The 569,509-nt window shown below is 46.0% G+C and overlaps 10 protein-coding genes and 3 long non-coding RNA genes across 36 annotated transcripts; 8 read left to right on the plus strand and 5 right to left on the minus strand.

Moving 5' to 3' along the window:
• The first annotated feature begins 231 nt into the window (after positions 1 to 231).
• Positions 232 to 3,402, plus strand: RHEX (regulator of hemoglobinization and erythroid cell expansion). The gene is made up of 5 exons (XM_045536570.1): positions 232 to 591; positions 818 to 918; positions 1,857 to 1,997; positions 2,471 to 2,532; positions 3,089 to 3,402. Exons 1-5 carry the CDS (start codon positions 563 to 565, stop codon positions 3,287 to 3,289), a joined length of 534 nt encoding a protein of 177 aa, XP_045392526.1. The 5' UTR covers positions 232 to 562; the 3' UTR covers positions 3,290 to 3,402.
• A 4,549-nt stretch (positions 3,403 to 7,951) lies between these two features.
• Positions 7,952 to 12,427, minus strand: AVPR1B (arginine vasopressin receptor 1B). Its single transcript, XM_045536571.1, has 2 exons — positions 11,354 to 12,427; positions 7,952 to 8,326 (listed from the first exon to the last, which is right to left on the minus strand). Exons 1-2 carry the CDS (start codon positions 12,291 to 12,293, stop codon positions 8,004 to 8,006), a joined length of 1,263 nt encoding a protein of 420 aa, XP_045392527.1. The 5' UTR covers positions 12,294 to 12,427; the 3' UTR covers positions 7,952 to 8,003.
• A 45,359-nt stretch (positions 12,428 to 57,786) lies between these two features.
• Positions 57,787 to 69,798, minus strand: FAM72A (family with sequence similarity 72 member A). 3 transcript variants are annotated; one of them, XM_045536580.1, is made up of 4 exons: positions 68,760 to 69,779; positions 65,722 to 65,799; positions 62,966 to 63,090; positions 57,787 to 58,016 (listed from the first exon to the last, which is right to left on the minus strand). In XM_045536580.1, the coding sequence occupies exons 1-4, from the start codon at positions 68,909 to 68,911 to the stop codon at positions 57,922 to 57,924; spliced, it is 450 nt and encodes a 149-aa protein (XP_045392536.1). In that variant the 5' UTR covers positions 68,912 to 69,779; the 3' UTR covers positions 57,787 to 57,921. The 3 variants fall into 3 exon arrangements, with proteins under 3 accessions (XP_045392536.1, XP_045392539.1, XP_045392538.1); XM_045536582.1 differs by lacking the exon at positions 57,787 to 58,016 and adding an exon at positions 62,351 to 62,436 and having other exon boundaries at positions 68,760 to 69,792; XM_045536583.1 differs by lacking the exon at positions 62,966 to 63,090 and having other exon boundaries at positions 68,760 to 69,798.
• Positions 69,799 to 70,315: 517 nt separating this feature from the next.
• On the plus strand, positions 70,316 to 288,557 carry SRGAP2 (SLIT-ROBO Rho GTPase activating protein 2). 8 transcript variants are annotated; one of them, XM_045536576.1, is made up of 25 exons: positions 70,316 to 70,490; positions 72,252 to 72,860; positions 159,467 to 159,659; positions 185,972 to 186,134; positions 221,497 to 221,559; positions 229,064 to 229,279; positions 229,925 to 230,053; positions 237,729 to 237,953; positions 241,836 to 241,937; positions 242,967 to 243,164; positions 251,683 to 251,767; positions 254,381 to 254,408; positions 256,278 to 256,302; positions 262,610 to 262,670; positions 265,607 to 265,684; positions 266,603 to 266,737; positions 268,543 to 268,648; positions 270,860 to 271,084; positions 274,881 to 274,960; positions 276,968 to 277,148; positions 278,929 to 279,075; positions 282,398 to 282,436; positions 282,662 to 282,986; positions 283,672 to 283,766; positions 285,204 to 285,289. In XM_045536576.1, the coding sequence occupies exons 2-24, from the start codon at positions 72,794 to 72,796 to the stop codon at positions 283,759 to 283,761; spliced, it is 2,961 nt and encodes a 986-aa protein (XP_045392532.1). In that variant the 5' UTR covers positions 70,316 to 70,490; positions 72,252 to 72,793; the 3' UTR covers positions 283,762 to 283,766; positions 285,204 to 285,289. The 8 variants fall into 8 exon arrangements, with proteins under 8 accessions (XP_045392532.1, XP_045392528.1, XP_045392529.1 ...); XM_045536572.1 differs by lacking the exon at positions 283,672 to 283,766 and having other exon boundaries at positions 285,204 to 288,557; XM_045536573.1 differs by lacking the exon at positions 283,672 to 283,766 and having other exon boundaries at positions 237,732 to 237,953; positions 285,204 to 288,557.
• A 4,800-nt stretch (positions 288,558 to 293,357) lies between these two features.
• IKBKE (inhibitor of nuclear factor kappa B kinase subunit epsilon) lies at positions 293,358 to 315,953 on the plus strand. Of its 5 annotated transcripts, none has more exons than XM_045536585.1 (22): positions 293,372 to 293,828; positions 294,382 to 294,480; positions 296,409 to 296,526; positions 297,194 to 297,334; positions 297,687 to 297,816; positions 298,602 to 298,783; positions 299,127 to 299,287; positions 300,123 to 300,233; positions 300,439 to 300,618; positions 301,210 to 301,406; positions 302,126 to 302,190; positions 302,272 to 302,363; positions 302,504 to 302,590; positions 306,686 to 306,761; positions 306,874 to 306,986; positions 308,492 to 308,568; positions 310,803 to 310,842; positions 311,543 to 311,644; positions 312,835 to 312,931; positions 313,086 to 313,192; positions 313,379 to 313,450; positions 315,154 to 315,953. In XM_045536585.1, exons 3-22 carry the CDS (start codon positions 296,440 to 296,442, stop codon positions 315,185 to 315,187), a joined length of 2,151 nt encoding a protein of 716 aa, XP_045392541.1. In that variant the 5' UTR covers positions 293,372 to 293,828; positions 294,382 to 294,480; positions 296,409 to 296,439; the 3' UTR covers positions 315,188 to 315,953. The 5 variants fall into 5 exon arrangements, 4 of the variants coding, with proteins under 4 accessions (XP_045392543.1, XP_045392541.1, XP_045392540.1 ...); XM_045536584.1 differs by having other exon boundaries at positions 293,373 to 293,828; positions 294,382 to 294,471; XM_045536586.1 differs by lacking the exons at positions 293,372 to 293,828; positions 294,382 to 294,480 and adding an exon at positions 295,998 to 296,122.
• A 1,031-nt stretch (positions 315,954 to 316,984) lies between these two features.
• LOC123627129 lies at positions 316,985 to 321,460 on the plus strand. The gene is made up of 2 exons (XR_006731146.1): positions 316,985 to 317,257; positions 320,890 to 321,460. It is a non-coding gene; the product is annotated as an uncharacterized LOC123627129 (long non-coding RNA).
• A 2,148-nt stretch (positions 321,461 to 323,608) lies between these two features.
• On the plus strand, positions 323,609 to 384,014 carry RASSF5 (Ras association domain family member 5). Of its 3 annotated transcripts, XM_045536588.1 has the most exons (6): positions 323,609 to 324,132; positions 345,550 to 345,671; positions 378,000 to 378,110; positions 379,086 to 379,383; positions 379,908 to 380,023; positions 381,572 to 384,014. In XM_045536588.1, exons 1-6 carry the CDS (start codon positions 323,667 to 323,669, stop codon positions 381,722 to 381,724), a joined length of 1,266 nt encoding a protein of 421 aa, XP_045392544.1. In that variant the 5' UTR covers positions 323,609 to 323,666; the 3' UTR covers positions 381,725 to 384,014. The 3 variants fall into 3 exon arrangements, with proteins under 3 accessions (XP_045392544.1, XP_045392545.1, XP_045392546.1); XM_045536589.1 differs by lacking the exon at positions 379,908 to 380,023 and having other exon boundaries at positions 323,667 to 324,132; XM_045536590.1 differs by lacking the exons at positions 323,609 to 324,132; positions 345,550 to 345,671 and adding an exon at positions 357,835 to 358,214.
• Positions 384,015 to 386,674: 2,660 nt separating this feature from the next.
• On the minus strand, positions 386,675 to 412,030 carry EIF2D (eukaryotic translation initiation factor 2D). 3 transcript variants are annotated; one of them, XM_045536591.1, is made up of 15 exons: positions 411,763 to 412,030; positions 410,647 to 410,837; positions 409,454 to 409,537; positions 408,843 to 408,933; positions 405,816 to 405,923; positions 404,032 to 404,288; positions 403,431 to 403,575; positions 401,712 to 401,757; positions 401,179 to 401,282; positions 400,908 to 401,057; positions 400,452 to 400,541; positions 399,301 to 399,396; positions 398,157 to 398,277; positions 388,492 to 388,666; positions 386,675 to 386,877 (listed from the first exon to the last, which is right to left on the minus strand). In XM_045536591.1, exons 1-15 carry the CDS (start codon positions 411,816 to 411,818, stop codon positions 386,807 to 386,809), a joined length of 1,785 nt encoding a protein of 594 aa, XP_045392547.1. In that variant the 5' UTR covers positions 411,819 to 412,030; the 3' UTR covers positions 386,675 to 386,806. The 3 variants fall into 3 exon arrangements, with proteins under 3 accessions (XP_045392547.1, XP_045392548.1, XP_045392549.1); XM_045536592.1 differs by having other exon boundaries at positions 403,431 to 403,548; positions 411,763 to 411,998; XM_045536593.1 differs by lacking the exon at positions 400,908 to 401,057 and having other exon boundaries at positions 411,763 to 412,001.
• A 7,424-nt stretch (positions 412,031 to 419,454) lies between these two features.
• DYRK3 (dual specificity tyrosine phosphorylation regulated kinase 3) lies at positions 419,455 to 428,803 on the plus strand. 2 transcript variants are annotated; one of them, XM_045536595.1, is made up of 3 exons: positions 419,455 to 419,701; positions 421,595 to 421,706; positions 426,998 to 428,803. In XM_045536595.1, exons 1-3 carry the CDS (start codon positions 419,625 to 419,627, stop codon positions 428,573 to 428,575), a joined length of 1,767 nt encoding a protein of 588 aa, XP_045392551.1. In that variant the 5' UTR covers positions 419,455 to 419,624; the 3' UTR covers positions 428,576 to 428,803. The 2 variants fall into 2 exon arrangements, with proteins under 2 accessions (XP_045392551.1, XP_045392552.1); XM_045536596.1 differs by lacking the exon at positions 419,455 to 419,701 and adding an exon at positions 419,977 to 419,990.
• A 6,861-nt stretch (positions 428,804 to 435,664) lies between these two features.
• On the minus strand, positions 435,665 to 436,601 carry LOC123627135. Its single transcript, XR_006731147.1, has 2 exons — positions 436,503 to 436,601; positions 435,665 to 436,017 (listed from the first exon to the last, which is right to left on the minus strand). It is a non-coding gene; the product is annotated as an uncharacterized LOC123627135 (long non-coding RNA).
• A 22,079-nt stretch (positions 436,602 to 458,680) lies between these two features.
• On the plus strand, positions 458,681 to 499,746 carry MAPKAPK2 (MAPK activated protein kinase 2). The gene is made up of 10 exons (XM_045536597.1): positions 458,681 to 459,269; positions 494,332 to 494,471; positions 494,658 to 494,722; positions 495,017 to 495,096; positions 495,544 to 495,670; positions 496,261 to 496,336; positions 496,707 to 496,831; positions 497,120 to 497,205; positions 497,329 to 497,409; positions 498,071 to 499,746. The coding sequence occupies exons 1-10, from the start codon at positions 458,991 to 458,993 to the stop codon at positions 498,212 to 498,214; spliced, it is 1,203 nt and encodes a 400-aa protein (XP_045392553.1). The 5' UTR covers positions 458,681 to 458,990; the 3' UTR covers positions 498,215 to 499,746.
• Positions 499,747 to 524,670: 24,924 nt separating this feature from the next.
• Positions 524,671 to 529,261, minus strand: IL10 (interleukin 10). Of its 2 annotated transcripts, XM_045536598.1 has the most exons (5): positions 529,042 to 529,261; positions 528,140 to 528,199; positions 527,708 to 527,860; positions 526,562 to 526,627; positions 524,671 to 525,455 (listed from the first exon to the last, which is right to left on the minus strand). In XM_045536598.1, exons 1-5 carry the CDS (start codon positions 529,204 to 529,206, stop codon positions 525,363 to 525,365), a joined length of 537 nt encoding a protein of 178 aa, XP_045392554.1. In that variant the 5' UTR covers positions 529,207 to 529,261; the 3' UTR covers positions 524,671 to 525,362. The 2 variants fall into 2 exon arrangements, with proteins under 2 accessions (XP_045392554.1, XP_045392555.1); XM_045536599.1 differs by lacking the exons at positions 528,140 to 528,199; positions 529,042 to 529,261 and adding an exon at positions 527,989 to 528,026.
• Positions 527,611 to 555,339, plus strand: LOC123627138. 5 transcript variants are annotated; one of them, XR_006731149.1, is made up of 4 exons: positions 527,611 to 527,854; positions 535,718 to 535,813; positions 553,255 to 553,412; positions 554,220 to 555,339. It is a non-coding gene; the product is annotated as an uncharacterized LOC123627138 (long non-coding RNA). The 5 variants fall into 5 exon arrangements; XR_006731148.1 differs by having other exon boundaries at positions 527,611 to 527,815; XR_006731150.1 differs by lacking the exon at positions 527,611 to 527,854 and adding an exon at positions 528,190 to 528,232.
• Positions 555,340 to 569,509: the final 14,170 nt, after the last annotated feature.

Consider the following 569,509-nt stretch of genomic DNA (forward strand, 5'->3'; position numbering starts at 1 on the left):
GTGCATTTAAGATGTGGACTTCTTCAAAGAATCCACAGCAGTGCATTTGCTCAAGGAGGACCCCTTGGTGTCTGCAGCAGTGGGTGAAGGCTCTTGTAGAACAGAGGGGAATGGGTAGAGCTGGGCTGTGGACTAAGAGCCCGAATGTAGCCATGGCCACTTGCCAACGATGTGACCTCAGGCTCACTCCCCTCTCTGAGCCTCTGTTGCTGGTTATAAAAGGAGGGTGATTATAGCTGTCTCATAGGATTGCTGCATGAATTAGTAAGGTGGCGGGTGTGCCCGGAGCTCAGCACCGTGGCTGTCACTGAGTGAGCATCCACTGGCTATTAGGTATTGACGTTCTTACTGACTATTTTACAGATTCAGAAACTGAAATCTGGGGAGAGGAAAGCAAATGACCCCCAAGCAGCCAAATCTGCCTGGGGGACATTTGGGCATAGAGCCCAGGAGTCCTGACCAGCTGCCTTGCCTCCTGCAGATCTCCAGGAAAGTCCTGCTGGTGGCACCACTTGGAGACGAGGCGCCCAGGGTGGTTCCTGAAAGTGGCTGAGCCCCACTTATGAGCAAGAAGCTCACCATGCTGACGGAGTGAGTGGGCTCGAGGAGAGCCAGACAGGGCTGCAGGCAGCCTGCCTGGGGCAGCTGGCTTCCAAGCATGCAGACCACCCTCCCCAGCTGCCCAGAGAGGCATAGGGACCTGCTCTGGGACACACAGCAGTGCCAGATGTCAGCCTGTGGCTGGGGCAGGGATAGGTTTGCAATTGTATTAACATCTCTGCAATCTCTGACTTTGCCCCTTCTCCTTTCCCGACAGAGACATGAAGCTCTGGCATGGCTTAGTGATCGCAGTGGTATCCGTCTTCCTGCAGGCCTGCCTCCTTGCAGCCACCAACTACCTGCTCAGCAGGCGCATGGGTAACTGGCTCAGCATCTTCTCCCCTCTAGTCACCCTCAGAGACCGCCTTCCTCTACCCAGACACAAGCTGCTGCAATGCTTATGAGCAAGGGCTCGTTTAACCTGGGCCTGATTAATTTTCTTCATCACTGACAAACAGCTAAAAATTAAGATGTGGCTTTGAATTGCAGCAGAAGGAAATATGGCTGGACTTAGAGATTAAACTAGAGATGGGTTTAAATTCTTGAACTGATTTATAACAGCAGGTAGAAAAGCTCTGTCTTGGGAAGGCATTGCAATTGGGGAAAATAAAATAGCGCTGCTTTGGCTGTGCTAAGACAGGGGCTTGGGCACGATGATGTTTTGAGGGTGTTTCCAGTAAAGGAAGCGTACCTTTCTCCACCCATTCATTCCTTCAACTGATATTTATCGAGCACCTAAGGCACTTTCTGGGCCCAGGCTATACAACAGTAAACAACAGAGAACGAAACAATGATTCCAGCCCTATGGAACTTGCATTCCATGGGACAAGAAATAAGATAAAGAAGGAAAACATAGGTATGTTAAGCTATTAAGTCGGAGAAGGGAAAATATGAAGCCAGGCGAGGAGATACGGCCTGGGGTGGCGGCATCCCTGAGATGCTGACATTTGAGTACAAACTTGCAGGACTGAGTCACATCTGCAAAGTCTGGAAGGAGGCGTGCATTAGGCACACAGCAGAAGGAGCAAAGAGGCTGGGAGGCAGAAGCAGAGGAGAAGGCTGAGAGAAGGGGCTGGGACTTGGCTTTGACCCCTGCAGGGCCGTGCGCAGAGCAGTGCTGAGGTCGGCAGGGATCCATCCTCAGAGCGGTTTCCCTGCTGAGGCCGTAGCGCAGTGTTCAGAAGGCACTAGATTCAAGAGGGGACGTGCCCAACCCAGGCAGCTTCCACTTTTGACCCTTGCCCTCTCCCTGCTAGCCCACCAGAGTGAGCAGATACTGAAAGGGACCAGGGTCCAGGCCCCCAAGCCCGATTCTGCCCACTGTCACCCGCCTGCTGCCAAGGAGATGGAGGCTCGGACAGAGAGAAACCCCCCTGTGGCTGAGCCCCGTTACCGGAGTGAGTAAGGGGATGGGGGAGAACTCATCTGGAAGCTTATTTTGCTCTGTCTGGACACCCAGGGACACCCCCCCCCCAAGCAATCCAAGTCCATCCCAGCCGGCCCGAGCCTCCAGCCCAAGCACCGCTCACACCTGCACCGGCACAGCCTTGCCAGCCCGCTTGCTTCCGAGTCAAGCCTCGTGGATAATTTGTTAGTTTTAGGTGGAGTGGAATGAAGCAGCAGTGCCTGGACTCCTGGGCATGTTCCTGCTGTTTCTGGAGGTTCTCTCTCCCACCATGAGTTCTCTGTTCTATTTCTCCTTCTTTCTCTTTTTGGAGCTCGGTATCTCTCTTCCCCATTCTTCTCTGCATTGCCGGCTCTGCCTTGGTCTTTATCTGACAACGAGAGAATTCTCCCTTCCACTATCTCTGTCCTCTCTTAACACCCTCTGGCTTGCCTTGGAAGAAGAACCCTTTCTGTCTCTCCCCAGATGACAGCGACACATCCTCAGACAGCTCGGACAGCTCCAGCAGCTCACCTCTCGCCCACCAGGTAATGGACAGGCCTAGTGATCTCAGCCTTCCATATGCAGTCCGGCTGGGGTCCCTGCTGCAAAACTCTGAGAACTCAGGCTACCCCAGCTATGGAGGTGGGAACAAGAAGGGAGGGCTTCTTGAGTCATTACAGAATCCTTAGGCCAGGCTTCCACCCACAGTCCCAGATCAGCACAGATCATCAAGACAAAGTGGGTCTGAGCAGATTATGAAAATGAAGGTGCTAAGAGGAAACCCCCCTCTACCTCTACCCCAGTCACTGGGCCAAAATCTGCTCTGAGTCCTGACCTCGCTTGGATTAAGTCTCTGCATCTTATCTTCCTGTCTCCTCCACCTGCTCATCCATAAGCCCATTCCCTGCAGACAGGTGAACAAAGTCATTGGCAGTCTTCCTTATTGCCCTGGACCGCTGTTAGACACAGCTACCTGGACCCAGGTCCTTCCCTACCAAGCCATGGGCAAGCCTCTGCGAGTGAGCGTTCAGTGCTGGGGGGTCTCACCTCCTCCACACATGGTAGGGATTTTGACCCACACATCTCTGCTTTTCTCCTAAGGCCACCAAGGATGTGAATTACACACAAGTGGTCTTTTCGACCCCTGCAGGACTGAAAAATGAGTCTGCCCTGGACTATGAGAACATAAAGGAAGGCACAGATTATGTCAATGTCAATCCAAAAAGCCACATGCCCAATTTCTGGACTTTTGTGAATCCTGCTGCTTCTGAGCCAGTGGAATACACCCAAGTGGCCATGTGAATTCTAGATTTTTTAATGGGGTACAATTCTCTATGCATTCTTACACTTAATTTTTAGGGAAATGCTTTTTATCCCCCTTAAACAAGGGATGGGCAAAAAAAAAAAAAAAAAAAAAAAAAAAAAGGGCTATGCCCCAGCAAAGACTCAGATCAGATGTCAGGAAGAACTTCCAGGTAAAGCAGTGGAGTCCATCAGGAGAGAAAGGAGTGAAGTCTCTCCCCATGGAAAATTTTTAAAAGTTTTAATCAGCTGTAATAGAGTCCTGTTTGGCAGTCTTATGATTAAATGACGTCTCTTTGAGCTCTTTAATTATTGGCAATGAACAACTTCCTTAAAACTTTTAAATAAAATTGCAACCACCAGTTCCTCTCTTTCTCTTGCCTAACCCTGCAGTTGTCCCTTTTTTCAGTGACGTGTTTTGTTGAGTGACACTGCTCTGCCCTCAGAACTTTAAATAGTCCATTTAAAAGGCCCACCATCAATCAACCTTTGAATTTGCTTATCATGAATGCTTTTCTTAAGAGCAAAAGGTGGCAGATAGAACCCCGGTAAATGTCAACCAGCATCACAATCTGTTATTCCAAGAAAAATCTTCCAAAACTCAATCCCATAAAATTCCATATCCATTCCTGGGGTATAACAAAAACCAATTAGGAATACAAGGACACGTTCTTCCCTTGATTAAGAATACTTACCTCAAACAAGCAGATTACATGTTAATCAATTGTAAGATCCTAGACACAGTCCTATGAAGTCAGAAACAAAGTAAGAATGTCCATAAGCCTGCCGCGTCCTTTATTATCTAACATAGTTCTGGACGTTCTAATCAGTGTAATAAAACAGTTAACAAAAATAAGAGCTATAACTTTTGGAAAGGAGGATAAATATGTCATTGTTTGCACATACCCTAGCGCTAGAAAACCACAGAGAATTAACTTAAAATGCTTTAAAATCGATAACACGCAGTAACCAGTGTCTAGAGAAATATATATTTTTCCAACAGCTAATTAAGACATGAAATGAAAACATATGTGTTCACAATAGCTAAATAGACATGCCACCAAAATTGAAACCATGGGCATATGCTTAGACAAAGTCACCCTGGCTTTCAGGTCTGAGAGACCCGAGATTTAGTAACTGCTCCATCTGCTGGCTGGGAGTGGCCCTCCTGGCTCCCGCGCTGGGAGCATGGGCAGGCTTTCCTCTTCCTTTGTTCCTCTTACCCAGGATGATCTAAAGCCATGGTTCTGGTTTGAGTTTCTGGGGCTGGAAAATTTTGCTGGTCTGTTTGTCCCTTCACCTTTTAGCTTCTGTTGTTGGTCCTCTCCTTAGAAAGATTTGCATAATGGACAACAACAGATTCTACTGATTAGAGAGGCAGAACGAATGAGGAATAAACACCAACAATAACAACAATATTGTCCTTGCATAAAAAAATGAAACCCTACTTCTTACTGATCTCTTTCAAAAAGGATAAAAAAGGCCAGGTGGAGTGGCTCACGCCTGCAATCCTAGTACTCTGGGAGGCTGAGGCATGAGGGTGGCTTAAGGTCAGGAGTTTGAGACCAGCTTGAGCAAGAGCAAAACCCCGTCTCTACAAAAAATAGAAAAATTAGCTAGGTATTATGGCACATGCCTATGGTCCCAGCTACTTAGGAGGCTGAGGTAGGAGGATCACTTGAGCCCAGGAGTTTGACGTTGCTGTGAGCTATGATGACACCACTGTACTCTAGCTGGGCCAACACAGTAAGACTCTGTCTCCAGATAAATAAATAAATAAAAGAGTAGAGTTGAAAATGTGACTTCACCAAATGACTTACAGAGTTTTTGAACTTCAGTGACTCTTCAGATGCCCTGATACGTATGGAGGAATGCTAATTTCATTTCCTAAGGAGTTTGAGCCAATAAGCCGATGACTAGGGGCAGCTAACAATTTAATCCTTAAAGTCATTGCAAGCCATATTGCCAGAAAGAAAATGGCCTTTTGTTTGTGATATTTCTGTGAGCTTAGAGGGTCAACTGTCTAAATCTGTACGAATAGTCACCTGTGTGAGTAATCCGCCTTTGAGGAACATAGTGTCCAGTTCAGTGAAGTCACATTCTCCCATGTTAGATGTCATTGGCACCTCCAGGGAACAGTCATGCTGCTCCAGCCGGGGTTCCTGCATAGGTGAGGACCGGATAAAAATCTCTCCAAAATTATCTGATAATAAAATACAAAGACACTGATTTGCTATTGGCGACCAGTAGATGGTTGGTTACATGCCAACTATGAACTGAGAATATAAATCTCAGGAGACCACAGTAAATGTGACCTGTTTCCAGTGAATTCTTATTCTCAAGGTGCAAGCATCCCAATACTCGCCATGGGAACTGCAGCAAAATTCCATGAGTATCTTATTAGCCAACCAGACCTACTAGGGTGAGGAGGTATTTTATGCTCACTGTCAGTGGGTTTGTTTGCTCCTGGGATCAGGACATATTGGCTGGGCGCAGAGGGGCTCTTAAGAGGCCTCCTAACTCATGCCCTCAGCCTCTAAAGCAGAACACAGTAAAGGAACTCCAGCTTATGTGGTTTTCTGAGGTCCCGCTAGCTCCCTTAAACACTCACCCCCGTGTCTCACTGCCTTGCAGGCAGGAATTCCTATGCTCAGTCCCTCACCCTGCAGTGGATACCTCTTGTTCTTTGCCCTTGCCAAATACATCCTCCATGAGCTTAGAGAGAAGGAAGCGTATGTCCAGGTATCTCAGCGGGGCTGGGTCAAATGACAGGCCAAGGCTCTTCAGAACTTTAGGAGACAGTTCACTATGGTGTTCAGGCTGAGAGGCTGGGTGACTTTTCCAGCCTGCCTCTGTGGGTCATAACTGCTTCGTACCTCCAGGACAAGTGAAGCATGTGCACTGGATCTCAGCAACATTTGGCTGGAGAAGGGGCCTCGTTCGGATTCTCAGGAAGGAGCTGCCCAGCCCAGCGCCCAGCCCAGGCTCACTTTCAGCTCCACACTGCCACCTTGTGGCTCCAGGGCAAACCCCAAGACACTCTGCTTTTCCCACTAAGCCCGGGCAGGGGCTCCTAGGAGGTCACCTTGTTCGCCCCTTCACCCCGTGGCTCAAGAAGATCACATTTTAATTTTATCTTGCACATCCCATTATCACTGTCCCTAGAAAAAGAAGATGCCCAGAAATGTCTTGGATATTAAAGACTTTCATTGGTCCATTTCAACTATGTCTCTGGGTTCCTGACCCAGGAGTGAACTGCTACAGCCTGGGCTGAATGCATGGCTCCTGGAGAGATAAAAGACCTATTTACCTACAACACACACACATGGTCATCTAGGAAATTACTGGCCTATATCAGACAACATGAAAAGCCATTCTGAGAAATCCCCCACTAATTACCCCCTCCTGCCATCCTCTCTGCCCTGCCTGCCACTCGCAGGACAAGGCCCCAGGTTCTACCTGGCCCTGCAGTGTCTTTCGGCCTTGGAGGAGGATTCAGCTTCATAGGACCAAGGACAAAAGTGGACAGTATGGCCACAATGGGATCCACAGTCACCAAAATTGAGTCAAGGGGTATAAACATCATTGTCAGGAAAATCCAACAATTCTTCTACAGCTGTTTCTCTACTGTAACACCGTTTCCAGTCTTGCAAAGTCATGAGAGGTTAGATCCTGGAAAGACCTTAGGGATCATCTCACCTGTTCTACAGGTGAGGAGACTGAGGCCAGGAGAGGGGTGGTGACTTGCCCACGGTCATACGGATACCCGAATGCAGAGCTGAGATTCAAATCCCGGGCGCCTGGCTCGACCACAGCATCCACACAATTCATGGAAACTCTGAAGAGCCTCAAGGACGTCCAGAGCCACAATCATGTCACCCTTTCTCCAAGGATGTCTCCTCTGGGCAGCCCCAGAACAGTCTGGGTCCCTTGGAGGGTGGGCAACCTGTCCCTGCTGCCTCTGAGGCTTATTCCTGCTCTTAATTTTATTATGAGCATTTTCATCTCTTCTTTCTTCCCACCCTCACCCCCAGTGGGCCATACCACTGAGGACTTACAAGACTTCCCCGTCACCCAGCCTGTAATGGGGGCGGTATGGGGAGCAGAGGAACTGGCCACTGCAGAGCTCCCACTGGGTACCAGGTGCCGCCCAGCTCCCTCAGGAGCCAGGTGGGCACAGCATGGGAAGCCCCACACGCCCATCCACTTTCGTCATGAAACAATCCTCTCTCTACAAGAAAAAGAAAAAAATCCAGGATCCAAATGGGGGTCCTCCTCAGAGTTTTTCATTTCCCCTTTCCTGGTCAGGCTAGTCAGGTTAGGAAGGGGACAGGCAGCCAGGGCACGGGGCCAGCCTGTGAGTTCCTGACACCCGGGGACCCCAGGCAGCTCCCTCCTAGGCCTGCCCAGACCTGGGGCACCACATCCTCCCCCCGAAGTATTCACAAACACCCTGTGAGTGTGGCGGGACCAGGGAGGTGGGCAGTTTGACTGTCCCCGACTCCCAGCATTGAGACTGGGAGCCAGTGAGGGCAGCCCTCACACTAGGGGCTGTGACATCGGACAAGGGCAGCCATTCTGGCCTCTTCACTCTGCCGCCGACTGGACTCCCCCAACTCCAACGCTGGCCCTCCCCGCTCTACGCCCAGTGCCTGGGGTGGGCAGAGACCTGCCACTAGTCCTGGGGGCACTGCCAAACTCCGCGGAGTCTTCCCTAAAAGATGCTGGTCTCGGTGGTGGCTTCTCCATCCACTGGCTCTAAGTCCCTCAGTGACTCTGTGGGCCTGGGCGTCCCACTGAGGCTGAGGTTCAGGGTGGGTGGGCAGCTGGAGCGGGTCAGCAGCGTGGCGCGGCGGCTCGACAGGCTGCCGTTGGAGAGCTGCTGGCGCATCCGTGGCCCGGGACCCCCGCAGCAGGCAAGATGACGCAGGGGGCGCGGCAACAGGTGGTTGTTGAAGCCCATGTAGATCCAGGGGTTGCAGCAGCTGCTGAGGTTGCCCAAAAGCATGGAGATGGTGAAGGCCACGTCGGTGGAATCTACCAAGAGAGAAGCACGAGGAGCCTTAGAATGACAGCTCAAAGGGCCCCAGGAGGGATCCCAAGCCTCCCTGGACAGACAAGGAAACTGAGTCCCAGGGAGGAGAAGGGAGTCACTTGGGGTTCTATAATTAGAGATGAGCACAGCTAGGACTTGAACCTGGGACTCCGGACTCCACAGTCTTCCTCCACTGATTATTTTTGGTTTTTGTTTGGTAACTACAGGTGAGGGTAGGGACTGAGGTTTGCTTCCAGTTGAATTGAGAAGGGTGATCACTGCCAGGGGTAGGACAAGCCTACATTGGAGAAACTGTCTTAGTTCCAAAATGTGGACCTTGAATCCCCTAATGGATGTATGCCTGGGATGATACAACTTCCATAAAACACGTAGGGAAATTAATCAAGTTCAGGCCTCTTCCACGCCTGTCCCCACTTATGTCATAGATCGTGGATTCACATCACCTTCTGGATTCTGTCTTCTGCCAGCCCTTGGGGAAGTCCCACTCACTCGGACAGTCACTCATTGAGTGTGTGGGCACTGGCTCTGCCAGGCCCTGTGCAGGGGACCTGGCAAGGCAATCAGTGGAGCCGACTGCCCCACGGGTACCTAGGCCATCATCACCAACTGCAGCAGAGGGGCAGCTTCTAGGAACAAGCCACTCGAGCACCCCACTGCAGAGCAGCACTTGCTCTGTGTTCTCAGATTATACTCAGGGAAAAACTCATTTCTCTCTTGAGCAGTCAAAATGGGAGCATGCAAAGACTCTGATAAGATTCCTTCCAGACACGAGATTCTCTCTAAAGACTAAATGAAACTCCTCATGCCAACAGGAAAGCTGCTGGGTGGGCCCTGGCCTCCTGCTGACCCACCATGGTTACAGCTGTGGCGGAGGTGGCGTGCTCAGTTACCTTGCTTTTCAGTGGATGTTGCAGAATCACTGAAAGCAATGTCAGAGCTGGAAGGAAACTTAGGGGTAAACTTTCCAATTTTTATGGCACAGTTAATAAGAACTGCCCCTTGAACCTAGGTCTTCCAGCTCTAAGGCAGAGATCCTGCACCCCACTGTAGCTCCAATCAGGAACTCAAAGGCAAATCTCAAGTGCCTACTCTGCAAGGCACCATGAAAGCTTCAGAAACACTGATTCCTTCTACATGTGTTTCATGGGTGTGTTCACAGGTGTGGCCACTCATGGCCCAAGAAAAGGGAAGACACAGGATAAGAGCATTTGATAGAAGATATGGGTCATAGGCAAGGAAGCTGGAGGCATCTGGGCTGGGATGGACAGGTCTAGGGCACAGACATGAGGGTGAAGGGGGGGAGCACCTGAAGGGGAGGGGGACCACCCTCAACGACAAGCTCAGCCTCCTTCAGTTTTGCCTGGGTTCTGGTCCGCTTCCTAGTTAACATATAACCATGAGCTACAAAAGACTCTGAAAGTCACTTTGGCTAGGGGGATGCTATTCATCCTGTCCGTTCCATCAGTGGAGTGCCCAGGTTACGCCAGGAGCAAAGAAGTTCCACAAGTTCCTCCACTTAGGAAGCGTCTGTTTGCTTGGTCCAGCTGAGCCAGGCCCAGCACAGGGGCTGGAGATGTGCCACAGGGGAAGTACCAGAGTCAGCAGAGGCCCCGCTTCCCAGCACGCGAGATCCACCGCACCCGGTCCGGGCGGCAGCCACTGCCTCCTGGCAGACACTCGGCTGACAGCCAGGGGCAGGGGCAGGGGCAAGGAGCCCGGCAGGCTCTGACCACAGACTCGGGGCCTGGGGCCGGGGCCAGCATGCTGCGGAGGGGACTGGAAAGTAAATTTAAGATAATGAATCTCAGCCCGAAGGGCTTTCACTTTTCTGAGAGGGCACATAGCCTGCAAGGTAACACCTGTTCCTGCTCACCTTGCTCAGAAGGCTTTTGGTAAGTGGCCTATGCTTACACTCACTCCACACAGGTGACGGGTGAGGTGTGGAGGGACAGGCTTGTGATAACGGTGGACACCACAGGCAAGCAAGAAGGTCTGCACCGGCCAAGTGGCAGGATCCTCATCTTTTCATAGGCCCCCCAATAAAGGTGCAAAAGAGCATCTCATCCCCGGTGCCACTGGCTAACGCCCCCACGCCCCATTCCTGCTTAGGGGCAGGAGCAGGTATCTTTGAACACCACTCTCCCTCACTTAGCCTACCCAGACACAGCCCCTGCCTTCCAGAACAAGCTCACCTCCAGATGGCAGGACCATCAGGCACTGTCTAAAGCTCAGGAGGCCAGAAAAAGACGAGAGCAAGGGCTCCCATATGCCAGCTGGAACCCAGTCCTCTTGGAGGGCCCCATTTTGTTTTACCACGTAGGAGGAAAGCCTCCCTCTGTTTAGAACCACTTCCAGATCCAGGGTTAGGAGTGGGGTTGGGGAAAAAGACACGAAGACAGACAGCCTGGGTTCTACTCTCTACTTTGTGACTCCCTAGCTGTGTGGCCTGGGGCAAGCCATGGCTCCACTCTGAGCCTCTGTTTCCTCATTAGCAAAATGAAGGGGTTGAACTGGAAATCTCAGGGCTGTCATGTGCCAATCCTAATTAACTGGAAGTTGCTGTTGAGAAGGAGCTTCCAGTCATGTCCAGGTGCAAGAGGGAAGAGAGAAGGGAGGCCACGGATTGCCTCCTGGACCGGCTCACTCAGAAATCCCTTTCAGCTCTCTCATTCCATGATTCTAAAGCCCATCCAGCACACTGGCAGTTGGTTGACCAAATCTGCCAATAGTCATATTTCACCAGTGCCACGTAGTATTTTAAGATTGTTAAATTAGTTACCAATATTTAAAAATCAGGAAATTTCACATAAAAGAAACTCAAGTGGCGTTGGTAGGCCGGATGGGAGCTGTAGCTGCCCCTTTGCACGTGGAACAGGCACCGGCTTTCTTCACTGCTTCACTGGATTGTCACCTGCCTGGCCCTGGGGGGCACCGTGACCTGCCCTAACCCTCCTGCCTCCCTTCCTGCTCTTTCCCACCTCACTGCCCCACTCGGGCCCCACACTTGCCTTCATCGGGGGCGTTCTCGTCCCACACAGACCACATCTGGACACTGAAGAAGGGTGCCCAGCAAGCGACATAGGCCAGCACGATGACAAAGGTCATCTTCACTGTTCTGATCTTGGCCCGCGAGATGGTGCTGGTGCTGCTAACCCGGGACGGCAGCCCCCGAGGGGTCGCCCCTGGGGCAGAAGGTGAGGGCCTGTCGCAAGTCCTCCAGCCCCCTCCTTCCACCCGCCAGGCCTTTGTCTTGACTTTCAGGTTTTTACAGATCTCGTGGCAGATGAGGCTGTAGCAGGCCGTGAGCATGGCCACAGGCAGGACAAAGATGGCCAGGGTGGTCCAGGTGAGGTAGGCGCGCAGCCCCCAGGGAAAGCGGAAGTCTGCCCAGCAGTCCAGCACCCCCGAGCCCTGGATCACCTCCCGCAAAGAGAAAATGAAGATTTGAGGGAGGCTGAGGATGGCGGCCAGCAGCCAGGGAGCAGCGATGAGGGGGTAGGTGGACTGGCTGGGCTGCTGGAGGCTGCGCAGCGGGTGACAGACAGCCAGGTAGCGGTCCAGCGTCATGGCCAGCAGCATGTAGGTGGAGGCGAACATGCTGAGCACCTGCAGGTACTTGACGGCTCGGCAGAGGAGGTCAGGGCCCTGGAAGCGGTAGGTGATGTCCCACAGCAGCTGGGGCAGCACCTGGAAGAGCGCCACCGCCAGGTCGGTCAAGGCGAGGTGCAGCACGAACAGGTGCATGCGGGAGCGCTTGCGGCCCAGCCGGCCCAAGGTCAGCAGCACAGCCAGGTTGCCGCCCGTGGCCAGCACCAGGACGGTGGCCAGGACTCCGATCTCCACCTTGGCCAGCTCCTCATCCCGGCCCAGCCAGGGTGTTGTGGCATTGTGGGCAGAGAGGGTGCCCTGGGGGGTGGGGCTGGCAGCCCAAGGAAGCTCGGAATCCATGGTCCAGGTTTGCCGAGAGGGAAGAAGAGGAGGGAGAAGGATGGATGGAGGGTGCGGGTGCCAGCGGACAGGTTTGATGGATACAACTGAGTCGCAAGGGGAAGGTTTAAGGCGAAGAGAAAGGAGAAAGGTGGGAATGATGGAGAAGGCTTGAAAACAGGTGGAAATAGTTCAGAGGACAGGGTTGGAGAATGAGATAAAGAAAATGCAGCTGAGATCACCGAGCCCAGTGCAGGGAAGGGGACGCAGGAGAGAAGAGAAGGAGGGGCAGGGAGACAGGGTGTCAGAATGGGAAGAAGGGCTGAGGCTCTGCCGAATGAGGCTTCTGGAAGGGAAAGACGGCTGGGGGAGCTGCCACCGCTCCCAAATCCACCCCAAGTTCACTTTCTCCAAGCTTTTCTGGTAGCGGAGAGCAGATGCCCTTAAGCCTGAGGTCCGGGGCCATCGGCGTCGCCCTCAGGGCTGGAAGCCCCAGCCAAGTCCCCAGCTCCGGCGCGGGCAGCCGCGGGCGGCGGGCGCGCAGCGGGTTTTATGCGCTTCCAGCCGAGCCCAGCGCGGGGGCTGGCCAGTGGCTCTTGCAAAGGAGGGCGGAGTGAGAGTCACAGGCACCCACGGGGAGGAGGACCGAGAGGCTGGCTGGGGGAGGGAGGGCAGAGGAGGGAGGCAGGACAGAGGGGGCGGTGGACCAGGGACACGGAGCCAGAGAAGAGGGCGACGCCAGCAAGCGCTCACCAGCCGGCAGGACCCGCAGACAGACAAACTCCTCTACGCTGTCACCCTGGAACCTCGACTACCTCTCCAGACAGGTGCACACCGCGGAGGAGGGGGAGGCGGTCACTCTTCCCACCCACGCAGGGACACGACAGCTGGCGGCGCGGCGGCGCGCGCCCCTGCCCCGGGCTCCCCATTAGCCAACCAGGCATCCAAAATCTTCAGGGGTGGCCGAGTGGACGAGGGACTCCGGTGAGGGACTTGGAGCCACAGGGGAAGGAAGGAAGGAAAAGTGCGAACGTTTGCGGAGAGGGGGGAATGGGGGAGGTGGGGAGTGGACGGAGCCAGACCTGGGAACTCTGGCGCACTGGATGGGAGGAGACGACAGGAGAAATTCCCAGAATTTGCATCTGCAAAGGAAGTCTTAATTACTGGCCTTATCTGCACGCTTTTCGTTGATTAAGTGCTTCTGATATTGCAAACGCAGTTAACCACCCTGAGAGGTGGAAAACAGGGGTCCAGAGAAGTGATGGGACTTGCTCTAGATTAGAAAACTCGTAAACAGCAGAGGCGGGTCTAGAACCAGCCCAGTGTGCTTTTCTAATAGCATAGCGGCCCCGTTTATATTAGGTGTGATCAGCTGGACTCACATCCGCTGTGTCAAAGGCACCGGTGACTGAAAATGAAAATGAAACACCATCCGGCCCAGAGAAAGCTTACAGCTCAGTAGAGAAGGTATCCTATGGTATTGGTTGTGAAATTCACCTTAACTTCGGCACATGCACAAGGTGGATTTCTGGGACCCTCCGTGGGGCAGATTAGAAGTTCCTTACGAGAGACAATTGCATGGTCCATAGACTCTCAGAGCAGGGTCTGTATTGGCAGGGAAGTCCTCCTGTCTTGCCTTTTCATTAAACCAGACTCGCCTTTACAATGCCAGCCATCCGCACATCTAATTAGCATCACTTCTTAAAGGTTTTACCTCCTCAACAGCCTCCAAATCCATCTCCTTCATTTCATCCTACTTAACATTTCATCCCACTTAACATTTCTCATCTAATAGGTGGTAGCATCCTCCTTTTGTGCTTTGCAACCCAAGCTTCCACCTCCTCAAGGATTTTGTGCTTTATGGGTGATTTTAAAGACTATAATCATAAAGTCTTCCTACCAGATCATTTCCATCTATATGCAAACAAGCTCCTAGTATAGTTCATTTAAAAAAACTTATAAACCTCTTAAGCCATTATACCCCCACCTCCAGCTACTGCAGACCCTTCCACTTCACAGCAAACCTTCTCTTATTCCAAATCATCCATTACTTGATATATTCATTTGAAATTGTCAATAGTTAAACACGTTTTTAAAATATTACATAAATGATATATTATGTGTACCATTCTTGAACTTACTTTTTAAATTCGACATTATTTTTGAGATTCTCCATGCTGATACATAGGCTATATCTAATTCATTCATTTTAATCACTGCACAGTATTCAAGCATGTGAATATAACACATTTTTATTTACTTTATTTATTTAGCGTATTTCCAGCTTTTTTCCTTTCTGTTTTTTTTTATTGCTACAATGAGTGTTCTTATATGTCTCTTTATGTTCATGTGTCAGAATTTCTCTCAGATGTGTATCTAGAAGTATATGTTGGATCTAAGTATCATTGGATCATATAATGTATGAATTTTCCACTACGTCATCCCATATCCTAAATTTTATCTCTAAATTACTTGTTCCAAATTAATTGTTCCACCAGCTGCATGTTAGTTTCCCAATACCCTCACAAACTTTTTATCAGTCTGATAGGCATGAAATAGCATCTCATTTTGCTTTTATATTTCTCTGATTACTAATTATTTTGAGTATCTTTTTTGTTTGTTATTTGGATTTTTTCTTTTGTGAATTGTTCACATCCTCTGCTCAACTATTTATTAGGTTGTTTTTCTTATCAATTTGAAGGATCTCTATGTTCTGATATGACTCTTTCATGTATTAATATGTTGCAATTATCTTCTCTAATCTGTCACTTGTCTTTTAACTTTGTAGGGGGTCAATTGTTACACAGAAAAGTTAAATTAGAATGTAATCTTCTTTCATAATTTCAACTTTTTGTGTCTTGTGTTCCCCACCTTGAAAATAGGTAGGGAACACAAGACACATTTTCTCAACACTTTCTAATGGTTTAACTTTTATTTTTCATAGTTAGGTCTTTAATTCATCTGGAATTTATTTTTGTGTATATGTGAGGTAAAAATCTAACTTTTTTTCTCCACATGACAAAACAATTACTCCATTTATTGAATAGTCCATGATTTCCCAACTATCACCTGCATGATATATCAAGTTTCAAAATTTGTATGAGACTATTTCTGGAATGTCTGGTCTGTTCCATTGATTTATTTTTCTGTCCCTGTCCCAATATTTCACCATTTTAGGTGCTGCAGCTTTATAATAAACTTTAATATATGGTAAGAACAACCACTCCCCCTTGTTCTTATTTTAAATATATTTCTCACAATTTTGAAATTATGAAATTTGATATCAGTTTGTTTAGTTACACAAAAAGTTCTGTTGAGATTTTGGTTGGAAGCATTGAATTTGGACATTAATTTAGGGGAACATTGACATATTTATTTTATTCAGGTCTATTCTTACATTCTTCAATAATGTTTTGTAATTTAATTCATAAATGTCTTCCCACATTTTGATAGATTTATTTCTATGTACCTTACAGTTTCTGTTGCCATTATACATATAATTTTGTTCTACCATATTTTCTAATAACCAATTGGTTATTGCCAGTGTAGGGGAACAGTACTGATTTTGTATCCTGTTTTTATACCTAACAGTTTTCCTGCAGTTTGTAAATTATTTTGGATTATCTTGCATACAATATTGTCTGCAAACAACAATAATTTTTTGGTCTTTTCCCCCCCTATTTATTTAGCTCTTATTTATTCTTCTTGTCTTATTATGAAGGATAAGTCTCCAACATCATTGATGTTTCTAACTTTAATGAGAATGCATCTAAAGTCTCACCATTAAGTATTATATTTATGGTAGATCCTCTTTAAATTTTTAAAATATACTTATTTTTTACATGCATGCATTATAAAGAGTCAAATGATTTTACAGTAGTTGTTACAAAAGAAAGCAATTACCCATACTTTATTCATCTAATCACCTCTGATGGGCATTTTGATTGTATCTAGTCTTGCCATTACAAAGAGTGCTATAATAAATTGCCTTGTATCTCTCTATAGAGATAAATATATACAAAGATATGTATATCTTTTCATATTTTGCTAGCATATCTTTGGGATAGACTCCTAGAAGTGAGAGTTCTTGGGTTAAGGGTATTTACATAAACAGTTCTGCCATATATTGTCAAATTCACCTCTGTAGGGATAGAACCAATTTGCATTTTGACTAGGAATACATGAGAGTATCTGTTTTGCCAAAGTTTGCCACAATCTTACCAAAGTTTGGATTTTTGTCAATCTGATAAGTTAAAAACAATATCTCAGTATAGTTTTAATTTGGATGCCTTTTAAGTGAGATCAAACACCTTTTCATAATGTTAAGGGCCATTTGCATTTCTTTTCCTAATAACTATTGATATCTCTAGCTGGTTTTTCTGTGATTGTTGACCTTTTTAATTCTCTTTTCCTGGAAACTTTATATACTTTGGTAATTAACCTTTGCCTGACATTTAAGTTGCAAATATTTTTCCCCATTTTGTCATTGATCTTTTTACTTGACTTATGGTATTTCTTGACAGAGGCCACCATTTTTAATTCATTTAGATTTATTTACTGTTTATTGTTTAATTTTTTTATTTTTAAGCATTACCTGTTGGCCTTCCCTTTGGCAGATGAGCATGTACACTTTCTGCCCCACCCTCCCAATGTGGCTATGTGTACAGTGGTTTGTGGGTCCCCATCTGAGACTAATGCCATACAAACTGAAAGTTGAATCTTAAGGGAATAATAAAGATTTTATAAATGCCCCTCCCCCAAAAAATATTTCAAAATTTTTAAAATGACATGATTCATTCCTCAAATAATGTAATCAAACCCTTTACAAAAGAATTTGCTTCCATGGATTTTAATGCTGGTTTCTATGTTATTAACTGGTAGACTTAAGATGCAGAGGAATCTACATCCAAATTGTTAGGCATCACTTCGATTGAAGAAGAAAGAAGGGTTGTATTTTCATATATTCAGCTTGAACACAATGTTTTCAGGAATAGACCTATCATGAAAAATAAAATTTATTTCTCAGAATACATATTTATGAATATCTCATTCCTTAATAATCTCCCATTTTGGCCCAAAGGGTGAACTCAAAATTCTTCCTGTATCATTATTGGCCAAAGAAGAGTAGGGATGTGTGTCCTTATGTCACACCACAATCTGAGCAGAAGAAAGTGAAAAAGGGCATTTTCCTCCCGCAGCTTTTGGGAGCCCTGACCTGGAGAAACCTCTTCTCAGTTGGGACTCAGAACCCTCTCAGGATGCTGTTGTTTGCCACAACTGATGTTTCACAGAGATTGTCCTGGGCAACTCTTGATTCACTGTCCCATAAATGTCCAGATGGAGGAAGCGGTCTGGGAAAGTTGAGCCATTATGGGGACTAAATGCATCTTTTATAGCTGGGAGCAGCCCTTGGTGTCACGTCACCATCTTCTGTTAAGTTGGTTTAACCCGGAGATGGATGGAGAATTAACAGGTGACAGGAACAATGTGGAGGATGGGAGGGTCAGCCTAACCAGTTTTGACTTCGGGAACCCGTAGTAAGTCTCCACTTTGCTCCTCTCACAAGGTATCCTGTACAGTCACAGAATGTCACAGTTGAAAGAGACTTACCTTTCGGTCCTGGCAAGAAGCTAAGGAGTGGTGGAAAGAACCTCAAAGACAATCAAGTCCCGCTCTCTCATTTTCCAGAGGAAAAGTCCAAGTTGAAAGCCAAAGAGGTAAAAAGGAAGTTCCCAGCATCACACATAGCTACAGAAAGATGGAAGGTCAGACCCCGACCAGGATCCAGGTCTACCCAGTGCTCTGCCCCTGCCCCCTACACAGATCCCCTGGACAAATTGTGAATGTCCAGTCTTTACCCACAGAAAGTCTGATTCACTGCCCTAAGGCAAAAGATTCAGCACTGAGGCTAATAAAGCCAACTCGGTGCTTGGCACATAATAGAAGCTCAATAAACTTTCGTTGAATGTTAATTCAGAATTTAATGGGCACAAATGAGTGAATGAATTATCCGCTCCGGGTAATATTGCTTTATTCTTTTTCAACTTTATTGTAGAAATTTTTTAAATTCATGAAAGTAGAGAGAATAGCATAATCATTTGTATAGCATGTGATTTGCCTTTTGACAGAGACATTCTGGAGAGGGGATCAGGGAAGTGACTTTGATGTTGCTAAGAATTTCAACAGCCCCATTAGGCTAGGGTCAAATTACCTGTGTACAGTGGCTTTGGGAGCCTCTCAGACCATATGCCACTGAAATGTGTGGCCGTGAGGGAACATAGTGCCTGGGCATCCTGGCAACCAGAAACACAGCACGCAGCTAGAGAGGGGGGCCCTTTATAAAACACAGACACTTCCCCCGCCCAGCCCAGGGCAGACCTCAGCTCCAAGGGAGCAGAGGCAGAGTAAGTGCTAGGCAGCTTCACTGGTGTGGGGCTAGAGTCTCCCAGGGGTACTTAGCTCTCTGGCATGGCTTCTTAAACAGAACGCAATCTTGTTATGCTCAGATAACACCACCCTTGACTTCTTTTGGGGAACAGTTGAAACATTCTCCATTAGTTATTATCAGTTCATGAAAAAGTTTTTCTTTTAAGCTCATTGTGACTATCAGATTGCCAATAGGTTTCTTTGGAGTTTTATGAAATGAGGGCAGTGACTTACAGAGGGTACATGCATAGCATAGCTTTCTAGTTTCTGGGAAAGCTGGCCCCCAGCCAACTGTGGGCTTGACTGTTTGAGGCTAGGAGGCCTGGAGAGAGGGGCCCAGGGGGCAGGAGCATGGAGGTGCACAGCTGCTGAGCCCAAGGGGTGGGGAGGGTGGGGGATGGCTGCTGAGTCCAGCTTCCTCCTCTTCTTGTGTCCAACTCCAGTCTCCCTCCCTCCGCTAGAGAAGTAGAGTCTCAAAACTCATTGTTAAGCTGAACCCCCATGTATATGCCCTACTCCCTCCAGCAATAACAGGAGAGAGGCTTGCTTGCAGCACCCTCCCAAGCCCGCTTTTAGAGACCTGTACTCCTCTTTCCTTCAGCCCTACTATGTCCCCCCAATATGCTCACGTTCATATCCCCATGGCAAGCTTTTCTGTCCAGGTTGGGTGGGTGGATGGGTAGGTGGCAGCCCATGTTAGAGACATTTTTCTTCATTTATCTTCCCATCAACACTCACCTATTCTGTGCCCCATGGTGGTGGTGGGCAGGGGAGCTCATTAATCCACCCAGCTGATGTGCATGGGATGTGTAGGCAACAGCATGCAATGATTACATTGCCTATAGTCACCTCTGTATCCTCAGCTCTTGCCACAGTTCTTGGCACATAGTGGGTGCTCAGTAGATGCTTGTTGGCAAGATGAATGGAAGGATGGAAGATATGGGAAAAAGCACTGTACCCAAAATTGGGAAACCCGAGTTCTCCTCTTGGTGCTGCTGGGAACCCAGTGTGCTCTTGATGAAGTCACTTCATCGCTCTGGCCCCGGTTTCCTCTTACGGAAAATGAGGTGGTTGGATTGGTTGATCTCTAAGGCCTTAAGCTCTTCTATGGTTCTATGATGGTACAATTCCACGATGCTGGGCTGTTAAGGCTAAATATTACCCCTCCCAGCTGATACTGATGTTTAAAACAGGCTTATGAAAAACAGCACCTAAGCCAAGGAGGGACTCCAATTCTGAAAATTCAGAGCTAAAAGGGGAAGTCATGGGCCAGATTAGTTTTGTGGGCACAGATTCCGAGCCAGAGCCCCAGTCAGCAACCAGGATCAGCACCTGCCCCGACAGAGGGCACTGAATGTCACACGGCAGGCCCAGCTGCAGGGTGGGGTCCGTGGGGCAGATCTCATTCTGAGAGGTAATGTCACCTTCGGAGATGCCTCCAGCACCAGCTCACGGCCACATCCCCTTCCCAGGGTCAGGTTTAAATTCAATGTGGTCTTTAACATATTTCTACCTTCAAAATCCGGGTGTCCTGACTGCCTCAATGCAAGGAATGTCATTATACAGCCAAAAACATATTTTTTTAAGGACCAGCCTAAGACGGAATTGCCAGCACCTTTCCATAGTGAAGTTTGGATGAAAAGAAGAAGGATACTCCAGACAAAGGATTGCACAGAAGGGTGAGTAAACCAATATGTTGGAGAAATGCTCAAACTAGATTTGGTTTGTTTTTTAGTATCTACCTGATGCCAGCACCATTCAGACATTATTCCAGATTCTCACTAAGACCCTGGAAAAGACTGTATTGTTTTCCTTTTTATTTTCCTTCTCATAATGGTGAGGAAATGAAGATGTTTCAGAGAGGTTGAGTGGCTTAGCCAAGGCTCCACACAGCCAGAAAGTGGAGGGATCAGAATTCCAAGTCTTTTCCAGAGAAGACGCCAGAATTCAGCCTTTCTGTCATAACACGCTGCTCTCGGGTACTTCAAAAAGGCGGCATGAAAATGCAGCAGCATCTAGGAGGCAGGAGGGGCAGCATACCTTTCACGTGGCCTAGCAAGTAAGTCCTGTGACAGGAGAAACTTCCGGGAGGGGGCACACCAAACCAGGGTCTGGGAGCCAGGTGGCGAGGGAAGCGCAGAGAGGGAACCTCACCAGGTGGTCAGAAGGACTGCAGCCCAACAACACGGCCTGAGTAGGATACCCCAAGATGAGCAGAGATTTCAACAGTGTCGCTGGTGGGGAGTCTGAGCCAGAGAGGTGTTTTATGTTTTTTTGTGTTTTGAGATAATGTAACATTGATCAACTGAATGGAATCAGTGTCCAAGAAAAATGTCAATGACTTGTAATAACTCACCTTTGGCTGACAATGAACTGAGCAGATTCCAGAGTCTCCCAAGCACGCCAAGGCTATTTGGGGGTATTTATACCTACGCAGGGGAAAGTCACCCATGAGCATTTGGGCATAAAAGGGTCATTTCCTACCCTCTAGGAGGATCCCTTAGCTTGAGTTTTTCTCTCCCTCTTTAGGCCTCTTTCCCTTCTGCAGCTTCGTTATAAACATGTCTAGAGCTTGACTCCTGGAATATGTGTCTCTCTTTTCACTGCCCTGTTTTTTTCCACATTTGCCTTTGCTGGAGTCATGCTGATGTAACAGAAGGTAGGAGGACAGTTTCCGTATCTGTAAAATGGGAACACTTAAGACCAACTTGCAGGTATTGTGAACATTAGAGATTACATGTGCCTGGTGCCTAACAGTGCTTGGTATATAGCAAGTGTTCAGTGAAATGCACGTCATATTATTATTTAACGCTACAGCTGTTCCCTGCTGCTCCTCCTGGCTCTGGCTTCCTTTTGTCTTTTTAGAAAGTGAGCACTGCATGGGAAATTAGGGCCTAAAATATATTTCTGTTGTCTGTACTGTCCTTTTGGCATTCTCCTCTGGAGGGGTAAACGATGGTGTGGGTAGGCAGAGATGGAAAAGAATTTTCTTCAGTGGCTTCACTTTGGTTTGCCCCGACATCACTAACAATACAATTTGCCTCCAAAGTATGAACTTGCTAGTTCTCCAGGTATGCAGTGAAAGCCATTTAGAAGCTCCTTCGCCCTCTTTTCTCTTCTGAATAGTTTTTCAAACCACTTTAGCTTGAGATTAATCAACAGTCTACCAGATCCTAGAGGGAAGAGAGTGGGGAAATAAAAACGAAATACAGGTAATTTAAGAACAACTAAGCTTGACTTGTATCTATTTATTAGGTCCCTACCAGATTTAAAAGACAATGCTGGCCAGGTGCAGTGGCTCATACCTGTAATCCTAACACTCTGGGGGGCTGAGATGTGAGAATGGCTTGAGGCTAGGAGTTCAAGTCCATCCTGAGCAACATATTAATAGCAAGACCCTGTCTCTAAGAAAAAATAAAATAAAATAGGCCAGGCACAGTGGCTCATGTCTGTAATCCTAGCACTCTGGGAGGCCGAGGCAGGAGGAGAGCTTGAGGCCAGGAGTTTGTGACCAGCCTGCGCTAGAACGAAATCCCATCTCTCCAAAAAAATAGAAAAGTTAACTGGGAGTGATGACTCGTGCCTGTAGTCCTAGCTACTCTGGAGGCTGAAGCAGGAAGATTGCTTGAGCCCAGGAATTTGAGGTTGCAGTGAGCTATGATGACACCACTGCACTCTAGGCCGGGTGACAGAGCAAGACTTATCTAAAAAAAATAAATAGAAAAAATAAAAGATAACACTTCTCAATTTGTAGTCGATAGAACACCAGTACCACAGTCTTCTGGGGGACTTGTCTGGGACATAAAAGACAGATTCCTGAGCCTCACCCCAGTCCTGCTAAATCGGTCTTCGGAGGTAAAAACCAGGGAGTTACATTTCAAATAAGTTGTACGCCAGAGTTTGAGAATCACTGTGACTTAGGGAATACAAAGAAGTCTAGTTTATTTCTTTAGGCAGCTCACAGGATAGGTAGAGATGATAAAAAAAAAGTAGGAAGGTGATATAATGACTGTGTTTTAAAGGGCTCATTCTGGCAGCAGCACGCAGACTGGACTGGAGAGGGGAGCTAGAGGCAGCAGCTCCATTCAGAGGTTGGCAGCAAGCCTGGAGTTAGATAAGGGCTGGAGGTGCTGGAAAGACAGGGGCAGATGCCACATGTTAACCTCCGTCATATCCGTGTATTTTATTGCAGGCAGTCTCCAATCCCTTTTGGAAGTTGGAAGGTTATAGACGACAAACAAATAAAAAGCATGAAATAGTCCAAACAAACTGATTCCATTTATACTAGCAGAGGCCCCGAGCCCTGGAGAGGTGGTGATCGGCCTTCCCCGAGTGTAATCCCAAATGAAACAACCCTGGAGGCTCATGTAAATGCTGACATTTTAAAAACTTCTTTCTAGATTTTCCAATTGCAATATTCTGGATAAATTCACTAGAGCTGCCCTTTTCTTATTTTTGTGGTTCCTCTGCTTTGCTGGGCCCTGAGTACGGGCTTAGTCTTTCTACGGAGGCATCGGCACCAGCTAGGAAGGAAGGGTGGGTGGAAAGAAGTCAGGAGATGCTTTGGGAGGGGTTGGTGATGGGGAGCTCTGAGCCACATTCCACATGGGGTGACAATCCTGGAGTGAAAATAAGAGGGAAGGAAGCATTGCCGGAGGTGAGACCGACAGGGGCAAAGGGTCTGCAGCTTCTGGGCAAAGTTGAACTCAGCCTAGACAGTGAGCTGGATAAGAAATGCAACGTCCCTCCAGAGCGGGGCAGGCTGTCCCTGTGCTTGTGTCCCTCCGCAGTCAGCAGCGAGCACCCTGCTCTGAGCCCTGCCAAGAACACACCCCTTGGCTTTGGGGAGAGGGCCAGAAAACGGCCCTGGCTGAACTGAAGCCAGACAATCAACTAGAAATGGGTGCACGTGGCCATCTGCAGACACCGATCCGAGGAGACGCTTTGTCTGTGTGAGGCCAATGAGACTGAATTGGAGATTCAAACACATCAGTACATGAAAGGCCCTGAGAAGTTCTGTGATTTAAAAACAACGGCAAAAATTTGCTTTTTTTTTTTTTTCTGTCTATGTTATTTTTTGAAACGAGCATTTCCTAAAACATTTATTCATGGGATCTTTTTACATATAAGGCAGAAGTTGCTTTCTGAATCTGGCCCCAACATGTTTTGTTTTGTTGATGGAGTTTTGTTTTATTTATTTATTTTTATTTTTGAGGCAGGGTCTCCTTCCGTTGCCTGGGCTGGAGTGCAGTGGTGTCATCATAGCTCACGGCAGCCTCAAACTCCTGGGTTCAGTGATCCTCCTGCTTCAGTCTCCCAAGTAGCTGGAACTATAGGCGCTCACCACCACACCCGGCTAATTTTTCTATTTTTGGTAGAGACATGGTCTTGAACTCCTGATCTCAATGATCCTCTTGCCTCAGCCTCCCAGAGTGCTAGGATTACAGGTGTGAGCCCCAGCGCCTGGCCCAGGAAGCATTTTTAAAATGAGTTTGAGTTGGTTGCTAACAAATTGAAATCAGGTGATTTCACCTAAACATCCAGATTACCAACTTCTCTTGGGAAAAAAAAAAAAAACAGACCTGGTGAGTTCAGGACCTCCTTCCCCCATGGGCACCGTCTACTGGAGCTGAACAGTGGTCATTTGGCACAGGAGCACACCCTCCCCAGCTTACCAGGGTCCCGGGACTCACCTCACTGAGCATCAGTTGCCATCTATCCTCACACCTGTGCTATTTTTTTCCTGTAGTAAAGATCATTAAGAAGCATATGTACACTCTAGAGATTGTTTTATTCAGGCTGCTTCAATCCTTTATGCTACACACCTGGTCCCTATTGCATTTAATTCTGTGAGCCCTGTTGTAACACCTGTTAACATCACACAGGACCAGATGAAGGGAAGAGGTGCCCACTGCTCCCCACCATCCCCACCCCTAGACACTGATACAGAAATACCAGAACTGGTACTGTAGGGATCCCTGGGCCAGGGTGTTTCCTGAGCACTATTAAGTCATCTACAGTCCCCCGTAATATCAAGGGACCCTCAGGAAAGCACAATTGGAAACAACTGATTTGAATAAAGTTGTAATCTTTTGAGATGATGTTATGTGGCCATGAGAAAAAAGTGTGTCAAGGAGAAGAGTCCATCCAAGGGAAATCCCATCAGTGGACACAGGTATTCTGGTATAAAAAGGTCCAGAAAGGTCCCCGGCCTCTTCCACGGCCATGCCCTCCCTTTGGAGTTGATTCTGTGCTGAACAAGAAACCTTCTGGTTGTAAATTCCATTCCAGGAACTGTGTGTCCTGGAACACAGGTGTACGTGTTCCGGTCATCGGACAGCCGTGCTCAGGCATTGCTCGTTTGTGAATTGGCCTCCCGGCACACGTGTTCCTCATGAGGTTAGGTCAGCACGGGCCTCTGTCCCCCAGGACCTGAATTAGGAAAACTGAGGACCTGATCCAGCAAGGTTCGAAGAGCAGTGTCCTCACCAGGGCACACCGTCATTGGCCAGTCAGCCACTTTCCCACTGCTACGGGGAGATGGGTCTGTCCACACTTCCAGGTGCTGGGCATTCAGGCCCAGCTCCAGGGTCTGCCATAGGAGACTGATGGGTCTTGGTTCCGTCTGCGCCAGAGCCCTCACTGGCCCTGGGAGACATTACAGGGCTGCGACCCTGATTAGTGCTGGCACTGCACCTGGTACAGAAGAGCACTCTGTAAATATTCACGGAAAGAATCTCCAATAGAAACACCTTAGCGGGGCCTGGTGACCACCCATCAGAGATGCCTGAGGGGACCCTTGCTTTGCTGGCGACGCTGCATTTCTTGATTTTGGAAGTCTCTTCCCTCTCGGATGCTACCTGGCAGCTTCCTAGGCCGGCTGATGGCAGAGGGCAGAGCAAGGAGACGCAAGAACAGTGCTGGCATGCGGCTTGTCTCTGAAGTGAGAAGGCAATGGCCCGGTGCGCATCTGTCGGCTTCCTGGTAACAGAAGTGCTCTACTCAGATCCCGGGACACCCAGAGAGGGACAGAAGGTGGGGAAGGAGAGAAGGTGGGGAAGGAGAGATGGTGGGGAAGGAGAGAAGGTGGGGAAGGAGAGATGGTGGGGAAGGAGAGAAGGTGGGGAAGGAGAGATGGTGGGGAAGGAGAGATGGTGGGGAAGGAGAGAGGGTGGGGAAGGAGAGAGGGTGGGGAAGGAGAGAGGGTGGGGAAGGAGAGATGGTGGGGAAGGAGAGAAGGTGGGGAAGGAGAGATGGTGGGGAAGGAGAGATGGTGGGGAAGGAGAGAAGGTGGGGAAGGAGAGAGGGTGGGGAAGGAGAGAGGGTGGGGAAGGAGAGAAGGAGCACATTTATCAGTCCCATTTTCCTCCGAGGCAGCAGGTGCCAGGGCACAGAGGGGATGGGGGGTCTGCAGCTGGATAGAAAGAGGGAATCTTGCTTCAAGAGGACAGGCAGGAGGGGCCAAACGGCTGGGGAGGGTGTGCAAAGGGTCAGCCCCGCCCCAAATGTTAAAAAAAATGTTGTACAACCTTTCTCTAATTAGATCCAGTAGAGAGTTATGTGAGGGGAGAGTTTTAGGGTCGAGCTTGGTGTCCTGCGGCACCCCTGGGTGGCGAGTGGGTGGGACAATGTAGCAGACCCCTGCGTTCCCTCTGTGCCTGCCCTAAACTGGCACCGAGGTCTCGGAGGAAAACTCCGATAAACCTGTTCCTACTATGATGCCTGCGACGACCACAGCTTGAAGTGTGGCTTGTACATTTTTCAGAGAGAATATTACAATGAACCCTCTATACCCAGCACCTAGATTTAACATGATCTCCATTTTGCTGTATTTGCTTCTTTTTTATGCAAATCCCAAGCATGATGAAATATGAAGTTTTAAAAAATAAGGTCATTGTCTCACATAACCATAATAATTCATTTTCTCACATAGCCATGATAGCATTGTCAGACCTGACAAAATGAACAATAATTCCTTAATATTGTCTAATACCCAGCCCATATTCAAATCTCCCCAGCTGTCCCGGGGATGGGTTTGCTTGGTTTGCAGCAGAGCTTGCGACACAGCCTTCCCGGCAGACTCCGGCTCCTGCACGGTGTCTCGGGGGCCAGCATGGGGGAGACTGAGCGGGAGCCCCAGGCCCCCAACCTTGCTTCAGCCCAAGCAGTTTTTATTCTTAGGGACAAAAAAAGAGGGGGTTTTCTGTTTAAAAAATTTGAAAATCATTTCTATGGGGTATTATTTGTCTTGTATTTTCAAAGAGAACATCTGGTGCTGTAAATGCCTTAAATCCAAGGGGTAACTTCCTAGTTGTAGGTTAGGAGACCCCAAGGGTGAGGGGGTGGGGAGGGGGTAGAAGGGTTTAGGGAAGAGTCAGGGCTACAAAAGGAGAGATTTTATTCCCACAGGACATGAGCCTGGGCTCACAAAGCAGACTCCCCAATACCTGGGCTAATTTGGATCCACTTGGTAGTTTCTCCCCGAGTACTAATGCATCTAATCTTTGTCTTTTCCCTTTCCTAGATCCCCATGAATCTATGGATCTATGGAATCCCACCTAGCTCTTGCTCATTCATAGGGCAAATTGGCACAGTTTGAAGCCAGTCAACGTTGAAACTCTGCCCTGCTCAGTTTATTCTTTTTCCTTTCCTGGGTACACTCTAAAGAAACTGACCTCCGAGGAATGGTCTTCCAAAATTACAATCATTACAGTTTGACATTCCCAAAACAAATATTAACAAGTAGTATCAATAGCACAGAGCTATCAGTAGCAGAGCAAGAGGTATTCCATCCAAGATGCGACAAACTAGCAATCTGACCCCTTTAAGCTGTTGTTATACCAGCTTAAAGAAGAAAACCTTGGATAACAAGAGAAGTGAGAAATTCTAGGAAATTCTGACCTTTTCGGGGAAACTCAATAATCACAGCTTTCAAAATAGCTAGAGAGACTTTTCTTCTCCTTCAGGACATGTGCCCAGATTAACCTGCCAAAATACTCAACATGCTTTTGAGATTCTTGACGTTTTCATCCACTGATGATGTTTGTCTATATTGTCTGTTCTGTTCGACTACAGAATTGTAAGCTTCATAAAGATGATAACAATGTCCATGTTATATATACATACATATATTCCCTGTAGACAGTCAGTTAACACATGTTTATCCACTAATATGCAGATTATACACAAACACAGCTTGGGCAGAGAAAACACTTGGGAATATCTCTAATGAGTCTTTCATCCTTTCCCAGCACCAATATTTTCATAATTTTTTAGTAAGGGTTGATAAAACTCTAGCTTGCTCTTGAATCTAACTAATATTTATGAGAATCTACTAAGTGCCTGGTTGTCTTTGGCTGTAAGAGATGCATAAAGTCTGGTCCTTTCCCTGGGATGTTTGTGATTTAGTTGGTGACACAAACCTGCACAAAAGAAAGGCAAAAGAATGCAAGACAGTACATGCTTTTCCCTCTGTCTCCCCAAACATGGCCCTGCCTTCAAGGTCCAGATCAAATCTTGCCCCCACACCAAGCATTCATCATTCATTCCTATATCCAGCCAGCGTTTACTGAGGACTACTGAACGCCAAGTGCAATACTAAGAACCAGAGACAGAGCAGGGAAGGAGATAGCGATGCTTCCCATTCTAGCACTCCAGCAGAGTATGATCCAGGTTTACGATTTTAATCTGAAGCCAGATTTCTGGTTTTTCTTGTAGCACATCCAGCTAACTGGAAAATTTGAAAGTAAATACATTTTGAAGAGGAAAAAAAAAAGGAAGTTCCTGCTGCTCTCAGATGAGGACTTTGCAACCTGTGAATGCTGTCGTCATTTTGTTGCCTGCACAAGAAATGGATGGAAAATTCTATTTTCTCTTTCTTCCAAGCCATTTATGTGACTAGGTAAGTGGTATTAGGGGTCTCTAAGAATTGTTTTTTTTTTTTTTTTACTAGCCTGGTGCCCTCCTTTGAAAAACAAAACCAAAGTATCCACGTAAGTGAGAGGGACCTGAGCAAGGCACAGCGGTGTTTGCTTGATGCAGACGTGTGAAGTGGGAACCATGGTGACCAGGCTTCACCCAGTGGCCGAGTGGCCGTGCACCTATCCTCCAGGACTTAGCAGAGCCATCACAGGATATCAGATCAAATTAACATTTTAAAACCCGCCAATGCACTTATCACAGTTCTTCAACTCCTCTGGTGGATGTGGTATTTGAGTGGAAAGGGTTTTAGCTAGTACGGGGTCCACCTGTTCTGGTTGCTGGGGAATGAGGGAATTCCTGGAATGTGGGACTTTCAGTAAATGGGGACGGTCCCCACAAACTGGGATGGTGGTCGCCCTCCTAAAGAGCATCCCGTTTTCCTATTATGGGTGCCAACAAATGGAAACCAAGTGAAAAGAGTAGAGACAACACCACCCTCTTTTTAAAGCAGTGGTTATCAAACTTCAGCCTGCGTCGGAATCCCCTAGAGGGCTCGGTAAATTGGATTGCTGGGACCTACCCCTAGAGTTTCTGATCCAGTTGATCTGGGTAGGACCCAGGAATCTGCATTTCTGACAAGTCCCTATGTGATGCTGATATTGCTAGTCCTGAACTTCATTTAAGAACCACTGCTCTAAAATGCTGAGTTCTCAGCTACAAGTTGGAATCATCTAAAGACTTTAAAAATATGGGTGCGTGGGTCTCAGCCCCAGAGGTTCTGATTTAATTGCTAGGGGGACTTTTAAGCCTCTCTAGCTAATTCTAATGTGCAAAAAATTTGAGACCTAAACTTTGCTCTAAAAGGCACTGAATTCAGGAAAATGGCCCAAATTCATTTCCTAATGTGTGTTCATTTGACATTGAACAGGTATTTGTTCAGCAATAACCATGTGCTGTGCACCACGCCAGAGGCTGTGTGGCTATAATAGATATGACCCCTTCCTCAAGGGGCTTACTTTTTAACGGGAAACATCATATAAACAAGTAAACTAAAAAAATAATATACAATTAAAAATTGAGACAAGAGCCCTGGGAGGGGGAAAAGCAGGGAGCTTGGGCTCAGAGAGAATGGGGATGGGGACAGTTATCTGGGACAGAGAAGTCATTGAGGATGTCTCCAAGATGATATTTAAGCTGAAACTTTAAAAATTAGGAGCCAGTCATGCTGAGTGGGGAGAAAAACACTATAAGGAAGAGCAACAGTTCTCGGAACCATCCAGAGAGGCGTGTCCTGGAGGACAGAGAGCTGGGCAGGGCGGCCTGAGGTCGGGTCAGCAGGGCGCGAACAGGCCACATCCCGTCTAGGCCGTGGGGACGAGTGGAGGTTGCATTCTGAGTGCACTGGCAAGCTGCTGAGGGAGAACAGCATTTCTGTTGATGTTTTTATGTTTTAAAATATATATATTTTACGGCTGCTGTGTGGAAAGGAGATTGGGAGCATCTGGGCCCAGGTTCTTCACCAGAGACCAGCGAGAGCGAGGGATTCAGATACTGGGAGGTCACAAGAACGTCCACCCTATGAGTGCTGAGCAGGCCTGTGTGGGGGACACTGTGGCTGTAGCTATGGGGGCAAAAGGACCACGAATGCCAGCCACATAGGGTCCCAGTGGCTGGGCTTGCATCTCTTCTGTGCCCTGCATGGGCTAAGTCACCAGATATTAAGTTACATATGTCAGTTTAACACCTCTTTGCAGCGTGGACTCTGGCTGCAGGCTGTTCTGAGGAGGGGCCAGCTTTACAGTTCCCTGCGAGATGAGCGGAGGTTCCAAGGCTGCCGGCCAAGCAGGGGAGTCCAAAGCCAGGCCCCGAGGCCCAGGGCTCAAGAGTCCCAGGTGCATAACCATCTGCAACGGCCCTTGCACTGTGTGTGGATTTCTAATCTGTTGTCCAGACGGAGGGTGAGATGAAATGGCTCTGGCAGTAACCAGAGACCTGAGGTGGGAGGACAGCAGCAGGGACAATCTGTGGGAAAGCCTGTCCCGAGCGAGCAGGTGCTGACTTCCTCGGGGCAGGAGAAGGGAGCTGTCGCTTGATGCGTGCAAAAACTCTTTGTCACTGGGAAATAACTGCAGAATACATTTGAGCAGAAACTAAATCCTTCGAAAGAGTACATGACTGTGCCTCACAAGGCCTTGCGTAGCCAAGAACTGTCACCTTGTCCTAAACTGCATGCAGGGGCAGGAGAGAGGGGCAGGCCTCGCTTCACAGTTTCATAGTTAGGGAAACAGGCTCAGAGGAGGGGAGGATTGCCTGAGGACGTCAGATCAGCTGCCTAGGCTCCTGTTCACAATCCCACCTTAGGCCCGTACATTGCCTCCCTTGGGGACAGAAATGATTTTGTGACAGGGTGCAGCCCAGAACACCTTATCTTGGGCCTGAAGGGGGCAGGATTGGGGTGGAGCTGAGTGAAGATGGGCCTGAAAGATGGGTCCAATAATGTTCTCAATAATAAACATTTACTGAGGGCCACCTACCTGCCAGGTACTGGCTAGGTGTCAGGAATGGGATCCTGGCCCAGGTGAGGGAGAGAGCTAGCTATGCAGGCACAAAGGTTATGTTTTATTTATCTCTGTGTGACTAGTGCCTGTCACATGGCAGGCACCCAGCATCTGGTTCTGGAAAGAAATGATTTAACGCTTTAATGAATTTACTGAAGTGGGCCTGGCTATCAGTGGGCACTCCATGCCTGTTTTTTAAACAAATGAAATGGTTCCAACCACAGAAGACCATGATCCAAGCTTGCAAAGAGAGGTTTCATGAAGACAGTAGCTCATGGCATCCCTAGAAGGCTGATTCCATGCTAGGAGCCCAGGATCAACATGCAGAAGCCCAGGTTCCACACCTAGATATCATATTTTATGCCAGGAGAGACAAGATTCACACCTGGAGAGATATTCTGTGTCTGGAAAGTCAGATTCCATACTTGGAGGGCCAGGTTCCATGTTTGAAGGGAAACATTTTATACCTGTGTTGCAAGTTTTCATGTTTCATATACAGCAAGTTTGCACATGGAGGACCAGATGATACGCTTGGAAAGGTAGAAATAACACCTAAAAGACCTAAATCAGTGCCTGAAACTCTAGAGTTCATATAGGTTTTATGCTTGGAGATTGAGATTCCATATATAGATTACTAGTTTCCAGCCTTGGAGAACAGGTTCCATGTCTTTGACTTTTAGGAAAAATCAACTTTCAATTGCTTAAATACTAAAAGTACTCTTTCCTGAAATTAATGTCTTATTGCATGTCTGAGGTCAGGGTGTCATATTGTTTCATCCTTTCCAACTCCCCTTTCACAAGTGCCATTCTCCATTTGATTTCAAATTAGTGAAGGAATGAATGAATTAATGAATGACTAGCATATCTTTAAGCCTTCTGAATTTAATTATGAGGCATTGCACTGGGGTATAATAACCTCCAAGATGATTTTGAGATGAGTCAATATATTGAAGCCTCCTTTATTCAAGACATTACAATCTTATACTAGGGCTGTATGTCTTTTTCTCTCTTCTCTATATTTCTGATAAAGGAGAAACATAGTATAGAAACAAGGTATTTTGGGATGTCCTGAATTCATGTATAATGAATGAGGAGTGAAGCGGCAGGAGTGACGGCAAATTTTGCTGAATTATCTTGCCTCTTCCATCCCCTGGCTATTGTCAAAGAACACATGTATACTACAGAAGAGTTCTGAGCAAGCAAAGCAGAGAGAGGTTCAGTACAAAATAGTGAACTTAGCAGAGCTCATTCCATCTAGGCGACAAACACATGGCAGCACTCGGGGCCTTATCCACCTTCCCCTGGCCCCCGCCAACTCTTTCCCTTTATTTTATCTGTATTTCTATCCATCTTTGAATTCAGATATTCAAATTTTGTCAAAAGCCTGTCAGAGAACAGGAGTATGCTACAAAACTTCACCTGCATTCACCCACATGTCAGTTGAGTATTTTGCTTTATTTCTAAGAGAAGATGGGAAGTCCCACATTTATTTCCGACAGAATAACTTTATATCTTCAAGTCAGGAAAAGAAAGTAAGGAGCGACATTATATTTCCTTAAAAGCTCCTTCAGACTTGTAGAAGAAACATTATTGTTAATTTTGGCCAAAGGATTTTTGATGTCATAAATTCATACTCAGTTTTCACTTGGGCACACTCTCCTGCCAGCTTAGTCATTCATAGTATGTACTTATTAGATTTAGATTAACTTAATGGAGATACCTTGTGAATTCAACTGTAAATAATGCACTTAAAATAATAATTACTATATCTTTTGTAACCACCACACCTACCGGCGGTTCAACACCTTCTTTTGCTGTTTATTTTCCACAAGATAGATTAAACTGCACTCGTAACAGCAGAACATTTACTTTATGTAGAACAAAATGCTCCTAAAATGCAATTTACTATGTAATGACCTGAACACTTTAGAAAATCAGCTTAATTAAATTTGTTTTGGGAATGCATACATAAAATGTTAAAGGACCACTATATTAAAAGCTATGAGTATAATTCTCTAGATTTGTGTAATTGTCCTTTGCATAGTCTCCAGGAGAGACAACCAGGAAACCAAGCAAGCTTAGAGGGGCAGCCAGAACCAATACTGCTACTGTTGTGTCTGCCCCTGGGCAAAGCCCTAATGCTGGGCAGGGACGCTATGGGAAGCGCTTGCCTCTACTTCCGCCGGAAGCTGGACGGCTCTTTGCTGTTTCTGTGCTCTTATCTGAACGGATTCCACTCAGGGCCCCATCTTCAAGACATTGTCTCCCACCCTGAAATCACATACAGGAGCACTGATTGGAGGGGTCTGTGCCACGAGCCTGCACCCTCACTTCAAGGGAAGCTGGGAAAATTTCGCTTCTATTTTCAAAAGGCAGACTCACTAGATGAGAGAGTCCCAAATGTAAAAAGAGTGTCCAAAGCATCTAGATGGCTAAAAAAGAATGATAAATGCTATTACACAAAGTATATAATAACGACATGATTTTAAATACAAATTTTTAACTCAGTACATGATCAAGGATTGCATTAAAATGTTCATTTTACTGTAATACCTTAACATTGACCCAGTTGTCTGCTTTTCCCCATTCAACAAATGATGTGTGCTCCTTAATTTACTTTAAATTAATTGCATAAAAAGGTATGATTAGTCAACAAATAAATCTTAAAAAGGTATATTCTATAGTTTTTGGTTTGGGGTTTGCATATTAAAATACACATTGAAATGTAACTACGTATTATAACAAGAAAAAACTACTTTCAAGGCTTGATATTTGATTCTTCTATCCCAGCTTTTGAGAAACTGACTTATGAAATTTCTAAAAAATGTAATAGACACTAGTCTCACTTGTAAGCATATAAAGCTCCTGGGACAACATGGTAAACCTGTCAGGGCCGCGAGCCGCTGGTTAGGAAACACTGCTTTACTATTCTCTGGGAGGTACTTGAATGTCAACTTCCTGTTGTTTCCTGAATCTACTTGTGACATAGTCACAATTGGAATGGCAATAACTAATCCCAGACCCCTTGCTGCATGAGATCCAGCTAATCAGTCACTCTTCCACCTCATCTTTGTCTGCTCAATGTTAAAATTGTATTACATGCTTGAATTGATCGATGAACGGACGGCCAGAGACCATTTTGAGAGGCTGCCTTCCAGTTCTGCAACAAAATAAAACAACACTATAAAACTGACTCAAACCAAGAAACCAGAGGATTCCCCTGAGCAAGGGATCCACACTGGCTCTAGAGCACCCCCCATAGGCTGGAACTGGAACCCCAGAACTGTGCTGTAAAGTCAAGAGCAAAGGGACCCAGGTGGACCACAACGTATTTAATATAATAGCCTATCTTATTTGGCTGCTCATTTACTGGGAGTAGAGACTCTTTACACCCACAATGGATTTGTTGAAAAGTGCTTATAAATATCAGCCTGAAACCTTTTTATCGTATTTGTTCATGTAGAAACAAAACAGTTGAGACCTTATCTTAATGCATATGGTATTCCTGTTGTAAACAGTGACCTTTTAGTTCAAGGAAAGTGACAGCAGGCTGGGATGGTTACTTTGGCTTTCAACTAACCCATAAAATGGAGACAAGGGACTAGATTAAATACTAATACTAAAACAGGTAGCTAATCCCTTAGCAGCCCCGTAGAAGTTAGAAGCGAAGGCACCTGCTATTGCATAGATGCCCCATTTGAGGCAATGAATGACACATGTTAGCAAGGATTCCACCTTATCTACCGCCCCTCCCCCAAAGACCCCCAACCTAGAGCAGCCAATGCCTGTGTAGACGGTGCCTGAAGAGGCTGAGAGGGCTTCACTTACTTCACTTACCCTGTCGTGTGCCAGGTGAGGGCTGCACCTGCCGTCTGGGTGGAGTAGCTGTGGTCCTAACTCTCCCCATCACACCCTATGCTGGCATGTTCGTAGCTCATCCCAGATGGTGCTCAAGCCTCCACAAAGCCTCCTTGGCTATTCCAGCCCATGTTACTCTCTCCATCTCTTTCAATTCCTACTTATCAACTGTACCCATCATTTCGGCACTTGATCATGTACTGCCTGGTCCTTAGAGTTAATTGTTTCCTGTGTGTATGTCTTGCCTCCCTTTGAGAGAATTAATCTTATTGTTGCTAAATTATGCTAGGATTATTGTCTTATTAAATTATTGTTATATTGCATACTGGTAATGGGTAAGCATTACTCCCACAGGATCCTCAGAGTTTCTGAGGTGGGAGAGCTGGTATACCAGACCTGGAAAAGTTGCCTAATGAGGGAGGGGGGCCAGGCTCAGTGGCTCACACCTGTGATCCTAGCACTCTGGGAGGCCGAGCAGGTGGATTGTTTGAGCTCAGGAGTTCAAGACCAGCCTGAGCAAGACCGAGACCCCCGTCTCTGCTAAAAATAAAAATAATTAGCTGGGCTTCTTGGTGCACACCTGTAGTCCCAGCTACTTGGGAGGCTGAGGCAGGAGGATTGCTTGAGCCCAGGAGTCTGAGGTTGCTGTGAGCTAGGCTGACGCCACAGCACTCTAGCCCAGGCGACGGAGCAAGACTCTGTCTCAAAAAAAAAAAAAAAAAAAAATGAGGGACGGGTGTGAGAGTTCTGTTAATTGCTTGAGGCAGAATATGGAGCCCAGCTTTCGGAAACATCCAAATTAAGTGGGAAGGATTTCAAATGGTAAGAAAGCTTGTGTTTTTGTAAAAGCAGGTGGGTTGTGCTCATCCAGGAAAAGGACAAGATACCAGTTAGACCAGCTACTGGGGGTCAGGAGGCGAGATGGCTTCAGCTGTCCCCTGGAGGAGAAAGCACCAGCAGAGAAATTGGACCAGGTGCCATGGGGTCAGAACCCTTCAACGTTATCTTAGGACCAGAAACTTGTTCTTTGAAAACTTGACAGCTTTCATACTCTGTATTTCCTGACCTAATTTTCTTTTTGCTGTCTCCTAGGATCAAATAATAACATCTTGGGAAATGTCCTCCTATGCTAAGGGAACCCAAGGAAAGAGAATTTGTCCAAGGCCAGGTCAGAGCTTTAAGGAGGGGGCCCTATGCCCCAGAGGGTTGTGTGTCTTGTGTTAACATACAAGAAAATGCCCTCACTTCCCAGCTGAACTGTCGGCAAAAATTCTCTCCACTTGTTGAATGACTAGATAAGGGTCCAAGCACAGGGCTCTGCAGCAAAACTGAATGAACTGGAATAATAAAATGCCTTGGAGTCGTTCCATGATGGTTTTCAAATTATGTTCTTAGAGAAAAGATATCACCTAATTCTTCATTTTTAACAAAGATAGGAGGTGGAGAAGTGTTTCTTAATTTCTGAAACAAAAGGATAAAGGCTAGATATAAAGAAGGACTTTCTGATAACGAAAGAAATAAAGACACTAGAATGGGAAAGATTCTTTCCTGAGAGTTTAAACTTAGAAGATCTGCACAAAGCTGATATCTTTTTTTAAAAAGGAATTTCATGCCTGATTGGCACGAACTTGGTAGAGTGTGGTCTCACTTAAGATTGGAAAACAGAACTGTTCCCCTCAACGTCCCCATGAAGAACGTAGCTAAAAGAGGACACACGAGACTGACCTCTAGTCCAAGCTTTCCTTCTAAGAGGAAATCGTGACACCTATTCTTCTTTAACTTGTTTTCTTAACAGGAAACTAATAGTACCTTCCTGATTCCTCACAGGAGTCTTTGGAGATCGACGGTCAATGAACTCTTTGTGAAAGATCCTTGAACATTATAGAGTACATTAAAATTGAAGGTGCTAGTATTAGTATTATCAATTTTTTTTAAAACCTAGCAGTTGCTAGCTCATCTCTCTGGCCTCTTAATCATAAATTCCTGCCCCTCCTCCATCAGGTTACACATATAACTGGGGCCCCAGTGTGTAAGTTTCATCTATGTTTATTCACCTAATTCAGACAGGCCTAGGCCTGTGGGGGTGGGGTGGAGTCTGGGTGCACAGGAGAGATGGGCCCACCAGGCTGCTGTTTGCAAAACAGGTAGAGGAACCTATGGGAAGAATATAGGATTGGACATGCGGCTGCTACTTTCTAACCAACTCATCTCTCAAACTGTTCAAGGGAAACCTGGATGGAGGGGTAAACCACAGTGGCCTTAGCTGTCGATATATAAACAGGGGTAAAACGTCACTGGGGCACTAAAATATCACTGGAAATATAAATTGAAAGAGAACATTATTTTTCATCAGAAATCCTCTCATGGGAGCACTAAATGGGGTTGGAATAAATACCTTGATAAGCCACTCGGGGATGCAGTTAGAAGGTAAGACCTGCCCCCCATGGGTCTTGGGTGACAATAGATGGCCCTTCTAAGAAGGGTGGCCAAGTGAACTACAAAGCTGTTTTTCTGGAGAGGGGTTCTGCAGGTCTGGGGCTAGAGCTAAAGCTTCCTGGATTTTGGAGGCTTTAGTGCCAGTGGCCTTCTTCCACTGGGCACTGAAGAAATATTTAAAGAAAATACAACCTATGTATCTGCGAGTCTCAATCTGGCCCAGCCCCAAAGCAGTGCACGACTTGGGGAAGGAGTTCTGAGAAAGGGAGTTAGGATGTACCAGCTGATGTGGGGAGTGGATACAAGACCAGAGGGAGAGGCTACGACTGTCAACAGCATCTAGAAACGGCAGCAGCAGGGCAGGCTTGTGATCTGGCCCTTGGACCAGGCTTCCATCATTATAAGCATCCATAAAATGAGGGAACTAAAAGCTGCATCCCCTGGGCCCAGGCTTTCCCTGTTCATCTTGCTAACTCAGATTTAATCTTTAGAGTTCAGATTAGAGCTTTCTTCTTCCCTGAAGCCTTCTCTGAACTCCTAAATCTTAATCAGGTGCCACTCCTCTGTGCTCTGACAGATCCTGGACTTCCTCTGTCACAGCACTTACAACGTGTATTGTCATTTCCTGGTTACCGGGCAGTTTCCTTTGTTGGTCTGTAAGTTCCAAAGCGCAGAGACCATGTCTGTAGTTCACTGTTGTACTCTTGGTGCCAAACACAGTACCTGATAGCAAGTGGGCACTTGATTAATATTTGTTGGCTGAATGACATAATAAAGGCACAAGAACAGTGCTGCCACATACTTAGAAAAGACAATGAAGGAAAACTTCCAAGCTGGTGCGTGGCTCCCTGAGGCCAGGCATTGATTGGCGTAGAGGCTGACAAACAGGGTAGTAGCTCCTGGATCCTGGGAGCAGTGACGGCTGCAGACAGTCTGCTAGGCTAGGAGCAGGGAGAACACCCAGACAGCACCCTCAACGTCAGGAGCCACATGGAGATGGGCTGGAAGACATCAGCTTAAGACACCCCAGGGATTTCTGCCTCCTCCCTCCTTCTAGCAATATAGTTGGAGGAAGAGGATGGCCCCAAATCCAGGTCACTTAACCATGGAGATACATTCTAAGAAATTCATCGTTATGCAATTTCATGGTAGTGCAAACATCATGGAGTGTAGTACACAAACCGAGATGGGGTAGCCTAGGCCACCCCCAGGCTATACGGTGTAGCCTATTGCTCCTAGGCTACCTAGGCTACCACCATGTGGTACTGTCGCATTCTGTAGAAAACTGAAACACAGTGGTAAGTATTTGTGCATCTAAACATATCTAAACACAGAATAGGTACAATAAAAATATGGTATATGTGATATTATCGTATATATATTGGTTTTCATCCACCATTCCTGGTTCATACCTCTCATAGCCCTCGTTATAATGTTGGGGTGCTTTAGGCCTCAGAAGCAGCCTCAGAAAACAGAATCTCTCCCTCTCTCTGACCCTCTCCTGCCCTCCTTTTATCTGCTTCTTTTTCTTCCCAAGGCAGGAATCTTCCCCTGCCTTTCTGTCTTGGAGCTGGCCATAAAGAAATTCTCTGACCTGCCTTATCTGATTGTAGGTCCTGAGACCCCCATTTCAGAAGGGGTCCTGCCCATACCCTGGAGGAAGGAATGCTGCAGGGAGGCTGAGAAGAATCTCAACAGGTAGGCCTTGCTCAGTTTCCCTGCTCAGTCTGTTAGTGCTAGACCACACCCTTCCTGTCCAGTCACATTTCTACATGGCTGCCAATCATGCCTATCCAATGAAGTCCCCATAGAAAACCCAAGAGGACAGGGTACAGAGAGCTTCCAGACAGCTGGACCCGTGGAGGTCCCTGGGGTGGTGCACCCAGGGAGGCCATGGAAGCTCCACACCCCTTCCCACACCTAGCCATGTGCCTCTCGCCATCTGCATCCTTTGTAGTAGCCTTTATCATAAACCAGTGTCAGTGTCTGAGTTCTGTGAGCTGCTCTAGCAAAATAATCGAGCCTAAAGAGGGGGGTGTGGGAACCCCAACTAAAAGCCAGAAGTTCTAGAGGTCCAGACTTGTGACTGGACATAAAGAAGAGAACTAAATATACAAGCATAGCATCAGGAAAAACCTTTTTAAAACTGGAACTCATACCTTACTCAACCATGCCTGAACAAGACCCTCTTTTCCAAAGTTGTTTCTGGCTTAAGGACAGCAGGTGGCAGCAGAGTCAAGCTTTCCCGTTGCAGAAGCTTCAAACGGTTCTCAGAGAAGCGGCTTTTGAATAAAAATTATTCATCTAAAAATCTAAACTCAACACAAGAACAAAACAGAACAGTGAGGAACTGGAGCCATCAGCCCCAGCCATCACAGGTCTCGCTGTCATTCCCTACCTGCCATCCCCAGAGCCACACCTTGTCCTTCAAAGGAATTCTGGGATTTCTGACAGTGGCCAGGAAAGGAACCCAGGGTCAGTCTGTATGTCCCTGTCATGACGTTGTCTTCTCACAAGTTGAAGCTGCTTTCCCCAGGAAACAGACTCTGGGCAGGGTTGGGCTCACTGGAGAGGTCAGCCTCTAAATTCAGAACAAATTGATGGGTGGAGGAAGGGTTTTTATAGAGGAGACTTTGCAGGAACTAAGAAGAAATGAAGTACTGACACATGCCACGACATAATGAACCTCAAAAACATGCTAAGTCAAAGAAGCCAGTCACACAAAGACTACATACTGCATGATACCATTTATAGGAAATGTCCAGAATAGGCAAATCGAGAGACAGAAAATAGATTAGTGGTTATCTGGGGCTGGGGAGGTGGTGATTGGGGAATGACTGCTAATGAGCACACAGTTTCTTTCCGGGGTGATGAAAAGGTTCTAAAATTAGAATATGGTGCTGGTTGCACAACTCTGTGAATATACTAAAAACCATTGAGTTGTACACTTTAAAAGGGTGAACTTTATGGCATGCAAATTATCTCAATAAAGCTACAAAAAAAAGGATGCATATTTTGATCATTAATATATTTCAAGTGAAAATCAACCTCCAATAACTGTTCAAGGAGGGAGGGAGGAAAAGAGAGAGAGGTGAGGGTTGGGGAGAGAGGGGTGAGGATGGGGGTGGGAAAATGACTGTGCAGTTGCTACAGAAAAGAATTGGAGTTGGGTTAGAAATAAGACTCTGGTACGTTGATGAATTTTGCTTTTTGTTCAGATTGTGATGTGATGGTGGCACAATATGATTCTTGCTTTGGTCACACGCTTCCTACCCCTAAGAAATGCAACTACTTACACACCTTAAAGAGTGGAGGAGGTGGGCTTCCACCCCACTTGTAGCGGCTGGTGCGCTCCCTGGAAAGAAGGCAGCATAGGCCAGTGAAATCGCAGACAGCTGAAATCACGCAGACCTGGTTTTAAATCCTTGTTCCTCCTCTTATTAGCTACAAGCCCTCAGTTTCTTTTCCGTATGGAAAAGTTATCTCAAAGTTAAGCAAGGATTATTTAACATGAAATATGTAAATGTCCAGCCCATAGTAAACATGAAATTTGTTATTTTCCTAGAATGTTCGTCCTTACCAGCAAAGTGGCATTTTATCTCAAAACCCAGCTGTGTTATGTTTTGCTATTGGTGCAACTTTGAAGGTCTTCTCTACTGCCCCCACCTCCAAGTCCATTGGCCGTCAGTAACCTTACTTTATTGCCATTTTCACAATGATGGGAAGCCCCTGAGAATGGGAAATTAAGTCAATGGCAATGTTGTGTTGGGAAGAATCTGAGTTGGAGGGAACCTGTCCCCTGGCTACCAGAAGCACAAGACTTGCAGCAGTAATCCACGTCCACAGTATAAGCCTGGGTAACAACAGTGCAATGGAAACACTGCTCCTGCCGGAACAGTTGTTATATTCGAGAATTTGGGGTGTTATAATCAGAAGCATTTCTAGAAACTATGGGGTACTAGGAGAAAAAGTCAACACATTAGCCAACATTGTACCTTATATTCATGCAAATTTTTAAGTCCATAGGCACCTCCTGGTAGGTTTTTTTGGGAAAATTATACCGCGTGCATAATGTACTAGATGAGGAAATGGGTTAAGGAGCCAGGTTGCCTTATTTCAAAACTTGGCTTTGTGAAACCTATGAAACCAGGGCAACCATTTAACCCCTTCATGCCTAAGTTTCCTCACATATACATCGAGGGAATAATAGTATCTACCTTATAAGGCTATTGCAACAATTCTTTTTTATTTTATTTTTTTATTTCAGCATATTACAGGGGTACAAATGTTTAGGTTATGTACAATGCCTTTGCCCCACCCGAGTCAGAGCTTCAAGTGTGTCCATCCCCCAGACGGTGCACACTACACCCACTAGGTGTGAATATACCCATCCTCTTCTGCCCCCTCCCATCTGCCCAACACCCGATGAACGTTATTACTACACCTGCACTTAAGTGTTCATCAGTTGAAACCAATTGGATGGCGAGTACACGTGGTGCTTGTTTTTCCATTCCTGTGATACTGTTGCAAGGATTCTATGAGTTAATGTGAAATGCTTAGAACAGTGCTTAGCACATAGCAAGTACTCAATAAACCTACTCATGCAGCAAATGTTTATTGAATATAGTTGTAGCTCAATATATGCCACTGTTTTAGCCGATGGGAATACTAGAGTCAACAAAACAGATCAAGTCCCTGCTCTCATGGGTCATTCTTCCTGGTGGGAGGAGGCTAACAGCAACAAATACATACATATATATATATATTTTTTTTTTTTTTGCTGTGAACTGAATTGCCACCCCCCTCCACCAATTCATATGTTGAAGCCCTGACCACCCATGTAATGGTACCTAAAGATGGGCTTTTGGAAAATAGTTAAGGTTAGATGAAGTCATGAAGGTGATGCCCTTGTGATGGGATTAGTGCCCTTTTAAGAAGAGGAAGAGACACCAGAGCTCACTCTAAATCATGTGAGGACATAGCAAGAAGGTAGCTGTCTGCAAACCAGGAATCAAAACTGTCAGCACCTCGATCTTGGACTTCCCAACCTATAGAACTATGAGAATTAAATGTTTGTTGTTCAATAGCCATTTTGCCTGTGATATTTTGTTGTTTGTTGTTGGTATTTGTTGATATTTTGGTACTGGTTTGTTGGTATATTTTAGTTTGTTGGTATTTTGTTATGGCAGCCTGAGCAGACTAATACAGATTTATATGTAAATATATCTTTGAATACGAATCTTGCAGAAGCCACACTGCTGGTTTTACCAATGGAAAGAGCCTTTTACTATAGCATGATGTGGCGAGGAGCCTGCAGTTCTGTTCCAGCAACGGTACCCACTCTCCACAACGCAGCCTTGGAGAAGCCACTTGACTCTCATCTTAGATTCCTGCACCTGTAAAATAATAAACTAGATGAGCCCTGCAAGTTTTGATTCTGGCCAACTTATGGTTGGAATAACAGTTCACCTTCTAGGTAAATTACACATAGAGGTGTGCTAATGCTCAGGGTGGCAGAGAGGGTACAGTAGGCACTAACTAACCTGATTGTAATTTCCAAATGGAAAATTAATTAAATCCTTACCTTTGGATTTGGCTTCCTAGTTAGCAGTGTTTCCTTCCTGGGAAAGAAATAGTGTGTGTTAGTCAGAGAAGTTCCTTTTAATCATTTTTTCCCCTCTTCCTTGGGTTATTGTTAGCTCTGAGTGTGCAGTTCTCCTGGAGTCTCTTCCTTTCCAGATAACAGCCCGGAGAAAGGAGCTTATGGTTTCCTTGAGGTTCTTGTGGTAAATGGCTGACAACTGATTGATCCATTCCCGTTTCACTTATTTTTCTCTTTCCCAGAAAAACTGTAGTGAGTATAACAGCACAAGATAACCATTTTTAAATTATTCAGACATTTTATAAAATTTGATTCATTCTGCTTCTCTTCTGTCTGAAAGCTTTCACTGGGGTGTCTTGGATGTGAAGACTCATTCAAGTTCTTTTGCTGTTGGATGCTCCACATGCTTTGAGCAAGTGACAGCCTCTAGGAATGTGTCCAAGGAGGCATCTTATCAGTTTCATCCCTTGATCCCTGGGCACCTTTCACTACCAAATACACTAAAGGAAACAAGAATCTTCTTCTGTTAGCTCCCTGGTGCAGTGGAATTGAGGGACAACTACAAAGAATTCAGAGTACATCACATAATGGAACTGTCAGGCAGCTTGTGATGACAGAAATATTTTTTTCCTGGTGATGAGATTAGAAGGATTTTCATATAACTGGCAGATATACTATTTTCACTTCTGAACAATCCATTTTATAGTAGATTGTTTCTCAAAAAGGAAATGGAAATGGGATTTTAAAATATAAACAATATGCCCATTCAGATCTTGTTCTTATTAAAAAAAGAAAAAAAAACAACCAATATGCCCAATCTCATTCTTAAGATAAATGCAAATAAAAATGATAGGAGTTAGCAGATTGGCAAACATAAAAAAAGTGAACAACCTTTGCTGGCATTCTCACATACAGGTGGTGGGAGTATAATTTGCTGTGTGGAGGGCAATTTGACAATATCAAATTTTATAGTGTGCAAAGCCTTCAATTCAGTAATTCCACTTCTAGGAATTTATCCCACAGATATTTCAGATGTGCTCAAAGATGTAGGTATAAATATTTTACTGCAGCATTATTTGTAAGAGCAAAAAATCAGCAATTTAGATGTCTGTGAAAAAGATCAGTTAAACAAGCTAATAAGCTGGAATATATCCATATAGCAGAATGCTATTAAAGACCGATTTCCATGATGTATTGCTAAGGGGGAAAAGATGCAGAACCACATGTAGGTAATTTCATTTGATAATGTACAGAAATTAGTGATACAGATTGCATCTAGGGAGGAAATTAGGAAACAGTCTTTTATTATACACCCTTATCTTTCACTGTATATCTTTTTAAACACTTTTGTATCATTTGTGTGTATTATGTATTTTAAAAACTAAAATTTCCACAGCCACAATAATGATGCAAAAATACTATAGATATAATAGCTTACATTCATTACATTTTTCTATATGTCAAGTACTGATTTTCTAAGCTCTTTGCATGTATTATCTGATTAGATTCAACCGCAACCTTGTAAGGTACATACTATTATCATCCCCATTTCATGGGGGTAAAATTGTAGTAGAGAGAAGCTGACTATCTCACCCCACGGTTTGCACCGAATCAGTGGCAGAGCTGAGATTTGAACCCAGGCAGCCTGGTTCCAGAGACCACACTCTTACCCACTATGCTATACTGCTCCTATATAATCTCAGACCTCCATAATGAACTTTTAATTATAGTGTAGCCAATATGAAACTCAGATGTACAAGAAATATCTCACTTCTTTATTTTCTTTTAATCAACTTAAATCTGACTCTGAGTCCCCATCCAGCTTGATTGATAGGTGGGGACTTACAATCGCAGTCATTACTGGGACTCCCCCTCTCTAAGGGTTGTGCAAGGTCCTGGGGTCTTACATGGCACCAAATCCTGGCAGAGGCTCTGCCAGTTGTCAGCCCACACCGGTTACCACAGAGATGTCCACTGGCCCAGTCTAACACCCTCCTGCCACACCCACTCTCACCCATCAACTGCAAGCTTCTTTATATTCTTGGGAAATTTTCTCCTTCCCTTTTCCTGCTGCCTTCAAAGATACCAATAATACTCTCTTCAGCGAGTTCGGGTTTTATCTAAAGACAGCAAGATCATTGTGCAAAGTATCTCTAAGGTGAGAAATTACTAAAGGCCTATCTAAATGTGCTTAGATCGGAAGGGAAGAGAAAATACAGGAATTAGACAAAGAAATTAGTATTTCAATAGATTATCCTGCCATAGAGTCATGGCCATGAAAAAAACAGAGTAATTTTGGATTTGGAACTTGCCTCCTTCATTAAATTTCCTCTGCAAGTGTTTGGACTTGTGCGTTGGGGAATGGTGATTGCAATAAAGAAACTATGTCTTCCATTGGTAGCAGACTTGGACTGAGGCATAGAACAGTTAACACCTGCAGTTTGAATGCAAAGGCAGACAGAGGACACTTTGCATAAGGGACAAAGAACTGACAGGGAGATAGGACAATCTCCCTTGACAGCTTAAAAGTCCTCAAATAAGAATGAGCCAAGTCCCTGGCCCTTGCTCAGCTAACCAACATGTAAGTGCAGAAAGGAAGACAAGATTAGAATCCAAGGAAGGAAGTGTTAGAATCCAAGGGCCTGGAATCAAAGAGAACATATTTCAATAGAAACCAGGTTGATACCAGGACATTGGGATGGCTATAGCAGGCAGGAAAAAGGAGATGTATGATCTTAGAACAGGAAAATAAGATCTTTCAATTACAGGAGCCTGGGGAAGAGGTCTGCCCCAAATTCCATCTGCCACCAATGAAAGCAGAAAGGAAATATGTAACGAGAGCCAAGCCAGGGGGAAGCAGGCCAAGATGGGTGTGCCTCCTGTGTATTTAGTAATTATGTCCAGCTCAGCAAATCTGAGTTTCTTTATTCCTTGAGCTACTGTCCATTTTAATGAGTGGGGAACATTTGATCTCAGGCAGTTTCAGAAACTCGATTTTCTACCAGCTTTTGTCTAGGTTTCATAGAGTAAAAATAGCTGCAACACTGGTCTATATGTGCTTGTGAGCACTCTTGGTTGGCTAATTCCTGGTGCTTTGCTCCATCTAGTGGAGTCCCAGACTAGAGAGGCTCTGGCAAAGAGATCGGTGATGAGCAGGGCAGTTTTGGTGATAAATCTGGACTTATCAGTCAGTTTCTGCACTACTGTCAGTTTCTTTATTGACAAACACCCTGTTCTACCCCAACCTGTCCTTATTTGAATTGATTGAACTCTTTCATTTATTTCCATTAAAGCCCAATGTGTAACTGTGAGTCAGCAGAATCTAATGCTTCCTTTTCTCTGTTTTTAGTATATAAATAGCACTATGTAATCAGGAGAATCATATCAGCGCAGGAAAGTATACTCTACTCATAATTATATCCTCTGATGGCCAATCTCAATCAAACCTCAACAGGGTCATTCAATTAAATAATGACCTACCTACTCAACACTTTGGAGACTCCTTTGAGCAATAATTGGTTAAAGAGTCATTGGACTCTTTTTTTAAAGTTTCACATTCAATTATAAAAACAAATGAAATACCATTGGGAAGCATGGCAAGGCTGAGAATTTCGGGTACAAAGGGATTCAAAGCTGACTCTTACACAAAATCCATATGTGAAGACAAAGATTAGTATCAGTGTAGGTTTAGGCCATTAGAGTGTACAATAGAAATTCAACAATCAATAGCCTACCATACCCTTGTCAGTCACCAGCCTTGAAATCAATCCAATCATTATTCTTTATTCCTTATCTATATTTGATATTTAATTTTTGTTATAAGTAGAATTGCATCCCCTAAGTATTCATATGTTGAAGTCCTAACCTGTGGTCCCTCAGAATGCGACCTTATTTGAAGACAGTCTCTACAGACGTAATCAAGTTAAAATGAGGTCATGAGGGTGGGCTCTAATCAAATATGACTGGTGTCCTTATTAAAGGGGACATTTGGAGACAGACATACACAAAGGAAGCACATCACATGAAGATGAAGATGACCCTCTACAAACTAAGGAGAAAGGCCTGAAACAGATTCCTTCCTCACAGCCCTCAGAGAGCACCAGCCCTGCCAATATCTTGTTCCTGGACTTCTAGCCTCCAGAACTGTGAGACAATAAATTTCTGTTAAGCCATCCAGCTGGTAGTACTTTGTTGTGGCAGCTCTAGCGAACTAACACAATTGCCTCCGGCAACTGAATAAGAAGCTGTCTGCAAAAATGAAATGAATCCATCAAATGCTAGAATTGGAAGGGATCTCAGAAAACTTATTGCTCAACTCCCTTGTTTTGAAATAAATGCCCAAGGTCGCACAGCAAGTTGGTGACTTAGTCACCCTGTTAGCTCAGCTTTCAGCTTATCAATGTTCCATCATGGAATAGTCTGGCAACTGTTTCAAAGATGGTGGCAAAATCAGCCGATGATGGTGATTAGATCCAAAACTTTAGGAAAGAACAATATGCAAGCATAGGTCCCTCCTAAATATTTGCTAATGGAAGCGTATGCTAAATAGGAGAATTAATTGCTGGCTGGATTCCAGCCAGAAGATTGATACGCCGAGGAACAGCTAGATGGGTAACTTGACCTCTGGTTGGGCCTATGCGATTCATTATCCCTCAAGACAAGACTTAGTCGTGGTGAAGATCTGGCTCTGGTGGGAAGGCTGTCCCATCCCCCTGGGGATGATTCACCAGAGCTACTTAATCACGTACGGGTCAGAAGCTCAGGTTCATGGGAGCAGGGTGGGGGCTAAGGAAAACAGAGTCTGAGTAATGCTTCCTAGTGGGTGTGGAGACTTGTTATAATAGTCAGCAGGCTGCCGATTAAAGTACATGACACAAGTAATTGCTAGAGATCCTAAACCAGCTATCGCCTAGGATTACAAAGGTCTATCTAGTATCAGACAGAAAGCCCAGTCTCAACTCTGCAACAGAGGCCTTTGAAAAGTCTCCAGGAGTAATTGGCACTTAATCAATGCAATCATTATTACAGCACGTGGCTTCTGCAGCTTTGGGCTCCCTTGCAACCACTGAACTGCAAAAGGCGAGAATACGTCTGTGTAATGTTACCGCCACCAGCATCGGATTTGCTGTCCCGGACTAGGTAGGAATGAAAATATGTTCATGTTTATATATTTGGGAAATACAAGTTCACTGTCAATAAGAATTCAGTCTTGTTAACGTTATGACGGTATAAAGAGCGATAGGCGTTTTCCCTTTATAGAGGCCTAATCAGCATTAATTTTGATGGATGGGAAAGTAAAATCTACGTCAGTATTGGCTTTTCATCTAATCTTCTAAAGCCTCTGTGAAAGGTATACAACAATCATGTACCCAAAATAATTTTAAAAAATAAAGAACAAAATAAACCCTCTGTGAAACGCTGGGAGGAGTATGACTGTTCCTCACCTGCTGGGATACGGAAGGAGCACATGCTGCTTATAATTAAGGAAAAGAGAAGTGTTGACTTTGCTGTTGGTTTTGCTTCATGAAGTGTTACCAGTGGGCATCGAACTGGGTGTTTGAAGGAGAACGTACCTCTCTTGGAGTGTACACACTATTTGTAGGTCTATACTGTCTCCCCTTTTCCCAGCAGGAGTTTGCAGTTAACTTTCACCAATCTGTAAAAAGCAATTAGAAAAAAATAAAAGGCCCAGCCTCCCCTCTCGGCATCTTAAAGAAGTCTTTCATGCATGATGGATGAGAGGAAGTGGGGAGAAAGAAAAAAGTATCCTGGAATTTAAGGACCCATATAAGGCTTTCTTAGATGATGGTAGTCTATTTCAGTGTTTTTCAGAGGATACTCCCTACTTACCTACTTTGGAATAACCTGTGTGGTTGACAATGCAGATTGCCAGGCCTTCAACTTAAATCTGAATTAGAATTGATGGGACTAGGACCCTGGAATCTACAGTGTTAGCGACTGTCTCCAGGGTTTCCTGTATACGCTATAATGAATGCTATGTAGCTATTTTCTCTACGTCTAAACATTGCTGTCCCCTGGCTCAGTCTCTTCTCTGTCAATGCTTCTCCTTTGTTGACCAAGTCAAGTGTCACATCTTTAGATGCCTGTTATATGCAGATGGCTCTCAACTTTATATCTGTAGCCCATACTTCTTCCCTAAAATTGTAGACTCCTATATACAACTGCCAGATTGATGTCTAATAGGCATATTCAAAAACAAAATCTTTAATTTTCTCTCCAAACGTGTCCTTCGTCATTTCAGTAAATAGCACCACAATCGCCTACCAGACCGTGAAGTCATTCTGGACTCCATTCTTGGCATCTTCCTCATGTTCTCTCTTACTCATTTCCAATCCATCTAAGTCCTGGCAGTTCTACTTTCCAAGTATGTCCTAAATCTTCCTCTCTTCCTTGGGCTATTGCAGCGCCTCCTATCCGGTCTCACAGCTTGCTTTCTGTATCAGCCAGAGTTTAGTTGCGGATAACAGAAGCTATTCTAGCTATTTGAAGCAGAAAGGAATTTAAGACAGTTGTGGTAGATTGACACTATGTTACAAGTCCTTCCCATTTCACACACCTTTTTGCAATGTGACTTTGCCACAATTCCCGTGAAGAGATGAAGTCTATTTTTCCCTACCGTTGAATCTGGGCCAGCCCTCTTATTTGACCAATAGAATAAGGCATATGTGATGTTGTGTGACTTCCAGACCTAGCCTTAAGAGGCTTTGCAGCTTTTTCACCCTCTTAGAAGGCAGCCATCCTATAAAGAAGCTCAGGCTAGATTACTGAATGATGAGAGACCATGGGGGGGGAGAGGGAGAGATATCTCAGACTTTAGGGCACCCCTACAAAAATCCCAGTCATGTCAGTGAGACCATCTAAGACCTCTCAACTTAGGGCAGCTGACAGCTAAATACAACCACACTTCTGAGACCAGGTGGGACCAGCAGAATTGCCCAACCAAACTAAGTTTTGAAAGTGTGTATTACACAGCCACAGATTACTGATATGTCAGTGAATTTAGGAATTGCAAAACCACTTGAGGCCTGGAGGGGCAGGCTCTAAGCACAACCTCCAGGAATGGCTCCCACAATAATACTGCAGAACTGGCCTGCTAGAACTGTTACTTCTGCCATAATCTAGAAGCTAAGGATTAAGAAGCCATCAACTACTTTCTAGCTCCAGAAATACACCCCCTTAGTCACGATCTTGTTATCAAAATCACAAGGGGGTTTCAGCATAGGTCCAGCTACTCATTGCACAAAAATCCAATTATTGAGACGAGGATTGCCAAGGAAGAAAGGAATTTTTAAAATAAGACCTCTTATCAGGAGAACAGGAGAAGCATCTCAGATCCATCTTCTCCGCTAACAGAGAGTCAGGTTTTTTAAAGAGAGGAAATTGACAAGGGGCTTCTGAGCTGTGGGGCAAGTTTTGTTGAAATTCTCACACCTGTAATTCTAGCACCCTAGGAAGCAAAGGCGGGAGAATTGCTTGAGCTCAGGAGTTTGAGACCAGCCTGAGCAAGAGTAAGACCAGCCTGAGCAAGAGCGAGATCCTGTCTCTACTAAAAATAGAAAAGTTAGCTTCCAGCTACTGTGGTGGAGGCTGAGGGAGGAGGATTGCTTGAGCCCAGGAGTTTGAAGTTGCAGTGAGCTACATGATGCCATTGCACTCTACCAGGGCAACAGAGAGAGATGCTATCTCAAAAAAAAAAAAAAAAAATTCACAAGGGAAATTAACAACGGGCTAGTGCAATAGGCAGGTTACAGAGGGATGGTGAGTCCTGGCATCAGAAAGACTGCCCAGGGGCTTTCAGAATCTCAACTGCTTTGTCTTGCAGAAAATCCACCATTTCTGGGAAACAACTCAAAAAGTCAAGTATTATAGTTAGTTAAGGGAGAAGATTATAAAAAATATATAGAGGGGGGTCATTGAAATTTGTTCATAGAGCCAGTTACAATTTGGGCTTCAGGAAGTCACTTACAAAAAGTTACAAGTCTGAAACCAAGACTTGTGTGAGTGCACATAACTAGGAAAAAGCAAATTATCTCTGATAGATGCAAGGGAGTCTGGGAAATGTAACTTTTAGCTTTTTAGCCTATGCATTGAGGAAAAGGCAAAAGGCATAGAAGAAAGGGTTTTTAAAAATGTTTTGTTCACTATACAATACGTACAATAGTGTCCACACAAAAGAGATGCTCATTAAATATTTGTTAAATGATTGAACTAAAGTTTGTTGAAGGGAAGGCATAATTTAGAAATGATTGTCTCTTGTTAGCCCAGAATATGAAGTTCCATATGACTAAAACCCTATGTTGCTGTCATTCCCTTTTATGAACATATTCTGGTGTTTCAAGAAAGATTTAGGATTCAAGATTTTTTTTTCCATCTAGTATTTACCGTCTTTATTATCACTGTAGAGCCATCCCAAGTCAAACATTCTGAGTCTGTTTGTTTATTTTATTTTTTTGTAATAAATTTTCATTAGAAAAGATGAGAGGGAGGATGTGGAGAAGTTCTTGAAAGGCAAGCTCTTCAATCATTCCTGTTTCCTATGGCTTTGGCCACCATCGCTCTTTGAGGGCTGGTTCTTCAGGATACTGACAGCTTGATTTCTCTGGGTAATGTCACACAAAGGAAATTAGCTCAGTATGTCTTCTACTGAATTCCATCTGTAGCTCAATGTTTTAAGGTATTTGTGAACAAGACTACAGAGCAATTTTGATAAGACTAGGCAATGTTCCAGTCTCTGAGAATATTTTCCCCAAAGAACCATTTTTTAAAATACCATGGAACAGCCTGAAAATCCACCCACGCGTGAGCAATCTCCCGCAATATACAGAAAGCTTTTCAGGTGTCACAGCCATGATAGCAGGTGGTTCCTTTGGGTGGAAAAATTATGGCAAGGATAGAGACAGAAAGCAAACTGTTTTGATATTCTGGGTACAACTTTCCCCAAGTGAATCATTCCCATATGCCTACTTTTACCATGGGCGCCTTTCCAGAGGAAGTGATTTGTGTGAACGGAAGTGGAGAGATGCATTCTGGTGGGCAAACTTCAATTGTGCCCATATTTGGCAGATTCAATTAATTGTTTGCTATTTGTCAACCCACTCCTGTATAAGTCTCAAAATGCAAAATTTGTTACCTGCTTTTGCTTTCCTCATAATAAATACATAATCTTGTTATGAAGATTCAGTAGTGCTCATTTAAGAAAAGGCTGCTTCTGAAATTCCATATAAATAGATTTTAAATACAAGCTTATAAGGAAGGCTGAGATTAGAGCAATTTGCAAAAGGTAGTCATTTAATTCACTTTTTATTGTGAAATATTTGAGACAAAGAGCTTTAAAAACTTATTTACTTTCTTGTGAACTTTTATTGTTTGTAAGATAAAAGTCTGTACTAGCAAAAAAAGACTTTGTTTCCAGATAGAAGAACAACAAAATTGGAAATTAAGAGTTTTACGTAGTTTTTTTTCCTTTCTCCATAGTGTATATAAGACTAGCACTCTTATTGTTTTCAGGTAAACGAGTCTCCATTACTGAAAAGGGAGATGTTGTTCCCATCTCAATTTAAAACAAAAATCAGCTCGGTGCGGTGGGTCATGCCTGTAATCCTAGTGCTTCGGGAGGCTGAGGAGGGAGGATCCTTGAGAACAAGTTCAAGACTAGCCTGGGCAATAGAGTGAGACCTCCCCCGATCTCTTACATTTTTTTTTTTTTTAAGTAAAATAAAACAAAAATCAGCCAAGGCCTAATAGGGAAAGAGGTGTACAGGAAGATTGCTAATGGAAAACATGACTTTATTAGTATGGAAGATAACTACATTGGAAAATAAAAAGGAAGCACAGCCATTAAGCTAATTAATTCTGGTCCCTCCAAATCTTAGAGTGGTATCGTCTACTAGCCCTGTGACAGTGGACAAGTTCTTTAACCTCTCTATGCCTCAGTTTCCTGATCTGTATCTTGGAGATAATAATAGGATCCATCTGTCAGAGGTTACATGTAAAGCACTTAGAACAATGCTGGGTACACAGTAAACAATCAATGTTAACTTTCCTCCTTACCCTCAACTAGAATGTCAGCTCCATCTGACAACAGAAATTTTGTCTTTTTTAGTCCTATATCCCCAGCATCTATTTTGTCCCTATAGTAGGCATTCAATAAATATGTGTTGAATGGATTAATGAATGAAAGTAATTGAGCTTTGAGGTTCAATGTCAAAGAAAATTAATCCTAGGTGAAGGAAAATAGACCTTAATTTAGGGTCACTTAGGAAGGTGGGAGAAAACCATAAACTAAGATGAGAAGATCCAGATTAAGGTTTAGATGCTTCTAACTCTCTGAGTATTGTGACTAAGATTTTCTTTCTTAATTTGTAGAATGGAAATGATAACTTCCAAGATTATTCTGAGGATTAAAGTGTATGTTAAAACTCTCAATAAACTATAAAGGGATAAACAAAAACATGATATTGTTATTAATAATTTCTATCTCAGTAAATTTGTCTCCACTGAATGACAATAAAATGATTCTTTGAGAGTGTTGGAGGAAAGAATCTTTAGCAAAAGATTTAAGTACTAAAAATATTCAACCCCAGAGGTACCACAGACATAGACTAATTTTTTCCATCTGTGCAGTTTAGGGTAGATTTGGCATACGCTCAATACCAGGCAAGAAAGAAACTATGGTTTAGGCTGCTTTTAAAGTTAAAAAAAAAAAAAGGCAGAAAAGGAAACTTTCCTTTTATAAGCATGAATGTTAAAATAGGGAAAGCCTTCATCGAGTAATTTAACCACTGAAGCAAGACTATTTGATCCATATTCTCGCTTACCTTCCCTCACTCCCTATTTGTGTTCTGATTAGTTTTCTAGAGTATGGTTTATACGTCGTGGTCACTTCCTCCTTACCAAAGGAAGCAGCATACATTATTCTTAATAAGCCAATGTGCCTCAGAGGTCAAAAGAGTTGTTCCTTATAGGGCAATCTCCCTAAATTACTAATATTTAAGTACCTGGTTTTCAGAGGTCGATTATTCAAAATATTATGGCTTTAAGATTAGGCCCCACCCAAGATGCCTCACCAGAGCTGGAGTTTGAGGTTGAGAAACTGGTTTGAGGAAAAAGATAAAATAGCAGAAAAAACTATGGTGGGTGAGCTGATGACTCACTGCCCTTTTCTTGAACTTGAGAAATGTCAGTATGGAAGAGGAAAAAAAGTGCCAAAATGCAGACCAGAGGTTCCATGAAAGACAAGAAACCCAGGGAACTTAAAGAACGACATGGGTTCTTAGGGTAAAGAAAACAAACATAGTATCCATGGTCCAGCTGTTAAGTGCATCAAAGAAAGGATGTTTGGGAACTAAAGTTGATTACACTTTATCATCAGAGCTATTGTCCTGAGTCTGATCGTTTTATTCTCCTGCTTAAAAACTTCAATAACTCCACGTCGCCACCAGATCAAGTCTAAATTTATAATGGCATAGAATATTCTTCCTAACCGTCCTAACCATAATCTTAATCTTCCTTGTTAGCGTCATCTTTTAATTAATTCTCATTACATATCTTGGGAGGTATGGGGGACCTCTTACAATTTCACAAATAAGCAAGATTTTTTTTTTTTTTTTTTTTTTGAGACAGAGTGTCTCTTTGTTGCCCGGGCTAGAGTGAGTGCCGTGGCGTCAGCCTAGCTCACAGCAACCTCAAACTCCTGCGCTTAAGCAATCCTCCTGCCTCAGCCTCTTGAGTAGCTGGGACTACAGGCATGCGCCACCATGCCCGGCTAATTTTTTTTTATATATATATATTTTTAGTTGTCCAGATAATTTTTATTTCTATTTCTTTAGTAGAGACAGGGTCTCGCTCAGGCTGGTCTCGAACTCCTGACCTCGAGTGATCCACCCGCCTTGGCCTCCCAGAGGGCTAAGATTACAGGTGTGAGCCACTGCGCCCGGCCAAGCAAGATGCTGCTTTTCAACCCCCATCCATTTGCTTACACTATTCTCTCTGCCCAAAACGCTCATCTGAACTGGCAAACGCCTGTCTGTCAAAGCCTGAACAAGTATCATTTCTTCTCAGTAGCTTTCTCAACTCCCACTCTCTCCTACTACTCAGAATGATTACTCTTTCATCTGTGGAGTCATAGCACTTTAAGATGCTTTATTAAATCACTTGACCCAATGAATTAGACAGACTTGTAGGATTCTATCCTTTCTCTAACTCACTGTGTACTCTCTGAAGTGTGAACATGTCATTGTGCAATTCTTGCCACACTATAGGAGAATAATACAGGTTTATGGAATTGAATCAAATTTTAAAAGAGGACCAAAGCATAGATGGATTTTCTAGGCCAAGGAATTATGCTAAGACTAGAAAATGTATACTAAATCCACATATGTGATTCTGTTTTGGTCTTACCAGAGTGTATATAATTTGCTTTTATTAGAAAACAGTAAAAGTGCCTGTAAGCCTAGCACTTTGGTGAGCTGAGGTGGGAGAATTTCTTCAGGTCAGGAGTTTGAGACCAGCCTGAGCAAGAGCAAGACACTGTCTCTACAAAAAATAGAAAAATTAGTTGGGCATGGTGGCACATGCCTGTAGTCCCAGCTACTCAGGATGCTGAGGCAGGATGATTGTTTGAATCCAGGAGTTTGAGGTTGCTGTGAGCTATGGTGATGCCACTACATTCTAGCTGGGGCAACAGAGCAAGACCCTGTCTCAAAAAAACCATCAAACCAAACCAAAAAGCAGTATCATGAATATATTTCCCTAGATAAAACTTTGTTAATTCATTTTCTACTTAAAATTGGGTTTCCATAACCCAGTTAGCTAAAGGTAGCTGAGTAACTCGAAATATTCTCCAGCTGGAGTGGGATCACATTTGGGGTTTGCTTCAATCAGCACACCTCTGTCTTACTTTTGCTCTTCAAAGAGCCCCTCAGTCAATCATAGTCTTTGAAGGCATGAGCTGAATGGAAACCAGACGAACTCTATTGAATTTTAAACTTGCCACATTCCTTACTCTAGCATTAAACTTTTCTTCTCTAATTGAACTAGTTAATTGAAGAAATATATATATATTTTCCTCTTATCCATTGTGCCCACCTTGTTCCAGAAAGAATTTAAGAGAGGTTAAAAAAAATCCGAAAACAGATTGCTCCTCGATCATTCCTTTGGTTCTTTTGATGGCTTTCTGTTAGTGTTGATGGTCAGAGTGAAAGACTTTTGGAAAAGTTTTCCAGGTGGGAGTAACAGCTTTTCCTGAAGCATCTTTTATCTTGGTTTATAGCCAGTGGTTGTTTCAATGCCCTCAGGTCACTTTTACCCTAAGACCCAGTATGCGTTTGTTCAACCTTCAAATCAGTCACTTCTGTCCTCACCTAGGGTACAAAACGATGTAGTTAGTTACCCAGTATTCTGGCTCAGTACGATCACAAATAATTCATGTCTGGAGGTGGTCAGGGCTATAGCATAAAGATTAGGAGTGGGAGCTCTGGAGTCAGTCTGTCTGCTGAGTTTGAATGTGGCCACACCGCTGACCAGTTATGTGACTTTAGACAAGTTACTTCACATCTCTATATCTCACCAGTCTTATGAGTAAAAAAAGGAATAATAATGGTACCTACCTCTGGGTTTGTTGTATGGAGTGAGTTAAATGCATAAAGCATTTAGAACAGTGTCTGGCACATAGTAAGTATTCAATAAACATTAGCCTTATGTTAATAATTCTATACTTTATATACCATCACTATATTTTTAGATAAGTGGGTATAATAAAAAATTGAAGGAAAGATGGTCAGTTTTAGAACAAACTTTATTTACAAAACTTCAACTCAGTCTGCTTTAGTATCACTATTGACAAAATACCTACGACTGAGATATTAAAAGAGATACATTTATTTTAGCTTTACATAAAAACAGAATCCAAGATTATCACAGTTTCCTATTCCTATGTGGCTCTGAATGCAGCTCTAAAAAACCCAAAACAAAACAAGACAAAATAGTTCTTTATAATGTACAATGGCTTAAGCAAACCACTTTAGTTTTTTTCTATTTAAGGGTTGGGACTGAGACTACTCTTCTGAAATTTGCTATTTACAGAGAAAGCCCTAAAGAACAGGATAACTTAAAGACAGAGTTTGAGTTTATCTGGCTTTCATAGTACAATATCCATAATGGCTTTAGAAGAAAGTAAATAAATAACATTGATAGACAGTATAGATTGATAATTTTCCGACAAACCCATTTATCTAAGATCATGCTGAGGAATCAAGGGGATTCCTTCATATATTTTAAAGTTTTAATTTATGGTAATTGCTGATTCACAAAGTCTTGCTCCATATTAAAACAGTTATTGCCAATATAACATATGAGAACCAGTACCCATGGAAACCAAACAGCCCATTTTTAAAAATCCCTTGTTAATATTCAGTTGATACACGCCTGATATATATGTGGTTGATATATGTGTGGGTACTAATCTCCTTTATTCAAGAATGTAAAATATTAATGGTATCTGGCATCCAGTTGTAAGAAAAACTCCCCCAGATTGGGAGGTAGCTGAGTGACATGTGAAAGAATCTTTTCCTAGCTGAATTTAAGGATATACCTATACTAGGCAAAAGGGTAGGGGAAAGGGAGAAGTAGAAGTAAAGAACAATTCCATTGGCTTAAATTAAACTGAGGTAATTAATTTGAGACAGCAAATAAATAAATCAGCAAATCCCCCATTTTTGTTTTCCAAAAAAAGAAATCACTGGCAAACCGTTACTAACAATTTTAAAGTTGATCCATTAATATATTTTTAAATAGAAAAGTTTGAATATTACATGTATCATAATTCCATTCATCTAATACACTCCTCTGCTGAGATATCTAACAGATCTTCATCTGTACTCTCTTCTGTCTCTGGCAAGTTGCCCCAAAGTAGGACGTTTACACCTGAAAATAAAAGGTCAAACAATTCTTTAGTGCTCACTACTGTTACAACTCAGAATATATGAAACTTTATAAGTTAATATTCTTATATAAACCATAGTGTTAGCAGTAAAGAGAATAGCCATTAAAGAATGTATTGCAAATATTATCCATCTAGGACCTAAATAAACATTCTTTAAATCCTTTTAAGCAAGGGCTTGACTTCTAGAATCTTAGAACTCAAAAAGATCTCAGGATTCCATTGACTCAAACCCTGCCTCCAGATACATTATGCCATAATCACTGTACACTGATAATTTTCCAATCCATTTTAATGATCTCTAAGAATGGAGATCTCACAAGATCCTTTTAGATTAAGTGCCTATTTGGAGGGTGCAGGGAAAAGTCCTGAATAAGTCTCATCTCTTCAATAAGCTTAGAAGTAGCTGGTGCCGTTTTTCTTATTAAAAAAAGCAAAGTTTTAGAGCCAGTTATAATATGAACTGCAATCCTTGATATAGGTGGGTTTCAGTCTAGAGACTGTCAAGGCAGAGCTGTAAACTAAACTTTAGGACCAAGTTGTAGCAGTCAATATAATAAACAAAACAACAATCTAAAATCTCATTGAGAAAGAATAGTCAGATTTCATACTGAAAAATACGGAACAAGTATATAGTAAATAACCAAACCCACATTAGAGGATAATGATTTGGTTTATTCTGGCCATGTACTATATTATAAGTTAAAAGCACTAAGTTGAAGAAAATTGACCTCTAGGATAGCCAATGAACTTCAACAAGAGAAGCAAATCTCAAGCTGTCCAGTTGTCAGGGTGGGTACAAAGAAGACTGGACAATTCTGGGTACCCGTTCCATACACACTGAGATAGCAGCCACGTGGTGGAAAGAAATAAGCCAGGGTTTGGTGATTTGGTTTGAATACGGTTTTCACCACTACCAGTACACCATGGATAGTTTTACTACTTTTACTACAAATGCATGCAACCATAGACAACATATATTATTGCTTTGTGTATTTAAAATTTTTATAGAATGGTATGATACTACGCGTTTTTTCTTAATTTTCTTTTCTCACTTATTACGTTTTTGAGGTTTATCTATGTTGATATATATAGATTTAGCTAATTTATTTTTATTTCTTTAGAGTATTCCATTGTGTGAATTTAAGAAAAATTACTAAGATATTGCAAACACAGCCCTTCCTCTAGCTGTCCCTCTTGCATAGGTGCCCAAGGAGACATGTACAAGGAGGTGCAGTGTGACATTGTTGTAATAGTTGAAATAATCAACTATCTATCTTGGCTGAAAGAGAGATATTGGAATCTAATTAGGCAAAAAAGTTAGCATTTATTGATACTACATTAGATACTGGTGAGGAGATACACGTGTACCATATTCTCTGTATTCTTTTTGCGTTTGAATTGCTTATAATAAAAAACACTCCCCATGCCCCAAGAATAAATGGTGTTCTGCTTCTGGTAATATGACATTGAAGAGCTGATGGGATTGTAAGGAAGTGCTAGGCCAAAATCTAGTGAAAATTAGAACCTATAAAGGTACATGGACAGATGAAGCCAATTTGCCTTTGAGAGCATTTGCCAATTCCAGGAATTGGGCTGAGATTCCCCAAGGTTCCTCATGAAAGCTCTAAGAAATCAGGTCTCTATGTGAATGCTAGCGTAGAACACAGACCTCCTGGGGTCCTTTTCAGTCTCAACATTCTAGAATTTTATAACGCTTGTGTATGTATTCCTTTGATGCTGCTGGTTCAGGTAATTCAAGGATAGTTCCAAGGCCCTTAGAAACTTTCTTTTATAGCAAGCATCTAGAAAATCTTGCTTTAAATTGCAATATTAGGGTTACAAAGGAAAAGTTTGGTATTCTTGGAGTCAATACTCAGAGACATGAAGCAGCTCAGCACAATTGGTTCAAAGGAGGAAAAATAAACTACGAGATTGGATCTGACAGCAGCAGTACCTTCCTTTCTCTGTTAAGAACGGAGGAAGGAAATCCTGTGATACATCTGTTTCTTATGGATTAGATTCAGTGCGAATAGAAGACTGCTGGGCTTTTATCTTTGAAAAATTGACCAATATTAAAAAGTAAATCAAAATAGAAAAATTTCCACCCTATGTTTTGAATTCTATGAAGCAGGAAAAATAGTATCAAAGCAGAAACTTCCTTTAATGAGTCCCGTGAGCAACACAAACATAAAAATGGAGGCCTAAATTAAGAGCTTCTATCCTACTTAGGGGAGTTCAGATAAATCCTTGCTTGAAAATAGCTTTCTTAATGTACTAGATTCTTAAATTAAGACCCCCACATGATGGATCAAGAGCCACAGTTGAATCCCAGGTGATAAAAAAAATTAAGTCTATAAAACTCTAAGCATAATTAGAGGATTTAAAGATCCTAATAATCTAGCTTGTAACTCATGATCTTTTGATGTGTGAAGGCAAATCATATTTTTTAAAAAAGGAATATATTTTGAGTTCCAAAGAAGACTAAAACATACATTTAGAAACCTAAGAATGTTAGTGCCAACTTAGATTGTCAAGTTCCTTAAACTCAACTTGGTCTGTTGTGTAAATAGATATTAGGCATTGAGAACAAAATTGAATAGCTCCAGACAATATAAAAATATTGTTTAAGAATTGGTAGTGTATTTTCTTAATAATTAGTACAATCGTACCTCATTTTACTGTGCTTTGCTTTATTGAGCCTTTTACAAATTTAAGGTTTGTTGTAACTCTGTTGAGTAAGTCCACCATTTTTCCAACAGCATGTACTCACTTCATGTCTCTGTGTCACATTTTTGTAATTCTCAATAATATTTCAAACTTTTTCATTATTATTATACCTTTTATGGTGATCTGTGATCAGTAATCTTTGATGTTATTATTGTAACAGTATCGCGGTGCCATGAATTGTACCCATATAAGATGGTGAACTTAATAGGTAAATATTAAATATAAAATGTGTGTGTTCTGACTGCTGCACTGACCAGGCCTCCCTATTCCCTGAAACACAATAATATTGAAATTATTAGGCCAATTAATATCCCTACAATGATGAAAGGAAGAGTCACATGTCTCTCACTTTAAATCAATAGCTAGAAATGATTAAGCTTAGTGAAGAGTGTATCTCCAGACAGTCGGAAAGCTAGGCCTCTTGCCTCAAATAGTCTCATTATGAATGCAAAGGAAAAGTTCTTGAAGGAAATTAAAAATGCTACTCCAGTGAACACACAAAATAGAAAGCAAAACAGCCTTATTGCTTACATGGAGAAAGTTTTAGTGATCCAGATAGATGATCAAAACCAACCATGACATTCTCTTAAGCCAAAGTCTAATCCAGAGCAAGGTCCTAACTTTCTTCAATTCTATGAAGGCTAAGAGAGTCAAGGAAACTACAGAAGAAAAGTTGGAAACTAGCAGAGGTTGGTTCATGAGGTTTAAGGAAAGAAGCCATCTCTATAACATAAAAGTGCAAATGAAGCAGCAAGTGCTGATGTAGAAGCTGCAACAAGTTATCCAGAATATCTAAATAAAGAAATTGATGAAGGTGGCTATACTAAGCAACAGATTTTTAATGTAGGCAAAGTCCATATAGGACTTTCATAGCTACAGAGAAGTCATACCTGGCTTCAAAGCTTCAAAGGACAGGCTGCCTTTCTTGTTAGGGGCTAATGCAGCTGGTGACTTTAAGTTGAAGCCAATGTTCATTTACCATTCTGAAAATCCTAGGCCCCTTAAGAATTATGCTAAATGTACTCTGCCTGTGCTCTATCAATTGAACAACAGAGCCTGGATGATAGTGTCTGTTTACAACATGGTTTACTAAATATTTTAAGTCCATTGTTAAGAACTACTTCTCAGAAAAAAAAAGATTGCTTTCAATATATTACTGCTCTTTGACAATGTACCTGGTCACCCAAGAATTCTGGTGGAGATGTACAAGGAGATGAATGTTGTTTTCATGCCTGCCAACACAATGTCCATTCTGAAGCCCATGGATCAAGGAGTAATTTAGACTTTCAAGTCTTATTACTTAAGAAATACATTTCATAAGGCTATAAACTGCCATAGACTGTAATTCCTCTGATGGATCTGTGCAAAGTAAATTGAAAACCTTTTGGAAAGGCACATTTGTGATTCATGGGAGGAGGTCAAAATATCAAGATTCATGAAATTTGAAAGAAGTTGATTCCAACACTCATGGATGACTTTGAGGGGTTCAAGACTTCGGTGGAGGAAGTAACTGCAGATGTGGTAGAAACAGAGAATTAGAATTAGAAGTGGAACTGAAAGATGTGTCTCAATTGCTGCAATCTCATGATCAAACTTTAACAGATGAGGAGTTACTTCTTATGGATGTGTGAAGAAAGTGGTTTCTTGAGATGGAATCTACCCCTGGTGAAGATGCTGTGAACACTGTTGAAATGAAAACAAAGGATTTAGAATATTCCATAAACTTAGTTGACAAAGCAGTGGCAGGATTTAAAAGGAATGTCTCCAATTTTGAAAGAATTTTTGCTGTGGGTAAAATGCTATCAAACAGCATTGCATGCTACAGAGAAATCTTTCATGAAAGGAAGAGTCAACCTATGTGGCAAACTTCATTGTTGTCCTATTTTAAGAAATTGCCACAGACACTCCATCTTTCAGCAGCCACCACCCTGATCAGTCAGCAGCCACCAACATAGAGGCAAGACCCTCCACCGGAAAAAGATTATGATCTGTTGAAGGCTCAGGTGATCATTAGTATTTTTTTTTTAAGAGACAGGGTCTAGCCTGTACCAGGCTGGAGTACAGTGGCACAATCATAGCTCACTCTAGCTGATCCAACCCAGCTAAGAAGGTCTAAAAGGAATCCTGAAATTATCTACTGGGAGTTTCACTCAGGTATTTATATAGAAATGTTACAGGAATGTCTAAATCCATTGCTTCTTACCAGTGGAGTCTAGTCTGTTAATATCATAAACTGCCCGGCTGTGAAACATCCAGAAGTGTCCATTGTTGCAGGAAAGAAGGCAGGAGGTACATGGAACAATCACATGATAACCTACAATGTTCCCACTAAAAAAGAAAGTAAATGCTGTTATATACCATGCAATACCTAGCCAGATAAGCATTTTTATGTGCTAATATAAATAGATAGACCGTATAATTTAGATCTGATTTTCTCCAAACAACCTCCATTCCTGGGATCATTGGGATGGGAGTTACTCTGATAATGGTTGCAGTTCTACCATTAAGTGGGAAAATAGTCTTTAAGTGAAATAATACTAACATATTCTTCCATTTCTTTGCTAATGTCATTTTATGCATTCTCCCTTTGGAAGCTAGCTTCTGGATGCCATCAGGTTGTGATTTGTTCCATTAAGTACCCAAATTGATGTGCTGTACAGACAAAATAAATTAAATAAACTCAGATCAGTGGGTAAAGGTTTTTGCTATCCCAGAACTGTGGCAAGTTGGGTTCTTACGTGTTCTAGTTCCATGCCAGCACCTAAAAACTGTTTCAACAGATGGAGGAGTAGGAAGACAGCATGAGTCCCTGTAAACCAAACACAAGCTGGCTGCTCTAATTTTAGTTTTAGTGTTTTTGAAGGAATTCAGAAATAAAGCATATCTATAGCCTCTAGAGAAAGTTGCAAAAGTTTTTGCTGTCTTCAGTATTATCCAGCTAATTATAAGTACCTCACTCTTTCACAAATTTTTTTTTTTTTTTTACTAGCTAGTCATATATTAAATAGAATGAACCTACAGGGAATGTTTTAGTACTTTTTAAAAAAAATGCAACATGAACTGTTTATACCTTGAGTTATAAAAATTCTTATTATAGCTTCATCTCACCCTGTGAGATGTGGGAGTCAGTCACTTTTATAAGACCCTATAAAGATTACTATAAAAGGTACCAGCCCACCTAAAATATGTCTTCTAATCATAACCTGCTTGAAATGCAAACAAATGAAAATAAAAGTTGTTCTTGGACTAGGACTGATGGTTATTTATAAGACTACATTGCAAGAGTAAATTCTATGGCTTTAATTATCTCCTATATTCACTCATTCATCCATTCATTTACTCACTCAACTAAGGTTTACTGAACATCTATTATATGCCAGACACTGTTCTAGGTGCTAGGAATACAGCAGTGGACAAAACAAAGTCCTTGCTCTCATGGAGTGAACATTCTAGTGGGGCTACATCAGATCATTTTGCTACCCTGTTAAAACCCCTTCAATGGCTTCCTATTGGCCAAATATGAAAATAAAAAACCATTTCGTACCAAGGTCTGGATCTGCACTGTCCAAAACAATAGCCACTAGCCACATGTGGCTAATTGTGCACATGAAATGGGGCTGGCCTGTACTGAGACATGTTGTAAATGTAAAATGTACACCAGATCTCAAAGACTAAGAACAAAAAATAGAATATAAAATTTACATTAATAATTTATGTTGGTTGCATATTGGAATGAGAATATTTTGGATATATTGGGTTAAAATATATGATTAAAATTAATTTTACCTGTTTTGTTTTAATTAATTTTTAAAATGTTACTAGAACATTTTAAATTACATATATGACTTGTGTATTTCTATTGGACAACACTGCTCTATGTTATCTGGGTTCATCTCTAAACTATTCATACTACTCTCCCCCCATGCTCACTTCCACCACACTGGCTATCAGTCTTTTGTTCCTTGAATATGTTAAGCTTTTTCTTGCCATTGGTTCTTTGCATTTGCTATTTCCTCTTACTCTTCATGAGAAGGCTTCCCTGACCATGACAACTAAAATAGCTCTCACCTACTTTCTCAACTTCTATAATCCTCTACCATTTATTATTATTATTTCCTTAGGAGTACTTTCTACCATATTAAATATCCTATTTATTTAAATATCTTATTGATTGGTCATCTTCCCATTAGAATATAATGTCCAAAGGATAGTGACTTTATCTTGTTTGTTGCTGTGTTTCCAGTCACTGTAAGTTCTCAATATAAGTATAGCTTTAATGAATAAATGAATGAATGAAATCAACTAGTCATTAGCATGTAAGAAGAGTTTGCTAAGTTAAATGATTAGGACTATAATTTACAATTCAAACCCCATCTGAATGAGAAATTCTCAACTTTTTTCTCCCTAAAATGGGAATATTAACACATGTTCATCTACCTCTCAAAAGATTATAGTAGTGGCTGTCATCTGTGTTGTAATTTAGTTTATTAAGCCTTTTAACATTCATAATTCATTTGATCTTCACAACAACTTTATAAGGTAAATACAAAAGACAATTTGTATTTTATTGAGATATCGTATTAATAAGATAGAAGTTAAATAAGGAAACAGCGGTTCAGAGGTTTAGAGGTTTGAGGAGTTTACTTAGTCAAGACCAAATAGAAAGTAAGGTAGAGCTACTACTGTAAATCCAAGTATTCCCCCCAAACTATATTGTCTTGTTCTGAAAATTAATGCAGATACTTGTGAATGCACTTTGAAAACTGTAAAATCATATACAAATGTGAAGTATCACAAGATCCTTTTTAAAAATAGCTCTAAGTAACAAATGATTTTTTCAGTGGCTCATTGCATGGGTTATAGCAGTACTCATTGCAGCCCACTGAACCTATCTCTGTGATTTGATGTAAACATCCATCTTCTAAACCCAGGGCTATCTAGAATATTGCTACAAATTACCACTTTAAACATGCGATGTCCTTCAGTTTACATTTGCAGATCTTGGTGAAATAGCATCTTCCAATGAAGTCCACTGCACTGGAGAGAGAAAAGTATAAAGGTAGTTAAATATACTTTTTAACAAATTTAATTGTAGCCAAAAAGTAATATAAAATTTACTGACTTAATCATTTTTAAGTGTACAGTTCAAAGTGTTAAATACAATCACATTGTTGTGCAGTGAATTTCCATACCTTTTTCATTTTGCAAAATTGAAGCTCTATACTTATTAAATAACAGCTCCCCATTTTCCCTCCCCTCTGCCCCCGGCCACTACCATTCTACTTTCTTTTTCAGTGAGTTTGACTAATTTAGATAGCTCATAAAAGTGGAATACAGTATTTGTCTTTTTATGACTGGCTTATTTCACTTAGCATAAAGTCCTCAATGTTCATCCATGTTGTAGCATGTGACAGGATTTCCTTGCTTTATAAGGCTGAATAATATTCTGTTGTATGTATATACCACACTTTGTTTATCCATTCATCTGTGGAGTTAATGGACATTTGGATTGCTTCCACCTCTTGGCTATTGTGATTAATGCTGTTATGAACATGCATGTGCAAATATCTCTTCAAGTTCCTGCTTTGAATTCTTTTGTCTAAATACCTAGAAGTGGAACTACTGGATCACATGGCAATTCTGTGTTTAATTTTTTGAGGAGCTACCATACAGTTTTCCATAGTGGCTCTACCATTTTACATTCCTGCAGTTTGAAAGGGTTCTAATTTCTCTACATCCTCATCATCAAATGTACTTTTAAATGTGATTTAGCACAAATTTTGTAAATCCAAAGAGCTGAAAGACACTAATGCAGAACTATAGTATATTTTGTAAGAGTCAGTTAATATTTGTGAGCTCACCACAAACATCTGAGAAAACTTCCATTAAATAAAAAAATCTACTGTTTCACACTTTAGCACTGCGGTCCCAAACCCCAGAGCCGGTGGGGTATCAGTCCCGCCGGAGTTCTGCCCATACCCTCGCTACCCCACCTCCCACGCCCTCTCCCGTCCGTGGAAACATTGTCTTCCATGAAACTGGTCCCTGGTGCCAAAAAGATTGGGGACCGCTGCAGTTTAGCACATTAATCCATCGCTTTCATAACCTATACAAAGAATAGACAAAAGAAAAACCTGATTCTATTCTAGACTTTTGGCTAACCTATAATACTAATAGTTCATCTGAGTCTTCCTTATGACTGCCTTATTACTTATCACAGCTATTGCAAAGATGAATGAGTTAATGTTTTAAATTTGTGTGTGTATGTGCTACTAAAAAGAATTGGGTGGGTATGGTGGCTTATGCCTGTAATCCCAGTACTTTTGGGGTGGGGGGCAGCGATGGCTTGAGGCCAGGAGTTTGAGACCAGCCTGGGCAACATAACAAGATTCTGTCACTATAAAGAAAATTTTAACAATCAGCTGGATGTGACAATGTGGGCCCGTAGTCTCAGCTACTTGGGAGGCTGAGGTGGGAGGATCACTTAAGCCCAGGAGTTTGAGGTTAGGTGAACTATGATCAGCCCACTGCACTCCAGTCTTGGCAACAGAGGGAGACCCTGTATCTGAAAAAAAAAAAAAAAAAAAAAAAGAAAAAGCACTAGATAATAAATCATAGAACCTTTGCAGCAGTAAGTTCTGTGATTTATTTTCTATTGTTTTTTCTTTTTTGCAACCCATATGCACACACCCACAAACTTATACTATCAACCCATTTATCTTTGCAATAAATGAGAACCTTTGGCTATGCTAATAGGCATGACTACACTTAGACCAATTCAGAAAAGATTTAAAGGGAGGAAGAGTCCGCAGCTTTACCTGGATATATTTGAAAACTTTTAAAGTTTCTATCATTATCATGAAATTCTTTTTTTAAAAAATTTTTTGGTGACAGAGTCTTGCTCTGTTGCCCTGGTCACAGTGCAGTGGTACAATCATAGCTCACTTTGTAGAGACAGGGGTCTTGGTATGTTGCTCAGGCTGGCCTCAAGAGATCCTCCCAACTTGGCCTCCCAAAGTGCTGAGATTACAGGCATGAGCCACTGTGCCCTGACATGAAATTAATTTTAAATCAATTATGGTTTTTAGCCTGCTTCCTCTGGCTCTGTGTCCAAAGACTCGAAGAATAGCTATCCACTCATATTTTAAATAGTTTCTTTCATTCTAATAATAAGATTTCAATAAGGAACTAAATCTTGAAAATCATGTAGGGCACATATACATTGACTATAGAAAGATAAAATACCTTTTAGAGCTAGAAAAAGTTGTAGAGTAAAATAAAATGGCTATTATACCAAATAGGGAGCAAATTCTTAAAGACTCTACACCCAAAAGTGGGTAGTGGCTGAAAACAGATTTTAAAAGGGTTCAATTAGGCAAACAAACGTGTAATATCCAAAATAGGCTTTATAGGAGATACACATTATTTTAAGGATAAATCTATTTTTCATCCCATAAAAATATATTTATTTCTCTCAGAGAGAAAGAGAAAGATTTGAGGAGAGAATATTGAATTTGATGGATAATGGATTTGACTCAGCATGCCAATTGCAAATAACGGTAGAAAACTATGTTGGTTTTATTATTATTTTTTTGGTGTCAAACTTTACGGATAAAAACGAAAAACTTAAATGACCTCTCCTCTCCAACAGTGCAGAAAATCTTGTCTGAATTTACCTAGAGTCCAGGTCATAGACTTGATTTAGTAAAATAGGATGGTTGGGCAGGACACCCAGCCAGGGGTCAAGTCTAAGGCAACTGTGGTCACGTGACCATAAGTGAACTAGAAGTGTTACATCAGGACTGACCACTCTAGCTAAACCACAGACTTTGTCCAGACAGTCTGCTTACTTAGATATATTCCAAGGGGATCATCAGACTGTTGGGAGTGGCTGGAACACCAAAATGACAACCTTGTTGTTGACTCCCAGAGATGCAAGCTATACACTTTTCCCATTTAGTTAAAGGCTACTGTTGCCCGCCTCCAGCGTGACTTACTTGGTAGGAGGGATGTCTGTAGAGAAAAGGTCTATTTCGGTATCAGCCAGCAAAACAGCCTTCATTCCCCTAGAGCTGAGCACTTGTTTACAGAATTTGCAACACAGGACGGACACGCACCGGTCCTTGAAACTACAACTGTTGGTAGACATGGCGTCCCGGGAAGGATGAAGCGTGGGGTTTTGAAAAAGGAACCAAGAGCGATACCCCTTCTACTTTGATTCCCCCGGGCCAAAAATCAAGTTAGGAGGCTTCAAGCTTTTCTAAGCCCTAAAACCGGGAAGGAAAAGAGTTCTTTTCTTTTTTCCCCGTGGAAGGGTAAAAGTAATATTTATTGAGTAGCAACAGGGGAGAGCAGCAAGCTTGGTTTTCCTTTTAACTTTCGGAGAAGGGAGTGGAGTTTGAGGGGAACTTCTCAACAGCTTTCCCTTTTTGCTGTCTAAAAGGATCCCCTACTCTTTAGCTCCCGCCCCTGCAGCAATTCCCTCAGCCTTCTCCCGTTGTCTCTTTCATTGAAAACTTCTCTTAGGACGTCCCTCTCCCGGCATGAAGCCCCTCCTTCGATTCCACGCTCGGATCGCGGACTAAGCGTCCCCACCCACGCTCCCCCTTCCCTGGATTCGGAAACTCCCTCAGCTTTTCCACCGGAACGACCCCGGTTGTCCTCAGTCTCCCCCCTCTCTCCCGCGACCTTCCTCCGCTCTGCCGGTCCGCGGGCCCCTCCCGGGGCAGCCCCCGGCCCTCAGCCCGCTCGCGCTCGCGCCGTTTCTCCCGCGTCCTCCCTCCCCTCGGCTCTCCCTCGGGCCCCGCGCTGTCCCCTCAGGTCTCTCCCGCGGCGGCCGCTCCCGAGCGCGCGGTGGTGTCGGTCGGGAGGGGCAGAGGTCGCTTTCGGGGCTCAGTCGGCGCTGGATCTGTCACCAAACACGTCGTTGTTTGCGCCCTCTTCCGCTTTCTCTGCCTTTCCAACCGGCTGTCAGTTTGAATTGCCAGCGCCGCGCACGGATTGGGAGAACTAGAGTTCGCCCACGTCCCGCATTGGAAGGCCCCGGGGCCTTCCCCTGACGAGAGTTCAGTGGCAAGGAGACCGTACGCCCCGCCCCAGTAACGGTGCCGAGATCAGCTCGGCATTCTGGTTGGCCGAGCTTGGCTCCGCCTCCAATCTCATTGGCCGGCTTCGGAGGATTCGGCAAACCCTCTTCCCGCCCTGGTGAAAGTGGCAAGACGCGCCCCTCGCGCTTCTTATTGGAAGACGTCCTACTCTCCCCGCCACCCTCTACTCTCTATTGGCTAAAATTCCCTGCAACACCCCCTGATCTCTACCCCGGTCCAATTGGTCGTGCCTTAGCCCAAGAGTTTGTGTTTGGTTGTCGGTTTCATCTTAATCCCGCCCATCAGTTCTATTTTAGGGAATCGACAACCCGGGGAGGAGCTTAACCTGTGACCACGCCTGGACAGTGCTAGTTACACCTCCAAGTTTTGCCAGCTCCTCCCCCTCATTCCTGGCCTCTCGGGATCAGCTATTCCTATTGGCTATAGGCCCCATCGGTCGATAGAAAACGGGCGGTGATTGGCAAGGGGGTGGGTTTTGCTTCCCGGCGGGGTCCTGCGGAGTTGGCTGAGGCTCCTCAGGGACTGGGGGACCGATCTGCGTAGAAGCGGGTGGCGGGGAAGAGAGGGAGAAGAGCCGGGGAAGCGGAGCCGGGGACCTGGGACCCGTCGCATCAGAGCCAGGTAAAGGCTCCTTCCCTCTCTCCTTTCTTCTTCCCGGCCGCCGGGCTGGAGCCCTGATTGAACAAACCCGGGCTGGGGCGGGAAGGAGAGGGCGCGGATGCTGCTCGCGGCATCGCCTCAGCGGTGCCGCCCGGAATCCCTCATACCGCCCCCCCCGACCCCCTCCAAATCTCCCAGTACAGCCCATAATACTTGTCGGGACCGCGCGTCTCTCCGCCCATCCCCGCACAGCCTGGGAGTCTGCCCGGGCTCGCAGATCGCAGCGCAGCCCGCACCCGGCCCCTCCCCGGTTCCTCTGCACACGGACAGTTGCGGTCCACCTTGGGGCAGCCGTCGTTGGCATCGCGCGTAACCATCGGCTGGCCTCTTCCCAGGCCCTGGCAGACAGCCCGGGTCACAGCCCGGGACCCAGAGGATGGGTGTTCCGCACAGCTTCCGGGGCTCTTCCCCTGCCCCACCCCCGGCCCACCCCAATGGGCTCCTATTCACCCACTTCCATTCCCAGACCATAGCCTGGTCCCCAAAGTTGCTAACATCCTTGCGCTTCACGTAACGTCTTGGCCCACGATAGTCTGCTAAGTCCCCCTCGCCCGCAAGGCAGCCCTCTCCCGCCTTCCTAGCGTGTGCAGCTCCAGTTGTCCCCGGGCTGGCGTCCAGCCTCGGGACCCCACCTCACGCCCGCCTCCCCGCTTCCTGCCTGCCTGAACCACGCCGCCTCTGCTCCCTCTCTTCCTCCCTCCGTGTGGCCCTTCTTTCAGATGGGGGAAGTGGGAGACACTAGCAAGAGCCTCTTCCCGGTGCCCAGAGGGGCAGGGGCGACCAAGGAGAGAGGGTCGCCGCTGCGGCACACGGGGGATTTTGACGCCGGGCTCTGCGCTCCCTCCTGCTTCCCTCCCGCCTCCCAGGCCTTGGCCAGGGCGGGATCTCCTCCGGCACCTCCTGGTGCAAGGAGTCGAGACGGCGACCCTCACTGACCTCCCCTCACCCCCAGCCTAGGATTGGGTGCGGTATCCGGGTTCCCTGGGCTAAGGTGACAAAAAATATTGGGGGTGGCATTTTAGAGTCACTCTTGTCCCTGGCTTGGGGGAGGCGACGGCTGCCTTCCGCCCCCCGCCCCCTGTTTTCCCGGCTCCGACCCTATCCTCTAACCCGTTTCCTGCTTCTGCCGACCACATTGTTTTCCTGGATGCGTCCCTTGCCGAGCAGGCTTTTTCCTGCAGATCCCCCCACCCGCCCCAGCATTTAGCTGCCAAGAGAAGCTAGTAACCCAAAACAAAACAACTGGGAGGAGGGGCGGGAGGGGAAGAAAAGTTGTGCCCGGGTGGCTTGTCCCTCCCTGGCTTTGATCCCCTTTGATGTCCAGGGAGGTGCCCCAGCTGGGGGTCAGGGGCCACGTCGGGGGCAGGGCCCAGAGGGCCCCCACGGGCTGGCCGCTGCCCAGAGCTGGCGGGGCTGGCGGGGATCGCGAGGCCGCCGAGGTGCCGCAGTCCCCGCCCGGATCCCCGCGTTCCCGCCGCAGTCCCCGCCCGGAGCCCGCGCGGGCGGCTGCTCCAAAGTGTTTTCTTTCAGCCTTAAAACAAAATCCGGAGGGAGCTTCCTTCCTCCCCACCTCGCAGCGCCCGGCTCTGAGGGCCGGGCGGCGTTTGGCCGAGATGAATGGGCCCAGGCCGGGCTGGGAAAGACGTCCCCTACCCCACCCCCGCTGCGATTGGGATCGGCGCTCTGGCTGATCACCCCCTCCCCCTTTTCCTGCATTTACAGGCAAGTGAACCGGAGCAAACGACTTCCGATCCAGTCTGCGTTGCTGCGGCTCCCGTTTGGGATTTGATTTGCAGCATCTTGGAGCCTCTACGACGAAAAACCGCGAAGCACACCCAGCCCTCCCCCGGCACCCCGATACTCACCCACTCCCTCCCGGGGACACAGCTGGGCGCGTCCACACCCCCGCACCCCCACACCATGTTGTGCGGAAGGACTTCCACTCCCCGCCTGTGTCGTTGATGTCAGACCCCAGGCCAGCCTCCGGGCGCTGCAGTTCTCCTGGCTAATGCTGAGGCTGCCGCTCCGGTTCTAGCACAGGAACCAGCCACTGCCGCACCCGGCCCCATCGCCCACCGTCTGCATGTGCCCGCCGTAGCCGCCTGCCCATCCCGCAGCCCGCGCTCCACGGAGCGCTGGAGACCACCGCGGGGGGCCCCTTCTGCCCTCGGGAGAAGCGGTCTTGGAGGTATTGATTTTGGTGGTTGGATTTTTCCCGTGGATCTATCAATTCACAATTCGAATTTGGAAGAAAGAAGGAAAACATGACGTCTCCAGCCAAATTCAAAAAGGATAAGGAGATCATAGCAGAGTACGATACTCAGGTCAAAGGTAAGGCCTTTGAAAAATAGCATACTGCAAATGCTCTGTGCACTGGTGGGGCATGTATTTCCACCCTGATTTGCAGGCTGTTCATTTCTTTGGGCGGAGCAGGTGGGGCTGGACTGACCGACCCCAAAGGTGGTCATAGGTGGGTCTGAACCTCCGAAGGATGGGCAGTGCCAGGGGCTACAGGCACTGGAAAAGAATTTTCAGAATGGGCTTTAGGAATGTCTCTGTAGGGCTGACCATTATTTTGGCAGCCCTTTCCCCAAGCTGGAGAGGGTGGGGGGAGGGGCAAGAGGTTCTTGGAGAGAGGAAGGCACAATTTGCCTCTGGGTGTCTGGGTCAGGTTTCCTTGAAGGACAACTGAAATCTGACAGGTGTTTGGACATTTATTTCAGAGATTGAAGATGAGCCCAGACAGAGAAAGGCAACCTTGAGAAGGTGTACCATTTGGAGAGCTCTGGCAGAGGCGGGGGGGTTTGTTCTGATACATTATATTAAAACGTGAGATTTGGTATGACATTGGACACTGAAAGTCCATAGCCACCTTGGGCGCACCTTGTACTTCCCTGATCCTTGGTCAGCCTGCTTACCATCAGAGATCAGAGAACAGAAAGAATAAGGCCACCCACACCCGGTCTCCGCCCTCACCTAAATCTGAATGGAGTTGGGATATTAGGGTTGCTGGGTGGTGCTGATTCTGGAAAATGAGAAGACATAATTGTTTAACCCTTCTGTGCTGTTGCCCTCTGCTCCAGAATGCATGCTTTTAAAACCCCATTTCCCTCTGCAAAAATGGGAAGGGTAAAGCAAAATGTGGACTGGAGAAACCAAGTGACCTGTCTCTTCATCTAGTCAACTGCATGACTTGGCTTGTGAATCAGAGCTCATACTCGGATAGTCTTTTCTTAACCAACAATTCCCCTACGAGGGGTTCCTGCCTGTTAAAGAGCCCCAGCATGTGTTTGTGCAAGGCACTGTCCCTTCCTGGTCAGTCACTGGTAAGAACCATGTGGCTCCAGCCCATTGAGACCTTAGCTGGGGAGTGGGAGAGGTGGGTGGCCTTGAATGTTACACCACATGGTTGGAGCTCTGGGTTTTCCTTTGTTTCAGAGTACAGAGGGAGGGGCCCCTCCTTCTTTCTCTGCACCAGAGCAAGGAGACCTTTTCCTATCATAGAGGACTTGGGAAGGGCCATGTCTCCTCTCTAATGCTTGCCTGGGGTGGGGACAGGGGTAGAGTTTGAAATGGCAGCTCCCTTATCTCTTGGAAGGTTGGAAGGTAGTTTGAGAGTCCCCATTGTGCCTACAGAATTTTTTTTATGTCATCAGTTTGGTCAATGCTGGAGGTGCCCTAAGGGACCTTCTATCCACTTGGCTGCAGATAGTTGTAGGTTTATTACAGAGATGGGGGAGTTGACTGATTGATAGCTTTAGTTGAACTGGGATTGAGAGAGGTGTGGTTGTGAGTTATAATTGAGGTCTTGGCTTCTTGTCAGTGTTTATAATCCCAGCCTGTTTTTGTAAACAATAGGCCACTGGCCTCTGTGTCCTGTCCAGATGCACTGCATTCTGCTGCTGGAATCCCCCTTACAGTTTTAACCAGATATGTCATTCTTTTTTTTTTACACATTCTATTCTTAAACTGTTGCCATAGGGAGTGTTAATAACTTTGATTTCCCCAGATTTCTCTCCAGAAGCATGCCATTTGACTAAGGTGCAAAGTGATTTTACATGTTTATTTTTTGGAAGGTTCAGGACTGATAGGTGTTAATTACCGTATCTGCCAATTTCTTATTGGTAAAGGATTTCTCACAAGTCTCTCAAAATTAAACACTTTGTGTATTTACAAACATTGTTCATTGAGATGATGTAATGCATTTGGCTATTTGGGTTTTCTTTTCAACCTTGTCACAAGCAGGAGACTGTTTTACTTTGCTCTGATATTTTTCCATTGACACTATTCAGAATCATAGAATTTTATAGGTGGATGAGCATGATGTCTTATTCAGTGAAGGTGCCCGATTAATGCTTATGGAACTGATTTGAGAGGACAGAGAATTGAAGAGGCTTGTCCAAGGTCACACAGCTAGCTGGTGGCAGATCTGAAACTGGAAGCAGGTTTACCGACTCCCAATTTCCCATTCTGTGTCTTCACTATGAAACATCATCTGATGAGGGTGGGAAAAAATTTAAAAAATTCTTAAGGAGCCCAAATCTGTCAATGAATAATAGTAGTAATGACGATAATAATAGATTATATTTTGGATGCTCATTATGTTCCAGCCTGCCCCAAATGCTTTTATGTGAATGGCCTGGTTTAATCCTCACATCAACCTAGGTGGTGGGTATTATTGTCACCTTCCTTTCACCACAAGAGGAAACTGAGGCTTAGAGAGGATAAGAAGCCCTTCCAAGGTCACATGGCCAAACCATGGCAGCTTGACTTCATTCTTTTATTCATTAACTATTTATTGGGTGCCTCCTTATGTGTTCTGGGGGCTAGCAATACAGCAGTGAAGAAGAAAACACCCTCACCCACATGGAGCTTACATTCTAGAACCTGTGCTCTCTATGGAAGAGCACAGGATTTGGGAACCAAAGACCTGGGTTCTGGCCTGGCTCTGTCCCCTACTATTTGGAAGCCCTGGGTCAGAATTATTATGACTTTCAGCCTTTTATGTGTTATATAGGACTTATGGTACTGCCAGTCTTACTTCTCTTATAGATGCCAAGATGAAAAAGAGAATTGCCATAACATCCAAGCAATTTGGTTTGGCAGTTAAGAGCGTGGTTTTCAAGCGTCAAAGGGATTCAGGTTTAACTCTTGGTTCTGTCACTTGCTTGCCTCGTATCTCAGGCAAATTATGTGACTTGTTTGAGCCCCAGTTTCCTAATTTGGAAATAATATGCATTTCCTAAAGTAGTTATGAGGAGTCAATGAGAGAGCATATATAAATCTTTTAGAACAGTGTCTGGTACTTGTAAGTGCTCAATAATGGTATAGTCTACTCCTCTGTCAGTGAGTTTTCCTTTTTGCTCAGTTGGCCTTACTGTTGAGGCTACGTTGCATATTCACTCCTAAAGTGCCAGCTATTAAATGATAGGAAACAAGTCAAAGAATGAAATTTGAGTTCTAGTTGAAGTCCATCCATTAGTAACAACAGGTATCTCTGGTCAGTCATTTAAACTGCCTGAATATCAGTTTCCTTTTCAGTAGAATGAACAGGTAAACTGTCTAATTGTAGTTCTGTATGTCTCTGACCAGAGTTCTGGGTCCTGCATGTCAATCAGAATGGTTTGAATAAAGTGGGCTTTAAATGGGACCCTCATCCAATGGGACCTTTTGTGGGACCCTCTCTATCCCTTGATTTTTGCCTCCTCTTAAACTACCTGCTTGCATGTGCCCTGAAGGATTTCTGAGGCTACAGCTCCAGCCCACCCCAGTGTGGTTTTATGAGGGGCATGCCTCCTTAGTCAGCCTGCCTTGTAGCGCCTTATTAAAAACCATCATTGTTTCTGGTTTGTGGGTGTTCAGATTCCTTTGAAAGTTCATGCCTGTCAATGTCTGACTCGAAAGCAGTAATGTTCTTAGTCTTTTTACACAGCTCTTTCCAATTTACAAAGTGGTTTCATATACAGTTGTCCCTTGGATCCAGGGGACATTGGTTCCAAGACCTCCCTCCCCCAACGAGGATACCAACATCTGAGGATGCTCGTCCCTTATACAAAATGGTGTAATATTTGCATATAACCTATGTATACATATCCCCCCCATATGTTTTAAATCATCTCTAGATTACTTATAATACCTAATACAATGTAAATGCTATGTAAATAGTTGTTACACTGTATTGTTTTTTAATTTGTATTATTTTTTATTATTGTATTGTTATTTTATTTTTTCCCCCAAATATATTCTATTTATAGTTGGTTGAATCCGAGGATATGAAATTCACAGATATGGAGGTCCAGCTGTACATTAATTTCTGGAAATTCTTTACAACCCTAGTCAGATTCATGGTCATAACCTAGGCCTTTGGCCTCTAGCCTTTTAGCTTTTTCCTGGGATTGGAGCAGCAAAAGGTGGTAAGGTGCAGGGCATGGTTACCAGAGCTGTTAGTCTGGGTGGTATTTGGGTGAATTCACATCACTGCATACAGTCCCAGATATTGTCATTTCCTTATTTAAGGCCCCTTTCCTTTATGCTCTCCATACCTTGAGTTTTTAGTCTCCCAGAAAGCTTGAGATTGACAGCTAATGCAAATATTCCAGGAGGAATAGTCTGAAACAGAGTGGCACTGTATGCTGAGCAGTCAAATTTTCTTTCTTGAGAACATTAGGGGTCTTGTCTTTTTTTTTTTATTCCTTCTTTTTTTTAAATGTCTTAGGAGAACAGTGTGTGTATACCACAGAGCTGAGAAGTGAAATTTTGTAATTTCCATCTGGAGCATTTTGATAGAAAAAGCGCAGGCCTTTGCCTGGAACAGTTTAACTCTTTCAGGGCCCTTTGAGAGCAGGAGACGAAATTTAAAACTCTAGTCATATTGTGTGTGCACACACACTTGGGAATGCTGATTGCTGGTATTTAAACAAGCTTGTTCCCCTGGGAGGTCTGAACAGTTCTTTACTCATGCCAACAAAGGTCTTCTCCAAGGCTTCTTTCTTCCCCGCCCCCATTCCCCAAGGGAGCATTAAATATAATCAGTTTGTGAAAAGCTGCAGTAAAACATCTAGTTGGAATCCCCAAGCAGATGCTATCATTTTCCTGTGAGATGATTGAGGGCTTCTCTTCCCTTGCTCAGGGGAAAAAAAGAAAAATAGTGACTGCAGTAAGGTGAGCTCCCGGAAGAAAATGAAGCTCTTGGAAAAATTCAGGTACCATACTCTGCATCTCAGAGTTGACAGACACTGGAGGAAGGTGGTGGGCAGGGAGCCAGGGGATGCTCTGTGCTGTGCAAGGTAGTAATGGTTGGAAATGTGTGTTCATGAGGGGTCCTTAGCTTTTCCAATTTCAGGCATTCTTTTGGGGGTTGGGAACAGAAATTTCCTTTGGTAGTTGGCCTATCTGGTAGTTGTGGCCACATCCATCATGTATCACGCAGGTTGAAAGCCTAGACAAGCTCTGATCATTTCTCTACTCTGAAGTTTACATCTGAGCTGGCCCTGATATGTAAAACACTCTCCCCCATGGCCCCCCAACCCCCACTTTTAAAATCAGCAGGTGCCCAAATCCTGACTCCCACCAGTCACTCCAGATCAACTGGGGCTACTCAGTGGCCCCTGTAGAGTTCTCATTCCAGAATAGAGAACTTCATTGTAGGAGTTGTGCTTACCTTACATCCTTGACCTCTGACATTAGGAAAATATGTCATGCTGCAGGGAAAAACCAGTGATCTGTAGATTTTTACTAGTAATAAAATTCAAGCGAGCAGTTTTAACCTGGTGTCAGCTCCAGAATTAACCTTTTGGGGAATTTGGGAAAGTTACTTTGGCAATTGTTTCATTTAAAAATAAATAATGGGAACACTTAAAAATATTTTTAAAAAATTACAAAATAACCTTTACTGATTTTGCAACAATGTGTAGGAACTCTCATATCTCTTTTTCTCTCTTCAATTGTGTTAAAACACACATAAGATCTACTATTTTCACCATTCTAAAGTGTGAATTCAGTAGCATTAAGTACATTCACATTGTTAGGCAGCCATCACCATCACCTTCCATCCACGGAACTTTCATCTTACAAAACTGAGACTCTGTACCCATTAAACAATAACTCACTACTCTCCCCTGCCCCCCCCCAGCAACCACCATTGTACTTTCTGTCTCTATTTGACAACTCTAAGGGATTGCATATATATAATACACTGCATAGGTACTGCATATATATATGTTAGTAGAATCATACAGTATATGTCCTTTTGTGACTGGCATATTTCACTTAGCATATATTATAGCGTATGTCAGAATTTCCTTCCTTTTTAAGGCTGAATAACATTTCATTGTATGTATATATTGCATTTTGTTTATTCATTCATTTGTTGATGAACACTTGGGTTGCTTCCACCTTTTGCCTTAATAAGGCTTCTGTGAACATAGGGATATTCCTATTTGTTAAAAATGTCTTCTATACCAAAGTTTTACAAGCCTGAATATACAGTTCTATATGATCACCTGTCCTGATAAATTTTTTAGAGTTAAGGTTTTAATATATGCATTCATATTTTCATATTATCAATATGTATTATGTTCATAATATGAGCATTGTATATTAAGTATAAGGTTGTATACCTTTTAATAATTGTGTGAATTGACTGAACTTTTACTGTATTTTGATAGCTTTATTGAGGTTTGATTGACATTTAATAAACTGCACATGTTTAAGGTATACAATTTGATAAGCTTTGACATATGTGATATACCCATGAAGCCATCACAATCAAGATAGTGAACCTAACCATCACCCTAGAAGTTTCTTCATTATAACGTATTGATAAATGAGTACTGTAATAACCATGTTATCGTATAGAAAAGACATTAACTTAAAGATAAATAAGAGCCAGGTATTACCAAGTTTAAAAAAGTTAAATAAGTGATGATCTAAGCTACCCAGGTTGGTTTCTGGAAAATTTGTTTAACGAAGACAAACAGTCTCTCAGGGATGTTGGGTTAATAATTGTGCCTCAGTCATTACTATGTTTTTAGGAGGGAAGGTACAGGATGGAGGGAGAAAGAAAAGAAAAAATCTTGCCATGTTAGGAGCTAACGAGTGACAGTATCTCTTTTCCTACAGACCTTGTTTGAACCAGTCCCCAGGGCCTCATGCCTCTTTAGAAGGGGTCACAAATGAGTCAGATGCCAACGGGAGGGGTTGGGGGCTCCCAGTAGAGAGTTACTCAGAATGTTATGAATATGGCTTCTTTCCTCTGTGATCGACTCTCTAATTGCCTGCTGAATAGAGAACAGCTTTCTCAGGTAGACGTGAGCTCAGTCCTCAATCTGGGTGCAACTTATCATTTCAACCATATTTCCCATTTTACCTTGAAAGGACTAGAAGCCTACCTGTCTTGTTTGCCATTTTAAACACATATACTGTTAGGTAACATTTTGCTATTCGTTTGGGGCATTGTGCTTTACATATATAATCCTTACTCCGACTTTGGGAGGAATGTATTACTGTTATCCCATTTTGCTGATAAGGACAGTGAGATGTAGGATGTTCAGTTACTCACCCAGGGTCTCGTGAAAGATGGAACAGGAATTAGAACCTCAACTGTCACCAGAGTCTGTGTTCTGAATGCTGTTTATGGAATGCCCCTTTCTTGCTGCCCACCCCACATCTTCACTTACTGAAATCTCACCTTCCTGGTAAAGCCCAACTTTTCTGAGATGCCTTCTCTAATCACTCTCACCAGAAATGACCCTCCTCTCTATTTTACCCACACAGCTTCTCTTAATAGATCTCCTGTGGCATTGATCTTGTACTGTCTTATGTCTGGCATATTTGTATTTCATTCTTCTCTCTTCTGCTAGTCTTCTGGTGGGAATGTTTTGAGGTTGTATAGTACAGTGCAAACAGTATAGGCTGTGGAACCATCCCTCAGTTGGTGTCTTGTCAATATCACCTCCTTGCTCTATGACCTTGCTCAAGTCACTCAACTTCTCTTCCAAGCTTCCTCTTCTGTGGTCATAACAAGACCTACCTTGCTGTTTATTGCAATTATGTTTAAAGTACTGGCTCAGTGTATGGCAAATATTAAATACTAAACAAAAAAACTCTTATCATGAGGTTCCTTCATCTAAGAAATGTGTCTAGAACACTGCTGTAGCTAAAATCGGTAAACATTTATTGGCTGCAATAATGAATGAATAAGTGGATGACCTAGAATATTGCAAATAATCTTTTAGAAATAGTTTCTTAATTTTATCTTGACAGTATATCTTGTACAATATCACCAAAGTGATTAAAAAACTCTTATTTTTTTGCTAAGGTCATAGCGTAAAAGACTTTGTATTCATTACTTCCCATTTCCCCTGCTTATATTTTATACTACCATAGAGCTGAACTGCCTTTAATTTCCTTCCTATATCATGTCATGTCATGCTTCGTGCTTTACCCATGCTGTGTCTTCTCTTTTGAATGGGTTCTTTTCCTTGAACCTGGAAAACTTATTCATCCTTGAAAGCCCAGCTCAAATGCCACCACCTCCAGAAAGCCTTCCCTGCTCCCCTGCTTATCCTTGTTTTCTGCACAGTAACCCTGTGTAGGATCCCAAGCAGGATTCCTCAGCATCTCCCCTTGCTTTCTGCACAGGGTTAGTCAATGCACCCTTAGATCTCCTCTGCAATGTCCTTGTGCATACTTGTATTATGGCACTCATCATATTACATTGTAATCTCTTCATTTACATCTCTTTGTTTACAACTCACTGAGCACCTTCGGAAAGAACTTTTACTCATTTCTGCATGTCTAGCTTCTGGTACATAGTAAGCACTAAAATGTTTGTAAACTGAATTGAACTGTTTCCTGATGTTGGATGTGACAAGTACCACGATGCCATGCTTCTGCTGTTCTCCCCGACTCCAGTGAAAAGCCCACTCCCTATGTTAATGTTATTTGACATTTGAAATAGGTTAAACATTATGAATATGTTGTCATTACACAAGGAGAAGGACAAACTATATAGCATTATAGAGGGCCCTCCACCCCGACACACAAAGGGTGTATGTTTCTCCTTATTTATTACCCCCTCTGCCCTTTTTAGAGTCACTGCCCTAGAGCTATATATACTTGAGTTGACGAAATTTCTTCAATCAAGTCTCTTACCTTAGAAACCAAGAAAAATATTAACTCTGAAATTCCCAAGAGTTTAAAACAAATGTAAGGCTTTCTGTAATGGAAGCAAAATACAGTCTGCATTTGTCTAGGATTTATTCACCATTTTTAACAGATACTCAAAGTCTAAATTTGAGAATGTTTAAGTCTGTCTTGACCAGGAGTTAAAACAGGGTTGACTTGAAAATCAAACTGTTGTGATACTTTTTTGAAGCAGGGTTTGGGGACAGCTATTGCCTGATTAGAAACAGCTGAATGATCTATGGTAGATGTGGGGAGGAAAGGTCCAAAGGGACAAATAGGAAAACTCTCCCTTCTGGTTTTTCAAGTCATTTCGTATTAAATAGCCTTGACTTTATTCATGCATTGTGAATGAATGGTTCTGAACTTGAAATATATATTTGTGAGGAAGCAAAAACAGCTGAGAAGTGTTCCTCCATTTTTGTGCGTATTTTAGGATACCATCTGTTAGGGAGAAGGCAGAGTCTTTTTGTTTTTTGTTTTTTACTTTTAACCATATCTTCTAAAAATGCATTAATCAGTGGGCAGGTGACTCAAAAGGCATTGTCACCTTTGTCATTGTCGCCAAAGTCACCAAAGAAAGTTGGGACCTTGTCTTTGCTGTTTGAGCCCAGATCCTGCATTTAGAATCACAACATGATAGGCAGGTCTGAATGCTCTCCCTGGAGAAGATGACCCTGAGAGCTGTGGGTGGCTGGGTGGCCAGGGCTCCACAGGAAGACAAAGCACAGAAAACAAAGGGACTCAAAAACATGAGCCTGGCCAAGACGTACCATGCCATGAGCTTTCAGAAATACATCCTGTTTCTGAGGGGTTAGCAACAATTTCTCCCAAAATTGAAATCCTTTAGAAATCTGCTCCCTTTTCCCACTAGACTGTGTGTGTGTGTGTGTGTTAACTTTTGGGGGGAGGACACTGGACCAAATCTTATCAGATGAATATGCTGTTTTTTGGGAAGGCATCTTGACTGAGGTACCTGTTTTGGAGCAATATTTCTTTTTGTACAATAGAGTACTTCCTAACAAATTGAACTACGGGATTTTATTGATACATAGAATGGTTTCAAGGGAAAGAGTGCTGGATTGGGAGGCAGAAAGCTTGAGTTCTAGTTTGGCTTTGTTATTTACTACTCTGATTTTGGGGATAACTCACCTAAGGTCTTAAAACTCCTACTTTCCTCCTCTATAAGATTCTTGACCAACAATTTCATTATTATCAAGGGCCAACAATTCTTGGCTAATATCTATTGAGTGCTTCTTATGTTCAGCTCTATTTTAAGTGCTTTACATATATTGACTCATGTATTTCCCAACAGCCCTGTGAGGTAGCTATGCTTATTATCCCCATTTTACAGATGAAGCACAATGAAGGTTAAATAACTTGTTCCAAAGCATATAGCTAGTAAGTGATGAAGACAGAGTATGAACCCAGATTGTCTTAACACTGTTGTTAGGCTCAAATGGAAGAATTCACTTGAAAGGCCTTTGAAACCATGAAATACTGTACACATTTAGTTGATTGTTCTCATTTACTAGTATCTTGGTACAAAAAAGGGCTAATATAATGTCTTAAATGTCTTCCTGTTACATACATACTTGACCTGAGTACACCTTGGTTTTCTTATCTAGGAAATTAGGGGTTAAATTAGAAAATTTCTAAGATCCTCCCAGCTTTTATGATTCGTGATTTTTGCTTATTTAAGATATTGAAGATGATGATGTTGTCCCTTTTAAGCAGGCACACTTGTAAGTACAAAAACCGTTACATTCTCTGAATGACATTCTCCTTAGCCTCAGAGCTTGCCAAGCCTGCATGGCCGTTGCTCGCATATGGAAGGTGGACCCCAGGTGGTAACAGAGTGGCAGCTGGCTTGGAGAGCAGTTGAAGTGATACTTGGTTAGGTATCATGATTTAATATAAGATATGCCTCAGCTGGAGAAATTGAGAGAAGGAACAGTTACTCAATGGATTTACTGGTGGACTTGTGACTGGATCACTAGGGACAATGAATGCTTCAGTCAGGATAACTATATTAACCTTGGACTTCTAATGAGCTCAGGGACTTTGACAGTGAGAAAATTCCTTGCTATAACTGGTTTGTATGGTTTTCCTTATCCACGTTCGTAGGCCAGAAATGGAATTTGTGTAACTCTTGGCATTATAGACATTTATGTTACTGTGTGAGTACTTGAATTTAAAAGAAAAAGGAAGTTGATTGATTGTTTTTCGTGAAAATTAAATGATAAGGAAGTGGGAGGCCTTTAATCCCTAACATCTGGGCTGGGACAAACTGGTGGTGGTGGTGTGTATGTGGAACTGGCAGAGAGTTAATCTAGACATCTGGGCTGTGGGGGAAGTGACTTCAGGCCCTCCTAGGATGTAGGATGGCCTCTTGCTTCTTATACCCCTCTTTGTACATTAGGCCCTTTGTTAACTAAGGGATTTCTTAGAGGATTGTGATGAAGTATGCTGAAGTATGGAGTTGAAATGTTTTCATGTTTATGTTTGTTTTCTTTTCACCTAATGAATAGGCTAAGTAACAGTCTGTTGTTTTAAAATGAGTACTATTAATAATTATGACAGTTCATATTTTTATCATTACAGCATTTAAAAAATATCATTCACAGGGAGGGAGAGTTGTAGGGTAAGAGGGGACTAGCAGTGTAATGTTGGATAAGTCATTCCACCTTGGGGATTCTCAGCTTCTCAGCTGGAAAGTGAAAAGATGGATTACTAGTTCCTTGCTTCATCATTTTTAGGACATATGAACAGAAAATGGTTATCATAAAGTGAGTTGTCATGTAGAGTCTAGATGTTGATTATTGTTCCCAATCTGGGGAAGGATAGAAACCAGAGATTAGATGCCTTGAGTTCTTTCTACTCCTCTCTTACTCCTGATTTAAGGTTTCATTTTTACATGACACTAATAGGCATTGTGTTTTAGACATTGTTGGGGTCAATTGTGCTGTATCTCTTCATCTCTTTTATTTATTCAGTGGTTCATGGTGATGTAAGTTATCTCAATTCTTTGCTGTCAGCAATTTTAAACCAAACAGCAAAGCATTTTGGGTAGATGACATGTTACTTTGATTAATGAGTTTCTTGATCTGGATATTTTAAGGCCAGTAACAACACAATTTTGAAACACCTAGTTCTCCTTAAAACAACAGTACTGCACCCACTGCCAAAGCTGAAATGGATTTATTTGAGTTACTTCTTTCTAAGAATAAATGTGTTCCTATGAGCTTTCTTTTGCTGCTTTGGCCAGGGAACAGGACTGCCAGTCCAGAAAGGCCAGCTCTTCTGGATTCAGCAGCAAAAAGGTTAATCATTATCTAGGCAGAAACAGAACCCTCCCAACTTTCTAACCTTCCCTTGCCTCAGATCTCCTTACTCTTCCTAGAAGAAAAGGCATTTCGTATGCACCTGCCAGTGTGTGCGCACACACACACACGCACCATACACACAAACATTCTTACAAAACTTAATGTAAAACGATCTCATGTTTATGAGAGCTGGAATTACTTGCGAGGGTTACTTGTGTTCTGCAGGCTTAGTGGGCATGATGTGAAAGCAGGGCTATTTGGCCTGTGGAGATTGCAGATAAGAGTGTGATATGTAATTGAGTAAGAATTTGAAAAATTATCCGATAACGTTAGGAGCAGCAAAGCAACTGCTTGTGTTTTTTTATGCTCGAAACTATTTGGAGTAGGAGTGAGGAGCTGGCATTGTTTTCAGGGCGTGGGAACCCCCACCCAACCCCACTTGCCAAATATGTTTGCCTAGGCAGAGAGTGTGCGGTCTCTGAGTGATCTTGACAGATCATTTAATACATTCTTCTGCCCCCAGGCAATTCTTCAGTCTAATCATTTCAGGAAAAGGGCTGTCAGCTAACCTTTAAAATCTTTTCCAAAAGAGTGCACCACAGCCCACCTTCCCATCTTGTTCCAGTGACCCAAACTATAAATGGTCAATTCCTTCATTTGCAGAGCTTGAAGTAGAATAAAGAAGAGGCCTGATGAATTGAACTCATGTTTTTGTTGCTGCCTCCACACCCTCTGTGCAGACCTTTGCCTCATTTGGTTCTCAGCAACTCGGGAAGGAGGAGACTATTAATGAAACTTTGAAGGCGTTGGCTCAAGGCTACTGGAGTGTTCTTCTTCCCAGTCCTTTCCCCTCCTTACTTCCTCCAGTGTTGGGGCACTTTGTATGGAACAAGAAGATCATGAGCTAATTTCAACCCGGCACCCATTTATTTAGCATCTACTATGTGTTTTGTGCTATGCTAGGTTGTGGGCATACAGACATAAAAAGGTTTCTGCCTTTAAGGAGCTTCAGCCTATTAAGGTGTCTTAGTCCATTTTCTGTTGGTTATTATAGAATATTTGAAACTGGGTAGTTATAAAGAAACATTTATTTCTTACAATTCTTGAGGCTGGGAAGTTCAAGGCTGAGAGCTGAATCTGGTGAAGGCTTTCTTGCTGGTGAGGATTCTTTGAAAAGTCCTGAGGTGGTGCAGGATATCGTATGATGGGGGGTCTTAGCCTGCTAACATGCTGCCCCAGGTCTCTTTTCCTCTTCTTGCAGATACTAGTTCCACTCCCGTTATAACCTATTAATCCTGTTAATCCAGAGCCTTCACGATCCAGTCACCTCTTAGAGGCCTCACACTGGTGATCAAGTTTCAACATGAGTTTTGGAGAGGGCATTCGAACACTAGCAAGAGGGATGGACAGATTACACAGTACAGTGTTAGGATCACAGTAGAGGGATGTTGAAGGCCCTATGGATAAGGGAACAGTCTAACAATGAGTAATGGTGATGAGGCTGGTTGCTGGAGGAAGATGATGATTGTTAACTAGTGTGTGTGGAGCACATGGCAATCTGTAAAGTGTCTTCCCATACTTTATCTCGTTTAACCTTGGAATGGTACTACAACAGGGCAGGAAGATTTGGGGCCTTGTTTTGTTTTTGTTTTTATTTTTTTTTGCAATGTTTTATTTTGAGATAATTGTACATTCACATGCAGTTGTAAGAAATAATATGGAGATTGCACATACCCTTCACTTAGTTTCCCCTGATTGTTAACATCTTGAGAAACTATAGTACAATGTCACAATCAGGACACTGACATTGATACAGTCAAAATTCTAAACAATTCTATCACTACAAGGATCCCTCATCTTGTCCTTTTCTGCCACCCACCTTCACTACCTCATTCTAAGTCCTTAACATTGGCAACCACTAATCTGTTCTCCATGTCTATAATTTTTGTCATTTCAAGAATATGATGAAAATGGAATCAAAAGCATGTAGCCTTGGCAGTTTTTTTTTTTTTCCTCTCAGCATAATTCTCTGGAGATTCATTCAGGTTGTTGTGTATTATCAATAGTTCATTCTTCTTTATTGCTGAGTAGTATTCCATGATGTGAATGTATGATAATCTAACCATTCATCTATTGAAGGACACGGGTTGTTTCCAATTTTGGTTTATTCTGAATAAAGCTGCTATGAACATTCATGTACAGATTTTGTGTGAATAGGTGTTTTTTAAAAAGTAGAGGTAGTTTTTTTTGTGTGTGTGGAAAGATTATGAATTAGAAGGTAGAAAACCAGGTTTTGCTTCTCACTAGGGAAGATATATATATCTCTTTGGACTGATCATTCAACTTCTTGAGTCTCAATTTTCTTATCAATAAAATGGCATAACATACGTTCTGCCTATATCCCAGGTTTGTTATATAAACTGAGATAATAAATGGTAATGAATATTATAAACTGAATAAAATACAAAAACATATATAAGGGGGACAAGATATCACCTCATTGTGTTCTGTCCTTTAATCTCTGGGACAATGGAGCTGGAGGCTGTCACAATAGCTCCAACCAGGACAGCTCTGCTCTTATGTTTACGATATTTATTGAGTGTCCACCAGAGTAGTTCTTAAGTTGCAAATTAGAGCTAGCTCTTTTAGATTGTCTTTCATTTTCTTATTATGGATGTGTAGGTATTCCTTATATATTCTGGTTACTCATCATTTGTTGATTGTGGATTGCGATACCTTCTCCCGGAGTTGGCTTATCTTTTAACTTTTTATTGAAGTCTTTGATGTATAGGAAATTCCAAATTTTAATATAGTCAGATCTATCTAACTTTTTCTTTATTCTCTGGACTTATTTAGAACACACACATACACAAAACTTTTCCTATCCTGAAATCATAAGGATATTCTTCTATATTTTCTTATAAAAGTTTTAAAGTGTTGCTTCTCACATATCTGTCTTTTTTTTTTTTTTTTTTTGTGACAGAGGCTTCATCTGTTGCCTGGACTAGAGTGCCATGGCATCAGCCTAGTTCATATTAACCTCCTACTTCTGGGTTCAAGGGATCCTCCTGCCTCAACCTCCCGAGTAGCTGGGACTACAGGTGTGTGGCACCATGCCTGGCTAATTTTTTCTATTTTTAGTTGTCCGGCAAATTTCTTTCTATTTTTAGTAGAGGCAGGGTCTTGCTCTTGCTGAGGCTGGTCTCGAACTCCTGACCTCAAGTGTTCCTCCCACCTTGGCCTCCCAGAATGGTAGGATTATAGGCGTGAGCCACCACGCCTGGCCCTCACATATCTGTCTTGAATAAACAAGGAATTTATTTTTGTGAATGGTGTGAGGTAGGAACCTAACTTTATTTTATATTCCATATGGCTGTTTGTCCCAGCTACGTTTATTGAAGGGTCCATCTGTTCCCCCATTCATTTGCAATGTCTCATTTGTACATATACGTAATTTATACCTATTTGTGGGCAAGATGAATTCTCCATCGTGCTTTAGTGGTGCTGGGCATGGTTGTACAACAGGGGATCTTGGCAGCGAGGGACTTGAATGTTTTCCCTTTTGAGGAAGGCAGCACTAGGCTGTCACAACAGCTCCAACCAGAACAGCTCTGCTCATATGTTTACAATATTTACTGTGTGTATTTGAATAACCTTTTACCCTTAAATTTTTTTTCTTAAAGTCAAAAACTACTGTTTTAGCAAATTATATTTTGAAACATTTTTCAGAGACAGCCAGGGGTCTTCTCTCTCATCTTGGGTTAGATGAAAAGGGTAAGCTGTGCACAAGTCAGGACCTAGCAGTGAGGGGAAGAGTATGCGTTATTTTGTGGTTGTAAGTGGTTCCAAATATATTACCTATGCTGCAAATAATTACTATGTAGTTTCTGTGAGAGATTTAGAGCTGTCTAGAGTCTAGGCCTTATCCTCTATGATCATATAAAACCAGTGGAGAAAAACAGCCTACACATACGAAAAGTAATTTAAAAAAAATGAACTCACAGCAATACAAGAAATGACATCAGCCAGTGGATGACTGAAAATGAGTGGTGTCGATAAGAACTTGAGGAATTCCAAGATGGGAGAGGTGTGGGCCAGAATGAATAAGACCTTGATTTATGGAGTACGATTTGGCTAAGTGGAGAGTAGGAGGAAAGAACAGAGGCAGTGTGTCTTCCCTCAGTGGTGTTCCCACAGCCCCCACCATGCTTACCGCTCCTGCATCACTTCCTACACCCTAATACAATGATGGTTTTATCCACCCGCACCCCTGCCCCATGCTCCCTCCCCACCAGACCACACTCACTACCAGAAGGCTTGTGAGTTCTTTGAGGGTGGGCAGTGGGCAGCCTTTCATTTCAACATTCCCAGAATCCAGCACCATGTTTGCATGTGGTCGGCACCCAATAAATGTGCGCTGAATGAGTGAGTAGACTCTGGCTGGAGCAGAGGAGTCATAGACAGAGGAGTAAGATGGGGCTGGATCGTTTTTGATGATCTTGAAGGTCAGCCAGGCTCTGGCCCTATACTGAGGCAGTGGAGAACAATGGAGGCAGTCTGAGTTGAAGAGTGTTGTGATGAAGTCATGTTTCACAGGGACTCCCTGGTTGCTCTGGGTAGCCTGGCTGGGAAGGGAGGCTTGCTTCTGTCTGTACAGTGTATGCTAGTCTGTGCCAGGCCCTGCGGGTGGGTGCTACGAATATGTTGCTAAATGTGATCAATTCTTAGAGCCACCTATGGGGAAGCATGATTTTCCAATTACTGCACAAGAAACTTGAGTTTGGGCAGATGATCCGAGATTATGGTGAGCATGGTGGAGAGGGGACTACAGCTCAGATCTGTTTAACTCCAAGGCCTCTTGTTATTTTACCCTCAGTACCATGTTTGACCACACTATAATCAAGAGATACCACTAAGGTAGGAAAATAAGTTGCAGAGATGGGTGTGGGGACTAGGGGTGAGGTAAGAGTCAGGAATGCCTGAGGTTTCTAGTTTGGGAGACAGGGAGAATGACGGTGGTAATGGCAGAAATAGATGTGGGGAAATCAGGAAGAGATGCTGCAGTTGATGAGAGAATGAGCGTTATTTTAGACATCCTGAGTTTGAGATGACAGTTCCATTCAAGCAGGAATTTCATTAGCAAATGACAATGCCACCCCTCATCCCCCCTTTCATTAAACCTGTCATTTTCCTTTCTTCTAAATTGGGAATGTTGCAGAGAAACTGTGAAATAGATGACACTTCCCGTACATGCCAAATACCTGACCTCCTTTGCAGCTTCTTTATATTTCAGTTTGAGAAGTGTTCTCCCTTGAAGGGGATTATGTGTTTGCACTCTGGAATTAATAGCATTTTCTTTACCCACACCTTGTAGGAGATGAGCACAGCTAAACAAGGAAAGGAAAAACTTGAATTCTGAGCTGGCCTGCTCTAAGTTGGGTTGGGAGCCCCTTCTGAGGGTCAGCTGTGAATTACAGAGAGGTCAAGTGAAGCCCTGCCACCACCCTCTACCACCTGAGCTCCCATGGGTGACTGAAGAGCTGGCTAATGGACAAATTATTTTAAAGACAGCCCAGGGAGTGTGGGAGAGGCTGAGTTCAGCAAAACATGACTGGGTGGTACTGGTGCTGTTTCAGGGTGTGGAGGCAGGAGTGGCTAATCTCCTGAATTTGAATAAACTTGGGGATGGTGAGATGGCTCTTTGATAGTGGATTTGATTGGAGTTTGTAATGTAGGACTTGTTGAAAGAGGAGATTAGGCTAAAGCTATTTATAGGAAAATATACTTCAGATATTGGCATTCAAACTTAATGTATTCTATCCTCACCTTCAAAAGCTTTGAATTTTATAGTGTTATTTTTGTTTTGAGGAGAGTAGTCTGGAGTACTTCTCATCCAGTGTATTGAATCCAAGGAGACTATAGGAATTATTATCCTCCTTTTTTTTTTTTCCTTCCTGTGTAACAAAGATTATGCATGATTGGCTTGAGAATTTTAAGATGCAGTTTGGTAGGAAAAAACACCCCGCTGGAGGTCAGAGGCTTGGGTATCAGACCCAGCTTTGACCCTTGACATCAACTGCCTGGCCCTGGGGTAAATCCCTAATCTTTCCTGACTTCAGCCTCTTCAGATATAAGATGAACATATAATTCCTACATCTAGAGGTGGTTGTGTTGACTACATGATACAATGCCAGCGCATCAGCTTTGTAAATTACATAGCTCAAACAAATATAAATTCAGATTTTATTTGCTGTGACACAAGAAGGTGGACAGTCTCTTGGTGTTTGTTTTAATGGGACTTGACCTACATAACATCGGCTCAAGTGTGTTTGTTCAAGGCAATCTCCTGTTGCTTTCTGGGCCATGCTTGAAATGACATGCCATGTTGTGTTGAACTCCTTTTGCACCACCCCAGGTTCAGATTGCTCTTACATAATTTGGGCAAGATTTATGAACACACACATTCCTCCTCCTTAGAAACAAAACAGTGACTTGGGCAGGGTAGGCATCAGAAAAGTGACTTAGCTGGTAAATATGTGATTAATAATGGAGATTTGGCCTAAGTATTAGTGTGGGCCTCTGTATACGGATGGGTAAGTGATAAATAGCAAATCTGCCAAGTTGAGCATGTTGGAAAACCTACTGGGCACTGTCCATGCTTGAAGTGTGACTGTGCCAATGCTGTATTTGGTATTTAACTAGATAAGCTCTTACCAATTGCACTATTTTGCATTTATTTGTTTATACATCTTTCTTGCCTGCTAAACTATGAACTCCTTGAGGGCAGGGACTCTTCTTGTTTATCTTGGTTTTTTAGCATCTGCTGCAGTGCTTGGCATATAGTAAATGTTTATTGGATGAATGAATGAAACTCTTTGTACTTTTATTCAATTAGAGGGATTTTTGTAGAAGGCATAGATGTGGAATTATTTGTATTGTCACCTGCTAATTTCATAGATGTCTTCTCAACTATAACCCTCATGGGGTGGGGGTGGGGGGAAGACCCATGTTTATGCATAGCCGAATTGTGGCTGCTGCTACCTTCTTCTTCCTCTGCCTTCCTACCAAGCTGCCTGGCCTGATGGGACAGTGGTGAGGGCTAACTCAACATCAGCCTCTTTAATAGAAGCATACCCTCTCTCAGCCCCCTTCCCTCTTTGCCTTCTTTTCAAGGCTATCCACTCAGTTGATTCTGCCCCAGGCAGCTTTCACATACACAGGTTTGTCTTCAACCACTTCTTCCCTTGTCTTTTCCAGTGCTTATCCAGTTACTTTAAGGAAGTCTTTTCAAAATCTTCTTGCTGATGGTGTATTCCTGTTCATGAATTGAAACCCAAACCAAACATATCCTCATCATGGCAGTTGAACTTGAGAAGCCTCAGTGAGAAAACTGAAAGAAGGAAAAGCCTGGCCACAAGGCACCCAAGTGAAATGAAAGCAATTAACACCAGTGCTTTCAACCTTGAAAGCTTCTAAAAGTGCCCCTAAGCCTTCTTTTGAATCACTAAATGTCTCCATTTACCTCCTCATCTTTCTCAAATAAAATTTCCTCTTTCTCAGACACCAGTCTTAAAAAACAAAGCAAAACAAAATACTCTGCACCTATTTCTTATTCAGTTTTAACACTAGTGGAAAGAGAATGGGATTTGGAGTTGGAAGGCCACCATTAGAGTCCTGCCATCACTTTGTAGCTTTGTGACTTTGAAAAAGTTTCTAGGCTTTCTGTGCTTCAGTTTTCTCAAGTGTTGAAAATGTTACCATGTACTACCAAATAATCCCCTGTCCACAGTGTTGTAGTAAAGTTTATGTGTATGAAGAACTCTTAGTAGCTAACAAAGCACCATATACATGTCAGATATTTCTAATGTTACACCAGTTTTTTATATCGTGTTTCATTTGCACATACAGTACTTGCTATTTCAATTACATTAGGGGCTAAGATGGTTTTCTACCAGCCTGAGAACTGAAACACTGTAGCGTGCGTTTTATGGTGAAATGTGTTTGAACTTCAAACAACAAATTTACAAATTATGTTATTATATTAAGCAATGCATGCACCCTATTGGTAAATTAATTGAAGGCTATCTCTAGATTGTTAGGTGTGGATGACTGGAATTTTATTTCATACTTCTTTTGTTCCTGCCACTGATGTTTAACATAGTATTGGGCACAGGTGATTAAGCCATGTTCTTGTTGATAATTTGAAGAGCCATGTTAACCATGACCTAGAATCATTCATATTTAGCAGTATTCTAAGTGTCTTGACTTAATGTTAAACTGACTAATTTATTTTGGAGCTGAGAATGAGAAATTGGAGGCCTTTCTTATAGATCTGTTTTGGTGTTGTACTACTCCTTTTTATCCCTAACTTGGACAAATTTAGGTAAACAAAATCAAATTTACTTGCAAAAATATTGTACAAAAGAATGGCATGTGTCTGCTGGTTCCCTAGCAAGGTGATTCCTTCCATTATGGCCCCTTTTTTTTTTTTTTTTTTTAAGATTACACTCCTTCTCAACTAGCCAAAGGAGCCATTTTTCAATCTCATCTTGTTGTGTTGTTGGGATGTTTTAGAAAAATACACCAAGTGCGAGAACCTGCTTAAAACCAGTTTTACTTCAAATAGGCGATCTTTAGTGTCAACCATTGTACTTTTGTCTATGGGGAACAACTCAAGTTTAGTCCTGTCCTCAGTAAGCAGGTGAGAGGTAGGATCATTAGACAGGAGCCAAGTGTTTTTGGTGCAATAAGGTAAAATTGCGAGGGAAGGCTTTTGAATTCCAGGAGAGTTTAAAGGAAAGGGTAGAATACTTTTTTTGGGTGGGCTTCTGAGTGAAGGCAGAAGGACGGACCCTAGGATCTTCCTGTCCTCCTTCTATTTGAGAAGCTTCCTAAATTTGTGCAGAGGTTGTATAATTGCATTCACTGCTGTTGAATGTATTCTTGGTTTGATTTGGTTTCACTGCTCTTAGGTTCCTTTTGTCTTATCTTGCAAGCATATCACTGTGAACATTTAAATCATTAACAACTTATTAAAACTCTTTTGGCCTTTTTCATTTTCTATCAAGCTGAAGCCTGGGTGTGGTGGAAACTTGTGCAGGCCTGCTTGGCTGGGCCACACCTGAGTAACACCTAGCATTGGGTTGTCGAAAGGCCACTGAATAAACAGGCTGATCAGAATGGGGCCCCTAATCACTGCAGATCCTTGAAGAGAAAGAGGGGGCTGCAGGATACTGAAAGATAGTCAAGGATCCCACTCTTCAACCTGAAGGACTCTTCAGCAATTAACACCTTGACTCTCTTTTTATGCAACACTTTTTTTATCCTCTCAGAGACTCTATTTGTACTTTTTCTTTTTTTTCTGTCAGGATTTCTATAGCTTCTTTCTCTTAGAAACTCAAAGTGCTTTTAGTTCTGTTATCTCATTTATTCTCTATAGGGGCAGGAAGTAAGATCTTGATGGAGATGAAGTGGTGTATCACTTACTGGGCTGTGGAGTCAATGTCCAATTAGGAGTTCTCTGGTTACTCGAGAGATATATATTTATACACACATGCGTACATGCATATATTAATATATACATCCTACCTTATTCTAAACAGAATGGGTGACAGTGTCACTGTTAGTGTTTCTTGAAAGAGAATGTTATTAGTAATTTTCACGTATTTTAAATATCTTACTTATGCCTCGTAAGTGAAGGAAAAAGGTTCCTCTGCTTTTGACTTGAGTTGTTGGACTATTTGTCCCTTGGTAAACCTATCAATTGCCACTAGCATTGCAGTCAGTCAAAATGTTTCTGCTACATTGGCACACTTTGTAATGGAAATGAAAACGACAGCATGTTTTTGTCTGTTTAAATGAATAGGTTTTCTTCAGATCAATGCTAAAGTTGGTATTATAGGTATCTTAGCCTATGAATGCTGATGATTAATTATGAAAATGCCTGATGGAAGCACTTGATCTTACCTCTGCATCTGATAGATGCATTTGCCTGTCGGTGAAGTGTATGCTAGTGCTGGCATTTCTCGTGAGTGCAGGTGTGACCCAGGACATGGTCTCTGTGGTGCCTACCAGAGGACCCTGGCCTGTCTTTGAAGATATTCAATTTGATTTGTTTAAAAAAAATTATTCATTCATGCACTCAAAATATATAGGCTCTGATCTGGTGCTAGAGATAGAGTTATCAGTAAGATAGAACAAGTTCCTGCTTTCATAGAGCTGTAATCTTAGTGAGAGAAATAGCCAATAAACAAATGAATGGATAGTTAACAGGGTAATTTAAGGTAGCTGAGTGGTCTGAAGGAAATAGAAACAAGGCGATGTGAGAGTGGCTGGCAGGGAAGTAGACCATACTTAACCATGCAGGGTCAGGGAGGGCCTCTTAGAGATGACGCCTGAGCTGACACTGTGATGAGAAGAAAGAAGGAGCCAGCCCAGGGAAGATCTGGGAGCAGAGGGAGCAACCGAGCTGTGTATGTTTAAGGTCTGTGTGGCCAGAGGGTAGTGAGCAAGTGGGAGAGGGATGCGGAGTGAGGTGGAACAGGCAGGGAGGGTCAGACCGTACAGAGCCTAGAGCACACGATAAGGACTCTGCATTTGATTCCCAGTGCAATGGGAAGCTGCTAGAAGGCAAAAAGCAGGGCAGTGACACATCTGATTTATTTACTTTTTTAACTATCACTCTGCTTGCTGTGTGGAAAGTGAATGGTAGTGGATAAAAGGTGGAAGGAAAGGTACTGGTTGTAAGACTCTTGTAGTGATGGAATGAGAAGTGATGGTGGCTTGGACTAGGTGGACAAACATGAGACTTGTTTTCTCTCTCCACTAGGTGAGACCAGAATGAATGGTATTCGTACCATACGGACTTGAGCATTTACAAGGAAGAGGGGCATTGGCAGTGGCGTATGTGGAGTTTTGATGGGTAACACCTTTCTGTTGGACAGTGTTGCTACTTATAGCACACACCGTATAGGATGGTAAGGCAGGCTTGCAGATAAGACCCTCAACTCCATAGGCCCACTTGAACTTCTTTGTAAGCCCACTTGGACTTATCTGGATGAGTTTCAAGCTTCGGTACTCTATTTGCCTGTAGCTAGGTACAAAACCACAGATTGGGTGTGATTTTAGGGCTCTTGCAAGGCTCCCTGTAGGTGAATGGACTGAAGACATCTCTTCTACTATTAGCTTTACCTCTTTAAAATGTTTTTTCCCCCCATGTATCTCACTTAAAAGGCTATTTGTTTGTTTATACTTTAGTGTGAGATTGCATTTGTTTCTTGTACGTGGTTTTGTTTAAGGGTCTAAGACTACTAAGTGCCAGTTTAGGGAGGGAGGGCATCTTAGCAGAAAGTAAGCAGGTGTATGGGGCTAGAATGAGAAGGTTGGAACACCTGCCTTTGGACCTACTTAACAATTTTGCTTACCTTGAGCTCTTGCCCTCTCACAAATAAGAATTAGTTTTCTTATTTGTGAAATGAAGTTGTTGGAATAGATCCTTGAAGTCCCTTTGAGCTAATTCTCCTAACTGGATAGGTTTGTACCTAACTGCTCAGGCTTTAGTGTTTTTCCCCTTTTGTGCTTCTGTGAGGAGATCCTGCTTTTTTTTTTTTTTTCCTTTTCCTTTGCCAGAAAGAGCTCTCTGTGGCAACGTAAAAAATGTCAACTCACTAATTTCCCCAGGAAGGGAAGAGCACACAGTTTCATAGAATGGTATCTGCCCTGGTGTCTGCGTTCTGGTCAGGCAGCTGTGTTCAGTGGCTGTGCTCCCGTGCTGGGGTGCTTATCTGTGGGAGCCAGAAGGGCCTGTGTGTAAATGTAAGTTACATTTACAACTTAGTGAAGAGGTGAGCAAGCAGATAGTCTGAAGCAAGTAGCATACTCAGGTCAAAGTTTTCCAGAGGAAAGATTTTTGAACCATTTTCAGTTAAATAGAACAGAATTTTCCCTTCTTAAGATAACCAGGAGTTTGAGACCAGCCTGAGCCAGAGTGAGACCCCATGTCTACAAAAAATAGAAAAATTAGCCGGATGTGGTGGCACATGCCTGTAGTCCCAGCTACTTGGGAGGCTAAGGCAGGAGGATTGCTCGAGCCCAGGAGTTGGAGGTTGCAGTGAGCTATGATGATGCCACTGCACTCCAGCCCCAGAGCAAGACTGTCTCAAAAAAACAAAAAGCAGAAGCAAAAGAAAAAAAAAGTCACCAGGAAATATATAGCAGGGAGGTCCCAAGTATTATGGAACAAACATAATTATAGTTACCTCATATTTGCTTAGTATTTTGTGCTTTTTAAAATGGGCTCATGTATATTATCTCATTACATCTTAAATATTCTGTGAGGTAAGCAAGACAGAAATCATTAACCCTATTTAAAAGATGGGAAAACTAAGGCATTAGGTAGGCTAAGGTGACCACATGTCCAAGGTCACATAGTTAATAAGGGTGGGACCAGGATTTGGAATGCATATTTTTTCTTTTAAGAACCACTTTATTGAGGTGTAATTTATATACAATAAAATGCACCCATTTTAAACCTGTAGTTAAATGAGTTTTGACAAATGTTATGAATAACATATTGAACATTTCTATCACCCCCCAAAATCCCCTCATGCTCCTTTGCCTTAACCTCCCCTCCAATCTTTTGATGTCCCATCCAGTGCTCTTTTCACAGTCCCACACTCTGATTTGACAGCCTTTCAGCTATATGCTTCTGGAGAGAATACTGGCTGGCAGCCAGCCAGCCAGCCTCATCGTGTTGAGTTATGAGAGCGAATGGAAGTTAGTGGGTTGGTTACTCTATTGTTAGTTCTTTCCTTCCCTTCTTTTTCCAGCTCCAGGCTATAGAAAGATAATGTAGGTTCTCCTTCCCAGGAAAGCTTGAAAAACAGGACACCCACTCACCTGTCTGCACTGGCTTCCCGGTAGCCTGCTGGGGGGTGGGGGAGCAGGAGGCAGAGTAAGGTGGTAGACGAGACAACCTCTAGAGGATGCTCTACTTCTGTATTGTTTGCTCACTCTCCTCCTTGGAAACCAGCTCTCTGCTGCCTAGTTGCAGTCTCCCAAGGCCTTAAGCAGTCTGAATTCCTAATCTAATGAAGGAATCCCAGTGAGCAAACCTGAGTTTTATAGTGACATACAGCAGGCCCTAGACAGATCCCTCCCTTTACCTTGAGGAGAGATACTCCCCAATATACTGTTCCTAAGTCCTGGATTTTGAACACAGTATCCACTATATTCCAGAAGATTAGAGTGTCTGCCCAGATGCTGGGACCTAGGTGCTCCCTGGAGTTGCTGTGTGGCATCCAGCGAAGGAGGGTTGGGGCCTGCCCTTTTCATAGCCAGCTTTGCCCCTAGACCAGCAAAATGAAAGATGGGTGCCCTCATTGAGCACCGATGGTGGCCACAGGAGATGACCCAGAATGGCAGTCTCTACTTTTCTAGGTGACGTTTGCTCCCATTCAACCACCCAGTTTGGGGGCAGCCCTGTGCTCTTAATCCCTGTCATTTGTTTTGGGCTATTTGAGTTTTCAGGGCCCTTCCATGATCTCCTGTTCTCAATAAGTCTGGTATCTTCTGTTAGGGTAAGAGCCCCATCTCATTTGATATAAGACAGCTGCAAGGATAGAACAGACTCAAATTTCTCCTCTGCAAAAGCTCATCTTAAATCTTGGACCCCTCGGTATTGATTTTCTTCTAGTTATCTTTACAAATTTCTCTGGCTTTGCTGAAGGGGGAAAAATCACCAGACTGCATGCTTGAGCTTCAGGTTTCTCCTGAGCTGGCAATCTCAAGCAGAAAAAAATTCAGTTTTAGAGAACTGAGCCTCGGGCAGTGGTTGTGCCTTGTACTCCCTAGTGTCTAGCTCTCAACAGCTGATGGCCATCCTTGCCTCCATCTTCACTTTGCTGCTTACCCCAGCCTGGTGAGTCCCTGGTGTTGACTCCTTGACCTCACTGCCCTCCCCTTTCCCCTGCAGGAGCCTCTGGCACCACGGAGGCTTAGAAAATAGTGCGCTTCCTGTGTTTTGTCTGTCAGCAAAGCTGGGTACCTGAATACTCACGTGACAATGCCATGTGGCTGACTCCAGTGTGCTTCAGCAAGACACAGTGGTAGGAACACAGACTTAGTTGAGAGCCCCCAAGTGTGTGCATCTGAAATGTTTGCACAGAGATGGGGGCAAAGAGCTGCCCATGTCTGCAGAGAGGGACAATTCCAGTTTTGCAGAGGTCACAGGCCACAGCAATGCTCCCTCTACCATTTCCCATTGGAGTTTGATTTCTAAAGAAGCTTTCATTCCTTTTTATGCCCCAAGAGAGTTTTCCATAGCAATGAAGGAAATGTTAAGAACTGCAGGAAATGGGTAGGGTTACAGATGGCCCAGGAAGGTGACAAAGAACAGAAAAAGTATATTTTAAAGGAAAACTTTTTGGAGATACTTGATGGGGGCTGCTGGTCACCTGGGAAGATCTTGGATTTATTTGACGATTCCCGTTTTCCACTTAGGCTTCATGTATACACTTGTTTGGGAGCTAGGGAGGGGAATAATGTCTTCCCCAAGGAGCTATGGCTGAGCTCTCAGGCCCCAGGACCAAACTGAGCTGCCACAGCTGGGAAGCAGATCGGCTCAGCTCTCCCCAAAGAGTACAGAGCTGTGTGGTTATTTCCTTTTTCCGCCTCACATATTCCTTTTTGTAGCTCAGATCTTCCCCTTCCACAGGAAATCTCAGCTGCCTAGCCCACAGCTGTACCTGGGCCCAGATGGGCTTCTGCCTCCTTCCTTGTTTCTTCTTAACCCCAATCACTTCTCATTCTTAGATTCCTAGGAGGGAGGGAGGGTTCTGTTCTGATGCCTGCCTCCTGGAAGGGCTGTACCCTACCAAGACAGATGGCTGCCTACCCTATTTTTAACTGTCTCTGGGGAAGAAGATTCCACAACCTATTTTGAAACCTGTTTCACTGATTGACAGCTCTCAAATTAGGAATTTCTTGCAGACACCTGATTTAAAACTCAACAGCTATAACCGAAACTCATTTCCTTTTGTTTCTTCAAAATCAGAGTTTGGGAAAGAGGGAGATTTAGAAGTCAGCTAGGCCTACCCCTAATGAAGACAAGAGACCCACAGACTTGAAATTGAAATGGAAAATGCCTCTCACTGAGGACCCCATCAGTTTTGGGATCTGCCTTTGGAAGCACACGTTTGGGTGCCATTCTGTGAGAATCAGTTTAATTTCTGGGGAAAAAACAAGTGATTCTGGCGTTGGAGATGTGGAATGCAAGACATTAACAGCTTACTCTATTCTGTTTCTAGTGGGAAAGTTAAATGATGCTTATAGAATTACCTTGCCTCTGTTGGCGGTGTAAAAATAAACTCAGCTCTTAATGTACAAAGGCTTCCCCAGTTCTTTTCTCTCCTCTTATACCAATGCCTATCTTTTCTTGACATGAGGCCCTGTGCTGCCTCCCTTGACGGACTGCATCTTGACGGCAGAAAGCTCTGGTGAGAAGCTAATGATGTTGGTTTAGTTTCAGTGCATGGACTCTTGTTATGTGGCCTAGAATTCCAGCATTCAAGGCAAATAAACGGAAATGTATTAGACTGACTATAAAGCGGTCTTGGAAAGAGATCTCTCTCCTCCTTGATAATTGGTACTTGTACCTTTTCTCAATAAAACATCACCTGAGACATTTTCTCCTTGCAAAGATAGCATCACATGCCATTTTGGAACATCAGATGCTTGGATCAACTGATGGTCTGTGTCCTCGACCTGTGACCAAAGCTGAGGTGGCATTTGAGACATCCTTCATCTCTTGTCCTGTGCTTAGCATCTCAGTCCTGTGGAAATCTGGCTAAAATTCAGTATTCCACCTGTATTTTAATCTATTTGAGAGGTATTTAACAGGTCTATTTTATAAAAACCCAGGCCAACTTTTTCGGCTACCTAATTGGTTTGAGCTAAGTGAATATAAACTCTTTTTGCTGTCAACTTAAGAAATAGGCAGGTATACTGGGGACACCTTCTTATCTGTGGTAATTGGACTGGTAGTTGGTGAGTTAATACCAAAAGTCAGTTCAAACAGAGAATCTTTAAAAACAAAATTGAAATGATCCCTAAGCATTTTAACTTAAAAATATATAAATGTACGTGCATTCACAAATCTTTTAATGTGGACCAGGGCTTTTTCTTAGAGTACGGGTACTGCAAGTGAAGTTCTGTTGACTTTCTTTCATAAGCTATACCCTTAACATATCATCTGTGATTTCTAGTTTCAGTTTCTTTCTTTTTTTTTTTTGGAAATAGGGTCTTGCTCTGTCGCCTTGGCTAGAGTGCAGTGGTGTCGTCATAGCTCACTGCAACCTCAAATTCCTGGGCTTAAATGATCCTCCTGCCTCAGCCTTCTGAGTAGCTGGGACTCCAGGTTCGTGCCAACACACCTGGCTAATTTTTCTGTTTTTTGTAGAGATGGGGCCTGGCTCTTGCTCAAGTTGGTCTTGAACTCCTGGCCTCAAGTGATCCTCCTGCCTTGGCCTCCCGAAGTGCTAGGATTACAGGCATGAGCTACTGCACCTGGCCCATTTCAGTTTCTTTAAGTGAAGCAAGTCCTTTTTTAATAGATTAATTTTATCATTTGAGAAATAATTAAAAATATCCCAGATTTTTAATCTCCACCACAATAACCTTTTACCATTGTCTTGCCTATATCTAATTGAGTAGCAATTTTTTTAGCAACTTGCTTTGAGCAAGTCTTTCCAAAGCTTTGAGCAAGTCTTTCAACTTATTTTTCATAGAAACACCTTTTTCGCATTCATTTTTTATTTTATCACTTTGTATGATAATTTAATATGTAATTAAAATTGCAAGTATACCTAGTATGAACAGACTACTACTTACCCTGGAGAAGCACACAAACTGGCTGGTGGGAGTGGATGTGAGCAGATACATAAGAAAAAGGCCTATTAGCAACCAGCTGTGGACTCCAGCCAGTGCTTTTGAAAGAGTATTTGAAGAATGTCAGATAAGCTGGCAAGTCGGTTAAAACAGCATCATATATGTTTCTCCTTTTTGCATCCACTGCTTGCTGTAGGGAATTTTATCTTAGCGCCTATCATCATAATTCCTCTATTAGACTATAAGTGTTGGGAGGGCAGGGCCCATGTCTTATTTTATCTGTGTTAGCACCAGTGTCTCCCAGTCTGTATGTATACACACACACACAGATACATACATACATGAATGTATCTTCTTAATTATATGTATATGTGTATATATATATAGGTATGTGTACACACACACACACACTTAATTCAGTGCTATATATATAGTTAGTGCCAAATACCTCTTTCTTGAATAAATGGATCTATGTATGTCACATAATGTACAGTTCCTAATAAGAACCTTTAGATTATCTATTGTTTAAGATTTTTGCTGTACTAGTTCCTTCTGTTTGCATGAGAAACTGAAAATTGAATGTGGAGCTTTTATAGTTGAGTTGGAACAGTGTGTCTTTTAGGAAGATCACTCATGTAATAATAACTATACCTCATTCTTAGAATATTAAAAATAGTATCCATAAGCACTAATATTTATTGAGTGCTTACTATGAGCCAGCCACTGTGCTAAGGGTATATTATCTCAGTTAATCTCCACAGCCCTGAAAGAAAACACAGGCATATTATGTTATTATTCCCATTTATAGATGAGGACTCTTTGGGAGCCAGCAAGGATATGGTATAAGGTTTAATCTTTGAACAGTTGAGTAAGGAGTACAATTTGTCTTCAGAGTGCTGCTTATTTTAAGGGTTGAGAGTCCTTTGGGGCAGGGTGAAAGGAACCCAGAAATCTAAAGAAACTGCCTAGAGGGAGAAACTGATACTTACTTTTGGTTTTCTGGGAATGCCCTCTTGGCTCCAGAGAATTAAAAGGATCCTCATGGCTGGACATTGCTCAGAGTGTTTGGATAGCTTCTGGCAGGTGGTAGGTAAAGCCATAGTGGCAGTGAAACAAGCTACTGTGGGACATTAGACCCTGCCTGTCACTTTCCTCCCAGGCCTCTCCTTTGTTGGAGGTCCCTTCTGAAACTCTTACACTGTAGTCTGGCTGCATGTGAACGAAGCTTGCAGGTGCCAAAACAAACAGTAGTGTATGTCCCAGGCCCTGGGCTGGGAGCTGGGCAGAGAGTGGAAGGGTTCCACTTGGGAGCAGTATTAATGGAAATGATTTTTCTGGCTGTTGGCATAAGGCTAGTTCTGAGCTGAATCTGAGAGAGAGAGCCATGGTCTTTTGTCTTCCCACGCTTTTTGGACCCAGTAGATACCACAAATCCAGTTTTTCCAAATTTACTCACAGCCAGAAATGAATCTAAAAAAGTGCTAGTCTGTAGGCCTCTTGGTCAGGAAGGTGACAGTAGCAGCAATAGCAAAAAACCAACCAAACAAACAAAATGCCTGTGGGCTGGCAAATAGAATTTCTTTGCAAGGTTAATTCTGAATGTCAGACTCTTCCCTTTTTTGTAGGTTGTTAGGAGACAGTGATGAAAGGAGGGAGACAGTATTGGAGGCCACCTTCTCAAGTCTGCCGTCCCAGAAGAAGAGCAGGAGCTACTTTTGTGGTTGGCTTTAAATTGATACCCTGGCCTGGAAGTTAAATGAAATGATTCTTGATGTACTTTTCAGCCAGAGGGATTTGATGCTGCCTTGTGGCCAGTTTTCCCACTTGTCTGCAGCATTTGCAATTTTTGACAGATGTCTTAAGAAGAGTGTAGATTTTGATTGAGTGAGTAACTTGATTTATTAGCAAGGCTGATTTCATTGTGGAATGCGTTGTCTGGGTCTTTCTTGGATTACTTTATGTTGCTTAAAAAGAAAGACATTGACTGGTCTTGGCAGTCTTGGGGTTTTATTCTGAATTGGATAAAACTGGCCAACTCAGGAGTTCTAGAATAGGGAGAGAATTTTGCAGTGGTTTTGAGCACAACTATGGAAATGTTCTGTCCCCATCACTGTAGAAGGTTCCTCCAGTTTGGTCCTAAACTCATGGAGCTGGCTGCCTGAAACACAAGCATCCCCCAGCCATGCGTGCAAGCAAGCAGAATTTGTTGATGCCTAGGCCCTATCTAGATGTCACTCTTCTTCAGTTTCATATCCAGTTTCTGCTTCTCTGAGACAGAATGAAGTCATACAGCCCTCAGTAAACCTCTTGTCTTAGAAGCTCCAAAAAAACAAAAAACAATCCCACAATCCCCCACCAGCTTTGTGATGTGAGTATTCTTATCCCCATTTTAAACATGAAGAACCTGAGGCTCAGAGAAATTAAGTAACGTGCTCACGGTCACACAGGTCCTAGGAACTGAGATCCAGGCTCTCAGAGTCTACCTCTAAAGTCTATGTTTTTCCCACAGCGCTTCTGAACTTGACCATAACCCTTTGCCATTTCTGTCTACTTTTCCATTTCTTGCAAGTAAATTGACTGAAATGGGTTTGAGAGAGAAAAAGAGAGAAACTTAACTGTGGGTGTTTACAGTTAAGTGTTCATCCACCACCAAACAGGAGCGGTCAGCCCTGCCATTTTCACTTACGCAGACAGACTTCCTCTTCCATCTCTGCTGCCTGTGCTGGGTAGAAAAAGGGATGCTGCAGTGGAGGATGGGAGCTAAATGTGGCTTCCTGTGATTTACATAATAAAATAAGAATCTCCCCAGTGGCCTTTTCCTGTCTGCTGGTGGCTGTGATGAAGTGGGCCACCCTGGGGGCAGCCTCACTTAAGGGCCTCCCTAGGGTTATCAGGCCCACAAAGGGTCCTGGGATCAAATGTGCAGTTAAATTGATGAGATCAATTCATTAGGATAAAGACTTCCTCTACTTCCAAAGCAGTATGGTGCTCTGGCCAGTCCCTCTTTAGAAGTTAATGTATAGATAAAAGATTTCATATGAGGAAAAGCTCTATGCCACCTTTTTCCAAAGCTTTGATTATTTGAAGGTAGGGATGGATTTCTTGATGGGTTTTCTTTGAGGCTACTTTTCTAACTGCTCTTTCTTTCAGAAATGATTGTTGTGTAGGTTTAAAAGGTGACTCAGATGACTTTTTTAAGTCTGGGAGGGGTTTTGTAGACAATGTGTGTGTGTATGTGTGTTTTAATTCCTTCAACTCTGACACCTGGCAGTTAGCCTAATCTCTTTCCTTGACTTGATTATTTAATTCAACATTTAATTACCTTTTTTGGTGTCCATATGAATTAGATTTTTTTTGGCTTTTTTTTTGAACTTATAAAAGGCATCCCAGCTCCTAGAGGGAATAATGCCCACCTCCCTCCCATCCCTCTAGTGGATACTCTTTTCCAAAAGACTAATGGAAATTGTTCCCTCATAACCTGAGCTGTGGTGGATTGGGTTTGTCCCCTTTGCTTTAGTTCACAGAACACCTTTTCCTTCCTTTGCTCTTGACGGTTCTGCTCATAAAGTAAGGGAAATCAACTGAAATAAAAAGATACTAAGTTGAGAGAGAAAAAGATGCTGCCACGCTCCCAGTTACAGGCAGACTTTTTTAAAAAATTTATTTTATTTTTATTTTTTGGCTAGTTGATTCAGCAGGTGAGTTGTTACACACCTCTTAGCGGATGCTGACTTCCATGGCTACCGTCCTGAGGAGGCAGATTTTAGTCTGTAATTTCAGACTTATTTTGATTATAAAGTATAGTCTCCTTCCCACCCCTTTTCTGCTTTTCTTTATAGTTCTATAATCAGGAGTCTGTTCTTCTCTTTCTAGTGCTATAATTAATAGTCTGGTCTGAAATACAGGAACCTGAGAGTTCCTAACAGAAATACTGCATACACACCTCATTTTTACAAAGAAGCTACTCAGCCTCTAAGTTATTTAGTCATTGGACAGACATCGGTTAGCACCAATGGTGTACGTGAACTGTGCTGTGTGCTGGGGCTTCAAAAATGAAGGGAATACGGTTCCTGCCCCTAAGTGTGCATCTAATCGGTGAGCCCCGTGAACAAAAAATCAGGCAAAATTCAGTGAGAGAAATGTTGTTATTGAGTTGTATACAGAGTTCTGATTTTGTGCTTGTCTATATGTAGCAGTTTCCATACTGTGTTGTATTTGCCTGTTCACTTGCCTATTCCTTTGTGGGCTCTTGAGGGCCAGGAACGGGTAGGGGTATGGATATGGAACTGTGAGCGAACAGATCTCTTATCAATGCCAGGCCTGTCTTATAAGGTGTCTGTAGTGGAGCCACCTGGGAAACAATGGATTTTGCCTTCTTGTTCATTAGCACAATGCCCAGTTTGCGTTTTAGGATTCTATTAGATTAAACCATATGAAATTACCATTTTTTAGGTAATTTCTCGATTCAACCTATTAAAAAGAGACCAATTTTTATGGTCTTCTAGTTTTCTTTACGTTTAGGACATGCACAAAGGTGAGGTTCTGAGCAGGTACTGGGCATCCTGTATGTATCGCCACTGGGTTACCGTCTCTGAGTGTGAGTCTTTGTTTGGAGCTTCAGAGAACCTGTGGCCCAACTATTCATGTGACACTCAGCTCTGCAGTAGAATTCGTCTAGGCAATGCCTTTTTGTAGACGAGACAAGGAGTAAAACTGCTGCTGTGTGCCCATTTATAAATATTTCCATTTACCTTGGAGAATGTACAAGAACAGGGTTTCATGCATATATAAGAGAAAACAGCAAATGAAAAGGATGTGTACACAGCAGCATGAATGGGGTGCTATTCTTAGCTGGGGCTCTAACCCAGAGAACAGGAAACAAGATGCTTCTGAATGTGGACTCCGGCTGGCTGCTCCAGGCAAGAGCCAAGAGGCTTCGAGTCATAGGGAAACTCCTAACAGTTGCTAGTGTCCTTTAGACCTTCCTCTTTGGGTAGGAAATTTTATACTCTGTGTGTCTCAGACTGAGGTGGAGGAGGGGATGGCTCTTTTCTTCTAAGGGATCTGGAGAGAAGGGGTAGATCAAGTCTCAAAAAGTGGATTTCCCACGTGTCCTGTTTCTTCCGTAGTGATGACCTGGATTTGCTTAGTTGATGGCGCAGCTCCTGTCATTCTGAGTGGGTTTAGTGTCTGAGAAAGAGAGGGGCACCTTGGCTGACGGGACTAAACCTTCTTCAGCAGTTTAAGTGCTCTTTGATTTGTTGTTCAGTCTTTCACTGAAGTTGAACCTGATTTGCCTTTGAAAGTTAAAGAGCAGGACTAGAAATGCCTGATGGATGCTACAGCACACAGTGGAGTGTTGGCCACTTTCTGGTCACTCAGTGACTACTGATTAATTGATTTGAATATATTAGTGTCTGGAAATTGAACCAATTACCCAGCTTCCCTGTCTGATGGTGTGATTGATAGAGAGGAATGTTTCCAGATAACATTTTCCACAGGATTAGAATGATGATGATATTAGCCAGGGTCTGTATTGTCACTGTCACTATCAGTGAACGATCTTTATTTTGAACTTACTTCAACCGGGTATAGTAAGGCAAATATACATCTAGCCCCTACCCTATATGTGTGTCTATTAATATTGACAATCTACAGGTTAACATTTGAAAACGGCGTGTTTTTAATTAGAACCCAATATGAGATAGGATTTCTTCAGTGAGGCCTGGAATTGTGGCATTACCTCCAAGCAGATTATCTGGAAGGGATTTGGGTTTGTATATAAGCCATTCGACTTCATCATTTCTCTAAGTGGAAAACAAAAATCTTATTTCCTTTCTTTCTCAGAACATCAAGTCCATTCAACCACCTCAAAAGATATTACAGCCAGGATACCCCTCTTAAAAGAAAGGAAATTTTTTCTTCCTTAAGAGTGGTGCATGAAACCTTACAGCCTTATTTCACCCTCTCTCCAGATTTGGTTAAGATTTATGAGAAATGAGTATAGGGAAAATACTGGCTATAGACTAATTTGGTTAACAGCATGTTCCTGTGTATGTGAACTATGTGCTTTGACTATTCAAGATCCATACTTTCCATTTGTCACACTGCATCACTGTTGCAAGTTAGCTTTCTTACATAAGACAAATGCCAATTAGCTTTCTTCATCTGGTGGCGAGGAGGTGGGTAGAGAAACCATATCTGATCCAGGCCCTGGATACCTGGCTTGGGAACGCAAGAAGGTTTCCACCAGGAGCTCCTGTAATGCCCTGGACCTCTTTCCACATTAGTGCTGCGTTAAATGAATCTCACAGCCTTCAGGTGAAGTCGTTTCCAAGAGATTGTGAGAACATGCCCAGCTTAGTTTGGACTGTGTCACATTTATTCTGGCTTATCTTTGCCATTAAATTTTTTGTGTTATTTTTTTCCCTTAATTGCTGTCGATGATTTGAGTGATGCCAGAGACACCAGTGAAGGCAACTTTCTATAAAAGATGGGGAAGATCAGGAGAATTGATCTTGCCCCTGATCTGACAAATTGTGACCAGTTCCATTGAACATGGTAAGGCTTAGTGTTGTCACTTTGGATGTGTTCTGGGAACTTGATGTGTGACAAGAGATATACAACAGGGAGGCTGGTCAGAGAAGTAGCTTTGCAAAATAAAAACTTTATATTGATGCAAACCCAAAGAACTTACCTTTGGCTTAGTAATGGCAAGGTGCTGGATTAGTCTTTGGTATGGATTCAGAATATATGAAGTCAGCTGAAGTGTAGGGATGTCAGGATAGGAGAAATGATTAGATGAAGTCTTATCAGAGGCTGAAGGTCTCCTGGTCTTTTCTAGTAAACATTCCTTTGATGTGAAATTGATCTGTTTTGTCTAGCTAATTGGAATTATGGTGTGATTTCTGTCCCTAAAGACTCTGCTGTTAGCCTTGGACTACTTAATTCTCTTTGCTCACCAAATTGATGACATCAGTAATAAGATATGAGATCTAATGCTTAGAGTATGGTTTTGGATTATGGGTTCATTGCATTCCTAAGTTAGCAGAGAGAGAAACCAAGAGAGGCAGTATGGTGTAACCATAAACAAACTAAACCTCAAACAACAAGTGTTATTGTCAGAGGGACCTGGGTTCAAATCCTGCCTATGCCTCATGTAAGTTTTATGAGACTAAATTGCTTAATCTTTTAGTTCCTTAGTGTTATTGTTGTAAATGTGAACAAAAATAACTGGCTAGCTTATAGGGATGTTGTAAGGTTAAAGTGAGTGAAGGTGAAATGCCTAGTGAGGGCCTGGCATGTAGAAGCACACAATCAGCTTTAGCTATTTCTGTTATTAGCGATGGACTTAGCAGTGTGCAAACCTGTCTCTCCATACTTCCCACTTTTCCATTTGTCAGATGAACTTGACATTCCTTGCTCAATGGTTGACAGGGAGCCAAGTGAGATATCTGAGCTTGTGAGGATGGATGTGTATCTCAAGATTCTGGGACCCAAATTGGAGCTGTGCAAGTTGCAGTATATTTATAAGTTGTAGAAGAACTATGTCAAAAACACACCCTGCCTATTTCCCCTCCTCAGTCCTCCCATTCACAGGGAGGCTTTCTGGCCTTGTGCTTTAAATAGTCCTCGGATGGTAATGTGGATAGTAGATGAACACAATTCTTGTGAGTCTATTTGCCTTGTGCTTGAGAGTTCTATTCTTAGACCACAATCGCCGGAATAGAAAGCCTCTGACCCCACATCCCACTGGAGCCATGTGTGCCTGGTTAATAGATTTCTTTGGGAAGCTGGGACAAAGGACTGGGTCTGCTTCTGTCATTGACAAGGCCAGGTATGGAGGAGTCCATTAGAGATCAATCTCCTTCTAATTGTCTGGAGTTTATGAGCCTGGCTTACCTGGGACATTCCATGTTATGATCCTAATTAAAGTTCAGCTTGTTTACTCTGCTCCAGCCAAGGAGTTATAGGGGAATAAAGACAGATAAGATATTTATGGGTGAACCCTTTCCTGTTTCGTTTTCCTCTGGACCCATGATTAAAGGATTAACAGCCCTTGTTATTTCTTGAGCAGAGCCCTGGAAGGCAGGACTGCTTTAGTACTTGTTTTGCTCTTTCTATGAGCCGAGGGCCGTGCTAGTAGCATTTCACATGTTACTACATTTAATCCTCAGTATTGTCAAGCCCATAATACAGAGGTGGAAATTGAGGGTCAGAACTCGCCCAGGGGTTCATGGTCAGGGCCTCTTATTAGTTCATAGCTTGCACACCATCCCTCTTAATAGATAGGCAATAGTGTGGTCATTTCATTGAAGATACTAGTGATTTAAAAACATCACTAAATGTTTATTAAACACTTGAATGTAGTTATTATATATGTGAGAATGGATTCACATTTAGGGCTCTTGACAGTATCCACAAAGAGGCTTGCCCCAGCCCTGAGCTTGGCATGTTACGCAGGCATATTTTGGTTGTCCAACTCTGAAGCCAAATGATACTAGGGAGAGGGTACCTGCATACTGTGGGGGTGTTTGTTTCTAAGTGCAGCCTGTTCCTTAATTATCTTACTAAAGACAATGTCCTCTGTGCAATGCCTTTCTCCAGGGAACCCCTGGAGCTACTAGAGACCAAAAGGGCTGAAATAATTTGTTCTCCCATACGCTGAGTGGGAGACTCAGGCACGGATGGGAGACAGAGGCACAGATGTTAAATAATTAGCCCAAGGTCGCATCAAATGATTTCCGACCCAGATGATGAATCTGTCTAGGACTGAAACTTGGTATCTCAAATGTTGCTGCTTCCCTTGCAGTGTAATTTGGTCTCAACCACTTTACATGTCTTATTTTTCTTGCTCCTTTTTCTATTTTGGTAAATAAGATGTTTTTTTATACCTACTGTCTGATTAATGTTGGATTTTAGTTTAGCTCTTCAAGACGATCAATGACTTAACCAAGAAAACTGCTGCCAGAATATAGTGTATAACACAACTTTCGTTATTTTTCCCTAATGCTGAATTTTCTGCTCCTAGATTTTGCGCACTGTCAGTCTCTGTGGGTTAAGAACTTTGGAACTCTCAAGGGTTACCTTGACAGAGGAGCTTCTGTAGTTAGAAATTGTCACCTTTCTCAGAGCAGTGCTATTAGGAAAGAAATCTAGAAATTCCTGTTCTCAACTTCACAGAGGAAATGGAGAAAATTCAAGTAACAGCCCATTGGCTTCTCCTGTAGGAATAGTATAGGTTTGGCTTATTTTATTCCTTGCTTGCTGTAGTAATAATAATAATATTCATAAGCATATCTTTTTAGTTACCCTCGTGACTCAGTATTTACAAAAACATGAGCTTGCTTGTGAAACGTTTATCCCTCTATTTTAGGTGGGAGGTGCTAAAGTGGTATGAGATTTGGTGACTACGTATGGCCTCTTAGGGAAATGGCCCAGTTGTTCAGATTCTCTGCTGTATTATGTGAAGTTGTTTGTCATCTTCACTGCTTACTACCGTGAAATGAGTTATAAAGGGAAACTTTTTATAAAAAGAGATAGATTCACTCAGGGGAGGGAGATCCATTGCTAGTAAAATTATGTCTAATACCAAATGCTTTTTGGTGTCCTAACAATCAAACTGCAGATCTTTTGGTTTCAGAACATATTCAGTTCCTCATTCATTCATTCCACATTTTCTGGATGCTCATTATGTGCCAGGTACTGTCTTGGACACTAGGTGACAGAGATGAACAAATCCCTAATCCCAGGATCTCACAGTGGATGTTGGAATTTAGTATCGTTTAGCTTCATTAGATTCTGGAGTAGTCCCAAGATTTTCCAAAATATTATCCCCTAGTGTTTTGTTGTCTCCACTTCAGAATGTATCCCAGACTGTCTCTCTCTTCACTCCTCACTGCTATGTCCCTGGACCCAGCTGCCACCATCTCTCACCTGGATTATCTCAGTAGCCTTTTGACTGGTCTCCCTGTTTCCATTCTTGGCCCCTTCAGTCTACTCTCAACACAACAGCTAGAGAAATCCTTTTAAAATGGAATTCAGATCACATTACTCCTTTGTTCAAATCTTCCATTGGCTTTCCAATTTTTTCATGATCTGGCCCCTGCTACTTATCTGATAGTGCTTCCTGCTTCCTAATACTCTCCTGCTCTTACTCCTCTTCATCAATATTGGGCTCATTCATGGTGTTTCCTTTAACATACCAGGCATGCTTGGCCCTGTCCTGTCTCAGGGCCTTGCTGTTCCCTCTGCCTGGAACATTCTTCCCCTTCTGTCTACATGGCTCATTCCCTCACTGTCTTGGATCACTGCTCAAAAGTTACCTTATCAACAGGACTTCCAGGCTATTCTGTATAAAATGTACCCCTATCTCATATTTGCTATTTGATTAATGTCTGACTCTCCCTCTGCCTTCACTAGAATGCAAGCTCCATAAGGGAAAGGATTTTGTCTGTTTTGTTCTGCTGTATCCCTAATGCCTTTAAGGTGCTCAGTAAATATTTGTTGGTTGAATGAATAAATCAGCCTATTACTGAATCACTCAGTCAGTGTCCTCTGTAGAAGGAACTTCTTGGACCAGTGGCACATGTCTGTATGATGGCTGGTCTGGGGAGGATGTGGTCAGAACGGCTCTGTCTGGGATGGAATAATTGTTCTTAGCATAATTCTAACAGGCTCCTATCAGATTTAAGCCACAGTTTTGGCCTTGTTAGTATCACACTTTAATCATAAAGTCAGAAGATGTTAAGATTGGAAGGGATCTGGGAGACCATTCAGTCTGCTTTTCTCATCATTGGTGTGAGAATAACAGAGTTTAGAGAAAGTAAGTGAATTACCCAGAATCATCAAGCTGGTTAGGGGCCAATCTGAAATTAGGCTTCTGACATCTGATTCCGTAGTCTTTACTGCATGTGTTACGCTGGCTGAGAGAGTTCATGGGCTTTCAGATTTAACCATTTCTTTCCAGACTCTAAACAGGAGCTTTTATCTGAATATTTTAGGTTAGCATACATGGACGATGACCCTGTAATGTGTGGAAAATCCCAAAGGTTGACCAGTGTGAATGGGAACTACCCCAGATGTGCTAGGAGCACCACAGGCATGCTCAGCCTTCCATTGGCAGGAGATGTGTAGGGTGAAAAGGAAACCAAAATCAAGACCCTTTGCTGTTCCAGTTCTTTTATTACATGTCACAGTTGAACGTCTCCATTTAAATTCAGATTTTTTGATGAATGGCCAGACCATCTGCAAGCCCTTTGGGCCAGAAGCCTTGATCTCGCCAACTGTTCATTTTCTTGATGGACTTCCTTATTTCAGGCGTTTGTGTGTAGCCAGTCTATTGTGGAGTTGTCAGAGGGGTGTGGAGCCCTCTCTTTGGGACAGTCAGTTCTCCCCATGCAGCATGTCCTGAAGCTGGCCTGTCTCCATCCTCTTTCTAAGTGCATGAGGTCTTTTGTTAAGCAGGATGAAGGGGGAGAGGACTTTTAAAGAGAGAAAAACTCTTCCAGCATTTGCTGGACTGTGTTTGTCAAACTGACCAAGGTGGAATTGAGATGGCATACAAAAGACTTAAATTTACTTAATTTCTTGCCATCTGGTTTGTGATATATGGTGCCCCAATTTCAGTTTAGAAGGTACTTTGATCATATGTGAAGAAGGTGTCATATTTAATTCTACTCTCTGCAGCCTTTATTACAATACCAATCATGCAAAATGCCCCCGTTTTTGCTGCATCTAGCTTTACTAGCAAAGGCTCTGGACTTTCTTAGTTTACACCAACATATTTCCAGTTTAGATCTGAAATGTACTCTGGGGATGCTGGCTTCCCGATAGCCATTTTTGGGTCCAGGGAAGTTCAAGTCTTCTAAGTACGGTAACCATATCACCTAGAGAGCTTCATTTTGGTTTGGTTATAAAAATTCTTTTAGCTTAGTTTTCTTACATTAGGTGGGCAAAATAATAAAGGCCAGAAAAGTTTAGGGTTGTGCCCTAAGACTGCAGTCCTCAACCCCTGTGCTGTAGGTCAGTACTGGTCTGCTGGGGCTGCTCAGCAGGAGGTGAGCAGTGGGCAAGCAAGGGAAGCTTCATCTGTATTTACAGCTGCTCCTCACTGCTTGTATCACCACCTGAGCTCCGCCTCCTGTCAGATCAGCAGCGGCACTAGATTCTCATAGCAGTGCAAACCCTACTGTAAACTGCGCATTCAAGGGATCTAGGTTGAGTGCTCCTTATGAGAATCTAATGCCTGGTGATCTGAGGTGGAGCTGAGGCAGTGATGCTAGCTCTGGGCAGTGGCTGCAAATACAGATTATCATTAGCAGAGAGGTTTGACTGCACAGAGACCATAATAAATCAATTGCTTGCAGACTCATATCAAAACCCTATCAGTGAGTAGCCAGTGACAATGTAATAATAATAGAAATAAAGTGCACAATAAATATAATGGTGCTTGAATCATCCCAAAACCATCCCCTCACCACCGCCCCAGTCTGTGGAAAAATTATCTTCCATGAAACCAGTCCCTGATGCCAAAAAGGTTGGGGACTGCTGCCCTAAGACACCCAGCAAAACAATAAGGCCTAGAATTAGGAACTATGAGTGACTCTGTAGATGATTTCTTTGAAGTCTGGGCAAGTGGAGTTTCTGAGCACCAGCTGAATTTTACCTTTTCAGGTTTTGTAAGGTTACCTTTAGCCGTCTGAGTGATTTTCAGATCTGGCTCTCAGTTAGTCATGGGAGTCCTTGATCTGGACAAAGTGGACTTTGAGTAACTCAGTTTAAACAACTGGCATGGCAAGAGGGGCTTTTCCCCTTGGTTCTTGTATATTTTCTTATCAAGTGTTAGAGAAGCAATCTCAAGGTCAGGAGGACTCACTCTGATGTTTTCACTTGTCGGGGATTATGCTGGATTCTGACTTAGGTTCCACCATCAAATACAGAATGCCCTGATCCTTAGAGGCAAAGGCAGCTCTTTAGCCAGTGGGGTAAATATGCAAGAAATGGAATTCTTGTCAATTCTTATTTTCTATGCTAAAAGTTATACTTTGAGATTTGGGCTTGCTCCTTTCCTTCTCTTTTTCTTTTTTTCCCAGTAGCAGTTTTAAATTGGTGCTTCATTTAGGCACAAGCAAAAAGATATTAACCCAGCTTTAGAAATAGATGTGAACCCACATATTATTTTCCTAGTTTCTCCTCTCCCTCCACTTTTTGCTCTCTTGGTATTATGCTAATTGTATTACCCATGTTTCTTTGGCAAACGTTATTACTTGGAAGAGTAGGCGAAGAGCTGTTTTTAGGACTCTTTGAAAGGGTATAGTATGGATGACAATCTCAGCTAATGGTAACCAGATCCAGGGAGCTGGGGTCAGCCAGACTTGGAATCAGTTCAAATTAGCAAAGCACTGACGCTCAGTGGCAGGAATACAAGTGACCACAAAGTGTTAAGCACATCTGGAAAGGGATTCTGACATCATCCCCAGAATCAGTAGGGAATACACATAGCCTGTAGACCCATTCCTCTTTGGCCCTATAAAGATTCTTTAAAGAGTAATGCCCTGAGTGGTTTTCTGGCCAGATTGCCTGCTCATTTATCTTTGAGGAGATGGAGGGAGACAACTTGCCTCGTGGAGCTCCACAGGCCCCAGAGGTGTATGGATTCTGCATTTGTAAGTGCTAAAGCTAAGAGACTGGGTCTTGGTGGACCCCAAGGGATCTGCTTTTCCTTTACTCATTGTCCCTGCAAAACTTTTCCTGGCAGTCAGCATTGCTGTTTAGATGGGATGTTCTTTGCTGTTTAAGTTGTTTGGCAATGGTGTGTCAGGATGCGGGTTTTCTGAATGCTTTCCCAGCTGGTTACTTGAGTGGTGGTTAGGGAGGGGCTGTTCTGGAGCTGTGGAGGTCGGCTGTCGGGATACTCACAGCTGGTCTGCTAAGAATGCTGTCCTCATTCTGCTGCCATTGCTGGTACTGTGTATGGCTCTTTAGATGTGGATGGAGGTGAGTTTGGGGGAATGATGAGATCTTTTTGGGGTGCTTTTCATAAAGTAGTCTGGATTATATGATTCATTGTGATTTTCTTCCGTTAACCTGTGCATGGTTCTCTGCTAGTCCTTGTCACCTTTCTCATGCCTTCGATTTTCCTAGCTCCTCTTGGCTGAATTTACATAAGGGCTCTGCTGTGGTTTGAATGTGTCCTCTAAAGTTCATGTGTTCAAACTTAATTCCCAATGCAACGTTGTTGGACGTGGGGCTCACTAAGAGGTGATTAGGTCTTAATAGATTAATGTCATTCTTGTGAGAATAGGTCAGTTATCATGAGAATGGGCTTGTTGTAAAAGAGAGTTTAGTTTAGCCCCCTCTTGCCCTTTTGCTCTCTCCTGCCCTATCTCTTGCTCTCTTTGTTTTCCACCTTCCACCACCTAGGATGATGCAACAAGAAGGCCCTCACCAGATGCAGTTCCCTTGACCTTGGATTTTCCAGCCTCCAGAACTACAAGAAATAAATTCTCTTCTTTATAGATTACCTAGTCTGTGGCATTCTGTTACAGCAGCATAAATGAGTAAGACGGGCTCCATTTTTAATACCACTACCTTTTGCAGTTCCTGAGCCAATTATGACTGAAAAGTAAGTTCTCTAGGAAGCCTCATATCCACCACCTAGTAAACCATGTTACCAACCAGACCTGGGTTCTAGAATTCTAGATCACTTATGCCTCTGTAACTTAGCCCCTCTCTGTATCCCTCCAGTTGGCTCAGTCCATCAAGGCTAAAATTGCACCTCATATCTTTGTCTTTCTTGCAGGCAGAGAGACTTTGCCTAAACCCTAAGCTGCTTGGCTCAGGTTCTGTATTGCTTTTTTTTTTTTTGGCAGGGGTCAAGGGAGGAGGGGGTTCCAATATGCATACAAAAAATATAATGAACTTTTATGTACCCAACCCAGATTAAGTAATTATCCCCATTTTTCCAAAATTTGTTTTATCTGCTCCAGTCCCCCCCTACATTTACTTTTGTGCAGGAAAGACTGGATAAAAACCTAGTTCCCCACCCCACCTCCCTTTTTAAGTCGCTTTTCAGAATAATGAGTTAGTGACCTAGTAACCTCTGCTAGTGACCAATAATATTTTTTGTTTTTTTTCTGAATATCATTATGAACTCATGGGTTATTATGCATTTGATATGTTTCGGCACATTTTAGGTCATTATTTATTACTTGTTTTGGATGGTCACATCATCTCATCTCAGATCTGTAAGTGTCCCTTCAAGTTGACTCCCATGTAACTTTAGACATGACCCCATTGGACTTTGATAACTTCTTTGCTTTCTGGTACAAGACGATGTTCCAGGCTCTATATCCTGCACCAGACATGGAGTCAGCCATTTCTCCAGGGAGCCTTGATTCCTTTTAGTAGAGAATACAATCTAGGCTCTGGGGCTGAATTACTTTTGTGAACCTCCTCTCCTAGTACTATAGCCTGCATCCCTGCTCAGACCCAGCACGAAGCTCTTACTGGGAATCAACAGATCTCCTGAAAACACTGTGTAGTTCTGCCGTACTCTTATAAAGATTCGTCTCTTGAGAAATTTGTGGTCTACCTGCTGATGTGGTCTTCCTGGTTCTGATAGTTTTGCTTCAGTCACCCTGAATTTTGCTAGCCCTATGCATGCTGTGGCTTGGACTGCCAACCTGGCCTCACTGGGGCCAATTTCTCAGGTTAGAATAGCTGCCCCAACCCACACCAAATATTCTAGTAAGCAAGGTTCTACCTGTGCTCTGGTTAACTTCTGCCTCTTTGGGCCCTGTGTTCTACCAGCATTCCATTCATCTGAAACCTTCCCTCACTTCATCAAGATCTTCTCTGATCTTTAAAGATTTACTGCTGCTTCCTGAGTTCTAAAGAACCCAGCTCTGGAGTTCCTGTTTTAGTTTGAGAACCTACAGGCCTCTCACCAGGTTGGCATCAGCTCAGCTAGGATTAGGCAGGTTTGGGGTGGGGAAGTTGTAGTGTGCTTTTGGCACAGCACATACCTGGCTGACTAATTCTCTATCTTTTCTTTCCTTTTGTAATTCACAGGTCTGAGCATCTTCAGAGTGGTGTTTAGTAGGTCATCCTGTTGATGCCAGGGAGTGGCATGTTCTGGCTTTGTACCATTGGCAAAGGGCTTTCAGGATAGATAATGGGCTACAGTTTTGTTAAATAGAAGAATATGGGGAGATGGCTTTGTAAAGAGGCCTATTTAAATGGTTTGTTCTTGGCTCCCTGTTGATATTGGCAGATGCTTGACAGGAATTTTGAATGGTCCTAAATCCGGTTGATCGCTAGTTCATCAATTAGTCATCCTCAAGGTTGACTATGTAGCTCTCTTGAATGCAGTTTTGTGAATCTCTGGAGATTCTCTGTGTAAGGTTTGATCATTTAGTTATTTTACTTTAGCCTGTTTAGCTAATTCACATGGAGATAACAAATGTGAAGAGATACAGACATTAGGGAAAAACCCAGGAGCCTTATTCCCTTATCCTCTACTTGGGCTCTGGGATTGGACCCAGAGTGAGTAGTGAGGAGCTAGGCTCAAGTGAGTTAATCCCAGATCTAGCTCTGCCTTGTACTCTCTCCAGTCCTTCAGTCAGATTCACTTCAGGCAACGCTGAGTAGCATGCAGAGTGGTCATTCAGGACTGCACTAACTTACACTTCATTATATCAAATAGGAGATCCAGTAATTTATAGCCTATCATTTCTGGAGTCTGGAGATGCCTCTGCATAAGCTTAGCTGAAGCAGATTCTATTACATTAGAAGAGAACCTAGCTGGCTGCACCCAACACCAGAAGCTTTTAGATGCTAAGTAAGGAGATCATGTAAAGGTAACAGAATGACTCTGGAACTCAATCCTCCACCCAAGAAAGAGGGTAATGACATTCTGGGTTGGCCTCTTTTCATTTTCCTTTGATTTTGAGTAATAAATTCCCTCCTCACTTCCCAGCTGAACAATTTGGGAGCTGTATTCCCTAGGAAGACTCTATTCTCATACGCATCAGACTGAATTAGGTGAATACTCTTTGGCCTTAATGAATGTTGAAGGATTTCAAAGGACTAATGGAAATTCTTCTAGAAGTAACAATTTCGATTCTATTGGTCAGGCAGTTCTGAAGAAATTCCCTGAACCCCTTGGGTTATTTTATATAGCAAAACAGCTAGCATCGGTTTTTCTTTGCTAATAGATGACAGGGAGGATGCAGGTACTTGGAACTCATGGAGAATCCCTAAGTTGCTTTTTAGTCTGTGTATTATGTCTCCTTTCCTAACCCTTTTACCAGAGTTGCTCACGGGAAACCGCGTGATAGGTTTGCATTACCTCTCTCCCTCCCTCCGCCCACCATTCTTTTAGAAAGAGGTGAGCGGCTGCTTGCCAGGTAGAATCTGGGTGACAAAATCCAAAGTCCAATTCAGAGCTATACTCATAGCCCCTACCAGGGTAGCTTCCAAAGAAAGGAAAGGAAGAGTCTTGTGCAAAATCTTGCTTTATTGCCTTTGAATTTGGTATTTACTGAGTTATTGCATTTAGAATTTTGCACTGTACTAGTTATTGTACTCCTGTTGACTGATTGCTTTCATTTTATATTCATGGAGCACCAACAGTGTTCCTGATACTGTGCTGGGCACCTGAGAATAACAGATGAACAAGACTTGGTCCTTGCCACCTAAAGTGCACAGTCTATACTGGGATAGTGTAAGAAGGTGTGATAAGAGCTATAATAATCTTGCTACATAATTTGCATTTGTATCCTAAAGCCAATAGGGAGCCATGGAAATATTTTGAGCAGAAGAATGACATAATCCATTTGTATTTCAGAAAGGTCACTGGTGGCAGCGAGGATACTAGTAGGTTGGAGGGGGTGATACTAGAGGCAATAACAGTTCAGACAACAGATATTTATTGAGCCCCTGCCAAGCACTAGGCACAGGTCTTTGTGCTGGCAACCTAAGAGTGAACAAGTCAGTCTCTGCCCTCAGGGAGCTTAGATTCTAGTGGTAGTATGGTGGTCAGGGAGATAGACTATATACATGCAACAAATGATATTTTTCAGATACTGATAAGTAATTTGAAGAGAATAATAGAACCATGGAAGTTGCAATGTTTGTGCTTGGGATGAGTACTGACCTACTGGGGTGGGCAGTGAGGGCATCTCTGAGGAGCTGATGTTTGAGCTGAAGCAGCTTTGAGAATGTCTGAGGAAGGGTGATCTTAATGGGGAGAATAGCAAGTGCAGGGACCTGAGATGTAAATGGACTTGGCATGGTGTTTAAGCGCAGTGAAGTTGGTCATGTTGGCTGAAGCATAGTGGAACATAGAGGAGCAAGTGGTACTCAGATGAGGTTGGAAGGCCTTTGAAGCCATAGAAAGGAATCTGGGTTAATTCCAATGGAGTAAGAGGCAGTGCAATTAATTAAATCAGGGGTCGGCAAGCCACACCCCACAGGTCAAATCTGGCCTGCTGCCTATTTTTGTCAGTAAACCATACTGGAACACAGTCACACCCATTGGTTTATATATTGTCTGTGGCTGTTTTTAATGTTACAAGAGCAGAGTTGAGTAGTTTGGACAGAGAACATATGGCCCAGAAACCTAAAATATTTATTATGTGGCTTTTATCAAAAAAGTTTGCTGGTCCCTGAATTAAATTATCTAATTTAAATTTTGAGGAGACATTCTAGGTGGTATTTAGAGAATGAATGGTAGGAAGCAAGAGTATATCTGAGTAGTTCAAATAAGAAATAATTTGATATTGAGCCACCAGAAAGCCTGGATCACATTGCTTTTATTCTGTTTAGAAGCACCTAACTATGATCTATACTCACTAAATATTGTTGAATGAATGATGAGATATTGAATAAGGTGGCATGAGTGAAAATGAAGGGGAAGTAAGGTTTTGAGAGATATTTAGGAGGTAAAACAATCAATACAGCTTATTGTTGACTAGGTGAATGGAAATAGGTGTAAGGCAGAGAAGGAGGAATGTAGGATGCCCTTTGGGTTTCTGGTTTGGGTATCTGGGTGCATGGCAGTGCCATTAACTGAGACAGGGAAAGTGGAGATAGGGAGAGCATATGTTGCCAGGGAAAAGGAATTCATCTTTGGACATGGGACACCCAGGACATCCAGGTGGAGATGTTTAAAAGGTAGTTGGGAAGACAGGTCTGGAGCTCAGTGGCATGAGTTCTGGACTGGTGATGACAGGAATTCTGGAGTCATCAGCTAGTGTGGGCTCTCCAAGGAGGGTATGTGATGAAGAGGGCAGGGATAGATCGCATATGGCATTTATTTCTGATACAGTTTGGATCTCGAGAGGAAGCAAAGCTAAACTAGCTATATGGATAGTTCGCATCAGTTATTTTGGTCATCCCATGACTATAGAGTATTTTTTCTGCAGAGGCTGATGGGCTCAGATGAGGGCTTGCCTTAACAACTCTCTGGCTGCCAGCCCTTTTCTCTTAAGGGGGATAACTAGGGCAGCTCTGGGGGCTTCTTTTCTCCCCAACTCCCTACTAACATTGGAACACCTGTGGCCTTTTATTAATAACTCTACAGTTGGTTCATGTTTGCATTTGTCTAGTTGAGATTATGGATAGGTAGAAAGGTCTAGTTGTCCTTGGTGTGTTGTTGGAGCAAGAATTCTCTGACACTAGGGTTAAACAAATGGCTTAATTTTATTCATTTTGGTGCCAATTTTTTTAACCCATAAACCCCTGACTTGCACTGAACAATAGCTGCCCCTTTCCTTTTCTCTTTTTTCTTCTTGTCTGGGGAAGGGGAAACACGGAAATGATTTATAAAAAAAAGTGCTTGTGTTGAAAGTGGCCTTGAAATAGTTGTAATCCTAGATTTTGTTGTAAATCTCTCCTCTTTACAAAAGTCCAGTATGAAAATCCAAGAATGAAATCAAAATTGTAAAGAGTGTAGAGAAAGAGGACCCACTCTCTACTCCCCCACCCCCATTTTTTAAGGATATTGTCACACCTCTGCTATTTGTACATTTTTAGAAGACATTTTAACCCAGTCTTTCATATAACGCTCACATTTTAGGGGCCTACGTGTTTTATCAGTTTTCTCCTTCCCTAAGGAGACAGTCCAGTATTAGTCTTGGTGTTCGTGTGACCTAAATTATTCCTGTCCTGAGGTTAGTGATTTCTGGCAGGCAGAGGTAAGAAGTCTGAAGCCTAATTACTTGGTTTCAAAGTGGAGGAAATGGAGCCCCAACCTTCCCTCCACAAATGAAATTAGTAGTAAATAAAGATAAATTTAAACCATGAAACAATTATTTCGAAAGGTGTATGTTGAGAAATATTATTTCCACCTCTCTCTAGTCCACCCTGTAAAACCCCTGCCCCATATTATATGCCACTCTTAATAGTTTCTTATATATCCGTCTGGAGTTTCTTTATGTAAATAAAGCAAATATGAATATATATTCTTATTCCCCCCTACTCTTTTACACAAAAGGTAGCTCATTATGTAACCTGTTCTGTAACCTGCTTTTTGTCCTTAACAGTATGTCTTGGGACTCTTTCCATATTGGTACAGAGAAAGCTTTCTTATTCTTTTATTGGAGCTGCATGGTATTCCATTGTGTACAGCACTACCTCCTGGTTTATTAAACCAGTTCCTTATAAATGGACACGTGGTGTTACTTCCAGTATTTACTATTACAAACAATACCTCAGTGAACAAAGGCAGCTTTTTAAAGGGTTGTACAGCACTGCATACACTACTTAAACTAAACTTATTATTCTTCATTCTTAGAATGCTGGTTGGTTTTATTGGTTGATAAATTCCCAATTACTCGTATTCACTAGTGAAACATTGATGATGGGACCGACATCCCTTCATAACTTAAGAATCATTAGTATGCCTGCCCCATGGAGGCACACTGCTCTATTTCAGGTTTATTTTAATAATAAAACCTTTGGAAATTTTAATAATGAAACCTACTTAAGTCCCTTTGCTCGAGAAGTCTGAATCACTGATCACTGCAATTACTGCCATGGCAGCTGTAGAGCAATTTAACAGGATAATAGTGAATAAGATAAATTACACTTCAGATTCTTAATGGATTGATGTGCAGAAGTTTGCAGAGGAAGATGGGGGTGGGGGAGGAGCACCTTACGAATTTCAGCACATAGTTATAAAATAGGGAACTGGGCCATTATAGCCATTACTACTAGGAATTAGTCATCGGTACCAGCCTCTGGGGCTCTGTGGTGAGTATAGCGTCCTGTTTATTACAGACAACAAATTGGGTTAATTCTCTTGTTTGCGTGCCTTTGTGGAGTGGGTGGAAATTCTAGGTGACTTGCTAATTGTCTTATTTAGAATACTTTCTACTAACGAATTAGTATCTTTGGTGTGAAAACAGGGAGGCAGACCAGTTTTACAAATAGCTGCTGGCCAGGGGAATAACAGTTTCTGCCAGGTGAGTGGTTAAAAAAAGGCAGACTGGAAAAATAACTGTAAATAAGTTTTTCACTCTTATTTACAAGGCTAACATAAAGTCTCCCTGTGTGTTGGGGATGGGGGAGGGGACGGATCAGTTAAGAAGTAAGTACAGTGCTTGCTTTGTGTGTCTCTCGATCCGTGTTTAGGGGCGAACAGTGAGGGTGTGGATCTTAGGGGTGGGGGTGTGGGGTGGGCTTTGAAGGGGCCCAAGGAAGCAAATCCAGGAGATTTGGCTGTAGTCCCACCCTTAGGGACATTCCTTGGCACCTGGTCACATTGTGGATGCCTTAACATCTGCTAGGAATTGATCCTGTACATTCATCCTCAGTACAAAACACTTAACACTCATTATCTCTTCCCCACCAAAGTCTTTGGAGATAAACAGCAGGAGAATGAAATCTTTTCTTTCTTAATGTTTAATCAGCATTAACACACCTTAAAGTGCCTGTTGGAGTTAGAGCAGCATAGCGTTGATATTAAAGCAAACTAAATTGTCTTGAAACGTAGAAAGCCCTTTTGGAAAAAGGAGCAGGGATAGGCTGAGAGAACAAACACATAAGGTTACTCTTTTGAGCCGGAAAAGGTTTTGTGTAAATGGAGGAAGCCTCAGAGATAATCTGGTCAGAGAATTCTGTGTTCAAATCTTGTTTCTGCCCCTTGTCCAAGTATGTAACCTCTGATTTATAATTATTTTAGCCTGTAAAATAAGGAGAATATCTACGATGCCGTGTTTTTTTTGAAATGATTAAATGAGATAATAGATATAAAGTTGGCTCTTAGTAGGTGGTAGCTGCTACTGTTACTAGCAGAGAGTCTTCTAAAGGGTCTCATCTGTAGTTGCTGAGCAAAGGCAGGTGCTCTTTCTTGCATGAGGAGATTGGTACTTCTGGCAGTGAATCAAGAGGGCTGCCTTTAGGGTTGGGAAGCATATTGACAGTATTGGAGGAAGGTGTTAGTTACCATGGCAACCTGGGAATTCATTTGGAGGGAGAGTTGTGACTGGAGGTTATCTCACTGTAAGAGACTGACTGGTGGAGATAAAAAAAGGCACGTCTGGCAGGAATGAAATCTTGCTCGCTCCGTATCTGCAGGAAATGCCGAGAGATGTGCTGTAGAGAAAGTTCCAAACATGAGTCAGAATGATATGCAGGCTTCTGAGGTAATGGGTGGACGTGCCTTAGTGGGCCTAAATGCTGCCACTAGTTTATTGCTTTTGTTCACATGTATTACTTGGGTAAAAAATAAATGTATAAATGGGATTTCAGTGAGCTGGTTTTTTTTTTTTTGTCATCTGAAAACATGACATCAAATTGTTCTATGTTTTTCTACAATTGGTTTAGTCTCCAAGCTGGATTTAATTACAGGGAGCATGAATACAGAGTGCACCTTAATCATTTACTTTGTTCCTAAGGTAAATGACAGAATGAATATAGGTATTTCCTCTTGATTGGGCAATTAAGACACACATATATATGAATATATATGCACACATACATATATATTTTTGTAAAGATTCTTCTGGTAGTGCTTCTTGATTACTGATTTTGAAAAGGTTTTTGGTAGAATATACGTAATATCCATTGTTAGTTTGTTTGATTCTTTAGTACTGTGGTCCCTAACCCCTGGTATGGTGTGTGGCCTGTTAGGAACCAGGCTGCACAGCAGGAGGTGAGCAGTGGGTGAGTAAGCAAAACTTCATTTGTATTTACAGCCGCTCCCCATCACTCGCATCACCGCCTGAGCTCCACCTCCCCCTCACCTCCTCCCCCAATCCATGGAAAAACCGTCTTCCATGAAACTAGTTCCTGGTGCCAAAAAGGTGGGGGACCGCTGCTGTAGTACATCTGCTGTTGTCTGTTATCTTCTAATTGCAACCTTGCCCAGAAACATATGACTGGACCAAATAAAACCCCTTACAACATCATGATTCTAGATTTCGTATTTAATTCTCTGCACCATGCTCACTCCCATCTAATTCTCTCCTTCCCTTTAAAGTTAGGGGTGGCCATTTGTCTTGCTTCGGCCAGTAAAATGAAGTGCTGCCATACACAGCACTTCTGGGCGGAAGCAATTGCCAGCATGGGACAGTTTAGTACAGGAGGACTCATTCTCTTGCCTTGGTGATTGTGAAAGTTTGTGACCAGGTAGAACTTCTGTCAGGTGCAACTTCCGTCAGTCTGAGCTCTTGAACTACAGTGATGAACAGATTTATCCTTCCTGACTCTTGTTGGACACACAGCATAAACAAGAAATAAACTTTTGTTGTGTTAAGCCACTGAGGTTTTGGGGGTTGTTTGTTACTGTTGCAGAACCCAGCCCGTCCTGATGCTTTAATATTCATTTAATACATATTTATTGAGTGCTTAACTTTGTACTGGGCACTGTTAAGTTGGGTATATTATAGTGAACAAGACAGACAAAGTCTCTTCCTTAATGTAGCTAACATTATATGAGGGAAACAGACAATAAATTTAAGTAAACAAATAAAGATAATTACAAATTGAGATAAGTGCTATGAAAGAAAATAAATAAGGTCATACGATAGAAAAGTCTCCAAAGAGCAACAGGTCATGGGATAGAAATGGGAATCTCCCATGACCCTTGTTAATGTTCTTTAGTATTTCCCTATATGTCTTAAGACTGGGTATTTCCAGAGTACTATCTTAGGCCTTGGAAAGGAGATAACACTGAAGGCAAGAGAGAAACATGTTGTGTTACTTGGTAACACTGTGGCAAAATTAAATACATACTGCACTCCAAAATAAATGACAGCCAAGAATGATATTAGTTTGCTTTGCATCTTTGAAAACTCATTAGTATCCCGCTAGGTTTAGTGGGAGATAAAATTGGAGCTTTGTTTATGTGCTGTGTTAAGCCCCTCCTTGAGGGTATCCATCTTCAACAGTCAGATTATCCTGAGATCCAGTTGCTTAGTGGTTACTGGTCCAGTTAAGTTGTGTTAAGTTGGCTCTTATACTGGAGAAAAGGGAAATGGAAATGGATGCATAATCCTTATATCTTGTCTAATATGATTTTGGAAAGAAATAGAATGATGAACTATTTCCTTAAATCTCACTTAAATGTGCCCAATGAAAGCTTTGAGACTGGTTATGATTTTCTGGAAAAAGCATAGGGATGGAGCTCATCCAATTGTTGAGGGCTCCACTGCCAGCTGGCAAAGGTGATTTACATTGTGTGAGCATAAGAGATCTCTTGGTACAAAAGTGGGCAGCACCTATTCTGTCTTGATGGGAGCAGTGAGAAAAGTGGTGCTTGGGAATTGTAATGGGGGAAGAAGAGCTTTATCTGCCTTTCTTTTCTTCCTTTTCTTTGGGGCAAACCAAAGCAATGAGAATGGGGAAGATCAAGAGAAGAGGCATGTCTAAATGACAGTTATAAGGATGAACCAACTCATTCAAAAACTTGGAGCACTGTGAGAATATGGACTGCACAATTCTGTGTCCAAACTCAGAAAAATGCTTTTACAACTGCAGTGAAGGAATCCAGAGGCTTGTACATTGTGATATTTGCCCTTCATCAGTCAAGCCAGTAGTAGTTCGAGAGCTTTCTCTCTGGAGAAAGATTGAGAATCTCCATACTGGAGCCGAGATGTTCTTTTCTGTCTTCAATATTTTAGTCATCACATGTTGGCACATACTCTGAAAATCCGATCTGGATGAAACTCCAGGGAAGTAGGAAAAATGGATAGCCCAGCATTGAAGACACATGCATCCTTGCAAATATATGGGTGTATTGATACAGTGTAAATTTCCGTGCCAGGACACATGCCAACAGTTTAATGATGTGTATAGCAAAGTCCCTTGTTAGCCCCATTCAGAAACCCTAAAATGAGTTGCAAGACTGAAAATATCGAAGCTGAAAGCCAAAAACAACGATCATGTTACCTAGGGTCTCATGAATAATTCAGCTGAGTTTAATGCTTTTTCCATGGTGAAAATAAAAGCTGAAATATTTGGTATAATGTAGGCAAATTATGCCCGTCTTTTGGGAGAGTGGCTGGTTATGAGGAATGTGAGGAAGGGTAGAGAAAAATAAGGAATCTTTTCATATTTCTTTTAAGGAAATATATGGAATCTCTCAACATTCCACCTCTAAGGAATTAAATATATAAAAATTCAAGCGGGAGGTTTAAAGGTGTTTTCTTTGAATATTCACTAATAGCTGAAGATTTGGGCTTGAGAAGCACTTAGAAAATTGCCCCTAAAGTCATAGAAGGGTGGTGAGAGAAAAACCAAGAGAAAAGGAATGTCTGATATTCTTGGTGATAGGAAACCCAAGGAGTGTTGGTCTATTTCAGAAACATAATAGTCCTTAAGCATGAACAAAAGAGCATGTGGATGTTCTTAAAAGTTGTGTACAAATTGAATTACTATAAATCTAAGCATAATTTAAAGGCATTAGGAAAACATGATAATAAGACCTAGAATGATTTTTCATAAAGGGAATATATTTCTTTCTCTCCAGTTTAATTTTTAAATGTAGGTATTAGTATAATGATTTAACTTAAATTGAGACCTCTGCCATCCAAGGGATAAAGCTCTGGACTTAAGACTTAAGTTCTGGCCTGTTAAATAGGTGAATTCTCCTATTTGTTTATACTTTTCTCCTAAAAATAATGAGAAAATAAGTGAGTTAATAGAATCTAAGAATGTTTGAATTGGAAGGAGCTTAGAGGTCATCTAGTACAGGTTGATCATTTGACAGAAACTGAGACTTAGAGAAATTATGTGACTTGTTCAAAGTTGCTGCTAATATTATAAAAGAGAAGGCAAATTATTATGAATAGGGCAAAAAGAACCCAAAGAAGAAATGCTTATTTATTAAAAATATATGGAAAAGGACACAGACCAGGCTGTCATGTCCCATTTCTTTCATCCTCTATGCTTTTTATTGCTTAACATATGATGAGATGCCTGGAAGGTCAGCTGCCATCTTGTGACATAAAGGGCTGTGTTAACTCACTGAAGAATAATAGACAGAGCCCTGCATCCCTAATGACATTATCAAGCTGTTTCACCAACTATGCTTGTCCCAGCTCCAGAACACTGGAGTTCTTCTGGATATCATGGACAAGGTAATTCCATATGGAACAACCTAAAAGTTGGACAAAATTTTATAAATCGTTTTGAAGTCACTGGAGAACTAACAAGGCAGTAAGACATTATGGGGCCAAGATCTTGGAAAACAAGGAAACTCAAGGGAGCATTGGGACAGATTTTCCCCTGGGGGCATCTTCTGATTCTGGATTGAGGCAGCTGAGAGGCTAGAAACCTAGCAAAACTTTTATGCATTCATAGGGCTATGGGTTCAAAATTGAATTTAGTATTTGCCAAGGAAAGTGGGCCTTGGTAAAGATCTTTGGTTTTGGGTTGATACTCTGAAGGGCTGAACTGTAGGATTAAGCATGAACAAGAAATTGACTAGATGAGCCCTCATAGGTACTGAGACCTAGCTTCATATCCTCTTACTTCCTGACTGGGTTGAGGATCTTGACTGATGGTCAGTTTCACATTTTAGAAGTAAAGGAAAATCCTCTTTGGAGAAGTCTTAAATTATTTTTATAACTTCTATAATTTTTCATATAAAATGCCCAGTAGACAATCAAAAATAGCCAGACATATGAGGTAACATGACAATATGATTTGAAACTAAGAGACATAATAGATAATACAAACAGATCCACAGAGAATCCAGATAATGGTATTATCAGATATGGATTAAAAAATAATTTTGCAAAATATGTTTAAGTGTAAGACAAAAATAAGATTGATAATTTTGGCAGAGAACTGAAAACTAAAAATGTCAAGTATAAAACTAAAAAGTATAATAAAGTAAAGTAAGAATTTAGTGGATGGGGTTTCATGTAGAGTGGATATGATTGAATAAAGAATTAGTAAACATGTGATATATTAAAAGAAAATATCCAAAAGGAAACACAGAGTCCAAAATTATTTTTAAAAATAGAGAAAAGATATTAGGGATATGAGGAACCACACATAGAAAAGATCTTAATGCATTAGCAATTGGAGGTCCAGAAGGAGAGGACAGAGAGACAAAGATAGAAGCAGTATTTAAAGAGGTAATGATGAGTGTTTCCCAAAACTATAAAAGATATCAAACTACAGATTCAAGAAGCACTTTGAACCTATGCAGGATAAATCCAGAAAATCAGGCCTAGGCACATGATAGTAAAACTGACCGAAAAACAAAGACAAAGAGAAAAATTTAAAAGCAACCAGAGAAAAAAGGACATTTAACTTTAATGGAGAATCAATAAGAGTGAAAGATGAATTCTCAGTAGGAAAAAAAATGAAGCCAGAATAAAAAGTGGATTGATATCTTCAAAATAAAGAAAATAATGCTCAAATAAAATTATATGCACAGTGAACATATTCTTGAAAATTGAAGGTGACAAGTTCTTCCATGCAAATATGACTTGGGAAAATTTTAACAAAAGGGCTGATGATGAACATGGAGTATATTTTAAGATAGATGTAATTACTAAAGCAAAGGTAAGGTTAAGAGTGGAAAAATAATATATGTAAATTGTATGTGTTCTGAAAAATAGAAATAAAACAAATAAAAATGGGAGAAGGGAGGAAGACAGGTAGAAAGGGGAGAATAGAATAAGATTGTCACAAAATTAATAAATAAGTGAGTGTTAAAGGAGTCATTAAAAGCTGACAAGCCAAATAGTAGGAGAGTAAGTAAAGGAAAAAGGCAGCTAAGGACATCATAAAAAGTATTAGTATAAAGATAACCACTAGACAAAAAGACAAATTTCCCTAAATGGAAAAAAAAGCAAAGAAAACAAATAACAGAGTGAATATAACATAATAAAAACAGCAAAAATAATGTAAAATAATATGACAGATTCAAGACTGAATGTATCAGTAATATAGCAATACAAATGAGCTGAAACTCCCTAATAAAAGGAAAATATTTTCAGATTGGCTTTCTGGCAAAAACACAACTCTGTTGTAAACAAGAGACATAAAACAAAAGGATTTAGAAAGGCTAAAATTAGTAGGATGACTAAAAGACATACAAGGATGCTCTTAGCAGTGTTAATTGTAAGACCCAAACAGCTACCAAAATGCTCATCAGAAGCAGAATGAATAAATATAAATTGTAGTATAGCCATACAGTGGAACCCTGCTGTATAAGGAGAATATATGAATGAGAACTACATAAACAACATGGATCAGTCTCCTAATCATAAGAGTGAAAGAGGCATGAAACAGGAGTACGTAGTATACGATTTCATTTATGTGAAATTTCAAAACAGGGAGAACCAATCTATGGTGATAGTAATCAGGATCTTGGTCACCCTTGGGGGAGGGTAATGACCGGAAGGGGACTCAAAGGGGCTTCTGGAGGGCTGGTGTGGTCTGTTGCTTTGTCTGGGTGCTGGTTGCATGGTTTTGGTTACCTTGTGAAAATTCTTTAAGCTGGATACTGAAGAGTTGTGGTCATTTCTGTATGTATGTTACATTTTAATAAAAGGCTTACATTTAAATATATAAACTGTTTATGAGCAAAAGACAAGATGCCGGGTAAAGTCCCATGGAATATTGGACTTACAGTCATCACAGAGAGTGATTTTTCAGTCCAATTTATATGAACACTGCCTCTAGCCTCTTGAAGGCCGTTTCCCTTTATTTCCTTTTCTTTATGATACTGTAGGGTTGCTCCCTAGATTTGCTTTTTCCATCTCCAAATTATAAGTAGAGTCCAGAAAAATAGGGTAGAGAATTCAGAAGTAGATTTAAATACACACAGGAATTTGGCATTGAGTAAACTATGGCATTTCAAATTGGTAGGATGGGAGAGAATGGATTTGTCAATAACTGGTTTTGAGACAACTGGGTAGCCATTTGGGAAAAAATTAAATTGGATCTCTATCTTTCTCCTTATAGGAAAGTAAATTTTATATTGATTAAAATATACATGCATAAAATGAAACTATAAAATATTAAAATAAAACATGAGAGTATTTTTTTTAAACCATTGATATAATCTAAGCATGACAGAAAATTTGGAAACTATATAAGAAAAGATTGATAAATTTTAAAAGTTCTGCATGGTTAAAAAAATATCATAAAGCCAAAAGATGAACTGGGAAAAATAATTGCAGCACGTAAGAAAGGGCTACTTTCCTTTATAGATAAAGTGTTCACACAGCCAACAAAAAGTCAAAAAAGATTAGTAATCCAAAACAAAAAGTAAGCAAAGAGTATGAACTGTTATTTCAAACAAACAACCACAAAGACTAAATTGCAACATACAGATGTACGAACCTGGGAAATAAATGATGCCTGATCTCACTTATAATAGGGAAAGACAAATTAAATTACAACTACAGTGTGTAATCATTTTTCACATATTAGATAAAAATGGTTTGCTAATATGTTGTATTCTCAGGGTACAGGGCAGCAGGAAGTCTCATACATTGTTGGTTGGGCAGTAACAGAAAGAATTTTAAGTGTATCCTTTGACTTATCGATTCCTTTCCAAGACATTATTCTACAGATACACCTACTTCTGCATTCATTACTGCATTGTTTAGGGTGGCACAAAATTGGAAACAATGTCAGGGACCGCCAAAAAGGGACTGAAATGAAGCGTGGCTATCCAGTGAAATGCTATATAGCCAAAAGAAAGTAGGGGCAGATTGATATGTACTAATATGAACAATCTCCAAGATACACTATTAAATGAAAAAAATGTGGTATATGAGCCGTGTCTTCAAAAGGGAAGGCCCAAATGCATAAATGCTTCTGTACACATAGAATATTTCTGGAAGGATATACAAGAAAATAGTAACAATGGTTTCTGCAGAGGTATAGAACTTTGGGGCAGGGCAGGGATGGGAAGGAAACTTACTTTTCATTGTTTACTGCTTTGTATTGTTTGAAAGTGTTTCCCCCAGGTGAATGAATGTTATGCCCATTTAGGAAAACAGAAGACAAAACCAACAAAACCAAACTACTTGTACAATCCATAGTCATTCTTAGCAAAGATGCTGTTGGCATTTTGAATGCATTTTGGAACTGTCCCACACATTATAGGACATTATATTCCCGCCCCTTTACACCAAATGCCAATAGCACTACCCTGGACGTTGTGGCAAACAAAAAGTGCCCCCACTGATTTCTGAACATGCCAGGGTGTGGAGTGGGGTGGTGGTACTGTTTGAGTCAGAAAGAATCTAACTTCTCTTAAGGGTTTTCCAGTTCCAAGGGTCTGGCAGGGTCTTGACCGACATGGACAGCTGTAGACCTTTACTTAGAAGAAAACTTAAATGAACTTCCTTTCTTATAGCTCATGGTTTTCAGTCCATCATAGTAGACTGGATCAGTGACTGGTCAGGGAGCTCTAACCAGGCAGCATGGCACCTTTATGGAGAGAAGTATGGTGCTCAGGTGTTGGTAACAATGGGCAAGAGTTCAGGAAGCAGGATTTTGGTTCCCTTCCCTTAAAAAGCATGGAGGATTGATTATATCCTGATAGAATTGGTCCATATTTCTGTGGTGTGCTTTTTAGCTTTTTTTCTAACAAAAAAATCCTACCACACAATTCTCTGCCAACAGATTTTCCTGAACTGGAAGGAGCAGACGTTTCTGTTGGAAATGGGCATCTGTCTCTCCCCGTACTGTGATGTGTGCTTCCTGCGAGCCCAGGCCCATGTAGCACTGAATTAACATTAGGTTGCTCTCTCGTGAGACTCAGGGTGAAGAACCTGTGAGACCTTGGTCTTCTAGGAAGCCATAAGGGGAACAGAAATGGAAGGTGAGCTGAGATTTCCTTATGCTCCTGTCCTGTCTGCTTGGCCATAACCAGCAGCTGCGACTGGCCCTCCTGAGACACTAGGGAAGCCCTACACGTTTAGGATTCTATTGTATTTGGGCCTTATAACCCCGACACACCCAGGGGTTAAAAAGCATCCAAGTAGAAATCTTTCTTCTCAGAACATACCCAGAAGTAATGATTCTCTATTTTGAGTACTTTCTTGTGCAGTGCACTAACTAGGTGCCTTCTGTTATAAATCATTTTTTTCTTCAGTCTAAGTGTGCACACTAAAGCATAGGAAATCCCCACCCTTTCCTAACCCCCTAGATTTTCTTCTTCTTTTTTGAAAAGGCTTCCCATCCCCTACCTTCACCAAGGAGTGGAGCACCCACCCCTAGAGCACTGCCTCAAAGCATTCAGGATAGTGTTCTTGTTGATCTAAAAAATAATGTTTATTGCTTTTTCTGATTAGAAAAGCAGCATATTTATCATAGACAAATTTGCAAAATGAAGAAAATAATTATCACGAAAGATAAGACCCTTTTCTTTTAAGCCATCATTTTCTCTCCATCTTTGCAGCCACAAACTCCTGTGTTCCACTTTTACATCTTAGAGTAGCTGGGAGTTGGCACACAGATAGCTGGAACTATCCCTGGAACTATCCCTGGAACTCACCGGAACTCACTGGAACTCACTGCGTTCAAAGAGTACTGAAATACAGCAGGCAGCTCCTTGGCTTTGCCTTGAAGCCTGGCGGAATGGGAGAACGCCCTGCATCTCTGGAGGACATCTCCCAAGAAGAGTGGTTTCTGTAAGGAATGAGCAGGAGTGTTGGGTACTAAACTCTGCAGGAGTCTTTCCTCTCTAAGCCTGGTCAGCTTTTGAGTTTGGACAGGGGAAGAAGATATCTTGGGATTTGTATTTTCTACCAGAATTCAAGCTCTGTCACCCTGATTCTCCCTCTGTGTCCTTGGGTTTTCAAAGTGGAGCCTCTTTGGTGTGAAATACTGGTTGTACTGTTGCATTTTTCAGAGTAGAATTGGGATCCAGAGTGAGGCTCCTTTTCCCTAAGGAAACTCTCTGGACCTTTGCTCTCGGCTATTTGCTCAGATACTGACAGTAGGGATAAGTGTCAGAGAGGTCTGATGTCATTTCAGTTTCAGATTGACCCTGGAGCCCCTCTGAGGACACAGCATTGTGTAAGCTCAAAAGAGATTGTCCTAATTTTGATGACCCTTGGAGTTAAGACTTCTGGGGGATCTTTTCATTTTTTGTAAAAACCCTTCTGTGAGTAGTCACGGCATTGAGAAATGAGAATTTATCAGCCTTTCCAGTTCATGCCATTTTTATGATATCAGAATATGTGCGTCTATAATACAAAGACAACTGAATGTCAGGCTTGGGAGTATAGACATTGTGGGGCAAGGAGCTTAGTAGACTGCCCTTGTTCCCACTTTCTTTGATTTTTTTGTTTTCTAAGCCTTCACTCTGTCAATCCTGATGCCCTAGTATCTCTTCCTAGATCTTAGATCTTTTTTTACTATTTCTACCTCTGAAAATTCTATATCTTTCAGCACAGGATAGGGGAAAAGGGAAACAGGCTTATTAATAAGTATGGTGGTTTAAAAAAAATCTTGATGAATAACCTCTCCTGTGAATTATAATTTCTCAGAGAAGAATATGATGTAAAGATTCTCTCACCCTTCCTGCCAGATCTATCATCAAGAAGCATATATTCCTGAGCTTTGCTGGCAACCACCTGATTTCTCTCTCTACCTTGGCCCCTCCCACTTTCCTCTTTGTCATTCTGGGGTTAGAAGGGGTGGCAAATGGGTCCAAAGACATTGTTAAGAGTGACCTTTAGGTGGGCATACATTCTTTATCATATATCCCTAATCAAAAGCCTCTACTAAATTTTTCCAAAAGTCCCCTCTTGGTGCATGAATAGGAGCCTGCTGTGTTTGGATGGGGCTCTGACCAATCTGTTTGCTTTTTTTTTTTTTGTCTTTCCCCACAGGCATAGTAGTAGGTGCTCAGTAAAGATTTGTTGGATTGAAGTGGTTTGAATTAAATATGATTTGTATGTAATTTCATATTCAAATAAAGTCTGTTCCCAGTCTGAGTTACTTTTCAAATTATATACCGCGACTCTGAAGATTGTCATTTCCTGAATTTTCTTTTCTTTGTTCCTTTTCACCCACTTGCTTCCATTGTTCCAAATTTAGGCATATTGGAAGTGAGACTAGGTGGGTGTGGAAATAACTTTGTTGAATTAAATTGTTCAGTCAAGGGAAGTGGGAGGGGGGATGGCTAAAGCCATCAGAATCTTTTCTATGGGTTTTAGGGTCAGAAAATGGAAATGGGTAGAACAGAAGGGACAAAAAGTGACGGGAATACCTTGCTTTGCTTTAAATCTCAATTTTCCTTACAGCAGCCATCCGCAGTGTGGTGAATGCAGGTCTTCGGGTGTCCTTGGGTTTAACCCCCACAGAGCACAGCTCCGGTGGGTTGGGGTGGGGGATACTTTTTCCTCCAGGGGCCTCCCCAGTGCCCTCTAGGCCTGCAGCAGCCCTTGCACTTGATTTCCTGTGTCCATTCCTGGCACCCCCACCACATGAAAGTGAGGTGAAAAAGCCATTAGCTTTCTGTCTGCCCTGCTTTTAATCATCTTCCAAAGGCAGCAGCAAGTGCAATCCCAGTCCCTTTCAACCCCTTCCACGTGGGTGTTAAGACTGAGCGGTTTAACTTCGCCTTCTTTATCAAAATGCACATTAGCTATTCAGAGACTTAATCTCCTAATGATTTGTGTGTGTTGGTAAAAAGGAAAAGCCATCATCCCTGCCTGGTATACTCAGATATTCCCTTTGGTACACTGATGGCAGGATTTCAAAAGCGAAGGACCATTTAATTTAATTTTGCAGATGGCAGGAGGTACTGCAGGAAAGCTTGGTCACAATATGCCCCCTCCTGGGAGAGTGGCTTCAGTAAATTCAGGTTGCCTGAGGGCCTTAGATGTGAGAAATCTAACCCTCTGCCATCTTTCCACCTCTCCACCGTTATAAAACATGTTTTTCTTGGGGGGATGTGGAGCTGGGGGGAGGAAGGGAAGAAGGGGGCAGTGAAGAAAATTGCCTGGGTTGAAAAGCCAGTGGCTGATGGGAGATTGCCCTTTGCAGCAATGCTGCCCTGGGCTATGGATTATAACCAGCTACAGATTAACCCATTCCCGCTTTAATTGTTTTATGGCCTCATCCTTCTGAAATTGCCCCCATGTGGCCTGAAATCCTTTCTGGGGTTTTGCTTAGGCTGGGGACAGTGCTTGCTGGTGAAAAATAAATCTACGTCTCTATAAGCACTAGCCTAGCTACTCTGTGAGACTGAGAAGATGGATGAGGAATCTTCTTTTAACTTCCCTTATTTTGTTTTTAGGGTGTTGCCTTCCCGCAGAGAAGCAGGCTTAGGGTCCTGAATTCTATTTGCGGCCCAGTCCCGTTAAGGTTTCAGGATTGGAAATTCAAGCTGTTGCCTTTTAGGCCACCCCTCCAAATGCTCATCTGTTGGACTCTCGTGGGCCAATAGACACACCCAAAATTTTGGTGGTTTTTATGATGTGGTTATTGGATAAATTTGGTTTCAAATCTTACCAGAAGGAGGAGAAATTGTTTTTACTCATGTTTCGGGGCCATCCTGCTCTGTAAGGAACTCTGCATTAAATAAGTACAAACGTACTTCTTCGTAAATCATTCTAAATGATGCTATTCAGAGACTTGGCAAAAATATTTCCTAAAACTTCTGGTTTGTTCCTGCTTAGGTAAAAGTTAATAGAAATAGCGCATGGGTAAATGGTGAACTTTTTAAAATTTCTGGCTTTTTGTGTACATCTCTTCTGTCTTTGCTCTTTTCCCTTGCTTTGTGGTGGCTGCCAGTCTGACCCTGCAGACAACTCCTCCCTCATAAAAACAGGAGGATCTGGGGTTATTAATTTATCCTGACAGTTTGACCTCTAGTCTTTAATGTAAATGAACATTTGCATTTCAGTCATTTGTCTCCATCTGTGATTAGAAGGCCCTGTTCTTTTTTGTAGCTGTTACCAAGTAGGTGAAGAGATACTTACATGCCAGGTTATAGATTTATTCATTCACTCATCTGTTCATTCAATAGGTATTTTTTTTATCATCTATCATGTATCAGACCCTACTCAGGGTACTTTGTTAATTTCAGTTAATGAATGAAAGATCTCTGTGAGTTAACATTCCAGTGGAAGAGGAGGGAGACAAAATGATACACATGATGAATATGTAAATTGCTTAGTATTTAGAAGGTAGTAAGTATAGTAAAGGGGTTCAGGAATGCTGGGTTGTAGTGAGGTCAGGTTGCATTTTTAAATGAGAGACGGGGGAGCTTTTAGGTGAGGCCTTATAGAGTAGGTCACATTTGTGCAAAGATTTGAAGGAGAGCGTTAGCTATGAGGATATTGGGGGAAGAGCCTTCCAGTAAGACGAAACAGCCCATTCAAAAGGCCCAAGTGTGCTTGGCGTATTTGAGGAATAGCAAGAAGGCCACCGGGGCTGAAGCAGAGTGGTCTGGTGGGCATGAGGGGAGTACCAGGAGTTGAGGTCAGAGAGGAGGGGATGCCTGATCATGTCATGCCGTGTTAGGCCATTGGCTTTTATTCTGTACATATCTGTATCTATATCAGTTTATATCTGTATCATGTAGATACCATCAGATCTTACAGCTTTCCATCTTTAACATTTTCTAAACTCCTTAGTAGTTGAGGTGGGAAAGGTTGATTAGAAGGGAGGATATAGAGAAACTTGCATCAGAGCCTTACTAGAAACCTGGAACTTACCCTTTTCCAGACTTGGTAAGTTGGTGAGACTCCATGCACCGTTCACCTCTTTCCCAGGCACACAGAATAAGAAGACTACAGAGCTTTCTCTCAGCCCAGCCTTCTCCTTCAAGAATCTCAAATACTTATGATTTTTTGGCATATTTGGCATTGTTTTCATCAATTTCTGAAGGTGTTTCCCCACTGTTGACTGTCTTATCTCAGACAGCATCCTGAAATACTTTTCTGTACCACCTGATAACTTTCTGATTCTGGAAATGAACTTTCTGACAGCAGCCCATTAAATGAAGTAATAGAAATGAAAGCACGTTGAAACTCAAACTCCAGTGAGAAATCAGCAGGCTGTATCCACTCTGTTCATTACCCACTTTCACACCCAGAAAAGCATAGCCAGGAGATCACTTTGGAGGCATTTCATTTCATTGGGAGTGGGAGTTCTCACATGGCCTGGTTGAATTGGGCGTGTCTGGATCCAGTCCAGTCTAGCCCCGACCTCCTCACCAAGTGCCTGTGTTTCTTTGTGCTACAAAATCCAGCAGTGGTGTCGTTTAGCAAGGAAGGAAGGAATGGTTTATTCCAGATGAAAATTTTACTTTGTGTACCTGATTTTCTGTTTGTTTTGTTTTTCAGAGCTGCTTAAAGTCTCCAAACTGATTTTGAAAACATTGACCAGAGCCCTGTCCATAGATAGGTGTTTTTCCAACTGCAGGTTATGACTCCTTTGCCGAGCAGGTTGTGGAGCCAATTTAGTTGACTACCTGCTGGTTTTTTTGAAAATATAAATGGAATGGGATAAAAAAGAATAGAAAATATTAAAATGAATTGGATGTAGAAAGGGTAAATATTGATATATCAAACTCTTTTTTTAGTATAGTGTATGTGTCCACATGTGTGCATTGTACTGGGTCACATTATAACATATATTGCTCATTTTGGGTTGTCATCAAAAAAAGTTCAGAAAACACTGTCTGAGGCCGTCCAAAGTTGTATTTGCTTATTATAGGACTGATGAGGACAGCAGAGAAGTCAGTGCCTCAGAAGGTTATGTCTCAGTGAGATAAAAGTAGAAGTTCAAATGACTGTTTGCAGTTAGAAAAACAACCCAGATTGGGTTTGTTGCTCTTCTATGAAGGTGGAGGATACTGTGCCAGAACATTATGCTGTTCAGGTCAACAGGAACTAAGCTTGTTGTTTCTCTCTGCACAAAGAATTGTGCAATTTCCAGCAGGAACTCCCCTCTGGAGGTGAAGAGGGAAGGGGAAGGAAGAGTGGAGAAAGAGGCAATTAGGCAGAAATCTTCATTGTGAGTCTAGCTGACCCAGGATCTGCACATAGTTAACTCTGAGGCTTTGTTGGAATCTGCCAAAGATTCATTGTTGAAGACAGGGAAAGCACAACTCATTTCCATTTATTTCAATTCAACATTCATGCCAGCTCTGTGCTAGGTGCTGGGGATGTTAACAATGAATAAGACATGGTCTTGGACTTGTGGTGCTCCTAGCCTGGCAGGGAAGACAGATGTAAATTGCTAATTACTGTACATTGTGCTGAGTGTCATAATAGAGTGTGTGTAAAATGCTCCAGAATAGAGCTTCTGAATTAGAGGAACCATGCTTTCAGCCTTTTATTCTGAGAAATGTGGCATTTAATAATAAAGGACTGGAATAGGGATTTCTTTTCTAAAAGTTGGGGTAGTCTACTCTATTGGAAAGGAAAATGAAATTTCTAAAGAATCAGATTCATCCAGTCAGGCTATTGTGTTATTTTGTGTCTTTTCCTCTAAAAGTATTCTAATATTAAAAAAAAATTTTTTTTTTTGGCTGCGTGAGGTGCACTCTGGGCGGCTGAGGTGGGAGGATCACTTGAGATCAGGAGTTCAAGACCAGTCTGAGCAAGAGTGAGACCCCCGTCTCTACCAAACAGAAAAAATTAGCTGGGCGTGGTGGTTCGAGCCTGTAGTCTAAGGTATTTGGGAGGCTGAGGCAGGAGGATCACTTGAGCCCAGGAATTTGAGGTTGCTGTGAGCTAGGCTGATGCCATAGCACTCTAGCCAGAGCAACACAGTGAGACTCTTATCTAAAAAAAAAAAAAAGAAAAAAAAATTTTTTTTAAATCAATTTTGACATAGCCCTTGCCCAGAAAGTCTGGAGAGACATAAAATAATTTAAAGCAATTTTCTATAATGGTCTTAAAAAGTTCTGACAGACATAATAAGAAGAACTTGAGTGCTTTTCTCTGATGGAACCCATAATGCTTTGCTTTTATTTTCTCACTAATCTTTAAAACCAGTACCAAATTTTTGCGGCATGTAAAATCATGACCAATTCTACAAAAGTGCTATCAACGCAAGTCACATAGTCAACTGATATAGTCTGTGCAGGGTCTAGAATGCAGGTTTCCCGGCTCCGGGCTGATTCGCTTCTGTCAGCTGCATCTGGCCTAAGCCTGGCCCATGACCGTGGAACCAGACTGAACGAAGAGTTAAGTTTTAATATCTTTTTATTTGGTTCTTATTTAGTTCAGTGTTTTTTGTTGTTATCTGACTTGGCTCTGAATTTTGTTCCTGCCTCAAGCAAATTCTAAATATGTCCATCTATGGATTTGAACAGTAGGGTGTTTTTTGAGAGGTGTGAAATGGTCAGGCAGCCTTGTAACTTTAGACATACTGTACATCATGAAGCATTTGCTTGTTTCTTGTTGTCTTTTTCTGGTGGATTGAGTCAAAATTTTCTGGTGGATTGGCAAAATCCTTTCCACTTACATTGTTGAGGAATGGGGTTGAGACATGACCTTTAAATGGTGTGAGGTAGGTAGGCAGGGATAAATACTTACCGCAGTGCCTAGGATGAGGAAAGTGAAACCCAGAGACCCAAATCTGGCTCATGCAGTCCTGCTGCTGCCGTTAATATATCTAAACTATAGGACTGTCTGTTTGCAAGCTCAGAGCTTTGGATTGCCAGGCTCTTTGTGTTTTGGGGTGGTTATTTGCATTTTGCTTTATTTGGAAGATTCAGCTTGAGGGAGTCATTATTAGAAGATTCTTAGAAACCTTGAGCCCTCTGAAAATAAAAAGTCTCACATTTCCCTTCTACTTTGGCTCTCTGTTGGAGGGAAGCACTTGCATCATTAAAAACATTGTGGTTTGCTTATCTAATTTCTACGCCGTGTTCACATTAATGGCTTCCCATGGCTCTTAGGAATAATTCTGTACTTCTGCAGATTATTTGCAGTGCTCTCCAGGGCTTGATCCCTGCCTCTCTCAATAGTCTCATCTTCCCATTTAAATTCTCTGCACCAGTTACTCTCAATTTCTTCGATTATTTCAGTTCCTTGCATGTGGCTTTCTTCCTCTTGCCTCTGGGCCTTTGAACATGCTGTTCCCTCTGGAGTACTTTTCCTGCTCTTTTTCTCTGGCTAACTTCAATCCTTTAGATCCAGGTCCTCTGGCAGCCCCTTGCTGAGTCCTAGACCAATTACTGTATGTTCCTATAGCGTCCTCTTTTCCCCTGGTAATGGGCTCATCACATTGCAACTACTTCTTATAATCTGTCTTCTCTAGTAGATTAGATTCCTTTGGAAGGCAGGCCCAGGAAGCTGGTTAAAATTACTAGAGCCTTTTATATTCAACTGGCATTTCCCAACATTTTAAAATTTATGAGCTCCTATTAGGGTAATATAATTTTGTGAACCTTCTCTGGAATTTAAAAAATAATGTTATTACTTTTATAAACTATGATAAAGAAGTAAATTTAGGTAAATATTTTCTTTTAAATCAACCTTATTAAAATATTATGCAGCTTATTTTAATATAGACTTTAAAATTAATCGTCTCTATTATATATGAAGATAATTTTTCTCATTTAACAAGTGATACGCATTATTTAATTTATTTAAATAAATTATGTAAGAAAAGTGTGAGTTATAAAAGATTTTTTTAATACAAAATGTGAAGCTTAGTTTGAGACCAAATGTATGTTAAAAATGTAGTTGGAAAGTCAATTACTTGCTAACACATTTTTTAAAAATAAGAGAAACATGCTTTCCTGACCTAATATTTGGAATTTTTGCATTTTGTACTCTTAAAAAAAATGACTCCTTCTTACATACAATTTTTCAGTTTTGCTTGTACATGGTAGGGTACCACAGAGTTTCAAACTGCATATCTGTAAGGTAATAACACATTGTAGTATGGAATGCCTTTCCTTTAACACTTATAAAGCCAATTTGGACATGATTATTTCCACTTCTTATGTCTTTAATACTGGATTTTGAAGTACTAAAGAGTTAATCAGATAAACATAACACAGTGATCTGGCAAAGATCATCTTGATGTGAATTAGATGACTTGATACTGTTTTTATGCTTCTAATTGACAATTGGATTTCATCATCTATGTTCTTAGACTTCTGGTTTTTAACCCATAGTCCACTATTATTGTACATTTTATGATATATGGCAAAGAATTAAAGCAGTGAAAAAGTGTAGAATGCTGAAAACCGTCATGGCCTTAATGGTGGTTGCCAGGGACTGGGTGAGTGGGGAGAGTGGGGAGTTACTGTTTAATGAGTATAGAGGTTCATTTGGGGAAGATGAGAAAGTTCTGCAGATGGTGGTGATGGTTTCACAACAATGTGAATTTAATTAATGCTACTGAATTGTACACTTAAAATGGTTAAAATGGTCAATTTTATGTTGTTACATTTTACAATAATCACAAAAAACCCACCTTGGCCTAGCTTGGCTGATCGCCACTAACCATTGTGCACATTCCCTTGATATACCAGCAGTTCTAAACTGTCCAATTTTAAAGGGATAATTGGGAAAACAATAGGTTGTTGATTTTTCAAAAAAGAAAATGGAGCAGCTGTGGTGATTGCAGTTAGCAGCGTGAAGACCCTAGATTTCTGTGAACTCCTCGGGGTTCACAGTCTACTGCTTGGTCAACAGCCTTAGAAAACTTAGAAATAAGTGTTAGGAGATCAAGTTTTGAATCCTACTCAGGGTTGCATAACCTTCTACGGTAAGTTCTCTGATGCCAGATTAGTAGTCCATGTTTCCAGAGTGGACATGCTATTGCTGCTTTCTTCCTCATCATGAAAAGAGCAGAAGATGTAGGTAATTCTGGAGATGGGGAGACAGAGAGGAGAGACTGAACCGTGACCTGGCTTTGGGTGCCACTCATGCTTCCTGGTTCCCATTGAGCTTCACTGGCTATTGCACATTCCGAAAGTGATATTCTTGTTTTCCATTTAAGTATTACCAATGACCATCACACTTTTTTATCTGCAGTTTGCTAGCAGATCCTGGATTCTGGCATCTGGATTACGGTAGCAATATTGGGGAAAAAAATCACCGTGGGGAGTGAGACTTAGGAAAACCTTGCCAAATTTTATTTCTTACTTGGGAATCTTGTATTCACACTCCTTAGTAAGCTCTGGGCAATTAAAACTTTTGTTCTGGTAAAGTTTCCTCTTCAAAAGATTTCATTAATTATGAAAAATGCCCTGTGGGCATTACTTTGTGAAGCCTTTTGTGGCTATTATAAATAATGCGGGGGGGAAAAACACTTGTCAAAATATAGCAGAGATGACTAGATAATGCATCTCTCCTTTGATTTTCGGTTGATTTTCCTTTTTAATTTTTAAAGGAATAACTCTTACTTTAAAAAAAATAGTAAATACTCATAAAAATTCCAAGCAAAACTGAAAAGTAAAAAGAAGTCAGCAATAAATTGTTCCAAATCCCATCACACTAAAACGGCTCTTCATTCATTCATCCATTCAATGTGTAGTCATTGAGTGTTTAGTGTTGTTAGGCACTATGGTATCAAGATGAGTGAGAACAAAACAAAGTCCCTATCCTCATGGGGCTTACACTCTAATGGGAGGAGAAGATGATAAACAAGTACCTAAATAGATTTGTAAGTGTTGTGAAGAAAAATAAAATGGGTAAGAGTATAGAGAGTGTCAGAGGCTCTTTCAGATGGAGTGGACACAAAGGCTACTCTGAGAAGGTGACATCTGAGGGAAGTGTACTTCAAGCCAAGGGAAGCACATGCAAAGGCTTTGAGGTGGGAGTGTGCTTGCCATGTTCTGTGGGCCGAGAGGCCGGCGAGTAAGGGTGCACTGGGCCATGTAAGGTTTTGGAATGCCTTTAGCTTTTCTCCAATGAGAAGCCATGGGAGGGTGATGACCAGGGCTGCAGTATGGAGAATAGACTGCAAGGAAACAAGGGGGGAGGTAGCAAGACCAGTTAGGAGCTACCGTAGTAATTCAGAACAAAATGATGAGGAGTTGCACTATGTTGGGATGGTGGAAAGGATAAGAAGAGGTTGAATTCTGGACTCCCTTTGAAGGTAGAGCTGAGAGAAGAATCAATAATAACTCTGAATCAGGAAAGATTTTAGAATTCCAGAAAGAAAATAACTCTGAAGATTTTGGACCTAGCAGGTTAATGGTGGTGCTGTTACTGGGGTCGGGAACATGGTAGGGAGGGTGGGGAGTCAGGATGGGGTGTCAAGAGTTCAGGCTTGGGCATGTTAAGTTCTAGGTACCTGTTAGATATCTAAGAGAAAATGGCAACTCAGTTACCATTGGAGTTCAGGGAAAGGTCTAGATGGCAGATACAAATGTGGAGATCACCTGACATAGAACTGAATGAGATGTTCTGGAAAGCAAGTAGAGATGGAAAAGAGGTCCTAAGACTGAGCCATGGGGCATTTCAGCATTTGGAGGTTGGAAAAGGAGAAGGTCCAGCAAAGGAGATAGCATGTGTGTGCGGAGACATATCAGGAGGGGTTGGGGTCCTGGGACCAGTCTTCGTGGTGGTGGAGTGGGTATAGTCTTGAGACTCAGCTGTGTTTGGCAATGTGGAGGTCATTACCACCCAACCCAAGAGTGGTCGAAGCAAGAGCCTTGTTATAGTGGGCTAAAGAGAAAAAGGGAAGAGGGAAAGTGGAAGCGGGGCATATGAACAACCATTTTGAGTCTTATTGTAAAGAGAAGCCAAGATAAAAAGGTACCTGGGTGGGGAGGAGGGAGAGATCAAGGAAAATGTGTCTGTTTGTTTTTTATTAATAATACGATGGGAAAAAACACAGCATGTTCATTTGCTTATAGGAATGAGCAAGTAGAGAGGGAAAAATGATGCTACAGAAAACAAGAATGTATTTTGGGAGCAAAGGACTTGAGTAAACAAGAAGAGGTGGGTTCTGGTTTGCAGATAGAGAGATAAACCTGGGATAGGAGCTGATGCAGTCAGGAGAAGGCTGTGGATTTGATAATGAGGCACATGGACTTTCTCTTCCAATGTTAACATTCGGTACACAAACAGAAGGGTGGCTGGTAAGAGTGAAATAATTTTATGAGAATGGCATTATACCATATGTGCTTTAAGAATAAAAATAATTCTTTTTCCTTTACATTTCTTTTTACTTGAATTTAACAGAAAAAAAAAGGAAACTGAAGTGAAAGTAAAGAAACTGTTGAACTTCAGATAATGTTTCTTCTCCACCAAAGATAATAGTTCCTAAAAGTTCTCTCTAAGGTTAAGAAAATGATTATGAATACCATTAAGGGGCTGAAGTCATTAACATTTTAAAATGCATTTTTAGCTATATCTTCACTTTTAGGTGGATTGACTGAAAGAATTAGGTGATTCATGTTTTTATACTTCCTGTGCCTCTCCTCCCCATCTCCCAATTTTTATAGCTTCTGTATCTTTTTTTTTTTTTTCTTGGCAAGGTTTTTAACATTTACATTTAAACCTGCGTGCTCCCATTTTTTAGTCTTGGTGCTGCATCTAACCACCTGTTCTTTTATCGGCTTCCTGGTTCCTATGGCTTTTGTTTTGATTGATCAATAAGATCCAAGATTTCTGTTTCTCAAGAGAGGTTCGTGGGTGCTATATAGGCTGAGATCTTCCAAGTTTGAGAACGTCTGAACCATTTTTACACTTGAGTGTGATTCAGCTTGTCATAATATTCTTAGATCACAATTGCTCTCTCTCAGAATTTTTTTAGACATGGCTACATTATCTTTATGCCTTGAATATTGCTATGGAGAAGTCTGAGACCAACCTGGTTTTCCCTCCTACTTTGTTAGTAGAGTTGCCTTTTCTTCATCAATTCTTAAGTAATTCTTTCTTTATCCTTGAAGGTCAAAAATTTAGACATCATATGTCTTGATGTTCCTTATTCTGTGTTCATTTCCTGGTTTATGGTATCCTTTTTCTAGTCATAGATTTAGTTCTCTGGAAATTTTTTTGGTTTATCTTCTTCCTTTGCATTTACTGTGAGACTCTTAAGCCTTTTTTAAAATATACCATTATTTATATTTTAAAAAAGTTTTTAGGTCGAAAAATTTCAAACATGCAAAAGTAGAGAGACCAGTGTTATGAACTCTCATGTGTTCATTACCCTCAGTAATTACCAGCTCATGGCCAGCTTGTTTTATCTATATCCCCAACCCACTGCCACCCTCCTCCATTACTTTGAAGAAAATACCAGACATTATTCATTCTTGAATATTTTAATATTTGTCTCTAAGAGATAAGGACTCTTCTTTTAAAAACTTGGCCGTTAATAAGATTCATCTAGTCTGTTTGTAATCCATTCATTAAATACATAATGACATTGCTTTGTTGTGTTAGATCAGCAGCTTCTTTGCTCTGGCTCTCAAAATCAGGAAGATGAAACTCAGAACAGGACACAGGACTCTTCATGATGTGGGATGGCAGTACCTTGGATTGGGCAACGGTGACTTGAGTTGTATACACAGGAAGTACCCACTGGTTCCTTGGTGTTCTCTGCATTTCTGGTGCTCACGTGAACAGTAGAGGGCATGGGAGGAGGATCCAGAATGTGCGGTTTCTTTTCCAGCAAGAAGTGAAACTTAGGCCCTTTCTGATTTAATTATAACCGTGAAGAAGGAGCTGAGCGGTTTGAAAACTGTTCTAGTTCTGCCTTTGGTGGCCATGTGGTTCATTCTAGAGCTCTTCAAACTGCAGATCGAGACCTTGTAGATCATGAAAGCAAATTAGTGAACTACAACCAGTTCGTGGCATGTTCTACGGATAAATATTGTTTCATGAAACTTTTATTTCAGTTGTGTGTGTGTGTGCATATGTGTTGGCTTGCAAAAGTTTGAAGCCACTGATTTGTTCCATTCAATTCCTAACATTTTCTATACCTTCTTGTTGATAAAGGATCAAAGAGCCATGAGACAGATTTTATTTGTATATTTAACAAAAACATATATAGCGCTTATAGTGTTTTAATAACTTTACAAATATTAACTCATACGAACTCTATGAGGTAGGTACTATTATTATCAAAAGTTTACTGCTGGGGCCATTGTGCCATAGAGAGGTTAAGTAACTTGCCCAAGGTCACACAGCTAGTAAGTGGTGGAGCTGGCATTTTGAGCAGAGGCAGACTGGTTTCAGAATCAGAATTTTCTCTGCTGCCTCTCTAGTTGATAGCATTTTTAAGTGGTGGCATGGATTTTTTGCTACTATCTCCTTCAAGAAGAAATGAAAAAAATTGTTTCCCCACTCCAACCCCAACACATACTCTTAAACATTCAGAGTTAAGACAGTGAGAGTGAGGCCTTTTATTTGGTAAGTTGAAGAAATTCAGGGATCCTTTTTGGTAACCAATCAATATTGCCAATCTAGATCTATAGGATCCCACTGTGAAAGACAACCAAATGAGGCCATATCTCAGCTCCGTAAACAAATGTATGCGAGAGAGTGGTTAAGAGCACTGATTTTAGAATTAAACAAATCTAGGTTCAAATCCGGATGTGATGTGTCACTATCTGAATGACCTTATGCAGTTAACTAACCTCTCTGAACCTCCGTGGTGCCTCATCTGTGAAATGGGAGGAATCGTAGTTGACTTTTAATGGAGGCTTACTAGGCAGTAGGCATGTATCAATAGTAAGCACTTTATATGCATTATCTCTTTTACTCTTCAGAACAATCCGATGGAGTGGCTGCTGTTATTAATATAAACTCCATTTTATAGATAATGAAACAGACTTAAGAGAGATTAAGTATTCAAGGAGACACAGCTAGCAGGTGGCCCAGCTAGAATTAAAACCCAGGTTTTTCTGAATGCAGTCTGTCCTCTTAACCACTCTACTTTACTACAAATTTATTCCCCTGGGATGTTTTGAGGATTAAGCAAGATAATGTGCCTTTATACTTGAATAATGACTCAACTTAATAGGAGCCTGCTTGGCACATAGTAAGCATTTAATAAATGGTATCTATGATTACTAGTAAATTTGTAAGATGTGTCTGCCTTAACTTTTGTGGAGACAGTTTTCCTTTCCATAGAAAATAAACTGTAGGCAACTAAATCAGTTCTTGTAACCAACCAATTACTTAACATATATGTTGAGTTCTTGAAAAATAATTGGTTGGCTATTCTCAAGGATCACTGGGAAGATTCTTCCATTGGAATAAAAGTTTCTTCGAAGAAGGGACTGTCTACCCAGCATCTAGAATAGTGCCTGGTGCGTAGTAGGTATCTTAGTCTAGATTCGTTAGAAAATAGAGCCAGAGGCAAAGACTTACACTTTCTTTGTGAGAGTCATCCCAGGGAAGCAGGAATGAGGACAAAGGGGGACTGAGGAAAGGAAGCAGAGAGAACAAAATAAGGCACTGCTAATAAGCTGGCCATAGCTTCATGAGAGGCTGATTGCTTGGTCTTGTAGCACATCTTCAAATAACTATGTGAAGCTACTGCATCTTGGAACAGTCTACTGGAGGGACAAGATTCCATTCATAAAGTCCCATCTCCTGTAAGTCAAAGTTTGACTTCATGGAACTTCAACTTCTCTGCACTTACTGGTCACATGGCTGCTGGCTGAGCAGTTCCCTCCAAATCTCATGTCACAGTGGTAATAGAGAAACCCTGGGGTGTGATTGAGAGACATGCAGCATGGGTACAAGGCAAGGTGCTGTCAGGCTGGTCCACCAACAACATGAAGCACCAGGAACAGCCATTGCAATAGGAGCATTGCAGGCTGTTCCAGCCAGCAGCAGGGCAGTTGTGTTCATCTTGAGTGATGCATAAACTGGATCCGACAGAGCAAGCCCTCAATAATGATAGACTCCTAATTGCCAAAGTTAATGAACTCTTTGCCCTGCTATCTTATTTAAACATTCTGTGGTTATGGACACTTCTGTACATCTCTCTTCATTCTTAGTCTAATTTCCTATCTCTACTTCCTTTGCTTTCCATCTAAATTGGGGCGTCCCAGGCCTAGGCCTATTTCTTTTTCATATTTTTTCATACATTCATGCTCTCTATATACAGCTGCATTCACTTTCATGGTTAACTTCCTAACTCCCAGCTTCTTGCTGATGGCTCCCAAATGTCTATTTCCGGACTTGACCTCTCCTGAGAACTCGACTGGAGAATGCAACTGCCTTTTCCAACAGGATGCTTTATAGGCATTTCACGGGCCAACAAAATCTCTTGGTCCTCATTTTAATAATTTTTGTTTATCCCTCTCCCTGATATCTAAGAGGTGCTTGGTCCCTGCTTGTTGAACTAAACCTAAAACAATGTGCCAATACTGTATTTGAAGCTGGATCCTGCAAAAAATGAAATAGACTCTCCCAGAGCCAGCTTTCTCTGGTAACGTAAGGTCTGGATTTTAATATTGATCTGGATTGTTTTCAATTTGATTGTGCAGGAGCCCTGAGCAACACACAGTTTACCTTTGTCCTTTAATAGAGTGGACATGTTTGAATCGATATTTGGTCTTTCCAGGAGTTGTTTGGTAGGAAATTCCTTGGGTTTTGTCTCTCCTTGAGCTGTCGTGATTTTCAAGACTCTTATCTTGCTTGGTCCAGAGTTTTGGACTGTGTTTGTATCTGTTCTGCTCATCAAGCACCCAAGGCTCTCTCTGCTGGCCTTGGCCTGTTCTACCACCCTCTCTTGTCATACTGTTCTGTGTGAAACTTTAAGTGACAGTGCTCCACTCACAGCCTCCTGAGCTTCATCTGCCATTTCAGCCTCCTTGCCTTTGCTCTGCCAACCACAGCCCTTATTCCATCATCACTCCCACTTCTCTTTAAATTCTCCCCAGCTCAACCTCTCAAGGCTAACTCAGGTCCCTGCTGCCTTTACTCACCTCCTCTTCTCTGAACATGGACTATTATTTTGGCACTTGGCAGGCACAGCCTTATATTGTTGAATTACTTTAGTCTCTCTTTTTTCCTAGTTGTATTATAATCTTCTTGAGTAAGACAATGCTTGGCATTTTCTTGTGTATATGTCTTACATTGTTATGTGTGTTCCAATGATTCTTCACCCAGATCTTTGCACAGAGATGGTGCTAGATAAATATTTGCTGGGTTTCCTGGTTAGTTATCTTGGTCCTTGGAAACTGACTTGCAGCGTGTCAAGTAGCTTGTCACTAGCAATGAATCAGGGCATCAGAGTAGGTGACATTTTCCAGAGGAGCTGTTGGTCTTCTCATTCTGCATCTTTAGTTTGTAGTACAAGTTAATTCTAGATTTTGGACCTTGGGAATTCTGTTTCTTAAACATCTCAGGCAAAGCCTAGGAGGTAAAATTACTACTTTGGCATTTGATGTGGCAGCTTGTTCATTTGGGAGCCTTTTGTCTTTGACTTGCTATTGAGTTACTTGAAAGAGCTAAGGCGGCCTGCCAGAGCAATCGTGAGGATTAAAGTTCATTGAGCTATCCCCCTCCATACCCTCCCGCCTCATCGGCTTTATGGGGCTGCTTTCTGTGCCTTCACTTGGAAGCTGGAAAGTTAATGGATGACTGGGCATCCTTTGGAAACTCATGGAGCCATTTTTCTCCTTCTCGTTCCCAGTAGCTGGTTTCTCTTTGTTTCCAATGCTGCATGCATTGTTTTTAGGTAGTGTGGAGTTAATGTGAGGGGAGGAGAGGTTCTTTATTTGATAGCTTTGGAAGAATGTGCTGCACAGGGCAGACAGTTTTGAAGATGGCTACATTTAAAGTTCAATAGAGAGAACTGTAGTAGAAAGGAAAGCCAGAGGGGCCAGGGCTCCAGTCACAACTGCCCCCACTTCCTCCTGCCAAGATTACTGTCTTACTATTGAACCCAGGAATCTCTCTTATGGGTCCAGTTTACTCACTACTGTAAAGGGAAGAGTAGTTTGGAATCACGCTTTAGGATCACGGACTCTGAAGTACGTATTACTGCTAATGATCAGTGTTAGTGTGTGCAGGGATTTTCCACTCATGGAATCCTCCTACTCATTTAGACCTCTCTGCCATGTGTTGCTTATTAAGGCTTGCTCCACCTCTTAATTTAGAAGGCCCAGGAATCCATCCAGCAGATCTCTTCCACTGTGATCTTCCTTCAACTCTGTCTATTTATTGTTTTCATCATGACACAAACTTTTACCAGCTCTATTTCTGGGCGCTTGAAATCCAAACTGCTCTGTTGGGTTTTGGAGTCGCTCTTCCTCCCCTTGCACCTTTATCTTTGACCATGCCCCAGTGTCACCCTTTGTTCAAGTAATCCTCCCCACTACCTCACAAAGTGGCCACACTCAACACTGTCATCTCTGGGCCTACATTTTCTCTTCCTCTGGAATATTCTTTCCTCACCCTTCATTTACTGATATTCTAACACATCCTCAGAATAGTATTCTAGAAGTTCAGACTTCCATTTCCTCCCATTCTCTCTCCCTGTCTTTCTCCTCTCCTACCTTCCGTCCACAAATATGCAGGCCTACTGGGTCCCAAAAGTACGTTAGTAAACTGAACAAACAAATTTCTTCTTCTCAAGGAGTTTAATCTTCCTCAAGAAGTCTTACTTTAGTAATGTTGGCCCCCTTTGATCTTCCTGAGCCCTCAAAATTTTTACTTGTAGTATTTATTCTTAATTTCATGTCCTTACAGTATATAATAACATCAAAACTTACATACTATATAATTCTATATCTTGTATAATTATATAATATATAAATAATTATATAAATTTTAAGAATGTTTTGTGTATTTTGATTGTGTCTTCACAACTACATTGTAAGTTCTTTGAGAACAGGGACCTTCATACTTTTGAAGACTTCAGAATCCCTCACCTTATCCGTTAGGACTCCTTGGTTTGCAAGTGATCAAAAACCCATTGCAAAATGTTTTAAGCAAAAGTGAATGAGTTGGCTTATGTCCAACTCAAAATTAAAAAGTCCAGGGGTAGGGCTGTCTTCTGGCCGTGACTTGATTAAGGTGCTCGTGCTTCCCTTTCCCCATCTCTCAGTTTGCCAACTCCATTCTCAATCAGGCTTTCCACTCACAGTGGCAGGACGGCAGCAGCAGTCTCAGATTTTCATTGTTGCTGGATCTTGTAGCTCCCAGCCAAGGCCCGGGAGTGACATCCACCATCTTTGGAGAGGGCAGGGGTAGAATCAGTTCTACTAAAAGCATGTGGACTAAAAGTGGGGAAGACAGGGATGTAAGGGATGAAAAACAGTGATTCCAGGGGCTTAATAGCTATTTGTTGGTTGGTTGTTTGGAGTTGCTCATGTCTGTGGACAGTTCTCTAGAGTTTATTCAATAGAGTAAAGTAATGAGGAAAAACACTATCATTCACACTCTTTGAGGAAGAGCAGTTCAAATCCAGGATAAGCAGACACACCCAAGAAAGCTTCCTCTGGGAAATACTGCCACCTTGCTCATGCTTGGCCACAGCTGAGATACTGGCTACACCTGTCCTAGGATTTAGAAAGATGCTTTTGATTTCCTTTTGAGAAAGATGCTGAAGGGTCATAATAAGGATGCAACTGGAAGAAAAACCAGCCCTAATAGATTACTGATCGTTTAACAAAATCAGGGCCCTACCACACTGCCAATCATGTAGACCGTACATTATAACACTCGCCAATCCAGGTGACACAGTCCTCTGAAAACCGTCCTCACTTCAGAAAACACCCAGGGAATTCACCAGTCAATACAGTACAGGGGGCATTTTCTAGTTTACTGAAAGTAGCTTAATGGGCTTTTCTTGGGAAGCTGACTACTGATAGGTAAGTAATAATGTCAGTGACTGAAAGATATGGCATAACAAGCAAATTGAGGATGGTGCTATGCCTCCCTTCTCTCTGCTCTGTGTGCATACCTCATTTACCTATTTACTTATATTATTATCTCACCTTGTTTGTTATAGTTTTTCTTTTTCTTGTTTCTTTCCCTCTACACTGCCAACTTGGAGAAAGGACTTTTGTCTTGTATCCCCAGGGAATCTGGAAGGTACTTAAATAAATCTTTGTAATAAAAGTAACAAAACATTGGCTGGGGGTACCCAGTGCCTTCGGCTTCCGTCCTAGATCTGCAACTAAATAACTGGGCGATCATGGTCAATCCCCTTTGCTTCTCTCGGCTCTGGCTCTCACATCTGTTCAGCAAAGATTTTTAAGAGTCCTCCCTTTACTAAGTTTGTAGAAAGGCAAACCATCAGGGTAAAGAGCGAGACTTGGCAGGGCATTCCAGCATTTTGTTTCCTGGGGAACAGTTTTGAGAGGGGCTGATTACTGCTGTGATAAGAAGTCTTGGTAAGAGATATGGAGGGCAGAGCCTAATGAAAGCCTCAATTGTATTCTTACATAACACTTGCTGGAAAGGTACTAGGAATTAATATTCCTGAGATGGCTGAGGTGACATCATGTGTTTGTGAAAGGGCTAAAAGCAGGTGAGGCAGATTTGGTGGAAAAAGACTGGCAGTCAGGCCAGGTTCCCAATGGGGAACACGGGCTGATCTCATGCTCTGTGCGCGGGCATGAGAGTCACTGCTCCTGCCCCTTGGGTGCCGGCACATCAAGGAGAAGGGAAGGACGTGCCTGTGTGACTCCCCCGAAAGATTATGTCTTTTCCCAAGCCTGCCCTTCCACCTCATTTTCTCCTTAGAAATGTAGGATTCAAGATTTAGAGAGAAATTCCTCAAGAAGGAGATGAGTGGGGGAAAGAGAGGGGCTGGTATCTCTAGACTGAAAGCTGTAGGCTGAACTCAATCCACCTCACCCCCTGTACTGTGCTGACTGGTGAATTCCCCGGGTGTCCTTTGAAGTGAGGACGGTTTTCAGAGGGCTGTGTCACCCGGATTGGCAAGTGTTATAATGTACGGTCTACATGATTGGCAGTGTGGTAGGGCCCTGATTTTGTTAAACGATCAGTAATCTATCAGGGCTGGTTTTTCTTCCAGTCACATCCTTGTTATGACCCTTCAGCATCTTTCTCAAAAGGAAATCAAAAGCATCTTTCTAAATCCTAGGACAGGTGTAGCCAGTATCTCAGCTGTGGCCAAGCATGAGCAAGGCGGCAGTATTTCCCAGGGGAAGCTTTCTTGGGTGTGTCTGCTGATCCTGGATTTGAACTCACACATAAAAACATTCCTTGCCAGGTTTTGATCTGACACCCTTCGGAAATGATGGGATGGTGCTCTGCCAGTGGAGTTTAAAGTCATATCCAACGCGGCTGTCCAAAGGGGCAGCTTCCAAGATTTGCTTTGGGAATATTCAATGCAGAACTGATTTAACCCATACAAATGGAGAAATGGAACCCAAGAATTTATTCCTCCTTTTGGTTCCTGTTTGTTGGGCCATTTTCCACTTAGCTGGCAGATAGTGCTCAACAAAATATGCCATTTGGTGGAGCTAAATCTTTTTAATCTATTTTTTTAGTGAGATTTAATTCACATGTCATAAATTCATTCTTTTAAAATGTACAATTCAATGTTTTCTTTAGTATGTTCACAAGGTTGTATAACCATCACCCACTATCTTAATTTCAAGACAGTGGGGTTAAATTTCATCTTGAATCTTTGAATGAAATATGAGAGGTCAACTCTGATTTTCAGGAAACTTGTTTAAAAACCTGCCAAGCATATTGACTGACACCTGTAAATCCCAGCACTTGGGGCGGCTAGGCTTTTTAAAGAGGATCACTTGAGGCCAGGAATTCTAGACCAGCCTGGTCAACATAGCAAGCCCTGTCTCTACAAAAAGTAAGAAAATAAGCTGGACATGGTGGTGCCCACCTGTAGTCCCAGCTACTCTGGAGGCTGAGGCAGGAGGATCCCTTGAGCCCAGGAGTTTGAGGTTACAGTGAGCCATGATTACACCATTGCACTCCAGCCTGGGTGACAGAGCAAGATCCTGTCTCTAAAAAATAAAAATTAAAATACATAAATAAATAAATAAATAAGTAAAACTTTTGTTCCCTCTTGTAAGGGAAACTTCAGGTTTTATTCATGCGCCATTTTTTAAAAACATGATAGAAAAAAGAGTCAGAGGACACGGAATCTTTCTTAGGTTTGTTACTTGATTTCTTTTCTTTCTGCTATTGATGATTTTTAAATCTCAGGTCTCCAGGTTGTGGCTTATTACCATGGGTTTGTTATAATAAAGAATATTAAAAGCAGAAACAATAAGACTTTCTATGGTCTCTTCTCCTTCCCTTCTTTGTCAAGCTATGCTTTATTAGGGCAGGGCTTAGGCCTATCTTGTTCCCCTTTATCACTCTCACCTAGCATAGGGCCTACCATATAGGAGAGGCTCAGGAAGATTTGCTAAATAAATGGGGCTCTATTGGGGGCCCAGGGGAAGCTGGTTTTGGTGTGTATCAGTCTAGGTGATTCATGGTGACCTTAGTACTTTGGCTTTGTGGATGACCAGGGAATTCTTTCATACCCCTGGGATATAACTGCCTCTAGAATGTGAGAGCTTGACTTCTTCCCATGTAGTACTAAGGAAGGAATCTACTAGGACCCCGTTATCCCCATAGTTCTCAGGAACCGTCATCTGACTGTAAACTGGATTTGTAAAGCCTTCTTGAGTTGGTGCTGTGAAGCATGCTGTGAGTGGTGTGAGTCTGTGAGTGTTCACACATGTGCACATGCATGCTCACCTAAGCTCACAGAGGAACTGTGAGGAATTTCTCCATGTTTTTATAAATTGTCCCTTTCTTCTTGCCCTTTGGTTTCTTGGTAGGCGAGAGTGCAGAGGGGCCTCCAGCTTGGGCACATGGCCCAGGCACGCTGGCATTCAGTGGCCTATTGTTTCCTGACCCTTATGTGCATGGACAGAGGACTGGGGCTGGCATAGCTGCCTTCTTGGGGACCATTGTTTGTCTCTGTTGTAGCAGCAGCAGCAGCAAAGCCTGAAGCAGCACATTCTGCCCTGGACAGAGCAGCTGTTTTGTCTTGGAGCTGTGGGCCTAGGGTTGGGAGTGGTTAGAGTGTCCCTTAAATGTCTGTGTGGATGCTCTGAGGATGGTAGCAAGGGAGGCTTCTTCGAGGCGGGTAGTAGGGGAGGGGAGATGCTCAGTGGTGTCATGTCACAAGTAAGCCACAGTGGCAGGTGGTATCTATTAGCAGAGCCTCTTCTTATCCTGGATCAGGGGTGGAGATATCAGTTTCTTACTTTCTCTGTCCCCTGGGCTTACTGGCAGACCTCAGGTTGTGCTCACAGGACAAGAAAAGCATTTCCTCCACAGCTGCCCTATGGAGTAGATCTAGGAAGTAGGGAAGGGATCCAGTCCGGTTGTGGACAAGCTAAGACATGGGCTAGCTAATGATCTGGTGGGCTAGTCCAAACTTGTCTCTGGGGGCCTTAATAACTCCTCTGCTGGAAGATGGAGAAAGCCATGTTCCAGCAGGGAGCCATAGTCACTGTGATTTTCCCAGAAATACCATCAGAGACTCCATCCTAGTGTTCTATTTTTTTGTTTGTTTTTGTTTCTCTGCCCTACCATCAATCTCTTTGACAAGTTGGACAAACCTTAATTTAGCTCCAACCCTACTTGCACCTAATTGCCAACCCTTTGGTGAATCAATGAGTCTCACTTCAGTTTTCTCATCTGTGCAATCAGGATAATTGGGGCTACCTTATAGACTAGTTATGAGAATTAAATGAGATGATATATATAAAGGTCCAGAAAACGTGTTCAGTAAACACATGCTCCTTTCTCTTCAAGGGTCCTGGAGCGGGTGGCTGAGGGTGGGATGCAGTTTATGCTGTACTGCCCACTCACTGAGGCATCTGAGAAAGTCAGGGTGGAAATGCATCCTGGCTGGATGTGCCTGGGGCTTCTTAGATTAAATCACATATCTCAGAGGCTCCCTATGAAGTCCTTGTTTTTCGGACAGGACAACTCTAGAGTGGCCTAGAACTTCATGGTTATCATGGGACTTTGCCTAGGCCTCTCTTTTTCTGGTGGGGTGGGTGGGTCATGCAATCGTAGTATTCCTTTCTGCTCCCCTGGTTAGTGATGTTACTGAGACAAATTCTTAAATGAATTACAGGCAACTCAGAGGGGCCTGACAGCCCTACTGCCCATCCATATCTCCTGTACATCTGTTGCTGATTGGGTACCCAGAAAGCTTTTCATCTTCAGAGGCCCTGATTCTTATTTAATGGTCAAGTTGTAAGTAGTATCAATGAGCATGTTGAGTGCCCTCTCTACCCACAGTCTGCCCACGCAGTGGCTACTACTGCCAGCTTTTCAATAGTGCATAGAAGGGAACAGATTCCTGCCTCCAGGAATAGTCTCGAGAAGCGCTGTTGCCTTTAAGAGATCCAGAAATCCCTGGCAAGGCCCACATGCTTGACATGACCTCTGCAGATCTTTACCCCCAACACCCTTGTAATCAGACTCCATAAAACCCAGAACAAGAGAGCTTTGATGAGTGATGAGGTAGGCGGCTTTTCTACACAGCCTTCTGTCTGCTTCAAACAATCCTTCTGTGCTCAGTTTCAGTTCAGGTGAGGTTGCAGCAGGGCTGGTTGGCACTGGCGGTTGGCAAGGGGAGGTGTGAAGGAGAGGAGGGTGAGAACTGCACTCACAGATCACCTAAGATCACCCACAAAGGACCAGATACTTGTGCTACATGCTGGTATCTGTAAAAACAGAAACAAAAAATGTAGATGGGGATAGATTATGGACTCCCAATTACTCCAAAGCAAAGCTAAATGCACCATTTACCCATCTTCATTGCTTTTTGAGAGGAATGGCTGCGAACCTCTCAGCATCACAGACTCAGTCTTGGATTTGCCTCTGATTTAGCTACAGTTCGGATGAAAACTCTAAATCCCGTCAGCCCCTGTAACCATGCATTACATAGCATAGATAGAAAGCATTGTTAACAACTGTACTATTTGGGAATGAATTTGGAGTATGCATAAGGAAAGGCATAATATAGGTACACTTTTTCCCTGGAATTGGAGTCACTGTCACATCCACTGTCACAGTGCACTATTGAATGCACTTTAGCTAAGCAGGCTTGCAGGGGAAGGGGATGAAAGAAATGGCTCCATTCTGACTCAGATGGGGAGTGGGACATAACTTGAGCAGAATACATGCTGTAGGCCTTCTCTGAGCTGAAAAGTCTAGCTTTGGCAGATTGCTTCCTGTGAGTGCCAGGTCTCTTGTCAGTAACAAATGCAGTGTTGCATTTGAGGCAGATCTGGTTGCATCTGGAGCTACCATTGCTGCAGTTCCAGGGAGACGGTGTTTGCTAGCCCTGTACGCGGACTCTGGCCAGCCAGAAATCTGCAAGTTCAAACTTAACCAGAAATATTTCTATCTGTGACACTGTAGAAGCTCTTTGGCATCCGTGAGAATGAAGCAACAGAGATATGAGTGATATTTGTTAGTGAAAAAATCTCTTTCCAAGTCAACTTCTTGAAGATTGATTTACATTCTGTGATACTGCAAACTGTGAAATTTGATTGACAGCGAATGGTTTGCTTGCCTAGAAGTCCTGGTTCTTGTCTTGTTCGATTCCTCTCTTTTGACCTTGGACAGATCCCTTTCTACCTCCATTAAAATATGCTGACCCTCACCCTACATCATGAAGATGCTAGAAAACATTTTGAAATGATGGGAGAAAATATAAAATGTAGGAGTCAGTCGTTCTGGGTTTGAATCCCAACTCCACCACTTAAAAGCGTGACTTCTTCAAGACTCAGTTTTCTCATCTTTAAAATGGGGATAAAGTAGCACCTGCCTCATAGAGTGGTTGGGAGATAATTCCTTTGGGCCCTCTGCCAGAAGAGAACCCAAATTCTGGTACTGTGCCAGAAACACAGTAAATTGCTCAATAAATGGTAACTCTGAATATTATTATGTCTAATTAGCAGCATCTCCTAAATGATTCAGCAGATTCTTTGTTCACAATATTCTTCAATGGCAAAAAGAGTTGGTGGAGTTTTGGAGGTGCCTCACATCAAATGGCCAGTTTAGATTTTAGGATTTTTTATTAAGGGCTTTGAATTCCCCAGGCCACAGGGAGCAAGTAAAGGGAAGGTGGGTGAATGTTGATGTGTATGGTGTTTATTTAGGGCTGTCTGACTGTTTTCCTTTGTTTTTGTTGCAGAGATCCGTGCTCAGCTAACAGAGCAAATGAAATGCCTGGACCAGCAGTGTGAGCTCCGTGTGCAGCTATTGCAGGACCTCCAGGACTTCTTCCGAAAGAAGGCTGAGATTGAGATGGACTACTCCCGCAACCTGGAGAAGCTGGCCGAGCGCTTCCTGGCCAAGACACGCAGCACTAAGGACCAGCAATTCAAGTAGGGACTCTGTGGCTGTTTCTCTTAGAGATACTGCGAGTGGGGTTTGGGGTGGAGGGAGGCAGGGTGTGCCACTTAGATCCAGTTGGATTCATGAGCTATTGATGTCAAATTGGTTGACAGCCCTCAAGGACTTCTCCTTTTCCAGATCAGTCTCATGTGCATTTCAGTATCCTGGAGATGATATTGATGAACCACACATAATAACAGCAAACACTTTTATAGCTCTTTGTATTGCCAGGTATGGTTCTAAGAGCTTTTCGTATATGTTAGCTTGCTTAATTGCCACAACTCCATATGTTGGTTATTGTTACTAACCTCAATTTACAGATGAGAAAACTGAGGCATTAAGAGGTTAAGGAACTTAACCCAGGGTCACACACACACACACACACACACACTCTCTTCCCTAGTAAATAGAGCTGGGATTCAAACCCAAACAGTTTGCCTCTGGGATCTGTACTTTTAACCATTTCACCAAACTGTCTTTAGCCAGAAGAAATGAATGATATCATAGTGATATATCTAAATCCCTGCCTTGGCCGTTGCTAAGGTTATTCCTTCTACATTTACAATATTTATGCAACTGGCCCTTTATTGTGTTCCCATTGCTATTGCCTTAGTTTAGATCATCATCTTTTGCCTAAATGATTACAATACTTAGTCTATTATCTATAGCAGAGATTTTCAACCCCGGCTACACATTAGAATTCCGTGGAGAACTTTTTAAAAATACAGAAATCTGGGCCCCACTCCAGACCAATTAAATGATAATCTCTGGGAGTGGAGCCTGGGTAATAGGATGGTGTAAAAGCTTCCCAGGTGATTCTAATGAACAGCCAGCACTGAGGACCACAGTTTGAAGCTTCTCCGTGCTTCATTCTACCTGTTCCACTATGATCAGATTTAGTCTTCCTGGAACACACTGGGGATCAGGCAGTTTCTTTCTGCAAAACTTTCAGTGGCTACCCATTGTCCATGTTCTTGATACTCAAGTTGTGGTCTCCCATTGTCAGCATCATCTGGAATGTTAGAAACGCAGAATCTCAGGCCCCATCCCAGACCTAATATAATAAGATCCTCAAGTGATTTGTGTTCACGCTGAAGTTTGAAAAGTTCTGCTGTGTTGGCAAAGATGCATTCTTCTCGGCTTGATCTTCAAGCCCCCCTGCATCCGGCCTTGACCAGCTTTCCAAGCATATTTCCTATTTCTGTTCCACTAAACCTTAGCCAAACAGAACATTCAGTCCAGTGGGCTGTTGGCATCTTGTTATTTGAGCTTATGTGCCCATTCTTTATATCTCTGCATGTCTAAGACATACCCATGTCTTATGACCCATCTCAGATTCCAAGAAACTTTCCTGATTCTCCCAGAAAAAAAATGTTCTCCATCTTCTGAATTCGTATAGCATTTTATTTGTTCTTCTCTTGGGGCATTCAGCACTGTCTATTATCTTCCCTTAGTGGACTGTACAAGTTTGTCTGATTCATCTTCCCACAGTGCCTAGCATAATATGTGGTATATATTAATAGTAGATGCTCACTGAATATTGTGGAATGAGTAAATGAATGAATGAATTTAAGTATTAATATTATGTTTTCCCTATTTTCTATTTTTGCTTATTAATCTGGTAATATAGGACACAAATTATCCTGTACGAGCCAGCTCTGAGCAATAAATATGGAGGGTAAGATTGAGGAGACCCTGACACTCTCAGAATAAGCCCAAATGAGAATTTCCTCCAGATGTTTTCTCCTCAGAGTCTCTTATCTTCCCCAAGTCCTATTCTCTTTATGATAAGAGAATCAACTGATAATAAAATGTTATTTTAGTATGTGATAAATGAAGGCTTAGGGGAGAAATCATTTACTTTAGAAAATGATTCAAAATTAGGCTTATTCTGTTGGCAAGCTCCTCCTAAGTTTAAAATAGCATGTAATTTTTAGTACTATATCATATTCTCAGCTTAAGGATGTATTTATTACAAATCAAGGTTCATATAGGTTAATCTCTAAATCATCTGTATTGCTCTGATTAAGATCACATACAAGGAACAGGCTTTTTTCCCCAAGGCTGGAAGAATAAATTTCCTTTCTGATAAAGCTAGTACCTAGCATCATTTTTTCTTAAATAGCCAGTGAGTATTTATTGAGAAGTAGCTCTGTGCTCAGTATTATACAAGGTATTGGAAGATATAAGAAAAGTTCATTGTGTGTTTCCATAGAGGGTCATATCTGGTTGGAGAGAAAAGATTTTGATTATAAGAAGCAATTAGAGGAAAAAGCAATAATGATCTCATTAAGAGATTGTTGGTATTATGTAGAATATAGATCTGACAAGAGGTCAGAGAAGAATTGTCAGTGATAGATAAAGGATCTGGAATAGTCAAGAAAGTTTTCATGAAACAAGTGGAATTTAGGTTAGATCTTATTTTATTTTTTTAATTTTTTGAGACAGAATCTCACTCTGTCACCCAGGCTAGAGTGCCGTGGTGTCAGCCTAGCTCACAGCAACCTCAAACTCCTGGGCTCAAGTGATCCTCCTGCCTCAGCCTCCTGAGTAGCTGGGACTATAGGCATGCGCCACCATGCCCAGCTAATTTTTTCTATTTTTAGTGGAGACGGGGTCTCACTCTTGCTCAGTCTGATCTCAAACTCTTGATCTCAAGTGATCCTCCTGCCTCAGCCTCCCAGAGTGCTAGGATTACAGGCGTGAGCCACCACGCCCAGCCTAGGTTAGATTTTAAAGGTAGATTTCTGTAGGAGAGGAGAACAGCATGTGCAGGTGAGAGGAGGCAGGAATGTTTGGGGATGAGGGGATGGAGGGGATAATATGGGATCCAGCTTCATTAAAGGGAAGGTTCTTAACTAACATCCATTTCATTCATCCAACTAAGATTCATTGCACATTCCTTGAACTCCTTCACTGTGCCTTGAGATATAACAGGGGACAAGCACTGCCTCTTCCACATATCACTTACAGTAGAACAGGGAAATAGGCATCAAACAAATCACACGATTAGATATATAACTTAAAGTTGGGGTAAGTTTTGTGGAAGGAATGTACAAGGTGGTACAGGAACCTGGAGAAATGGAACTTCTCCACTCCTTTGGCCGTCACTTTGTGGCTGGTTTACTCCAATAGCTCCTATCTAATCTTACCCTGAGTAACAATCTACTTATTCAATAAACCCTTTTTAAATACTGACTGGGTACTGTGCTCTGTACTGATTCCTATGGGGACTAATACAAGATTCAGAAATCCTGGTTAACAGGGAAAAGAGACATGTAAACAATATAATGTGAAAAGGGCTATAGTAGAGATATGAGAACACAGATATTTCCAAAAGCAGTGGAAAATAAGGTTACATAAGGAGAGTGAACCCCAAATGATGGCTCTTTGCAGCAAGCAGAGAGTTAGTGTTTGATGTGATAGCGTGGGAGTGAGCCCTCTGGGTTCTTGTGTGGGGAGAGAGACATGAGGAAAAATATGGTAGAAGAGTGAATTTTTATGCCAGAGAAGGCTAGGATGGAGGGTTTGGGTATAATCCATACACAATGTGATAGCAATAAAAGAATGGAGAGGAAGGAGTATACTGAAGAGATGTTCAAGAGACTAGACAGGACTGATTGGGTAAAAACTGTAATGGTGACCCAGTGCCTCTAACCTGGCAACCTAAAAGAATTGTGGCATCCATAATAGAAATGGGGATGTTGAGGGAAGACCTGTTGTGAATGGCGATCTTACTTTGCATATGTTGGGTTTGGGGCAGTGTGAGGCCTTCAGGTATCTGGGTAGAGATGTTGTACTGCTGAGGTAAGAGGTTGTGACTGAGGATAGCCAGCAGAATCTTCAGTATAAGGTGATTGTGGAAGGTTAGAAAGTGTATGAACTTAGGGACGAGAAAGAAAATAAAAGAGCTAAATCCAGGACCTGAGGCTTGGGGGACACCCAATGTTAGGCAGTAGTGAAATTTACTGCTATGAGAAGTAAAAGTTACCTGGGTGAGGGGGGAGGTTTTTTGTTTTTATTTTTTTTGGTAGGGTAGAAGGTAAAGTAGGATAGTGTTATCTGATGGAACTAGAAATGTTTCAAGTAGAAGGTCTGTAAAAGTTAATCTCTATGATTTCTTACTGAAATGCTTTCATATATAAGGCATTGCTGTTAATGTGGAAGAAGGAGAAACATACTAGGGATCAGTCAGCAGCATCTGCCACATGGTGCCTGTGTGGTGTATGGAAGGGCAGGTGTATGGAAGACCATGGCTGCCCATCCATACAGAGTGCCACAGGTACACCAAGAAGAGAGATTTTTTTTCTTTTTTGGTTGGGAAACTGGGGAGGGCTTTGTGGAAGTAAAGTTCAATGGATGGAAAATGGAAAAATAAAAATGCCAATCTAGTGTTTGTCCTATAAGCGTAATACAATTGAGACAATGCAGAAGTTATAGAAAGAAGATGAAAAGGTAGGGAAAGAAGCATTTTTTGCAGAGAGAGCAGTGTTAATAAAGGCTAAGAGAGCTGAGAAAAACAAGACTGGTGGGTTAACTTGTCTGTTTTGCTGAAGAACAAGAATTATAAATGTGATCATGAAATAAACCTGGAAAAGGTGGTAGGGGCCAGAAGATTACAAAGGTTTATGAATGCCAGGCAACAGGATTTGGGCTTTATTCTGTAAGCGTAGGGGAACTATTGATAGTTTTGCGCAAGGAACATAATTATGGCCATGCTTTGTTTGGAAAGGTAACTATGGCAACGATGCATATGATCAATTGGAGTGGAGAGGCTGGAAGGAGGAGGACCTATTAAGAAAGCATGGCAGTCCAGTGGTGAGGTTAATGTGGGCCAAAACTGAAGTCGTGCCCTTGGAAATAGACAAAATGGGGTCAAATGTGAGGGCAAGCATCAACTGAAGTCAGAGAATCTGGGACAGAGAAAGGGCTCTTGGTTTCCTGGGTCTCTGGAGTGACAATCGTACTGTATTTTCATTCAGCTGGTGAATTGTAGCCTCGATTTTGCTGACTCTAGGACTGGTCCCAGAATAGTTCATTCTCTGCCCAGAGCATCTCAGCGGGTACTCATCACTCCCCCGGAGCTGTAGCAGCTGTTGGCCCAGCAATGCCATGAATTTGTCTCCCTGTGCTGCCAGGAGAGCAGCTGCCAGCGGCAACTCTGGACAGACGCATCTCAGGGAAGTGGAAACTATTCAACTCGGGATGGGGCAGGTTGGCTGGGGCTGAAGTTGGTCCACATGGATTCATCCCACCCTTTTCCAGGCCACTTTCTCACCCTGGCTAGATTTCAGCCTCTCCTACTGCGTTAGGTTGGGTATTTTGTTACAGTTCTAAGTGACTGCATTTAGGAACAAATGTTGCTGAAGTGCTTTCTTCATCTTCTCTTGGACGACTTCTTCCCCTGGAAGCTGTCACCCTGTCACCCTTTGGCTTTGCTGCCTATTCTGCTTTGCTCCTGCTCACCTTTTGTCCTCTCCCACACTGTGCTCAGTGAAGACATCCTCATTAGAGCTCACATAGCTCAGACTCTGTTGCAAAGTCTGACCCCGTGGTTCCATCTCTCTCCTTTCCCCCTCCCCTAGAGAAAAAACGAGAGATGCTGCAGATAGAACTAGGGCGATTGTTTGATTCTACCTTAGTCTGCTTTGTTTCAGACAGGTAACATGGCTTCCCTCATCCCTGTGAATTGCGGGAGGACCCTGTTAATGTCTGAAATTCTGTTGGCCTGGTTTGATTAAGAGCAGTTATAAAGTATTATGTGAGGGTGGGAAGCCTTCCTAGGGAAGATGTTCTTGCATTTTCTTTGGCTCCTTGAAGAGCATAAATGTATTCCTATTTGTTGGTGAGCCTTTGATTGTCTCTTTTAAGTGGAATCTGTGTTAATATTGCCCAGCAGGACTCTAATTGATAATGCATTGGCTGTTTTTGTTGTTGTTTTTTTTTTTTTTCCTTACACAGACTTGCTGTAAATTACCTTTCAGTCGTAGCTCACTTGGTTTTGATCTCCTACTTTTAATAGCTCATTTCTTTCTTTTATTTTGAGGCAGCTTTTTTTTTCTGTTGAGTTTTTAGAGGAGTACTTCTACATTGCTATCCCGCTGTGATCCTTACAGAGACCTAATGCTATTTTATAACCCACTGACAATGTCTTTTCTTTCTTCCAGCTTTTCCTTCTCCTCAGCAAATATTTGTTGAACATTTTAAAGGTATTATTCTACACTCTTAGAGGAGAGAAATCCAAATAAGCAAAAGTAGTAATTCTTTCCCACATGAATGTATAATCTAGTCAGAGAAATTAAATCTGAATACAAGAACACAAATTCTCAGTGTAAGACTATTTGTGGTTAAGTACCAAGTGCGTGCTACATGAGAGATGATGCCCAGTTGGTGTGGTCAGGAAACTTCAGTGAGGAAATGGTATTTGAACCAGGCTTTGAAGAAACTGGATCTTGGTAGATGGAGAGAGAGGGAGGGGAGAATGTTCTAGGCAAGAGGGGCACATCTGGAAGAAAGTACAAAACACTTTTGAGGTACAGTGAGTAGACTGGTTTGGCTGGGGGAGCAAGTGTATATAAGGGAGTTGGACAAAGGTGGGTAGGATCGTGTTATGGAAGGCCTTGACCCTTGACTAAGAGATTTGACTCTATGCAGTAGACACTGGAAACCACTGAAGATTTAAATAGCTTAGTGTCCAAGCTTAGGTATGCACTCTGCTTAAGGAAGATTAACCTGGTGGTAGTTTGCTAAATGACAAGAAACTTGAGATGGGGAAACCAGTTGCTGCAGTAGATTATAAGGATCTAAATTAGAGTGGGATGGTAGGAATGAAAAGAATAGGCATTTATCCTTCCATCCATTTAGCAAATATGTATCGTGCTCTTACCACGTGCCAGACACATGCCAGGCAAGACAGATACCACCCTCTGTACTCCTAGAGCTTACAGCACCTGGCGCAGGGAGAATCTACAGACTGATGGGGTTCAGGTTTCAGGAGAGCTTGGAAGCCACAAAAGAAAGAGGTCTGTGAAGTTTCTTTTGGACTTGGGTGACAAGTAAATTAATGGTACCTTTAACAGAAATACAGAAGTTAGGAGAAGAAATTGTTTTGAAGGGCTAGAATATGAGGAATTTGGTTTTGGGATGTTAAGCTTAAGGTATTAGAAGGATACCAAAGCTGAAATTTCTAATCCTCCACAGAAAATGAATGGCTGCATGTAAGGCTGAAGAGAGAGAGGTCTTGGCTGTTGGTGGGGATGTGGGTATGTTCATAGAGGGGATGGTTGAGGCTGTGGAAATATTTGTGATTTCCAGCAATAAGGGGTTAGAAGGAAAACGGGAAACTTCCTTTGTATTGTCTGTGGTACTCAGATTACAAAAGGTTGAAAGGGATTTCAAAGCTATATTTATTTGTGCATCAATCAGTACACATTTTTGGGGACCTAATTATGTACCAGGCATTGAGGTAGGTACTGGGTATAGAGAAGAACATGACAATATCTTATTCTCACTAACGTTAAATTTGCAATATATCAGAAAAGTACACATGGAAAGTAAATCTGCATATTTGGCTGGTTATGAGTTGTGTTACTACTGGAAGAGCGAGGAAGACGGGCCTACATATCTCAAGGATTTGATAGACATTCAACCTACAGTACTCCTTTCAGTGGGAGGTTAGGTACACAATTAATTAAAGAGCAGTTCTTACAGTGTGTATGTTCTTGGCCTTAGGCCCAGCATTTGAATGTGTACAGTCTCTGTAGTTATATCAACCTGCACCAAACCATGGATTCCTCCTCTGAAGTTGAGTTCAGAGTCGTTCACCAGTCTCACAGGATAGCATTGGGTTGAAAAGTACAGAGTCAGTTGACCATGGAGAATGTTATAGCCATGGTTGCAAATCAGCAAAGGGTGGAGGACCAGAAAGTTCCTCTTTGAGTATGGGGTGACCTTGAGGAGGGAAGTAGGAGGAAACATCACGCTGCCGGAAGGGAGAACCCCTGACTTCCTGGGACCAGTGCGTCACTCATTCATTTTGGACATATTTGGGAGCTGTTTGTTCCCCTAGGAAAGATTTTGCCCAGATGTAGCATCTGGTGTTGAGCAAGGGTTGGCTTTCCTTCCCCATGGCTCAAGCTGCCTTTATTTAGAAATTAACAAAAGGTTCCTTGGTGTGTTTTTCATAGGCTTGGTCCATATAGAAGCTTTGGTGGTAGTTCGGTCATTCTTGGAGGAAGAGTTAGGAGGACTTCTCACCTGTGGGTAAAGCAGGACGGAAGAAGCACAAGAAGGTTGCTTGGGAATCAGCAAGATAGGGTGGTGGCTAGTCTTTGGAATGGAGAAAGAATTCAGTTGAAAGCTCTTTGGGAATCTTTGTGACTTAGTAGAAAAAGCTCAAAGCTTTGAGCCAGACAAGTTTGGGTCTGAATCCTGTCTCTTCTACTCATAGCTAGCTGTGTGACCTTGAGCAAGTCACTTAACCCCTTTTAGTCTCAGTTATCTTATCTATGAAATACGGAGAGTAATATTTACATTAGAGGCTTGTTCTAGGATTATACAGAACATATGTAAAGCACTAGGCTAGTGTCTATAACTTAATAGACACCCAATAAATGGTAGCTGATATAATTATCATCACCACAGGAGGAGTCAAGCATGATAGTTAAGATCACAGGTTCTCAAACCAGATTTCCTGGTGTTACAATTCTGGATTTTCCCACTTACTAGCTGTGTGATTTTAGCTGAAGATTCTTAATCGCTTTAGTTTCCTCATTTGCAAAATAAGTATAATAATAGTACCTACCTCAACGAGTTGTTGTGCTGGTTAAGTGAATTAATACATGTGAAGCCCTTAGGATGGTAGTTGGGCACATAGAAAATGCATTTATTTATTTATTTTGTTTTTTTTTTTTTTTTTTTTTTAGAGATAAGGTCTTGCTCTGTCATCCAGGCTGCAGTGCAGTAGCATAATCATAGTTCACTATAACCTCGAACTCCTGGGTTCAAGGTATCCTCCTGCCTCTGTCCCCCAAGTAGCTGGAACTATAGGCACACACCACCAGGCTGACTAATTTTTAAAAATTTTTTGTAGAGACGGTGCCTCACTATGTTGCCTCGGCTAGTTTTGAACTCCTGGCCTGAAACAATCCTCTCTCCTTGGCCTCTCAAAGTGCCAAGTGTGAGTCACCATACCCAGCCGGCAGAGAGTAAATTTAAGCAATAGCAACCATTATCATCATCCTTGGGAGTTGGGACTCAGCACAGATATACTACATAAAACACTGGTAGATTAGATTCACTAGTTACTTCCTGCGCAGAGTTAAGCATTCCTAAGCCTGGCTAGGTAATTTCATGTCAGTCTCCATTTTCTTCAGAGACCCCTGTGGGTCCTCATGAATGACAAATTCATCCTCCTTCCTGATTTTTATGGGATGGCTACATTGGGCAGGACATATGCAATTGTGTGACTTTATATAATTGTATGGCCATTCCCCACAAAAGCTCAGCAATTGTATGTTTTGTCCTGTAAGGCGTCATGTAGTTCAACCTTGGTGTGTTAGTTAGATCCAGGCTCATAATTATCAGGTGGAGGAAATTTGTCATACAACCACCCTCTGGTTTCCTTGTCCTCTTGGAGTCAATAGTCCTAGTGCCAAATTGTTGATTTTCTATAAAGATGTGTAGTGTTGAGGCCCACAGTTCCCGGTTTTGACTTGCATGAATAAAAAAAGGCCAGTTTTGTAAGCCATGGAGACCAGCACTTCAGTGTAGTACAAACCTCGGTCATGAGCACAACAGAATGTGGTTTACTAGGTTGTTTGTCTCATGAGGCTAAACAGAATCTCCCAAGCTTCTGCATAAATATCTTTATATCATCCTTTTAGGGCAGGGAATGATAAGAGGGCAGGTCAGAAGCAAGACATGCTTTTATAAGCAATTGGGAGGATGTTGGAGACTCCTGAGAGTTTCCTGTGTCTCCTAGGATCTGCCCCTGGAATGTGCGCAGGCCGTACCTCAGGCTTTCAGCTCCATGGAGCAAAGACAGTGGTGATCATGTCCCTTGACAACAGTGCTGGGGCATGGAGAGCTTTTAGATTCATTTTCTCTGCTTCTGTAAGCCCCATAATAATTTCATAGTAGACACAGGAAGCAATGTGCTTCCTGCTTCTACCAGGCAACGTGTTCTTGGGATCTTTAATTCTCAGGAATTTGCAGCCAATTAAATGAATTTACTTTGATCCAGTTCTCTTTTCAAGGCAAAAGCCATGTCATCTTATTGGGAGCTGACTGTGTTAAGCGGGAGGGTTTACAAGATAAGAAAAGATAGTCTCTGCCATACGGACTTTTATAATTGAAATGGGGAAATCAGACAGGCTGAGAGAGAATAATAAGAACACATATGCACAGGAATCTAAAAATAGGATCCCGTTTGAAGTAGGTTCCAGTCGTCACTGGGAAGAGAAGGAAGGTGGAGTACACAGGAGGGACTCCTGCTTGCTTCAGTCAGGGAAAGGTAAAAGATAGCACAGTTAATGTTCTCAATTAGATTTGGTCCGAAGTTAATTGAAGTAAAGACTTTAATATCTAGTTCCCGCACTGCACTAGAGTATCACCCTGTGAGGAGAAACAGAGTCAAGGGGGAGGGACTCACGGTTAATGAAGGATTTAAGGAGAATGAGAAAAAAGTAGGGTTTGGGTTTTTTAAAGTTGAAACAGGATCACCTTTTCTGCTGGCTCCTGCTTATACATCCCCACTATCATTGCCCCTCGAGTTTTAAATTCAGGGAGGATCAATGAACACAGTTCTGCTTCTTAACATATTTTGGGTACAGCTGGTTAAAGAACCAGGATTAGAAAATGAATTGAACAAACTAGGATTATCTTCAACGGTAGGATGCTGAGCTGTGTTTGCCAATTCCTGTTTAAGCAGTCGGGACAGGGCATTCTTGCATGAAATTCAGACACCCCTCCCTGGCAGCCTCTGCGTTAAAGTAGAGGTTGCAGAACAAGTCTGGCAGCTCTCAGCCTGAACCCTTGTAAACAACAGATGTTCATAACTAAGTTCTAGGGTGGGGGTAGGGGTTACTGTTGATGCTTGAAATTCTTTGAATTTATAGGCAGCATCTCAGGGATTTAGCAAAAGGAGGAAGTTGTACAGAATTGATTCTGCAGTGTACAGGTGGAAATGATGCCTCAGATGGATTTCCTTGGAAGACAAGGCATGGGCTATTGAGTGAACTCTGAATGGCAAGAGAGGTGAACCCAGGAAGGCAGGCACAGTAAAGAAAGGCTTAGTTTCCTAGGTGTATTGACCTCCTGCCCTCCTTCTCCTCCCTCACTCCTTTTTATACCTGGACTGGATTTGTCAACCTCTTCCTTGCTTCTGTTTTCTCTGGCAATGTGTGGAAATGCGTGTCCTTTCATACTGCAGAGTCCTGTGTACACACGTGTGCAGACACACGGGCAGGTGCACAGCATAGTCTATTCTATTCCACCTCCTAAGGGAAGCAATTCAGGTTTTTATGATATACTAATTAATGGGCTATTGTTACTAGCTTTGTCTTAGACTCTAACCTTATTCTTGTACTTTCTCAATATTGATTTTGCCAGATCTCCGTTATATCATTAAATGGAGGTGGATAAAGATAACATGGCTTTTAGAGACTTCAGTGTTGCCTCTTCTTTGTCCCCACCCCCTAGTCCCCAAGCAGACATACTGAGTTTCTAACCAGATGACGAGTGCTTAGGAATCCTTCTACCTTACAACATGGTTCAGGGAAGCCATAATGGAAAAAATATAATACATCATTAGTAGGCTTCCTTGGTATCAAACTAAAGAAGAGTTTAGAAAGGTTCTCGCCTTTAATCAAATGAAAAAAAGCAATTTATCAGGCCAGGGCATGTTTTTGAGCCATTCTAATCAGCCAAAAACAGCTGACTTAAATATCTTTGATAAAATCACATTATTTTGGGGGCTAATAACATCTTTTTTTAATTATTCCATCTGGAAAACAAGTCCACTACTGGCCATTTTGTCCATTAGTACAGAAAGTTTTGGGGAACACTAATTCTGGTATGTGAAGTTCACTTATTATTTCAGAAAACATTTATTGTATGTCAAGGACTGTGCTGGAATTAAATATGCACAAGAAGAATAAGCTACCATTCTAGCTCATGGAAATTACTATTTAATGTAAAATATTTTAAGTGTGTATGTGTGTGTGTGTGTGTATAAATTCCAAGAAGGTGTAGAGTTCAAGGTCAAGGAACCAGAATTGTTGAGTGACAAGTGACCCTTTTAGGCATCTTTATTACATGTGATTCAGTAATAAACACTTGGCTTCATCCTAATCATCAACAATGACCAACAGGTTCTGTGCAGGCTCTGGGGTCACAGAGAGAGGTGTAGGATCCACCTCTTGCCCTTAGGAGGCTCATGGTGTTGTGTGAAAGACAGAAGGCTTATATGAAAAAGATAACACAAAATAGCATATGCTCACTGGCAGAGGAGAGATGGGAGAAATGATTTCATTTTTTTCCCCAGAATGAAATCTTTAAACATTTAAAAAATTTTGATATAATATTAGGCTTACAGCAAAACTGCAGGTATAGTACAAAGAATGTCTGTATACCACCATTTTATCCACATTACTCCAAAATGTTAACATGTTAATACATTTGATTTGAACTTCTTTCTTTCTCCATATACAATCCACACATATACACTTTTTTTTACTGATATACTTGAGAGTAAGTTGTGGACATGATGCCCTTTTATCCATACATCCTTTAGGGTGTATTTACTAAAAATAAGGATGTTGTCCTATGCAATCACAGTACAGCCATCAAAATCAGGACATAAAAATTAATATAACAATATTAATATTATCTGATCCATAGACATTCAGATTTTACCAATGGTTCCAAAAGAGTTCTTTTTGGAAAAAGAAAGTCCAAGGTTATACATTTCATTCAGTTGTGTCATCTCTTTAGTTTCCTTTAATGTGGAATTATTTTGAAGTCTTTCTTTGTATTTCATGACATTGACATTTTTTGGACCTTTTAGTTCAGTTATTTTGTAGAATGTCCCTTAATTTGGTATTTCTGATAATCTCTGATATTTCCTTATGATTAGATTCAAGTTATATACACTTTTGGCAGGAATACCATAAAAGTAGTGTCATATTCTTTTCTGCATCATATCAGGAGGCACTTGCTGATGATCTGTCCCATTGCTGGTGATATTAATGTTGACCATTTGGTTAAAGTGGTGTCTGCCAGGTTTTTCTACCATAAAGTTATTTTATTCTATGTTTTGTAATTAATGAATATATTGTAGAGAGATACTTAGAGATCATGTAAATGTCAAGTTACTCTTCAGCCCTTATACTCAACTAATTTTAGTATTTGTTGATAATTCTTGCTTGAATCAATTATTATTGTGATGATTACCAAATAGTCATCTTTCCGGTTTCCATTATTCCTTCTGCATTTATCATTTGGAATTCTATTGTAAAAGGAAGAGCTTGTCCATTACCCTCATTTTTTTGATTAGTGTTTTATTTATATTAATGTGGATTTGTGGATTTTTATTCAATAGTTATAATGCTTTACCATCTTTATTTTAATGTTCATATTGTCCCAGATTTGGCCAATAGAGTCTCTCTAAGCTGGCTCCTGTGTCCTTTTTTTCTTTTTTGAGAGATGGAGTCTCACTCTGTTGCCCAGGCTGGAGTGCAATGGCATGGTCGTAGCTCACTGCAGCCTCCAACTCCTGGGCTTAAGTGATCCTCTTGCCTCAGCCTCCTGAGTAGCTGGGACTACAGGCCTGGCTAATTTTTTTTTTTTTTTTTTTTAAGAAATGGGGTCTCTCTGTTGCCCAGGCTGGTCTCAAATTCCTGGCCTCAAAGCAATCCTCCCACTTTGGCCTCCCAGAGTGCTGGCATTACAGGCATGAGCCACTGTGCCCAGCCTCCTGTGTTCTTTTAATATGTCCCCATCATTCTTTGAGCACTTCCTTTTTTTCTAGCATGACTATTCTTCTTAGGTACTTCTTGCCATTTTCTCCGATCACCTCTTTTGCATTTAGGGAACCAAGAATCCAGCTTTTGTCTCAGCTCCAGACTATGATTGTGCAGACTGTTTACCAACAGCTCATGTAATATGCTTGATGTAGGACCTTTGGATGATCTTGATCTGATCTCTCAGAGGTGAAGCCCCAGGGCACTCTCATTGACACCCAGACTTGTAGAACTTTATGTCCAGCTCCTAGACCGTTTGTAGCTGCCTGTTCTGACGCCCCGGCAATTTCTCCTCCTTAGCTTTTGGCCTCTCTAATAGCTCTTTTGCATCAATTCTGACCTGGCCATTTCTTCTGTCTGTCTCGCGATGGCTTCCAGATTTCCTTTCCTCTGCCCCCTTTAACCCTCTTCCTGCATCTCCCACACACTCATTTTATTTTTCTTTCCTCCAGACACTTATAAGCTGGTCAGTGCTGCTGATTCCAGCTGTTCTGAATCTTGCCTGCAGTTAAAGTTAAAAAACAGATGGACCAGCACATCCTAGATGTTGTGCCAATTTCCACTGCATGAAAACAAATTACTGAAAAGCATCAGGAAATTTTAGAATAGTTTTGGGGTTTGATTCTCTCTTCTCACTGATACTTACTCTCCCACCTCATTGTACCTTGTCACTTTCCATCACCTCTTTGTAAGCCTCACTTAATAAAGGCTGGTTTTGAAGACCTTTGCTCTCATTTTTCCTTTTTCTGTGTACTAAAAGGTTTAACCATTGGGATAGAACTGTGTTGATAATCAAGCTGGGGTTGTTGGTTGGTTTTCTAATTGTCTACACCCTTTTAAATTCTTCCATATAAGACTAAGGAATTTGTGTCCTTTTGATCATATAGAGAAGGTGAGGCTGGGGCCTCTGTGTCTTTGGGTGGGTCAAAGAATTCACCAACCCGGGAATAAAGTAGATATTCCTCTATTGGCTTTGTCAGTGAGTGTGGGAAAAAGTGCCATTGCCGCTGCCAGCCCTTGCAGGGAGCCTGCAGACACTCCGTGTAGACAGGGAGCATGTTCCTTGAGAAGCAGTGACACTGTGCCCACACCTTTGCTTTCAGAATCCTTATTCTTGGAATTTGCCAACTGCTTACTCCCAGTGTTCTGTAGAACATTAACTTCAGCATTTCTAGTCACCCTGAAAATAAGAGGTCCGGTAATTATTGGGTGCCCACTGTAACCAGAGTGCTAGACACTGTAGGAATTGTCCTCAAAAGAAGTCCTTAGAGAATAGGCTTCCAGAAGTTCAGGGACCCCCTGGATTTGTATATTAATACAAATTATTTTGTCCCCTCCCTCCCTTTCTTCCTTCCTTCCTTCCTTCCTTCCTTCCTTCCTTCCTTCCTTCCTTCCTTCCTTCCTTCCTTCTTTTCCTCCCTCCCTCCCTTCCTCCCTCCTTTGGAAGAGAATACTAGAAAGAATATCCTCAGATTCTCGAAAGGATCTGGGGTATATAATCATCTCCCAGAATTTAGGACCATAGCTCTAGAGCAGTGACTTTTAAACTTTTTGATCATGAATCACTATATTTTGCACCACAAGCTGGAAAACACACGCACGTGCACACACACACATTTATATTATTAAATACATAGCTGAGAACACTTTCACAAAACAATACTTATCGTTGCTCTATGTGGTGTACTCTGATATTTTCTACTTTGTTCTGTTATTCTGTTCTACTATTTTCTGTTTCATATTTTGAGAAATGCTAGGTGGTGCCCTATAAATTGACCTTTTTTTAAACCCCACTAATGGGCTATATCCCACAGTTTGTAAAACATTGCTTTAAGGGCATTGATTCTTAAATTATTGGTGTGCATAAAATTTCCTGGGATGCTTATTTAAAATGCAGATTCCTGGGCATCACTGCACCCCTAGTAAGTTGGAATCTCTGGCAGAGGAGCACAAGAATCCACGTTTTAAACAAGCGCTCCAGGTGATTCTGATGCAAGGTGAATTTGGATCTTGAAGCCTCACACTTAGAGAAACTGCTCTCCTGTGGACTTCGGAGCCTGGCTGGTTAAGGCTTGGAGAGGGTGGATACTAATGGGGATGAGCTGAATCCAGACTGCGACTTCTCATCACAGAATGACCCCCATTACTTACACTCACTTCTGGAGTTGATGTGCCTTGATAGTCCTCTTTTTCTAATGTCTGTTATAGCCCTTATGAAGGCAGAGAAAGGGTTAACTAGGGCCACAGAATGGAGAGGGAAGGAACTGAAGGGTCACTTTACAGAGTGGCTGGGGTGTGGCCCAGCCCTCCAGTAGGTACCCAGAGCCAGTCCCAAATTAGAATGGGTTGGGATTCAAAACTGCTTTTCCTATTCCCTTCCCTTTCATGTGAAACCACATGCAGTGTGTCAACATGCTTTCAGGCGCCGTTAGGCACCAGCAGTTTTGCTCCCTCTGGGTTCATGGACCCTTGGTATTCCTGTTATGTGTTATCTTAGAATAGCTCTGCACTCGGGGCTCTGCGCATTGTCCATTAACTCTTTTAGCACCAGGTCTTGGAGATGTAAGGGCTTTTTGGTTGAAATGTAGCGACCACCACAATGAAATAAGAAAATCGTTACTTGTCAGGAGACCTGGGTTCTTGCCTTGCTCCACCAATTATCTGTGAGACCTCAGGCTCCCTGGGCCTCACTCTCCTCACTTAGAAAATGACAGGTTTGATCTAGACTCTAGCCCATCTTGAAAGTCCCTTCTAGCTCTGAAATTCCATGATTCTATTTTTTGTACACTCTGGCCTTTTCTCTTTAAAAGTCTTCCCTTTAAAGCCTTGGCTAGGTTGGGCACAGAAGATTCACTGAGTTTCCAGAGAACCAGATGATAAGTTAATAATAATAAAATGTCTTCCTATTTAGTGTACTGATGAAGGAGGAGATTTATAGAACAAGTTTATTGTAAAATTGGGTAATAAGGCCTAGGAATTTTGAGATGTGGTTTTGTCTCTTCAGCCACTTTTTTTGTGGGTGTGAATTCATTTTGTGGGCTGTCAAGTAAGAAAAAAAATTCTTGTTACAATAATAAGAAATGATGATGATAACTGATTTATCATCATCATTAAAACACTTCCATGTTTATAAAGTTTTTTATGGAGATCACCTTATTTGGCTTGATCTTCACAAAAGTCATGTGAGTTAGGCAGGGCAGGTCTGCTGTCCCCATTCCTTTTTTAAGAGACACAGTGTCTTAAAAAGAGACTTAAAAAGACACTCCAGCCTGTCATCCAGACTAGAGTGCAATGGTTCCTCATAGGTGAGATCACTGTGCAGTACAACCTCATACTCCTGGGCACAAGAGATCATCCCTCCTCAGCCTCCTGAGTAGCTGGGATTACAGGTGTGAGCCACCAGGACTGGCTCCCATTTTTTCAACAGATGAAGAAGTTTTGAGATCCACAGTACATTTGTGACTTGTCCAAATTTACCTAGATAGTAAGTGGCAGAACTGAGACTAGACTCTGGGACTTAAGCATAGTTTGAGTGCTTTCCGCAGAGTATGGCTGGGGTTTCTTTGTTATCCAGATTTCCTAAGGACTCAAACTCAATAATTTGACCTACTAACCTGGAAATTGACTAGGGCATCTCTTATACCACACAACCCTTTAAAGTTTTGCCAGTAAAGTATCAACATGGTTAATAATATGGTGTAATTTAGGGCATGCAAGCCAATGGACGTATAAATTCATTACTTAATAGCCACCCAGAGAGTGAGCACAAGATACATGCTGGAGCAGTTGATTAGGCAAGATTGGCAGAGGCTGAAGATATTAACTATTCATTAAATGAATCATAGTCTTTCTGTGCTCAAAACTTACAGGTTTTCTTTGGCTGTGGCATCTGTTATTAGTCAATACTGATTAAGGACCCACCCATTCTTGGTGATAGCTGTTCATTGAACATTCCAAAATAGACCCTGTCCTCAGGAGACTTCCTTCCGATAAATATCAAAATAACACATGAGAACTGATAATGTGATATGCAGCTTATCTGATGACTATGTAGACTTCATTCCATTTAGGCCTATAGTTTCATAGAATCAAGTTATATTACTTTTTTTCTCCTTTTCGTTGTTGGCATGAGCCATGTAAGGGGACTCATTGTCCCAGGAACAGGTAGATATTCGGGAGGGGAAAACAGCCTTTTGGATACCCTTTCTTCTCAGTAGCTTGTTTGGTGCTTGGCATACTTAAGTACTGTTTGCCAGCCAGGAGGAATTACTGGCTGTAGATCAAGCTCTCCACTCATGCCTGGTGCCAGGGAGATGCTTGCTCCTAAAGGGGTGGTTACTGCTTTGAAAATAAATGTGTAGATCTCTGAGTGACGTCATTCCACCTTGGCACAGACAGGTATTTATTTCTCTAGAATGAACTACCAGAGGTGAGCCAGACTGTCTGCCTCACTCATCTCCCAAGGTTTCATTTATTTTAAAAATCTGCTAACACATCTGCGTGTATTTTTTTTCTCTGTGTGTTTGTCATGTGCTATAATTACTTATGGGGTTTCTGGTGACATCTTAATTAACTAGAGAAGTAAAAACTGAAGATATAATTGTAGAGTTGTTCACAGGTTTTTCTATAGAATATGTGGATCCAACTGTCAACATAATGTAGATGGTTACAGATTCTTTTAAAACTGAGAAATATATATCAATTTTGTGTTCCTCGGTCATCGATCACACCTTTGTTATGTCTTTTGCTCTCGTTATGGGGTTTTAGTTTAATTGAATGAATTAGTGAGCTCAGGCCTTTTGATGTGACCACAGCCTGTTTGGGGGGACTTTCAGGGAGCATGTTTAATACCTAAGTAAATTTCTAGGCCCATAGTTCTGTGGATCATATTGGGGTGGAGTGCATAGTCCTTGTTCTCCAGCATTTGGATTGTACCTAAAGAACACAGGAGGGTTTAATAGCCTCTTTGTTTATTCCTCTTTATAGTTCTGGGAATGCTATTGCCAAGACATGGGATGTAAATGAAGGGGAGGTCCCAGGTCTGCAGAAGCCATAGAGAGGATTGGCAGGCAGACAGGCCAAATCAAGGTTTCACGATGGGTTCATCCAAGCCAGTGTACATACAAGCAGCAAGACCAGGCTAAGATGTGGTTGTAGCTAGCTGGTGGATAGTCTAGGAACAGAAAAGCCATGTCTTGGATCCAGGAAGTCTGCAAGCATGGAATAAGCAGATCAGAAACAAAAATGTTGACCCTATTATCATGGTGCACAGAACAGTGTCTGGCCCATAGTAGGTGCTCAGTTAATATTTGTCAAATGAATGAATAAAATGAGAGATCAGGAACTCAGAGAAGGAGTGCAGAAAATAAGATGTCGGAAGTCTAGGCAAGAATTCTGGACGGCAGAGACTCAAATCTTGGGTAGACCACCATGTTTGGTCTCATGGGGTCCATAGAGCTGTCTTGAGTGATGTGAAGAACCTCCAACCACCTCCTGTCTGCTGTGAACACAGTGCCATGGTGGTAGTTGAAGGGAAGGTAAAGTTTCTCACTTGACATAAACTGATAAAGACATTTCTACTTCGTGTCTGCTATGGCTCATATTTGGGGGCCATTCTTAGGTCTCTGACCTTACCCAGAATAACCTTGGTCCTGTAACCATTCAGGAAAGTTTTATTAAGCACTTAATAGATGTCAGACACGGTGCTAGTCCGGTTCTCTACTTCAAAGCAGATTCCTAAGCTCCCGGCTCTTGGGCATGCCATTCTCCCAAGGGTGTGGCTGGGCTCCATGGAACTAATCCAGAGCCACAAGAATCCTATTTCCATACAGCTCTTTCCCCAAACCTGATTATAGGGGACAATTTAGACTATTTTGAGTAAGGTGGATACACCACTGCTTGAATCCTTTCTAATCATCTGTCTAGGCTACTGAAGACAATTTGTGGTACTAACTCATCCCTGAAAAATTGAAAGCTCATTTCTCCATACATAGAATACATTATTTTTGCCTTTGGCACTTTTCTCTTTCTGTCTCTGAACTCTCTGGCTCTGATCTCATTGCTGGCAAAGCTAAAGCCAGAGCCATGATAAGCCCAGAGAAGTATGTCCGCCCCCCTGCCTGCCCACCTGTCTTTGAAAGGTACCTCCAGGCTGCCACTGTACTACTGGGTCACACAACCAGCAGCCACCATTATAGGCAGAATCTTTTTCAAGTCAGTTCTCACCTTGGTGATTTCTTCCCCCCTCCTTCATTTAACACCTTCCCCAGCAAATCCAATCCATCCTCTGGCTTATCTGGGTCAGCAAGGGTCTGATTTTATGCATGGCACTGTCAGACCATAAATCCGCTGCAGCTTTCCCTCTATCCAGCCTGCCTGCTTCTGTCAGGATCAGCAAAATGCATAATAGAGAAAATAAGCCAGAAAGGCTAATAACACTCATCTGAAATAAAATAATCTCTCTGGCTGCCTCAGTTCATTTCATTTTAATCAAGGTGCCAGGAGGGAATTTAGGTTAAAAAATCCAGCCTCCTCCTTGTCACTAGTTCCCTGTTCAACCATCGCTAAATGATCCTTTTTATTATGCATGTACCTTTATATATATTTTTTGTATCCTTATAGTTGGATGCTCAGTAACATATACTGAATGATATATTTAACTCATTTTGGGTTTTGTCTGTCATCACAGACATGTCTATTTTTAAAAGTGAGAAATGATATTCTTCCTAGATGTGTTGATATTTGCCAGGTCTCTATACAGATTGGCAGATTTGATAGGAATTCTGAGACAGGGAGTGGGGGCTCAGTGGAAGTTACTGAAGCATCTAGGGTTCTGGCAATCTGAGCTCCCTTTGAATTCCTTCCTGTCAACCTCAGCACACAGTTCCCAGTGTGGAATGCAGGACTGATCATTCCACTTTGTCCCTTAGGGAAAGGACAGTGGAAGATTGAATTCTGCTCTCCCGTTGATATCTCCCTCACGTCTTCCCAGAGACTTACAGCTGTGTTGTTAATTGCCTGTTGCTGCTGTCTTACCCCAGCCATTATTTGCTGAGGGCTGTGCATTTGCAGCAGGCTGCGATCTTGGCCCCGGCCCAGGGCCGGGTGAGGAGCATGTTGGAAATTGATGAAAGCTGAGTCCTAGTTTGTTTGGAAATAAAAGTAGTAATATTTCCTCACATTTTTATAGTGCTTTGCTGTTGGCATAGTTCTTTTGCATCCATCATCTCATTTGATCCACACAATAGCCCTGAGAAGTGGGCAAGTCAGAGACTATTGGCCCAAAAAGAAACACACCTCACTGTAGCAATGCAGAAGCTCAAGCCATTCCGGCAATGCCAACCTCATGCCATGCGTTCCATCTGCAGAGCCATGAACATAGCAATTAATTAAATGACACCTTAGACCAGGAGAGCTTCCAGGATTTTACAACCATGCTTTGAAGATCTTTAGGGAGCGAAATGTACACTGACGGGCCATGTGTCCATTTTATAGATGAGATGATCGAAAGTGAACAGAGGGAATATGGAAAAAAAGGAAGTATAATGTAGAGGCCAGCTTGAACCTTTATGGACTTGGCTCTTCACCCTAGATATTTTAGAGAAATCCCTCTGAGCATTTGTTGCAAAGTTTGTTGGACATCCATAATTAGTCTAAGTTGAGGGAGAAAACCTGTGCTAATGTCTTCGAAACTAATGATTCAGCTGTGCAGATTTATATCTTTCAGTGCATTTATAGTGATAATCTCTTCTGCAGATGCACAGGCAGCTTGTAACTTTCTGGGTCTCCTTTCTTTTGACTCCAGAGTCATTCTCTCTCAAGTACAGTATGATGTTTTCTTGATCTTCCTCCTGAAAAATTTTTTAAGTAAGAAAAATACTCCTGGATATTTTGTCTGCTTTTCAGGGATTAGTGTTTGAGGAGGTTTGCAGCTGTTCAGCACATTCCTAAGGGATGCAGCCCCTTTTCTTTAAATGCCCAAGTATTACACAACCTAAGGCTCTGGGGGTGGGGAAAGTAAAGAGACTGTGCAAACAAATGATAGATGGAAAAGATGTAAAGACAAATTTCAATCTCCTAACCAAATGAAGTTCCCTTGGCTCCAGAGGCCCCAAATAAAATGAGGCTGCAAAGCTTCTGGAGCAGGAAACCACTCTAGCAGAGCCTTAATATGCTCCCTATGAAATCACGTCTCGTTGACTTGCTTATTTTCCAGCCTGAAATGTGTTTCATCTTTGTTCATGTTGGCTGGGAAAATTGTCTGTATGGTATATTTGTGATCCCTTCCTCCCACATTCCCTGTACCTCTCCTGCCCCAACTCTACCCAAAAATAAATGAATGAATTAATCAAAACACCTCGGTTGAAAGGAGGAATATGTGTGAAAAAGCATACAAACTCAAAGGACCAGTGTATGAAAAGCCACAGTAGTAGTAAAAGAGACTGAGATCCCCTAAGAAACAGACAACAGGGCCTAATGCTGGGTTTTTCTTGAAGCCATAGACTCTTGCATAGAACCCCAATACATGAAACAGATCAAAGCAGCGTTTTTGTTGGTATAAATCTACTTTTAAAGTACAAATTTAAAAAGAGTACTTATTACAGAGTCAGTGAGAACAATGAGGCTGTGTTTATGAAATAAAAATATTGAAATCAGGATTATTAATAAGAGTTATAGTTTTATATCAGTTTCAGCATACAAGACATTTCTGGTTTTGTTTTGGGTAGTCCAATATCAAGAAAATCTTGATTCATACAGATGAGTTATTATAATCTTGAGATAATGTTAAATTGATTTTAGATGTTTGAAAAATAAGATATTTTTGTTTTAAAGTTGAATCACTAGGCCAGGCGCGGTGGCTCACGCCTGTAATCCTAGCACTCTGGGAGGCCGAGGCGGACGGATTGTTTGAGCTCAGGAGTTCAAGACCAGCCTGAGCAAGAGCGAGACCCCGTCTCTACTAAAAATAGAAAGAAATTATATGGACAGCTAAAAATATATAGAGAAAAAATTAGCCGGGCATGGTGGTACATGCCTGTAGTCCCAGCTACTCGGGAGGCTGAGGCAGAAGGATCACTTGAGTCCAGGAGTTTGAGGTTGCTGTGAGCTAGGATGATGCCACGGCACTCACTCTAGCCCTGGCAACAGAGTGAGACTCTGTCTCAAAAAAAAAAAAAAAAAAAAAAAGTTGAATCACTAATGTTACCTAGCAGCTATTCTCATTCCCCTTCATAAATATTAATTGGATAAGCCCTAACATGTATAATCAGCACTGTAACAATTGATAACGAGATGGTATGATATTGAACATGTCCATTCTCACTGCCCAACCGTGGTCTACCATGAACCCAGCATAGGCCCCTGAGCCTTCGGTGGCATGTAATTGAACCTGGCTGCTGTGTGTCAGGTGTCGTGTTCACCTATACAGCTTTATCTGAGGAAGCACAAGCAGGCTTGAATGAAAAAATAAGCCTGTGCAGAGCTACATCCATTCTAACCAACAGCACGTTGTTCAGAGGTTCTGGAGCATGCAGTGATTCTTTATTCTAGGGCTTGTATACAACAAAGCTCACTCAGCAGCCCTTGAGACATTGTGGTGGCATCTAATGCTGAGAAACTGTGTCCTGGGTCCCTTGCTCATTTGAATGTAGGTTGCTTATTTGAATGGATGTGTTACAGTTGTTTTAATTAAAACGTGATTTTCTGTTAATTCCAAAGTATCTCCGAACACAGCTTAAAAGCTCTTGCTCAGTGAAACCAATAATAATACCATAGCTATCCCACTATGTGCTGTAAGGATGGAAATAAATACGTGTGGTAAAAGGACTTGTGGCACCTTAAAAATTCTTAAGATTTGTTAGTGTTAAGTGATGAAGCATTTTATTGTAAAAGATTTCCACTTCCACCCATCCTCTTTATTAACCCATCTTTGTTTCCTCCTCCTTTCCTTTGAGGGTGCCCTGGGGATTGTGTATCCTTTTCCATGGTGTCAGGTTGTTTTTGCCTCCCCTGCCTCCTCTGTGATCTGTGGTATTTGTCAGCTAACTGGCCTTCCACTAAAATTCTGTTTTATTATAGATCTTTCTTTGTCTCCCACACTACATTGTGACATTGGTACTTTTGTAACTCCTAAAGCACCTAATACTGCACCTTGTTCATTTAAGATACAAGTGTTTATACATTTGTGGAATTGAATTGTAGCATCATTTTTGTGTGTGTAAAGCGCCATAAGAAAAGAACTAATACAGACCACCAACCCACATTCTTTCTCCCCTAAGAAGCAGATTGAAACCAATTGTCAATTTAAGGTCTTGTGAGACGTACGCTTTTAAAAAGCAAGTGTAATCGCCTGGTCTAGCCCATGTTTACTGAGGACATGGGTAGCTTGCCAAGAGAAACCACTTGATAAAAATGTAAATTAAATTATTTAGAATTTTATGACTGAAACCAACTTATAATCAATTTGAGCAATGGAAACATCCAATGTCATTGAATACCTGTGCTCAAATCTCTCACTGTTTTGAATTTAGGATTGTTTCCTGTTCCCATTTTTTTTTCAGATGCTAAACATTTTGAAAGGCATGGATTAATTATATATATCTCTCCCTCTCAGCTAGTATATTTTTTATTTCCATAGAAATCTTTTAATTTCCCAAGAAAAGTAAGTAGACATAATGTTATCACAGTACTTGGCACATAAGTGTTAGTGATTTTAGCTGCAGAAAAGTGATGCCGGGGCAGGGGGTGAGGGTAGAGGAACAGGTTTAGAACAGTTTCAAGTTGGACTCCAATATTCATTGGTTTGAAGCAACTTCTTGGTTTCGGTTAGACACATTTTTTATTGGTCTGATGTGTTCTGAAGCCCAAGTAGGTGTGGCATGATTATTTGTTAAGAGTTATTACTACAGAATTGGAAAAGTGCTTCTAAGCTGAACTCTTCCATCCTTTACAAACTGCAGCTGCCTGGCAGCCTTCAGCCCTGAAGAGAGGCAGTACTGACTCAAGAACCAAGCCACCCTCGACTCTCTTTGCATTAAGAGTTTGACTCGAGAGAGGAAGAGGGGAAAGGGGAATGAACACATTGTGATTCTTTGCAGTGGTTGAAAGTACTCTCTTATAGGCTTGGTTCAAATTCCAACATTGCTACTTTTTAGCTATGTGACCTTGAGCAAAGCATTTAACCTTTTTTAGTCCAACTTTCCTCATCTGCCAAATGTGGTTAATCACACCCACCTCATCAGGTAGTTGTGGGGTTTAAGTTAAACAACATGTGTAAAGGGCCCAGCCATATGCTAAGTATACAATATCCCTTGATAAATTGTGCTGCAAATGATTCCTACTTTCTGTTTCTCTCCTTAAAGAAATTCAACTTCCAGATGCAGAACTTTCTGTTGCTTAAATTAGTGCTGTGAACTGAGGAGGGAATCAGTAATTCTCTTGAATCACAATGTTTTCATTAGAAATAAGCATCTAGGTTTAGCATTTTACTGCTCTACTCAAGCTATAGACATGTTAGGAACCCGTATGTTCAGATATGGTTTGTATTCTTGGTTGTATGGAACATGAGATGATGGCTCAGCCAATGAAATCAAAATCTCCTTGTATGTTCCATAGAACTCTAGAGTTTTCAGTGACTTTTTCATGGCAGTTGTCTCCAAAATTGTCTTTACTGAATCCTACAATGGATAAATTTGTGGGGATTTAGTCTATAGTGCACTAGACAAAAACTCTAACTTTTGTCTCTAACCCTAGAGACAAACCAAATGACTTGGTGGTTAAGGTTATGGACTTTGGACTCAGCTTAGACTTTTTTCAGCCAGACAATGTGGAGCTGTTGTTCTAGTCCCTGTGTGACTCTTAACTAGCTGTGGGCAAGTCCTACCTTCTCTGAGTGTCAGTTTTCCAATCAGCAAAATGGGGATAATGGTAGTTTTTTCTTACAGTGAAATGATGGAGCTTGGATGCCATAATACTTATAAAACATTCACCAAGTTCTTAGAAGACAGTAGGTGCTCAATGGATAGTTCTGCTTCTCCTCCTTCTTCCTCTCTTTCCCTCTTTCTTTCCCCTCCCTCTCCTTCTTGTTATTCTTATTTTCTCCTTTTTTCTCCACTGAGTTTTTAGAAAAGGAGAAAACTAGAGAGATGGGCTTCAGGAAAGATATCTTTATTCCTGGTTTGGATTTGATTGCTATGATTTTATCACATGGACTATAGTTGTAGATGTTAGCCCTTGCTGCTTACCAACAATGATTTTTTTTCCCCCTTGCTGTTTCTCTGCAGGAAGGATCAGAATGTTCTCTCGCCAGTCAACTGCTGGAATCTCCTCTTAAATCAGGTGAAGCGGGAGAGCAGGGACCACACCACCCTGAGTGACATCTACCTGAATAATATCATTCCTCGATTTGTCCAAGTCAGCGAGGACTCAGGAAGACTCTTTAAAAAGGTATAGATATATTCCTAGTCACAGAGGTTCTTGGGTTGATCAATGACACAATCTGGTAAATAAAAGAGAGAATATATTATTGGCCTACTTTAAAGGCTTCCCACTGGTCATTCCCCACCACATATTTGTGGAGAAAAAATATTTGAATTGGCATTCTTTTCTTCCTTTCTGAGCTTAATTAATAGTAGCCCTGGGAAAGTAACCATTTGCAAGGTATAATCCCAGGGTCGTACCTTGCAATCCCAGGGTCATACCTTCATATGGTACCTATGAATAATATATGCATATGTTAATAATAACTGTGTTTTCGGAAGTTTTCTTAAGGTAAATTATGAAGCTGTTGAGTTTGGGAACATTCAGTGTCATTTTTCATGTTTTCCTCTTCTAGTTCATTTAGAAAATTCATGTATGTTTGTATTTTTGCCGTAGTTGTCTCTTCAAGTCCTCATCTCGGCCACGGTGGTGGACTCACGAATTTGGTTATTCTTATCATGACATGTCTTTGTCTTTGGGTCATCGAATGCTTTCTGAAGCTCAGTTGTTAGCACAATTCTTGAGTGTAGGTTGAGTGATTTGATGAAGGAAAACTCAAAATAATTGCAGTAATCTTAAGGACTTTCTGCCAAATTCACCTTACCTGTCAGTGGTGGACCCAGCCTCTTAGAAACCCAAGAACCTTTTTTCTAAGCTCTCTCAACTTGAGCTCACAGTGTAGTCATCTATTCATGAAGTTTAGTTACAAATGGTGGCAAAGGCCCCAACCATCATGTGTGATAGGCCAAGTCTAACATTCAAGCTCCGACATCCTCTGAAGACTTTTCAGAAGGCAAATAATCCTCCTACAAGTTATAGATAGAAAAAGGTTATATAGAGCTATTAAGAATTCATCAATTTCCAGTTGACAAAATTTAGTATTAAGATTTGAGGCTGTGAGAGAAAAGACTGCAGTAAACAGGATTGTGGTTGATATAGCCATAGCTCGTGGTCAGTTTTCCAATTCTTAATATTAGCAAGTTTTCCAGCTTTCACTAGATCTGAAATTAATACCTAATTTCTCCTCTTTTTACCAGCCTGATAAAATAACTGATTTAGAATCTTCTATATACATAATTGCATCCATGAGGAGGCTTTCCCTGTGTCTTAGAGACAGAATATTGAGGGTACAAACATCTGACAAAGAAAAGAAGGAAGAGAACAATAACTTCTCCCAGAGCTCACTGGCTATTTTTAGTGGCCCGGCTGTGCTGTGGTTGGGGCCACACTTCATTTAGGGGTGAGGGTAGTTCTCACCGTGTCTTCCATGGTTCCCAGCATCTGCGCTAGCGTGCTTGTCACTAATTTGAGTTATTCTGCCGTACTTGGTGATGTGTGTGTGTGTGACTAAAATTAAAACCTATTTAGGTGAAACCTTGACAGTAATTGAGTACCACCTCAGCTCTTCTCTGTGACCATGACAACCACTTTGACTATCCCAAGAAGGAACGGGATTGACTGATAGTTTCCACCTCCATTTTCTCTGTTCATCTGAGAAAAAAACTTTTGTGAGAGATACTCACTTAGCTAGAATTTACCCAATCTCTCAGCTCCTTTTTCTCCCAGCCTTAGAAGGTTAGAGAGGAACCCAGCTGACTGTTACACCCTCTCCAGATCTCAGAGATGTTTATGCTGAAGGCATCCAGATAGCAAAGCCGTGAGTGTACCTGGCTCTTCAGATGTCCCACACACCTTTCACTAAAGATCTGCGTGCATGGCACATATACAAGGCATGGGGCGTATGACCTCCAGAAGGAAGAACCACCCATGAATGATTTTCCTAGCTCTGAGCTCAGGGCTGACCTCCTTAAGCTATACATTTCTATGCTAGCGTATAAAGGAAGAACTTATTTCTCACAGGACTTTAATACGTTACATTTCATTGAAAAAAGTACACATAAGTTTATAGCTAAATACATTTTCACGAACTGAACATACCTGTGTAATCAGCTGCCAGATCAAGAATCAGAACATTTCAGCACCCCATGCTAGGGCTCCCGTCTAGTCACTCCCCACCTCCAAATCCCCACGAATAACAACTCTCCTGAATTTGAACAGCAGAGATTAGTTTTGTTTGGTTTCATACTTTATATAAATAGAATCATACAGTATGTACTCTTTTGTGTCTGGTTTTTCTCATTCAACATTATGTTTGTGAGATTTATTCATACTGTTGTATATAGCTGCAGATCATAGGACTTTCTCTTGGTTTTTATAACTTTGCATCAATTAAATTGTAGTTGATTAGAGACATGCATAGGATTGTTGAATGGCCAATGACTGCTATCCCACAGGGTGAGTAATCTCTCTCTCCCTTGGAATTCCAGTGTAGACAGGGAACTCTAAGGTACAAGCTGGTTGCAAGATCATAAGAATAGATGTATTCTATTTTGGCTGGGCGAGAGCCTCTCTGCTTTCTAGAAACATTCTTCATGCCCTAATTTTTCAACCTCTTTTGTTTAGAGTGTGTTGCACATGAAGAATTAGAGTCCCGCTGGTTAATATATAGTAATCAGACAAGAACCTAAGGAATGTGCCTGGCGAGCCTGTTATGTGAATCTCCCCTGGGCTTGCTTTGCACTGTCAGAGCAGAGACCTTTTCCAAGTGATCTTTCTCTTGGGCCTAGCTCTGCTATGAACTCTAAGACTCTGGACAAGTACTGCTTTCTGTGCCTCAGTTCCCTAAACTTTAAAAAAAAGAGTTTGGGCTACATGATTCCCATGGTACCTTCTAAATCCAATATACTACAATTCTATGATGACAAGGGTATCCTGGGGCGGGGGGAGGTTCCTTCTGGTTGTTGGGTAACATTTGTTAAATTGTGGTAGATAAATTGCACTCCCAGAGATAAGGACAAACAAAAGTAGGTGTAGGCATGGAGAGGGCTAGCTTAAACAAATGAAGATTGAATTTCTTGAGGAATGAAGCATTGTTTCAGACGCTGCTATCTACAATGACCAGCAACCAAGAGATGCCAAACTGAGATCCAAATGGATAAAATAGATAGGTATATCTTTTGTTTTTACAGTAAATTTGGTTCCAGTAACAAAAGGAAAATCCATCTCTAGAGACAGAGACTTCAGAAAAGATACCTTTATTTCTGGTTTGACTATGGACACCTGTCCTTTATGTGAATTTGCATCTATTTGTCATGAGCAAAAGTCACAGATTTTCTTCTTTTTTAAATTCTTTTTTTAAACAATCTATAAAACTTAACAATTCACTGGTAAAGTTATGATAATAAAAGTCAGTATGTTTTTGAACCCTTATTGCCAGGTACTGTGTTAAGCACCTTATATACATTATCTCCTTTAGTCCTTACAATAATTCTATAAGGTGGTTACTCTTATTATCATCCCTATTTTATGAAGAGGGAAACTGAAGCTTAAAGATATTAAGCAAAAATGAGGTGAAGCTAGTGTTTAAATCTAGTTGTCTAGCTTTAGAGCCCAATGTTTTCATCTAAATGAAAACCAGTGCTCTTTCTGTATGGAGTGCAGGGAAGAGAGCATTATGAATTTTCTCATTCTTTTCCATTGAATTCAGATATTTCATTTAGTTAAAGAATTAATCTAATCTTTTGCACACAAACCTTCACAGGGTATGGAGGCATTACATATCAACATTGGGTTGTTTCTCTTACCTGGGGTTGAGGCAAGCAGCTGAAATTTGGGAGGGCAATAGGGCAGTATGTTTATTCTCCCCAGGGGCAGAATCTCTCTGCCTCTCTATGAAAGAAACAAAGACTCATTAAATGTGAGAACTGGCCAAAAATCTGGCTCGCAGCTAATTTAGCTAATTTGGGGATGTCAGGGTGGCTGCACAATTGGCCCCTCTATGCTACTGGACCCCCTTAAGGGATGCACCCTGCTAGCCCTCTGGTTTGTGGTTATGTCTGCTGGGACATATTTTACATTTTGCATGAAGCATGTTGGAGGTTCCTTTAGCTAAATATAACATCTGGAGAAAGTAGCCTCCTGTCCACAGCTTAGAAACAGACCGACTTTGTCTAGGACTCCAGGGAAAATTGAGCCCATTTGGTGCTCCTGACATCTCCTTTCATGTAATGAAAGCTCAGTCTGTCTAATCCCTGTTGGAACTAAGGTTTGGGAAAATATTATTGCTGTCACCTTCATTTGTTTAATGCGTGGCTTCAAAAAACGGTGGCCAAACACTGCCAAGTTTGACTCCTATCTTATCTTCATGTGGTCCCTGTAAAAGGCATGTTCTAAAGAATCCCACCAGGAACAGAAATAATTTTTCCCACTTGCTCGGTTTAAACTGAAGTAAACTTGGGTGTGCTTTTTCCCACAGGAGAGAGGGCAGTCCTGTTCTCTCTTCCTTGTTTTACTTAGCTGGAACACGCTAAAAGTACCTCTGACTTTTTTGTCACTGTTTCTAGCCCTTGACAGCTGCTCACACTTAAGTTTGGAAGCTGGTCAATTCAGACAGTCCTACCACTCTCAATTGCACCCTTGTTTTTACAGTACTCCAGTAACTGTACTCCTTTTTTGCCTTTAGTATTCTAAGTTAATGTGGCAAAAACTCAGGTTAAATTGAGAAAGCCAGGTCAGATTCCCTGTAGCCAGTAGTTCTCAACTTTGCGCATGAAAGTTACTTGGGAAGTTAACAAAAATTTTTTGTGACCATGTGTGAAAAAAAAATGGTCAACTGGACTTCATCAAGTCTTGGACTTTTGTTCTTGGAAAGACTTTTTTTTTTTTTTTTTTTTTTGAGACAGAGTCTCTCTCTGTTGCCTGGGCTAGAGTGTTGTGATGTCTGCCTAGCTCACAGCAACCTCAAACTCCTGGGCACAAGTGATCCTCCTGCCTCAGCCTCCCGAGGAGCTGGGACTACAGGCATGTGCCACCATGCCTGGCTAATTTTTTCTCTCTATATTTTTAGCTGGCCAGATAATTTCTTTCTATTTTTAGTAGAGACGGGATCTTGCTCTTGCTCAGGCTGGTCTCGAACGCCTGTGCTCAAATGATCCACCTGCCTCAGCTGGAAAGACATTGTTAAGAAAATGAAAGACAAGCCACAGAATGGGAGAAAATATTTGCAACACATATATCTCACAATGACTTATATCAGAATGTAGAATAAGGAACTCTTAGAACTCAATAATGAAGCTACCCAAATGTTTAGAAATGGGAAAATTTTTATTAAATAGTAGATACTTCACTAATGAAAATATTTAGATGGTCAATCATCATATGAAAAGATGCTCAATATCATTAGTCATCAGGGAAATGCAAATTAAAACTATAAGGGGATACACTACATACTCACTAGAGTGGTTAAAATTAAAACAACTGATAATACCAAGTGTTAGTGAGGATGGATAGAACTCTCATATGTTGCTGGTAAGAATGTAAAATGGTACAACCACTTTGGAAACTAGTTTGGCAGTCTTATAAAGTTAAATACATACTTATCATATGACCCAGCAATTCCAGGTATTTCTAGATATTTACTCAAGAGAAATAAAAGCATTTGTCTTCACAGAGACTTGTGCCTGTATATTCATAAAGTTTTTGTGGTGGGCTGAATAATCCTCCCCACCCACTGCCAAAAAGATGTCCATGTTTTCACTCCTAGAACCTGTGAATGTTACCTTATGCATGTAAGACTTTGCAGATATGACTAGTTTGAGCATCTTGTGATGGGGATATTATGTGTGTTTATCCGGTTGGCCCTTAATGCAATCACAGGTGTCCTTATAAGGGGGGGATTACAGATAAAAGAGAGGAAGGCCATCTGTTAGAAGCAGAGGGAAGCAGAGTCATAGAGAGAAGATGCTATGCCACTGGCTTTGGAGAGATGGAGGAAGGGTCCGTGAGCCAAGGAATACAGCTCTAGATGCTAGAAAAGGCAAGAAAATGGATTCTTCCTAAGAGCCTTCCGAGTAAAGGCAGCCCTGCTGGCACCTTGGTTTCAGCCCAGTGAAGTTAGTTTTGGAGTTCTGACCTCCAGAACTTTAATAGAATAAATGGGTGTTGTTTTAAGCCACCAAGTTTGCAATAATTTGTTACAGCTGCCATAGGAAACTACTACTTTATAACAGCCAAAACTAGAAACAACTCAAACAGCCATTAACAAATGAATGGAAAAACATTTGGTATATCCATGTATGAATGCTAGGTAACAATAAAAAGAAACAAAATGCTAGATAGATATAATGTAAATGAACTCCACAAACATTATACTGATAAAAAGAAACCAAGCACAATGAGTACATTCTGTATGATTCAATTTATATAAAATTTTAAGGCCGGGCGCGGTGGCTCACGCCTGTAATCCTAGCTCTGGGAGGCCGAGGCGAGTGGATCGCTCGAGGTCAGGAGTTCGAGACCAGCCTGAGCAAGAGTGAGACCTCGTCTCTACTAAAAATAGAAAGAAATTATCTGGCCAACTAAAAATATATATACAAAAAAAATTAGCCGGGCATGGTGGCTCATGCCTGTAGTCCCAGCTACTCGGGAGGCTGAGGCAGTAGGATCGCTTAAGCCCAGGAGTTTGAGGTTGCTGTGAGCTAGGCTGATGCCACGGCACTCACTCTAGCCCGGGTAACAAAGTGAGACTCTGTCTCAAAAAAAAAAAAAAAAAAAAAAAAAAAAAAAAATTTTAAAAAGGAGAAATCTAATCTATAGTGATAGAAAACAGATCAGTGATTGCCTTGGGATCAGGATGGGGATGAAAGATTGACTGAAGGGGACACAAGGGAATTTGTATGGTTATAAAAACATTATGTAATCTTGAAAATGGCAGTGCATTTGATGAAATTTATCATACATTTAAAAAGTACACTTAAAATGTGTACATTTTATTGTATGTAAATTATGCCTCGATAAAGTTGATTTAAAAGATAATTCTAAAATTCTGGTGCCAAGGCCCCACCCAAATGCAATTGAATCAGAGTCTCTGGAATAGGTCCTGGATGGTTGTTGTATACAGCCAGGGTTGAGAACCACTGCTACACTCTGTTGTCCATCTTGGGCAAACTGAGGAGCACAGAGGACATCTGAAGCCATAAGATCCTGTTCATCTGTATGTGAGCCATGTTTGCCCCTGCAACACAGTGTTGAAGCATCTAGGCCAGTTTCTCTAGGCAACCCATTGTGGTTTCCTACTTTATTCTTGGAGGGTGATGAAAGGTGAATTAGTTTCAGATAAAATCTGGTGACAAAGGCTGAATCTGGCTTCCTTCACACTGCAGGAAGTGGGGAAGGCAAGAAGAGCTGAGGAAGGAATGTAAGAGGCTCAATTAATACTTTTCTCCAGGGCCAGCAGATGTTAAGCATGTCCCTTTTACCATTAGGAAATCAGTCACAAGAGAATTGCCAGGACGGTCAGATTTCCTTTGGAACCAAGAAAATGAGTCTGGTAGTAAAAGAGGATAAAGGGGATTTAAAACTAAAAGCAGTGCATCTTACCTATCTTTTTATCTCCTCTGGACTGGGATAGGATTTCCTACAAATCTTTGGGTCCAGCTGTTTGGCATATGTGAGGAGGGAGGATGATGATACTGTGAGGAGGCATGTTGGGTGGTGTTATTGTCATAAATAAGAAGAGGAGAAGAAATAACGCCCAATGCTGGCATAGTTGAATGTCCCTAGTAGGTAATGTTGATTGAATGAACGAATGGAGAAGGCATGGTTTTCCAAATGTTGCATCACTGTGTTCTGCGCCCTTGAGAAAGGGTTGAACTTTCTGGGAGAAGGAGTAGATAACCTTCCCTCTCTTTCCCAGCCACCATACCCCCTCTCCCGCTGAACTCAGTATCTGTTATTGACTGAATTTCCTCCACATTATAACATGGTCACTAACTAACAGTATTGCGTGGTGCTTTATAGACAGCTGTTCCAGTTCCAATTTATCTTGTTGGTAGCAAAAATCTGTTCTGATTAATTGAGCTTTTTTCTCTCATATCTGATGAAAAGATCCTCTTTGGAGAAAAGAATAGGATGTGAAGCTGAGCTTATTTGAGTAGGGGATGGAAGGCTGCCAGCTACTTCAAAGGTATCTCTGCTGATAAGGGGCGTCAGGTTTGCTGCCAAAGCCAACGCTGAGGGGAGCTTTGCAGCTCGTGCTGTTGGTGGTGTTTTAGCTTTGGTTTCTGTGACACTAGGTCAGCAGCATCTGTATGCTCTCCCTTGAGGCTTCTCTCTGGGTGGTCCAGGCTTTTTTTGGACTTAGGAAGATGCAGCTCAAAGGGAATGTGTGCATCAAAGATGTCTGCAGTCTTTTGCTTAGGTTAGTTTGTATGTTCGCCTTTTTGGTGTTTTAGTTCTTAGGTATCTATCTGTCTTTTCTGAAAGAGCTCAGGTGCTATATTTAGAACATTCAAAGGTGTAATGGGACTTCGATTTTTATAAATCAAAGGATGATTAAGAGAATCTGAAGAAGAGCAGTTTAACAAATGGAGTATGAGAAAGAGTGGTGCAGTGGACAGAAAACAAGAGTGTCCAAATGCAACCTGGGTATTTGAACACTGCCCTAAATTGGAAAATCACACAGTCAATAAGTATTTTAGTGAACACTGTAAATACAGCATTATGCTAAGTGCTTAAAAGAACTTAAAAGTCAAGTTGAGGAGTAAGATTCACCCCCTAGGGAGTTTAGAGCTTAGTCTATTTAGATCTTCGAAAACTTTCTGTGGTATGATGATGATGATAATAATAATAGCAACTTTTCAGGAAATGGTTACTATGAATACCATCCACTGTAGTAGGTAGGCCCCAAATGTATATTTCCTCTGATCCTTTTATCTATTTTGCAAGGTTTTTTTCCCTAAACTTTTTATGGATGTATAAAATAGTTAGAGAAAGTGCCCGTGAAGTGTATAGTGCAATGAGTGGTGACCAGCACCCAGATAAAGAATAAAATGTCACCAGTATGCCATGAGCCCCCCTTTACCCTCTTCTGGTCATTACCCCTAAACGGTAGCCTGTATCTTGATATCTAACACAATATAAGTATTTGCCTGTTTTAAATTTTTTTTATGTAAATGAAATCAGATAATATTCTTTTGATAATTTAAATATATCATTCTTTTGTCTCCGAGCCTCCATTGTTTCTGATAAGAAGGCAGTTGTGGTTCTTAGGTTTTTATTATTGCTTACTTGTATGTAACATATCTTCTTTCTTTCTTTCTTTGCTTCTTTTTAGGGGGCTACTTTTAGTATTTTTTTCTTTATCTCTGGTTTTCAGCAGTTTGACTATGATAAGAGTCTAAGTGTGGTTTTCATTGTTTGTATTCATTTGGCTTGAATAAATACAATACTCAGGTATTCAGATATCCTTCATCTGTAGATCAATTTGGGAAAAATTTTGGCACATATTTTTTTTCTGTCCCATCTCTCTTTCCTCTCTTGCTTGTATGTTAGACTGCTTGATACAGTCCCAGAGGTTCAACCTTTTTTTTCCTGTGTGCTTTAGTTGAAATGATTAATAAAGTTTACCAATTCCTTCTTTTGTTGCATCTAATATGCTATTAATACCATCCAGTGATTTCTTTACTTCAGATATTGTATGTTTTAGTTTTATGGTTTCCATTTGGTTCTTTTCTTATAGTTTCTATGTATCTCCTGAAATGAAGATTTCCCATCTCTTCACTCATTATATCCATCTTTTCATATGGATATATTTTTCTTTTCTTTCTTTTTTAAAGATGAGCTCTTGCTATGTTGCCCAGGCTGTACTTGAACTCCTGGGCTTAAGCCATCCTCTTGCCTCAGCCTCCCAAGTATCATGTGGGTATTTTAAAAACATATTTGGCAGTTGTTTAAAATTTCTTGTCTGCTATTTCTGACATCTACATCATCTGTGGGTCTATTTATTAATTTTTCTCTTGACCAAGGATCACATTTCTTTATTTTTTACATGTTGATTAATTTTTTATTTTATATTGGACATTGTAGAGACATATTGGATGCATAGAGATTCTAGGTGTGCTTATCTTCCTCTGAAGAGTATTAAGTTTTATTTTAATAGGGCATTAAATTACTGGCTGACCAGCTTGAATTTGTGTGGGCATGGTTATGTGCTTTGTTAATGTGGGTATATTTTGGTTTTGCCCCTAGTCATGAAACGTATTGTATATACTTAAGGTGTGGGCTTTCTAGGGTTTCAGTGGAAAGCCAAGATGTTTATCAAGCCCCTCTAACTTGGCAGGCTCTGAACTACAAATCCCATCTTCCCTGCAATGGACAGCACCTGAGATGACCAACTGTCCCAGTTTGCCTTGAGTTGAGATGGTTCCTGGGACATGAAACTTTCAATTTTATCCATTCTACTATTGATAGGATTTGGATAGTTTCCAGTTTGAGGCTATTCTAAATAATGCTGCTATGAACCTTATATTGGAAGGTTGTTGTTCTTTCCAATATATCGTTGAACCTGGTCACAATCCAGGCTTTAGGGATAGTGTATTCAAAACCCACCTCTCTCTCTCTTCCCGTCTCTCCCTCTCTTCCTCTGTCACTCTTCTTCTCTCCTTCTTTTCCCTTCTTTTTCCCCTTTCTTCTCCTTCTGTCTCCCCTTTCTCTCCTTTTCCTTTTCCTCTCATTCTCCCCCTTTTTTCTCCCTTTCTTCCCTCTATTCTTTTGAATAATCTTTTATAATTTTATACTACAAATGTATTGTAGGAAATTAGAAAATACAGAAAGCAAAAATATGACTTTTTAAAAAGCAGATTGTATTGTACATACTATTTTGTAATCTGCTATTTTAGTAAAGATCTTTACCTTTACATTTCAGTAAATTTTCATTTCATCTAATACCCAGGTCATGCAAACATTTCCCTGTTGTCCTAAAAATGTCCTTGACAACTGATTTGTCTAAGCCAGTATCTAATGCACATGGGTTTTATGTCCCTTAAATCTCTAATCTAGTACTATGCTCTTTCTATGACACCGATTTGTTGAAGAGACCAGGCCAGTTGTCCTGCAAAATGTCCCACCTTCAAGATTTGTCTGGTTGTTTACTTGTGTTGTTGTTTAGCTTCTGCCTGTATCCTATATTTCCTGTAAATTGGAAGCTATTTTTAAAGGCCCAAATGGATTCAAGTTATATATTTTTGATTTAGAGTGCATAATAAGTAATGTTAGTACTTCATGTTGCATCACATCAGAAAATACGTAATATCTAGTTAACCCACCAATAATGATGCTAATATTGATGCCCAAGAATAGGGTGGTAATAGTCTAAACTTCCATTTTATAGTTACATTTTTTTCTCACACGATAGAAAGCTGATTGTAAGATGTTAATGCATGGTGTCATCATACAAATGTTGGGTACCAATTCAATCATTTATTTGATAATTTAAACATCAGTTGATAATTTTAGACAAGTTACGTTTTACCATCTCTTATACTTGACTGCAAGATGCCTCTCTGAGGAAACGAGAGGATTATTAATACAACTCTTCAGGCACCACACAAACAGTAGTTTGCAAAAACTTATTAGTCTCGGGAGAAACTATACACACTAATGGTGTGCAAACTGACTAGGTATCAATTTTTTATTACACAATTCACAGCAATAATAAAAAAGTTATAACTAATTCCAAATGAGTGTTAATCATGCCCAGGGACTGTGCTAAGTACTTTACATGTATTAACCTATTTAATCATCACAACAACCCTCAGAGCTGAGTACTGGTTTTATCATCCCCATTTGGAGATAAGAGCATCGGCAGGCAGGTTAAGCAGTTTACTCAAGGTTATACAGCTGGTTGATGGGAAAATTGGGATTCGAGCCTAGGTACCTGGCTTCCCCTGATCTCTTCACATCATCATGCTCTGCTGCCCTGCGTGTAGGAAGGTGGCAGTCATCTTGGTAAGCTAAAGGCCCAGTGCTTGTGCAGGGAATTAATGGCTCATGCATTCTGCTCATACGTTCCTAGGCCTCTGTCAGGCCAGTGTTTCCATTGCGCTTTCTGCTTCTGCTTCTTGCCCAGCTTGTGCAGAGAGAGTATGCACCCTTGGTTTTTGCCTCCCTTCTTGCAAGACTGGCTTCTTTTGATTCTCCTATTTATCTTTGTTGAGAGTTTTCCTTTGAATTTCTTCCTGCTTGTCTGAGCATGATTTTTATTTAAAATGAGAACAAAATTTAAATTTTCCTTCTTTTGAGATAGCATCATCTGTTTTTCCTTTTTCATCATCTTCTTTCCTTACAAGTCTGTACTTTTTCTGATCTCTTTGTTTTTCGACCTAATCCTACCTTTCTTTGCTTTTAAGCCCAGCCCTTGGGTGTTTTGTTTTGTTTTGCTTTTTCTTCTTTTTCCCCATACTCCACAAGTCATTTGTGTCTATAGCCAGCTTTCCCCAGCATTTATTCAACATGAAACCTCCAGTTATAGATTAATTTGAATTGTCTGCACTAATTATTCAAAAGACCATAGGAACCTAGGAGCATCCCTCTTTATAGTCTCAAGAGCTCGTGGAATCATCCTCTTGGTAAGCTAAGTAGTTACTGCTGAGGCCCAGGGACAGGACTGAGAAGTAACATTTTCTGTTTTTATTTTATTTTTCCTTTAATTTTTAAATAGACAAACCAAAAACCCTTTAGCTTTGGGTTTTTTTTTTTTTTCAATTGCAAAAGTAATGCACGTTTTTTCAAGACATCGTGGGGAAAAACAAAAATAATAAAAAGAAAATAATGATTACTTAGAATCATTACTAATGTTTTTATATTTCTAATCTCTTTTCTATGCATATTTTTCTTTATAAAATGAAGACCATATTGCATAATATGTTATACAAGTACTTTTTAAATTTAACATTTTGAGCAAGCATTTTTCTCATGTCATTGCATCTTCTTGAAAAATATTGCTTTTTATGACTATACAGCATTCAATATTCTGGCTATCCCATAGCTTATTCATACATTCCTTCTGGCTCTTTGGTTATGTTGTCTTGACTCTCCATTGGACCATGTTCTTGTACATCCACAAGCAATCCAGAATCTCATTGATATCTTCTTGGGAGTCACTTGTTTTTAGAGTAACTAGGTGGCCTATGCTTTCATTTGGAAATACCCTACTTTCATTTAGTATAAGGCAAGGAGAGAGGGTTTCCCCCTCTTCTTCTTTCTCTTTTTCTTCCTCTTCTGTCTTCCTCATTGTCTTTGAGCTCAGCTGGAAATCTGGACCTCAGAGCTATGCCTGAGCCTGGGCCCTGGCTGGCTCAGTGGAGTGCTTTCACCATGCTAAGTTTCAGTTTCCTCATCTTTACACAAGAAAATTACTCACAACCTTACTTTTCCTTCCCAGAATGTCATAAGAATCAGTAGAACCTGGGAACAAAGTGCTCTGTAGAGTTGTGTCATGGCCAGATGATGTCTGGTTATGCTCACGTAGAAGAGTGTGCGTCTTGTGCCATCTCCCAACTAGGGTGGTCTTTGCATCTCGAAGCTAATCTTTTTTAGCAGTGTGTTATCATGTAGGATAGAAAGGAAATACAGAAGGCAAACTGGGAGATCCAGTCTCTAACTTTAATTGTCTCTTCTCCAAAGCCAAGAGAATCCAAGCCTTCTGCCCACATAAGCATCGCATCCTTTCCTGCCTTGCCTCTTCCCGTGACCTCGTTTTCCTTTTGATGTTCATTTTGAGGGTGGAGAGGAGAAAAATGCATTCTCTTTTTGCTGCTCTCTGAGTCAGTGGCCTTTCTGGGCCTTTGAGTTCTTAGGCAGGGAACACTGCAGAGCTTACCTGACCCTTCTTTCAGGGACTCTTAAAAAAAAAAAAAGCATTGCTTTATTTAGATTCAGGAGCACTACTGGTTCATTCAGTTCAATTTACTAATATTGTTTGATTGTCTATAATTGCTCAGTATTCAAGTTGGCACTATAAAAGGGCTACAGAACAAGCTTTCAACATGGTTCAAGATTTTTTACATCTCAGCTGAATAGACAGGCCAGAGACTCCTGAAGCAGGTTACAATTTAAGACAGCAATTTAATGAGTGAGTGGTACAGATAATTAGTTGTCTACAGGAGCTTGGAAAAGGAATAGATTCATGAGAGGAGAGTCAGGAAAGCATCATAGAGGAGAAAAAAAATTGAGCTGACGTTCTTTTCATTACCTGTTGCCGGAATTCTCAGTTATTCTTACTTTATGGAAATATATTTTAAAAGTTTCCATATTATCTGATACCAGCTTCCTTTCCTGCCTCTTTGTCCCCACTAGAGATGCCAGTCATGAGACCAGTCTGACAGTACAGAGGCTTCCTTTTGGCCAGCAATGGGAGAAATATGTGGGAAGAGCTTGGAGCCTGAGTATGGCAAACTTTGAATGGCAGCTAGAGGAGTTCAAACTACAGGTCAATGGGAGCCAGTCACCATCTTACGCAGGACAATGAAATCTTGAAAACCATGATTTCCATGGTATTTGGTGGCAGTATTTAGTGTGGTTTGGGGTGGAAGAAACTATTTGGGAGCCTACTATAATAAGTCAGAGGGATAATGGAAACGAATTCTTAGATAATGACAATGGGAACTGAAAGAATGAGATTTACCAAGAGACAAAACAAAGATATAGGACCAAGTGACCTGACATGAGGTGGGAGGAGGTAAATACTGGAGAGAAGAATCAAAATTCACTTAGTCATTCAACAGATATTTATGATGGCCCTTCCATGTTCCAGGTACTGTACTAGGCACTGGAATACAGCAAATAACAAAGAGTTCTTGCCTGCGTGGAGCTTATATTCTAGTAGGAGAAACAGACAATACATAAATCAATAAATATATATCAGATGATGATGATAAAATAGAACAGGGTAAAGAGGATGGGGTGCTAGGGATATTGCTATTTTATATAGGGGGGTCAGGGAAGGCCTCACTGATAAGCTAGCATTTTAACTGATTCTTGGAGGAAATGAGGGATTTTGCTGTTAGCTCTCCTCTGAGGAAAGTATTTCAGGCAGAAAAAATAGTGTGTGTATAAGGCCATGAGATGGGAATGTGCTTATCTGGTTAGAGAAACAGTAAGGAAGCCTTGTGCAGAGTAGGCAAGAAGAAGAATGGTAGTAGATGTGGTTGCAGGCAGGGGACAGACTGTATCAGGAAGGGCCTTGGAAACCATTTGAGAGCCATTGGAAGATTTGGAGAGGTGTGATATGGTCTGACTCCTGTTTAAATAGGATTATTCTGGCTTCTGTGTTAAGGAGGAGCCAGGCAGAAGCAGGAAGGGAAGACCAATTAAAGAGACTTCTATAAATAATTCAGGCAGGGGGTGATAGTTTATTGAAACAGAGTGGTAGCTTTGGAGGTGGTAAGAAGTGGTCAAATTCTGGGATGTATTTTGAAGATGGAGCCAATAGGATTTGCTGCTGGATTGAATGTGGCATGTGAGAAACAGAACAGTCAAAGATGACCCCAAGCATTTTGGCCTGAGCCATTGGAAGCTGGAGTTGCCATTGACTGAGTGAAGTATGTGGAAGAGCCACTAATTCTAGCCCAGCCTTGTAATAAGTGAAGAATCTGAGAGCCAATGAGAAGTGACTTGCCTTAGTTTACCCTGTTAGATAGTGGTAGAGATGTGACCAGACCTATGAAATCTTCTAACTTCTATTCACTGCTCTGTCCAGGACACACCACACTGCCTGAGATCAGTTTTAGACATGGTAAAGGGAAGGTTCAGTGAGCGTAAGAGCTGGAAGGGAGATTTGAAAATTATCCACATAAAACTGAGAGTTGAAGCCATGAAAGTAAGTATTCAGAGTAAAAGGCAGTTGAGGCCTAGAGAGAGGACATAGAAGAGCTAGCAAAGAGGAGAGAAGAACAAATTAAAATGGATAAAAGGAAAATGAGAATAATATGGCTCATAGCACTTAAATGAGAAGACTCAATGATGGGTACTGTGAAGGGGTCAGGAAGAATGGGATCTGAGCAAATGTCATTAGATTTGGATTTTGGAAGCTTGGAAACTGTGCTGTCTTCAACACAGCCTCCTCTAAAATTTGTAGCACTTTTCTTGCCTTTTCAGCTAATCATGAGAAGGAATATAATAATGTAAGCCTGAGACAGGGAGTTAAAAATAAATTCCTTTCCAACTGTGGCATTATCTTCTTGTGAATCTTACACAAGAATTTGACCTTCCCAGACTGCCATGTGCCCATCTATTAACTGAACAAGAAGCACACTCCTTGCCCTCTTTGCCTGCTGGAGATCATGTGAGGATAACAATGACAAAGGATGTGAAACTGCTTTGGAAGAGAAATGTTATATAAATCAAGATAACCTTTTCTAGTTGACTTTATGTTTTTAGTTTAAAAAGCTTGATGAAGTCATAAAAGACTTTACATTAGAGATACATGAAATGCTGAACACATCGACCAATAAAATATTCTTCTTTAAAGCAACATAAAATATTGCTTAATATCTATGTCCAGTAGTCTCATATCAAATCCTGCCTGGGCCTTTTAATTTAATTTAATTTTGTAGCCATTGTGACCCAAACACAAAACAACTGCCCCTGTCCTCAAGGCCACACGGGTCTTTCAAGCTTTGATAGGTCAGCGTTGGTTCTTCTGATGAAACACAGGACGAGGTTTTCTCTGCCGAGTTTTGAGCAGTCTGTCTGTCTCAGAGCTGCATGCTGAAGCCCCAGTGGAGTCTAATTCTGTCCTTCCAATCCCCTTCATGTAACAGTATAGGAAGAGTGGGAATGGAAATTAATTGTACCTGCTGGCATTATTAAAGTTATCAGTGCATATCCCCTCTTGGGCCAGGAAGATTAAAAAGCGTGTTGTAATCAGAGCAGATGATTTCTGACACACTGATGGGCTTCCTCCTCGGGTTCAATGTAAGGATGTGATCTGAGCTTGTTGCCTCTGGCCTGACACCGCATAGCTCGGGGTTATATAGTCTCTGCCTCATCCTTCCACCAGCCCTGGAGGAAAGCCAGGCGCCTGCTCTCTCTGGATGAGAGATCTCTTAGGTGGAAAATCAGGCCTTCTCACTTAAGACTAGTGTATTCTGGCTTCACCTTTCTCAGAAGATGCAGTCAGTGCCTTGGTTAGGTTAGACCTTAGAAGTCTCACACCTTGTTCAGGTTCAACAAGAATGAAATGAGGAATCAAGATGCTGCTCCCTGGTGATTTAGTTCATTTTAGCAAGTGTTTATTAAGTACTTTCCCCAAGCACTGCAACCAGGCCCCCCAGGGGTGGGGAACCTTTTAATGTTGGAAGGCCACATTAATTTAGCTATAAGCAAATAAGGCTGCATTCAAGGAACTTCAATTAGATATACTTAAAAATGTACATTATTTTGTAAAACTCTAACTACTATGTACTTAATAATTTCAAAAAATGAAAACCATTTGTTAATTTTAAAGTTAACTAACCTTTTAATGACTTTGTTCTGTCTGTTTTCTGTTGGAAAGCACTGGAATATTTGGTTGCAGCATGAATATCTGCAGTTTCAGTTGATCCTTTAGATGGGAGTCAGTCATTTGTGATCTTAAGGGCATCTTGATTTGGGTTAGGCAGGAGAATATAGATTCATAGCAATTAGTGGTTGAAAAACAAGAAAGCATTTTTTTGGGTATGTTGCCAAAGTCGTGGATATTCAATGACATTTTTCCATATTTCAATTGGATCTTTCTTAGCATCAAACAATGACTTTGAAATGTCATCTACTGAGAGACAGCTCAATCAATTCCATCTGTAGTTCTTTAGGTGCCTTGATAATATCAACTAGGTGAGGTTGAAATGCTAATTTGGATGCGGTGTCATGATTCTCAAAGTCAGTGAACCTTTTGTTGTTTTGTCCAATTAATAGGTCTATAACAGCTGTGTATCCTTCAAATGATTCGCATATATTAATATCATCCTGCTCATACCTTTGCTAACTGGAGAAAATGTTCATCCAAAATTTCCTTTTGAAGAAGAAGTGTTTTGAAAAAAGATAGCTTTTTGCCAAATGCTTGGATTTTTTTGCCACATATCATATACAGACTTAGTTTTACCTTGCAAAGAAATATCAAGTCGTTTTGATTTGACAGATCACACAGAAATGGTGCATTTCTATAGAAATCTTCTTTGAATAATTCACATTGCCAATTCTGTTTTCCATAAAATTTAACTATCTGTTCTTGCAGAGATAAAATTTTGGATAACACCTGTCCCTGCACTTTAGAATGATATGGCAAATCCACATTGAATACCTCCCAGTTCAACTTTAGCATGTTATGAAACTGACCATACCAGGTTGCATTTGCACAAATATAGTTAACAATACTTATAACTTGTTGCAAAGTATCACTTAAAATAGTAGCTTTAGCACAGAGATTTTGCTGATGCAAGATACAGTGAAAAGAAATGAGAGCACTTGGATCTGTTAATTCCTTTTTTTATCTGTCCAATAAACCCTTCATGTTTTCCTGTCATGGAAGGTACACTATCTGTTCGTACATTCACTAAATTTACCAAAATCAGTCTAATGTCACGACATTTATCTCAAAAGTTGTAGAAGATATCTATTCCCCATGTTCTGTTCACAAGAGTGCCCAAAGCAAGTAACTCTTTGTAGCAGAGAAAATCTTCTGTTATGACCTGAATGAAGTATAAAACCTGTGCTGAGTTAGTAGTATCAATTGGTTCATCCAAAACGATTGAATAATATATATTTTCCCTTTGAAGTATTGCATGAAGTTGTTCTGGTAAGTTGAAGCCTAATTCATGTTGCCGATCAGTTATGGTTCTCCTTGAAAGAGGCAGTTGTTTGTACTTTGAAACATTATCTGGGTCTAAACATTCTACAGCTTCGACAATGCATTCTTTCACAATTTTTGCATCACTGAATGGTTTCCCTTTTTTCCCAAGTATACAAGCTACTTTATAAGTTGCTTCAGTGGCATTATTTCTGGGTCTTATTGCTGCTTGAAAGAATTATCTTTGCTTTTGCTTTTCATCTTTTAATTTCTAAATACAGTCTTTCACACTTCTCCCTCTAATTCAAAATATTTGTGGTCCTTATGAGTGTTATAATGCTGATGAGCCTTGAATTTCTTTAATGTTGATACTGCAGAATCACAAAGCAAGCAAATCATCTTATCTTTTGCAGAAACAAGATAATATTGTAATTCCCAATCCTCATTAAAAAAAAAATCTGTCTTCTTCCTTCAATGTTCTCTTGGTCTTCTTTGATGTGACGGGCTGTTCAGCAGACAGAATAAAAAACTGCTGTCGAGCTGTGCAACTCTTCACAAATTCCACTTCAAACAGAAACAGTACACCGTTGTCAAAAGCTGATAACAGATTGGTGTATGTGACCCCCATAAACTTACCAACCAGCCTCATGTTGGTAGTTGCACCAGTCAGGCAGGGGAAGTTAGAACTAAATCATGAGCGTAGCAGCCATCAATTTAGCACTTATGGTTTACCAGTCAATCTGGGAGGATTATTTCATGGATACTTATTTTATTCTTTGGTAGCTTAAATACGTTCATTTAAAAAATAAAATAAAACTATAAAAAACAAACATAAATGTATTAATAAAAATCAAAGTATTTGTTGCATAAAATTTGGATTGCGTCAAAAGTCCACACTTAAAGACCTAGAAGGCCACATGTGGCCTTAAAGCCACAAGTTCCCCACCGCTGGCCCAGACAGTTCTGCCTGCATACACACTGTGGTATTTGTTGGTGGGGAGGAGAGAGGCCCTTATTGTAGTTTATGAATTAAAAAAAAAAAAATCCTGATCTGGGAATGAGAATCTTATCCCAGCTTTCATACTGATTCACAGTACAACCTAACTCACCTGTAACCTGTCCAGGACTTGGTTTTCTAATCTGTAAAATAAGAGTTTGTACTAGTCTTTCTGAGATTTCTCTCTGAAATTCTGTGATTAAGTGAGGGAATTTCTATGAAAGTATTTGGCAAACTATTAGACACTACATGGATGTGTGGGGTGTTATGATAGCTCTAAGCGTAGACAATACATTCACTCAACACATAGTTGACTGAGTTCTGGCTCTGAGGGGCACATTGCCATGTGTTGAGACTATGAAGATGGCATGACATGGCCCTTGACATAAGAGCAGAGAGTCTAGTGGGAGAAACAGACATGTAAATAAGCAATGCTAATACCGTGTAATAATAGGTTCTTCAGTGAAGAGAAGCATGAGTTGAGTTTTGCCTTATGAAGTTTTTTGTGTCTTTTTTTTTTTTTTTTTGGAGACAGAGTCTTGCTCTGTTGCCCAGGCAAGAGTGCCATGGCTTCAGCCTAGCTCACAGCAAACTCAAACTCCTGGGCTCAAGCAATCCTTCTGCCTCAGCCTCCTGAGTAGCTGGGACTACAGGCATCCACCACCTTGCCGGGCTAATTTTTTCTATATATTTTTAGTTGTCCAGCTAATGTTTTTCCATTTTTAGTAGAGATGGGGTCTCGCTCTTGCTCAGGCTGGTCTTGAACTCCTCAGCTCAAGTGATCCTCCCTCCTCGGCCTCCCAGAATGCTAGGATTACAGGAGTGAGCCACCACACCCAGCCAGTTTTTTGTGTCTTAAGGAGAGTGGTAGTATTGGAGAGAGAAGGATAGGGATTCCTGGGAGGTGAAACAGCTTACCCAGGAAACAAGGGAGTATAAACAAGTGAAGAGTGTTCCAGAACTACAGGTATCATTGGTGAGGTTGGCTGAGCACAGGTCCCTTGTAGGGGAATGTCAGGCAGTGAGGCTGGGGAGATAGGACCGTGCGTGCTACACTAAAGGGCTTATACTCTGGAACTAGTGAAGCAGAAGCCCTCTTTATGTTATGGTTTTAACTTTTCATCTTAAGATAATCTCAGACTTAAAGAAAGATTGCAACAATTGTACAAAAATTCCTGTATATCCTTAACCCAAATTCCTAAAATGTTAAAATCTCATATAACTGTGGTACAAGAAATTAACACTGATACAATACTATAATCTACTGATCTTATTCAGATTTCACTGATTACTTCACTAATGTTCAATTTCTGGTTCAAGGTTCAGTTTGGGATCACACATTATATTGAGGTGAACTGTCTCCTTAATGGTCTCTAATCTCTAAGGATTCCTCTGTCTCCCTTTGTCCTTCATGATTTTGACCTTTTTGAAGAGTACTAGCCAGTTGTTTTGTAGAATCTCCCTCAAGTTTGGTTTTTCTGATGTTTCCTCATGATTAAATTCAGGTTAAGCAATTTCAGCTAGAACACCATAGAGGTAATGTTCTGTTCTTCTCAGTGTATTATATCAGGAGGCATTTGCTGGCAATTTGTCCCATTGCTAGTGGTGATAATTTTGGTTACTTGGTTAGGGTAGGTATCTCCCAGGTTACTTTACTGAAAGTTACTACCTTTCCCTTTGCCCTTTAGTAACTATCTGGTAAGGATACTTTGAGACTATATAAATATTCTATTTCTCCTTCCTTTGTTCACTAATTTTTAACATCTAAAGATACTTTTTAACTGAAACAATTCCAGTAATGGATTTTAACAAGAGAGTGCCGTGGACAGATTCACCTTTTAGAAAGATTACTCTGAGATGTTTGGGTGTGAGAGAGCTGCAAGAACAGTGAGAAAGCTATTGCAATAGTTCATTTAAGAGATGATGGGGTCCTGATCTAAGGCAGTGAGAGGAGTAGAGAAGCTGGGAGAGACATTCTAGCTATATTTGGAATCAGAATGAGCAGGGTTCACATTTTGTGCTATAGATTTAAATGCTGTCAAAATTCTGAGGCAGGCAAAAAAAGAAATCACATTTTCTGTGGATTATCAAATATTTATATGACTTTGTGTTACTTCTCTAAGAACCAGAGTGGCTGGCTTTATTAAACATATTATGGATCTCATTAAATGACATTTCACAAAGTGTTGCTTCTCCTCCTGTTTCTCCTTCCTTTGGTCACTAATTTTTAACATCTAAAGATGCTTCTTAACTGAAACAATTCCAGCGATGGGTTTTACCTGGATGAGTCTTGGACCAAATTCACGTTGTTCAATCCAGAGCTGTTTCTAATCTCCAGTATAGATGTGCTCACCATTTGGTTATAGGATGTGCGCAAACCAGATGGTGTTCTCTGTAACCCAGAGGCTACTTCCGCTGGCCCTTTCCCTAAATTTCTGCCACTTGCTGGCCTAGCTAGTATCCTTCTCTCTCTCGGGTTCAGAATGAGTGCTCTCTGCCCTAACACAAAACCTTGAGCTGTAGGCTATGGTCCTATATGATTTGACAGTATCAAGGAAGCATTTCTTAATGGCTTTTCCAGAGAAAGAGAGAAAATAAGCAAGCCAGTAAAAGGAGAGAAGGGAAAGGGGGGAAGGCTCAGTTCTTACCTTAAGAAGTAGCATGCGGGAGATGTTTGTTTGAAGGTGGTGAACTTTTGCAGCATTGCTTTGCAAGGGAGCTGGAAAGAGCATTTCAGTTTTTCATGACTGGAAGTTTGAGTTTATAGAATTGCTTCAAAAGAACTTTGGACTTGGCCTAAGAATTCTGGGTTGTTCCTGACCCCAGCTCGGTGGCCTGCTTTGAGCCAGGAAGGAGGAGAAGGAGTTGAGGAGACGGAGTTCAGTTGTTTGCTCCAAAAGCTATGAAGGGTACACCCCTCTTCTATTCTGGAGTCCTGCTCAGTTTCTGAAAATGCCCTTGTGCCCTGTGAAACAACAGCCCTTTAAATATGTTGCGGCCGCTGCTGATGTGAGCTGATTAAACTGGCAGGCAGATGATGGAGGGAATGGTTACATGTCCCAGGCGGGAGGTCATGACAGTTGGATCTGTGGTTGACAGAGGAATTTCAACACGCATTCAAATCAGCTCCTAAGATAGATTGTTTAAGTTCCCCAGGCCTGCCTCGTGCCATCCTCGAATACACTTGACTCCTTCTGGCCCACAAGACTCACACTTCAGAGGTTTGGCTTGGTGTCCACAAATCAACTCAGGAAAGTGGTGACGAGCAGCGAAGCCCTCTTTGGGAGATACCACAGCATAGGAAAACAACATCAGATCAAGAATCAGGCAATCTGGGTGGGGACCCAGGGCTCCAGATGGTTTCTTTGTTTATTTTTCTTATTGGTTTAATTCCCTACCACAATTTTGCCATTTTCTTCTGGATGATTGTGATCTAAAGAAATAGCTAAGGAAGGCAAATTTTAATTAACATCTGGTTCATGGTCAAAACAATTGAAGTTTTCAGATCTTGTAAAATGATGGGTGCACAAAGTAGAGAAAAGGAGAAAAAGGGCAGGCATAGTTGTGACAGTGAGCTCTCTTTTCTAGTTCCCTATTCTATAAGCAGTGCTGAAGAATACAAAAATATATAGATAAAATTCTGTCTTTTTTCTTGTTCTTGCTTTTAAAAAAAAGTGTGCTTCTAAATGTCTGTGTACTTGCCTAAGAAAATATTTCTCAACCTCTCTGGAATATTTAGGGTTAATTAAAAATTATGAAAACATACCACAAACCTAGTGCATTCTTTATGCCTAGGATTTACATAAAAGGTTGACATGCTGTGGCTTGGAGACCCTAACTCCCTCTCCTCAACTTGCTGGTTTCAACCCTATGTATTTGGCTTCGAAGTCCTAATGCCACAAGGAATGCGGAACCGACAAGTCCACCCCATCTACAGCTAGAAGGACATCTTGATTAAATTAGTGTCAAGGGGGGTGGAGAGAGAGGCACAGTCTCACAAAGGGCGTTTTGAGGAGCCTTGTAGTGCCTGTGGAGAATGAATGTTCTCGTTAAATATGGCCATGACCTGCAGCTCCACACATGCTGGAGACACAGCTCAATTGTCCCCAGGAGTTGGGGGGGTGGGGGTGATTGCGGGGAGAGCCCAGCCAGCAGCCATGCTCTTCATCTCGAGTTGAGAAGACAGCCTGGCATGGAAAGGGAGGAATGCAGTAAGGCATGCTGTTGCTTTCTTTTTGCTATAACTACAGCAAGCAATTCTTTGATCATGGTCCTTGCTTTTGGAAGGGATTAAGAAGTGGTTTCCTTTCCCCTGGGTGTTCAAACCTTCTCTCTGCTCTTTGCTTCTCCTCTGGGTATTAAGAGGACTCCTGAAAGCACCCATTGTCTTCAGCCTCTTTCTACCCTCTTCTTTGGGGCTCCCCAAGAAGATTATTGCCTGAACCCTATAGGGCAAGAACGAGAAGCAGTGCCCACACTTGTCATTTGCCCATCATCCTCCTCTTATTCATCCTTAAGTCTGAAGACCAAAGTGAAGAACAGATGGACTGTTGAAGGCTTTCCCGGGACCGTGCGGGTCAGTGGGAAAGCAGTAACGCTTTCTAGCGGGGTAACCCCCTTGGCTTAGTTCCATCTGTACCATGGCCAGGGTGCTTCATGAGACATGCTTTTGCCATTTGCCCTTTGAACTGCCAGCCATCCAAATACAGCAAAGGGATTTAAAAGCTGATTAAGTTTTGGATTCCTTTCCTTTCACCAGAATATCCTTACAGCTTATTTTTATAGCTCTGCATATATGATTCTCTTTTGAACAGATGGAATCACAACTTTTCCAGCAGTATATACCTGAGGATTTAAAAAACGATAAATCAAGAATATTCTCTTGTATTATTCCTCTCTTTCTTGCTATGAAAATTTATGGCCTTTCTTCCCTCTCATCTTTATCCAATAATTATTGGGTACTTACGATATGCAAAGCATTGTACAAGATGAGGAGAATACCAATAAGACAAAATAGCACTGAACAGGAGTTTGTGAGTTCACATTCTGACTCCACCATTTAGTAGATGTTCCCGTGGGCAAATTGCTTGACCTGTCTAAGCTTTAGCATCTATAAGTACTAAGTGCTTTATGTGCAGCAAGTAGAGGGATGAAATCTGAGCTGTGTTTTTAGTGAATGAAAATGATTTCAGTATTTAATGATGAAAAAGAGAGGAGTTGGTGAGTGTGGAGAGGCAGTTGGAATGGAAGGACATTCCATATGGAAGGATCAGGCTTTGGGATGAAAGCACAGAAATGTGTGAGCACTCTTCAAAGGGTGGTGAGTGAAAGGTTTGGCTAAATCAGAGTGTGACGAGGAGAGTAGCTGAGACAAAGCTGAAAAGAGCCCTGAATGCCACACTAAGAGCACTAAGAGCTCTGAATGAACACACCTTACTCGGACACTGGGGAACCGTGGAAGGTTTATTCATAGGAAAATGTTACCATAGTGCTGCTGTCTCAAAAAGACTGGGCCTCTAATTCAGGGACAGGGTAATAAGGGCCTGCGATGTGGTAGCCGTGACAGGAGGAATGAAAAGGAGACAGATGTCAGATGTATCGTGAAGGAAAAATCAACAGCACGTGGCCATGTATTGGAGAGAGATTAATGATTACTTCTTTCCATTTTTATGCTAGTATCACTTAGGAAAGGCCAGTACGCTGTCATAGAATTTGAGATGGCTGGTAAAGCCGACATTCTCACATATGTTCTCAGGAACTAGATGCCCAAATCCTCCTCAGGCCCCAAATGGCCCCAATAGAATACTTTTGTATGTGTTCATTTTTCGAACTTCTTGTAGAATTCCTCCTTTTGGTGAACTTGGGGGTCACCAGAGGATCTCTGAGATTTGAATCTGGATTCTTAATAACTCAGCTAACTTCAAAGATGCCCTTTATTTGAGGTAAATTCAGTCTCCTCTTTCTCTTTCATGGACTGTGGTTTTTGAAAAGCCCCTAAGGAAGTAATGAGGAACCATATTTAAAACCTCAGGCTTGCTTTTCTCTTGTTTGACCAGAATGCTTTGGTTACCATGTCCTGGGAAATGAACAACTTGAAAACAAAAGTGTGGTAAGCCTTCACTATCACCAGTATCCATTCATTCTTTCATACAAAGCACATTTCAGTACTTATTAGGTAGCTGGAATTGCACTGGACCTGGTGAGAAATACAAATAAACATATAATAATCTGTGTTCAGAGTTTAAATTTAGAGATATGCTTCTGGAAATAGCAGCTTAGGTAACTCAGACCAACTCTTTTACTTCATTGGAGCTGCTTTCTCCCAAGAGGCATCTACCATTCTAGAAAAGAACACTGAGAGGTGAGAAGCTGAGCAGATCTTTTAATAGATTGGGCTAGTAGGATAAAAACTGGAATTTAAGACCAAGGAAGGGGCACCCTGGTAAAATTCCCCCAGGCTTTGAGACACCAAAGGGATATAACTTAGAAGTAAGAGTAAGGCAGAAATAGACTTCAGCAATCTCACAAGGATTAAAGCCTAGCTTCAAGTTATCTTAATCTCTAATTGAGTTAAGGTGATCTAGGATAGCTAGTGGCTAGGAGCAAATTTAAATCTTCTCTAGAGGAAGATAGTGTTATCCTAGGCCTAATATATCTCTCACTGTTTTTCATATATAATGTTTGGCACTCGATTATAAATAACTAGGCATATGAGGAAATAAGATCTGTGACCAAAAACTAGGAGAAACAACAGACTCACAGGAGATCCAGGTAATGGTGTTGTCAGACACAAACTTTAAATTAACTATGTTTAATATGTTTATGAAATTAAATGATAAGAACTGATAAGAACAAAACTAGAAATAATAAAGAATCAGCTCAAAATGAATCAAAGACATAAATGGCTAAACCTAAAAGACTCTTAGAAGAAAATATAGGTCTAAGTCATCTTCATGATCTTGAATTAGGCTATAGTTTCTTAGATATGACACCAAAGCACAGGCAACAAAAGAAAAAATAAATAAGTTGAATTTCATGAAAATCAAAAACTTCTGTGCTTTAAAGGACACTATCAAGAAAATGAAAAGACAATTTATAAAATGAGAAAAAATATTTTCAAATCATTTATCTAATAAGAGTCTAGTATCCAGAATAAATAAAGAACTCTTACAACTCAACAACAAAAAGACAAACAACCCAATTAAAAAATAGACAAAAGACTTGAATAGGCATTTCTCCAAAGAAAATATACAAATGACCAACAAGCACATGGAAAGTTGGCTTTATGCTCCTCTTATGGCCAACCCTGGCACCGGGGGTGTCAAGAAAATGCTCTCAGGCCAGGCTCATGCCCATAATCGCAGCACTTTGGGAAGCTAAGGTGGGAGGATCACTTGAGGCCAGGAGTTTGAGACCAGCCTGGGCAACACGGCAAGATCTTATCTCTACAAAATATTTTTTTAAAAATTAGCCAGGCATGGTGGTGTGCCTCAGCTACTTGGGAGGCTGAGGCAGGAACATCACTTGAGCTCAGGAGTTTGAGGCTTCAGTGAGCTATGACTGCCACCGCATTCCAGCCTGGGCAGCAGAGCAAGACCCTGTCTCTAGAAGAAAAAAGGAAAGTGCTCTTTACATAATTGAAACCTCAGGAGCCTCTTCCCTCGACAGTAGGAGTCTAAGACAACTCCAAGACTTCTAAAACTACACAGATCCCTCAATAAATTGGCTTTGCTGCTGAGTTCCTCTTTCTTTTAAAAGTATTTTATCAGCGATTTTCCCAGTGCCCCAGGCATTTCCTGTACGGGTGCTGCTGACTGTTTTACTTCCTACCAGGCTGCCCTCCTCTTGGTAGTCACACTGCCAACTTTCACATGAGCTCTATTAACTCCTGTTCTTCCAGCCTCCTGGCCCAGCCATCTGGGAGCCACACAGGCATTCTTCCCAACCCCCAGCTCCTAGAATTTCTTACTGGAGTAGGGCATGTGCTTTCAAGCACCTTATCATTCTGGCTCTTTTTTTCCCCTCTTCTCTCCCAGTTCCAAGCCACTGATTGCTTTTCCTCCTGAGTTCATTTTACAGCTGCTGAGAGATTTGAGCTCTCGTATTGTCTGTTTGCTTTTGTGTCTTTTGTCCCTTGTGTCCTAGTCTACTCAAGGGTGCCCACAGTCACCTAGATACCATTTCTATGCCTTTAGTGTCCTGCTTGGGAAATGGGTGATCGCTCATCTTCAGAATGACTTCAAGAAATGCTTTGGTGTGAGAGATCGGGGCCTGAAGACCTTACACCCCCACTCAAATCTCAGACTTGATTATCTCTTTCATTTTAAGGGATGTTGTTTTGAGCACATTTTCTTAGTATTAGGACAGATCATTCAAAGAGAGTAAAACAACCATGGAGGAACGTTCAGAATGTTATAGGACTATGCTGTCAGAGGTCCTAGGAGAGCAGAAGGCCTTTAGCCTCTTCCTGCCCCAACCCCCAACTCCCCTGTCCCAGCCCAGTGGTACTCAATGTTGTCTGGATTATGTGTTTCCCTGACAAGGGGCTTTGGTCAGTTGTAACAGAGCATAGTGAGCATTCACAGAGGGTAGAAGCTGAATCCATGTCAAGGAATGGATGTTTTCCCAGAGCCACTGGTATTACTTGTGGGTTATCAATCAAGTGTTACTGCTCACATATTCCAGAGCTCCTGGAAAAAGCCTTAAGGAAATGGCTTTCAGAAACAAGTACCCTAGAGAAGATCCTAGATTTTATTAAACCAGAACTTGATCATGGGTAGTCTTGGTATTCTGTGACCTAAGTAGTAGGGAGCTCCTACTTTTGGATGTTTAATTTATGACCCCAGTTGAATCATGTCCTAGTTGTACTGCTGAGGATCTTTTCTGTTTAACCTACCTGGAGGAATAGAAGGTAATTACATCCTCCTTAATTTCTTTCCACCACCCCCAGACCCACCATTTCCTCCTTTCTGCCAAATACTTTTTCCATCTTTATTTTGAGTTTTTGTTTTGTTTTGTTTTCTTTCCTCAGGAAAATTGCATTATCTCTTACAGAGTCATTGTTACTTTAGTTCTTACTAAAACTGGAGAGAAAAATAGATTGTGCAACAGCAGACATTAGGAAAAACGAAGAACCTTTTCCTCTGTGGGTTCATAGAGCTCCTCTTGGAGGAATCATGCCTGGGAAGTAGCTTCCAGAGGCCTTTGCAAGTCCACATGTCATTAACATATTTGAGAGTACATAAGGAGGCAGCATAGTACAGTGGAAAGAGTACTTAAGTGGGTGTTGAGAAGGCTGGGTTCTAATGTTAATATTAGCTAACATTTGTTGAACATACTAGGTGCTAGATTCTGTTTTAAACCCTTTACACAGATTATCTCATTATTATTGTTACCCTATTTTACAGATGTGGAAGCTGAGGCACAGAGTGGTTAAATAATTTACCCAAGGTCATATAATTGCAGAGTGGAAGCAGGATTCAAACCGTGCTTCAGAGCCTGCACATTTAACCTTCTTCTAATACTGCCTGTGGTCCATGATAGAATACTGAATAGCTGTGTGACTCTGGAAAAGTCATTTCAACTTTCTGGGCTCATCTCTGAAGTGTAACCAAAGGGAGTTCATGTGGGTAACCTCTGATGGAGTTTCCACTTTTAATAATCTATGTGAAGAAAATGCCACTATATTGTTTTCTTCTTGTCATTATGTGAAAGCATAGTGTTTAAGCGTGAACTAAACTTTGATTTAATTGATTCAATAGCTGATTATTTTATGGCTGTTGTGTACCAAGCGGTGAGCTGAGCACCACAGAGGATTCAGAAAGATGCTTCAAAAGTTATCATCTGTGTCTTCCATTAGTTTTAGATGGTTTCAAGTTTTAGTAGCTTTGGGATTTTTTTTTAGACTTAGTTTTTCAGATGATTAAACAGAAATCAAGTTGAGAAACCATTAATATTTCAGAAGTGAATCCTGAAACATGTATTGGACCTTAAATTATGTCGAGTTTCTGACATTTTCTTTTAATATATAACTTTGTCACTAGGAAAGCTTAACAATACCCATTAACTTCTGAGTGAAGGAGCTACCAGTAAGATTAGTTTTTATGGTGCTTGCAAGCTCAAGGGATTCTTTAAAAATGGAATGTGACCGCTTTGGGAGTCACTGATTCTGAAGCAATAGCATTATAACCTGAGATATCTATTACTAAGTTAGAAGGGCAAAATTAAAGAAAAAGAAGTTACTGTCTAATAGCTGGATTTTTTGAAATCTGTTTCTGGCAAGCTGGATTCAACATCTCACTTGCTCTGGAGTTAGGTTATAGTGTGGAAACCTCTTGGCTGAGATAGGAACAAAAATTGATCTTAAACTGAAAACTAACTTTAAGAAATTTCATTTCTAGTAATGCCTTTGAGATTGGAAGAATTGCATTCTGATGGGCTCAGACATCAGATTAATACCCATCTTTCTCAGCAGATTGTAAACTTTTAAGCTGTCTGTTTTGTATTCAAACCACAAGTGCCTGACACATAATAGAGGTTCTATAAATATTTGCTGATGGATTCTTTATTGCTCACTCCCTGAAATCCAGCCACTTCTCCCTTGCCAGGATCCAGTAATTGAATCTGCTTTGAAACATCCAATCGGCCACCTCAAGAGGGCAAGTTATTTAGCTCCTGTCTTGGTTGGTGGGCTCTTGCCCTTAAACTGCTATTTTCTTTATTAATTCCACAATGACAGTCTTTTGTATGTACCCAGTCTTTTTAAACCTGTGTATAGTGACTCATTAATGAGTTGTCAAATAAGTTTAGTGAATTAAGACAACATAAAAAAATAGGAAAGAGTAGGAAATATTACATGTACTACACATAAGTACTTTTATTGTAAGGACGCATATTATACTATGTTACAATAAAAAGTGTATTTTTTGAACATCCTGGTCTACCCATCTTCAGGAGGCAAAAGCACCTCTGGTGTCCCTCTTGTGGCAGCTCCTAGCCTACCTCTTTATGAAAGTCTTACAATTCAGTATATTTATATTTTATACATCCTTGGGCTCCCCAGAGTATAAGGTCCTAACTGGAGCTCAGCTTTTATTAGAGCCATCAACGTAGTATCCAAACCAATAAGTAAATGCTGGATAGAAATGAGCCTTGCTTGCATATATGCAAGTAGCATGGTTGAGGGGAAATCTGGAAGTCATTCCTGAGCTCTGACCTGCTGCATCATCACCCTCTGAACCCCTGCAACCTCAGCACCCAGCCTCACACTGAGCCACCTATTTTGGTAGACTGAACTAGGTGGGGAAGAGGCCAGACACATGCCCACCATCACCTAGCCTCGCCCGGCTGCCAAACAGCCACTCCTTTTAGCCCTGTCCTCCCCACCAAAAGCATTTCCGGCAAAATGCCAGCTCATGAAACTTGGCCTCTTTGAAGTGGTGAGCGAGTACCCCTGAAACCATCACCTTATGTCTGGTGGCATTTCTCCTGCTGCCAGAGCTTAATATAGGGTCCTATCCCTTTCCTCTGAAATCTGTAAAAGTAAATTTAATTTTAAACTGAAATTTTTTAACAGTTGATCTCTGAAGAATCTTTGGGGTGAGGAGGGGATGCTAGTGCTGGTAGAGGATATATGCGCCCTTGAAAATTAGATTCTTTTTTGGAAAACTGCTGACACAGGCTAATCAGCACAGAACTAAATGGCCCTACTGTTTCTACCTGCTGACAGGCTCAGTCTTGGGATGAGGCTGAAATTAGCTCTCATCGCACCACATGGCAGAGACATGACTTCCTCTCCCCTCCACCTCTTTCATGCAAATGGGGGGCAATTTGGGGCCGGTCAAATGATACAGCTTTGAAGTGTAGATAGCCAATAAACAACAGCCCCACCTCAATCCCAGCTTGGAAAGCACATTAGTGCTCATGTAAATAGAGAATGGGATAATAGGTAATTTCCCTGATGAGAACTGGTTGGAAAACCCTTTCATAATTGATGTTCTTTGGGAAATGTTAATAGGCAAGCCCATCCAGGCCCAGGAAATGTACAGATTTAAAGAGGACCGAAGGTGAATGACCAGCCTAGTGTCCCGGTAGCCCAGACCGTGTAGCCTCATGTTTCCATGCATTTCTGCTCCTGTATCCTTTCTGTGAGCAAGGGGACTTTGGAACATCACAGTCTTGAGGAGATGGTGCTGTGCATTTCAGTTCTGTTTCCATGGCTGTTATCTGTTGCAAAAGGAAGCTTCCCTACCCATTTTGTAAGCCCACAACTGGCAGGAGCTGTTGCAATCTCATTGTCGTCTGATCAGCCTCTCCTAGGCAGCAGGCAGAGTGAAGCATACTCTGGCCAAATGGTTGTGGTGAGTTTCAAAATAAAAGAGCCCAGCCTAAGCACACCATCTCACTTCCCATCCCACAGAACGAGCATTGTTAACTGTGCCACATCTCTATTCTAAATTTAGGCATCTTTTTTTTTTCCAGGCAAAGATTACTATGCAAACATTTAAGAGACAAACTTTGCCCAAAGTAATTTCCACCCCCCCCCCACTTCCATTTGGTTTCCTGCAATGTTTAGATGACTCATTCTCTTCCAAGAAATTTTAAAGAAAAGACATGCGGGCTGTATATTAGTGCACAAAGACTACTCTGTAAATTCTCTTTTTCTTCCCTGCCTAGAAACCTCTTGCTTTTTTATAGGGAGCGGAAAGGCTCTACAGTCTTCATTGTCATGTACTCAGCCTCATCAGGTTTTGTTGTTCCCGGGAATAAATGTCCCCCTTGTCTTTGGGTGGGGCCCCCTTGTGGCTTCCCAGCTAGGCCAGCCCCTCCGCAGTGGCGAGCACGGAAGCCCTTCCTGGGGCCATGCTTTCCACCAAGGGCACACAGTTACGGTTTCTGAAATAGAGCACGGGTTTGCCTTTTATCATCTGTGAAAGGAGAGACGCTGACAATCTCCTGCCTCTCGCCTTGTGTCAGAATTGTGCCTGATTGCTAGGGCCTTTATCGTACATTTTAAAAGGGTGAGCTACTTGTGTATTCCCAGCCCAGCCCTCAGCCAGAGGGAGCGGTAAGTTAGATTGCTTCAGCAGCCTGTTCAAATAAACAGGGATAATAGTTGAGGGGTCCTCCCAACTAATCAGTACATGAAAGGAAACATCTGCCTGGGCTTAATTGCTATTTTATTGGTTACACTTTCCCCCTTCTCCCCTTCTCCCCCCTTCGCCACTCTGGGACTAAGTTATTTAAGTCCTGGGTAAGCAACAGGGTGGAGGAATAGGAGCTTTCTCCTTTAACCTCTGCCATTTAAACATAAGGAAGTAGTAAGAGAAGAGGGGAGGCTGGTAGGGGGAGCTGGCCTGGAGGTGGGAGGGCAGGGCAGCGGGAAGTGATACTGTGGTCACTTCCTGACCTGGTTGCTGACTCTGGGCTGGCAGTGAGTCATTTTGCCTCACTTCACCTCCTTGGGCCTCTGCTGCTTCCGTGAAGCTCAGCTTTTCTCAATGGGAAGGAGAGGCCGGTATGTGAGAGCGTAGAGGCAGGGCATTCCCTCTCGTGGCTTCTCCCAGCAGCGGAGGTCATTGCAGGGGAGACGCCGGGAATGGTGGATTTAAGACTGGCAAGGTGCCCCCGAAGCCATCCATTTGTAGGGCATCTGGGTCGCTAAGGAGAACTTGCTCATTATCTTCTATGCTATGGTGTGTAGCAAACCAACTGTCACTGAAGGAGTAAAGTGGTGTTTGAAACTAATATGGACTCAGGAAGCCAGGCAAAAGACCTTGTAGGATCACAGAATGGCAAAAATTGGAAAATACCGTAGAGAGGTTTTAGCTGAAGGCTTTCATTTTATGGAAAGGAAAATAGAGGCCCAGAGAGATGAACCAGGTTGTCCAAAGTTATTTTCTTGGCAATGGAAGAGCTGGGAATAGAAGGAGACTCTTGCGGTTCCTAATTTAAGGCACCTTCCACCCCTTTCCCCACTACCAGGGGTAAAAATTCATGCTTGCTCATGACAGAGGTCACACATATGTTGTATTTAATAGTGAATATCTTAATAGACAAATAGTAAACCATAAAGGAAAAATGGAAATGACTGATAAACATGATTGACTAGAATCAAAGGACTGCAAATTACAATAGGATAGCACATCAAATTGTCAACACAAGAAAAAAGTGAAATAGCATTTTTACATGCTGCTGGTGGTATTTTAAATTGGTATAGTTTTTCTCAAGGGCAATTTAACAGTATAAATGGGTAGTCTTTGACCTAGCAATGTTACTTGTAGGAGAAAATAATGAAAGGTGTGTGCATAGATTATATACAAAGTAATTTAATACATCACATTTTTTATCACAGAAATTTGGAAACAAAGTAAATGTCCAAGAATAGGAGCTATGTCAATATATATTAAAATGCAATAAAGGAATAATACATGGGGAAATGCTCACAACATATTTGTGAATAAGTTACAAAACAGAGTTTATAATGCCATCCCAATTTTGTAAAAATAAATAATGAGAGAGATGATTAGAAAAATATATAACAAAGTCTAGAGTGGTGATTTCTTAGTGATAGAAATTAAGGGTTGTTCTTGTTTTCTGAGGTTTTCTACAGTTTCCTTATTTATTACAATAAACATATATTACATTTGTAATCAGAAAAAATATTTTTAAGGTAAAGATGTGTCTTGATAAAAAGCAAGATATTAATATATTTCTGACATGAAAGTCCTCTTCCTTTCTCTGCCTAGGAGCTAATCTATGGGGAAGTGGGGGGCAGTATTATTCCTTCTGTTTGGAGGGCATTTTTAGTATCTGACTTTTTAGTAGGAAAGAACTAGAAGGAGATTGAAGAAGATAAAACAAGGGCTTCCCCTCTCAATGACCCAATGTTGCCAATCAGTTTTATCCCCCTACTCTCTTGGGCTTGGCATGTAACACTCAGTATAGAAGGTGTGACAGTTTCCTTCCTGCTTCCTCATTCTTCTCTATTTTTTGCTGCTCTCTCTGTGCAGATGTCAGTCTTGGGTGGCAGCAGCAAAGAATCTGAGAGCTACTACTGCTCAGAATTAACCAGTTGGAGACCCCTTAACATATATTATCAGAATCAAGTAACATTAGCTAATCTCGCAAGTAGTCGATATTGAGGTACCACTGCCCTGGGCATTTGGGGTTGAAATAAAGCAAGCGAGAAATATAGTTCCTTTCTGCTTGGAGTTTCCTATTTAGTTAGGGACTTTGAAGTCCTTAAATGTTTATATTATTTTTCCTATCTCATCCTATTTCATATACATCTTAACTTTGCTTTGCAATCCTCTGGAATGCTTGACTTACAAGTATCTGAGCAAGTATGTTCCACCTAACAACAGTTGCTAGGTAGGATGTGGCTTTCAGGACTGCTCTTTGGGGACCAATAGAAAAATCAAAGGCTACAACCCTCCCTCCACATGATTGCCTTTGCTAGGCTACAGAAAGGGCACATTTCATTTTATTAAAACTCTTTGAGTAATCTGACCATAATTGGGTCTGATTGGAGTGGTTATCTGATTTGCTGGGTTAAATAATGGGCCTTAATTGAGTCTGGGTTATTTGTAGAGCTGATGCTGCCTTGTCTTTGTTGCCCCCTCCTTCCTCCTTCTGTTTCCCAATTAACCTTCATTCCTCTTTCCTTGCAGAGTAAAGAAGTCGGCCAGCAGCTCCAAGATGATTTGATGAAGGTCCTGAACGAGCTCTACTCGGTAAATCAGATGGGTTGCTTGGCTCTTTAACAAGCAGAGAGAAGCAGCATTTGGCAGCTTTCAGCCATAGTCACATCAGCAACAGAACTGAACTGAGGTTGAGGACAGTGCATGGTCCCCATTGGGGGTGACCCCACCCGTCTCTTATCTCACACTGTTATTTTCAAAACCGAATGAGCCAAAAAGTACTCTCTCAAAATAAGATCCCTCCTCAGCTGTGCAAGCTTGTCCTGGCTTCCTTTGGGGCATAATCACTATAGACCAGCCAAGGCCCAGGTCACCAGCACAGCTGACCCCATTAGTAGCAAACAAGGGACCCTGAACCTAATGGCAAGGGACCTAGCCTGCATTGCACTTGGAAAGTATTTATTGTTCAAGGTTTTGCATCAGATCTTGAATTAATCTACAGTCCTGAGACTAGAGCAGGTGCTCTAGGGGGAAGGACAGAGTCCTAAATGCCCCTAATATGAGGGATCAGTGTGCAGAGAGAACTTTGCACCAGCTTCCTGGAGTTTTATAAAGGCCAAACCTCAGTGAAGAAGCAGGCTGTGGGCTCGGAGAAGAGAACACAATCTGTTCTGAAATGACTGGCACTTTAGGCACATGATGCCTGTGGCTGATGTGTGTTAATTCATGCACTGAGAGGGGGTGGTGTTTGTTTCTCCCCCAGCCATGTTTCATTAATTATAATTAAAATAAACACACTCTCACGCACACGCACACCAAGGAAATTCCTGTTGTCATACAGGGAATACTTAAATTGCACAGCTAACACCTTTCAGGGACCCTTTTTCCATTTGCCTGTGCCAGTGCTCTGTGTCATTCTCCAGGGTTGCCCTATCCTGTTTGGAGGTGAAATTGATTCCCTGTGTTTCCTTGCTTACCTGCTGCCTTCCTTCCTTCCTTCCTCCCTCCCTCCCTCCCTTCTTTCCTTCCTTCCTTCCTTCCTTCCTTCCTTCCTTCCTTCCTTCCTTCCTTCCTTCCTTCCTTCCTTCCTTCCTTCTTTCAACTCAGAGAAAGAACAGGCACTGGTGACATGCATCACAAGCATTTGGGATCAGAGAATTCCATGTTCTTGATCCAGAAGCCTAGGTGTGGCCATTTTGTCATGGCAACTGTTAAGCGAGTAAATAGGGTAGAATCATATGACTTGTCTCCAGTGATGCTCAGTTTGTTTTGAATTTCTACTTGGTGACTCTTCTGCGCCAAAGCCAAGTAGCTAGATGGTACCCTTTGGTTCAGCTCCCAAGTTTTCACTTCTCTCAAATGAAGTTAAGGCTTTTTAAAAATAGAAACACATCAATGCAAACCATTTTCAGACTAGATGGGTTTCCTGAAACTTGTCTTTTTAATGCTTTACTTCTGCTTTTTATTTTCAGAGCATCTACTAGGCATCAAGAAGAGCTATTACTCCTTTCTGCTGGCAGAGAATTCCCTAAGATAGAAAATGACACATGTAGTCATTATATAAATCCCTTTATTTTCCTATAAGCATCTTGAGCCTCTGCTATTTGCAGCTGTTTCTAGGGAGGAGTAGGTTGGATAACCAGCAAACTTCAAACCATCTCAAATCCAGTGTGCCACTTCTGCAGTGTGACTCGAGGCAGCAGAGGAAGAATAGAATCTAAGGATCTGTTAGCTTTTACCCAGAGTCCTAGATCTTTTCATATGCAATGATTTAAAAAAAATAAATTAAAGTCTGTAAGCTGCGTTGGAGTGAGAAAGAATGAGGAGGGCCGTGCTGCTACTCCTGACTGCAGACTTCAGGCAGTTCGATATATCGGCCAGCTGCTTTGCCGGCCACTGTGGGAGGCCACACTCAAGGCAGAGCATAAAATCTTCCCACTGGTGTTCAAACTGAGAATTGCCTAAGTGTGGTGTCCCTGGCCATGAGGTGAATTGGTGCACACTCCTATAATCTGTCCAAGGCCTAAATTAAAATTTGATTTTTTTCCTCTAATGGGAAATGGGAAGCGAAAAAAGGAATAGAAGACACTAGAAAGTTCCAGAGAAGGCAGAAAAGTCTGGTGCAGTGATAAGCAGTGATTTTTCTCCCAAGGGGATATTTGGCAATACCTGCAGACATATTTGGTTGTCACAACTGGAGGAATGGGTGGTGCTACTGGCATCTAATGATTTAGAGGCCAGGGATGCTGCTAAAATCCTACAATGCACAGGACAGCCCCCCACAACAAAGAATTATCTGGCCCACAATGTCAAAAGACCAAGGTTGAGAGGCCCTGGTCTAGTGACTAGAGTCTCCTGAGTTAGGCAACCTAGATTCTACCCTGTCTTGACTACTAGCTATGTGAACTTGGCAGATACTTCAAGCCTCTGTGACCCTGGTGTCTCCATATACTCCACATACTGGTATCTCCATATCCTGGGGGCAGGATAAATGGGGGTTATACTTCCTGAAATAGCAGACTATAGTTAAGGGTCAAATGAGTTAGTAGATTCTGCAGGCCGTTAGAAAGTTCAGAGAATAGACATGTGAGTTGTTTCTCCTGGAGGGTGAGATAAACTTAGGACTGGCCTGAATAAGGCACCACGAGATTAGGGTGACTGTCCCAGTTTGCATAGAACTGAGGAGTTTCCTGAGACTTGAGCCTTTTCAGTGCTTAACCTGGGAAAATTCCTGGGTAAAACAGGATGCTTGGTTACCTTGCATAGGGTAGCGGTTTCATCAAGTAGGAAGCTGGAGCTACTGTATGCTGGCTTGGGAAGCCGCTTGCTGTATACACATTTCTGCAGGGGAGTCAGGAAGAGAATAAAGGAGAGCTTCTCATCAGGAGCTTTCCCCTTCCTTATTTGCTCACCAGGAAGGCAGGAAAGGGCCTCTCATTTTAGTGACTTTGTAGGTAATAGAATTATTTGGGACCCTGGGAAAAAGAAACAAAGATGTAAGAAATGCACCCTATTTTTCAGTGCTCTTCTTACCTCAAAACTACCTCTGATGCCCATGGATACTTCTTTTTGGCAGACTGATTACCCCAAAGGTTGGTAATTTAAGTACCTTTGAACTTGATGATCCAAGGGACAGGGCCCAGGTGTTCCCAAATAAAGATGCCTTTGGGAAGAGGTCCAGAATCCCACCATAAGTGGCCAGCTGCCCCTCTGCACCTTCCTCTTTTTCTGCCTGAAGGGCCTTTGATTTCCCTGACTTGGCATTCTGTGCCAGGGCCCGCTTCCCACAGCTGCTATTCGGAGAGCAGCCCCAGCGAGCATTCTTCTCCATGGGTTTTCCCCCCATGATGAGCTGGCTAGTTTGTGAGCTGTGGCATAAGTGGTTTTCATTTTCTGACTGATGCTCCAGGAATGCCTTTGAAGTCAGACCACACTGCTTCCCAAAGTACTCTGGGATTCTCTGCCTCAGTTGTACCTAGAGGCTGTGTCTGAAAAGGCCCAGCAAGCCCCCACAGGAAGGAGGAGTGTATCTGAAGCCATGTGGATTGGCTGAGTGTGAAGGGTCCAGAAAACCCTAGAGTTGAGAAGGAAAAAAGCGGGCTCGGGACACTCTGGAGCTGTTATATCCCAGAGGTCTTACGCTTCTGTACCCTCCCTAAATATATATTCCCTTGACTTGGTGCAGCAGCTGTTTGCTTGTGGAGCTACTTTAGACTGGAATTTAGCACCTGTTCCCTCGAAACAATGGCAGTTAATAATCTCCCAATTCTGCTTGCCTATTTGATCCTGGCACTAGGCAATACAGATGCAAAAAGAAGAGATGTCCCTAAACTCAAGATTTAGTTTTAATAAGGGGAGACAGAAAAGTAAAGCAGCAAGTAAAAAGTGAGGTGATAAGAACTCTTACACTACACGTCTACACAGAGGAGAGGCATGAAGTCAGGCTCCTCGGAGGAATACTTGAATTGAATCTTAATTGCCAAGAACTCTTTTATTGTTCTCTACTTGTTGCATCCAGCTCTTGTTTCATGATGCAATATCTTTTCATTTCTCATTTATCTCTCTAGGGCTACTATTGATGTATTGTTTTCAAAGTTTTCATCTCTCTGTATACTGTTTCCTCTGGATTGCTAGTTTTGGTCTTAGTCTTTGGCATTAGATATTTCCTTAAATGTGTGATAATCCTTAGCTGCCTGCTCACATTTTAAAGGGAGGCACTAAAAAGTTCTGTGTCAACTGTGGACTTTACTGTAGGGTGATCAGACTGTGTCCTTGGGGCAGCCCCAGCATCACTAGTTCTATGTCTTTTATCTTGGGTGTTCAGATTACTGAGAGAAGGCCTTTCTGATCTCCCACTTATGTCTGGGAGTGGAGTTGTGAAGAGGCCTGGAGCATCTTAACATTCGGTGTAGAATTTTCAGTTGATCCTCCTGTTTAAGTTCAGTACCCCTATCCCCAGCTGAGCCTGGTGTCCCCTAGTCCATGGACCCCCTAGTCTTCCACTGCAGTAGCGAAGAGGATCTGGGGGTCTCACTGTTCCCAGACTTTCAATAGTTCCTCTTGTTTTTAGCTCTACCTTCATCCCACTGCCACCAACTTCTCTTAGGGCTTCTGTGATATAAGTCTAGCTGCTTCTTAGCTCTCCCTACTTTTAGCTTAGGGTTCAGTAGGCCAGTTACTACTTGCCTACCTGCTTTTTGGCTTCTGCTTCCATTCTTTTTGTTTTCCTCAGTTTATACCTAAAAAGTAATAAAAACTTTTTTCTATTATTTTAGTGTGACTTGGAGAGGGGGCAGAGCTAAATGCATGAATTCAATATTGATTTTTTCAAAGTAAAGTAAATATTCTATGTAGAACTGAGAATTTAGACTTTTGATTTTTTTTCCCCTAGTTTGTATTTGCCTCACTATACATATTTCTCAAAGTCCTATCTTGACCTCCCCATTTCCTCAATTGTTTTGGCATCACTTATTCAAGCTTCAGCCTCTGGGTACCTCAGTTTTCCCTGGAGTTGGAGGACACTAGCAATGTTTCTCCCTTATTTTCCCAGAGATGAGATTTCAGTGTCATTAAGTCATTTGAGGCAGCCACTTTGATTATAAAACCACCATTGCGTATGTGACGTATTTCCCAGCTGTGGAGAAGAAAAGAAAACACAAAAGAAGAAGTGGTTCTTACCCTCAGGAATTTAGTTTCTTAGGCTAGGTGGTGTTTTACTCTCTTTTGACAAAAGAGGTTTTTATGTTTTTTAGGGGAAAGGAACAATATAAGTTGCTGATTTTTATTACTTCATTTGTTGTCTTGTTGGCAGTATTCTTTGAGCTCTTTTTTGTCTCTTATGTTCATTCATAGCGTTTCCTCTATCATGCACTTTCATGAAATAGAAAATCACTTTTTTAAGAAAATCATTTATTGTTTTGACTGTTCATTTCAGTTTTTGAATCCCTTGGTCAGAGTCACGTGAAAAAAGAGAAAAAAGGATCATCTGTCCCATCTACCCTAATTCAGCAAGGATAGCAGGTGCCTCTTTCCCATGTCTTAGTCAACCTGGGAAGCTGGAGGTCTACTTGAATTACTTAGAAAGGCTTCTGAATGCTATTGGTTGTTAAAAATATTGTTTCTCCTGCATAGAGAATATGCAGAGTATAATCAGGCTAGATCTTAGGGGAAATGGCGTCAGGTTCAGAACAAGGTGAAGCTGATTTAAAATATTATGCATCCAAATGAGACATAATTCAGACTCAAATGTACTTTGATTTTGTTAGTATCCCAATATTCTTTATTTCTTTCTTCACCTCCAGCTAATCCTAAGGGTTATGAATATACCTGCAAAGTGCCCCAAACCCAGGTTTTCTCAACCTCAGCACCACTGACATTTTAGGCCAGACAATTCTTTGTTGTGGGGGGCTGTTCTGTGCATAGGGTGTTTAGCAGCATCCCTGGCCTGTGCCCACTAGATGCCAATAGTAGCCCAAAAGTTGTGACAATCAAAAATATGTATATATATTGCCAAATGTCCTCTGGGGGCCAAAATAGCCCCCCGTTGAGACACTGCTCTAACTCAGGTTCATAAATAGAAGCAATTTCTCTTTTCAGGACTCTCTGGACTATTCTTAACCTCTCTTCCCAACTAACTGAGCTCCAGTCCTATGCAGAGGAGAGTCACTGCTGCTTAGTGGCTAGGAACTTAGTCTTTGCAGTCTCACAGACCTGGGTTTACATCCTGATTCTGTCATTTACTAGTTATGTGACCTTGAGTGTGATAGTTAACCTCTTGGAGCCTTATTTCCTCATCTTTAGAAGTATAAATAATAACATGTCTTTCACAGAGTTGTGAGAATTAAATGAGGTGACATCCATAAAGCCCTGGCACACAGCATGTACTAAGTGGTAGAGATTAATATTAATATTGTACCCTTGCTTTCCTCTGTCGTTAAGCACCACCACCCCCCACACACACACTATGCACATCCACCCCAAGTCCTACACTCTCTAATTCTCCCTCTCAAAGAAATCTCATGGCATGAACATTTCAGCGCTCTTGAACTTCAGATTGCTTGGTTTGTTATCAAGCATTTTTAATTCCTAGAAAGAACCCGGAGGCTCCCTATGTGGAAACAGAAAGCTCCAGCCGAGTAGAGCAGGCACTGTGTGACTGGAAGTAGTGTGTTTGGGAGGGTTAGAAACAAGCTCAAGTTCCAGGCTTCCTGGCCTCCCTGTTAAGAAACAGGATTGGACTCCTAGATAGTCACTGTGATGGAAAATTTGAAAATTACGTCCCTCTCTTTTTATAGTACTTCCTTCCTGTGGGAACCCCAGCTATACTTGATACGGATTTTACTCCTTCCCAGGCAGGCTCTTACCTGAATTGTGCAGATTTACAGTCTTCATTGGGTTGTTGTCTGATCGTAGAATTGCTAGGATGAAATGAGAAAATGTGTGTGTGACACTTGGCACAAAGCCAGGAATGTACTAAGTGCTCAGTAAATGACAGCTGCCGTTGTTATTGCTGCTGCGGTTCTAGTTGCTGTGAGAGAAGGTGTTTGATCTGGATAAAGCAAGCCAGACAGATCCCCAGAATGCCAGACCAGCAGAAAGAGCTTTTGAAGCCTTTTTCTCTTCCCCATTTTATATCTGAAAAATAACAGAAAAGTCTAGGCTACTCCACAGGCCGTACTTCCCTCTTTGGGTTCCTAAACTGCCGGGGAAGGCTTTGCCCCCAGGGTCTGAGGGCTGGTGGTGTTGTTTCCCATCTACTTGGTATTGTGAGGCGACTAAGCAATAGAAATCACTCGGCTGATATAAAAGAGTGATGATTACAAATGATAATAAATAGAAGTTAATAATACATGATGCACAGACATGAAGTCATTTCAATAAAAAGCCACATTGACTCAGTTCAAATACGGCTTTCCTGTGCTTTAGAGTGGTCTTTAATATATAATGTTTGCTAAACCAAATGCTTCTGGATTTTTCCCTTAGGGGTACGAGGATATTGCTTCATGGGGAGAGGTCCCGCTGAGTCTGTTAGTCTGGAAAGCAGAGAATTGACCCATTGGCTTGACCTCTAGGGGTGGGGTCGGGGGCTGTCTTGCAGGTCATGAAGACATATCACATGTACAATGCCGACAGCATCAGTGCTCAGAGCAAGCTAAAGGAGGCAGAGAAGCAGGAGGAGAAGCAAATCGGTAAATCGGTCAAGCAGGAAGACCGGCAGACCCCACGCTCCCCTGACTCCACAGCCAACGTCCGCATTGAGGAGAAACACGTTCGGAGGAGCTCAGTGAAGAAGATTGAGAAGATGAAGGAAAAGGTACGTACGCTCCGGTAACTATAGGGGCTGGGGGGCAACGTTCTGGAAGGCAAGACTAATAGGACTTTCCCAGTGGGCACCAGGAAGACCAGAATAAGGAAGCTCTGGGTTCCTTTAGTGCCTAATGACCAAAAGTGAGTCCTTGCTATGCCCTGGCGGGAATACTAGGTAGACATTGGAAGAACTTGGGCATGTAGCTCCAAGTTTTTAACCTCTAGCAGATAAACAAAAACTAGTAGTCACCTTTCCAAATCCATTTTCCAAATACAGCTTAATATCCTATTGCTTTATTGCTTTAGGTGATAGGAGGAGACTGCAGACCTAGGGTTTGGCTTTAGGTGCCAGGTGTTCAGGGACAGGATAGTGGTACCTCCTTCAGAGTGGCAGCGCCAGGATGGAGAATGGTATTTGAAGATAGAATCAAAGTGGGGCACGCATCTGAAGTAGGGAGCCTCATTAACCTCTCCTGAAATGATCTACATTATGCCCTTGAATCTCATTAAACAGAATTAGAACCCAATTTAAGGCCGATGCGCATAGGGAGTAGCAGCACAATTCTGGTTCTTGAATGTACTGTACTTTCATCTTTTAGAGAACAATCTCCCCTTAAAAAAAAATAAAATTGAACTTCTGTTCCCTTTTCAGCGCCAAGCCAAGTACACAGAGAATAAGCTGAAGGCCATTAAAGCCCGGAACGAGTACTTGCTGGCTTTGGAGGCAACCAATGCATCTGTCTTCAAGTACTACATCCACGACCTGTCTGACCTTATTGATGTAAGTGCTTAAAGCCAGGGGCCTAAGGGCACCTCTTTTCTGGTTTCAGAATCCTGGTCAGACCTTCCCCAATTCTGTTGTTCAGACATCTGGGGCATTTTGAGAACAATTATGAAGGTAGTAGCTGTGATCCACCAGGGGGCTTGCCTGTACCAAGTACTAGGTGAAGCACTTTATAGTTTATCTCATTCAGTCATCACTGCAATTCTGGGAGGAAAGCATTATTATCTCTATTTTTACAGATGAACATTCAAAGTATTTAGTGATTTACCCAGAGTCAGTTAATATTATAAATGACAAAGGCAAAATTTGCTCACCTAGGTCTGATTCCTAAACCCATGCTCGTAAACACTGTGCTCTTCTGTCTGCCAGGAAATGCTCCCTTACATCTGCTTCTTGAACACAGAACTGAGTGGCAAGAACTAAAGAGTTAGAGTGCCATACCTTATGATTATACATAAAAGCACTTAATGTCTCTCTGTATTAACTCATTTGATTTTCACATCACCCTTATGGATAAGCATTGCTATCTCCAATTTCTAGATAAGGAAGGTAGGGACCCACAGGGTTAAGAGACTTACCTGCCCAAGGTTACACTGCAAATGAGAGTCCTATCAGGATGGCATCCAGATGACCCTGACCTCTGGCCCATTCTTTTTGGTATGTGGCGCAAAGATGATTGAGAAAAGTAGGTTAGTAGGCACATAATTTGGCATGGGGCAAGCACAAGGGGTAGGCTTTTTATCTTTGGCCTTGTGAGTCAGCCTTGGCCTTGTTTTTCCTGCTATTTCTCCTCCAACCTTATAGTTGGATCTTGTAAGCCCTCTCACCTGCAGACTCCAGTCTGGCCCAGTTCTTGATCCAGTCTTAAGTGAAGCTATGTCAGTACACCCTTTCTATCCTCCCCCTCTAGTCATCAGAGTGAGGTGTCTGGAGCTAGCTGATTAGCATTGGCAGCCCAGTCTCCGGGGCTTGAGGTGTATCCCACCCAGTCTTCTCTCTGACACCTGACATTCGCTTCAGGCTCTTGGTGGCAGCAGCTGGGCCTTGCAAGACTCTGGCCAGACCTCTCATGCTTTCCTGCCTCAGTTTCTCCACAAGCAAACCTGCCACACTTTACAATATCATATGGAGTTCTGGTCTAAGATTCACTATCACTAGCTGGGTCATCTAGGATTGTCACTGAACTGTTCTAGAAATCTGCTTTGTTTCCTACCCCGTCCCTCGCCCCGTCTAACAAACCGAAGACCCGGACTAGATCATTGGTACTTAAATCTGGCCTCACGTCAGAGTTGCTTGGGCAACTTTTCTAAAATACAGATCCCTGTCTCCCTTCAGCCAGGGATTTTTGATTCAGTAGGTTTTAGTCTCTTAATGCCCTGAGTGTCATTGTCTCACTAGGTAAGTGGAGCCCTGGTCCCTGTCCAAGCACCTCTTTGTTCCCTCTGCTTGTTGATGCCAATCTGAACACTGTCCTTCAATGGAGGTCAAAGCCCTAAACAAGATCCTTTCTCCTCCTCAGGGGAGCAGCTCCTCGCTGTTGGGAGAGAGGCCTATTCTCAGCATAAGTAAGAGAATCAGTTCTTTCTTATGTACAATTTCTGCTATGTACCTTGCTTTTGGTAAAAAATTGGACTAGGCGGTCTGTCATACCTCTTCTACTGGTGTGTTCTTTCTCCTTCTTTTGCCCCCAGGGCAAGTTCCCAACCTTTTTCACCGAAATGCTGACCTCAGGGGGAAAGAGGAGACACTGCTATTTCACTCACTACCTGTGCTACCCATAGACTGTCCATCAAGTGTGAGCAGGTGTCTTAAGATCAGTCCAAGAAGCGAGCTGTCTTATTTCTTACTATCACTGCATTTTAAAAAAAACGTCTGTTAGCCTAATTTCACAGGTGTAAAGTGCCACTGAAAAAGAAGCCTCTTGGCCGGGCGCGGTGGCTCACGCCTGTAATCCCAGCACTATGGGAGGCCGAGGCCGGCGGATCGTTTGAGCTCAGGAGTTCGAGACCAGCCTGAGCAAGAGCGAGACCCCGTCTCTACTAAAAATAGAAAGAAATGATTTGGGCAACTAAAAATATATATAGAAAAAAATTAGCCGGGCATGGTGGCTCATGCTTGTAGTCCCAGCTACTCGGGAGGCTGAGGCAGGAGGATCGCTTGAGCCCAGGAGTTTGAGGTTGCTGTGAGCAAGGCTGACACCAGGACACTCACTCTAGCCCGGGCAACAGAGTGAAACTCTGTCTCAAAAAAAAAAAAAAAAAAAAAAAAAGAAGCCTCTTTAGCACTCAGTAGGGCATGGGCCTAGGTCACCGTGAGCAAGTCCAGGCCACGTGGATAGTAAAGTTGCTCTTATTTCTTTACTGCTGTGTTTTGGTTGAATCTTGTTTTATTTTGCTTGTTTATATTTTTCCTAGGATGAGAATAGATTATTTTTTTTTTTAAAAAAAAGCTGATAATATGACTCTGCTCTATAATTGTTCAGTAAATATTTATTTGGGGTGAGGCTATGTGCTCAGCCTCAGGGATACAAATGGAATGTAGTGGTTTTTGCCCTGGAGGTATTCATAGACTCTATGACAGTGTTTTTCAAACTGTGGGTCAAATCCATTAGGGGAGTCATGAAATCACTTTTATGAGTTTGACCTGTTTTTTTCAAATGAATAGACTAGGCTAGACTAGAACTAGAAAGAAAATATCAGTGTGTATCATACTAGTAAGGTTAAGTTTTATTTTGTGAAACTTTTATGTTACATGTGTGTGTACATGCACTTGCACCCATGCGCACGTGTGTGTGTGTGTGTGTGTGTGTGTGCACGTGCGTTAAAATATACGATGTATTTCTTACTCTGAGTTGGGGGTCAAAGAAGTTTGCGAGCCACTGTACTGTGAACAGGGGAAGATCTCTAGGTCTTCTCTGTAAGTTCCATGAGGGGAGGAAGTAGGAGTTTTCTTTACCTCAGTAGCCCCTGTGCATTAGTACACAGCCGAGCACATTATACGTTCATTGAAGGAAGAAGGGAAGAGGAAGAAGAGGAAAAAGATGATCCCCTAAGGCAAAATTTGTTTTTCTTTTTGTGCCTTTTAATATCATTTTGAGGTATTAACATAATTTACATACAATGACTGAATTTAAATGTTACAGTTTCTATAGTTTTTGACAAATGTATAGATGCTTGTGACCTACATCTGTGTCAAGTTATAGAATAAATATTTTGACAAAAGATATATTTCTGTCACCTCAGAAAGTTCCTCTTATCTCTTCCCAGTCAATCCCCCACCCCAAGGCAACCACTGTTACGATTTCTTTCACTACAAATTCATTGTGCCTGTTATAGAACTTCACAAAGATGGGATTGTACAGTGTACACTTTTTTTTTTCTACCTGGTTTCTTTTGCCCAGCATGATGTTTCTGTGCTTCATCCATGTTGTTTGTGTGTATCAGTAGTTTCTTTCTTTTTCTTGCTGATCTATACGATAAAAAGGGCTGAAAGGATGCTCTGGCAATGAGCCAACAGTTAGAGCAGGAGCAAGTGAGGAGCAGGAGTAAGTGGGCATGTTGGCATCCTCATCCACAGTCTCCAGAACTTGCTTTAAGACAGGGGATGAATCTTGTTCCAGTCCATTGCCATCTGTCCATACACCATCCTGCCTCCTTCCTAAGGGTTTTGAAGCTCAGTGTGTGCTTAAGGCATTGAGCATAAGTGAAAAGAAGTTATTTTTGTCGATGCCATTACACTGACACAAGGACTAGCCTTCAACTGCTTTTTATAGTGTGGCACAAGATTTAAACTCAGACTATAGGGATCCACGTGAGGCATCTGATACACCAGGAAAACCTTAACTTCAAGCCAAAAAGACATTCTGAGCTCATTTGATAGTGTCTAAGAACTGTAGTCTCATTGGAATGTAATCTTCCTCCCCCGTACTCCTGTGGCTCTCTCTACACAGGAACAGATGGATGAGTGAAGAACAGGGCATTGTCCTCGTGCGTAGCTGGAGTGTTGTGAGTGCCATGTACATGGATAGAGAATCTGTGACACCAGGTGCACCCAAGTCAGACACGAGGGAACTTGGCTTGTTCAGTAAGAAATTGTATTAAGGGCAGTTATTTTTCTCTTCTGTGTGAACTTGAAGTGGGTGTTATGAAACACTCATTTTTCTTTCCTAGGCCTTCTATAGAGTCTCTGGGTGAGGATATCAGCTGGTAAAGGGTTAATGGGCTATCAGCTCAAGTCATAATACATTTGGATGGGCTGTCATTAAATTCTTATAAAAATTTGATTTCCCCTGAGAGATTTTTCATCAAACATTTATATAAACCAGAAATGGCTAGGGGAGCCCAGCATGGCCACAGAACTCATCAGAAGCCATGGAAAGCATGCTTCGTCCCTATTGTGAGCAAAATGATGTGCTGCCTCTACTTCCTGGGATTCTCCCGGGGACAGGATGAAATATTCAGATCTCACTTACCTAACCTTGCCAGATACTGCTTCTTTGCTAAAGGCTCGGTTTCTGCCTGTTGCCCCTGCAGGTATGTAGATAGCCAAGATTCTGGAAAAACTCTTGTGAATCTCCCTGGTTGGCTAGAGGCATGGAGGAGCCAGGGGGCACGCTGTGAGTGAGACCCCCACTCCTGGACACAGAAAAGCTTCAGAACTGTTATGTAAAGAGAGACAGTGCATCAGCCTGGGAAAACTCCCAGCCTTCCTTTGGCCATACAGACTGAGCAAAACAAAAGGCTTCAGTGGCTTCATCTATACACTTGACTTAGGTCAGTATTCAGCCTAAGTGTGTTATTTCCTGAGAAGCTGGAATCTGTACTTGTGGCATCAGTCAATCAATGGGAAGTTTATTAAATGTCTGCTATGAGCAAGGCCTAATGGCGAGGGATATAAAAAAAGGATGAGACACTGGCCAGGCTCTCAGGAAGCTTGCCTTCTGGTTGGGGTGAGATGAAATGGCATGTCACAGAATAAGGGAATGTATTCTGTATCACACGAGGGCTGCAGATGACTGTGGTTCTGAGCGAGGGCTGGGTCAGTGGAGGCCAAGATTGCGGGGTCGGCTGGCTTCCCAGAGGCTGGGAATTTGATTTGGATCTTGAAGATCTGGTCCAATTCCAGTAGGTAAAGGAAAACGAAATTCTAGGAGCTAAGGGGCAGAGGTCAGTGGATTTGGAGATATATCGGTGTTTGCTTAGTGTCTACATGTTGCCAAATATATGGAAATATATTGCCTGTTAGCCTCACAACAACCTGTGAGACTGGCATTATCCTCATCTGAGGCGCAGAGAGATTAAGTAGCTGGCTTATGGTCACATATAGCTGATTTGAGGCCTGTGCTTTTCTAATACTCTCCCCTAAACAGAGAGTACGTCGCTGGTTCAGAGCAGAAGAATCTAAGAAGATAGAGGGAGCTGGTGTTGGCTGGCGGGACTGAAGACAGATTATAATTTGTTCTGGCTGTTGGACCTTGCTCAGGTTATCTCTCTTCACTGAACCTCAGCTTCTGAGTCTGGAAAATTAAGATAATACTGAGCTCACTGGGGTTATCATGAGGATTAAAATAGAATGTATATAAAGCACTTAGCACGCCGACTGGCATATAGTAAGCACACACAATGAATAGAAGCATTTCTAAATTTCCAAACTGAGGAAGCTGGATTTTACCTCAGAAAAAAAACAAGAGGTATTTTAGGTTCTTCAGCAGAGGTGTGGCAGAATAAAAGTCACATTTTAGGCAGTGAAGCGATGGCACTGCTGTAAGATGGTAAGAGTTTGAAAGAGCGTTCAGGTGGTGGGAATTGAGAGGAAAAGGGAATTACCAAAAGTAGGTAAAGGGTTTTGACGGGCACCTTTCCTCCCCCTAATCCTACCCCTCACCCACCCGCCCCCCGACTTACACACTGTGGGCAGTGTTACTTCTGCTCGTTCGACTGACGGGCACAGAGCTCACCATCAGGGTCCACACAGAGCTAGTGAGGAGGGCTCACAGGTTCCGGGCTCCTGGTGAGACCAGCAGCATCTCCCAGAGGTGGGAGGATCCCGCACGTGCAGCCTCCTAATCAGCCGCTTTTGTCTGGCTCCCACTTGCTCTTCCCTCCCGCCTGAATTTAATGCCTTTCCATCCTCTGCCTCTAGTTAAGCTGTAACTGCTGTTATTCCACTGCAGCCAGGCACCTGCCAGGGCCTGCTGGCACTGAACCCAGAGCCCAGCCCAACGGATGCTCTCACTGAGCTTCTTGTCAGATGCCAGGAAGGAGGCATGTCACATGCTTTTTCTTCCCCAATAGTGCCTGTTCCCAATGTGATCATGATGAGAGGGAAAGGCCCGGGAGAGAGTTAATGTGACGCTTGCTTGTGCAATGGGATGGCTGTCAGGCAGATGGCCTTACTCTGTCCATGGATTCTTCTCTGAGGTTTCTTCTCAGGTTCTGGACCTCTAAGATGCTTAAGCAATTGAGGCAATAATGGGTGGCCAAAGAATCAGGATCTCTGAGTCCCTTTGGAGGGGTGGGGAATGTACTCACAGAGTTACAGAATGCCATTGCTGAAGAGGGCCTTAGGGATTACATCTAGTCCAAGGATTTTCAGACTTTTTCTCTAGCAAAAGAATTCTTTCTTCAAACCCAATCTTACACAGAATCCCAGAATATTAAACAGGGAAAAGAACAGAGCTGGCTCGGTTGAAGGAGGCATAGGAGGCTCCAGGTCCTACTAGTTGGGCTGCCCTTTTACCCCCTTCTCAAGGGCAGCCTGAGAGCTGGCACAGAACCTTAGAGCTCTGGTCTACAGCTTGAAAACCACTGACCTGGTCAACTCTGTTCATTGTGCTGTGAAGGAAACAGGTTTGGGGATGGGGAGTGACTTTTCCAAGGTTGCTTGAGTCTGCCTCTAGTATTTTTTATTTTTTATACAATTGCCTCTTCCATACCAGTTTCTTTTTTCATTCTGCTATAGAAAATCAGAATCCCTTACAAGATATGAGTTTCCCCAGTAACACTTTTGCGTAGAACTTTTTAGTCTTATAAATGCTATTTCTGTAGGGCAGGGGCATCTGTTGTTGGACGCCGCGTGTCAGAAACCCTAGTCTGCAGCTCGACGCCCTAGAGCACTGGGAGTCGGTGGGGATGGTGATCCGCAGAGTCAGCCCCCATTCTCTCCTTCTCCCACCTAGAGTTGTGTTTGCATAAATTAGCTGCGGTTGCAACACTCCTTTCAGGCCCTTGAATGCTGAAATGGCCTGGCTTGTTGCTATGTAGTGACTAAACCACAGTAACCCTCAGGGAGTAGCAGGCTGTGTTTTTATTGTTGAATTTTGTTATAAGGGCATTCCCAGATAAACCTGAAAATGGAAGAAGATTCTCTTTAACTCTCTACTCTTTTCATGTTTATGGACTAGTACTGTACAGGGCTTAGTTAAATAGTGTCATTTTGTCCTCATGAATTTTCTTCCTTCTAACCACCGCACAGTCCCTTCTGTTTAACCATTGAACTGGGAGTCAAGAACTGAGACCTGTCACTCAGACCTTGGGAGTCAGAATGTCAGCCCTCTTTCTGCTGCACAGCTAGTCTCATCGACGTGGTCAGATCTGCCCTGAGCACCACCCTCCCTTTCCTCCCAGCCATGGATTGGTCCATGCTGTGCTCATGTGCCTTCTCCTTCCCACAGCAGTGCTGTGACTTAGGCTACCATGCTAGCCTGAACCGGGCTCTGCGCACTTTCCTCTCTGCTGAGTTAAATCTGGAACAGTCAAAGCACGAAGGGCTGGATGCCATTGAGAACGCAGTAGAAAACCTGGACGCTACCAGCGACAAGCAGCGCCTCATGGAGATGTACAACAACGTCTTCTGCCCCCCTATGAAGTTTGAGTTCCAGCCCCACATGGGGGACATGGTGAGGCCCTCTCCCCATCTCCACACCCCTCCCCAAGGGGCTTGAATGTACTGGTGTCTAGATTAATTACACAGAAGCCATGTTATTTGGGGGGAGGGGGTGGGGAAGGGGGGGAGGCCTGGAACTGGCTTCCTGTCAGGTGGGTGAGGCACATTCCACTCACTGAGCACACGGTTACTGAGTGCTGCTGTCCACCAGGCTTGGCTGTAGCATTGGAGATTGGAGTCCTCAGAGAGCTTACACTCTGAGACTAGGAGAGAGTTAGAAATGTGCACAGGGAGGGGCATCTGAAGGGACCCAGCAGGATCGAAGAAGGTGACAAATAGCAGGTCTATTCTAAAATCTACTAACAGTCCACCATGGTGAAAGGAAGGTGGGAAGGGGCACTCCCAGTGGTGAGGCTGGAAGAAGAGCCGAGGTGGGGCCATGTCCTAGAGGCTCTTGTTGAGGAGGGAGGGCTAAGCAGGGGAATGGCATCATCCTTTGACATTTGTCAGAGTTCTGAAGAATCGTATTTTGCTGAGTTTCGAAGATTATGATAAAGTGTGTAGTTCTGCTTGAGTATTGAACAAAAAAGAATAGGTGCCTACAGAAAGGACAGGAACTAAGATGCCATTCTCAAGGCCTGACGCTGGTTGCCCAGGCAGGGGGGCGTGAACACAGGGCCTCCACCTCCAATGACTACAACAGGGAGGGCCGAAATAAACTAAAGTGAGAGGAAAGAGAAGCTCCTGGGTTTTCAATGCTCTCAATCTTTTGGTTCTACTTGTGCTGGCTGTGCATACAAGTCAGAGTGAACCTCATTCCTGTGGGTAAGAACCACCATTTCACCTACTGGTTAAGTCAGAAGGAGGATGTGTAGGCTTATGTAATAGAAAAGATCAAGACGGTGAGACCCTGTCTCTGCAAAAAATAGAAAATTAGCCAGGTGTGGTGGCCCATACCTGTAGTCTCAGCTACTTGGGAGGCTGAGGCAGGAGAATTGCTTGAACCCAGGAGTTTGAGGTTACAGGGAGCTATGATGAGACCACTGCACTCTAGCTGGGGCAACAGAGTGAGACCTTGTCTCAAAAAAAACCACAAAAAACATCAAGATGGATCTCCAGGCATGGTTGGATTTAGGAGCAGGAACTCTACCAAGACTCAGTTTTTCTCTCTCTGCTCCACTTCCTGTGTGTTAGCTTTGTTCTCAGGTAGGCCCTTATCCCGTGGAGCGAAGGTGACTACATTTCCAGGCTTATTTCCTGGTGGGCTGAAATCGAGTGGAAAGAATATCTGCCTCCCTCCTCGATGCCCTCACTGAAGCCCCGTGTGTGTCATTGTCTTTGATTGCGTGAAGTGCTTATCCCTAAGCCAATCCCAGGTATCTGCAGCTGGCTGGTTGGCTTATACTGGGGTCACATGCTCCATCCAAAGCACATGGCCTGAGTGGTGCAGTGGGAGGTTCCCCCAGAAGGCAGTCAGACCAAAGTTTCCAAAAGAAGGAAGAGCGGATGCTAGGGGACCAAAACACAGCAATGTGCTCTCCCTAGGAATGGCGCTTCCCTTAGGATTAGTATCCAGATTCTCTAGAAATATCTGTACCACAATGACAGCTGTGGCAGTGTAAACAGAGGATTTGCTGTCATCAGTAGGCCACTATGGAGTGGAGGTCATATCTGTCTTAAAGACAAAACTGTGGAGATGATTTCTTTCCTCTCCTGCTTAGGGAAAATCAAACCATTTACAGTTTGCTTCCATTGCTGTGGCTTAGGAAATGTCAGTGTCTGAACAGATGGGGAAGTGAGACGGCAGCGTGTGCAATTAGCATTGAGGGAAGGGGTGTCACCAAGCCCCAGGAAGCCCCATTCCTCACCTGCCCTGGCTTCTGGTCAAACTTGCCTTCCAAGCCCTTTCTCCAGCTGCCGCTGAGATTCCTGCCCAAGGATCAGTGGAACTTGGGGACCAGCTGAGTAGAGTGATACATTTTCCGGTGTTGACTGGGTTCCCTTCTGAGCCAAACAGCTTGTCTTCATAAAGGGGGAATCCAGATGCTGGGTGCTCAGGCCCCCTCCCAGCCCTGTCAGAGCTTTATTTCCATACTCCAGAGTACAGCTGGAATGCATTACCTTGCACCCCGGTAGCGGACCATTGCCAAAGCGTGCATCCACAGCTCTGGTGCTTCTTAAAGGAACAGGCTTGGAGGTGATTTTCCCTCCATGATTCCTCCCTGCTAGGTCTGGTTTACTTTAAAAATCAATAGCTCACTCTTCTGCCTGGGCCCTCCCTTTGTGTGATATAGCTGATCAGTGGCTGAGCCAGGCAGGGGCCAGGGCCAGTCCTAGAGCCTGTAAAGGTTCTATATTCCAACCTAGCCTTCAGATGAGTGAAAACAAAATGAGATGAGAGGGTGAGTCGTTCTTGGTCCCTGCAGCCAGTCTAACCCCATCAGTGTGGGCTGTCTGTAGATTATGCAGGCAACAAGAGGGAGCTGCCTGGAAGTCCTTGAACTAGGGCCAGAGTTCGGGTGGCATTTTGACCGGAAGCCCTGAAATTGGCCAAGGCCCCACACTGACTGGTGTTCTGGGGCGCTCAGCACGTGAAATGGTGCCAAGTGCTCTCAGATGTACTAGGAGGAGGTACTTGGCTCCACTCTTGGTGCCCCCAGAGGCTTGTGGGGCTCTGGATGCCTGACCAGTGACATCAGGCAGCCAGAGAGTTTCACTCTTGGCGCTAACACATTCTGGCCACTGAGCTTTCTCCATTGTGTCTGATTATCCAAGAGCCAGAGTGAAGTCAGCTCTCTTCAGATCTGAGAGCTGGCTCGGGCCAGCCTTTCAGCTGGGGGAGGAGGTCAAGTCAGTTGGGAGCTTAAAAGCCAATGGAGGAAAAGGTCAAGTCCCAGCCCCCTCCATCTGAAGAGAGGTTTTGTCTTTTCAAGCAGGAGAATGGTCTGTGGGCATGTGAATGTGCCCACTCATTGCTGAGGAGGACGGAGGCTGGTTCTATCCAGATATCTCTCTGCAGACAAGAGGCTAGAGGACACATGGTAGTGAAGTGACAGGAGTGGCCTTCACATGGGTCCTGCCTCCTAACTCTCCCAGCCTTCTGTTTCTCATCTGTCATCCTGGGGACCGTGGGCAACCTCATGCCGTAGGCACACCCCCACCTGGAGACAATGGATCAGCTATTCCTTCACACAGGGGAAAATCTAGTTGACAATAATCTTTGAGAGAAAGGCAGACTCCTCTCCCACAGAGATCTAGTGATGACTTAGGGTAAAATGATGGCTCTTCGGAAAATGCCAAGTTCCATGAGATTTCATGCCCTCTGGGCCCTCTAGCATAGCCTATGATATGATCTTGTTCCTGGCTTCACGTTCTCTCTCGTTGAATCAGAGCTCTCACATGTAGCCTGGATTTATAAACACATGCTGGCTGCCAACAGCAGCAAGTTAGCCTGCTGACCCACTTCTCTCCTGCTTTCACTCTGGCGTACAAAGGGGGAATAAGGGAGGGGCCAGAGAGGTGGCCACTTGGACCTCTAGCAGGAAATCCTCACTGTGCCAAAGCATCGTGTTTCTGGACCTGGGGCTGCCTGCGGCACTCTTCTCCAGCACCTTCAGCCTTCCATGGAGCCGCTGCCCCTACCAAGCAGCAGCCTAGAGGTGAGCTCCAAAGAGAGAGGCCTGGTCTTTCCAAACAGATTCCCCTCCCCATTCCTTTCATGTGCTATTTGGTCCTGAAAGAGGTCCACACACACTGGCTTTGGATTTTGTTTCAACACAGAAACTACAAGCCTTACACCTGGAATATGAGTAGTTTTATTACCAGTAGTGGGAACTCTGGAACCACCAAAAGGACTGTATCCTCTTCCTGACCTGGTGTTGCTTCCTTTTGGCAGGCTTCCCAGCTCTGTGCCCAGCAGCCTGTCCAGAGCGAGCTGGTGCAGAGATGCCAACAACTGCAGTCTCGCTTATCCACTCTGAAGATTGAGAATGAAGAGGTGAGTTTTCTGCCTAGAAGGCTCAGAGCCACCTTCGGAGTTCCCCTGTTGAACCTCTTGCTGCTGCCCTTCTGGGAGCAGGTGGAAGGAGCATGCAGAGAATGTCCGGGCTGCCGCAAACATTTCCTAGCCAAATGTAGGCTTGGACTTTCCCCCTTTGCTACATCCTGCCCTTGAACTCCAGGAAGTTACTCTTGCATTGCCAAAGGTTGTGCTCTATTTTGAGCTTTTGTAAAATGCTTTTTTTCCCCTCTACACATTTAATCAAAATGGCACTTGGCAGCTGTCTGAACAATATTGTGTCTCTGAAACCACCCCCTCATGCCTAGTTTTTTCCAGCATTTTCAAACAAACAGAGGCCTTTGACTTTGACAGTTCAAATATCTCCATCCTCTTAGGAAAGGGTGACTTTCTTCTGGGCTCAGTATATTTGCTTTCAACAACCAGTGCAAAAGGGCAGTATGATTGATGATCCAGCTTTGGGTTGAGCTCAGTTGGCTTCTTACCTTGCATCTTAGTAAGTCTTATTTTTCCCAGGACGATCAGGAAGGATTGGGGATGGGTCACTTAGTGTGCAAATGAGGAAACAGGTTCATCAATTTGTTGAAGGTCATGAAACAGAACCTGGGGCTTTGCAGGACTAGGCCCATCACACATTTTAACTACCTGTGTGTACAGTGGGGTTGGTTTGGATTTGTTTCATTCTCTTTCCCTTAGCATTTCCATTGTAACGAAGAGCTAATATTAAATTTTAAAAGTTAACATTAAATAAAAGAGCTAGCTCAAATACATAGCTCAAAGGGGGTAGTGGCTTTTACAGTCTCCTTGGAGAGAGTAGCCTGCTGTTGCAGAGTCCGTGTGATGTCTATCATTCCCTTAGCACTGTCCAGTGGGAAGCAGAGCTGCACCCTCTGGTGGCATCTCCATCCTTTCCCAGTCCACTCCCTCCCCCACTTCTCCAAGCTTCTCCCACCTGTTTTTTTTGGAGCCCCCTCACCCCCATACATTATGTTGGCCCTGTCATTGCAGGTAAAGAAGACAATGGAGGCCACCCTGCAGACCATCCAGGACATTGTGACTGTCGAGGATTTTGATGTATCTGACTGCTTCCAGTACAGCAACTCCATGGAGTCCGTCAAGTCCACGGTCTCAGAAACCTTCATGAGCAAGCCCAGCATTGCTAAGAGGAGAGCCAACCAGCAGGAGACAGAGCAGTTTTATTTCACGGTAAGGGAGGTCGGTGGCCTTTAAAGAGCATTAGCACTGCAGCACACAAGGGAGATTTAGCACTCACAGTCCTTGTCAAGTGTCTGAAGGGCAGGCTTTGAGTATCATAGAGAATGTGGGCATACTCTGGGACCATCCCTACACTTAAAGGAACAGACATTTACAAGTTGTGTATAACTAACAGGGCCCCCCAAGAGAAAGGATGCTCTCAAGTATACTGCTAAGAAGATTTTCTTTTTTAAGAAATTTTTAACCAGCTAGTAGGCATTCATTTGAAAGCTTCCTTCTGCCACAGGGCATCAAGAAAGGGGAAATTCGTTGTTTAGTTCTTGGGAACTACATCCAAATTTCTGGACAGCACATATCTTGTTTTTAAAAGTCTGTAGTCTCTTCTAGGTGATATGATGACATTATTTTATAACTTTCACTGTTGGGAAACTGTTTTTCATAATTATTGCTGAAATTCAAAGGGACAGGTAATGTATAGCATTGCTGTTTTGCAGAGAATTCTAAAATATTGTATTTTATCATTCGTTTGTTTCTAGTCTTCTTTTAGACAGATGGACCAATTTTTTTTTAAGTATTGTTAACAGTCCTCTGGAAGATTGCTAGTTGGTCTTTGGTACTGCTTTTTAATAATTATTTTGAGCTTGCCAAGTAGGATTCATTGCCTGGACTAAAATTTATTTCCTAATCTTCTGATGACCAAGAAAGGAAAAATTAAGTTTGCAGATGTAAGATGAAATGTAGCCAGTGATTATGCATACTGATTCTGAATGAAAGGAATTAACTTGTTCTTCAGTTAAGAAACATAGTCTGCATACAGCAAATTGAATTTTTCTTCCAACTGGAACGATTTGTTTAATTCTTCATTGAACACCACCCTTTCTCTATTAAGAACACTAATGATTTGTTAATTTTTCTTTAAGGAATCTGTTTTTTAACTAGTTAAGCTCAGACTTCAGATTTTTTTTATCCTAGAGAAAACTGCTAAAAGGGAGTGATTTCTCAGTATTGTTCTTCTAAAACAACTTTTTTAAAAATTATTGTAACAAAGTAAAACATGTTCATTATTAAAATTTAGAAGCAAAATTAAAATTTTCCATAGGCAGTTCGTTTCTCCATCAGCCAGGAAGGATGTGTTGAGGTTGGCATAGCCATCAATGACAGTAACTACCGTGGCTTCCCGCACTTTGACAAAACCTCAGGTATGTGGCCTCCTGGCCAGGCACCTGCGGCATATTGTCGGAGCATTCGTTGTATCCCTGGAAGTTGCAGCTTTCTATAAGTTTGCTGTGGCTGAACCAAGAAAGAAGGCATATGCAGATTTCTATAGAAACTTTGATTCTATGAAAGATTTTGAGGAGATGAGGAAGGGTGGTATCTTTCAAGCGTGCAAAGTGATTTTGGAATATAAAGAATTTCTTTATGTTGATTTATGTAGAGGTTTGTCACTGACCTGTGTTCCTGAGCTATTAATATGTGGGCTGAGGACTAGTTTGTCTTGATAAATAAATAATTAACAAATAATAAAATAAATAAAAATTGTCCATAGTCCTACCACCTAGAGATAATGGCGTTGGAATATATTCCCTTATAATCTCTTTTCTATGCATACATAAACATATATGTGAGCATATATTTGTAATTTTATTACAAAGAATGGGAAGCTGCCATATATATTGTTTTACAACCTAAGTCATTTCATTATAACATTCTTTAAGCATATCTACAAGTAAAATACTAAATCTACACAAGAAATTATTGACATTTTGGCTCATTCATCCATTTTTCTAAAATATTTAACACACTGCCTGGTTTTGTAGTTAGTGTTCACTAAATGCTAAAAACTTATTTTCACCATCATTATTCCTAATTTATTTATTAATCATTGAATTTTCATTGATCGTTTATTGAGGATTTACTATTTGCCAGACACTGTGCTACAAGTTGGGAATGCTGACAGTATAATATAAAGAGGGAATGATGGGACTGGGCATGTAAAGGGACAACTTTCATTTTTACTTCATATATTCCTAAACAGTTATAATAGACTAATTTTTATAAAATCAAATTAGAAACATAAAAAATTCTAAAATGCATACGTGCACATCTTCCTGAATGGCAACCAGGATGAGTGGAATTGAGGAAGCATCACACACCAAGTGACTTTTGTGCTTGATCTTGATGGATGAGCGAACCAGGCAGGGAATCAGGGAGGAGAATGGCATTCCTTGAGGAAGGAGCAGCATGTGCAAAAGCATAAAGGCATGCAAAAACCTGGCTTAGGTGTTAAGAGAATTTTCTGACTATAATGAAGGATGTGTCACCTCCCCAAGCTTCATTATCTAAGGAGCTTGTTGAACACTCTCTAGAGGCTTTTAATAATAGGATTGTTTGGCTGGTCTGTCTGGATTCCATAGATATAACACTATTTAAATAACCCAATCTCATTACATTGCTGAATATTTCCATTTTTTTAGGGTAAGTAAGAAATTTTGGATTTAAAAATCTGTATTTAAGACAGTCTTTGTCAGAATTGCTTTTGGGCTTTAAATGAATCTATAAAATTTGTATTCAGGGTTGACCTTTAGTAAAAGCAGGAATGACCCTGTTCAAACTGGTGACCTCTCAAATCCTTTCCCCCTTTCGCCTTCTGTCTGAATGCATTGATGTCCTCTAACCCATTTCCTGTCTTTTGTGGTCCTAGTGCTACTTATCAAAATTGTGTGCAAATTTCCTTGGCTAGCAGGAACAGTTTTTGTCTGGACTTGTCTAGTAATGGATTTACAAGAGAGTTCATCATCTTTGTGACTTGTGCTTGAAATGCATCATATAATTCATTTCATGATAAAAGGGCTTTTTTTGGCTAGTGAAATAGACATTTAAGAAAAGGAGATGCCCATGTTAAACACAGTGGCTGCCAATTTACCGTACAAGCCCTACAAATGCAGATGTGCTTTTTTTGGTCTGTTGCCTCTAAAAACATTGCCCCTGTGTTTTTCTATGCCCTTGAAAGATGTCAGAGCAGTGCCTCCTGGAAGCTCCTTTTGGAAAGTTGAAAAAGGAGTCCATTGTCATGGCTTGACTCCTAGGTAGTGTGCCTAGTGACCACAGCTGATAGGAAAGCTTTCTGACCACTGGTGGCTGTCATCAGGGTGATTTGCCCAGATGACATCAATTAGAAATTTGAAACATTCTCTATAAAGGTCAGTTGCTTGCAAGAGTCACAGGAAAATAATCATGACATTTTAAAACTTGAATTGATTTTTAAAAATCGTCTAACCCAACCTTTCTCATTTGAAAGATTTAAAAGTAAATAAATAAATCCAGAGAGGATGGGTAGGTTGCTCAAGTTTCTCCAGAAGGGCTGCACTGGGAACTCTGGTCGCCTGGTCTCTATGCACAGGCTCTTTCTCTCCACCCTGCTGAGGAAGCTGAGGCGAAGGCAAAGGCTCAGGAACAGCCAGCAACTTTCTCCTCTTATTTGCCCTAAGTGGGGACATGTTTTCTGATCTCCTTGCCTTTGTGTTTATCACTCACCTATTATAACACATAATTCAGCGATGCCTACTTTTTTCCTATTGCCTTTTTTATTGTGATTGTTAAAAATAGATTTTTTTTTAAGGTGCAAAGATTTCAAAAGGGCATACAGGAGAAAGTATTATGAAGCTTCTTTTCATTCCTGACCCCTTCTCCCCTCCCTTCTGCTGGTGACTGAAACCAGTTTCTTCTGTGTCCTTCCGGAGATAGTCTATGCATGGGCAACAACTGAGTATCCATGAACACCCCTTAACACAATAAATTATATTAGACATGGGATGAAATAAAATAGAAGTACAAATAGAAGTATTCCATTCATACTGTTCTGCACTTTACTTTCTTCACTTAATTTATTTTGGATATATTTTTGTATTAGTCCAAAAAGATCTGCCTCCTTTTCCAATGGCTGGACAGAATTCCATTGTATGGATGTGCCTTCCCCTATTTAACCAGTTCCCTGCTCATCAGCAGCAATGCTTACTGTTTAACCAAGGATTCCAAGCCTTATTAGGCTGGCATTTTTCCTAAGTGTTTCCTTGTATGGGGAGTTGGAGTATGAGGTTCTTGTATGGGGAATAGAGCAGGGAAGGGGTTAAGGATTATAGCTGATAAAGTAACAAAGCTAGACTGCCTGAATTCTTAGGGACAGGTTCAGGTAAGGTAATAGGAGAGAAGGCAGTGTCTTGGCCACTGGGGCCCTGGGCTAGACCACTAGACGTCAAACTTGGGATCTGAGATCTTTTTATCTTGGTATTCTCTTGCAGGCCCTTGGTAAATGTGTGCTAAGCAGGTACAAATGAGTGAATGCCCCTGCCGTGTCAATTAAACTGGGGAGATGTGCTCCATTTGAGGTTTACGCTATTATGTATTCTGTCTGACAGCTGTTTCCTATTTTAAAAATTGACGGGGAGGAGGGGAAATGTCAGTGTGCCTGGATGGTGGGGAAGCAGCCACAATAATGACATCTGTGTATCTCTGTGCCCGCAGTTGGCTAGGCGTAGCTCACTGCTGCCCCCTCCACCCCTTTGTGACAGTGGAAACTTACGGCCTTGGGTTCACACAGATTGAATCCAAAGCATAAGCAAGATGCTATGAGTTCTATTCCCCTGTGGTAAGAGTGCATTTAAAGGGAAGATGTTTTTAAAAATGAAATTTGAAAAGTATTCTCGTGCCTCTTACTAATTTTTTTGAAAGGCCCAAAATCTTCTGCCTTGATTCAGCTTCTTACATTTTAGCACAAAGCAAAGTTTAGGAAAGGAATGTCTTTAAGTTAACTGAGCAGGTGATTCAGGTATCGGGAACACTTTTGGAGTACCTGCTATGTGCCAGGCCCTGTGCTAATCACAGTACTGCTTGTTACCCAATTTCATTCTCAACAGCTTTGTGAAAAAGATACTATTCCCATTTTTCAGATGGAAAAACTAAGACAGGGGACAGGGGTTAAGCGATTTATCCCAGATTATAAGAGTTAGTAAGTGTAGAATGTTCCAACTCAATCTTTTTCATTTTAATGCAACTAAAATGTTGGTCAGGGAGGGAGGGCTGAGAAAGATAAATTATTATATTAATACTTTTCAATAATTAAAACTCATTGCTGACAGTTAATAACCAATTAGGAATTATTAGGAAATGAATTAATGTAATCATAAAAACTGAATTAAAGTTTTGCAACGGTAAAACACAAAACAAAATAAAACCCCCAATAGACTCTTTGCCTCCCTTCCTACTTTTTGAAGAAATTCTCAGTTTTGATCCATTTGAGTGTGAAAGTTGTGGGGGATGGGCACTGGTCAGACTGTGTTTTAGAAACCTGATTTTATTTTGGTAATACTGATAATAGGGTAATTCCCTTTCTTTTGCTCCTCCATTGAGGAAACCACCAATCACTTTACCTTTTTGGGCGTTTGTTGAGGGAAGCTGAGTGTAGGAAGTGAAATGAAAGAAAATTAATTACCTAATATTAGAACATGCCTTGAATAAGGAAAGTGATCGTAATTGCTCATGGAGGGAATTTTGAGATTTGAGATAATAAGCAGCTCTTTTCTTGGCCTCCTAGTCTCCAAAAATCATTGAAGGTCACCTATTCTTCCCTTGCCTTAAGCTGTGTCGGCTCCTTTCTCTGTGTGTCCCACAGCACCTGGAACCTTCTAACTGAGCTCTACCAATAAAGGCAAGGTCATTTATCCCCAGCTTATGTCTCATACACATGAATGCTGACTTAGGGGCGGGGTTGGGGGAGTGACACATAACATGCTCACAAACTCTGGGATGCCTTTACCTTCCCATCCCCAACTCACATAGATGGAAAACTCCCAACCATGGTTTCCACACCAGTATTAGGGATGCAGTTGACACAGTTTTGATCCTTCAGGGTTTAATGGAGCCCAAAGAGGTAATCCGTCATCCCTCTTTATCAGATTATTATTTATTTTAATGGTTCACCAGTGACAGCCACAGTTGACTAGTGAACTGAGGACATGAATGAAAAAATGATTTCTGGAATCACAAGTAGAAACATGAGTGAAAGGAAGGAATTTGCATTTATCTATTTTCTGAGCAGTCTGGTCTTGTTTTGAGGGTTATAGCTTCTTGGTGAATTTTCCTCATTAGGAAACCTTTAAGAATCTCCTGGGATAATCTTCCAAAGAGAGGCTTTTGAGGACTGCATTCTTAGCAGTGGATGTTTCCTGAAGGCTTTTCACCTATGGGCCCTAAAGTACTGTTCTAAGCCCACAGTTAGGCATTGGTTGGGGATTAGGATGTCATCCGGGAAGACTGACAGCAGGTGAGCTGGCAGCTGGAGCAGATGGAAAAAGGAAGGTGACAACAGAGCCTATTTTCATGCAGATGTTCTCGTGCAAAAGCATAAAGGAGCAGAGGGAACAGGTTGTGAATAAGGCAGCAGAAATGATTTGGTATACAGTGTGTTTTGCGTTGCTTTATACTTAATTTAGAGATGAGGGGCACACTTAGGGGCTTGGTTTATAACTGCTGAGGAAGGTTCTATCCAGAGGAGAGTGAGACTACTCATTTACTTATCCATTCTTCATGCATTTATTGAGTATCTGTTACCTGCTAGGCATGATACTAAGCATCAGGGATGCAGAGAATAATGAATGACATGGTCTCTGACTGTAGGGAGGAGGCAGTGTAGAGAGAAAGACACGTGAGTGATAAACCCTCCGCTACAGGGCTGTAAGAGAAGTGCTGTCATGGAGATTTTCAAGGTACACACAGGACCAGCTGGGTGAGCACTGGAGGGCCAGGGACTGCATCCCGGAGAAAGCATATTTTTCTTTTGTTTGAGAGCGAGAGAGAGAGGAAAAGAGAGAAGCTCTTAGTTAAAAGTTCACATTGTATAGAAAAGTATAGAGTAAAAGTAACTCACATTGTTTCACCTTTTCTTTCCACTAGTCTTAACCCTAAGTGGTAAATAGCCATGAAAGCAACGGTTTGATGTATAATTATATTTTTCCTTAATACACATTAAAAGACAGACAAAACTATTTTAGTTTAAAACATTGTATCCGCTTACAGCCTCAACAATCTTACATATCACCAGTGATTCACAGGTCACACTTTGGGAAACCCTGCCATTTGGCTTCTGAGTTAGACATGGGCAGATGACCCCCGATCTGGCGGACCGACAGCAGGGGTTACTTTTACTCTATACTATTCTGTATAATGTGAACTTTTTAGCTAAGAGCTACCACAGTAGGAGACAACTAAGACAAACTAAGATCCCAAGACTGGCTGTCGGGGAGAGTGCAAAAGATACTATGTGAAAAATTCAAAGGCCTAGGGGCCAGGCCTGGCACTACCACTGACTAGCTTGCAGCAATCAGCAATTTTATTAACACCCCCTCCCCTGAGCTCATATTCTTATCTGTAATAAGGAAATAATAATGTCTACCCTCTGTGCTGTAAAGAGTTATTTATTGTGAGAATCAAATGAGAAAATACATGCTAAAGTGCTCTAAAACATCTTAAGCTGCTACACATATAAAAAGAATTAATACTATGAAGTTTACTTCTTTCCTCCTGCTCTGCATCACAGTGGATGGAGCATTTTATCATAATGGTTAAGAGCACATGCTGTATTGTTAGACTATGTGTATTTGGATAGATTCCCCACTTACTCTTTGACCTTGAGCAACTTAATTAAACTCTCCAAACATCAGTGCCCTCATCTGTAAAATGGGGATAATGATAATAATAGTTCCTAGCGTTGTTTTGAAGATTTGATGAATTGTCTGGGAAAATACAGTCTCTCACTGGACAGACGAGGGTTGAGAGAGAGCAAACCTGTGAGTGTAACACAGCAATCATATTTTGACTGTTAGAGCAGGTGGGATTACATTTCCAAAACCTCATCTTGTATTTGGAACTGTATGTGTGTATGCACGTGGGGGGTGGCAGCCCCTTCCTCTGAGTGCTCAGAAGTCCCGAGCTTTCCATAAAGACTCCACTAGAGTGGAGAAGGAGGCTGATGGGGATGTGGCGCAGACAGAGATGCTCTGCGTGCCGGGCTTGCAGCTGAGGCAAGGGCTGAGTGTGCCACTGGCACCAACCCTGGTGTGATGGAATGCACCCAGGGAGGGGCCGGATGGGACGGCCGGTGTGTGTCCTCATACCAAGAAGACTGGGGCTCAGGGGGTCTATCCACCCTCCCTGCTCTTCTTCTTCAGGGAAACTGAAGGAGCCAGATGGGGGCTCTAGGAAAGAGTTTCCATATACTAGCCAACATGGAGCTCCCAGCAAAACATAGAACAGGATACTAATCCGCCATGAAAATCAGCAGCTGCCCGTATGCTCAGGGCCTTAAAGAAATAAAAAATGGCCCTGGTGGAAATTGGGTCAGAAACCAAATAACCTCTAAAAAAAAAAAAAAAAAGGGAATTGTCCAGCTGAGCATCTGTGATTTTTTTCCGTCTTCAGGAGACTGATTACTCTTTCTCCTCCTCCTCTCTTGTAGAAAATGAAGGAGTACCTGGAGGGCAGGAACCTCATCACCAAATTACAAGCCAAGCACGACCTTCTGCAGAAAACCCTAGGAGAAAGTGAGTGTGGGAGCCCTCTGCTAGAGCCTGGCAGTGAGACCGGCTCGGCTTTCTTGCCGAGCACACACCTCCATCCTCAGCCAAGTGGACTCGATCTCGTTATTCGAATGCGTTTCTTTTCCTGGCCTGTTTGATGTGGAAGCACATGCCCCGAATGACTGCCTGAGTAATGGGAACAGGCCAATGCTTAATGAAGCACTAACGTGCATCATCTATTTGTTTAAATGGAGCATGTCTGCTCCCCACCCAGTCCCCCGCCTCCGCCTCCTCTGCCATGGCTGGGGTAAAGGGGCTGAGGGGCTATTCACTCTCCAGACACTTTGTTAAAGCTCTCAGTCCTCTGTGGCAGGACCGAGGCTGGAGCAAGAAGGCAGGGAGCTGAGAGATGAGATCCCCAGCTGCTCTGAGGAGGGGAGGGGATCCTCAAATGCAGGAGGGATGGACAGACTGCCACTTTCTGTAGCTTCCAGGGAAAGTATCAGTTTCCTTCTGCTTTGAAGGGTCCTAGTGTTGTTCAAGTGCTTTGAAGGGTCTCTCTGCTGTGGCTGTGCTCAGGCCATGGTGCTGAATGGACTGTCTCGTCTCATAGGATGATTTTAACCAGACCCTGGAAAGTAGCGAGGCAGAGAACTGGACTGGCACTCTGCAGTTTCTCTCCTCGGCTGTCAAACAGAAGGCAGAGGCCGAAAGAGAAGTTTCCCCGGGGTTTTTTGGCACCCTGCCCGGGTCTCCTGCCTAGCTCTCAGCATCCTATGATTAATGGGATTCCCAGGTTGGGGATGCCTCTGAATGCCCTTCCTCCCTCCCCCACTAATCTCCTCACGTAAAGATGTGAGGGAGAAGAAGAGGATGGAGGCTGCAGGGAATATGTGTTAACATCAGTGACAGACAAGCCTGCACTTACAAAGAGCTCTAACATTTTTAAATAAATTCTTGAGCACTCTTCAGATAAACTGCAGAGTGTAGGAAAGTGTGCAGTACTCATTGGCCCCAGGAATTGGAGCCTCACTTTGTTTTTTTTTTTTGGTGAGATGGAGTCTCACTCTGTCACCTGGGCTAGAGTGCTGTCGCATCAGCCTAGCTCACAGCAACCTCAAACTCTTGGGCTCAAGTGATTCTTCTGCCTCAGCCTCCCGAGTAGTTGGGGTTACAGGCATGCACCACCACTCCTGGCTAATTTTTCTCTTTTTGGTAGAGACGGGGGGGGGGGTGGTCTCACTCTTGCTCAAGCTGGTCTCGAACTCCTGACCTCAAGCAATCCTCCCACAGTGCTAGGATTACAGGCGTGAGCCACCACGCCTGGCAGAGCACCACTTTTTATACCAGTGCTTCTTACCCACCCTTCTTACTCTATCCTTTTCCTACCTGGGACAATTCCCCTAGATGATTAATTTTTTTTTTCTTTAGTCTTTGATCTTGTGATTTCTCTCTCTCTCTCTCTCTTTTTTTTTTTTTTTTTGTGTGCCCCTCCCCAGCCCCAGATCTTGTGATTTTTTTTTTTTAAGGCATTTTCTTTTATGTGAAGAAAACCTGTTAGTTAACTTCTGTTTCTCTTTCCTCCCCACCACCCAAGGGACTCCGACTAAACAGGTTTGGGCACACCTGAGAGCCAAACTTTGCTTATAGAAAATCTTTACTCCTGGGTTATCAGATTGCTCCTTGGGGAACTAGAGGAAAGGAAGCCCAGAACTATTCGAAACAAGTTATAGTTGTTATTTCTTTTTGTCGAGACAGTCTGAGCATAGCCCGTAAGTAAGACAGGGAGCAGGGCCTTGGGGTCACGGATGTGCGTGCATGTGAGTGAATGGCTTTGCTCACACACATAGGAGCACCAACCATACTACTATGGAGGGACGAAGGTTGCAAATTGCCTTAATCTAAAGATGACAAGTTCTAGCAATAAAGAAAAAAAAATTATAAATCTTCCCGTGTACAAGTCATCATGTTGTTGCTTTCTGTATGTATTTGTCACCATAATGCAAGAGTCCCTTGTTCTTGCCACAGAGGGATAATTGATGTGTATGAATATTGCAGAATGGAAATGGGGCAGATGTTGAAAATAATGGCTCAGAATAATATTTTTGCAGATGAAAGCTGAGCCTTTGGTAACGAGAGGCTGTTAGGGGTGGGAGATGGTGTTGCTCAAGATGAGCTGAACTGTAATCAACAATTAGCCACCTTTAAAGGCAGGGAAAAGCCTTTCCCTCCCTCAGCCCTTGGAGTTGCCTTTCCTGGAGTTTGGATGAGAAATGTGGGAGCTAATCTCTACTTCCCCAGCCTAGCACCTGCTGGGGTTTGCCCCTGGTTTAAATAATGCAGGTCTAATACAAATCAACCTTCATTAACTGTGGACCCAAAGAAAGCAATATATGTTAAAGCATGGCCCATGTATACACGCATGTATATTTTTTAAAAACATAAGAATATTTCTTATGAGCTTTAAGATTTTCTATTTCATTTTTTAAAGCTGGCAATGACCCATTAAACTATTAGGGCGCACTGTTGGATTGAGAACCATGATTTGAGAGCAGTTATCAACATTTAAGTCTCCCCATTCTCTCCCCAAACAGCTCCTTTTTCTTCATATACTTTTTGCCTTTGTCTTTCCAACAGGTCAACGGACAGATTGCAGTCTAGCCAGGTAAGTGTGGCCGGAACAGGCCTGGGAAGCGATAAAGAGATGCCCATGCGGGTAGAGCCGTCCTAGCCTGGGAAAGGGCCAAGGGGTGGAGTTGCAAAGACATCCAATGACTTTGCAAAGCAGTGGCCTAGGGAGAGGGTTGTTTCCTTCCCTTTGCCTTGCTGACCCCATCTGGTCTCAAATGGAAATGGACTTTTCTGAGACTTTAGGGAAAGAGCAGATCAGAACTGAGTGAAGGGAGTTATCCTTTGCTGAATAGTCCCAGAGGCTCCCAAAAGCCGCTGCAATGCAAGGAAAGTAAATGTTTGACTCTGGAGGATCCTGGTCACCTAACCCTAAGTACTAAACTTCAACATGTGGGCTTTGGAATGTCTCTGAGCCAGAGAAAGAAGATTGAGAGATAGCATTTGATCTGATTTTTTCATGCCTGGAAAAGATGACAGCCCCTAATTAGTGACTATTGCCGGATAACGAAATATTACATTACGTTGGCTTGCCAGACAGCATTGGTAGAAATCTTTGCCTGACGTACAAGTATGCAGCCCTCCCAGTCTTTCCCCACCTTCCCCTCCCTCCCCCACCCAGCCAAATATTTTCCCTCCCAGTCATGGTGCTGCTGTGAGAAAACTCGTGAGCTGGCAGCGTGCAGCGCTTTCATTCAGCCAGCGGTTCCAAGATGCCTTAAATGTGCTGACTTAACTCGAGGAAGGGCTTTAATGGGCCGGACTCCTTAGAGACCCTCGGTTAGCCCATTATATCAACCACTTATATCTGCCAACACACACAATAATCATGAGGCCGTTTACAATTATGGGCTCATTATTTAGAGAGAGCTTCATTTGGCTTTCATTGTTTTGTCATTGTGTATGACAATAAAGATCCCATTAATATACCGGTCTTGGTGACTACAGGCAGCTAGTCCAAGGATAATGGCCTAGGATAATGGAATTCTATGGAATATATCTTCTTGGTTATAGAGTCTTAGTACAGGTTCACTGGAGGTCCTCTATCTGCAGAAGGCTCTGTGGGCCTCAAAAGAGCCGAGTTGAATTTCCTGCTGCTGGGTAATTTCACTGTGTGCGCTTAGGCGGCACTTTTCCCCTCTCTGAACTCTGGTTTCCTCTTCTGTAAGACAGCATTACACTAGGTCTGAGGAGCTCTAGAATTCCAAAGACGTTCCTCAGGAGTGGCCTGGTGGCAGGGGCAGAGCGATGCCTAGTGGTTCTGGTCCTTACCTTCACTCAGAGCAGGACAGCACTGCCCTCCCTGGTTTGGGTGTTGTGCCTCTGAGTCAGATTTCTGTTGAGAAAAGGCTTCTGAGGCTAAACACAGCCTGAAAAACATTGACCCAGAGGATCCCTAAGGTTCCTTCTAGACTGGATGCTCTACCTTTTAAATCCAGAAAAATTGCTTCCTGTAAAGATAGGGATCTTTAAGGATTTCCAAGAGGAAGCAAAACAAAACAAAAACACCTGTAGCATCCTTTGGTGTTTACCAGCATCTCCTTGCAAACAGAAAGATCTTCTTGTTGTCTAACCTAAATATATTTTACTGTAAATTGAACTAATTCCCTCCTATTCTAAGTTTGAGTGGTGGTAGACATTAAAAGCAGGGGTCACTATGCTTTTGGGAAGAAAAGAGCTTTATTGGGCTTTATTTGGGAAGTAATTGATCAAGTCTCTTAGCCACTTTCGGGACTGAGCTGCATAATGTAACTTGTTCCATTAACCAGCACACAGATTGTTTTTAATTATTAAAAACTTTACTTCTGGGTTTAAGAGAGATCATTTGTCTCATTCTATCCCGATTTTTTTCTTTTTCTTCACTGTTCCTGTCTCGGTCGTCTCTGACTCGGCGGGATGGACACAGGCGCAGCTCAACTGTGAGGAAGCAGGTAAGGGCCCAGCAAGAGCCAGGCTGGGCTGGTGTGAAAATCCAGCACATCCCGCAGCCATTTATGAAACGCCACTGTGGGCAGGCGGGGTAGACATTTTTCTGACTTCATGCCTGCACTTGGAATGTACCATTTAGTCATAATATGTTTAATATTATGGCAATTTCATAGATTGAACTTAAGTTGGAGTGGTCATGGTCTTTTTGACTTGTTCCTTTCCTTTCTAGTCATTTATCCTCTTGCATACTAAGGATTTGGTTTGACTGGGGCAGACTGGTCCAGAACTGCCTATGGCATCCTTTTCCAAGAGATCACAAAAGGCCGGCCATTTCCTACATATGTGCTAATATGTTGGTAACTCACGACAGCTAATTACCTAGACTAGACAATCTTGCTTTTAAGTTTGCAGATTTCGTTTGATCGTTTCTGGTAGTATAGTCATCTAGATGTATTCCTAAGACATGCTAACAATGTAAAGATTAAGTCAGGTCTAGGAATGATAGGCAGGAGCTGTTCAACTCTGCAATTTTGTGCCTGATCTTCAGCGTTGTTTTAAAATCTGCTGCTGGGCAGCCAGCTCTCATTACCCATATTAGGAGGGATCTTAGAGAGCAGTGGCATGGATAATCCACATCAATGGATAATCTAAACAGCACTTGTGCTTGTTTAAAAAAAAATTAATTGAAGTATTTTTTTGCAGTAGCAAATTTGACTTCATAATTATACTTTATGGCAAATACTGAAATGATTTTAAGTCCCCTAAGCTTATATCAGCTATGCAGTAGGCAGTTAGCAGGGAGGGGGTGGAGAGAGCTCAGAAATATCTTCGTATCTGCTCAAGGGAAAGCTGATCCAGGCTTTAAAAAATCATTTTGGGTAATTCACAGCAGCTCCAGCCACAGGGAGATAATCGAATGTAGAGGGTGCGTGGTTTCCGTGGTGTCAGCAGCCCCAGCGTCTCTGCAGCTCATCTGACTGCTCCAGCTGGGTGGGTGGTTCAGCTGGGGAACTCGGATGACACAGGCCTCACTTGTCTTAGCTTTGTGTCACTATTTTTCCCTCTCTCTACTTTGGATCCCATTTTGATGAGAATGCCATCAGATGCAATGACATTTTTTTTTTAATTATAGAAATTTCATTGCAACTCTCCTTCCTCTTGTTCCTCTATTTATTCTTCTTTCCTTTCTCCCATTAATTTCATTTAAAACTAGAGAGGATTGGACTGCCTCCCAGGAATAATTTATTGCCCTTAAAATTATTAATAATAGGTGGATACCTTGAGGAGGGAATAAGCCTTTTTCCCTTTAACACTAAGAACAGAAATGGACAAGTTCGTTCCTTTCAGTTCCTGGATTGAAACTGGGTCTCTTGCTTTTAGATGGAACGTATGTGCAAGGGCTTTGCAGCCTCCATGCTAGCTGCAGGAGTGCCGGAGATCACAGCTTGGCAGGTGGTATGTGCCCTCGGCTGGGCTCACCATCGGTGGGGGATGGCACCCATCTGGTTTGCATCCTCCTGTGCATAAGCAGTTGCAGGCAAAGTGTATTTGCCTGGTGCTAGATCTGAGTGAGAGTTCCAGGATACACCAAAAACCCCAATCAAATAAAGGCCTTGTTTTCGTTTTGCTGTCCCAGTTTCTTTCTAGCAGTACAAACCTACTGGTGGATCAGCAAAAAAGCTTTTCTAAAATGATCAGGAGGCTAAACTAGCAAGTAATTCGGAAGATGAATAATATTATATAAATAATCAGGAAATAAATGTTTGTGTGTTTATGGCAAATCAGCCAAACAAGAGAAAGAATTATAGCTTTTGTTTTTTAAGGGTCCCTAATGGGTTCAAGTCCTTTTTAACCCTGGCAAAGACTAGGTTCAACCCATCCCAGACCTTTCTTTAAAAAGGAGACACGTTCAGTGCTGCTTCTAAACCTTCCTTGCTCCCTACAAGCCCAGCATTTTCTATCTCGTGGTGATGACATCCATATCTTCTTTGCTGGCCCTTCTTTCTCCATTCCTCTGAATTTAGGCATTCCCCCAACATTTGGTCCTTTCTTGACATCTCTCCATGTTCCTTCCCTTGTCACTCTTATTCCCTTAGATGAATCTTTTTCTCCTACTCTAAGCATCCTTTTGTTCTATAATGCTGTCTTTCTGAGTCTTTGGGTCTGACTCCTCAGTGATTGACTGGATGTTTATCCTTGAATTTGCAGTAACTCCTCCTAGTCGTGGCACCAGTCTCTTCACCTTCCTCCACCACATTCTGATTTCCTTAGCTCCTCCCTTTACTTCTTTATTTGTGTGCATAGGGACTCTCCATTTTTCATAGTCCCTGAGGCCCCAAATCTTATCTTTGATGCCTTTTTTTTTCATTACCCACATCTCATCAGTTGTCAAGATGTTCTCCCTTGGTGATAACAGAAATTAAGAAATGTAATAGAGGTTAGTCCTGACAAAAACCCTAACCCTCCTACTCTTAAGAAATTATGCCAAACAATGCATATTTAGACATTATCTGGCTACTTCTCTGATTGTTTTACCTGCAAATCACCGGACTGCTGCTACTGTAGTGTCTTTTCCAAGTTATGCCCTACCCTTTTCCCTCCACTTTAGTTTAAAGTTTCCTTAATCTGATTGGATGGGAATTTGGCCTGACAGTCCTTAAAAGCCCCTTCCAAACCTGAGGTTATATGACCAAAAATAGTACATATAAAAGAATTAAACTGACATGGATTCTAACATTGGTGGAGGGAAGAAGAGAAGGAGAAAGAGAGAGACAGACAGTGAATAGCAGCCGCTTGGTCATGGCCAGGTATGGGGCTCACTCATTTAATTCCAGCACTTTGGGAGGCTGAGGCAGGAGGATCGCTTGAGGCCAGGAGTTTGAGGCCAAGAAACTGTTCGGTCAGCTTTATGCAAAGTCGGGTGAAGGGCAGGTCTTTGGGGCACTGCAGGAGTACACAGGCAGATCTTGGGGAAATCAGTTCACTCACAGCTCAGAAACATCACAAGGAGAGAGGAGGGTGGCAGGAGAGTTCAAAGCCTTTGTAACTTTGCCCATTTTCCGCTTCTGCTGGACTCTGTCTTAGTCTACATTGGAGCGGTGGGGACTAGAAAAATCCCCTTCTGCAGTAAGACAGGCCTTCTCTAGCCCACCCTTGTCTGCCACAGATTATCAGGCTACTTCTGAGTGCTGCTGGTAACCATGGACATGCAGGTTGATATCTTTGGTGCTCTGTTTCCTGCCAACCCTTCATATTTACCTTTAACTGCCATTAATACTCCATTTCCTACAGGTCCAGGCAGAATTTTGTACTCACATAACTTGTTGAAGCCAGTAACCTGTAAGCTTCCCAACTTTCCTCCCTCTGGTCTTTATGTATAAGACTAGGACCTGCAAAACCTTACAAATTCTCATATAACTATTCTTCTTATCACTGCTGCTACTGTTTTTTTTTTACAATTTTTATTGATACATAATAATGGTACATATTTATGGGGTACATGTGACATTTTGAGACATGCATACAGTGTCCAATGATCAAATCAGAGAAGTTGGTATGTCCATCACCTCAAATATTTATCTTTTTTGTGTGTTGGGAACATTCTAGATCTTCTCTTCTAGCTGTTTTGAAATATACAATAAATTACTATGAACTATTTGTCACCCTGCTGTGCTATCAAACACCAGAACTTATTCGTTCCAGCTAACTGTATTTTTGTGCTCGTTAACCAACCTCTTTTCTTCCCCCAACCCCACTTCCCAGCCTCTAGTTACTATCATTCTACTCTCTACTTTCATGAAATCAACTCTTTGAGCTCCCACGTGTGAGTGAGAACATGTGATATTTGTTTTTCTGTGCCTGGCTTATTTCATTTAACATGATGTCCTCTAGTTCTGTCCATCTTGCTGCAAATGACAGAATTTTATTCTTTTTTGTGGCTCAATAATATTCCTTTATATATACATGTGTGCGTCTCTCTCTCTCTCTCTCTCTCTCTCTCTCTCTCACACACACACACACACCCCACATTTTCTTCATCCATTCATCCATTGAAGGACACTTAGGTTGCTTCCATATCTTAGCTATTGTAAATAGTGCTTTAGTAAACATGGGAATGCAGATATACTGATACTTTGATAAATTGATTTTCTTTCTTTTTTTGCGGGGGGAGGGTGGCATATATATCCAGTAGTGGGATTGCTAGATCATATTGTAAATCTATTTTTAGTTTCTTGAGGGATCTCCATACTGTTTTCCATAGTGGCTGTACTAATTTACATTCCCACCAACAGTGTAGGGGTGTTCCCCTTTCTTCACATCCTCACCAGAATTTGTTATTTTTTGTCTTTTTGATAGTAGCCATTTTAACTAGGGTGAGATGATATCTCATTGTGGTTTTGATTTGTATTTCTCGTGATTACTGGTGTTAAGCATTTTTTGTATGCCTTTTGGCCATTTGTATATCTCTTTTGAGAAATGTCTACTCAGACTATTTGCCCATTTTTTAACCAGATTATTTGGCTTTTTGCTATTGAGTTGAGTTCCTTATATATTCTGGTTATTAATCCCTTGTCAGAGAGATAGTCTGCATATATTTTTTTTCCATCCTGTAGGTTGTTTCTTCACTTTGTTGATCATTTCCTTTGCTGTGCAGAAGCTTTTTAGCTCAATGTAATCTTATTTGTCTGTTTTTGTTGCCTGTGCTTTTAAGGCCTTATCCAAAAAAATCTTTGCCCAGACCAGTGTGCTAAAGCATTTCCCCAATATTTTCTTCTATTAGTTTCAGGTCTTACATTTAAATCTTTAACCCATTTTGATTTGATTTTTGTGTCTGGTGAGAGATAGGGGTCTAGCTTCATTCTCCTATTGCTACTATTTACAAATGAAAAACACAACAACAGAAGTCTGTAACCATAGAAAGCCTTCCCCAAAATTGAGACTTTTTTTTGGCTTTTTTATAGTGGAACCCAGTTTCTTCATTGCAGTAAGGAAGAAAAAGATTCTTTCTTTAAGATTACTCTAACTGACTGGCAAAAGTCGGTGATACTGACAAGAGGGCAGACACTGGCTGCTGTAGCTGGAAAATTGGAGGAAGCAGATGGGTTTGGGGGTCACAAAGATGAGCATTTGGGTTGCTGAGGCCTTCCTGACTCCAGCTCCACCTTGGCACGTGCAGTACTCCCTTTGGCAGCATCTCTAGTTCCCGGCAAGCTTGGGAGCTAGAGGCTAAGCCAGCTCTTTGCTCAACCTGACTTCTTCATTATACCCAGCTGCTTCCCTAATAGTGGCCAAACCCCCTGGGTACAGTGGAAAATTAGAGCCAGGGGAGGGGCACAGGCAAACCCGTGAAATGGGCAGAAGGCACATGAACCCATACCACTTGAGAGTCCAATGTCTGTCCATCTACAGCCCTTTCTTAGTTAGGTTTTGGGCCCCTCTGCCTGATCTCTGTCTTTCACACAGCTGAATTATTGCGCATTTAGCTACATTATAAAACCCTACTAGTTTTCAGTAATACTTGATATGCACACCTGGCAATATTTGCTGAACTTCTAGGGTACAGTATGGTAGTGGCAAAGTGTTCAGGCTCAGAGGGAGACTGCCTGGTTTGAATACTGAATTTGCCATTTACCAGCTATGTGACCATGAGGAGCTATTTAACCTCACTAAGCCTTCAGTTCTTCATTTGTCCAATGAGTATTATAATAATTAATAATAATAATAATATGTACTGCATAGGGTTGTTACCAGAACCAATCCATCTAAAGGATCTAGCAGAAACTAGGGGGAGAGCAGACTATGGAAATGGAGGCAAAGGCAGGATCCCAGATATGCAAGGCAGTGTGAAGAGAGTAATGACAAGTCTTTGAGAGAGTTTAAATGATGAGGTCACCTAACCACTTTGTGAAGGAAGAGAAACGTGGATGGGAAGATGGCAAGCATGGGAGTTGAGATATTGGTGGACTGAACTAGGTTGGGAGCAGTAGAAATGGAGAGAAGTAAATGGATTTGAGAAATATTTAAGAGGCAGACTTGAGAGAATGATTGATTGGATGGCCAGAAGTGAGGAGCTGGTTTGGGATAAAGGATCAGTTCTGTTTAGGACATGCTGAATTGAAGGCATCTCTGTGGCTTTCCAAGTTGGTAGTTGTGTTTTTGTACACGGGAGCTTGGAGGACAGGGCAGGTGCTTCTTTGTGGACCAGCCACTGATCCGACCGAGACTTGTTCTGCACTGTTTGACCCATTTTCTCTGACCCTGGGCTGTCTCTGTTTGAAGATTCTAATGTGTTTCTCTTTGGCTTTTCAGGACTCCAGCCAGGCAATTCCTCTGGTGGTAGAAAGCTGTATCCGGTTCATCAGCAGACATGGTAAGGGGGATTGCAGCCTTGCCCATATTTGCGCAAAGATTGGGAAAAACTTCCAGGAATTCTCTGTAGAATAAGAACAGAGATTGACTTCCCATCCTGACATTCTCAGAAAAGGAATAAATTTTTATTTGTTCACATAATGTTTGCTACCTCGGAATGGCCACACCTAGACATAGAATGACATCATATGTTTGGACCCAAAATGGACTCAGCCACTTATCACACGCCCTTTTTTCTAATTGAGAGTGAGTTTCAAATTGCAGCTGTTACGTGAATAAGTACAGCTGGTGTTACATGGTGGCAGCAGTTTCACCATTACTCATGGTCTTTGGGTGCGTAGGTAGCTCCTACCACACAGTTGACTGCTTTGCCACATGGGCTTTCTGTATAAGACTAGTTTGAAAACAATTCCTTTTCTAATGTTGCACTGATTACTAATAATATTCAGTTTTTGTTCTGGCTTGATCTCACTGAATACGATGTCCCCAAGAGCTTAGTTAGTAACTGGTCTTAAAGTTGTATCTAACTTTTGAGAGCCTACAGGGCTGGCCCTTTCTTAACCTAAAACAAATCACACTGTCTTCTGCTTGGATGAAGCTGAATCTCATAAACTTCATTCCTCACCAGCTACTGGTCTGGTTGGACAGAATTTAGGAATGGAGATAATTGCCAGAGAATTGATTTTCCAAGTGTAAGAGTATTTAGAAAGGACAAATATCTGAGCTAGTGCTACCAAGATTTCTAGGAACTTGGCATCATAAATTGTTTTAAGATGCTGTCCTATCCAGTGATAGGAAAAAGGACAGAATGACTTTCCTGGAGCTAAGGAAGTTTTTCGTAAAATATTACTTGTCTAAATTCAGAGGCAGCCATTCTCTCTCCCTCCAAATGGAGCATTTCTCAGGTTCATTTTTGGAATAGTAATTATTTTAGCATGTTTACAACTTACCTCATTTTAATCAGCTACAGTTTTTAAATTTTATCTCTAATCACTTGAAGTAACAGCATTGTATACCACCATTGAACAGTCAACAAATATTTATCAAGTCCCTGGTCAATGCTGAGCACCATGCATTGCCAAGTAGGAAAAAAGAAACAGGACTAATACACTATTCCTGTCTTCAAGTGGTTTTATGATTCACTTGGGAGACAATAAATAAGCCAGTGATAAGTTAAATAAATAGAGATAAGCTGTGGTAATTCAGAATAGCAATATAAGGAATTTCACAAGATAGTAATGATTAATGGTCAAGCAATTGGCAAAGATAAGTCCAAACTGAGTTCAGAGGAGAAAGAATTATTTGTGCTTAAAAGACAATAGGAAGAAGAAAGTGTGAACTACTATTCATTCATCATGCATTTCATTCATTCATTCAACAAATATATATTGATTGCTTATTGTATGCCAATAAAAAGTTTCTGCCTTTATGAACCTTATATTCCACTGAAGGATAAATAGATGATCAGTTGATCAGCCAATAAATATAGCATGTCAGGAGTTGGTGAGTGTCATGAGGAAAAGTAAAGCAAAGTGAGGGGATGGAGAAGAGAGAGAGGACAGTCTTCTAGGTGGGTTCAGGGAAAAGGCCTCTCCTGAGAAGAGGACATTTGAGCAGAGTCATGAGGCCATGAGCCATGTGGATATCTGGGGAAGAGTATTTTGGGGAGAGAAAACTGCAAGTGCAGAGACCCTTGGTCTCTGCAAGGAGCAGCGTGCAGGAGGCCAGTGGGGCTGGAGCAGCATGAGTGAGGAGGAGAGTGACAGGAGATGAAGCTGGAAGCCAGACTCTTAGGGCCTCATAGAGTAAGATAGGTGTTCGGATTTTATTCTGAGCAACATGGGAAACCATTAGAGAATTTTGAACAGGGAGTCTTCTTTTTAAGGGATCCCTGGCTGCTGTGTAGGCAGACATAAGGCCATAAGGAGAAAGTAGGAAGCTACTGCAGTCACCCAGGGAAGACATGATGGTGGCCAAGTCTGGGGTGTTAGCTGTGGTGTTAGCTGAGAAGTAGACAGGTTCTGGATATTGTGGCTTGAATGTACCTGTCTCTGCCCCTGTACAGGCACAATGCACGAAGACACAAAAATTTAGCACGTTTTTATGGTGAGGCTCTGGGGAAACAGGCACACTTGTGTGTTGATAATGGGAGTACAAACTGGTACAACCCTTTTGGAAGGGAATTTGGCAATATCTAACAAAACTACGTATACACTTATCTTCTGATCCAGCAGTCCTTCTAGGAATTTACTGTGAAGATACAATACTAGCAATATAAAAATACATATGCACAAGATTATTTGTTGCATCATTGTGTGCAATTGCACAGTGTTGGGCAATACTGTCTGTTGACTGATCACTTATATATTCCTGCCCCTTCTTTTTCATAAATATTGAAATCATTGCCCCCCTCGAATAGTCAAACAGTGTTAGGGCAGCTAGAGCAATAATTATAATCTCAGACTTTATGGAACTCCTCCAGTGGTAAGTAGTGTCTTGCCTGCCATGACCCGTTTCCCCATTCTTTTTATTTTAGTTTAGTTTATAAGAGTTTTTAAGGTCTCACTCGATTGCCCAGGCTCCATTTCCCCATTCTTGACCCTGGGTGATAAGAAAGCACTAGCAGGTCGCTTCTCCGCTTTACAGATGGGAACAGAGAGGCAGAGAGGCAAAGACAAGGAAAGGAACCTACTTCGTAGTCACCCTTGGAGTCAGGAGGAGTCGCTATCACGATGCTTTCTTTAGGCTAATGCTTCATAATCATTCCAGAGACTTTTCCAACATCCTTGCACATGTTTTTCTTCTTTGGGCTATAGAAGAGAGCGGGGTGCTTAAATACACACTGGCTGGGGGACAGAGGCATCCAGCTAAGCTTGGCATTCTGGGTGTGAATTTGCTTTCTCCTCTCCTTGGTCACTTTTCCCTGTGTGTTTCCAGGACTACAGCATGAAGGAATTTTCCGGGTGTCAGGATCCCAGGTGGAAGTGAATGACATCAAAAACGCCTTTGAGAGAGGTGAGGAAACAGCCTTGAAGATAAGGCCAAATGTTTGCCAACCCGCTGGAGTATTGGCTCGCCCTTTGTCCCGAGAGCTCCCCAGAGGTTAAAAGCCAGCTTGCTTCCCTCTTCAGAGGGCACCTGCTGTCCTGTACACACACCCCTTTGCACACGCGGGGAGATGCCAGGGCACATCCCAGCTCGCTCCTGCCTTCTCACCCCAACCGTCCTGCCTCTCATGCCAATGATCTGCCAAAACCCGAGAAGTTAACTATGATATCTGGGCGGTTTATGGTTTCATCCGGAACCCTTGGTGGCAGTTAATATCAAGGCTAATGTGCAAGTTCATTGTAGCCCATTTATTATCTTGTGGGCCATTAAGGTAATGGGCAAGCTTTGGCAATTTCCGTCACTGTAATGGATATATATAGTTTCAATTTGAGGTTGGTCCTATCATTAAATCTAATTACATCTGATATGAAATTTTCCATAGGGAGCTCTGGCATGATTGTTCTCCTGTAAGTAGGTAGTGTTCTTTGTTGTGGGCCAGGAGGAATGAGAGCTCATCTGAGGAACTGGCCTCCTTGGCCTCATTTTCTTCCCCTAGGGGCTTCGTCCCAGCCTGGTTTCATGATTCTTGTGAGAGAAACAGTTGCTATGTCCCAACTCTAGCCCGTAAGGAATATCCCTGAGCTGGGCTGGCACAAAAGAGTTTATGCTGATGGGCTCTTCTGCCCTCCTCTGGCCCTGGGCCCCCTGAAACTGAGCTTTATCTTTCCCTGGTCTGCCCTAGGCATGGCCACCATGCTGAGCAGAGAGCTGATAGGCTGGAAAGGGTGCAGATAGCTCACCCCCCCCCACCACCACTTCTGTTTTGTCCTATATGTTTTCACCTCTCTCACTGTCTCTTTTTTTGGGGGGGTTGCTTATCCCCAGGAGAGGACCCCCTGGCTGGAGACCAGAATGACCATGACATGGACTCTATAGCTGGTGTCCTGAAACTTTATTTCCGGGGGCTGGAACACCCTCTCTTCCCCAAGGACATCTTTCACGACCTGATGGCTTGCGTCAGTAAGTACCGTCCTGGCTTCAGACTGCCTTCTGAGCCAGAGCACCTGGCAGCAAGAGATAAAAAATGTGCAGAGTCTCTGTTTCTCATAAGCTTTTCAGTAAAGCTTCCCTTTTCCCCAGTGAAGTTTCTCCTCCTCATCCTCACTCCATTAGCCCCTGGTGGGAGAGGAGGAGGAATGGCTTTTTAGTAAGAATCTGGGACCCCAAGTCAGGGCGCCTGGCTTCTTTCTTTCTGATTCATCTCAGCTTCAACACTTTTGCTTCTCTGGGAGTTACCTTCCTTTAGTAAAATACCTTTATATTCATGTATAAGACCTAGTGATTTTCAATTATGTATTTGAAGCTTACATATTAATGCTTGTACTTTTCATGATACAAGGAGAAGAAGCATAAGTGTTGCAAATATTCCCTGCTTGTTGCTTTAAACCTCACATGGCTTACCTGTGAGATGTATTAATATGTGTTCTTCTAGGAACAAAAGCCTCTGTGCAGTATTAATATGATATTTTCCCAAAGAGAAAGATATATTCTCTACTCTCTTAGGGGTTCTCTACCTCTTACTTTAAAATTTAGGCTGTGAAAAGCTATTCCTAGCCATTTTGTTTAGCTCGTGATACTGGAACATCCTCTCATTTTTTTTTTCCATGGAAAACAATCAGTGGAAATTTGGATTAATATCAGGTCATCCTGGAAGCAGACCCCATCCGAATGATGGCTCCAGAGGCCGGAGGGAATGGTGGTCTTTAAATGGAAAGAAGATCCTTCTTCCTAGGTTAGCGAGGGTCTTCATGCTCCCCAGGTTTCCAGTCTGGCTCAATATCTGCCCTGAGCACTTGTCCTTCTCTCAGTTATTCTGAGAGAGAAAGGCCCAGAACATTCAGGAAGTAGCTCTCTGGTTTTGTTTGTTGACCTGCTATTTGTGGGAGTCTAGTGGAAATGAGTTATGTGGGTGGTTAGGTGTATACAACCCATGGGTCATGTCTTCATGTCTTTTTCCAGGACTAGGCCTAAGTAAAGTATCTTAAACCAAGCTGGGGTTGCCAAGATGGCTCAAGATCCCTTGGCTGCCCAGTTCTCCCCTGAGATACACTCCTCCTCCTAACCCAGTGCTTCCCATCTCTTTTTCACATAAAGGCACTCAGAGAAAATGACACTATGCACATGGCACACTGTGGAAGTGGGAGGCTGCCCATGGTGGAGGCCACAGGCTCACAGCCATCCCTGTAACCAACCTGTTACAGCACGAAGAAACCTCTCTGTCTTCTTCCTGGATATCATTCCTTACCCAGGGGCCTGCCATCTCCCACCTCTGGCCATGTTCTGCTCATCCCGGCTGCAGATAAGGGAGGGGGAAGATAAGCCAGACTTGTGCAGAGGACAAAGTGACACATGTGTAGAGTGGACAGGACAGGACCTATGCAGCCTCTCTCCTGCCCCAGATGTAGGCTCTCTAAGAATGGGTGTTGAGCAGTCATAGCAGGTTTGTGGACAGCTCCTTGTCCGTGGTCAGTTGAATAAGAGGGCAGTAGGTGCTATGCAGAACATCTCCAACCCCTTCTGGGCCCAGGGAGCATCCACCTTGCATCCTGCATTGGTGAATGTCTGCAGCCCAGTAAATGTCCCCTTCCAGCAGCCCCAGCCTAAGGAGCAACAGGGATGGAAGTCCTGTCACTGTGCACCGGTGCTGTGTGTGGGCCTGATGTGACGCTCTCTGTGTTGCTGCTGCTGGTGGTGAGGACTTCCGATCATTACTCCCTGGGATCTCAGTCACAATGGAGGATAACACATGGCTTTTTTTCTTTCAGCGATGGACAACCTGCAGGAGAGAGCTCTGCACATCCGGAAAGTCCTCCTGGTCCTGCCCAAAACCACTCTGATTATCATGAGATACCTCTTTGCCTTCCTCAATCAGTGAGTAGCCTTCCCAGGGAACAACTGGATTGGGCCTTGATTTGGCTCCTGGAAGTTCCCAGGTGGACCTGTGTCTGTTCATCCACTCCAAAAAATATTTACTGAGCACCTACTGTGTGCTGGCCACAGTGCTAGGCTGTAAGAATACATTGTTAAAGAGATGAAAGCCTTGATATCATTGAACTCACGTTCCAGGGGAGAAGACAGACAATAACAGATACGTCAGGAGGAATAAGTGCTTAGAAGAAAAATAAAGAAGGGTAAAGAAGAGGGAGAGAGTGCAGAGATCTGAATGGGGCCAGGGGGAGAAGGTGAGAGGAGGGAGAGCCACTGCGTGTGGGTGTCAGCAAAGGCCTCTCTGAGAAGACAGTGTGCGAGCAGCAGCCTAAAGGAAGTGGGAAAGGAGCCATAAGGACATGCAGGATTTGAGCATCGTGGTAAAAATGGGTTTGGATTTGGAAGCAAGCAGAAGATTTCACTTTTTAAAAACCTAGATTTCTAGATTCTTTTGAAAAATTATTAGGTCTGGCAATACTGGACCTACCTTCCCATGCCGTAGCAATTCCCTGTGCAGTATGGGCTGCCCCCTAGCTGGGGCAGGTGGGGCAGGATGCGCAGGATGGGCAGGACGGGCATGTGGGGCAGGTGGGGTAGGAGGGGATGATGGGACAGGAGGGGCAGGTGGGGCAGGAGTGGCACGTGGGGCACTTGCTTTTTATCATGAAAAATCATGGGTTTTTCACTTTTTACTCCAGAGGTCCCCAGCTAAGCTGCACTTGGATTTTGAACCCACAGAAACTGTGGCATATTAAGTTTTTTTTTTTGTTCCTTGAGATTGGGGATGTGTCCAATCCAAGAAGAAATTAAAAAAAAGAACTCTGGTGAAGCAGTCCAGCCACTGAGATCTGTAACCACCCCCGTCACTGGCCTCTGCTGCATTTGATTCTAGTTGCTAGAGAATAGTGATTCTCAGCTTTCTTTGCATGGCAGTCGTTCACATCTGTAGTGCCACTTCTCATGTCCTGCAGTGATTCCTGGAAGGGCAAGGGGTACATATCAGAATCTCCAGGCAGGGAGAACACCATTGGATTAGAGAAAAACCAGCTTTGCGGTGTGAGTCTGGGCGTGGGGCACACTAGAAATAAACGCTTTCCAGTATGGAAGAACAGCTGCTCGGATGAGGACAGCTGAGTGTCGGGCCTCTAGTTCCCGTCTGAGGGCTTTGGTTTCTTCTCAGGATCTGTCAGAATTCGGTGCTGGGGACTTCCTGCTGATGCCCATAAGGGAGGCCACGCCCCTCAGCAGAGCTGACAGCTCTGAAGGCCGTGTGGGGGTGCATCCAGAGCTGGCCCAGCCCCCAGTGCCTGGGCAGACAAGGCCCAATGTGCACTTATCGGGTGCAGTGGCTCATTGAAGGCCTTGGGTCCTTGGCCAAGGTTGGAGGTGTGGCTGGAGCAGCTGCTGGCTGAGAAGGCGGAGTTCCCAGAGTAAATAAATACCCGAGAATAAAGTCAGCCTGCATCCAGAGGAAGCTGAACAGAAGCTGAACAGTATGCTGACCTTTTCCTGAATAAATCCTGAATGTAATAGTATAGGAGGATATTATGAAAACGAAAAACAATTGCATTAGCTCTTGCAGAAAGAAATGCACTGGCTTGATGGAATACAAAAGCTAATCAGTTGGGTATTTTTTTTTAATAAGTCTGGAGGCTGGAATGGAATATCCCTAATAATTTGATTATTTTGTTATGCAAGAGGATACACAACGCACAATGCCTGTGCCTTCTGGCCATATCATTACCAGGGCAGCCTGGGGTCCCTGTCTGCTCTGCAGCTTAGTGCCTCGGGCTATGGGAGCCATCTTCAGCTCTGCAGAGTATTTTCCCAAGGCAGGATGGCTTTGGTGGACAAGGGCTGTTGTAGGGGTGAGGATGTGGTGGTAAGGAGGGTGTGGACGGGAGCTAGAGAGAGAGGAAGGGTCAGACCTGCAAGAAGGTACCTCCACCTTGCTTTTCCTTGGCTCCTGAATGACCGTCTTGGTGGTCACTCTCTTCCCCCCAGCTGACTTACTGGAACGCCTCTGATGCCCAGAAAGGCAGGTGACAATTTGTGGACCTTCTGCTTTTGCTCTTGGCAGTGCCTTCTGTGACTGTGTTTTCTGGGCATTCATGCGAGAGCTCTCCAGCTTGCCCCCTCTCCCTTCCCCTCCAGTTTATCACAGTTCAGTGAAGAGAACATGATGGACCCCTACAACCTCGCCATCTGCTTCGGGCCCTCGCTGATGTCAGTGCCGGAGGGCCACGACCAGGTGTCCTGCCAAGCCCACGTGAATGAGCTGATCAAAACCATCATCATCCAGCATGAGAACATCTTCCCAAGCCCCAGGGAGCTCGAGGGCCCTGTCTACAGCAGAGGAGGAAGCATGGAGGATTACTGGTAGGGGGCTCGGGGCTAGAGGAAGGGAGGGAGTCGCCAACGCACACTGGCATGGGGGCCAGATGGCCAAACAAAAACCAAAGGGAAACACCCAGATCCTCCCAGCCTCCCACTCCCAGGCCCTTTAGGCTGCCAGGGTCTGGGGATGGTGTAGACGGTCCCCACCTCATCGCGCCTACAGAATAAATGCCACTTTGTGCCACCTCCCTTTTTTATGACTTCTGAGCGGTGAGAAACCACTTGAAAAGATAATGACAACAACATTAATAATAATACTAAAAGTCTCCAGGAAAGGGTTTTTTGTAAAGTTGCATATATAATAGAACTGCTGTTCTCTAGGCAACAGTGTCTCTCAGATTTCTACTTTTTGCTGTGTATCGGGAGAAAGACAGTCCTGGGTCCCAGGGAATCCCATTCTCACTGGGAAGAGTTTAGAGAAGAGGCACAATTTTGTGACTGTGAGTTTGTAAGATGACACTTTAGAATGATTTCAGAAAGTTGTGGAGAGAAAGAGAGGCAAGCTCCATTTTTGGCAGGTTAGGCAAGGCCCCACCCTAAAGCAGGGTTAGATTCCATGGGGCAAGGTTTTCCATGACCTCGCCCCGGAACAGATCTGAATGGAATCCCTAGGGTACATGTTTGCTAGACCCCTCCACTAGACAAAGCTTTGTTTTCATTTTACAGAAGTCCTTGCAACCCAGAGAGGCCAGTGACAGTGTTTCAGGCCACCCCAGTGGTGAGGATTGAACCCTGATCTCTTATCTCTCAGTACAGGACACCATCCGTTACCCTACACTGCTCACCACGATGCCACTTAGGATGTCATTTTCTGCTAAACACAAAGACAACTCCCTGTGTCTTTTAGTCCCCAATGTCCCTTACTCCCTCTACTCCTCCTACTCCTCCCCTTCCCTTCTTCCCCTAAATAGTGTTTCAGCCTGAGCTGAGAGCACAAGCCAGCCCAAATCGGATTCTGTCTGAATTCAACATCTGGAACCAATTCGGCCAGCCCCATTGCTATCGGCTGAAGTAGGGCAGAACAGGGGAGCTTGTTTACTTAATTAGAGGCCGGTTGGGCCACACTTCTCCCTGGCCCCACAGAAGAGCCTCTTGCCCAAGGAGTGAAGACATTGGCGTTCATGTGTCTGTGAACATAATAACATCAGTGGCATCCCTGGGTTCACTCCTCTCTGCCGTCCTGCAGCTTTCAGCGTCTGGGTTTGCGCTAGAGCAAACTATGCCGGCCAGCTGGGAGAGAGAGCTTTTTGTCACCGACAGATGGCTGGTGGCGACTGGGGAGGTTGTTGGTCAGTTCAGGTCTCAGCGTACTGGCTGATGAGCTCCAGGGAGCTGTCCTTGTGCGTGTGACTTAGAAAGGTGGCTTTCCCTCTTGCATAATAGTGAAAAGCTGTAGGATAGTGTTCGCAATTCTTGCTTTACCTTCCTTCAAAGTCAGGCAGAACGTCTGCCTTTACTTCTCAAATATCAAACCGCTGCAGGCTCTGGACCGCTGCCCAGGGCACAGAGCTCCCCCACAGCCCTGCACCCGCGTCCCCGCACAGTGGCGCAGCCAGCCCCGGAGGCTGTGGCTCACGGGGCACAGACAGGTGGCACCTTCCTCCAGTTTTCTCCAGGGTGTTCTCCCCGACTCCCCTTCCCCGTTTATCGTGCACCCAGCATTTATTAGCAGCACCTGAAAAACCACACCATTAGTCAGGGGAATTTACTACCACAGACCCGGTAAGGAGGCCAGAAGCCCCCGAGGAGCAGGAATGGGTGACCCTGGGTTGAGAGAGACCTTCAGACCACTGGATTCATACTCACCCAGAGAGCTCCTGGCCTCTGCTCTCCCTTCTTTGGGAAGAGGGAGAAGCGCCAGCACAGTGAGCTCAGGTGGTGAAGGAGGAGAGCAAGGGGTGGCAGAAGGGGAGGTAGAGCCCTGAGGAGCCTGGAGAATGGCCAGGAGGCCAGATCGTCCAGGGAGCGGGGAGCACCAGGCCCCTCGGCCTCCCCTACACTGAGGAGAGGAGAGGCACATCCATTTCACCACACTTCCCACCCTGGAAATGGAACCCGGTTTTCTAGGACTACCTGCTGGGGGGCATGGTGGGCTTCTTATGAGGCCTCAGGTGTTGGTGGGCCTACTAGGGGTATTGCTGGAGATGAGAGTGTGTAATGAGAGAAGCAAGATGATGGTTTTTAAGGCCATCATCTTGCCGTTACCATAAAACAGCGGTTTTCAAAGTGGAGTCCCTGCAACACCTACATCACATGGGACTGGTTAGAAATGCAAATTCCCTGGCTCCACCCAGACCTAGTGACTCAGAAATTCTGGGGTGGGACAGTCTGTTTTTTAACAAGCCCTGCAGAGCTCCCTGAATTTTAGAACCGTTGCCTTAGTGGATGGCCATGTAAATGAACTTCAAGTCCTAGGGGAAGTATACCTTTGCCCTGTGCACCCCTGGGGGCCCCACGGGGTACCAGAACTTCACCAAACTCAATCAGAGGGTTTCTAGACCCAGAAAACAGTGAGAAATTGTGCCTGTAGTTTTTGACAAAGAGGAACCCCTGTTGATATTCTTCTAGAATGTTCTCTGGAGTCTGGAAAAACCTTGGAACTGACTTGCTCCATAAGGGGTGAGTTCTGTACTGGTCACCTCATCTTTGAGGAACTTCCCAGGAATGTAGGACCCATCCCAGGGGGAGGAAGAGGCTGTCGGGCGCAAAGGTAGAAACTTTGTGGCCAGGCTGTGGGGTTGACTGGGAGGAGATGCTTTCACAGAACTGCCTGGAAAGGCTCACTTGTTACTCCCTACTGCTGGGGGAAGACCGTTAGAAATGAACAGGGTTTCTCTACTTTTTAGGAAGTAAGAATTTCCAGGTGCCCATCCTCATGAACTCTGAAGTCCATGAGCCGGGAGATCAGGAGCAGAAATGACTTTCCTAGTAACTGCTTTGGCCATCCTCGATTCTCTACCCTGGGTGATTTTAGATTCCGTGAATCATTTCAAGAACTTGACCGGGCTTCCATGCCTGCCCTCCTGCAGAGTCTAGCCCACAGCAGATTCTTCTACTCTACTTCTGTTTCCTACCCGCTCCTGTGACTCACCTCCCACTTTCTCACCGGTACACAGTCTAACCACAAAGCAACCTAGAAGCATCGAGCAAAATGAGACAGAAGAAGGAAAGGAAGTACCACTTGTTAAGCATCCCCTCTGTGCCAAACTTGTTACTAAATCATTTCATTAAATCCTCACACAGCTCTGTGAAGTATATGGATCATTATCCTCAATTTGTAGATAAGGTAGCTGAGGCTTAAAGAGATACAGTAACTTGCTCAGGGCCACACATTACCAAGTGTCAGAGCTGGTTTCGGATCCAGGTGTATCTGATGCTAAAGCCCAGTTTTTCCTTCCACCAGGCTCCCTCCTTGAGAACTAGGAACAAATTCACATAGAGAATTAGCCCTTAAGGAATTGAATTATTCTGTATTTTCTAAAAAATGTAAAATTATTCTGTATTTTCTAAAAAATGTAATGTATAAATTCAAAAAGGCTTTTCTTTGTCTCAGGATATTCTAAGTTCCAAGTAGTTCCAAGTAGTTTTTGTAGCAGGAGCTAGGCTAGAGAACCCCTAGAGCCCTATATTTCATTACAAGCGTCTGTCTGTTGTGTGCACTTAGGGTATAGAGAGCATAAGGTCAGTTTGAAACCCTTGCTCCAAGGCTGTATGAAGGGGAAGACAAGAATTTTATAAGCAAACGCTGATGTCCCAGTCACTCTCGCTTCTGTTGCAGTGACAGCCCTCATGGAGAGACTACCTTGGCTGAAGACTCAACCCAGGATGTGACCACAGAGCACCACACAAGCGATGACGGTACGAAGCCCTGCTTCCTGGTCAGTGGGGCTGCAGGGTTGAAGCAGAAGGAAGTAACTATATATCCTGTGCGCCTGGTGAACCTTCCTACCCATCGAGGCAGCGAGCTGTCCTCTCTCTCATTTTCATTCCTTCCCCTCCTTGGAGAGACAGCCCGCCTCCTCAGATAGAATGGTCTCCGTGTGAAACCAGAAGTGAAGAACTAGACTTTCATATTCTTGCCCCACCTCCCAGCTTCTTGTCTGGCCTGGGTCCAGCGTGATGTCAGTCCCTTATCATAGCCCAGACTCCTGCCAGGTAGCTGGAGACCAAAGCGAAGGAAAACACATTAAAAAACAGTAAGCCTGGGGAATAGAGAAGCTGGATACCCAGAACCCAACAGAAGCAAGCCAGAGGGGGGTGGGAGTGAGGATGCAGAAACCACACGCCTTCACGCCTGCCGACTGGAAAAATTGACCCTTTCCAAAGCGCAGACAGGCGAGCGCTGAGCAGCCCGGTGGGTGTGCATCGGGGGCGGAATGCCCGGCTGTCATCCTCAGGCCCCTCTGCGGTGCCCGTGATTTATTAGGGTCTGTCCCGCCAGCACATTTTCCCCTCCATCCAACAATCCCACACCTCCATTTCTGGGTCATTTGGGCTCTGAAAGTCTCAGCAGCTGACAAGGGGCCTCAGAATTTTCTGGGCACGAGAATGAAATGGCACAGTCTGCAGAGCTTTCCCTGCTCCCTGCCTTGCTGGGAATTCTGCAATCCTAGGCCAACTTCTAAAGGAGAAAAAATTAGGACTGCCTTATTTAGATCCTGATGTAAGAAGGATCAGTATGATCATTTGCCACATTCTAGGAGGGGAGTAGGTGAACTAGGGAAATTAGTATTGGGTTAGAGCCTACCTTGTGCCCAGAGCTGTTAGAGGCTTTATATATGTTATCTCTTTAATCCCTAGTGAAATAGATATGGCCGCTATTTTATAGTGGAGAAAATGAAGGTCAAAGAGGTCAAGTGACGTACCCGAGGCTGTGGAGAAAGAACTGAGATTGGGATGTGTAGACAGGCCTTCTTTGATCAGCCTCCTGCAGTGAAATCGCTGGCCCTGTCTGCTCAGGAGCAGACCCAGCAGCCGGGGCTGTCTAGGCATAGTCTTGTTTTTAGTCAGCCTTTCTCTCTGCTACCCAGAATAGCTGACTTTCATCTCAGGTTCCAGGTTTCTGGGAGCCTTCTTTTCACTGTCTGATCTCTGCCCACAGCACAGAACAGATAAAGATGATGGCAACAATGACTCATGCACACAGAACACCTACCAGGGCAGGACGCTGTTGCAAGCATTTTACAAATTGTAATTCATTGATTCTTCATAAGAACTTCATGACAAAGGCACTCTTATTATCCCCATTTTACATATGAGGAGACAGAAGCCACACAAAAGTAAAAATACATTGCATTTGTGAATCCCTCTTAATTTTTCAAATTAATGTATACTTTCCCGTGTAATGGTCACCAACTACATTTCCATATTTTTTTCCTTGGAAAGTTGATTGAGCAACTTATTTTCTCTTTATAGAGACTAGAAGTTCATGTTCTACTAGGAGGAATGAATAATATAAATAAATATTTAAAATGCAGTATGATAAATTTTCTACAATTGGTGGAAAAGAAATAATGCTTGAAATACAGTATGGCAAGTTTGATGATAGAGCTCAGCCTACAGAGCTATGGAAACACCAGAGAAGCAGGGATGTTTGAGTTGTGTCTTGATGTGTTCATCAGGCAGATGAGAGAGAAGATTCCCACTGCAGGGAACAGCATGTGCAAAGGTAGGGAACAGGATACAAGTGCTTTCAGGGTAATGCACAGTCTACATGAGAATTACCTGCTTTGTAGGTCATCCAAAGCTTATTTTTCACACTAAGTTCTCTTCCGCTGTAAGTTCAGCTAATTGGGCTTTTCCGCCCCGTTTCCTGAGTCTGTAGGCCCCAAGAACATGTGTTTCCTTCCTTTCTGCTCTTCTCAGAATGTGAGCCCATCGAGGCCATTGCCAAGTTTGACTACGTGGGCCGGACAGCCCGAGAGCTGTCCTTCAAGAAGGGGGCATCGCTGCTGCTTTACCAGCGGGCTTCCGACGACTGGTGGGAAGGCCGGCACAATGGCATCGACGGACTCATCCCCCATCAGTACATCGTGGTCCAAGACACGTACGTTGGGCCCCTGGCTGCACTGTGGGAGTGAGACTTCATTTGTATGAGGGAAACCAACCGCCAGGGGGCGCCAGTGTGGTCCTAAGGCTCACACAGTTCCTTGAAAGCCGCCTCTTCCCCTCCAGCCTCCTCAGTAGAGAATTTTTGAACATCTTCCCTGTATCTGTGCCCCTGCAAATCACCCCCAATCCAGTCATTTTAGAAATCTGCCAGCCAGTGCTCATCCACATTTATACCTGATGAGTAATAATGAGGGTTTTTTATTTATTTATTTATTTTTTTTTTTTTGAGACAGGGTCTCGCTCTGCTGCCCCAGCTAGAGCGCAGTGGCATCATCATAGCTCACTGCAACTGCAAACTCTCGGGTTCAAGCAATCCTCTTGCCTCAGCTTCACCAGTAGCTGGGACTATAGGATAGGCTTGCACCACCACGCCTTGCTATTTTTTTTCTATTTTTAGTAGAGAGAGGTCTCACTCTTGCTCAGGCTGGTCTCGAACGCCTGACCTCAAACAGTCCTCCTGCCTCAGCCTCCCAGAGTGCTAGGATTTACAGGCTTGAGCCACCGCACCGGGCCAGGGTTTTTTATTTGACCACCTACATTTCCTTTCTGGGAAGATCAGGCTGGGAAAACATTTTTACTTCTCTGTCTTTTTTTTTAATAACTGTGCTAACCCCAACCTGTTGAGCTGCTGGTGGCACTTTTCCACTTGCAAATGAAAATGACAAGTTACTTTTCCAGGAGAAATCTGGCTTAAGCAGCCTTATGGAAGTGACCCAATTCCTTTAACCCAGATGTGGTTGGTTTAGGGCAAGATGGGGGAGAGGAAGGAAAGGATGGCAGGGAACAAAGGGAACCTGAACTGGCTCCAGAGAGATCTCCCCAGATGGGTTATCGGTTGGTTCCCACACTGTGAAGCAGTGTCCCCTGGGCCCACCCAAGCCTGCCTCCCGGTCCCTTTGCCCTGCCTCTGCCCCCAACTCCCTTCCCTTGGATACGATGCTGTCAGTGTTTTTAGTCCTTCCCTTAATATTGTTTCTTAAAGGTTGATATCCTGAATGAGTCTGCACCCTCCCAGCCTCTCCCCGGCTCGTTCTGCAGGGAAATCCTCCCTCTGTTGATAGCATCGCAAACCTGGTGGCAATCTGTGCGTGGACAGGACCCTCCCAAATTTAGCATTATGACTTCACTACAGGATCAAGAGAAGATGAATTGTGGGGGAGAAGGGGCTTTCTTTGTCATCAGTAGCCAGAGGGGCCAGGAGAGCAGTGGAGAAACCTGGGACCAGCTCGGACTCTCTAAGCGGGGCTAGATGCGCTACGACAGCGTGTGGCGGTGTCCTGCCTCGACGCCGGCATCTCCAGAGCCACCACAGAGCTGACTGTCCTTACCCGGCAGTGCCCGGGACCTCAGCAGATAAACCACAACCTGGACTCGCCGCCTCCTTCTCCAGGAGGTGGCCCAGCACGGCCGCCCCGAGAAAGCAGCGTGGGGTGGAAGGCAGATGCCTCGAACCAGGTGTCCCCTAGCCAAGCTTTCCTGAGGAGCTGAGGAGCCCGCAGAACTCAGCGGATTATTTATTTTTATTTAAACAACCCTCCAAAGCCCTTAGGTTCCCTCGCCTCTGCTCACAGAGCTAGCCCAGCCAGGTGTTGCTGCTGCCTCAGAGCTGTGTGGGGTCGCGTGTGTGTCGGGGGGGCCATCTTGCCGATTTAACACTGCTTTTTGTGTTGTTGTTGTTTTCCCTCCTCCCTGCCTGCCTGCCCCTTCTCCCCCAGCGAGGACGGTGTCGTGGAGAGGTCCAGCCCCAAGTCTGAGATTGAGGTCATTTCTGAGCCACCTGAAGAAAAGGTGACAGCCAGAGCGGGGGCCAGCTGTCCCAGTGGGGGTCATGTAGCCGATATTTATCTTGCAAACATCAACAAGTAAGCTCTGCTTTTCATTTTCTGCTCCCCTGAATGACTTGCCACACCTAGCGTCACCCTCTGGCCTAACCCCCTCTCCATTCCTGCGCTGCACAGAGGGTCCCGGCTCCCCCGGCCTAACAGTTTGCATGCGTTCATTGCTGCTGCAAGGCGGACAGGGCTGAGGAAGCTTCTACGGGCCTCGGGGACCAGCCCGGGTCTCCAGCTAGCTGCCCTTGTGCTGTGGAACGGTGCTCTTTTGTGTGTTCCCACAGTCTGTCAGCCCAGACTTTCCTGGCAGGCTTCTGGCTAAAACTCTGGCCAAAGCTTTGGTCACTTTATGCAACCTGGTTTGGACTGTTTCTCAGAGGTGCCTTCTCTTCTCCAGTTTTTCTCACGTGATAGTCTCTGTTATCTGTCTCCCTTGACCCTCGTTTGTGCAAAGATTCACAGTCTCGTGTGTGTCGCCTGCTAGGCTGATGTCAGCCGAGGTGGGTTTATTTCAATATCATGTGTCTGTTGCTGCATTCACTCCTGTGGAGGAAAGGAGACCACGATGTCCCCAAGGAGAGCTTTGTCCTGAGCTCTTTGCTCTCTGCCTGATCCCTGGCTCCTCTTTACTCTGCCCCTTCACGAGGGAAAATCAGTTTTCATTTTCCTCCTACTGCGTTAGCCCTGTGTATCATCCTTCCCCCTTAGTCCCCCTGCGGATTCCCACTCCTGTCCAGCAGGCTCTTACCTCTGCCCCCCAGTTTTCACTGTGGCCGTTAGCAACATCCTGGGGTTTGAACTCCACCCACGCCCGGTCTGGCCGGCTAGAGGGATTCCACGCCTGCGTGTGCTGCTGCCTCCCCGAGAGGTGTTCAGGTTATTGGAGAACTAATCTCATCTCAAGGGGCCAGACACCAAGTCCCAAAGCCTACAGACCTCTTTCCGCCAGCCCCTGACACTTGGCCCCGGGCCAGCAGGACGACCAGCTCCAGGGTGCTCCTGATGAATATGGATTGGAGATGATGTACAGTTTTATTCCCCTCTGGCTTTGGAGGAATGAAATGATTTGCACTCTGAAAACCTGTTAACCGTAGCCTCTGGACGCCGAGACTGGAAGGAGAATAAAAGATGCTTGTTGTTTTTAAACTCTACCAGGTTTCCCAGATCTCTTGGCTTTTTTCCAACCAGACTGTAGCAGGGGGAGCGGTTGGGGCACGTGGCTCTTTTCCATCTCGTTCACCTTCAAGTTAGTAAAGTAGTTTATTCAGATCACTTACTCAGTATAGTTATAATTTAATTCAGACCAGTAAAAAAAAAAAAAAATTGAGGTTTTATATTTTCCTCCAGCACTGCCCTGCTAGGAGGGCAAGCTAGTATAAAGTAACTGTGGGCTAGTCACATTTTTCTTCCTTATTTACAAGCCTACATTAGTTATAATATAAGCCTACAATCATAAGGTCGTAAGCCTATAGTTAACCTGGAAACCAAGGTGGGGTTTGTGGAGGGAGAGCTGAATAATTAGTTAAGTAAATATTTTTAAGCCATCATATATTTCATGCCATTTGTACAAAGAAATTGTGGAGAATAACAGCTGAAATAGTCAAAAGAGGAACATCTGGTAGAAAGGGAAGGGTTCTCTTGAGCTCCTTGCTTGGAGGTGTCAGGCTTCTCCTGATGGGGCTCGTGGAGGACAAGCCTCCGTCACCATGGCCTATGCAGGTACTCGTTGGTGTGTGGGTAAGCAGCAGCCCCGGGCGTGTCCAGCCCTAGGAGCGAGTCTGCCTTTCAGCCTGACCTCTTGCTCACCCCATCCCTCCTCCCAAGCTCCTTCAGCTTCCTGAGTGCCCGGGTTCTCTTGCACCTCTGGGCCTCCACGCCTGCCGTCTCCTCACCTGGTCAACTCCTCCTCTCCCTTCGAGACTCAGTCCAAAGATGTACCTCCTTAGGGAGGCTTTTCTGACACCCGAACTTCCCCAGGACTGAGTCAGGTGCCCTTATGCTATGTCCCAAAGCATTTTGAGTACCTCTTGGTGCTCATGCTGCACTCAGACCCCCCGCCAGACTGAGCTCCTTGAAATCAGGAACTCTGTCTTCCTCATCTTTCCATCCCTGGGGCCTGGCCCCGGGGGGAGGGGGGGCACCCTGCAGCCACTCCAGACATCTGCCTTCTCAGCAGTTTTAAGTTTGTGAGTCAGCCATCCTGAGTGGAAAAAGAAAATCAGCAAAGAATTATGAGGGTGTGGCATTTCAATTTAATTCCACGCATTTATTAAGTATCTACTGTTGTACCAAGCACTCCTGCTGGCTATTCAGAGATGAATAAGACATGGCCCCTGGTCTCAGAACTCAACAGTCTGGCAAGGTGAAGACCATGTGAACAGGTAACTAAAATGTAGTGTCATAGACGCTCTGGAGGAACAGAGGAGGGAGGGATCCATTCTGCCTGCAGTTGGAGTTAGCGGTGCCAGGGAAATCTTTGCAGAGGAGGGGTCATTTCAGCAGGGCCTTATAAGACTCTGAGAACATCCTTTTTCCACTCGAGACGGGCTGACTCACAAAGCTAAAAGTGCCGAGAGGGCAGGATTCATGGAGTAGCTCATATATGCCAGGTCCTGGGCCAGGCCCCAGAGACAGAAAGATGAGGAAGACCTCAGTGGTGAGTAGGACCAAGACTGGCTTAGAGGACTGTCCCTGCCTCATACACCGACCACTCCTTAGCTTCAGAATCCTACCCCTTCCCTCCTTCCACCCTCAACTCCAGCCTCAGTCTCAATCTCCCTTAGTAGATTCAAGATCAGAGCTGTCCAGCTGCCATGTGGACCAGAAGTTTCATTGCTTCTTAGAATAGGTCCTTTAAAATCTGATTCCAAGAGAAAATGAAATTATTCAGCAGCAGGCAACACCCATCTAACCAGGATTCTGACAAGCCCTTTTGTGTGAGAGCCCTCAGCGATCTGAAACAAACTGACCCAGAGCTAGGGCTCAACCCAGTGCTGGGTGACTTAGGAGTCATGTAGATGAACTTCCACACTAAGAAAATGCACAAACTGGGCCCTAACTCCGCAGCATTGCTACCTCTTGAAAACTATTCTGCTTCCATGTCTGCAAAATAAGCAAGAGCAGCCTCTTGCCAGAGCCCAAAATGATTACAGTCTCGTTGGATCAAGAGACATCTAAAATTTGAAAAGTTAACTCTCCTCTTACCAGCAATTCCCCACCTCCTTGGTGATGGTGAGACTTCTTCTCCTACCTGGGGCCTTGGGTTTCTGTTCACAGCAGATAATGGAGAGGGTCTTTCCATGAATCTATCTCCCATTAGAAACTTTCACTTAACCAGCCATTTTTTTGACAGCACCTTACATCTTGAGAACTCAAAGCCCATAACCACCAAGTAAGTATCCATTTCTGCTTTGCCGAGGTTGGGGGTGGCAGGGGCATAGAGACATGGAGAATACGAGAGAATACAAGAGAAAGTGACATTAAGGAGAGAATGTACTCTGTGTCCCTCTCCTTCCAGAAGTCCCCTGGGTGCCATTATCTGCCCCACCTCACTCTTTCTAGCTTCCTTGGAGCCAGGGCTCCCTGATCACACTGCCCTTTCTGTTTGTGATTAAAGGCAAAGGAAGCGTCCAGAATCTGGGAGCATCCGGAAAACATTTCGGAGTGACAGCCATGGGTTGAGCAGTTCCCTGACTGACTCCTCCTCCCCGGGGGTGGGGGCTACCTGCCGCCCATCCTCCCAACCCATCTTGAGCCAGAGTCTACCCAAAGAAGGGGCAGAAAAGTGTTCCATCAGTGGGCACGGGAGCCTCAACTCCATCAGCCGCCATTCATCCCTGAAGAATCGGCTGGACAGTCCCCAGATCCGGAAGACTGCCACAGCGGGAAGGTCAAAAAGCTTCAATAACCATCGGCCCATGGACCCTGAGGTCATTGCACAGGTAACTGAGGGCTCCTGGACAAACAGCATGAGTCTATACTCGTCACTACCACTTAGTGCAGCCCATGCTAGTGATTACAGGACTTGAAACAAAATGATATTTTGTACATTATATACCAAATCCGTGTCCACGCTTGGACATGTGGACCCAATAAGATGGCTTAACCAGCAATCTGCCTGTCCGTCTCTCCCCAAGAAGAACATGAAGACAGAATAAAAGAATTCTGGCTTCTTGCTCACACTGGCTATTTGCAAGAATGTTTTAATTTTTAAGGCCAGTAATTGTAGTATTTTGATAGAGTCCATTCAGCCCAGGTTTTGGGTCTCAGACCCTTTAATGAAACTGCCCGAGTATTGAGGCTCAGATATCACTCTGGCCACATTTTTATATCGCTCTGATCATCCCCCTCATCCCAATGCCTAAGGCTGTTCTCCGGTACCCAGTGGGTAGATGATCAATCAACAATCTGCACCTTTCTCTGATCTATAAAGCAATTAATATATAATTGAAACAATCTGTACCTGGTCTTAAAGGCCCAGAAATACTCTGGCTGCTGAGAGCTCTGGTACCGAAAGGATGTCCAGGCCAAACCTCAAGATGCAGTGGAGATGAGCTTCCTGATTGCAGGGTCTTCCTTCCGTGTACGCATCACACTGATGACTGTCTGTTTTCCATGAAATATTAGAGATCCAACCCCATCTCTAAAAATCCGACTACCGGGGCCACTCCAAGCAGTTCACTCAGACGTCTCTCCCAACTATATAATTTTCATTAGACCAGGTAGGAACTAAGGGCTCACTGTTGCCCTCTTATGTCTCAACCGAGTTGAGATTCTCCTCACCCCATCTTCCAGGGGGCGATAGAGGCTGGGCATGGTCTCTATTGGCTTAATCGTGGTGCTCTGCTTAAGGAGGTGAACCTGGCAAGCCCAGTGTTGAGCTACGGGCCTGAGATGTCTTGCTTTGCTAGCTTTCTGTTCTGTGCCTCTGTTTAAGCTCTTGGCTGCAATCTGCCTTGCACCGCGGGAATCCTCCCGGCTCCCCCCTTGGCCAGGCATTAGTAGGAATGTCAGGAAAAGGTGCACAGCTGAGACAGACTGCAGAGCATGACTGAGGAAGGAGGAGTTCTTCCTGAGCATTTTAAGGGCTTGAGAATGTCATGGGGATGAGTGAATGAAATTGAACCACTGCCTGTATCAGAACATCACATGTACCCTATAAAGATAAACAACTGTTATGTACCCATAATAATTAAAAATTTTTTATTAAAAAAAATTGAATCGCTGTCAACAGAAAGCATGAATCGCTCTGTAGGACAAAGAAACCTTAACCAGGGGCCTTTGCTTGGAACATAGAATCTTTCGATGTGAGCCTAATCCCAAGGAGGAGTCCTGTGGCGGTTTGGGGGTGGGAGACACAAGTTTGTGGGAGGGAGGGGGGAGCTGGGAGGTCTCTCTGGGAGGCAGCTGGCTTGCTTACAAAGGTTCTTGGTTCTGCCTTGAGCCCCTGGGCTGGGACTGCTCTTTAAGATCTGAAGTGCTCCAGGCAATTCACCTATGTGGGCTTTGGCGCCCCCTCCTGGTCACTGTTTGGTCGCCTCCCATGGTGATGGGTAGATGAAAATGGTTTCAAGTTGGACACTTCCATGAGTCGGGGAGGAGGGGCCAGGGGAGGTGTCCTGATGAATCGTAAGGGACCGGTCTCCCGAAACTTTCCTCAGCCCCCGGGGAGGAAAGACTAACCCTCTTACCCTTTGGCCTTGAAGTCCAAGAGAATAAAAATCATACTTCATCTCTACCACTTTTTGTAAGTTGGTTATTACGTACAATTTCAAACCTACCCAAAGTAAAGAGAATCAGATAGTGAGTCCCCATGTACTCCTGAGCAAACTCCTGGCCACCCTTAGTTCCCCCACCTTTCCCCTCCCCACTGGGCGTGTCATTTCGTCCACAAATATTTCAGTACCTGTCTCTAAAACCCAAGGTCTCCATTTTGAGAACGTCTCAAGCACTCTTGCTAAAGGGAAACACCTCAGGATAGTGAAAATCCCTCTGTCCCCCTTTCCCACATGCTGAGCATTCTCATTGTCAGGATTTGGGGCCAAGTGCAGTAATCTGGACAGTTGGTCTCTTCATGACTTGGCCTCTGTTGTTGAAATAGGATCCTTGGGGAGTCCTCCCTTCATTGGCCTCACCTCCTTCTTTTTCCTGTTTTGCAGGATATCGAGACAACAATGAACTCGGCCCTGAACGAGCTGCGGGAGCTAGAGCGGCAGAGCAGTGTCAAGCACACCCCCGATGTGGTTCTGGACACCTTGGAGCCCCTCAAAACCTCCCCGGTGGTGGCCCCCACGTCGGAGCCCTCCAGCCCCCTGCACACACAGCTCCTCAAAGACCCCGAGCCCACCTTCCAGCGCAGCGCCAGTACCGCTGGGGACATCGCCTGCACCTTCCGGCCTGTCAAGTCTGTCAAGATGGCTGCCCCGGTCAAACCACCAGCCACGCGGCCCAAGCCCACCGTCTTCCCCAAAACAAACGCCACTAGCCCCGGTGTCAACTCCTCAGCTTCCCCACAGTCTACTGACAAGTCTTGTACTGTCTGAGGCATATAATTTAATTGTTCTAGGCAAGGGGACTGTTATTAAAATCTTCCTATTTAACTAGCTTGGGGACTTCAGTTGAAAATTAGATTCTAAGTTGTTCTTGCAGGAATTAGCCTCCCCATCCCCCAAAACCTTGAGAATGAACCCCTCGTTATCTCCTTTCCCTTCCCTTCCCACTGCCCTCCGCTTCCCCCAGTGGTCGTAACCCAGCCAGCTGCAGGCCGCGCCGTTCTTAGGTTAGCCAGAGACAGAGTCGTTCATTATCGGGTCACTGTGAAATCTGGCGAGGCGAGTCAGAAGGACGTGAGCTCAAGTCTCAGTCCCCTCAGACCAAGGGGATGCCTTGACCAGATGGTTGGCTACTGCCATCTAGCTCTCAGTGGCATCTTGTTTTGGGTACTGATTTAGAGAATCATATATAGTCCATTCTTCATCTTACACACACACACACACACATGTAGGTTTTCTAGTCTCTGGCATGTGTACCCTCTTCTGGTCATAGACCAGTCTCTTTGTAAGTTATTGTGGCAGTTCACACACAGGCCACCAGGGGTCTCTGTTTCCGTTACAAACTTTGTTCTGTCTGGGCCAGAGAACCTGGCCTTGGAGATCTCTCCATCATACGAAATGTCACAGGATGGGACAAACCTGTGACCTGTTTGGGGTTGGGGGCTTTCTCTCTGTCTTCTTTCTGTTGGTGTGAATTGGTCATTGGTGTTTGCTCTTGCTCTCCTCCATCCTCTAGAAGTACACTCCGATCTTATTAAGGAGCTTTTAAAGTTTTTCTGAATGTATAGACATTTCCCGGGTTCCTATCTTTTTCTCTGATGGACCATTTTCCATTTAAGACATTTTCCTGTATAAGACAGTTTTATAGCTGGTTCCTTTTAGGGTAAAGAGTCTTAAGAGAGTTTTGTTGTGTTTATGGCAGGTTTGGAAAAAGTAAGAAATGGGTCCTCTTCCTCCTACTTTTGGTTTTGGCGCTTAAAACATTAAATTCATTCTTCTTTTAAAAAATTGAATTCAGCTTTGCTAACCCAAAAATTGTTCCCAAATGAAAACTTATTTTAAGTTCACTTCTTAGTTTAAGTTATCTTATAAGGTCTCTCTTCAGGGACCAACAGGGGCTTGGAGAGCCCTAGTTAGATTAAAGAGAGACACTGTCCCTTAAAACCAGTTTCCATTTATCCAAACAAGGACAACTAAGGGTACTTTTGACCTCACAGGCTCTAAAGCCTTCCCAAAGCCAGAATCTAGAGCAAAATTAAAAATTGGATGCTGAATAGTTTGGTTCTCTTTTGGCCTTTTTTCTGAATCCCCTCCAAAATGCAAAAATGACACCCTTGTCTGCTCCAGTTCAGTCTGCAAACCCGGTGCCTATGGTCCTGGGTCCCCCAGCGTCATGCTACCCCAGGAGTCCCAGGACTGCAGACATTCACGTCCAGGCTCGTGGGTCTCAGACAGCAACTCGAGAGAAGCTGAAACTCATTCCTCTTCTCCATGTTTTCTGGTTTTCAAGCTGTGCTTTTATTTTAGCTTATTATTATATCTTCCGTAGTTTAGGAGAGATGGTGTGTTGCCAGTCAGGTAGGTAAGTCTGTTTTCTTATCTTTCACCTAGAAGAGATCCTTTTTGGACCAAGCTGTGAAGTTGGTAGTTGGATCTAGAGAACGTGGTGGGGTTTTTTTGTCATTCTGTGTGAAGGGAAAGGGGAGCTTTGTGGGAAGCCACCACTGAGAAGGCTATAACCTGCGGCACCAGGGAACCCGTTCCCCGAGCTAGAAGGGAGAACCAAAGAACTCCTTCAGTAAAGTGAGTCGGTCTGCAAGAGGCAACTTACAAGCCTTTGGATTCTTGGCTTTTGTTGCCCCGTTTACCGGTCTGTCACCTGGGCTTGCACAGGTCCTCAGCCAACAGGGGGCTTTCATACTCAAGGAGCTGTTTCCTTGCTGGAAAGGAGCCCTACCCTTCACTTTACATTCCTTCTAATCCAACTGATCAAAACTGGTACCCACACCTGCCCTGTCCCCCTCTCTCCAGCCCACTCCCCTCTAAGAAAGTAAAAGCAAAGCTTTCTGGATGACAACGCTTTGGGCCTGTTCTGTTGCTCCTGCCTTATTTCTCTTTCAACCCTGTACATGACTTGTGTTCACCACCCCCTGGTCAGTGTCCGTCTGCTGTTGACTCGCATCATGGACTGAACAGTGTGTGAGTGGTCACCTGCTCAACCCAACTCTGGGAGCAGAGCTGTCTTCCCCATCTCTGGTGCTCCTGACACCCGTGAGATGGTCCTGTCGAGAGGACTAGGAACCGATAGAAGGAGAGTCCTTCTCGGCAGAGTTCACTACGATCAACTGGAATTGAGGTTGCACACTGTGATTTTACACCGAAAAGCCAAAAGGAGCTGGCCACCCAGGGCCTAGGGAGACCAGTCTTCCTCAGATATGCTTGCCGAAACCAGCATGATGCTCCAAGGAGCCCCGCTCTGCCCCTCGTGGCGTGGATCCTTTTCCTGGTGTGGACTCTGAAGGGGGTCAGTCTTCGGGGAAGAGGGGTGGGGTGGGGCTACCAGCATCCCAGTTTGGAAAAACAGAGGAGTTTGTAGCCAGCAGCCTATAAACTGGAAACACTGGTCTCAGCCAACCTCCTCAGGGCGCCCTGGTTTCTCCCCAAGGAGATGAGGAGCGATGACGCCAGCGTCAGGATGAACAGAGCACTGGAAGGGCTGGTGTGTATGTACTTCACGTGCAGAAGAGAAGTTAGATCTTCCAGGGAATTGCAATGTTGTGGCGTCTGACTTGTATGTCACATTTGTGTAAAATGGTATATTCTTTACAATAGTGTTGATAACTGGAATATTGTATGTATGCTTGGAGATGCTTTGTGTGAACCTAAGACTGTCACTCAACAGATGTTGGATTGGGGAAAATCCAAAGCACAACTTCAAAATAAAATACATTTTTAGGTTTCGATGCTGCAGTTCATATCCCTTCCTTACTCTCTGAAATCACTGATTCAGGAGTGCAGCTGCCCAGGAGGGATTTTGATTCGTCTGTACTAACAGAGCCCTGCCTGGCAACAGAGAAATGAGATGACCTTAGAGCCAGCCACCCTCTCCCTCCCTCACCAAGGCAGGCAGAGTTGCGTTTAGATTGTGGGTCCCCCCACCCCCCTTGCCCCCACCTGCATTTCCATTCAGCCTATGGTGCAGCCTAAGAGGTTTTGTAGAAAGTCTTCCAGCTCACCATTGGGCAGCCTGTTGCCATGAGAACCATCTCCTTCACAGAATCCTCCTTCCCTGTTTTCAATGAGGACTGTTCTCATTTCTGTCTCCAGTCAGATTTCCTCACTTGGGAGGGGTGAGGCCTAAGAAGTTACATGGAAACTTTGCCAGCTACAACCAAAGCGGACCAGAGGTTCTGTTTCTTCCACAACCAGAGCCCTGAGTCATTCTGCCCTCGGCAGTCTTCCCCCAAGAAGAGCTACCCAATATGCCAGCACTGTTGGTGGGGGCAGGGGACAAAGGAGATGCTTTCTCGCCTTTAGATTTTGATTCTAGCAGAGCGTAAGTTCAAGGGTACAGTTATTCAAAGGTAACAACTTCAAACGAATCCTAGAGCCTAGGTTTGCCATAGGCTTATTCTGATACCACATGCCCCAGGGATGGGTCACATCTCTCACATCCAAGGGGGTACCCTGTGTTCAGTGGTAACACAAGGAATCCTACCCCCAGCCTTACACCAGACACTTGACATCCTCTTGTGAGGTTTGTCATCTCTGTCTGTTATCCAGCTCTGTCATGCCCTTCCAACCTGTCATCTCCCCCCGACACCCCTCTTTTAAAGGAAGAGCTGCATCTCGAGCTCTTCTTGCCTTGGCCTTGTGGAAGTGAGAGCCAAGGCTGTTCTGCCACCCTGTGGTACGAACAGTTCTCACTCCCTGAGTGGAGTTGGGGCGCGGATGGCCCGGAACACCCCAAAGTAGCTGTGAGATGGAGCCAGTTCTTAGGCTGTGAGCAGAGGACCAAGGAGCCTTTTCAGAGGGTCCCAAGGCAAAGGTGGGCCATGCGTTTTAGGGCCTCTTCATTCGTCTCATATATTCTGATGGGAGCGTGATGGAAACTAGTGGTAACAAGCACAGTCAAAACGCAAGCCCAATCCATCCAGACAGAAACCAGAAAAGGAGATCATGGAGGTATGAATTTAGGAAACAGTCTTTAGGATTATTATCTAATCTAAATGTTTATATCCATAGGTATGTGATGTTGCCTTTTACTCCGAAGTTAGCAACCTTGGCATATTCCATATGCTACAGACTCAAGCATTTAGTCAGTTAATGAACTTGAAGCCTCTGTGCGAGCACTGTCGTATAGTATTGAACTGAAGAAACAGGTAATGGAGCTTTCTTTCTAATCAGGGAGGGCAGATAAATAAAGCAAAGTAACTGTTACTCTGAAAATGAAACAATGTAATAAGATAGTGAGTGCCTGGGGAAAGCCATTGGTGGGAAGGAGCAATGCAGGCAGGGAGGGAGGGCAGATAAAGCAAAGTAACTGTTACTCTGAAAATGAAACAATGTAGTAAGATAGTGAGTGCCTGGGGAAAGCCATTGGTGGGAAGGAGTGATGCAGGAAATCAAGAATCGTGTTGGGCCTGGTAAGGTTGCGCTGACTAATAGACATCCCAGTGGAAATATCAGACAGACACTCGGACATATGAATCTGGAGTTGTAGGGAGAGATCATACTCTAAACATATGAGGAGCTATTACACCACAGATGTATTCAAACAGAGTCCTGGGAAGAACGTGTAGGCGGAATAAAGAGAAGGTCCCAGTAATTAGAAATCCAGCAGAGGAGCGAGGGAGCCAGTGAAGAAGACAGAAAGAGCAAGTGACAATGAGGTAGGTGGCTGGGAGAACACAGGGTCACAGAAACCAAGAGAAGGAAATGTTTCAACAAAGGAGGAAGGATCAACTGTTGGATGCCATTGGGGTAAGATGAGGCTGGAATAGAAAGGGAATCATTTATTTGGTGACCTGGACAAGAGCATTTTCAGGAGAGGGGAGATGAGCTCCATGAGAGTGGGGTAGGCAGCAGATGGGAAGGGAAGAGGAGGCAGTAACTCTTGACAGCTCTTGAACGGGGAGCATGGAGAGGAGTCAAGGGGCCAGATTTTTGTTTTGAAGGTGGACAGCACTGAGGCACGTTTGCTCAGTGGGCAGGACCCGGTAGGGTGGGAAGAATCAGTATGCCGGGGAGGGGGGTGGGTTACTTGGCACAAGTGGAAGAGTCGGCCATGGCCACTAGAAAAGGCTCAGGAGGAAGCACTTTCTCCTGTCTCATGCGAGGAAGGCAGGTGGCTGGGGACAGACACAGGCAGGCATGGATGTGGGGATAGGAAACAAGGCAGCTCCCTTTCCATGGCTGCCTGTGTTTCAAGGTCGTTAGCTGAGAGCATGGGAGGGAATGTTGCGGAGGAGTTTTGAAGAGTCAAGAGTCTGAATTACTTGCTTTTCCAGACTAGGAAAGATGACACATGAGGGCACAGGGACCCATTTTCTTCAGTGGCCCGGATGCTGCTCCCTCCGCTCCTGTTCCCACTGCTGGGGGAGTAGCTCCAGGCCTGGCTGCAATGTGTGTCCCTCCCGCACCCAGAGCTCCCAGCCAGAGCTGACTCCTGAAAGTGGCAAGGAGCTGGGCTCTGAGACCTCGTCACTGAGCCCTTCGTACCTGTGACCGAGCACAGCGAGTACTCACTGTCCCTGAAATGCCACCCCCAACCTCTTCCACATAACCCCCCACCATCCTTCTCTCCCCTCCCCTTTAAGGCACTGGCAGGGGAGTTGGCTCTGAAAAGCTGGCTCAGGCCCTGTAGGGGCAGAAAAAGCAACTAATACCTACTCAGAGCATACCAGGCACCAGGCACTTTGTCTCACCTTGTTTTCACACCCACTCAGTGAGGAGGGTTGAGTGACGGGCTCAAGGTCACCCAGAATAAGTGGTCAGACTCAGGACTCACACCTCTATGAGGATGTCACTAGCTCCCGCCCTTCCCCTACACCCCTCAGCCTGTTTGGAGAAGGCAGATGTGAAACGTTTTCCCGGAGAGCTGCCATCAAAGACCGTCGTATTCCTGCCTCTGGTCCTCGTAGGACTTTGGATTGCCACTTCTGTTTCTATGACTCCTCAGAGCCACTCAGGGAAACGTGGCGAGGCCTCTCAGGGCCTTCTCCTTCCCTTCAGGGGCCCACCAGGCTCCTGCGCCTCCCGGGACGGACCCCCCCCCAGCTGGGGCACAGGCAAGGCATGCCTCATGTCGTCCTCACGGAGGATGTGACCCCACAGAGGATGCCCAAGGGAACTGGATCCGCACGTGCGCGCACCGCCTGGACTCCCTCCCTCCAGCCCCCTCTTCTCCACCTCACTCCTGTCTCACCAAAGTCCAGGCAGCCTTCTCCTGGCAAGCCTTTCTCAACCTCCTTCCTCCCCCAACCCGCCTCCCGCCACCAGGGTTCACAAAACCGCTGGCTGCTGAGGTGTAGGTCTCATACCCTTCCCCATGCTGTCCCTGACCCCCAGGCTCCTGGCGGATGCCTAGGTCTCACCTTCATGTCGGCAGACAGTGTCTGCTTCCTAGTAGGAGCTGGACACACGTCGCCTTTGAGGGTGATGGATGCGCAGGGAAAGAGTCTGTGCTTGCTGCAGAGAGGAAAGGAGAGCGCTGGGAGGACCCAGCAGGTTCATGGGGAAAATAGGTACATGTTTAGGGATAGGCGATGCTGCGCACCTCAGTGGGTGGCCTAAGACAACAAAGGGAGATTTCTTCCCAAAGCCAAACGTCCCTGTGGGCCAGCAGGGGGGCTCTGCTCCTGGGATAGTCACACTGCCAGAGGGTGGAGCTCTGGAGGGGTCTTGCATCAGCAAGTAAGTGCCATGGTGGGGAAGTCACATGCCCCCTGCTCGGTCACAGGGTGCCAAGGAAGTGCAGTTCTCGTCTACACCAGGCAGGTGGAGCGCTGGGAAGACTGGGTGGAGCAGGAGGATCCCGGTTCTGCCGTGAGAACCTGCAGCAATGCCTCTGGCCGCTGGTGTCATGAGCAGGTACGTTTATCTGAGGAAGAGACAGTCCTCAGCTCTGCTCCTGTGCTGGTGTCACTGTGGGAGGGGTGGGGCTGGCAGAGGAAACCACCAGGTGTGGCCATGGGAAAGTCCCTCCAACATTCTATAGAAACATGGAATTTCCTGATTTTAACCATTTCACATCCAGCTGCTCTCTCAGAGCTAACCAGAGCAATGCAGACCTCTCCAGCCCCCTGGGACATTGAGTCCTGGCTGGGACTTTGGCACCTGGCTCCAGCCCCAGCAGTCTCTGAAGATTGTGGGCTAATTACTGAAGGGGTGTGGGCCTCGATGCCTTCAATGCCTGTCTGTAAAACAGTTTCCAGTGTCCCAAGCATTTTCAAATACACTGTTCCATGTCGTCCATGCCACCCACAGAGTGAGTGTTACTGTCCTCGTGCTGTGGGTGACAAAGCTGGCTGTGTGCTGTGCTCCAGGCCACGCCAAGGGCATCACCTGGGTTCCAGTGCTTGCTCTTCCCTGGGAAGATGAGTCAGATCCAGCTTCTCCTAGGACTGGTGAGGGATAGGTCCCGGACCTCCCTGGGGCTCCTTGGTGTGGGAACTTGGTCTTCCCTGGCAGCTCAGCACTTGGTTAACTTGCCCAACCTGCTCTGCTGACTCTGGGCAGAGCCCTGAACTTCCCTGCTCCAGTGAAGGGCAGGAGATGCCGGAACAGCACTCGGCAGCCTGCTGCAGCCCCAGCCATCAGGGCCTCAGTCCCTGGCCTCTGTGTGGCTCAGACTCTGGTCCTACGCCTCCACTTGGGAACTCAGAGCATCCTCTTTCTCCTTCCTGCTGAAGCGGTGGCTGTACTGGGCTGCCTCTGTCTCTTTAAGAGAGAAAGAGAGAGAGAGAGAACGAAATCAGGAAGTGTGAGAGAGCTGCGAGCCAGGGCTCTGTGCTGAGCTGGGTGTCCTGCCGCCAGAGAGGCCGGGAGAAAACCCACTAGTCCCAGCTCCTGGGGTGGCACAAGGCCATTTCAACTGGCCCTGCCTGCAGGTCCTGGGGGCCTGTGGCTACCAGGATGCTATGAGCACCGCCCACGAATGACAGAAAGTCCTGAAAGCTCTGGGGGTGCCACCCAGTCCCGCAAGCCCGCGTCCCCTGAAGCCGAGATGGGGTGAGTGTACAGCGTTCGTGGGGGAGGGTGGGGTGGGGGGAGCAGGCCAGGGGCAGCTGCAGGGCAGAAGTCGGCTGGGCGGAGTGCAAGGGTGCCGGCATGTCAGCAGCAGCGCTGCAGGCCCAGCGCCCCCGCCCTGTGTCTCTCTGTGGCTGCTGGGGGTCGGGTGGTGTCCTGCACTCCCTCTCTGGCTGGCACCCTTGGCAAGGACAGCTCGGAGGAGGGAGGGCTGTGGCACAGAGGAGAGAGGCCATGGGCCAACGATGCTGCCTCCCTGGGCTCTGCCCACGGGCACCTGCAGGCCGGGTCAGCTTCTAGTGCCTGCCCTCACTTTTCCTGGGGTCTGTCTCCCTGGCCCGAGCCCCAGGAATAGGAGTGGCCAGGAAAGTCTCCCGGAACAGCTGGGGAACAGGGCTGGAAACCCCCCAGCCCTGTGGGGGAGGGTGGCAAACAGGAAAGGGTTAAAGGGCTAGGGCCGGTGGCCTTTGATGGAGGCTGAGAGGCAAACAGCACCAAGGGGCGCCTCTCATCCGCCCTGCTCTTTCCGGTGCAGCTCAGCTCCCGGGCTCGCCACAGACAGACAGCAGAAGACAGGCTTGCCAGGGAGGGTCTGTGCCTGACTCGGGGCGGCCCAGAGCGTGGGGTAAGTGGGGTAAGTGCATTTGGCCACGGGAGAGCCCGAGGCGGGGCGGGCGGTGGGCGAGGCGGTGGGTGGGCCGGCAGGGTCACAGGCTCACACTTCCAGCCGCTCACTGGGGCTGCTGCGCCCTTCCGTGCTCAGGTGCTGGGGGCGGGGGCTGCAGAGCCGAGCCAGATACTTCTGTGCCGCGGTCGGACCTCCCGGGCACAGAACCAGGGCCAGGCTGCCTCGCCGGGGCTTGCCCTTTGCACCACACTGGCCATCACCACGGCGCCTTCGGGTGTTCCTTGCCCTCGTCCCAGAGCCTTGGCCTTGATTTCAGGGTGCTCTGCCCCAGCCCCGCGTCCCAGACCTGCAGACTGACTCCTCAGCCTCGGGGGGAAACCTGGCTGACCTATTCATTCATACTGAGCTCTGTATTGTCTTCAGGAAGCCTCCGAGGACCTCAGTCCTTCTCTGCAAGGCAAACACTGACGCAGTATCTGTAGCAATTGACCACTGATCTCTTCCAGTGGCTTCTGGCTCAGGAACGGACAAGGAGTTGCATTTTTAAAAAAGAATTCAGAGAGGAAAGGCTCCGAGCTAAGGACATAGGGTTCCAGGCACAGGGACCCTCCGTTTGAGGACCTATAAGATGTCAGAACAGGAAGCGGCCTTTTCTAGTCCAGCCTTGTCGAAAAGTATTTAAGGGATGGTGGCCCTCCTGTGGTCCTGCCCCCAGGCATCCCCAGAAGGCCAGCTCTGGCCCCATTTCTCAGAAAGGCACAGAGTTTAACTTCGGAGGCTACACTTTCTGGAACCAATTGCTTTAGAGAAACCAACCGGCCTTAGGAGAGAAGAGGATGAGGACAAAGATGGGGAATGGAGTTGTAGGGGGTTTCAGATCCGCCCCAGAGCTCCTAAGCCCTTAGGTTGATGATTTCTTGCCTCTTCCACCCCTGCTCACACACACACTCACACACACACACTCACACACACACTCACACACACACACACACTCACACACACACACTCACACACACACACTCTCACACACACACACACACACACTCACACGCACGCACACGCACACTCACACGCACACACACACACACTCACACACACACACTCACACACACACACACACTCACACACACTCTCACACACACACACACACACTCACACGCATGCACACACACACTCACACACACACTCACACACTCACACACACGCACACACACACACACACTCACACACTCACACGCACGCACACACACACTCACACACACTCACACACACACTCACTCACACACACACACTCACTCACACACACACTCACACACACACTCACACTCACACTCACGCACACGCACGCACACGCGTGCACACACACCCTGCAGCAGCCCTGTCCGTCGATGGACCTGGCCGTGCTGGCCGCCTGGCTAGCAGCAGCTGTGAGCTCGCAGCAGCAGGAAGTGGTGGGCCTGGCAGGCAGGCCGGTGGGCGGGGTGGGGGGGTCCAGGCTCGTGTTGCAATCCTGGAGATTTGTGGTGGTGTGGTTAGTGCTGCCTGACCTGGGGCCCTTCCTCCTGCACTGTTCTGCTTCCTGGGACAATCCCAGGCCTGGAGGCCAAAACCCAGAATTCTCAGTGCCCTGGGAGAGGTGACAGAGAAGGTCTGTCTCTGCAGAATGGCCCTTCTGGGGAGGGGACTAGGGGGCCCTGGGGAGTGAGCACAGGCCAAAGTCCCTGTGGGAGGAACAGGCACAGGCTGTTGTGCTGTGCTTCTTTTTGGGGAAGTTACTTAACTTTTCTGTGCCTCACTTCCCCTGCTCCTTTGCCTGTGGAATGGCCACATGGAGCCCTTTGTGGGGTGGTCTTGGGGCATGGCCGCTGTCCAGGTCACCAGGGTCCACCCCAGGTCAGGAGTGGAGCCCTGAGCCCCTAGCCATTCTTCTTCAGGTGGGAGGTGGCCAGCCAGCCCGGAGACGAGATGCAGAGCACAGTCAACTACCTGTGGCACACGGACGACCTGCTGGGCCAGGGCGCTACCGCCAGCGTGTACAAGGCCCGCAACAAGGTAGGGAGCCTGGCCCTGCACACCTGGGCCCGAGGCCCAGTAGGCCCCAGGGGGCTCCAAAGGTGGTTCGTGGCCGGACAGGGCCTCTGGGCTCGGTTCAGATGACGCTGGGGAAGGAGCCACCGTGGGCTTGAGCAGAAGTGTGAGGAGCTGGAAAGAGCTCCCTGGGAGGGTACCTCTGTCAGGTACGAGTTGGGACAAGAGGAAGATGAAGTCACCAAGCAAACATCCAAGGGAGGTAACAGCAATGGGATCTAGGAATAGCAGAGGTGGGAAGTAGCCCTTGTTTTGGAATTTTCCTGCAAGAATATATGAGGTGATACTGCAGACAGGCCAGGTTCCAATCCCCGCTCTGCTGCTAACACCAGCAGTGTTGGCTGCCATTGTAATTGTTGTCCATAGCAATAATAACAATAACAAGCTACCCTCTGCAGCATGCCAGGTGTGCCAAGCCCTTGTCACCTCCTGGTGCTGGACCATCTACCCGCCACGTAGGGGAAGGAGCTGAAGTTGGGAGCCCCCTGCAACCGGGCTGTCTGCTCATCTCTGGGGTGGGGCTGCTCGGAAGGGCAGAAAGGAGGCCCAGGAGAGGGTGGCTGCTCCCCTGCCAGGGTGAGACTTGTATTATCCCCCTGTTGTCTCTCCCCCCCGCCCTCCCCCGTGGCAGAAATCCGGGGAGCTGGTTGCCGTGAAGGTCTTCAACATCGCCAGCTACCTGCGGCCCCGCGAGGTGCAGGTGAGGGAGTTTGAGGTCCTGCGGAAGCTGAACCACCAGAACATCGTCAAGCTCTTCGCCGTGGAGGAGACGGTGGGTCCAGCGCTGGGTCAGAAGATGATGATCTTGTCCTTGACCCTCACAGTCCCAGGAGAGTCAAGCCATACACTAACATAACCTGCTCATCAGCAGGTCAGATCAGACAGAGCAGGCAAACTGCAGAGGGGAGCAAAGAATGCAAGGGCGGAATAAGTGCCTAAGCAGAGAGGGCTTCCTGGAGGGGGTGGCCTTGGACTCCAGTGTGTGGGATCAGTGTGAGGCCAAGGAGGGGAGGCCGGGCTGGAAGCTGGGCCCTAGAGAATGGGGGCTCTAGGCTGAGCCACCTCTTCTTGGTGGGTGGGGAGGAGAAGCGCGTCCTCCCCAAGGCTGCCTCTGTCCCGCGCAGGGGGGCGGCCGGCAGAAGGTGCTGGTGATGGAGTACTGTGCCAGCGGGAGCCTGCTCAGCGTGCTGGAGAGCCCCGAGAACGCCTTCGGGCTGCCGGAGGACGAGTTCCTGGTGGTGCTGCGCTGCGTGGGTGAGCCCCGCCCTGCCCCCTCGGACCAGCCGCAGGCCCTGCCGGGCAGCACTCGGCTGTCCGGTTCCTGCTAATCATTCAGTTTAAACTCCAATTTAAAAATAAAATTTAAAAAAGATTGAACGCCAACCATCACAGCAGCATCATTTACAATAGCCAAAAGGTGCGCGTGGCCTAACTATATAAACGAAAGGTGGGAGAGTTATGCAATAGAATATTATTCAGCCTTAAGAGGAGGGAAATTCTGACACACGCTACAACATGGATGGGTCTGGAAGACATCATGCCAAGTGAAATGAGCCGTTACAAGAGGACAAACACCAGATGATTCCACTCACACGAGGTTCCTAGAGTGGTCGGGTTCACGGGGACAGAAAGGAGAATGGCGGGTGCCGGGGGCTGGGGAGGGGTGGGGGGAGTTGGTTCATGGGCACAGAGGTTCTGTTTGGAAAGATGAGAAAGTTCTGGAGGAGGATGGTGGTGAGGGTGGCAGGACAATGTGCCTAATGCCACTGAACTGTACACTTAAAAATGGTTGAAATGATACCTTTTGTTCCGTATATTTTACCGCAATTAAATAAATAACACAAAGGGGTCTGGGCCTTGGGGACCAGAGCCGCCATCCCTCTTGGTTTCTGGAGATGACAGCTGGAGCCTCCATACCCACCTGTCTCCTTTGCCCCGAGCCCACCATGGAGGTGGGGACAATCTTCCCACCAAGCCGAGCCTCAGGCTCTAGACTGTCCCCAGTCACAGCCACCCAGCAGCCCTCCGTCTGTCCCCAGTGGCCGGCATGAACCACCTGCGGGAGAACGGCATCGTGCACCGCGACATCAAGCCCGGGAACATCATGCGCCTGGTGGGGGAGGAGGGACAGAGCATCTACAAGCTGACAGACTTCGGGGCCGCCCGGGAGCTGGACGACGATGAGAAGTTCGTCTCGGTCTACGGGACTGAGGAGTACCTGGTGAGCGAGCTGCTGCGGACACTGTGACTCCCTCGGCCCCCCTAGGAGGGGGGCTGGCCCCTCCCCTGCTTCCGGAAGGGTTTCATCTCACCCCTGCATCCCGTCCAGAAGAATCCGTTCGGGAGGAGGGTGGGACGAGGCCGCTCACCACCCCCAAGGCGGAGGCTGGGCAGGTGGAAACGCTCCAGGTGGGGCGAGGAAGGCAACACCTGTTTTTAAGATGACGAAGAGGCAGGGTTCTGAGTGGTCCCGTTTTCACCTGAAGGCGGAAGGGGGCCTGATGGGTGGGGGTTCAGGCCCTTGCCCCCCCCCACCATGGTGCTTCCTGGTTCCCTCCCCGCAGCACCCCGACATGTATGAACGGGCAGTGCTTCGGAAGCCCCAGCAAAAGGCCTTCGGGGTGACTGTGGATCTCTGGAGCATCGGGGTGACCCTGTACCATGCAGCCACCGGCAGCCTGCCCTTCATCCCCTTCGGCGGGCCGCGGCGCAACAAGGAGATCATGTAGGTGGGCTGCCGGCTGGGGAGGAGGGGCGGGGCCCTGGCCTTTCCCCCACTGGTCTCTGCTGTGTCCCCTGTTCCCACTTCAAACTCTGCCACCCTCCTCTGGTCCAACCCCAGCCAGGCTCCTGGTAGGTCCTCTGTTAAACTGTCCTTCAAAGGAGGAGCTGAGCCGTGCCCATGGCTTGGTGGGAGCCTGGAATGTTCTCCCACCTTTGACTTGCCCAAGGTTACAGAGCCTGGGAAGGGGTGTGGGGGGGCGCAGAGGTGGGGCAGGAACGCAGCCTCCAGCCCCCAGGTCCAAGGTCCCTCCTCGGTTTCCTGCTGGCACAGAAGCAGCGAGTAGCTGGAGACAGTAGCTGCTGTCACTGCGTGCCCCACCCAGAACAAGACAGGCTTAGGGTGGATGAGCTGAAGGTCCAGGCACCCACCTTCAGCCTAGGGGATGAGCTGAGTGGAACCTGCTTTGGCTTCCGAAAAGGGGCAGGACACGGGCACAGACGGGTTGCCAGGGAAGGTTAGACTCCGAGGGGAGGGGAGGTGGTTGGGCAGCAAGCACAGCTCGGGCGAAGGTGTGGAGGCCGCGGAAGTGCAGCGAGGGGAGAGGCGGTGGACAGGACAAAGGTCTCTCTGCCAGGAGCGAAGGGCTTGGCAGGGGACTTTCCCACGCAAGGTGAGCTCATCGGCTGAGAGCTGAGGCCTCTCAACTTCCATTTTCCTGGCTACCTTAGAGTGGCTGGGTGACCCGACCCAGTGCTCTAAGCCCTCCCTGCTGAGTCTGTCATTCCTGCAAGTGTGATGGCTGGGATCCTGCTGACCTGGCCCTGCCCCACCCCAGGCACCGGATCACCACGGAGAAGCCACCCGGGGCCATTGCGGGCACGCAGAGGCGGGAGAACGGGCCCCTGGAGTGGAGCTACACCCTCCCCATCACCTGCCGCCTGTCAAAGTGAGTGGGCCCTGCTGGGCGGGTGACACTTGAGTCTGGGCTGGGTGTCACTTCTCTCTGCTGAGTCCGAGGCCTGTTCCAGTGGGGCCCCGGGCACACTGAGGGCCTGGGTACCGTTCTTCAGGGCGTTCTCATGCCCCTGTTACCCGCTCGAGGACAAGTCTGGGGCCCAGGCCCTGACAGTGTCTGTGTCCTGGGAGGGCAGGGGTTTGCAGAGCCAGCTGGTGCCCATCCTGGCCAACATCCTGGAGGTGGAGCAGGCCAAGTGCTGGGGCTTCGACCAGTTCTTTGCGGAGACGAGTGACATCCTGCAGCGGGTCGTCTTCCACGTCTTCTCGCTGTCCCAGGCGGTCCTGCACCACGTCTACATCCACGCCCACAACACGTAAGGCAGCGGGCGTGGGAGGGAATGCATGGGGACCCTCCTACCCACGAAGCGCACGTCCAAAGTGGCACCTCCCAAAGCACGTACTAGGGAGTACTTAGAGATAAAACTTTTAGGTCCAAACTTATTAATGGTTTGGAAAAACACTAGATCCACAAAGTTAAACAGATCTTGCTTGGACTTCAGAGATTCTGCACCTTTGCAAGGCTAATATGCATTATACATTTGAGAAGTGTGTGTGTGTGCTGATGATACATTTTCTAAATGTATTGCTCATAGAACCCTTTATGCCTGGGCTACATTGTGGGACAAGGTGAATTTTAATGGGAGTGTGGTGTGAAGAGGTGCAAGGGCAGAGGCGGGGTACTGGGGCTCCTGGGTTCTATTCCTGCTCTGTCTCCATCTACTAATAAGACATGAACTCTCTGCTCTTCCTCTCCACCCTTGATGGAAAACCATCCCCAGTATCCGCCCCCCAAAAAACTGAGCCCTGTCCACAAGCAGTCTTAGGTGCTTAGGGTGCCCTGACCCTGAATCCTGCCTGCTGACACCTCCCCCTCCCCCTCTGCCCGCTCCCCCTGCCGTGTCTAGGATAGCCATCTTTCTGGAGGCCGTGTATGAGCAGACCAATGTGGCCCCCCGGCACCAGGAGTACCTCTTTGAGGGTCACCTCTGTGTCCTTGAGCCCAGCCTCTCAGCACAGCACATCGTCCACACGACGGCAAGCAGCCCCCTGACCCTCTTCAGCATGGCCAGCGAGACCCCCAAGGGGCTGGCCTTCAGGGACCGTGAGTAGGGCCACCCAGGCTGGGCCTTTTCTCCTCCCCACACTGTCCTCCAAGAGGCAGGGCTTTGCAGTCCAGGGCATTGGTTGATTTTCGTTGTGAGTGTTTCTTTGGGCCCGCAGGGTGCAGAAGGCAGATCTGGGTTCTAATTCTGCAGCTGCCTCTGAGATGCCACGTGACTTGGGCTAGCGGCTTGACCTGTCTGGGCTTCACAGTATCCACAAGGCTGTGGGGGTGGGGGGGAACTCCAATGGAAACACGGAGATTTGGATTTAACATGCTCTCTGTAATCTCTGTCGATGGGGGAGCCTCAGGTCGTTTGTGCCGGAGGAAGCAGGAGCCCAAACTGCTGGAAGGTGGTCAGGGGTCCAGAGCTTTGTCCTTTCTCCAAGTTATAGCACAAACATCATTCATTCTCATTTGAATGATGCTAATTTCAACCTCCTTCTCGGGAAACACGTAGGCAAGAGGGTGGTCTGAGTCCACTTTCCGGCTGTTGAGATGGGCCCTTGGGCATGAGGCTGTAGTTTGCAAAGTGGCCACAAGGTGGCAGTGGGGGACCGCATGGTAAAGAGAGGCCTTCGGAGCGAGGCTTGGAAGGCGCGGGGCTCCGGGTGCGGGGCTGGCGGTGAGTGGTGTGAGGCGCAAATAACGCAAGGTGACCCCGGAGTTGACCCAGAACCATAAAGGCAGGCCACTCAGGCAGGGGTCTTTATCTGCAGCTGCTCTGGACATCCCCAAGTTTGTCCCCAAAGTGGACCTGCAGGCAGATTACAACACGGCCAAGGTGAGGCGTGGCCCCCAGGTGGCAGGGAGGGGGTGCAGACAGGGGCGTGTGGACCTGCCCCTGCCCACCTGTGTGTTTCAGGGCGTGCTGGGCGCCGGCTACCAGGCCCTGCGGCTGGCGCGCGCCCTGCTGGACGGGCAGGAGCTGATGCTGCGGGGGCTGCACTGGGTGGCGTGAGTACCCGCGAGGGCGGGGGGACAGGGTGGGCTGCCAGGACCTCTCTGCACCGCCCTGGGACATGCCACACGCACGGTGCCCCGGTCCCCTGGTCCCCCTGGGCAAGGTGGCTCTGACCCTGGCTCCCCTCGGGCAGGGAGGTGCTCCAGACCACGTGCAGGCGGACTCTAGAGGTCACGCGGACGGCCCTCCTCTTCCTCAGCAGCAGCCTGGGCACTGAGAGGTAGGTGTCCTGCCCGGGCCAGCTGGGACCTCCCAGCCTTGCTCTCTGTTCCTCATCCCTGACACTTCCAACAATGCATTTCGCCTCCCTCCCCCCCAGAGCTCTCCTGCAGCCCTGGGGGACGAGAGGGCACCCCCACCCTGTCCTTCATCCCCCCACTGCCCCAGATGACTCCATATCCCTCCCCCCAACCCAGCCCTCACCTGGGGGGCCACGAGGGGCGCTGGTTCTCCAGGTACCAAAGCAGCCTCCCTGCCCCAGGAAGGGGCCTCTGTCCTGCCAGGCCCTGTTCTGAGGGATTTTAAAAGCTCACCCTGCACCGAGGCCCAGAGCAGGTCTCCAGGGGAAGGGCTCACACCCACGCACGGTCCCCGGATGTGCGTGGCCCGGGTTGGAGATCCAGGTGGTCTCATCCTCCTGCCCCTTCTCCTGCTTCCTCTGGGTCTTCAACATGTCCTTGCCTTCTAAGGGTTCCCTGCCCCAATCCTTGGTGCCCCCACTCTCTCTGCTCCCCTGTCTTGGGCTAATTAGGGAGGATGGGCTGGATGAAGAGGGAGACCGAGGAGGAAGACGCCAAGCTGAGGGTCTGGGGATGGGAAACACAGGAGGTGCCGCAGACCACATGCCGTTGGCCAGGGCACTGTGGAGACGTGGGCACTGGCCGGAGTCCTGGAGGGCATGGGCCACGCTGTGGGTGAGAGATGGGGGCTCTGCAGCCTGGGGAAGCCAGGTGGTGGGAGTCTTTGGGGACAGAGGATCAGAGACTGCCAAGCATGCCTAAAGTCCCCCCTCCTCCTGCCACCCCCAGCCCTTGTCCTCAGGGAGGTACAGGGAGTTTCCCGGCAGTGGTCTGACTCACTGCAGCCTCGCGTGCCTCTCAGGCCTGGCAGCAGCGACGCTGACGGAGGGGCAGGGGGAGGTGGGGTGCAGAGAGGAGGAAGAGGAGTCTCCAGATGACAAGGATGCAGTCTGCCTCATGGCCAAACTCCCTTCAAACAGTGACAGAGAGCAGGGGTCACTCAGCAGGGCTGCTGGTGAATCCCCTTGAGCACAGAAAGGGGTTCCAGGGACAGAGGTGGCATCATGTCACACAGAGAGGCAGTTAGCTCTTCCCAGGCATGTGAGGGCTGACAGGATGGTTGGGTAGGGGAGACTAGAGATGGGTCGAGGCAACCATGGAGGCCTTCCTGGAAGATGAGGCTTTTTAGGCCAGAGGAAGGAGAATACCTGAGGTGGGAAGGTCTGTGCAGAGACAGAGGGACCGTATTTTGGGGGAGGGAGGGAGTACTGGTGAGATTTGCCGAAGCCATAGTCATGATGGCAAACATCCCAGAGTAGAGTCAGAGAGGGACAGAGGTGGGGGTGCAGAGGGGAGGAGGGAATGCGTGGAGGTCAGACCCCAATAAAATGACCAGTAGGGGGCCATTTTAGGTCCTCGATCTGGAAAGATGTGCAGAGAAAGCATTTGGGGTGTCTCTCTGCCCAGTGGCCCTGGACCAACAGGAGTGTGGGTGGTGGCCCGCGGGCCCAGGTCTGGAGTCCTGGGCTCTGCTGGCTGCTGTCCCCCCACTCTGGCTCTGAGGCCTGCTCTGAGGTGTGGTGAGTCTAGAGAACTCGGGTCAGGCAAGTGCCTGTTTCGAAGCGTATTGCAGCCTCGGTCAAGGAGGAGGACGGAGAGCAGAAAGAGTCCGGAGCAAGGAGTCAGAGGGCCAGGTGCAATCTCTTCACTAGCTCTCAGTGTGACCCCAGGCCATTGTCACTTCCCTACCTGGGCCTCTGTGTCCTTATTTTCAAAATGAGAGGGTTAGATGATCTCCCAGCTCCAACCTTTTGCAACCCTATTGTTTTCTGCACATCCTCGGACCTGCAGCTCCTTCTAAGGTCCAAAGCCACTGGCTCCTCCCCCAGTGGAATCAGATACCTTAATGAGCTGAATGTCATGTTTAGAGGAGTCCACGCACCTGGCACAAAATGGCCTGCCATTAGCCAGCCTGGTTACTCACCTCTGCCCACTCCTCCTGCCTCAGGCTCCCCAAGGCTGCTCCCTTGGCAGAGCAGACTTGCCTTTGTCCCGAAGTTCCCTGGCTCTCCTTGGCAGCTGCTGCTACCCAGAGGCACCGCTCAGCCGGGAGTGGCTTCAGGAATCCTAGGGCTTCCCCACCCCCACAACCAAAAAAATGTGCGTTTGTATAAATGTGCTGTCTAGTCAAGACCTTTATCTCTGAGGTCCTGTTTGATCCCCACAAACATCTCATTAGGTAGCAGGAAGGAAATTTGTCTCCCATTTTATAGAAGAAGAACCTGAGGCCTGGAGAGCTACGGTGACTCAACCAAGATCATGCAGACAGCAAGTGTGGCCTCTAGGACTAGGACTCAAACCTGTCCCCTGGCTGGGTGTGGTGGCTCACACCTGTAATCCTAGCACTCCGGGAGGCTGAGGTGGGAGGATCACTTGAAGTCAGGAATTTGAGACTAGCCTGAGCAACAGTGAGACCCCATCTCTACTAAAAATAGAAAAACTTAGCCGGGCATGCTGGTGTGCACCTGTAGTCCCAGCTACTCGGGAGGCTGAGGCAGGAGGATCCCTTGAGCCCAGGAGTTTGAGGTTGCAGTGAGCTAGGCTGATGCCACGGCACTCTAGCCCGAGCAACAGAGTGAGACTGTCTCAAAAAACAAACAAACAAACAAAAAACAAGACAAAAAAACCCCAAAAACCTGTGTCTCCTGACTCCCTGTCCAGCAGTTGGATTGGGTCAGATTCATCCTCTTCTGCCATCAAATATTAAAGGCCCTACTTCGTTCAGCAATCACGCATCGGGTAACTACTATGTGCTAAACTCTTTGCTAGGCCAAAATATACGAGATACTTTTTTTTTTCGTTATTGTTACTAAAAAAGTATATGTTAATGGTAAAAAGTTAGAAAAGACAGATAAGTAAAACTAAGAAAATAAAAATACCATATCCTACCCACCCAGAGATGGGTTATTACACCTTAGTAGATATTTTCCTACTTACTGTATAAGTATATACATTAACCAACATGAGATTATTGTGTATTTGCTGTTTTATAACCTGCTTTTCTCAGCTAACGAGCCCTCCCCCTCCCTGTCAATACATCTTCATCTCATCTAGTACCCAATTCATATTCAAATTTTTCTAACTGTCCCCAGAATTTCCTTTTATAGCTAGTTTTGTTCAAACTGGGATGCAGCCTAAGACCACACTGTGTATCTGGTTATTATGTTCCTTAAGTCTGTTTTAATGAAGCACAAACTGCTCCTCCCTCCCCCCGACCCCATTTTTCATGACACTGGCTTGTCGGAGGAAATCTGTCTGTTGTCTCACCTTCTGGACTCATCGAGAGCAGTTTGCCTTCTTCTTCCTTCCCGGGATTCCCTATAAACTGGGAGTTCTAAAGGCTGGGTGGACTCAGGTGGAAGCTTTCTCGCTGGAATACATCATAGAAGATGCTGGGTACTTCGTGTCGACATGGCATTGGGAGTTGACAGCCTGATTGCTCTACCGTACGGTTTCATTTTCCCTGCAAAACAAAGCAGCAGTGTGGTGTCACCTTATCACCACATAGATGTCCACCTCTTCATCGTTCATCCTCGATTTCAACCCTGTACCCAAGAGAAGAATTTCCCTAGGGCAGCAGGACGCCGATGTTCCAAGTTCTAGCACATGATTGGCTAGTAGTCTACAAAATACGGCTTTCCCCTCATCAGTAACCTATTGGTTATCAGGAGATGCAGTTTAAGAATTTAACTCTTTCTCTTTAGTTACAAACTTTCTTGGTAAGGAGTTCACTCATAGCTGCCTTGCATCATGGGCTCATGAATTTTCAGAGATTCGGGGTGTTTCAATCCACCTCAAACTTTATTCTTTGCAATGCTCAACCATGGCACAACTTCGGTAAGTAGGGCCCTCTTCAAGTTGGTTCCTCTGTCCCAAGCACGAAACCCCCCCGAGAGATCCCGCAGGCCAGCAAGGCTGTCCAAAACATGCCACGCCCGGCGTGCAGCCACAGAGCTCTCCACCCACACTCCAGCTGCCTCCGAAGCCCCTAAGGTGGCCTTTCTCCTGCTTCCAAGGTTCAGCTGCGTGGCTGGGGTGCCCGAGGTCCAGGAGCTGAAGGAGGCGGCAGAGCTGAGGTCCAGGCTGCGGACTGTGAGTGGGGCTGGGGGAGGGGGCTCCCCAGGAGCAGAGCCGGGGCCTGTGGTCCGGCCAGCCTGCATGTCAGAGCCCCGAGCTGAGGGCCCCACGCCTTTTTGCCCCACAGTTGGCTGAGGTCCTCTCCAGATGCTCCCAAAATATCACAGAGACCCAGGTGGGCCTCAGCAACCTGAGCTCGGAGCTGGCGAAGAGCCGGGATCAGGTACATGAGGACAGAAGGTCTGTGGGATTTTCCTTCTTTGTGGGGTGGGGTGGGGGGCGTGCAGCTCGAAAGCTCCAGTAGCCTTTGTGGAAGTCAGCCTGCTTTCTCCCGTGGTCTGTCGACCTCCGAAGCCGATGTTCTTGGCCTAGCCCAGGCAGGGGTTTGTGACATTTAAGCCCCCTTTCTCCTTTTTAACAAACATAAACGTGCCCACCCACCCCACAGCCTGATGTGTGCAGGGCTGCTGCCTCCCCTACTCCACCCTGACCATGCTGCCCCACGGAGAGCCCCCCAGACATTTTCTTTGACCCCCACTGCCATCGGGGCCTGCACAGATCCACAGTCCCATGTCCCCAGTTCCAAACTCAAAAAGCTCTGAAAACCGCAGGGTTTTTTCTTAACTGTTTTAACTGCAAAACCTGACCTAAACTGGCATGAAGCTCTTTTTACTCTTAATTTATCCCACTTGGGGTGAATATTCTCACGGTTCTCTGAAGGTGCGAATGTATTTGGTCGGGAGTTGCTGCCCAGACCCTGCCAGGATGGTCCACAACATGCCCTGTGTGCACTGCCTTACCTTTCTGACACCAGGAGACAATTCCAAATTCAGAATACGTTCGGCCCGGAGCCTTCTGGATAAAGACTGTGGATCTGAGGTCCCATCCCAGCCGCCTGGTCCTCTACCCTCATGTTCCCTGGAAGGCAGGCTCCTAGGGCTGGTGGGGCTCTGGGAACATGCTTGTGATCTGCCCAGAGCTCAGCTCCAGAAACAGCTGAGCCGGGGTCCCTTGCAGGTGCTCGAGGGAGGAAGTTGAGCTGCACAGGCCTGAGAGTGAGGAAGAACTCCCCCCACACACCGACTTCCCAAAGTGTTTGTATCCAGCCTGAAAAGGGAAGGAAGAAACAATCGTGACCTTAAGCCCCAGGCTGAGAAGGTCCCTGAGGGGTCATCTTCCAGGCTCCCCACCTCCAGGCAGGACTGAGGACCGTTGATTCATTCTTGTTTTAAACAAGGATCGTTGGTTCCTTACTTAAGTTTCTTCTCTGTGCCAGGCATTGAGTATACCGAGAAGCTACACCCTTCTGCCCTTTGCAGGTGATCAGAGAGAGAGATTCCTGCTCCACTCCATCCCCAGCGATCACGTCCAGACTCCCTTAGGTTTCAGGGGCCTGGGCTCCTTCTCAGGGTCTATCCTTGAGCTTTCTTGTATAGCAAAGGCCACTTTCCTGCTGCCCTTCTTGGCTTTCTCTCTGTCTCACCTCTGTGTGTGAGTGTGTGTGTGTGTGAGAGAGAGAGAGAGAGAATAAACCGTGAGGACGAGAGATGGATGGCTGCTCCAGGGGGTCTCAAATAAGCTCAGAGATGGGATAGTCACCCCCACTCCAGACTGGCACCCCACAACTATGGCAGTGAGGCTCCTTCTGCAGGGGACGGCTCTTCCCATGCCATCCCACTCCCTCCCTCGCCCTTCACTCTGCGCCATTTGATTCTTCCAACACCTGTCCCTTCTCCTGCCCACAGCAACCAGCAGATTCAGTGTTGTTTGGACAAGATGAACCTCATCTACAAACAGTTCAAGAAATCTAGGCTGAGGCCAGGTGAGCCAACGGGGAGGGCAAAATACTCCTCTCACTCTGTCCTCCCTCCTGTCTTCCTCCCTCACGAATATTCATTAATCCCCTGCTAGGCGTTGCTGGAGGCTCACTAGGTGGACAGTGCTGTGTGGGGCTGGGGCCCCGGCCTGCAAGCTGCCTGCAGGCCAGCAAGGGCATAAAGCCCTCATGCCTGTGCCCATTGCCACGTGAGAGGCTTGGATCACACGGGTGGGGGACGCAGTGGGCTGGAGCCTGGGTGCTGTAGAAGAGGTGGCTCTGGAAAGAGACCCCTCACTGTGGCAGAGCACTTTACAGTTTAAAGAGAGTCGCCCTGTGCATTGTGTCTTTGGGACACTTTGATAGCCAGGTTTTCTAGAAAAGGGGGGATCAGGAGAAATCCCATTTTGAGACTCTGGGCCAGGCATTTTGGCTGCATTATCTACAATGCTCACAAAGACCCTCTGGGCCGGGGCAGCCTACTCGCATGCCCAGGAATAGGGAAGCTGCTTGCCCAAGGTGACTGCCATCATGGGGCAGGGTCACCCCAGGGGAGGGCTAGTGATGGGGCGGGGGGAGCCTGGGGAGGCTCCGGCTGATACCAGGAACCAACCCTCTCACTCCCCTCCATTGCCCTAAATATTTCCTAATATGTGGACTTGGTCTTGATCTTCTATCCTTGGGATTATCTAAAAACCACCATTCAATAGGAATATAACGCCAGCCACATACATAATTTTAAGCTTTCTAGTAGCCAAATTTTAAAAAGTAGAAAACAGGTGGAATTAATTTTAATAATACATTTTATTCAACCCAATATATCTAAAGTATCATTTCAGCATGTAATCGATATAAAAATTACTAAAGACATACTTTATGATCTTTTTTGTGCTAAACCTTCAAAATCCCACGTATATTTTACACTTATACCACATCTCTATTGTGAAGCTAACTTTTTACCAAAGTGAAATATAGTCTTACCAAAATAAGAGAGCTACGTTTAATGGGGAAAAAAAATAGTTTACACTGCTTCCATTTTAAGCTTTAAATTAATTGAAAATTCAGTTCCTCAGTCACACTAGCCCCACGGCAAGTGCTCGGTAGCTCCGTGTGTCTGCTGACCCCGTAGCGGACATACAGATCTAGAAAATAATCCTCTCTCCTTGGGACCTGCGACCCTGCCTCTGAGCCCGGCCTTAGGGTGTGGGGGTGAACCCAGGAGGCGGAGAAAGCGGGGCTCTCCTGTTCCCAGGAGACGGTGGCTCCTTGTATCCAGGGGGGACTCTGCCGTGATTTCAGGAGCATCTCAGAGGCTTTTCCACAGTCCTGCGATCTACACTGGGCACCTCCCTCGTGCTAGGCACCGTCCTAACGGCAGTGCACGTTCTTAAGCGATTTAATGCTCATTAAAACTTTAGCACCATTTCCCTCCCCATTTCTTAGAGGAGGAACCTGAGCCCCAGACACAGGAAAGGCTCAGTGGCTCAAGCTGTCGAGGTCCAGCTGCTTTGACCACCCCATTTGACAGCCTCAACGGAGTTTGACATCTCCTGGCCTTTAAGAGCCCTTTCTTAAAATTCAAAATGAACCCTTAGCTGTGAACACCCAGAGTCCTGAAAGGTTCCATTTTTTAAGCTGTGCAGTGGCTCTCAGGGTGCTCCTCCCTTGGTCCTCACTGGAGTCCTGTGTAGTGCTGTGACGGACGAGGACGCAGGCTCGGAGAGGTTTTGCTTACAGCCACCTGCTAACAGGAGGCCGGGCTGGGACTTGTCCCGGATCTCTTGGACTCATAAGTGCTCTCAGCTGGCAGCACGCAGGGCCCAGGAAGGGGGTTCTGCTATTAGGGGAGTGGAACGGGCCGCCCACAAAGCAACCTGCACCCCCAGTTCATCCTGGGGCTGCCGCGACCCTGGACGGCCATTCCCTCGAAGCCCAGGAGGGGGCAGTACGTCCCTAGTACATGAGCATCAGGACCCTCTCACCAGGGCATCTTCTGTAGCCCTAACACGACAGCCCTAAAGCAAGGCCTCCTGGGCTTCTCCAGGGCCTCCTTTGTCATGATCAGTTCCTCGGCTACTTGTTTCCCTCCTCTGCCCTTCCAGGCTCCATTGGCCGTGAGCTTCCGTAAAGCAGAGCCCAGCCTGAGCCTCCTTCCTCCCTGTAACTGTCCCCGACCCTCGTGGCACTCTGTTTTGTTGACTGATTGAGTAGGTGACCTCGGTCCCGTCTGTTTCCTCCAGGGCTCGGCTACAACGAGGAGCAGATTCACAAGCTGGATAAGTGAGTGGCCCGTCCGCCGGCCTGCGGGTGGGCAGAGGGTGGGTGTCGCCAGGGCAGAGCGAGGAAGGGCCCTGATCCTGCCAGGCTGTGGCAGAGCTAAGGACAACCCCATCTGGGGCAGGTTATTTGGAGCTAGTGAACGGAGGCTCCCCAGAAGCAATCTCAGTGTAACTGGGTTTACTTCCGGTATGGACAAGATCATTTGCAGATTTCTTTCCCTGATTGTCCTCACTGATTTACCACCGACCACTTCCTGCTCCTGACCTCTGCTCCTCTGTTTCCTGGACACTCTCGTGGTCCAGGAGGCCCTCCCGGATTTCATGGCCATTTAGAGACTTACTTCCCCCGTTCTACACCCACCCCTGGCCCTCCAAACACACACACACACACACACACACACACATACCCTCCTTCCGTGAACTGCCTCTCCTGCCCTGCCCTCTGGCGGATGAGCCGGAGGGTGTGTGTGTCCCCTGAGGGCCCGTGTCTCCCTGTTGAAGCGTGTGCTTTGCTGGCCACTCCCCTTCATGATCCAAGTGTGTGACTGTCCCCTCCATCCCCAGAGACACAGCCAGCCCTGCTATGGATGCAGGGCTTGGGCACTTATGCCAAGGTGACCATGGAGACCAACGGAGGCTAGGCTTGTGCACAAGTGGCCCTGCCTGCTCATTTCTGGGCCTTGTTTTCTCTGTCGTTCTAGGGTGAATTTTAGTCATCTAGCCAAGAGGCTCCTGCAGGTGTTCCAGGAGGAGTGTGTGCAGAAGTATCAGGCGTCCCTAGTCACGCAGGGCAGGTGGATGAGGTGACAGTCCCTCCTGAGCTCGGGGGGTCCCAGGGCCTGGCCTGGCCGTTCCAGGCTTCGGGGGACCTGGGCTTTGGGGAGCCCTGATGGAGAAGGAGGAGTTAGTGAAGGAGTGTGAGGAAACGAGTGGTTTTGAGTACCTGCGTGCACTGGGCAGTCGGCTGGGTGATTTCTGCACATTAGCTCATTTATCCCATGACATCTACGCTGTGCAGTAGCCATTGTCACCGTACTTCACAGGCGAGGACACAGGCTCAGAGAACAGGTATGTTCCTTGCACAGCTGGTACGTGGCAGACCCAACACCAGCACATGGTATGTCTGCCTCTGAAATCCGGATTCTTCCCACTGTCCCAGCTGGCTGTGTTGGGAACTCTCTGTAGGGAGAACACAAGGTCCCTCTGGGAGAAGGACAGGTGGCATTGACCCATAAGTAGAACCCCTTCTTACACACTGTCCCCTTCAGGAGTTGGGGGTTCTCCCTTCTCAGACACAGCCTGCCCTCCCTCCCCTGCCTGCACACCATCCCGAGAGGAGATGACAGTTTCGCAGGTGCCGCCAGGTTCTGAGGCCTGTGTGACCCGTGCCCTTGTCACAGGCCGAGGCCCAGGCACTCCTCTACTCTCGTATCGGGATACCACTGCCCAGCTCCCCACCCCCACCCATGCCACATTCTGATTTACTTCCTCTGGAGTAGGGCTTGGCTGGCAGGAGATTAAAGCTCCTCCAGGTGATTCTAATGTGTAGCCGGGTTGAGAACCAGCCACTGGGTTGACGGCGCTGGGCCTGGGGCAGATGTTTTCGCTCATTCCTTCCACTTAGAGAGGAGAAAGTCACGCTGGAAATAGGAGGGTGGGCAGTCCCCTGTGTAAGTTCCCCGGTGTGGGCCGTCCTCTGCCTCTCTAGAGCCTTCCCTGGTGCCACACTCGCCATAGCTGGCCTGTGTCACCAGCCGCCAGCACTCCCCACTGTGGCTCTGTGGGGCCCTCCCAGCCTCAGTCAGACGTGCTGGTCGGCGTTATTGCAGGGGGCAGGGGACAGGTGAGGCCGCAGCCGGAAGGGCAGAGGCTGAGAGGGAGGTGAATGCCTGGGACCCATCTGTGTCCGTGTGGTGACCCGACAGCAGCCAGGCGGCCCGGGGAAGAGTGAGCCGAGCCCTGCTGTGATTCGGGTTCTTTATCTGTCTCTAAGGGTGGTGCACGAGACCAGGAACCACCTGCGCCTGGTGGGCTGTTCTGTGGCCGCCTGTAACACGGAAGCCCAGGCCGCCCAGGAGAGCCTCGGCAAGGTGGGAGAGGCGAGAGGGCTCTGGGCACTCCAGGGCCCAGGGGTGCGGACCGGGGCAGTTTTGTTATCCTCTTCTTACCCTTCCTCAGCACGGCCCCACCCAGCTGCACGTAAGCTGGCTCGTAATAGCTCACTGAAGCCCGGCTTCCCTTCAGATCCTGGACCGGCTGGCTCAGCAGCTCCTTGGGGACAGAACACAGGGGGCTCCGGCCTCACCACCCCCTGTGGCTCCTTGTCCTACTCCAAACGACCTGCTTTTCCAGTAAGTGCCAGAGGCGGGTGTGGAAGAGGGTGGTGTGCTAAGGGTGGGGCCCGGGGAGTTTTGCCTCATGCCAGGCCCAGGGGGCAGGAACACAGAGGCTGCCGCAGTGGGGGGTGGCCCCCGGGAAAGGGCCCTGGGCAGTGCGACCTTGGCCTCAGCTGCCGCCCTTGCCTCCGCCCTGGACAGCATGGAGGAGCTCTGCAAGGAGATGAAGCGGCTGGCGTTTGACCTCCAGGACAACAACCGCGTCATCGAACGGTAAGGAGCTGCCACCGTGCGCCAGGGAGGGCGGGTGGTCGAGCCGCCCCGGCCGCAGGCTGCAGAGTCCCTGTGCCTGCTCCTGCGGGTTTGATGACACGTGTCCATTTTCCAAACAGCCCCACTGGAGGTTAGGCCTTGTCCACAAATGAGTCGTCGTCCTGAGGTTTCACTTACAGTCTTTATAATGTGGCCGCCCATGCTGTCACTGAGAGGGGGCTCAGAGGCAGGGATTTGTGGCAGCTCTGCGCTGAATGGGGGCCGTGCCTGGGCTTCCCCCAAATTGTCTCCTTCAGTCTTCACAGCCATGCTCAAAGTGGGTGTCGTGTCCGTCCCCACGTCCTACCTCAGGGAGCCACAGCACAGGCAGCTTCGGTGGGCCGCCCACGGCCTGTGTTTCTCTGGCCTCGTGGGGCCCCCGTTCCTCCTGCCAACACTCAGGCCGGCCCTGGGCTGCAGGCCCAGAGAGACCCTGGACGGGCTCCTGATGGGGGCTGGTGTGGGAATGTAGCTGGGCTCATACTTTGGGATTTTGTGTAAAATTCACACAAAAAATTTGGAGAACGACAGAGTTGCCAACCCGCCATGTAACAAAGTAAGCGTATTTGAAAGGGGACAACCCTGCCGTCCTGTAGTCGCACTTCATAAAGTGCATTTGACACCAAAGAGGTGATCTCAGAAGAAAGAACAGTCCTTGCTTGCCCTGAAGGTCAGTGGCCCATTTACATACATGTACACACGTGTGCACACCTCCCACGTCCTCCCCAGCAGCCTCGTGTCTGTCGTTCCCTCTTTGGGAACCAGTAGCAGGGTGGGAAGGGTCAGCAGAGATCCAGGATTCGAATCCTGCCTCTGCTTCTTACCAGCCTCGTGACGCTGGGAGACTTGCTCACCTCTGAGCTTTGGTCCCCACTCCTATAAAACAGGCATAATAATTCCTACCTCCTGGCGTTAACACAGCGAGTAAATAAAATGAGGTATTTGAGGTGCCTGGGGGTGTGTGTGGAGGGGAGGACTCACTAAATGTTAATTGTTCCCCAGATGTCACCCCAGTCTGAGACATTAGAATTGGGACCAGGAGGTCGGGAAACTAGGAGCAGAGCTTGTGGTTTGTCCCCAGAGTGTCAGAGGGTCCTTGGATAAGGGGGGGCATCTTCTCCCTGTCCTAGTCCAGCAAAGGGAGGATTCATCCTCTTAAATACCCACAAACAGGAGAGTCCACAGCATCTCGGAAAGACTTTCCAAAACAGCTCTCTTGAGCAGGAAGTTCTAATTTTAATGCCGACATAAATTTTTCTTGCTGTGATATGTAATCTACTTACACACAGCTCAAAACTTTATTTTAATGACTTTTCACTTCCTTATTCAGAGCTGTAGCCAAGGAGCCAAATGACCCATTCGAACTCCTTTTCCCTCCTCCTAAACCCTGGCTGCACGTTGGAATCACCAGGGGAGCTTTTAAAAGCACAGACGCCTGGGTCTTGCCCAAGAGATCTGGGTGCAGCTTGGGGCTGGGGATTTTTATAGCTCCCCAAGTGGTTCTAACGTGCAGTCAGAGCTGGGGAGCAGACGGACCTTGGGGGATGAAGACGCTACAAGAGGAGAGCGGAGGCTCAGGGAGAGTTGATTGTGCTGGGCCCGGGCGTGTGGTCTGCAGGCTGCTCCAACAGGTGGGTGAAGCTCACCTGTGCCTTTCCTTACAGGTTAAGCAGAGTCCCCGCAGCTCCTGATGTCTGAGCTCCACGGGGTGCACGAGGCATCTTGAAGCATTAGAATGATTCAAACACTGCTGTCCTGCACTGTGGGACCCAACCCAGGGCAAGATCTGGTCCCATCTCATCAGCCTACCTCCCTCCTGGCCAGTGGCCGGGAGATGTCACCAGCATTACCTTTCACTGCCTTTCCCCCCGGGAAGCAGCACAGCCAAGACTGGGGCACCAGGCCACCTCTGTCCAGACCCACAGGGAAGAGTGTGGCCTCCACACCTGGGCTGACCTTTCTCTCTTACCCAGGCTCAGATACTGCTCCTCTGTCATCCTGGCCTGTACGGCTGAACCTGGCCAGGCCGTGGGGACAAGTGGCTCCACCTGCCCTCCCACCCTCCCTCTGGATTACAGGGCTTCACTCCCTGGGGAACAGGAAGGGAGACCCAGGGTGCTGGGTCAAATGACCTCATCTCAGTCTTCCTTCCTCTTAAGGTGTTCCACATTGGGCACAGCTCTCTCTGCTGTCCTGCGGCTTCTGGAGTCGCCACCTTCAGCCCCAGGCAACACAGAGCCCCATTTTCCTTCTACTCTTGCTCTGGCTGAGCCTTAAGATTGAGCAAATGAGTGATCGAGGCCAGGTGCCAGCGCCTCGGGGACCCTTTCCCTCTCCCTCTTTCTGAGGCACCGCCTGGCCCTGGACACACAGCCAGCAGTCACAGGTGGCCATGCTCGTGAGCACAGGCCTGTGGGTCAGCCCCTGGCACCTTCAGGCAGTGGAATAAATGCCTTCTTTTCTACTTCTGTGGCTCCCTGGGCTGTGTCGGGGAGGCTCAGCGGGAGGCGCTTGGCAGCCTTGCAGGGCCTGGGTGGGGATCTATGGGAAGTGTTAGGAAATGGGGACTCGTCATTTCCCAATTCCCGCCTTTCCCCTAAAAGGGCCCTAATTTCAGGGAAGAGCCCAAGGAAGATGGCCCCCTGCTGGGAGGGCCTGCCTTCCCACTCCTCATTCGGGGAGCTGTACGAGGGACCTGGAATTTAGGGAGAAAGTTCTGTCTTTTTAACCTCAAACCCACCATCTAAGTGCCTGCTGCTTTTCCCATCCCCACCACTGTTCAAAACTTAGGCTGTGTCCTAAATATCGGGTTTGAGTACTACTAGAGGTCGTTTTAAGCATTCCCTCATTTTGTCTGGAAGCGGTGGGCGAGGCATTCCAATTCGTGCAAACTGCTGGCAGATTTAGTCTTTCCCCTGGAATGCCTCCAGCCTTCCCTTGAACCAGAGCTGGACTACCCACCTAGCCTGGGGCGGGCTGGAGGAAGGGGAAGGGGGACCCAGTAAGATAGCCCCAGGAGGAGAGGGAGATGGGTGGGAAGCCCCACTATGGGCTTTGCAGTACGGAGACAACAGTACGCTTGAGCCCAGAGAACCCCAGAGATCCTTCCTGCCCATCTTCGTGGGAGCCGCCACATCCTGAGCTTCCTCCACCTAGGGACCCAGCAGGGCCACAAGTACGAAACTGTGAGTCCTGGGGACTGGCATCCTTGGTGCTGCTTCTCTGTGGAAAGACCCAGGGGAGGGCTGCTGCAGGCTGCTGGCGTGTATCAGGCCCAAGGGGCCCCATGATTGCTATCTGGTCCTTAAGCCCATGGAGCCCTTTAAGCCCCCATGTTCAAGTCCTGGGGCTTCAGGGGCCAGCTGCTGCCTTGATGCCCCTGGGCACTGTGCCACCTCTGGTTGGCTCTGCTGCTGTGAATTTCAGCCCCACACTTCCGGCTCATCAGTGGCCCTTCAGGGAAGTCCCACAGTGGGTTTTCCCTGGCAGCCGCAGCTGCTCTGGACCCCACGTGCTTGGTGGAGCTCACTGAAAGAGCCAGGGGATCCCTGAAGGCCAAATGCAGATTTCTGGGAGATGATATGATCCAGACTCTAATGATATCACAAGCAACGCCCATGAGCTGTGGGGGACATACTCACTCCAAGGCTTCTGTCTGTTTCTCCACGCTGGCATGAGAGCCTACTGCGATCTGGAGTCCTGCAGAGCTTCTGAGTGCACCTCAGTGGAAATGAGCAACTGGACCAAGGCCCATGACCAGAGCAACCTGTAAGATCTCAGGTGTCTGAATACCTCTTAAACTTTCCTCTCTGTTCTATGCACTGATTCCTATGTAACCCTGAGAACAAAAAGAGCCTACTTAGTTCACCAGACATGAACTGAGCACCTAGAGTGTGCCAGGCCCCGTGCTAGGTGCTGGAACTACAGAGATGACTAAGACACCTTGCCTGCCCCTGAGGAGCTCACCTCTATGGGGTCAGGCAGGCATGCCAACAGGTAACCCCAAAGTCACAGTGTAGGTGCTATGATAGGAATGCATAGCTCAATTGTAGTATTAATATTAAGTCATCACAGGGGAGGGTGCTTGGGTCAGGCTGGGAGGGTGTCAGGGAATGACTTTGGGAGCAGGTGACTCCGGAGTGGAGTCCTAGCAGGTGAGCAGGTGATACCCAACCGAGCAAGCATGGGTGGCATTCCTGGCAGTGGGAACAGCGGCGGCACAAGGACAGGAGGAACTACAAGTATTTCTGTGTTACTAGAGAGCACATGGAAGTAGTAAGCTGATGTTGCAGAAAGGGAGGAACCAGCCCCAAAAAGTCCTTGCAGGCCACATTAAGGAACTTGAGCTTGACCTCAGAGAACCATAGACAGGCTTTAGGTCAAGTCCAACTGGGATTTTGATGCCTGTATGGAGGGTGGGAAGTGATGGGTAGGAATGGATTAGGTATTTCCATAAAGTGCCTGAAACACAATGTCAGTTCCATGCACATCCTCCCCACCCCGCACTTGGCTATGAGGCCCCTCTGCAGGGTGGGCAGAGAAAACAGAAGTTCTTGTTTCAGACAGGCTCAGTTAGAGGCTCCTATCAGCCACAAATATCTGGGAAGAGTCCATGTGGCATTCAGATTCATAGCAAGTGTCTTCTTAAAAGAGCCTGGCTGGAGTTAGAGAGGGGCTCGCTGGGAGGGCGCAGGGTCTGCCCCAGCTCCCCAGGCTGGAAGCACAGTCGGCTCCGAGGGCCTGGTGCTGCTTTTTGTGCCTTGGTGCTGCAGGGCTGTCCCCCTGTTTCTTTCTCAGAATCCCCAGTTTCCTCTCCTGAGACTGGTGTCCTGGTTCAATACACAGATTCTAGGACCCCACCCAGCTCCTGAATCCAACCCACAAGGGTGTGGCCCAGGAATATGCATTGTTGATGAGCTTCCTCGGTGATTCTTACACAAGCTAAAGCTTGAGAACACTGAGGCAGCGTTTGCAAATGTCCCGCAGGGGACATGTGAATGGCCCAGCATAAGCCAATTGGCAGCGGGTGGTACACTGGGTGCTCCACACCATGCTCCACCCTGACAGCTGAGGCCAGGGAAGCCAGTCTAAGGACAGGCTGGATCTTGACCATGGCCTGGCTGCCCTCCTGGAACCACCGTTTGCTTTCCTGGAGCTGCCTCACTTCAGCATCCTCAAAGGATTGCTGCAACTGGTCATTTTGGGTTTGCTTCCAAACTGCCTCATTGAATTTGTAAGGGGTGGAATTCCTGGCTGCTTTCCCTCCATCTCCCAAAGGATCCCTAACCAGGCAGCCCCAATGGGAGGTGCTAAGGAACGGGCCAGGGTGACCTGAGGTAGCTTCGGTTTATTCTTCTTGGAAGCTCAGAATCACTGCCACTTGGAGTAGTGGGTCCTTTCCCTGCACCCTTTGCGAAGAGAGAGGGGGAGGGCGAGGTGAGAAATGGGAGTGAGGAACGGAGAGGGAAAGGGAGAAAGAGCAGAGGGAGCAGAAATGAGAGCAGCAAGACCCACTGACTGGACCAACGGAGCCACCAAGAGACACTGAGGAATAGACAGATGCGGTGGGGCAGAGGTGGTGCAGGGATGGCCGTGATGTCATCCAGGCCCCTCTGCTGTCACTGGTCTGTCATAACTCCAGTCAGTGGCTTCCTGCCACAGGGATGGGCACAGACCTGGCTCAGTGCTGGGATGTAAGTGGCTGTGGCTTGGAGCCTCCCCGCTGGCTTAGGGAAAAGCTGCTGACAAATCTGCCTGGAATATCTGAGTTTTCCAACATGGGAAGAAACACACACACACAGACACCAGTCTTATCATAAGCTTGGCAGAGTGGCTGGGGATGGAAAAAGTCAATAATTGAGGCAAAGATGGAGGAGGCGCCACTAAACTGGTGGAAAACAAGTCTCCACCCTACATGGTGACACCTTTCCAGGACCCTCAAATCCCTGCTCACGTTCCCACCCTGATTTGCCCCTCTTGTCCCCAAATACTATCAAGGACCTAGGAGATCCCCTTGGGAACACTGGAGTTTGGTGACACACAGAAAGCCCATCCCACTGAGAGCGGACATGGTGCCCTACTAGCCCTCACTCCCGGCCAGTTACAAGCATCTGGAGTCAGGAAATCCACCCCACTGACCAGCATCCTGGAGCACATGCAGGAGTCTTCAGAGGACTTCCCAACACCACCCCCACTCCTGCACAGCCCCCACACCTGCCACCCTCCCTAGACCAAACAATCCCTTCACCCCCTCCTACTACATGTGAGCTAGCACCTGATGCATAGTGGATATTAGAGAATTACTTGTTAAATGAATGAATAACAGTTCTTTGCCCTTGAAGACTGCACTGGACACTGGTGCTGACTGCCAACTATTTCCAGCTCTTTCCTCATTCTGAGCACACAGTAGAATTGTGCTTCTTGCTTTGCAGGGTGGAGCTGTATAACTAGTTCTGGCCAATGAGCTGTGAGCAAAAGTGACTGGAGCTTTTAAATGCTGATATGTGATCCTCCAGGATCTTTCAATTTCCCTGTGGCACAGTGTCTGGCAATGCTAGACACAGTGACTTTGATGAGCAGAGTGCCTCTGCCAACCTGCAAAGGGCATGTAATGTGAGCAAGGAAGAAGACTCCATTGTTTAAAGGCACTGAGATTTGGGGCTTGTTTATCACTGCAGCATAACCTAATTTGTCCTGACTGATACAGTAACTCTATGTAGACAGTTGTCTAAATGTCAGAGTCCCTAGGAGTTCTCTAAAAGCTTTGGGGATTTCAGGAGACTTCAAACACCTCAAAGCAAAACAAAACCTAGAATTTCCCCTTCAGGAAGTCAGGCCATATTCTGCCTTTTCCTTCCTACTACGGGTGTGGGTGGAGGGAAGTTGGGGACAGTCTTGAAACAACTCGCCCAATAGAGAAAGCAACACACTCTGGGACCACCTCTGAAGTGACCTCACACACTGACCACACACCCAACACTCGCTGTCATAATCCTTCCCCTTGGTCAAAAATAAAAGCAGCACACCCACTCTGCTGGGAGTGAGTCACAGAGAGAAAAAAATCAATAGCTCTGAGCCAGGAGGATCTGCTAACAATGGGAAAAACTCCCAGTGGAGGTGTCTCAGCAGACGCTGTAGCCTTGCACTTGTAGCCTGGATGACCAAAGACAGATCCAAAAAATGTTTAAAGTCCAGGCGTCAGACACTTCGCAGGGAAGATCGCATCAGAGGAGGCAAGTTCCAGGCAGGGAGCCTCCTGTGGAGGTTGAAGGAGGCAACTACTTCCTCTGACCTCAATTTCTTGGCTCAAGGAGATGAACCTTAAGATAAACTTGACATAATTTTTGGATTGGTTACATGAAGTTATATTATCTCCATTTTCATCTCTGTTCCCAACCCAGAAGCCAAATCTGGCCCTGCACAATCTCCTCCCACATTCAGTGCAGAGAGCAGCCACCGCCACTCCATCAAACCAGAGCTGCAGCCGGAAAACAAAACCCAGAGCATTCTTCTGTGCAGCTCAGGCAGCTGGGAAGGCTTTTATGCCTGCTTATTCCAGACAGTCCTCAGTTTCCCACGGCCAGCGTTGACGTTCACCCCTGTGAGCCCCCCTACCCAGGGAATCTGGGCTGCGGGAAGGACAGAGATGGAGTTGTTGGCAATTATTTCACAAATGACATTTCAAAACTATTCTTCCCCTGATGGACTTTTTGCTAGATCCCTGTTGCTTCTTGCTACACTAGGCTGTCACTCAGAGTTCAAGTTGGGCTCATGCCCTGGACCTCACCTGGCCCACCACCCTACTGGGAGGAAGTGATCACCGAGCAAGTCTCAAGCCAGTGGAGATGGATGGATGGATAACGTAGGGTGCTCACGAGCAAATATTTATGGGCAACACAGGTTTCTGCAACATCCCCAAGAGAACTGGTTGCAGAAAAAGTGGGAGAGATGGGAATAAAGAGACCACAAAAGCAAGGTGTACTTTCCCTCCTGCAGAAAGTGTTCAGGAATAGCCCCTGTTGGGTTTTTCTCAGTCTTATCCTCTGACGTTCACCAGTTTTGTGGGAAGAACAGAGAAGCCCCTTCTCTCATCACCATCTTAGAGCTAGAGCAGTGGTTCTCAAAGTGGGCTCCTTGGGTTAGCAGCATCAATACCACCTGGGCACTTGCTGAAAATGCAAAATCTCAAGCCCCAGCCCAAACCTACTGACTCAGAAACTCTAGGGGTGGAGCCCAATAATCTGTGCTTTAATAAGCCCCCCCAGGTGATTGTGATGCCTGCCAGGGATTGAAAACCACTGATGTACGGAAAGTAAGGTTCAGAAAGGGACGAGGAAAGGTGGAGGAAGGGGGGAGAGGAGGGAGTGGCTTGCGGCTCACACTCCCCTCCCCATCGGAGCTCTTTCTGTTTGGTAGCACCGTGGGGCTGGTGGCCCTGTGGGTCACTTCTCAGAAACCACCTCAAGAGGGGAGAAGCTCAGGCTTCTGGTGAGACAGAAGCAGTAGCCCTAGACCCAGGAACCTGTCCTGTGCTACAAATTCGGGAGGCAAGGGACCCTGTGATTACCACCACCATGAGGGAGAAGCCATAGACCAAAGCAGGCTGGGAATTCCCTGGCCACTGGACTGAAAAATTTTAGGAATTATGTAAAAAATTACCTTCAAGGGGAAAACAGAAAGCAAAAGAGAAGATTCCCCTACCAGACATTAGGGGGAGACCCATCTCTGGCCTGGGAATAGGAGGAAGAGACTTGGGTCCAGAAGAATTTAGACTGCTCCCAAAGTTGGTTGCTGGTGATCACCGCTAAATTAACCAAATGGAACTGGTGTTTGAAGAGGAAAAGTGTGATCGAGGCAGAGCAGTGGAACTGCAGAGTACCGCGTCAGCATCACCGGTCTCCCCACCTCCAGCCCAATTTACCCTTCAGATAACCGGGGCTAGAGGGGGCCCAGGGTCTGTAAGGGTCCCAACAGGACACACAAATTCAAAGATTCAGGAGTCCTGGCTCTGCCAGTTTCCTCACCCACGAGATGGGCCTGTCTCCACGGCAAAGTGCTGGTCAGGAATGGCTACATAATTTGCAGGAGCCAGTGCCAAAAGAAAATGTTGGGCCCTTTGTTCGAAAATTAAGACATTCAGGATGGTGACAGCAGAGCATTAAACAAGGCACACCTTCATGGGAAAAAGTGCTGGGAGAAAAGAGATCTCTCTTTGGGTCCCACAGGTGAACTGTCTACACCAGGTGCAAAGTGGGGCATTTAGGGGACTGGTGTTTACAGTCATCACTCGAGCAGCTGTAAGCCGGGGAGAGGAGGGTTTGGCTTAGGAAGAAAACCTCCCCCCAGCCCACGGTGGCGGGGGGAGCGCCCTCACAGTCGAGGGCCCGCGATCACCACAATCCCAGTCTTGCGGGAAAGAGGAATATCCCACCCGGCAGGGCTGCCGAGAGGGGGAAATCCAACCAGAGTGAAAGTGGCACGCGGGCAGCTCCGCCAGCAGCAGAGGCGGCTTCCCGCGGTCAGCCTCGGAAGCGTCCCCAGCGCCCACCCGTCCCTCGGCGTCACGGGACTCGCGCTGCGGGGCATTCCCGACCCTCGCGTGGCTGGGCTGGCGCGGGGGGCGGCGGGAGGAAGGGGACTGCGCACAGGCCTCCCCGCCACCAGCCCCGGGAGGGCGGCGGCGGGTGGGCACCTGGATGGAAGACCGACGCCTGCCTAGACCGCATCCTCAGCCGCTCCCCGCGCCCTCCCCTCCCACCTGCCCGTCACCCGCGCGCGTGGGGCGGCGGGCGGGGATGGATCTAGTGTCGGGGAAAGTGACGGGAGAGGGACAGGGGCAGGGCTGAGGGCCAAGGGCCCCCTGAAGAAATGCGTCTTCTGGGCTGTACTGTATAGAGCCTTTGCTATGCGGAATCCTTCGGCTGCCCCAACTGTCCAGGCCGCTTCTGACGCCCCCAAATCCACACTCGCTCAGACACCGCCCACCGCCGACCCTGCCCCTCAGTCCGTGGGTCTTTCCCTCGGGTCGTCCCTCCTCCTCCCCGGAGTCCCCGCCCCCGCCCCGCCCCGCGGGCTGCGGTCCCTTTAAAGGCGCGCTCGCCTGGGGCCGCCCCTTCTCTCGGGGCTGGCTCGGGAGTGTGCTCGTCGCCGGAGCCGCTGCCGCCGCCACCAGCCGGGCATGGCCATGGCGTCCCCGGCCATCGGGCAGCGCCCGTACCCGCTACTCTTGGACCCCGAGCCGCCGCGCTATCTGCAGAGCCTGAGCGGCCCGGAGCCGTCGCCGCCGCCGCCGCCGCCGCCCGGCCGGTCCTCGCGCCGCTGCGTCCCCGCGCCCCGCTCCACTGCGCCCGGGACGCACGACGGGAGCGGCGCCCGGAGGGCTGCCCGGGGGAACCTGGAGCCCCAACCCCGGGCTTCCCGGCCCGCCCGCCCGCTCCGGCCTGGACTGCAGCAGAGACTGCGGCGGCGGCCTGGGGCTCCCCGACCCCGCGACGTGCGGAGCATCTTCGAGCAGCCGCAGGATCCCCGCGTCCCGGCGGAGCGCGGCGAGGGGCACTGCTTCGCGGAACTGGCGCTGCGGGGCGGCCCCGGCTGGTGTGACCTGTGCGGACGAGAGGTGCTGCGGCAGGCGCTGCGCTGCGCTAGTAAGTGGGAGGGCAGGGGAGGGGCGCGCGGCAAGACCGCAGTCCGGGGCGAAGAGACTGCCGGGGCGCTGGGGCAGAGAGAGGGGGGCCATTGCCCTCTCCGGCTCCAGGGGAGCCCCCACTTTGAGGGAGGTGACCCCTGGAGACACTCTGCTCCTCAGTGCCCTGCCGGGTATCCTTCAGAGAGTGCCGACTGCCCAGGTATGGTTATGCAGCATTTGACAAATACCTGTCTCCCGGCAGGTGGGTGCTTGGCCCTCCGCAGACACACACACGCACGCACACACACACACACGCGCGCGCGCGTGCACGCAGGCAGGTCGAGGAATGACCGCAAGGTCATTCCGTTGTCTCCCTGCGCACCCTCATGCTTTTGTTGTGAGTTCTTGGGAGCGGGCTGTGAGACTGCGACTGAGATGACCGTTTGACCCTTGCTTACTGTGTTAATGGCCAAATGGCTTGTTTGTCCACCTATGGTACAGGCTGAGACATCTCCTCCAGGGGGACCTGGTGGGACAGGGAGGAGACCTGGTTAGGCTTTGGATGGAAGCAGGCTGTGAGTCTGAAAAGAGCCTGAAGTCACCCTGAACCTGCACCCCCTCCTGCCTTCCACCTGTGGCCCCTCAAACCTTTGGACTCTGCTCCAGTATTTGGCTGTGCCCTGCCTCCTCCTCCTCCTGGGTTCCCGCGCCAGTCCTCATGTTCTAACATTACCCAACTCCTGGCACGGTCCCTTCTTCTGCAGAGCTCTCAGGCCCCCCTAGTCGTCTCCTAAAGCCTTAAAACACTGGCCACCCACCCACTGTATAGATTTTCTGAGCAAATCTGCAGTCTTCTTGGAGATTTTTTATTTTTCTTCTCCTACAGTATTCCTTTAATAGGGGTCCTCCCTCCACCCTCACCCCTGTATTTGCTGTAGCTGTGTCTGGCAAAGGATATCTGTAGCCATGTGTTTATGTGTTGCTATAGATATTTTAAATATCCGAAGCACAAAGCATGGATAATGGCACAACCTCTAACGAGCATCTCTGGAAATGGATTGTGGTTTGCATCTTTCCCTTCCCCCATGACAGCAGCTCCACATGCCCCATCTGACTGGAGCACTGGACAGCAGCAGCTACTTCCACATCAGGAACCCCTGCCTCTCCTCTGTCTGCAGGCACAGCCGAGGCTGCTCCGTGTGCAGCCCACTGCAGCTGGCCGCGGGGAAGGACAGCTCAGACTCTGTCCCAGGGTCACGTGGAAGGGGAAGATTGGAGGGGAAAGCGGGAGCTGCTTTCTCCATCACCAGAACTCTCAATTCAGGTGCTAAGTAAGAAGGAAAGAGCAAAAGTTATAGAGGTGTGTGCTGTGGGAGAAAGCGCTGCTGTCACTTGGTAAACGCCTCCGACCTTGCAATAGAATTGATGTGTTGGCAGCTTTTGCCTTCTCGAGAGTTCTTTGCTATATCCACCAACCCGACACACAGGGAGAGGGGCCGGAGCCTCACTGTATGGGTTTTATTGTGCTGAAATCCCAGGAAAGATGCTTCATTGTCTTTCCGGTTTGTATTTAGACTTTTGGGGACTATATCAATTGTTGAATGTGTTGTACATACTTTTATGATTTTTTTTCCTTTGGTGTATTTGTGTGGCTTTCCATATGCATACATGTATGGTACTCCAAGATTAAATGAATTTATCTTCACATCACATTAGAATTGTTTATTTCCCTTGGTTGGTCATGAACAGTTGCCAGGGGCAGGAAGACACAGGTCCACGGGTTGGACCTCTGATTCTGTGTGTGACTTGGTGAGGTCTTCGCTTCCATGACCCCTCACATAGTTGGTGTAATACCAATTAAGCATGTCTGAACACCAGAGAGGAAGCAGAACTGGAATCAAGGGACTACAGAGAGGAGTCTCTCTTTGTCATTATTAGTATTTAACTAATCATGAACCTGAGGCTGGATGGGAAAAGTTGAGAAGTTTCTGATGTGCCAGTGAGGGCCGTTAGGTGGAGATACAGCAGGCCAAATGCACCAAGCATCTTTCTTTAAGTTGAAGGTCTAATTCCATGGCAGGGATGGTTTGTCTTATCTTCGTTTTGAAAAGCAAGGGTCGGAAATAGGACCTGTGGAAGGCCATACTATGCCGTGATTGAGAGCAGGGACTAGAACCAGAGTCCTGGGTTTGAATCCTGACTGTCAGTTAGTCCCTCTGTGACCTTGGGCATTTCTGTGTTCTGTTTCCTTGTTTAAAAAAAAAATGGGGATAACAATATTACCTACTTCATCATGTTAATGTGAGAATTAAATGGATTAATATATGTAAAGCACTCAGAACAGTGCCTGGCATAATGCAATATGAATGTTTAATGAAATATGAATGCTATTATCCCCTCCCATCCTACAGCTGTAACAACTAGCCTGGGCTTGTGACACCTCCTACAATCACCTTTCCAAGCAGTGAATACAGTTTTCAAACTCTGCAAGTTGCTAAGTAGGAAAGGAGTACTGTAGGCATCCCAGGAAGTTCCGGTAAAGCCACTCCTGCCTGATGTCCTTCGGGGAAGGCTGCTGTGGCTCACAGAATGCCAGTGGCTGAGACCCTTCACGCCTGGCCTAGGGGCCACAAAGATATTGGCTCCTTGTCTCTATCACTTGTACCCAGTAAGTCCCAGGCACAGAGCGGGGTCTCAATAAGTGGTAGGTGATGAAGGTGGTGGCTTGTTTGTACTATTAAATCTCCCTGCTCTTGGAAACAAGCAGGAGGGCAGTGGGTGTGTGAATGACATCTGTCTGTATAGGAGGCTGACACAGGGTGGGAGCCGTGTTGGCAAAATGGACTTTCAGTAAGGGAAACTTTTAGGAAACTGTCTTCCCACCGTCTGCCTGCCTTTTTAGCGAAAGTTCATCTAACTTAAGCTTACCCCGACTTCAAGGTCTGTAACCAACCTCTGGTTGACGCTGGATTTTGTGAACAGGGAAGTTCAGAGTTAATACTAATTTCTAGGATTAAAGAAATCATGTTTGTTAGATAGCGAAGGAAATCCAGTGTGGACTGGTGGGAAAGCAGAAAGAGAGAGAGAAAAAGAAAGGTGGCATGAATGCACGTGTGTGTTTTGGGGTGGCGGTGGTGGTCATGGTGAGACTCTACTTCCAGCGCTCCAGGAGGGAATAGTCAACAGCAAATAACCCAAGAAACTCACCGGCTGTCCTTTGGCTTTGTTCTCAGGGACTGTCCCTCACAAATCATAGACCCTTTCTTCTGTAGAAGGCACATTGAGATGGCCTTTTACCTTCCATCCTATTTTGGGGGGTGTGTAACCCATCCTGGACCAAATGCTCCTGGAGGAGATGCTTAGACACACCTTGGACGCAGTTACTGAGTGCCACCTGTCTGTTCCTGGAGCGAGAGTCTCTCTCCTGAGGGGGAGTTATTCAGAGCTATGAAGCGTTCAGCGATTGGAATTATGGGGTTGAAAGGGAGGCCCAGGGGCTCATCATCCTAACCTCCCCCTCTGATGATAGACTTTAATTACAGGTGTGAGGATGAGCTGTTTGCCATGCAGCCCTCAGGGAGGGGCATAAAGGTATTTTTTGCTGAATGTGGCTGGTATCACACAGGCCCCCTTCTCCGGCCTCTCTAGTCTTGGTCCTGCACTAATGGCTGGGTTCAACTTGACTCCGCATGACTGGAGGCCCCTGTGTGACAGCCCCGGGGTCCTGCACACCCGTCCCCTGTTGTGGGTTCTTTGCAAGAGGCTACTGGGGCATTGGCATTGACGCTTCCTGTAGCACAGAAAGGTCAGTCTTTATTTCAGGAATCTTGGAAAGTGTCTATGTTGTCCTGGCGGCTCTTGTATTTATTTACTTTGTGCACTTGGAAGGTATTTATTCAGCGTGTGGCTTGCACTTTCATTGATTTAGGCTCATGTTTGACTTTGGAGGTTAGGAAAAGCGGTGAGATGGATATTCTGTTGTTAGAGACGGTGAAAATCTCTCACCCCCAATCCCTCCCCTACCCGAAGCTCTAATTGGGGTTTTCTTCTCGGGAAAGGTCCTGTTGGAGGGTGTGTGTATTAGGGGACAGGGAAAGGACCCCGATGCTTTCAAAGAGGCCTTCTGAGCTCCCCTGGCTGCATCCCATTTTCCTCTCTTCCCTGCTTCCTGTCTTCTCAAAAGATGAAAGTGAAAGGATTAAATGTGGGCTTAATTTTCCCCACTATTCATCAGAGCATGAAATTTTCTGATTATGGAGTGTGGGGGGCTTGGATCCCAGGTACAGTCAAAGATGATTAATGCCACTTGTCTGCCAGCCTAATTAGACTTGGTAATGAACTTGCCCGTCTGCCTGCTGGTCCTGCGGAGTTATTAGGTGGAGGAGAATTGACGTCTCCCCTCGGCTCTGAGGGTTCCGTCTGGGAGCTTTTCTCTTCTCCCCAAGTTTACTGGTACATCAGCCTGTGCCAAGCCTGTGACAAGGAAAAGACAGTCCCCAGCCCTGCCCCAAGGCCCTGCCTGGCTGGTGGAGTGAATTTGCCCTGTCGGGGGCCTCTCCTGTCTGTGAAGTGCGGGCTGGGGACGGGAGGCTCAGGAAAAGCCCAGACTCACTCCAGGCCCGCCCGGTCTGAGCATGAGCCCGGGAAGGATTCTTCGCGAGTCAGTAATGCCTCCTCTCTGAAGAGCCCAGAGTGTTTTCCTGCTCGTTGCTATGTTCACCCTCAGGATAGCTTCATGCATTCAGAGCGAGGGATGCTTCTGCTGAGATCCCACATGGAGAGAGAGGGACTCACCTGTCCGGGAGTCACCTGTCCACCTTGCAAGGGGCAGCAGTAAAGTTAGAACCTCTCAGGCACGGCTTATTCTGGCAGGTCTTCGAGGCTTTCGGGCCATCTCAGGCCCTCAAGCCATTTCTCCCCTTTGGGCTCAGTGCCCAGCACATCTGTGTCAGAGGCGGCCCCTGGGATGGGACAGCCATGGGTGGGCCCCGGCTCCTGAAGCCAACAGGGCTCTCTCTGGCTCCCACACCCACCCCTCGCTCCTCAGTTTCCCCCTGGAGGACAGCTGCTTGCCCTGCCCAGAGTATTACTAAGGCTGGTGAGGAACCACAAACACATCTCTGGCCTCATTAGAGCCCTTCCTGTTCCCATTCCTTAGATGACAAGGTGAGTACTCTCGGGTGGGAGAGTATTTGTGGGTGTGCGAGGCATGCAACCCTCACCCCCACCCCACAGCCTCTCGGACTGAGCCGTGTTCCTGCGGTTCAGGCAGCGCCAGCTCCTGCCAGCTCCTCACTGGGCTTGCGGAGCCAGGCCTGTGCTGGCGGTCCACAGGCCCTTGCTTTCCGCCTCCCCACGGGGTCTTGGTCTCTGCTGACTCCTGCCACCCACCCCTCCCGCAGGGCCCTTCTGGCTCTCCCTGTCCGGTCGGGAAGCAAAGCGCTGGCGGCAGCTGATGCAGGGAAGGCCAGCCCTGACGGGGGAGATGGTTTTGCATTTAGTCACTTTCGGTTTTTTCCCAAGAATTTTGGCAAGCTTCTCCTCACATATTCCAGGCTGGATCTCAGGGCTGAAAGGGGAGCAGAGCCATCTTTTGGGCTTCATGAAAGGAGCGAGGAGGCTGAGGTGATGATGTTAGGGCAGAAGGCTCAGTTCCCTGGGAACACTGGTTTAAGCAGGATAAAATCAGGGCTTGGGAAGAGTCATGGGTAGCCCTGCCCCAAGGTCAAGGCTATCTTGACTCAGACCTGGGGAGGTGATATTTGGGTTTTTTCTGAAGCACCCACATGCCATGCTGAGAAGACGTGGGCAGAGCCTGGTGGACCCCAAGAGTTCCTGGTGTAGACTCTGGTGGAAGTGGTTGGCAAGTCCATGCCAGGCCTATGCCAGCCTGCCTTTGCTTACTGGAGTAGGGGAAAGTTCATGAGGGCTGTGCCCACAGGGAAATCTATGAGGTTTGGTTCTTTTTGTGCCCTTTTTGGAGAGGAAGGAGGAAGAGCAGTGGCGTCCCTCCTGGCACTGTTGCATGGGCCCGGCTTCCTGGTGAAGAACGCCCCATCTTGGCTGAGGGGTCTGGTGACCCCTGGGAGCTACAGCAGGTCCTAGATTTTCTTCAGATTTTCCTATCTACACCTACAGCCCTGGTCTCCTTTGAGGGCATGGGGCGGGGGGAAGCACAGGATGACCCTGTGCTGAGGGTCTGTAAGGTGTTGGCGTTGGAAAGCAAGGTCTGTTCATTCCTGTGCCTCACTCGGCAGGCAGGCGGGTGGCCGAGTGTGACACTCACCTGTGACTGAGTCTGGGCTGGGTCATGTTTACTTTTCAGTGGAGGGCCTGTGCACCACCTTCTGCTCCCCCTCCCTGTTTCTTGAACAAACACATTTCCAGGTGGGGCAGTCCTAACCCAGATGTCTGCAGCGGCCAGTGGCTGGGGCCACTAGAAAATGGAAACTTGGCTTGTGTGGACCTTGAAGAAATCAGACTGCAGGTTCACCAAAGTCAGGCCTAAAAGAAGAGTGATGCTCTTTGTCTTTATTCTTCTTTAATCCTTTTATGTTTTGTTTCTACTAGATGTTAGATCTGGGAAAGAATTGTCATTGTGTTTCTGAAGATGTAAGTTGGTGTTCTGTGAACCTGCTGGGATGGGACTATTCACATGGAATAGGAAGAGTTGAGAATGGCAAAGAAACTGCGGGAGCAGAGACAACTTTATCATGCTTGGCTGTATCTAAAGCATTTTTATGGGCACCGTCTCTGTTCGCCTTGCAGTTCCCTGGTGAGGTAGGTAGGGCTGGTTTAATCACAGCCATCTCATGGATGAGGAAATGCAGCATTCAGGGAAATCAAGTGACTTCTCTAAGATGACCCAGATCATTAGTAGCAAAACCGGTACCAGAACCCAATATAGCATTTTGCCTTATGAGCAAACAGCATTCAATGAGTTGAGTTTACTTATTCCACAGCCCCCCTTCTGCCAACGAATGCTGAAATGTCCAAAAAAGGAGATACAGAAAAAAAAAAAAAAAAGGGTGAGCCAAGTGCAAGCTAGAGACGTAGTCAGTGTCTGGATGTCTGGATAATTGAGAGCTGGCTGTACTTTCGCCCGCTTTCAGCAGTTTCTAAATTGATCGTCAACATGTGTAAATCATGAGATCTTTAAACAAAGGGTGAAGTTTTTCCAAATCCCCAATTACAAGAAGCAAGCACGTCTCTCCCCGCTCCCGCCCCATCCCACTGGTGTTCAGTGTGTGCAGGGGGTGGGCGTGGAAATGCTGGTAGATCTTTTCCTGTTCCACGCTTCCTCCTCCCATGACCCAGCTGTCAGAGTTCATGACACAGGACTAACCAGGAACCAAAGTGAAGTGAACAGATTTGATCCTAGAGGGGAGAGCTAGAGGGAAGAAGAGTTGGATATGAACTAGAAAATCAACTGAGGTTTGCATAACGGACCTCTGGCTCTAATCCCAGGCAGTGGTGTGGGCCCACTGGGAATAGCAAACCTGGGGAAAGCACCCCCCAACCCGGCTCTGACTCTCTGTATATTTCTCCAGGTCAGGCTCCCATGTGGGAACAGGTATCATCACTTGCTTTTCTTGCTGACTTGGAGGAGGCTGTTTTTTCCATCCAAGTTAAATGGAAGTTGGAGATTTGGTGGTTTCTGTTGAAATAATTATGTTTTCTCTGTATCTGAGGAAAGTAGCAAAAATCCCCCAAAACTCAGAGATTGCCCTAATATTCAAATGGAACAACAAGCCGGCTACAGTGGCTCATTCCTGTAATCCCAGCATTTTGGGAGGCCAAGACAGGAGGATTGCTCAAGGCCAGGAGTTCAAGACTAGCCTGAGCAACATAGTGAGACCCCATCTCTACAAAAATTTTTTTAGAAATTAGCCAGGTGTGGTGGTGCATGCCTGTAGTCATAGCTACTTGGGAGGCTGAGGCGGGAGGATCTCTTAAGGCTGGGAGTTCAAGGCTACAGTGAGCTATGATGACACCATTGCACTCCAGACTGGGTGACAAGAGTAAGAAGACCCTGTCTGAAAACAAAACAAAACAAAACAAAACAAAACAAAACAAAAAAACAAATGGAACAACAGATTCCGGTCATAACTTAAGAGTTTTGAGAGAAAGAGTTGAGCATGCCGTCCGTGAATGTCTATTCTAGTGATGAGTGTTATTAAAAGCAATCTGGACTTCCCTTTATACAAATGGGGTGAGAATATATTGTATACCAGCACATAAGAAGGTGAAGTCTGTTGCTTCAAATTATGGTGGGATTTGGCTGAACTTCCCTGCAGCATGGAGGTTCTTGGGTCAGGGGTAGCAAGAGGTCATCGCAGGCATTCCCCTGCCTCTAGACAGTGCTCCTCCTAGACCACAGCTACAGTAGAAAATCTATCTAGTTCTCAAGGGTCAGGAATGAAGGTCCTGTCTCTGTCTCTGCCAGTTCTTTCCTGCTGGCTTCCCTGTCAACGAGCAGCTCTGTGATGAGGCAAAAAGAGAAGTGAGGTCAGCATATTCTTGAGCCCAAATAGGGCCTTTGGGAGGGATTTTCCCGATTACACGTGATTCATATTTTAAAATTCCCCCAGCAGGCCTGTGTTCTGTTCTCTGAGGGTGGGAAGGGGGATGCTGCCCTTGCCTACGCTCAGCCAAGCCGGAGTTCCTGGCCCCCTTGGCGACCTCAGGTGCAAGGATCAGAGTTGCTGCGAGGCCAGGAACCTGGGCTCCCACCCCTTGCTTGAAGGTCCTGAGTGTCATTTCAGGACCTGGGCTGGCTTATGACCTTCTTCTGGTGCAGAGGTTGCTTGGTAAACCAGAGGCCCACAACAAAAGGCCAGGGGCAGCCCAGTGTTCCCAAGGAAGCATTAGGCAGAAAGAACCAATGTCTGGGCCTAAGGAAGAGTGACATTTTGAGGTGTTTCTATATTGAATAAACGACTTGTAAACAGCGTGCTTTTACTGCTGCTGCACCAAATTCTCAAGCCCTCCATAGTGAGGGGTGATCTGAACGGAGACCTCCTGGTCGGGTTTTCTACGAGAAGGGCAGGTGATCAGAGTGCAGCTTAGGTTTGTTCCACATTTTCTTCTCTAAGTAAGCGCAAGGAGAGGACGTGCTTCCACATTCTCTTGGACCCGGGGGAAAATGACAGCACAAAGGAGTTGAGGCAGAGGTTGGTGGTTGCGCAGGGTATACTCACGCAAGCTGATCCGAGCACGGATGCGCAGTGCGTCTTCAGCCAGAGATTCTGCAAGTGCCTGAGTCCCCTGAGGTTCATTTCCTCTGGTTAAAGAACGAGCGTTCTTCCTTGGTGTTGAACTGCCCCCCACTGGCGGTTGGCAGGTGAGTCCTCTCATCTCTGGGCGGGCTGGGAGCAGTCACCCCTTTCTAGTGGCCTTTCTGGAAGGTTCTGCTGCCTATCTGGTGCCAGTCCTCAGGCTTGGCCTGGGCAACGGGACCTCCCAGAACTTTTCCATCAGGACTCAGCTGCTCGTGGGAGTCAGAGAGACGGGGCACCATGTGAGTGCCAGTTTGGGGCAAGAGAACAGCATGTCTGCCCTGACTGTTTTATTCTCCGTTTCTCTCTCCCCCTCCTATACCCATAGGGTCAGATCCTTTTCTGTTCAGGTGTCTGGTCTCAGATAAATGGTCCGACCCTCTTAAAAGCAACACCGCCTCTTCATGGGCCCTCCCCCGCCCTGGGCTCAGCACGGGAGGATGTGAATTAGCCCCAGTTTGTCCCTCAGGGCCCTATTCGGCTGGTAAAGCATTATTAATCCGCCATCCCCTAAGAAATCCATTAACGAGTTCTGGTCCGGCATGTGGCGGGAGGTAACCGATCACTTCTGTCGTCTGTGGAAACTTTGGAGACATTGATTTTCAGACTCACAGGCGAGACTGAGAAGGGAGGCTCAGGGCAGGCTCTTCCCTGCAGCCTGTTTGGTGGGGGCATTTTTATCTTATCAAGCTAAAAGCCCCAGGAATAGAAAGTTTTCCATTGGGGGAGGTGGAGGGGAAAGGACCTACGGGAAAGAGAAGGCATCGGTCAGTCTGTGCTGGTGCCAGGGCCCCAGGTCCCAGGTGCCTGAGCTGGTCGTACACTGCCCGGAGCCCTCCCCCACTGGGCACCCCTGACGCCAGGCCTGGAGAAAAGCTATTGATCTGCCGCAGCCAGGATGACGGAGGGCCAGGAGGAAGAGGTGGCTGCTGCCTGCTTTGGAACAGTGGCTGCACGGCTCCAGCGGCTCTTCCGCAGGCTCCCAAAGAGCCGCTCAGTCTCTGAAAAGCTCCAGATCCTGCAGAGGTTCCGCAGCGAGGCCCAGAGGGCTCAGGGTAGGTCTGAGCCCATCCAGCTGGGGGCGTTCGGGGAGCTTGGGTTTGGAGGTCTCTGCTTGTGGCCTTTCCCATGGAAAAGGAGACCAGGGTTCTCCTGGCAGCCTGGTATTTAATGCTGAGCTCTGCACCAGTCCTTGGCCCTCCTGGCTGTGCAGGGGCCAAGGCTCAGGTACTGCCACCTCGCCCAGTTTGAGTCGAACAGCCAGGCTGAAAGGACGTGGGCAGCCTGTTTCAGAGGCCTCATGTTGGCCGTGGATTTGGACACCCTTCCCTTGGCTGAGAATTAGGGCTAAGCAGTCATTTTAATCGGGGTCTCTGAGCTGGTAGAATATAGGTATCTCGGATGGCTGCTGTTTTGCATTCTGTCCACCCTAAAGGGGCGTCAGACCTTGCCAAGCTGCTGAGTCAGCCTTCTGAGGACCGGGAGCAGCGGGACCATCCTAGGCGATGAGTTCTCACCTGCATGGTTAGTGGAGGTGCACGTGGGGCCCCAGTGTGCAGGCTGCGTAGGGCTGGAGGCTGCAGGTGGAACACAGCTGGACGGGAGCCCCAGCCTCAGGCCGTGCCTGGGCCACTGATTTCCTTTCCAGAGCACTAATGAGGGTGAGGACAGTCCTCGCCTGGGGAAGGATAACAGTCAGCATTGGGATGAGGGAAAGATGAGAAGGAGAGACAATAGCAATCCACATTATCCTAGTCCCTTAGGTTGTCCTGCTCCCCTTTTTCAAAGAAAGGAAGCTGAGACCCACAAAAGGCCCCCGCTGGTGGCAGCACCAGGACTGGGAACCCTGGGCACCTGCCTTCCAGCCTCGGGTTCCTTCTGCTGTCTGCGGCCTTGTATTTCTGTAGCGCTCTCTGCTAAAGACACAGAGCGTTTATGTTTGTTTGTTTTTAACATCATTTATTCCCTCCAGATCGCCGTATGGTGGGAACAGGAAAGGGATTATTCTGTTTTACGGATGAGGTAGCTCAGAGAAGGAAGGCCCCTTGTTAAAGGTCATTGCCGTGCCACGAGGTCTGGAGCTGCTTCCTTTACTGGTGGACAGTCTTGGGAGCTCTCCTCAGGGCTCCCGCTCCATTTGTCCCCACGCTGTTCCCATATACTTTCAGGAATAGGTGGGGATCTAAGCGGGTGACAACACTAAGTCTTAGGGATGGAACTAAAATGTAGCGCCATCTCTGGGCTAAGTTTGTGGGAGCAGAGTTTGAAAAACCATAGGATCCTGACTATAAAAAGTATAATTTTTCTGATTAAGGCTTTACCTCTTGAGAAATGAAAATTTTAATTCATCTAGACCTAATCCCCATTTGGAAACAAATGCACTTTAGCCAGTCTGAATAATGTATCCTCATCAATAGCCTAATAACACATACTGTAACCTTCGCTAAGAAGAGTCGGATACTGACTTCCTAATGTAAATGCTTACTTGTGCATTCACGTCCATCCTCTCTTTCCCTCTCTCTGTAAGAATTAGTCAACAGATCATTTCCTTGCTCCTTTGCTGTTCAGCCCAAGGAGTTATAGATTTAATAGAATCAATCGGGCCTGGAGTGCAGCATCAAGGTCAGGGCAAATACTGCACTGCAGCTATGATGTGCTCGCTTGACTTGTGTTAGTGTTTGGACTTAATTGACGGAAGAGCAGGGAGAAGACAGGATACTTGCGATGAAGGGAGCATGGACTTCTGGAACATCTTCATCTCACTCACAGGACTCCACGAGCTGCCTGGAGCGTGGCGTTTAAGAAAATGGGCTCGGAGCCAGGTCAGCTTGAGCCTGGGTCCTGGCGTTGGCACTTCCTGGCCGTAGGGCCTTCCTCCTGCAGATCAACCGGCCTGAGCCTTGGGTTGTTCAAGTATAAAACGGGGCAGAGAATTCCGACCTCAAACTGGTGTTCGGTGGATTAAACCCGACCTCGGCTGTGAAACAGTTCGTGTGATGCTTGACGCCAAGTGGGCCCGTGTGGGGAGCTGCCGTGCTGGGGTGCCCCTGGGAAGACCAGCAGCTGCTCCGGAGGGTCGTCCTGACAAGCCCCCCACACGGCTGTCTGCTCTTCCGTGGCACCTGGAGCAAGGTGGGCTGCCTGCGTGTCGGTGGAAGAGGTTGGGTTGAAGGTTGAAGGGCAGAAGTGGAGGAGGGAATCTTACACACGCTCCCCAGAAAAATTCCTATCGTGGAGGCTTCCACACTGCGCAATTAACAGGCAGAGCCAGATCAGCCCACCGGGCATCATTAGGAGCTAAGCAGGCATGTCGCCAAGGAACAAGTCATATGTCATTTTAAAAGAAAGGCTGCTTGGGGGTCAGCGGGAACAGGCCTGAGTCTCTCCAGAAGTCTCCGGTGGTCCTGGCTACAGCGACGCAGCTGTAAAGAAGCCTTTGTGTGCCTCCAGCAGGGACGGCCTCCACGTAATCTATTTACTTTTCTTCTCACTGCAAAGTCTGCTTTCACCGGGTTGGTGATCAGCACTTTGAATGGCTGCAAGTGACATCAAAGCAGGTGTGGAAAAACCAGTTGGATGCAGTAGCCTGGTTGTCCCATGAAGAACTGAACCTGCCTGCTCTTCTGGCCTCCTGTGACCTCCTGGCACGGGGACAGGGCATACCTGTCCACACGTACCTGTGTGTGCATTCACATCTGTGCTTCCGCACAAGCTCCACCTGCTGTCCTGTGGTCTGCATATGCCCGGCAGGACTCGTGCAAACCTATCTGGCTGTCCTTATCATTGGGGTCCGTGGACCACTACCGAAAATATACTCCAGCTTAGCAAGAGGCTTTCCTTTGCTGCCTCTCAGAGATGGTGTTTCTGCTTTAAAAACAAAAAACAAAAGGAAGAAAACCCTCCTCTCCTCTTTCTGTATGTGCCCCTCCCTACCAGAACCTGGGTTGGCTCCTCCTGTCTTCTTAGCGGCCCCAGGGATGGGGGGGGGCACCAAGCCTGGGGCTGGAGGTCCTCTGCTGCTTTGTCTCTCTTACACCCAGAGCAGAATGACACATGCCGGGAGAAGGGGGCCCCTCCTGAGCAGGCCTGGGGCCGAGAGGGTATCTGGCAGCTCCACACTGACTTTGGATACCATGGGCTTGCAGCTGTTTGTTAAATTCCCTGAAACCCAACTGTCTACAATGTTTTAAAGTATTTTTTTCTTTTCTTGAGGTGCTCTGGTAATAGGATTTCTTTTTTCCTGTGGTGACAATCAAAATAGGATGTATCTTATCTCTCTCTCTCTCTCATCCTCTCATACACTCCTTCCTGTTACAGCCTCTGGATGGGACTGGCTGCCCTTTGGGAGGTGCTTGACCCGCGGCAGGCCCTCAGTCAGTACGTGCTGAATGAGTGCTGCATGCACAATGGAAAACTGGTTAGGAACTAGGTAGATGTGGAAAGATGGGAGACATAACCAGATTGAAAGGGTTAATACTCTCTCTGTGTCTCTGAGTACAAGTGTTCTGATGGTCCCACATACTTTAATTGCCTCGTTCAAAAATTGTGCTGTGTCTTTGCGCTTCCTCTGCCTGGCCACACCCCACCTACAGCATGGACCTTTCCCATGTGGTGTCAGAGGGTCCGGATGACAAGTCTCCCACACCCACTTGCACGTGAGGAATGGGGTCCGTTGGCTTGCTCACTCCAGCACCCCACCTCACACCATTTATTTTTACATTTTCCCCCCAAATCTGCCTCTTAACCATTCTTGGCCAAGGAGGGATTCTCAGGGATGCTCTTTGGTGTGCACTGAAGACCTGCGGCCTCTCCCACCTCTCCCTGCTCCATCCACATTTTCTCCTGATCGTTGTCATCAATAAGCTGTGCTGTACGAGGCCACAGAGCCGCAGTGTAAAAAGGCCAACAAAATAGGGATGTGTCTCTTCAAGGTGCATACAGCATCATCAGGAAACAGAACGTGTATAAAAATATAAGTAACCCCCTCAAATATAGTCAACCCCAAAATGAATTCAGATAAAAAATTAAAAATAGGTTAGCTATTGTAAGAGGACCGAATCCATTTAAAAGTAGAGCGAATTTTAGACAACTGCATGGTGCAGTATGGTTAAAACAATGTGAATGTTATAAATGTTGGAAGTGTAAAAAATGAAATATAGAAAACATCAGGGGATGGGGCAGAAGAGATGGGGAGGAAAGTTCTAGCATTGTCCTAGAGGGGGGCAGTTAACGATGTCTGAAGTTGAACCATGAATTGCTAAAAATGACTCACCCCTGTTATATTTGTTTGTAATTTTACGCATATATACACGTTCGCACAGGGCAGGGTGGGGGCTGCTTCAGTGTACAGCACCCCCAAAGAGAAAAGTGGCAAGAAACAAGCCTTGTGGACAAGGTGCCCGGGGAACAGGCCCTGTCCCCGATGTCACTGGGCACATGGCGGGCACGTCTCTTACCTCCTGCATCACCCGTCTGAACTCGTTGTGAACTGCCCTCCCTCCCTCCACCTGCTCCTCTTCAAACACCCCCACGGCAACACGCCCAGCCTGGCGTGGCCACAGCGCTTCCTTTTGTTGGTGTTTTCAGCCTCAGGATGTGTGGTCGTGTTGGAGACAGACGAAGAATGGGCCTGCAGGAGGCACACCCACCCACACCCACCCACGTGGGGCAGGGTGATGCCTCTGCGGGCCAGCCTGGGCGCCCAACTGCTGCCAGGCCGGCCCGGTGTGTTTGGGAGGAGGGCACAGGGGACACATCCAGCCTGCTTGGAAATGTGACAAGGGGCCAGGCTTGGGGAATAAATAACCGATGCGTTAGATCTTAGGGACCAAGGTTCCAGAATTTTAATATCTGCTTTGAAATCTGAGCAACAACCAAGCAGATCTTTTGTCTTTCCCTTCAGTACGAGAAGGGCACTTAAAATGCGTATGTCAACCCCAGCCAGCCCTGCCACATGCAAAACTGGTAGGGTCATTTTGGGAGAGAGTGGGGACCAGGCTCTTGGTGTGTCCTCAGTTCAGCCCAGGCTCCCTAGGTGACCTCACCTCTCCAGCACTTTCTCTCCTCAGCCTGACCTGGAGGAGCCACAGAGCCCGCCCCACCCACTGTTCTACACGGGAACTGAACAGCTCGCCCGAACCGGAGCGTGTTCAGGCGCATCCCCGCTTGCTCTTCCCACGGAGCCAGCAGCCCCTGCACGTCCGGCTGCGTGGGAGGGCTGTCTGTGGGAGGGGCTGGCAATCTCCAACCTTAGAATTCTAGGTCACTTGTCTTACCATTACATTGATTTTCTCATGCGTTCTGCGTGTGCACATGTGTGTGTGTTGGAGTTGGGGTTAGGGCTGTGTGGAGCGGGGAGCAGTTGTGTGCCTCCAGGCCCTCTGGGCTGGGTGGGGGATGCTGAGTGCCCTCAGGGTGGTCCATCTTCTGAAACAAGGAACTACAGTACGTGGTCTCAAGAGGGCTGGGGTTCAGGTTCCCCCCTGGAAACATAAGACGCAGATGTCCGGAGCTGGCTGACCCCAGGAGGGGGGCGTTTCCATTCCGTTGCTGCTGGCCGCACTAGGAGCTTAGCCAGGAGCATGAGAAATGTATAGATCGTGTGGATTTTGGCAATGGCTGCAGACCTCCAAGGTTGGCAATTCCGGTCTCTCCACCTTCCCACTCACCAACATGACCTGCCCTTCCATGCCCTGCCTTACTCCTCTGGGCTCAGCAGAGGCAGAGGTTGGAGGGAGGTGGGAGCAGGTAGCGGAAACTTAGATGAGCGGGAAAGTTGCATGATTCTTCTGACCTTAATACATTAGGAGAGGACTTGAAAATGGAGAGGTATTTTGGCTGGCATCCCATGCGGAGGCAACAGAAAATTGCATACCCAGACTCCCGAGTCCCATAGTGTAGAAAGTGACAGCTGCCACTTATTGAGCACCTACTGTGTGCCAGGTACTGTTGGATGATGTACATACATTCTCTCTAATTTTGACAACAAATTTGCTGGCAAGAAAGATATTATTACCTCCATTTTGCAGATGAGGAAACTGAGGTTAATGGTCCAGGTATCTCACACCTAATTAGAGGCAGGGCTCAGATTCAAACCCTGATCCGTGTGACTCTGGAATCAGGGACTGGAGGCCAGGCTTTCCTCTAAGTCCACGCTGTTTCCATGACACTGTAGTACAGGCCAGGCCCCTGCTCCTGAGGGAGCGTGGGAAGGGGGTGGTCAGGTTTGCTCTGAGGTTGGCCTTCCCCAAGAAGGCTGGGGGATGCCCAGAGAACTGGCACAGGCTCCTGGATTCAGAGGCCGTTCTGCCTCCCCTAGGGCCTCAGAGCTTGCTTTGTCCACAAAGGGTGAGGAGCTGCTGTCCACTGACCCGGGAGTGACCGCAGGGCAGGCCTGTGTCCTCTGTGCCTGCCCCACCCTCACCCATGCCTTGGCCTGGGCTGGAGGAGAAGGAGAGTTAAGCCGAGAGCTCTGTGTTATCTCGGTATCTTGCAAGCAACTCTGGGGTGAAAGAGCCTTAAGGGTTTCTTATCAACAAATGCCTCTGGTTCAGAAAAATTAGCCACTCAGGTTAGGCGGCCACATGGCAGAGTGTGTGTGTGCCTGTGTGTGCATTTGGCAACTGGGGTGGGGCAGAAACGAACTTGGGCAGCCTTGGGGATTAAGGGGAGGTTTGTAGCCTCCGCATTTTGGAAAAAACAATCTCCTGGCACAGGTGGTTCCACCTGCTGGCTTTACCTCCTCTGGGCTGAAGTGGAAAAAATAATGCCATCTCCAAGCACAGGTCACCAAGGCCTCTGGGCCTGACCCCCTTGTCCGAGATGGTGACCTTCAGGGACTGTGAAGGCCAGGAGCAGGCTGGTGGAGGTAGGCAAGTAGGGGGTCCTGGCCTCAGCTCAGCACTCCTGGCCTCCTGGTCCTGCCAGCCCACTGCTGATCTCTGGAGATGGAATCTACCAGAATCCTCCATCTATTTGGGCCCAAGGGCTCTGTGCTCCCAATATGGCCCAGGGGCTGTGTTGTGGGTGGAGCTGTGCTTCCCCCCAGAAAGATATATTGAAGTCCTAACTCCCAGTATCTCAGAATGCAACCTTGTTTGGAAATATGTAGTTGTGGGTGTAATTAGTCACAATGAGGTCCTTGCACTTGGCCTCTTCTGTGTCCATAGGCCCTGATATATTTTGGATACCTGTCCCTCCGAATCTCGTGTTGAAATTCCATCCCCAGTGTTGGAAGTGGGGCCGAGCGGGAGGTGTGTGGGTCTTGGGGGCAGATTCATGAGAATGCACAGCTTGGTGCCCTCCCACCGTAATGAGCGAGTGAGTATCTGCCTGAGTAGCGCACGCCAGAGCTGGTTGTTTAAATGAGCCTGGCACCACTTCCTCCCTCTCTTGCTGCTCCTCTCGCCGTGCGGCACACCTCTGCCCTTGGCCTTGACTGGAAGCTCCTTGAAGCCCTCACCACAAGCAGATGCCGGCACCATGCTCGTACAGTCTGCAGAACCGTCAGCCAAATAAACCTCTCTTCTTTATAAATTAACCAGCCTCAGGCATTTCCTTTATGGCAGCGCAAAACAGATTCACACAGGCCCCTCTTCCAAAACCTGGAAGCACATTTATTCTCCTCAAAACATCTCCTGGGAATGGAGCCGGGGCTATAGTTGAAAGGAAGGGATGGAGAGGGGAAGGGGTAATTCTGTGTTACACATGGCAATACGAAGGTCAAGAAATGCCTGTTCTCCCAGAGAAACTACAATCAGAACCTAGGAATGCTGCTTCCTCATCTTTTGCTGCCTCTTATTGGCGAGACCCTTGTCCTAACTATTTAGTGATGTCGGAGCCCGCTGCCTCCTCTTGGCCCCTGTGATGAGGTCATGTGAGCTGCCTGGGTTCTGATCCTTCGTTTAACCTCCCAGAGCCTCCTGCACCTTTAAGCCCTCCCTGACTGCCCTGGTGTATCTAGCTGAACGAACTTTCTAGATCTACGCTGCAGTCAGGCCCCTGCTTTGGGCTGTCTCAGGCGTTAGTTATCTTTTCACATGTGTGTGTCCCATCTGCCCCACTAGCCTGGGTTTCCCAGGAGTCTTGTCTTACTCATCCTCACCCTTGGGCTGCACGGAGCACGTGGATACCCGTACTGGAGATACCAATGCTGCTGCCAGATGATGGCGCTGGCTGAATCCTTCCTGGGGGCTGCATGGCTTTGCTCCACCCAGGCTCCCTCTGTCTTTCCTTGTCCACACTGAGCACCAGTCGGAGGCTGTGGAGGATGATGGAATGCCGAGGGCAGGGTTGGTTTGGCAGCACCTGGCGATGAGCTGCCTTGGGGGATGGTGGTCCGCGGGGGCCTTACCGCTGCGTCCGTGGAACGCCGCCCTGTCTTTGGAATCTCTCCGGTCTCCCCGCTCCCCAAACCCATCAGGCTACAAGCTGTTGCTTTTGTGTTTGGAGAAGGGCATGGAAGCTCTGACTTCATATCTGCTGGCCTAAGAGCCCTGGTCTTGGCAGTTTCAGGGACCGGGAAGTATGAAGACGTGCTTCGGTGGTTTTGCTACAGTCTGTGATTACACGGTCTGATGGAACAAAGTCTCTAGTGCTCAAACATGCTTTTTATAAAATCCCAAAACACTTCTCTTGGAGTCTTCTGTTCCTCTCTGTCCAGCTCAGCATCAGACCTGTAAAAAGATCTTTTCTGAGGTTTTGGTGCTGTTTTCAGGGCGTGTGTGTGTGTGTGTGTGTGTGTGTGTGTCAGAGGGAGAGCGAGCACCCGGCATGGAAATGGAGAGATTCGGATGTGCAGATGGACAGGGAGCGCCTGTGTCAACAGGATAAGCAGCTCAGAGAGGAGAGAGAACGTTCTGCTATTCAAAGATGCTTTCCCGTTTGCGCGCTGATGGTAGCTCTCACTCGCCGTGGAGTGGGGAGAGCTCCCGTCCTTCCTCCCCTTCCTGTTCCCACTGCTTGGCGTCCCGGAGCATTCCTCATGGCTCAGGGCATGGCCAGCAGCCATGCAGGTGTGTCCCAGGGCTGAGGCCCAGGAACAATGCTGCTCTTTGTGGGCTCTGGCCTCAGTGCTCCCTTATCAAAGCCCTGGCGTTTTTAGGCACCGTGGGCAGGAGAGGCTGGGCCCGCACAGCCCCGTGTGCCCTTCACCCCACCAAGGGGGAGGCTGTTTTCGTGCTGAGCAGATCTCCCGCTGAGGGGCCCAGAAGTGCACTGGGCACCTGCAGGTGGACAGTCCGAGCCTCAGAGGATTGACGTCACCCTTACTGTCTCCAGGTGGGAGCAGGAAGGAGGGGTAGACAAGCGTGGGGCCGGAAAGAGGGTCCGTCGGTGGGCATCACCTTTGGATATGACACAGGAGCAGTGGGGCTTCTCAACACCGTCCCATCCCAGAAGGGTCGTTGGGACATTCAGCCCATGGAATAAGAATGCTGTCGGGTTCTGGAATCTCTGTGCCTCCCTACGCTTGTCAAGGGGCAGACATTGGTGGCAAAACCTATACAAGGAATGTGGCCCAGGTGCTTATCTTTGGGGGTACAAGGGAAGGGGGCAGCTGGGGAGAGTGGAGTCTCATTCTAGAAGAGTGGGGAGAAGAGGAGCCACCACCCCTCCCCCAAGATACATGTGCTATGGCAGCTTTAAAAAAAAAGACCAATATGCTGAATTATTGGAGCTTGTTAGAAGAAAGGAAGAGTCTCGGGGGGCCTCAGCCCATATCAACCCAGAGTGGTCCCCTAATCCCCACGTTATCCCAGCCAGTCCAGGCTGGCGTGTCTCCTGCCACGAGACCTGCACCCCCCACCCCATCCACCTGCACCTGACTTCACTCTCAGGAAGGCAGACTCAGGGAGACTCCGGCACCTAGAAGGCCAAGCCTTCTGGCTGAGCTGCGGCCCCTCCAGGACAGGTGACTGTGGCCGACCCAGCAGCTATCTGTGGGGACCCCGCCTCAGAGCCAAGCGTTTTGCCACTGATGGGCTTGTATTGATTTCTTCTGCCGCCACCCTTTCCTTCACTCCCACCCCCACCCCCATCTCCTGCCCTCCCCTCTCCTTACTGAGTCACCTCACTGTCTCCTGCCCCCTTGGCCGTCACTTCCCTCTGCCAAGGAGCCTCCAGAGAGAACCTTGAGAAAGCCGGACAATACTAGCAGCCTTGACTCTGCAACCAGTGAGCTGTGTGTCATTGGGCACCTCACTTTACCTCTCTGGGCCTCAGTTTCCCCATCTCTAAGGTGGTCATTAAGTCTCTGCTTCCATGGAGTGAGCACTGCTAAGGAGTGTGTACTTCCCCCTGCGCATCTGATATGGGGTGTTGTCCGCAGGCTGTCACCTGGGTTAGAGCAGCCTTCCCCACGTTTCTAGACCGGGCAGGGTCAGAGAGAGGTAACAGCTCTTCCTGCTGGTGAAAATGCCTTTGTCTCTGGAAGCACTTTTAATTCTTCAAGCCCCGTCCTCCCCTATAACTATTAATAGAAACATGGCAGCAGGCAGGCAGGGCAGCTGTTACCTACACAGGTTGAGTATCCCTTGTCTGAAATACTTGGGACCAGAAGTGTTTCAGATTTCAGATTTTGGGGGATTCTGGAACATCTGCACTATACCAGTTCAGCATCCCAAATTCAAAAATCCAAAATCTGCAATGCTCCAATGAGCCTTCCCATTCAGTATCATGTGAGTGCTCAAAAACTTCCAGATTTTGGAGCATTTCAGATTTCAGATTTGAGATGCTTGACCTGTATTTTACAGATTGGTGAAAAAAGATCCAGAAAAGTTAAGTCCTTCCCTAGAGATCCACGGACACTGGAGATTAATGTAAATTAGTGGAAAAAGCACCAGTCTGGGGCCAGATGGTCTGACCTTGAGAAAGTCACTGAAGTCCCTAGGCACCGATTTCTTGTCTATAAAGTGACAATAACAATGATCACAGGGTCACACAAAAGAATGCAGGTGAAAGCAGTTTGCAAATGTGTAAAGCACTTCCTGGTGGCACAGAGAGCATGGTGGCATTCCCACGCTGCCTCCCACCCCTCCACGCCTCCCCTGCTTTGCTGTTCCCATCAGGAGCTAAGTGCAATCTCCCAGGTTATTTCTCTGGGTGGAAGCGGGTAGAAGTTCTGCCTGGCCCCTAATCCCCCTTTGGTTCTTTCCCTCCAGACTGTAAATTCACCTGCCACCCGGAGTGCCGCAACCTGATCCAGCTGGACTGCAGCCATCAGGAGGGCTCGTCCCAGGACAGACCCTCTCCAGAAAACACCCTCAGCCCGACCTTCAGCCAGGTAGGCAGCAACGCGTGTGGACCAGGCTGGGAACAGCCTCTGCGGGTGCTCCGGGCTCCACTTTGCCTCCCAGGAGCTCTGGTGCTCAGGAGGTGGCATGAGGCTTCAGTGTGCCATGTGTGCTGAATATTGGGGTCCTCCTCTTAGCCAGGTGGAGTCCATAGGCACACCCCTTTCCAAGGGGACTGGGGACAGTGACATGGAGAGGTCTGAAGATAGTCGAGTCCCTTGTAGCTCTCCCCAAGCACAGAGCCTATGTTGGCCTAGGGCTCTGAGCCAGAGGTGGGGTGTGGGTCGGGGGAGGTCCCAGAGAAGCCTTTGGGGCAGTGGGGGTGATGTGGCAAAGGCTTGTCAAGCACATCCTCCAGCCAGGTCAGATCAGCCTTCAGAGGGGCAGGGCAAATGTTTCTTCCCTGTGTTAAAGGACCAGGAAATTGATGTCCAAAATAGCTTTTGTTCTGGGTTATGCCAAGACACTTGAAATATGATTTTCTGAACTTTGGTGTCTAGGATTTAGAATGGAAACAGAGGAGTGCATTTATTGATTCTTGCAGTGAACAAGCATTTATTTATTAACTCTCTACGATGTGCCAAGCCATGGCGAGAGTGGGGGTAATAAATGATACATCCCGATTCTTGTCCTCAGAGAGCTTGCATTCTGCCAGAGGAGGCAGAATACAACCAAATGATACATACTGTGAGGCATGGAGTGATACAAGTACAAAGCAAATGTTTTTGGTACATAGTGCATTTGTTTCTGCTGAGAGAAATCAGGGAAGACTTCCCAAAAGAGGTGATGTTTGCTCTAAGCCTTAATGTGTGAGTTGAAGGTTGCCAGCCAGGGAAGTAAGGAGTGTTCCAGGAGATCATCCTTTTGTTTATTTCCCAAATATGTTTTGAGTGTTCACCATGTGCCATGCCCAGAAAGCTGAGGACTTAGTAATGAAGGGAACAGACATGCCCCTGTCCATCCTGTGCTTATAGTAGGGTCTGTAAGGGAGATCCCAGGGTGCTTTGGGAGACAATAATTGGGGACCCAGATGCTGGGTGGGGGGCTCGAGAACAGCTCCAAGTCCCCAGAAGAGCTCCCCACATGACTTTTCTGGCCATGATATACATGATCAACTGTGTCCAAATGCCTGATCTGCTGTGGGTGTCACTCGGCTCCCTGCTATTCCCTCAGGCCTTTTTCTCCCCCAGGGAAGGCATTATTAGAAAGGAAGTATGATGTATGTTTTTATAAAGATGGTATTGAATTCGTTCTAAGATGTGTAGTTTAAAATTCTGGGCTAGTCACAGTGGCTCACACCAGTAATCCCAGCACTTTGGGAGGCTGAGGTGGGAGGAATCGCTTGAAGCCTGGAGTTCCAGACCAGCCTGGGCAACATAGCAAGACCCTGTCTCTACAAAAAAAATTTTTTTTTTTTGTTAAATCAACCAGTTGTAAGCTCTAGTTCTGGTTTTAAAAATAAAATGTGCCGTAGTCCAGCTACTCAGGTGGCTGAGGCAGGAGGATCACTCAAGCCCAGGAGTTCGAGGCTACAGTGAGGTATGATGATGCCACTGCACTGCAGCCTGGGCAACAGAGCAAGATTCTCCAGGCATGGTGGCTCATGCCTATAATCCTAGTGCTCTAGGAAGCTGAGGGGGGAGGATCACTTGAGGTCAGGAATTTGAGAGCAGCCTGAGCAAGAGCGAGACCCCCATCTCTACAAAAAAAATAGAAAAATCAGCTGGGTGTGGTGGCATGCACCTGTAGTCCCAGCTACTTGGAAGGCTGAGGCAGGAGGATTCCTTGAGCCTAGAAGCTTAATGTTGCAGTGAACTGTGATGATGCCACCACACTCTAGCCCAGGAGACAGAGCAAGATCCTGTCTCAAAAAAAAAAAAAAAATTTCTGTACATCCTCTATAGACTTTGGAATAGTAACTGTTTATAGCGTGGCCTGAATGTAACCAGCTCTCTTGGGAGGGCCTTGCCCTTAGCCAGGACCTGTCCATCCAGTGGGGGACGGTGGAAGGAGAGGGGACACATCTGACTCCCAGGGCACTGATGAGCCATGCAGAATTTTGCTGAACATTTTCTTTAAAAGGCGAAGGATGGAGGCTACATAGCACACCATATAGCAACATTTCCTAAAAATCTTATTGAAACAAACTTTTATTGTTCTAATTTGCTTTTCTCTTTGGGAGCTTCCAATTCTCTCCCCTCTCTGCGCTCCTTAACCCTGCCCATGCCCCACCCTGAGCCCGGCTGCCCCCACAGCTTCCTGGGTCTCCTCGTTGGGTCTTTCTCTATTTGTTCCTCTAGAGCAGCAGGTCTCAAAAGGGGGCGAATGTCCTTGGTGGGGGGGACATCGGCAATGTCTGGAGACATGTGTGGTTGTCGCAACTTGGGGGATGCTACTGACTCCTAGTAGAGTCCAGGGATGCTGCTAAACATCCCGTATTGCGTAGACAACCCCACGACAAGGAATTACCTGGCCCCATATGGCCACTGTGCTGAGACTGAGAAACTCCGCCCTAGGGCAGGTCAGCCAGCTGCCAGGTATGGTGGCGAAAGGCCCAGGGAAGGGCCTGGGATCTGCTGTGTGCGGTATCCCATCCCCTGAATGTCCCCAGAGAAGAGGTGCTTTCAGGTCTGGGTTTTTGGAAACAGTGACCCCCTTTCCTCTGTTGGAGAGGGGAGTCAAGCTCAGAACCTTCTGGCAAGCTAAACTAGTGCTGCATCTGGAGCAGAACCACCCCTGAAATATCACAGGGGAAGGAGCCAAGAGTCCCGCATGGGTGCTGAGCAGCCCTGGCTGGCAAACAGCCTTGCGTGGGGTTTGCTCTCGGGCCGGCTGGATCGGGCTGCTGTGTTTGCCTTGGACAGGCCTGACTGCATGCTTCAGCAGAACTGGGGCAGGACCGAGCCTTCTATCAATAAAACCCGGGCCCCGCTCCAGGCCCACTCGCCTTTTCTAAAAAGCTTGTTTGTGCTGATTTCCGCCTTGGCTTGAATTTCTGTTAAATACCGAAATGGAATGGAACTTTCTTTCACCTTGACATCACCACCTGGGCTGAGCTAACCTCGTGTGCGAGGGCCATTTTCCTGGGGGATTTATTGTAGCAGGGGCCCAGGTCTGAGCTCAGCTAGCTTGGGGGCCCGTGACTGTTAGGAGGGCTCATCTTCGTAGCATTTCTCCTCTCTGCTCTTTGAGGAAAAAAAGTCAATGATTTCTCTCCAACCAGAGAGAACCACTCTTCATTAACATTTTTATATGTTCTTCCTGTACAGTCATACATTTTTCAAAACGTGGTTGAGACCATCTGTAGAGAAGTACTTGGCCCCAACATTTGAAAAGCAATAATGCCCAGGTCTGTCTTCTCTCTGCCATGCCAGAGGGAGGCAGCGGGGGAGGAAGGAGGAACAGGCGTGTGAGGGGGCAGGGATGGGCCCTGGTGCCCCCAACTGCAAACTCACAAGGCCATCCGGGTTGGCCTGTCTCTTGCAGGCATCAGAAACAGAGGAAGGGGGGCTGGTGGCTGCCTGTGTTTCTGTCAACTCCAGAAGCAGTGGTTTTGGAGTCTTTTCTTGGAGATCTCTAGGTCTGTGATGTGTGACTCTTCCTTGGGCACCCAAGTGTCACTGAGCAAATCTCCTTCAAGCCTACCCCAGGTCCCTTCTTCAGTTTAAGCCTCTTTGCTAGAGCACATCATTGCTGTTGGCTGAAGACCCAATCAATCGCCGAAACAGCTGCAGTTCCTTTATAAATAAAGGAATAAATACAGTTCCTTTATAAATAAAGGGCATGTCCCGAGGATTTATACTTCCAGTCATCTTAAAGGTGCTCTTACCACGTCATCTCTGGGATGAAAAACCCTCAGTGGCTTCCCAGTGCCCTCGTGATAAAGTGAGACCTCTGATGGTTTGGCCCAGTTCTTTCACTGCCTATCGGGAAGCTGATCCCAAGAGGAGTCTTCGTCCTTGCCCACTACTGTAGATTCTCATTATAACCCACTGCAACCCAGGGGAATCCTGTCGGCTGTGTCCTTCTGGCCTTTGGTGCCACTTTGCTTGGCACTTGGAATGCACAGATTACAAAACAGAAACATAAGCGCTCCCCTTTCCACTCAAATCCCTTGTGGCCGGTGCTCAGATCCTCTCACATCCAACAGGCCCAAACTCCTCCCCGCTCCTCCTGGCCCTCCAGAGACTCTGAGCAGCAACCTTGGACTTCAGGCTCTCAGGCCCCCGGCTGCAGAGGCCAGCCCCTCCCACTGCAGTTCTCAAACCTCATCAGGCACCTTCCACACTTAGGATTCACCATATTCATGCTCTACCTGTGCTTTTATTTACTTCATATGCCTCTTTAAATAGACTCATTTTATTAAACTTAAATAAACTTATATTAAAGGAGATTTTCAAATATCCTTGGACCACTGGTTTGATGTACTTAGGATTTTTTCCCTGACACACATTAAATTAATACTTAATCTCTAAAATCTGTGTGTCTAAGGACTGCCTTAAATTCATTCCATAAGTACTTATTGCGCCAGGCTCTTTGGGTGCCGTTTGTGGAAGACGCTGCCTTACAGACCTGCTCTCTTTGGCCATCTGGTGCTTGGAGTCCCAGGGCACAGGGTCCGCGGAGTGCCTCGGGGCAGTGTGAGCTGTGGAGGGAGCCCCTGAGATGCTGGGAAGGAAATTCCAGCATCCTTACAGGTACCAAGGTGCGCTGCCAAAGCAGATCTGTGTGCCTGGATAAGGAAGAGAGCAAGTGAAGACAAGTCCGCCCACAGTACACAGGTGACCAGGCCATTTGTATTTTGTATGTCCGTATACACGTGTGTACGTAAATGCAGGGCAAGGGCCCGGCTGGTGCCCAGCTAACTACCGAAAGAGACTTTACCTCGGGAGGGGGTGGAAACTGAAAGAGATGGAGCGAGGGCCTCAACTTTTGCTGTCTGCTTCTGTGCTGTTTGAATAGCCAAATGCTTTCATATGCTCCTAATATAATATTTTTAAAGGGCAATAAATGTTTTCTTAAAGAAAAGGGAGAACCTTGGCCTGGGTGACTGAAGATCTAGGTCCTAATCCGGATTGTGTCCACGAATTACCTGCCTTTCCGGTTTCTCTGAGCCTCAGGTTCTCTGAGCAGTGGGACTGCCCAGGGCGGTCGTGCGACTGCCGTGAGATGCGCTGTGTGGACAAAGCGGCGACGACCCCCAGGGAACAGTCCTGGGCCATCGCTGGTACCCATGACGCCTTACTGGGTATTTTTGATCATGTCACCCTGGTGATGAAAACCGTCAGTGGCTTCCTGTTGCCCTCAGAATGAGCATAAATCTGGATTAGAAACCCTTCATGGTCTAGCCCTGCCAACTCGTGAAAATCCCGGGAAGTTGGGTCACTGTCCTGGATATAAAACCAGGACAGTGACTGTGGCTTGGGCCGGCGCTTACTGCTGTGAGACTTCCAGTTATCCCCCCTAACCCTGAGGCCCACGTCACTGTTCCACTCTGTAGATGACTCTGGCCCCATTCACCAAAGGGACAGGTGGCTTCCAGAGCCCCGGCGTGGACCAGCCCGGTGGGCCCTGCCCGACGTTTCTACCCCGCACATCACAAACACAGACCCGGCCGCTGTCACGCCTAGCGGGTCCCCTGCAGCAGTCGCCCCTCACCCGCACAGCAGCAGAGTGGTGACTCAGCTGGCGTTGGTTCGGAGTTTCCTGGCTCCTGGCCCTTTGCTGCCTCCTGCAGACACACCGCCGTCTCTGTTACCGTCTGCCTTTCCAGGCTCTTCGGAAGGGGACGCGCCCACGGCCCGCCCCGCCCCGCCCTGTCCCTCGGCCCAGCCGCCTCTGTGGAACCCGGGACTACCACACGGGGGAGCCGGGGAGCAAGGAGGGAAGTGCCTGGAAGGGGAGCAGCCGGGTGTGGGGCGGTGTCCCGGCTGGAGGCCCCCGGGTCCCTCCTGCTTGTGAGGGACCCACCTGCACGCCTCTCAGGAGGTGCAGGGTCCTGGGTCTCTTCTGAAAATTTCAATAGATGCTTATCAAATTGAATTGTAAGGTTTTTTATACTACACATGACGTGGTATAATGCCACTTGACAGACTGTGATAAGATAAAGATGTAAGGACGGTCCCTGACTTATGATGGTCCTACTTAGGATTCTTTGACTTTGCAATGGTGCGAAAGAGACATGCATTCAGTGGAAACCATACTTTAGTCCACTATCCAATCAATTGATATTGAGAGCATGTTCTCTCATTCTCTGGCTGCCGCAAATAAGAGGAGGCTCACCACCTCCAGCTGGCATGGCATGAATGTCACATAAGTCAGAGACTAGGGTCTCAGATCTAATCTCTCCTGGCAGATTGGGGGGGTTGGGGAGCAGAACACACTAGACCCTGCCTAGTCTCTCAGTCGTATTTCCTTAGCTTCCAAGTCTACAATTGGGCACTGATTTCTATTCAGACTCTTTCCCTTGATAAGGAACTGATTGCCTCTCTCAGGGGATTCCATAGGCAGCCAGATGAGAGCCAGCCCCCCGATACGTGCGGAAGGAAGGAGCCAGTTCTCCCACTCCTTCCGCCCCACTCTGGCTACGTCTGGGACAGCTCCCTCCACGGCTCCTTCACGGATCCCCTGCCACGTTCCCAAAGCCAGAAGTGCTGGCCAAAGCTGTCAGTGATCCGCCTGCACGAGGCAGACAGCCATCCCTCCCGGGAGCCGCCCCAGGGCCTATCTGAGCAGCCCAGGCTGGACCAACTGGCACCCAGTTCTTCTCATCAGGCAGAGTGGAAACGCTTCCCAACAGGCAGGCACCTCAGGTCCTGGCTCCAAGGAGCGATGGCAGAGCTCGAGTACTTATTTCTCTAGAGATCCTTAAGCCCTGAGATGTCGCTCTGTGCTCCTCAGCCCTACCCCAGCTTCTATCCTAGAAGCAGTGGACTGCCCGAGGTGACCCGTGGCTGGGCCAGCTCAGCCCTGAGGTCTGAGGTTGGGGGCAAAAAGACACTCCTTGCTAGACGCATCTTGCTCACGTCTCACGCTGCTGACCACACTGCCCTGGGCATTGGAGGATTGGCCCTTTCTGGAGAGGGGCAGGTGAGGGAGAGGGTTGTTGATCAGGAGCATCTTTGGTCATTCTCTATCCTCACTAAGGGAGAGGGTAATTAGAGGGCAGAATCCCTGACTCAGACACTGTCATGGGCTCTTGAGGGCCTCTGCCTCTTCTTGTGGACAACTGGGGTGATTTAACTGTCTTCGATCTTCGTAAGCCTCAGGGCTTGTCGAAGCTGTTAGCCTGGTAGCTTGGCAGAAGCGTGGTATGGGCTAGCACTCCTGAGAACCTGAATGGTGGACAGCCACTTGCCTCTTAAGGTAGGAAGTCATCTGGGGGAAAACTGAGCTCTCTGCTGTACACAGCCACTTAGTGCCAGAAATCACTGCTCTAGGGATGGTGGGCGGCATTCTTAAGATTCGACCCAGATAGGACGTCTGGTAAAGGTGCCTCCGAGAGTCACACAGAAGGTGTGGGAGGTGTGGTTGTTATTGGGGAATACATGTCAGGAAGGAGGGGGTGGTTGGGGGGATGTTGGGGGAGACATAGGAGGAGAATTTGACAGGCAGAGAAAAACAGCAAGAGCAACACCACAAGAGGGCAGGATGGTTTCTGGGAACGCAGATAGAATTTTGTGCGCTATAACAAGGGATGCTTGCTTGTGGCTGGTGCTGGTCTGAACGGTTGGCTGGGCGTGCATCACAAAGGGCCTTAAAGGACTGGCTCCAGAGTTTGGAATAGGACTGGGAGTCGATAGAGGAGGGACAATTGTAATGAAAACTTAGACACAGGGGTTCTGTGTTTGAAATCTGCTCCTACCACTTACTTGCTTGGGCAAACTGACCCCTCTGGACCTCAGTTTACTCATCTGTAAAATACCCTCTTGCAGGAATGTGAGGATTAAGTGAGATAATGAAATGTGTAAGAGCTCAGTGACTTGAATAGACCTTCTTATTTAATGTCGTTCTCCTAGACGATACATTATGAGAAGGCAGGGACTGTGTCTTATTCATGCTTGAACCCGAACACCCAGCCTGGTGCTTGCCATGCAGAAGGTGCCCAGTAAATATTTGTTAAATGAATGAATGAAATAATATGCAACTAGAACCTGATACATAGTAATTATTCAATAATTATTAGTTGAAATCTGAGTAGAAGGATTTATGATAGGGAACTCAATTAGATGTTGATCTTAGAAGGGTAACTTTGGCAACAAGGGGGTGTGGATTTGGAGGAGGCGGAGATGGGAACAAAGGGAACTCCTGGAAGGCTTTGCAGCAATCTAGGTCAGTGCATTCAGCAAGACGGGAAATACTGAAGAAGGAGGAGCAGGTGGAGGGTGAGGCAGGGAATAGAGAGTTCAATTTTGGACGTGTTGAGACTGAAGCTCCAGTGGGTAGGGCTGGGTACTCAGTGAGCTGTTGCAGGTGCCCATCTGGAGATGGCTGGGGGAGAGAGAATTATAAGCCCTGAGTCTTTCAGGCGTGGTTGATACCATCGGCACTGATAAACCAACCCCCGGGGAGAGCAGGGGCATACACAGGGGGAGAAGAGAAGACCCCAGTGAGCTAAAGGGAAGGGGCATAGACAGACTGAGAAAGTGGCTCCTAACTCATTTGCAATGGACTATAATTGCAGGCCAAATGGTTACTAAGAGAGCAATCCCAGGGGTAAACCATGAGGCCACAGAGTGTGGACTTCAAGGACTTGGGATCTGGAGTCAGAGCTACCCAGATTGATATACCGCTCCATTAACTAGCATGTGTGACTATGTGAGGTTACTTAGCCTGTCTGAACCTCCCTTTCCTCTCTGTAAAACAGTGATAATAAACGTGGCTTCCTCATAGGTTTGTTGCAGGGATTAAGTGAAACGATGCACGTTGGTGTTACTAGTACAGTGTTGGTACAGACTAGCTAATAATGACTTCAAAATACGTTGCAGGAGTGGGGTGGCACCTCACCCTGGTTTTTAGTCTCTGAATATGTTGGTCGGTCATTAGGCCCTAAAGCTGATCTCCACTCCTGACACCCTTCAACTGAACCGATGAGGAAACCTGAAGTCCAAAGTTGCTGAAGATACCGTATCAAGCTGGAGGTGGAGCTGGGACTAGAATACCAGCTCCTGACTTCCAGTCTTGTACCACAGCTTTTCCAGAACATGCAGAACCACAGGGTAGGTCCCACGAGGGGATCTGGCCACATGATGGGATCGCACTTGAGAAAGGAAGAAAGCTTAAAATAACATCTTTCATCATCTGACACTCTAAGTCATGAAAGTGGTCCGTTCATCACTTCAGTGAAGCTCTCTGAACCCCAGCACGATGCCATGGATTTAGGGCTCTGGATGCTGAGCTTTGGGCCCCGCCTCCTCTTCCTGGGTCCAGGGACAGGAACGGCCAGTTCCCATCCTTTGTGCAGTCACCTCTCAGAGGCTTAAAAGGCTATTGCTCAGGCTCTTCCATGCCCCTCCCCCTTGCCATGGCCAAGCTATCACTACTATTGATTGTTCATAGGGAAGAGGTCCAGACAGGGTCATTAGATGCTAAGGAGAGTCCTGTCTTCCTCCCTTTGAGACCTTGGGGCTTCAGTCTGGCTTTTTCCTCCTGGAGGCTGGCCAGCTTGATATATTATATATGATCTTTGCATATTTCTTCCCGTCCTAGGGTCCCTGCCTACACAGTCTCTGTTTTGCTGACTTCTTACTCATGGCTTCCTTCGAAACCTAGCTTCATTGACAGGTGGGGTAGGGCAGGGAAACGGATGTTAACTAGAAGTCAAGAGGCTTTGAAAGTAAAGAGCTGTGATGGAACAAGTTACTTCCCTCAGTTTCCTCTTCTATAAAATGGGCATAATGTCTGCCCTCAAGGTTATAGGGTAGCCTACGTGAAGTAATGGAAGTAAAAAGGATTTGAAAAGCCCTATTCAGACACCACGTTTGCATGTTGTTGGGGATGGCAGGGAGCAGCACCCTAAAAGAACATAGTATCCTGAGAGCTTTCCTACCCAGGTCTGGCATCTCGCGTGTTACTCACAAGGAGAGACGCGCTGGCTCCTGGGGTACCTTGGCTTGGTGTTTGAAGAGGTCATTCTTAGTTGTATTTTAAGGTTGCACATTTTGAATGTGTAGCACTGCCGCAGCATTGCAGAGCTCTCCACGTGACGCCAGGGGCACAGTGTGGCCACAGAGAATCTGGGGCCTGTTTTATCCTTAAGTATTAGCTTCCCACTGAGTAAGAGGTTCTTTTTAAAAAGCAAAGTGTGGTTCTTAGCTGGCTGGACAAAGGAAGTGGGCTGTTATTGATGGCCCAGAGACACAGAGAACCCCCCTCAATGGGGGGAACTCCTCCAAAAAGCCTCAGAAATACCCATTTGAAGAAAAGATTGCTCCAGGCAAAGCCAGAACCTATCTTCAGCTGCGTTACTGTGAGAGCTCCCCCCACAAACACCTGGTAGCTCACCCGGCTGTCTCCCTCCACTTCGTGTCTTCCTGCCAGAGGAAGCAGCTACTGGTATTGACAGTTCTGAGCCGAGGGCGGCCAGCGGCTGGGGTGCTGGCGCTCAGCTCTCTCCTGTAGGTGCCTGCCAGGCACTTGCAGGCTTCTGGGAAAAAGACTGTGTGGGAGGATGGAGCCAAATTGGGCTGCAGTTTGAAACCCTCCTGAGCACTGACAGATTTGGCAAAGGTGGGGGAGGGAGAGGGTTCCTCATAAAAGTAACCAGAGCTTAAAACGGAGTTGGCAGCTTGGTGTCTGGGGGCTAAGTCTAGTCCTCCACCCAGCGTGTGCTTCCCCAGGACTGGGTTGTCTCGGAACTGCAGGGAAAGTCGCACAGACTGGGAGAGTCCTGATAGCTCCTCTCAGCCACCATCCAGGGTGCTCCGGGGGTCCACAGGCCCCCAGACTCCGTCAGCATGGTGGCAGGCTCTGAAGGCTGTGCTTGCTTTTCCTGCGACTCCAGGCCCTGCTGCATTTAAAGATGACAGTAGCCACCAAAATAGTCTCATCTCTGCGGAGAGACTGCATGTCGCAGTGACTAAGAGCATACATAGGCCCTGGAGTCACACAGACCGGGGGCTGAGTCCCCCCACACATGTCCTATTTGTGTGACTCTGAGCCTTAGTTTCCTCATCTCTAAATAGTCTCTATCTCAAGGCTGTCGGGGAAGCGAAATGACAGACTGCACGCAAATCACCTGGCACATACGGTGGTACAAACAGCGGCAGCTGTAACTACCGTTGTACCAACTGTGGTCTGAGAAGTTGTGGGGTGTCGCCCTGATTGTTTGGAAGGGACCAGCCCTAGGTGGGGCAGGACGGAGAAATGTAAAGGAGCCATCCCTGATGTTAGGAAGGACAAGATCTGGCAAAGACCCCTGTTGGCCAGATTGTCAGGAAAAGGCACAAATAACCCGGTTGGTGTCTGCAGGCTCCGTTGGTATCCTGAGATGTCCCCAGGGCCTGGTTCTGTGGGAGGGAAAGCAGCTTTCTCTCCAGGTTGCCATAACTTTGCATACGATTTGCATGTGCTTGTGGTGACCCTGCAGTTTCTTCTGGCTTTTCCAAGTTAAAATATTGCTGCTCCCAGGCAGGCCAGATATTGATTTTCTTCTTCTCCGGTTACTTCTCCAGCCACTCTCACTGGCCAGGCTCCCCGCCCAGCCAGTGGGGGCTGGGGTGGGGTGGGCTGAGGCGGTGCACGGGGAGAAGGGGCGGGGGATGGTCTTGACCTTAGCGCACTGTCTGCTCCGTGAACCTGAGCCACCACAGGTGATGAAGAAACAGAGGGAATAAATCCCCCACCCCACCACCACCACCAAGATCCATCCCGGCCCGTTCCTTCTTCGCTGCATCCCCAATCTGACCCGAGGTGCCCTGGGTCCACTTGCCACCACGGTCGTGTGGCACCCAGGTGGGTGGGGAGGCGGGGGAGTGCGCAGTGACAGTCGAGCCCGCTTTGAGGAACCTTGCAGAGGAAGTGGCTTCAGAACTGCACTGCTTGCCACCGCTGCAGGGGCAGGAAAGGCGGCGGGCGGGGGAGGTGCGGAGATGGCGCGGTGCGCGCGGGGCGGGGACATGAAACCGCAGAGGCCCCGCGAGTCGGAGAGCGAGAGCGCAGCGAGCGGGCGCCGGGCCGCCCCGGGGCTGTGCGGGGCGCAGGGACGGGAACAGGTTGCTCCGCCCGTGTCCCAGCCACTGCGAAAGAAACCCCGGCCGTGCCTGGCCTCCTGACCCACTAGCTCCCGGCGGGGCTGGGGGCTGACGCCGCGGCAGAGCCCGGGGAGGGGTCCCCACCTCCCCCTGCCGCGTCCCGCATCCCGAGCCCGGCCCCCTCCCATGCCCTGGCGGCCTCGGGCGGGGGCTCGGGACTAGATGACCGTGGACAGCAGCATGAGCAGTGGGTACTGCAGCCTGGATGAGGAACTGGAGGATTGCTTCTTCACTGCCAAGACCACCTTTTTCAGGAATGCACAGAGCAAACATGCTCCAAAGGTAAACATAGTAATGGAATACAAGAGCCTTTCAGGTGGGGGAATAACTTCTGCGGTCTAGAAGGGAGAGCTTGCTCGCGACAAACACGCTAAGCCATGTGTCAGGAGAGTGGCGGGGCAGTTGCCCTTGGAGGGCCCTCTTGAACTTGCCCGCCGAGCAGACCACGGTTGGATCCGGAGCCCTTCAGTCTGCTCCGTTTGGCGTTTCTCGTCCCTAGTCCTCTTCGAAATGGCTCGCTAGGATTTGGGGACTGCACTGGGCTCAGGGATTGGCTCATGCTCACCTGTGCCTGTGCAGGTAACCGGGCCGCTGCTCTGTCTCTTCCCCCCTCCCCCCAAATCCTAGCTTAGTTCTAGATGGAAGGTGGATGACACCCAGTCCCTCAGTAGGAGAGACATTCATAGGTTGAGACTTCCGTATTGGAAGTGGCCAGAAACCATCTTAAAATGTAGTCCAGCAACTTTGCAGAAGTCCAGGGTGTTTTCAGAAGCAAACTAAAATGTCTCTCCTAGGCTGCCGTCATGCTACCGTTTTAAATTCCTGGTCTGGGTAACCCAAAGGGCTTGTGTGTGTTCTCTGATGGGGCTGTGTGTGTTTCCTAAAGGTGTGAGCTTCTAGACACCAGCAAGCCTGGGCGCCCTGGCCACTTGCCCAGCTGGCTGCAGGGCCACAGGTCTGCGGGTATCTTGGAAGGAGTGGGGGCAAAGCTGTTTTTGTTTATTTGCTTTGTTATTTAGGTGAGAGGACTCCAAGCCTGGTCCTTAGAGAGGTTACTAGACCGGGCTGTTTATAGTCAGAAGTGAGCTGTTACATTTCACAGGTGTGCGGCAGGCTCATCATTAATTCAGTAGTCCTACTCCAAACTAGAATTAACCCAAAACTTCCCCAGGCCTGACTCTGGGGCCGCCTTCGTTAATAATGCATCTTGTCTGTAGGCCCTGCATTTGCTGGGTCCTGAAGTCGGGCAGATGTACTGGACCTTCCAGTTGTGAGAGGGCGCCCAAGAACTGAAGGAGAGGTTGTGATTTTGTTTGAAGGAATCAACTAAAACAGGCCCCTGGAACCAGCATCTGCTTTCTGAGGCACCCCCTGATGGGGCTGGAGGTGGGGGGAATGTTCTGGAAGGTGAGGGGAAAAGGGACAGGTGTCCCCTTCTCTCGCTTTAGGTGGGGCTCATGCAGAACACCTTGGCTGCAGAGGGTAGGTGGGGCTCATGCAGGACACCTGGGCTGCAGAGGGGCTGTGTCCCACTCTCTCGGGGGTTCTTGCCTCATGGTGTGGCCCGCCCCTCCCCCACAGGCACTCCTGCTATCTGGGTCTTCAGACCAGCGATTGTCAACCTTACCTACACACTGGAATCCCAGGGAGCTGAGAAAATACTGATGACATCTGGGTCCCCCGCCCAGGGAGTCTTATTTAATTGGCCTGGGCACCAGGGTTTTGAGAAGCTCCCCAGGTGATTCTCATATGCAGCTGAGGTTTTGAACTGTTGCTCTGGAGGGTTTTGTTGCTGTCTGGGAAGGAAATGGTTCCTCTTTTTAAAACAAAGTTTAGCTGCTGTGTTTGCCTGGCGCTGCCAGTGGGGCTGTGAGCCCTTGGTCCCAGAGGGTGAGATGTTTGCATAACTGGGTGAAGAAGGGGCCCGGCAAAGCTGGGGTTTCTTCTACTTGGCAATTGAAAAAGACAGCTGTTTCCGATAGTTCTTGGAAGAAATAGAAATATCCTGCAAGCAAATATACTGGGATGGGGTTGGTGCTGGGGAAATGACTTGTTCCATGGCCTAAGCAGCCTTCCGGATTCTTCCCCCCAATTCTCCTTCCTAGCGTCACTCCAGAAAAATACATCTTTAGTTTGGTGTCCACAGAAACTCTTTCTTTACTTTGTATCTTGAATCCATTGTGTATCTTGAGGTCTTTGTATATCTCCCTGCCTCATTTTGCCAGGGTCTAGAACCCCCCAGAAGGCCGGAATCCTTTCCAAAAAACTCATTTTGTTGAAGCCCAGTCAGGGCGTTAAGGGACAAACACTACAGAGAAGGAAGGGGAGGTGGCCACTGAGCCCCTTATCCCTGGCCTCTGCTCAACTATGGTATAAGAAGGATCTCAACTGCATCTTCAGAATTGCAGACATGGACAGTTTCCCCCAGCCCCAAACTGCCCTTCAGCACAGAACTCTCCAGGGAGGGCGCAGGGCTGGGGGGCGAGCCCCGGTGGGCCCACTGGCTGAGAAGGCAGCTGCCGAGAGGCTGGCTGATTGAAGGGCCGGGATGCTTCCTCCAAAGGTTTCAGTCTTTCATTCTTTCCCCTTTAATAACATTGTTTAGCTTTCTCTTCCTCCATGCAGTCGCTTCTCTAAAGGGTTTCAAAGAGATCTGTCATATCCCAACCTCATTCTGACCCTAACAATGCTTTTCTCCTACCCAAGGAGCGATCACGTCTGAGCTCCTAAGAGAAATTCTCTTCCTGTCTCCAAGGAAAGGAGTTTAAGTGTTTCCTGGTCGCTGAGAGACTGAGGCCCCCACTGGGGAAGGCTGAGCCGGCTTCTATAAATAGCCCTGTCAGAACAACCTGTGTCTGCTGTTCAGTGTTCTGGCTGAACACAGCTTCAGGGAAGCCGCGCTGCTGTCCCCGTGCCACCACCTGGGAGTTGTCACTAGCCTGTCTCCAAGGAGTTCCCAAGACCTCTCTCCAACCCCTTTTGGTGGGAGGTGGCCGGGATGGGGCAGGTCTCCCCATCTCACAGGGGAGGCACCTGAAGGTCAGAGAAACAGCAAGGGACAAAGGGGCGCGGACCCAGGCCCTAGCTTGATGTCTCCTTTCAGAAAATGGCGGCTTCCTGGGGCCATGTGTCTTCTTTGGGAGGGGTGGGGGACCTGGTTTTGAGTCACACCACACAGTTTCAGGAGGCTGAGGCGGTACTCCCCGGGGACTTTCCTGCTTGGCTGGGCACAATTAGATTGGGTTTCCCTGGGTCGTGCAGGTCCACATGGGCCTGGGCAGAGGCAGCCTGTGTGCGTGGGTGGTGCAGACTGGGTGGGCTCAGTAAGGCGCACAGTTACCCCAGTCCAAGACGGTGGCCTCTAGACAGTTACCCCAGTCCAAGACGGTGGCCTCTAGAGAGGAAGGGGGATCTATCCAAGGTCACACGGCAACTTTATGATGAACCCAGGATTAGAGCCTACATCTCTTGCCTCCTGGCCCAGAGAATTTTGTGCGTTAGTCTCTCAACAAACAGGGTTTGGTGATTGTAGGGCTGGGGACTGTAAGGCTAGGCCAGGCCCTCTGGCCATCCCTGCCATTTGCTCCTTTACTCCTATCTGGGGCCAGCTTCCATTCCTGGTAATTTCGCAAATGCCTGCAGGTGGTGGCCATTTAGGATTTGACATCTGAGCAGCGACACAGGCACTCTGGGCTCTCTCTGCATGTTCAACAGGCTCTGGCACCCCAGGACGCTGGAGCCCACCCAGAGCCCTGGGTTGAGCATGCTGAGGACACATAAAACCTGCTTCTTGCAGAATGTCAGAGCAGCTCACTTTATAGATAGGGAAAGTGAGGCCCAGAGAGGTGGAAGGACTTCACCAGGCCATGCGCATGGCCAAATGGAGCCAGGACTAACACCCTGCTTGGACTCCTTGTCAAGTGCTCTTCTTCTTGGTTTTTTACTCAGTGGGTGACCCAGGACAGACTGTAGGCCTTGTCCTCTCAGAGCCTTCTACAGAATGGAAAGACTCAAACGACTTCAGGCTGCATAAGGTCTTGAAAGGTCCTTACCATCCTTCCGTTCCGTAAGGCACACTAGCCGAGGTTACACTGACCCTACGTTTCACGCTAGCAGGAAGTCCCTGTAATCTTACTACTTTAATCATTTAAAAGTTCTTCCCTTGTCATCATAGATGCCAGGTCAATAAAGAAAAGAAAAACAAAGTAAAAGTTCTTCTCGGTGTTTATACTAAAATTGAAAGATTTTAAGAGAGAAAATCTATCCTCCTGCTGGAGATTTTTGCTCCTGTGTGTTTTTCTTTGTGGATAGGAAGAACAGAAGGCTGACAATATTTATGGTTAAATATTTTCCTTAAGCACACTCCCATGTCCCCAGGCCCCCAGGCCTTCTCAGGTGGACACAGACACCATTGAGTTTCTTTAAGGAAAATGCAGAGAGGAAGGGAGTCTGAGAGGTCAGGACAGCACACAGCTCCCTGTTCCATTCTGGCACTTGTTCCATCTCTGCTGGCCTGGCTGGTCACCTCCTCCCTGGACAGGGCCTCTGCAGTCCTCCAGGGACACCAGCCAACCCTGACAGCCCTGGGACTAGCCGGGGAAATCCTCTCTGTGCCAGCAGCAGGCACGCCCAGGCCTTGGGTGCGGCACCTGCCTCTCACCACCTTCACATGAGAGGAAAGAAAAGAATACTACCAATAAGTTAGCTACAAATTTGAGCAATAAAAATAAAGCAAGAATCTTCAGAACGATTGGACCATTTCACTGGTTTTTATGTGTTATCTCAAAGGTTTACACGGCCCAAGACTAACCCCAGAAGATTCTGCATACTGGCACAGCCATGTGCTGGCCTTCCCCTTGGGGCTGTCGTCTGTCCTCCACCTCTGAGGACTTCACTGCCCGTTGCCTCCTCTGGCCCTTCCCAGGCCCGGCAGCCCTGTAAGATCAGAAATCGCTTGTCCCTCGGGTCTGTAAGATCAGAAATCGCTTGTCCCTCGGATCTACTGCAACAGCAAGTACCTGGCTGCGAAAGCAGGCGCTAAGTGCTGGTTGGATTTAGTTGCTATGTCTTCTCTCTTGCGTCCCATACAATCAGGATGGACTGAATGACAACAACCCACCCCTGATTTTTAGTCGTTGAATATAATAAGAGGTTTATTTCCCCCTTTACGTAAAGTTAAACTGGCAGGTGGGGGCTCAGGATAACACATGGGAGAGTTTTGTGGGCCAGGCCCGGAAATTGTGTTTCTTCTGCCCCGTGCCATTGGCCAGGCCTCCGTCACGTGGCCACACCGCACCACAAGGGAGGGTGGGAAATGAAGTACAGCTGGGAGCCCCGGTGGACCAGGAAGCAGGTTGTGGTCAGCAGTTGGCTGTCACTGCCACGTGTTCCCCCTTCCACCCTCTCTGCACCAGCCACTGTGGAAGCTCTGCTCATATCTTCTTGGAGAAGGGCATGACCTCTGTCTCTTTGACCTGTGCCTCCCCTTCATCTGTCACTGAGGATGTGCTGTCTCCCCCAACTAGACTGGGAGCTCCTTGAGGACAGATGCTTTTCCTTGCTCAGCACTTCTTTGGTTTCTCTGTAGCGTCTGAAACCTTTGGTGTTGCTCAAAGGGTGGCCTCGGCCACCTGCATCAGAATCACTCTTTGAGACCTGCTGGCTCCTGAATCTTTGGAGATAGGACCCTTGAATCTGCTTTTTTAATCTCCCCAAGTGATTGCTCAAGCAATCCTCTGCCTCAGCCTCCCGAGTAGCTGGGACTACAGGCATGCGCCACCATGCCCAGATAAGTTTTCTATTTTTAGTAGAGATGGGGTCTCGCTCTTGCTCAGGCTGGTCTCTAACAGGACTGTTTTAAAGGGAAGCTTGCTGAGATTCTTTATATGGAATAAATGGATGTTTCCAGTAACCCTGTAAAGAAAAATGCCACTGAGTGAGCAGAAAATGCAAGGACAACTGTCCAAACCTAGAACAGCCCCATCTGCCCTGTCTGTGATTGCTCAGCTGTTTGCCCTGGAGGATGAGGGTAGGCAGGGCTGGGTCACTAAGCAACCGGGCTCTGGCAGGACCTGGCATGGGCCTTCCTCAAGTGGGGCCTCCAAGGGGGGTGGGCAGGGGCTGCTGGGAGGGGGTGAGGGACCTGCTCTGATAGAGTTCTGTCTGCCTTTCAGCCATGGGGAATGGCAGGTTGGGGAGAAAGAAACCAATAGACCTCTCGTTTGTTTTACTTTCCCTATTTAATTTTGAGCGAGTGAAAGATCCCTGTTTGGCAATCTCAGTGCTTCGGGCACCCTCAGTCCACGCCCCGAGCCGTCACTCTGTGTGACCTCTGGAAGCCTGCTCACCGCTCTAGGCCTCACCTCTTCCTCCTGTAAAATGGAAGACTCACCCCCCAGTGGGTAGCTACTGTTAAGGGGGACTCACCGTTGGACTGTGAGAAGCCATGGTGAGCTCTGGGGCGCAGGACTATGCAGGCCATTTTGAGAAATGCAGAAGGGCATTGGATTTTCGTGATGGGGGTGTGTGGAGGCATAAGGTTCTGTTCACAGACAAAGGGCAGGAGCTGGGGGCTGCTGGGAAATTGTTGGAACATGTGAAAGCGATGGCTGATTATTGGGCCTTGATGTGTGTCAGGCATTGTTTTTAGTGCTTTACACGTATAGCCTAAATCCTCACAACTATATGAGGTTGGTTCTATGACTGAGTCCATTTAACAGAACACTGAGGCACAGAAGGGGGTCAGGTAATGTCCCCAGGGTCACACAGTAGTAAGTGGCAGATCCAGGATTTGTACCTAAGTAGTCCAATGCCAGAACTCCTAACCACTAAGCCATCCTGCCTCTCCTATAGCTCCTCCCAGAATTCTCCAACTACTTGAAGCCCAGCAGTGAGGCCAAAAGGTGCCCACAAATGCAAGGCCATGCCAGCTGCACTCAGGAGAGCACATTTTGCCAGGCCATTTGGGGGATAGAGGAAATCAAATGCCCCTGGCCCTGAGCGTTTATGGAATAGTTAGGGAATACACATAAAAAAGACTCAGAGCTCTTAATAACCAACTAGGACATGTTTCAGTATCACAAATTAATCCCTGAACACCTGGGTGCCCGGATCGCCAGCCTGGGGTAGGGTTAGCAGGGCGGGCGGCGCAGTGAGGAGAGGACACGTGTGGGCTGGTGCAGAGGCTGCAACATCAGCACCACCCCGGCCCCCAGAGCTGAGGGCAGAGGGGAGCCAGGAAGGGCCACACTTCTCCAGCAGGCAGCGCAGGCCGGCGTCCTGGCGGCCGGTGCGAGTCCTGAGCTGCCCTTCCCCTCCTAGCAAGTGTGGGCAGCGCGGTGTGCCGGGCGCTGGGTACTGGCTCGCCACCAGAGATCCTCGGCTCCCACGCGCCACTCACCACCTCCGAGTTATCTGAGTTTGTGGAGCTGAATGCCCTGTCCTGCAGGGAGCGTCAGCGGAGCTGGGGCCAGCAGGTGGCGAGGGAGAGTGTGCCCGCAGTCACAGCACCTGGATCCTGGGCAGCCTGTAGTCAGAACTCATGAGCTGGGTGCCTAAAGCCACCTCTCTCTCAAGGCTTGGCTCTCAGAGCATCTGGGACTTTTATGTAAAGCTGAAACAACTTTGTTTAAAGCGTTCTCCGCTACATGAGAGCAAGGCAGTGATCTGAAGGTGGGTTTGGATAACTCTGCGGCCAGCTGCCAGCTTTGTGGCCCCAAGAGTGTAAGGTGACTTTATGGCCACATCCATCCCTGGGGGTGCATATGAGGTTGGAAAGCCAGGCACAGCTCCTTGACCTTGCCATGACAAGGTATTGGGAGAACAGCCGAAGCGGGCTGGGAAGTCCCCACGACCTGAATCTCCTTGTGACGCAGGTTGCGCTAGCACTAGTCCATCGTGAGGCCCCTTCCAGGTCCAGGGGCGCAGCTTGTGCCCTGATCTCCTTTCTGGGGAGACCCTGGGCGGCTGTGAGCAGGCACGCCTCCAGGCCCGCGGCTGCTCTTCCGAGCTGGGCTGGGCTGGGCTGTCCAGGTCACCCCTAGCGTTCATTTTTCAGTGTTCCTCCCAGGGGGGTGGATTAGTCCTAGGAAAAGCGTCTGCTCCTGGAGGTCGGAAGATGAAGGGGGCTGACTTGCTTAGAAGTGGGCTTCACTCCTCACTTGCCTGGAACATAGCAAGGGAAGCTCTAGCTTTATAGAGACCACATAAAACCAGCCAGTTACATGGCCTCCACGTTCCCCTGCCCTTGGAATCCTTTTTTTTATTGCGGTAAAATACACATGACATAAAATTTACCATTTTAGCCATTCTTACGTACAGTGGCATTAAGTATGACAATCACATTGTTTTGCAACCATCACCACCGATCCATCTCTAGAACTTTTCATCTTCCTCAACTGAAACTCCACCTATTAAACAGCAACTGCCCGTGTTCCCCTCCCCAGTGCCTGGCAACCAGTGTTCTGCTTTCTGTCGCTGTTAATTTGATTACTGTAGAAACCTCACATAAGTAGAATTATACACTATTTGCCCTTTTGTGACTGGCTTATTTCACTCTGTATAATGTTTTCAGGGTTCATCCACGTTATAGTGTGTGTCTGAATTTCCTTCCTCTTTACGGCTGGAATAATATTCCATTGTATGTGTGTGTGTGTTTGTGTGTATGTGCTTATACACTACATTTTGTTCATCTGTTCATCCATGGATAAATATTTGGGTTGCTTCCACCTTTTGGCTATTGTGATTAATGCTGCTGTGAACATGGGTGTTCAAATATCTGTTTGCATTCAGTTCTTTCGGGTACGTACCCAGAGGTGGAATTGCTGGATCATATGGGAATTCTATGTTTCATTTTTTGAGGAATCACCATACCATTTTCCACAGTGGCTGCACCATATTATATTGACACCAGCAATGCACAGGGTTCTAATCTCTCCACATCCATGCCAATACTTCATTTTCTGTTGTTATTGTTTTTAATAATAGCCATGCCAATAGATGTGAAGTGGTATCTCACTGTAGTTTTAATTTGCATCTCCCTAATGAATAGTGATGTTGAGCATCTTTTCATGTGCTTCTTGATCATTTATAGATCTTCTCTGGAGACGTGTCTGTTCATGCCCTTTGTCCATTTTTTAATCAGGTTGTTTATTTTTTTGTTGCATGATGGGAGTTTTTTGTATATAGTCTGAATAATAATGTCTTATCAGACATATGATATGCGATGTAATCCTCTGGAAGAGCTGAGTCTAGCCTTAGGAGAGACTCTTAAGGAGTCCCTGCCCCGGGACAGGGTACTGGGACCCACTCACTCCCCTAGCCATCGTTCATTCCTAATTCACTCCACAGCACTCTGATCCAGGGTGTTCTGCGAATACAAAGATAGAAAAGGTGCAGTCGCTGAGTTTGGGGTGCTCATGGTTTAATGGGGGAGACAGGCTTGTACCACTAACACTAATATACAGAGGATGAAATCAATGCTGGAATAATTGGGCATACATTGATGTTGTTGGAAAGTCCACTAATTCTAGATAAAAATGAGTATCCCAAAAGACATACTGTCAGTTCCAGGGGCAGGGGGCAAATTCTATCCGATGAAGAGAAGGACTTCCCAGGCCGAATGGTCAGACTGAGGGCTCAGGGAGACTGAAAGGAGGCTGACCTAGGGGAGGCTGAGTGAGGGGACAGGGACGTAGCTGGAAACCCAGTGAGGAAAACTGACCTGAAGAAAGACCTTCTAGAAACTCTTTCTGGCATGAGAAAATCCCCAGAGGGAAAATTCCTATGGCCATCTAAGAAGAATGGGTGCTACCTTATTCTGCCTGGATTCATACTTTAGACCTCTGAGCTGAAAAGGGGACTTCATGAAGACCCAGAGGAGGGAAGAATAGAAATGGAAGGGGGGGTTTGGGTTATCTACCCCCAGAAATAGAGGACAGACATTGTATCTGGTCTTCACTTATTGTCTCAGAATTAAATAGGTCCATGGACCAGGAATCCCGTAAGAACTTTATAAAATACTGGAACATTTCAATTCCCCTGCATTTGTTTTGGGATTTGAGGGGTGTGTGTGTGTGTGTGTGTGTGTGTGTGTGTGTGTGTGTGTGTTTTCCTACTACTTTGTGTGTTATTCAATTCATTGAGCAAATGTTTAATGAGCCCCTCTTGTGTGTTCTGGGGGCGGCATTAGTGCACAAGGCCGGGTCCCTGCCCTGCGGAGCTTACCTTCTGGATACAGCCGCAGGGATAGTGCTTATCTTCCGGGCAGCCACCAAACTGTGTCCTAGGCCATGGCTTGACCTTGGGGTGTGTGGTGGGGATCAGGGGCAGTGTCAGAAGAAGCTCCAGAATCGAGTCCATGGGTACAGTTTCGCAGAGGACAGGAGAGCACACAGTGTCCCTGGGACCCGCAGCAGAGAGGAAAAGAGAGGACGGAGCCCTCTGGACCTGAGTGGGGGTCCCTGGGGCTAGGGTCACAGATGTACTGGTTGCTCCTGGACTGCCCTGTTTTTAGCATTGAAAGTCCTGCACCCAGAGAAAACCCTCGCTCCTGGCAAGCCAGGACAGTCGGTCAACCTACCTGAGACTGAACAGCTGGGAAGCGCGGCCAGCGTAGCAGCCAGAACATCCGTGAGGCACCGCAGGTGCAGGGCCAGGGACCCACAGTACTTTAGAAGCCCATCAAAATGTTTTGATTTCTTTTAAAATCAGGAGGAAAAAAATGAACTTTTAAGTTGAAGAAAATATAGGATGTTAATATATTTGTCTTTGTGCCAGTGCAATCATAAAAATATAATTTTCAATGTTTTTTTATGGAGGAAGGGTCCCATGTCCCCAAAGACAAAAGTGCTCAGAACTATGAAAGTCACGATGTGGCCCTGGCTGAAAGGACTGGCAGGGAATCAAGGTCAAAGGCATGAGGACTCTCATATTGGGCCAGTCTCCACTGACCAGCCTCTCCTTTGTCCTGCTAGACAAACGACTACTGATGATGGTGATGATGATTCAGACAGTGATGCAATCAGTAACGTTTATTGAGTGCTTACTGTGTACTTACATTGTGCTAAGCACTTTCGGATGCACAGTCTCCTTTAATCTCCACAACAAATGTGTAAACTGCATTGCACAAACAACAAGATCGGACTCTCAGTGAGATTGACTTGCTCAAGTTCACAGAAGACCCAAGGGCATGGCCAGCACAGGCCACCTGTGGCCCAGCGTGCATGGCAGCATGGTCTAGCAGTCAACAGCAGGGATGCTGGGTAGTAAGGGTACCTCCCTTGTTGAGTTGGGTAGGGGATTGAATGAGATCCTGACTGTGACGCCCTCAGGGCAGTGCCCGGCTGTTGGCAATTTTTATTGTTGTAATGGGGCACTGCAGAGCTTGAACCTAGGTCCCTGCAGTTCTTGGCTTCCTGCATGGGGCTTCTGTTCCCTGGTCCTGACTCTCCCTAGGTGAGCTGCTCCTGTGCATAGACTGAGATGGCCACCTCAAAGAATGGGGACCCTGTGTCCAGGCTCTGGAACATGCTGGCACCCTGGGGAACCTGCTGGAATGACCTTCACCACAGGAAGTTGATCTGGGCTGCCTGAGGCTTCTTGACTGTACTTGCTCTGTTGTGCCACAGTGCACGCGTCTCTGCCTTCCCTCCTAGATAACCTGGGGGCTCCCAAGGGCAGGGACCACACCCTGTCTGCTTCACCTCCCAAGGTGCGTTTCACAGTCCTCACCCAGAGGACTGACTGTCGACATTGACCATCTGCTCTGCATTTTTCTCTTTTGGGACTTCAGATTCTTTCGTTGCTCAACCCCCCACCTCCTTGTCTCCCCTGCTCCTCTGCTACATGCTGCCAGAGCTGCTTGCACGGATGGTTCCATGCCGAAGCCCCTTCCTTGCTCTGCAGTGAATAACCTATTGGAGAACACAGTTTAGGAGTTTCTAACCCTTCTATTTTGGGGACAATGGACAGCTCCATGGAGGGAACTGTGGGAATCAACCCTTTCACTGCCACGGGTGGGACTGGAATCCATCCCAGAACACAGGCCCTTTAGGGCCTGGGAGGGGGCCCTGCCAGGAGGCCCATGGTGCTTCCTCTTCCCTTTCTGGTTGAGATCATCACAAGGGGACCAGTGACCCTTGAACGTGGTTTGGACATTGAGGAGGGCGTTCCAAACCCAGTCCCCACAGATGGGTGGCTGCCCCTTGCCTTCAAGGTTCCCATTTAGAGCAGGCCCCCCAGCCATACCAGCCATGTGGGGTCTGAAAGGCATCTGCGGGTGGTCTTTCTGCAGGAGATGCCTCAAGCTCTCCTCCCTGGCTCAGGCCTGGAGATGCTTCCACCCAAGGGGAGAAAGAATTGCTGCTGACAGATTTGCTAAGAGCTGAGAAAGAGGAAATGTGGCAAAGGCTCAAGCTTCCGGGGTATTTTTTGTTTTGTTTTCTTGAGTCATATGAGTTAAGAAGGTACAGACCTACTTGAGCTTGCCCCAGTCTTGCTGCTGAGCAGAGAAAGCAGGTAGTGAGCAGTGAGAAAAGTAAACTCGTAGGGGTTAGAAATGTTCTTAAGTACTCGTTAGACCAGGCGTCCTGCTGCAATTCAGATGTGCCCGGCTAGCTTCTGAGGGGACCCATTCTCACACCCAATTCTCTGAAATAGAAGAGGAAGCAGTGATGAAAAAAACCACCTTATCTTATGTGGAAGATCTGAATCCTGCAAAGGGCCCTAGAGCTTCTCTGGTCTCACTTCATTATTCTGCAGATGAGGAAACTGAGGCCCCGAGAGGGGAAGTGACTTGTTGAAGGTCACAGATAATTTGATGGTCTTACATTCATTCTCACCAGCAAGCTGCAGAGAGCCAAGCCACAGGGCTGGCTGCCAGCCAAGGCCCTTGGCATTAGACCTGTGGGGTGCAGGACAGTGTGTGGTGCTCCTGGACCTGGCTGTCTGGTGTCAAGGCCCACAGCGGGCTCTGGGCTGGAGTCACCCAGGCTGCCCTGCCACCCAATCAACAGGTATTTATCTGACACCTCCTTGGAGGTCAGCCCAGTAGTTAGCCAATCCCCACAGTGGGTGCCAAAGAAGTTTGAGCCCCAGACTAATGTCTGTCTCCCTCCAGGGAGCATCTAATTGGGGAGATGGGATTAACATATGTTAAGCAATCATTAAACAATAAAAAGCAGCATATAATTAGATGTCAAATGTAGCCATACAGGTTCTGAAATCACCTCCATCAGTTCTTGCGGTATGGATTTAACATTAGCAAGCAGCTACAGAGATCTATGACACGTGGTCATTTGCAGTTTTGCCGCAACAGGAATTGGAGGCTTTGGGGCCATGGGGCTGGTGTTCAGGAGTGAGTCTCTAAGCCAGTGAGTGGGCCTAGCCACCCACCTGCATCCCCGCCCCCACCAGCTTTCTTACCTCCTCCTTGGAGAATGGAGAGCGAGCAGAACTCCAGTGAGGTGACCAAGCCTTTGTCTACTTGTGAAAAGTGTCCATTAAGTGAGAGTGAAGTGACAAAGGCCCATTAACTGGTGTTGTGAGGAAATACACAGGAAACATAGGAAGTCTGATTCAGGAGAAAGGAAGGGACCAGGGCAAAACTACGTGTATCTTTCTCCATTTGGGAATCAGGGATCTGATGTATTAGGAGAGCAGAGAATGGGGAGATTGATTCTGGGCTGGAGAAATTTCATTGGGAAACTACATGGAGAAGATGGAACTAGGGGAAACGAGGAGTATGTCTTCCAGTATGTAATCTAGACTGCACAAACAACGGTGTAGAGCAAACCACTGCCCGTGGGCCAGGGTCTATAAATAAAGTTTTATCGGAACACAACCACACTCCTCCAGTGGCTGCTTTTGCATTACAATGGCAGACTTGAGTAGTTGCAATGGACTGTATGGCCTGCAGAGCCTAAAATATTTACTCTCTGGCCTTTTACAGAAGAAGTCTGCCAATCACTGGAGTCGAGAAAGAAATGAGCGAACTCTGAGGGTTTGGGGGCTAATCTAGAATAAGTGCTCAAGGAAAGTGAGAAATGAGGTTGGCTCAGAGGGGTAGGACTTTGTTTTCCTGGGATGACAATAACAATACATGCCTTTGGACAGGTTTGATCATTTTCAAAACAGTTTCATACCCATTATGTCATTTGATTTTACCTTTGCACAAATCCTATGGGGCAAAGGATTTTTATCCCAAAATTATAGGTGAAGAAACTTAGGCTTAAAGAGGTTATCTGACTTTCTCAAGATCAGATAGTTTATAATGGGAGTCAGAAGGCAAGCACCCGCTTGTGTTCATCCTGCACATACTTACGGAACCCCTCCTACGTGTCCAGCTGGAACTAGGCTCGGGGATGCCGTGGTGGAAAAGACAGGTGTGGTTGCATCTCTCCCAGAACTCATTCTAGTTGAAATCCAAGGCTCTCTGCACTGTAATTCCTAGGAGTAACTAAGACCTTTTTTTCACTGTAGACAGTGGGGGACCATGGAAGGTTCTTGAGCAAATATTTACTATCTGCCTCATGCTCAGTGCCACCAAGCATGAGAAGAAACAGAAGTATGCTGGGCATAGTGGCATACACCTGTAGTCCCTGCTTCTTTGGAGGGAAAGGTGGGAGGATCACTTGAGGCCAGGAATTCAAAGCTGTAATGCACTTAGGATCAAGCTGGTGAATAACCACTGTACTCCAGCCTGGGCAACATAGCAAGACCCTGTCTCTCAAAAAAAAAGAAGAAAGAAAGAAATAGAAATATGATGTAAGCCACTAAGAGCTTCAGTCTAGTTGGGAAGAAAAACTTAGACAGATGATCTACTTGGAGTTTAATATAAATAGATGCATATTTAAGTACCAGATAGTACAGTGTTAGCTTTAGTGGTAGGTTTGCTTTAACCTTACTGTAGCTCAGTTTCCTCTACTATAAAATGGGCATCATAGTAGTATCTGTCATAAATTTGCTTTGAGGATGAAGTGAGCTAGGACATGCCAGGTGAGTAGAATAGTGCATGGCCCATAATTAGATGTAATGAAGGATCATCATTACCATCATCATCATCGTCATCGTCATTCTGGGCTGGGGTCATCAGAGAGGGCTTAACAGATGAGGGGACGTCAGATGGGCAGATAGGACTGATGTGGTGAAAGTACCTGGTAGGAAGGAGAAGAGGCTGACAAGTTTAAAAAGGAGAGTGAAGTTGTTAGCAAAAATAAGGTTTGTGTGATTGAGGTCAAGAAAAAGTGGGCATGAATATATATGATGGCTGCAGCACTGAGGGTGGGACGCACGTTGTTCCCAGCCCACTCCTGCCCCTGGGATGCCCCTCTGTTGCTGCAGCATTCCTGGGGGGGCCTGTGCCCACCTGGGGACACTAGAAGCCACCAGACTCGCTCAGAGCCTGTCCTCAGAGCATTGGGTCACTCCCCAGTGACCAAAATTGAGACTTTGTGTATGTCATTGATTAGCATGCAGAATTAGCCAGTTTCGTTTTTGTTATTTTAAAAATAGAAGAGGCCAGGCGTGGTGGCTCACGCCTGTAATTCTAGCACTCTGGGAGGCCGAGGCAGGAGGATCGCTCGAGGTCAGGAGTTTGAGACCAGCCTGAGCAAGAGCAAGACCCTGTCTCTACTAAAAATAGAAAGAAATTATTTGGACAGCTAAAAATATATATAGAAAAAAATTAGCCAGGCATGGTGGCACATGCCTATAGTCCCAGCTACTTGGGAGACTGAGACAGAAGGATTGCTTGAGCCTAGGAGTTTGAGGTTGCTGTGAGCTAGGCTGACACCACGGCACTCTAGCCTGGGCAACAGAGTGAGACTCTATCTCAAAAAAAAAAAAAAAAGAATAAAAGAAACCTTGACTTAGGGCAAATCAGCTCTGAGATAGGGTCCAGACTACAGGGGTGTGGTCCTCCTGATTTTGCAAAGAATATTTCAGTGGAAACATTAGAGAATCGCTCGGGGGACGGGCATCCCTGCTCTCACCCCAGCACCCAGCCTCTGCACTTGGCTGTACCCGAATAAGCTTGAGAGCTAAAAGAGGACACAGCCATTTTCCACGGCTTAGCACATGTGAGCACAAACCTATTTTTCACCAGTACCCTGGACATGCCGGGTGCACTGGGAACAGCTCAGCCATCTGCCGCCAATGCCAGGGGCTTAATCAGAGCAGATGAATTCCCTGCCATATGCACGGAGATGTGTAAACCCTCCAGGAAAGACACCTCACGGGCCAATGCCTGTATTTGTCAAATCGTAAGAGTTCCCCATTCTGTCTCTATCTTGGGTCACCCCAAGAGACAAAACTCTATCTGCTGGGTTTCTAGCTGTGTACCCACGGACAGAGACACGTTTTTCACTCTGAAGACTTGAGAATCTGTCAGATGAATAGAAATCGAGGTCTTTGTCTCACCCTCGGAAGATTACTACATTATTGATCTTGTTCATACCCCAGATACTGCCTCTTAGGTCAACCTTAAGGGCAGCGTATATTTGTCGGCGCCAAAGTGTTAACTCTGCGGCTGGATGGGGACCCTTGAGGTCTGGAACTGTGAGGGGTCTGTGTATGTCAGTTCTTCCCAAACGTGGCTGCACATTAGAATCAGCTGAGAGATTTGAAAAATTCCTACGCCCAGGCTGCACCCCAGACCGACTAAATCGGAATCTCCAGGGATAAAGCCCTGGTGGCCGTGCTTCTAAATGTTCCCCAGATGATCCCACGGTGCAGGCAAGTTTAAGAAACAGTGGTCTAGAGCTGGGTACAGTGACTCACACCTGTAATCCTAGCACTCTGGGAGGCCGAGGCGGGAGGATCACTCGAGGTCAGGAGTTCGAGACCAGCCTGAGCAAGAGCGAGACCCCGTCTCTACTAAAAATAGAAAAATTAGCCTGGCATCATGGTATGCGCCTGTAGTCCCAGCTACTTGGGAAGCTGAGGCAGGAGGATCGCTTGAGCCCAGGAGTTTGAGGTTGCTGTGAGTGAGGCTGACGCCACGGCACTCTAGCCTGGGCAACAGAGTGAGACTCTGTCTCAAAAAAAAAAAAAACAAAAAACCCTGGTCTAGATTCTACACTGCCTCGTGGGTGGGAAGCGGATCAGGGAGCCTCGTGGCTGTGGCTGGCTGGCCTACTTTGGGAGGTGATTCATTCGGTCCGTGGGTCAGATCGCGTCTGCCGGATCTGGCGTGGGCAGCAGCCACCCCAGACCTGGGTGCCGGCATTCCAGGACTGTGAGGTTTGTCGTGTTGGCCACACGCAGGGCTCCTGGCCCTCCCCGGTGGGCTCCCTGCCACACCCAGACGGCCTCAGCACGGTGAGGTCAGGGCCACTGTCTTCTGGTCAGCCCTGGAAGGCGGGGCAGCCGCAGCCACTTGCGTCACTTCCCCAGGCTTGTGGTGGGAGAGAGAGGATAGATGGGTTTATCTGCTGCAGAAAAGGGGAACAGGAAGAAGAAAGCTCAGGCTAAAGCAGCTCTGACTCTCGCTGTGTTCAAAACCAGGCCTTCGAAACCCACCACACAGCTGCCTCTTCCTACAGGGAAATGGCTGTAGTTCGGTCGGAAACTATGAGAGGAGCTCTTCCAAGAGCTTCTAGAGTTTTCTTTGTATCATTTAACTTGAGAGTGCCTCCCCTCGGGTGGTCCTCCAGAGTCAGGTCCAGCCCCAGACACCGAGCGGGCACACACAGGAAGAGGGTAGGCCCTGCGTCCCAGAGGCTGCATCCCACTCTAGAGGTTAGAAAGTCCCTCCTTGCCATCTTCACAGGTGACATGCAGCCGCTGGGTCCTGATCCACTGGTCAGACACATCTTGGATGAACATTTCACAGGCCGGGTCATTTATGGGCCTTGGTTTAGCAGCTGCTCATCCCTGCCCTGCAGGACGGAGATTCATTGGTCGCCGTGGGAGCGGTGGGGCGGCCCCTTCAGCAGGAGAGGCCACCCCAGGGTGGTACGTGGTGAATTGAGAGGAACGTGGGCTCCAGCCTTAGGTGGACTTAGTTCCAGTCCCTATTCAGCCGCTCACTAGCAGTGAGACCACAGGCATGTTAGTTAGTTTGTTTCTTTTTTCTTCTCTTCTCTCTTTCTTTCCTTTCTGTCTTTTTTACAGACAGGGTCTTGCTCTGTCACCCAGGCATGAGGCATCATCTTAGCTCACTGCAGCCTCGAACTCCTGGACTCAAGTGATCCTCCCACTTCAGCCTTCTCAGAAGCTGGGACTGCAGTTGTGTACCACCACATCCGGCTCATTTTTCTTATTTTTTTTGTAGAGATGAGATCTCGCTATGTTGCTCAGGCTGGTCTCAAACTCCTGACCTCAAGCGAGTCTCCCTCCTTGGCCTCCCAAAGTGCCGGGATTACAGGCGTGAGCCACCATGCCCGGCCCGGCGTGTTTCTTAACCTCTCTTAGCCTCAGTTTTGTAATCTGGAAAATGTAGTATGTAAGGAAGGCATGTGAAAAAGTACCCAGCACAGTGCTGCTATTAGCAGGAGATCAGGAGCCCCGGAGCAAGAGTCCAGAGGCTGCAGACAGGCCAGGGGAAGATGCTATGATGAGAGAGGATGTCGGCTCCCCTCTGTGCTGAGGGGTGGGGTGGGTGGGAGGCTGGAGCCATGCTCAGGCCCGGCCACCGCAGCTCCTCTTGGCAGCGAGAGGCTGACGTTGCATCGGTTCCGTGGGATTGGAAAGTGCGAGGAGGAAGCCATGGCATATTCTTCATGTGGCATGTCTCCCAGAGAGACAGGCTTGCTCAAGAGAGGAAGGTCAGGCACAAGCTCTGTTGTGGGGGCCCCGCTGTGTTCCACTGGGTGGTGTGTGATGTTGGGGTTGCTGTGAAATTCCCAGCCAAACTCAGACACTCATAGGATGGTGTCACGTGGTGTCAGAGTCATCCCTCTCTGGGCCTCAGTTTCCCTGTTTGCCAAGGGAGAATCCTGATCTTCCCTGAGCCTACTAGATTTCCAAGATCAGGCAAATTCCCAGCAGGTTTGGCCAACCTCTTCCAGCACTCTCAGCCACGCACAGGGACAGCGTGACGATAAAAGTGGGAAGTGGGTGACAGTGAACTCGAGAGAAATCCAGGGAATTGGCTGACGGGCAGAGTTGCTTAGACCCCAGAATTCACCCCTGTACTCCTTCTTCTCCCCTATCCCCTCCCCATCCCCGGGAGTCGGGGGAAGAGGGCATCAGGGGAACCTGTGAGAAGAATGAATCCTGGTGTTGTAGGAAGAACACAACAGGACAGACATGCAATTTCTGTTCAGTTCTGCAGAACTGCAGTTCTTCATGCTGACTGCAGGGCACTAGGCAACGTGCTGAACTCTTCTTGGTCTTGGTAGTCTCACCTGTAAAATGGGGGTAATAAGCTATCTTGCAGAGTTTTGGTTTGTGAGAATTAAATGAGATAATGTATGCCAAGTACTTGGCACAGAGTTGGTGCTAAGTCAAAGCCGTTGTCCCTCTGCCCCAGCAGAATAGGTCTATCTCCTCGCTTATCTCAGAGGGCTACGGCTCCTCACTGCTGCCGGTTCACCCATTCATTTGACAAACAGACATTTACTTCTTGTTATGTGCAAAGCACTGTGACCTGTGACATGGGGCCTGAACTGTGTGTCCTTGGTCCTTTGGGTCTGGGGAAATTCCTGTCTTTCCCATCAGCACCCTCCGGCACCACGTGCACACACCTGTCCCTCCAGCTTCCTTCCCCATAGCAACCATCCGTGTGCAGATGCAGCTCTGCTCCTGCGCCAGATCCATGGTCAGGGCCTATGTGCCAGGCACGTTCACACTGGTCTCGAGACAAGCCTGTGGGGTAGGTGCTGTTCCCATTTCACAGGTGAGGAGCCTGAGGCTGAGATGTGAGTTACCTCCCCAGGGGTGGCCGGCTCGGCAGTGGCGCAGCTGGGATCTGACCTCTCACCGTCTCACTCCAGTCCGTGCGATAAGTGTTGGGGTGTGGGGCTGGTGCTCCATTCTTCTCGGTCAGGCAGGCCTGTGGCGGGGCCTGGACGTCCCCGCTCACCCTGAGAACCGCTGCACACCCGCCCCCTCCTGCGTCTGTTCCAGAGCGTCTGCAAGGCCGTGGAGGAGCCGCGGCGCCCGCCCACGCTGCAGGAGATCAAGCAGAAGATCGACAGCTACAACACGCGCGAGAAGAACTGCCTGGGCATGAAGCTGGTGAGCGGCGCCCACCCCTCTCTCTGCCTGGGCTCCTGTGCCCTCCCTCTGGGCCCCTCCCCCTTCTCCTGGTCTCCAGAGGCCTCCGAGCTCACGGAGGGCTGACAGCCCCAGCACTGGCCTCTGTGTGCTTTAGGGAAATAGAATGGGCTTTGGAATAAGATCCAGATCCAATCTCTGGCCCTTCCACTTGTTCACATGTGACTCTGGGAAACTTTCTCCACTTCCCTGAGCTTCAGTGTAAACTAAGAGATCAAATGATATAGGATGACCCGGGCCTGGTGTTGCTTGGCCCCCAGGGAGCTCTGGACAAGGGGACGTGGCAGCAGCTCTCCTTCCTCCCCCTGGGACTGTGCCGCGCTCGCTCAGCGAGGGGAGGGCGCCCAACTGAGCACCAGGCTGGGGGAGGACACCCTCAGTGGGGAGGGGAGAAGGTAGGAGAACCCTGCCCCCTGCTGGTGGCTGGCGGCAACTGGCTCTTTGGGGCTTCGGCGGATGGGACACCAGCAAACCCAGTCACATATGGGTCTGGTTTAAATCTTAAAGGCTGCGGGTCTTTTGTAAAAAGATGCAGCAGAAAACCCAGTGGGCTGGGTCTCCAAGGGCCTTATAGAGCCTTCCTGCGGCTGCCTGGTTCAGAGGTGCAGACTGGAGAGGCCACCCACACCCTGCCTCTCAGAGGGGGACTCACCAAAGGCCGTCGGGCATCTGCCTGCTGGCAGGTTTCGGGGCAGCCAGCCTGAGCCTCTTGAGAGGGAAAGGCACGGTGGCCCCGCAAGTCCTCTCTGGTGGCTGGACACTGTGGGCCTTCTCCTTCCTGCCCCCGGTGGGGAAATGGGTCTCTGCTCTCCAGCAAGCCCAGGTCAGCAGAAGCAGGAAGGAACTCGAGGAGACAGGTGGGTGCTAACAGAGCGGCAGATATGACAATGCAAGACAGACCTCCCTGACCCCATGTGACGCTGCTCCCACTGGCAGAGTGAAGACGGCACCTACACGGGCTTCATCAAAGTGCATTTGAAACTTCGGCGGCCAGTGACAGTGCCTGCGGGGATCCGGCCCCAGTCCATCTACGACGCCATCAAGGAGGTGAACCTGGCGGCCACCACCGACAAGCGGACGTCCTTCTACCTGCCTCTCGATGCCATCAAGCAGCTCCACATCAGCAGCACCACCACGGTCAGTGAAGTCATCCAGGGGCTGCTCAAGAAGTTCATGGTCGTGGACAACCCCCAGAAGTTCGCACTTTTTAAGCGGACACACAAGGACGGACAAGGTATGACAGATCCCAGCCGGAGCTGCCTTTCCCAGCTCTGTCCGCGCCGCCCTCCGAAACCCCTGCCAGCCGTGGGGCAGAGGAGCGGGTTTCTCCTGCGTCCCAGGGGTCCAGCCGTCCCCGTGGTATTCAGAGCTGTGGAAGAGCCACACGCGGAGGACTCTGGGCAGGGAGGCGAGAACAGCGAGCTTGACAGGGCAGCTCGTGCCGCTCATTGTGCCCCTACCGTGTGTGACGGTAGGAAAACCACACCCTGGGCTCCCACTTCCTAACCTGTGCCATGGGAGGAATCCGCCCACCACTCCTAATCTTTTAGATCATGTGAATGGAAACATGCTTCAAACTCTGAGCAGACACCCACGATAAAAGGTTATCGCCCCTTTATTCTTGTCAGGTTCATTTCATGAGGTTGAAAGGACCTTATGTCTGTCCACTTCCAGTTATGAGTACCCCGCCTCTGCACTGCCCATCGCCCCATCCTTCTTGCCCGGGATGAGCCCCCAAACACCCCCCTTGCTTTGCAGTGCTCTTCCAGAAGCTCTCCATCGCCGACTGCCCCCTCTACCTGCGCCTGCTCGCCGGGCCTGACACTGATGTCCTCAGCTTTGTGCTAAAGGAGAATGAAACCGGAGAGGTGGAGGTAGGTCTGGACCCTCTGCACAAACCCAGCCCTCGGGGCATCCTGGGTGGGTGCAGGTGGGTGTCGTCCTAACCAGCCAGTGTAGGTGGGGGCCACACAGCAGCAGCAGGAAAATGGCTGTAGAGAAAGCCGAGTTGGGGTGAGCACTGCGCCCTGGGTTCAGCGCGTCAGCCAGGATTGTAAGCACCCCGGGGGAGCAAGTCAGGGCCTGTGTCTGGCATGGCCCGTGGAAAGGATTTTGTGTGCTTTGTTCCTGAAAACTCAGGGTGGCGCGGGGCTGAGCAACTCCCTGTGTTCAGGCCCAGGCTGTTTTTGCTCCAGGATGGCCCAAGGCCCAGCAAGCTCCACCTCTGGGCTTCGCTGGGTGTAGACATTTTTGAAACATTTGTCTGTCTCTTGTTCTTAAATACTGACCTCCTTCCCCCTAGGGGGGCTGCCTTGTGTCCAGTCTTGTGCTGTAAACTGGGGTGAGACCAGGCTGGTGCTCCTGGGGTCCTGGGATGAGTGATGGAGAGCAGGGGAGGGTCTCGGGGTTTGTCACACCGTGTTCGGTGGAGGCCTGGGGTTTTGAGGAGCAGTCTTGGGGGTCACTGTGGAGATTTGGGGTTCTCAGCAGGTGGGGCTCAGGCCCTTCTTCCATTTCAACCAGAGCAGCTCTGCCTTCCAACTGCTTTATACACTGGCGTCTGTGGAAGGCTATGTTTGGAAAAAGCGTTCCACTGGAAGTGTGTGAACACTGCTGGCCCTGTGGAAGCTCACAGGCCTGGGAGCTTGGAGGCCTCTGGGCTCAAGTTCCAGTTCTGCTCCATGAGCTGCGTGATCACGGTTATGCCACCTTCTCTCTGTGGACCTCGAGTTTCTTGTTTATCCGGCGTGGGGACTAAATTAGATACAACCTAATGCTCTTTGGGCTTAAAGAGCTTAGGAGTCTCAATCCTTGGCCCCATGGGGCCTCTGTTCCTGGGTCAGCCCGAGAGAAGTCAGACTTGCCTTCTGCCCTGACAGGCCCGCTCCCTCCAGGCAGGGCTGAGCCAGGCTCTCGTGATCTCTCCCAGCCATGCATGGGAGGTAGACACCCCCATGCCACGGCAGATAAGAAAGTGGCTGGGAAGGGTGGAGTGATGTGCTCGAGGTCACTTGGCTGGTGAGAGGTGGAGTCGGGCTCACACCCGGGTCTCCTGAGTCCACGGCCACTCTCCTTCCTCTGCTTCCCGAGGGTCTGCATGTTGGGAGCCCGGGGTGGTTCCAGCAGCACTGCCAAGAACTCAGCTGCTACACAGAAACGTAAGATTATTGCTTCTCCAAATAAAAACATGGTTCATGGACCAGCAACTCTTGGTCACAAGATGCCGGGATTTGGAATTTTGCTGCTGGTATGACAGACATGTAAAACCCAAGCTGCATTCGCTGCACCTGCCTATCCAGTAGCAAACTGTGTGTGGATCTCACGTGTGAGGTGTGGGAAGGAGGCGGCAGGGCCCCGTGGGCCGTCTCCACTTCTAACCTGTCTCCTGTTCTGTTTCTCCCCATCTCCCTGTCGCCTCACAGTGGGATGCCTTCTCTATCCCCGAACTGCAGAACTTCCTCACGATCTTGGAGAAAGAGGAGCAGGACAAAATCCAGCAAGTGCAAAAGAAGTATAACAAGTTTAGGCAGAAACTGGAGGAGGCCTTAAGAGAATCCCAGGGCAAACCCGGGTAACCGGTCCTGCTTCCTCTCCTCCCGATGCTCTCGGATTTATTGTTATTCTTAAAATTATTATTTTGCAACAGACACTTTTTCTCAGGACACCTCTGGCGGGTGCATTTGTGCCCACCCAGCAGTTCCAGCTGTGGCACAAAGTCTCTTCCATGGACAAGTGTTTGTGCGGGGTTGACTCCTGCTCACCCCAACGCCGTGCTCCTCGACAGACTCTGCCGAGATCAGAACTCATGTGAAGCAAACAGCCGTTGTCCTCTCTCACTCTGCAAGCCTTTTGCAAACCAAATAGTTGCCTCTCTTGTCACCAGACTGGAACCTACCTACCACACCAGCCGGCAAAGGAAAGAAGGAAGGTTTTAGAGCTACGTGTTCTTTCTCTGGCTTTGATTCTTCTTCAATGTCCCTTATTTGCCACCTACATACCTTTATTTATGAGTGAAAAGTTGTAGCATATTCCCTTAGCAGGTCTGAGCTAAGACCCTGAAAGTAGGGTAATGCTCATAAAAGGACTGTCCCCACTGGCCCAAGGTGCCCGCTGTTCATGCATAAGGGAAATTCAGAAAGCCACTGGCCCAGAGCTCAGGGTTAGGAGCACCAAAGCTAAGATTGGCTCAGAGATTTCCAGAGAAGCTGCAGCCTGCCCTGGCCCTGGCCCTCACTGCCCAAGAGACGGTGCATCCGTAAACCCAAAGGCATATATATCTGCATATGTGTGGTACTTAGTCACATATTTGTCAACCGTTATTTCTTTGTAAGTTACAAATTTGAATTTAATATTGCCATAACCCTCATGTGTTTCCACCAAAGGGAAACCAGGCGTTTATCATTTTAAAAGTCTCCTGCTGAGTAGGGAAATCGGGCAGTAAGAGAAAGCCAAAAAGCAATGCAGACAACCTCCTCCAAGCTGTCTTTATCCCAGCTAGCGAACAGAGGAGGGCCTGGGCTGCCTCGGTTTCCCCCTCGGCCTCCAGCACTGCCTCCCTCCTCCCTTGGGGACTCTGGGATCTCCAGGTGCTGCCTAAGGCGTTGCCTTGATTACAGAGGGGGACGCTCCAACTCGGCCAACTCTGAGTCCTTTCTGTTCTGAAGCTCGGGCCGGCCCAGCACTGCGCTCAGTGAGCCCATGGGCCTGGCCTCCCCGCTTACCTCAGTGCCTTTTTGTTTTCAGAGAGAGACAGGAGCAGGGCGTGTGTGCCTGAAGCTCTGCTGCCGGCTCACTTGTACCAGGGAAGTAGACAACGGTGGTGTGGGAGACGAGGCTTGGAGAGCCCTCGCTCTTAGTATGGGCTGAGGCTCACAGACCTCCTTCCCATCTGGGTGCCTGAGTTTTGACTTCCAAGAAGTGACATGAGACCACATTGACAGGGAGGCTCTACATTTGTACTGGCTTCTTGTTCAGGTTGAATCCTAAAATAAATCCGTCAAACAATGCCAGCAAGAAGCCAGGACCGCAAAGACATTCCACTGCAGAGGGAGAAGGACTTGTAATCTTCATTCGAAGCAGGGCTGGTTTTCCAGTCCAGCCTCTGAGAAACCATTTCTTTGTTGTCCTCTGCCAGTCTCTCTTGGGTTGGTTCAAGCCCACGCTTCTTCATGTAGCCTCAGAAGTTCCCTCCCTGACCCAGGCTGAGTCCACACTGCCCTGATCCCAGAAGGAATGCTGCCCCTTGTCACAGGAACTCTGTGTAGTCTTCAGAGCTGCAAAGGTAACATAAGCTCGCAACTCTAAGATTTTTTTCAAACCACAGAAACCCTGGTTATCTGCCATCTCATGCTCAGCCTTATCACTTCCCTCCCTTAAAAATCTCTCTCCCTGCTGTATATTAAAGGGAGCAGGGTAGAGAGTCGTTCCCCTTCGTCCCGCATGTCTCTAACATTACTAGAAGGCATGGCTCCTGCTGCAACTGCTGTGAATGCTGCTGAGAACCTCCCTCTAAGGGGATGGCTATTTTATTTTTGAGAAGGAAAAAAAAAATCATGTATATACATATACATAAAGGCATATGGTATATATAAAGAGATAAGGGTGTTTATGAAATGAAATAAATGTGGGAAAATTCAGACTTTATCTAAAGCACAGTTAGACCCAGGACCTATGCTAAGGTCTAAGCCTCTGAAAAAAGTTATGTGTAGAGTATCCTTCCCTCCCAGAGGTGGGTATAACTGCTGGTAGTGCCTTCTATGGTTGTGTTGCTCAGTATGTAAGTGTTTGTTTTGAGGATATTTTCTTGTTAAATGTCTTTCTTATATGGGTTTTAAAAAAAGTAATAAAAGCTTGTTGCAAAAATGATTCATATTGGAAATGTCTTCCTTGAACTTCACCATCTTATGGAAATTGGGAGTTGGGGAGAGAGGTGGGGAACAGAAATACAATCACATATTTCTTGGCAGAGTCAATTTTCTTTTGCCAGTAAGCAGAGGAATGAAAGTTACTGTTCAAATAATTTGGAGAAAATTGTCCCAATGTATGTGCTGGAAGGCACTGCCTGGGTGACCAGTTATTTTCTGTTATCTCCCTGGAGCTGGAGAGTCAAAGGGACTTACTAGAGAAGGAGATACCGAGTTAGAAAAAGAGGAGAGCTTTCTGGAGCTAAGGGTGATTGAACACCAGGACAGGCTACTGAGGTGAGCAATGATTCTTCTATTTCTGGAACTATGTAAGAATAAAATAGGGCTGGGCTCAGTGGCTCATGCCTATAATCCCAGCACTTTGGGAGACTTGCTCGAGGCCAAGGAGTTTGAGACTAGTCTGTGCAACAGAGTGAGACCCCATCTCCACGAAAATTTAAAAATTAGCCACGTGCGATGGTGCACACCTATAGTCCTACCTACTCAGGAGGCTGAGGCAGAAGGATCACTTGAGCCCAGGAGTTCGAGGTTGCAGCGAGCTATGATGGTGCCACCACACTCCAGCAACAGAGCGACACCCTGACTCTTTCAAAACAAAACAAAAGATAGATAGGAATATGTCTTTGAAAGTTTAAGATCGTTTTCACCTGGAGAAAGAAGACTAGATTAGATGACCAAAATGGCCTTTTCACTTTAGCATTCTCTCACTTCCATCAAAGGAACATCTCAGTAATCACAGAAATAATCACATAAAAGTTATTAAAAATAAATTCTTACCTGCCTTCCAGTGTTGATCACATAGAATGCAATGAATAGGGCCCAAAAGAAAGAATGAATGTCCAACATTCTTAAAATTAGCCAAGAATGGGGCACATCAGTTGAGAAGTGTATCCTTCAATGATTTTGCCAAAGCCTAAAAATCATCCAGTTTCTGCTTTTCACTGAAACTCATTTGGTTGCAGCTTGGGGTTAATAAATTCAAAGTTGTATGTCTGACCTTGATATAGATCATTTGGCTCAGCATGTAGGAAAAAAAGAACCTATTACACAGTCCAACTCTATTCTACCTTCGTACATGTCCCTAATGCTGTTCCTATGGGGAGAGGGAAGGTGACTCATGCAAATGTGTCACCATTACTGGAAAAACCATTCAAAGCACAGGTCTTGACAGCACCATGTCATAGCAGAATTCTGGGTCAAACCACAGTTAAGAGTAGATGTTCAATTTAGAACCAGCCCTACCACTTACTGGCTTTGTGTCTTTAGCAGAGATTAACAAGGCAAGACACAACATCTCAGAGCCTCTAATCCCTCCAAGATTGTGCAAAGCATCATGTTTGGAAAAGAACTTTGCACAGTACTACATGTTATTTGTATTCATATAAGGACCATAGTTCATTGCTACTATACATTTCATACTCTCTCAGATCGCACAGGCTGGCTAAAGGCTTTGTTGTAATAGGATCCTGTTTGGGGTCAATTTCTAGGAAACTCTTCCCCAGTTCCATATGTTCATACCAGTAGAGACAGGATTAGTGAAGTTAAGACGCTTACTTACAAGGGCAAGGCCTATTCTGGGCCTGATAACAAAAGGTAGGAGGCGTCCCACATGCATCTTCACACCCATCCTTTCTTCCTTTTCAAGCCTCACATCGGTAATCTGTGGATATTATGGATATTTTCGAGCCATTCTTATCTCAAATTTTAAAAAAAGTAAGATGAGAAAGAAAAAGGGAAGTCAATTGAAGTATAATTGTTTCTTAATGGTAAAACCCAAGAACTCTTAAGGAATTTAGCCCAGCTCTTCCCCCTTCCTGTGGTACAAGGATAGGTCTGCTCATAGAAATGACTTCTGTGAGCTGAGTGGGACCACAGCAATGGTTCTAAATCTCTTTGGCCTCAAGTGATCCCTTTGGGAATTTGACAAAAGCATCACCCCTCTCTCAGGAAAATGATCATATAAAATCTTATGCACCATTTCAGGGAGTTGGACCCTCTGAAGACACACTAAAGACCACTTCCATGACCCCAGGTTAAGGAGTTGGGGCTGAAGAGGGCGTTTGTTGGCTAAGACTCTTCACTGTAACAAAGCTACCATGTTGGAGTGGCATCACACACTTACCAGTTAGTGGCAGTGTGCTCAAGGTGGGGAAGAATCGCTGTCCTATAGAAACCAGTGTCCTAATGTGCTTTTATTGTTTTTTATTTCTACCTAGCCTAAAGTCTGCTGCAATTTGGGATCAATTCTTTCTTCTGTTGCTTTGACTGATGATAGAGAACAGCTGGGTTCTGTTTTCTATATGACTAACTTTTTAGAAATGTGAAGGGACTATTTTGGGCAAGGAGGTTAATTAGGTAGTAGGAACAGATGAGTAAGAGGCTACGGAATATTTGGTAGAGGGGCTTTAAAAACAGGAAGCACACCTGGCTGAACTTTTGAATGGTCCGTCCTGCCTTCAAAGCAGGGGAGGAACTAACCACTGAAACCAATAACTGGAAAAGGCACACCACTGCAGCCTCTTCTGTCGATTTAAAATGCTTCTGACTTTAAAAGTTAGTATAACATTTTAGCTAGGTGGAGGAAACAAGAGGGAAATCATATTTAGATTAGAATAAAAATTTATTTGGGTAAAGAATTATATTTTGTATTTGCAAAAGCTGAAAATGCTCATAAAAATTACCACCCCAGAGCTTGGATTTCCACTGGATCCAGCGCATGAAACAAAGAGTCTGTCACTTCTTCTTGCCAGGTTTGGGGGCCTTTTCTAGGCCTTGGATGTATTTTCGAGGGATCTGATATTCTTCTACAATCCAAAAAGCAGACACTCCTCAGTGGGGTGTGACCTTGCCCCCCTGCTGGCCCTCCATGCTTCCCCTCTGGCTCACCGTGTCACTCCTTGGCCCCAACCCATGGACACAGCTGACCTCCAGCCCCCTCAGCCCCACGGAGGGCTCATTCCTGCTGTCAAGAACTCCCGTCATGTGATCTGCTCTTCCACACCCAGCTCAAACCCAACTTCCCAGGGAAGCCTTCTGGATGGACCATCTGTCCCTGTACCTCAAGGCTGAAGTATTTATTTCAGTAAATTTCACACAGTGATTAGCTACTTTCTAGGTGTACTTCAGGCATTTATAATTTTCTTATGAGAAGGAATGTAGGTGTCTATGTTCAATCGTGTGTTCATCTGTTTTTCTCTATATTTCTTCTCAGCACCTCACATGGGGTTCTTCACATAAAGGAATTCCCAATAAGTTAACTGCTAGGTACTGCCATAGGCCACGATGTGACTTTGCTTATTGAGCATTTACTATGTGCCAGGCCCTGAGGATGAAAAAGGAGAAGTTCCTGCCTCGAGAAGCTCAGTCTAGCAGGGGGTTCAGATATCAGATAAAATTAGCCAAGCTGCAGATACTAACCAGAAATATAAACACAATGGGAAAGTGCTACATTAGCAATTTTTTAAACGCTAATTTAATGAAATAGGACATGCTCTGGGACAGGCTTCCCATGACCCCTGAGCTGGGCCAATGAGCTTTTGCAGCGAGGCAGATTCAGGTTGTGAGAAGGTACATTAGGCGAGAGGACAGCCCGGCAAAAGCGTACAAGTATGGACATAGCGTGGTGTATTTGGGGACACCAAGCACACGGTGATGCCTACGACGGGGGTGCCGAGCTGCCAGAGAGACAGCAGGGAAAATGCGCTCAGGCTGGGAGGGTCTTGTTTATGAGCTTAGGAGTTCATTCTGAAAGCATGGAAGAGGTATACAAAGTTTTTTAGATTCCAGCCATTATGTCCTTTAAAAAAAATTTTGTAATTTTTAAAAAAAGAAGAAAAAAGTTTTTTAGAGGGGAGTGATATGATCACATTTGTTCAAGAAAGTTGATCAGACAGAGATGTGGAAGCTGATTTGAACTAAGGACAAACTGGAAGCTAGGTGACCCAGAGTTAGTGGGAAGAACTTGGGCTCTGGAGTCTAAAAAGATTCCAAGCCCAGCTGCAGCACCCAAGAGTCAGATGATCTTGGGGCAGGGCACTGAACCTCCCTGGAACCTCAGTTTCCTCATCTGCAAAACAGGTAACAGTTCTGCAACATCATTACGATTAAGAGCAATGCCTGCAAAAAGCCCAGCAAAGTGCCTGGCAGAGTTTGGGTGCTCAACAAATGTTTTATAAAAACGGAAGACCAGGAAGAAAACTACTCCAATAGTATAGTGGAGAGAACATTGAATTTGAAAGGGGCCAAAGATCTGGTTCAAACACTGGTTCCACCTTTTGCTGGCTGTGTGTGTGTGTGTGTGTGTGTGTGTGTGTGTGTGTGTGTCTGTGTGTGTGTTATGATAACTAGATCAAGTTGAGTCAGCAGGAAGATCTTTGCCCAGCTAGACCAATGCCACTGTTCTTCAGAGGAATGCTTACCGAGCAATAGCCAGCTGAGGTGGTGGACCTGGTTTCCCTGGATCTGCACCTGCAGGCTGTCCTTGGCCCCAAGGGCAGGAGTGATGGTGGTGCTAGCCTGGCATCGCTGCTGGAGGATGGCAGCCACTGAGCATGGGTCCAGACCATAGGTCTCCAAGTTCCGGACCACGGTCACCTGGAGGGACAGTGGGAAAGAAAACCAATGGTGGTGAATAACCTACACAAAGGAGAATCAAGATGGCGGACGAGAAAAACCACCAGCCACAGTGTCTCTGCAAGAAAGACAGATTTTAGAAGAAAGTGAAAAAAAATAGTCAGGCAGACGAACATAGATCAGACGAGAGTCAGAAGGGAGAGCACCTGAAACTACAGGAGACTCCACACGAAGAAGCTGCGGAGGAGAACTGGAAGGAGAAAGGCCCCCGAGAGGCTTGGAGACCAGCAACAAGGGTAGGTGGAACAGCTACATTTCCCCTCCCTTGCATTTTGGACTGCGGGTGGGCTCCTGAGCGGAGAGACCTGCCCACACCAGCCCAGAGACGGCCCCCACCGGTGAGCTGTGAGCCTCTTGAGGACAGGGCACCAGGCTCCCATCTACCTCGGGGCACCTCCCGGTCCACAGACCCGAGCCGATCGGCAGGCGCCATATCGCTTCTTTCTCCCCTCCCCCTTTCCCTATTGGCCACTGCCGAGAGAGACAATTTAGCCACCACTCGGAGGCATCTGCAGGGAACAGGACTTCTCCTTTTGGGGACCTACAGCAGACTGAGGGGTACTCAGATTGCGAGCTCCCTACCCAACCACCCTCCCAGGTGCTGCTTGCCTGGTGACTCCAGGAGAGCGGGGCAAATCCTGAGGCACAGAGACACCAATCCAGCCTGGGCACCCCGTGGGTGACTTGAGACCAGCGCTCCTCTCCCTAGAAGGGTCAGGGACTGATCTCCAGGGCCCAGGGGACAGGCCTGCAGACCAGATCCCGTACACCCAGGCCTCAATCGCATTGCCCTGGGGCACAGAAGGGTTATTTGTGAACGACCCTACTGAGTGTGTGTGCCTTCAGGGGCAGACCAGCGTGCCTGAGAGGCAACCCTCCTCTCACAGAAAGGCCGTGCGCCCAGCCCAGGCTGCGATCCTGGGCAAGGAACCTCCAGGCCTGTATCACAGCCAGGGGAGATCCACTGGCTTGAGGTCCTGCCTGCTGACAGAGGCCCCGGAGAAACTGCGGAATAGGGGAGGGTGGAAAGGAGCGAGGCCTGCTCTAGACTGTAGGTCTCAGACAGCCCCACCCCACACGCAGACTTTCCTGCTGAGTGGGGCTATTCCAGCCCCTCTCTGGAAGCTTTGCCCAGAGGCAAAGAACAGACCTTTGACCCCTGCTAATGGCATTTGTGGAGTTGAGGGCAGGCTCACCCAACCCAGCTCTGCCCAGCCTCACTCCCTGACCTGCCCCCACTGCCGTGCAGAATAAGGACACACCTGGAAGTACCAGGGCCCGACCCACCAAGTGAGGCACTAGAATGTCTCTCCAGAGGAACAAGAGTTGGTCACAGGACCCAAAAACAACCCTGCAGCCTGCTCCTCCCAGCAAGCGCCACCTACTGACAGGGAGGTCATTCTGCACACCCTTTTACTGTATCTACTGACTCATCATATAGGGTGTGGTCAAATCTCACCACAAACACCACCTAGTGCCTCAGATACTACACAGGGTGTGTCATCATCCAAACGAAAATCTAAAGGCAAGAAGCAGTAGCTGATCCAGATGGGAAGGAATCAGAGAAAGAACTCCGGAAGTATGAAGAATCAAACGGAAAGCACACCCCCGAAGAGAAACACCAGCTCTCTAGCAATGGACATTAACCAAACTCAGAACACCAAAATGACAGAAGAATTTCAAACATGGATCATCAGAAAACTGAACGATATGCAAAAAAAAAATAGATAACCAACACAAAGAAACCACACACAAAAAAATCCAGGACTTGGAAGAAAAATTCACTAAAGAAATTGAAATATTAAAGAAAAATCAAACTGAACTCCTGGAAGTGAAGAATTTATTCAGGGAACTACAAAACACAGTGGAAAGCCTCAAGAGCAGGGTAGATCAAACAAAAGAAAGAATCTCAGAGATCGAAGATAACACCTTCCAATTAAATAAATCAGTCACAGAGATACAGCAAAGAAATAAGAGAAAAGACCAGAGTCTGCAAGAAATGTGGGATAATGTGAAGAAGCCTAACATGAGAGTTATGGGCATTCCTGAGGGTGAAGAAGAAAATACACAAGGGTTGAATAAGCTATTTGAAGAGATAATTGAGGAAAATTTCCCAGGCCTTGCTAAAAATCTACATATACAGGTACAAGAAGCCCAAATGACCCCTGGGAGATTCATTGCAAATAGGAAGACACCACATCATGCAGTCATCAGACTGACCAAAATATCCACTAAAGAGGCGCTTCTTTGAGCTGTAAGGCGAAAGAAATAAGTAACATACAAAGGAAAAGCCCATCCGAACGCCAGATTTCTCAACTGAAACCTTACAAGCAAGAAGAGACAGGGGCCCCATCCTCACTCTTCTGAAACAGAATAATGCCCAGCATAGAATCTTGTACCCAGCAAAGCTAAGTTTTGTATACGAAGGAGAAATTAAGACATTCTCAGATAAACAAAGACTGAGGGAATTCACCAAGACAAGACCAGCCCTCCAAGAAGTACTCAAAACAGAGTTGCACACGGACCAGCACAAGAAACACTCACGAATGTAAAACTACTCAAAAGCTAAAGATCAAAGGCCAGATACCACAATGGCCCAAGAGAGAAAATGTAGCAGTGAAGTTCTACCCAACAGAATGAACACAAATCCACCCCACCTATCAGTTCTCTCAATAAATGTGAATGGCTTGAACTCCCCACTCAAGAGACATAGGCTGGCCCAATGGATAAAAAAATACAAGCCAAGTATCTGCTGTCTCTAGGAAACTCATCTAACTTGCAAAGATGCATCTAGACTGAAAATAAAAGGATGGAAATCGATATTTCAAGCAAATGGAAGCCAAAAGAAGCCTGGCGTGGCAGTTTTAATTTCAGATAACTTAGTTTTTAAATCAACAAAAGTAATGAGAGACAAAGATGGTCACTATATAATGGTGAAGGGTACAGTTCAACAAGAAGACATAACTATACTTAATATGTATGCACCCAACTTAGATGCACCCAGATTCATAAAGCAAACCCTACTTGAACTAAACCAAATGATAAATAATAACACCATAATGGCCGGAGACTTCAACACTCTGCTGACAGCACAGAACAGATCCTCCAAACAGAAAATAAACAAAGAAATAATGGACTTAAACAAAACGCTAGAACAAATGGGCCTGACTGACATTTACAGGACATTCTATCCAAACTCCACTGAATATATGTTCTTCTCACCAGCTCATGGGACATTCTCTAAGATTGACCATATCTTAGGACACAAAGCATGTCTTAAAAAGTTTTAAAAAATAGAAATTATACCAGGCATCTTCTCAGATCACAATGGAATAAAAGTAGAAATCAACCCTAACAGAAATTCTCATTTCTACTCAAAGTCATGGAAGCTAAACAACCTTCTCCTGAATGATCATTTCATAAATGAGGAAATCAAGATGGAAATCAAAAGATTCTTAGAACTAAATGACAAAGGAGACACAAGTTATCAAAATCTGTGGGACACAGCTAAAGCAGTTCTGAGAGGAAAGTTTATTTCCATAAATGCCTATATCAAAAAGACAGAAAAGTTACAAATAAACAACCTAATGAATAGACTCAAAGAGCTGGAGAAAGAAGAACAGACCAATCCCAAACCCAGCAGAAGGAGTGAAATTAATAAGATCAAATCAGAACTAAATGAACTGGACAACAGGAAAACTATATGGGAGATTAATAAAACAAAAAGTTGGTTCTTTGAAAAGATAAACAAAATTGACACGCCTTTGGCTAGACTAAGACCAGAAAAGAAAAATCTCTAATAACCTTCATCATGAACATGAAAGGAGAAGTCACAACCAATGCCACAGAGACACAAGATATCATCTATGAATTCTATAAAAATATGCATACAAATTGGAAAATGTGGAGGAAATGGACAAATTTTTAGAAACACACAACCTCCCTAGGCTCAACCAGGAAGAAATAGAATTCCTGAACAGACCAATATCAAGAACTGAAATCGAAACAGCAATAAAAAACCTCCCCAAAAAGAAAAGCCCAGCACCAGATGGCTTCACACCCAAATTTTACCACACCTACAAAGAAGAACTGGTGCCTATCCTACAAAAGTTATTCCACAACATGGAGAAAGATGGAATCCTCCCCAACACATTTTATGAAGCCAATAACTCTAATACCAAAACCAGGAAAGGTCGCAACAAAAATAGAAAACTACAGACCAATATCCCTCATGAATATAGATGCAAAAATTCTCAATAAAATCCTAGCAAATCGAATCCAGGTGCTTATCAAGAAAATAATCCATCATGACCAAGTGGGCTTCATCCCAGAGATGCAGCGATGGTTCAACATACACAAATCTATAAATGTAATACACCACATAAATAGAAGCAAAAACAAAGACCATATAATCCTCTCAATAGATGCAGTAAAAGCATTTGACAAAATTCAACACCCTTTTATAATAAGAAAGCTTAACAAAATAGGCATAGACAGGGCCTACCTAAAAATGATACCAGCCATATATGACAAACCCACAGCCAACATCATACTGAATGGCGAAAAATTGAAAGCCTTCCCACTTAAGAACTGGAACCAGACAAAGTTGCCCACTGTCCCCACTGCTATTCAACATAGTGCTAGAAGTCCTTGCGAGAGCAATCAGGCAAGAGAGCAGAATCAAGGGTGTCCAAATGGGGACGGAAGAGATCAAACTCTCACTCTTTGCAGATGATATGATATTATATCTAGAAAGCTCCAAGGATTCAACCAAGAGACTCCTGGAACTGATAAATGAATTCAGTAGAGTCTCAGGATACAAAATCAATACACACAAATCAGAGGCATTCATATTGTCAATAACAGTCAAACTGAGAACCAAATCAAAGACTCAATACCCTTCACAATAGCAACAAAGAAAATAAAGTACCTAGGAATACATTTAACTAAGGAGGTAAAAGACCTCTACAGGGAGAACTATGAAACACTGAGGAAGGAAATCACAGAGCACGTAAACAGGTGGAAAACCATACCATGCTCATGGATCGGAAGAATCAACATTGTTAAAATGTCTATACTACCCAAAGTGATCTACCAATTCAATGCAATCCCTATTAAATTACCAACATCATTTTTCACAGATATAGAAAAAATAATTTTATGCTTTGTATGGAACCAGAGAAGACCCCATGTAGCAAAAGCAATTTTAAGCAATACGAACAAAATGGGAGGTATTAGTTTGCCAGACTTCAAACTACACTACAAGGCTGTGGTTATTAAAACAGCTTGGTATTGGCACAAGAACAGGGACACAGACCAGTGGAACAAATTCGAGAATCCAGATACAAAACCATCCTCATATAGCCATCAAATCTTTGACAAAGCAGACAAAAACATACTCTGGGGAAAAGAATCCTTATTCAATAAATGGTGCTGGGAAAACTGGATAGCCACATGTAGAAGACTGAAACAGGACCCATACCTTTCACCTCTCTCAAAAATCACCGTGGATAACAGACCTAAACCTTAGAAGTGATACTATTAGAATTCTAGAAGAAAATGTGGGAAAGACTCTTATAGACATTGACCTAGGCAAAGAATTTATGAAGAAGACCCCAAAGGCAATCACGGAAACAACAAAAATAAATAAATGGGACCTGATTAAATTAAAAAGCTTCTGCACAGCCAAAGAAACTGTCACGAGAGTAAATAGACAACCTACAGAATGCGAAAAAATTTTTGCATGCTACACATCCAATAAAGGACTGATAACTAAAATGTATTTAGAACTCAGGAAAATCAGCAAGAAAAAATCAAACAACCCTATCAAAAAGTGAGCAAAAGACATGAACAGAAATTTTTCAAAAGAAGACAGAAGAATGGCTAACAAACATATGAAAAAATGCTCAACATCTCTAATCATCAGGGAAATACAAATCAAAACCACAATGAGATATCACTTAACTCCAGTGAGAATGGCCTTTGTTAAAAAGTCCCATAACAGGCTGGGCGCAGTGGCTCACGCCTGTAATCCTAGCACTCTGGGAGGCCAAGGCAGGTGGATCTTCCGAGCTCAGGAGTTCGAGACCAGCCTGAGCAAGAGCAAGACCCCATCTCTACTAAAAAATAGAAAGAAATTATCTGGCCATCTAAAATATATATAGAAAAAATTAGCTGGGCATGGTGGTGCATGCCTGTAGTCCCAGCTACTTGGGAGGCTGAGGCAGTAGGATCACTTAAGCCCAGAAGTTTGAGGTTGCTGTGAGCTAGGCTGATGCCATGGCACTCACTCTAGCCCAGGCAACAAAGCGAGACTCTGTCTCAAAAAAAAAAAAAAAAAAAAAAAAAAAAAGTCCATAACAACAAATGTTGGCATGGATGCAGAGAGACAGGAACACTCATACACTGCTGGTGGGACTGCAAACTAGTGCAACCTCTGTGGAAAGCAATATGGGATACCTTAAACAGATACAAGTAGACCTACCATTTGATCCAGCAATCCCATTATTGGGCATCTACCCAAAAGAACAAAAGACATTCTAGAACAAAGACATCTGCACTCGAATGTTTATAGCAGCATAATGCACAATTGCAAAGATGTGGAAACAACCCAAGTGCCCATCAATACATGAGTGGATTAATAAAATGTGGTATATGTATACCATGGAGTGCTACTCAGCTATAAGAAACAATGGTGATATAGCACCTCTTGTATTTTCCTGGAAAGAGTTGGAACCCATTCTGCTAAGTGAAGTATCCCAAGAATGGAAAAATAAGCACCACATGTACTCACCATCAAATTGGTTTCACTGCTCATCACCTAAGAGCACATTTATGAATAACACTGGTCGAGTGTCGGGCAGATATGGGTGGGGGAGGGGAAGGGTGTATACATACATAATGAGTGCGATGCGCACTGTCTAGGGGATGGACACATTTGAAGCTCTGACTCAAGGGGCTGGAAGAGGCAAGGGCAATATACGTAACCTAAACTTTTGTACCCCCACAATATGCTGAAATAAGAATAATAATAAAAAAATAACCTACACATTGGTTAGAACTGAACTTTTGTTGGCAACCAACCAATTCTAAGTAGACATATTAGCAATAGGAAATATACTTTTCATTAAAGCTATTGACCCAGAAGGACAAGATCAAGTCAAATAAACAAAACAATCCCCCTGTTCAAACATAACAAAAGGAATCTAGGCTCACATGAATACAAAGCATTTCCATTAAGTTACTGTAAACAGAGAAATACACTAGAAATGTTTCATTTGCTTTTAAAATTATGGACACAGAACATAAAACTTCATTCCATAAGTGCAGTGAGTATTAAAATATGTATTTATGGCCAGGTGAGGGGAGGAATCTGACAACCTGATAAGTGAAAAAGGAGAAGAGAGAAAAATAAAGAATGGGAAGGCAATAAAACACGAGCAGAAACAATGTAAACAGCCTATGAAGAAAACTACCCTTGTAAAACTGCATGTAGGGAAATCACCATGTCACTGTATACTAATAACTCCGAGGACTTTCTATATTAAAATCTGTAAATCCTCTCCAATTAGACAAAGAAATAAAGATCAAAAACAAGACAAAAAAAAAAAAAAGAAAAGAAAACCAATGGTGGTGGCGACCCAACTTCAGGCTTCTGGAGCCTCACCCTCTGCATTCTCTGATAGGTCACCATCCCTATAACCGTGGAACGTTTTTATCCAGTAAATTATTTTTGTGCTTCTAAGTTGATCCTATCCTATCCTATATATGTGTTATATGTTTAGTGGGATAATCTCTATCCTACATATAACGTATACTTTTTAAAAAGGTTTTGTATAATGGAGAAGTTATAAATACAAGTAGAATAATATAATGAACCTCACGTACCTATCACCAGTTTGAACAATTATCAACTCATGGCCAACCTTGATTCATCTATAGCCCTACCTACCCCCCACTCCTATATTACTTTAAAGCAAATCCTCCTAGACATCAGATCATTTCATCTACAAATATTTCAGTATGCATATCCAAAAGATAAGGCTCTTTTTTAACATTAAAACAAAACCATCATCACACCTAAATTATCAATAATTCCTTAATATCAAGTATCTAGTCAGCAAGACATGCATTTTCCCATTATGTATCAACTTTGCAAAGACTTGGAGATAAAAAAGAAAAACATTAACGCTTTTAAAAAATCGTAATTCTCTCTTTGTTGCTTTAAACAAGCTCTCTCTCATTCATGACTATAGATGGTAAAGTGTGTTACTGTCGGGGTGGGTGGGAATGATTGCTATCAATAAAGTCTACAAAAGTTCCAAATAACGTTAAGCTTGTCAAGGGACTCCAGACCCAGAGAATCTGAGAATCAGTAAGGCTTTAGAGGTCACCTCTGTTCCAACCCACTATCTGATGCACGAACCCACAATTACATCTTCCGTTAGAAAGTGGTCACCTAACCTTGCTTGCAGACCTCCAGAAAATAACGCACTATTTCATGAAACACTAATTTCTTTTTTTTTCTTTTTTTATGCTGAAGAAGTTTACTGCAAAACACCAATTTCAATTTTGGACAATTCTAATTATTATACTATTAATAGAGAATTAGTGTTTAAATAAATATATATAAAAATTGCTTAGTATGGTATCTGGCACATACACATTCAATAAATAGTGGTTTTTGCTAATTATTATTAAATTTATCATTACTGTTTCTCATTTATTGAATGCTGATAGGCCAAGTACTATTCTAAGTGCTTCACCCATATATATTCCTTCATTTCATCCTCAAGGTAGGTATTAGGCTCATTTCTCATACAATGAAATGCAGATAAAAAGAGATTAAGTAGCATGCTGGAGGTCAAGGGGTGAGGCAAAGGCTGCATTTGAACCCAGGTCTAAGTCCAAAGCCCATGCTCATAACCATACACTACTAGAAAATTCCTTATTTTGAACTCAAGTCTGTCTTCTTGGGATTTCCCAAAAATCCTATTTTTACACTACTTTTCCAGAGGACAGCCTTTCACATATTTGAGGACAGATGTAATTGGTTCCCTGCAACTTTGTGTTGTCAGGCTAAACATTCAGTTCTTTTAGCAGTTTTTTACAAGTTATTTTCGTTGAGCAAGGCCCAAGAGTTAAAAGGACGTATAAGAGCTGAAAGCCCACGACATAGTTCCAAGAAAAAAAATAAAAATAAAATCCTGTTTACTTTAGGAACCAGGCTCTAGCAAGTTTCCCAGCACAAAATCCTAGAGGGCAGCGAGTGAGGGGGTCAGCTTTACCCGTTTTGTACAGAGCCCAGCCCAGGCACACAAACATGGGTATTTCACAAACAAACTTTAAGGTGTTTAAGGCCACCTAAAAACCTCCAATCATATTAGGGAGACTAGAGCTTGGCAATGACATTAAATCACCATCCTCAAACACTGTATCTTTTGAAAATTACCTTTTTATTAGAAGCTCTCTGTGCTAGGGTGATGTCAATTGGATAGATTTTCCCTTTCTTCACAATGGGCTCTTGTCCGGGAAAGGTCACTTGATAGGCAGGCTGCAATTTTTCCAAACATCTGAAATGGGAGTTATGAGTTGTACACTGATACAGCCAACAGCAACTATTTCCTCATACTCCACTACCAGCAGGCAGTCGGGTGTAAGTCGATCTTGCAGGGCAGGGGTTTGAAACCTTGGCTGTACATTAGAATCATTCAGATCACCTAAGGAGCTGCACCCCAGGCCAATTAAATCAGTATCCCTGACCAGACATACTTTTTGAGACTCCCCAAAGTGCAGCCAAGGTTGAGACCCATTGATTCTAGAAAGGGAACATCGGTGACTTGAGCCCCTGGAAACTGTCCACCGGCCTGGCTGCCTGAGAACCTGCCCAGTTTACTTTGTGGAGGTTACTACCTGTCTTAAGAATGTACCTTATCCAGCCTGTTGCCTCCAAGTATTGCTTCACATTTCTGACACCTTTTACAGAATACCTTTACCACAAGGAATTTCTACCTTTTATCTAACCAAATTGTCCCTTGCTATTACATACAACAGGATTAACAAACTTTTTCTGTAAAGGGCTAGACAGTAAATATTTTAGGTTTTGTGGGCCATCTGGTCTCTGTTACAACTATTCGATTCTGCCATTACAGCACAAAAGCAGCCCACAGACAGCACATAAATGGATATGGTTGTGTTCCAATAAAACTATTCACAAAAACAGGTGGCAGGCAATGAGCAGTACTTTCTGAATCCTGATTAAACTATTTTCAGTTATCGTTCTGTGGAAAACAAGGAGTATTAAGAATCTTTCCTTTGAAGACTTTTTAAGACAATTCTCCCCAAACTTCCTTTGCTTCTAAATCTTACTGGCGTTCTTATTCTTAATTAATATTACTTTTCTTTCTTCCTCTCAAGTTCTCCCATATTGTGTTGGCTCAAAGTGTTCTAGAGACTCCTCATCAGAATTACTCAAGCCTGTGTTTATGTAGACTGACACGGTATGAATTACAGAAAGAAAGTCAGAGACTAAGAATGGGACATTATTAAAGTGCAAGGTGACAGAAAAGTTGAGAGGGACTGCTAATGCCTGTTACCTGGTCAGGAGACTGTCCCATGGAAGCTTCATGACTGTGTGCTGTTCACTTTTCTCTAAGAGGCAGTCACATAGGATGGGATCCAGCTTTACAAGACTGAAGGGAAAGAAGAGGCAATGAGGAAATTCCAGACCCAAGGGCCAACTCAGGATTCATCTCTTGTATGTCCTTATGGTCATCCAGGATACAATTATGGGACCACAGTCCACCAGGCAATGTATCCTATGGATGGGAGGTACAAGTGTGCTTTCCTAGGAGGAGAAGCAGGTGGTGAAGGGAAAGTGGGATGGGATAAATCTGAAGACCAGAATTATTTGTTTAGCTCTGCTCACTGACCATGTGACTGCAGCTTTCTGGGCTTAGTTTCACAGCAGGCTGGGAGGAGTGATGAGAAGTGGGGATTTTGAAAATGAGGCCATTAAATTAGGATGGTAGGCCCCAACTTTTTGATCATGATGATGTCTTTTTAAAGTAAAAATAATTAATCGAACTCTCTTCATCTGGTAATTTACCACCGGTATCCACTTATTAAGAAAATAATACCATAATGGGTGTAAACGGACAGTTAGATAGAAGGTATCAGTTCTGTTCAATAGCAGAGTAGGGTGACTACAGTTAACAACAATGTAGTGTATATTTCAAAATAGCTAAAAGAGAGGACTCGAAATGTTCCCAACACACAGAAATGACAAATACTAGAGGTGATGGATACCCAAAATACCCTAACTTGATCATTACACATTTTATACGTGTAACAAAATATCACATGTACCCCATAAATATATACAAATATTATGTATCATTTAAAAAAAAGAAAATAATACCAAAAAGCCATGATGACTTCAGTAAACTTTTTTCTAAAGTTTGCATTTTTTCCCCACAATAGTCCCTTGAAGATCGTTTACCCGGGTGAACGTAAGTGAGATAATTACTCAGTCTACGTCAGTGTTGACAGCATAGATAGATCTGAACACCCCAGACACTAACTCTGGGTGTCCACAGCCCATGGTTTGGAAACCAACAGTCTCGATTACCTCTGAGACGCCATGATTTTCTACACCCGGTTCCAGACATTCTCCCCAAATGTGTCCACGTCTGCTAAAGATGAATACCCACTAAGACAGAGCTAGTTCTGCTTCTCATCCACTCACTTTTTGTTGTCTGCATCCACCAGGTCATTCTTCTTGGCGTAGTCAATGATGATGGTTCGGACCTCACTGCCCTCCAGCAGGCTCCCCTTCCTAGGTGAGGAGGGACCGGGGGGGTTAGTTCACACTGTGTCAGCAGACAAACTGCAAATCCTCAGCCTTGCTCCGGGATGAGCAGGAAGCTCTCCTCAGCTTTTGCCTCTATTTTCTTCCCTTTTCCTGACCGAGGTGAGCATGACTGTGTGAAGAATAATCACAGGTAGAAAAGGGAGAGACCTACTCTCTCGATCACTTGGTCCAGAGAAACTTCCAGGGGAAAGAGGTTTGAAGCTGGATTTGGGAGAAAGGGAGAAAGTGGCAGAGCAGGTTTTGCCAGTCACAGAAGACACTACTTAGGTTGAGAGAACTGCAGGCCAGAACACCAAGCAGGCAGAGAAGGGCTGCTCTCCAAAAACTCACTTGTGGCCAGACTCCTGGAAGAGCAGGGTCATGCTGGCTGGGACACAGTAGAGGGATTTTATATCTGGAGGGTGATAGGGCTGTTCCCTGCTACCCTCCTGGATAGTCTGGGAGGTCGGGGAGGGCTCGGGCATGACGAAAGATGTGATCCTAAAACCCAGCAGAAGGAAAGAAAAGAACACATTTTATACTAGTGTCTTGCAATCCCCAGTCCGTGGCCCAGGTGCCCTGGGGTCAGCTGGACTGTAGTGACCAGGCCCGCTGCACTCACCTCGGGTGTTTCCAGTCCACAGCCACAATGCTCTCCACCCCTTTGCTCAGCTCCTTCACCTGTATAATCTGCTCCTGCTGCATTTGCTGCAGGAACTTAGAGAGCTAAGGGAGAGAGGGCCAGTGGTAGGGGACTTCATTGATTCCACACACATACTGCGCACCTAGGATATGCCAGCCCAAGCCAGGCAGGAACTGTGCAGGGATATGGGACAGTCCCTGCCCTCATCAAACTAGGAACTGCAAAGGCCCCCACCCTGAGGGTCAGGTAGCAAGAAGCTGCTAGAGACTAATTGGTGAAGACTCTCAGAACTCTAATCAGACATAAAGGGGTCAGAGGGGAAAGGGAAGTGGGTGCCACCAACAGCTGCGACTCAGGGAGAGTTTCTTTTTTCCCCCTTATACCTGGAATCGAAACACTTAATTCTTTAGTTTGAGCCCTCTAGACAGGGCTTCCCCAGTGTCCCTCTGGCTCACGTCACATGTGCCCCTACACAACTCTGTGTGTGGGATGCAGAGAAGGTGTCTGCTTACCTTTTTGTAGCTTGACTTCTTTATGTCCAGTTGTCGTCCTTCAGGGCTGATGGCAGATGGAAAAGGCAAGTTAAGCTAACGAGCAGTTGTGGGGGACCTGCCTGACACTGAGAGGAGGGCCTCTTTCCTCAGCCTGACTCTCCCACGTTCAAAGAGAGGCTGCTGTTCCAGAACTCTCTGCCAGGTGGTGGGAAGAGAGAGGGAAGCAGACTATGGGCCTAAGTCGGTGCTGTCTGATAGAACTTTCCATGAAGATGAAATGTTTTCTATCTATTCTGTCTAATGTGGTAGCCACTAACCACATGTGGCTATTAAGCACCTGAAATGAGACTAATGTGACCAAGGAACTGAATTTTAAATTTTATGTGACTTTAATTAATTTAAATTTAAAATAGCCACATGTGGCCAGTGGCTACTGTACTGGATATAGCTTTAGATTCCTCTCAGACCAGACAATGTTCAGTGGCCTCAAAAGTTCCACCTCAAGGTGAACCTTTCTAACGCCAAGTTGACACTATAGACAGCCAGGCCTAGAGTAGGGTGTAGCAGATAAAATCCTAGGGACAAATTCAGCCACACTCATCACTTATCCACTGTCTATGTGGTCACATTAGTGCCACGACAGCAGAGTTGAATAGTTGCAACAGAGATGATATGGCTTGCAAAACTGAGAATATTTACTACCGGGCCTTTACAGAAAAAGTTTGCTGACCCCTGCCCTAGAGCAATCAGTTTTGAGAGGCAGATTCCTGACAAAAACTGTAAATCTTTTCCTCTCCCCAGAACTCACATCTTCTCTCAAACTGTGACATGCAAGAGCCACGGGATTCTTAGGGACCCCCTCTACACCTGCCCCGGTTTAAAAACCTCTACCCTAGAAAATATTCCAGGACCCCTTTGCCTACTTGCTACCCAGCCGGGTCAGGACAAATTACCAAGTATCCCACCACACTTGTCATAGAGTGCCTTAAAGAAGGCCGTGTGTAAATGGGAAGAGATTACATTAGAAACTACTGTTTTAAAAGTTAGAGCAAGATTCTCAAAAAGAAAGGTGTTCAATCTCAAGGTAAAAATCAATAAGCAAACCTCCTGACATGACAGTATTTATCAAGTGCTTGTCATATGTCAGGCCATTTAATCTTTACAGCAACCCTGTGATTACTGGCCATCAGGGCTCACAGAAGCCCAGTAAGGAGTTGAAATCTGTCTTGCTCGGACACCCCGGGGAGCCACAAGTATAGCCCAGATGGGTCTATCTATCTTCAAAGTTCAGATTCCATCCACATGTAACACCACCTCCCTGGTGCCTCGTGTTCTCAATGGGCTGGGGGCTCACACCAATTCTTCCTCCTGATAAAACCTAATCTGGCCCACCTACTTTTCAGAAGTGCGAGGAGGTTGAACATTCCCAAAGAAGCCTCCTGACAAAGAGGCTGCCCCTGGGACACCTCCTGTATTTATCAGAGACAGCCTAGAGCCACCACAGCCAGAGGCAGTGTTCAGAGAATCTCGACACTTTTAACCTTCCATTTCCTCAACATCCTTCCACTAGCTAAAATTTAAGTGTTTAAAATGCAGGACCTAATTAATTTGCCAGATCAACCTCCCACTCCTCTCTTTCCACAGCATGTCCCTCAACCAGCCTCCTATCGGCCCTGTCCTATCCTACTGCCAAGACGCAGGAGTGAGACCCAATCCCTGGCCTTTCGCCTTCCATACCAGCAGGAGAACATGTGGCTGCCAAGGAAAGTGCTGGTGAGTAAAGGGAGGTCAGCTTTTTTGACTCGGCACTTCAAAGCATGCAAGAAACATCGCTGTAATAATTCATCCATTTGCTCTGCAAGGAAAAGACAAGAACCACATCCTTCCTGAGGGTTACAGAATGCCTGGTGCAGTACAAGAAAACGACCTCCCCAGCTCTATCCCCACCTTAGCCCCTGGGCCCTGAAAAGGAGCCCATTCCCAGGCACCAAAGCTCCCACACTCTTTTGAGCACTGAGCCTTTAAAGAGAGTTGACCCCAGAGAAGGAGTCAAGCCACTAAGTCCCACCAAGCCAGGGGCATTCACCCAGACAAGTCAGAGCCAGAAGAAACCCTAGAGGGCTCTGTAGCTGGGAACAGTCCAAATGCTGGGGCAGACTGGCACCCGGGGAAAGGACTCGAAGGCGTCAAAGGGCTGCTGCACCACCCTCACAGAAATAAGGACTTTTCCCTCCTGTCCTGGAGCTTTAGTGCCATTCTAATCGGAAGTGGGGCAGAACACATTCGGCTCCTAAATTGCGAGGAGGGGAGATGGGCCCTTCTACTCCCAGAGTTCTACCTTGAAGGGTTTTGCTGTCTGTGGAGTCTTGGTTCAGGCCCCCAATGCTGGTGTCTTCTGAGGCTTCGGCGAGTGACTTCTCCCCACTGGCCTGGTGAAGCTCCCCATTCTCCTCCTCCTCTCCCTCCAGGGTCAGGCGCCCCATGTCTCCCTGCAGGGCGGGGTTCACCTGGACAGACCCCTTCTCTTCATTGAGATCTGCGGGATCTAGGGCCAGTGGAGCAATGGAAGGAGGAGAGGACTTGTCTCCGGATCGCCTGGAAAAATCTCATGTTAGAAACACCAAGCAGCAGCCACGACACTCTCCAACCCTGGTCAAGGAAGAGTCAGCAGGGAGTTCAGAGACAGGTAGGAATGTCCAGGAAAGAGCAGAGAGCCTGTGCTCTTGCCTCAATCCTATTTTCAGTTCTGGGCCTAGAAAATTCCATGCCTCAGTTTCCTCATTTCTGAAATGGGGACAGTAAGTCTTGCCTTCTCCTTAAAAAAATAATCATAGGCATTCCAAGACAGAGGAAGATTAAAGAAAAAGCAGCTTAAGGTAAGCCCCCTAAAGTGTTCCCTTTATATGAGTTAATGATAAAACCGTTTTGAATTAAACAACATTAGGATCACAAATGCATCCGTAGTGCCAGTTTGGTGAAAGACAAACCCAGGGCTCCTGTGCCGGTAACAAAACACAAGTACCTGGACTGCTCAAGGACTGCAAGTCAGTAGCTTTGTGTTAACTACAATGCAGTCCAACTTGCAGAGTACAGATTACCATGGTTTTACATCACTAGGCCTTAGGAAGACAGGAAAAAAAGCAGTGCCACATAGCAGAGCATGCAAAGAGGTAAAAAGCTTTATCTTAGCCAGAAACATGTAGATCAAACTACGTTTTAACTGATAGCTGTAGCAAGGCTTGTTAGTATTTTTAACAGTAAGGCCAAAGTGTATGGTGAGGTTATTCTGATCAGGTAAATACCATAAACATTTTTAAGGGGTGGGGCAGCTGCTGACAAAACAACTTAGACAACACGACCACGATTGCTGTTGCCTGGACTGACAAACAACAAGGTGCCAGAGGAACATCAGCCATCAGCCCTCAAATATCTGCTAAAAAAATAGGCTGATGAGGTAGTGCCTGCACAATACTTGTAAAATGAATAACTCCAAGACTGGGCTAGAAAATATAAGGATGGCTCAGATAGAGGTCACAACACTTGGCTAAAAGACCGGGTACTTGGCTTTTGAGGAAAGTACTGTTAATTGTTTTGGTAAAATGATAAGAAAATAACTGGAAATGAACTGGTATCTGGCTCAAGAAAGCAACTGTTATGGTTAGAAAGCGTTACTTCCATAATGAGGAGGAGTCTGAAATGTGAAATTTGAATAACATAAAAGTAATTGGTTATCACTCTGGTGCCTGAGGATGTAACTGCTTTGATTTGGATTCAGAAGTCCTCATCACGGGGCCAGACGATGCCTAAAGTGTGCATGGTGGATAAGGCCAGACTGACCAGAGCTATAAAAAATTGAGTATCACCGTACTCGGGGGCAGAGTAGACAATCCCTAAGGCCTTCTTTCAGGTCTAGGATTCTATAAATCACCCCCAAAATAATCAAAGTTCTGTCTAATTTCTTGTCCAAACAGGAAAAAAAATTCTTTTCTCCATATTTGGCAAGGAAATGAAAGTCTGGGGTCAGCAACTTGCCTAAGGATGTGGCTGGGACCAATATTCTCATTTCTGAATCTCAGGACCCGTGTCCTCTCCACCCATCAACAGAAGAAACACTGTACCCACCACAGATGGTCCTGGTAAGTGTGGAGCACAGAGAAGCCCCTTCCCTTCAGGCCTGAAGTCAGCATCTCAGCTGTGGACATGGCAGCAACTCCGATTGCTACGGGGGCTCTAAGAAGGAAGCCAGAGAGCAGGGTCAGGGAAGGTCCACCAGAAGAGCACAGGTGAGGGCCATCTTTCCACATGCATGGTAAAAGCACCACAGTTACCAACGTGAACATCCTCTTGTATCATAAAACTAAACTCAGTCCAGTCTCAGTTTTCTTCAGATTACCTGTAAGTATTACTTTCAAAAATCCTTTAACCAAATATTACTCTTCTATATAAGTAACTCCTCTGCTGAGGTTATCACTACCTTTTTTTAATTCCTAGTATGAATTAAACCCAGGCAGGACTTGGAAGGATATTTATAGTTCCCCTTAATTTCAAAAATATAAATTATCTCCTCTACCTTAAAGAAGTCATAGCCATCCTATAAGGAAGTTCAGAGCCATAAATGAGGTTGAGGGATGCCGTAGGGAAGAGAGAAGAGACGAATAGTAGAGACAGCCAGAGAGGTTCCTTCTGAGTTGGCTTCCTTATGACAGGGCTTCTCTGTGTAACTACATATCTAAGAGCTGAGTACTTCCAGGATATCAAAAACAATCATTTATAGTAACTACAAAAACTCCCAAAGCCCAAATGAGAAATCTCTGTCATCCCAGTGTTACTCAAGCATTGACCACATACTGCCTGTGGGATAGGTGACCAGCTGGGTAACAGTGGGGGAACACAGGACTGGCGAGGTAGCCCGGGGAGAAGATTCAAAGGCAGAGTTCCCAAGTGTAGTAAAAAAAAAAAAAATTTTTTTCCCCCCCACTAAACCTGGTAGCTCCATTTACTGTACCTATAGGTCAGTTCCTGTCATAGCAGCTTTCAATCTGGCTTCTTTCCCATTTTTTAAAAGAGGGTTTTTTTCTTTTCACCCCTAAAAAGGCCAATGGCTTGAGAACTGCACTCCTGAACATGACTTGTATTTTTAACAACCTCCTGCCCCACAAACCATCCCCACCTGTGCTCTAAAGGCTAAATTGAATAAGCTGAATATCCACTTATGTAGTTTCTTCCCATCTTGGGTAGAATACTGGGGGGAAATAATGATGCCACCATTCTTTTCAACTGTAACTTCTGTTATAGGGAAACAAGAAAAGATTCTATGTGCTTGGTTCCAAAAGGTTCAAGGAAAAGAGAAGAATATGAGTAGCAAAAATAAGATCTTTAAACACTGACCCCTCTTATGCCTATAGTCTCTCTCTCCTTCTCTCTCAAACAAGCAAAGATTAGAATAATGAGATGTCATTTTTCATTCACCAGGATGACACAAATGAAAATGATCCATCGTATCCGGTGTTGGTGAGGGTGTAGGGAAATAGGCTCCACATACGCTATAGGTAGGAGTGAAAACTGACACAGCTTTTTTGTAGAAAAACAGAATATACACATGATTTTCAACCCACCAGTTCTTCATTCTAGGTAGCCCTAGAGGCATTAATAAGATATTGTTTGCAATAGAGACAAATTGGAGGCAACCTCAATCAGGTGAGGACTTCTTCCATTACTACGCAGCAAATAAAAAGACTCAGCAGATCTGTGTGTGCAAACATGAAAAATGCCCACACTACATTAAGTGAAAAAATACATATACACTATACTTTTCTTTGTATTTTTAAACACACATACCCAAACCATATATTTTTATATACATATCTATATATACATCCAAGATGGGCAGTGGGAATACATATCAAAATGATAATGGGTACTTCTAGGAGAAAAGGATTGTGGGGTGAGGGGGCTTTTGACTTTTTAAAGCTGTTCATACAATTACTTCCTATTTTAAAAAAGAAGTAGTGGGTCCATCAGCATTGGAGGTGGAGAAAAAACAAATAAAAAAGAAATAAAAAGTTATTTATTTTTTTATTAAAAAAAATAAAAAAAAGAAAAAACAAAACAAAAAAATTAAAAAAAAGAAGCAGTGGGGTGATGGTTGAACAACTCTATAAGTACTTAAAGTAACTGAAATACACATTTTAAAAGGTGAATTTTATGGTATATAAACTATATCTCAATAAACCTATTTAAAAATAATTAAAAAGATGAGGCTGCTGACGTAGACGACGGGGGACAGTATGAAGGCGATGAATGACAAGGAAAGACCAAATAAGTGTCACAGACAGAAGGAGACTAAGAAGACATGGCAACTAAATGCAATGTGGTATCCTAGACTGGATCCTTGAATGAAAAAAAACATTAGTGGAAAATTGGGGAAATACAAATAAAGTCTGTAGTTTAGTTAACAGTATTGTGCCAATGTTAATTCTTTAGTTGTTATAACCATATTGTGATTATGCGAGATGTTACCATTTGAGGAAGCTGGGGTAAAGAGTAAATCAGAACTCTACTATCTTTGCAACTCTTCTCTAAATCTAAAATTATTTAAAAAAAAAATTAAAAGAAAAAAAGCAGCAGTAGCCATAGCAAGTACATTCAGCCCAGATGTGTGGACCCTCCCAGCAGGCTCAGGCTCACTGCAATTCCCCCAATGGCCCACTTTCTGCTTCTTTCAAAAGAACCTTTTTTTTTTTTTTGAGACAGGGTCTTACTCTGTCACCAAGGCTAGAGTGCAGTGGCACAATCATGGCTCACTATAGCCTGCAACTCCTAGACTCAAGGGATCCTCCTGCCTCAACCTCCTGAGTAGCTGAGAACACAGGCACATGCCACCATGCCAGCTAATTTTTTTAATTTTTTGTAGAGATAGGGTCTCACTATGTTGCCCAGGCTGGTCTCAAACTCCTGGCCTCTAACAATCCTCCCGCCTTAGCCTCCCAAAGTGCTGGGATTACAGGTATGAACCAACACACCAAGCCAGAAGAACCTATTTTTTCTTTCAATCTTCTGTCCATATGCTTTGGAAGTTGTCATTCCCCTTCAACCCTCTTTTACCTAAGTTTCTCCCCACTGAAAAGGCACAGCTGCCTGGCACAGTACCTGTTCCCCACCAAGGCAATGGCACAGAGGTCCCCTTTCTGTACCTGCGGCAGACCAGCAGGGGGCACAACTAGTCCTGGCAGCATCAAATCTGCAGCAAACAAAACAAAAGCATCACAACCTACATTCTGCCTCCATCAAATCCCATGTTTTACTTCATCATTTATTCACTCATCTGACAAGGAAACATGTATTTTATTCACAAGAAAATTGAAAAATGGCAACTTGAGTATAAGACCTTCTCCCTTTGCCGGGGGTGGGGGGGGGGGCCGGGGGTGGAGGGAGGGGGTCTAGACAAACAGAAGCACCAGACTGAGTGTCCTATACCACAATCTATCTCGTCCTGATTTCCTAAATTCAGCTCATTGACTTATAGTATAGGGCAGTTCACAAGGCACTTTCATATCACTTATCTTATTTAGGCCCCACAACAGGGTCACAGAGGCTCAGAGAGCTCATGGAGCCAGCCCAGTGAGAGCTGTAACTCACACAGTGGAAAAAATTCCATTTGTCAACCATATGAACACAGGAAATGTGTAAATGTATTAAGTCAGTAGGCCCGTACTAAGAAGATTTCAGCCAATAGCCATAACATAGGAAAATCCTCTTACCTGCTCCCCCCACCAGTTTTTCCAGTACCAGAGGCCATGTTGTGAAGGTTGGTAGAAGATCAGGATAGGACCACAGCGTGTACACTGTATAAAAAAGAGGCCCAGAAAACACTTACTACCAAAAAGTCAATCTCCTGGGGAATTGAAAAAGCTTCAAATTACAGTCACTTTAATTAGAATACAGAAAAGAAACTCAACTCGAAGCTAGAGAGAAGGTTGTGAGCAGATGCCCAAAGAGGTTTCATTCTTGAGGAAGGCAAAGACCTAAGAAACCAAGTGTCACTTGAGACTTGGAGGCACCTAGATCACAGTAGCAGAAAACGGCCACAGTGGATAAAAGTAGGGGCACAGAACCTATGAGGCTTCCAATTATGGATTCAGAAGCAAGTAACCTAAGAACAGCAAGCCAGCCTGTAAGAAATTTTGAAACTTTCCCGTGTTTATCATTAATCCCTCTGTTTCACAGTGATTAGCAATAAAACACTTAGCTCAAAAAAGGTCTGTGTTTGTCTTCAGGTGTAGCAGGCAAGGGGGAGTAGGGGCAGGAGTGGCCTAAGAAGACAGCGTTGCACTGTTGCAGCCAACCCTGGAGGACAAAAAGCCCCAAGTGACAAAGTAGGTGTCAACAGCTGTGGAAATGAGAAAAGGAGACTGAATCCCTGAGATTTATGACAAAGAGAAAGCAAAGAATCCTAGAGAGCCAGTCAGAGCCTAAACGAATCCCTGTGACACACCTGTGGGACATCTGATTGAAGCACATCACTAAGACAGCTGGGTACGTAGCTTAATTAAACCAGCTTCTTTTCTATCACAGTATCTCTCTTCAGTATCTTAGGAAAACCCTGCTACAAATCATTTTCAGAAACATTTTTTACATGCTCCGAAATTCCATCCTTTTCAAGATTTCTGCTCTATCCCTAGTTAGCCCACTTTAAACTCCTCAGCCATTGTTCCTTCATCTCAGAACTTCCCTTTGCAGCTACCCTCTCTTTCTGTGTTAGCCCTTTTTTTCTCTCTCCTGTAGCCATTTCTGGTTTTGAAAGACCCAAATCCAGGAACAGCAGGTCTACAAAGATCCTTAGGGATGGTAGCAAGAGATTTTGTGCTTGTTTGGAGGAAAGTTAATGGAAGAAAAAGAGAAAAGCAGATGTTAAGCAAGGTTTATAATGGCCATCCCCATCCTGTTGCCATACCTGTCGGATACAGATTTTTCTCCAGTTCAAATAGGATGGGGTTACCACCACTCACGTACACCGTCACTGCCTCCCCTCTGTGAGCATACAACTTCACAATGTTGAGTTCCTCCTTTCCAGGTACTAACTCAGAGACCTGATCAGTTCCAAGGGTGGGGAAAGCAGCTGCCACATCAGCCCGAAGCTTTCTCCTGCAGAAAGCACACCAGCACCATGAACGCTGCCTGGATGGACTTCAGTAAATTTCAAGAACTCAGAAGGACTCACTATAAAATCGTGAGGGCCAAGGAAAAACTGTCTGGTTTATGATGCCCTATTCTCACGCACTCTTCCAGAACATCTTATTCTCTTTCTCACCCAGTGTCTTACCTATTTTCACAAGATCCTGAGACGTGTCTTTCCATTTTGTGAATGGGAAAACCGAAGCTCAGAGAGCAACCCAAGTTTTCCTGCCATAGAAAACTCAGCCCTGCCTTCCTGACTTCATACCTCGCCCTCAGACCCACTCCTTTCTCATATATGCTTGGCAATTCTGTCAGCTTATGATTAAATAGCTATACCATAACACCAACAATGACAATTATAGAACACTGGTTCCAAAATTCCCAAGGTGGTATCTGCACAGATACGGTTCTCCTTACCACAAATGCCTTATTCCCTTCCACCTAAGCTTCCAGCTATCTCTCTTGCCAGAATTATTCTCTAGAAATTTTTTCTTGTGTACGTTTAATTCTGGGTACCCCGTCTGATCTCTCCCAAGGGGCTCTAAGCTCTTTGCAGGGCAGGGACACTGTATTCCTTCTTTTTTTTTTTTTTTTTTTTGCAGCCTCCACAACACCTCAGTCTACAGTCAGGAAACGCTGACTGAATTACGTTTTCTTTTAAACTCACTAGAATATCCAAAAGACAGCCTGGGAGATAAATCAGGCCCCCTATCCGTCCTCACCCTTAAAATGTGTCTGCCTCCCCCCTTCACCCTTAAGTTCCTTCTCTGGCTGTACCCCTTGGCCTCCGCCCCAGGTTGGCTGCTCAAGCCCAGCTGAGACTGGATTCCAGCCTGGCCCGAGAGACGTCTGGGTGTCCTGGCAGGCAGAGTAGGCCCCTTCCCTCCCTCACCTGTCCGACCCCTTGATGGCCGTGTTGGACTTGACCCGAAAGACCTTGGCAAACATGTCTGCCGGGGTGGCCCGGGGAAGGCAAGGGAAGCACAGAAGCCAGGGGATGTCAGGAAAGCCAGAGTGCAGCAGCTGCCCGGCCCGCAGCCCTGGAGGCAGCCATGCTGGGGCCCGCCGGAGAAAACGGCCCGACTGGAAACTCGGGCCGCTCAGCTTCGTGACTGTTGCGGCTGCGGAGGCCGCGGCCGCCCCTAGCGGCGACGACTGGAACTGAAGCAGGGCGGAGCGGGGCGCCTGGGGAACTTATCCGCCCTCGCCCGTTGGCCCCGCCCTCGCACGGCTCTGCGCCTGCGCGAGCTGCTCGGCGTACGCGACTATAGCGACCCGACTGCGCCTGCGCGAGCGCGGGGATTTCCTTCTTTTCCGTCGGCTTTAGGTACTGCATAGACCAGCACCGCCGGCTCCCACCTGTTCGGTTTGGTCCAATCCCGCAAAATTAATGGAACTCAAGTTTTACTATACTTGCAGTTCTCTTGAATGCTTTTCTTAAAGGCTTTATAAATTAAGATCTTTACATTGTACTGGTGTTACGGACCAGAGCGAGAAAGTCAACCACGAAAGACTGATTGAAATTTACTGAGTCTTAATTAGCTGACCAGCGGCACGCTCTCAGTCAGGGAATCCCACCGAGCTCGGAGTGCGGTCCTAAGCACGGGTTTTGTGACAACTTATATACCCTTCACCGTTGCACCATATGGAACATTAAACATATACACCTTGGGACATCTTAGGCAACAGTTTTCAGCTTTAAGTTTATGAGATCATCTAAAGACCCTCTGGTCTTGTCTGATTAACTATTTTAAACAATCGAGTAAAAAGCAAGCAGGTTTACAGAAGCAGATAGCATCAGTTAGAACAAAGTACAATTTCCTACAATCTAAATAAGCATTGTAAAATTTAACTTCATATAGCTGGGCAGTATTTGCTAAATCGACTCCCCCTTCCCTTGGACCTAGGACCTGCCTTAGGTCACTTTGATTATTCACCCATTGTACTATGCTAGCAGATAATCATCAACACAATCAATAATCACTAGACCTTTCTTTTCTGTGCATCTGGGGTGGACTCTGGCCTCCGCCTAACTACAGAGACCAGTACGTCTGCTTATCACTGTAAGCTAGGGGCATCAGCTAGAATTTTGTCTAAGATTTTTTTCCTCCCTGATTTTTAATTTAGATAATTCAGTAACAAGGAATCCCCTGTTGTCCCAAGATTTGCTCCAAACGGTCACCCAGGCAGGAAAGAGAAATTAGTTTTCCCTGTGAGGAGCCCAGAAGGGGACAGCACCCACAGACCTCTGTGCCCTTGAGCCCATGTTTGGCCACACTTGGGGTATATGATACCCCTGGAGTCTGTTGCAGCACAGCTGCTGAAGAAGCCTCTGTCTAGGGAGCTAAGGAAGGTTATTCAGGGGATACTAGAAATTTCAAGCTGGGGAAACTATTGTACACCAGATGTCCTGGATAAGAAGACATCAATTGTAAGCCTAAAAATTAATTACTGGTTGACAAGTAGGAGCCCAGGATTCTGCCCCACAGCATCCAGCCTCCCCCTTGGTAAAGTAAGAGCTCCTTTTCCCCATGTGGGCATGATCCCACCTTCTCTGCCTGCATCACTGACCTGCCTGCTCCCTGCCCGCTGACCCTGTTGCCAGGTAAGCTGGCTGAACCCCAAGTCCAGCAAGCCTGGATCCCTGAGCCTTCCCTTTGCAGCTCCAGAGCCATGCCACAGAGATCCCAGCCTGTTGCCCACTCTTAGGTCTGAGCTGCAGAAATGTAGCAAGGCACAGGGCAACTATACCAAGAAGGCTGCTATTTATTGGGGGGAAAAATCATTTTCTCTGATTATACTTGGCAGTAAGCATGGCTGTAAGTTGAATTCCTTACAAGACTAGAAAATATTTTGAAGCAGTGATCCTCTTGCCTCAACCTCCCGAGTAGCTGGGACCACGCACACCACCACACCTGGCTAATTTTTCTATTTTTTGTACAGATAGGGTTTCGCTCTTGCTCTGGCTGGTCTCAAACTCCTGGCTTCAAGAAATCCTCCTGCCTTAGCTTCTCAAAGTGCTAGGATTACAGGCATGAGCCACTGCACTCAGCCCATACTTACACTTAAAATTAAGCATTATTTATCTGAAATTCAAATTCAGTCGGGCGTTCTGTATTTTTTTCTGGCAACTGCACTTACATCGTGGTCTAGTCATACATAGAAATATGCTAAGCTTGTGGGGTCCAGCCAGAGGAAGGCAGGTAGAGCCAGAAAAGGAGAGGACTATTTAGAAAAAGTAGATAGATACTGTGAAGTTCCCATAAAAGGTATAAATTCAGTAACTGTGAGCTGAGAACATGACTCTGATTCTTCGTTAGTGGAACAAAAAAAGGGGGCAAGAGAAAGGTGGGGACTCTGTGGGAATTGGAGAGAGGGGTGTGGATGAAGAGCTAGATCCTTCTGTGCACCTAACAAAGGGCCTTGCCTCTGAAAGACAGGGTTGACTCATGCCTGTAAACCCAGTACTTTGGGAGGCAGAAGCAGGAGAATCACTGTCTTCCTAACTTTCAAGAGTAGTCCAATGTACTCCAGGTGACACTGCTGCTGGGTCCAGGTGGCTCAGGCCTGATCAATCAGAGCATCACATTTTCCTGGCCACAGATTTGGTTTAAGGATGGACCCAGTCAAAGCCAAGGAAATACAGTGATAATGCCGGGGGTGACTGAGAGAGCTTTTCTGCTGAGTTGAACCCAGAATTGCTAGTTGTCATCCTGCTTGCAAAAAAGAAGCCTGAGAATGAAGCCAGCAAGTAAGTTTGAATACAGAGCAAAGAAATGGAAATGGGCACACATCATACCTAACTTTAGCTCTACTGCTAAAAACAAAAACAAAAACAAAAACAAACCCTGTAAAAATGTATATGGTACATTTTCTTTCAGCAGCTTCAGTTGGACTTTTTGATATTTGCAATACAAAAAGTCCTAACCTATATACTAGGTGATCAAGAGAGAGCTAGTTCTTTTGCCCAAGTCCAATAAATAGAGCCTGTGAAATGGGTTTCCAAGGCCCCGCTGAACCAGCAGGACTTGGCCTCCAAGGTCTCCACTAGTGATTTCTCAACCTGACTGATGAATGACAGCCACAACAAAAAGATTGGCAGAGTTCCTTACCAAGAAATTTTTCATCATTAGATCTGGTGGGATGGAGGGTAGGCAGGAATTGGTATTTTTCAGAAGTACCTGTGTATATCATTCATCTATTACTGTACCCCAAAGTTTAGTGGCTTAAAATAATCATTTTATTTGCTCATAGTTCTCGAGGGGCTGTTGATTTGGGCTGGATTCAGCTGAGTGGTTCTCCAGCTAGCTTTGCCTAGGGTTCTCTTGTGGCTGCTGTCATCTGGCAGCTCAACCCAGCCGGGTGGCCTCTTTCACTCCTCTGGCAGTTGACGCTGGCTGAAGACTCCAGATGTCTCGCTCAGACTTGTCCACAAGGTGGCAGCATCTAAAAGCATAAGAGCGGAAGCTGTAAGGTCTGAGGCCTAAGCTCCAAAATCACACAAGATTAATTCTGTCACATTGTATTGGTCAAAGCAGGTGACATGGCTAGTCAGATTCAAGACCTAAAAAAATAATTTCCATCAATCCCTGGGAGCAGCTGCAAAGAATGTATGGCCATGTTTAATCTATCACAGTATCCAAGGTTCCTAAGCTTTAATGTAACAAGTTATCACAAATGTAGTGGCTAAAACAACACAAATTTATTATCTTACAGTTATGAAAGTCAGAAGTCCTAAAATTAAGGAATTGTCAGGGCTGTGTTGCTCCTGGAGGCTCCAGAGGAAAATTTGTTTCCTTGCCTTTCCCAGGTTCTAGGGGACACCTTCGTTCCTTGACTCATGGCCCCTTTCTCATCTTCAAGACCAACAACAGCATCTTCAGATCTTTCTCTCTGACCTCTGCTTCCATCCTCACATTTCCCTCTCTTACCCTCCTACTTTCCCCTTCCATCTATAAGGACCTCTTGTGATTCCACTGGGCCCCCCATCTAATCTAGAAAAATCTCCTCATCTCAAAATCCTTAACTTCACATTTCCAAACTCTCTTTTTGTTGATTAAGGTGACATAGTCACAGATGCTGGGGATTAGGATATAGAAATCTTTGGGGAGCTATTGTTCTGTTTACCACGTTTCGGAATCTTAAATCAAGGAAAACTATATCACAGACTTCAAGGGTCCAGTGGTCTAGTCTTGGCCATCCTATTGAGCTCAGGAAAGACAGGCAGAATACAGGCAGTCAAGAGACTGGGTTTTAAGATCAAACAGACCAGGATTTGAATTCCAGTTTACCATTTACTAGCTGGGTGACCTTGGGCAGTTATTAATCTGAGACTGTGTTTTGAAGTGTAAGATGGAGACAATACCTATCTCACAGGACTACTGTTAAGTTTTAAATGAGCAAAGATATTAAAAGCACTGCAGATGGTACCTGGAACATGATAAATACTTAGATGATTAGAAAGAGTCCTGGTTAGGTTTTAAGATTTGAGAAGTATAGTTTCAACAATGTACACTATTCAGGTGACCAGTACATTAAAAGCCTAGATTTCATCACTATACAATGCATCCATGTAGCAAAAAAAAAAAAACAACAAACATTTGTACCCCCTAAATCTATTAAGATAAAATAAAATTAAAAAAGGAAATGTAGCTTCATATAGCCCCTTAGGGGCTGTAGGTAGAACTCGTCTTGCTGACTCTAGAGAAACTAGCAAAGAAGGGTGGCAGAAATTTTGGAAAAAGAAAAATGTTTCTGGGTTTTGAGGTTAATAAGGACAAACCTTAGGGCTTAGGAGACAGAGAACCAAATGTTTACAGTACTGGAAGAGGCAGGACTATAGTACAGTACCGTGGGCAGGGCTTTTGTTCGCTTTGTTGTTTCAAGATTCAGAAGTATTAATGGCGCATTTTTCAAATCTTCGGGCAGATGGGAGGGAGTGAGAACAGGAGGTTCCTGAGGCACAGAAGAGAGACAGTTTCTGAGGTTCCAGAAAAAGAAGACATGATTTTAGTGTTTCAGTGAGCTAGATTTCCGTGCTTCAAAAAAAAAATAGCAGGTATGTGTTAGGTATGTGTTTCAGGAGCACAGGTGAATTTGAGGTCAACATAGCTTGCGGAAAAGAGTGAATTTCATAGTTTCTCTTCAAATAATTTTTTAAAAATGTATCCCAGTTTTGTGATGTTTATGTCATCGAATGCATTATGGCACATTTTGTAAAGAAATGTATATCAATGAAATGATTTCAAACTTAACACAACCCACCAACATCTGTTTCATCACAAAATTCCAGGTCAATGTGGCCACAGGGATGTTTTCTTAATCTGTGCATTTGAAACTGCTGTGATTACATTATGAATATTCCAATTTTTTTTTTTTAATCCTGGAATAGTTGGGTTTTTTTGTTTGTTTCCTTATTTTGTGCAGGTGATAGAACTGGCAGGTTCCTCATCTTGCAGATGTCTTAGAACTGACTTCAAAGGACACACAGGCATCGTATATGACTTTGGCTAATCCATGGTGGGTTAATCTGGCTTTAACTTCACGGAGGAAGATAATAGTGACTTCTTACTACTCTTGAATGAGGTTTTGGAGGGGAAGAAAGGGCATGAATGGTGTGGAACCTGCTCAAGAGCTGGAGGACACGGGGCAGCTTCTCAACGGGGGTGTGGAGGTTCCTGCTAGATCTTTTATTGGACTGTAGCCTAGCCATGGTGTTAGGAAACAGGGGCTCTTTGAAGAAACATTGGGAAGTACTTGGGTCACTAAGTTCAGAAATTTATGAAGCTCCAGCACCCTCAAGAAGTCCTCCCTCCCTTGACCATGGGAACAATAGGCTAAAGACAATGGGAGAGTCTGCATTTGCCACCTTAGGAGCAAGAAGGGGAGCAGGAATGCTTCAGCTTGGCTTTGGCAGATGTGTCTTAAACACAGCTGGAATGCAAACCTCTCACGAGCAGTGATCCAGAATGAGGTAAGAAAACTTGTGGGGGCAAGTCCCATTCAACTGTTTGGGGCAATAGTCAGACGTGTCCACATAAGTGCTAAGAACAGGGATTATTTAATAGAATTTTGCAATCTTAGGCTGGAAGTGACTTCAACAACGATCTAGTCCAAACTTTTCGTTGCCATGGAACGCTATTCAAACAAAAGCTTCATAAGAGCTCAAATACAAACTCCTATGAAAGCAGGATTGTTCTGGTTGCAGGGTGGGGGAAAGGAGGAGGCAAACATAAAAAGTGTATAAAATTAGAAAATTTGTAAAAATCATGGTGGAAGAAAACCTTTTTATTTACATTTTTATCATAGGCTAAAGCAACATTGATCATACAGTCCCCCAAACCGACAGATTCCTAATTTATAGAGTGAAGAGACACTTTGAATCTTTAGGGGCATTTTTACATAGAAGCATGAAAACACGGAATATGACTTTCAGTCACACGGAAATGAGCCTTGGATGGAAATTCTAAGATTTATGGGAGTGTGCTATGTTGACTTGGGACAATGAGTCCCAACGTCCCACCAGGTGGCGCCGGTGTTCCGCATCTTGAGAACGTTTGGTTCTCTCCTGGAGGATCAGACTGCCTCGTGCTTTGCAGGTTTGCAAAATCTGACTGCATGCCACACTCAAGAAAACAACACTTGTGTTCGTGTTTTATCCTCCTTTCCTCTCACTGTCGTTCCAACAATCGAAATCTGCTTGACACTGGTGTTACTGAGGTGTCTTAACTTTTCAGGAAAGGAAAACAATACATCACCCCCTATCCTTAGGATAAAAGGCAGGAAGGGCCTTCCTAGGGATCTGGTGCAGCAAGAAGGCTGAGCATTTGAAACTTCTAGCTCAGGCTTCGCCACCTGATCATGAAGAAGCACCGCTCCTCTGGCCTCAGTTTCCTCAACTGTAAAACGGCTCTTTGAGCCCTACCATCTGTGGCATGCTGTTTGACGGGACTCAGACAAAGCCCAGCTTTAACTCTGGATCCTAGCTAAGTCTGTAAAAGGGAGATGTCATCTGATATGGTTACTGAGATTAAATAAAATAACGTTCATAAGTGCAAGGACAGTGTCAATAAATGGGTTTACTATTATTGCTTTCTTATACATAACTCATTACTCTCCGGAGGGCTGCCCTGCAGGGGGAATGTCTAAAGCAACGCACGTATTTTTTGGTTCATTTTAAATTCATATTGAAAGGGAAGGTTTTAGAACTCCAGGCTGCAACATGCCACTTAAGGGGCCGTGGACCGTGAGGGGCGGGCCGCACTGCAGAGACAGAAATTGCAGGCTACTTGCTACCTTCCCCCACCCTCCGCCGGGACCCTTCTGCTCTCTCCCAGCCGCGCCCCTGCGCCCAACTCGCCGCCCGCAAGCCCGTCGGCTGAGGCCGTGGGCCCCTCGCGTGCCCCCTCCCGCGCCAGCGCCGGGGCCGAGGGCGCCGCGCGGCGGGAACCGGCCTCTGGCCCCGCCCCTGTGCGCCGGCGCGCAGTTGCGCAGAGGCGTTTCCCGGGGCGTGCCGCGGTTGCCAGGCGACCGGACAGCTCTCCCCCCCCCCCCCCCCCCCCCCCAGTGCTGCTGCGTCTTCCCCCTTCCTGGCCCGGGCCAGTCGGCGGCGGAGGCGCGCGGAGCTGCAGTGTCTGGCTCGGAGTCCCCGGGGGAGCGTCGAGCCCGGGAGGCTGCGGTCCCAGCGCAGGTGGACGCGGCCCGCCCGCCCCTCCAACCGCCGCCCCTGCCCCCGCGGGGGTCCCGAGCTAGCGGATGGGAGGCACGGCTCGTGGGCCTGGGCGGAAGGATGCGGGGCCGCCCGGGACCGGGCTCCCGCCCCAGCAGCGGAGGTAACGGCGCCGCGGGGTAACGGGCTGGGGGCGCCCCAGTGGGCGGCTGGCGCTGGCAGGCGAGGCGGGGGGGGCGGGGAAGGCCCGGGCTGGAGGTTGAGCAAGCCCCCAACAGGAGGGACCAGGGAAGGGGTCTGATTCTCTCTCGGGGACCGGCCCGGCCCCCTCCCTCTTCGCCAGCGCCCCCTCCCCAGCCCACTGTGAACCCGGGAGGAGGCCAGAGCAGAGTTAGAGGAAGAAGAATTTTCATTGCTGGATTATCTCTAATGCCTTAGATCGGGGGTATATGGTAAGGCACTCTGAAAACCTGGGACTTTTTGTGGGGTTTTTAGCAAACTGGGCGAGCCAGGGAGCAATATCTTTGAAAGAAGCCCTGTTGCTTAGAGCACACAAGCAAGGGCTCAACTTTTGGGGCTTTGCTGAGAGGAGTGCGGTCTAGCTTTGGATGTGCAGGTGTGGGGCTGTGCTGGGTGGGGCTTTCTCCGGATCCTATTTTAAGAGATTCCCCACATTGCATTGTGTTTTACACCTAAATGGAGAGAAGCTCGCCCACCCCACACCCCGCTTTATTTGCGTGGAGATTTCCTGTTGTTAATTTCGTTTGGCTGTTAGCAGGAAATCTTGCAGGTTTTCTGTCTTTTTCTTTGTAAATGTGGACACTTGTCCCGGTTTGTTTTATCAAGCTTATGGCAAAGGGTCAGTTATGTCTGGAATATTTGGTTTCTGTCTGTGAAGTAGTTCCTTGTTAAAGATATAAATTATTCTATAAGAATGTGAGCATGTTTTTAAAAAGAGAACATTCCAAAAATATTCGTGGTAGGTTTTTTTTAAATCTTTTGTATTCCTATAACACATCAATCAAGAAAACTCTAGAACTAATTTAACAAAACAGTTTTTAAAGGTGACTGAAATATTCCAGGATATTTTAAAAGACATTTAAAAGAATTCTTCCCCTGTAACTCGGTCACTGTTGTATTCATTGTGTCATGTAAAATGATACAGTGAAATGCTGATGTGTGTGACTGGGAAACCCACGTTCTTGGTAGCAGATGAAATACATTATTCAGGGCCATCTTGTGGATTAAATAAATCCCCTCTGTCTTTTGTGTTCCCTTACAGTGGTGTAGCCATAGTGTAGTGTTAAAGAAGAGAAAAATGATCCTTAATCATTTAGCATTTTTTCTCTACCATCCATGGGAAAATGAAGTGGGAAAAGAAGTAAATTCAGTACATTTTGTAATTTAGAACATCCCTTTAGTGTTTGCTGTAGTATTCATTGTATTTTTCTACAAATTAGGTAGATGTAAGTAGGTAAGTACATAAATAAATAAAGAGAAGACAGCCCTAAAAAGGCTTTTTATTTCTTGCCTCTAAGACCCAGAAGTGTGTAGACTGGAACTATTCTTCCCACTAACATGTGGAAAACCGGTTCAGAGGGGAAGGTAGCACAGCCAGTGTTAGAGCTGAGATTAGAATCCAGGTCTCTGACTTTGAAAAAACAATTAACCTCTGTCATTTTTTTCTATTCTGGTTTTTAGGCTTCACATTCAAACTAGCCTTCATTTTCAAGTAGTAAGTTAAATGAGATCATTTCGATAGTTCTTATTTTTTTTAACAACATTCAGAAAGTAAGACTTATTTTAAGTATTTTAAAATACAAACCTAGAAATGCTGTCCTTTCTTAAAAAAAAAAAAAAGAAGAAAAATTGTATTTCCTCTATTCTGACAAATACCCCAGTTGTTTGTATTCAATACCAAAATGCAGTGTAGACATTTATTTCTGTTATTGTTCCTTGTGGCAGATATGAAGCACTTAAGACACAGGATGTTTTGGAAATACAAATTTATATTCTTCAGTTACTGACAGATTTTATCTATAATCCTTTCAACTAGATTGGGGGATGGTGTCTATGATACCTTCATGATGATAGATGAAACCAAATGCCCACCCTGTTCAAATGTACTCTGCAATCCTTCTGAACCACCTCCACCCAGAAGACTAAATGTAAGTAAAGGAAGTAATTCTTTGCACTCAAATTGTCTTGGAAAAGAGGTAGTGCAGGTCCAGTTACAGATCACTGGCAATCTAGACTCTTTTGTTTCCTTTTGATTTCTCCTGACTTTGGAATAACAATTTCTGTGGTCCAAATTTAGCTTTTCAGAATGATTTTAATTTGGAGCCCACTGTTTTCTTTCATTTTCCACTGGGAGAAATATATATAATAGCACTAGGAAAAAAATAATGTGCTACTTTTATGAAGATAATGCTTATTTTCATAGAGGATGATATATATAGGGTATTACAAAGGCTCCTTTTAATAAAAACAAGGAAGAGAAAGCATCCTGGAATTCATAGATCTGCAGATTTTTTTCCCTTCAAGATAGAAATGCAGTTTATCTTATTAGTATGCTAAAGAATAACATTTTATAGGTCATAAATAAAACTTGAACAGTACAGTTTGGTTTTTGATGCATTTAATCATTTCGGGAACTGCAGACACTTAGCTTTTGACACCATTTTACTTAAGATAATAATGAAATTAATTCACATTCCCTCAGCATACAGAGTAGTAGGCAGAGCAGGGGTTTGGACAAATTCCATGGCAAAGAGAAGCTATCCTGTGACTTTAAAATGTGCTGCATTTGTCATCTAATGAACAAATTGAATAATTGAATTGGCTAATTTGTAATATTTCTCCTTCACATTTTTGTGTTTAAGATCTGAATTGTTCTTATATGGAAAAAAATTACTTGTATTTTTCAGAGTCCTTTACAAGTTCTCATCAGTTTTTGCTTATAATCAATGTCTTCACCACTTTAAAGACTAATAATATACAAAGCTTGGGCTAAAAATATTTGGAAGGCTGATCACCCTATTTTTAATCTCCTTTCTGGAGGGCAGTGGGGTTTCTTTTCCATTCTTTGCAAGTAAAAACCTCTGAGAACCCCAGAGCCACTTACCCCTTGTTTTGACCACCAGATTTCTTGACTCCTTGGTGTCAATCACAACATCCCTATGAGAAACTTTTTGCAGTTGGGCTTGTATGTTAACATCTGGCTTAAGGTTCATTTTAACTTTGATTCAGAGTTGGCCAATGCCTTCTAGAAGGTCATTTAAATTGTAAGTTTCAGGATTAAAATGAATTTCTGACTGCACGGTGTTCAGAGTAACAGTTTTTGGGAAGCACAGGTTTTTAGATTCTAACTTAATGGTGTCTTTGCAAACTTTGCTAAAAATAATATTTTTTGACCTCTTGGTGCCACCATAGTTCATTATGCAGTGACTCCCTCTAAGACCCTGTGGCCCTTTTCACAAAGTCTTTTAGCTTCATTGTTTATTCAGAATGCTCTTATGTTCTCATTGTAAACTATAAATCTTCTGCCCATAGGCTTTTATTGGGCTAAGTTTTACGTTGCAGGGATTTAGGGTTGGGAGCTGGGAAAAGGGTGTTTCTGGGTGAGAAAGGTATTTTCCTTCTGAATTTGTCAACAAGATCTTTAAGGCTTGATTAATACAGTAGAAGATTCTGTTTGAAACGCCATGAGCCCTTCAAATTAGCAGTGTATGTGAAGCATTCCTATGAGATAAAATATGATAAGTCTGACACTGTCTCTCTAGATATAATTACATGGTTAGCAAAATATTTGGTAGAATCTATCTTATACATTGCTTGGTTATTGTAATTACTATTCTAGACAGAAATATATAGTGTGTTATAACTATTACACTTCAACATGTGTGAACATTGTATATTTTTTCTAGAACAATGGAAGGAAGGTTTTATTTATAGCACAGCAGACTTGATATATAATTGATTCAGGCCAGTATTTGAGTTATTTACAGGAAAGGAAAGAAAGCTAAGGAGAGAACCCCTCCCTGTGTGGAAAAATGTCTTCCTGGAATTCTCCAGATTTGTTGGAGTGATAATCTCCATAGTGGACTACACCTGAAATAGCGTATTCTGTTCTAGAAGCCACATTTCAAGAAAGACATAAAGCGCAGTCTATGTTGAGAATGTGAACAGGATAGCAAGGGAACATGACACACGTCTGGGGAGGTAAAGAGGATGTAGTGGAAGTGACAAACCTACAGACGGATGGTGTGGGCAGGGGCAGGGAAGCCCCTTTTAGGTATCTCGAAGACCTTTTTGTAAAAAAAAAATTTAGCCCATTCTTCTGCAGAAAGAACAGAAGACTCTTCTTTGAATTTTTGATACTTCTCTGTTGTTCCTGAGAGAGCAAAGTAAGACCAATTTGCAGGGAGAGAGACTTAGGCTCATTTCAGGAAAAACCATGAGTCAGGAAATCCAGGTGGCATCTTTAATCTTACTGTTTTAGTCATGTGGAAATTAAATTTCTGTTGTGTCTGTTTGTATTAATGTTCTGTGCCTGAGACCCTCTCTTTATCACAAACAGAAACGAAGACCTCCAGAGCCAGCGCGGCCTTACATGTAGGCAGAGTAGGTGAGATTCCCAGGGGTGGACCCTGGACCACAAATCCCTTTCCTACCAGCTTGTCATTGATGGCTGCAGTTCCTAGAGAGGCATTCCTTTGGGTTAAGGCATTGATCTTCTGGTAAAGTTCAAATATCCCTGGAGAGGTAACACATTAAATTCTATAGCAAGTGGAAAGCAGGTTTTACGTGGGGGAGAAAGTGGGTGAGGTGTTTCCATGTGTCCTAAGAAAAGCTCTGTTGTGGGGCCCTCCTTGAGCAGAAGGCATATTTAGTGCTAGATTCTTGGTGGAGGAAGACCAGGCTGGAGATGTGGAGGAAGCCGCCAGAGAGGAGATAAATGGAAAGGAGAAAGGAAGGGTACATAGGAATTTAAACCTTAATATATTGAGAATTTTGCCTAATTGGAACCAGTGTTTTAAAAATGTTTTGTAGTTTGTGAGCGTCTTTCACATATATTATTAATTATAATTTGATTCGCACATCATTCTGCAAGTAGGTATCATTATCCACATTTTATAAATAAAGAAACTGGGGCTAAGAAAGGTTAAAGTTACCTGCCCAGGGACCTGCAACTTTTAAGCATTATAGCCAGGACCCCAGCCCAGGCCTTCTGATTCATATTTCTTCAGGATGTGTCCCAAAGACTTGAGCAGTAAATGTTTAGGTGTGTTAAAGTAAAGTAGTAAGTTTTAAGGAAAACTGGCTAATATGCATGCAGATGTTCATTTTTGTTACGTAAATCTAACTAAAACCAAACAATTATAATTCTTTCCCTAGTTCAGCCAGATTTATTTCCTAATAGCCTGTAGTTCCTAAACGCTTGCTTTTTAGCACAGATACTAAATAGTGAACATTAACTGTTCAGGTGAATTTTGAATGAATGGATGGATGGATGTGGCTCATTTCTGTTTCTTCATCTCTAAAAACAAGAATAGTTATTTGACTCAGTTACTGATAGGAAAAATATTACATTGTATTTGCATTTTAGCACCGTATTTAGGTTCTGTCTGCAGGCCCATTTATTCTCATGACCAGTGATAGTTCCCTTTTTTTGGTATGAGAGAAGCTATAATTGGTCCACATCTGGCCTCTTTATTTTAAAACTAAACGGCTAACTGGCTACAATTGAACTGGCTGCATCGTTTTTGTTTAAGATCATATAATACCTCACTTAACTATAAGAACTCTATAAATATTTAAATTGATTAAATGACTTCATAAAAGGAACAAAGAGGACTTCCATAACTAGATTTAGGGGCCTATCTGAGATATGCTAACATTTAAAATTTTTTACCCTTTTTTGTTTATGTTTTTATTTTTTGGCATTTTTTATTCGTTTATTTTTGGTAATGCATAAATACAATTTTTGGTTTGCTTAGGTTATATTAAAATTCTATTTTTAAAGATTTGTCCACTTTATTTTTTAATTTTAATATATTTTTTTTAATATGAAGGGGTGGGGGATTGTGAAGAGGAGTGTTCAGTAGCCTTGTTTGTTTTTGTTAAGGCAGAGTCTCACTCTGTTACCCTGGGTAGAGTGCAGTGGCATCATCGTAGCTTGCTGCAAGCTCTAACTCCTGGACTCAAGTGATCCTCCTGCTTCAGCTTCCCTGGTAGCTGGTACTACAGGCCCACACCATCGCGCCCGTCTAATATTTCTATTTTTTTGTAGAGACAGGGTCTCACTCTTGGCTCATGCTGGTCTCGAACTCCTGACCTCAAGCAATCCTCCCTCCTTGGCCTCCCAAAGTGATAGGATTACAGGTGTGAACCACCATACCCGGCTCAAAGAATCTTGTTTCAATTAAAATAATCTTATTTCAATTCAGAGGAATAAATAGAACTTTCTTCTGTGGGTTACTATTCCGTCCGGCAAAAGGTTAAGCAAAATTGAGTAAAAGGACTAGTGCTCCTTTATTATGGAGGCTCTTACTGGGGAAGAATTTTATAGGAAGCGCCCCTGAGGCCTTGGATTCTCACTGTTATTTATCAGATACTTAAAAAATTGGTTCAGATGATCTCAAGAGTTCTCTCTGGCTTAGAACTTTTGTGATTCAATGAACTGACTTAGAAGTCTGTAATAATTTATATGGGGATGTGGGAGTAGATGATGAGGACTTGGGTGATTCCATTCAGCCCTACTAGAGAGTTGTATAGGTGGTAGGAGAACCTGGTGTTGAGTGTTGTTAATGGGAGGGCTCTGGACTGGGAGTCAGAAGACCTGCGTTGAAATCCTGTTTCTGTCATTTAATAGTACCTTATTGTTTATAGAACACTTTAATATACATTATTTTGATCCTGCTATATGCCCTTAAGATCTGGGAAGATACTTGAAACAATTAGTAAACAATATAAGACAGTGTACATATATAAGCAAGTGCCAAATTGTGTGGTACAGGCTCAAAAGCTGCAGTTAAGATGTGAGGTTAATTAGTATGGACTCAGAGTACTAAGTGGAAGAGAGTATTTGAATTGGGCCTTGAAGGAGTATACGACTTGAGTGGACTGGGAAGGAGAGTGAAAGGGTGAAAGGGTTCTTCGTACAAGGACATACCTGTAAGAAGGAACCTAGCTGTTAAGGGAGTGGTAAGATCATCTTGAACAAAACAAGGCATATAGGGGATTTGGAGTGGCTGTAATACTCAGGGAGACTAAGGATTAATATAACACAAGTCTCTAGAGACTCTTGCTTTTCTTATCCCCCTTTTGGGTCATTGCAACCTTAAAATAAACATGGCTGGACATGTTCAGCTATTACTCAGTCAGAGGAGGGAAGATCCTTTCATCTTCCTAATGTTTTTAGTGACTTTAACATTATATTCATTTTTCTCTTTCATAGGTTACCACTGAGCAGTTAATAAGAGATCATACTCAGCACTTTCTGAATGGAGGTGAGATCAAGGTAGAACAGCTGTTCCAAGAATTTGGCAGCAAAAGATCCGATATTCTTCAGTCAGATGGTACCAATGACTCTGAAAAGTGCTCTCCTACTGTTTCTCAGGGTAAAAGTTCAGATAACTTGTATTCAGTAAAATCCAGCAGTTCATCCAAAGCACCCAAAGTGGTGCCTCTGACTCCGGAACAAGCACTGAAGCAATATAAACACCACCTCACTGCTTATGAGAAGCTGGAAATCATCAATTATCCAGAAATTTACTTTGTGGGTCCAAATGCCAAAAAAAGACAGGGAGTTATTGGTGGTCCCAACAATGGGGGATATGATGATGCAGATGGGTCCTATATTCACGTACCTCGAGACCATCTTGCGTATCGATATGAGGTGCTGAAAATTATTGGCAAGGGGAGTTTTGGGCAGGTAGCCCGGGTCTATGATCACAAACTTCGACAGTACGTGGCCCTAAAAATGGTGCGAAATGAGAAGCGTTTCCATCGTCAAGCAGCTGAGGAGATCCGGATTTTGGAGCATCTTAAAAAACAGGATAAAACTGGTAGCATGAACGTTATCCACATGCTGGAAAGTTTCACGTTTCGGAACCACGTTTGCATGGCCTTTGAATTGCTGAGCATAGACCTTTACGAGCTAATCAAAAAAAACAAATTTCAAGGTTTTAGCGTACAGTTAGTACGCAAGTTTGCTCAATCCATCTTGCAATCCTTGGATGCTCTCCACAAAAATAAGATTATTCACTGTGACCTAAAGCCAGAAAACATTCTCCTGAAACACCATGGGCGCAGTGCAACCAAGGTCATTGACTTTGGGTCCAGCTGTTTCGAGTACCAGAAGCTTTACACATACATCCAGTCTCGGTTCTACAGAGCTCCGGAGATCATCTTAGGAAGCCGCTACAGCACACCTATTGATATATGGAGTTTTGGCTGCATTCTGGCAGAACTGTTAACAGGACAGCCTCTCTTCCCCGGAGAGGATGAAGGAGACCAGTTGGCCTGCATGATGGAGCTTTTGGGGATGCCACCACCAAAACTTCTGGAGCAATCCAAACGTGCCAAGTACTTTATCAACTCCAAGGGCCTGCCTCGCTATTGCTCTGTGACTACTCAGGCAGACGGGAGGGTTGTGCTTGTGGGGGGTCGCTCACGAAGGGGTAAAAAGCGGGGTCCCCCAGGCAGCAAAGACTGGGGGACAGCACTGAAAGGGTGCGATGACTACTTGTTTATAGAGTTTTTGAAAAGGTGTCTTCACTGGGACCCCTCTGCCCGTCTGACCCCAGCCCAAGCATTAAGACACCCTTGGATTAGCAAGTCTATGCCCAGATCTCTTACCACTGTAGATAAAGTGTCAGGGAAACGGGTAGTAAATCCCACAAATGCTTTCCAGGGACTGGGTTCCAAGCTGCCGCCAGTTGTTGGAATAGCCAATAAGCTTAAAGCTAACTTAATGTCAGAAACCAATGGCAGTATACCTCTGTGCAGTGTATTGCCAAAACTGATTAGCTAATGGACAACAATATGCTCAGAGATGCATATTTTTAATTACCTTGCAAACCTGCAAATGGAAAAAAAAAAGGCAAGCCCATTGGTGGATATGTTTTTGTTAGACTAGACTTCTTTTTTTAATAAGGCAAAACATTTTTATATGACTGTAAAAGAATTCTTCAAGGGCTAATTACCTAACCAGCTTGTATTGGCCATCTGGAATATACATTAAATGACTTTTTATAGGTCAGTGCCTCTTTGTTATCGTCAGATGTTACTTCAACATATATATTATTCTATTGGTTCAAATGTCCTTCTCTCAAGATAGAAGGCATACCAAAAATATACCCTATTCTTCACTTCTAGTCTCCCTCAACATCTGTTCTGGAGGGTTGGGGATGTGGTGGTATTTGTGGATGAGCGCCAAGGCTAGATCTCTTGCCTTAGCTGGCCATTCTCTGGGCTCATTCTGGATGAAAGGGCTCACTGCAGAATATGAGGGTGGGGGGGGTGCACCTGGAAGCTGTTGGTGACCTGGACAATTGATGTCACTGATTTCCAATGACTCATTCCTCTTTGCTTCAATTCTCTGATGCACGGTGTTTCCATTTTATGTTGTTGTTACTATTTTGCCTCTGATTAGTTTCCTGGGCACTCAAAACATTTTACAGACATCTCACCACTTTACCTAATAACCTTGTAAGTGCCGATTTTTAAAACTGAGACATATATATCCCTTCCTCTTTCCTCTCCCATCCCTCCTCCTCCATCTCCAAGGAAGATAAAGCAGCTTCTTTGCCCCACATGATCCAGAATGTTAAAGGTAGAATCAGCACGAAAACTGTGGTTCCCCAACTTCGTGGTACTCTCTGGACCAGCCTACTTGCTGCATTTTCGTGGACTCTGTGCTTATAAAAGTGATCACTCTCAGGTAAACCTCACAACAGTTTAAATGCTTTCTCTCCTCTCTTCCCAGCTACCTGCCACTGATCATTTTCTCCACTTTCACTTTAAACTGAAGGCTGTTCCCTAGGTCTGAGTGAACTTCAGTTATAGGAAGAAAAACTCTTGTTTGAAAATCCAGAAACTGGTAATAATCCATGTTTCCCCTTTATCTTCCCTAATGTTTTTCACTTTACCGGCCTTTCCTTTTCTCTGTTAAGATTTAAACTTAAACAGTAAGGGCTGATAATAAAACTGATTGCTAGGCCAAATGTGATACTTGGAAGGGTGGAGAAAGGAGAGACTAAGTTTGCTGCTGCTGTTTTGTTTATGGTTTTTCCTGTGCCTTCCTCTATTTCCACATTACTCCAGAACAGAAGTATGCCCAAGTTCTATCCTAAATGTGTGCTCTTTAGAGTAGAGCATTTGCTTTCTACAACATAGTTCTTAGAATGATCCAGTTCCATTGTTATTCTTTTAGAATTTAATCTGCAAACTCCATGAGATTGGAAGGAAGCTCCTTTCATTGGACAATACAGTAAAAAGAAGAGAAGAAAAATACCGTGCACATATTATCTAAGGAACTTTTGCCTAATCCAAAAGTATTCGTGATTGTCATTGCACGAGGCTGTGAAAAATGAGAATGAACAAACCACACTGATAGTAGTGGTATAAATGTCCAGAGTGTGGCCTCAGCCTCCCAAACACAAGGGCCAGATGGCAGAGAACTCAAACTGAGGCCTCACCCTCTTTGCAGGAGGAAGTCTTGCTACTTTTGGTGACTGAGAAACTGGATTATTTAAAACCTTTATTATCTAAGACTTTACTCCCGGTTTACAGAAGGCAATGGTGTATTCAGCTCCTTTAGTCCCTCTAGCTCTTACTGAATCCTCTCATTTGTAGGAAAAGTTTAAGAATGTCCTGCATTATCTAGGCAGAGCATATGCTGAGGTTGTTTTGCCTGCTGTTATCAGTGTGGAAGACCTGCTCCTTTAGCAACCTGTGTTAAAAGGATTGCTACCCCAAGTGCACCTGACATAAACTTGATTTCAGTGTTCATGTTTTTAGTGCAAGATCGTGGCGAGCCAGCACTGCTGCTGGACTCGGCAAAGAGGAGCCCGTGGCTGAGGTTGGCACGTGCTCTGATTCTGTGTACTGAATGCACTGTAAGGTTACTGAAACTGGGTCGAGTGAAAGGACGCAGACAACTCCTGAACACTAGACAAATTCCGGACAGCTCTGTGAAGGTGAATGGATGTGTTTCTGCCTCAGAGTGCAAACCTAGAGAGTGACACAGAGTCACTGACGTTGGCGTGCCTGTCTTCTGTGGGCTGATTCAAGTTTGGGGAGAGTGGGCTGCTTTAAAACATAGTGCTGGTTGTGCAGATGGATTTGAGGAGGTTTATGGATGGATTTCAAGTGTAAGGGACAAGTTGTGGTTTTTAGAGGCTGTCACTGTGCTGCCTTTTTTTGCCACTGTTACATTTCCACGTGGATCCTTGCCCAGCTATAGCAGTGAGTGCGTGAATTGGATCAGAGTTAGTGCAGAGATTCAGACTGTCTCTTACTCAGTTACTGGATTGTTCTTTAGCCATTTTTGTGCTTTCAGTCATTTCACCTAAACAGGTCAAGTGGGTTGACTTAACTGATTTCTAAATTGACAAAGTCAACTGAATTTCCAGATTCTTAGCAACAAACACCGTGAAAAAGTTGGGTCAGAATTTTCATTTTATTTCATTCCTAAAATCATTTTTTTCTTTCAACACAGGAAACTGGCTGATCCAGCTAATAACCTGCTCATCTCCTTAGATTCCGTCCTACCTTCCACCCTCACCGTGACTGATGTATTCATTCGTCATGTGCTATCATGATCTCCTCCTTACGTTAAAGTATAAGCTGCATGTGGGCAGGCCTGTGTCTTTGTGACGTTCTGAATTGACAGACTGTGCTGCCCACTGATCACGTGTGCACATGATGGACGTGTTTGTCTCGTCTTTTAAGCTGACTCACACAATCAATCTCTAATCTCTTCTTCCTGGGAAAGGGCAGTCAGATAAGGGTTATGTGAGGCACTTTCTTCTGTTCCGGTGTTAGACACAGTTACCTTGATCACAACGAAAATAAAAATGCCACCGTAACATAGCTGTGATGTCAGGATTCTGCTTCTGCCCCACAGGGGCTCTAAAGCAGGAGAAAGAGTCCAGCCTGGATCTTCTTTCCCAGAGGAAATTCACTTATGACCATGTTAGTGCTTTATTCCCAGGCGTTTGAGGGGGTTGGGACAGACAAGTTAGCTGGCTAATGTCATTACATTTTAGTTTTCATGACATTTAATCCGTTAAGAATGGGGTTTATTGCGCAATCAAAAATAGAACAAAACAAAAAAATAAATAAAAATTTCAACTGTGAAAATGTTTCAATCTGTAGCAGCTGGTTGGTGGTGTTAAAATACTTTCTGTTTTGCTTAATTCCTAACTAGGCATAATTAAAGCTAAATGTGAAATTTTAGGTAGCAGCTGATAAATGATTCTAAGCTTTCCTGACAGAATGCTCCTACTATAGTGAATCATAGAAAACTCTTTCTCATTTATTTTTAATTATTTCTTTTACATCTGTTGTCTGATGTCATCAACACGGAAGTTGGAAAGGTGCCAATGATTGTTCTAGACTGCCTCTGTGTGCTTTTTCTGTTGCGAGAATTAAAAATAAGTACTTATCCTTTGAACCAGGTGGAATTGCCAGAACGTGTTTTCCTTCATCTCTTCATTCTCACCGGAGATGACCAGTGTGTAGAGCAACTGCAGACGTCCCTGATGTGGACCACCTGGAGTCTATTAAATAAGGAGGGAGAAAAGATCAGGGACTGGCAAATAAAGGAAGAGTTGTCCTGTGCCAGGGACCAGCCTCCCAGTTTTAAATAGTATATTTTCAATATCCTCAGTTCAACATGTCCCACTTTTAACTTCAACCTATACTTCCTGAAGCCTAAGAATTTACTTCCAGAGCTGCCCTTTGGCTATGATGTGATTAGGGGTAACTGTCTCCAAGTGTGTCCCATTGTGCCTGCTAATTTCAGTGAGAAGAGTTTTAAGAGTTAAGTGAACCTGTCCACGTAAGGACTCAAAGCTCTCTGGTTCCTGAGATCCGTAACCCCTGGGGTAAGCCAGAGCTGCAAATATATTGTCTAGACTTTGAAGGGGCAGGATGTGATTCTTAATATAGCTCAGCCACCGCTCAGTCAAGCCTAGACTTTAATACTTTTCTGTAACAGAAGACTGAAGACCAGAAAGATCCTCTCCTCTTCTGCCACCACACAAATAGACTTAAAAGAAAGGAGAGCCCCAAATCAGGCCAAATGGTGACCTGTGGCTATTTCAGCTCAGAATGGCAGCCTCTAAATCATCAGGTTTGAATGACTTTGGTGTCATGGGATTCTGTCATTGTTCGTTTGAGTCTGCTGACACGCTTCCCCTGAAAGTGCAGTTTGGAACGGATGAGTCAGTGGTTTTTTTTTTGTTTGTTTGTTTGTTTTTTATTTTGGGTGGTTTGTTTTTTTAAAAAATAAAAGTGAATTGCTTTGAGAATTATTTAGCATCTTATGGTTGTTTCAAAACCAAGGCTGAGCACTGGCCTGGTAGGACCCCTGTGCCATGTTCTGAAGTGGGCAAGTCGCGGTCACCGGATGATTAGGGCTGTGCTGCAGGTACAGCCTCTCTCACTTGATGACGGTGGGAGAGAAAGAAAAGGCTCGAAAAAAAAAATCTTGGGAAGGGAAAAGGAGTGAGATGAGAAACAGCCTTGCAGAGATTCAGCCAGGATGCCTCTTTTAGTGCCCAGAGCTTCTGTCGGTAGTCTGGTTTGTAAGTCCCCGCACTGTTGTGGAGAAGGAAGGTGGGAAAACACACGGAGTACTTGGGGGTGGCCACCTCTCCGGGAGCCCTGTCAGTTCTCCCATCGGGTATGACGTTTACCCTCCTGTGCCCAGGCTTAGCTTAAGAATGAAGCCTGACAAGCAGCTTCAAAGAATACAGTTTATTTGGGAAGTTTGGATGTTTTAGGCCCAGGCCTTGGTCTGTGGGTGACTTCTAAAGCCTGAGGGATTGAGCAAATGGAAGGAAAGGAGAAACAAGGGGCAGTGGGCAGCTCTGTTCCAGCCTGTTTTTGATCTGGCCCTGAGCCATTATTGTCCTGGCGACAGGAGCTAATTGGATACCTAACTGAGTGACTGCCTTCTGCCACACTTGAATTGTCTCCTGGATTCTTGAACAGGCTTTCTGTCTCGTGGGAGCCTGGCCTAAAGCTAGAAATGGACCTTCTCATACTCACATGAAGCAACTCAACTGTATGTTAGAAAAATTAACTGCTGCTAGAGCTCAGGCAGAATTTAAAAGAACGTTATTCAGGGGCTGGGTGTGGTGGCTCACACCTGTAATCCTAGCACTCTGGGAGGCCAAGGCTGGAGGATTGCTTGAGGCCAGGAATTTGAGACCAGCCTGAGCAAGAGCGAGACCCCGTCTCCACTAAAAATAGAAAGAAATGACCTGGACAGCTAAAAATATATGTAGAAAAAAATTAGCTGGGCATGGTGGCACATGCCTGTAGTCCCAGCTACTTGGGAGGCTGAGGCAGGAGGATCGCTTAAGCCCAGGAGTTTGAGGTTGCTGTGAGCTAGGCTGATGCCATGGCACTCTAGCCTGGGCAACAGAGTGAGACTCTGTCTCAAAAAAAAAAAAAAAAAGAAAGAAAAGAAATGGCGGTGAAAATGGTCGCAAGGGCTGTTGGAGTGTGGTCCATTGCCTTTCACTTTCTAAGGAAATTGACTTTCTGAAGGGGTTCGTTGGTGCAGAGGCAGCCGCCCAAAGTGACTGCAGCTGGGCTGTGCTAATGCTAAAGACTGATTTTGACCTTTCTGTGGCATGAACCTGGCCACAATTTAAGCTTGTTTTGCAGAGGCTGCTCAGCCCTACCTTTGCGTCTGGCTTCTGAGCTCCTGATGCAGTAGCAGACCCAGGACACCCAATCTGAACCACTGCAGAGAATTCTTAATCATTCCCACCCTTGTCCCAAATTACACTCACCTCTGCTCTGCTGAAGCACGTCCATACACACCTTTGTGGGTGCATACGTTCTTTCATCAGTGACTTACTGAGCAACTGCTGTGTGCAAAAAGGCACTCTAGTGGCATCTGTCAAGGATAGGGAGCATCGACAGCCTTGCTGACCACATGTTCAGAATTTAACAAAAGCTAGGCAATGGCTTTAGAGAAAACTTGCCAACGAGTCATCTACACTCTGTTCTGGTTTAAAATTTGTGTAAGTCTGTAGGTGAATGGAGTGGGAAGGGGAGATGGTTTCAGAAGAGCGTATTTCTGAGTCTGCATAGAGTCAGGGGCTTGTGTTCTGAGCTGAAGGAGAGAACAGGTGGTGGGGGTGAAAGGTACGGAGGACCTGCCACCACCAGCTACTTGGCTCCCACTCCCTCTTCTGGCCTGGGAGACGAGATGCGGTTACCTTTGAAGTTTCGCGGACATGATTTCAGATCAGGGGTCTGACTCTTGCTGCTCCCTCCTGAAACTGGCTCTACCCCAAAGTCGCGTCCAAAGCGACCACAGGGAGGAGGAAACAGCGGGCACCCGGCCTCCCCACCTCTCCTCCCTGCCTCTCCCTCACTTCCCGCAACAACTAGCTGGCTGCCTTGCTGTTTTCTCTGGTTGCTAAATCAACATTGTTTATTTCTGTCCCACCAACAGACCCAGTCAGAGCCTGAGACTAGGGTGAATACGTGGGGTGGATTCGGAAACGGCGTCCCTGAGTCTTTGAGCAGCTGTCCCACGTCACCCTGGATCCAGTCCCCTCTCAGTAAACCTTCTGCGTTCCAGAGCCCCTTTCCTCTTCTTGGAACCCAGAGTCACCATCTGCTTTCAGATCCCAGAGAGATGTCCAGGCAAAGTAGCACGAGTGAGAGGGAGGAGACGTCAGAGTTCTTTGGGGGACCTAGAGGAGCGGGCAGACCACAGGTGCTTCCCCTCAATCCTGCTGAAATAATAGAGTCAGGCGCTTCCGTGGTGGGTCTTCCTGCAGGGACAACTGTTTACCAACTGCCATGTCACCTGCCACTCCTCCTACCCCTTCCCAGCCCAACCTGGCCCAAGGCAGCTGCATTTCAGAGAGTAATTCCTCTGTTCTTTATTTATTCCTGGCCTTAAATTCCACTACAGCCAGAAGAGGAGGGTGGAGGGGAGGGGTGGCTTTAGCTGGGAAAGCGGGGCTGGGGCTGGGGCTGGAGGACACCAGGTGGAGACCCCCCCAGACCACAGAGCCAGGGAACAACTGCAGGAGCCTCTTGGCTCGAGGAGTGTCCCCTCCCCCCTCCCCTGTAACTGCCGATACAGGGGCTCTCCCAGGGGGCGCCAGGGCCCACCTCCCGCCTTTCTCTGCCTTCTCTTCATTCTCTCGGTCAAGGCCCCCTGTCTTCCATGGGCTGGACCCATTCACACATCAGCAGCACAGGTGTCCTTGCTCTCTGGGAAGTCACAGAGTAGGGGCAAGTGGAACAGGTAAGAATTGCAATCCAACGAGATAGGTATGATGGTAGACATGGACTAGGAGCCCACCCCTTGCCCCCCAAGAGCCAGACAGACGAGCGGTGGAGGTGGAGGTCAGCAAAGGATTCTGTGGGGACAGCCGTGTCCCTCACTAGCCACGACCGTTTCCTCTCTGCTTTGTTCCCCTCTCCCTGCCCTTTCAACAACCTGCCCCAGCCACCACCCACTATTTACGATGCCTCTGCCTTGGAACGAGCGGTGCCCGGGCTGTGCCCAGCTGAAAGAGTAGGAGCCTCGCCGGGGAGGTCAAACACCCCATCCCTTTAGTCCATGGCAGAGTTGTTTGGAGCCAGAGTCCCCCTGCTGCCACCAACACCCCCAAGCCTCCCATGAGGCGTTTACATCGCACTGCTAGCAGCCCCCAGCCAAAGCCCCAAAGCTGCCAAAATGGGTTTATTTTTACCTGCCGGGTTGGGAAAGGGGCAAAGGCTGAGCCTGGGGCAGTTCTGTGGCGCCAGCTGGGGCTTAAATACAATGAGAAAGCCCCACCCTGCCCACTCTGCCTGCAGAGAGCCCCGTGGGAAATAAATAGTACCGCGTGCCCTGCCTGGACGCCAGCCAGTCACATGAGCCAAGGCTGGTTAAAAAGGGAGCTCGGGTGATCTCCCAGCTCAGGTGTCACTCCTGGCACTAGCAGCTCGGGGGGAGGGTGCCAGCCCTTCTCTGCAGGGCTGGTGGACAGGGAGGCCTAGTGGCAAAGGGGCAATTCGGGCCAGGGAGGGAGGCAGCCAGTAGAACTTCGCCCCAGGCAGAGCTATCAGTCCCCAGCGCCTGGCACTGGGAAAGAGTGATAACATTGGTGAGGGCAGTGTGGGCAGAGGAGGGGAAGGGAGAAAAAGCTTGGCAAAAGTTTCAGGACCAAATCTTAATTTGGCAAAGCTGTTTTTTTCCATCATACCCCACCTGCTGTGTGGCATGCACACACACACACACACACACACACACACACACACACACACACACACACCCCACTGCCTATTTTTTCTTTCCCATCACTTGGACCCCCTGCATGCGTTCCTGCCCCCACCCACAGCCCTCCCCGCTCAGCACGTCAGCATCTGTCTATCTCCAGCAACACACTCAGACACCTCTCCCTCACCCGCCCACCCTGTGCTGGGACTCAGGCCCGTGGCTGCTCCTCCTTCCTAGGCGTCGGTTTCTGCCCAGGTCACATGTCTCTGATCTTGCTCCCAGTGCCATCTAGGCAATCTAGGCCAGCACACGGTGAGAGGCTCCTGGGAGAGGAGGTTTCACGCTGGAGCTGATCTTTTTACTGAAGTCCCAGAACTAGGTTAAATGATTCAGCAGGCTGAAGACCTCCCTGTTCAGAGTTCCTTGAGATATTGGGGAACCTTGAGTCAAGAGGCTCATTTGCTCAGATGTTCCTGGTGAGAAAAGTGCCATGTGTTTTGTGGTTGGACCAGTGCAACCCCAAGAACCCTGTTCACTGCAGTGGGTTGGCTGGCTGGGGGGTCCCAGCAAACTTGCTCTCTGCAGGACGATACAGTGCTGTGGCATGGGGGTCCCCCAAGAAGCCTGAACTGCAGGAGCCTGAGCTAGAGTCATGGCCACGGGGTGGGCAGGCAGGACGCCTTCAACAGCTCTGGACTAGATGATAGATTTTTCCAAGAGGGAAATCACACCACCACCCCGCCCCCAAAGAAGACAACTCCAAGTTTGCATATCTAATTGGTCCAGAAAAGCACTGAACATATAAGAAGGAAAACAGGATCATTTGTGATTTTAAAAACTATTCTGGAATTCCAAATTCCATGGAGATTACTCCTAAGGTTGGGGACAAATGCCTGTTTTCTCTGGTTGAGAAATTTAAGAAATCAATGTGGGACTGGGACATATGCAGAAGCATCTAAGTTCCTGGGATATAATCAGTAAATGTGATTCTGAGCCAAGTTGGCACCGACACACCAATGTCGAGTGGGCATCTGGGCTGCCCTGCCAGCACGGAGCTGGACGTGGGGGTCAGAAACGTCCCTAGGGGTCCTGTGTCTGATCGCCCTCTAGATGGAGTGACCAGGGAGGGTCTAATCAGGAGGCCATCTACAAAATGTGGCCAGTTTCAGGAAACTATTAAGGGACAGCAAGGCACACGGGTAGCCACACGGGACACAAGGAAGGGTGTGGTTGCGGAATCTTAGCAAGAGCTGTGGATGAGGCGGCAGGAGAGGGCCACCCGCCCGAAGGAGCTGCGGCCTTTCGTGGAGGCAGGCAGGCCCTGCAACCCCTGGCCAGTGGGGAGGAACTAGGGAAATGAGTATGCTGACCTCACTCGCAAGCCATCTCATCTTATTCCCGCACCTCGCCCTGGCCAAACCTAACTGGAAGCCAGAGGACAAGGAGTCTGGTTGGCGCAGTCCAAAAAGGCCAACGTCCTGGCACGCAGCGCACAGTGCAGAAGGGTGGAGAGTGGGTCCGGAGGATCACACGGTTCCTACGCCGCAGTCTCTGTGATCCAAAGCAGGCGATTTCATCAGCATCAGTAAACATTTTTTTTTTTTAGCACAAACCACGCACCAGCGTTGTGCTGTCTGTCCACCAAGCATGAAACATGGGAATGGGGTTTTAAGAACCTGAGAGTCCAGCTGGGAGACAGGAGCAGCAGTGTTCAGGGAAGCCTTCATGGAGGAAGTGGGCATGTGCGATGGGGCTTGGAGGTCAGGTGAGCAGAGTGCTGGGAGTGTTCTTCACTGTAGCAAAATGCCACTCAGCAACCTGATCCACCCCAAGCTCACGTTTCAGATGGTCCGTCCCTGAGATTTGACATCAGAGCCATGGCCAAAGTCACCCATCTGACTGTGGCTGACTCCACACATTACTTCTCACGTCCCCTGGGAAGGGTCACTCTGCCTAACTGCCTGTCTTTCCTGCCGGGTTCTCTGAAGGACAGTTTTCTTCCAACTCCAAGAGTGATGTCCTAATTATTCGAGCAATTCATCCGTAAAAATTCACTGGCCTCGTAAGTAGGAGGCCCCGTGCTGAGAAGTTGGGCTCTTCTGCCTCCTGCTCTCGGTGAGCTCACACTCTGCACAGAACAGAGACACATAAAAATGATCACAATGTGTTTGGTAGGAGGTGTGATGGAGGTATGAGGGAAACACACTGGAGAGAGTGACTAATTCCTAGAGGTGCTAAGAAAAAAGGCTTCAGAGAGGTAATATTTGTACTGCAAGTCCATTAATGAGTAGGACTTGCTAGGCAGAGGGGGGGGAAATAGCAGAGGACTTGAAATGTGTGGAAACAGCAAAGAGGCAAAAGGGTTGGTGAAAAATTCAGCGTGGCTGAGGCATCGAATGGCAGGAGCTGGGGCTGGTGAGAACAGGTGTGGGCTGGTTTAAAGGGATATTATAGCTCCAGTTAAGGAGTTTGTTTGTTAGGCCGATGAATAAGGAACCAAAGGATGTTCTCATGCAGGGGAATGATGTGGTCAGATTTCTTTTTGGAAGGGTAATTTCTAGGAGGAAATGATACCTGTCCGAATACAAGCGATGGGACCCGAGATAGGGACCTGTTCCTCTGTCCCCCACGCTACGGGCTTCCTCACCTCCCCATCCCCACCGTCCTTCTCCAGGGAACAATTGTTCTTCGAAATCTGTTGCCTCTCTGACTTTGCAACAAGAGAACGGGGCCAAATACATGAATTTGTTTCTTCTTCTAGGACAGCGTGGACTGAGGACACCCAGGAAGACATTTCCCCTTCCTCTAGTTTTTACCCCCTCTTCAAATTTGAGGAAGGAGAGGCTGGGGTGGAACCTTCGGTGGAAGGGCCAGTCTACAGGACTCGGGACCTGCCAATCCTACAAGAACCAGCCAATACCAGAGCCCGTCGGTCTCCCCGGAGCTCATTCCAAACTTTGTGGCAATTCCCCCAGGTCCTAGCTGAAGGACACCATTTAATGAGCCATTCCTCTAGGACACCAGATGGAATGAAGCAAAGACAGATGCAGTGGGGGCAAGGAGGGGTGGGAGGAGATTCTAAATGGGGTTCTGTGAGCCCAGACTCACCTCTGCAAAGGGTTCTTTTTAGAGCAAAGAGCTCAAGGGCAGACGAAGGGGCTGCAGGCTTTGGGCTCACAGGCCAAGAGCCTAACGACAGCCTTTGAGCACTGGGCATGGTCTGGAAGGGGCCAGAAGGATGGAAGCAGGTGCGGGGGCAGCTATGTGGCCTCCAGGGCAGAAGGAGGAACCCTGCTTCCTCCGCAGGGGCTGATACGGGTTTTCCTGGGGGCTCACCTGCCCTAGTCTGGCCCTGTCTCGGGGGCTGTGACGGCCAGCAGCCGCACCAAGAGCCTAGTGACAGCAGCCAAGTGAGGTGCTGGAGTCTATTTCTGGAGCTCTTTGAGAGTGGAGCAACTGCCAGCTGCCTGGGACCGGATGATCTCTGCAGAGCCTTCCTGATCTAAAACAGGGTGACGTGCGCTAAGTAAATGCAGGCAGCACTTGGGCAGGGGAGAGAGAAAAACCCTTAGAGCCTTCAGGGTCTCTCACCCTTAGCAAGCGCCTTCTTAGCACCGAGAAAGACCACCGGTGTGGAGCAACTGCGCCCCCTGGTGGCAAAGGCAGGGATAAAGGTACGCGGAGACCGCTTATTCCGCCCCTCTCTTGGTCTCTGCAGTTTCTCCCCCAAGACTCGAAAAAAGAGATGACTGTGAGCCTGCAGCGTGAGTTCTGGGTGGATTCCTTCTGTTTTTAGCTTCCTCCTCTTTCTGCTGATTGCGGTTATGGTCCCTAGCCAGAGGCTTTCAATTTTATGGATCAACGCGTTATGATGGAAAAAGCACTTGGACCGTGTCCTGAATATGAGTTTGAGTATCTTTATTCAAGCCTAGCTGTTTCCATATCCGTAATGTGGGGATGATGCTAGAGGCGCCGCCTGGCTCCCAGGGAGGCTGTGAGAGCGAATGTGAGCCACCCACCGCAGGCAGAGGAAGGGGGTGCTTCCCGGTCCTGGGATCCAGTTAGTCCCCTTGCTGGCTGGGGTGGTCGTCCACTGTCACTCATGCCTGGTCCCGAGACACCCGTGGGGCTCAGCTCCTCATGGCTGCCAGGCTCCTTCTTCCATCCCGGTCAGGAAGTCACCTTCTCCATCTGCCCGGGCTGACAGCCAGGGGAGGACAGGGTGACCTGGTGATTATGGCACTCAGGCTGGAAAGACACAGGGAGGAGTCCTGGGCCTATTTGTTGTTGTTGCCACTTAACAGTCTTTATTATTTACATTTATTTTTAGGCATCTTGCTGCACATTTCTTTCTTTCTTTCTTTTTTTTTTTTAAGAGACAAGGACTTGCTCTGTCACCCAGGCTGGACTGCAGTGGCACCATAATAGCTCACTGCAAGCTTGAACTCCTAGGCTCAAGCAATCCTCCTGCCTCAGTCTCGCAAGTAGCTGAGACTACACGTATGCACCACCATGCCTGGCTAATTGGTTTTATGTTTTGTAGAGATGGGATCTTGCTATGTTGCCCAGGCTGGTCTCTAACTGCTGGCTTCAAGAGATCCTTTTGCCTTGACCCCCCCAAAGTGTTGGGATTACAAGCATGAGCCACCACACCCACTGGACATTTTTTTATGTGCACTGTGACTCTTTATCTATCAGATGTTGGGTTCGATGGGCGAGACATAAGCCAGAAGAACAAATTCTTGTTCTCTTTTAGGGAGATGGTTGATTGTGACTGTCTTTCCACAGGCAAATTTGTGGAGCTTTTCCTGTAGTTTCTTTTCTTTTCTTTTTGTACTAATAGCTTAAAAATAAAAATGAGCTGAATGGTCTGAATGGTCAATTTTTTGGAGAGGTGTACATATGGGACCAATGCTGTGCAGTGTGTTTAAAACCTGTTTTCAAGAATTAATTTTTCTAAGTGTACCTCAAAAATTATTTTACTATGGTAAAATATATACAACATGAAATTTACCACTTAAACCATTTTTAAGTGTATAATTCAGTGGCATTAAGTACATTCACAATGTCATGCAACTATCGTCACTATCCATGTCTAGAACTTTCTGATCAGCCCTGACAGAAACTCTGTACTGGACCTATTTGTAATAATACAGGACCCCGTAAGAGACTGCTGGAGTCCATCTTTGATCCTTGCATCTCTTAGTGGTACTAAGAGGTCCTGCTCTCCCTAGACTGGCCAGAAGAGTAGTGGCCACTGGGCTCTGGCCCCTTCCCAGGGGATTCATCAGGGACTGATCATGGCTGCCTTGGTTTCCTATAGTCACTGAATTCTGTAGCCAGAGCAACTTCCAGGGGTTCCTTAACACCACTCCCCAAAGCAGAACCAGAGTCAACCCATAGCCTATCTCTGTGCCTGACATATAATGGGCACTCAGTAAAGATTTGTCTAATGAATGAATGAACCTGAACAAATAGATCACTATCCCTGGGAAAGGAGACTTTATGGCTGCTCACGGTCACAGGGAGATGACAAGGGCTTGCGCTTTGGGGTCAGAAAGATGTGGGTTCAAGTGTTGGCCCTGTCCTTCACTAAGTATGTGGCTTGTTTTTTGTTATTGTTAAGCCACAAAACTGGAATAATAATTCTTACCTTATGATGTGCAGTTTGAATGAGCAAAGTATATGAAATACTTCCCCTTGGAGTAGCAGAAGCTCAATGATGTTAGTTCTCTCCCCCTTCCACCTACTAGAGAATCTTACAGTCGCATCCCCAGGGATGACTTTCTGTTTTCAACTCCAGTTCCATTTCCTATTGGCTCATTTTTGGTCAGTTTCTAAGAAAGAGAATCCTCCCCATTGTCTGAGCTCTAACCTCAGCCCTTTCAAGCTGGGACTCTAATGCTGTTAAAACATGAAAAGGAAATGTTACTTTCTTTGCCTTTATCTGACATTGAGCCTCCTCAATTTCTATTTTATTGGGTGGAGTTGTGATTTGTTCATCCGTGTTATGTGTTTTATTTCTCTCTCACCTCTACCCCAAACCCTCCCCTCTGCCAGCGCCCTAGTACATAATAGCCGGCCCAGGCCACTCCTCCCATCCTCTAAACTGAAACTACTGTGTCTTTTACTGTTTCCAAGTCCAGGAACTTGGCTACATTCCCCTGGGACAGAGGATATAGTGTTTATCATGGGCACCCAGGTTTTAATAGCAGCCAGGACCTATCAATCACTCACAATGCCTCTTTCATCCACCCCTTCTGATTACTTGGCACATTTGTTCTCACCTCTAAATCCTAAGATAGCAGCACGGAGTACATAATTTTTAGAAATCAAGTGATCTAGTTAAGATCTATGCCCTATTGGATGTACGACTCTGTTTACCATGTGAAGTAGTTGGAAAAGTTAAAACCCAATAGAAAGTAATACATTTCAATTTCAAACCAATAAATATTCATTGGGTGCTATAAATATTCAAGATGCCTGGGGCAATGTGGGCTTATGAAATCTGAAAATCTGATGACAGATTTATTTTTTATTCATTTTTTATTTTTTGTAGAGACTCACTATGTTTCCCAGGCTGGTCTTGAACTCCTGACCTCAAGCGATCCTCCAGCCTCAGCCTCCCAGAGTGAGCCTTGACATTTTAGAGGCAGGCAGGAGAGAAGAGCCATCGAAGGAAACTGATAAGAAATTGGCGGGGATATAGAAGTAGATTTCAGAGTGGGAGGTCTTGAGAGTCCAGGGGTCCTGGGTTAAAAATAGGCCCAGCACAGAGTTTTGAGGAAGAAGGGTTGGTGCAAAGTGTGAGATCCAGCAGAGAGATCTAAACTGAGAGAGTGAGCTAAGATAAGAAGGAGATCAGAGGAGTGGCAGAGACAAAAGCCAGACTTCAGAAAAGCTGAGTGATCAGGCTGACACAGGAAGTACAGTTCTATGGCTCCTGCAGGGAGTTTGCTGGGCAGGGATGCAGAGAAACCGGAGAGGTGTCAGACAGAGGCAGGACTGAGGGCAAGAGAGAGTGAAACGTTGCAGGCTCCGGGGAAAGAGCCAGTTGAATGGGTGTGATGCAAATGCTGTTGTTACCTACCCAAAATCCGTCCCCCTTTGCCCTCCTTGTGGCAGAGCCGGCATTTGACCCAGCAGGTGGGCAGCAAAGTGCTGGGGGACAGTAGGCTCCTCCCCAACTCGGGACTGAGTGATGGGAGTTCCGTCCCTTCCTGCAGTGATTGGTTTAGGAGTGGTCATGTGACCCATTTCTGGCCAATGAGACATAAAGGGAAGCTGATGGATGTTCTTTTGAAAATATTTCTCCCCTTGATAAATAAGATAGTTTACAGGAGGCGACAAAAAAAGCTTCAGGATTTTATTTTTATTTTTTTATTTCACCCCTGACTCTTTCCTTGCACTGTTGAATAGTGTCTTGTAAGGATGTGAAGCTTAGAGCTGCTGCAGCCTCTTTGCAATTATGAAGCGCTGAGCTGAGCTGCAGGGTGAGGTCCCTGCTGCCGAGGTTGGCAAAGCAGAAAGACGGGGAGACCTGGGTCCCTCATGGTACTCGAGGACTTTGTCCAGCTGTGGAACAACCTGAGATTGCCTCCCTTTAGTCTTATTAAAAAACTATTAGCTTCCTTATTGTTTAAGCCACTGCTAGTTGCCTTTTCAGCTACATGCATCCTAACTGATATGGAGAGGTTGTCACATTCTAGATCTGAGGTAATTTAGGTTGATTTTAAAAGGAGATCAGGGAACCAGTAAGACTTTTTGAAATATTGAGGTTAAACCATCTTTGATTGTGGTTTCCTCCCTAAAGTCAAGGCCGTCACTCTTTAAAACAATCTTGATTGTTTAAGCAAACCAATTACTTTGCGAGGGGTAGTGAAGATTAGAGAAGTCAGGTCTCTCTGCTTTTCTGGTGGAAGCCAAGTCCAATAAGCCTTCCAAGCAAGAAAAACCCATTAGTCCTCTCCACACCTTCCCATCATATTGCCATCCCTCAGTGATCCATTGGGAAGCAAGTCTTCCTGATCTTTCCAATTAGGCAAATTTTGATTGTAGTATAAGATAGGACTTTGGATGTCAGTTTTCGCCTAGAATTTAGACAGAGGAGTAATGCTCTCTGGACGGAGAGTTCAAAAGGCTGAGCTGCTGTCCAGAAGGTGGGCCTGGTGGAAAGGGAGAGGTGTTTAATATTTGCAGGGGAGACATCGCATGAGTACCCAGCAAGCACAGAGGGCTGCTGATGCATGCACAGGTGACGGGGAATGGAGAACTGGCCCTAGAGAAACTGACAACCCAGGAGAGAAAAAGTCCTAAAGGAAATGAATAAAAGCCCGGGTGTAACAAGCAGCATGAAGGATGGATTGGAACAGCAGGGGGTTGAAAGCAAAGAATCTAGTTAGCCAGCTAGTGGAATATTCTAGGCAAGAGAGAAAACTAGGGCAGTGGCAGGGGAGATGGAAAAGAGGACAGGATACAGGAGGCCTTGCTGAGACAGAGTCAGCAAGAACTGCCAGCCAGGTAGAGTGGGCTGAGAGGAGAGGCATCGATACAAGGACAAATCTAATATAGCAATGGGAGAAATCTTTAAAAATCGTCTAGATCATGCTTCTCAAATTTTCGTTTGGCTGTGGAATCTCTTCTTCAACAAAGCCATACACATCCGGCCAATGTATTTGGGGTAGGATTTGTTTTTCTCTTTCTTTCCTCGTTCAGGAGTTGGGCACACACCAGGGTAGCATAATAGACAGCAGCACAATTGTTCTGTGTGAAGATTCAGGGAGGTTCCATGCAGGGTCAGCTTCACGGGAGACCCATGCAATTGCCCAGGGACCTGCGCTTAAAAAGCCCCCGTGCTTGGTTTAATGCTCTGCTGTCCCTCTCTTGAAATTCCTAATCATTTCTGGACAAGGCACTCTGTATTTTCATTTTGTGCTGGGTCCTGCCAATTAGGTAACGGGTGCACAGAAGAAGGAAGGGACTAAAGAATCTTGTCCTTCTACAGGCTCAGGGATGCTGAGACAGTCAGGGTGGAAATGAATATGAATGATAATGTCTTAACAGTCATAGCCTATATTCCACAGGGTTGTTGTGAGTGTTGAATGAATAAATACATGGAAAACACTTTTAGAACAGTGTCTGACACGCAGGGAATGCTCAGTGTTTGGTACCCATACTGCTCCCTCCCTGCACTGGCTCAACACCTGACAGCCTGAGGTTGATTATTCACAGGGTCACAGTGGACTTTTCTCATTTTCACGTTTCTGACCTGTCCCTCCCCATCCAGCCCCAGGGTTCTGATTGTCCTTTGGGGGACAAAAAAGACCCGACAACAATAATTATCACAATAAATAAATGTGTGATATCACATCCTCTCTTTATCCTTAGTAACTAGATAATGCTTCAGGGTGTGTCTGTGTGGTATGTCTCTGTCTTTGTGTCTGAGTTTATTTTTTTCCTTTTAAATTTTAACTCAATTAATTAGAGGCTCTCTCTGATGGTTTTTTTTTTCTTTCTTTCTTTCTTTACCTGCCTTTTTCGTTTATATAGAAAGGACTCTGAAACCACCTGCTTCCTCCCTCTCTCCCTTTCTCAGATCCCCAAGGGGAGGGCAGGATCTAAAGGAAGACTGTGTCACCATTGTCATCAAGATAATAGCTCCCTCCCCACACACCCCCCTTCCCTCCACTCCCATCTCATTTCCCTGAGCCTGTGAAGTGCTCAACCTTTGTCCTCAGAATAGGGCCCTTTACTGGCAGTAAAAAATTAAAATACTGGCCCAATACCTCTACTTCATGAACCTGTCGTCCTGACCAAAGTCTGGAAGCTACCCCTCCTACCTCCATCCTCATTCTTCCATGTTCCCAGCATATTCTTAGTGACAGGCAGCTCTCTCTCATTGTCCTAGGGTTTCAAGTTTGCAGGAACTACGTTGTTTTTTTTTTCCTTAGCAGAAATAGTTGTGGTTTTTTTCTAACAACTTTGTAAATTCCCCATAAAGTTGGAAATTCCCTTCTTGGTTACAGCTCTTGATAGATACAGAAGAAGCCTCATCTGGTCCTATCTTCCCTCCTGCTGTGTGGCTCTGGGAAGTTAGCTTGAACTCTCTGGGCTTCAGATCACAAAGATTACCTTGACTGGGGACAGATTGAAGGATGAAAAGATTTTGGGAAGGATTTTTTTGGAGGACCTTGGGAGATGGGATTTACAAATATCTCTATAGTGAGAAGAGTCATTTGGAGAACCACCAACCCATTTAGATTCCTCCTCTTGAAAAAAATGAGCTTAATAATTTCCATTGCTAATTCCTCTCCCCCACCACCCTCACCTCCGCCTCCACCCTCAGCTGTTGACTGATAGAGTAGATACGCTGTCCGCCCCCCTCCCATGTATACACACACACTTCTGGGAGGCCCTAGATAAATAGAAGGTAGAGGCCCGGCTGCAAAATTATTATTATCATTATGATGATGATGATGCTTTCAGCATGAGAAACAGGAAGTGAAACTGACTAAAATGCTCAGTGATAAATACTTGGCCCTGTCTCCTCTGCTGGACCCAAAGGCAAAGGAGAAGCCGGCCAGAGAAAATTGTAGCCCCGCCACGCCGCAGGCTCGAACAGCCTCCGGTGGGGCGAGTGTCACAAGAGCAGTTTGCATCTTTGAATGAGTAGTTTCGAGAACTCGAAGCGATCGTTCAGTCTATTCTAATGCCCGTGCATCCCCCATCATGTGATACCCTCAGGGTCCTTCCTTGCTACTTCCTTCCTCATTTCCTAGAGAGGCTTCCCACGGCTCTCTCCTCTCTCCGAGTGTCACAGGAGAAGGCCAGTGATTAATTGGTTCCTGCCACACACACCTTATCTGCCCAGGCCAGGTCTGAGCCCTGTGCCTTTTCTGATAGCTGGTTCTGTCCCCACAGCGGACACGTTCCCTGCGGGGGGCTGTGTTTTCTCTCCTGCCTAGCTGCCTGCCGCTGCATCTGCTTGGTTGATTATTCACGGCCTTTGTCTTTTTCGGGAATTGATTATGGGTAAATGGTCGTCAGCACACAGGGCATCAGGGCCAATGTAATTATCCCACGTTGACATTTCCATTTGCAGCACCACCAGCCTCTGGAAACACTGACAAGCAGTGAAAATGACCTGGTTTTCATGCTGCCTTGTTAGCTCAACTTCCCAGGGAGAAAAGAGCGGACTGTTAGGTGGGGAGTAAATGAACCAAGCTGGTGTCTCAGAAATACCTCCTCCTTTGGACAATACTCTGAAAAAAAAAATAAGGCAAAGGGAGCAGGGGAGAAAAAAGGCATCGAGGAGGGGTAGCAAAGAGAGAATGAGAGAACATTGCAGCCGTATGGGTTATTGGGCTCACGGGCCCCAGGGCCCACACCTTTTTTACAGCATTCACACCAAGATCTGGAGCCAAATTAATAATGATTGGAATTTTGGTTTGGGAAAAACATTACTGTGTTATGTCACTATGACTTTTTCTGAGCTTAGCATTGGGGTCCAGAGAAGCCCATCCAGGGCTTGGGATGTGGCTGAGGGTCACAGCAGAGTAACTGACTGAGGAAGAAAAACTCCAGTCTGGAGCTTCATGCCCCCAATCCTAGCAGCTGTATATCTTCCCCCTGCTCAGGAGAACGTGGCGGCTAAGGAGGCAGGTGCGGGGTCCTGGCTTCCTGCATTCAGACCCCCACTGCAGACCTTTATGTCACATTCACTGGGCCTTAGTTTCCTCATCCAGGCCCCTGGAAGGGCATTAGTAATGCCTGTCTCATAGGGCTGTTCTGGGTCGTCGATTGAGTCCACACACAGGATCGCTCACAGTCATTTCAGGAGCATAATAAGTGCTCAGGAAATGGAAGCTATCATTGCAACCATTTAAATTTGTCTTTGTGTGCGGTCTACCATGCTCCATTCCGTCCACATAAATCTGAGGGTTCACTCCCTCCCCAGGTTTCTGGTATTTCTTAACCCAGAGGAGAGCACCTAATCGGTGGTGTCACGTTGAACCCAATCCTTCCTGGTTCCTGGGCCCTGTTCCCTGTCCATTCTCTCCTTCATTGGCTACTTCTGTCCCCAACTCTGAAGGAAGATAGCCCCCAGGTGTCTCGGCCAAGGAAGGCCACCAGAATCCCGCCAGGCCCTTCCATGCCTTGTCTTGGTGCGAGAGGCCTGGAAGGGGTGATGCCCCAGGAAGCCTGCTGGTCCCCCGACACCAACTCCCCCTTGGCCAGGCTCCCCTTCCCAGGCCCTGGGCTCTTCCTCGGGCTCTCGGGGAGGCTGGAGGAGGGCCACCAGGCTCTGTGGTAACCACACTTCTTCATGGTAAACAAGAGCCAGATTCCTGGGAAGTGACGCGGGCAGCCGTGATTACACCAAGATGTGAAGAAACACTTCTGCTGGCCCTGACCTGCCTGGGGAAGGCCCAGGGGAGAGGCTGCCCACGTGTCCCTCTTTGCTACACTTCCAGTCCTTCTTGGCCTGGGCTGTGGGCACCTTGGCACCAGTTGGCTCTGCAGACACAAGTAGACAGCCAGGCAGCCCCCGACACCCAGCCAGACTAGCGTCCTCCCTCTTCTGTCCTTTTCAGGATTTGTCCCACCCTCTTCCCTATGCATGGGCCAATTTTTCACCCTTGGCTGTCATCCCCCGATCGCTGTCTCTCCATGAGGGGGAACTGTACACGTCCCGCACTGATGCCAGGAGAAGCCTTACACTCCTGTGAGGATGCCTTGATCCTGGGAAGCCAGGAGTGAAGGCTGCACTGACGTTTGGCACCAGCCCCCAGGCCATAGAAGCTGTCCGACTTTGAGATGCGTGGCCTGGTCCAGGACTTCCCTCTTAACAACGTGACTTTCGAGTGTAGGATCAGATCTCCTGGGATTTAGGCCAAACACGGTCCTTGCTAGCTCCTAAGTGGAAGCCTAGACTGGCTGAAATACGTCCGGGAGGACACACAAGAATGGGCGGAGGACTGGGTGGGTGAGGGGTTAGGATGGGAGGGAGACATGTTACTATAGGCCCTCTAGGGCTTTTGTATTTAGTACCATGTGAATGTATTAAAAAGATTCAACAAGAGAAGGAAAAAAGGAATTCTGTGATTTTGTAACTCTCTTAGATATAAAATACAGAAGCGAGTTCCTTGATCCATTCTCATGGCAGAAGGGACAGTGAGACAACTCCACTACTGGGGATGCCTGGACTGCAGGGTTTGAAGGGACTGTCAAAGGCAGGTGGCTGCTTGGGTTTGTGATTTTCTGAGTGTCTGAATGACTCAGAATCTTGCACTAGAAGGAGAAGCGATGCTGAGTGCAATGGTTCAGGAGGGAGGAGGGTGGGCCTGCAGTTCTGTCCGGGCCTGAAGGCCATGACTCTCCCATCTAATGGATAGCAGGAGCCCCTCCCACTGGTGGAGGTCAACAGGGCAGGCCATTTGTGCTGCTTGGTTGCCTTTGTACTTGGGAGCAAACAGGGAGGGAAGGGGCCAGTGCCAGCACCCCGGGGACCTGGTATCCTCCCAGGTGTTAATAGATGCTAGACCCTGCCTCCATATTGTATAATGCACAATACAGGCATTGTGTATTAGTCTTTCGCACATTGTTTCTTTAAAAACCTTTCTCTCCTTTTTATTCTAAATTCTTACTTTCACATACATTACCAATAGCTTCTATTGCCCAAAGTCCAAAGCTTGAGTGGAATCTCTAGCCCTTAAATTTGCCTCTTGCCTCACCTCTTGACACTCTCCTCCACAAACCCTGTACCCCTGCTTCTGCTGGCCACCTGCTGTTCGTAAACACGCCATGCAATCTTCTGACTCTCTCCATTCCTTTGTTCGAGTTAGGCGCTTTCTCCTATGTGGTTTTCCTCCTCTGCCTGGAGAAGTCTTGCCCATCTTTAGAGGCTCAGGTTAAATGTTGCCTCCTCTGTGAGGGCCTCCTGGATAAACCTCTCCCATTTATGAGCCCTGGAGTACCATGCTTAAACCCTCCCAAAGACACCCCCACTAGGATGGCTACTACTAAAACAAAAACAGAAAATAAGTGTTAGCTAAAATGTGGAGAAATTTGAACCTTTGTGCACTGTTGATGAGAATGTACAATTGTGCAACCATTGTGGGAACAGGATGGTGGTTCCTCAAAAAATTAAACATGGAATTACCATATGATCCAGCAATTCCACTTCCGGGTATATACCCAAAAGAATTGAAAGCAGGGACTCAAACAAATATTTGCACATCCATGTTTGTAGCAATATTATTTAAAATAGCCAAAAGGTGGAAACAACTCAAGTGTTCATTGATGGATGAGTGGATAAACAAAATGTGGTATATACATACAAAGGGGTATCATTTAGCCTTAAAAAAGAAGGAAATTCTGATACATGCTACAACATGGAGAAACCTTGGAAACACTGTGCTAATGAAATAAGCCAGACCCAAAAGGACAGATATTGTATGATTCCACTTATCTGAGGTATCTAAGTATTCAAATTCACAGAGACAGAAAGCCAAATGGAGGCTGCCATGGTCTAGGGGAAGAGGGAATGGGGAGCTATTGTTTAACAGGTTACAGAGTTTCAGTTTTGCAAGATGAAAAGAGTCCTGGAGATGGATGGTGGTAATGACAGTACAATGCGAATGTACTTAATGCCACTGAATTGTATATTTAAAAATGGTTAAAATGGAAAATTTTGTTATATGTATTTTTATATAACTTCTCGATAACGTTTGGAGGCACTTAGAGTTGAGCTGTGCTAGCACTAGTGGTCTGGCACCTTCACCAGATGACAGATGCATCGCAGGTCTCTGGGCATTCTCATGCCCAGTATAACACCTGGCACTGACTGTGCCTGGTCAGTGTTTGCTGCCATGTAAGGAGATGCAAAGTTGATGGTGGGGAGGGAAGGGACAGGTCTCAGGCTGGTGCACATGCCAACTCCTCTCTCCCACACACCCGATTTTTCCCTGAACCCATTACTGCTCCACTGGAAGAGGCCTTAGGGCCGTGGGTAGACCCCTCCCCAGCATCAATGAATGAGCTTCCAGAAACAAGAGAGACTTCCATGCAACATGTACTACTCGAGTCACACAAAAGGAAAAACTTCTTCTCATGGTTTAATGAATGTGCACCAGAAGTTGTAAGAGTAGTTTTTAAGGTCACACAGCTCCCTGACTATATGATGGTGTAGAGGTCGTCTTTGGAGGAAGGGGACAGATCTGGTGATCTCTGTATGTCCCTTTCATCTGTACAATGTTGTTTCCACAGCTCATGAGAAATGTGGGGAAAAAATAGCTCCTACCTCTATGTGTCACGGAATGAGCAAAACCAAACCAAAATATAGTATATTTCATATATATCTCATATATTTAGGTACTTCCTCAAAAGTTTACAAATGCTAGGATGCTGAATTCATTAATGCTCAACTGACTCTCTTCTTTGCCTTTAACTCTCCATCTCTGAGGGAAGGAGAGTCTCTGAAAGCTCTGAGTAAGTCGCAGTTGCAGACTGTGTTTCCTTCTCCTGAGCCATGCACACAGGCGGGGGTGGCTGGCCCAGGTGGCCTGGCAGGGGTCAGTAGCTGGACCACTTACACGAGCATTCAGGAACATGGGCTCTGACACATGTGGAAACAGCTCTCCCTGCTCTGGTTGTGTGATGACTTTGGTTAGTTATTTAAACTTTCTGAGCCACAGTGTTTTCAATGGCCAAAATAGCAGAAATATACTACATAGAATATTGTCGAGAAGATTGCATGAGATGGTCAGTATGAAAGTACCTGCGTATAATAACAGCTCACAGTGATAGAGGCGAATCTCCTCCTTTGTTATATAAGGAAAACACGGAAGTGCAGGTAGGCATAGTAGTAAGTGGTGAAGGTGGGATTTGAACCCAGGATTTGATTCCAGCCTACTCTGCTCCCTCAAAATTTTGTTCTCACATGAGGCTACCAATCATTAAAGCCTTAGGAAATCTCCACCCATTCCACACACAGTCGTACACCTCTCCCCTACCTTTCCTGCCCTCCCACTTCCATTTACTTAAGTGAGAGGAAAAAATCCAGACATCACCAAGTCACGAGGCAAGGACCAATCATCTTTTTGATTGACACACTCTGTTTGGGTTCCCGGAGACCAAGTCCCGTTTTCCTTTCCTCCTTCCCCAGTTTATTCTCCAGGCAGTATACTCTGCTGAGTTGCAACTGCTGTTCCAGATAGAGGCTATGCTGGAGGGTGAGGTTTGAAGACAGGGACAAGTGCCTTAGGCCCTCTTGAAGACCATGGGGTATTTGCCTCTCTTCCCTACCTTGCCTACATTAAGGGGCAGAATTGTAGTTAGGCTTCCTGGAGTCCTCATGAGTCCCATGTGTAGTCCCTTGGCACCATGTTATGGTGTTGATGTGCAGAGGTGAAGTTTCCCTTCCCCTTCGGGTACTTCCATCTTTCTGTTTCTATTCCCAGTCTTCACCGCTGGCCCAGCTGCTCCCTGCCATGGTGCTGACCGCGAAAGGACAGAGAGCAGACGAGGGCCCTGCGGTTAGGGAACAGAGCATTGCTTCCCCTCTGGGATGTCCTACCTAGGGCATTGCCAATGGCACCTGCTTTGGGTAGAATTTTTTGTTTTTTCTGAGAATAAGCCCTTAGCACCTTCAGCAAGGGGTAAAATGAAAGGGATGATAGAGGTGATTCAGATCAATGTTTTTTGTTTTCTGTTTTTTTTCCTCTCTGAGCAACCTTGATCAACACTTGAAGTCACTTTTTGGGTCAGAAATTTTTATGACTCATGAGCTTTACATATATATGTATCTATCATTTTTGCTTTGGAAAATTTCTCTTTTTATCAAAGAAATACTAGCATATAACATGAAGACTGATTATCCCTCCCTGGGCTAAAGTCATTTTTCTCTCCAAGGGTGGGTTTTCAGTGGACAAGGCTTCCCCTGTGAATCATGCTCCCTTCTGCAAGATTTTGTGTGCTGTATCAGCAGAGGATACAAAGCCTGCTTTATCTGTGTGCCTGATCCTGTCTCATCAAAAGAATATTACCTGAAAATTTCCACGAAATCCATCGTCATAGATTTCCACCCTCTGTCATCCATTCATAATGCTGCATCATAGCAATATAGGAAATTTTCTCTTCCTGGTGGTGTGAAGGCAGAGAGGGGAAAGTGTGGAGAAGAGAAATTGCCATGATGTATCCTATAATATAAGCCAGTTGTGCAAATTAATATAGACTTATACTCTGTAACAGATTAGGCCAAGATGAAAGAAAATTGGGTTGTGGGAAATTTACAGTAGATCGAAAATGGAGAGTATCGCCCATACCTCTTTAGGCAATTCCTGCCCAGAAATGGCAAATATCATATTTTTGACATCAAGAAGGATATGTGGGTATATGTCTGCTCAGGATTTATAGTAGGGGACATGAGCATGGACTTTGGGTGAGAAAGACCTGTGTCCTGTCCTTTGCTAGCTGAGCTACCCTGGTAAAGTTATTTAATTTCTCTAGGACTCAGTTTTCTCTTTTATACAATAGATAGTTGAAGATAACAGTACATATCTCATAGGATTGTGTAATAATTAGGACAAGGTTTGGCTGTAATAGAAAATCTAGAACATAAGTCACTTCAACAAGAAAAACATTTATTTCTCATAGAAAAGTCAGGGTAAGTGAGTCAGGGCTGATGAGATGGATCAATGCTCACCAGGACACAGGCTCTTTCCATACTTTTGCTCTGTCATCCTCAACCTGTAGCCTCCACTTCATGATCCAAGATAGCTGCTCAAGCTCCAGCCATTAAGTATTTCTTCCAGCCAGCCGGAAGGAGAAAAGAGAAGGAGAAAGAGAAGGACCTACCTCTTCCCTTAAACCACTTCCATTCACAAGTCATTGGCTAGAACTCAATCTCATGAATGTAACTAGCTGTTATGGAGGTTGGAAAATTGGGAAGTGTAATATTTATTCCAGGCAGTCATATGCTTGGCTAAATATTGGGGGTTCTTTATTGTCAAAGAGAGGGAAAATAGGTATTGGCCCACACAGCTAGCAATCTCAGCCACGGATCCTTATGAGATGCAAATGAGACAAGGTAGGTGGAGGGATGAGCACAGCGTTGGACACAGAGGAAGCCCTTGATAGTCATCATCATCATCATCATTATCACCATGATGAGAAGGTGGGGAATACTTTGAAACTATGACGAAGTGTTCCATTATTTTAACTTCATCTCCCTGATAAAGTTACCCTTGGTGACTTACCTCCCTTTCAAGACAGTTTGAGCTTCATCTTTTATGATACCTTTAAACATCTCCTCATGAAATAAAACTATGTAAAAAGGAAAACAAGGGAAAGGTGAACATGGGGGTCTTGGGCCAGGTGACATAGAGGGGTTAGGGCATGTGTGTGTAGGAATCATCTAGTTAGATATATATGTTTGTCAAAGCCCTGATTTTTATTTTGGGTAGTGGGCCACAGGTGCCTATTGCATTATTAAAAATAATTATTGACTAACTAAACAAAACTGGAGACTCATGGACCAATGATCCAATGATAACAGTGTCTCATGAATTGAAGATTATAATTAATCCAATTCTATGTACTGAGGTCCTTAAATTGTCTTGGTGTGTACTATATTGCATGGCATATGTGTTTGTATGTTAACAGTAGACTAAGAGAGTACTTTCTATTTGCATAGACTTTCAACTTTTGAAGCACTTTACACACCCATAAAAACTGTTTATTAAGTAGTTCATTACAGATGGCTGAGAGCTTGGTGTTATATTAATACAAATAGGACTTTGGACTGCCTCTGTGTCCTGTGGAAAAAGATTTTATTTTATCCTTACAATAGTCCTACGGGGTAGGGAGGGTAGTTGTTACTGTCACTATTTTACAAATGAGAAAGAAGGAACTGAGGAGGCAAGGGACTTTCATGAGGTGACATAGAAAGTTGGTATCAGAATGGAACGGAAGACTCTGGATCTGCTACAGACCAGACACACCATGCTTATGTGTTGTCTTCATATACATGTGTGTGTTCTGGGTGCTGAGTGTGCAGTTTGTGTAATCGCGATGCACTGTGTAGGTGCCCTGAGAGTCCTGTGTGCCCCTAGGCCTATTTGGCCCTGGTAAGTCCAGGAGGAAACCCCAGGGGAGTTTCAGTTGTCCTGTTACTCCTACGTCACTGGGCTTCACCATCTCCCCAGGGCTCTAGCTAGGTGGGAAGGCGGCTTCGATATCAGGGTTAGATCCCCCGGCAGTGGGCACTGGGCAGAGGAGCAAGACAGCAAGGTCTGAATAATGGCGATACTTAATATTTCATAGGAATTGACAGTTTATTCTTTAAGAAGAGTTCTCATACATGCCATCTTATTTGAATCTCAGTTAGCCCTGAACGCAGATTTTATTATCTTTCTCATTTTGCAGATACAGAGAGAGATTAGGCAGCTCAAGGTAACTCAGCTGGAGAATGAACTTGGATTCAGCTTATTTGTCTCTAGATTTTTCCGCTTCGTCTTGCTGTCGCTGAAAAGGCAGAAGGAGCTTATTCTCCTTCTAGCCTTGTGGAGAAAAGCCATAGGAAGCCCCCAGTGACACTCTGCAAAGGAAACAGACCAACTCAGACCTCTGAGCGGCCCCAGACCGTGGACCCCCTTCTATCTGAGGAAGAGCCTGAGCCTCCCCCCTCCTCACCCTGCATTGCTCTCTCAGTTCTGGGCATCTCCTGTGTGCGCTTCAAGAAGGTGACAGCAATACTATAGAACTGGTAAGGTGAAGGTGTTTTCCAATCTGTGTGGCCTTAGGTAGTGTCTTTGTTCTTGAATATCCAGGGGAATCCCGGTAGCTGTCTAATCATACCTATCCTCTAGCTTAATAAGAATATCCTGGTTGCTGCAGACAGCAAATCCCTCTGCCTTGGACTCCCAGGTTTGTGTCTGCCATTCTTATGATGCCATCCACTGCTACCTGTCTGTCTTCTTTCCCTGCAGATTAACACCATCTCCCACAGCAGGGCTGAGCATGGCACCTTGTACACAGCACTAAATAAAGCCTGCTTCAAAAGAGGGGCCGGGTGCGGTGGCTCACATTTGTAATCCCAGCACTTTGGGAGGCAGAGGCAGGAAGATTGCTTGAGGCCAGGAGTTTGAGACCAGCCTGGGCAACATAGCAAGACCCCATCTCTAAAAAAAATTAAAATATTAGCCAAGCATGGTGGTGTGTGCTTGTAGTCCCAGCTACCGGGGAGGCTGAGGTGGGAGGATTGCCCGAGCCCAGGAGCTAGAGGCTGCTGATCGGGCCACTGCGCTCCAGTCTGACAGAGCAAGACTCTGTCTCTAAAAAAAAAAATTTGTGTCAGGGCCAGCTCTGTCTTTCACTCCACTCCCTCATTCCTGCCTCCATGCAGGACAGATGGCTTCTGAGAAAGGTGAACGAGGGGAGAGGCTCTAGCACTTATGCCTTACCCACCTGGGTCCCAACCCCAAGGGCTTCTTCCTCAGGATGCTCTCTTCTCTCTGGGGACTTATCAGGGGCCATCTGTGGCCATAGGTCAAGCCTCATTCTCTAATTTGGCTTTATCAGTAATTAAGTTGAGGTTTTGTCCTCACCTATCTGGTTCCTTTGTCTTATTTCTCAACTGCCCTAGCAGTCAGAGGCTGGAGGAGGTCAGCAGGATGTACTCGATGGTCATCTCCAAACCCGGGCGGAATGAGTACAGAGGGCTCTGGCAGTTTATATTCAGGGCCCCCACAGTCCCCTCATTGATCAGGGCTACGCTATGGGTCCAGCTAGATCCCTGGTATCTTCCTCAAGAGACACAGGGCTAACCTGGACAAGAACTAGGCTTCTTCAAAAAACCCCACTTCTTACGGCTGTTTGTTCAGGGACTAATTTTTCCAGGTGGAAATCAGAACCCACTCCCCAGACCCTCCCCCTTTTGTTACATTGTCTCATCTGATCTTCTCCACAACACTATGAAAAGGTATCGCTGTTCCTCCCATGGAGAGAGAGAGGTGCAAGGCTGATTCAGGGTCACAGGTCAGTGGCAAAGACTCCTGGGAATTCAGGCAGCCTGAATCTCAATCCATCCTCTTCCTACCCTGTATGCTTTTCAGTTATTTGCATGAAAAACTGTTCAAAGGCATGCTTACTACAGTGCTCATGATTGCATAATAGTAAATTTTACTGAAAAGCAGTACATTTATGAGAAAAATGCACAACTCCGAGGAACATGTTCAAGTTAAGAAAATATTGATATTTAATGCTTATCTGCCTTCCACCTGTCCCTGGGATGAATGGCCTGCGTAAGTCCAGGTCACCGCTGAGGTCTCACCTAGCGGGACACTCACCCGTCATGCCTCGCATTCAAAATACACCCCCAAGATCCAGGTTATTGGAGAATGGATTTTCTACCTGAATTATACAGCGACTTTTACACACCTCTCCCTTCCCTTTGCGTGGCCCCAGTTAAGAACCAGGGTTTTCTTCTTCGTCCGCTCTCCTTGTCCCCCAGGCCCCAGCCCCAGCCCCAGCCACCGCCCTCCGCGCTCCGGCGCCCTGCGTCCTCCCCTTTAAGGCCTGCCCCTCCCCCACACCCACGCCTCCCCAAGCCCCGCCCTCCGACCCTCCCCTTTAAGGACCGGCCCCGGACGCAGACGAGGCTGTGACGCGGCCGCCGGCCCCGGGGCTGGGTTCGTTGTCGCGCGGCCGCTTCCCCCCGGCCGGGCCCCCGCCGTCCCGCGTTCCCCAGAGCGCCAGGCCCCCGGGGGGAGGGAGCAGGGCCGGTGGGCGCCGGCGGCGCACGGCGGGACCCACGGAGCCCCGCGACCCGCCGAGCCTGGAGCCGAGCCGGGGCGGGGAAGCCGGCTCCAGCCCGGAGCAAACTTCGCAGCCGGGCGGGGGGTGGCGGGGACCCCGTCCGGAGCCGGAGGAGGGGGCGGCCGCGGGCCCTCCCGCCTCTGCTCCCGCGTCTCCGGGCACCATGCTGTCCAACTCCCAGGGCCAGACCCCGCCGGTGCTGTTCCCCAACCCGCCGCCGCCGCCGCAGCCCCCCGCCCCCGCCCAGCCGCACCCCCCGGCCCAGCCGCCGCCGCAGCCCCCGCAGCAGTTCCCCCAGTTCCACGTCAAGTCGAGCCTGCAGATCAAGAAAAACGCCATCATCGACGACTACAAGGTCACCAGCCAGGTCCTGGGACTGGGCATCAACGGGAAAGTTTTGCAGATTTTCAACAAGAGGACCCAGGAGAAATTTGCCCTAAAAGTAGGTTTGGGGCCCCGGGAGGGGAGGAGGGGCAGAGGGGGCTCCCGGGGACGACCCCTGGCGCTCAGTAGCGGCAGACCCTTTGCTCGGACCGGCTGTCCGGGGCAGGGGGTGGCCGCCGCGGCGGGGCTGTCCGGCCGGGGCGCCCGAGGGTGCCAAGTGCGTGGCCGGGGCCGGCGGGAGAGGGGCCCGCGGGGGAGGTCGGGTCCGAGTGGACCACGCCGCCCAGACCGAGTTTCCGGTCACCTCCGGGCGCGAGTGCCCGGGACACGAGAGGACTCCTGGGGACTCTGCCATTTTGGGGTTTGAGCGGGATCCAGCCGAGTCGGGACGGTTGCCTTTGGGACCACTTCTGCTAATTTCTCCTCGTCTCGAGGAAGTGATTTTCGGGGGTTGTGGTTCTCCATCCTCTCCTCCCTCCTTTTCTTTCCGCGGGCACAAAAGGCCCATTACTCATTGAGCTGGTTGGTCGGTCGGTTTGGAGAAGTCGGATCTCAGAGGTTTATTTAACCTCGCTCCTTATTTGGGAGCCGGAATGTGTGATTTCACTTCCCCGGGCCTCGCGAGGGCAGCCGTGCCGCCGTGGGGCGCGCCGGCCGGGGAGGTGGAGGCTGGAGATTTCCGCGGAGACACCGCCCCCCGGGCGCGGGGGTGGGAGTGTTTTGATCCGAGGGCAGGCCCCCTCCTACAGCAGCGCCCGGGAGGCTCCAGATGGGAGGCCGGCAGGCTCCGGCGCGAGGTCTGCTGTTTCCATAGCTCCATTGATCGCTGCAAACCGAGTCTGAACCACGGTGGAGCCCGGTGCAGATTCCGCAAACCGGAGATGGCCACTTCAGTCCCGCACTCGGCGGTGGAAGGGCAGTAGGAGGAAACCTTATCCTTGAGCTGGGGGAACCCAGCCTATCTTTTTTTTTTTTCTTGAGAGGATGTGGTAGGGGGAGAATGGGGATTCAAATGGGAATCCCCACTTTAGAAGTTAAACAGAATGGACTTGGAGGTCTGATGAGATGGGTGGGTCCCCGGTGAAGTGTGAGCCAGTCGTTCAGAGTCGTCAACAAGGTTTTCTTCTTAGGGCTTTCAGGTCAAACCAATCTCTAAAGGTGACACCTGAGGTTTATTTACCCTGGGGTGTCTTAATGATTGGAGGATGAAAAAATACTTCCTGTGTTATGTTTTTCTCTTCCCCCTTCACCCACATCTAGCTGTGTTTCAGTTATCAAATACAAAACCCAGAAATGAGTTGTGGGTAGAACTATTGGAATATACAATCGGATGTAATATAAACCAGGTACTTCGGGGTTGTACAGGGCAAACATGTCCAATTTCTAGATTTTAAGGCCTCTAGAATCATTTCTTTGCCACTTTCATACTCAACACTGCCAGATTTCTTTGGTTTCTCTCATAACCTCTTGCTGTGGGATCTCAGTTATTGTTTAGTGTTGACTGTTGAGAGGAAAAATATCAGTATCTTGAACACTTTAATATTTGTGCCTTAGATTTCTCTTCCATACTCATAAGTGAGGGAAAGGAGGGTTGTTTGGAATGACGGTGGCTCTGACCTTGAATGAATACAATTTGACTGACCACAGTTAACCTGTACCGATGAATGACATTCTTTCCAAGAGATTTTTCTGTCCTCTCTCAGACACCATCTGCCTTCACCCATCAGCAGTTTGGGGACACTGGCTGTTCATTCTCTTGGATAGTTGGAATATTATATAAAGACTTCGGAACAAAAGCTCTCAACTTTTCCTTATTCTATTTAATAGACATACACCCAAAACCATCCTCTAAAATGCTTTTGGGTGACACTTCAGATTTCTGTAGTACTTAATAGGAGAAAGGTTTGGATATTTTTCTACTTTTAATAGTTTTGAAAGAAAAAATCCAGCAGTATATTAAATAACACTCAGCTTATCCTTCTCAGGTTAGAAGTCGGTGAAGAGTGAAGTCAGAGTCTGTTTTGACAGGCAGCCTGCTCCCAGATCTTACAAGTTGACTCAACTGTTAAATTGCAGATTCCCCACACATCTTTTGTGTTAAAACTTAATAATAGAGGAAGAAAGGAATGGCAAGGCATTTGGAGACTGACGGCAGTGTCAACAGCACTTCCATATCCAAACGTTGGCTAAGACATAATTACAGCTGTGGGGGCAATCTGGCTCAAAGAATCTTGTTCCAGAAACATACACCAAAGAGATTTCTAGATCTTGAGTTTTGATTGACTTTAGATGCTGAGTAGTGAAATGATTTTTAAAACCAGAAGTCTTGATTATAAGGCAAGAGAGGAAGATGTGGGGCAGGAGGGTTCACCCCATGGGGAGGGTGCCTGAGAAGGAAGGAGGAGATGTCTACTCTGCACAGTGTGCTGAGGCCACTCCTGGGGATCTAGGGCAGGGGGCAGCAGCCTCTGCTGGGGTTCTGAAGGCTGCCATCTTGCAGTCCTGAGAGTCGGTGGGAACTGGTGGCTGTCCTGATGCCCTGCTCTGTCTGTGATCTGGTGACCTTTTAGCCCTGTTAAGTGAAATCAGTGCTTAAGAAATGGCCCCAACTCACCCTGCTGCTTTTCTCTCTCCGCCTCAGACAGCTAACTTTTAAATGCTTTTGGTGGGTGCTGTGACCTCACCTCACCATCTCTCCTGGCTGCTTTTGCTAAATTCTGAGTCATACTTACACTTCCAGTCAGAGTGGAAAGGACTTGAGAGGTCATCTCATCCAGCCCCCTTAATTTGCAGATGAGAAAACCAAGGCCCAGAGTGGGGGAGTGACTTGTTCAAGGAAAACAGCCATTCACTTGGTGGAGGCAGGATTAGAACCCAGGTCACTTGACTCCCATTCTCAGGCACTTCTCAATTCCTAACTGCAGTGACTGTGGAGAGCTGGGAGCCTCAGAGGTATTCTTTCCTCTCAGGCCCGCCTTTGACTGTCAGGGAGGAGGCTGGGTGCGTATTTGCTGCTTCCCCAACAATCCCAAAGTTGGAGGGGTAGCTTTGAAACCAACTCTGCAGCTCCATGAATTTTGGACCTGCTGTAACAAGCTTTTTTACCACTGCCTCCTTTTTCTATGGAGTTTTGATAGAAACCTTACTTATTTTTTTGTGCAAGAACATGGGGATTCTATTAATTATTTCTTTGATAAGGACACCTAGTCTCAACCCACTTGTGTATTAATTGGTTGTATTCCCTGTGGGGCTCCTCAGCTGCTTCCTGCTTACTGTGTCATAGTGACTCTTAGGTATTAGCTGAACAAATTTAATTAAAGCCCGCACCATTGTCCATCTCCCCAGAGTAACTCTGATTAGGTTAAGTGTGTTATTGCTTTGCCAAATGTAGAATGTTGTCATAACTTATCTCTGTTTATCTTTCCATTGCATGGATTAGAGAAAACCAGGTCCTGGAGTTTCTTCTCCTTTCATTTCTCCATCGGTCCTCCTCCCCAGGTCATGTAAGTGCCACTGCAGTGTGGCTTCCTTTGGTGTCGTGAAGGAGAGATCTTGGGACCTCTCATGGTTGGTCTGGACACTGTTGGAGGGACATGCCAGAGCTCCCACATCCCCACGGCACAGGCACCATCCTGTGCAGCACAGCTCAGGCTGGGTACCTGCGGAGAGCAAGGCAGGTAGTGTGGCTGGGTGAGAGGCAGCATCCCACGTTGGGGTTTGCTGGATGGAATAATGAGGTGAGGAAAGTTTCATTGGCCAAACCTGCCTATTTTATATCGAATATGGTTGCATGTAGGTAACAGTTTGCCAAGTATCTCCCGTAAGCTTAATTGCTTGGAGGATACAGATGTAAACAGTGGCCTGTAAAGTTTTGAGAGTCAAGAAACCTATCTGGAGAAGGTGAAATTAACAAATGTGGGCTAGGACTGCACTGTCCAATGTGGTATCACTATCTACATGTGACTATTTCAATTAAAATTCATTAACATGAATTAATTAAACTAAATTAAAAATTCAGTTGCTAGCCATATTTCAATTGTTCTGTAGCCACATATACAGTGTGGAAGAACATTTTCATCCTTGCAGAAAGTTCTGCTGGTCTTTGTTGGTCTAGCACTAAATTGTGTGGCTGGAAATAGGGGGCTTTGAAAGAATGGCATCTGTGAGGACTCAGGAGCTGAGGGAGGCTTAGGCTGGGGTCGGTGGGACGTTGCTGGGCCTCTGGGCAGTGAGCAGGTCTGCAGGAGGACTGGCTCAAGCAGGGCAGGGCGGGGGGAAGGAGCCGGAGATCAGGGTGTCCAGGAGCAGTGGGGCTGAATTGGACCTAACCCATCTTGTGTCAAAGCAGGTTTGAAGGTATTTGGGGTCATGGGAGTTAGATAAAGAAAGATTATCAATCACTGAGGTTGAGGCCTGTGGATTTTTGAGGAAAGGTCTGATTTCTGGTTTCAGAGACCCTGTCCCTGCCTCCCTTGGGAGAAGGCTCTGGCCCTGGTCCTGACCCCTGTCAATTGCAGCAGGGCTCTTGGCATCCACTGAGGCAGGATCAAAGCCGGGTCGGCTCGTGGTTCTTTTTTATTGTGAATTCCTGGCTTTGATGGAGCTTGAGAATAATCGCCAGCTAAGATCTGGGATCAGTGGCTGACAGGAGGGGAGAGAAAAGCAGTCTTAGGGCCTCAGGGCAAAATATTGGTGGGTGTCTAGGAAACAAAGGGCTTCTTTTGGGGAGGATGAAGGTGTTGGATCCATGGTGGAGATATTTCCACTACTTGGAACCTGAGGGGTTGGGCCACCAACAGTTGATGATCTTTCCTGAGGAGCAGGTGCAGGAGGTTGGGAGGAGGGCCAGGAGGAGCCTCAGTACTGCAGGAGGCAGACTTAATTCCTGGCTAGTCCTGGGGCTGGGGGAGGGGCCAAAGCTCCCATGACCAGCAGAGCCCAGGAGTGTCGGGGTCTGTGCCAGGAGGAGTGTCAGCCAAGGTGGGGAAGAGCAGGGCACTAGTGGCTGCGTCTGAGCTATTTCATTCCCAAGCTGCCCTACATGGTGTGAGCCTGGATTCTTCCTGGTGGTTTGATGTCTGGGGCACAAGATTCCCACTTTTCTGCCTCCCTCTGCTCTGCTTCAGGCCCTTCCAAGGGTCATGTGAGACATCTTTTTTCCCTTTTTCCCTGTACTGTGCCTTTCCAGGTGGTTCTGTGTGCTGGAGGGAAGTGAGTGGGCAGGGAAGAGTTGTTGTTTGAAGGAACTGCAGCTGCTCTTGGTAATGGTTTAAGGTCCAGTGGTAAAGGGACCCACACTTCCCAGCAACTTAGAGCCCATACTCCTTGGTCATCTTTCTTAACTCCTTGCATCTCACTGAGGAAGAGGCTGGGTGGTGCAGAAAGGTTCCATGGCATGTACACGGTCTTACACGGGGTCGGCATCTGAGCCGTGTCTTGGGACCTGGTTCCTGGGACCTGCTCTTGGTCTGGGTTCCTTTGGGTTTTTTGGTTGCTATAAGATTATAGACCTGGCGGGGCACAACTGAGCTCCGCTCACCCATCAACTAGGATCTTTCCACGTAGGTCACCTTGTAAATTGGGGACATTAGTAGGGAAAAGGGACCATGCCACTGGACAGCTTAATATACACCACTTATACATCCCAGATTAGATTGCTGTGTCTTTTTCAGTCTTTAGGAAAATACTGATATTTTGTGTTTTAAGATATATATAAGATTATAAATATGTAGAGATGAGCTTGTTACCATGGGTTATGTGCTAGATAAGAAAGCAGAAAGAAAAAAAGAAAAAAAAGGGTTTTTTTTTTGTCTTTGTGCTTTGCTTACTAGTCGTGTGACCTTGAGTAGGTCAGTTAAACTTTCCAGGCCTCCGTGTGCCCAGAGAGCCGGCTCCAGCAGCTCCTTGAACACTGGCAGTGAGGGCAGCGGAAGGCGGTGCCGGAGGCCAGGGCAGGGTGGCTTGCCGGCTTGCTCTGGGTCTGACTGTCAGCAGTATTTGGGCCAGAGTAGATGCCCTTTTCATAGCTTACCGCGGGGCTCCAGTGCAGCCTGTGTCCAGTTCATTAATAATCATCACGGACGCTGCTCCTTCTCTCGTCTGAAGACTTGGAAAGTGTTCCAGCTAGTGACTCGGCAGAGAAGAGGGCTGTATCATTCAGTCGGGTGTGTATCTTCTCTTCCCTTGAAGTCAGAAGAATCTTAGTGTGGTGATGGTGTGAGGTAGAGCTGAGGAAGTCTGTTTTCCCTACCCTGTGCTCCTTTCTCATGTCAAGTTGTGGAGCATCTGAAGGCCACTGTGATTGGTCCTGCAGACCGTGTGCCCCGTGCAGGGGCATCTGGTGAGAGGGGAGTGAGGGCTGAAATCGAGCTACTGTCCCCTTGCCAGGCTTTGCCTTGGTGCGTCTGAGTCCATTGAAAGGGATGCCTTCTTCTAACTCACCCAATGGTATAGTTATGGACTAGGGGTTGTTTTGAGGTGAGAGTTGGGGACTGATTTCCAGAGCTGATGAGGAAATTAGGATTTCCATCCAGGTGCCATTCAGCCTCCCAGATAGGGCTGGGTAAGAAGAGATAGAGGAATCCAAGGAAGCAAGAAGAGAAGGGGATGCCTGGTGATCTCTGTTCTCTTTCCTCTTCGTCCTGCCGACTCAGGGTTAGAGCAGTGGTGTCTGCCCTGGAAGTTTGGACTGTGGGGTCCTGTGTACCAGGCCATCAGATTTGGTGGGAGGAGGAAGAGAGACACAGTAGGAAGGGACATATGGGTGGGCTCTGCCTCTGGCAGTGTAGAGTTCTTGGGGTCTTTATATTCTCTGATCTAGTAAACACCTCTGTGTGCCAGCTGGCAGGTGGTGGAGGCTGGGACACAGCCCCAAGGTCAACCCATATTTTTATCTGATGTTCCCCTCCAAGGCCAGCCAAGCTATGTGTTCATTCTGCTAGGAACCTGAGCTCTCCAAAAGGGTCACATGAAAGGGCATCTTATTCTTGAGGGACATTTCCAGACATCTCCGTGGCCAGCATCCATCCAGGAGGTGAGGAATGGTGTCCAGAGGCGGAAGCTAGTGGCCGCCTGTTGGAAGGCTTATCTGTCTCAGAGAAGACGTGGGAACAGAGGGAGCTGTACTGTTGATGCCTCCTGTCTGGCTTATCTCCACGATGATTCTTTGGAGCCTGAAGCAAAGGTGAAATCTCTGCAGTCCTGGGGAGGGGCAGGGCCCAGAAGGAGATCCACCTACTGTCCTCCTGCCAACTCCTGCAGCTTCATGCACCTGTGGGACTCCTTGCCCTCCCACTTGTCTGCAGGCAGATGATCGAGTTGATCACTTTGCTGCCATTTTGATTATCCATATTGTTATGAGGCTCCCAGTCCACATCAGACGTTGGCAGCCTGGCCTGCCCAGGGCCCAGGACTGTTACCTCAGCCCCTCTGCCCCGACAGCTAAAAATAAACCTGCCACTGCTGCAGTCTCCCCTCCCAGCCAGGCCCTGATAGCTGTCCCGGTCCTTCCTGCCACACTGCTAAGCTATTTCTCTCTCTTTTCACCAGTGCTCTCCCCACTTTCCTGTTTCTCTTCCAGCATGAGCTTGGTAGGCCACTGGGGCTAACTCGCTCTTCTGTGTGCTTGGAGATGCACTGTGGCTGGTGTGTCTCCAGGTATCTAGATTTATGTGTACAAAGGCTCTGTGAAGCCGCCTTGCTCGTTCCCCATTAGGGAAAGGGTCGGAGCAGGGTGAACCAGCTCATCGGAGGAGATTAGACTTTCTCCTATGCTTGCCTCCAGTCCTGGCTTCTTGCAGGCTTCACCTCCAAGCAGGCCTCTGCCAGAAGGTATGTGGGGATGAGTAGGAGGGCCTGCCTGGGCATACTCTGCCCTGGGCCTTCACCCTGCCTGCCTGGGGACTGAGCATGCTACCTGCCTTCTCCTCCTGCCCTGTTGCTAAGTTAAACTCTCAGCCTCCACAGTGTGGGGCTTTAGGTTACCAGTGTGACCTCATCTTGTTGGCTTCCAAGAATAACTGGGCCCTGGCTCTCGGGACCTCCTTTCTGAGTCAGGCCTATGGCCCAGTGGCCCTCCCAGCCCAGCCACCTGCAGAATGTCACAGACAGCATGGGTCTCTTCCACGTCTTGACTGCAAGGTGCAGCGGTATTGATCTGCGTCCATTGAAGTGCGGCCCCTTCCTTTGCTGCCCGCGGCCCTGGAGACCTGCGGAGCAAGGCGAGGAAAGGGGCTCAGGTAGCTAAATGTCTGCTTAGCTGATAGGCACTGGGCAGGGTATTTCCTTCAGTTTGACCTGGCATTCTCTTTCTGATTTTTCCAGTCCCTGGATGGGTATTGGTACTAATCATGGCATAGGAGGGTACAGTGTCTTGTTTTCTGGGCTTAGGGCGTCTTTGAGGAAAGGCCTGCGTGAGGGAGAGCGCTGGGAGTTGAGAGGTAGGACTTGGGGAGCCGCCTGCCTTCAGCTAGAGTTCTGTACCCAGACCAGGTCTCCGTGGCCCCCTTCTCCCGTCTCTCCCCCTGGGGCCTCATTTCCTCAGCAGGGAGAGATTTATCTGCCAAGGCCCATTGGCCTCTGGAGGGGAGGAGCTGGGTATAGTTGCTAAGAGTTTATTTTTAACTCTGACAGAAGGAGCCCCTGTCCTTGGAATGACTGTCCCCTCTCTCTTCTTTCCCTATCCCAGCCTCCTTCCTTGGCTTCTGTAATTCCTAGAAGAAGACTAGTGGGATTCTAAAGGCCGGGCTTCATGGGAGCGGGGGAAGGGCAGCCTCTGTAAGTGAGGAATGTGCAGATTGCTCCTTATTCTCAGCTTATGCAAAGCTCAAAGGGTCTTGGGCTGGGGGAGGGGAGCCCTGGGCACTGGAGGTCACGTGTGTGGAACTTGGAGCATCCTAGGAATGCAGGTGGACTGGTGTGCGCCCTGGAGCTTGGAGCGGTCTGGCTGCTCTGCTGTGCTGGAGAGCCTAGCAAGGGGCCATCCTGTGCCTTTCGTCCTCCCTGTCTCCGTACCGGCACCCAGGTGTCTGGTAGGTGGAAGGCCACAGGAAGAAAGTGAGCGTGTGCAGTGAGCTGCTCTGGAAGCACTTACATTTATAGACACACCGAGTGTTTGATTCCCTCTGAGGGCCAGGCTCACAAGCATCTTGTCAGCAGAGCCGACCTGGGACTCTCAGTGACTTCATACCTTGGTGTCCTCCTTCCCCTGGCGTGCTCTAGTGACCTGTGCTCTTAGAGGGGAGGAGGAGGGGCGGCAGTGCCCCCTCCCCTGGGTCACAAACTGTCCCGACTTCATGGACTTCATTTGGTCACCTGGGCTTAGATTCTTTAGAAGAAAATAAAATTGGGTTTGAGGTGTAATTAGAGAAGGAAGGAACAGAGAGCAGGGGTGGGGGCGGTGGGCAGTGGAAACACGTGACTAGCTCTGAGAACCCTAAGCCGTGGAATGAAGGTCTTGCCCCCTCAATTCCTTGGCGTGCAGCGGGGGATTAGTTTGCCTAGAGCCCAGCTCTGATCATGTAGCTTCGCAGCTTACACTCGTCAGTGAGTTCCTTTGCCTGCGTGAAAACATGAGATGTCCAAATCCTTCTCCGATCTGGCCCCAGTCTGGCTTTTTTCTGAATGCAGGCTGCTTTCTTTCAGCTTAAGTGGCTTTTCTATGTTGTTTCCTTAACAGGACTCTGCTTTCCCACCCCCACACCTTTGCCTCTATCCATCTGTAGCTTCTTTGTGCCCCTCCCCCTTACTGTATCTGCTTATTCCGTCCTGCACAAATGCTGCTCTTCCAAAAGCCTTTCACACCAGAAGTGGGTATTCCCATCCCTCCCTGTCAAACGTGCCAAGATACTCTTTCCTTTAATTTCACATTTTAAGTGCATTTCTCCACATGCGAAGTACTTACTTAGATATTGAATTGGATTGTAAATTCTTTGAAAACCCACATCTTTATTATTTTTGTATCCTCTTATTTCCAGGTTGTGACTATATGCCCTCATTTAAAAAAATTTGTAGGGTATTTTGGCACTGTGCGTTATACTTAGCTGCCTAATACAGGTGTGATAACTGAATAGTAGTGGATGCTACTTTATATGAATATAAGGTAATCCTCAGGGTTGGGGGCATGGGACAGTATTGGGCTGGGCTCTCTGAGACTGAGCCAAGGGTATAGTGAAGGTCCCCCTAAGTGTCTGTTCCTGTTCTCCCTTCCGTCTACTGAAAAGCCACTCTTGGGACAGTCTTCTGGGCATTTCTTCCCTCCACCCACTCGGATCTGCTGACTCAAGCGGGCACCTTTCTATTTCTGCTAACGGAGTTCTCATTCTTGTAAAGGCCCTGACCACAGTTTCCCACTGATGCTTCTCCTCCATCTCCTCCCTGTTCCAGGGCCCCTCCTTTTCCTGTTGGGTTATGGAGATGACCCTTTTGCCCCTTGGAGAACTTTAACTGAGGGAGGGACAGATGTGGAGCCTGCCAACTTTCCTGCAGCTCTTGGCATTTTCTGGTTAGCTCCAGACACAGCAGAGACACACAGATGCAGTCCAGGGTTATCCTTCTGCTGGCCTTGTTCCTGTGTGTTGCAAAAGGGACCAGCATTGAGCACCAAGTTGCCAGGACTGAGGTCAGAGGTTTGAACCTTGTGAGGCCACCGAACTCTGTGCCATTACAGACTGGCACAGGAAAGAGAACCTGAGCCTGGACTGGAATCTGAGAGCCCTGGCTTCGAACTTTCCCTGCGTGGCCGTGGGCAAGTCCTAGATCCTGTCTGGGCCTCTCTGAATTTCTTCACTTACAAATCGAAGGGACCAGACTTGACCTCAAGGGCTCCTGTGCCGAGGGCCTTTCTTCCTCACCGTGCTGCATCCCCACCATTGGGAAAATGACCTGATGTTGGGAAAGAAGTGGCCAGCCTGGGTCCCAGGGAGCCCTGGGGGCTGAGAACCATCGTCTCTGTCCTCAGTTTCTGCAGAACAGTGTTTTTTCACCCTTCTCCTGGCTGCAGTATTTTTATTCATTCTGCCAGTGTTTATAAACGTTTATTTTCCTCCATGTCTGCCTCCTGTCTTCCCTGCTGACTGGCCATCAGGAGGCCCAGATGGCAGGATTAGCCTAGAATGGAAGAAAAGTCAGGGTCATCCTCTTGGGTTTAGACCCCTTTAATACCTCTGCTGTATAAGATGAGAGGAATTTAGAACAATGATTCTTTCTAGCAGCTTAGACTAGACCCCTGCCTTTCTAAGCAGGATTTGCCTTAGGTTGCCTTCTACCCCACTGAGATCCAAAGCAACTTGCTACTCAAGAAAATTAATTAGTAGTGCCAAGAATGACTTTTGCAACTTCCCTAAGGGTAGATCAGAAGAGCAGATTGAATTTTATGCATCTAACAACAGCCTTCTATCATTCAGATCACTGTTGGAAGTTCAGCAACTCTGTGAAGGTTTCCCAGATTCATAACAAGTCTTTATTGAACAGATACTATATATCAGGCATTGTATTAAGTGTTTTATTTACTCTGTTGTTAATCCTTAAAATAATACTCCAAAGTGAAAGTCCCCATTTTATAGAAGAAACATGTTCAGAATAATTCGTTCATGAGCAGTTATTTCTTGAACACCTACTAAGTGCTAAGCATTGTCTTAGGCTCTGGAGATATATCCATATATAAAACAGATAAAAAAAAAATCCTGCCTGCCTGGAGCTTACATTCTAGCAGGGGAAGACAGACAATCAGTGAGTGGCACAGCTAGTCAGATGGTGATGGGAGTGTATGGTGATGCTGGGAGTGTATGTGTGGTGTTGCAGTTAGGTAGTTGGTTAAGGAAGGCTTCCCTGAGAAGGTGATGTTTGAGTGAGCCCTAGAGGTATTTGGTGGTGGGGGCACCAGGTAGAGGAATAGCAAGGACAGAAGCCCAAGGCCATTAATGGTCAGCTTGTCTAACTCTAAAATCTTACAGCTCACAATATGGCCTCTCTAATAGTTCTTCATGACTCCGTTATAATTAGGTACTTAGATGACCTAGCAATTTATGTCTGATCATCAAATATTTATGGAATATTTATTTTGTACAAATGATAAGTTGTAGGTCCTGCCTTTGGGAACTTACAGTTTAGAAGAGGAGTGAACATCTGTGTGTATAAAATAAATGAAAAAAAAAAAAAAAAAAAGACTTTCCAGGTGGTGCCCTTTCACACTTTCCCACGTGACCCTTGTAGGCCCATGGTCTGATTCCTGGTGTTACATCTGAAGGAAGAGATTCAGGGAATTGGTGGAGGATAAGTGTCAGAGTCAGGGGGACAGGGTGGCCAATAAAGGATACAGGGACACATGATGGGCTCTGCAAGGTGAGAAGGGGTCCCTTTGCCTCAAGTGGGCAGAGGACACTTCATGGACATACACCTGTGACACACCCAGGGGAGGGTGCAGACAAAAATACAGCTGGCCTGATGGTTTCTAAGGAGAGATGTGAGGGATGTCACTGGGTGCTCCCACCTTTTGTTTGGCTGAGGAGGGAGAGATGATGTCTCCCAGGAATCTTTCTGGTAATAGGAAATGCATGGGACTTGGTGTCAACAGACCATAGCACAGAGCCAGGGAGGAATCACCAGGGTTATGGAAAAGAAATGGCTGGGCCGAAGCTGTAGCAGAGGCTTTTTTATCCTCCTTTGGGGCCCTCGTAGGGCTTCTCTCTTGCTCTGAAGAATTGCCTCCTTCTTGTGTTTAGCCTCCTAGGTGGCAGAGTGGCAGGCTGCACGCGGGGGAACAGGAGGCTCTCTGGCCATCCTTGAGTCCTGCACCTCAGGGGCTGGGAGAGCAGCGGTCAGGGTGCGGGATGGAGCCGACCGTTGGTGCAGATGGGAACGTGAAGCAATGAGTCAGGTCTGTTCCTGAACATGTGCTGTGACAAAGGAAATTGCAACATATTTTTTTCTTTCTTTTTATAGAGTTAGGAGGGGGAAAACCATCTTCCAGTAAACATCAGAAAAAGTATCTAGTCTGTGATGGATGGTTATGGCCCCTCCCCCGACAGCTTTGCAAGTACAGTCTTCTTTCATCCTTCTGTCCCCATTCACACCTTCCAGTCCCTGTTTCCTCTGAAAGATTATGTCTCTGCAGCTGGCTAGCTAGGTCTCCAAAGAGGCAAGCTGTCAGTGACTTGCACAGAGGGCACCTCGAGAGGGCATGTTCTCCATTGTCCTCCGGGCGAGAGAGGTCTGTTGCAGCAACTCAGACCTGGAAGGTTGCTGGTGACCTCTCTCTTGATACCGAGAACTGTTTAAATACAGACAGGTGGTTCCTGATACCCACCTGGCATCTTTTGCTGCTGCATCCGTCTGTGTTCATTTGGTATCCAGAAGGTTGAAGCAATATTTGTTTCTCAACTCAGATAACCACCTTGTTGGTAGATTCAGAGTGTGTGTCTAGGCAGAAATCAGGCTGGAAGACCACACATGTTAATCCGGAGTCCTGGGTCTCGTTTGATTTTTGCCTGTGTGTTGTAGCTGCGCAGGAATCCAGTTGTGTTTGGAAATGTACAGATGATGTATTTTCCTGATGAAAACTTTTGAGGTCTGGAAAAGTAGTGTAACTACCTTTCTTTCCTTCTTTTTTTTCCCCTATTTCCTTGAGATTTCTTTCCTCTCCCTCGGATTGCTATATTCCAGTACAGCCAAAACATTCCAGTACGAATCAGCTTTGAGACTCCAGCTTTAGTCAACTAAGGGATGCTGTAGGTCATCCCTGAGAACGAGGCTGCTTGCTCTGAGGAAGCTGGGAAATGGCACGAGGGGTCAGGCCCCAATGCCCAGGATGGGGTGATGTTTGCTGGTATTAATTGCTTTCTTGAGCAAAAAAGGGTCAAGTGCTTAGGGGTGAGAGTTTGTTCGGGCTCTTTATTCCCTGTACCTGTTACCTCTGGCAGGGCTGACACAGACCTCCTCTTTTCCTGCTGTTTTCTTTGAATTTAATCTCCCTGTCCTCAGGCAGGTCTCTTCAGGCTGGAGATGAGCTCAGAGAGGGTGGGGGTGGGGGCCAGAATTTGCTTGCTTGCCTGGATCCCACGGCGAGCGCATAGCCGTCTTTCACAGGAAGCTGTTCTGGCCTATGTGGTAGCCACTAGCCACATACTATTAAAATTAAATAAAACCTAAAATTCAGTTCCTCAGTAGCTCTGGCCACATTTCAAGTGCTCAGCTAGTGGCCACAGTGTTACGCGGCACAGATAGAGAACATTCCATCATCATAGAACATTCTCATCTTGCAGGATTCTGAGATAACCATTCTATACCCTGGTAAAGATTTATCTGAGCTAGAAGGGGATTTGTGGAAGGGCATGATAGGTGAGAGGACAAATAGAAGATAATCATTTAGAAAAGGATCTTAAAAAGTATTTAGCTTTTCTTGTTTAGGACTAATCCTAACAGATGGTCATCTAGCCCCGTGGCTCCCAGACCGGGATGGTTGTCAGAATCGCTTGTGCGTAGCATTTCAAGATGCAGAGTCCCGGGCACCACTCTTTGTATTGTATTGAGTCCAAGACTCCACACGGGTGGTAATCAGGAAAGTGTATTTTTAGTGTGCTAAAGTGATAATTATCTGGGTTTGGCAACCCCTGATCTAACCTATGCTTAAATTCCTCCAGGGATGAGTGAGCTTATCCCTTTTCAAGAAAACCTTACCATTAAAAAAATTTTGCTGTTGCCTGGCACAGTGATGTGCGCCTGTAATCCCAGCTTTTTGGGAGGCTGGAGGAGATTGGGATTATAGCCCCCAGCTATTTTGGGAAGACTGCTTGAGGCCAGGAGTTCGAGACCAGGCTGGGCAATATAGTGAGACCCTACCTCAAAAAATAAGTAAATAAAATGGGAATAATTATGGCCACCTCTCAGAGAGGCTGTGAAGCTGAAATAAAGCAGTGTCCAATCTGTCCGGGAGTCCTGGTCAGTGTCCTACCTTCAGAACATGTCCAGGTGCTGACTGCTTCTCCCTCCCTTTACTGGAACTTGGTGGTCTGGGCCACCATCATCTCACACCTGCGTTGCTGCAGCATCCTCACTGGTTTCCCTGCTTCCACCCTCACCCCGCTAACAAGTCTGTTCTCCACGCAGCAGCCAGAGGGAGCATTAACAAAAATTGCCATTGTTAAAGTTCTATGTTTACTGAGTCCAAAATTCGGTTCCCTGGCTTTGTGAAATCCTTTGGCACTCATTGCATCTTCCAGAGCCTCACAGAGTGCATCACCTCCATCCCTGCACTCAGCCTCGGCAGGTATTCGAGCACAGCTGTGCTGTGGTCCCTACCAGCCCACGTCAGGGCCGTGCTCACAGTGCCTGATTTGCCAGGGGCTCTAGGGAGATGCAGAGACGCAGCATCGTTCCCAGTCTCCTCCCAGTCGTCAGGCTTTGCTGAGAGGCTGAGGGAAGGTGGGAATCTCAGTGGCGCCTGACAGGGAGAAGTGAGGGCCGAGGGAAGGTGGGAATCTCAGTGGCGCCTGACAGGGAGAAGTGAGGGCCGTTCAGCCTGCATGGGCCATGTGCATCTTCTGCCTCTGTCTGCCCTGCTCCGTGGGGAAGAGTCCCTGTTTCTCTGCATGGCCAACACTTGCTCTTTTTGAGCACCAACCTGGTTTTCTTCAGAGGCCTTAAGCGACTCAGCCATCCATTCCCCATCAGGTGTGACCACAAACATCACTTCTGTTTAGAGACTTCCTGTAGCCTGCTCTCCCCTCCAGCGCAGAGCTCAAACTCCTGGACGTGGAGTCCAAGAGAGCTGGTTTGACCTTTCTACCCTCTCCCTTCCAGGAGATCAGTCCCTTCCCACTCTGCTGTGCCTTCGTCCGCCTCTTGGGCCTTCCGTTGGTTCATTCTTCTGCATCCTTTCTGGTAGAATTGTTTTCATCCTTTGGGGCTCATATTAGATTTTACTTACCCTCTTCCCACCCCATTCCAGGCAGAACTTCCTCCCTCTCCTGCACGGGTCGGGGTTCATCCTGCCGCGTGACTGCTGTGAACTTGAATTACAGTTCCCACCGTGCTCTCCCCGCTAGACTGAGCTCCCCTAGGACGAGGGGTTTTCCTCATTCGTTTGATGTCCCCGAGTGCAAGCACAGGGCCTGGCACTTGGCTGAGGTGCAGCCCCTACCCCCATAAGTGGATCAGTTTCCTGCCTGTCTGTCTGGTGTTGGATTCTGATGAGGGGAGCCATAGGGGAGATGGCGCTCTCCTGGCTCCGGCATTCTTACCCTCAGTGGCCTGGAGCTGAGGAGAAAAGTGCTACTTAACAGCTGATAATTAACAAGCAGGGCGTGAGGCTTGGCTGCCTCAGAGGCAAAACTGGTATTTAAACAATAAAGTTTTAAAAATAAGGCATTAACGTGTCAGCTTCAGAAGCAGCTACTTCCAAACGTAACCCCGCCCAGTTAGAAAAGATAAGTGGAGCGATGAGTGGAGCTAAAGAGATCTCTGAGGCCTTGAGAAGAGACAGGAAAAGGTCGGGGGTGGGAGGTGGGAGGTGAGGAGTGGGTGGTGGGGGGTGGGTGTCCGTGGGAGCTGGAAGGGGACCTTCGTGTTTCTGTTCTCTGAGGGGGGCTGGGCTGGCTGGGGAGTGGATGGGAAGTGCTTCCCCAGGAGGGGCAGTCAGTGGTCTCTTCTCCTCTCGGTCTCTGCAGACTGGACTAATTTGGCCAAGTGGGCAGGAAGAGAAATTGGGAAAATAGGGTAGGAGTAGATTGTCGGCTTTTTCCTAAGGCGATAAAGCACACGGTTGTGTTCGGCGGTTAGCAGTGACTGTTCAGTCCTCCCTGGTGGCATCTCATCTTGTTTTCTTGTGCTACTGGCAGTGGGAGGGGAGAGCTGACATCGGGGCCCCCTTTCTTCTAGGTCAGAACCAGAGCGGGAGGAATTCCCCAGCCTCTCAGTGGCACCCAGACTCTAACCGCAATGTCCTCCTCTGCTGAAGGTGTTCTAAGAAACAAGCGTGGTCGGAATCGTCCCTGGCTTCAGAACAAGGGGACCCTGCTCAAGAGGCAGAGGCTTCCTGCGAGGGGCGCGGGGCTTGAGAGTGCCCTGCAGCCATCATGGTGGGGGGCACCTGCTTCTGTGCTCGGCTGCAGAGGTCAGTGGGAGACACCCTTTCAGGGTCTGCTTCCTTGTGAATGAAGCAAAAAGCCCGTCCCCGGAAATCACAGAGGCTGCTGGAGGAGCTGCAAGTGCACCCCGGGGCACACGGGCTATATGTTTCCAACCCGAAGTTAGGGTCTGTCCGACAGTTTTTCTTTGGGGATGAGGAGGGGTGCTCCAAGAGAAAATCTGGGGTGTGTATATGAAAATACTCGACTTTCTGGAAAATTCTAAAGGTTGATGCCATGTCTGAGTGTCTCCCACTCACTGTTACCTGTCCCCTTGTTACCTGGCTCATGATAGGAGGAGGGTTGGGTGAGGACTGTCCCTCGGCCCCCTTGCTGGTCAAGCTTGGTCGGCCTTCCTGCTTTTCCTTTCCAGGTTCTTTGCTGGAGCTAGTGGTGGTGGTGGCTGAGCTCACCCAGCCCGTACGTGATGCTTATGGTGGTGACTTCTCCCTGACTACAGATGTGTACGGTATATTCAATGCAGTCACCAGCTACCCTTATTCTGCTTATAACCAAATACAAAACAGTGGGTAAGGTCTAGGGTAGGAGAGGACTTGATAAGGGAATAAAATCAGCTGGCTCATCTGGAGGTCCCTTGGCGACGTAAGCACAGGTGATCACAGCCCAGGTTGGCTCGAAGGGTGTGCATAGGTTCAGTTCCTTTTATTGAGTTCTAATGGTCCTTGTGGAAGCTTTATCACCTCTCAAACTGAGTAATGAAGATACCAGAAGTGTGTGTATAGTCAGTCTCTCCATTTATTGGTTCACTGGAAGTTGATTGAGGAGAAACATGCAAGCAAAGCATTTCTTACATACTCCACGTGGTAGAAGAGTTATGTGCAGGGGACTGGGTGAGCGTGGAGGAAGGAACCGTCTGTTTCTCCGAGCACGATGCCAATCCTGAGATGCTCTGTGACCACACGAATGGGGAACAGTGTGCAGTGCACCTTACCGTAGTAAAGGCTTTAGAAGTTCTGCAGTAACAGAATGTGTTTAACTTTGTTTAACCTCATGCTTCTGACATATATAAGGATCCTTTTTTTTACTTATCACTTATTAACATGCTATGGAATAACTATTTGAGAAATGGCAATACAGTCTCCTCGTTCTGGGAGAACTGGCCAGTGATTCAGAGAAAAAGTCACCTGCTTCTGGGTGAACACAAGTTGGAGAGGTTTGAAAAAGGTGTATGTGTGTATGCCTGTGTGCTGGGGGGTGTGGCAGGGAAGGGCCCCTGGCAGGTGGCTTCTATTGAAGTTGGCACTGTCTGCATCCCTATTGGCTTTGTGCTTCTGGAAAAGCTTTTGTCCTGGCTTGAAAATACTCAATAGCAGCTACATCTGTCATGCCTGGGAAGCAGTAATTTGTGGCGTTGGGGGTAAAGGAGCAGTCAGCGGACACCCTGCTTGAGGCCCTGGCTGCTGAGAGCTTCTCTGTATTGGAGAAGGGAGGGGCTGGTGATCTGGAGGCAGCTGCTTGCTAATCCTGGAAGTGGAGGGAGCAAGATTTAGCTCTCTTATCTCTCTGCGTTCTCCTTTTCCAGTGGGGGTTCCAGTGGGGGAGATTGTGTTGACCCTTGAGGGGGCAGCCAGGAAGAAGCAGGTGGGCTGGATGTTTTCTCCCTTCTCCACCAACCAAAGGGCATATGGAGGGTGGACCGGGGCAGAGAGACACTTAGCTCTCCATTCCCCCGGGGAAGCTGAGATGAAGGAATTTCGGTTTAAATTTAAGGAAGCATTCAGAATTGTGAACTGGATTTACTGAAGTTTGTGAAGTTTTAAAATCTGGGAATCCTGGCTTAGAATTGTTTTCAGACCGTTGGTAGCGGGAGGTGGACGTGAGTGGTCGGTCCACAGATGGCCGGCTCCCTGAGACATGCCGGGGAGGCCTTACTGGATTCTTCTCCCGGAACAGACCCAGGCCGGGGAGTTCCCGCAGCCTGCTGCCGGCCTCAGCGCCCTTCTGCGGCTTTGCTGCGAGGCCGTGGCTATTTCTAAGGAAATCAGCAACTGGGAACAAATGGGAATGTGGGGCGGGCATCAGTCACTCTTCCTGGGGATTGTACACTTCTGGTGTCTGGAGACCTCAGTGTTAGTAAGGCAGGGCCAGGATTTCCTATCTCTGTTTGTTCGTTTGATTGGTTGGTTGGTTGAATTTTAAAGGGCTGCTTTCACCCTTTCGACTTTTCCACGGGGACGGGGCTCAGTGTACCCCCGGCAGGAGCTCTGGCGAGGTGTCCTGGATGGCTCAGTTCTGCTGGCTGCCTCCTGCCTTTCCCCGGCGGCCGCTGGGGGGGAGGGGGAGGGGAGGGCAAACCCAGTCCCTCTGATCCTTGCCCTTTGTTAGTGGAGAAGGGGCAGATGCTGCTCCTCGGTGACCGCCCACCCCCACACCAGGAAGTCCGCGTGGCCCAGCTTTGGTTTGGGAAGCAGGAATATTAGCCGCTGCCAACTGGGGCTGTACTTGCAGACTCCCAGGCTCCGGGTCTCTGGGGGGACCAGCAGCTCTGATCCCTGTGAGCCTGCTGTGGCCCCCAGGGAGGGAGCCCTTGCCAGGAACCTCTGAACTCACCGTGGCGGGGGTGGGGCAAGGCTGGAGAGGGCATGGGGAGCAGGCGCAGAGGACAGGATGACTCCCTCCTTCCCCCATCAGCTGGGAATGCATCACCGCTGCTGGGAAGACGTGCAGGCCACTTCTAGACAAATTGGTCATTATGGAAATTCTTTCTTACCCCTGGGTGGGGCTTTACTTGTTCAGAAGAGTCTTCAGATGTGTTCTTTCTAGGTCCTGGTGGTGAACACTAAGTATGCACCTGCTGTCCCTCAAGGCCAGAGGCAAGGCAGTGTCTGAGCCCCATTCCTGTAGTCCCTCCTGTCCTTGTTCTCCCCTCACCTGTCGTTGTGACATCCCCCATCAGCTGGGCAGACACTTGTGGTTCTAGCAGGTGCGTGGGCGTGTGGTTGGGGGAAGGGATGGCACTGCACCCTTGCTCTCTTTCCCGCAGGTCCTCTCCCTTTTGGGCCTCTGTTTCCTGTCATGGCCCTGCTTGCAGCTGTGGCACATCTGGACCTAGGCAGGGTGTCCTGTTGTCCTGTATGATGAGATTCCCAGATTTTCCTAGGTGATTGGCCACAGTTATTCCGGGGCAGAAGCAGGGACTTCCTCACTCTCAGAGACTTCCTCCAGGCTCGGCATTCTGAGCCTTGACCTCTAAGTAGTCTGCTCCAACTCCACCTTCCCCCAAGGAGAATGGTGGGAAGGAAGTCCTGCCAGAAGGTTGTTTTTGGTTTGAGAGTTAATGATCTTTGGTTTGAGAAATAGACATAGCTCCCCCTCTTCTTTAAGATGTAGTGCCAGAAGCACAACACTCTCTGGTTTCCTTGGAAACCAGATCAGCAAAGGCAGAGAAAGAGGGGCTGGTTATAGGTACTGAAACCCAGGAGGGGTTCCCCGGGTCCCCTGTGCTTTTCCAGGGAGTCCACATGGTCTAGTCAGGGTCTGGGTTGTTGTCCCCACTGCCATCAGCCGCTGTGTAACCTTGGTGTGAACGTCTGCACCTCTCTGCGCCTTAGTTTCCACCAAGGTGCTGAAGGTGGGGATAATGGCACTGGGATTCTGTGCCCCAGAGACCTGGTGTGTGTGTGTGGGGAGGTGCTGGTAGGAGAGCGTTCCCCGCTCACTGGTTCGGTGTTTGCTGTGGCTAAGCTGTGAAGTCCACATGCGGACAGTGGAGAGCCGCTCGTACCCAGGCCCTGTCTGTGAGGACACATTGATACAACAGCAGGCTCCTTGCCTTGTGCCCGTATGAAACCAGCTGGAGCTCGCCGAAGCTATAATTGCATCTGTGCATTCTTTGGTTCCTGTCTAGAAAAGTGGTTTCCACAGGTGCTCTGAATGGTAGACTGTCAGAGCACAGAGAGATGTTTTCCACAGATCCTTTCATTGTATGTCGATCCCTTCACCCAGTGCCAGAGAGGGACAGGGACTTGCCCTGACCACACAGTCAGATAATGATAGAGCTGGTCCTGTAGGAACAAGAACTTATGACAGTAAATGTGCTAAGATAGCCTCTTGGCTAAGATGGCCTGTTCCCAGGTCAGCCTGGCATTTTGCAATTTTGCCCTGGAGAGGCCCCTGTGTTGGCTGAAACCAACCCTCTTCTTCCCCTTGTGCTCTCTGTCCACAACCTCCCAGCCACCTCTTGTTTCCCTTGTGGTGCTCCCACCTGCTGTTACTTCCTCTTCCCCACGACTTTTTATTATGAAACATTTCAGATGTGTAGCAAACTTGAAAGAATTATACAGTGAACATCCATATACCCAACCAGTAGATTCTACCATTAGCCTTTTACTGTATTTGCTTTTCCAGGTCTCTTTCCATCTTTCAATCTCACTATCCATTTACCAGTCCATCTTATTTGGGGATGCATTGCATGGTAAGTTGCAGACATTAGTGCATTTTGCCCCCAAACATTTCAGCATATATAGGCATTAATTAGATTTCAATATTTGTTCTTGTATTTGTTTTGTATTTTGGTGGTAAAATTTATTTAACAGTGAAATGCACAACTCTTAAGATATCATTTGATGAGTTTTGATATTAAATAAATGCCTCTATCTTTGCAAACCTAACCTCTGTTCACATATAGAACAAAAAATTTTATTACCCTAGGACGTTCCTTCATGCTCCTTCCCAATCATCCCCATACCTACCGCCTTGAAGGTAATACAGCTCTAATGTTTTTTCACCATAGATTAGTTTTTCCTGTTCTGGAACTTCATACAAGTGGGATAATCAGTATGAACTCTTTAATGTGAGGTTTGTCTACATGGTGACATGTATCAGGAGTTTGTTCCTTTTTATGCCGAGTAGTATTCCATTGTGTAGATATAATTTGCTCCATTCTCCTGATGATGAACATTTGGGTTGTTTCCAGTTTTTGGCTATGATGAATAAAGCTCCTATGAACATTCTTGCACAAGTCTTTTTGTGGACATAATGTTTTCATTTCTCTTAGGTAAACACCTAGGAGTGTAGTTGCTGGGTTCTAGGAGGCTGTTACTTCTTCTTCCTCTCTGACTTTCTGCCCTGGCCTCTCGTTGTACTCTGCACCCAAGAATGTGAGTTTTAGAGAGTGCCTTATTGCTCATTTGGATGGATCTCCTACCCAGTGTCGGAATCCCCTTGAGAGCCCACCTGAGGCCCTCTACTTAAATGTTTCCAGGGGTAGAGACCTCACTACCTTACAAGGCTCCTACTATTGTGGGGTGGCTCTTGTAATTTCTCCCTTGAGGAACCACATGTGACAAGTCTAATTTAGTCCCTTTTCTGTGACAGCCCTATAGAATTTTAGGACTATTATCATGTCCAGTCCCTCAGTTGCTCCTTTAGGGTTTTCCTTCTTCAGGCTAATCACTCCAGTTTATTGAACTGTTTGTCATGTGTCCTGGTTCTCAGATCTTCTATATCCTGGTTGTCCTCCTTTGGAAGTTTAATATTCCTTTTCAAATGTGTTACCCAGAGCTAAGTGCTGGATTCTAGATATGATCTAGATGTGGATTCTAGATGTATGAGAGTACAGAGTGTGGTTGGATCTGGATTCCTGTCTTGATCTAGGTATTTGATCTGCCAATGAACTGAAGGTGATGTTAACTTTTTGGCAGCCACATCATGGCATCAGGTCAGATGAGTTAATGTTTGTAAATATACCACAAATCTAAGGTCATATTAAGATACTCATTCAGTTTACAGTCATCTAGAGCCTCTGATATTAATAGCATTCATTGTTTACTTTCTACTTGCCATTGCCTCATTTAATCTTTGCCATCACCTGATGAGAAAGATACTATTAAAATTAACTTAACAAAAACTCTTTGGTTTAAAACAGGGTTTCTTAGCTTTGGCACTATTGACCTTTTAGGCCAGGTAAGTCTTTTTTGTGGGGGATTGTCCTGTACTTTGTAGGAATTAGCAGCATCCCTGGCCTCTACCTGCTAGATGCCAGTTGCAACCATCTGTCCACTCCTACAAGTTGTGACAATCAAAAATGTCTTCAGATATTGCCAAGTGTTCCCTCTGGGAGCACAATCATCAGGGTGTAGAACCTAGTCACTGAGAGAAAAATTTAAATAATATAGCTCTTCCTGAAGGGTAATCACTGTTAGCTCTTTGGTTTATATACTTCCAGATTACATTCTTTACGGTCCTAATTTTTCATGGTTCTAATCTGCGTGAATTTCAATTGCCATGGTAAATTAACTCTGAGTGATTGCATATAGTACAAACTTTGCTGTTCACTCTTCAGTCCACCAATCACTGTATACATACCAGATGCTCATTATGCTCAGTGCCCAATCATGTTCCTTCTTCAAGAGTCTAATGGTGATTGGTCACTGCCCATCTGTTCAGTTCACACACAGACAGGAAAATGTATAGTTGTGTTGCCTCCTTGTCTCCTAGTGACATTTTACAAAACTGGACAACAATAGAGGGTATTGGCCAACAAAGATGAAATTTCAGCAAAGAAATGAAGTGTGGCAATGCTGGAAGTGAAATTTGAGCCAAACGCAACAGAATTATAGAATAAATAACTGACTGTGTTGGCACTGCCACTGTTTAAGACTTTACGTGTGCAACCAGGGGAACTTAACTGAAGGTGACACATTGACATAAATGGGGAAAGTGGTTTTGACAGAAAGGTCCCAGAGCAAGTGACACTGGGAAAAAACCCTTCACATTAAAGGCACTCTTGGAGGTGTTTCACAACATTCACAGTGCAAAGGATAAAATGTTAGAAACTGATCTGAACTTAGGAGTATGACAGTTGTGAAGCAAGTCAAAGATGCTCCTCCGCATTGTGTGTTAAACATCCAGAAGGCAAGTTCAGCCTACTCTGGATGAGTTTTCTATGAAGAGATAAAACACTCATTCTCAGTGCTGCCAATGTTTTAAATTACAGTATGGGCAATAAATACTAGTTTTAATATTTTTTCATTTCCTTACTCATTTATAACGACAGTAAGAGAGTTTTTAGTGTTTTGATAGAAATTTTTAAAGGTCATAGAACAATCATAATTTTCCCCATTGATGAATAAGGTTGCTTTGCATGGCCATTTTTATGGTCTACATTAGTGTGCAAAGCAAGAGCCGCCTATGTTTACAAAAGTATGGGTGAACACACACACATGCATACATATTTCTTTTGTTTTTTTCTTTTTAAAAACATTTTACAAAAATGGTATCAGACTATGGATATCAAATTGCAACTTACTTTTGCATGGAAGAATATCTTTTTGAAGAACTTTTGATTTCAGTATATCTAGATCTACCTCATTCTTTTTGGTAACTGCATATTATTCTATATACCATAATTTATTTGGTCAGTTTTCCATTAATAGATATTTAGTTTATTTCCATTTCCCCCCAATTTGAAATAATGCTAAAGTGAATATCTTTGACAGATACTATCATAGGCTCCATTTAGTGGATGAGGACAGTAAGATTTAGAATGTGAAACAACTGGTTAAGGTCAGGCAGCTACTAAGCTTAGAGTTGGTGTTTGAACTTGGGGCAGTGTAATTTCAGAGCCCAGCTTTTAACCACAGTGCTTTACACCTCTTTCCTGTACTTAGAAGCAACTTTTAACAACAACAATAATGAAAGAGTTTATTGAGCTAGGCACCATTCTGAATGCAGTTACATTGTTATTATTAGCCAATACAACAGCCCTATGAGGCAGGTGCTATTAATATTATTATCCACATATTACAGTGAAGGAAACTGGAAGTGTAAGGAGGTTAGGAAACTTGCCTGAGGTCCCACAGCTAGTTCATAGGGGAACCGGGACTTCCCTCAGGCAGGTTGGCTTCAGAGTCCTTGCTCTCATTCATGTCATATGGATGTGACTTGAGAAAAATCTCTTTCATTCTGCGTTATTGTCGATGACTGTTTGGTTAGTTTTGGTCCATATTTTCTCCTACGGTAATCTTTTAAAAATCTACTTAGCACACAGACTGTCCTCCCCACCCCTGCTTTTTTTGGTCACTTGCGAGCTTGCTGTCTGCTATGTCTTCAGTTAGCTTTTTGGTAAAATACCAAAGCCAGGGACTGCATTCCTTGTTTTATCACTGGAAGTGTTCTCTGACTTTAGTCAACAAGCAAATATACCATGTATTGGGTTTAGGATTTGGAATCAAAAGATGATCAAGACATTGTCCCAACCTCCAGGAGGTACATGGTCTACAGTGGGAGGAAGAGTAGTCTTGTAAATAACACCGGTGAGTGCTGAAGTAGGAGTTTAGCAAGAGTCTATGGGAACAGAGAGGAAGAGGAGTTAACCCTGCCTGGAAGTGGTCAGAGAGGCTTCACGGAGGAGGTGACACTGCGCGCTGGCTCTTGAAGGATACAAACACCTTGGGTCGTGAAAAGGCATGGCTTGTGTGAGGTCACGAAATTCAGTGTAGCTTAAGTATAGGGCATGTGTTGGGAGCTGAGGGTAGAGATGGTATGGGTACAAGGTAGTTAAGGAATTTGGGTTTTATCCTGTTAGCCAGTGGAGATGTTTAAGGAAGAAAATGTTCTGATCAGATTTGTGTTTCTGAAGGTGACCGGCTGTTTTGGAACAGAGTAAATCTCCCATCCAAGAACCAGTTATAACAGACAGCACACAAGAGCAAAGGGGGCTGCACCCAATCAAGTGGTAACAAGACAGGGAAAGGGAAGATGCATTTGGGAGATCATTCCAGAAAAAAATTGGATTGGTTCTGTGGGTAAGGGAGGGAGAGGGAGGCTGAGGATAAATACTTTGAGATCTATATCTGGGAGCCTGGCCAGATGGTGATGTCATTGCCATTTACTAAGATCCAGGAGCACATTTGAGGGGGCAGTGAGTTTAGTTGGGTGCGTGTTCAGCAGCCTGTCCTAGATCCGTTGAACAACACTTTATCATCAGTCATTTATAACAACTGCAAATATTATCTAAACGCTTTGTCATCTCACCGTGCCCTCTTTCTTTGTCATCCCAAAGGTTTGGCAGGAGACTTTGTCCATATATCTTTTAGAAGTCGGGGCCGCTTGTGTCTGGCATTCCTTTGGTGTGTAAGTTAGCAGCTCCACTAGAAAGGACATGAGGCTGGTTTGCTGTGGCTTCTCAGGGAGCCCAGGCTGGGTTGTGATGGTCCAGTTCATGATTTGTCCTAGAGCTTTGCCAGAGACAGATGTAAAGTTTAGCAGTTTGTCTTATTTATTCCTTTCCCTTTAAACAAACAAAAATGCCAAATCAGGCCCTTATATCCTCTTAGTTGTCACACTTTATTAACACTTTTGTGTATATATTGTTTCTTTTTCCCTCTTAGCTAGACTGTGAACCCCTGAAGCCCCAAGTGCGTAGTCTGGTGCCTGGAGCAGAGCGGGTCCCCAGGGGAGCGTGGCCCTCCTCTTCCCAGCGTGGTTCTGGAGTCAGCCCAGAGTTTCCTCCTGCATCTTCTAAGATTGAGATCTTTTTATTCAGTCATAGTTGGGTGATTTTAGGTTGGCTCTTGGTCTAACTTGGATTTGAGGTTGAAAAAGAGAGAGAGAGAGAGAAAGAGAGTAAATGTTTAGCTGAACCAATGTTTAGCCTGAAGAGCATTCTTCTTGATAGAAAAGATGGAACATACTGGAGATGAACATTCCCCATTCTCTGTCCTTTTTGTATGTTAGAGCCTCTGTCTCCATCAAGGGGCCACTTCTTTCCTGGTTCCTCTCATAGCTTTCGCTGTAGCTTTAAGACATGCTTTGGGTAGCTCTGGCATTTTCACAAGCTCTGCTTGTTCTATTTTGTGAGCCCAAGCTGCTCTCTTTGGGTCTGTCCTGACTTCCGGGCAGTTCTTGTCTTTGGACACATCCTTCAGTATCTGAGCTCATCAGTCCTCCCTGTTCTGTGGCCGCCTCCTCCTGGTTTCTCCTTCAGGGAGTCACTGTGTTTGAGATGGTCAGAATTCACTTGTTAGAGCCTCAGGCCTTATCTTTCAAAATGCTTATTACCCTTCTGGAATTTCTGCCCATACTTCTCCTTTGTCTCAACATCTATATATTGGTTTTCTTGAAGTCTAGGCTAAACAATTGTTTTTGTCCCCAGGTTTTTTTTTTCCCTTCCCTACTTTGAACTCTAAATTGACAGGGTTACTTCCTCCCAATGTGGTATTCTTGTTGTTGTTGTTTTTGCTAACTAACGTGTATGTGTGTTTAAACATAATTAACTAGATTTTTCTTCCTGGTAAGAATTTAGTTCGGTAACAGTTCCCTTCCGTGTATCTTCAGCTGTGCAAGAGGGCATGTCTTCAGTAAGGGAAAACAAGAATTTATCGGTTGCTTGCTCTCAGCAGAAGACTTAACCTGTCTCTCACAGACAACCTCGTGTTTGTGTTAGGTGACTTGAGCTCTGTCTTGTGTCTGGGCCATTTTGCTATGTAGAGATTGGTTCGTATCTTCTCTCTGTGCCTGAATTCTCCCATATGTTACCACAATAATTATTTATCTTCTGGTTCTTTCTCGTTCTGTCCTCACCCAGCTGTTCTCTAGTCTCAGGCATGTGGGAGTGTGTGCAGGGGTGTTGTGTGTGTGCATGTTCTGCCCTCTTGATTTGTGGGACCTTTCTCTTCTTCCACTTGCTCTCTCAACTCCCCTCCACCTCCTGTGAGATTTGTTGATTAAGGTCTACATGTCAGGAATCTCATTCCACTAAATTGGGGTGATGAAGATGAGATTGCATTTATCACTTGGAATTAAAATTTTAAATTGGCTTTGGCCGTTGCACGGGGCCAAGTTGGTGGGGGCCGCTTAGGCCAGAAGCAGTGTTCTGACCCTTCCGTTTCAATTTCTCTTTCTAATTTGCCCATCTCTGGATTTTTGTGAAGTCATACCTAGATATTAAAAAGAACATGGTATTTTTCTTCCTGCCACGTGGATTTTAGCTTACAGCCAAGTAGGAGAGTTTAGTATTTCCTTCCTACTGTCTACCTTGTCTCCTAGGGAAAGGTGCCTTATGTCTTGTAAGTGACAGCGTGTAGAGTTGTTCTGATAGACAGTGTTTACTGTGACTCTTCTGTACCAGGCCCTGCGCTGGGCCTGCGGATGCAAGGGTAAACAGGGCAGTCTGTGGACAGAGCGGGGACAGGGGACAGGGGATACAAAGCAGGTCAGCAGTAAACTGCTATTAGCAGCTCAGGTTTAAAAAGTTGTTAAAGCCTCCATTGTAGTGAGAAAAAGAGCCTGGAGGTTAGAGACTAGACTGGGGCTGACTCCTGGCTTTATCACTTACTAGCCGGGTAGCCTTGACCAAGTTACTTCCTCCGGCCTTGGTTGCTACCCCAACTGACTCTGTTCTACAGGGCTGTGGGAGGCTTAAATACAGTGGTATTTTCCATATATAAGAGGTGCACCTGGCTTATGATCAGTGCAGTATAAATGAAAATGCCTTTTTCTTTCAAAGTCATAATCATCTGCTGAAAGAAACAGAAATATCTCTGTCCCCCATCTTTCAGTTTCCTGCCCAGGACTCCGGAGTGGTTGACACCCCTACTGTGTGCCGTGTTCCCTTCCATATAAGTTGGGAGTGGTTTGCAGGGGTGGTCTGGGGCCTCGGGTCACCAGTTAGCGTCTCTTGGTCACAGCCTCTGGGAAGATGCCAGGCCCTCGCATCTGCAGTGCTACCCTCCTGGTCTGGGTCACTCCAGGCCCCTCTTCCTGCTGTGGACGGCAGGAGGGCCGTTCTGTCTGCTCCCCTCCTTCTTTAGCAGGAAGGTCGGCCTTCATTTGGGGCACATCTAACTGTGTCACTGTCCCAAGCCAGGGGTTCAGAAATATAGGACCTGAAATGTACCACACTATTCTTTTTTTTAATTTTGAGACAGGGTCTCGCTCTGTCACCCTGGTTAGAGTACAGTGGCATCATCATAGCTCACTTCAACCTCAAACTCCTGGGCTCAAGTGATCCTTCTGTCTCAGCCTCCCAAGTAGCTGGGACTACAGGTGCATGCCACCATGCCAAGCTAATTTTTTAAAATTTTTTTGTAGAGGCAGGGTCTCACTTTTGCTCAGGCTGGTCTTGACTACTGGCCTCAAGCACTCCTCCCACCTTGGCCTCCCAAAATGCTAGGATTACAGGCGTGAGCCACCATGTTATATATCCTCAAAGCTCCATCTATAATTAGTACCCTAGGGTAAAATTCTAAAAGTGGAATTTCATCATTGAAGGGCTTATACTTTAAGACCTTTCAGCTTCCATTTCTGGCTGTTGACATTGTGGAACAGTTCCTGGACAGATTTTGTACTCTCTGCCTCACCATGGGGTGCTGGAAAGGGGGCTTTGGGAGCAGCCAAGAGCAAGATTCAGATTCCAGACCTGCCAGGGACAACTGGCTGAAAGGCTTTGACCTAATGGCTCAGTAATGAGTTTTCTCATTGTTCCTTCCCAGAGTGGGTGTGAAGTGGGTAAAATCATTGGAAGTACAGTCAACCCTTGAACAACGGGGGGTTAGGGGTACCAAGCCCCCCACAGTCAGAAATCCATATACAGTTTCTGACTCCCCAAAACTTAACTACTCATAGCCCGCTGTTGACTGGAAGCCTACGAATGACACAGTCAGTTAGCACATATTTTGTATGTTACATGTATTATATACTGCATTCTTACGATGGAGTAAGCCAGGGAAAGGAGAACATTATTAAGAAAATCCCATTGAGTAGGCTGAAGAGGAGGCAGAGGAGGGGTTGGTCTCGCGGTCTCAGGGGTGGCAGGGGCAGAAGAAAGTCTGTGTGTAAGTGGACCCGTGCAGTTCAGCATTCAAACCATATTGTTCAAGGGTCAGCAGTGGGACTTAGCAGCCATTTAACACAGAGCCCCCCCAGCGTCCCCTCGGCCCCCTGCCTGCTCCGCACTGTGCCGAGGAGGTCGCTGGGACTTACCGCAGCAGCCGTCCTCCCAGGTCCTCCTGTTTCCCTTCGCCCCATGGAGCACCCAGGCTGGCCGTCCTCCGTGTGGTACCGAAGAGGCGTCTGTGGTCCAGGGAGAGGAGGGGGTGGCCCTGGCCCATAGGCACGGTGGGTTAGTGCACGACACGTGGCTGCCTCCTGGGAGTGCAGGGGAGGTCTCGTTTGCCAACACGCACCACACGCCTACAACACACACCACATGCCGACAACACACTCAGCACTTGAATCAGACTTTCACGAATCACTCTTGGCACCGGGTCAGAGTCTGTCTTCGGAAGGGATGCCTCCTTGTCCTTACGCGTGCACCCTGGCCCCAGCTGTCCCGTCGGGCTGGGGTGGCGGGGAGAGCACAAAGCTGGGAGGCCAAAGCCAGCTTCCCTCCCAGTGTCCTGGGGTCCCCCTCACCCAGAGCTATTAATGACACTTTAAGTGAAATGGGTGTGGTGGGATCCCAGCTGCCCACCCCAGTGGGACTCCAGCACATGGGGAGTGGGGAGCAGGATAATATAATAAAAGATGTGCCAGGCACCGTTGTTAGTAACTTGCTAATAATGCTCATGTATTAACTCATTTAATATGGCAACCCCATGAGGTAGGGGCTGTTATTATCCTATTTGACAGATAAAGACACTGAGGCACAAAGGGGTTAAAAAGTTTCCTGGGTTCTAGTAAGTAGTAGGGCTTGTGAAGGGGGATCCTTGGGGCTTCTCTTCCCAGTCTCGTCCTCATGTCTGCCTTGCTGGTGGGCAGCCCCTCAGGCTCAGGCTCCCTGTTTCTTTCCCTTTCTCTGGCTGGGCTGGGCTTTTCGTGTGGCCCATGGTGGAAGATCTCATGGAGGGGAGATAAGGGGGACCAAGCACAACCTGAATTGGGGTCAGGGGCGCTTGTCCCTCTTTCCTCTAGGCCCTGGCAGGAACAGGCATGCAACCCTGTTTGGGCAGAGGTTCCTCTCCAGGCACTGGGCCCTGTGGCCTGGTGTCCGGCCCCTGCCACAGTTGGCAGGGGCCTTGCCTGTTGCATTGCAGCCTGGCACATGCAATAATTAACCTTTTCTGTAGTGCAGGAGAATTTCAGGCACAAACTGCGTGGGGCTGAGGCGAGTCACAATATTGGTTCTAGGCTTAGCATGAGCTTAAAGTGTTTCACAGTATCCCAGGGATTCCTTGACTGGAGGCCTGTGGCTCTTTAGTGGGAAGGCTCTTCCTTCTAGTCTCTGCCCCTGCGCTGTGGGCCTGGGCCTACTGGCCTCCACCGCCCTGGCCCATGCCAGAGAGGCAGCACCTCGGCTGCTGGTTGGACCTGCTGCCTCACTGCGCTGGGGCCCCTGGCAGTGCCCGGGGATCCTGCCGTCTCTCCCTGTCTCTTCTCTGGCTTGAAGCGCAGCCCGCCTCCCCCGCTGTTCTTCACTTAGCCCTGTACTCAGATTAGCACGTTCTTGATTTCCTCTGTGCAGGCTCTCTGCCCTCCTCGCTTGCCTGTGAGGCCGCTTTGGCCCCGCAGGGCTCTGCCTGTGACGCCAGCCAGCCCGCCTGACCAATTTGAAGGTCTCGCTTTCATTGCTTGGGTGGATTTTCAGGGATTTCTGGAAACATGTGCCTGGATGGGTGTCAGTTACCAGTCTTCATGGGAAATTCTTACTAAGTTTCTCTAAGAAATTAAAAGTACTCCTCTTAACGATTTACTTCAGGACCCTGGGGGTAGACCTCCGTGAGAGGCGCCAGCGTGGGAGACAGTTTAGCAGGGACAGGAAGCAGGAGGACAAGAGCTGTTGGCTCAGGAATTCTTATCCACTGGCTGAGGGGAGGGAGAGGGGAGGGATTAAACAGAAATCGAATTAGATCTTGCCCTTTAGAAACTCAGGTTGAGGAGATACAAGGCATAAATATGCAAAATGGTAAATTTCTTCAAAGTGAAAAGTACCCTAGATAGAGTTTCTGAAGCACCTTCAAGGATAGTATTTCAAGAAATTTAATGTAATTTTACTGATGAGGGAACCCTTTTCAGAAATGTAGACTGGTTTTCTGACACAAGCGAGGCAGTACAGATCTGGTATTCGAAGTGCATGTGATTCCAAAGCCCAGATTCGCTATCAATCCATCTCCTCTAAAAGGTGAAGAATTTGTGTAAGTCTGGGAGTGCAGTGTAAAGCCAGCCTTTCTTACTGCAAATTCTCATTTGTCTAGTGCCACGCGCTCTAAGAGCAGGACTTGCAGTGAGTGCTCTGAGTGCAAGGGGTGCCAAGGAGCGTGTACCTGGATTTGGGCCTTGGTGCACCCCCACTTAGCACAGCTCTGAGTGGTTAGAGCAGGGAGCTAGTGCCCTGGTGGTGGTCACTGGACTGAAGACAGAAACTGCAATGTTGCGGGTGACTTTACTGGGCACCTAAGCATGTTCCAGGCTCACCCCAGTGGTGATGGAGGGGCCCCCGGTGCTGTGGCAGTAACGCTGCTGGTAACAGCGATGAGTGCTTTTCTGATCACAGAGTGCTTTTAGAGGTATTATCTCATTAGATGCTCACATGACTCTGTGAGGGGGAGGCTGGGCAGGTGTCATCACTCCTATCTTATAGACATGACCTCTCCACGGCTGTGCAACCAGAAATTCAACAAATTCAGACCAGGACCCAAGTCTCTCCTGACTGTAAATCCACAACCACATGTTGCCTCTGGGTGAATTTGACACTTTGATTCTTCCTTTCTGGGCCACTGTTCCGGTGTGCCTGTAGGGGGCGTTAGAGGTTCTTCCCGCTTGGCTGCTCCGGAAACTTCTTCCCGAACCCTTTGAATGTAGCAGCCTTACAGCACATAATCTCACGGTATTACAGGCATTTTCTGTATCTACCTCCCCTGGTTTCTTCGGCCCCCCGCTAGCCTAAGCTGTTTCAGATCAGGAGTGCTCTATTTGGTCTGACACTCAGCACAGTGCATGGCCCATAGTAGTGGGAGCTCAGTAACTGCTTGTCGCATTGAATTACATGGGAATGAAACTGGCCAGTGTCTCCTCCTGCTCCTCTTAGGGCATGGGAAAGTTGAGTAAACTTTTTTCCTGGTCCATCCAAATGAGTGAAGTTGGAAGTGGCACAACTCAGGACCTATGCAGTATCATCAGGTGGCCGCAAGGTGGCAGTGTGGCACCATGGGGACTTGGCGATTGGCTCCCGCCCCCTCTGGGCAAGACACTGAGCTATCTAGTGGTTGATTCCTTCTGGATACCTGTTTGGGAAATGCCTCTGCGAAGTCCGACTGAGAAGCCGCTGCCTCCAGCTGCTTCTAAAAGCTGGGGATACAGTGGAAAGGCTTGTGCTTTTGGCGTCTGCCAGGCCTGGATTCCAATCCTGGCTCTGCCTTTCCCCAGAAGCTGAGCCTGGGGCATGCTGCTTCTCTGAGCCCCAGTTTCCTCATCCTGTACAAGGGCAAAGGTTGTGCAGTTAGAAAAAGCCCAGCATAAACGCGTGCCAGTTTTGTTGTTGGAAATTTCTGTGTTTGCCTTTCTCTGCCCTCTGTAATCTGGCTCCATCTTCGCCATATGATCTTATTCACCAAGCTTCAGACACTTCCCAGCAGTCTCTTAGCCTTCCCTGCGGCATCACCCAACCTCCCCAGCTCTACTCCTCCACCAGTCAGTGCCCGGTTCCGCCGTTCGCCTGCCTGGCACCCTTCCCTCTGCCTGTCCACTTCCTTCCCAGCTGGTCTCCCTGACGCCCCAGCCCTGTAAATACCCAGAGCAGTGGCGTGTGTACAGTACAGGGCTCATCTTGACCTCCCACGGAGATGGTGAGTCTGTGAGCATCCTCATCTTAATCATTTTGGGCCTCTGTGCGCTACACTTAGCAGACACTGTGTAATAGAAATGACAGCTGTTATTAGTGAGCATGTCAGGTATTCTGCTAGATGCTTTGCAGAAATATTTAATTTAGTCCTCACAACAAATCTGTGAAACGGAAGCTGTTATCTCCACCTTACAAAGGAGGGGTGAATCAGGATACTTTTGGCTCCAAGCAATAAAAATATTCCACTAAAAGCAGTTTAAACAGTAAGAAAGTCTATTATCTTACCAAAAAGAAGTCCTGAGGGGATGCTTGGTGATACCAACAAGATCCAGGGCATTGCCATGTCTCCTGGTGGCCTTCCTCAGTGTGTTAGTTTATCCCTGTAGGCTGGCCCCCTCTTACTGGCAACAAGGTGACTGCCATGGTCCCAGGTGCCACACACAGGAACGATGGTGTAGGTTCCGTGTGCTCCCTTTAAGAGAGCTCTCAGCGGATTTCTTACAAAGTTCTTGGCCATTTGGGTCTTAGGCTTGTTCCGAAGCCAGTCACTAGCAAAGGGACTGGAATTAACCAGACTGGCTTGGACTAGTCCAGATTCAGCCCCTGAGGCTGGTGAGGGGCCAGCCTCCTTTAGTCCCCCCAGGTCCTGGTCCAGGGAAGAAAGGGGACATAAACGAGGCTCAGCAAGGTAAGAAACTTGCTCAAGTTTGCAAATCTAATAAGAACCGGGATCCAGACCAACATCTGGCTGATTCTCAAGGCCATCTGTTGGTTGATTGAAGTCAACCACAGAAGTAGAAAGAACATTGCTCTAGATTTGGTGCGGCGCGTTTGAGTGATCTTGGGGGTACCGTCTCCTACTGACTCTGGAGTCTGTCCTTTACAGGCCGCTTTCCATTACTGTATTGGTTTTTCTCAGTCTGTCCTTCTCTTCATACCCCCCGCACCCCCTACCTGACTACTACTTGCCTTCTAGAATAGATCTCATGGCCTAAGCTGGAAAAAGGGCTGCAAAGGGGTCATACTGAGGTTTCATTTAGAGTAGGCAAGGAGCTGCAAAGGCCTCACGAGATCTGGAAGATGGAATGGCCAGGGAAGGTGCCGGGGGCTGGTGGGGGCCAGCAGGAGTGGGGAGTGTATGGAGTATCGGTGGAACTGTCAGGGCACATAGGCCCCGGGCTCGGAATAGGCCCTTGGGGGCAGTGCCACCTGTTCCCCGAGGAGACAGTGCAGTTACCCGGAAGCTGTTTCGCTTGCAGATGCTTCAGGACTGCCCCAAGGCCCGCAGGGAGGTGGAGCTGCACTGGCGGGCCTCCCAGTGCCCGCACATCGTGCGCATCGTGGACGTCTACGAGAACCTGTACGCGGGGAGGAAGTGCCTGCTCATCGTCATGGAGTGGTAAGCAGCCTGCTGTTCTGTGCCTGGCCCAGCCTGGCCCACTGCCCGCTCAGGTGCCTCGCGCTCTGAGGACAGCCCAGGCATGGACCCGGAAGCTGAAATGTAAATGCTTGATTTCCTCTGGGGGGTGACGGAGAGTGGCAGTGGGTGGTTTGTTCCCCAGATCCCACTGTGGCTTTTTTTCAGTTTGGATGGTGGAGAACTCTTCAGCCGAATCCAGGACCGAGGAGACCAAGCATTCACAGAAAGAGGTAGAAAGGGTCTGTCGTGGGGACAGGCTTGAGGCAGGTGGGGCCTAAGGGGGCTTCTGCAGGGCCTACTCTCGGGGGCGACACCAAGGCCGCTGTCTCCCTCGGCACGCAGCCACCAGGGAGGGCGTCGTCCTCAGCCGACCAGGGCAGCTCCTGGTGTCTTTGTTTCCGGGGAGGGGCCTGGGTGCGGGCAGCCTCTCAGGCTGCATGGGTGTGGGCCCGGCGCATTGGGCTTCGAAACCTAATGATGTATCTGTGACTTTCTTTCCTGCTCCCCCATGCTCCCCTCTGCAGAAGCATCAGAAATCATGAAGAGCATCGGCGAGGCCATCCAGTATTTGCACTCAATCAACATCGCCCATCGGGATGTCAAGGTGCCAGCCGTTCACATGCCCGTACCCGATGCAGTGGAGGGGGGCTGCCCCTGCACCCTTGCGGCCTGGTTCCTGAGGGTGCCATTCTCTGCCCTGCAGGGCCCTGCTCTCTGCCCAGGGGCAAACCCACAAACCTGGTAGTGAAGCCCTATCTGGCCACAGTCAGCCCTGTGGTTCTCCTCAGCCTGAACCTCCCACTCACCCTTGGCTTTTCTGTCCCTGTAGAGTTGACTGCTGGTTCTCAGTGTCAGTCTCTTATCTGCAAGCACTCTGTGAGCTCTGTGAAGGCAGGGAGCTGGCTGCACAGAGCTGCTGTTCCTCTTGGTGGGCAGCTCACAGGGCTGGGTTGTTGGATGAGTGAAGGAGGGAGGACCTATCACCCTTTGGTTTCTCGTAGCCCCTTGCAGGTCCAGCATGGCTGTTATTTATCTGTCTCTCTTCCCATAGCCCGAGAATCTCTTATACACCTCCAAAAGGCCCAATGCCATTCTTAAACTCACTGATTTCGGCTTTGCCAAGGAAACCACCAGCCACAACTCTTTGACCACTCCTTGTTATACGCCATACTACGTGGGTAAGTCCAGAGGAGGCCCAGGGACCTAGGCTTCCCCCAGAACTTTCCTCAACCCCTCCTTTTTGTGGGGGGGCACACATCCTAGGAGAGTCATGTCCTTATGGCCCTTTCTGGGGCTATCTGATGGGGCCTGCTAGAAGTAGGGCTTGGCAGAGTTAAGCTAGGAGCGAGGAAGTGTGGGCAATTCTCTGCCTGAGGTCATGGGCAGGATTTTGTACACACGTGCACTCTTCCTGAGAAGAGCCACCATTTCCATCAGATTCTCAGTGGCATCTGGGACCCAGATTTGGTTCTAGAGCCTCAGCTGACTGGCACAGAATAAGCTCTCAAACATGTTTGTCAGATTAAATGAGTATCATGGGTCTGAAAGTCTCATGCAGTTCAGGACTTTTTTAACCTTAAGATTCTGGCTCCAGGGTTCTTCTTGGGGGAGAATGTTCTGTTTTCCTTCCAGCCCCAGGCTGGGTTACGGCTCTTCCTCCTTCCACCCAAGCTGCTGCTCCCTCGCGATGGGCTGGAAGGTTGGGACGGGGAGCATCGTCCACACATCCTGAGGGCCAGACCCACCCACACTGACCTTTGGTTTGCAGCTCCAGAAGTGCTGGGCCCAGAGAAGTATGACAAGTCCTGTGACATGTGGTCCTTGGGTGTGATCATGTACATCCTGTGAGTGTGCTGGGAAGGGGCCGGGGCGGGCACAGGGAGGCCTGGAACTCCAGGCTGAGAAGGATTGGCAAATGTCAGCGTTGCCCTGTGGACGGGGGGTTCCCTGGGACTCCCCTGCGTGCCCGCTTCCTCAGGGCCCGTGGATTCTGGTCACTGGTGGTGGTATAGCTGGCTCACGGGCCGGGAAGCGTGTGGTTAGATGCCTGGTTTGCTGGATTCCTGGGCCCTGTCGCAGCTTTGTGTGTTGTGCCGGCCTCAGCCAGCCCCTTCTCTGTGACCTCTGCAAGAACACGAGCCTGTTTCTCACTCCCAGTCAGGGCCCCTGAGTGACATCGTCTTTGTCTCCCACTTCCTCCTCCTCTTGGCGCAGGCTGTGTGGCTACCCCCCCTTCTACTCCAACCACGGCCTCGCCATCTCTCCGGGCATGAAGACGCGCATCCGAATGGGCCAGTATGAATTTCCCAACCCGGAGTGGTCAGAAGTATCGGAGGAAGGTAGGAACCCAGCCTTGAGGGACTGGGGGCAGAGCCCGTGTGCATGTGTGCACACGCGCGTGGGGGCATCCGTCCTGTGGGGGCCTGTGTCTGCACCTGTGCCCACCCTGCCGGGTGTGTCTTGCCCGTGTGTGGGGCCTGTCAAGTAGCGAAGCCACAGTGGTCTTTGGGGCCAGTTCCTGGGGCAGCCTCCCTCTTTTGAGCCTGGTTTCCCCCTGAAAACTGCAAGGAGGAGCAGGACGGGGACAGAGGCCCCTGAGCTGTCCCTGCTCGTGTCCCACCCCACAGTGAAGATGCTCATCCGGAACCTGCTGAAAACAGAGCCCACGCAGAGAATGACCATCACGGAGTTCATGAACCACCCCTGGATCATGGTAAGCCTGGCAGGCCGGGGAGACCCAGGTCCAGGTCCGAGGGGACGGTCCCTCGGGACACGGCCTTAGCCAGGATTCTGCCTGTCCCAGGCTTTCACTCGGACCCCTTTTCTCTCCCCTCAGCAATCGACAAAGGTCCCTCAAACCCCACTGCACACCAGCCGGGTCCTGAAGGAGGACAAGGAGCGGTGGGAGGATGTCAAGGTGAGGGCGCCGCTGGGCGAGAGGGGCTTGGCTGGGTGGGCAGCTCGCTGGGAGCGCTCAGGATGGGGGGCGGCACTGGCGGGGGAGTTTGGTTCTGCGTCTTCTCGCCCCGGGGCTGGCTCCCTTCCAACACGAACAGCGGCCTGAGCCGCTTCCCTGACCAGGTTGTGGGCAGAGCACCGTGTTCCTGTCCAGCTCTGCCGGGGCTGTTTCTTAGAAGCCCTCTACTCCCTCGGGATCTAATGGCCTTAAAGGCCATCTGGTATGATCTCATTTTGCAGAAGAAACTGAGGCCCAGAGAAAGGGAGTGACCTGCTCAAGGTCATGCAGCTGGTACCTGGCTGGTATGGACCAGACCCAGGTCTCCTGACTCCTGGTCCAGTGCTCTCTCTGCCCTCCTGGGGGGTCGCTGGGGGGCCCCTGGGAGAGCAGCAGCAGTGCAGGAGCCAGGCTCTCTGTTGGCCAGCGCTGGGGTGGGGCTGCTGTTGGCAGTGGGGACCCACTGACTGGCCGTGTTCTCTTTCTGCCCCCATCCCTGCTGCTCTCATCCTGCCCTTGTCGTGTCTGCCTTCTCCTACGTCTCTCTCTGCCCTCTCTCCTTCTCGTCTTCTGGCTTGCTTTTTGCACCCGTCCTGCTGCAATCCCCCACCCCCACCCCCAGGAGGAGATGACCAGTGCCTTGGCCACAATGCGCGTTGACTACGAGCAGATCAAGATAAAAAAGATCGAAGATGCGTCCAACCCTCTGCTTCTGAAGAGGCGGAAGAAAGCTCGGGCCCTGGAGGCTGCAGCCCTTGCCCACTGAGCCTCCGGGCCCCGCCCCACTGGAGGACAAGCAATAACTCTCTACACGAATATGTTTTTTAAACGAGGAGACACAGAACTGCCCACTCCCACCTCCTCTCCTCAGCCGCGTGGAGCCTGAACTGTGCCAGCGGCTGGATTCAGCCTTCGGTTCTGGCCACCCCAGGGGGGCGAGGCTGGGAGGTTGGGAGGTTGGGAGGCTGTGGAGAGAAGCGAGCAAGGTGCTGTTGAACCTTGCTCATTTTACAATCTTTTATCAGTAATTTGACCTGGAATTTTTATGAAAACTCTTTTTTTGTCCTTTCTCCTACTTCTCCTTCCTACCAGACCCCTTCCTCTCTGCATCCTGCAAAGGTTTGGGGTTTGTTAAGGGTATTTGTGGAAACTGTTATAGGGAGTGGCCCTGTGTTGTCCCATCTGCCCTCCCCGCTGGCTCAGGCGTTCTGGGGGCTCCCACCTCTGCTTCTGGAGCCCTCAGGCATCACCAGTGTGCCGGACAGACAGGAGTGAGTGTGAGTGTGTGTGTGTGTGCGCACGTGTGCATGCGAGTGTGCCCAGATCTGTGCCTGGGATCGTGCATTTGCGGGGCCAGGGGCAGGCAGGGCTGCAGAGGGAGGGGGCCCTGCTGTGGCTCAAGAACCTTCTCCCTCCTTGGGCCTGCCCTGCCCGTTTGAGCCTGCCAAAGTGCCTGGGAAGCCCATCCAGATTCTGAACCAGGCCCTCCACGGCCTTTCTCTGTTAGCTGCGTCCCGGGAGGCAGAGGGGAGTGACCTGGCACTGGTGCAGCAATCAGGAAGACTGGATACCCCCCCCGCCCCCTTCTCCCCGTTGAGCGCTGGTCCTAGGTCCTCCCAGGCGCTGACCTACCGAATAAACCTCTGTCCCTCCCCTTCTCGCCATTATTAACCCGTTCTTGTTTATTTTCCTTAAGTTTTTAGCCATTTCTCAATGGGCTGCCTCTCAGCTCACACAGCTGAGCCCGGCGTGTCTGTATTGACAAAGCTTCTGCATTTCATGTGTACCTACTGCGCTCTGGGGGCGCCAGCCAGCCACCCCTTGTGGGCAAAGGCAGGGCCGGCCAGCGTGGTCCTCCCTCAAATTTCCCTCGTGTGGCCTGGTGGATGGGGGGGGAGTCTTTGCACCAAAGATGTCCCGACTTTGCCCCCTCGCCCGTCAGCCACTTTGCCATCACCCCCAAACAGCTCAGCTTGGCATGTCCGGGTCAGTGAGGGCAGGGGCCTCCCCCGATGTTGGTGAGGACAGCTGGGGAGAGATTCTCTGTGCCATGGCCCCGCTGTCCTGCTTCCCTCTGGGGGAAGAGGTGGCAGGAGTGTTTCAGCTTTCCTCTCCCTCGGGGCAGGTGGCGGAGGGGCCCCCAGGGTCGTCTTTGTGCACGGTGGGGGGGGGGGGACGGGCTCCGGGTGCCCACAGCGCCTCCCTCGTCTCTGATGGTGTGTCCAGCACTCAGACTGTTGTATACTGTTGTTTTGTATGAGCAAAATTGTCTTTACTAAACAGATTTAATAGTTGAAAGTTTTCCTTTCTCTTCCTTCCTGGGGCTCAGGCCCCCAGCCCCCACCCCCCTCCTCCATGTGCGGAGAATTCTGCCTGTTGGGGAGGGCAGAGCTGGGTGCCCTGGGAGAGGAGAGGGGAGGACGGCGGAGGGAGGAGAGGAGGACCTCCCTGACCGGCAGGAGCCGGCACCTCGCTGGGTGGGGACGCTGCTCCCACTCCCTTAGCACGAGCGGGGAGGCAGCAGGGGCTGGGAGCCCATCCTCTTTTGCCAAATACCAAACCAGGAGCCAAGCTGCTTCTCAGCACGTTCTTCTTTGACCTGCATAGCCACTGCCACGTGCTGGCACTCTGTGTCTAGGGGAGCTGGCTCCTGTGGGGCACAGGGAAGAGGAGGTGGTGGTTAATTTGGTTGAAATCCTGGAAAAGAGGCCAGGGAGCCGTCGGTGTAGTGCCTGCGAGTTCCAGGAGGTGGCGATAGGGGCCAGGAAGAAACCACAGCTGGAAGAGACAGCCCGGTTCAGGGACCCACTCTCAGTGTGGGACGTTGGCATCGCACGATGACTTGATTTGCAGTAGAGCCTACCGTGGAAACTGGTCTGCCAACCCCATTGCTCGCCCTCCGGGTCAAGCGGGGAAATCGCATGTCCTAGATCATTTCACCAACTTTCTCTTGTGTCATCCTCAGAACTTGGGGGAGAAAGGCAGTGCAGGCCACCCCTCCCTGCTGAGGCTCATCCAGAGGGTGAGACGGTCTGCTGGGGTCACACAGCTAACTGGTTTGGATTAGGATTCGGGCCACAGGGTCCTGTCCTCAGATCTGCCCCCTGCCTGGAGGAGAGAGGAGAGGTTCACTTGTCCCCTCAATCATCAAAGGGATCACATGTCCACCCTCAGCTCGTGGGAACAGAAGCCCCATGGGCTCCCGAATGCGTTGCTGAGGTTGGTTCCTGCCTTGACACGCTGCTCACCACTCTAGACACCACTGCTCAAAATAAGCCAGAATGAGGTTTTGCTTTCAGAGAAATCCAGTTGTTTTGTCTGCACTTATGAAGGTGTCAGAAGTGGTAAGAACCCAAGGGGAAGAAGGAAGCGGGGTAGGGTGGGAAGGGAGTTGTCAGCACTCTGCTGTCTTTAGAGGCTTTGTTGTGATGTTTCTTGTTCCTGCCATATACATTGAATGGTTTAAGTAGCACACATTTACTGTCTTCCTGTTCTTCAGGTCAAAAGTGTGATAGGATCTCACTCGTCTAAAATCTAGGTCTCAGCAGGGCGGCATTCCTTTCTGGAGGCTGTTTCCTTGCCTTTTCCAGCTTCTAGAGGCTTCCTGCTTTCCTTGGTTTGTGGCCCCTTCCTCCATCTTCAACCTGCAACCTCACATCTCTCTGCCATTTCTTCTGTGGTCACATCGGTCTGACCCAACTAGGGAAAGGTTTGTTGCTTTTAAGGACTAGTGTGGTGAGATCTGGCCCATGCACATAATTCAGGGTAGTCTCCCCATTGCAAGGTCCTTAGCCTTAATCCCAGCTGCAGAGTCCCTTTTGCCATGTAAGGTGACATAGCCCCAGGTCTAGGGACAAGGGCATGGCATCACTGGGACTGTGATTCTGCCACAGAGGCCTGACTCACAGCCTTCTCAGTGGTGCCCAACGTTGACTCTTGTGTTTTGCTTCCTTTCCTGTCTGGGTCAGCCCAGCTCAGGGGGACTCTTGTGGCCAGTGAGGATCCAGCCTGATATTGGCTTTCAGGGAAGGTGGCCGGGGCGAAGGGCCAGGAGGGCTCTGGACTGGCGAGTGGGATCCTGCCGCACCCTTCCATGCCGCCTTGCCCTGACCTTCCACGTAGCAAGCCCCTGTTTCTAGGGGGAACTTAACCACCTCCTGCTGGACTCCTGGGTGGGGCAGCGATGGAAACCTCCGCTCCTAAAGGCAGGTGCTGGCTTGCATGGGTGCAGGGGTGGGGCAGGCCAGGTGTGCTTCTCGAATACCCTTAAGTGGTGTGAGATGTAAAGAGGAGCTGCAGACACCCCCAGGCACCTGCCGAGTGCCCTCTTCACCATCATGAACACCGTCTGGGGGCTCAGTCCAGCCTCCAGTTTACCCGAGAGGAGCCTGAGGCTCAGAGAAGTAAAGAGACTTGCCCAAGGTGACACCAGAACTAGTCAGATGACCTAGGTCTGTCTCCAAGTTTAGAGCTGCTTTAAAATCCATGGGCGTCCTCTTGCTAAGGGAGGCAGCAGGGCGGGGAGGAGGGGCTGCTGAGACTGGCGCCCGCTGCATGAGCTGGGCCTCGTTTCCTTTTCCATGAAATGGGCATGGCGTTCCTAGGCCCTGTGGCTGTCGTGAGGAATTCAATGAGAAAATGGATTTAAACGCTTCCTGAAACGCCAGCTGCCAGGCAGCCTTTGCCACTAGTGGGCTGCCCTGCAGAGAGGGCACAGGGCACAGGGCGTGGGGCACGGGGCACGGGGCATGGGGCGCGGGGCCGGTGGCCCAGGCTCGGTCATGCTCCTGCCGCTAGTCCGGTGGGTCTGTGTCTTGGGGTGAGGAGGCAGTTGGCTCGGTAAACAATAACAGTAAGCTCGGGGCTTTCCTCTGACTGGGTTGGAGACAGGAGAGGCGGAGGGAGGGCCGTGAACGGTGAGCGGGGAGGTCCCGCAGGGTGGGAAGGAAATTCAGTCGTGCAAAGCGGAGGGTGAGGGTGGTGAGGCTGGAGAAAGTGCCCCGCTTACCGGGTAATGTAAACAAACCCTGCTGGGCACGCCCCAGGTGGGCCAGGGCGGGTCAGAGGGGGCTTTGGGGGGCACCACTGTGCCTCAGCCCCAACAGTACAACCCCTCTGGGTTCTGTCTCTTGCAGCCTTCATTTAGGGGCCCGGCCACCCCGGGGTGTGTGGCTGAGTTTGGGAGTAGCAGCTCTTTGGAAGGGACATCCTGCTCTAGCTCTGGGGGCCCTTTTGGTGACTTCATCTTCCTCTCCTCTCCCAGTCAGACCAGTGTGGAGCGTCTCCCCAGCCTGCTAAACCACTGACTATCCAGGCACTTCCTGTATGCCGTGTGCTTTGGGAAAAGCAAGCCAAGGGTAAAAGTCGGTTCCTGCCCTTGAGGGGCTGGTTGGGGAGACGCAGAATGCCTGTGTGCAGCAGAGAGGGACTTTGTCTCTCCGCTCCCTGCAGCCACGGGCCTGGACACTTTAGAAACTGGTCCAGACAGTGAGGCGTGTGTCATCCCAGCCCGGGTGGCATGGGGCAGCCTCTTAGGGCCTAGAGGTTTGGAGACTGGAAAGAAGTGTGGTCAAAAGAAACACGCCCTGGATCCTCCTCTGTTTGGGTGAAGCCCTCACATCCATGCCTTGGCTGGGGATGGTGCCCGTGCTCCCCACCCAGACACGTAAGAGTTAAAAGAGGCCGACTGAGAACGCTGGGGAAGCCTCGAGGGTGTGCGAGGGTAGGGCCACTCTGGCCTCTTCAGCCTGAGCTGCTCCAAGAAGACTTTCAGCCACCGTTTAAAAGTACAAATGCCACAGTTTGATCCAGTGCGGGTTGAGCACCTGCTCTGCGTAACCCCCAGTGCTCGGGAATCAGGGGAGACGCAGGCGAGTAAGAAGCGGGTCCAGCCCCGGTGGAGCGCGGTGCGGAGCCGCGTGCAGACGTGGCTGTGACGGGAGGCAGGCAGAGCCCACGTGCTCTAAAGAGGGAGCGGCAGGTGTGGTGGTGCAGGAGGGGCCGTTCTGCAGAGACCCAGGAGAGTTTCCCAGCAGCCCTTTGCGCGGGCGCTGGAAGGACAGTTCTGGTGGTAGAAGATGGGCGAGCAGCATGGCGGAGATTTTCCCATTGGGTCTCCAGTCAGCTTGTCTGTGCAAGAGCCAGATCCACCCTTCTGGGGCAGGCTCACCCCTTGTCTTCTGGTCTGAGCTACTGTCTGCTCCTCTTGTGCTTGACCTTTGACCCCCACGGGTTCTGCCCCCAGAAATCTGGTCTCCCCCAGTGGGGTGGCCTCGGTGTTTTCTGTCCATCTTCTCTTTCCAGCCGCTCCAACTTGGATCCCCCTCATTCCTGATGTTTGCTCCCCCAAACCAAAATTTGGCAATATAGTCTGATGGAGATTTCACCGCTTATCTTTCAGTTCATTAATTTTTAAAAAAGACTTACAAAGTTATACCTTAAACTTAGGTCATTTTTAGTCATGCATTTTACAAATCATTATGGCAAATGACATTACGTGAAACTGGGAGCCCTCCTGGAAGAGCGGGCTGGGCGCCGTGAGGGGCTTCCTTGCCCCTCTTGCCTCTGCTACTACAAAGCCTTTCTCATCCCTCCATCCTCATGAGCCTACACCAGCCGTCAGTGTGGTGAATGTGAAGCCCTTGGGAGCCTCCCCGGTACAAGTACAAATGCCAGTGTACCTAAGCTTCCATTGATGTGTTTTTATTTTTAACACACCAACATCTCAAACCTGGGGCTCCCTCGGAATCTACATATGCCCTCTGGTGGGAATAATGACTGCTCTGATGGTCTTGCCCAGAGCCCTGGTCGGGAAGTCTTTGACTGTCCAGCTGTAGGATTTCAGGTGGGGCCGCCGGGGCTGTAGAATCTGAGCACTGTGGAACCTGTGATGGTAAGTCATTCTTAGGGACCAGGTCTACCATGCAAATGCATTTGTTTGCATAACTTTCTTGCTCTCAGGGACAGTGAAGTTTCCTACCCCCATCCCACACCCGTGGCGGGATTTGCAAGTGAAATATTGGGACTGACTTTCCCCCTTCGCAAATCCCCCATCCCTCCCAAGTATCCCCACAACCCGCTTGGTTTTGGTTCTGTCTCTGAGTCTCAATAAGACCAAATACTAGTCTTGACCTCTCCTATCCTAGTATCCTGACATGCAAAGTATCTGCAAAAGTTACGCAAACGAGCACCCTGTCTGGGTGGCTCCGGCCCTAGCCAGGGTAGTCACTGGCTGGCTCTGGGCACATCTGAGTCCATGTGAAACGTGATCTTGCTCCTTCCTCAGTCCAGGCAGCTGTGGGCCTCTTGTTCCTCAAAGAGCTAGTGCCTCTTGGGGTAACAAGGCCTCAAGTTTCAGAATGAGATGAGTTCTCCCAGCCCTCACCCTCTGATTTGGAGACCTGTGATTCTGAAGTCATCAGTCAAAGGTTTACTTTTCAAAGAAACCACGGTCTCATCTGAGTCTGAGACTGAGAGCTTGGTTAGCTGGAGTCTGTGGTGCAGAGAGATCTGGTATTTGTAGTAAGATCAAGAGGGGCCTATGGTTTTCTGGCGCTCAGCTGTCTCCTTTTCTAGTCAAAAACCTGTACTAAGGAAGGAGTCCTCATAGTGAGACTTCAGCCTTACCTCTCACCCCACCCAGCTGCCCGCAGGAGGGAAGGGGAATGAGGGCAGGGCATTCTTTGAGCCAGTGTGCAAGGAAGAGGAAGAGGGTAGGTGAGAAATCCATTCTGATCAATTTACTCTAGACCCTGAAAATGACAGCTGACTCAGGTAGGTACTTGTCCATTGGATGGATGAATGCATCTAAAGAAAAATTAACACAAGTAACTTTAGTAATTCAAACATAGAAATTATATATACATATATGGACATACAGAGTGAAGTGTGAAAATTGCTCTATAACCTCTCCTTATCCAACTATGCCAGTTTCCTCTACAGAAATAACTTGTTTGAATAGCTTGATTTGAGTTTTATCCAAAAAGTTCTATTAATTTAGATACTTTTGTGCTTAGAAGCACAACTGAGAAATTTCTTTGGAGGTTATAACAAGTATAAATGGTATCATTAGACATATTGTTCTGCAACTTGCTTTTTAAAAAAATTGTGATAAAGTACACTTAACATAAAATTTGCCATCTTAACCATTTTAAGTGTATATTTTAGTGTATTGTCTTAGCCATTTTTAAGTTCAGTAGTATATTCACGTTGTTTGCAACCACTCTCCAGAACTTTTTCATACCCATTAAAAAATATGCAGCTTGCTTTTTTAACTTAGCATATCTCAGTGAATTTCCATGACTGAACTCATAGAACTACCATTTTTTTTCCAGTTGTAGAGCATTCCATCTTGTGGATGTGCCACAATTTATCTGCTGTAGATGGATATTTTTGTCCCCCCAACCTTTTTCTACTATTGGTATAGATGCTGCAAATATCTTGTATGGTATTGAGCACATTCTTAAGGATTTCTGTAGTATAGATTACTAGAAGTGGAATAGCTGGATCTAGAGGTGTATACATTTTAGGTTTCAATAGGCAGTGCCAAAGAGACAGTATCAGTTTATGAATGAATGCACTTTGCATACTGCTTTCTGAATGAGAGGTCCGTGAAAGGATTTGCTGTCACCAGTGGAGCAATCTGGGGGTAGAATAAGTCAGCTGAGACGAAGAGGGCATTCGAAGCACTTCCCGAAACTGGTAGATGCAGATGCAGACCCTTGGCCGCATCGTGGGCGACTGGAAAAGTCTGATCGAGAGGCGGGTAGGGGATTCCTTCAACCTCTCCCCACATCAGCAGCTCTGCTCACTCAGTTGTGGTCATTTGCATACATTTTGGGTGTATAGGCAGAATGGCTGAAAGACAAAAATCTGAGGTTCAGCCTTGCTCAGCCTCCTAGTGGTGTTTGATCTTGAGCTACCTGAGCTGCTTCTCAGACGGGTATGCAAGTGCCCTGCGGGAACGCTAAGGCCATGACAAGTGTGCAGATAACTGGGACACAAGACAGACGCTGGTGGGTGCAGTAAGAGAGGCCCAGGGTGCCCTGGGAGGTTAGAGGGGAGGGATCCCCTCTGGTTAGGGATATCAGAGAAAGGCACATGGTGGGGGAGGTGGCTTTTGCTCAGCGTCTTAAGTGTTGTGGGGGACATGGGACACATACAAACATTTTTTCTTACTTTACAGGAGCCCAGCCACATTGCCTCCCAAAAAGCCTTCATGGGACACCAATTGTGTGCCCCTGCTGGTTGCTGAACCTGAGGGACCCGGCTTGCGATGTAGTGGTCAATAGGTCAGATGCGCACTGCGCAGTGGAAATCTTTGGAGTTACGTTAAACTGGGTTCAAACTATGAGCTGGTGACTTGACCTCTCTGAGCCTCAGTTTACAGCAAAATGGGGATCATTATTGAGGCACCCTTGAGGATGTGCCTCATGAACCTCCTATTACGGGGAGCTTAACTGTCCAAGGGCCCCTGGTACTATGCTCTGAAGTTCATTGTCGCATTTGTGCAGAGGTCACACTTCCCTCCGCCTGCTCCCAGTGACTGAGAGAGCATAGGGATACTAAGGCCCGTCCGTTCCTGGGAGAACCAGGGCTGTAAAGACAGCCAACTCTGGCTTGAGAAGTCCCTGGCACCTTTGTAGACCCTTGTGCCTGGGACGCTTGCACGCGTCCTCCTGTCCCTCTTTCCTTAATGGGGTCAGGTGTGGTCTGAGGGCTCTCCCAGCCTCACTTCTTACTCGATTTTCTCTCATAAATTTTCCCTGATAAAACCCTTGTATGTTTAATCCTGTTTTGGCAGCTGCTTCCTGGAGAACCCAGAATAGACAGCATCTCCTATGTCATAGGGTTGTTGGGAGGGACAAATGAAATATGTAACAAAGTCACGTGAAAGCCTTAGCATAGTTAGAACATGTAGAAATTACGTACAAGACTGGCCCACAGCGCTCATTATTGCCATATATTCCCATATTTCAGTAGTAAGTACTGCAGTCATTACTGTTGTACCAGTGTGAGCAGGAGTTAAGAGGGGAATTTGGGTTTGGGCATCTAGAATCATGTTTTCCTGGTCCTGCTCCATCATCTCCTGAGTCCCCTGCCCCCTGCGGACCCACCCCCTCTCACTCGCCTTTATGACAGTGGTAGTTGTCCCTCCGGATGCCCTGGGCTGGCTCCTGCCCCCGGCTCCTCTTTGCGATATAAAGTGGCTGACACTGTGCAGCTTGGTTGGGAAAGGAGGCTGCCTCGAGGGGCTGGTGCAGGGGGCTGCGGTCCCACTGCATTTGCCGCTCTTTAGTCCAGCAGAGAGGACCCCCGGCAATGCTGAAGTGTGGCCCGGCTGGGAGGCAGCGTGAGGAGGTGACGGGTCACCGCGGGGCGTTGGCAGCTGGGCAGAGTTGGCGGCGAGGGGCCGCGGGAGGGTGATGGGAAGGCAGCGAGCCTTCGGGTGAAACAGACCACGAGAGGGGAGGGTGAGTCACGGGCTTGCTCTCAAAACCCCCGTGCCATGGTCTCTAGAATTGCTGAAAGTGGAGCCCGCCAGCCCCAGCCTAGGCCCCAGTTCTAAGAATGCCTCCGCTTCCCTCCCTCCCACAGCTGCCAGAATTAATCAGGTCCCCAGGCTCGGGGGGTATTGTTCTCTTCTCATAAGACTTTGGCAAAGAAAACCACTGGGTTATATCCCAGCAAAAGAGGCCGCAGAGATTAGGGCTGATTGGGAGGAAATGTGAGCATAGCGGTGTCTAGTTTAGCTCTCAGAACCTGGTCCTTCCTGCTCACACCACCAAAGGAAATTTGGCTTAAGAGAATTCAAGAGAGGACGTGTCATGTGGTGTAGGCTAGAGCCCTGGGCTCCTACAGGTCTGGGTTCATGGTCCGGCTCTACTACTAGCCAGCTCAGAACCCTCGAAGTCTGTGTGCCTCGATTTCCCGATTAGTAAAGATGGTGATTTAAGAGCATCTTCATCATAGCACTGCCGTGAGATGAAATAGCTGATCAGTGTCGACATTTAGCCTAGTTCCTGGCACATAGTGAATGAAAGCCCAGCGAGGGGCCTCCTGGTTCAGTTCAGAGACCCCAGTTCCCCTCCGTGACCTTTTCTTTTCTCTGGGATTTTTGATCTCCACCAATCCTATGAGGAAGAGGTATAATTATCCCCATTTTATAGATATGTAAATGTAAACTAAGGCTCAGTTTGATTAAGTACCTAGAAAACAATCGTTTGTATTAATAGTACAGGACCCTGAGTCTCAGCAGAGGTTTATAGCCTACTTGGAACCCCTCCCAAAGGCAGAGAGGAGGCAGTGAAAGCATCTAAAGCTCAGTGAGGTTCAAGCCCCGCTGTCCTTGTGAAGACCAAGCCACAGTTTAGGGGCCTACAGTGCTCATGGACCTCAAGGGTTGGAAGGGGACAGTGTAAGCCATTGTGTCTACCCCTAGGTCCCCAGGATGGAACACTCCTTCAGATATCAACACAACTCATTTCCTTTAAGTTTTGTTCACATGTCACTTTTTCAGTGACACCTACCCTCATTGCCCTACTTAAAACTGCCAACTTCCCTCTTGCCTTTGACCCCTCACTCTGGGCACTGTACCCCTTCGTGGCTCTATTTTAAAAAACCATTTTTATTGCAGTATAATATACATACAGTTACCCTACTTAATTTTTCCCCATAGATCTGGTCACTTTCTAAAAGCCTAAAACTTAGAATGGCTGGCACGTAAGCTCCCCAAGGGCAGAAACTCGTGTCTGCTCTCTCCACTGGCATGTCCCCAGTGCGTGGCACGTACCGGGCCCTCAAATCTCGTTGAAGTTTGGTGAGAACAAGCTGGCGTCCAGTACCCTTTGCAGAGAGTGAAGATGTTCCTCTCTGACATGACAGTTTCGTGGAGGACAACACAAGGCGCTGTATGAGTAAGTGCCAAGGGTGTGGTAGGGACGGTACTGTGTGCTCAGGGTCAGGAGCAGGTCCCAGACCCCTGTGAGATCGGGGAAGACCTCCTGGAGCAGGTCAGTGGGCATGCCGATTCCTTTAGCTCTCCCGTCACCCGAGACAGCTCCTCCCATCGGTCCCTCTGTCAAACCCCATCCCTCGGCTGCTCTTTCTGCCCGTTTCCTCTTGCTGTGCCCTCAGTGGGTCCTGTGGTGGTAACCGCACTAACCATTCCAACCCGTCTCATTCCTCAACCTGCTGTCCCGGCAGGCTCAGCGGGGGCTGCTGCAGACACATTGCCCACGGGCTTGTGCAGCCTGGGAGGGGCAAGCAGAAGGCAATTCGCCCTTGGGGTAGGGCTGACCTCAGAGAGGCTGTATCCCCAGCACCTGCCGGGAAGCCCAGCACCTAGATAGTGTTGGGAGATACTGGATGAGCAGATGGATGAAAGCTGAAGGTTAAAAGATGCCCCACGAAGTCATTTTAATTACCCAGCCTCTGGAGACAATAGTGGTGTCATTTAAACAGCTTTCTGGTTGTGTTTTCTACTTTGTTATGTATTTGTATTTAGCATTTTATCTTACGTCACTTTTCTCCAAATGGAAGCTTGCAAAATTGTATTCAGTGTGGTCCAATATAGCTGAATACAAATAAATTAGAAAATCAAGGAAATAAGAAAATAAAAATGGGAACACAAGGAGAGAGGGATATATACCAAAAGCTCTTACCCAGCGGAGCCTGGAGGAGCCGGAACCCAGGGAGTAAAGCCCTGCTGTTGTCTGGGGGCTCGTACCTCTGCTCCTTCAATGAATGAGCCATTCTGAGGACAACCCTGGGCCACAAACCCATGGTGTGTGTGGGGCATGTCCCTTGCTCCTGGAGGCTAGAGGGGAAGTGGAGTGTCACAGTTCTTATGGGGTCCTGACTCTACTCTGGGTTTATATCAGACGCCCCTAACCAGACATATCAAAGAGTAGTTTGAGGAATGGACAATCTGGGGCATCTCTGAGTCACAGAATCTTGGGGCTGGAGGCCCACAAAAGGATACTAGTGCTTCTCAAACTTTCTGAAATCGTAGACCACCGAATCATAATATTTGCCAGGCTTCACAAACCTCTGAATAGCTACGTATAGGGGAAAAACCAAGGAGATGTAATTTCTTTAGGTATTGTGGTTGCAATGAGGTAACAATGAGGTAACATTATATCTGTCTTTACTAACAGAACACATTAACAACATACGGTTTTCCAATTCTCACAGCACATTTGCAATTGTGTTCATAGGATCTAGACTAGAGTTTCAGGAAGTCACCAATCCCAGAATTTACTCCCTCCCAGAAAGGAGTGCTGTAGCCACACTGGAAACCACAGTCCTTTCTTCTTGATTTGTCCTCAGTGGACGTGATAGTGGCTAGTGATGGCCTCTGTAGGTAGAATCACCCTGTGATAAGTTCCAGCAGGAAGCCTTTGCAGTGAAGCTGATGAATCTTGAACTTGAGAGCCTTGACTTGCAAGGACCCCTTCCTAATTTGGTATCTGTAATTTTTATTTATTTTTTCTTAAAGACAAGCTTTGGAGCCCACAAAATCTGGATCCGTTGCTGCTTGTATTCCATTGTGGACTGAAAGGCTGAGTACACACTAAAGATTCCTGCCCCCTTCCGTGGTTGTCAATGGAAAGCGACTGCCTGGCCAGTTACATTTCCCAGCCCCTCTTGCACCTAGGGGACTCAGTTTTAGCCAATGGAATGTGGGTGGAAGGAATATGCCACCTTTCCCTGGCCAGACTTATTGGAACCTCCCATGAATGTGATCATCTACAAACCGTCCCTCTTTTCTTCTGGCTGCATGCTGACATCGGGGCAACCTTGGAAGCCATGCACTGATGACAGCAAAGTGTAATAGAGTCCAACTTCATTTTTGGAATTTGTTGACAGCTCTCAAGCCTACCGCTTCTCTGCCCTCATCTGCCCCACGAGGTGATAGGAAGGCCTGAGCACTTCCTCCTTTGGCTTTGGCAGGAAGTTCAAACCATGCAAGTCCAAGTCTGTACCTGGGGCTCCTGAACCCTCCCCATCCCCTCACTATCATAAAATCTAAGCCCGTTGATCCTCTCTTCTCTCTCTTAAGCCATTTTTGGACCTGCTTGGGAGCCTGCCCTGCTCTCCCCAGGAAGCCCCATTATGTGAGTAAACACATGTGGCATCCTCAGTCTTGACATTCAAACCAAATTTTGGGTGCGTGGGGTCCCTCTGCTTCTGAGGGGTGACCGTAACACGGAGCTTCTCAGCGTGAATGATGACAAGGAACAGAGCTCTCCTCTACCTCTCCCTGCCTCCCTCCCTGCCTCCCCCTCCACATGTGTTCTTTCTGGGAGTAAGAAATAGACTCCTGTTGTGTTAAGCCACTGAGATTTTAGCGTTTATCTCTTAGCATCTAGTGTTACCTTAACTGACATACCCAATGGTAAAGCTGACTCTCTAGTTCTAATTATTTTATGTCTAATTAACCCCAACATCCTAAGTGCTTCTGGGAAATCTGAAAAAAAAAAATCACTGGGTATTTTCTTTTCTGGCTACAAAAGGAGGTGCTGACTCTTTGTGTAGCAAAGAGATTGTGGATTGTGAAGCCTTTTGATTCAAGACACGGGAAGAAAGATGCTGTGATTCTGGAATGATGAATCATTTCTTTGTTTTACAGTACTAATATGTCTTTATTCACTCGTAGTATTTTCCCGTGGAGACGAGAGAGGAGGGAGGGAGGGTGTGCGTGCACTATGAAGCAATAGAGGAAGGAAGTGAAGGGAAGAACAAAGGCCGGCAAAGTCAACCACCACATAACACACCCTGCGATGGAGTCACCAGGCCCGTGGGGCTGTGGGTCAGGAACGAAGGGAAGGGAAGGATACAGACAGTGCACACTTCCCCACCCTCCCTCCTCTCTACCATCAACATTTTACACAAAGCTTTGGTTTCTGGCAAGAAACATGGACGTCCATTTGCACCATCTTCTGTTTAACAAGCCTCAGCTTCCATGGCCCGTTTCACACATCAACAGAAGAGTTTGGACATGCACACCCTTTTCCCTTCTCAGCCTGCTGCTCACTCCCGGTTTCTACATGGAAGGTTCCCTGCTGCTTCTCTCTACCTTCGGAGTGGACTGGACTGCTAGATTGCTAAAGCAGTGGTGTGCGAGCAGGTAGAGGAAAAGGCAATAGTCATTAGTTTCCAGTAAAGGTCACTGTTTAGGTCCCACCCTTAAGACTGTGAATGCCACTTGCTGGGATCGTGCTGAGGGAGATCCCTGAGCAAGGAGTCTGTAGATGTGGGCGCGGAATCAAGTATCAGAGGAGCTGCAGAGTCATGCTTGGGGAGACAAAGCACCTCCAATGTGAAGGCAAGAACAGAATAAGTAGCCCATCAAGCCATCAGATTGCCCAGGGTGGAGAAATTGGGGTTCACTCAAAATGAATACTTTCGTACCATACCCGACTTGTGTGGCAAGGGCGTATTTGAGGTCATTCTGGTCTAGACAGTTGTTTTATGTGGTCACTGGACTGGTAGATTCAGATTTCTGGTAGGCTTGGTATATCTGGATTTCATCAAGGCATCTGAGAATGTCTTATGTGATCAATTTGCGGATAAGATATAGCTGTCTATTAATTCTAACTGGATGAAGGTGCTTGACTGATATCTGATACGCTGTGGCCTTTGCCCACCATGTTTAATGTTCTATCAACTTGGGCAAAGGTGCAAATGCCAAGTTTATCAAAAGATCAAATGCCCAAAATATCCAAGAGCAAAGTAGAGCTGGGTGAGCACAAGTCATAAATTTAGTTTAAAAAACTTCAGTGTACAACATGGAATGAGATGCAGTAACTTGGTCATAGTTCAAATAAAAAAGACGGGATTTGAGCTGGCCCCAGGGGATTTGTTTCCTAAGGTTTCTGTAACAAACTACCACAAACTGGGTGGTTTAAAACAACAGAAATGTATTCTCTCACAGTTCTGGAGGCTAGAAGTCCAAAATCAAGCTACCAGAAGGGCCGTGTTGCTTTGGAAGCCCTAGAGAAGAATCCTCCCTGCTTCTAGTTTCCAGTGGTTGCTGGCAGTCCTTGGCATTCCTTGGTTTGTGGCAGTGTAACTCCAGTCTCTGCCTCTGTCATCACGTGGTCATCTTTTCCTGTGTGTATGTCTCTGCATCCAAATTTCTGTCTTGTTCTAAGGACACCAGTCATTGGATTAGGATCCACCCTCATCTAGTATGACCCCATTTTAACTTGATTTGACTGCAAAGACTATTTCCAAATAAGGTCACATTCAGGGGTACTGTGGGGTTCAGACTAAACATAACTTTTGGGAGACACAATTCAGTCCCCAACACCCAGGATGGCCAACAACATGGTGCAGCTGCCACTAAAGGATCTGCATTTTAGTGGTGAGGCCCCATCATGATAGCTAACCCTGGAGAAGGAGGATGATCACCCTACTGTACCTAGGGAGGCACAGCTATGGGGCTGTCATCACTACCCATGTCCTCCTGCTTCCCTTGGCTTCCATGGCCACACTCCCACTTTCCCTTTTATCTTTCTGGCTGTTCCTCCTTGGTCTCCATTGCTGATATGTCTTCCTCAACTGAGCCGTTAACTAACTGATTGTATTCCTCAGTGGTTTATGCCTTCTCTTCTCCTTCTACCTATTTTTTCTGAGTTGAGGTCCTCTCCCACGGCCTTAGTTACCATTTACACTGATGACCCCTGCATCTTGTGGAGACATCCCCTGAAATCCAATTAGACATCTCTACTTAGGTATCTTGGAGTTTCTTACCTGAATATATCCAAAGCTGAGCTCTTTATTGTCCCTATTTTTTTCAAAATGTGGGCCTCCTGCAAGGTTTCCAGTCTCAATAGATGGCACGACCACCTGCCCACTGTTTAAGGTGTCCTTAACTCCTCCCTTCCTCCGCCCCTCAGGTCCAGCCAGCCGCCAAATCTAATTGACTCCACATTCAAACTAGTTCACAAATATGTCTGTGTAATTTTTTTATTTCTACTGCTGCTACCTTGGTTCAGGCCACGTTCTTTTTTTTTTTGGCTTAGATTTTGAATTGTCCTCCCAGCTGCTGGCTTTATTCTTCTCTAATCCACTTTCCACACAGAAGCCATAATGCAAATATGATCATGTTACTTTGCTGCTTAAAACCCTCCAATGCATTCCCGCCCTCTTTAGGATATGAGTCAACCTCCCTAATGTGGCCAGAGAGAGACTGCACAGGCTGACCCTCCCACTTACTTCTTGAGCTTCATTTCTCTTTATTCCTTCTGCTTTCTCTTGCTCCCTCCCCTTTCTCCTCCATGTGTTTTCTTACATGCTGTTCCCTCAGCCCAGCACACTGTTCCTCTCTCGCTTTAGCTAATAAACTGATACTCATATTTCTGGTCTCAGTTTAAATGTCCTCTCTCCTTCCTGCTCCACAGCCTGCTTGCTGTCATCAGTGACCATTCTACAAGTTGCACAACTGCAAGGGGTGAAGTTTGTGTTGTATTATGTGTGAATGGTTCCCCTGAAGTGGTGCAATGACCCGGGACGGGACACGTTGTTCCTCACTGTCCCTGCCTAATTGTCTTCCCTCTTGACTGCAAGCTCCACGTCTGAGTCTCTGCTGTAAGCCTGGTACAAAGTAAGAACTCAATATCTGTTGAATTAATAAATGAGATTTTTGACTATTTATATATCTGTCAGTTAAAAAAATAGATGAAGTTTTAAGAGAGAAATGGCTAATTGGAGTGCATACAAGAAATGTGGAGAAAAAAATCTGGCAACCACACCTTTTACAGAATAAGTAATCGAAGATACTTAGTTTGGAGAAGTAGAGATTTAGAACAAATATGATAGTTGCATTCGATATTTCCGTGTGAAGATGGAATACATTGATTCTGTTTTTATCCTAGAAAGATAAGGAAAACAACTGAAGGCAAGTTATAGGGAAGCAAATTTGGGCCTGATAATAAAATTGAAAGAACTCACCCATATCGAGAGCTGTCCAGAAATGGAACAGGTCGAGCACAGAGTGACAAGTTCTGCCTCGTGGCAGTTATTGAGGTACGAGCCGGATGTCCATCTGTAGGATCACTGTGGGCGGCCACTGGATGACAGCTTGAGGGGCTGACTCAAAATGTCTGTGATTTTATGACTCTGGGAAAGTCTACTTTTGACTTGAACTCAGGTGTTTATTTCACGCCCCTCTGTGCTTGGCACTCCTGGGGACATAGGGCTGCGCTCATCGCTGCACTCGAAGTGCACAGTCAGGTTTGAGGGGCAATGTCAAGCTCATAGAGAGCAATTAGAAGGCAGGACCCTGCAGAACATCACCAAGTGTCTAACTGTGAGGTACAGAGTGTGGTCTTGCATTGGGCTGGAAGGCTTCACAGAAGAGGGAGGGCTTGCAAAAGGCCTCAGCAGACGGGAAAGAGCTAGAGAGAAGGGTCCACCTCGGGAGGAAGGGGCTGACGGCAGGGCCTGCAAGGGAAGTAGACGTGGCCCCGTATGCAAGCAGGTGCCCCTCACACCTTCATTCCAAGCCTCAGGGTTTGCACAGAGCTCTGTAGCTCTCTGCTTTCCTTGGCTGAAACCAACGAGGAAGACAGGATGAAGCTGACCAGAGAATTGGCTAAAACACAAGAGTCGTGTCCTCTGGTGAAAGGGAGTGAACTCCTTGCCTCTCCTGAACTCCTTTAGATATTTGGGGCTCACTGGATGAGTCAGAGGTGACTCAGCTGCTCAGAAGGAGGAGTAGGGGAAGCCCCAGGATTGAAGTTGCCTGAGTCTTTATAGCCCAAGAGTTCACATGTCTTTTTTGTATATAATTTGGGCTGCAAGTAACCGAAAACCTCATTAACAATGACTTAATCAGAAGGAAAATTATCTCACATATTGAAAATGCTGAGGTAGTTCTGATCTAAGATTGGTTAATTCATGAGTTTAACAAAATCACCAATTCTTACTTCTTTCCATTATTTTGTTTGCTGTTTTCTGTGTGTTGATTTATCCTCTTGGGCTGAGTCCCCTCATGGTCCCCAGAAGGGTTCAGCAATTTTTTCAAATGTGAACATTGAGAAGCAGAAAAAAGCTTAGTTTCCTGGCTTTTAAGAGTAAGAAGATATTTCCTGGTAGCCGTTCTGTCCTGGAGAGACTCAGATCTCTCCTTGTGGCCATTGGCTTGGTTATATCATAAGCCCACCAGACAGGCCAGTGAATTACCATGGGAGGGGCCCAGCTCCCATGAAGCACATAGATGGCTGACACCTGAACAAAATCCGGGTTCTTTACCATGAGATAGAAGGCACGCCATGTTTTCTTCTTAGTTAGGATGCTAAGTTCTTTAGGTATAATGAAGACCAGGGTAGAGAGGACCGGCCAATACTATTCGCCTTGCCTGAGCTGGGGGGCCCTCATCAGGACATGCCGACCGTGCTAGGGTACCTGTGGTTGGTTCGTTGGTGGGGCCTGAGATTCTCACTGAAGCAACAGGTTGTGAATTCAACCCCATGATCTTTCAGGCAACTCAAAATCCCTACTATGGGCCTGGTATTGTGCTAGGCCAGTAGCACAGTATCTCAGGCAATCTTCATCTCAAATCTGCAAGTCAAGGATTATTGTTCCTACCATGAGATAAGGTAACTGAAATCATATAACCCACCCAAGGTCAACATAGGTGGTGGAGTGGGGATTTGAAATCGGGATAATTGATGTATATACATGTATTTCTCCCATTTCTGTCTCACTAACTTTTTCTTCCAACTTCAGAGTTTCCATGAGTCTGGGAACAAGCCTGGGAACATGATTTAGACCTGTGCTTCTTAAACTGCCTTTGGCTAAGAACCAGATTTAATAAAAAATCTCAATCCATTATGTATCAACATTTTTGTAAAATATAATACTAAGAATTGCTAGGAAAATGAAATAAAAATATAACAAAGATAAGCAAAATACAAGTCATGTTTTAAATCATTCATTCCAACGAACACACAAAAAAATACTCTGTCAAATTGCCATAAAGTTTTCTACACACCCTTAATTTCTATGCGTGCCTTGCCAAAAGCTGGTAACAAACAGTTCATGGACCAGCACCGATCCTCAGCCTACGCTGAGCAGCTCTGAGTTAGCTTCTTATCTCTGTCCTCTTCCCTGGACTGCAACTGAGGATGCTGGATGCTTCGATGCCTCTGTTGGGATGATGGGAGAACTACTGGTTGTAATATTGAGCCAAACATCAGAGGAAGAGGTTAGATTTTGCATTGCAGTTTTCATAGGGCCTTCTATTTTCATCAAGAGATTTACATGAGACTCGAGGACACAATTTCTTGATGGTGATTTTGCATTTCTTTGGTATGTAGGAAAGAGATTCAGCTCAGTGGTGATACGTGAAATAGAAGACACTCAAGGGGCTAAAGAACCTGCACAAGGGTCGGGCACGGTGGCTCATGCCTGTAATCCCAGCACTCTGGGAGGCTGAGGCAGGAGGATTGCTTGAGCTCAGGGGTTTGAGACCAGCCTGAGCAAGAGTGAGACCCCGTCTCTACTAAAAATAGAAATTTAGCTGGGTGTCATGGTGTGCACCTGTAAGTTGAAGCAGGAAGATTGCTTGAGCCCAGGAGTTTGAGGTTGCAGTGAGCTATGATGACGCCCCAGCACTCTAGCTGGGGTGACAGAGTGAGGCTTTGTAAAAACAAAAACAAAAAAACAAAACAAAACAAAACCCTGCGCACAAGAGGAAAGATCTGTATTTGGAGATTTGCTGGAAGTTCCCAGTTGGCTGCATCATTGGATGATGATTAATCCCGGCAAAAAATATAAACTTCTCATTTTGAGTGACTCTAAGGTTGCGTGTGGTTAATGCTTAGACAAAGGTTATTTCTCTGATGTATAAAAAAGTCACTGTGGTAAGATATATTTACAAATATGTAAGTCATTTATTTGGAAATTCCAGTTATACTAGGGAGTCTTCCCAAGGAATCTAGATCTGTTCTCTTCTGAGATTTAGGAAATCTAGAAGGATCATTTGTCCAATATATGAAACTCTGAGAACTCTACACATGTGGAGATTAGAATTCACCAGGAGCTCCAGGGTGCTCAAATACCTCTTCCTTCTCCCCTTCATCACAGACAATTTGAGCACTTATATTCTTCCTTCTACTGCCACGAGTCTGATGTACTTCAGTGCCCTATGGATGACTTATTCAGAATGTGGCTTTTCAATTCTATGGCTTCCGTGTGTCCATAACCTTTTCCTTGACTCTACTAAGCCATTTCCTCTAATGGTTACAGCCTGGATTTTACCATTTGTCAAGACTGCACAACCTCCAAAAATCTCTTCATGCAGGCATTCCATTCTCTGGCCACTGCCTCCTCTCCCTGGTGATACACTAATAATGAAAAAGTTTGAAATATTGTGAGAATGACCAAAATGTGGCACACAGATGTGAAGTGAGCACATGCTGCTGGAAAAATGGTGCCAATAGATTTGCTTGATGCAGGGTTGTGATAAACTTTAACTTTGTAAAAACTTAGTATCTGCAAAGCACAATAAAGTGAAATGCAATAAAAAGAGCTATGTCTGTCTTCTCAATTTCTCCTCCTCCTTGTCCTTTTGTTATAATCATGGGGCAAAACAATTCTGCCTTCTATGTGTTTGGCCCCAGGCTGCCAAAATAATCCCGTGAAATATGTTACATTCTGGCAGACCACTTTAGTTCATGGTAACATACCTCATCTGGGGCCTGGGAATTTACCACGTTTCTCTAGAGTTGTTTGCTTTCCACATCTCTGAAATATTCATTTCAAATTTTCGTTTTTCTTCAAACTCCCTTGCTTTCTCACCTTCTTATTTACTTTTTTAAGAGTGAACAGAAACCATATGTTGGAATCACCCTCAACTTCCTGCCAACAATTCTTCAAACCAACTTGTTTCTGTGTCCATCATCTCTACTTCCTTCCTGTTATTTTTCAATGGAGGTGTCCCTACTTCCTTCCTGTTATTTTTCAATGGAGGTGTCTCTACTTCCTTCCTATTCCTTTTCAATGGAGGTGTCTGTACTTCCTTCCTGTTATTTTTCAGTGGAGGTGTCTGTACTTCCTTCCTGTTATTTTTCAATGGAGGTGTCTCTACTTCCTTCCTATTCCTTTTCAATGGAGGTGTCTCTACTTCCTTCCTGTTATTTTTCAATGGAGGTGTCCCTACTTCCTTCCTGTTCCTTTTCAGTGGAGGTGTCCCTACTTCCTTCCTGTTCCTTTTCAATGGAGGTGTCCCTACTTCCTTCCTGTTCCTTTTCAATGGAGGTGTCCCTACTTCCTTTCTATTCCTTTTCAGTGGAAGTGTCCTTACTTCCTTCCTGTTATTTCTCAATGGAGGTGTCTCTACTTACTTCCTGTTATTTCTCAATGGAGGCGTCCTCCTTGTTTCAAAGGTAGTTCTTTACCTGCATCCCAGGCCCTTCTGCTTTCTGAGGAAACTGCCTTCATCAGTTCTCCCATCTCACTCCTCTATGTTCAACTTCTTCTTCTCCTCCCTTGGCCCAGTGTCTTGAAAGAGTCGTCCACACTTGTCATCTCTGCTTTTCCACCTACCATTTCATGTGCAACCAGCCATCTTCTGTCCCCGCTGCTCCCCGCAGAATTCTTGATACAGTCAACAGTAACCCCTGTTTGCTACATGCAGTAGGGGCTTCTTTGTCTTGATCTTACTTGGCCTCCCTATAGCATTTGATCTGGCTGACTACTCTGTCTTTCTCGAAATAGCTTCTTTACCTGTCCTCAGGGATAGCACTCTCTCCTGGGGTTTCTTGTGATCACTCAGGCCACTCTTTAATGAATTCTGGGTTCTCCAGAGCTTGGTTCCTAGCTCTCTTCTCTTCTCACTCTACACTCTGTCCCTTGGTAGTCTTATCCACTCCCATGATTTCATTCATAATCTATATATCAATGACACCCACACATTTACCTCCAGACTAAATCTCAATATCCATTTGACCACACTGGATATTTTCATGCAAAGTCTCAGAGGCACCTCCAACTCAGGAGGGCCAATGTAGAATGTATCAACTTCCCCTTCAAACTTGCTTCTTCTCTACTCAACTGTTCAGGCCAGAGATTGGGGGTTCGTCTTGGCTGTCACCCACTCTCACCTAAATAATTGCTGAATATTTGAACCCCTGCACTTCTTTCAATTCCTATTTATTAACACTTAGTCCAGACTACAATGTTCTCTTGTGTGGACTGGAAGCGAATGTCTCCTAAATGGTCCCATACAGAAGATATATATTCTCTTCTTTACTTAATACTCTTAAATGGCTTTCCTTTGCACTTGATTGAAGTCTAGACCATCCCTGAATGATCAGACCCCTGCCCACTTCATCAAGCTCATCCTAACTCTCTCCCTCTCATGCATAATGTCCCTCATTTTCTGGAATTCATCTTTTAGTTTCTTGACCAGCTTAAGTTTCTTCCTACCTCAGGGCCCAGAATGTGAGATGGGATGGAGAAGTCAGAGGGCCCAGGTTCTAGCCGTGTTTCGCATCAGTACAAATCTACTCTTGCTTTAGAGACCACCCCCTCCTCCCATTCTTTGCAGTTCTAAGGGGTCTTTAAATCTACACCTCATTCTGCTTCTTGTCACCTCCCTCTTCAAGTAGCCAACTCCTACTCATACCTCCTGTCCAGCTGAACGTCACCTTCCCATGAAAGCCTCTCCCAAACCTGAATCTTGGTTAGCTGCTTTGTTAACTCTCCCACTTTTTATTAGTAGAAATCACCACAATTATAATAAAATCATATAGTTAATTTTATAATATCTGTTTCCTCCACTGGCTATGAAATCCGTGAGGGCAGGGATCATGTCTGTCTTATTCATTGCTTTTTCTTCAGCACACAACTAGTACCTAGAGCATAGTAAGTTCTGAGTGAATAAATGTGTATTTTTGTAAAAACTCTGATTTGGGGCAAACGTCATGGAGAAGCCAGTTTGCCTCTGTTTTGATTTGGGTCTCATCTCTGTCAGACGTGAATGTAGAGTTTATTATATAAGGAGATTAGATTAGTTATTTAATGCTGCAATAGTAGCCAAATTCAGCCCTGGTGGAGGGGGTATGATAGAGTCAGTTTGGGGAAATGCCACCCTTCTTCTCTAAGTGATCCAGGGAGACTTCAAATAGGCACGAGATTCTGGACTATACATTGGATAAACCATGGGCTCTGTTATGCAATGGCTTCATGACCTTGGAAAACATTTTTGTTCCTCAAATAATGGTAAGAAAAAAAGCAGAGCAGTAGGCTGAATTCTTATATTTCAGGTTGCTAAGCAGATAAGCAACAATGACTGAGAACGAACATATATGAGCAAAGCCCAGTGTTGTAATCAAACAAAGCTCTCCACATGGTTAATCGAACCTACGCTTGATGGTCCGTGTAAGCATTAGTGCTGTGAATGACACGCATCCATGTGAAATGGTTCACTGGATTTGTGGAACTCTAGGGGCTGTAATTCATATGTATGTTTTGACTTCACCAAGCCAAGCATTTCTGAGACCAACTTTAGGGAATCGAAAGTAAACACTCAAACAAAAAAGAGGTTGTTTCCTCTTTTTCCCTTCCAAATGCAGGAACAAATCATTTTCTCTTCCCAACCAGACATGGTGGGTGGGGAGGTGGAGAGCATTATAAGGAAAAGTCCAGGTCTAGCGAATGGCACAGGTATGACAAACGTCCAGCTGTTTCTCACGGCGTCAGCGCTCAGCTTTCTCTCTGGTCTGACATGAGCATTTTCCCAAATGTATAAAGGGACAGAGCTGATGTTATTATTTACTCTGTGTGAGGAGCTCAACATATATTCATGCCTTTTATGACAGCAACACCTTGAAGGAATAATTCTTCTTTCCATGTTACAGAGGAGAACACTGAGGTAGGTGACATCTCGAGGTCACACAGCCAAGTTCCATCACCAGGGTCCATCAGCCTCCAGAGGCTGTGCACATCAGCCCTGTGCTGTGGAGTCAGAGGTAAGCTGTGTCACTTGTCCTTAGGTCTTTTATCTCCCCATGTCCCCCCTCCAGCAGGGGTGCCAAGGACGTTTCTGGAAGTTCAAGGCTCCATGGCTGCTCATCCCTGCTGGGAGAGGAGAGCTGTCAATGATATACAGATGATTGGGGAAGTGTCTGGCAAGTTACCAGTGCAGACCCCGTAGACATAGGGGTGTGTCCTGGAGGAGGGGTCAAGTGGAAAGGAGGGAGGCAGAGACTGGCGTTAGGAACTACGGGCTTGAACAGAACTTAGAGGTCACCTAATTTAGTGGTTTCGAAGTTTTTCACCACAAAGGACTGTTGCTATTAATTTTCCCCAGAGACTCTATTTTAAAATCTTTTGGCTGCTCAAAAATTTTTTAAAGAAATAATTCCATTTTCTGATTTCATTAATCCAAGATATAATAGGTGACCACCAAATAGAACTTCCGATCAGCCTGAGGCACCTGCCTTTCCACACAAAGTGGCTGTGACTCCAGCCAGACAAGGAGAAGCGCCTTGGAACGAGCCTGTGCAGACTCACGGAGGGGCGGTGGTAACACACGCTTTCCATTAGCCCCTCTCACATTTGGGGAATCGCTCAAAAACAACCCCTACCCTGCCACGAATGCTGTCCCTCTGTGGCCGCAGGTTGGAAACCATTGATTCAGATCCATTTCCTTATTTTATTGAGGAAACTGAGTCCCAGACAGGCTAAGTAAAAAATTTGAACTTCAAATATGATCTACAAAATGTTAGATTATTGAACCCCAATGAAGCAAATATAATACCAAAAAAAATTTCTGAGTGTCTTCTCTGCTAATAGAAAATAGCTATAACAATATCATATATACCACATATACCTGATACATATACACCTAGTACTAACTAGCTCAAAATCAGTGCTTAATAAATTGTAGTTATTGTTAACATTTTGAAAGCTGTGGCCAGCTTGTTATTTATAACAACTTAAAGTTGGTTCTAATAGAACTCAGTTTTAACTAGAAATGATTCAGTTCCTCTGGGAATGTTACATTGTCTGTCTTCATAGCAGATTTTAATTTTGAATGAATAAATGGATTTATTTATGTGGCTTTTTTCAGGTGAGTTTGTACTTGTTTCAGATGCCCACTTCCCTTAAGTGAGGTGCCACCCTCCAACTTGACTTAGTATGCCTTGCCTGGCCGTGAGTCCTCCGGCCCAAGCCTCCCAGCCGGGGACTCATGACTTCCCCAGTTCAGTACAGAGAACCTCAAGTGGAGAGCATCAGTCCCTCTCTCCTCCTCTTCTGCCAGCCTCCATTCTTACTCCTAACCTTTCATCTCAGAATTTCAGCTTTGATGTTTTCCACTTCCTTCCTATGGTTACTTTAACCGAAGTGAGTCAGGTCTTACTGAAAAACTGACCACAGCCAGTCGACTCCCACCCTGCCCCCGGCCAGGGCTGCCCCAGCTCTGCCCATTCTTCCCCCCATCTCCTCCAAGTCACGGGACTTTGAGTATCTGAGTAGGGCTTCCCCAGCCACTGTGCCCCTCCCAACAGACCGCAGCTAGAAGCCATTTGTCTGGTGGCTCAGGGAGGGGACAGAAAGAGCAGCAGCTTGAGCCTTGGGTATCCTATCAAATGGGCTGATTTGCTTATATTCAACTCTATTGGCTACAACCCTGTTTGTGTCTGATCCCAGCTCAAAGAGGATTTGGTGGGAGTTTTCAGTTGTGACTACGGCTAACAACCAACTGTATGCACTGAGACCTTCTCCTCCTGCCGGGGACCATGTCACACTTTATCTTAATCCTCAGGATAACCCAGCCAAATTAGTATTCACCCCCTGGACCTTTGGTGCTTGAAGAAGCAAAAACAAACAAACAAAAAACCCACACACACTGAAAACTTCCCCAGCCTATTTTTCTAATTTTGGTATGTTCGGAATCTCGTCTGTAGCCTTGAAAATCACCATGATCTTTAAGGATTTAGGGATAGTGCCTTAAAGGTGCCTTAAAGGATTGAGTTACGGGAGGACCATGGTGGTCTTTGCTGCTGGCTTTTGAAGCGTACATAGCTTTTTCTCCTGATCTGGTTTGGAGTCTCCCTCCTCTCCCGGGAGAGGGTAGCTGGCTTCCTTTCTCTGGAGTGCAGAATTCATTCACCCATTCTCATTGTCTTGGAAGCTTTGAGGCAACAATTTTAGTCAGAAAGGAGTCGATGAACACCATAACATGATTTGAACAAGATCCATTTATTTACTCAAAATTAAAATCTGCTATGAAGACAGACAACATAACATTCCCAGAGGAATTGAATCATTTCTAGTTAAAACTGAGTTCTATTAGAACCAAATTTAAGTTGTTATAAATAACAAGCTGGCCACAGCTTTCAAGAATAAAGTGGTTGAGGAGTGAGGTCAGGGGAATCCCTCTGAGCCGCTGGAAGGTTAATCATCAAAGGGCTCCCTGGTTTCTCTTCCTAAGAGGGTCAGAGTCTGTGACACCCCGGGGGCCCCAGGCCCAGAAACAAGAGAAATTAGAGGGAGGTCAGGGAAACAACCCAACAGCTATGAAGTGTGGTCAGGCTTGGAATGGAAGCTTTGGTTGGCTCCAAAAGGAACACTTTTTTCCCTTATATAATTTAAAATTTTCTCCTAAAACACTCATATACCATAGAGTGTCTCCCTATGGAAACAGCTTAAACACAGGTGGAAATAATAAATATTGAAAAAAAATATAACATTGGGCTTCTTTCTAAATAGTTCACAGAGAAGCTCAGTAAATAAATAGAAATAGGAGTTGAGGTATCAGAGGTAATAAATATTCTAGGAGAGAGGTATGACAAGGTTTTCCAAGGAACCAGGCTGGCTATCCCAGAGCATTGGCTCAGATTTTGGAGATCTCCAATTTATGTCCTAGAGTCTAAAGAGCTGCCATCTTGGATGTTTCAGTTTTTCATCTTCATTGTCATGTAGGCTTCTATGTAGTTGATGAAGATGTCAAACTCACTCATGGCTTTGTAGATGCCTTTCTCTTGGAGCTGGATAGGGAGATAAGAAACACTGAGTTAAAACCCCATCTGAGGACTAAATGGGTTCCCCTCCACTGGGGTGGGCATGACTCTGGGGATGGAGGCTGCATTGGCTCCCTGATGTTGGCAGCTGAGCCTGAGGACGTGCCCAGCTGCTGCCTTGGGAAAGGCAGTGCATGGACCCTCATCTCCTCCTGGCCAGAGCATGGCTATCAGGTAGAAAGGGGAGCATTCACTTTGCAAAGCACAGTCTTCAAAATGCTGCCTTTTCGAGAATTTTAAAGGTCATGTGCTCACATGATGCTTATGCAGAATTTGATGAAAAGACATTAGAGGAAGCACTTTGAAAGCAAGACAGTGCGAGGAGAGAAGGGAGCCTTTTTCAAGTCTGTGCTCTCCCACCAAGACTGAGCAGGCCCTGCCCTCCTGTTCTGGCCCACTGTCGGGAGGTTCATGCCCCCTGATGCTGGAACCCTGCCCAGTGTCTGTCCCCAGCCCACAAGGAGGGCACAGGCCACATGGTTTCTGGGAAATGGGGTTTAGGAGGTTCACGAACAGGGAAATGGGGTTTGGAAGTGTGAAACCCCATCTGGTTTGGGAGTTGACATTCTCAGGCACCTTGGGAGGTACAAGGGGCAGATGGCAAATGAGCCTGAACCAACTCCAGATGAGTGCGAGTTCTGTTTCCTGCTCATTCTGAGTTTTGGGGAGCTCAGGCTGAACCCCCAGGTGCGTTTGCATCTTCACATTCACATGTCACCTTCCTGCACGTGTGGGTTCAGCCTAGATTCCCAACAAGCTACTTTCTGTACTTTCTGTTTCCTTTGTCACTCTCCCCAGGACCTAGCTCACAGTGTTCATGGGCTGGCTGCCAGCTCAACCCGCAGGCCTGCAAAGGCGGGGAGCAGTCATTTAGAAACTCCAAAGACACTTAACAGAAAATAAATATAACCGAGGTGGCAGCTCCTCACTGGCTGAGGAGGTCACACCATTTGTCAGGTTCCCACACTCCTCCAATTGAAAGGGGGGCCTGCTGGCACCTGCCACCCTCTACCCTTTGGGGAGTGGGCAGGCGCTGTGCTCTGCAAGCCCTGTCTGCCGGCAGCCAAGCTCACCTTGCTGAAGGCGTTCTTCACCTGCTCCACAGCCTTGCTCTTATTTTCACAGGGAAGAAATCGATGCTGTGGAAAAAAAGAGAAAGTGTTGATGACCCTGGCTCCCAGCTCCCATGTCTGTGGCACTTGGGGGACAAGCTGGTGGCATGCAGAGGGGGCCAGATTCATCCTGAATGCCTCCCCTCATAGCTCCCGGGGAGAACTGAGCCCTGCCTCATCCTTATCCACTACACTATGAATAATTCCCCCAGATAATTTATTTCTGGGGCAATAAACTAGTTAATCCCCTTAACCAACCGCTTAACCACAGCCCCGGGAGATGAAATGCACCTGGAAGCCACTCTGAGATGTTTGCAAGGCTCGGATGACAACCCAGACCTTGGCTTTCCTCCCCCAGAACTCCACAGTGTCTCCTGGAGTGCTGAGCTAGGCACTCTTCAGCCTGTCCTTTTTTGCCTCTCTCTCCTGTCCCTGTCTCATTGCAGCTACCAACGGCCATTTCTAAGCAGCTGAGGAGTGGAAACATAGTCACAGCTACAGAGACCAAACCCTTTGCATAGCCCTGTCGTGCAAACAGAGACCAACCGATTTTCCAATATCAGTAAGAGAACAAAAGAAACCATTAGTACTGAGGGTATCATTTCAGTTAGAGAAATAAATTATCTGGGGAATTATTCATAGACACTAGCTTGGGGACGAGGAGCCCCCTGGCCCTTCTAAAACACCAGGGGAAATCCTGTTAGACGGTTGGGTGCCCCCAAGGTTGAGAATAAGAGGTGAGTGATGTTTCCTCTGCTTGGGAGCCTCAGCTCCCAGCCCGGGGCCTACATCCAAAGGGACAAGAGAGCCCTGGCTGACACTCTGGGCCCCTTTCATGAAGGGGGGGGGGTAGTTAATAAGCCACAAATGACTCACAAATAACAGGAAAGCTCTTTGCAAATCTTCTCATGTAAATGCCTAGCAGCCACCCCCACCCCTTCTCAGAGAGCAGCCAGCAAGCTCTGACTCTGGGCGCCTTTCCAAATTCTTAGCTAGTCCTGCCAGTCTATGCCTCTGGTGTATCTCTGGATGTGCGTGGCCCTGCCAGCCTGGAGGAGATGGTATTTTGGGGACAGCTGCAAAGAAAAGAAGCAGTCTGCTACTCACACAGCGCCGCAGCCTCAGCCTCAGCGTCTTCAGCTTTTCTCCCAGGGAGTTCACGTGCTCTTTGATGTCTGGGCCGTGGTTCTCAGCCTGCGGCATCACCTCCTCCAGGTAAAACTGGATCATCTCAGACAAGGCTTGGCAACCCAGGTAACCCTAAGGGCAGGAGCCAAAGAGGGGGGTGACTGGGAGGAAGGGCTGCCGCAACTAGCTTGAGAGGACAACTTTGTCCCCTGGGACCCTCCCTCACCAGCTGCCTCCCCCAGCCCTGAGCCCCTTATAACCCTGGCTGCCGGCTATGTGCTGAGTTAACATCTTCCCACTTCTCCTTTTCGAAGTGAAGGAAGCAGACCCAGCTCCCTGCAGTCAGGAGGCAGAGCCTCCCTCCCTTAATCACACTGTACACTCCACCCACCCGCCTATCCCTCCCCTCACCTTAAAGTCCTCCAGCAAGGACTCGCTTAACAACATGTTGTCCAGCTGATCTTTCGTTTGCTGCAAGAAGAACAAAAGGAGAATGAACTTGAGGTTTGGGAAAATACCTAAAATGCATGTTTTTCTGATGCACTTTTATTGCTAGAATTTTTCATTTTTAATCAATGTAGGAGAGTTTTAAAAACAGAGGATTCGACGGTGTTGGAACCATTAGGTAAATCAGTTCCTCCCCACTGGAATCAAGTTATTTCTCAAATCTGGCCAATTTTGAAGCAAAGGCAAAAGCTTGACTCAGTGCTGGTCTTTTTGCAGAGCCACATCAGATCCTAAGGGACACCTATGTCAACCCTACGGTGCCTTGAGCCCCCTCTCATGTCCTGCTGTTTGCTTTTCTTTCTCCATACTGTGGACACCCAGCTCCACCCTGGAAAGATGTCTGGGCATGGGAAGCATCTCCTGACGCAGGTTCCCCCAGGCACGGTGCTTCCCCAAGCCGTCCGTCTTTCGGGTCTGGAAACTCTCTAAGCAGAGGCAATTTTTGCTTCCCTGCCACAGGACATGGGGAACATCCTCACCTCCGATCAGACCCTTCTTGATTTCTCCCAGCCAATAAAGCATAGAGCTCCAGTGGAATCTTGTAAGAAGCCTCTGAGCATAGCAGAGAGTGGCATTTACCTTTCTAGGCAGCTTTTCCTGCATCTACGCCCCATCGTCTGGGCTTAGCTTAAATCAGGGGACCCATAGCTTAATCTAGGACTCTCTTAAGAATCGAAGTTTGGGGGGAATGCGTGCTGGAGATGGAGGTGGAGGAGCAGGAGGAGGATTCTTCTTATAGCTCCAGCAGAAGGCCTGGTTCAGGCAGTCCCAGGAAGAGAGAAAGCGCAGGAGGGAATTATACTCACAAAGAAAGTCTTCACCCTGCCGAAGGCAGCTCGGAGCTCTCGGAGCATGTGAGGCAGGCTGGCTGGGAAGTGGGTGCAGCTGTTCTCAGACTGGGTACTCTGGCCTCGGCTGGCCCCCACCCCAGCCAAGAAGACCAGGCAACATAGCAGTGCTGAGCTGGGCATGGCGGAACTCTGCCTTCTTCTGCAAGTCTGCCCTGTGGTTTGGTTTTGCAAGAGCAAGCCCAAGCCCCCGAATGTAGACCTTCACCTCCTCTGTCCCCCTTTTATATTGTGGGCTCACTGAGGCCTTCATTCATAAAAAAAGCCACAGAGTTAACATATTTCCTGGAAAAGGTTTTTTCTGATCAAAGCCCCTCCCTTAGACCTCCCCAATTTTCATTTGTTGAATTTAAATTGTTAATTTTTGCGTTGTAAGCAAAAGGACTAGTACTAGTTGAAGATGAACTTCTGCATTAGGCTATTTTTGGTACAGGGTATCTCTCTCTTTCTCTTTTTTAAGATAAATTTAAGCCTCTCAATAAAAAAAAAAGTTGATTTCCTGAGGAGAACAGCTGTTCTGTGCGTGGAGGCCTACAGCTGTGGGTTCCATTCACGTATTCCTAGGTCACAGTGACGCGGACAAATTGGCCATTCCAGAATACACTGGGATTGAGAAATAATTGGGTCCCCCCCAACCTGGGTTGAATACCTAAGACTTCTCCCTGCTAACTTGGGAAGTCACCTTAGTTCTCTGGGCCTCAGTTTCCCCAAGTGAAAATGAGGGGGTGGGCTAAATATCTTCAAAACTCCCTTCTATTAATAGTTCTGACATTTTATGCTCAAAGACTGACCCTTGATGAGACTGGCTTCCTAGAGGACAGGCAGGGTCCTGGGCTGTGCTCCAGGATCCTTCTCTGGTTTCATTTAGAAACCAGACACTTACCCCATGTCCCAGAACTTGGGGTAAGTTAGCAGGAATCATCCACACCTCCTGAACGCTTGTCACAGGTCAGGAAGGGCGTCCTTGCCGTGACCCTCATTATCTCCACTTCATAGTGGGCACACCGAGGCACAGAGATGTCCAGGAACCTGCACAAGGTTGCCTGGGTGCCAGTTTGGTTCCCTCACCCTACTTTGCACTGTCCGTAGTATGTAGATTGAAAGCTGGATTAAATAGTCCTCGAGGCTTCTTTTAGTTATAAGGTTCTGTAGCCAGAGTCTAAAGTTTAAAAGGAGGGGAGGAAGAAGTAGAAATATCTAGGAACATAAGTCAGGATTCCATGAAGGCTGGACAGCAGGCCCCTTTCTTTCCTCTTACGCATCCCTGCTCCCCTTTCCCAAAGCAGCCTCAGTCGTCTTGTTTCAGATTTGCACGTGTGTGTATGTGTGTGTGCGCGCGCGAGGTGGCCAGGTGTGGCTGGGATGAGGAGTGTTGCTGTACCTTTGGTTGGGGGAGCATGCGGACGGTGATATCAGGACTTCTTCAGGCATCTAGAAAGTCTCTGGGGGTCCTTTGATTGTGCTTCCACCTCCTCCTTCCTCAGGGGCTCCCCCCACTGTCCCAGTTCAGACAGTGCCTGGGAAGAGCACTGTCCCTCTGTACCCAGGGCAAGTCACTCATCCTCCCTGTGTCAGTGTTCCATCTTGTCCCAAGGGAGCAACAGTACCTGCCCTCCTCCTTGCCAGGGGGCTTTGGGGTTAAGTAACAAGTGGACCCAGGTTGAGGGCTTCACCAATATTTCTGCTATTTCCTCACCTTCCAGCATCAGCACTGGCACATTGCTGATGGCACCAGGTCCCAAGCCTGTCCCAGTGGAGAAGGTCACCGAGCCAGGGCAGGTGGGGCAAATGCCCCAGGGCCCAGCCAGTCTGGAGTGAGTGGGAGGGAAGGGTGGTGTGTCTGCTGCGGTGACTTGTGGGTCAGGATCAGGGAACCGTGACCTCTCCTCCCAGCCCTTTGGGGAGTGGCAGTGCAGAAAGCTAAGAATCATGAAGGGAGAAAGAGCTTTCTAGAAACTGGAAGGGAGCTGACTCAGGAATTGCTGCTCCTGACAGATTTTAAACGCATTTTTTTTAATTTTAATTTTTAAAATTTTTATTTATTTATGTTTTGAGACAGGGTCTCATTCTGTCGCCCGGGCTAGAGTGCTGTGGCATCAGCCTAGCTCACAGCAACCTCAGACTCCTGGGCTCAAGCAATTCTCCTGCCTCAACCTCCTGAGTAGCTGGGACTATAGGCACATGCCACCATGCCCTGCTAATTTTTCTATTTTTAGTAGAGATGGGGTTTCACTATATTGCTCAGGCTGGTCTTGAACTCCTGGCCTCAAGTGATCCTCCCACCTCAGCCTCCCAAAGTGCCGGGATTACAAGCAGGAGCCACCACGCTTGGCCTTCCTGTCAGATTTATGCTGGGCTCAGGAGTACCTTCCTGAGTTCTGCTACCAGGAAGCAGAGAGAAAAGGACCAGGAACTGAGTTTCCCTGCCCCTTTTACCCTTCTCCTTACTTCTTGGCTCCTGGGTTTTTTGGGCTGCGACTATGTTAGCCCTGTGGGCTGATCCCCTCTCTGAGCTGGGTGTTCCAGGTGTAGACTCAGCGTGGCAGACCAGGCAGACCAGAGCAGCCGAACCCCACATGAGGCTGTGAGGTCCTCCCTGACCCAGGCAGCATGAACCTCTCCTATCTTTGTTTCCCACCCTGCCCTGTGCTTGCCTCACTAGGAAATCTATAGCCCTACCTTGCTGCTACCCATGTACACACATTGTCTTGCCCGGTGAGCCATGAGCTCCCTGAAGCAGGACGTTGTTTTACTAATCATTCTGTACCTGGTACCTAGCACTGAGTCCCACCCATGGAAGGTACCAGCTATATTGGGATGGGCATAGCAGAGTTGCCCTGTGGGCAACACTAAAGAGGTTGGGCATAGGCAAACACTCAGGAGAGAGAGAGAAATTTAGGGAACCAGGCAGAGTCTCTGACACTTTCTTCTTAGGATTTGAGATATATATGTATATGTAAATATACATACAGTGGCTGGGAGAAGGGAGGCCTGTAGAAGCCATTTATGTCATTCTTTATTCCATAATCCATTAAATAGAGTTTAGGTTAGGATCTGACTTTTTTATTTGTTTTGAAATGTATAGCCAATTATCTCAAGCCATTTGTTGAATAGTTGACCCTTTCCCCATTGATTTGAAACAATTGTCCATGCTAATCTCAAAATTTCAGAATCTAAATAGTCATAGAGAACCATACACAAGTTCCTTGACACAAGTGCTCACTTAACAAATGGAGATAATATCTTCCCTATCAACATATTGAACAGTATTAATGTCAAGGGACAGATCTGAATATTTGAGCAAGGTTAAGAGCGTGTGTCCTGTTTCTCAAGTTCTGAAGACATTTGTTCACCTGAAAAGTCATTAAGCTCCATTGGGAAAAGTCCCAAACCGATAGGTCACATCAAGACATAAATGCCAACAGTCACATGTTAGTAGATTTGAGTCTGGATTTCAGTACAAAGGAAGGGCCCGTGTAGGGAAGGAAGTGAGGAAGCCGGCACTTATGGATGGATGGAGTGCCATGTGGATTTCAAGAGGACACAAATGCCCCTCATCAGACTATGAGTTTCTTGAGGGCAGGCCTGAGTCCATTTTGCCCTCAAGTCCAAATGCATAGCAAATGTCTAATAAATGCTTATTAATTTGAATTAAAATTAATTTTCACTCGGAAGTCAGGAAGGTTTTGGGAGGGGAAATACCTCTCTTCCTCCACCCCTGCTCCAAAATATTCCCTAATTTCTATATTCAGCTACAAATAGAAAAAAAAACACCCTGACTAAACATATCTTTTAAAAAAGGGGATTTTATATATATATTTTTTTCATCTCACCCAATAAGAAGTCCAGAGGCAGGCGGTCCAGGGCTGATATGCAGTCTCATATGTCATCCAGGACCTGCTTTTTCTGCCTTCCTGTTCTCCTGTGCTTCATTGCCAGGTGTCAGAGAGAAGGCAGGTGGTAAAGTCCAAAGGTCCAAAGGCACCCCGCCCGGCCCAGGAGATCCTAATAATCTTTAAGGGAAGTTTCACCCAGTAAGTTCCATCACTTCAGCTGCAGAGGTGTCTGACCAGACAAGAACTACCAGTGTGTGGGGAGTGTGGGTGTGCATGCACACAGAGAGATTTTGCAGGATTCTATCTACAGTGTACAAGATCTTATAAGAAATCCACCTCCCAGCTACTCTCGTGTTCAGCAAAATAGCAGCCTCCTTGGTATAGTTGCCCTGTGCCCTGCTGCAACTTAGCAGCTTGGACTCAAGCATGGGGAATAGGCTGGGAGCCCTGTGGAGCTGCTCTGGAGCTGCAAGGGAAGGCTCAGAAATCTGAGCTTCCCGGACTCGGGTCCAGCCAGCTTGCCCAGCAATAGCGTCAGCTGGGAAGGAGCAGGCAGGTCGGTGACGCAGGCAGGGAAGGTGAGGTCGTGCCCACTGGGGAAAGTGTGGCAACTATCCTGGAGAAGAATCCCCTTGGGGCTTGGCTCCTACTTGCTGTTAGTAATTATTTTCTGAGGCTGATAGCAAGAGTTTCGTTTCTTCTTGTCTAGGACATCTAGTATGTAAAATAGTTTCCCCAGCTTGAAATTTCTAGCATTCCCTTGAATAACCTTCCTCAGCTCCCTGGACAGAGGCTTCCTCAGTGCTGTGCTGCAATAGATCCCGTGTGCAGCACGCACCCAAAGCCTGGCTGGGTGGGGATCCAAGAGGATGGGGCTCTGTGGGCCCTGTCCTTGTCTGGGGTCTTTTGACACTGGCCTTATGACTGGGGTACTTCAGAATAAAGGCCTGGTGGGTCAGAAGTTTAGGAGGAGCTGGAGCTGGGGCTGGTCCTTAGGTTCAATTGAGCCGGGGTTATGCAAACTAAATGGGGTGCCCTTCCAAGGACTGTGGCCTGCAGACATTGCAAACCACAGTCAGCGGAAGGGGATCAGCCGGCGTGGAATTCCCCTTGTGCAACTGTAGTGCCAAAGCAAGCAATTTGGATTTTCCTTAGAGGACCAACACTGTGATCTGGTACTTCTCATGCGAGCAGTTGGCTGATCAGGGACCAGGCTGCCAGGTATTGGAGACCTGGCCACCCAGGGGATATAGCCGTTTCTGTTCTGTCTGCATGGTCCCCTGGGAGAACTAGTGGGCTTCTGAGATTGGGGCACGGATGGATTCTCTCAGCTCCAGAACTGTCCCTCTGATGGGATTTAGTTTACTCAAGTCTCCTCTGGATGGCTGGCACCTCAAACCCAACATCTCTGAGCAGAGCTGACTTTGTGGATGAGTGACTCCTGCAGTCACACAGGGTCCCATGACTACAAGAGTCCTGCCCTTTCTCTGCTGTCGCTGTCTTGAGATTCTCAGTAATTGTGGAGCAGGCGGGCCCACATTTTCATTTTGCATCCCCCCTCCCAAATTTATGTAGCCTATTCTGTATCTGAGACTAGAATCATCATCTTCTCTCTCTGGTTTCACCCTAACTCAGTAAATGGAACCACCACTTAATCTGGAAATAATGGGTTGGTTTCTCCCTCTTCCTTGCCAGCCTATGTCCAATCTATCACCAATCCTTGGAGTTTTTTCACTAACATTCCTCTAATCCGCTCCCTTCTTTCCATTTCCATCATCACCAGCAACGGCTGTTTGATTCCAGCTACCACTTTCTCTGTCTTGGACTCCAAAATAGATGCCTGATTGGTGTTCTAATAGTCATTCTCTAAACAGTCTATGCTGTAGCCAGAGTGATCATTTCCAAACACCAATCTGATCACGACTGTCCTGCTGCTCAAACCCTTCAATGGCTTCCCACTTTCCCTCTCTTGGTAAAATAAGGGCCCATATTCTTTATACTCTCTACAACTCACTTTGTCATCTGACTCTGCCTGTCTCTTCTGCTTTAACTCGCACTCTCCACTTCCCTCTGCTGTCCAGCCTCACTGGCTTACTTCTTCTTCTTCTTTTTTTCAAATGATCCATGCTCTCTCTCCTACCACAGGGTCTTTGCACATGTAGTTCTCCCTTTTTGTTCTCCTCTTTCTTCATCCTCTAGCACTCGGCTCAGATATTACTTCCTCAAATGAGCTGTTCATGATTCCCAGTTTAGGTCAGGTCCTCTGGGTGTATCTTCTCAGGACACCTTGTTCCTTTCCTGTGTAGTACTTTTGTCAGTTTGTAATTATGCATATGGCTGTATGATCATTTGATTGAACGCTGTCTCTCCTGCTAGACTGTAACTACCTCAAGGGCAAGGCTCTATTTTTGACCATCAGTGTTTGCCCAGTACTCAGCATGGCTCTGGCACATCCAAGGTTCTCGCTAAACATTTGTTGGCTGACTGAGAGACTGAGTACGTATTTCCTAAACTCTTTGTAGCCCTAAGGGTTTATATGTCTGTTGATCTTCTATCTCATAGAAGGCAGAGGATCTATTCATTTGAGGAAACAGCTTTCCTCACAAACTATGTGCCTATTACCTTTACAGCTTTTCCAGTTTTTTCTTTTAAATGATCTGATTACTGACCAATGCTCTTCCAGGTAGATGTTAACTAAACCCCCCACGGTTGCTGGAATGTTAAAAATGTCCTACGTATAGAATGTCAGAAAAGGAGTGGCCTTAGTCGTTATTTAATCCATATGTCTTATTTTACAGACGGGCAAACTGAGACCTAAAGAAGAAAATGACTTTCCCAGGCGCTAGAGATAGTTCACGGCAAAGGCGGAATCTGAGCCCAGTTCTCTTTTTCAAGTCAGTACCTAATTGCTTGACTCAGATAAATATTAAATCACTCTGAATTCTCTGGGCCTGCACCAAGAGTTGGGGACAGTTGTCTAAGATGTGTGCAGCGTGTGGGGTCGTGGTGGTGAGCGGACTTGAAAGTCTGTGAAGATAAGGAACAGTATGAATCCAGCGCACAGTCGCTGGGTGCTTAGACTTGTGTTGAGGAATGGGGGAGGGTGGTGAGGGCTGCTTAGATATTTGGGGGAAATATTTCAAGCTTTAGAATATTTTCAGACAGAAAAGTGTTTCTGCTGTATTATGCCTCTGAAAAAGCACAGTCTGGCCTGCCTCCAAAGCACCAACACCTTCATGAAACCTTATTAAAGAGAGGAGAGCCGAGTACTTCCTTTCCTCTTGCAGTTCTGATCTTTATCTCTGAACTGTGCAACTGACTCTGAACCCTCCACCATACTCCACGTGTCTTTGACGTGTGTTTTGTGTGCTTTGAAGGTGCATCTGCGTTACCTGTGAAGATCCAAGGGTCTCCCCCCATCCCGGGTTCATGCTTCTTCTACTGTGACCGTGTCATCGACACGTGCCAAGCTTAGGTCACAAACTAAGGAAGAAGGGAAAGAGAGTGGGCACACGCAAAACTGTGCTCCAGTTTTCCTAAGTCAGCCTTTCACAAACGATCCGGATTCAGGACCCCTTTGCACTCTTAAAAATCATGGAGGACCCCCAAAGAGCTTTTACTAATGTGAGTTAGATCTACCAGAGTTAGATCTACCAATATTTATCACATTAGAAAGTAAAACTGAGACATTTTTTAAAAATCTACTGATGACATCACTTTAAAGTCATAAACAATAATTAAACCCATGACATGGTAACATAAAAAACACATTTTTAAATGAGGCAACTATTTTCTGAACTAAAACACACCGAGTGAGAAGAGAGGAATGGTTTTACAGTTTTTTTCAGAGCTCCTTAACTATCTGGCTTGATAGAAGAAGCTGATTCTCCCCTTTGCTCCCACTTTCTGTCTGCTGGGATGTGTTGTTTCGGTTGGAGCATATGAAGAAAACCCAGCTGCCCACAGATACATAGTTGGAAAAGAGAAGACCTCCCAGGGTTCCTCAGACCACCCTTTGAGAACTGATGACTTAAGTGTTTCAACGGTATGTCCAGGTGAAGTTGAGTGGAGGAGAAGGATCCAAGTGCGGCCTTAGAGAAAGGTGTGGGGATATCCCCAGGGGGCACCTGGGCTGGGTGGATAAGGGAGAGGCCCCTGCTGTCTTCTCTACTCACCGTTTCCAAATAGCCAGTGTGGTCCGTCAGGCCCCTGTGAGCTCCTGTGTATCATGGAAGCCGAAGTGCTTCCCAGGCAGTGCTTGTGGTTTTCAAGTCAGAACCCACAGGAGTTTAGGGGCTGATTTGCCAGTGCCCTCCCCATGACTCTGAACCCCCTTCTCCAAGGGCCCCCAGATCTGGGAGCAGGTTCCAGGGCTGGGTGTGGTCAGGGGGCGCATCCACAGGCTTATCTTGGGCTCTCCTTTCTATTTCCACATTTTATTCTCCTCTTCTCATAACTAGGAGGTGGGCATTATTATTGTTTCCATCTTACAAATATGACAGGGTTTCCTTGGTGAGGTAGACATGGGGTTCTGGAATCCAATGGCAGAGCTTCAGCGAGGCCAGCTTGCCCATGACACCTCTAAGGATGTCTATTCCCTCTCCTCTTCCACTGCCCCAGCCTCTCCCCTGGCACCACCTCTCCCTAACACAGTTTAGATCTTGCAGCCCCTTTGATCAGGTACACACGTTTATGCGCATCAGTGCAGGTACCTTTCAGCTTCTGCACAGGTATCTGTAAGTCACTTTTTTGGAACCTGGAATGTCTCTGTAGAAACTCCTCTTATAAATGCTGATTCATTCCCAGCCTACAATGCAGCTGGGTTGCACTACAAATAGCACCAACCTCAGTTCAGGGTCTTGGGAGTTGGAGTCTATGAGATTCACAAAGGAAAGTTTCTTTTTCCTACTGGACATATGACCAGCCTTAGGCAACACTGGAAATAGACAAAGTTGTCTTGGGTCACCTCCTATCACACTCTACTCCCTCTCCCTGGGACCCGCTTCTGGAGGTCCCTCACCACTTTCCCCTCTGAAGGGTTCTAGGCCCTAGATGGGCACCTGACACATGACAAGCAGTGGGCACATCTGAGGTGCAGTGGTTGACGTTTCCCATGGGAACACTCAGGGGCTAGAGCTGGGCGTGTCTTTTCATGCACCTGAAGACTCGGAGCAGAACAGCTTCTGACCCCAATATTCTGAAGATTTTACTGGGGGACAGAAAAGTCAATCTCATAGTAGGAAGAGCTCTGGCTCAGGTATTAAAGACACAGAGTTTCCAGCCCGGGACCTTCTCCCATGAGCCCCCGAACATGTTCCTTTTCATCCCTAGGTGTTGATTTCTGCATTATTAAGTTGGCGGTTTGTCAGAGTTGTTTTTCTAAGATAATTTCCAAGTTTGACCTCCTAGAATTTTGCAGTACCCCCCTCACCCCTCCCCAGGCGGCCCGGGCTACTCCCCTTGGCAGGAGTGAGCTGGCACGTGTGGTTCTGATGCATCGTTTCCCTCCCTATCAAAAGCACCAGGTCAGCACAAGACCAGGGCCCTTCAGCCTCGCTCAGCGTAGCGTCTGCCCAGCCCTGGAAGTGCCATTCTGTAAGAGAAACAAAACCTTTCCCTCCGGCAGCTTTTGCGTGTGTTCACCTGTGTTTCCTTCTCGCAATCCTGGCCCCCAGCGTTTGAGGTTGCAGTTTCGTTGTGAGTCAGGTCTGCTGAGAGCAGTGGAAATCGGAGGGGCCTCCGCTTGGTAGGGAGGACGTGATGCTGCCTTTTCCTCAAGAGCATGGCCCTGGGGTTGGCGGGGGTGTGGAGGGGAGGTGATCACTTTCCGGAAGTGGATTTCTCACATTGACTGTCTCAGGGAGGAAAGAATATTACTGGAAAGCCCTAGAAAGTGCTTCACATCTCTTTCGGGAGGGCCTGTGCATTCTCAAGAAAGTATCTGCACTGAGCAGTAAAATGTCTGCATTGTTTTGATGTCTGCTCTGAGGCAGGCCTGTGCTGAGGAGGAAGTGTTCTCGGTGTGGTTGGCTCCTGACATGGGGCTCAGGTTCCCTTGGGGGAGGTGGGCACGGGCTGCCGGATTCCCAGAGCGCTGCGAGGCCAGTTTGAGTGCTGGTTCAGTCCTGGGAAGTGCCAGCTGCTATATAGGCTTTGAAACATTACAGTCCCCCACCCCCTCCATCGAATCCCACAGGGGAAAGGAGAGAAGGTAGCAAGGCATGAACAGCCCCAGAAACAGGATATCTGGCCATCGTGGTGAGAAGCATGTGTAATGAACACACACATCATGCGTGTTCTGGATCTGCACATCCATGGACCCGCCAGGGGAGCTCCAGGCAGCACGGGCAGACTGAAGTCCCACAGGACAAACCCACATAGACAGTGCACAGGAATACATACGCTACCCCCGGTTCAGAACTGCCTGCTTCCTATACAGTTGAATGGCAACGATTGGGTCTTCCTTAACCCTGCTTCTGAGAAAGCCTTTATGAAATAACTAGTAATGGCTGGGCGTGGTGGCTCATGCCTATAATCCCAGCACTTTGGGAGGATTGCTTGAGGCCAGGAGTTCAAGACCAGGCTCTACAAAAGAAAGAAGGAAAGAAAGAAAGAAAGAACAAATGAACCAGTAAGTTTTAGAGAACCAGAAGGTGAAATACAGAGGTGGGAAAGAAGTGGTGAAAAAGGAGCAGGAGACCCTTGGCCATGCTGACCCCAGAGGCTGGGCTCCATGGGGGTTGGACAGGGAGCTGGGACAGGTGGGAGGAGAGCAAGTCATCTGGGAGCGCTTGGGTAAGCAGGACAGAAGGTGGGGGTTTCGAATGAGGGCCTAGAACCCTTCAGAGGGGAAAGTGGTGAGGGACCTCCAGAAGCGGGTCCCAGGGAGAGGGAGTAGAGTGTGATAGGAGGTGACCCAAGACAACTTTGTCTATTTCCAGTGTTGCCTAAGGCTGGTCATATGTCCAGTAGGAAAAAGAAACTTTCCTTTGTGAATCTCATAGACTCCAACTCCCAAGACCCTGAACTGAGGTTGGTGCTATTTGTAGTGCAACCCAGCTGCATTGTAGGCTGGGAATGAATCAGCATTTATAAGAGGAGTTTCTACAGAGACATTCCAGGTTCCAAAAAAGTGACTTACAGATACCTGTGCAGAAGCTGAAAGGTACCTGCACTGATGCGCATAAACGTGTGTACCTGATCAAAGGGGCTGCAAGATCTAAACTGTGTTAGGGAGAGGTGGTGCCAGGGGAGAGGCTGGGGCAGTGGAAGAGGAGAGGGAATAGACATCCTTAGAGGTGTCATGGGCAAGCTGGCCTCGCTGAAGCTCTGCCATTGGATTCCAGAACCCCATGTCTACCTCACCAAGGAAACCCTGTCATATTTGTAAGATGGAAACAATAATAATGCCCACCTCCTAGTTATGAGAAGAAAGTGGGATAAATGCTTGTCGTTTTCGCCTGGCACATGGCGAAAGACTATTACTTGATGATCTGTTGCTTACACTACAGCAATTGCAACTACACTGTGACTACTACCACCGCTACGACCACTGTTATCAGAACAGCTATGACTGTTGATGCCACCACAATTTCGCTTTCCCTTCTGGGCCTCCTGAAATGACTTTGAACATCCAAAAGTTGGTGCAAGTGGAGGAGGAGTTAGCATCAGGCCGAGTCTCTTCTGTGTAGGTGGGGGCCGCAGGTGACTAACAGACGAGGCCCTTGGTGGAGGCAGATGGGCTGGAGTGGGACACGAGAGCTTCTGGCCACGGTGACCACAGCTGGGGCTTCTGTTTCATTTCATGTCAAATCAGCAGGCTTTAGGGTAAACTGGAGAGGAGGAGAGGCTGGGTTGCAGAAGGCCACATGGGGCCAGAGCTTGTTCCTGTGCAGGCTGCAGTGGTGGGAAAATTGGGGTTGAGGCCCTGGGGCCACCGTCACCGAGATCTGCGTCTGTGGGAATGGCGTGAACGACGCTGAGCTGGTCATGGTGATCCCACCTCTGGTACCCTGCACATCCCGCCCTAGCCCAGCCAAGGGTCACATGTAGGTTCAGTTGTAGCTGGTGGGCACCGCCCTCGACATTCTGAGGACAACCAAGTTAACACTTAATATGTATCACTCACTCCACCCTACAAGCCACCAGAGGACAGAATGCACTCTTGAAGTCATTTTAGATTTTCCCAGGCCACCACGCCAGGTTCATCTTTCCAATGCACTAATTTTATCCCCAGATCCCCATTCTCACAAACCTTCAATGGCTGCCCTGTGCCTTCAGAACAGAGCTCAGCCAGCCTAGCCTGGCAGGCCCCAAATGCCTTTGCAGCCTTCTTCCCCATAGATTCTCTGTGCAAGGTCTCTGGCTAAAACAGGAGGGCTCTCGCTGTTGTCAGACATGCCTGTCCCCTCCTTCCTCCGTGCCTTCATACGTGGCTTCACTGGCCTGCAGTGACCGCCCCGCTTTTCATCCAGCAGAATCCTTCCAAGTCAGTGCCACTTCTTCCATGAGGCTTTCTTTAACAACCTGACCCCAGTGATATTTCATTAAAAAAAACATCCCTTTGGCCGGGCGCGGTGGCTCACGCCTGTAATCCTAGCACTCTGGGAGGCCGAGGCAGGTGGATCGCTCGAGGTCAGGAGTTCGAGACCAGCCTGAGCAAGAGCGAGACCCCGTCTCTACTAAAAATAGAAAGAAATTATATGGCCAACTAAAAATCTGTATAGAAAAAATTAGCCGGGCATGGTGGCGCATGCCTGTAGCCCCAGCTACTCGGGAGGCTGAGGCAGTAGGATCGCTTAAGCCCAGGAGTCTGAGGTTGCTGTGAGCGAGGCTGACGCCACGGCACTCGCTCTAGCCTGGGCAACAAAGTGAGACTCTGTCTCAAAAAAAAAAAAAAAACAAAAAACATCCCCTGGAGCTTATGACCATACCTGGCAGCACTTTGTGCCCACTACCTGGAGTTGTGAAGTGTATTTTCCTGCATGGGCGCATGCACACAAGTGTGTGTGTGTATGTGTGTATCTTGGGTGTATTTTGTCCTTGAGGCATGAACCTATGTTTTGTATGTGCCAGGGATAAAGAAGAGACACAGTCTAGCTTGGTGTGGCTGTTTCGCTTATTTTGGCTAGGGTACGGGTTTCGGGTTCTCAGATGGTAAAGACCCAGGCCCAGGAAAAGGAGGCTTGGGTTTTTGTCTTTCTTCTGTGTGGCTATGGAGATATCTTCCACCTTCGGTGGGCTTCGGTTTCTGTCTCTGTCAAGTGGGGACACTCCTCGGTTTTTCTCCTCCCTTGCAGGTGATCAGAGAGGCTTGCCAATAGGCGGAAATACTTCAAGGCCACAAAATAGCCAGACACTTGAAAGAGTTGGCCCCTCTGTGGTCTTGTCCTTGACTCAAGGAGAGAGGCCCTGGTGGTTTTCCCAGAACCAGCAAGAGGAGCAGGACCCGGGGGTTTCTCTGCCCAGTCATGCCACAAGCCACCAAGCCTCACCGCCTTTCCCTGGGCTGCATTCTCCTTTGCACTGTGCCCCGTGGTGCAGCCCCTCAGGCCCTACTTTCCTGTCCACCAGCCACCTCCACAGCCACGGAAATCTGTGCTTTCCAGCAAGCTTCCTGCTAAAATCCCCCTCCGCCTAGGGTTCTTGGGGACCCTGTGGACCTTCCTTCCTTGTGACATGGCTGGGGAAACACACTGGTCTGCAGACCTCTTATTCATCTTCTCAATCCCAGAGGTGGCTTAAGCAATCTTATCTGCTGGGAGTGTGAGTGTGTGCGCATGTGTGTGTGTATGACTCTTTTCAGCTGTGCTGTGACTAACTGATGCCAGCTCTCTTGAGTGCCCACTGTGTGCCTGCTGTGGACCCGACACACCCTGAACCACGCCCTGGGGCCTCTGCTGAAGCCCGCAGCAGACCACTACCTGTCTTACCTGGTTTTCCTTCGTCACTCTTTGGTGTCTTACTGTGTTCCAGACACTTTATTTAAATCATTTCATTTTAAATTTTATAATAATCTTAAGATTCTATCCAGTTATTGATTCTATTTTATGGAAGAATAAAATTAGGCTCAAATGACTTACCCTGGGTCACACCATTAGTAAGAGGTTGAGGCAGAAAAATGAACCCAGATTTGACCCCAAAACTTACACCTTTAAAGTAACTGTACCATGCAACTTCTTATCTGAGCAAGAATTCTCTCTGAGTAGCTAGACTTGCTCAATGAACTTCCCTGGGAAACTACTGAACTACTTTTCTGCATTTTTATCTCGTCTGCTCCCTACTCCACCCATCCTCCCAATGTGTTTCTTTGGAAAACATTGTCCATGAACTCACACCCGCCAGGAAGCTACCCCCAGATTCCAGTAAGCCTTAGAGACTGGAATGGTTCAGTTTAATCCAAAGGTCTATTAGCTATGTAGATTCTTTCCCCAGTCCAACCCCTATAGGAGAAACTTAAAAAAAAATTCTTGTACTAGAAGGGAGCTAGGTCTATTTGGTCTATTTCCCTGCCTTCAAGAAATGACTAAAGGTCATTTCATAAAGCCTTTCAGAAAAGGTTCCATGGTGTCTAATGATCCTGGTGGCCAGAACATTTTCTTTAGTCCAATAAAGCCCTCTCCTGCTTTACTAGAAACCTGCTGCTAACTTCATGGAGTGCCAGGAGTTCTAGAACATCCAGACTCTTCCATTTACGCTTGCCCTGGTAAGTGGAGATTGTACACACACTCTCCGTGTGTCCGGAGCTCCAGGGCTGATAAAGTGCCATTGATCCTCTTTGCCACTTGAGGAGGTAGGCAAGTCAGGGGTTCTTGTCACACTTCTACAGATGAGGAAACTGAGGCTCAGAGAGGTTAGAGAGGTTATCTGCCCAAAGTCCGATAGCCAGGATGTGTATGTAGAGTTCAGACTCAACTCCAAGTCAAATGCTTAGAGTTATTCAAGCTGGGAAGAATTGTGGGATTTATTTTATAGTTTATTTCTGTATTATCCCCCTCTTTTTACAGATGAGGAAACTGAAATCTAGAGCCGCTCAAAGACTTGCCCGAGTGGCAGAGTAGGAATTAGAACTTTGGCCTCTTGATAATCAGTTCATCCCTTTACCCGGATCACCATGCCGAGACGAACAATGTGCCTCCAATAATTTTTAAAAGATTTAAACGTGTCACGAGGGTGTGGTTCTCTCATTGTGCATCTTCTCAATATCGCAGAAGAAGACCTGAGCTCCATGGCACTCAGCCTCTTTTTCCTTGGCCACAGCCAAGGTCATGAAACAGCAGATCCCTCCACTGCAGGGCAAGGAAAATACCCACTGCCTCCCAAATAGAAAAAGAGGAAAAAAAATTAAAGACCCAAGCTAGGTAACCGTAGAAAATAAACAAGGCTGAGTCTCAATATAGTTCATCGGCAGAATTTTCCCCAGAGCCAACAGCCCGTGTCAGAGCTGTATTTTCCACTCCGGCTACTGTGATTTGGTTGTGGCACCCTTGGTTTCTTTCCTTTTGATGAAGGCAGACTCTGACGCAGGTTTAGGGCTCTGGCAGGTGTCTGGGGGTTTACAAGCTTGTCCAGGCCTCTGACACCTCATCCCCTTGCCCCATCCCCCACGCACTTCTGACGGGACAAGGTCAGCCGGGGCAGAGGCAGTTGGAGGTGCTGGAAAGGTGTTAGGGGTTTTGCCATCTCCGGAATCCCCTTAGCACGTGCCCCAGCCTTGAGGCGGTGCTGGCAGGAGAGAAGGGAAGAGCCTTGATTCTGTAGGGGTTTCTCTTAGTGGAGATTCCAGAAAGTTGAGGATGACTTGATAGATGACATTTGATGTCTTTGTTCATTCCTTTTTGCTAAGTCATTCTCTTTTGTGCAGTGCTTGTGTGCGTAAGGCATTTCTGGCCGGGGGGCCTTTCCCAGGGCTGGTCAGGTTAACACGATTTCATCTGCTGATCAAGACAGGAAAGATGAGCAGTGCCTGTTACATCCACCAGTACCCAGACTCCAATCAGACTGTCAGAGCGACCTCTTCCACTTCCTCCCTGGTGAGAAAGAGAGCGTTTCCAGGGACTGCTGGAGGACTGGATAGAGAGGACTAATCAATGGAAACGATTTGCTCGTTATCAGGATGGGGCTGGGCAAATTTCCAGTGGCCCTGCTGCTGGGTGGGATGGGGGGGGCGGGTATCGGTTTTGACTTTGGTTCTCTGCCCTCCTGTGCCCCACGTCCGGGTCTCCAGTGCCCTCTCACCAGCGCGTTGGCTTCCGAAGCCTCAGTGTGGTTTCCTTCACCAAGAGCCTCAAAAGCTTCACCCTAACCAGGTGCTGGCTTCTCCTCTCCTCGCAAAAGCCTCATTTTCTTTCTTTTTTTTTTTATTTCAGCATATTATGGGAGTACAAAAGTTTAGGTTATGTATATTGCCCTTGCCTCCCCCTCCCCCTCCGAATCAGAGCTTCAAACATGTCCACCCCCTAGACCTGGCGCATCGCACTCATTATGTATGTAAACAACCATCCTCTCCCCCCACATCTGCCCGACACCCGATTAATGTTATTCCTAAATGTGCTCTTAGGTGATGATTAGTGAAAACAATTTGATGGTGAGTACATGTGGTGCTTATTTTTCCATTCTTGGGATACTTCACTTAGTAGAATGGGTTCCAGCTGTAATCCAGGAAAATACAAGAGGTGCTATATCACCATTATTTCTTATAGCTGAGTAGTACTCCATGGTATACGTATACCACATTTTATTAATCCACTCATGGATTGATGGGCACTTGGGTTGTTTCCACGTCTTTGCAATTGTGAATTGTAAAAGTCCCATTTTCTTAAAGGTAACTGGCCAACCAAACACTTCTAGAAGCAGGTTGCAACCATAATCTCTCACCCTCCCAGGAAAACACCTATAGTTTTAACTGGTAATAGCCCAGACAGGGTATCTAAGTAAACTGGAACATTCCTGGCTCTCTCTGTGTGTGTGTGTGTGTGTGTGTGTGTGTGTGTGTGTGCACGTGTGCATTTGTGGGTTGGGGGTGCCCTGGGCCTTCCCAAGCTGTTTGGATTTACTGTCTCATCTTCCTTTCCCAGTGTGAAAGATGACCGGTGCCATGCACGGGCAGATGCCCACTTCTCCAGAATTGCCACATCCTGGTAATAGTATCTGTGGCTTCTGAAGGCTGAGTGTGGGATGCCTTCTTTTTGTTCTAAGCTTTTGAGGAAGGCTGGGGAACAGCATAAAAGGTCAACCCTAGAAATAATATACAAGCAAACCAACTGCCCCTCCACTTCCTGAGTGAGTATTGCTGGGTATTCCTGAGTGAGGGGGCCGGTCTAAATTCCTTAGACCAGCTTCTCCTTCCCTAATCCCAGCCTGGGCAGGCACCTCTCCCCCAGTCCAAGGCTGTATTTAGTTAGCAGTTAAGACGATCTCAGCTGAGGCTGCCCTAGGACAAATTGGGCAATGACGAAAACATGATGCTCGGTTGCCCCTTTGGGGTTTGGCATATTCACGTTCCCTCCATTTTTAGGGGCAGTTTCTAGGACTGAGCCTGATATAAGCATCATATAATCTTTAGAATAAACAAATCAAAACAAGAGCTAACCCTTGGAATGCATCAGGCTCCATTCTAAGAGGTGTATGTATATTAACTCCTGTAATCCCCGCGACAACCCGGATATCTATCTGTGTAACTGTAAGTACTCCGTATAAGCCCAACTTGTAGTTGGGGGTATCTGGGTTCAGAGCGGGGATGTGCCTGATCCGATCCCACACAGCTAGTGAGGGTCAGAACCGGGATTTGAACCCCAGGCAGTGTGGCTGCAGAGGCCACCCTCTGCTGTCCGTTAACAGAATTATGGGGGAACCAACTGGCACATTATTAGCTGAAATGAAGTACTTCATGGTGCACAGCACATAGAAAACACCGAATAACTGTTAGTTCCCCTGCCCCGGGAGTGGTTTGCGTTTTAATAGCAGTGGAATGAAGGGCTTTCAGGACCAACTGGAGTTAGAGGGATTTGCCTTGTTTGTGAGTGCGACTGTGTGTGCGTGTGTGCGCACGTGTGTGTGTGTGTGTGTGTGTGTGTGTGTGTGTGTGTGTGTGTGTGTCTGCGCGATCCTGCCGACCAGCAGGGCTGGCCAGCCATGTCCTTGGGAGTCTGCACCAGGGGCTGGTGCTGCCTAGGCCTTCGGCCGGCGACTTTTATGGTTTCGGACACTTCAGTCTCTTCATCTCAGGTGGAGTTTGTCCTCAGGGGACTTTGAGGGGTGACTATTTTAAAAATAGCATGAGGCAACTGGTGATGGCTGCTTCAGGGGCAGCACGTGAGCCAGGCCCCAGGAGGGGAAAGCCATGAATCAGGGCTCATGTAGCAAGACAGGGCTTTCCTGCGAGCCGGGCTTGGTCAGCGTGGGTCCACGGTTCTCTTGAGGGATTCTCCGCCTGCACACCCGGTGGTTGCGCTCTGGTACAATGCCTCCGATTCCCCACGTGGCCTGACTCACCCAGGCCCCGTACTGCTCAGGCCTCCAACCAGGTGCTGCCTGGAGAGTCAGCTGGGATCCCAGCAGGCAGCCCCCTCGCCCACCACAGGCCAGGTGGGTGGCGGAACTAAACGGCTCGTCCCCTCAATTCCGGAAAGCTTGGGCCTTCCTTTCACCCTCCACCTCATACCCAGAACCTCAAAAAATAGAGAGAAAAAACACAAGACAGGAAAAACATAATTGTAATAATTATTAATGCTTTCTGAATCTCTAATGCTACTCAATTAGTCATAGCCACAGTTTGTTGGCTGTTATGATCACACCTCCTGAACAGTTTTTACTTACACCACCCAGTGCAGGGCGAGGGAGGAGTGTGCTGTTCAGCAGAAAGAGGCTGAGCACCGCGGGAAGGGGAGCAGCGGCAGGCCTGGCAGCAGGTGTGGGCAGCGTGGCGCCAAGGCCAGTATTGGTGCACCAGAGTCAAGGGGGCGAACCCCCGGGTCAGAGATTAGCATTTAACGTTCCAAAGTCATCTGGGGGCTCCTGCGTCATGACCCCTCGGGTGGTGGATGGGCAATGTTCTCCAGCAACGTGGATGCCATGGCCAGGCCAGTCTTACTCTGTCACCATCACTATCAAGTTATTCCTCAGTTTTGGCCACTGGCAGAGACTACTCATTGGCCACCAGGTCAAGTCTAAATTCATATAAATCTGTTGGTTTCCCCATTGGCAAGATGGAAATAAAGATAATACCACTGTTTTTTCTTTTTTTGAGACAGAGTCTCACTCTGTTGCCCAGGCTAGAGTACTGTGGCATCAGCCTAGCTCACAGCAACCTCAAACTCCTGGGCTCAAGCAAGCCTTCTGCCTCAGCCTCCCGAGTAGCTGGGACTACAGACATGCGTCACCGTGCCCAGCTAATTTTTTCTATATATTTTTAGTTGTCCGGCTAATTTCTTTAGTAGAGACAGGGTCTCATTCTTGCTCAGGCTGATCTTGAACTCCTGACCTTGAGCGATCCTCCCCCCTCGGCCTCCCAGAGTGCTAGGATTACAGGCATGAGCCACCGTGCCTGGCTCATAGAACCACTGTTGTTGGGAGGATAAAATGAAGCAACAGATGGAAAGTGCCTGGCACAACATACAATAGGCAGTCAATAAGTGGTGGTTTATTTCACTCCATTTCTCTCTAGGATCTGTCCTATCCTATACTCCAGTGTCTGGCCCCTGCTCCCTGCCCTCCCCCCATATTCGCTGATTCCCGTGAGGCTGTGCACTGGCTGTCTCTCCTCCTTGAACCTGCTTCTCACTGCTCCAGCTCACATCGACCCTGCCGCATCCCCTGAGCCTCTCGCACTGCTCTTTGGCCCTGGGTCACCGTATACACTCTTGAGTCCTCCCTACTTGTTTTGTTAGTGTAAATTTTATCTTCTCACACAGACTGTAGTTTCTCCAGTTCAGGAACTGGGCTCATTGCTTCTGATTCTCATGCCTGACAGGTCACTAGGTGAGCAATAGCTTCTTTAGAAGAGGCCTGGGGGTTGGTAGGGGTGGGTGTGTGGCAATGGAAAGTTACCCAAAGTGATGGGGAAACCAGATGGGGCACTTCGCTGTGGGGATTTCCCTGGACCATGTTTCATGACTTGTACCGAGCCCTGTGCTTTGTCAAGCTGGAATCCTGGCACACTCCCCACTTTCCATACCCGTTTCTGCCCATCGCACCCATTTGAACTGGCAAAAGTGCTGTGGGCTGGAGAATATTGGAATCTTGGGGCAAAGGCCAGTGAGTGCATCCTTCAGGGCAGGACGGAGGGGCCCCCAAATTTCTGTGTGCTCTGCAGATCACTCAAGGTCTCCCAAAGCCCTCCGCCATCTCTCCATGCCAGTTAAAGCCATCCTGGCTGTTCTGCTCTGGCCCAGGCATCTCTCAGGGGCTTTCTCCTCTCTGTGCAAAAGGCTCAGACGTAGGGGCCAGTCTGATCCAGCGACGAGGGCCAGCTGAAGAGTCTGAGAACTAGAGTGACACCTGGCTGCCACGGCCGGCACGGTTCAGCCTGGCAACAGTCTATGGGCAGCAGCCTGTCACTAGAGGAGATGGACACATCGTGTCTAAGCTGTAGCACCTTTCTAGACCAGGCCCATCTTCCCGAGATAATTCAGGTTTTTTTGCCTCCAGGTGGGCTTATTCTGTCACATACACAGGTTGCCTTCTGCTCTGGGGCTGTTTTACAGAAACTAGTCCTGGATGTTGTTTGGTCAGGGATAGGGTTTGAGTTTCATCAGCCCAAGTGGACGTGCCTGAATTACTCTCAGATTGGATGCCTGGGCTACTCCCCTCCTCCTTAACACCTATTCCACCCAAGCCAACTCACTCTGGGACTCCTTCCCACACGTTTAGGACTGCAAAAGGTAGAATGCTGGAGTTGGAAGGAGCTGTAGGGACCAGCCAGTCTACCTTCTTCTATGGAGAGGAGAGAGACTCAGGGATTGGGAGTAACTTGCTGTGAGCTCATACAGCCGCTGCACATGGATAGCTGTACCCCTGCTGCTCCTGGGCCAGGGCCCACCCTCGAGCTTTTACCCTTAATTCACTCTCAGTCTATCAATTGTGTCTGAATCGGTGACTCCCTTCTCTCTCTCTCTCTCTCTCTCTCTCTCTCTCTTTGACATAGTGTCTCACTCTGTCACCTAGGTTAGAGTGCAGTAGCATCATCATAGCTCTCTACAACCTCAAACTCCTGGCATCAAGCAATCCTCCTGCCACAGCCTCCCAAAGTGCTAGGATTACAGGTGTGCACCACTGCACCTGGCCATCTCTTTATTCTTTCTATTTACAGCTTTAAAACTCACCTTCTCCAAGAAACCTCTGATTAATTCAGCTCACCCTTGTATTAGGGTTTTCCAGAGAATCATAGCCAAGAGAATATAGGTATATATGCATCTCTCTCTATGTACACACACACACACACATATATATATAATTTATTATAAAGTATTGGCTCATGCAATTGTGGAGGCCGGGAAGTCCCCCAATCTGCTGTCTGCAAACTGGTGACCCCGGAAAGCTGATTGTGTTCAAAGGCCTGAGAGCCAGAGAGCTGATGGTGTAGACTGTAGCTCAGATCTGAATGCCTGGGAACAGGAGTGCCCTGGCTGGAGAAGATGGATGTTGCAGCTCAAGCAGTCAGACAGAGAGGGTGAATTCTCCCTTCCTCCGCTTTTTTGTCCTATGAGGCTCTTAACAGATTGGATGGTGCCTGCCCACATTGGGAAGGGCGGGTCCACAGATTCAAATGCTAATCTTTTTCAGAAACACCCTCCCAGGCACACCCAGAAATAATGCTTAGCTAAACATCTGGGCAGCCTGTGATTCAGTCAAGTTGACACATAAAATTAACAATCACAATCCTCCATCCTTTACTAGGTGAGTGGCTTGTGCTATGTTATTTTTACTTACTATTGTTTTTCTCCATGAGCTCCAGGAGGATTACAGTCATGCGCTGCATAATGACATTTCCATAGATGACAGACTGCATATATGACAGTTGGTCCCGTAATATCATAAAACCGTATTTTTTTACTGTACCTTTTATGCTGTCACCCTGGGTAGAGTGTAGTGGTGTCATCATAGCTCACTGCAACCTCATACTCCTGGGCTCAAGCAATCCTCCTTCCTCAGCCTCCAAAGTAGCTGGGACTACAGGTGTGTACTATCATGGCTGCCTAATTTTTAGAAGAGACCGGATCTCGCTCTTGCTCAGGCTGGTCTTGAATTCCTGAGCTCAAGCAATCCTTCCACCTCGGCCTCCCAGAGTGCTAGAATTACAGGTGTGAGCCACCATGCCTGGCACCTTTTATATGTTTAGATATGTTTAGATACGCAAATACTTACTGTTGTGTTACAGCTGCCTGCAGTATTCGGTACAGTAACGTGCTGTCCAGCTGTGTAGCCTAGGAGCGCTAGGCTATACCCTGCAGCTAGGTGTGTAGTGGGCTGTGCCATCTAGGTTTGTGTAGATACACTCTGTAATGTCTGTACAATGATGAAATCTAATGATGCATTTCTCAGAATGTATCCCCATCACGAAAGCAATGCATGACTGTGTTTCAGTGTGTCCTTCATCATCTCTGTTAGTCTGGCAACTTCATCACTCTAGGAGCCCCTGAAGGCAATGCTGTCATCACCTTTGTCTGGACTCTCACCCTTTGTCCGGTCAGGGCTACAAACCAGGGCTGCTCACAGTCCAGGAGGAGGGTGGCATTGCCTGATGACCCAAGGCACAAAGCCCTTGTGCTGGAGTAAGACTTGGAGGAAGAAGAACCTTCCCTGACTCCTTTGCTGGGGTCAGCCTCGAGAGGTCACGGCTCACCCCCGGCAGTGTGGAGACTCTGTTGCTGGACAGGATGTGAACATCCTCGAATTTTTCACGATCAAATTAAGTCACTTGTCTGGGGTCACACTGTGACACATTCATTGCCAAACCTGTTCCTTTCACCAGGGCCCCGTGGGATTTTGCCAAGTCAGTCCTCCTTTGTACTTTCTTGCTCAACCCATGCATAATTCTAGAATTCTCAGGCAGGAAGGGAATCCATGGCGGAGGGTGGGGTGAGGTGGAGGTCGTGTCATACATCCTCCTAAGCAGAACACATGGACGTCAGAGGCAGAGAACGGTTTCCACATTGACCTGTGGTCACCCGTTTCCACATTGTCTACCTCAGAGAGTGCAGGTATTCTTGCAAATGTCTAAATTTCTGCTGCTGTAGTTTGAGCCTGAGTCCCTCATTATTTTTCCTGGAAAACGGGAAAAAGTTTGTAAATTTCTGTATTGGGAATGGGCAAGCGTCTATGTTCATTTGCCTAAAAACAATATTACTTGAAAAACTGCTCTCCAAATTGAAGCAGCTCAGTTCCCTGATTTTTTATTTTCTTGTGTAAGACCCAACCATGCTTCCCGATGCCTCCTCCTGACCCTACCCGGTCACTCACAAACACTGGAGTTTCCATGGCCAAAGGTGCTGGCAGCTGGCCATTTCAGACCAAGTCCCCTCAGGGATCGGGGCTCTCTGGGACATAATGGGAACCCAGCGGAGGCGTCATGGTTGGTAGGAAGTGCCACATTCAGGGATACTGGCTTCTGGCTCTTTCTCCAAATGACTCTAAGATGAAGCAATTTCTGAATAGGTTTAAGCACGGTATATGTCATCAGCCCAGTCCTTGATTTTCCAGAGAGAAGTGAATCTCAGAGCTATCTAGTGGCAGAGCTCCTGACAGCCAGTCCTTGCTCAGAGAACCCAGAACCTTCTATGTCTGCTTGTGCTAAATTGAAGTTGCAGGAGGAAGCAGAACATACCTGGTATAGGTCATGGAGACACGTGACTTTCCCTGGACCCCTTGCCACCCACCCTCCTCCTTAACAGGTTCCCAGGCAGAGTTGAAGTGTCCCAAAGGGGCAGCTCTTCCCAGTTCAGAGAATAGCACCAAAGGGCCCGGAGGCCTTGGCTCCACTTGTACACATGCCTTTGCTTTTCTCTCAAGCTTTGGCCCCGTCCTTAACAGCCCTGGGCCTTACCTTGGCTGGCTGTAAAATGGGGAGAATTGCCTCAAGTTCCTTGTCTACTGCTTCAAGGTAGTACATCTGAGAAATGCTTTGAGAAGAGAGAAGAGACTTCTCCAACAAGAGGGCATGTTCTTCGTGAGGGTGGTAAGACCAGAGCCTTAAAATCCAACAGCTGTTGGCCGGTAGTTCAGGCAAGTTATGGCCTATGAGAGTCAATCTTGCAAGCCCTGTGGTGTCAGACATTTTTCCTGTTGGTTCACAACAACCCTATGAGACCCATCTCATAACTTTTGCTCAATTTTGCAGAGAGGAAACTGAAAGTCAAAGAGAAGGCTGAAATAACTTGCCCAAGGCCACCCAACTGAGTGGCAGAGCTGGGCTCCAAACCCAGGCAGCCTGGCTCCACGCTCCCCTTCTTAGCTGTATCATGTCCCAGACCTGGCAGTGGTCCTGCAGGATGAACGGTGAGTCTCCTTCCTGCCCCCTCCAAAGGAAGGGATTGTGTGACTGAGGAGGGTCCAGAAAAGGGGGATGATCTGTGAGAGGTAGAAATAATGGGATCAAGTTTGGGACCTCCTGGGTTAGAGGAGTGGCTTATTTCTCCGCTTCCAAGTTGCAGAGCTCACGTTCCTTGCCTGGCCTGGTGTTTCATCCAGTCTTGCTCCCTCTGGTCTGCAGGGGCCACATACAAGCCCACGCTACAGCCCAGGCATCCCATCTGCAGGGGACATGGTACTGTTGTGGAACCACAGTCCTTGGGGGCTTCAATTTGTATAGAAGTGACAAGGACAGAGAAAAGGAAAGTGAAGCTTAAGTTCAAGCTCCCATCCCCCCACCCCCAAGTCGATTTCCTGTGAAGCTTGTAACACTAAAGCTTCAGAGTGTCTTACTTGCATTGGCTCTTTCCAAAGCCCTGGACCTAATTTTGCATTAGTAATTTTATATACATTTTTTTTTCTTAAAGAGAGTTCTCCGTCCTGTACATGCCTCGGGCCCCCTAGAATCTGGCTGCCCCCTTCCCTGACCTGATTTGACAAATGTCAGAGTCCCACACCCCGCTGAGAAACACCACCAGTCCCGCTCCTCCGGGAGCTCTCCCACACACTACGAGCGAGCCTTGATTGAGGGCGTGATTCGGTTCAGAGTAGCTGGGTTGAGTTTTTGTAAAGAGGTTGCCATGTGTGCACTTTTGCAGACCTCAAAGCCACCAGAAGGAGAGAGCTTAGTGTAGCCTTTTTGTGGTGATGACTCTCTATGATTTTCCTCCACAGAGAAGAGCTTGCAAACCCCGACATGATTCCAAGAAGGTGTACAGAGGAAGCCTACGGAGCTGTGTGTTCCGCACCATCCACACGTGTGGATGCACATACCGACACTTCTGGGCTCTGTTCCCTGGGGTGCGTCACTTCTGTTACAGGGACTTTGGATGTAGGACCGTTCACTGGGACCAGAGATGCCCAGTTGATTGCAAGGGTCTGGAAGACTGCCAGGACTGCCGTTGCCTGAATCATGAGGTCCCTCACTGCTAGGCTACTGGCCAGGTCTAGGGGGAATGGAGGGGTCTTCAGACTGGAGAAGTTGAAGGTGAGAGATGGAGCGTATGGTGGAAAGGAAGACTAATAAACTCTGCCCTGATACCCTTTCCCCATCAGCTCCCATCCTGGTCATGCCCATTTCTTCACACCTGCACTGTCTTCACCAAGGTTTTTAGCTGCAATGATAAAGTCAGCTACCTGAAGCAAAAGGGGAGCAGGATTTATTGTAAGGAGCCTAGGCTGTCTCAGAATATCCAGGGACAGAAACTGCTGCAGGCCACATGACCGGTACTTTCCACTTTTCTTGGTGCCCTTGCATCCTGCTTTCTCCCCAGACCAGCTCTCTCTGCACTTCTGGATGGCTTGCAGGAGCCCACAGCTGCATAGCTCTCAAGGCTGCTGTCTTTAGTTCAAGGGCCCAGCCAAGACTGACCAGTGCTCTGAAGTCCCAAGTCCAAATTCCTGGGAGACAGACTAACAGCTCAGCTTAGGTCAGGTGTCCACCCTCCAATCAGGGGACCAGGGTCTGGGGGCTGCCAGGGTCAAGGTGGGTAAACATCATAAATGGTGTCCCAGGTCAAATGGTGTGTCCTCCATGAAGACCCTCTGACCGATCCTATGGAAGAAGTCCCCTCTCTCCCGAATCCCCAGAACACTGTCTCTGTCCCTCTTCTTGGCATGCATTACTTTCTACCTTGTGTAAGTATTGTCTTTGTGAACATCCTAGCCCCTCTCCCAGGTACCTATAAGCTGGTTTGTTTATCTTCACTTATCTCACAGCTTGTGCAAAAAAAAAAACTGGACATGTACTTAACACCCAAAGGTATAGGTAATCTCCAAATAAATCAGTTTTCAAGAACTTGGCCAAGTCTTTCATTTCATTGAATTGTCATGAGTTGATTACGTTCAATTAATTCAACCAATCTGTATTGAGGGTCTTCTGCATCTCAGGAACTGTCCTGGCTGCTGAGGAGACAAAGGCTAAACAAGGCAAGGAAAGTCCTCACCCCACTGGGCTTCCAGTTAAGTGGTGAAGACCATCAATTGGGGACAGTGTTTGCTAAAATTGACTTTACGCTGGGTACTCAGGATAGACGTGTGTAAGTCTCCAGCACTGCCCTGGAGGAGCTCAGTTTCTCTGGGGGGGGGGGGTCACAGACAAATGGTCAGGCGTGTTGCTACACAACAGGACAGCGTTAGTAACGGCCAGGGAAGAAGTGCTGTAAGACCTCAGAGAGAGAGAGATTTGCCACCTGGGGGAAAAGGGGATGTCTAGGGGAGGTTTTGCTGAGAACAGTGACATGTGACTGAACTTGAAGGGTGAGTAGGAGTTTGCCAGGGAGAGTTGGGTATGTGAGTGTGCATGTGTTTGGGGACTCGGGGGGCAGGGGAAAGGAGATAGGAGTGATGGTGGTCAGACCCTTCGCGATGGCGTGATCAGTCTGGAAGGAGAGTTCAGGCACTGTGAAGGGCTGCTGCGTCTGGAGGAAGGTGAGACCCTCAGTGTGTTTGGAGCACAGGAAACATGGCGGCAAAGGATGGGAAGGTTGGCCATGGCCCTTCCTGGTTTTGTGTGCTAAGCTCAGGAACAGCGGGTAAGTATCCACAGCCAGTGCTCCAGGGTCTGGGGCAATGATGCCGGCTGGGCGCGAGGGCCGGGCAGAGCCTGGAGACCAGCAACAGCCTGCGGCCAGGAATACATTCTAGAAGGCCCTAGAAGGAGGCTTTGCTCCTGCCCTGTGGTCACTGACCTCTGGCTCATGGAGAGAAATGTCTGGAGGGTGAGATGCTGGTGAAATTTTCACTCCCAAATTGCAGTCTTCCTCAGAAAGCACCAGGTCTTCTAACTTTCACTCCCTCGTGAGGGGCATGGGATTTTCTAAATTTTGCAATCGGATTTAAGAAATCAAAAGAAAAGTTGTCCATTTGTAGTTAAAAAAAAAAAAGCCAGCAGAAGTGTGTTTCCACACCCGCAAGTCTTCCGAATTATAAGCCTGTAGCCCATGGCCCTTTGGCCAATGTTATGATGGGAACAGGAGATGAGGGATTCCAGAGACTGCGCCTGTTCCAGAATGTTCCTTAGGGGATGGCAGGTCTGCTCTCCTCATGTGCCTGGGTGGGGGTGGAATGGAGTCAACTTCTTGGACCTTTCCCTGGCCAGAGTCAAGGCCGTTCACACCCGGTCCCCTCCTCCCTGTGCAGCCGGGTCTCCGTGCCATCTCAGTCCTGAGCCGCCCGCCTATTTCAGAACTTTGCTGCTCTTGTTCAGTCTTCGCAGCAGCTTCTTCCCTCTTCTCTGCCTGTCAAACATCACTCATCCTTCCAGTCAAAGGTCCTTGTCTCTGCAAAGGTTTCCCCAACCCACCTGAGTCAGACCCAAGAGCTCCCTCTTCTGTGCTGTCCCCGCACTTCTGAGTCACTTCTGCTATTACTCTCCCCTCATTGGCAGCCAGTTATTTGTTCTTTTGTTAAGTGGACTGAATTTCTAAGGCTCCAAGACTAGACCTTAATCATCTCTGTATCCCTAGGCGCTGGCAACAGTGCCTGACATGTAGCAGACTCTCAGTAAATACTCTATTTGTTAGTGAAGAGCGGTTTATCTGGGCATCTTTTCTGTTGGGGTTGGAGTAGGGTGAAGACAGCTTTGGGACGAATTCCAACAAGCAGAAAAAGGGGAAGGGGCACTTCAGGAGCAAGAAACAGGTGGGGCAAAAGCAGCACAATGGGAGGGCAAACACAGGGGGCTATGGGGAAGTGGGGAGTGGGGGGGCGTGGAGCACACCAGGCTCTAAGCACGGTCCTGGGCTCACATGCATCGATGCACTGGGCCTGGGCAAAGACTTAGGGAGGTGGCTAGTATTCACAGAGAAGGGGACTGAGGCTTGGGAAGGTCACACAGCTCATGAGTTGGTGACGGAGATGAGATGAGATCAATTCTGTTAGATACCAAAGCCTGTGGCTTATTGGGACTGCAGAGAAGAGTAAGTAATGGGGGTTGCCTGGTGCCTGGAGTAAATGAAGGGGAGTAAGCGGAGGTGAGCGTGGAAAGTATACGTTACGGGGTTATATTATTAATCATGTCTAGGGTGGGTTTTTTTTTTACTGTCTCCCATGTGCCAAAACCTGTGCTAGGCACTTTAACGTTTCACCGCATCAAAACTAACAGTGGCCCTGTCACTACTCATTTTACAGATAAGGGAACTAAATGTCAGAGAGTTCAATGGTTTGCCCATGAGCACCCAGGCAATAAGCGACAGAGCCATGACGTAAATCCAGGTCTTCCGAACCCACAACCCAAGCTAATTGGGAAAGAGCTGCATGGGTGAGTCATAGCTTAATAATTCAATTCTCAATGACATAACAGCGGTATGGCTTTCTCATTCTTTATTTATTTTTCGCCATAGGCAAGATCCAAGTCTGGACTCTTATTCCCACACTGTCCCTTCCCTTCCTGTACAGTGCTGCCCACTTGTCCTGTCTCCTCACTGTCCCCTCTGCCCAAATGTATAAAACTGGATCCCCTGGGAGTGGGGAGGAGGGGATGGGCAAAGTCACACCCTATGGGTGCGGTGTATGCTGTATGGGGGATGGGCACACTTGGCGGTGCAAAGGCAATTTATGTAACCAAAGTGTGTGTACCCCTGTAATACTCTGAAATTTAAAAAAAGATAATAAATACATAAATATATTTCATACTAAAAAAAAAAGAAAGAAAGAAAGAAACAAAACTGGATTCCCCAAGCAAGGTTAACTATCCACTAGCCTCATAAAAAGGGCCAATCTTCTGGCAAATGAGAAGATCTCTTAAGGAAGACATGGGGACAGGAAGGTGAAGGGAACATCAAAGCAACAAGGAACCTGGCCAAGATCTCAAGAACAGATGCAGCGATAACCCTGGTAGGGAAGCCGTTCCCTTTGCCAGATACTTTTTCTTTTTAGAGATTTGATCTCGAATAGGTAAAATTCAAACACCAGCCTTGCTCAGAATTACCTGGGCTTGCTTGCTCAAAAGGAGGATTTCCTGGCCCAAGAGCCTGCCTTTTTAAATCAGCACCCAGAGAGCCTGAGCATTGAGAGCCTTCTGCGATGCAGTTACACCCTCGGCTTTTGCTGTTGCTGCCAAGAGAAGTTGGGGTGCCAGGAGTTTGGGGCTGGATGCCTTCTAGCTCCCTTCCCCAATCAGAGGCATTGACCTGGAGGCCTTGTGTAGGAGTCCCCATCTTTCGGAATTAGTGATGTGGTTAGAGTAGCAACGTGACTCTTTGTGGACGGAAGAAGGTGGGTCGGATGTGAGAGTCTCCTTCTGTGGACATGTGCGTCATCTGACTCATAGCTTGTATCTTTACTCTCAAAAACAAGTCATTTTTGTTCCTGTCAGCATCTTGGCTGGCCCACAACAAAGAGGGCAAGCTGGAAGCTGTGCTGAGAATGAGAGGCCCAGACACAGGCCTCAGGTGATCCTTTAGGGCTGCTGTCCCCAACTCCTGGGCGGCGGCCTGGTATTGGTCCATGGCCTGTTAGGAAATGGGCCGCCCATCACTGCCTGAGTTCCGCACCACCCTTCCCATACCCACAACACCCCAGTCCGTGGAAAAACTGTCTTCCATGAAACCGGTCCCTGGTGCCAAAAAGGTTGGAGACCGCTGCTAGGGCATGGCTGGATTTGGGGACAGCAGGAAAGCGTTATTTCCCCAGGGATTAACTGAGCTGCCTTTAGCAGGACAAAAATACGCTTACAGAAAACTGCCAGAGGACCTAAGAGTGATCTGCTTGCACAAGTTTTTTTAATCACCAGGGATGAGGTGATCTAGTCCAGAGCTCTCTAAGGAAGTGAATTTCAACCTGGATATACTTCAAAATGATCTGAAGCTTTAAAAAAATAGAGATGCCCAGGTCTCACCCCAGATGTACTAAATTCAACTTTCTCGGGGGATGGGGTCTGGGAATCTATATAAAGCTCCCCGGGAATTCTGCAACCAGTTTGGCATTGCTCCAGGAAATACCACTTGGAAATCACTCCATTAAGGTGAGAGGGAAAATCATTCCGGCTTGAACACTGTAATATCAAGTCACCCTTTCTCTCTTTGCCCCATCTTGGTCTCTTTCCTTGCCTTCTCTTCTCACTATAACATGGGAGGAGGCTCAGAAAAGCTTCTGTCATACTTCTTGTAGCACAGCACAAGGACTATCTAGCTGTGTAAAATCCAGAAGGGCTTCAAGTACATTTAAGTGTGGGTTGTTGGCCCACCGAGTTTGCAGATGGCAACTGCAGGATGTGGCTCCCAGGCCTTGGAAGTCATGAAGCCGAGTTGGATGAAATCCACCCAAGTCACAGCAAAGAGGGCTCCTGTGCTGGGAGAGGTGGGGTTAATGCGCTCTGCGGTCCTTTCCAGCACAAACATCCCCTGGCGTCAATGTCAACCTTTTAGAATTGTTGTTTTCTTGCTTTTCATCTGGTTTTTGCACCTTCTTAGTTTCCCTGCCTGGGGATAAACCCGGGTTGGGTGCATTGGAATAATCTGGGTAGTGAGAGGCTGAAAGTGACTAGACACGGCAGGAATCAGAGTGTACAAAGTCTCCTCAAATATGGATCATGAGTCATAGGCTGTGTCTTTTATTTTCAACAACAAACTTTTATTGATGTCAGTGTCTTTCCAGGCACAATAAAAACCCAATAAGGAGGAGATTTGGTGCTTAAAAGTATTCCTCACCAGAGATGCCCAAAAGAATGACCCAGGGATCAAACGGGGACACGAGAGAGCAAGCCCCCGAAGAAAACTGCCTCAACCTGTTTCCTCAACTGCCTTTTGTGCCTTTGTTTGGGATGGAGAGTAGAAGATGGGGTGGGATTTTTCAATCTAAAATTCTCTGTTTGGGCCCTGAAATTCCCTTACAGTTTGGGAAAGTAGCTGTGCCTTTGAGGAACTGAATGTGTACTGATTGCGTGGTTGGAATTGTCGCAGAGGAATGCTCTTTGGAAGAAGAACCCACCAGATCCCTTCCTTTCTAAATCACATCCCTTCTTCAAAGTTCCACTCAATCTTTGATCCTCTGTGGACACTGTTCTGATCATTCAAGCACTAGGTGATCTCCCCCTGCCCGCACCTGGCTCTGATTCTAGAGCACACAGCTGTATCTGTACAATCCATCTGGCTTTTAATCATGTATGTATCTCTGCTAGCTCTCCATTCACTGCCTTGGATGGTTATTTACCTTTGTGCTAGTTTTACCTTCTCAAGGAGACTCTGAGCAAACTAAGGGTGAGAGCCCATCCCGCTTCATCCACTCACATGTCCAATAAATAGTTTTTGAGTGCCAGCCTGTGCAGGCATTATTCTAGGTCTTGATATACATATAGCTATATCTATGTGTCTATCAGGTAATAGAGGCTATAAAGACAAAATGGGCTAGGAGGAGTTAAACAATTTGATCAGGAATATCATTGATTTGGAAAATGAATGACAACTCCATTTTTTTTGGTTTATTTATCAAAAAATACCATATACTAAAACAATTTACATCTGTGTGTCTAGAGCAAGCTGTTGTAGAAGGAAACAATCCAAGTGGAAGAAAAATTACATTAGGCTGGAAAACACGGTTATTGAATTAAACTCTAAAATGGAAGCCGTAGTTTGCAAACGGACACCACAGGAAACTAAACGAGTGAGTAAAAGACAAACTGAAGATAAACTTCCTAGAACACAAAAGCACGAGATAAAGAAATGAAAATGAACGAACAGAATCAATTTGAAAGACAGATAGCAAAGAACCAACCCACAAATAATAGGAGTTTCTGAAAATAATTAACAGAATCATCTGGAGCAGAAGCCATATGTAGAAGATGTATCAGCTTTAAGCAAAATCTTATTTTAAAAATTGAATGTGTTCACTGCATTAGTCAGGAGTGTGAGTTGTGTCAGGGTTCCAGCTCAAACTCGCTTAAACAAAAAAGGAATTTTGTTGGCTCACATAATGAAGCCCAGGGGTTCACTAGAAATCCGTCTCTTTAGAAAGCTCTTGCTTTCCTTTGGGCTGGCTTCGTTCTTGGATGGGTTGTGCAAGTAGGGTGGTGCTCAGTCCCCCCAGACACATTATTCCAGCTCACCAACTCCAGTGGAAAGAAAGAGCTCTTCCTTTCTAAAGCTCGTGCCATTAACCTTGGGTTAACCCTCACTGACTTTGATCGGCTCAGCTTGGGTCACGCACTCACCCTTGAATCAATCTATTTGGCTGAGAAGGATGGTTGCATGAATTTCACTGGCAGCACATACTGCTTTAAGACTCTATATCTACTTATAGACATCTGCAATTTAATAAAGATATTTGGCCTTAAGCAGGCACCAGAGGGATAATTTGATACTCTTCAGAGGCCAGCAGTCACGTGGACTCTGTTGCTTAGCACCCTCACTGTGAGCCTTTGGCTCATCTTTAACATGCCTGCAATGCGGGGGTGGGTTAGCTCTATCCAGTGCCCACATGGACTGCAAGTAAAGGGGACACAGTTTCCCAGAGGAGAATGGGGTTCCATTCCAGAACAATGGGGAATTAATGCTGGGTAGGCTAAATAACATTATGTTGGGCAGATTAATAAAAGAGCTACTCTCAGAAACCTATCCAGATAGAACTTTTACATCTAAAAGATTACAAAAACCCTGTAAGTAAATATGCAGGGAGGAAAAAAAAGTCAAGCATGCTTCAGATTTCTCTCCCATAACTCTAAATGCTAGAAGACAATGAAACAGTCTTTTCTTTTTTTTTTTTAAATCTGACCAAGGACTTTTATTTAGAACATACAATGAATGCTTATAATTCAATAATAAGTTTTTGAATTATACCAGATACAAATGAGGAAAAGATTTGAGCAGATTCTTTCCAAACAAAATGATATACTGATGGAAGCATATGAAATAAGCATATGAAAACATGCCCAATACCAGCCATCACTGGGAAAATAACATCCCTCACCACTAGGATAGCTAAAATTGAAAAAACTGACAATATCAAGTGTTGGTGAGAATGTGGAACATCTGAAACTCTCATACATTGCCGTTGGGAAAGTAAATTGTTATAATTACGTTGGAACACAGTTTGGTAGTTTTTTATAAAGTTAAATATTCACTCACAATGCTACCCAGAAATTTTACTTCATGGTACATAACCTAAAACAACAACAACAAAAAAAACTTAAAGCATATGTTCACAGAAAGACTTTTACACAAATGTAATTAGAAGCTTTATTTTTAATAACCCCAAGCCGGAAACAACCCAAATGTCTATCATGAGTTGATTAGATAAACAAATTGTTATATATGTTAAAATTAATACTTCTCAGCTATTGACATATGCATCATCATGTTTAAATCTCAAAAACATTAGTTTGAGGGAAAGAGGATAAACAAAAGACTATGTATTGTATAATTCTATTTACTTGAAATTTTAGAAAAGTCTAAACTGGTCGGTGTAGTGGCAGAAGGCTACTCATTGTTTGCTGGGAGTGGTGGAGAGATTTGACTATAAATATTCTATATCTTGATTGTGGTGTTACATGATTGTTACATTAGGATATTTGTCATAACTCACTAAATTCTACACTTGGATTGTGTATAGTTTATTGCATGGTAATTATGCCTCAATCAAGTTGATTTTTAAAATCTGTGTTTTTTTCTTGATTGTAAAAGTAATACAATCTCTTACACAAGGTGTGAGAAACAAAAACTATGACCCAATACCCAGAGTAAACAAACACAAAGATAGAAATATTTTCTTTCTCTTTCTTGCATATGTATATTAAAAATACATGTATATGTAATATTATGTTGCATTATTGCCTATTTGATGGCATTGGAATAAATAATGCCACAATAAATTTTTCATATATATTCTTTGACTAAATTTCCAATAATTTCCAGAGGTATATTACCAGAGACTATAAAAAATTTTAATATCTTTGTTATACATTACAAAACTTCTTTCTAGAATGGTTATATATTCCTGTTAATTATACATGAGGTGTGACTTTGACCTTTGCCATATTCTAACCATCATTGCTAATTATTGAAGTGTTCTTTGCTAATTTGAACAAAAGTCATTTGAATTTGTATTTTTTTCATAACTAATTAGATCCAGTACCTTCTTAAAATATGTCCATAGCAGCTTGTGTTTCTGTCAGTTCTGCTCAGGCACCTTGTCCATTTTATTCTGTTAAAATTTTATTACTTTTAATAGACATTTATGAGCCCTTTTGTCTCTTAAGGAAATCACTTTTTGTGGGTACTATAGGTTGTAAATATTTTTTTCAGCTGTAGCCCACAGATTTTGATAACTTGTGTCACCTTTATCATTTAGTTCAAAGAATCTTTTGATTTCCATCCTAATTTCCTCCTTGACCCAATAATCGTTCAGCAGAAGGTTGTTCAGTTTCCATGACTTGTGTGCAAATGAGTGTTTCTGTCAGAGCCGATTTCTAGTTTTATTCCACTGTGGTCTGAGTAGATGCATGGTATAATTTCTATTTTTTTAAATTTGTTTGAGACACATTTTGTGGCCTAGGATGTGATCAATCTTAGAGAATGTCCCATGAGCTGATGAGAAGAATGCATATTCAGTGGTTTTGGGTAGAATGTTCTGTAAACGTCTCTGAGGCCCATTTGTTCTAGGGCCCTATTCAAGTCTGTTGTTACTTTGTTTATTTTCAGTTTGGAGGATCTGTCCTGTTCTGTCAGGGGGGCATTGAGGTCTTTTAAACTGTAAAGGAAAGAAGTTGTGTCCCAAGAATTCCACACCTAGGTAAGTGGTCACTCTAGCCTTCTTGGCACTCTTATCCCACACCGCTAATCACAATTTGCAATTACACATTTATGGGTGTTTACTTGTGTTAGGTTTGCCTTCCCTTTGAGTGTGACCCCCATGATAGTAGGGCCCATATTGATTTTGTTCACCACTGACTTCCCCGGCCTCAGCACAGTGCATGGCACGGAAACGGTATACAATTTATATTTGCAGGGGGAGGGTGAGAAGGAGCATCGAAACGAGGTAACTGTACATGGGAATACATATATAGAGAAAGAAGCCTTGGGGATTGATTTAACCATAATTTCTAAGGTGATGGCAAACTTTTTTTCGATTAAAGAGGTGAACTATGATGTTAAAAAAAATGGAGCAAGGGGCAGATTTAAAAAAATAAATGAGCAAATCCAGTATATAATGCTTTCTGTTCCTGATGTAGTGCCTTAAAAATTGATATAGACGGGGTGATGCAGGAGCTCTGAGAGTGGAATCAGCTGTGCTTGTGGAGAGATTGTGGCCCTGAAGGAGGGATAGGATTCAGTGCATTAGGGAGCAGGATGAAGGGCATTCCGTGTGTGTGTGTGTGTGTGTGTGTGTGTGTGTGTGTGTGTGTGTGCAGGGGTAAGAAAAGACTAAGTGAGCAGAGATCTGGAACTGTGACAGAGCAAATGGAGTGAGGTCGGAGGGTTAGGAGAACCTGTGAATTCTCAGGACCAGAGGACAGACAGTGGGTTCAAATTCAGAGGTACTCCAGCAACTGTTGTATAAGGAGAAAGCGTCCACCTTGGAGGGCTTGGTAGCATGTACGTGTGCTGGCAGCTGACACAAGTCTTCGCAGGATTCCCAAGAAAAGGCTCCCAGCCCATTTGGTCTGTAGACAACAAGGACACCTTGTGGCACATTAAAGAAGGGGGCAAACTGATGTAGCGAAGAGGCTGCTGGGGCTGGAGGTGCTGGCCAAGAAGGGATGACCTGGGTGGGGCATCATAAGTATGACAGAGAAGGAAGGCAGAAGGTTCTGGAAACAAACTTGGAGACTCTTCATGAACCCAGGAGTCAGTCTTGTTTAGGGGGAGTGAGTAAAGCTGCTCTCCATTCTTGGAAAACAACCTTTCTCTGTGTTGATAAGGACGTCCCTCAAGGCAGCCCCCCTGGGCGTTGCTGCCCGCAGGCAGGGGCACCTCAGGGGCAGGGAAGTGTGACAGACGCGGCATCCCTGGGCAGAGGGTCTGGGCTGCGCTCTGCCGTTTAGCATCTCTGTGACCAAGCTGGTTCAATATCTTAAGACGGTGCTCGCGTCTGAAAGGAAGGGATAATAACTCACAATCCCCACATCTCTGCGCGAGATCCCCATATGTGATAGGCTTTGCAGTCTGTACTGTTGCTTAGACTTGGTGTCGGGCGTGGGTGGGCACGAGCGACTGAAGATGCTGTCTGTGGGTTTTCCCACTGGCTTTTCCTGCAGGTCCTCACCTTAGCTCAGCCTCAGGGGAGACTATTGGCCAACTAAGGAGAACATTCCTCTGCCCAGCCTGCAGCTCTCGTAGGGACTTGAAAAGATGATTTTATCCTTCAAGCCAGTCTCTGAGAAAGCCTGCAGTGCACCCCCATCCCAATCTCTGGGCATCTATCTAGTTTTAGGAAAATAACCAGAAAAGGTGAATCTGCCCTCTTCACCTGTTAATAAAGTAGCTGGAGAGAAAATGAGGTTGGCTGTGCGTTGCCACTAGATGGCGCCATAACGGTCTCCCGGCATCAAAAGAAACCTGCTTCAGACAAAATATGCAGCTGGGAGGTGGGGCTGGGGTGGGCTGGGGGTGACGAGAAGGACATATTTCTATTAAATGACTTGCAAGATAGTGTCCTTCATTTATCAGGAGGTTGACAGGACCTTCCCCAGATTAATCAGTGGGCTGCATGCTGTGGCTTAGCCATCACCAGGTGTGGAATCAACCATCCCACTCACATTTTTGAAAACCTTAAAATAACTTCACCTGGGCAGTTGCCTTCAAGGGAATGGATGTTCTTTCTTGTCAAGACCCATCCCAACCCCACTTTATTGTCACTAGACTCATAATGAGGTTCAGATCTCAGCTTTCTCTGGGGGTCGGGGGATAAGTACAAAGCCTGACTTGGGAGGAAATAGCTTAGATGCTAAAAGGAGTGCGAGATTTTATTAACAAATATTGGCAGAAACCTGGGAAACATGTGTGGGACTAGATTCTACGAGTGTTAGGAGGATGGAAGCACTGGATCAGACTGAATTTATTGGGTGCATTTATGAGATGTTCTGAGTTTAATGTGTTAGCTCTTGCAACTGGAAGTGGCTCAAAAAATTTCTCGGTTGGCTAACTGAACCTTGGACTCAATGGTGGCGTATGTTTAGTAAGGTGGGAATGCCAGAACGCCCCTGACATGCTGTAGGGGAAGGCATCTAAGACTTAGGGAGAAAAGAATAATGGTGACTTTATCACGTGAGATTTGCACATCTCCTCCCCAGGTACATTCCCCAGAAGGCCCAGAGGACAATCCCTTCATTAAGACATTGAGAAATACATTGCTGGGTGGCACTCGCATCTGTGAAAAACTCTGTGGTAGCTGTCTTATGTAAGTCAGGTATGACAGTGAAGGACACCTCCATTGAGTTGGACTATCTGATTTCAATGGGAATAATAGGATTGCTATATAGCAGAGGTCAAATGCTACAACTTGACCACCAGAGCCAATGGGACTACCTATACCATAAAAACCAGAAGAGACATAGAGGTAATCAAACTGTTTTGAAACTTAGGGATGTTTAGTGGAACGAAATGATCATGGTGCACCTAGGAATAAAAAAATGGACAATTTACAAAAATATTGCTTGATCTATGTAAAAAGTCTGGTGACCAAAAAACTTGACTTGAGTTGTCTCTTATCTAATTTCCAGACCCAAATCCATTTCAGACTCAGAGTCTCTTGATTGAAGGAGGACAAATGACCCACCCTGTGGATTTTAGTTACCATCTTTCTCCAGTTATTCCAGTGTTTGCTCACCGGGCCTGTGTACAGTGTCAGGGTGGAGGGTCTGCATGGACTCAACAACGACTTGCCCTAATCAAGGCTTTTTTGACTACAACACTGCTGAATGCCTAACTTGCCAGCTAAACTAAGCCTCTGATATGGCACCATTCCCTAAAGGGCCCAGCCGGCCCCCAGAGGCAGGCTGATTACACTGCAACCCCCTCAGTGTGGAGGAGAGTGAGAAGTATTCCTCACTGCAGGAGATGTTGTTCTGAGTACAGAGTTGCTTTCCTGCCAAAAAAAATCTGGCAGCACCTCCATCTGTGATTACAAAATACTCCACACAGCATTGCTTCTGATCAAGAAAGTCATTTCAAAAGAAATGCAGCAATGGGTTTACGCCCATGGAATTAACTGGTACGACCATGTACCCCATCACCCAGAAGCAGCCACCCTAAAAGAAGGATTCAGTCGTCTACTGCAGAATCAGTTACGGTGGCAGCTGGGAGATTGCACTCTGAAAGGATGGGGTTCTACGTCGAAGGGTGCAGATTACACTTCGAATCATAAACAACTATTCAGTTCTGTGTTTCCCACAGCCGGACTGCATGGGTCTGGGAACCAGAGGTGGAAGGTGGGCTGACTCTTCTCACTATTAGATCTCATAACCCACTCACAGAATCTTTGCTTTCCGTCCCCGTTACTCTGAATTCTTCTGGTTTGAAGCCTTGATTTCTAAGGACCAAATGCCTCTACCAGGAAATACATCAATGTTCCATTGACTTGAAAGAGGAGACTGCCCTTTGGCCATGTTGGGCTCCTCATGCTACGAAACCAGCAGCCAGAGAAGAGGGTTATTCTGTGCCGAGGATGATTGATCTTGGTCACGAAAGGGAAATGAGGTTGCTTCCACTCCAGGGGGGCAAGGAGGACTATATCTGGAACCCAGGGAGATTTTCTGGGGTGCCCTTTAGGATTTTCGTGTCCAATAACAAAGATTAACAGAAGACAACAACTTCCTTACTCCCTAGCTAAAGGCATAACCACTGATGAGTCAGATACTTCAGGCCAGATTGATCACCCACCATATAAAAAACCCCAACCATTTGAGCCACTAGATGAAGACAAAGGAAACATGAAATGGGTAGTGGAAGAAGGAAGTTATAAATATCAATTATGTCTCATGACCAGTTACTTGCTTATTATGCGTGCGTGCGTGCTTGTGTGTGTGTGTGTGTGTGTGTGTGTGTGTACGTACATATTAACTGTTTTCTTCTCTTCCCCTCTTACATTACTTTATACAAGTTTTGTTGGACGTTAACTCACAATTTGTGTTTTAGGAAACATATTCAGATGGAACTATGATTACATTTGAGAAGTAATTAACACTGCTCAGAGGTGGACACAACAACTTGGGACTTTACAATTCTGTATTTGGGGAGGAAGTGACACTGTCTTGGTTTATATGCAGAATAGTTGGATTGTGCTAGGAGGAAACATTTTTTTTGTAGTTGTATCAAAGTTCAAATTTTTGTGGAGCGATGTTATGGATGCTGAATAGCCAAAAGGGTGGACTAGATTAGTTGTTAAGTTATAAACCCACCCTTCTATCTTCTGCTGAGAGATCCTAGAGCTGGGGTCCTGAAAACCACATTTCTGCTTTTCCAGTTGGCTCTGCCAAGAGGAAAACTAGATGGAGACTTCAAAGCTGCAGGAGGAACCAGGGGTTTTATCCTTTCCATGTGCATCCTGAGGGTTTCCTGTCCACTGTGGTTCTTGTGAGTGTTATCTCAGAAAAGCTTCTACATCATAACATGAGCATGTTCTTCTGAAAGTAGCTGAATCTAATTTTCAGTTACTTTCAGAATCAACTTCATCTTTTTTAGACAGAGTCTCACTCTGTTGCCTGGGCTAGAGTGCCATGGCATCAGCCTAGCTCACAGCAACCTCAAGTTCCTGGGCTTAAGCAATCATTCTGCCTCAGCCTCCCGAGTAGCTGGGACTACACACATGCACCACCATGCCTGGCTAATTTTTTTCTATATATTTTTGGTGGACCAGCTAATTTCTTTCTATTTTTTTTTCTAGTAGAGACAGAGTCTTGCTCTTGCTCAGGCTGGTCTCGAACTCCTGAGCTCAAATGATCCTCCCGCCTCAGCCTCCCAGGGTGCTAGGATTACACGTGTGAGCCACCACATGAAGCCTCTGATTACTGTTATATTTTAAAATGCTTTAAT

Source organism: Lemur catta, chromosome 23 (genome assembly GCF_020740605.2).
Source record: "Lemur catta isolate mLemCat1 chromosome 23, mLemCat1.pri, whole genome shotgun sequence".
NCBI lineage: Eukaryota > Metazoa > Chordata > Mammalia > Primates > Lemuridae > Lemur > Lemur catta.

What these genes read in the sequence shown, in the direction of transcription:
- EIF2D (XM_045536591.1), bottom strand. Translation starts at nt 411,818, where the DNA reads ATGTTTGCCAAGGTCTTTCGGGTCAAGTCCAACACGGCCATCAAGGGG. An exon ending in AAAACTGGTGGGGGGAGCAG is followed by an intron (nt 408,934 to 409,453) that starts GTAAGAGGATTT and finishes TGTTTGCTGCAG; the next exon opens with ATTTGATGCTGCCAGGACTA. An exon ending in AGACAGCAAAACCCTTCAAG is followed by an intron (nt 403,576 to 404,031) that starts GTAGAACTCTGG and finishes ACCCTCAGGAAG; the next exon opens with GATGTGGTTCTTGTCTTTTC.
- SRGAP2 (XM_045536572.1), top strand. Translation starts at nt 72,794, where the DNA reads ATGACGTCTCCAGCCAAATTCAAAAAGGATAAGGAGATCATAGCAGAG. An exon ending in CGACCTGATGGCTTGCGTCA is followed by an intron (nt 266,738 to 268,542) that starts GTAAGTACCGTC and finishes TTTTTCTTTCAG; the next exon opens with CGATGGACAACCTGCAGGAG. An exon ending in CTCTTTGCCTTCCTCAATCA is followed by an intron (nt 268,649 to 270,859) that starts GTGAGTAGCCTT and finishes CTTCCCCTCCAG; the next exon opens with TTTATCACAGTTCAGTGAAG.
- IL10 (XM_045536598.1), bottom strand. Translation starts at nt 529,206, where the DNA reads ATGCCCAGCTCAGCACTGCTATGTTGCCTGGTCTTCTTGGCTGGGGTG. An exon ending in CCTTGCTGGAGGACTTTAAG is followed by an intron (nt 527,861 to 528,139) that starts GTGAGGGGAGGG and finishes TCCTGCCCTTAG; the next exon opens with GGTTACCTGGGTTGCCAAGC. An exon ending in GGCTGAGGCTGCGGCGCTGT is followed by an intron (nt 526,628 to 527,707) that starts GTGAGTAGCAGA and finishes TTTTTTCCACAG; the next exon opens with CATCGATTTCTTCCCTGTGA.
- RASSF5 (XM_045536588.1), top strand. Translation starts at nt 323,667, where the DNA reads ATGGCCATGGCGTCCCCGGCCATCGGGCAGCGCCCGTACCCGCTACTC. An exon ending in TCAGCCCGACCTTCAGCCAG is followed by an intron (nt 345,672 to 377,999) that starts GTAGGCAGCAAC and finishes CGTCTGTTCCAG; the next exon opens with AGCGTCTGCAAGGCCGTGGA. An exon ending in ACTGCCTGGGCATGAAGCTG is followed by an intron (nt 378,111 to 379,085) that starts GTGAGCGGCGCC and finishes TCCCACTGGCAG; the next exon opens with AGTGAAGACGGCACCTACAC.
- MAPKAPK2 (XM_045536597.1), top strand. Translation starts at nt 458,991, where the DNA reads ATGCTGTCCAACTCCCAGGGCCAGACCCCGCCGGTGCTGTTCCCCAAC. An exon ending in AGGAGAAATTTGCCCTAAAA is followed by an intron (nt 459,270 to 494,331) that starts GTAGGTTTGGGG and finishes TTTCGCTTGCAG; the next exon opens with ATGCTTCAGGACTGCCCCAA. An exon ending in TGAACCACCCCTGGATCATG is followed by an intron (nt 497,206 to 497,328) that starts GTAAGCCTGGCA and finishes CTCTCCCCTCAG; the next exon opens with CAATCGACAAAGGTCCCTCA.
- FAM72A (XM_045536580.1), bottom strand. Translation starts at nt 68,911, where the DNA reads ATGTCTACCAACAGTTGTAGTTTCAAGGACCGGTGCGTGTCCGTCCTG. An exon ending in ACAGACATCCCTCCTACCAA is followed by an intron (nt 65,800 to 68,759) that starts GTAAGTCACGCT and finishes TTCTCTCTCCAG; the next exon opens with TGCAGTGGACTTCATTGGAA. An exon ending in TAACAGACTAGACTCCACTG is followed by an intron (nt 58,017 to 62,965) that starts GTAAGAAGCAAT and finishes TTTTATTTTCAG; the next exon opens with GTGTAAACGTCCTACTTTGG.
- IKBKE (XM_045536585.1), top strand. Translation starts at nt 296,440, where the DNA reads ATGCAGAGCACAGTCAACTACCTGTGGCACACGGACGACCTGCTGGGC. An exon ending in ACGGGACTGAGGAGTACCTG is followed by an intron (nt 298,784 to 299,126) that starts GTGAGCGAGCTG and finishes CCCTCCCCGCAG; the next exon opens with CACCCCGACATGTATGAACG. An exon ending in CGGCGCAACAAGGAGATCAT is followed by an intron (nt 299,288 to 300,122) that starts GTAGGTGGGCTG and finishes GCCCCACCCCAG; the next exon opens with GCACCGGATCACCACGGAGA.
- AVPR1B (XM_045536571.1), bottom strand. Translation starts at nt 12,293, where the DNA reads ATGGATTCCGAGCTTCCTTGGGCTGCCAGCCCCACCCCCCAGGGCACC. An exon ending in CGAGAACGCCCCCGATGAAG is followed by an intron (nt 8,327 to 11,353) that starts GCAAGTGTGGGG and finishes CTCTCTTGGTAG; the next exon opens with ATTCCACCGACGTGGCCTTC.
- RHEX (XM_045536570.1), top strand. Translation starts at nt 563, where the DNA reads ATGAGCAAGAAGCTCACCATGCTGACGGA. An exon ending in AAGCTCACCATGCTGACGGA is followed by an intron (nt 592 to 817) that starts GTGAGTGGGCTC and finishes CTTTCCCGACAG; the next exon opens with AGACATGAAGCTCTGGCATG. An exon ending in CCTGCTCAGCAGGCGCATGG is followed by an intron (nt 919 to 1,856) that starts GTAACTGGCTCA and finishes TCTCCCTGCTAG; the next exon opens with CCCACCAGAGTGAGCAGATA.
- DYRK3 (XM_045536595.1), top strand. Translation starts at nt 419,625, where the DNA reads ATGGGAGGCACGGCTCGTGGGCCTGGGCGGAAGGATGCGGGGCCGCCC. An exon ending in CTCCCGCCCCAGCAGCGGAG is followed by an intron (nt 419,702 to 421,594) that starts GTAACGGCGCCG and finishes CCTTTCAACTAG; the next exon opens with ATTGGGGGATGGTGTCTATG. An exon ending in CTCCACCCAGAAGACTAAAT is followed by an intron (nt 421,707 to 426,997) that starts GTAAGTAAAGGA and finishes TCTCTTTCATAG; the next exon opens with GTTACCACTGAGCAGTTAAT.